This window comes from Leopardus geoffroyi, chromosome D3, assembly GCF_018350155.1.
Source record: "Leopardus geoffroyi isolate Oge1 chromosome D3, O.geoffroyi_Oge1_pat1.0, whole genome shotgun sequence".
In the NCBI taxonomy this organism is placed as follows: domain Eukaryota; kingdom Metazoa; phylum Chordata; class Mammalia; order Carnivora; family Felidae; genus Leopardus; species Leopardus geoffroyi.
Window position 1 is genome coordinate 92,007,406 of NC_059339.1, and position 572,464 is coordinate 92,579,869.

The window sequence follows — 572,464 nt, forward strand, 5'->3', positions numbered from 1 at the left end:
TCAAGGTGATACACTTATCCTGAACAGGAAACTCTTGGGTTTTTGAACTAAACTCCAAGCAAAACCCAGAAGTAGAGCCCAAGGTCACATCTTTCACTCAGACCCACTGGCTCCCGAGTTTCCCCTTCTATTCTCAATGCTTTTCTCTTCATTTCGTCCTATCAGTTGGAGGTTCGCGTCATTCCCCTTGTATTTAAATCTAGCGGGTCTTACTGTGCCCAGTGTTTTTTGTCTGGCTTTGCTCTGAAATTCCTTTTTCCCCAGAGAGTACGCGACACCAAGCAGAGAACGAGATTCAACGTTACAGTCAAGGTGGTGCATTATTTCAAGTCCTGAAAACCATAATCGCCTTTTCCTTTGGCCCCAGGAGCACCTTTTGCCGGGTGAGGAGGGACCGTTCCTCGCCCCAGGACCAAGGTGGGGGCCCTGGCTCCCTCCGCAGGGGCAGGGGGCCAACGGGTCTGGGTTCCAAGTCTGAGCCAGCTCCTCAGAGGCTGAATCTCATTCGCCAACCTCGTTCCAGTCTCTACTTCAAGTCCTCTGGTGCCCCACTGTCACCCACTGCAGAGCCCGGAGGGATCGCTTGACTGTGGCTCCTGGATCCCCCTCCCCCAAGCGCTTCCATTACCAACAGAATCCAGGGCTGGCGGAGTGGATTGCTTCGAGAAGGGCTCTGCCGTTGTTGTCGGTGTTTCTGTATCTATGGCAACAGTAAGACGTTTTTTGTGAATAACTGGGGGAGAAAAAGGTGCTCAAATCTCCCCTGGTAAACTGTCAGCACGTAAGTTATTTCTGGCTTTAAACGTTATTTTTAATGAATGCATATTTTTACGGGCAACCCTCTCTAGGAGTTATGTGCTCCGGGGTGCGTAATGGGGGGTGTTTGCTTTCAGTTACGTGCAAGGGGAAAATGCAGTGAGTCAGAAGAGGGAGTAAACACGCAAGAAAAGCGTTGTGTGCTCGAGCGTGTGGGGTTCTCTTGGACTTCCTATTACCGCAAGAGGCCATGGCAGTGAATGCCAGTCGACGGGACAGGAAAGCCAGGGAGTAGAGCAGGGCGGGCTCTGGTGGGACCCTCCGAGGTGCTGGAAGGTGTCCCCAGGAATTCTTGCATCCCGGCCCGTCTCCACCCAGCCTGATCTTCATGGACAAGGGCAAGGATCTGAACGAGAATCTTGCCCTCGGTCTAGGAGGAGGCAGTTTTGACACTGGTCTATCGGGCCCAGAGTGGAAAACACAGGCACGGCGTGGGGGTGGTGAAGAAGGGAGAAGAGTGGGGAGGAGCAGGAAGAGGAGGCGACCAGGTGATGCCCCTCTGGCAATGCAGGTCAGGCCCCCCCCACCGGGGCGTCCACACCCCACTCCAGCCTCCCTCCCTACCCTGCACTGCCCACACAGCGCCTGAGCTAGGGACCAAGGGAGACCAAACCCTTTTGGGAATGAGGCAGGGTCCAGGCACACATTCTTTCCCACTTAAATCCATATCCAACAAAGAAATGGGGACCTGGGGGGCGCCTGGGTGTCTTAGTCAGTTAGGCATCCGACCCCTGATTTCGGCTCCAGTCATGATCTCATGGTTTGTGGGTTCGAGCCCTGCGTTGGGATCCTTGCTGAGCTTGGAGACTGCTTAAGACTCTCTCCGTCTCTCCCTCTGCCCCTCTCTAGCGTGCTCTCTCCCTCTCCAAAGTAAAAAACACAATTAATTAATTAATTAATTAATTAGGTTTTTTTTTTTTTTTTAAAAAGCAAGAAATGGGGATTTTTGTCCCCAGGTTGAAGTGTGCCCCCTAGGTCGTGTGGAGGGGAAGCAGGCCGCTAGTCCTGTCCAGTCATGGCTGAGTTAGCACGGCCGCTGGCCATACACATGCTACCTGTTTCCTACGGGCCCCACAGAGCACATGGCGATTTCGGGGGGGGGTGGGTGCTGGCGGGAGGGAGGCCCAGGCTGTGATCGGGGTGAAGAACGCACTCATCCCAAAGGCCTGGGGAAGGGTGGAAGGCATGGCGGGTCACGCAGCATAGAAAGAGAACAGTGAGGGCGCCTGGGGGGCTCAGTGCGTCGAGCATCCGACTCTCGATTTCAGCTCGGGTCATGATCTCGTGGTTTGTGAGTTCGAGCCTTGTGTCCGGCTCTGCGCTGACAGCTGGGGGCTCTCCCTCTCCCTCTGCCCCTCCCCCATGTGATCTCTGTCTGTCTGTCTGTCTGTCTCTCCCTCTGTCTCTGCCCCTCCCCTGCTCTTTCTCTCCGAGGAACAGGACGGCGGCACGCAGCTGGCCAAGACGCAGGGAGGGGTGTTCTCTTTCTGGACACAACCAGTGCTCTCCCTCAACCCACTATTCCCACCCCCCCACCCCGCCCCCGCCCCAGCCCCAACCGGGAACTTGCAAAACATTTCAAGTCGTGCTGAGAAAGGAACATGTTGGTGAGCAGACAGGAAGAGGCTGGGCGTGAGAGTCAGACCAGAGTCGACGTCCATGCTGTGTCTTCTAAGCACAGAGAACCCCCATGCTGGTGCCACCGTGCAGAGACTCTGGGGGACTCAGTCGTCCTCTTCTGCTGCTGAGGAGACCAGTGCCTAAGGAGGTCATTTTGTGACCGAGTCCAGGCCAAAACCTGTCTCTTTCCGCCATGGCCTAGCATCCAGTTGGTCAAGTTGTGCAAGGAGAATTCACTCGAGGCAGAGAGGAGCGGAGCCCTGGGCTGCCCAGCACCAACCTGCCTCCTCGCCTCGCTGCGGGGTCGCCTGTGGTCACGGCAGCCAAACTGCCTTCCTGTCCGTAAGTGGACCTGATGCTGACAGTCCCCACTGAAAAGTTACAAGGGCAGAGCCCGGTACGTAGTGATTGCTCATTAAATAGTAGCTGCTGTTATTATAGGAAACGCAGAGCCAAACAGAGGTGGCAGAGGGGAAAGTGTAGGGCACGAACCTGAAGGCAACATTGGGTTTCGAGCCCCGGGGGGGCCCCAGGGGCCTCACCGAGACTCGGTTTCTGGTCTGTGAGGGGACGTCGTGGTACGTGTTCAGCGGCCCGCTGCAGGTGGCCATCAGGAGCCCCTGCGGGCGCGGGCTGTGGATGGGGCTGGTGTTCAAGGACAAGGAAGCATGCAGAGGGTCCGGGACAGGCAAGGAGCGTGTAAGGATTCGGGAGGAGCCAGGGGAGCCGATCGAGACAGAGCAGGGAAGCAGCGGAGGGAGAAGCGTGAGAAACAGTCAGGAGTTTGTATCTGGATCGTGGTGCCGGACCACAACAGGTGGAATACTGAACTCGAGTTTCAGCCACCTTGAAGGTGGTTCAAGGCCACCACTCCCTTGTGAGGAAAAGGGAGGGGGGCCGAGAAGGGGAGGAGCAGAAAAGAGGGGTGGGCTTTGTGTGTGGCTTGGGAGAGCCCTGCTTGTAGTCACACAGGAGAGCCCCGTGCCGCCCCCACCCCCGCCCCGGGAGAAAAACCACAACTTTGAGGGCTTCTGTTCTTACACTTGTCCGGAGTCCTGTTTTCTCCATTTGTTTCTTTTTTTTTTTTAGAAGTTTGCTATTTCTTTTTTTTTTTAATTTTTTTTTTTTTTTCAACGTTTATTTATCTTTGGGACAGAGAGAGAGACAGAGCATGAACGGGGGAGGGGCAGAGAGAGAGGGAGACACAGAATCGGAAACAGGCTCCAGGCTCTCAGCCATCAGCCTAGAGCCCGACGCGGGGCTCGAACTCACGGACCGCGAGATCGTGACCTGGCTGAAGTCGGACGCTTAACCGACTGCGCCACCCAGGCGCCCCTCCATTTGTTTCTTTAACTAGGAAAATATATTAAGTGATTTTAGAAGGTCGTTGTGGCTGAGCCAGGTCACATCCTGTACGTGCAGTTGCAGAGAGAGCCTGTACCCTCTTAGGTTAGAGAAGAGGTTCCTCTAAATTTGCAGTGACGGGCAGGAGGGATCTCCAAAAGGAGGGCCCGTAACCGCTCTGATTTGGCGCTGGGGACCCACATTTTCAGACTTCCCGCACGCGTGAAAATGAGGACGTAAACTGATCCAAACAACTCAAGATTAATTTGACATTATTCGAGCATCAGTTATATGTGCTGGTTTCTCTTCCGATCGCATTAAGACAAATGGGAGAATTCGCTGCCTCCCAGAAACGAATCTGTCCAGCAGGATCTCAGCCCTTAAAGTTGAACAACCCTCTTCAAAACCATGAGGAATCAGTTGGCCCAGTTGGGTCTTTCCGGTTGGAAGATGAATAAGCAAGGAGCCTCTGACATTTCGTTTCACTGACATTTTATTTTGTTCTAAGTCCTTTTTTTTCTGTTCCCTCAAGTACATTTTCTGCTAAGATTCTGCAAACAGACATCAGAATGAGTCAGAACCCACTTAAATGTATTGAGCCTCACAGGTTTGGCGATTTAATTACATGTTTGAGGGGGTTTATAAATCACGTTCGATCTGCCTGTGCGTCAGATACCTACTAGGCAGTGGTCGCGGTGTCCCTGGGTCTGCGTCCTGAACATCGGGCCGCCCTCGGGACGCCGCAGGATGAAGAGTCAAGGCACGTACACACTTGCTGTAGGAATGTGCAAAGATTGGGATTTGGTTACCCCCGGGAAGGGCTTTATCTTCTAGAGAGTTCCCGGACGAGGGGCTCAGTGTATGGTGAGAAAGCACACGGGGAGGAAACACCACCAGTCGCAGGTTGACACCGGGCCCGGCCCGCCTTGAAGCTGAGCCCAGCAAAGGGACCCACGGTCGTCCAGGCTCCCGGGGAAAGCCAAGGTGTCGTCCGGAGGAAGGAACAGAGTAGCTGACGGCAGGAGGGTTTGTAGCTTGGCGTCGGGAGCCCCGTCACCCGGGAGACCCCAGACACCAGATGCAGACTGAGTCCTAACAGAAAAGGCCACTCGCACCACACAGGCAGAGAAGCGGCACAGTTGATGCCTGGTTCTGAGCAAGGAATGTGGGTGTCTGATCGTCCTCCGGCCCGAAGACAGGACTGCCGCTGGCGGTAGCAGGACTGAACTTGCAAAGGAAGGTTCTACAGACCTGGAGCACAAAGGGCCGTGAGGAGAGGAGCGAGCGGAAGGAAAGGGTTGTGTGCCTCTTCGTGCAGCCATAACGCGAAAGGGCAGGTGCCCAGCTCCGGTCTGGGAGTCCCTCCTCCTCCCTCTCGTTGTGGACGAGTAGAGCCTTCCCTGCTTCACAGCGCTCAGGGCTTAAAAGGCCACAGGGCCGTGCCTGGCGGGATCAGAAATATCCAGCAACACACGTCTGAGGATGGTCAGTGGTGGAGGTTGGTCAGAATCACTCAGTGTGGGGGCGCCTGGGGGCTCAGTCGGTTGGGCGTCTGACTTCGGCTCGGGTCAAGATCTCCCGGTCCGTCAGTTCGAGCCCCAGGTCGGGCTCTGTGCTGGCAGCTGGGAGCCTGGAGCCTGCTTCGGATTCTGTGTCTCCCTCTCTCTCTGCTCTTCCCCCGCTCATGCTCTGTCTTTCTCTCCTTCAAAAATAAAATTAAAAAAGAAAATCACTGTGACCATCAGGAATGGAGGAGGCGAAGGCAGGTGGAGAGAAATCCAGAATCAGCCAGGCGCCTGGCAAACGAAACCCACAATGTGAGCACTTCCAAAAGGAGGGGTCCAGTGGGGCATAGTCACAGAGGATCCAGAAGAAGTTTCAAAAGTCTGGGATGTGGGAGGGGCTGGTCCGAGTAGGGCAATGACCACTGCCCTCCCGTGGGCAGTCCCTTTCAGTGACCTGTCCATCAAAGCAAGCTTGGACACCGAAAAATAGCACTCTAAGTCAGCTTTCCTATTTCACTTCTAAAGTATCTATTATCTGGGGCTCCTGGGTGGCTTAGCTGGTTGAGTGTCCAACTCTTTTTTTTTGTTTAATTTTTTTTAATCTTTATTTTTGAGAGAGAGAGAGACAGACAGAGACAGAGCGTCAGCAGGGAAGGGCAGAGAGAGAGGGAGACACCGAGTCTGAAGCAGGCTCCAGGCTCTGAGCTGTCAGCACAGAGCCTGACGTGGGGCTCAAACTCATGGACTGCAAGATCATGACCCGAGCCAAAGTCGGACGCTTAAACGACTGAGCCACCCAGGCGTGCATCCCAAGTGTCCAACTCTTGATTTTGGCTCAAGTTATGATATCATGGTTCATGGGATCAAGCCCCGAGTTGGGATCCATGCTGTTTGGATTCTCTCTCTCCCTCTTTCTGTATCTCTGTCTCTCTCCGCCCCTCCCCTGCCCATGTTTTCTCTCTCTCTCCCTCAAAATAAATAAATAAACTTTAAAAATAAAATAAAATAAAATATCTATTCTCAAAGCAATCTATCCTATTTTGGAATTAGTGGTGATGGTTGCATAACGCTGTCACTACACTAAAACCTCTGAATTGCACACTTCAAAGTGGTAACGGTTATGGTATATGAATTGTGTCTCAGTGAAAAAAATGATTCATAAATTGGTTGAAATCGCTTTTAAAAATATTAAATGGTGTAAAGTTAAAAATTGAAATCTCTTGATCCCTTCCCTGACCTACACATTCCCATAAGGAAAACCATATTAACAACCTTCCAGAAATGATCCATGACTATAAAAGTATGTATGTGCATATTTTTTAATAAAAATAGAATCACACTATAAGTAGTATTTTGCAGTTGGCTTTTTTTTTTTTAAATTTTTTTTTTCTCAATGTTTATTTATTTTTGGGACAGAGAGAGACAGAGCATGAACGGGGGAGGGGCAGAGAGAGAGGGAGACACAGAATCGGAAACAGGCTCCAGGCTCTGAGCCATCAGCTCAGAACTCCCGGACCGCGAGATCGTGACCTGGCTGAAGTCGGACGCTTAACCGACTGCGCCACCCAGGCGCCCCATGCAGTTGGCTTTTTAAAAAATGTAACAGTGAACCTTTCCATATCGATACAAATAAATATACTCAATTTTCCAAGAGGTGCTAAGTGTCCCATTGCATGGCATTCCGTCGTTGATATAAGCAGCCTTTCATCATTTGGGGGCATTTAAATGTTCCCCAAATTTCGCTGGGAGACCTGTTACTGAAAGTGTTAATGCCCACATCTCTGTGCACTTACATAAGCATCTCCATTTTTATTTGGACACGAAGTGTAATTTTAATAGAAGGGTTTTTGAGAAAACGGTTCTGGTTAAAAAAAAAAAAAGAGAAAGAAAACATGTGAAAACCACTAATTAGGTAGTCATATAAGCCACGTTCCCCCCGGAGTCTCCGAAGGGCCCCCGAGCAACCTTGCCCCCAGGTGTCCATGCCTGTGTGGGGTCCCATCCCACACTAGATAGAGCTGACCGCTGTGACCAAAGGGGTGATGCGGGGATGACATTGCCTGCTGTCCAAGCTGTGGTGTTTGAGGACATTGCACCCTTTCTGCCTTCTGCTGTCTGATGGCTCGTTCTGGAGGGAGACGGCCACCATGTCTTGGGGACAGACGAGCAGCCCTGTGGAGACCTCTGATGAAGAACCAGCTTGCCAGCCATGCGAGTCAACCGTCTTGGCCGTCGCCTTCAGGTGACTGCAGGCCTGACCCACGGTGACTGCAGTGTCATGAGAGACCCTGAGGCAAACCACCAGCTAAGCCACTCCTGAACTCCTGACCCACAGAAACCGTGCAATAACGGTTCTTGTTGTTCAAAGCCTCTACGTTTGGGGACACTTTGTTACGCAGCAACAGATAACTAATACACCTGGAAGTCTGTGGTTTGGTGTCCCAGAGTCTTAATTTCTGTTTAAACCCCACCTTTGATTCTGCCCCCACTGGAGGCCTGTGGTAGGTCTCACTAGCTTGAGACACTCAACCATTTCAACGGTATGGCTGTACTGCAGCCCAGAGTCCTAGAAGGGGACAGGAGCTGTCAAGGAAGGACACTGAACTCACGTTAAAACTGAACATTGGTGGGGCGCCTGGGTGGTTCAGTCAGTTAAGCGTCTGACTCGTCATTTTGGCTCAGGTCATGATCCCAGGGTCATGGGATCAGCCCTATGTCGGGTTCCCTGATGAGCATTGAGCCCGCTTGAGATTCTCTCTTTGTCTCCCCCTCCCTCCAACTCTCGCTTTCTCTAAAATAAGTAAATAAACAAAATTTGAAACTGGACATTGGTTATTTAGTCACTGCGGTCCTTGAGAAAGCAATTTCATACAACGATAGAAGGATGTAGAGGCCAGATCTTATGAATCTGAGAGTAGACCCTCACCAGCAGAGGTGAAGAAGGATGGGAACTATTATTTCAAGTTGGTGGTGGTGAAGGGAAGGAAAGGGGTCCTTGGCTCTTCGTTGCATGCAGCAGTGAGTGTACTTTGCAGGAAGAGGAGGAATGAGTGCTCGGGATGAAATTAAACACGTGAGCTCTGGAGGGGAGCGGATGCAGAGAGGAGGTGTAAAAGGAGAAGGCATTTCGAGCTGGACCCCAGTCATTTCCCTGCACATTTGCCCGGAGTTGGAGATCCCCGTAGCCTGGAGAGAACTGGGAAGGACGGGTGTCAGGCCGAGGAGCCCACAGGGGAGGGATGGGCTCTATCGGCCACGGCGAGAGTCCACCCTGAGTTGGAGACCATCACCTTAGCGGGGCCCCAGTCCACGCGGCTTTGTGACTTGAGCTACAGGACAGATGTGGACACCCCAACACAGTACAGGACTCTCGGCGCTTGGGGCTGCATCTGGCACCCTGTGGGCGCTCGGTCACGATATGTGGAGTGAACGGGAGGGTACGTGAGGATGGAGGAGAGTCAGTGATGCAGCCTCACACTTTTCAGCGGCTGAAGGCGGGACTCCAGGAGGTAAACCGAGTCCCGCTGGGGATGATGGGATGGGGGAGGGGCGGGCTCGGGCCTGGGGCTGACTTAATAGGAGGAACAGGGCCTGAAAGGGAAAGAGATTGTGCCGAAGGTGACGGCGAGCCCCGGCCAGGGTGCCGCAGGGGCGGAGGTGCTGGGGCCCCTGCAGACGCCTCTTCATCCAGAGCTAATGCCTTTTTGTTTCCCTCTCGAAGGTCCTTGAGTCCTGGCAAAGCCCTGGGTTGCTGGAGACAGTGGTGGCTTTGTGCTTCTCTCTGAAATAAAACTTTTATTCTAAAAAACCCAGAAAATGTATCCAATGCGTGTGTCATCCCCCCAGTGCTCCTATCTTCCCCACTCTGGGGGGCGGGGGAGGCAGCCCCGGTTCACCAGGGCACTAGGCCTTGGCTCCTGATTGTTTCCCCCCTTCTGGATTTCTGCTGTAATGCATTGAAGATGCACAGGAAATCTAATTCCAAACCCTGGCTTTTATTTCCCTTCTTCCGGCCTAACCCTGTCACCGTGAGGAGAGAGCTGGCCGCGTGGCCAGGCACAGTCCCCGTTGGGTGGAGTTTCAAGGAGGCAGCAGGACGCAGGGCCGGCGTCCGCTGCAGGCACAGGTGTCGCGGGCGGGAGAAGGGCTGCCGGTGCCTCGGGCCTACCGGGGAGAAGCGGGCTTCCAGTGCGTGAACTCGGCGAGGACAGGGTGAATCACGGGCCCCCGGAGCCAGCCGCGGGCTGTGTGCCCATAAACCAGATTCTCCGCCCTCGCTCTGCAGGGCGATTCGCGTCCCGGTGACCGACTTGCGCTAACGTTTCTCAGCGGCAGCCTTAGGACCGCCCCCCCCCCCCGGGCGACAGGCTGCAGCTCTCCGGGCCACGGCAGGGAGGAGGGCCCTCGGCCACGGAAGAGGTGTGCTAACTGGGAAGAAGGCCGTGACGTTGGAGCGTCACGGGCACTAAAAAGTTTCTAGGACTCCGAGCTCGAGCGTCGCGGGGCGGCCCGCGCTGTGTCTTAAAACCCGACGGACACCCCGCGCGTGGTGCGGGTGCCTGCGGACCCCGGGGAGCGGCGGGCAGCTCTGCCCTCCGCGGGCCTCCGGCTCCGGCTGCACCCGCCTCACCTCGGAGCGCCGGGAATGAGGTCACCGCGCGGGAGCCGCGGGGGCGGGAGTCGCCGGGGCGGGGGCGGGGGCGGGGGCGGGTGTCCCTCCCGGGACGCCGGGGTCGGGACTCCGTGGTTCGCCCTCCCCCGGAGGGCAGGCGCCGGGCGGGCTCGCCGAGCGGGGGGTCCGGGGGCCCGGGGAGCCACGAGGAAGGCGGCGGGCGGACGCGGGGACGCACTCCCGGGACAATGCAGAAAATGGGAGCCGCGCTCAGCTCCTCCTCCCCGGGCGAGGAGGCGGCGCCGGCGGCCGGGTCCCCACCCCCGGCTGCGCGGGGCCCGGGAGGCGACGGAGGGGGGCGGGGGGCAGGGCCTCGGTCCCCGCGCGCCGCCCCCGCCCGCTCCGCCGGCGCTCGGGGGACGGCCTCCACGCCCCGCCGCGCCGCGGGCCTTTGTCTCTGCGGGGGGCCGGGGCGCCCCCTGCCGGCGGGTGTGCGGCTGTGCTCTCGGGGTCGCCGCGGGCTGGGGTGGGGCGTCCGGCCGCGCTCGGGGGTCCGGCGAGGCGGGGCGGGGGAGTGGTCCGGCCTTGCTCTCCGGGTCCCGCGGTCGGGGAGCGGATGGATGCGGCCGTGCTCGGGGATCCCCCGGGCCAGGTCGGGGGGAGGAGGCCGTGCTCTCTGGGGACCCGTGTCGGGGAGCGCGGGATCCGGCCGTGCTCGGGGATCCCCCAGGCCAGGTCGGGGGGAGGAGGCCGTGCTCTCCGGGGACCCGTGTCGGGGAACGCGGGATCTGGTCGTGCTCGGGGGTCCCGTGGGTCGGGGTGTGTGTTGGGGGGGGGTTCCGGCTTGCTCGGAGGTCCCCCGACCCGGAGGGTCTGGCCTTGCTTCGGGGTTCCGCGGGCCGGGCGACGTGGTGGGGGGGGGGGGGTTCCGGCTTGCTCGGGGGGGGGGGTCCCCCGGCCGTCCGCTCGGAAGGGTCGCCCTGCGCGCTCGGGGACGGACGGGGAGAGGGCCTCCTCGCGCGACCCTCTCTCCCTGGCTTTTCCGGCAGGACCGACAATCTTGTGCTTGTGCCCACAAACGCTTTAGAAAATCGACTCTCTTAATCTTTCCAAAGATGTTACCCCAGCTGCAAAGTCGTGGCACTCTGAAAACCTTTTAAGTCAGTATACCAAAGGGCTTTAGTCGGGATTAAAAGCAAAATGCCAAAATTTGGCTTTTAAAACGCCACGTCTAAATGCAACCTAAGCACAATCGTAGATCGATGCAAAACAGGCCCTCGCCAGAGCCCCCCTCCCCTGCGCGCAGCGCTGTTTGCCCTGAGCCCCAGCACCCCCAAATCCTGGGAACTTCTTTTCTGGCGGGCGGCGGAGTGGAAGCTTGAGCTCACAGAAGGGATTTTCAGTCGGCCAAGGATTTAAGTCAGTGCGTGTTCTGGAAAAACCGACTCACTCCCAGCTCGAGGTGGCCCGGAGAGGTGGGCCTGGGACTCACGACTCCTGGGCGCCCTGGCCGGCGACCCGTCCTCTCTCTAGGGCCGTTTTGGAGGCCTCTGCCCCAGCCAGCTCTCAGCACAGCGTAGGTGCTCAGGGACGCCGCCGCAGAGAGCCGCTGCAGCGCACTTGGCTTTCTAGAAGCAATAAATGAAAGTCTCTATATTAAAAAAAAAAAAAAAAAAAAAAAAAAAAAAAGATTAATGAAGTCACGATGGAGAGGCAGAGAACACAGCAGAATCCACCGACTCACGACAACGTGTGCAGAAGCAATTTGCCCCCGAAACTCTAAACATGAAATGCTTTAGTACCTCCCTGCTGCCCTGCGGTAGCTAGCGAATAAATATTTCCACATGATAGAAAATGGCCCTTTGAAATGTAGCCTGTTCTATTCAAGAGAGAAATACAGCAAGGTACCACCAGGCTTCAGTGGCAAGATGCATTATTATTTTTTCCCAGTTTGAAAATTGTGTGCCTTTCCATTAGGACTCCCAGATGGTAAACACGGATTCCCTCGTGAATTGAATCCGTGCAACCACCCCCTTTGCTGGTTGGGGGAACAATAGACTAACCTCTGGCTGACAAATTATGCCTTCATTGAATGCTTTGATTATCTGTTAAGTTAGAAACAATCCTATTAAAAGTCGGGACCCTGCCTCTTATTTAATCTGCGTGTGTAACCCTTCCTCTCCCATTTCTGAGTTTGTTCTCCAAAGATTAAATAAAAAGCAACCATTCTTGACCTGTGTCTCCTGTGCTCTGAATTTGAAACAAACCCATGATCGGGTCTAAAGTCAAATCAGTGCTTGGGAGAATGTCTATCACGTGGTATCACAGTTCTTTATTCATACTGACGGCTCAGCTCATTTTTTAAAAATAAAAATATTCTGACTAAGGCTAGGAACGTATGGCTGAATTCTGCCGCTTGCTCAGATTGGAGGGGTTTCCAGGGAGTTTTGAGGCACTGGAAACTTGTCTGCTCTAAGTTTTCCGAAATTTCAGCAAAATGTCAAATCACTGAAAGGAAAGCGAGTTATGCGGGTACAAACGAGTCATGTTTAATTCAAGTGACATTCATTCACTCATTTGTTCTATAAATATTTATTGAAAGCCTATTTTGTGTAAGAGGCTGCCACCCCCCGAATGGTCAAGGCTGCTTGGGTGAATCAGTCCTGCATGGCTAACTTGCTCCTGGGCCCTCTACGTGTTCAGTGTGGACGCCTCCAGTTCATACAAGATGGTGGTGTTACTTGACATGCGAGGGCCCAGAGCTCTGGGGTGCTTTGTTGTTGTTGTTTTTAAATCAGACTCTCAACTGCTTGTTTAATCTAAATTTTAACACTAACCTAGAGTGGTCTAAAATGTGTTCTCGGCATTTAACAGATGCGAAACAATAGTATCTTAGTTGCAGGGAAAGAATAAAAAATCTGGGTGTCCCCTTTCGATTCAGAACTTGCGGGTCTGCGGTAATCAACGTCCCTGGCTCATTAATGAAGAAGGTTCTCTCCCCTCCTCCCTCAGTGCCCTCATTCCTATAATGTAAACAGCTACTAAGAGCTAGTATTCCTCTTTGTTCAAACAGACAATGGCCTTTATAACTAAGAAGAAAATTAGTATCAGGTGAAAGCCTCATTTTAGGGTGCTTAAAGCTTTTTCTTTTTTCCAGAAGAACAAAGTACAACAGTAATCTCAAGAAGAATTCACAACGTTTCGAAAGCAACAGGACAAAGGTCTGTCCTTAATGATGCATAGGCACACTTGTGATTGAATTTTAAATATTTTCCTTTTCTTCTCTTTAATTTCCTGAGTGAAAAGCTGAAGCCCAGGGGAACAAGGGTGGTCAAAGGTCTGGGGAGTCAGAAACCCCCCTGTTTTTGGTGGGACCTGCCTGCTTTGTTGCATTGAAGGCAGAGCCTTAGAACCAGAGGGCTGGGTTTCTTCACCAAATTAGGGGATTACGTTTATAAATGTCACGGTAGTGCTTGGGAATGAAAGATGAACAAACTACAAGATGCCCGGAATCCCTAGATTCCTTTCCAGTGGAAAAGGAATCTCTTCCTGCTCGCTCTCAAGTGTGTAAAGAATCAACAATATTCCATCTGATGTGAAAGGTAAATCCCTGTGAGATGCCGGAGACTACAAACATGTTACATTCTTCTATAAAGTGAATTCAAGAATACTCCACTGGCGTGCATGTCCGTCGGTAAGTCTGAAAGACAGTATTGTTGTGCTTTATAGTTTTGTTCTTTGTGTTTTTAACAGTTACTGTCCTGAAAGTCATCCGAACAAGACAGACGAGCTGATCCTTCGCTGCCCGGCGTTGCCAGAATCCGAACAGGAACAGCGTTATCCTTAAGCACGTTACATTTCCTTCTGGCTTGTGGTAGGATTCAGTTTACTCATTTTGTATTCTAATATTACCAATCAAAAAAGAGAGACTAAGAAAGAATGGAGATTGTTTTTTTTTTTTTTTTTTTCCTCAAAATAGCATTCAAGATTTGGAGTTAGTGAAATGAAGCAACTCAGAGAGGCAATTATCCTTCGTGTCTTTAAGGCACAGAGACTGACAAGAGGTGAGAGCAACTTCCTTTTTTTTTGCAATGGACTCTCTTACCTGTCCTGACTGTTAATACTGCAGGACGATCCTTCCACCAGAACCAAGGTGGTGTGATTGGCAGGCGCTCGGGGCTGGCTTCACAGGCCCTTGTGGGCTGTTTGGGTCCCATACCGTGGTGGCCCCTCTCCTTGTAAGTCTAAATGTGTGAGCCTGAAATATTACTCATGGGGCTCTGGCTTCCTGAAATCGCAGGCTGCACAGAGCCTGGGGCATCATTTTTGCAGGTAGAACCCATTTTGACCTTTGATTTTGTTGGGGACCAGGAGGCAGACGGATCACAGCAGATGGATCGCAGGACCTGGGGAATCTCACCCAGATTTCCCTGCCCAGCAGTGGCAGGAGCATTTGGAAGGGGCCCGTGGCTCGTTCCCCTTCATCGTGGGGAGCCAAGCTGGGCGAGAGTGGCTGCCACAGCCAGCAGCCTCAGAGGCTTGGGGTGAAAGAGAAAAAGAAATGAGGGAAGTGAGTTGGGAGAAAAAGAGAAATTTCCTTTCAAGCTCAGTTTGGGTCTCTGTCTTGGATAGTTCTAATGCCTTCCAAAGCCTTTCTCCTAGTGGCCACAGCGCCTTGGTTCAGGAACAGGGCTCTGCCTCTTCCTCGGCTGCACAGGGTGAGTGGGGCCCTGCTGAGGGGACAGTGTGGTGCTCTCTGGACAGGTAGGTGCTCTCGGGGTTACCTTTCTTCTGAGGCATGGATTGCCACGTGTGCTCCCTGGAAGCTCATTAGAAATGCAAATTCTCACTTACTGGACGGACTGGAGATTCTCCCCCAAGCAAGCTCTGCTTTCACAATCCCACCAGTGACCCTGGTGCAAGCTCCCTGTAGAAATGGCTGAGTCCCGCCCTTCGAGATGCTGATGAAATTGGCCTAGGTATAGCCTGGGCACTGGGGTTCGGAAGGCTCCCCAGGTGACTCTCCTGTGCAGCCCACGTGTACAAACCCTCCTCCAGAGCCCTACTTTCTTCAGGGGTGAAAGGCGACTCCATGCCCCCTCCCCTGCGGGGCTCCTGAGCACTTGCAGTGTGGCCAGTGGCCAGTGTGGCGAGTGCACCGAGGAGCAGAGTGTTACATTCAATTTCGATTCGTTTACATCTAAATGGCTGCGTCTGGCCGGTGGCAACCGTATTAGATAGAAAGTCCTAGACCTGCAGTGAAATGTCATACCTTCCCTGTAACGGATTCGAACACGCAAAGGCCTCACTAGGTTACGTGTTTAAGGAGATAGGAAAAAAGATGGTCAAGAGTCCTAGGATTATGTTTTTTAATCTATATTTGGTGAGAAGTAGGTAAAAACTGTGTGGAGGGGCGCCTGGGTGGCTCAGTCGGTTAAGCATACGACTTCGGCTCAGGCCATGATCTCGCAGTTCGTGGGTTCGAGCCCCGCATCGGGCTCTGTGCTGACAGCTCGGAGCCTGGAACCCGCCTCGGATTCTGTGTCTCCCCCTCTCTCTGCCCCTCCCCCACTCACGCTCTCTCTCTCTCTCTCTCTCTCTCTCTCAAATATAATAAATGTTAAAAAAAAAAAAAAGAAAAACTGTGTGGGGCCATAGACCTCCCTGCTGGCTCCTCCCGTCAGACCCCAATTCCTGGCAGCAGCTTCTGTGGCTTCTGAGAACGCACAAGAATCCTAAGGGATGGTCTCTGAGAATCAGGCTCCCGGGTTCAACCCCAGAGGCTCATACCAGTGGAACTGGCTTGGGGCCCTGGAAACTGCATTTTTGGGAAACAAGACCGTTGGATCTGCTGCCAGATGTTTGGGGAACACTGAGAGCAGGCGGAGGGGTCCGACCTCGTCCTTTACAAAGAAATGGAAGTCACTGAGAGTCCACCTGTCCGTCCCCCAGGGCTGGAACTACCACTCCTGAGCGTGGTAAACCTTGACCTGGGAAATCTCGACGGCTCTTTCGTGAATCCCACAGACTTTGGAGGTCCAGTATTTGTCAGGTCGTGCTGGGGGCGGGGGCAGCGGGGGGAGAAGGTGGCGAACGAGATTCAGCACCATTTGTAACCCCTGCTGTGTGGACACGTCCTGGTGCTGTGTGGTTAGCGTGGCTGTTGCTGGAGGTGCCCTAGTCGGGGTGGGGGGGGGGTGGCCGCCCTAACCAGAGCCCCATTTACCCTCCTTCCCACCCCCCCCCCCCACACACGACGGGTCTGTGCTAGTTAGGGGCCACAGCTGTGGACTCTTTGTGGGCTCTGCTTTCGCTTCCCAGGTTGTAGAAAGCCTTTGCCCAACACGTGTGGCCCCACCACTGACTGCTGCTTCTCTTAACGGCAGAAGTTGCCGTTTAGTGGGGGCTTCCTGTGTGTTGGGGAGCCCACAAGACGGCACAGTTTGTTGTCCGAGATTAAACGCTCTTGGGAGTACGTGGGGACGATGTCGACATTCTGTCAGGGCGACAGGGACCGTGTGGGGCGCGCTGTCACACCGCGGCGGGGGCATGAGGACGGTGAGGTCACACAGCTGGTGAGGGGCCGAGGCCCCCGGTCAGGTCTGTGTGACTGTGTTCTGGTTGGAATAGTGCCCCCCCCCAAATTCACGTTCACCCAGAACCTCAGAATGTGATCTTACTTGAATAGGGTTTTTGAGGATGTGATTAGTCAAAATAAGGTCTTAATGGATTGGGGGAGGGGCCTACACCCAATGACCAGGGTTCTTACCCGAAGAGAAGTGATCCAGAGACCCCGGGTGAGGGCAGGTGGTGGTGGGAGTGGAGGCGGGAGATGCCTCCGGCTGCCGGGGAACAGCAGGCGCTGCCAGAGCCCCCAGAAGGCTGGACGGACGGAGAACAGGCTCTTCTTCAGGGGCTCGGAAGAAATGAGTGCCGTCAACACCCTGCTTCCGGAGTTCTGGCCCCCAGAGCGGTACTTTGTTTCAGCGGCCGCGGGAAACCGACGCAAACCCTGAGGGCCGATCTCCAGTCCTTAGTACTACCTAGTACAGGAGATGCACAGGAGGGTGGGTTGGGGGGGGGGGGCGGTAACCCGAATTTAAGCCCCAACCTTGGCATTTACTCTTTGTGTGAGCGTTAGCAAATGATTCACTCTGGGAGACTCACTTTGCCCATTTGAACCACGGGGGTGACGAAAATTTCACCTGCCTCATAGGCCGTTGGGTGGTGATTATCCTCCCTTTGCTTCAATACCATGTTTATTTTACGTGGGGCTTTTCCAGGTGCTGGGAATACCGAAGGAAGAGACGTAGTCCCTTCCCTTAAGGAAACTCAAGAAGTCAAACACGAGACTCCATCCGGCTCCTAGATAAATGCCTGAGGGAACTGAATGCACGTCCAGGCAAAGGCTGGTGACCTTCTTCACGGCAGCCCCAGTCGGAAGCGCCCAAATGTCCACCGCCTGTAGACTACATGACTAAAATGTGGTATATCCACACACTGGAATATTACCCGCCCATTGAAGGAACCAGGTACCCATCTGACCCCAAAGAACAGTAAGTACAGGGTCTGTCACCGAAGGACAAGGCTCCAAGGCCCGGGCAGAATTTCCTCTCTCCCCTGCCTTTCTCAGGCTCACCCGCGTCGTTGAAGATAACTGTCCTCACCCCAGCCAGCAGGGGCTGCCCTCACCTCCTTGGGGTCTCTCCCCAGGAGCACCTGTCCGGGCTTGAGTCACTGGGGACTATAGCCTGGCCCGTGGTGCATCCGAAAGCCATCCAGAGCCCCTCGTGTTTTCTTCTTTTATTGTAGTTGTGCTTCCCACTCCTGGAACTCTGATGGATGCTCGCGGATGCTCCCGGTTGGGGGATTTAGTATGGAGCCAAGTCGGTGGTTCCTCTGATTTGGAGACAGACGTTCCGGCTGGCTGTTTCCCATTTCTTGTGAGACTGAAACGAACAGGAGAATGAAAGAAATCGTTATTGGCACTTGACAAGAGACAGGAGGTCGTGAGGACAGAAGAGACGTGGAGGGGATCTAGGGGAGGCAGCCTGAGAGGCGTCCCATTACGCCAACCAGTCTGCGGGTAAAATTTGCTCACGGGCTAACATGCCCCTTGCGATGGTTAATTTTGCGTGTCAACTTGACTGGGCCATGGAGCCCAGACAAGTGAGCAGCCGTTATTCTGGATGTTTCCTCGAGGGTGTTTTGGGATGAGGTTAATCCTTAAATCCATGGGCTTTGAGATTACTTTCATAGTGTGGGTAGGTGGGCCTCATCCAATCAGTTGATGGACACCTGACTGCCTCCAAAGAAGGCATTTTGCAGCAGAACGGCTTTTGGACTTGAGCCAAAACATCAGCTGTCCCCTGGGACTCCACCCTGGTGGTCCACTCTAGCTTGTGGACTTGCCAGCCTCCACAATTACGGGAGCCAATTCCTTAAAATAAATCTCTTTCTATATATACACATGTCTTATCAGGTGTGTTTCCGTGGAGAGTGCTGACTAATACAGTCCTCTACAGATCAGACCGACAGCCATCAGATCCCTCAAGAGCAAATATCTGGGAAGCCCTCATGTATGAGGACCTCACGCCATTTGAGACGCTGGCCGAAGGCCAAACAGGACGGTAGGAAGACGCGACGAGCATCTGCTCTGGCCTCATGACAGCAGCAGAAGTTGTGAGCATCTCCTTCCTCGAAGTCATATGGATGTTTGGGAGCTAATTCCCATTTTCATCCCGCTCTCCTCTCCGTCCGTCTGCCGTGCACTTTGCTAGGAGCTGCTCCTGGTGTGGTTCGCAGGCGTGGGCACAGTGGGGACGCACATGAGCGGAAGCCGAGTGTGGATGGAGCGGCACCCCGGTGCCCAGGCTTTGGGCTGCCACCTGTCGGGGAGGAGTGAGTGCACCGTTTGTTTGAAATAAGGAGAGCCACACTGTGTTAGAGCTGTTGTTACTCTGGGAAGCGAATGTCAGGGACAGAGAGAGAGAGAGAGAGAGAGAGAGAGAGAGTGTGTGTGTGTGTGTGTGAGAGAGAGAGAATCTAGCAGTGCATTCAACAGGCATTTGTTGTTCCCTAGTGTCTTGGCAGAATCCCCGAGGTGGGCTGTGTGAGTGGGAGTCAGTGAAGTGCAGTGAGATGCAGTGACCCGCCCCCGCTCTGCCCCTTGTGGTCTGAACTTGGGCATCAGACCTGCGAGGCACCTCCTGGAGGCTCCCCGCGGATCTGCCGCCCGCTGACGGGAAGTGACACCGTGAGTCTGCTCCGGTCACCGTATTGTTGTCCGGTGCTAGAATCTCGGCCAGACTCTGCAGGCAAAGAGACGGCCGTGCCGCTTCCTGCTCTTTGAACTTCCAGAATTCCGGAGTTCCTGGCAGCCTTCTGTGACCCTCCCCCCACTCAGAACCATGCCAGTGAATTTCTTGTGCCGCGGTCAGCCAGGGGTGGTGGCTCTGGTTGCAGCCAGAACACTGATGGGCACCGTGGCTTTGCTCTGACGGCTGTGGGCGTCCCAAGGTAGGAAGCCCTGATGCTCCAGAGCAAGGTGGTTTGACCATGAGACAAGGCTGCCTGGAGGAGGTGTGCCTACGTCCTGGAAACCATCTGGCCATTCTGCTTCCTAAGACCGACCGAAAGCGGTGGCTCATTTTACTGGGAAGCCAAGAGGGCAGTTAAGACGTTTCCTGTTTCTGAAGATTTAGGGTTGCCCTTACCGCCTGCCATCTTGCTTTCGTCCTGTACAAAGAGCCCCTGCTACCTATTCCAAACCTTCTGTCCTGGACGGTCAAAGGCTAGAAGGTGTTAATAGAAGGATGCTCACGTGACAGACTGCCCTTCCCCCAACAATACTGGAAGAATTACAAGAGGGTGGTGGTAAACGGAGCGCCTTTGGAGGAAACACACAAACAAGCATCTGCCATCGCATATTGTGCTAGAATCAGGTCAGATCCCATTTTGCACACAAATCTATTTGTTACTGGATCTACTTAGGAATCCTACCTGCTCACCAGGGTATAACAACATACTGTCCCACAAACGGAGGTTGTGATGTAGTAGGTGGCTTAGATTGTAGATTTTAGCTTTAGAATGAAAGCATCTCTTACCTCCCAAATCTGTGTTAGATCTCCAGACTCGAGCCTGTGTATCCTCTCGACAGGAGCCAGAACGCATCGGAGGGACCAGGAAGACGTGGGGAGGTGCGGGCTGGCACCTCTGGGAGTTGGGCTTAGGCGAGGCTCTAGGGCACTATTTGTGACTTTAAATAGCTCTCTCTGCGAGTTGAAGAGGGCTGGGCGCGGTAGGCTAGTCTCCAATATGATCTTGTTGTGTTCTAGGAAAAGTATACGAAGGAAGAAAGTGGAAATAGACCATATACTTTATTTTGTATGGTTTGTGCCAACGCATTGTTGTGAGTTTTAATTGTATTTTTATATCTTTAACATTTTTAAAATTTATTTTTGAGAGATAGAGTGAGAATGAGCACGAGTGGAGGAGGGGCAGAGAGAGAGGGAGACACAGAATCCGAAACAGGCTCCAGGCTCTGAGCGGTCAGCACAGAGCCCGACGTGGGGCTGGAACCCAGGAATGGTGAGATCATGACCTGAGCCGAAGTCGGATGCTCCACCGCCTGAGCCACCCAGGTGCCCCTCTGCTGTGAATTTTAAAAAACTATTATCATCATCCTGGTTCACAGTTGCTTTAGTTCGGATGGACACTCACATATTTGATGATTCAGCCACTGGTCTTGCTTCTACTCATTGTTATTGATCCTAATAATTAGGGTTTGAAATAATTTATGATCCTATTATACAAAACAGTAGAGAGCATACCCTCTGACCACAGCAAGTTATTTTCTGTGAAGATGGAAGCTAACCCGCCTGTGTGGCAGGAGCAAGGCCTGGACCAGCCTTCCTGGATGATGGGAAAAACCAAGGATCTCGGGTAGACGGAACAAACCAAGCTGATGGCCAAAATTATGGCTCATAAACACAAACGAAGAGATTTAAAAGAGCACATGAGATACAGGAATAATATTACAGATGCTCTCAGACCAGCTGCTCCCTGAAGCAGGAGAATTGGACCAGTACTGCTGAGGCCTTTATACGTTCTTCCCAGAGGTCACCCCTCCTCCTGGGGGTCACCGCAACCTAATTTTGTGTTCATCATTCACTTGACGTCCTTCATAATTTTCCCACATAGCGGTGTATCCTTAAGCCATATATTGCTTCCTCTTGCACACTTCTGAAGTCTCCATAAGTGGTACAGTGCTGTGGGCAACCTACTTTTAAGTTCAAGTTTGCTTGTGGTGTCCCCACGTGTGCTGGCATTTGTAGCTCTAAGTCCTTCATTTTCACTGCGATAGAGAATTCCGCCGCACGAAGACACCGTGGTTTATTTCCCCCAGAGCAGGAGATCATTTTTCTCTTTTTAAGTTGCTCACGCTATCCCACTGTTTTAATGTTATCTGTGCACGCACAGCGATGATTATGCATTGGTTACACAGTGACGTAAGCCTGCTCTGAATATAGGCCCCAATACATAAAAGATTGGACTGTGACTTGGTTAGTTTCCTACATCGTTTCTTTGGGAGCCAAAGAGTTGAGAAGCAGAACCGCTGCAGGTCTCCTCCTCCAGCCTCACCACTTGTCCCTTCAAAAGCAGTAACCTTGTTCTTCAAATATCATCTCCTCCCCGTGTGACGCCAACTAGGTGTCAAAGCCTCAGTGACACCAAATGACATCCTTTGACCTCAGAACATCAGTTGATGTCAAGTGTAATGTAACTGAAAGCCGAGTTTCTTCATTCGAATGATAATGTCATTTGTGGTGTCTTGTCTTTCACCTTCCCTGATTGTCGTTATTAAAAGCACACCGTGTTTCTCATGCTCGTTTGTGAAATGGCAGAGCCCTTACTAGCGTGGGTCTGTTAGGAAGAGCCCACGAGGATGGTTTCAAAGCACTTCGTGATGAACAGTACGTTCTAGAAATGGGAATTGAAAATAATCAAGACATTCATGGATCCAAACAGGCCACAGAAACACCATAGCAACAAATGAACAATAATTGTGGCATTACAGGCTCTTTCCTCCGCTACATGCGCGTGCAATCAATGCTCACGCCGCAGGAGAAGCCCAGGTCAGATCTGGATGCCACCACCCGTGAGGATGCTGTGACGAGCCATGCGAGGTGGGTGATGGGCTGCTGGGTCCAGGAGGAAACATACGTGTGTGCTCCTCCTCCGGGCTTCCTGCCCGCTCATTCCTGGCCATCTCCCGGGCACAGAGATGTTGTACTTCTGGGCACCCCAGGCCCTGAGCCGATTAATCAAGTCACCCAAGAAGATGTTGCTCTGAAGAAACTACCTGTTGCCCCAAAGATCTCATCTGGATGGACATACAGCTAAAGCCAGGGCAACAGACAAGGCTGTGAGTATAGTAGTGATGCAGTCCATGTGTTTCCAAGGCCAAAGTCAGGAACACAGAGGAGGGCCTTGGCTCCCTTGGCCTGTAAAAGCTAGCAGAAGTGACATTTCCCAAGCTATTTTTGGAAGTGGACACAAAGGTAGATGTGGCCCCAGCCCTGCCCTGTTTCCTGATGGCGCACAGGCTAGAAAGGATTCACAGGCTCTGTTGGATTTGACCATGATTGGAAACATAACCCTCAAGAGTCATCTCAGGAACACCAGGAAGACATCAGTGTAAGAAGGAAAGACTTCATTTTCTAGGGAAGTCCCTTGGCCTTACCCGTTTTGACGATGTGGCGGCTGGCTTGAGACGCCCAGGTTAGGGGACGTCTTCTCCAATGGTAGGGAGACCGCAAAGGGGCAGGTGCTGAGGACAGCAGACTCTTCCCTAGGGATCCACCAGTGGGGTGTCCTTCTGGAAAGAGAGACAGAGTGAATACAAGAGCAATGGTGGCGGTTGGGGGAGCTGGTGGCTGACTTGGTGACACTTCTGTAGGTGAAACCTCTCCTGTCTCCTGAGTCAGCCAGAATACCTGGTTTCATCAGGGTCTAGATATTTTAGAAGTAACTCCTAGGCACTGAGTGATTTTAGAGCTTTTTTCCCTTTACCATCTTTGAAGGGTAAACTGGATACTCAGGCTTCTCAAACTCAGTTTGTTTCCATGGTTACAAAACACCGTGCTCTCGCTGACCCACAATGCATCAGGAGGGGCACGCTGGCTGCCTGGTAATGGCTATATCATTTTCCAAATTTGCAGACCTCCTTCACACTATCCAAGTATTAGTAAGGTGGGTGCCCTCCTTAAATCAAATTTGCAGGGAGCAAGGAGGAGGATATTTGTGCTATAAATTACAACCCAGAAGCATTATCCCCCAATAAATGGAAATATTGAGGGAAAAGGTTGGGCAGCAAGAGACTGTCACCAATTGCCATGGTGCCCTGGGGGAATTTCCTCTTGCCCAGCCTAAGTCCATTAGCCCGCCTCTGTACTCGAGACGGAAGCCTGTCGGGGAGGCCTGATGCTCCCAACGGCAAGGGCCAGGCACCGCGTCTGAAACACGTGGACACAAATCTTTTCCTTGCGAGCCACGGATAATTTACTCTTTCCTAACTGCAGCTGTCTTATCTGTGAAAGAAGTAACTCTCACAGGTTTGCTGAGAGGATTAAATGGGATTAGGAGACGATTTAGTGCAGTCCGTATTAGGCACTCAATAAATGGTAACTGCTATTCTCGGCACTATTATTTGGAAAAGTCGTCGTTTGTGTGATACGAATGGTGCAAAGCGTGTTGGTGTACAGGACGGGTTTGGTGGGGATTTAGAATTGATGCTGGTGGTGGTGATGATGATAAAATTAGTGAGGTATTAAAAACAGAGGGCCTTTTTTTGTGATTTTGGTTGCATTTGCTCCACTTGGTGACAGAGGCAGCGTAGCCCAATGGTTACCAGGGGCGGTCCTGGAGCCAGAACTTTTGGGTTCAAATAGTCGCACCGCTTCATAATGGACGTGTGTTCTTGGGTGCCTTACTCAACCTTTCCCGGTCTGGATTTCCTTCTCGGTCAAGTGGAAATAAGATATATACTTCAATGGGCTGTAAGAGCATTGGGCACACAAAGATTTGTCAGGGGCTTAGATGAGTACCTGGTGGCGGGAGAACACAGAGCCGGGCACCGGAGAGCAGGGCACCCGGGACGCGGCAGGAGACCACCCTGTCCTTTGCACGCTGACATCCCTCTCTGTTCTGACATCCCTTTCCTGCCCCGTGGATGGATTCTCAGGCCGGTCCTCGTAAGTTGTCTGATCTCACTTGAATTATACACGATCTTTTGGGAACTTCTCGAAGTAATAACAGCCTTATTTCAGAAACACAAGTGCCCAGCCTCATACAGTGAAGTACCGAACTTCACTTAAAATTAAAGGGCCTTTTCCCCAGTTTACTCTGACTTGAGAGTGAGTTTGTAGCTTTTGCTGAGGAGGTTGGTGGGGGCAAGCATCATGTAACTGACTTGTAGCCCCTCCTCTCAGGGCTCCCACAGAACTTGCTCCCTGCGAGGAACTGGGGGTAGCTGACCCCCGTTATCTCGAGGCCTTGGCTGAAGCGGGGATAGGAAGAACGCCACCTTCAACATTGTGATACATGCAGCAAGTACGAGGTCAGTGCTCTGAAAACATATTTTTCTTAAACGATAAATCCTGCCTGACTTTCACCTCCTTCATCAGGAGTTGAATCAAACGAGGCGTATACAAATTCTAATTTTCAGATACCGTATATATCCATTCCTGTTCCAATATAGGGGTACCAGCAAATAAAAATATTATTTTTATTTTGTTATTATTTATTTATATTATTATTTATTATATATAATATGTATTATTATTTTATTGGCAAATGAAAATACAGGACACCCAGTAAAATGTGAATTTCAAATAAACAGCAAATAATTTTTAGTATATTTCCCATGGAATCCTGGAGGCGTATTAATACTAAAGTATTATTCATTGTTTATCTGAAATTTAAATGTTAAGTGGACGACCCGTATGTTATCTGGCAAACCCGTTCCAATAATTCTTTTATCTGAGACAGTTTGGATTTCCAGGACTGTATCACTTAGAGCATTTTAGTCGCAAATAACAGAATACCCAGGTATAAGTGCCTTAAGCAGTGAGAAATCGTTATCGTCCCACAGAATAAGAAATCAAGAAGGAGACGGTTCACAGTTGGTTAGACAGGTAGCTCGGTGATGCCAGATTCTGGGTCACCCTTCTACATTTCTGTTGGTGTCCCTTCACCGGTCACATCGGCTCCAAAATTACATCCTCCCACACAACATCCCGGGACAAGGATGGATGTGACTCTACCCTGGGCAGCCCCTCTTTGAAACTTTTTGTGTTGAGATCATTGTACTTCCCATGCAGTTATGGGAAATAATAGAGAAAGGGCCCAGGCACTTTTCACTGAGTTTTCTCAAATGGTAACATCTTGCAAGATGATAGTACAATATCACAGCTAGGATACTGACAGAATAGTATTCACCAATATCCTGATTTCCCCAGTTTTGCCTGTTCTGACGCATAACAGAAACTTAACAAATCGTCGCTGAGGGAACAGATGAGTGACCAGCATTATCCACGGCACATCATAGGTGTCCATCTTCCGTATGTACGACTCTGGGTTCCTTGAGGTGAATGTGGTGTCTCCGGGGTCTGGCTCATAAAAAATATTCAAGACGTGCGTTTTTATGGGTGAATAAAGAAAGGGTGGGTGACCCCCACGTGTTCCAATGCTCTCATTTTGTAGATGAAAGAACTTGGGTCCCAGAGACAAGGAGTTCTTTAATTTGTGTTCTTATTGACGGGGCCCTCGCACATTCCGCTCATATCGTCGTTGTCTGTCTGGGATTTGATTGTCCCAGAAGGCAGTGACCTTGTCTGTCAAGTTCAAGTTCACTTTTTGCAGACTCGGTAGTGGTGCCTGGGGACACTCAGACTGCGTGAAGGAGCGCCGGGAGAACGGAAGGGCAGCCTCACCAGCGCCCCAGCCAAGAGGAGGGACTCTGGACTCACAGGGTGCACTTGCCCTGTGACAGCAGGCGAGCTGTTCACCTCTCGGTGCTTCGCGTTCCTCACCTGTGAAATGGAGGGCAGTAACTGTGCAGGGCGAGAAGAAGGCGCGAGAGCCGGCTCTCGGTAAATGACCCCTGGGGCCGCCACGGGGCCTGCAGGTGTCGGCCAAGAAGGCTCAGCGCCTCCGCTCGCTCCACCAGAGCTCCGGTGAAGGGGCTTTGCAGCCTCACGGTTTGCCAGGAGGGCGTCAGCTACAGGCTGGGGGGAGGGGAGGAAGCCCGCGAAAGGAACGAGGGAGGTTTGGCGTCTGGCTGGACGCCCCTTCCGCGGGCTCTTCCCCGGGGAGGACTGTGTCCCTGGTCCCGTTCCTTCCGGAACCCATTTTCTCCCTCCATCTTCTCTCAAGTTGTTGTCTGCGAGGAGATGTGGATCTCAGCTGTTTGAAGCTACCCAATTAATGGAGAATGTTGGAATCTACTCAACACTAAATCCACTTGACAGCTTTTTAGTGTCTTTCATCCGGAGTCCCAAACTTCTTTAAAAGGAAAAGAATTTCAGCTCTGACCGATGGCATCAGTAACTATCAAGGACCTTCCTTGAGACACAGTCACTTCCCATCCGTAAATTAGTGTTTTTAAGCCTCTTGCCCATAATACCTGAGTAAAATCACTTGGGGAATAAATGCTATCGTTCACATCAGATGAGGAAGCCCAGATGCAGACACCATGTTCCAAATAATGGAATGAATATCTACTTTTTGAAGCAGAAGGGAGTTCAGCTCTTTGGTCACATCCAGCGGGAAAGACCCAACCACCTGGGCCAGATCAGTATCTCCCCTTAAGTAAGAATGACAACCAGTTAGCGTGCGGAGTGACTTTCCACGGAGTCACTCCGTCCGCACGACACCCCAACTGGGGAAGGGCCACGGCTATCTCTATCCCACATTAAACACCGGGATACAGAGCCTGTGCCACACGCGTCACATCACACAGCAGGGAGACGGGGCACCAGGGTCTGAATGTCCTGTTTTGCCACAGTGTCTGCCCTGTGCTCCGTGGAAGCCCTGGTTCCACCCGCGTCCCGCGTGGCAAGCCCCCAGAGAGCAGTGAAAAGGACCGTCACCAGTAAAACTGGGAATGAGTGTGAGAGTCAATATTCTCTTACCAGGACGGCAGAAATACCTCTGTTTCAAAAAACAAAAAGGTCTGGATATGGAAAAGGCATTGCTTTTATTTAATAATCTATACCCAGATGTTCCGATGTCCAGATTAGAACAGTAGTACCAATGGCTCCAGGGAAGGCAGTATGCTATATTTCTCCTAAGCACATTTGATTTTTTACCAGTCCTTTGGGGAAAATAAACTTTGTCTCCCTCATCTGCTTACTTACAATATATTTTCGGAAGCAACTGATTATACGCTGGGCATAAAAGTGAACTGTTTACTAAAAACGTGCGTGCATGCTGCTACTGAAACCTTCATGCCAGGGGAAATGTGTTGGTGATTGAATTATTTTTAGGATTGCAGTTTTGCAAGCACATCAGACTTTGGTGGTGTTTCTTGCAGTGTTGAGCGTGCAGGAAGCGGGAAGGGGCAGCAGGGCGCTGACCGTTCAGGTTGGTTCCAGATTTTCACCACCACGGGGAGAACAGAGACCATCCAGAGAATCCTGAAGTGGACCCTCCTCCTGTTGAGACATCTCCCTTGTCCCCTGCTTCTCTGAGCACTGCCCAGTTCTCCCTGCAGATTAAGCCAGTGATATTCTAACAACGTTATGACTGAACGGAACACAAAATAAGTGTCATAGGATAACACAGATCGACACATTTGTATAAAAATATATGTCAACCGCTCTTTCAAATATGTTCTAAATTTAGGCAATGGAAGTCATGATTAGTTTTCGATTCCAAAAGGGTAGAAGTCTCACTCTCTCATATGGCCCCTTTCTTTCAACGTTTCTAGGATTTTTCTGTCTGAGCGGTGTTGCTATTTACTGTCCGCGGTGTCGGGCTGGGACGTTCTGGCCCGACCATGCCGCGGCCTGGGTCCGATCGCCGGCCTCCCCGTGGCCTTTGTTGGCTCTCAAAGGGTGAGGCTGTGCCCTCCTGGCTCCGCGGAGACGCAGCCGGTGAATCACGGTCGCCGGAGAGTCTGAGGAGTGAGGCTAAAATGGGAAGTGATGGTAATCGCTGCTCATAGTACTTCGGGAACTCGGAATCACAGCACGCTGTACTCCTAAGTCCTGCGAGCAAGGACGGACATCGGATAGTCGCGACACAACGGGGCGCGTTGTCTACAAGGACATCAAGAGAGGACCGCGGGCAGACCGTTTGGGGGTTTAGCGGGGACCTCCTTGTTCCTTGGAAGAGAAAATAATGTTGGGGAACTTGCACAAAAATACTGTGTATTCCAGGGAAGCCATCATTGCTTTTTTTCCCCTCTTCCCCTCCCTGCAGTAGGTTTCTCCCAAGACCAGACCTGAACAATTTCAAGGTCACAAAAACTTCCTCGCGTGGATGAGGGATTCCGTTCTCTCTCGGCCGGGGAGAAAATGCTGCACGTTGTCTCACGGCACAGTCCCGGCAGGAAGGGTCTGCCTCCGTGGGGATAAACGCCGAGCTCCACCGAGTTAAATCTCTCTGGAAGTCCGAAGCCGTTAACCAGACGTGCTAAGGCCAAAGAGATTAAGCCCCAGGGCTGTCTTGGTGGGGTCCATTTACAGGCACCACATGAAGAAGAGGTGGCCTTTTTGGTCGAGTCGCCCAAGCTCCCAGTTCCATCCCGTGACGACGGGGCGTTTAACTCCGTTACCTTCTGGAAAAACAATTCAGCTGACCACAGACCACCAAATAGCCTTGTGGACTACACTGGAGACGGGATTTCCTCTTCCAGAATGTTGGAGGAGTCAAATCAGACAGAGGCTGTAACTAATCTGATCCTCGGCAGGAAGGAACAGGGGGAGGTTTACAGATAAATCCCTCGTTGGTAGATGGCTTGGAGGAATCAGTCACAACACACCAAGAGGCAATATTTACAGGGGAGACAGACGAGGAAGGAAAAGCAAAGAAAAAGAACCTTAGAAAAGCAAGCATATGTTCTGTTTCACGTGGTGGGCTGACCGGATGCGTGTACCTTCCTTTCCTGAAACCCCTGCAGAAGAATTCGAAGAGTTTTATTCACGGTAACAAAGATAAAGGGGGAGCAGACAGCAGCAGGTGAGGTATTTCGACAAGCGTGGGGAAGGCAGGAGCAGACGGAGCGGTGGCAGACGAGTCTCTGCGGATGAGGATTGACAGGGAGAGGCAGCCCAGCTGCAGGAACCCCCAGCAGGGACCCCTCCGGCGTGCTGCCCAGCAGGTGAGGACCTAGGTCGTCCGGCCGGCCGGCAGGAGAGTGAAGGTTCATGCAGTGGAGAAAATGGTCAGCGGTTTCTCTGAATGTGGTAAACAAAGGCTTGGCGTGGGGAGTGGGCTCCAGGCAGGAGATGCTAGAAAAAGCCCCTGACCGTGGGAACCCCTCCCTCACCTGCTCCCAGCTGGTCCAAATCTGGTGTGGGTGACCCTCCCCTCTGGCAGGGGGAGAGAACGAAGCTCACCAAGACAACAAAAAGAGACAGGTGATGGATGAAGAGGACGCACGACTTTGCTGGAAAATGTGGACTCACTGCTCAACGACAAAGACACAGCCGAGAGTGGGGGGTTCCCGCTGGGGACCAGAACTTAGACGCCTGTATCCGTGGACCTGCTGTGTTCGCCAGAACAGCCACACCCAACCGAATGTTAAAATTTCTGCCGCAAACAGTCAGGATCCACCCAGATCGTCAAGACGGGTCTTCGTGAACAGAGTTACACAGCAACAAGCTTCGTGAGGGGCGACGGCACAGGAAAAATAAGGAATATTAACATTTTTCAATGACATTAGGTGAAGACAAAAATAAAAAGAAAATGCCATTCCCTAAAGAGGAAAGCCAAAGAACAGAGTAATTGTTTTAATGTTTGAGCTTATTATTTTTGCTAAAGAAAACTTCTGTCAACACAACTGTGAGATGCCCAGGGGAAAGTGAATCATCGAGTGTCCCCTTGGAGAGGATGCTCTCCTTCGGGGAGCCTGGTGCTGTATACTCTGGGCCACTCCAGGCACTGGCGGGCGTCACTAGGGGACGTGAGCCATCCCGTGGGAAGGACAGAGGACAGACAGGATCTCCTGAGGGTCGGCGGAAGAGTCTGACCATCTTTTGAAAGGGATGACCTCACACCTAATTGCAGACTGCTCATCTTGGAATCAATATCTGGGATGATGCTGGGACAAATCACTGGATGATCAATCGGCCATCAGCTCGGAGGGCAGAAGACACTAGGAAGGAGCCGACAGACGTTTCTGAGAGGGAAAGTCTATTTTTTTTTCAAGGCCTCGCTCCAAGTCTCAAGGCTGCAAAGGGCTGGGGCCTGGGGGTCAAGCACTGTGGTTACCAGGGAATTAGCTAACAGAAAGAGAACCATGGCAGAGTACTAAAGAGTATCATCCCTTGGTAGTATAAATAGCATATTTAGACACAATTCCCATTTAGGCAATCTTCCTAATGTGAAGGACGAACGACACACATATATAAAAGGAGATGGAATTTAAAGAGCAAAACCCTAGCAAGACTCCCCCCGGACAGCAGGAGCAGTGAGGGTCCCAGGGCCCCACGAGGTCACCAGTTTCCATGAGGCTATTTGTTTTCTACCCGAGTCCAGAGGGGCCTCCATGTCCAGATGGAGCCACTGATCGATGTCACATGAGGAGGAAGCAAGGGAAGTAGCAGAGTGAGAGCTGGACAGGAACTTCATCCCAGTGAAAGAATGGCTGGCATTAACCGAACTTTCTACCCACCACGCAATGTTCCAAGCACGGTAGTCCTGTAATTCACGTGACCCAGATGACGGCCCTCTGACCCAGGGACTCTTATCCTCCCCATTTCACCATTGGGGCCTCTGAGGCCCCTGAGAAACAAAGCAACTTGCCCAGGAGCACACAGCTGGTAAGAAGCCAAAAGGAACTCTGTTAGCTAAAATTCAAGAACACAAGGGAAATGTTCGTTCTTCAACGTCTCTCAAACTTATTCACGTGAACGATTAATACGTCCAACGAAATATAATTACATATGGTATTCGGTGTAGATCGCGTAGTACAGCTGCTTTTACTTCTAATAAAAAAAGGGCAACAGGTTTCAGAGAAAATTAAAAGGCATTTTTAGAGAAGACAGACATAAACATTAAGGACATTCAAACCCGTTACTTTTGGCTTTTATCCTGCACAGGAGAACGCCCAGCCAGGTGCAATTTCAGCAGCACAGATTGACTGCCTTTGAATGACTCTGAACCACTAAAGTGGTGCCTGAACACAAGGCGTTTAAGACCTGAACTTGGGGACAGAGGCTGACATGTGCCCATGGCTTATAATCTGGTGGTGATGGAATTGTAGGCGTGGTGCAGGCTGCCGGCCGGGAGAAAGCACACAGGAGGAGACGAGCACAGAAGCACCAGGAGAAGGCAGTTCAGCACCAGCCTGGAGCCCCCTCCCCGTCTCCTCCAGTGCAGGGGCTCCCTGTGCGTCATGTGTACCCATGGGCACGTGTGTGCCCTCGGCATATGGAGCCAGCGGGGTAGGGAAGCCACCACCAGGGCTTGGAGCGCACACCAGGGTTTTCCGTGCTCTCTCAGGTAGAGCCCCTTTGGGCGTCCACCAGGCTGGGCAGGGGAGCGATGGATGGACACGACACCTGCGGTCGTATTCTGGGGGCCCTGGCAGGAGACCACCCCTGGACAAGGTTTTGCTCCTTTGCGTGTGTTGCGTTTTACAAGAAACTTGATGTGAAACAAAGACCACACTTCCCTTGGTCAATGCTGTGCCTCCACGAGGCTCCAGTCCCAAAGGGAAGCTTCTGGAATGTGCAGAGCAGCTAGAGCTAGAAGGAGACAGAGGGCTGCCACAGTCCACTGTTAAATCCCGCCACGCCCGTGCTGCCCAGGCTGGCCCGCTACGCCTAGGACAGTGGCACTGGCTGCATGTGTGTACTAGGGATGTTAAATCACAAGTGACTGTCCTTTGAATATAACGTGTGTGCTCTTTTTTTTTTTTTTTCAGACCTGCTATCAAACTGAAGTTTGGCAACAAAAGCAAAAGTGCTGACAATACTAGCCGCCAGGTCCTGGGCATCTCCAGTTCCAGGCACCGTGCTTTGGCGCAAGGGCTCTAACCCTGCAGGACAAGGAGTGTGATGCTCGTCTTACAGAGGAAGCAGCTGGAGATGGTCAGTCGTTTGCCCAGATCACACAGCACCGAAGTCACAGGGCTAGAGTGAAATGTGAATGCCTCTAATTCCCAAAGCCAAGTTCATGCTGGTGCGCCGTGCTACAGAAGGCCTCCCAACAGGCTTCGCCACGCTCGGAAAAACGGGACTACGGAGAAAGAACAACTTTCGACAAGGTCTAAGAAAGTGATAGAACACAGTCCAGAAAACATTTCCAATTTGGGGCTAGGACGGAGTGGACACGCATCTCCCGATTAGTCCCAGTAAGTACAGCAAAATCTCTGGACCTTACATGTGAAACAAACACAGAAAGACTCTGAAAGGCAAAGAGAAAAGCCAGACCAGCCAGATGTGGTGGTGAGTGCATACACCTTGAACCACATCCTGGAGAAGCCAGCAACCCAGGAATGCCAACGGGCACAGGTGCAAAAGTCCCAAGAACAGCCTGCTCTCTCTGGCCACAGGGACCCCCTAGCAGGACAGAGTACTTTGACACAGTCACGGACCCATGCCGTCCAAACGCATGGAGAAATGCATGGCCTCACCCCCACGCCACCAGCAAGGCCAAGACCAGAATGTTCACCACCACCTAGTGGGAAGAAGGTGGTCAGGGGAGGCCCACCCAGGCCCAGGGGAGGCAGAGTTGGTACCATCACGTGCACCTGGCAGTGACGAGAGCCTGGCGAACTCAGTTTGTCGAAACGGTAAAGGCAAATGGCCAGTGGGGAGACTACAAGTCAAAGACAGGCTGCTGATGCAGAAATTGCAAATGAGACCCAGAACCCCACAACACAACAGTCAGAATAGCCAGGTTATCATTAAAAAAGTTACTCATCGGGGCGCCTGGGTGGCGCAGTCGGTTAAGCGTCCGACTTCAGCCAGGTCACGATCTCGCGGTCCGTGAGTTCGAGCCCCGCGTCGGGCTCTGGGCTGATGGCTCAGAGCCTGGAGCCTGTTTCCGATTCTGTGTCTCCCTCTCTCTCTGCCCCTCCCCCGTTCATGCTCTGTCTCTCTCTGTCCCCCCAAAAAATAAATAAACGTTGAAAAAACAAAACAAAAAAAAATGTTACTCATTATACCAACAACCAGGAAAATCTCCATTTGAATGAGAAAATACACCCAAGATGTATGATACCAAGATGACAGAGATGTTAGAATTATCTGGCAAGGATTTTTTAAGCAGCCATCAAAACAAAAACAAAAACAAACAACAACACAACAAAAAATCACCCTGGATCAACGAACAATTACAAACATACTGGAGACAAATGAGAAAAAAGAAACTCTCGGCAAAGAAAGAGAAGACATGACGAAGAGCCACGTTGGGATTTTGGAACTGAAAAATATGATCATCCAAATGAAAGACTCAGTGGGGCCTCGGCATCAGAATGGAGAGGACAGAGAAAGAACCAGTGTACTTGAAGTCACCCAGTCTGAGCAGCAGAGAGGAAGTAGACTGGAGTGAAGGGGTAGGCAGATCAGAACGTCAGGGACCTGAGGCCAGAACAAGACATCACATTCCTGTCACGGCCCTGGAGTGGGGGCAGGGGCGGGGGCGGGGGCGGGGGCGGGGAGGTGGCGGGGAGAGGGGAGGCTGAAAAAGTGTTCAAACAGGGATGAAAAGTTCCCAAATTTAGCAAAAGATAGAAATCTGTAGATTCAAGAAGCAGAGGAGACCCCAAACATTGCAGAATGAAAGACCTACAAGCCACGATGCGTCACCATCATATGTCCCCGTAAGGGGGTTCATATCGCTAAGTGGTAATAGCATTTCATTTTTTATATCAAAGAATGAAATAATGGCATAATTAGTTTCCATTTAAGAGAGAGTGATTTCCAACGACATCTCTGAAAGCATATTAACTAAATGTGACACTTAGTAACCACGTAAAAACATAAATATTATAAAAACAAATCAGTTGGCTTTTAAAGAACAATATGCAAGAATTCCAAATAGACCATAACTGTGCTTTTTGTCTGTTTTTGTTACTATAACACGAAGCTAATTGCCCATCTATATTTTAGTGCGTTTGATGAGCCAAAACCAAGCAGGATATGGTATTTCATTTTAAAACGTGTTTGTCAACAAAACATGCTTTTATCAGATAATCATTTTGAAATGAATTAAATGGGGAACGTCACTTTCTCCATGGGGACAGCTGAAGTGTGTCTTCAGATGTTGTACGAAAGATGATCATTTGTGTCAAAATGAATGTTCGAGTGCAATCGCTAATGACATACTGATCAAAAACCACTTTTTAAAGTTAAAATTGCTTCTTCATTATGCATCATACAACAGGGATGGTATGATTAAAAAGAAAAAAAAAAAAAACCTCTCCCAGGATTGAGATTAGACATCACTGTGCAAGAGGTTTGCAAGGCCGACCAAGGTCGGGAAATTGCGCACATCCCCTGACCACCTTCTTCCCTCTAGATGGTGGTGAACTTTCTGGTCTTGGCCTTCCTGGTGGGGTAGGGGTGAGGCCATGCATTTCTCCATGCGTTTGGACGGCATAGGTCCGTGACTGTGTCAAAGTACTCTGTCCTGCTAGGGGGTCCCTGTGGCCAGAGAGAGCAGGCTGTTCTTGGGACTTCTGCACCTGTGCCCGTTGGCATTCCTGGGTTGCTGGCTTCTCCAGGATGTGGTTCAAGGTGTATGAACTCACCACCACATTTGGTAGTAATAGGCTCCTTGGTTTGTCCCCAGCCACAATGTGCCCTCCCTTCTCCATTTCCTTGCCGTGGGATGGGATATGGCTCGGCGGAGAGAGCTCTCCATTTAAACTGAGACGCTCTCTTTGGGTCCCAGGTCACTTCCTTTCCAGCCTGGTATTCACACCAACCCGAGAAAACAGTGGTGACAACGAGCTACGGGACCGGGGAGGAGGATGTGGAGACAGGAGGGGGCAGTGAAAGCCGCGGTTTGGAGAAGCATGTGTGTCCGAGGGCAGAAAACACAGGGTTCCCAGATACGGACCTGACTGGGCTCAAGATGGCGTGAGTGTTTGGGGCGAGGGGAGCTCAGGGGACTGTCGGTGTTGACTCTGCGTGCATGCACGCTGGCCTGTCTGGACTCGTGCACGGGCGCGGGAGGCTCTTGTTCACACTCACACAGATATGTTTCATTTCGCTTTGTGTCAGCGTCATAAGCTGCCGAGCGGAGTCAATTAGCCATCCCGGTCGTCTGTTCTGGGTGAGCGATGTTTCCTGTTTGTGCACCACCTAACACCAGTACTTGCCTTCATCCTGGGAGCAGAAAACGAGTCCGTCTGTATGGAGTCCTGAGCACAGTGGCCGCCGTGTGGCACGTGGGAGGTCGAAACCCCAGACACAGGTGCAGCCATCTCTTGACACATCAGGATCCAGGGGAGTCTGCACGTGGCCGAGAGTTCCCTGCAGGTTTAGTTGTTCCATTCACTTGAACCTTGGACGTCCTGCTCCCCTGCCCGCCTTTCATTTTACTCTCCCACAAACTGAGCGTCATGAGAAAAGCCCAGAAGACGCCTGGGGGAGAAGAAGCCCCCAAACCGGGGCTGTGGGAGGATAAAGCTGGCACTGGGCAAAGAGTGTGGGTCACAGGCTGCTGGGAGACACGCGTGTGGACCCTCGGCCCCGGTGTGAGCCCCCAGGAGCCCCCGGGGAGCAGAAGGTGCCCCTCGGAGCCCAGGGCTCCTGCCCTCACAGTGGGGCTCCCTGGGGATCCGCCAGCCCCTCCAGGTACCCACGAGCAGGGAACCGCAGGCCCCGGGCCCTGGCCTCCCGGTGTCGTGGGGCGGATGGCGGAAGGATAGACAGCTTCTGCCTTCGTCCACCTCTGCATATTCTCGAAAGGGGCTGTCAGCTCCTCAGGCTCCTCTCCAGACGAAGCAACCCTCCCTGGATGTTTTCGAGCCGCCCTCCTCACTAAACCTCAGCGAGACAGGGAAATGATGAGCTGTTATTCTTTGTCAGCTTGAGGCTGTGTCCGGATTTTCAACTCCTCTAGCCTTTGAATGTCATTATAAATTTTGTTCACCATCAGGATTTCCAATTACGAAAAGGTTAATGCTAAAAGCAGGGTCGGGTGGGGACAGGGCGGGGACCACCCTCTGTAGAAATGCTGTGTGTTCAAAGGAACGTTTCCCACTAGTTTTGCCAAAATTCCCTCCGATGCCGTGGCCTCTCCTCATTACTTGGAATGGTTCTGGAAGCGGAATGGGGTTTCCACGGCTTTCTTCCCACCCCTGTCCCCTGGGGAAGGGGCGGGGACATCTCCTCAAGCTTCCAGTGAGCTTGGAACTGCGCATTTGTATCACTAAGCTCTCAACTGAAATGTAAAATCTTTTTATTAGCTTTGAAAACATATGCTACTTACATTTTTGAAAAATATCCAAGTAATCCAAGGTGAAAGAAAAACCATCATCCTGCCAAGGCCTAAATTAGAGTGTGTCTCCTACAGGCAGGACCATCCAGAAACGAGCCCCCCACCCCCACCAGGGTCTCTGTGGCTATTTGCATGTGTAAGTTCACAGCCTCACAGAGCCATGTCTGGGGAGTCCGCAGGTTTGAAACAGCTGATCCTTGAGAGGCCGTTGAAAGTGTGAAAACGCATTTATTTGCTTGCTCAGGGGAAGTTAATTCTAAAGAGCACTTTTGCTTGTCTTTACGACTCGAAGGCGCGGAAGTCACGGGGGCTCCCCTCCGTGGAAACGCTGTGAGTGACTCATCATCTTTGCTTGTCTTCCCAGGCGACAGAGAACCACGGCGGCTGCGAGGAGTCACACGGAGAAGTCTCGCCCAAGGCCCCAGGTGTGAGAGCCCTGGCCCCCTGGGCTCATGTGTGTATGTGCATGTGGGTGCATGTGTGTGTGTGTGCATGTGTGTGCGTGTATGAATTTCTCTCTTCTTACAGGGATACTAGTCACTGGATCAGGGCCCACCCTACTCCAGCATGACTTCCTCTTACCTCGATTACATCTGCAGGGACCCTATTTCCAAGTCATACACACACGCACCGGGGTTAAGACATGAACACTGTTTGCTGGGGGCGTAATACGCCCCACAATACTGTCCCCTGAGCTCCTTATCTATAAAGATGGTGAGCTGGGCTTTTATAGCAGCCAATAGGACAGCTCCATAAGATCACCTGACCCTCCTAAAGCAAAGAGGAAATCCAAAGAAGGTCAGGACTGCCCACAGCCCTGTGCCCCTCTCTGAGCAGCAGGCCTCTCCGGGCCCCTGACACAAGTGCCCAGAGCCCTGTAAGTTATCACAACGTGCTCACAGCCACCACCCACACCACCAAAAGACAGGACAGGCCGTTCGTTACATAAACAAGACAGACAAGACTAAGCGAATTTGCCAAGGGTCCGAGGGCGTGGTGAGGGCCTAAGAACACCAGAGAAACAATTTAATATATGGAAATACGACTGGGTGTCTTCTGGGAAACACAGAGCCCTCTCTAAGCTCTCCCATCCAAGACGAGCCTTGCCCTTCCACACCTGGCAGGGCTCCCCAGCAGCCAGCCGGGGACTTTACCTGTAAGACCAGTGACCACTGGCAAGGCTGCAAACGTGGTCAGGAGGAAGCGCGTTTCTTCAGGAGGCCGAGAGAGGCCGGCGGGCACCTGAGAGAGAGCTCGGCAACTCACCCCCAGACCCAATCCCTGCTGCAGGCGCTGAGCTGGGGACGAGGCCGGGTCCTGGCCTGAAGACCCGCACCGGCCTCTCCAGTGCCTGGAACGGTGTCTGGATATGAAGGCGGGGCGCACAGACAGATGACCTGAGGGAGAGCTCGCGGTGGGGCTCACGCACATCAGCTCTCGGCAGTTCCGTTCTCGTAGTTCTCTCGTAAGATACAGCTGCCAGCACATGCGGCCTCGGGCCCGGTCTCCCAGGACAACAGGTGCCACAGCCCCACCGCCCCGCCCGGACCAGCCTCCCTGCCAGAGGCATGTCTTTGGATGGAATGTGCAGCGGACATGTGTTGACTGGGGCCACCCAACGTCACCTGCCTGCTGCCGACAACTGCCCCTGATGCCACGCAGGGAATTCATCCTCCCGGCCCTGTTCTGGTAGAACTGGGCCCCAAGCTCCGGTGCAGACCCGAGACCCAACCTGGGCATTTCATTCCCGACCAGGGACGGGTCCACCTGCGGGGCAGACGCAAAACTCAGACAAGCCAGGGACGGTCAGGAGACTCATTCTGATGAGTCATTACTACTGTAAGAGTTATTCGGTGAGCAGGTAAATAATAACAATGACAGTGATGGTGACAATGACAACAGCAGCTGAAGTACTGAGCGCTCCTGTATCCCAGACACTGTCCCAAGAAACTCATGTACCCTAGTTCATTTAGTTCTAAAGCCAGCCCCATGATGCAGGCCCACGTCCTTCCGGGTACAAGGGTGGGATTGGTCACGGTGGGGATAGCGTTGCTCAGAAACAAGCATTCTATTCCCATGGCCTGGAGTTTTGTGGTTGGAACAGGGGATCCCACAGTTTGTCTTCTTGGGCAACTCATCTATGAGTTGTATGTGACCAAATGTTCTTTTCACCATAAATAGTTCAAAGAGGCAATTTGTGGGAATGTGACTCTTACATAATGGAGATATTTTCCTCTCTCAATTTTTACAATTAGTATCCAAATTACTAAAAGTTAAAGAAAATTTTGTGTTCATGAAATTTGAAAGCAAGGGATCTTTGCTACCCGATATCTAAAATATTCACAGTTACTACATCCACCTACCCATCAGTACCCATTTAACAATGTCAATATCCTAGTCCCACAGTGCCCTAAATTTCCTAATTTAGGATAATTTAAAAAGGGCTGTCAGTATAGTAGCATACTTTTTATAACTGTGGGTGAGGATAAGAAGTCAGCAGAGAAAGGTGGAAGAAACAAAGGAATCTGTCATTTAAGGTTCATACCTCAGGAAGGCTGTTCACACCTCATGATGACTATTCACACCTCAGGATGACTGTTCATACATCAGGAAGACTGTTCACACCTCAGGATGGCTGTTCACATCTCAGGAAGACTGTTTACACCTCAGGAGGGCTGTTCATACCTCAGGATGGCTATTCATACCTCAGGAAGACTGTTCATACCTCGGAAGGGCTGTTCATACCTCAAGATGGCTGTTCGTACCTCAGGATGGCTGTTCACATCTCAGGACGACTGTTCATACCTCAGGAAAACTGTTTATACCTCAGGAAGGCTGTTCATACCTCGGAAGGGCTGTTCATACCTCAAGATGGCTGTTCGTACCTCAGGATGGCTGTTCACATCTCAGGACGACTGTTCATACCTCAGGAAAACTGTTTATACCTCAGGAAGGCTGTTCATACCTCAGGACGGAGGGCTGTTCACATCTCAGGATGGCTGTTAATACCTCAGGATGGCTGTTAACATCTCAAGATGACTGTTCATACCTCAGGATGACTACTCATACCTCAGGATGGCTGTTCACACCTCAGGATGGCTGTTCAGACCTCACGATGGCTGTTTATACCTCGGGATGACAATTCATGCCTCAGGAAGACTGTTCACACCTCAGGAAGACTGTTCACAATTCAGGATGGCTGTTCATACCTCAGCATGACTATTCATGCCTCAGGAAGGCTGTTCACACCTCAGGATGACTTTGAGCAAGACTGTTTTGGAAACTAGAAATACTTTTCTATTCTAACAATAGCAGAAATTGCTGTCTGAACTTGTAAAAAAAGGGGGAAAAAACCTAAATTGCCAGAGTCCCAGATCTAATTATTTTGATAATTATCAGAAAAATGACATGGAAATATCTTGAATGCAGTGATTCTGAGCTCTTTGTGGGTAAGAATTGTGTGTGTTTAACAGCTTCCTTGACTTATAATGCACATTCCATTGAATTCTCCCACTTAAAGTATACAATTCAGTGGTTTTTAATATATTCACAGGATTGTGCAAATATCCTCTGTATCTAATTTTAGGACATTTTTGTCCCTTCTAAAAGAAACCCTGTTCCTGTCTGCACCAGGCCCATTGCATCACCCCAACCCAGCCCCCATTCACCCACTCTCTCTCTCTCTCTCTCTCTCTCTCTGGACTCACTTGTTCAGGACCTTTCATGTAAGTGTAATCCTCCAACATATGGTCACTCAGCGCAGTGTTTTCGAGGTTCATCCACAGTGTTACATGTGTCATACTTCAAGCCTTCGTATTGCCAAATAATAGCCCATTGTACAGATATAACACAGTTTGCTTATCCATTCATCCATTGACAGACATTTGGGTTGTTTCCACTTTTGGGCTATTATGACTAATGCTCCCGTGAACGTTTGTGTACAAGTCCTTTTGGGACACACGTCTGTCTTTGTTTCCCTTGGATATATACCTAGGAGTACAGAATCGTAATTAGTGAGGAAAACTTCATCTAGACAGTCATGCAAACTTGCATGTTAGCAATAAGCAGTCTTTGTTTCTTCAGACAATTCTTATTTCTTTATAGGAGAAATAGGAAAAATAAATAGGCATTCGGGCATTGAACAGAGATCTCAGAGAACGTATGTTCTTTATTTGAAACACCACAAATGGATTCCTCTCTGCTCTCAAACAAATGCATATATTTACAGAGGTGCTATTAAGTAATTCTTAATTTATCTGACATTGTCAAGAAGCATTCTAAGAATACATTTTTCAGATAACTGAAATATTCACCTTTTAAAATTTTTATGATTTTTTTCAAAAAATAATAGATGCTTATATTCTAGAGGCACATGGCCTCTAATGATTTTTAGTGACTTATGATTATGATCACCATAGCTGCTTATCATATTATATCCATACATTTATACCCCCAGAACTACTGTAGACTGGTTTCAGGATGTGCCCTGTTGAGGGATGTCTCCTCTCTCTACATCAGACCATATCTGGATTACTTTCATTTTGTTCACTTTTTCAAGACTTCCTGGGCCTAGGGCTTGTCAAGGGGTCTCACACATCTTGTATTCCCAGTAAAACTCCTTCATTACTGAAACTGTTACCAGCCTTCTGCACAGAGGTAGGAATCCTCCATTGTCCAAAAGGTCCTGGGCTCTGTAGTTCACTGGCCCAGCCCTCTTGGGTGATGAACAAATGACAGTTGGGTTGGCCATACAACCAAGTGCCTTTTTAACTTCTTCCCAAAGCAGAAAAGGTTTTGTTTCCTTTATTTATCTGCCTGATTTGGAAGACAGATGAGTCGGCCATCAACAGGCCTACGGAGGTGAGCCTTAAGACACTTTGGGTTGTAAAGGGAACCCAAATGGAGCCAGCAAAATGGGAAGGGGGCCGACTGCACCTCTGGTGCGGCTATGCTGGGCACTGGGGTGTCTGGGAGTCTAGCGGCTGGCTCCAGCCCAACCGACAACTATCAGTTCCCAGGCTGACTTGCCCCTGGCGCTTCCTTGCCCTCACCTGAGGATGACGGAGCTGTTTCCTCCCATGCTGGCTGTGCTCTGGTTGGCTGAACACACCTGAGAAGCAGGAAGTCAGCGGAACTGGATGGATCTCCAAAGTAAAAGCGGGGAGCAGGCGGGAAGGAGGGACCAAGGGGATGGGTAAAGGGTGGTTGTACTGGATCACATGGTATGCCCCAAATCCACTCCACCCAGAACCTCAGCATGTGCGGATAGGATCTTTGCAGACGCAATGGTTATGATGAAGTCATACTGGAGGACAGTGGGCCCTACTCCGGTGTCTAATGTCCTTATGAGAAGGAGGACATCTGGACACAGAGGTAATGCCATGTGAAGAAGGAGGCAGGGACTGGAGTGAAGCATGTGCAAGCCAAGGAAAGCCAAGGGACACCAGGAACCACTGGAGGCTGAGCGGGGAAGGGTCCTCCCAGAGCCTTCAGAGGGAGGGAGGTCCAGCAGACACCTTGATTTTGGACTTGCAGCTCCAGACCAGGGGAGAGTAAATTCTCATTGTTTTCAGCCACCCAGTTGATCACACTTGTTACAGTGGCTGCTAGGAAACTCATACGATGGGGAAACAGCAATTCCCAGCTCTTTACACATGGGGTCCCAGAAGTAGAACTGATCTCAGCGCTCATCTTTCCCCTCAGCCTGTCCTCCAGAGACAGGCACAGATAGGTAGGAATACCCTCCAGAGGAGCAAATGTCCTTAATCTCTGTTAGAGAAGGAAATTTCATTCCATTATGGGACCAAACATTTCAGGCACCATTTTGGATTTTCTCTTGGACCCCTCACACTAGGTACATGATATTATTTGCCCGTGGCTGCAAAGCTGTTTTATTATTTTAATCCCATGCAATGCCTCATGCCCCTCCTTTGCTGTCAGGGCCGCAGTGCTGTCTTCACCTGCCTCAGCCAGCCCCCTGTCCTCCTCCTCTGAGCTTTCTTCAATTTCTGATAGACCATGAGCGGAGAAATCACGTAGCCAGGCTTGCCTGAATTATCTGTATGAGTGAGTAGGTTGTAAGTGAGAGCCCAAGGGCTCTATTATCAGCAAAAAGCACAAGATTTAGTGCATTAACTTTGTAATATTTAATTGGACTGCTCAGAGACCTCTACAACATTGCTTCCTCATTCTGGATCCTGGCCCTGCTGAACACAGTTGCCCAGTGAGCTATCCCTGGTTACGGGAACCGTCCCCCTGCCTTGGGCTGCCACAGCGGACTCCAGCCTCCACTCCTGTGGGCCCACCGTGCTTGAAACCCCAGGAATTGCCTTCCTCGGGTTCCACCCGCCACCCAGAACACCTGCCACTGTGCAGGTGTAGTCTGGGGTCTGGGGACCCCACCTCCAAATCTCTCACTGTGTTTGCCTGAAATTCTGTCTCTTCCTTTGAGTCAGTGGTTTCCAATGGTCATAAATTTCTGGAACCAGTTCTGACGTGAACCCCGACGGTGCTGCATAAGCAGTGCTGAATAAGCAGGGACGCGAGTCCTGAGGGTCTAGTTCGGGACACGCCGACGCCACCCGAGAATGTCTCCAGCACACGTGAGGTGGGAAAGCCTCAGTTTTTCTGCCTGCCCCCCCGAGGTGGTTCGTGTCACTGTCCAGGCCAATTCTCTCTTTTTGACCCTGGGTCTCACCTTTCATCATTTCCTCCCTTGGAGCGGGTGGGAGTCCCACATGCCACCTGCTGTGGTAAATCAGCAAGGAGCCCACCCTTCCAGCCCCTATAGGGAGCACGCACAGCCCAGCACAGCAGAGAAGAACTCTGGCGCTTGCTTCCTTATCACGATAAAACTCGTATAACATAAAAGCCGCCATGGAGCCATTTCTCAGGGTCCAGTTCAGGGATGGTAAACACATTCACAGCATTGTGCAGCCGTCCCCACCATCCGTCTCCAGAACCTTTTCACCTCGTAAAACTGAAACTCTGTCCCCACCGAACACTGACTCTCTGTCCCCCTCCCAGCCCCGCTTTGTGTCTCTCTGAACCTGACGGCTCTGGGTACCTCCTGTCAGTGGGATCACACAAAATGTGCCCTCTTGTGTCTGGCTTATCTCACTGAGCATAACGTCCCCCAGGCCCGTCCATGCTGTAGCAGGTATGAAAACGTCCCTCATTTTGAAGGTTGAATAACAGTCCATTGTTCAGTTGATTCCTTTTTTAAAATAGTTTTTTAAGCTTACTTATTTATGTTGAGAGAGAGAGTGCACATGCAGGGGAGGGGCAGAGAAGGAAAGAGAATCCCAAGCAGGCTCTGCACTGGCAGCCCAGAGTGTGACGCGGGGCTCGACCCGCCGTGAGATCATGACCTGAGCCGAAACCAGGAGTTGGAAGCTCAACCGACTGAGCCCCCCGGGCGCCGCTCCGTTGTTCAGTTGACTCGTACACTGGAAGGTCTGCAACCCTCTGGGCACTACTGTGCCCGGTCCCCCCTCTGCTCCTCTCCACCACCAGGGAGCTGCCAGGCCCCCCGCACAACATGAGGAGGACTCTCCCTGTTTTCACTTCTCACCGCTCTTCGCGGCGGTCATGACTGGTCCTAGTGTCTCCATTTGACAAAAGAGGAGACACAGTGGAAATGTCCAGTGACGTCCCCAAAACCAACCGGGTGCTAGTGTGTTTCTGAGTGCCCTGCCAGACGGTGAGACGCTGTGAGCAGACCCAGCTCGGTCTCTCCCCGGCTTTGCGCTCCTGGCACCTGCACAAAGCCCGCCCCAGGGGAGGGGTTTGACACGTGTGCGTGGGGCATGGGGACCCCAGAAGAAGTCTGGATCCTGTTCAGCTGGGTCACTTGCCAGGGACCATTAGTCCCCACGGAGTCCTGGTTTCCTGCCCTCTGATATTGGTAAAACGGTAGTATTTACTCCATAGGATTGATTTGACAATCAAAACCAGATAATCTATATATAATGCTGACCACAGTGTTTAGAAATAGCAAGGGCTCCATGAGTAGGAGCCAATATTAATATTATTAGAATTGTAATTTAAGAGAGGAAAATGTAAAATGTAGTTCATCCTTATATTTCAGTTTTATGCTGCCATTAAAAAATCGTGTTTGCATTTTGTTTACAAAATTGTTTGATGCATGAGGAAATTGTTATGCTATGTTAAGCCTTCTTAAGTTTTCAAAACTGTATCTACTGTGTGATTTCAACTGTGCTTAAAAAACAGTAACAAAGACCCAGGAGGAAAGGACAAAACGTTAATAGGTGTATCTGGGCAATAAGACTGTGTGTAACTACTTTTCTGATTGCTCATACTTCAGAATACTTCCCATTAAGCAGCTAACTTGGTCCATATTTATAGATACAAAGCAGCCAAAACGTAAGGAAATGCAAGCAGGCACTAATCAAGCTTTAAGCTTTGTTTCCACGTGGTGGCTGGGCACCACCACCAGGGAAGACCACTGGAGTCTTTGTGTCCAGCGTCCGGGCACAACCAGCCGCGTCGCTAGCAGCAGCCAAGACCGGGGACCGCTACGTCACAGCCTTGGTTCTGGCGGTCCACAGGACGGGGCGTCTTGTACGGAATCCTGAAGGGGCTCACGAGCGTCCTCTGTCGACAAACAGGGTCATTCTCACTTTCAGGTCCCACGTAGAGATCAGGCCGGCTCCGGGATGGAGCCCTCGTGGATGTGGATGATCGGGCCCCGGATAAGCAGAAGGCGTCTGAGCACTCCGTCGCGTCTTCATCCCGGTCCTAGCCCGTTTCACAGACCCCTTCACTGCCACCCGGGCTCTCTCAGAGAAGCAGGAAGAGCGAGTGAGAGCCTGGAGGCTGGAAGACGCTGCCGGGAAGTTCTCGGCCAGCTGGCGTGATGGGCACTCGGAGGCCTGGGGCTCTCAGGAGGAGCAGGAGTCTGAGCCCGGGGTCTCCTGTGACCGGCCAGGGAGAGGAGGACGTTCTCGAAGACGTTCTTGCTCGGAGTCGGATCCCATAACGAGCCTTTGGGTGTACCCGCGACCACAGGCTGTCCCCAGAGAGGCCCTACGTGACCTCACATGTCCACCTGTCCGGCACCACCGTGCTCTTCCGGCTGTGTGTCTGCGTGCTGTCCCTGCCGCTGTTCACCGCCTCCCGTGTCTTTCCCATCTGTCACCTCCCATTTCCTTTCCCATCCTTGACCCACAGTTACACTCCTGTCTTAGGCAATGTGATGCGGGCAAGTGTTGTATTTGGTGACTGCTACTCACAGGTCAGCTTTATGGCTTTCCTGAGAGGGTCCCCTGAGATGCATCGGGGACCCCTCAGTGGTCCCTGCTCGGGGCCTGTATGGATGCACCTCTCCCGCCCACGCTCCAAGCCTCCTGGCTGCTCCCACGGGTCCGGTCATATCCCGATGGCGATGAGGCGTGGGTCTGCGGAGGCCTCCTTGTAGGGGGACCCAAGCAGCCTGCCGGGAAGGACAAAGGACGAGACCGTGGGGACCAAGCGCCATATTATCTAGTGAGTCCCCCTGGCATCTTTCCCCGTGTCCCTGTGCCCCATGACCCCATCGCCCTGTCTCCCCGTGTCTCACGCCCCCTCCCTCCCCGGGAGGCCTTAGGACAGGGCAGACTTACCTGGAAATCGTGTTTTCTTCTCTGTCCAACTGGTACCTACTCAACAGTGAGCGGTTGGTCGACTAAGCAGAGTGGTCCCCACTGCTCCTTTGGAGCTCTGTGTTGCCTCCAATCCGCCTTCCTCCTACGACACGGGAGCTCTCGGAGGGCTGACCTCCATCCTCCCAGAGCTCCGTGAGACGGGCAAGAAGCCGCTTCCTGAGAGTTCGCACCCGCCGAGTGTGCCGTCCTGCGCCCTCCCCTCTGTGCCTGCCCTGCTGTCCCTCCAGGGACCGCGAGCACACGTCACAGAGGGCGAGGAGGAAGAGAACGTGCATCCGCACGCCAACTGATAGCAGGCCACCCCGTATCAGTTCTCGACTCCGTAAGTGCCAAGCACCGCATTTGGCTGAATCACTCCCATCCAGGGAGCGCATTAGCTCTGTGTCGACCCGACAGCGATTTACAGAGTCTGTCTCTCTCCTTCTGATGTTGTGCTTTTAAACATAATTTACACATGAGTGACGTGTGCCGAATTGGCAGGCCTTTCTTCTTCTGTCGAGCCAGTGGGGTTTTGCCAGGACTCTTCAGACATTCCGAGCAAGTGAGTACCGCCCCGGCTGCCCTGTACGTGCCCGTCTGGTCCCACAATTGCGGGCCATCCCAGCCCTCGACTCCCCGCGGCTCCTCTAGGCACAGCACCCACAAAACACCCACTGTGGTCACCGGACAAATGGCATGGCCGCCTTCACACTGCCGTGGGTCCCCCCCCATGGACCTTACCAGCCTGATGCTCCCAGGACTGCCGTGACCACAGGCCTCTGGTAGGGGACAGAGACCCAGCTCTGGGTTTTCAGGGTTAGACCAGGCTGGGGTTCTAGAACACCACAACCAGCTGTAAATGTGGATGCTCAACATTGGACTGTCTTCTCTATTAAAAATAAAACTTGGAGACAGTAAGATTTCAACGCCCATGTGATTTCACTCATTGTCCAAGAGGTTTGTGTTGAGAGAGCAGAGAGGTGGAACGGAGAGCCCCGGGCCCCCCCGGTGAGGGCGCCACGCTTGCTCCAAGGAGAGACGTGCAGCAGCCTCAGCTCTGCCACATCCCTGCAGGCGCCTTGCAGCTGGTGCCTCAGCTGCATGAACCCTGTGCGCAAGCCAGGCTTCAGGCTGGTGCAGCCGCAGGACCAGCCGCGCGCCCCACGGTTCTGTGACTCTTGCTGGCAGATCGCCGTCTTGTGGTTTAGTCTTTGTACCTTTGCACGTGTGCCTTGCACACATGGTCTTTTCCCAACCACCATCTGACACACAGCTGGGACAGGGCAGAGCGTGCACGCCCTTTGCAAGCCTGCAGGACACGTGAGCCTTGCCTTCCCCACAACTGTGCTGGCGGGTCAGGCGCAGTGGCTTCCCAAGCACGTCAGGTGTCTAAACACAGGAAGCCTTGCTTTTCTTTTTCTTTCTTCTTTTTCTTTTCCTTCCTTTCTCTCTCTCTCTAAGTTTATTTATTTTTGAGAAGGAAAGAACGAGTGGGAAGGGGCAGCGGGAGGTGGGGACAGAGGATCTGAAGCAGGCTCAAAGCCGTCGGCACAGAGCCCGACTTGGGGCTTGAACCCACGAACCGTGAGATCACGACCTGAGCCAAAGTCGGACGCTTAACCGACTGAGCCACCCAGGCGCCTTTGCAGTTTTATTATTTTTTTTAATCTGGTCCTTTGGGTTATCGGTTTTGTTTGTTCTTATGGTGGCAAACAAGGCTCATATGATCCCCAATATGTTTCCACCCCTGAAAAGACTGTGCCAATCCCCACAGGTATGTGTCTTTAATCACACGTTGCTCTCCGGCCACGCGGCGTGCTCCTGTTTCGAGCGCTGTGCTCTGACACTTCAGGCCGACGACCGTCCTTGCTGCCCTCAGCCCCGGCATTGAACGACACACTATGTCAAGAAAAGACGTAGGTTAGCAAGCATGTCCTACTTCTGTGCTTTCCACAGCTGGCCTCACAGGGCAGGGGCTGCTCACGCCGTGTGCCTCGGGAATGGGAAACCGGTAGCTGCGAGATATTTTTCCAAAAAGTGGATGCCCTCTCCTGGGAGCCTGCGAAAGTGCACGATGCACGCGCCAAGCCAAGCCTCCGGGGCCCTGAGTTCTGTTTCTTTTCTTCCCGGTGCGCGCAGGTAATCCCAGGGCGACCTATCAGTTCGAAGGGCGGACTGACCCAGATCCCGCACCCACACACAATAACACACAGGCAGGCCCCTCCTTTGGGCAACAAATAAGCTATAAAAGGAACCAATGTCAATGGCTCTTTGCCATAAGTTATGGTTACTGATATGCACATTTTACCGCCGAGGACTGGGTCAAAGTTGCCTACAAACCAAGTTCCTCGCAGCAGCGATCTCCTCGTCCTAAGGAAAAGTGGGAATACGGACAAGTCCAGGAAAAGATCGTTTTAAAAACTTGATTGAGGTCAAGGCCATTAAAACTTAGCTTTTTGTGGGGCCTTAGTGCACGTGGGGGCTCCTGCCACAGCAGACACTTGGTTCTCTTATCATCTGCTCACCTCTTCCCTCCCCCAGGTCCCAGCCAGGGAGGGACCATAAACAGGTAGGAATGATTCACTTCTCATTTGAATACACAGACCCTTTCCATGATCTGAGTCATTTTTCTGAGAATAAGCCCTTGAAATGAAATTGCATAATCCATTGTCTTTCCAAACACCTCTCCCTTAAAGGCGGTGGGATGACTTCAGTGGGAGGGTTTTTAGCAGGTGAACAGGAAGGGCGAACAGCGGGAAGGGCCGGAGGTGTTCGTGTTTCCGGGCGTGCGGGGGTGGGGGTGGGGGTGGGGCGCAGGTAACCGATGACTCAGCAGAGAAGGGGCACTGGGATCATATCCCTGGGGAAGCAGACGTGAACCACCGGCACTCGCCAGCCGGCAGCACCGTGTTTAATACGTCATTTTTAATTAGCTTTCATCTAACCTGGTGCTTACCGGTTGCTATTTGTACAGCTCTCCAGGGCCTTCCACAAGACGCCCTCTTTTGTCGGCCGCCGGCACCACGTCTGCTCAGAGATATCCTCGGAAAACACGAGGGGTGTGTCGCCCGCGCGGGTGTGTGCACACGGCCGGCAGCATCGGTGGCGTTACACCAGCAGCCCAGCAGGGGGACGAGGGGCGGCCGTGTCCGATCACAGCCTTTGTCATTTACCCCGAGTGGAAGCCTGTCCTTTCCTCGGGCACAGTGGACCCGCATCTGAGGGCCTGAAGTCCGTGGACAATCTAGTTCCTGAGTTTTTGACAGGAAGATACCAGAAGCAAACTCCCCAAGAAGGGTATTCGGGGAAACATCCGGTCCCCAGGAAGAGAATTCCGAATGGCCACGTTGGCGGGTCCCGGACAAAGTAGGAAGGACCTAGTGGAACCAGGACGGCTCCACCGGGCCCCGAGCGGTCGGTGTGGTTCTCCGATGAGAGCTGCTGGGTGCGGACAGAGCGCTGGCATCCTGGCATTTGAAGAGCGGAACTATTACGCGGCCCAGAAGGGCAGCCTGGCGCCGTCCTCGTTGCGTCGGCCCGTTTCACCTCCCTGAATTCCGAGCGGTCTGGTATTGACGCCGAAGAAAGCGTCTGCGGTCTTCACGATGGGAAATGGAAAGCGTCCGTCCGCCGCATTGCCTTCCCCACACCCCAGAGCAGGAGTGCAACCCTCTCAGCTCGGCCGCGGGCACCCACGGCGCCACCAGGCCCGTCCTCTGCAAGCCACGCGGCGCGGGCCCCTGCTGTGCTCTCCTGGGCGCCCCTCAACTAGGGGATGGGGGGGTGGGTGTGGAAGGAGAGTGGAGGCGGGGGGGGGGGGGGGCGCTGAGCAGCAGGCCGGACGTCCGGGAGAACGGAAATCTCAGAGCCGGCCTTTTCTGCCGGCACCCACGGGAGGTCGCGTGCAGGGAGAGGCGGGTGGGACGGTGTCGGTCGGGGTCTGGAGGAGCCACGTGGCCGGGGAGGCTTGGACGGCAGCGGAGGAGGGAGGCAGCAGACTGCGGAGAACAGGCAGTGCCTCGGGAGCTTCCGTCTGGCCCTGGGGTCCCGTCTCTGCCCGCTTCCCTCCTCCCGCTCCAGCTGGGGGGGGGGGGGGGGGGCGTGAGCAGAGGCCGGTAAATCCTCCGTGGTGCCGACGCCCCGGGACGGCACCTCGCTCTCCCTGCCCCGGGTGCGTGTGTCCGTCTGCACACGCACGCCTAACACTCGCCTCTCCGCTCCTCGGCCTCAGCCTCGCACCACGTGTCTCGTCTCTCCCTGTAGGACACCAGTCCCACCACCGGCTGGGACTGGCGAGAAGAGGCCTACCCGCCCCCCCCCCGCCCCGCCCTCCTCAGGAAGCCCCACCCTCCTCAGGAAGCCCCGCCCTCCTCAGGAAGCCCCGCCCTCCTCAGGAAGCCCCGCCCTCCAGGCCCTCCCTGCAAAGGGGGTCCTCCCGCTTCCACTCGGGCGCTGGTTCTTCTGGAAGTTGCTCGGCAGTACGTGACCCGCGTTTCCGCTCACACCTTCACAAAGGCCTGGCGAAGGAAGCGAACGCTCTGTGTTATCGACGAAAGAGATGAACTGAATTCCAAACACCTCTCACCAAGGACACCCCTCAGAAGAGCGAAGGCAAGAAAGAAATGTGGCGAATCTAGGGATTCCATTGCCATTTCATTGATGGTCGTCTTGTTGCCGGAGGGCTTCTGGCAAAGTACTGACGCCTACTTTAAAGAAATCCGGATTCAACACCAAGGGGGAAGTGGCAGAAGACAGAGGAGGCCACACAGGAGGCGGGGAGAACAGGTTTAGCTGTAAAAAGCCAAACTTCAACGTCGCATGTTTGTCTCTCTCGTATGGGTCAGAATTCGTCCTAGGATGATGCAAAAACGCGGACTCGCTTTTAGTGCAAAGAAACGTCCGCTTTCCACGTGCAATCTTTGAGAGGGTGTGAAGAGGACTCTCAAATCTCTCACAGACACCGGCTGACAAACGGGGGTTCTCGCGGCAGAAGCTGGGGTGACCCAACCACCACGCCGACGACATGAGCTTTTGGAGTCCCAGCGCGGGACACAGACACGCACAAGTTGCTCGCTCACCTGAAGCGACACCTGCAGACGCTGCCTGGAATACACCTGTTCGTTAGCAGCTTGGTGGAAACAGGTTCGAGAAAATAAAAAATAAATCGAGAGTGTGGAGACAGCGAGCCCCGAATCCCGTTTCCTCAGAACACAGCACAAGCCCCTTGGGCGGTGCTGCCATCCCAGCCGAGCGGGCTCACGTGGACGTCAGGCGGCCCGCAGGGGTGTTTCCGTCTGCAAACGAATTCCCGCGCAGGGAGCCAGAGGCAACGTGGACGCGCGTGGGGTGAAATGCACACGGGTTATCTCACCTCTCACTTCCGACCCGACTCATTGGCTGCCACCCTGGGACCACACCCGGGTGAGTGCCCTGGCCCGCGGGTTTACTCCATGGGAGATTGTGCTTGGTGACAACCGTCAACCGGGCCAGCGTGACCTCCGGCAGGAAAGGGCGGGCAGACAGAAAGCACAGGTGTGGCCAAAGGGGTTCCCGGCTCCCACGTCAGCTCTCAGCTGTCGTGTCGCTGACCCGGGCCCTCTAGGTCCGCTGCCCCCGGGGGGACTGAGGCCCACTTGTCAGGCCGGCCCACGGCTTTCTGAACTTAACTTCACAGCGCACTGCGCGCATCCCGGGCGGTGACCGTGTCGCCGTCCGCACTGGCACACGTCTTCCTCCCCCTCTGGTTGCCAACCTCCAGAGCTGGGGATTTCTCTGCTCCCTCTTCACTCCCATCCACACGGCTCACGGGCACCCGGAGGTCCTCCAAAGAGGTTTCGTGAACAAAGGGCCAGGACACGCTGGACACTCCACGCGGTCGAGAAACACGGCGTCTTCCAGCCTGACCTGTGAGGCGCTCTGAAGGACGGGTTTCTGTTCTTCAAATTTAAATGCTGGTCAGCAAGTGCCTCCAAACAGACGTCGTGTTGTTCGTTTCTAAGCTGACCTCGGGCTTAGTGTATCTGACACGTAGGCGGGCCAAGTGCAACCCTACTGGCAGCTGCACCCAATCAGCTGTCACGGCACCAGGCACGGAGTTTTTAGTTAATGATGTTGACGATCATTTTCTCACTTGTGCTAAGAGTTTGACTTCTCTTTAAAAAAAAATTTTTTAATGTTTGTTTATTTTTGAAGGAGAGAGAGAGCACAAGTAGGGGAGGGACAGAGAGAGAGGGAGGCACAGAATCCGAAGCAGGCTGTCAGCACAGAGCCCGACGTGGGGCTTGAACTCACGAGCTGCCAGATCATGACCTGAGCCGAAGTTGGACGCTCAACTGACTGAGCCACCCAGGTGCCCCTAACAGTCTGACTTCTTAGGAAGTGTACTTTTACTCACTCAGCTAATATCTAGATGTGATTCAGCACACAGCATATTTCATAAGGGTTATTTTTTTCTAATTTGGTAACTGTTTTATACAGACTACAGCACGAGCAGTGTTGGGAACTGCCAGTTATGCAACCGGCCCACCGGCAGGAAAGATGCTGCTTCTAACAACAAACGTCCTGTCCCAACGCAGCCCAGGACTAACTTTTCCATGGACCCAGACATTTTACACCCAGAAAAAGGGAACATTCACAGTTGCAGAACTGTGAGTACTTGCAGTTAAATAAAGGTAACACTGCCCAACTCTGGGGTGGTTTTCATTGTTTCTGGAATGTCGTTTCGGGGGGAAATTTTTAAACTCCTGGCCACAAACCATCCCCCAAACAACAACTGCTTTTACAGAGTACACTTTTAAAGAGTGGTGTTTGAGGCTTCACTCTCATGACAAGAATTCATTCCTGTGGTGCAAAGAGTCACGGTGTCCCGCCGCTCACGCTGATAAAATGTGTGTTTAAAATACGAAAGCAGGAGAGCCAGGACCAGTGACTGAGTGAGCAAGAGTGAGGGACTGAGAAGCAAGTTTTAGCAGGAGGGAAAAGGAAGCGACTCAAATGTCCACTTTTTCTTCCAAGGAATCACACACAGTGACTCCCGAGAAAGGAATGTGTGGGACTCAGGGGCCTGTGGAGAAACCTGCACAGCCCGTTACTATTCAGTCACCCAGGGTAGCAAGGATGGAAACAAGTTGCGAAACTTTGCATCCAGCGGCTTTCTGTCCTGAAGTGACATATTCTGTGGTCGGAATGCTTTTGGTCAGTGTGCTACGACTGCGACGGGACTGGGCGGAAGAGGTAATGGCGGCTGCTTCTCCCAGAGCAAATCCAAAGTGATGATAACGCCCTGAGTGGGACGGAGGGACCCGTATCACGCACAAGCCCTTACAGAACCCGCCAAAGGCGAAGGAAGGGGCAAGACGGCTGTCCGCAGGGAAGGGCAAGTTCACCAGGGGCCAGGCACTCTCAGAATGCTCCGTTTCCTCATAAGTTGCCTGGCGATGGACTTAGGCGGAATGTCAGTGAGTTTCCCATCCAGAGACTAGTTGTTTGTGTGAATTCCAGGCTTGGGGTGAGAGTGGCTTGGTGGCTGGCGGTAGCCGTGGGGGAGAAGCCGCACCCCAGAAACAACCCATCCCCTTCCAGTCTGCGTGGCGCACACCTAATCCAAGCTGCCTTCAGTCTAAATCTATGAGGAGTCATCTGTCTTCATTAGAAGTTCCTGTCGTGTCCGGGGTCTTTTAAACTTGGCAGAGAAGGAGTTTGTTCAAGGCTAATACTTTGATGAACAGCATCTGCCCAAGTACAAACATAGTCACCAGAGGCAAAAGAGTTTCTGGTTTGGATGTATATAATTTACGGTGAAGAGGAATGTAACCTCTTTCTCCAATCAGGTTTTCTTGTCTAAGAAAACCAAAAAGCATGTTGACTAGGAGATAAGCTGGTGATCTTTCAAGGGGGAATCAGAAGAGGTGGCCCTGGGCCCATTCGAAGAAAGACACAAGGACTGAGTTCAGGAAGACAGTATTATCTTACACAACAGCTTCTTCTGCAGGATATGCAAGTGCTTTATAAATATTAATTATCTCATCCACTCTAATCATATTGTGTGAGCCAAAAACATTCTAGACGGCCGGTTGCTCAGCCCACTGGGCTAAATATCTCAGGCTGTCTTCCACAGACTGTGATTTCCAACTCAAAGTATGCTCACCTCCTTGTTGTTTAGGGATGTGGTTGCGTTTATGAAGGATCCAGTCCCCTTTGGTTCTGCTTCTTTTACTCAACACCTTTGAATCGCTAAACGTTTCTGCCTATGCCCCTTTCCTTCCCCTTTTATACATGTTATTTTAGCAAAATTAGAAAACATAGATCCATGAAAATAAGGGTAAGCCACTTATAAGCTCATGATCATTAAAAATTACCATGGATATTTGGTGTGTCTTTATCCCGAAGATTTTCTAAATACGTGGGATCATGCATTTTTATTTCCTTTAGTATTGTTTCATATTCACTAATACCATTATTTTAGATGTATGTAATTGTGTTCATGTAATACGTATCATCACTTTTAACAGCTGAGTATTATTTCACCATATGGAAGTGCCATCATTAAATTAATCCAACCCTTCCACCTAAAAACACAGAGGCTGTTTGCACATTTTTGCTGTTAGAAATCTGTCTCCAGCCCAGGAAATCAGCATGTTCTGTGTCCTTCCAAACTTTCTTAGTGGCCAAATAAGCATATGAAACTGCACACTCATATAAGTGTTTTGTTTTGTTTACAAAAATGGTACTGTACCCCGAACCGCACTTCTTTCACTTAAAAAAAATCATCATGAAAGTTCTTCTGGAGAATTCTTTAAATAGCTGCATGATATTTTACAGTATGAATATAGCACTATTTGTTGAGACATTTTCCTTGATAGCCATTCAGGCTATTTCTTGACGTCTGCCATACAAATAATCCTGCACTAGACATCCTTGAGCATAACTGCCAGTGTATTTGGTGTTTACTTCCATGGCAGAATGGCAAAGAAGTGGGACCACTGATCAAAAGACACATTTGTAATGAGATTTGTTATGCACACCTCTTAAAGACATTCACACCAGCGTGTGGAAAAGTCCAAGCTGCCTGGCAGTTTCCTTCGTACGGATGCTCCAGCCAGAAACATCTTGGATGTAAACATCCAGACAAGGAAACTGATGCTCAGAAAGGTACAGGACAAGTTCAGAGTCCTACAGCTAAATTATTCTGAGTCAGGAGTAGCACCTACATCTTCCGATTCTCTGACAAGGGCCTTCTGCATAGCGACAAGCCTTTCTGGGGGGGAGGGGGGTGTTGGTAAAGAGGAGAAAGAAAAGGTATATCAGCTAAGCTATTGCTGTGTAACAAACTCCTCCAAAACTTAGTAGTTTAAAATAGGAGCCACCTATTTAGTTATGATTTTATGAGTCAGCAGTTTGGGCTGGGCTGGCGCCCTCACATCTCCGCAGTCAGCTCTGAGTCAGCTGGGATGCCTCGGTTCTTCTGTGCTCCCTCATCCTGCAGGACACTTCCCAGGCTTGTTCTTGTGACGGTGGCCAAAAAAAGCACATTCTCACTTTGCCACATTCGATGGTTGGAGAGAGTCACGGGGCCAGCCCAGATTTGAAGGGTGATGAAACCGACTCTGCCTCTCAGTGGGAAGAGCTGCCAGGCCACACCGCAAAGGGCCTGCGCAAAGGAACACGTAGACGGTAGGAGCCACACTTGCAACAACCTGCCAGGTTCTCAGGCTGATTAAGTTTTTCCCGCTTTCCAAGCAATTACTTTGTTATCATCTTGACACGGCCATTTGGAAAATCACAGCTCTTTAAGGGCATAAAGGTAGTAACATTTGTAGTGAAATCTCAGAGAGTTCTCCCAAGATGCCTGTGGCACATTTCACGCACTGACATCCTAGGTCTGACCTCTGTCCGTTTTTAAAAATAGATTTGTCAGACAAAACAATTAAGCACTACGGCCGTTTTACTCTGTTTCTGTAATATGTTTGTTATACAGAACACTGCTAAAGTATCTTCTCTTCCTCCGCTGGAGGGCACTGCCGCTGTATGGGGCTTTTGTCTTTTATGTCTTTTTTTGTGTGTATGCCTTTAAAAATATATATCTACATATATCTGTAATTTTCCATGTCACGCAGTAAACAAGTGAAGAGAAGGCCTTCACAGGTCATAAAAATAGCAAGCAATAGAGTTACACACAGTGTGCTTCCTTTTGATATGCTAGCAGGAGTGTGTCCTTGGAGATGGGGGGATGTGGACCAACGCCAGGGGGCCACACTTGCTGGGTTAATGGGGCCCCTGCGAACATGGCCTGTGGACTCACAGACAGCCCCGCAGAGAGACTGGGGAATGCCGGGGAGGGCACATCCTCTATATTTAGAACTTCTGGCTTCAGCCAGATATAAAATGGATTTCGGATGTGGGTTGAGGACAGGAAGGGAGGACACACACGCTAGTATTTCGCTTGTTCTTTCTCGAATCAGCAGCCTAGCATGGCAAGTGCTCCTGGGAGACATTCCCGTTTGTCTGTAATCGTGAACTGGTGTGGAACAAGGGGAAATGAAAGGGAAAGTCCACAGGCTGTTTGCGCTGGGCACTTTGTCACGTGTCTGAGCGTCCTCTGGCCCTCGGCTGCATCCGGCAGCAACTGGGTTCTCCAAGCGCTGAGCAAAGGCGCGTGAGCCCGGTCTTCTGAAGGATGGCACTGGGCGCTTTGCGTCACCACCTGTGGCTTTCACAGAATTCCACAGCGAGGCTGAGAGTGTTTAAAACAAGTGAAATAAGCATGCAGGGGAGAACCACAGATTTCAATAGGAAGTGCTTTGGAGACACTCTATACCAGAGATCCCTCTTCCAAAGGAAACAGGATACACGGAAAAGTGGAAGGAAACCTTATTGTTTACTGGGAGGTATGAAAAGAAATAGGCCAGTGATTCGTTTCCATAGTGACTATTATTGAAATAAGACAAATGGGACACCAATACTGATTTATTCTCCCATTCAAGCCCTTTTAAAAGATCACTGTAATCTGCGCTGGTTCTTGAATATAAACAAGAGAACCAAGTTATCTTTCACAATAAGGATCTTTTGCTACTTGCAAACGAGACTTTAAAAAACTTAAAATAGTCCAAATTTGTGCCACAGCAGTTTGTGGCCGTAACGCGTTTTGGGTATACGAATTGTGTTCTGGGCATTCGCAACTTAGCCCCAGCTCTTGAAGCATCGTTTGTTCTTGCTTTCCCCCAGACTACAGGATATTGATTTGTTGTTGGGGACTCTGCAGACACAGGACAAGAGTTGAGGTTGTAAACATGGGCACGTAAGCCACACTCCCAGATGACCAGTTTTAATTTGACCTTTGAATCCAAGAGCCAGCCCAGGTATGGTGGGGAATGCATCTGTGTGCTGGGGAGCCCAATCATTCTGGCCATCTTAACCGTCACGACGAATCGTTGCCTGCGGGTGTCTTCTGAAGCGATCAACACCAATTTTCAGGAGACTGAAATGTCCCAATCAGCCACATGGCGCCAGTTCGCCGGGCGTGTGTGGGTCCAGGTTCCTGGTGAAGGTGAGGTGAAGTAAACTAGGGCCGGGCCCATCCCGGCCACGGAGGCACGCCGTCCGGGAACCTGGGTCAGGAGGATCTTGTTCTGGTCACAGGTTTTCTGTCTGGACCGCTTCCACGGCTCATCTCCTCACCTCTGTCAACCTGGTGAAAGTGGGTCAGTTCTCAGCTGAGGGACGCGGTTGTAGAGCCATCTCGTGTGCTCCAGACTCCTGTGGCGGCATCGGTGGGAGGCTGTGCTGGGCAGGGGAGGGCCATGTGTGCCGGGGTGAGAGTGTGCTTCTGTGTGTATGCCCGTGAGTGTACGCCTGAGTGTGCGCGAATGTGTGTGCGAATGAGTGTGAGTGCTGCACGTGTGTGTGCACGTGAGCGTGCCCACGTGCTCTCCGTGGCCTGTGGCACCTCAGCTGCAGTTAACCCTCAGCTGCAGTTAACCCTTAGGGTCTCGACCTCCTCAGCGAACGACCCAGGATCATCCTTCTTCTGCTCTGCCTTTCAGCAATTTTGCTTCTACTTGGTATCTTCACAGGTAGGTCAACAGGAGAAAAACAAATGATAAAACGGGAGGGGGTGGAAGCTGAACCTTTGGGCTAAAATTAGGTGAGAAGATAATCAGCGGATCAGCAGACAAGCAAGGGGCTTAAGTGACCAGCTGCAGTTCCGCACTGGGTCAAGGATCCCATCTTTCCTGTTTCTCTAGCATGAATGTTTGTCAAACGTATTTTTCCTATACTTAAGCAATTATTATATTCTCCTAGCATAACAAACACTAATCCCAGAGCTCGTGGGAGATGAGGCGGCTATAATGGAATCGCACTTTGCAAAATAAAAACTCTGACCTATCGCACTGCAAAGCTAATCCTCTATTTTCAAGAATGGACACCACTCCATCACCTGAAGAGTAGCTCTGCCTCCTCTCTCCTTCACGTTATGGAACCAGAGGGAAGGCACTGCACTCTGTTCTCCTTGGAGCACTTCTAAACTGCACGGTCATGCTCCGAGGAGAGCCTCCTCCCCTTTCATACAATTAAGACTCTCGCAGACACAGTTCAAGTTATTAGAAATTTGTAAGCCAGGGCCGTCCAGCTCTTTCCTTGAATAGCTGATCCTGAAAAATGAGATCAATCATAATCCAACAGAGCGAGAGAAGCATATTTCTTTTTCTTGTTTGCTTTACTAGGAGTACATGCCAAGTTAGAAATCTACGTAAATGAAATCTAAATTACTAGTAACTTAAAGCACTAGACAACTCCTAAAAGTTCTTATAATCAGACCAGGCAGATCTACAATACCAGTGACCAAATAATAGCTATCTGGTGGCTTTCATGGTATTTCTAACTTTCTTAGTAAAAACAGTTCTGTTAAAAAGAATACGCTACTTTAAAAGACAGCCAAGGGGCGCCTGGGTGGCTCAGTCGGTTAGGCATCCGACTTCAGCTCAGGTCACGATCTCATGGTCCGTGGGTTCGAGCCCCGTATCGGGCTCTGGGCTGACGGCTCAGAGCCTGGAGCCTGCTTCCGATTCTGTGTCTCCCTCTCTCTCTGCCCCTCCCCCGTTCATGCTCTGTCTCTCTCTGTCTCAAAAATAAATAAAAAACGTTAAAAAAAATTTTTTTTTAAATAAAAAAAAAAAAAAAAAAAAGACAGCCAAAAAAAAAAAAAAGAGAGAGAGACAGAGCAAGAGAGAGGGACAGAGAGACAGAAAGAGAAAGAGAGAGACTGGGCGGGAAGGAAGGCGGGAGAGTGAAAGAGAATCTGAGTTTACAGACCACAGAAAGCATGCTGCCCCTATTTACAAAAGAATCTTTGTTTACGAAAGAGTTAGCGGCAGATTCCTTTCAGTTTTACTTTTATTTCAAAACATGTTATGAAATTTCAGGACACTATAAAATATTACAACGTACACAAAAGTACAATTTTGCAATAACACCCATATCCACCACTTGGTTAAAAAAATCAAACTTCCCTTTTCTCTCTCCTCAGCTACAAACCCCTCTCTCAACAAAGGAAACCATTCTTGTGACTTTCGTATCACCACATGTCACACTATGTATTTCTTCGTACCTTTACAATACATGTATGTATCCTAAACAATTAATCGTATTTTTACATATCTTAAACACTTGTAGGATTGCTGTTATACACGGATTTCATTTTCTCAATAGCACTATATGTTTTCTTGCAGGCTTTATCTGTTGTGAATGTGTTGCTGTGCTTTATTCTGTTCTCTGTCAGACAGTGGTCCTTTGGGAAGGTACCGCTCCATCTAGCTACTATCCATTCTCCTGATGAGGCTTCTCTTCAAATGGAGCATTTAAAATATTGTTTTATTGAAGGGCACCGGGGTGGCTCAGTCAGTTAAGCATCTGACTCTTGATTTCGGCTCAGGTCACGATCCCAGGGTTGTGGGATCGAGCCCCATGTTGGGCTCTGAGATAGCAGAGCCTGCTGGAGATTCTCTCTCTCTCTCTCTCTCTCTCTCTCTGCCCCTCCCCCACTCATGCTTGCTCTTACATGAGTGATCTGTCTATCCCTCAAAAGAAATAAAACTTGAAAATATTTTACTGAAATCTCTGTTTTTAAACCCGGTTTTACTTGCAACTTCCCTATGCCTCAGAGGTACTTCTTCCATAACTTAGGCTTAAATCAATTTAAAAACGAAACAAAAACTATATTTTTCTGGCTATAAAACTAATACATGCCTATCTGAAAGTAAACATACAAGAACATAGTTCTCCACTTTAGCAATAACCACTGTGAACATTTTGGTGTATTTCTTTCCAGCAACTTTCATGTTTTGGTTTTGGTTTTCACAAAACTAATGCTATCAGAAGAGGCAATTTCCCTCGGCACTAAAAAACTACGAAAACAAAAATGTGAACGATCGGAAAGTATTCCTGCCTGTACTGTAACGGTCGGGCATTTAGGTGATTCCAACATTTCACTCTCTTTTCATTTAACAAACGTTCAGTGAACATTTGCTCATGCTATTCGGGGTAGAAAGAGCAGCAGTAACCGAGACACGACTTCATTCCTTACAGAACGTTAAACAAGAAACACAACTACACGAACCATCCCGTGATTGCCACTGTGACCTGCACGTAAAGAACAAGAAGACAGAACCCTAGGGCACATGGGAGGCAGAAACCAGTCACGCGGGGTGGGGAAGACTCCACCAGGAGGAGAGGCGTGCAGACTCGATTCAAAGATAAAGGAAGGCGGCTGAGAGTAGCGAGTGTGCGCGACCTGTGGGTGGGTGCGTCTGTGCACCGGCGTTGCAGGGAGAGCGAGACGGGAGGCCAGGAGCAACTACGGACTGTCATGCCCTCATGGGAGCCCATGTGCCCACACCTCTCCTACTTTTCTGGTTACGTCGTGAAGACAGCATCCCATTGTGAAATTACTGGACCACGATGACTTGAAGGAATCCTGTCTGTAGGATTCTGACACACTGGAAACAGAGTGTTGCTGAAGATTCTGCATTCTGGATGCCAACACCAAGGCGTTATCTCATTGCAACTGGCACCAAGGACAGAGCGATGCCACGGAAAAGGTGGTAGCCTGGAAACGGTGTCGGCCTCAGGGCTGTGCGATTATTATCCTTCACTCTGTATCAGCTAAAGTGAGTGCCTGTGAGAGAAACGACTTGAAGAAACGTATTTGGTTACTTAAAACACGGAAAAAAACGTATTATTAAAATAGCAAAGCTCTGTGGGTAGGGGTGGATTTTTGCAATTTGAGTAACGCGTGCGCGCGTGCACATACACACACATACACGCACACACACACACACCTCTCAGGGATACACTGAAGAATTATCAGGGGCACCTGGGTGGCTCGGTCCATTAAACACCGGACTCTTGATTTCGGCTCCGGTCATGATCTCACAGTTTGTGGGTTCAAGCCCCGTGCTGGGCTCTGTGTTGACGGTGCGGAGCCTGCTTGGGATTCTCTCTCTCCTTTCTCTGCCCCCACCTCATACTCTCTCTCTCTCAAAATAAATAAACTTGAAAAGAAAAAGAATTATTAACGAGGACCTTGATGGGGTCAGGGAACTCCAAAAATTCACTGAACAGGAAAAATTTAATAAATGGGAAGACATTTCAGGAAAAGAAAGAGTATTACAAAGAAATTAATGATCTCAAAATTACTTTTTAAATTTAAAAAACTTCAATAATATTTTAAAGGGATTTTTTTGGTTAAAATAATTCTAAAGTTTTGAAGAAATAATGTTCAGTAACACCCAAGAAAATTGGCAGGAAAAGAAATCCACTAAAATAATTCAAAATATTGGGGTACCTGGGCGGCTCAGTCGGTTGAGCGCCCGACTCTTGATTTTGGCTCAGATCATGATCCCAGGGTCGTGGGATCGAGCCCCACATCCGGGTCCTAGCTGAGCACAGAGCCTGCTTGGGATTTTCTGTCTCTCTCTCCCTCTGCCCCTCTCCCCCTCAAAAACAAAGGAAAAGAAAAGCAATTCTGAAATACTTCTTCTGATGGGTAAGGATGGGGTTGGGAAAGGGAGAAACAGAAGCTACTGTTTCTCACAGAAGCCCCAAACCTTCAGTTAACCTATGTCTGCACTATTGTGATTAAAAATACAATAAGATACATCGGGCTCCGTGCTGACGGCTCGGAGCCTGCAGCCTGCTTGGGATTCTGTGTCTCCCTCCCTCTCTGCCCCTCCCCCGCTTACACTCTGCCTCTGTCTCTCAAAAATAAACAAACCTTAAAACAAAAGAATAATCAGAAATAAACTGGGAAAGAAGCAATGAAAAACAAAGGACAGCGTATAAAACAAGGAAACAAGTATTTAGATAAATATGCATCCGTGGTTGCTGTTAATGGTAAAAACATATGATAAAAGGTAAAGATATTTGACTCCCCAAAATTTTAAACTTCTACGTGCCGGAAAAACATGTAAGTAAAAGGTAAGAGTCAAACAGGATAACTACGTGCTAAAATGTCATCAATGTTAACATTACATGTTAAGGATTCCTTACAAATCAAGAATGAGAAAAAACCCAATTAAAAAACACGCAAATAACACGACACATAGAGGAAGGAAAAACACGGTCAATAAATAGGTACGCACCTTTGGATTCTCCGATCAAGGAAATGCGTGTGGAAATAGTGACGAGGCTCTGGTGGCAGCGGAGTAACACGCCCAGCGCAGGCATCCATTTCCAAGTCCAAGTCTTCTGTGAAATCACCGGGCACTCCTTCACGACATGACACCTTTCACCTTAGTGAAAACAAAGCAAGCAAATCTTGGTGGTCTCAAATAAGAAGGGGAAAAAAAAAAAAAAAAAGGTGCCCTATATTTAAAAATAACACCGAGCAGAACCCACAACCAAAGGTAACAGGGCACGGCTATCTGCACTGCTCAAGCCAGGTTAAAAGAAATCAGACCAAAATAAATACAACCCTGTCGTGACAACAGACTAAGTTGTGGGCCATGTTTTAAAGCGGTGGGCATCTGTTTCAGTAGGAGTTGATTCTGCTCTGGAGGGTGGACTCCAGCTGCCTCGCCTGGGATGCAGGGGCCCCGTGAGACCCCACTGCAGGAAGGGCCCCTGGGTCCACCATATTCCTGGTGGGCTGACTTTTTCAACGTTTATTTATTTTTTTGGGACAGAGAGAGACAGAGCATGAACGGGGGAGGGGCAGAGAGAGAGGGAGACACAGAATCGGAAACAGGCTCCAGGCTCTGAGCCGTCAGCCCAGAGCCTGACGCGGGGCTCGAACTCACAGACCGCGAGATCGTGACCTGGCTGAAGTCGGACGCTTAACCGACTGCGCCACCCAGGCGCCCCTGGGCTGACTTTTTCTACTCGCACAGTAAACAGCTCTGTCTCCTTGTGAACGCAGCCACTTATAAGGGAGGCCCAGCTGAAAGGACCAACTTTGGACAAATTTGTCTCTTATTCCAAAGTCTTTAAATATCTGTAACTTTAAAAGAGGGAAAACTAAAGATGATCCATTCCTGCTTCTAAGGAAAAGAACGGAGTCTGCTCTCATTACAGTGAGACTCTACAATCAACACACACAGGCCTGTACACCCTACGCCTCTTTTTTTCAGGTCAGGACTATACCCAATTAGCTCGTGATCTGAGCCAAAGAGCAGCAGAGGAAGCACATATTCGGGGCTAATACGATGACGCGTGGCGCACGGGGGCAAGTGTTTGCACATGGGTTATCTCAAGTAACACATACAATCCCAGAACAGGATTCTGCGGGGACACAGGCTTGGGAAGCTCAGGCTCTCACGTGAGACTCTGGCTAAGAGGGAAGGATGACACAGGAATCCCAATTCCAGGGCCTCCCCAGGCCTGCTCCCTGCAGTCTTTCTGATCTGCTCTCCATGTCCGTGAACTGAAGTTTTACACATTCTCTAAGTGTCTTTTCGGCTCTAATATCCTGGAGCTGTCTGATTCAACATGTGTACTCATCAGAAGCTCCAAAAAATCCCACGAGGGGGGCAGTCCTATTTCCAAACTTAAGAGTCAGGATGTTCAGTCTGATATAGCACCTCTGTGCTACTTCTAGGATCATCTATCCATCTGGAAGGTGGAGGCCAAGTATTTCATTGTTTACGGAGATAAATGAAATAGAGTATTTTGAAATGGGATGCCAGAGATGGTCTGGGGTACAGGGTGCAGGAGTGAGTACAGCGTGGACAGTAATGAAAGTTGAGAGGAGACTTGGTCTTTAGAGTTCTTCTCCCATCTTTCCTCTTTCTTCAATGCTCTCATTTGGTGCCATGCACACCTTCTTGTAAGAGAGCTCTTCCAGCATGGTGTCCTATGAAACCTGTACTTTCAGATTAATTTCCCATCATCCAAACTCAGTAACTCGGATTCCTTTTCTTTCATTCCTCCTAACTCTCATTTCCAATGGTGTCTGACTGCTGATAGAGAAGAAGTGACTAGAATAATTCATGCTAAGGTGTGAATGGTCCATTGCTGACTCAGCTTGTGATCCCAGCTTTGCATTCTGAAGGAGTAGCTACTGAATCCAAATAGAATCTAATGGTCAGAGTTAAGGACTTATTATTCACTCCAGTCTGAATAGTATACTATGTCCAAATAGTAAGCATATTTTTCTGCCCTGGCTCCCTTTCTACTGAATGGAGATGGTATTAATAGGATACTTTAAAGCTATGATTTCCAAACTTCTGATGGTGCATATCTATCAGATACAAGAAAATGAGTACCTGCCCAAATAATTTATTGAATTCACATACATATGTACAATCACTGCACCGATGTGTTTACTGCAAACATATAACTTTATTTATTTATTTTTTTCAATGTTTATTTATTTTTGGGACAGAGAGAGACAGCATGAACGGGGGAGGGGCAGAGAGAGAGGGAGACACAGAATCGGAAACAGGCTCCAGGCTCTGAGCCATCAGCCCAGAGCCTGACGCGGGGCTCGAACTCACGGACCGCGAGATCGTGACCTGGCTGAAGTCGGACGCTTAACCGACTGCACCACCCAGGCGCCCCTAAACATATAACTTTAAAAGGGTGCGATAAAACTAAATAATACATTTACACTATTTTATTTTAACTGTAGAAAATGTATATTCTTTTGCTCTCATTCCAACTTGTGTTTGGAGTACAAGTAGTAAGGAGGAATATGCTTCACACACGTAAATTACACACGTAAATCACACACCAAATGCTGAAAGAAAACAGCCAGTGAGCACCTCCTCTCCGCATGCTTCACCGTGGGCACTCAGGTCACTTTTCATGGTTGTCTGTGCCTGTCAGACGTACACAGGAAAGGAGAGGCAGGAAGATGGGTGAGGGGATCCGTCTGTACGGTGTTAATAACGTCTGATTTTCTTCTTTGATCAAAAGAGATAAAAAACTTGTAATGGTTTCTTTCTGTAACCCAGTTAATCATTATCGTGGGGGTGCAGTCACTGCTGTGTGTGCCTTCGTTAACACAAGAGCAGGCTCGGATCCAAGTTTTGTGGAACTTGGGACTGTTACAACTTCTGGGGAAAGGAAACTCTTTACGAAAAAGAGCACACACACAAATCTTACTTTTGCAACTTCTTACAAACTCTGTGATCCTAGCAACACGGTCCTGGGTCCTCTCAGAGTGGCTCCCGGGGTGATGGGAGAGGATTCTGGGGGCGGGGGACCCAGCACCCCCAGAAAGGAGGTAGGAAATGGGTCTTCAGCAGACTTGAGGAGTCCTCTCTTGCAAACGAGGAAGCTTGGGAAAGAGGGCTATTTTGCAAAAAGCTGCTTAGAGGACTGGAATTTAAATTTCTTTCCCTGCTTGGCTCCTCTTAATGGGCTTTCATTCTTAGCAAATCCTGCCTTCTGTGCTCAAATGTTCAGAGAGCAATCCCTGGAGCACAGGACAACTCGGAGGTCTGGCGCTGATAAGGACCTGAGCTCAAATGTTTAGATAACGTCAGAGCCCTTCGCCCTGGCTGCCGTCATTCTGCTCCCTCCTAAAAATATGAGCTGTGGTCTCAAGATAGTGGTGCTCCTGGCTCGAAGAGGAGGATGTACAGCTTTTTGGTAAAGAACATCCTGGACTTACTAAAATAAGTCACAGTGTCAGCTCCTGCCCATTAAGGGGGCCCACTTTCCCTGGTCTTTGTGGGTGAGAAATTTGAGATGAAACTGGTCTTGCAAAAATCTCAGCCTGTCTCCCTTTTAAGGCATTGTTTTCAATGCAAGATGGCAAAGGAAAAATCCAAGAGAAGGCCGTGGCTAACAGGACATTTACGGCCCCGAGAGCACTGAAATGCAGGAGGCGGGGTGGGGGGCGGGGCTGTACTTGAAGCAAGGGTTGCGAAGGGTTAAAGTGTGCACTTGAATGCGGTGGACGGTAGGGATGCCCAAAAGCGATTTCACTAAAAAATAAAGCCACAAATCCGTTTCTCCCCTCTCTCCTTACCCCACGTGGGCATCTGGCAGGACGGCCTGCCTCCAGATCGTTCTCTTCTTACAGGCCTGTCCTCGACGTCTCTTCCGTTTCTCTCTGCGGCTCTCACACGCCCCTCTGCTCGCCTGAACCCGTCCGCCCGGACGCCACGCGGGGCCACCCAGGAGAAACCAGCGGCAGAATTCTTTGAAACAAGGACGTAACCACGGCCCTGCGGCTCCGAAGGCGGGCGAGGTACACGCCACGTTTACCCAGCATGCCTCGGGCGGCCCCAGGACTGGCTGGCTGCGGCCACGTGACTGGGCCGCTCGTGATCACGTCACGCGGCCGCGCACAAGCCCCGATCTGCGCCTGCGCGGCGAGGGGCCCCAGAGGCGGGAAGGCCCGGGGGCTGCGGGTCGGTTGCGGGCGGGGCTGGCCTGGTCGCGGGAAGAGCTTGCCGCCTGCGTGGTTTGCGGACCGATGCCCATCCGGCCCGCGCGGCCTCGTCGTGCAGCCCGGGCGGAGAAGGCCTGCGTCTGCCTTCCTTCCTTCCTGACAGGTGGGAGCGGATTTGGGGGCGCAGGGAGCCAGGCGTGCTGGAAAGAACCTAGAAGAAACCGGAGGAACCTTCTAGAATGTGTGTCTGAATGCGCTCTGGGAACACTGACCATACGGTAAGAATTCATCCAGATAAATTTTACTGTTTTACCTTCAACCCTTAAAACCCAGCTCCGAGGAAGGAGGTAGGGGTTTTTTTTACGGGGACGTCTGACGCACTCAGTGAAGGGTCACGCTGTGGGTCGGAGAGGGTGGGAGGGAAGATCCAGCCCTGTGCCTTTGCACCGGCAGCAGGCCAGCCCCCCCCCCCCCAAGGGAAGGCCGAGGTCAGCAACCTCGCACGGTGCCGGGAACATTTACCAAGAACTCGCCTTAGGGGCAGGTGCCCTGCAGGAGGGGGCAGGCTGGACCCAAGTCGCCCTGCCACCGTGAGTCTCGCCTGAACCCCCCCTACCCGGACTCTGTCTGCATCCTGAGCCACTGCTCGTGAGCCACCAGATGCTAAGTGGCTTACACTGCTGGAGTCTCAACTTGCTCATAGATTTGTGGGGAAGTCCATGCCTACAGTGTAAACTCCTGACCCCAGGGCCCCACTCATAGAAGCATTTCGCAAAGGGGCCTGGAGCCTGTGACTGAGACACCACTGCCACCTGGTGGCCGAACACCCAAATTACAACTCTAGGGTTTATAGTTCCGGTTCTATTGTTTTCAGCAGGACCTCCTGGAAAAGTTGAAGATGTGAGCCTTGGGTTATGAAGCATTAAAACACGGAGGTGACAGGGGAAAGGAAGTAGTGAGTGTCAGGCCAGGATGGGGAAGTTGGATCATTTCTAGGGCTTCCGGATTCTGGGCTTCACAGGCCTGCAGCCCCTTAAAATGTTTGAAGTTCCCGCAATATCAAATGCACCCAAAACGAAGGAACTGTAACACCTGCCAAAGACAAGATACCAGTCCTGTGTCTTCTCTGTCGTTTGAGGTTGTCTGTTTTACTTTTTCTCTCCATCCGCATGTGAAGTTGCCTTTTTTGTTTGTTTGTTTTTTAATGTTTAGATGTTTTTGAGAGAGTGTGTGTATGTGTGTGTGTGACACAGCAGGGGAGGGGTGGGGGGGGGGGGACAGTCCGAAGCAGGCGCCACGTTGCCAGCTGTGGAGCCCAACATGGGGCTTGAACCCGTGAACTGTGTGCTCATGACCTGAGCCAAAAGCAAGAATCTGATGCTTAACCAGCTGGGCCACCCACGTACCCTGTCAGGTTGCTTTCTCTGAGAGGGTTTCTTCCGCCTAAACTGACACGTGGACGACACTGACCTGATTCCACGCTTGCATCCTTGGAGGCACTCTGGCCTGTGCCCTGGACAGGTCTGGAGGGAGCCTGACTCAGAGCAGAAAGAACCCAGCAGAGAATAGAATACTTCCTCCCACTCCAGAAAGGAGCAGTTCTCCAAGCCAGTGTCTTCTGTGTTGCAGAAAATCAGGTCAGACGATGGTCAATGAAGCTGAATAGCCAGTGATGTCCATAAATAAACAGAGCCTCACGCTCCCGCCATCTTATACTTCGTTACTTTAGATGTCCCAAGGCCTGCGGTCTTACCCTTGGCGAAGCCGGTTTAGAGGAAGAGAGAGCCAAAGGGAAAGAAAGGGAACCGTGTTGTAGGTTTGGCTCAGCGCTCTCTGTTTTACCAAATCCTTAAATGCTGTGGGCTGAAAAACCGAGACGGAGAGAATTTATACGTGACCTAAGTTAGAACATAAGTCAAGTAAGTCAGTATATATCAAGGACAGAACGTGGCCTCAGATCTCTCTGAACACAAAGAAGGCTTTTACCAAGAGTATCTTCAGCATGTTGAGCCTGCGGGCTGCTGTCAGGATGCCTGACTTCTCTGCACCTCCGTCCCTTCTCAGATGTCCTTCTGATGAGCTTCCCATGAAACTGGAATGTTCTACTTCATGTCAAGAACTAAGAGGGAGGAAGGTTCACAGACAAGATTGTGTTGAATTCTTCTTGTCCCTTTTTCCCGGTGTTACACGCGAACGGGTCCAGTGCGGAAGGAGGAAAGCCCAGCCAGGCCGCAGGATTTAAGGATTTTCAGCCTGTGGATTCAGGAAGTAGAAGTCTCAATTTTTAGAGCCGCTCTGTCAGGCACTTTACAGCTTCCTCTTCGAAGTGCTAAGTGCCATAAATCTCTGGACGGCCGGTCTCCAAACTCACATGTAAACGGTCCTGCACACGAGCAGCAATGGCCACCGACACAAGTGAGTGACCCATAAATAAGGCTCACATGTGGTCCTCGGCTGTCCCAGTCCACTGTCCATCCACAGGCGCGGCCCTGGGCGTCTGGGGCAGATGGCCGCACCTGCACACTTTCTGGGCACGGCGTCTGGCAGAAAGGGAGGCCCGATGCGACAGCACTGCTGCGGGCCTGCCTTCGTCCGGGTGCTTCAACGGCGCGGGCGGCCTTGACGACGGGTTATCCGAGAGTGGCCGTCTGAGGCTGGGGTCCCTGGGCAGCAGCCTTGGGGGGAATTAAGGGTTGGCTCTGTGCGGGCCCTTGCCCACTGATGGTGATTTAACCACGTGAAGTGGCCCTCCCGAGGCTGTCTCTGTTGGCTCCGGGAGCGTGCGAGAGCCACTGTCTTAGGACCTGCTGCAGACTTGTCTAGGACTCCTGCATGAGGACAAGGTAAGCGGAGGAGGACCTCAAAAGAGAAGGTCGCGTTGTAAGGGGCAGGGGCCTGCACGTTTTTTTCTGCAAAAGGCCGGATAGTAAAGATCCAGTTTCAACTACTCAGCTCCTCCGCGGCATGGAAGCCGCCACATGCTGTGCCCCAGTGAGGGGGCCCAGCTGCAGTTTGGTAAAACTTCATTTACCAAAAGAGAGGGTAGGTGGGATTTGGCGCTCAGGCCTACTCTGCTGACCCCCAGGATAGGAGGAGGAGCAGAAAGGCAGTCCGTAAGATCCAGACCTAATCCCTGTTCTGCTGCGTGCCAGATCTGAGACCTTAGATGTTACTTTTCTCTGTGCCTGTTTGCTCGTTAGTAAAAGGGAGTTCACAGTATCTGCCCGTTAGACTTCTGATGATGTACGCAGAGCTCTTAGCGTACTCCCTGGCACAGAGTGGGCGGGTGGTAAACATAGGGCTTTCCATCCACGTACCCGCAGTTCTGGGGGGAGTCCGGCTGTAGGTGCCTCAGTGCTCTGTTGCTTTCATAGTCTTTGATGGTCCTCTTTTGCCTCATTTGTTGGACCTGACTCAGAGCGAATGAAGTCTCTTTCACCCCATTTGTATTTTAAAAGTAGGTCTTTCCAAACTCACTGACATGTTATTTCAAACGGCCTGGCAGCATTCAGGGCTTTGTGGAGTCCCCTGGCAATTTGACTGCACCAGAACATTGCCTACCCTAAAATTTTTAAATTATGATGGAATGCAAAACAGATGTACCAAATCTAGGGAGGACTAGAGCAACATTAATTTGTTCCTTGGGAATGCCCTTCATAAGCACGTTTTGGGGCAGACATTTGTGATAAGAGCCAGGCAATAAAAGATCCCAGCGTGTTCTAAACACTGCAATTTTTGCAATTTGTGTCAAAGAAAATTTGGAAGGCACAGATAACTGAAACAGAGCTGACTAAATTTATGGCTCAACCTTTCACTGAAATATCTGTGTTTGGAAGATGTCACTGATCAGAGAAATGAGAGTGTGGATGGAAAAAAATTAGTATTCAGACGGGTGGAGCTCTGAACTATGACACTGATCGATACTTAGTTATTTAGAATATGAACTGGGGCCAAGTTTCTGCTTGGGTCTCTTCAAGGTGGCTGGCTTCACGGTGCATTGCAAATACCAATGTGAAAATAGAGTACTAAACTTAAAGTAGTGTTTTCAGAAAAGCTGTTTAAAAAAACTTTTTTTAAGTTTATTCTTAAATAGGGATAGAGACAGAGCATGAGCAGGGGAAGGGGAGAGAGAGGAGGAGACACAGAATCCAAAGCAGGCCCCAGGCTCTGAGCTGTTAGCACAGAGCCCCACGCGGGGCTCGAACTCACAGACCATGAGATCATGACCTGAGCCAAAGTCGGACATTTAACCAACTGAGCCACCCAGGCGCCCCCAGAAAAGCTGACTTTTATATGCAAGGTTGTGATTTTAAGTACACTGAGCTTCAAAGTAGGAAAAAAATATATGGATAGAGAAAAAGTGCAGTAGAGTAATACTTAGTGTGAAGGCCACTAAGATATTGGCCTGGGGCGCCCAGATGGCTCAGTTGGTTAAGCATCTGACTCTTGGTTTCAGCTCAGGTCATGATCTCATGGTTTGAGTTTGAGCCCCATGTTGGGCTCTGTGCTGACAGCAAGGGGCCTGCCTGGGATTCTCTCTCTCCCTCTGTCTCATCTGCCCCTCCCCTGTTCAAGGTCCCTCCCTCCCTTTCTCTGTCTCTCTCTCTCTGTCTGTCTCTGTCTCTGTCTCTCTCTCTCAAAATAAATGAATAAACTTAAAAAAATAAAAGATACTGGTCTGAGAACTAGGCTGAGCCCACATTGTCAGCTATAATACATTACATCCTTGTGGGTCATATGATCCAGAAAAGGAACTATTTGTGGCACAAGGAGAAAATTACTTCTTTCGGCAGATCTGAAATTTCATATCCCCCAAGATGTACTTGTTATACTTTTCCTTGTAAGAAATGAATCTGATCGAAATCTCTCTTGACCCTATAGAGTTATAATCTTCTGGGTAAAACTGACCTACTTTTTATCTAATTCTATGCTACCACTTCTATAGAAAATGAGCTGTGCCAGACAAGAAATGCGTTCTGTGTTAGTGCAGTTGTGCATCAAGACGTGCTTTAAAATCAGGACAAGTGTTTGGCTTATGAAAAAGAGGAATGGCTCGCCAAGCCAGAATGCAAACATTTCCTGTAGCTGTGTTACTTACTAATAACTTAACGTTTTCTTGCTAGGTTTTTATTTTATAAACCAGAAAAGGAAACAGATTCCAATGGTACTAAATAACAATGCGATGAAAGTTGTAATACCATGATGTCGGTGATGCACTGGAAGGTTATGTCTAACTTTTTTTGGTAAAAAATAATAAAGAATGCATTTACTAGATTTTGTTTTGTCCAAATGCAGTTGTTTGTGTGGTTGAGCTCATGCCATGTGTAAAATTATGTAGTGTTTTCCAGATTTGTATTTTGAAATAATCTGCAATTAACAGCAAGTTTTAAAGATAGTGCAGAGAGGTCCTGTGTACCCACACCCAGTTTCCCCCAACGGCTGTATCATATTTAAATATGGTACAATAGCAAAACCAGGAAACTGATGTTTGTAAGATGTGGGTGTGGGGATCTAACCCATTTTATCCCACGTGTGTTTTCATGTAACTGCCACTGCAATCCAGATACAGAACGGTTCCCTTACCCAGAGCACTCTCTCTTGCCGTTCCTTTAGAGCCACACTTATGTCCCCACCCCCACCACTCCTTATCTCTGGCAACCAGTAATTTGTTCTCTGTCTCGGTACTTTCGTTGTTTCAAAGGTAAATGGAATCATATTTGTAAATGGAATCTCATTTCATGTGAATTTTTTATATTTTTTATAAATCAGTATAATGTTCTTGCATATAGTTGGGCCTTGTTGTTTCTTTGGAAGTGCTAGGCCCATTGATACAGCAGTTCTGAGAAGGAAAGCCTGAGGCACAGTACATTTCTAATTGGTCTTTTGTCTCAAAATCCTTGGACTGGGATGGGGGAGGCAGCATCTCTAAACACAGTACAATATCGTGAGGTAGCCCACTTCCCCTTTTTGTTCAGATACAAAGGAAAGGTTACCAACCTGAAGTTACATAAGGGAAAAAATAGCCTCTGAAGATAGCAGTAAGAATCTGAGGGTAATGGCCCATTGTTTTCATAATTCTCTCAATTCTTGCAAAGAGGAAGGAACTCTTTCAATTATTAAGCTTCTTATTAAATTGAATGACCAGAAAACAAGTTAATGCTAATTGTGTCTTCTGGTTAGACCTGAAGTCTTGGCCGCTGTTAACACCCCTCGATCATTCAGAATCATATCCATATAAGCAAATTAATATAAATCCTGTTCATGTACATTTCCTCCCTCCATCTCTCTTTTCTTTCTCCCTTTCCCATCATCCATCTTCCTTAATTTTTCTCTCCCTTCCCTCCTTCTCTCCTTTCCTTCTTCCCTCTCTCCCTCCATCCTTCTTTCCTCCTCGTTTTCTCTCCATTGTATTTTTGTTCAGTTTGCCTTTTTTCCCCCCAGGATTGCCCTTAGTCCCACAGTCACTAATATTTCTTAGTCCCACAGGTAAATCAAGGGTAGGGAGAGTCACCTAGCCCAGTGCTTCTCAAAAATCAGCGTGCCCACAAATGACCTGTGTGTCTTGTGGAAATGTGGGTCTTATTTCAGGAGCTCGGGGGCAAGCCTGGGAATCTGTATTCTTGACAGGCTCCTAGTGTGTGGACCACACAGAGACCAAAGACTGATGATGAGACCCTCCCCCACGCCAGCGCCCTTGTGATGTTCAAACACTATTCCTTTCCCTTCGGTGTGGAGAAGGCACCAAGGAGGTGGCTGGGCCAGGGTGGTGAGGTTTTGTGTTGCGGTGGGGTTTGGAGCTGATGGCCAAGAAAGAATTCTCGAAGACATCTTTGGTGCAAGCATGATTGTATTAAAGCACGGGGACGGGACCCGTGGGCAGAAAGCGTTGCACTGGGGTTGTGAGGAGTGACTGGTGATATACTGTGGGGTTGGGGGAGGGAAAGGCACAAGGGAGGCCTCCAGAAGGACGTTCATGTGCTAACGAGGACTCCTGAGATACCTGAGGCCCAGGGATTGGCAAACTGGGGTTGTTTTTCCCTCTCACAAAGCATTGTCCTTAAGACAGTAGGGAGTTCCTGGAGATTAGGCTATTGATAAGATTATCCTTTTCTTAAATTTGTGAAGGTATTTGTAAACTGATGGAGAGTCTTATCAGTTTGACCATTTGTTTTCTGTCCTTCCCTTTGTCCTTGGACTGCCAGGAGCGCCTGAGGACTATCACACTTGTCCCACCTGGGGGTGAGGGGTGTGCCAGCTTGTACTTTGCCCTCAGCCTGCCTTATGGTCCCTCATCAAGGTGGGGGGGGGAGCTGCAGAATTGGGGGGATGTGAGGGCAGAAAAGAAGTAGCCTTTGGAGGGTGCGCCAGTGTGAAGCAGAGGAGGGAGCATCTGGCTGGTTTGCTTCTCTCCGGGGTAGGAATCCAGCAGGCGACTGGCCGAGGGGATGAAATGAACAGCCAGGAGACGAGGCCTTCACGGAACTCTGAGTGGGGACCCCAGAGCGTTCTCTGGGCTCACACGCTGCCAGCAGGTTGGTGGTCTCCACGTGTGCACTTCCCATTGTTAACTCTTTTAACCATTCCCGGATCCCCCCGTGGGACCCACAGACGTCCAGTCGAACCATCTTTGAGGAGTTAAAGAGACATCTTGTCCATTAGGATCAAGAGTTTCTCCATTTGAATGCAGACCACCCTCCATGATTCGTGCTGAGGTCACTTAGAGAAAAAGAAGAAAGACTGAAAAATCCAGCTGACTGTTGCCAAGGGAGGTATCAGTGAGCCACCCGGTGTGACCACCACAACTTCGGCATGAGTTTCTATTGACTCAGCACTTGGTTTTCTTCGTGCTGCTTGGATTATGCTGTCAAAGGCCAGCCCCCCTGTGGCACATCCAAACTGGTGGCAGCAGGCACAGCCTGTGACATTTCAAGTCCATGTGACAGAGCAATACTTAAACTCCAGAAATAGAAAGCTGTCTGGACGACACCCCTTTCCCGTCGATACAGTGATAGCGTCTTACGTTTCTTTACCGTAGGACTTCACATTCGCCTTTCTTCATATTAACAACACAACCGTGTTGTGGTTGATGCAGTTTGCAAATGATTATAAAATAAACGCATGTGGGGCGCCTGGGTGGCGCAGTCGGTTAAGCGTCCGACTTCAGCCAGGTCACGATCTCGCGGTCCGGGAGTTCGAGCCCCGCGTCAGGCTCTGGGCTGATGGCTCAGAGCCTGGAGCCTGTTTCCGATTCTGTGTCTTCCTCTCTCTCTGCCCCTACCCTGTTCATGCTCTGTCTCTCTCTGTCCCAAAAATAAATAAACATTGAAAAAAAAAAAAATTAAAAAAATAAATAAATAAATAAAATAAAATAAACGCATGCTATAATGATTATTTTGCTCTTTTTATTATCCCGATAGTAAATCTGGGCCATTCTTGACTGGTGCAGTAGGAACCGGGCAAGATGAAGACGGAGGCGCCAAGATTTGCTCCTCTTGGCTGCTCAGGATCGGTGCTCATGCGGCCAAGACCCCAGGCCGAAATTTGTTTCTTTTTTTTTTTTTTTTTTTTTAAACTTTTTTAATGTTTATTTTTTTTTGAAGGAGGGAGAGACACAGAGCGTGAGCAGGGGAGGGGCAGAGAGAGAGGGAGACACAGAATCCAAAGCAGGCTCCAGGTTCTGAGCTGTCAGCACAGAGCCCGACATGGGGCTTAAACTCACGAACCGCGAGATCATGACCTGAGCTGAAGTCGGACGCTCAACCGACTGAGCCACCCAGGCACCCCCCCACCCCCCGGGCAGAAATTTCATATGGGCGCTGTTCCCGTGTTTTCTGGGACAGTTAGAATTTCAGATACTCTGTTTTGTTATTTTCATCTATTCAAGTTTGTCAGGTGTGAGTGTCCCTTTGTTATAGGACATCTTCTCTAAGGATGCGTGCCCCTGGCAGAGGGGCCCGTGGAGAGAGTGTAGACAGATCAAAGCAAGTCTGTCCTTAACAACTTCAGGGACGTCCCAATGGTGTATCCATGGTGCTATCTTCTCATGTGAGAGAGAGGTTTGCAGGAACGTGTGGGTGAATGGGATATTTCAATAGTAAAAAGTGAAGTAAAAAAAACTCTTGGATTCTGGGTGCTGGGTTTTTTGGTGTTCCTTCCAATATTTTTGAACTTAATTCTGGGACACAGATTCCTTGGAAACGTTTGATCCTTTTGGGTCTTGCTTTGAAGCATCGTTAGGCTGAACGGAAAGAGTGCCTGGTTCAGGGCTAAGGTGCCTCGCTTCCGGGATGGCAGCCCCAGAGTAGGCTCAGTGCCCCTTGCACTGTGGACGTGAGCCAGTCCCCACTGCGGGTGAGCTCCGGGAATCTTCCGTCCCATCCTTTCCAGTGGTTCTTTCTGGGCCTCACCTGCGTGTGCTCGTCAGTACCCCGCTGAGACCGTGAGGTGGGGCCTCCACACCCGTGTGTGTGTCTGTCCTCTCTGCCACTCTGACCTGGGAATTCTGTGCCTCGGTCTCCCCGACTTGGCATCAGGAGGACCGCTGGGCGCTGCTTGGGCTCTCCCTCCTGGCACTGCGGCCACCCTGTCTCTTCAGGCAGCGAGCCGAGGGCAGTGGTGGGACCCACCTTCGCGCCCAGATCTCTGGCCCGTGATGCTTATCGTCCAGGGTCCGAAAACCCTTGTTCTGTGTGTCTCGTCCAGGTTCAACGGGGAGGCTGTACCTGGGGCCCAGGGCTCTGTCCCAGAGAGACGCTGCCCTGCCAGGACCATCCATGTCACGTTCTTTCACTCTTCTCTTTTCACCTTGCTGTGGCTCCGCTCGATTCTGCGGTGTACCGCGTGCCACCGAGCCCCACAGTGAGGACACGAGTTAGCCAGGCGTGGGGCTCGTGTCCACAGGTACCAGGATGGGCACAGAATGGGCCCTGTCTTCCCGGGGCTCCGAGTCCAGCCTTGGGGAGTGAGTGTTGGGGGAGGGCCAAAGAAGCAAAAGTAAGGACTCCAGTAGACACACAACCAAACGGTAATCGGGTCGTCTTACAGAAGAGTCGTGTGCAAAGTGATAGAGCCTGCGAGGAAAGGAGTGAAAAGTTCCGGGAGGACAGGCACGCCAGGGACTGTAGAGGGCCTGGGGGTTTAACAGCAGTCCCGACAAAAACCCGGGAGTGATCGAATCTGGCCGTACCCATCCCCCTGTGTCCCCTGGTCTGGCACAGTTACAGAATGACCTGTGTCCTCAGCTGCACGCGGCAGCCCCGTGCGGCGCTCCGATGAAGCCGAGGAGTCAACCTTCCCCAGGTCTGTATCCAAATCCTGACATCTTGCCGGGTCCCAGGTCACCACATGATGCCACGGGCATTGGCCTGCAGCTCCAGGCGAACATGGAGAGAGGAGGCTGGCAGGGGGCTCCTGGCCGCTGACTCTCCCACTTGGGGGAGGGAGACGCGGCCGAGCCTCTTTGCCCCCAAACCCGGCCTCGTGAATGCTCGGAGTTCGGGCCCACATGATGAGCAGTCGTCCTTCTCTGTGGATTGGTGGGGGCTGGCTTGAACGTGGGGGTGGGGAAGGAGCTCAGGTGGTCTCTCCTGCACGGGGCAGCAAGGGAAACTGAGGCTGAAGCATACAAGTTTGCTAGAGGTCCAGGGAGGAAGTGAATGAGCACCCACGTGGAGCCGTGACCTCATGAGAGAAATGAAAAGGTGGCCCAGAAGCAAGGGTTGTCTCAGTGCTGGGGCGGCTCGCCCCCTCCTACTCTGCGCCGGGGCTGGAAGTCAGGGTCAGGGTGCCGGCAGGTTGGCTGTTTTCGGGACTTGTGGAAGGCTGTCTGCTTCGTGCCTGTGTCCCAGCTTCTGACTGTCTCCCGTGACCCTGGGCTTAGACAGGCTCCCTGACCTCTGCCTTCTTCACGTCTGTGTCCACAGTTCCTCCTTTAGCAAAGGCACCGGTCATGTGGATTAGGGCCCACTCTAGTGACCCTATTGGACTGGATCACCCCTGTAAAGACCCGTGTCCAAATAAGGTCACATTCTGAGGTCCTGGGAGTTAGGCCTCCAACATATCTTTCCTGAGGGGCTCAGGAGACAAAATTCAGCCCATAATGGAAATATAAGAAAAGCGTGGGATCTACAAGAAAAGACTGGTGTTGTGGCTTCAGATACGAGGCTGAGAGGTTTAGAGATTGCAGAGAAGGCTCCAGAAATCACCAAAAGCCCTTAAGCAGAAGAATGACAAGGTTGCGTCTGTGTTTTAGAGAACAGCCCTGTCCTGAACAGGAGGCTGGAGCAGGGGTGGCAGATCAGAGGCCGTTTCACCGTGTAGACCCCGATCCGATGTCGAGGGCCCGGAAATGGGCAGTAGCAGTGGGAATAGAAAGCAGGGCGGCACGTATTTTGAGAGGGATTTTATTTGATTGTATTGTATTGTATTGATTTGATTTGATTTGACAGAACCAGAAGCAGGCTCCAGGCTCTGAGCTGTCAGCACAGAGCCCGATGCAGGGCTCAAACCCATGATCCGCAAGATCGTGACCAGAGCCGAATTCAGACGCTCAACCGACTGAGCCACCCAGGCACCCCGAGAGAGATTTTAAAAGCGTGATAACTTTGTCTCCGCCAAAGATGGCGAAGGTGGGCTGTCCAGAGGTGAGGCTTCGGGGGTTCCAGGAGTGGGGGGCTTGAAGTGCAATCGCAAAAACACGCCCCAAGGCCCGGGGGTGACAGGCAGAGAAGAGAGATGGGATGCATGGTGAGGGCAAGCAGAGCCCCTGGAAGGGCTGCAGGAGGTGAAATAGAGACCGTGCTCCCGGGTCCTGCTAGAGGAGGGGTGGTGTAAGGTGAGGACTTAGTTTAATGTCCCTGGAAGTGCTGTGTTTTGAGGACACTTTTTGGAAGTCACACAAGTTGTACCCCAAAATAATCTGAAGCATATTGTGAGCATTAATTTGATGTGGTAACCTGGTTGGGTTGTGGCCCAAATTTCTGGTCAGATATTATTCTGAATGTTCTGTGATGGTGTTTCTCAGATAAGATTAACATTTAAGTCATTTAACATTTGATAGACTTTGAGTAAAGCAGATTTCCCTGCATTGTGTGGTGGGCCTTACCTAATCAGTTGAAGGCCTAAATGGGAAAAGACTGAGCCTCTGAAAGAAATTCTGCCAGCAGTTGGACTCAGCCTGCAGCATCAACTCTTGCTGGGTCACCAGCCTGCCATCCTACCGCAGATTTTGTACTTCCCAAACCTCACAATCATGTGAGCTATTTCCTTAAAATCACTACCTATATACATACACTACCTGTTGGTTCTATTTTTCTAGAGAACCCTAATACACACATCATCTCGGTTGCTTTTAAACTTAGTTCTGTTTCCTCAGCCCAAAATGCGAACATGGGTTAGAAGTTGTTAAAAAGCAACATTTAAAAAAAAAAAAAAAAAAACACAATACATTACAAGTATGTTTTGGGTCGTCACATCTTCTTTGTCTTCCTGTAGTTCACAGATGCTCCCCCAGTGGAGGCCCAGGATCCCAGGGAGAGGGTGAGAGCCCTGAGCTGCTGAACAAATCCTCTGGTTGAGACGAAGGATCTGTTTTCCACGCACCCGACTTGCTCACTCACTGAGGGCAGAGTTGGCCGAGGGTCCGCACGTCCAGCTGCTGTCTTTGACCTCTGCCTGTCCCGGGAAGTAGGCAGACCGCAGCGAGTGGCCGTGGCGTTCAGCTCCTCTCGCTGAGTTTCTACGGAGAGGACCTCAGAATGAGGAGGAAAGGCAGGTACGTCATTTGGAGAAAGGACACGGTCACACCGGAGACGCAGTGAGCCTACCCCAGTTAGACGGGTAAGTGGGACAGCAGAGCGCATGCACGGCTAGTAAAAGTACCTCCCGGGCCTGGCCAGTAGGAAGGGCTGGACAAGGTACTGGAGACAGAGCGGAAGTGGACGCCATCTTCTGAGGAACGTGTCCTCCCCCAAGCCGGGTGAGCTGTGTAGACCAGACGTGACCATCACGTGTGGACCAGACATAACCATCACTAGCTGACTCTCCCCTTCACGCTTGGATCTAGGATAGCTGGCACCCACTTGAAAAGTACAAGGAAGCTACTAGAAAGATTAGAACTCTTCGCACTTCCATTTGGAACATTTTTCAGGTAGCTAAGGGTGGTGATGATTTGTTTATTTTGTCTTTAAATTCCTGGTAGTTTAGAAAAATTTGGGGAAACCTGGCAAACTAGTCACAATCAAGTAGTGGGTGGACAAGCACGTGGTGACAGTGCAGCCGTAAGACCTGAATTTTAAAAGTCGCCTCATACTCAGCTGTGCACACAGCCCTGTCCGGAGCCCTGGACATCCATTTATGAGCACTGAGGTGCCAGGGTTACTCGTTTCTTCCCTTCTGCTCACGTGACTTTTCTTCAGCGAAGTGTATGGAATTGTAGTAAGGAAACATCGAGTGGATTACAGAAGCCGGAAGCATTAGAAAGGAGCTCCCTACAAGGGGCACCGTTCTGCATAAACACACACACGACCGCTTCTGCACCCCAGAAGGAGGCCCCTCGTGGCTGGCGTGCTCTGGAACCCTGCTTCTGGAAGTTTCCCCATCACGGATCTGTCCGCAGCAGCGTTTCTGTGCGCCCCGGCTGGGCAGCCCAGCGTTGGGTCGGACTCGGACGTGTGGCGCAGACAGTGTTTACGGCTCGAGGCGAGGTCTCTGGTATGGCTGCGGCCGCTTTGAGTCTGGGCCGTGACAGATCTGAGAGCAGAATTAAAATCGCGGATCCCCGGCCTGTCCGGAGGCCTGTCCTGGGCCTCCAGCCTGCCTGGGTGAGGGTGACGCCCTGGCCCACACAGTGGCCTCCGAGTCAAGAGGCGTGGCGGCCCCTTCGTGGTGGTTTCTGGCCCAGATTTTCACCCGAATTGAGCCAGTGCTCCTGTGTCTTCATGAAGTGCACCTGTGTGGGGGGCGTGGCCGGCAGGCTCTCCCAGGGTGTTGCTCTGGTTGGTGGTGAACAGTCCCGGGGGCCTGTCCCCGCGTCGGTCTGTGGGTTGCCTCACCTGGCCTGGTGGAGGTGCGGGAGAGCCCCAGCAAAGCCAGGCCGTCCGCGCAGTGCTGTCGGGATTTGTTGGACTCAGCCTGTCAGATCTGGACATTGACCGGGGGTTTTAACTCCTAAGAGGTAACAGACGGTCCCGAAAAGGGTCCTGTGAACAAGCCTTCTGTACTGAGGTCCTGGTGCCAGCGGAGGTGGAGGGGACCCGGTAGCGATGTGGGCTGAGGGTGTGATGGCTTGGGGGTCCCCGGCAGACAGAGTCCTCCATCGGGGGCACTTACGGGCACAACCCTGCATCGGGGACACGTGAGGGCACATCTCTCCGTCATGGGCACCTGTGGGCCCGTCTCTCAGTTGGGAGCTGTGACTGGGGGTTCAGACGTGGGGTGACATCTATGTCCCTCTCTCCCAGGACCACACGTGTGGGATCATGCTCTGTGGTAGGTTTACTCAAAATTTAGGGTTGCATAGATGGGATTTCTCCTCCATCTGAAAATACCACGGACAGCACGAACACTAGAAACCTTTGTTAACCTAGTTTACTCGGAGATACCATTTTGTTGTAAATGTTCCCAGTTTTAAACAGGCGGTCCTCTTCTGTATTTGGGAGAAGGTTTAAGTTCGTATGCGAACCAACCCCTGAACAAGGGCACAGCCCTGCTTGCTAAAGCGTGCGGCCCACGTGGTCCCCCTGCCCCCCCCCCCCCCCCCACGCCGTGGAGACCTCCGCCAACAGGTAGTCTGTTCCCCGGGACACCAGCGGTCTGCCTTCTAGGGGGCGCCTCGGGGCAGATGGTCCCTCTCGTCACCCGGCCGCCTGCCTGAAGGTCCTTTTCTGGTTGGGTAGCTGTTGCTCACACGGCAGCCCTCAGAAATCGGGTCCGCTTTCTTCCAGATGTTTCAATGCAGCACAGCTCAGCAGCGGCCCGCCTGCAGCCCCTCTGAGGACATTCGGACTGATGCCGTCACTAATGTGGCTCCGATCTAGGGCTGGGCCAACTCAAAATAGCTTAACACATGGATGCCTCATGATGAGCCTGTGAGGTTAGGAGGTGGGAGGGTTGGGCACAAGTAGTCGCGAGGGGAGAAGGTTCCAAGAGAATCGTAAATGATTATAATCTTTTGAATAAGTGAGGTGTTGTTCTCTAGGTTGGTGTGAACATTAAGTGACAACCTCAGAAATAATAAAAGAATTTAATTTCCCTTTTCTTTTTTAAGTGCTTTTTTTTTTTTAAATGTTTATTTATTTTTGAGACAGAGAGAGAGTATGAACGGGGGAGGAGCAGAGAGAGAGAGGGAGACACAGAATCCGAAACAGGCTCCAGGCTCTGAGCTGTCAGCACAGAGCCCGACGCGGGGCTCGAACTCACGGACCGTGAGATCATGACCTGAGCCGAAGTCGGGCGCTTAACCGCCTGAGCCCCCAGGCGCCCCATTCATTTCCCTTTTCTAATTTGGAATTAGGATTGAAAACGTTTTTAGAGCATAAGACACGCTCAGCGAGAGGTCTATACGCAGCTAGTCTACCTCGAGGGGCTCCTGCGTGGTGATGTTCGAGCTCAGAACAGCCGGTCCACGTGGTCAGGAAGCACCTCCCTCAGCGAGCACGCATCCTGCTAGAGGCCCTTCCTGTAGGGCATGTCCCGGACCTCCCTCTTAAAACGCGAGTGTCTCCTCGGGCAGGCTGTCATACTGTCATCAGCATCGTTGCTACCTCACCATGACTTGGCAGATGGCTTTTCAGTCTGTCGGTTCTCTGGGAACGGCGTGGGACGCAGACTTGCACGTTGTGTTGGGTGTGAAACACCGAGGAATCGTGGTCTTAAGAGAAGCGGAGGTGGAGCGGAGCCTTCCAGAAGCCAGAGGGAACTTTAGGACCTGGGTGAAATCGCCACCACTCTGTGCTACACAGGAAGGTTGTACCCGGAGCCACAGACGGTCGGGACGAAGGGACCAGCGATCTTCCCACCCTCCTGTCACTTTATAGGCAAGAAGAAGGGACACTTGAGAAAGGAGAGTGACAGCACAGGCTAGTGACAGCTCGTTGACGCCTGGCACGTCTCCTGTTTGCTTGCATGTTTCGTTGTTGTTTTTTTTCTGATTAAAAATTAGACGTTTCTCATTACAGAACATTTGGAGAATACAGAGAAGCATCAAGAACAAAATCAAGGCCATGCGAAAGGGGGTTACCCAATGGAGACTGCAGTGTGGAAGGGACCTTTCAGAGCAGCGGAACGGGCAGTGTGGAGGGTCCAGCTGGCCTCTCTGTCCTCCGGGCCCCTCGGCGGACCTTGCTCTCTGACCTCCCTTCTACCCCGTGGGGGTTGTTCTGCGGCATCACCTCTGTTGCTTCTCCACAGTCAAGGACGGAAGGAAAGTTCTGTCCTTTCTCGGTCCCGCGAGTGCTGCTCGCTCCCATGCTCGGGCAGGTCCGTCCAGCCCACAGACTCGGGAATCTTTCTGGTGCACTACTAACCGTACCCGTTGTGATGGCCACTTAAAAATCCCCACAAAAGTGTCCTTAATTTCAGAAAACGTCCCGTAAGTTCTCAGTTCTAAGATAGTCTTGTAAGAGGAAGGCGCAATGGAAATGATGGAAATGTTCTAATCCTACTTTTTAAAGCTGTGGAATCAAAAGAATGTCTTCTGCGCAGCCCTTTAAATCCTCCAGAAGGCGCTATGCCAGATTTTCCTGAGCGGCCCATTTTAATCGTGGACCGATCGAGATTTTTAACGAGAGTTTATCTGGAAATTGTCAGGGCAGCTTCCATAGATTTCCCAGCAGCGCTCCTGCCAGAGGTGATGTGGATTTACTGTAACTGTTGTGCTTTGTGGAATAAGGTGTTTCACGTGAAAGGAGGTGAATTAGAATCTCTTGCTTCGTTTCTGGCCTGGTTTCTTGCTTCGTATTCCTCAAAATGAAGCCGTCAGTCTCGATGGGATGCGGCTCTACCTTGACTCCAGAAAAGCTCTGCTCTAAGTACTTCTGAAGTTCTGGTATGATCTTCTCTTTTATTTCTTTCTTCTTGCCCTTGAGGCAGATTTTAGGCATTCCTGTGAAAAGAAATGTTTTCCATCTTGAAGCATCGCATTTAGTGGTAATTGTCGAGTGTTACTCCAGAGAGCGCCTTGCTGTGAGAGAGAGCCACGCGGTGTGTGACACACACCCCCAGGTCCCCTTGGGGCGTGCCTTGTGCTATGGTGGTGGAGGGGAGCAAGTGTCTTTACTTCCGTGATCAAGGAAACGGAATCCTGTCTGTCTGTCAGAGGAGGTTAGGGAATGATGGTCAAAGGTGTGGACCCGATGAGATTTTACTAGTGTCCCCAGCTATTTCTTGCTTTGCCCTTTGCCCTCTTTCGGGGTGGGGGTGGTGAGGGGCTGCTTCTATACAGGGTCCCTCTTCTCCCTGCCGCTAGAAGTCTTCTGTGGAGCGGGGGACCGTGAGGTGCTGTGTGCACCCAGCAAGGGCTCTCCGCATAAGGGACCCAGAGTACTGGCCGGAAACCCTAGGCAGCCTCGGTGTCCAGGGTCTGGATGACCTAGCAGGACTCTGGCAGCCTATAGCTGGTGCTGGCAGGGCCCAGGAGGAGCTGCAGGCTAGCCGGGGTCAGGCTGACAGCAGCAAGAGACCCTCTAGAAACTGCTAGAAACCACTTGTGACAGGAGAGGCGCTCCAGGGCTCTGCCTTGCTCGGGGCCCCCCGATCGTGACCCAGCCTGGTGAGGTGAGTTGGGCTTGGCGTAGCAGGAGCCGAGCCAACTGCTGATGCCTTGAAGGACCACACGGTGCTGACCGCTGCATTCAGTTTCTAGAAGCTTCACGGCGTGAGCCACGGGTCTCTGCTCCACGCGGTATCTTCACATGTTCTCTTTTCTGGACGTGACTCTCAGCATCTCAGAAAACAGGCCAGGTGTTAATTCTCATACTGGCAATGGAGCAAGAGGCCGGCCCCGTCTCAACCCTGGCTGGTCACTTCGGCCTCGAATCGCCAGTAGCGCTTTTGGCTGCGGCACCCACTCACGTTTTTGTAGCTGTGTTGTTGGTGATGATGACAGTGATGGTGAGATATACACAGAAGTTATCATGGCAGCCGCTTTCAAGTGTATGGTTCGGGGCATCCCATTCACGTTAATGTGCAACCGTCCCCACCGCCCATCTCTAGGACTCTTGTTAACCCCAAACTGAAATTTTTGCTACCTTGTCTTTTGAATTTTTGAACTATCCTATTCTGTGTGTTGCCAAATAGACTGTCCGTCTCTTGAGGATGGAACGGAGTGTGCACAGGTCCCATCGTGTGTCTCACACGTAATCAGAGCTCCAGTCCGTGTTCGGTGACGACAGCGTGCAGCTTTACGGTAGAGTCTGCTTGTTTCTCAGCAACTTTTTTTCTCAGCCTCCTCACTCACGGACCCCTGCTAATTAAAATTAACCACAACTCTCAGATGGCAGGTGATTGGGTCAGGACTGGGCCCCTGGCCCAAGAAGGACCAAATATAGTCTTCATGGCCTGGATTTGGGACAGTCTCTTTTACTTGAGTATGTGCCAGGAAATGTAACATTAAACTGAAGAGCTGCGGTATCCCTAAAATTCCAGATAGAGGAGAATCTGGGATAAGATGAAAGAGAAAGAATGTATGTGTGAGAGAGAGTTTGTGTGTGTGTGTGTGTGTGTGTGTGTGTGTGTGTGTGAGAGAGAGAGACAGAGAGAGAGAGAATGTGAGAGTCTGTTAGAAAATGTGTGTGAAATTAAATGTGTGAGAGACTGTATAAAAGAGTATGTACACGTAGGTATGTGAGAGGGTGTGAAAGTGTGTGAGAACTGTGTAAAATGGAATTGTGAGAGTGTGGGAGAGAATGAAAGTTGTATAAGAGAATGTGTGTGTGCAATGGCATGTATCTGAGAGGATGTGTAAGTGGAAATATGTGAGAAAATGTGTGTATGAGAGACTGAGGGTGTGTGCGGGAAAGATCATGTGTATTGTGCGTGTGAGAGAGTGATTGTGAGAGTGCCTGTGGGAGAATGTGTGTGAGACAGAATTGTGTGTTGAATGTGGGAGAGAGAGGATTATGTAAGAGTTTGTAAGAATGTGAAAAAATGTGAGATACTTTGTGTGCATGTGTGTGAGATAATGTGGATGTGAGAGAATGTGTGAGAGACTGAGTGTGTGTGGTAACGTGTGAAAAGGTGAGTGTGAGGTGAGTGTGCAAGAATGTGTGGAAAAGAATGTGAGAATGTGTGTGCAAAAATGTGAGAGTTTGTTAGAAAACGTGTGTGAAATTAAATGTGTGAGAGAATGCGTGTAAAAGAGAATGCAAAAAATGTCAGAATGTGAGACAGAGAGTGTGTGTGTGATAGAATATATGAGACTGAAAATGCACGTGAGAGCATCTGCGTGAAAGGGAATTGTGAGACTGTGTGAGAGACTATGAGAGTCGTGGAAGAGAATATATATGTGCGATAGCATATATGTGAGGATGGGTGCAAATATTTGTGAGAAAGTATGTATGAGAGACTGATGGTGTGTGTGTGACATGATGTGTATTGTGCATGTGAGAGAATGTGCGTGAGACAATTGTGTGTTGAATGTGAGAGAATTGTGAGAATTATGTAAGAGTATGTATTTGAGAATATGAGAAAACGTGAGATACTATGTGTTTGAGAGTGCGTGTGGTAATGTGTGTGAAATAGGCTGTGAGTGGGGTTGTGTGTGCAAAAGTGAATGAGAATGTAGGAGAGTTGTGAGAGAATATGTGTAAGAGGGTGTGTGTGAAGGAATTTGAGAGTGTGTACCAGAAGGTGTGTGGTAGCCTGTGTGAAAATGCTTGTAGGAGTTGTGAATGTGAGAATTGAGTGTAAGTATGTTGAAATACCTGAGAGAATGTGTGAAAGAGTATGTGAGTATAAGTGTGAGGATGTGAGAATATTGTGTGAGGGTGCGTGTGTGTGATTATAGAAGAGAATGTGAAAATGTGAGAAAATGTGTGAGAGTGTATTTGAAAGAAAGTTGTTAGAGTGCACGTGAAAGCACAAGAATGCGAGAGAGTATGTGTGGACGGGTGTGTATGTGAGAGAGTGGTCATAATTGTGCGTGAGAGCAAATGTGTGTGAGAGCGTGAAAATATGTGTGAGTCTGTAAGGAGATGTGCGTAAAAGGTGTGACAGAACGTGTATGAGAGTGTATGTGAACAAATGTGTGAGAGAATTGTGTAAGGGATTGTGTGTGAGAATGAGTGTGAGAGTGTATGTGGGAGAGTGTGTGAGTCAGTGGTTGTGAGGTTGTGAGTGAGAGAACACGTGTGAGTGAATGTCAGAATGCATGTGTGAGAATGTGTGTATACGAGAGTGAGTTTGTGTGTGAGGAAAGTGTGTCAGCCTTTGCTTCTGATATTTATCCCACTATTTCTTAACATCGTCCCTTTTCGCAATTAGTTTTTCTTTCTTCTTCCCATAATTTTGACTGTTTATTCTTCCATTTTGCCGGAGAAGATCTTTGGGAGACTTGAAGTCACCCGGAGCCTGGCGTGTTCAAACGTGTCTTTGTTGTGTCGTGCCTACCAACAGTTCCCTCAGAGATCCAACACCAGATGTGAATGGTTTCTCCTCAGCATTTTGAGGACGTCGGTCCATTTTTGTCTTGGGGAAATTCAACGCCATCTTGATTTCCGAACTTTTAAAAAGTGACTCGTGTTTTTTTCCTTTCTCTTTCCTCTCGGGAAGTCCTGGATCCTGCCTTTATCACCACCGTTCTTAAATTGCATGGTGACGTCCTTGATGTAAGTCATCCGTTGGGTTCTTTCAATCTGGACCTCATGGCCTTCAATTTGGAGGACTTTTCTGGTGTTATTTCTTTCATTATTTCCTCCTCCATTTTTTTGATTCTTCAAATGCTGCCCTTTAGGGAAAGAGAAAATAGTGGCGTTTCCCAAAAGCATCGCATCACACACCCCCACGTCCCATCTTTCACCACCCCACGGGCGCACGCACACACGAGCACACGCACACATGTGCACACATACACGGGCATGTTTGCGTGCCTACCCCGTTGCTGTCTTTCCCTTGTACGGAGCTCCGTTACCTGACTCCTAGTTAAACTGACTTAAAATTGTGCTGCATCTGGACACGGACTGTGGAGGAATGTCGCAGGCGGGCACCCGGGCCCTGATGCCCTTCACGGCGTGAGGTGCCCGAGTGAGAACGAGGAGAGTGGGGGACGAGGGTCTGCCACCACTCCCACCGTTCCCCGGGTGTGAGCTGGGGAGTCCGGCTGGACCTGGGGGTTCGGGCTGTTGTGGGAAGGACAAGGGTTAAGGCCGGGACGAGCTCGTTTAATCCCCAGTCCAGACCCTCACCCCCTCCTGTCTGTTAGATGGGATCACGGAAAACACAACGTTAGCGGCTCGCTCGAGGTCACCCCGGGAAGTGATGGAGCCGGCGTCCGAGCCCAGGTGCGGTGGGCAGGGAGTCGGGTCACCTCTGATGGGGCTACAGGTGCAGGTGTCGCGGTCAGAGGCAGGGGACCAAGAAGTGTCCGCTTCCCCCAGGGGTGAAGGTGAAGGAGGCAGAGCGAGGGCGGAATGGAGTGGTGCGGATTGACACCCCCTAGCACCCACCGGAGACCTAAGTGGAGGGGCGGGTCACGGCTCGTCAGCCTGTCCCTTGAGCGGCCGCGTGTCCTGGGAAAGCCACCTGCCCTGGATCTGTTGCCTCATCTACAGCGGGAGGAGGGGGGGCCAGAACATCTCCACGGCTCTTGGCGACTCTGGAGTTCTGTAATTGGGGTGCTCGCTGTCTGCGGGACCTCGTTGTGACCTGTCCGCTGAAGTTATTTTCTGTGAAAAAGAGCAGACTTCTGTTGTAGGAGAGACAACACCGTCGCGGGCCAAGCCGTGTGAGTTCCAGGGATGTTTCCACTTCGCTTTCACGGACACACCAGTGTGATGTCAGATTTCAAAGTTCGTCACGCCGCCGCCCACCCCCCCCCCCCCCTTGCACTCAGTCCATCACCACGTCCTGTGAGCCCTACCGCCCTCCGCCCCAAATACCCGCAAAGTGCCTGTCTGTCTGCCCTGAGCCCAGCCCTTCGCGGGCCCCGCACCCCTAACTCCTCCAGGCCGCACAGGGCTGGGCAGCCGCAGGGAGCGCCTCTGAGCAGGGTGGCTTCAGGAGGCTCCCGGCTCTCCTTGCTCCCTTGTCCCCGCTCAGTCTCGCTTCTGCTCCGTCTCCCCCCACAGAAGGAAAGCGGCTGGGTGGCAGGGTCCTGCCTGCTGGCTCACTGATGTAGCCCAGCGTCTGGAGCCCTGTGGGCGCCAGGAGGCACTCGGTAAACGTGTGCAGGGGTGAATGAGCGAACAGACCACAGCTGGCCAGGGGAGGGCACAGGTTCCCAGCGAGAGCGGGAGCCGGGCTCTCTCCCGACCCCCGCCTCTCTGAAGGCTCTGAGCTGAGTAAGTGTGGACCCGCCCTCAAGCCTTAGGTACCAGGAAGTAGGTGGAACTGATTTTCAGAGTTAAGAATTCGTGAAAGATACCTAATTGTTATTATGCTTACATTTCTTTCCAGTTGGTTCTAAATTGTGTATGATCCGCCCATCAGTCGATGCTGCTAACAGCCAAAGGAAGTGACAGGTGTATTTTCTCCTTCATCTCTGTCTAGACTTCCTAGGGGCCCATGAGCATCCCTGTAACGAAGGCCCCTCTGTCCTGTGTCCTGTGATGATGCAGCATCACCAGGGGCCACCCGTGCAGAGGTCCCCCCGTTGTCCTGGCGTCCGTGTATCAAACACACACGGGCCCACGGCCCTTCTGCCACTCACGGACCCCCCACCAGCACAGGGACAGGGTCCAGTGGGAGGCATATCATGTAGGGCGCAGGCAAAATAGAACAGGCCACCGCAGGATCTGGTGACGGGCACTGGGTGCACACGGGGTGGCTGAGTCTGAGGTTTTAGGGGGACGTGAGCCTCCACCTGAATCTGCGGACACGGGGCAGAGTCTCCCCACAGCACACGTGTTAACAGCACTGCCACACGCTGGCAGACCCGGAAGCCAGAGGAGCAGGCGTTTACTCTGAGCCCCCGGACGGATGCCGCGCCCAGAACCCGGGGGTCTTACAAAAGAAGGAAGACACAGGCAAGTGCCAGGACCCCGCTGGGGAAGATGCTGCAGGTCAGTGAAGCGATCGTGGCGCACTGCCAGTTTCTGGTCCTCTGCGCGCTTGCGTAACCTTGCTTAGAGGATAAGAGCAAATATACAGATGCATCTGGGACTGGGCAGGTGCCGAGGTGCATGGGTGCCAGGACATGTGACCTTTGTAGCGGCAGCAGAGAGCCAGGCATTCCTCAGAAGTACGTCTGGAAGGTCAGCGCGTCCTATAAATTGGAGAGAGGCAAGTGGGTGAGGCTGGGGACCTTGGGTCACGGCCGGAGCCTAGTTCCTCCAGTGTGTTCCGGGCGGAGCAGATACGGCCAGGGAACCCTGGCTGGACTGCTCTGCCCTTGGCTTGCCTTTGGGGGGTGGATTTGGAGAGTTCTGGAGAACTGCCCCTCGCTGTGTCCCCTGTGTCCCCCTGCCCTTGTCGGGGGATGCCCCGGATGGAGCCCCTCCCACCACCCCCTGCCAGCACCTCGGTGTCTGCCCCGGAGAGCTCTGGACACTCAGGGCTGGGTTAGCATCCTATAGACAACCCTTCTTTACTCTTGCTGCATGAGTTGGTGGAAACAAGAAGGTGAGATGAAGAGTGCATTTGGACACCAACAGGGTGGGAGGCACAATCGGCAGGCGGTCACGTCCCGTGCAGCCTGCGCACAGGCTTCCTCGCAGGGCACGTTAGGGGCGAGGGCCCCACCTTCATCGCACCAATAGTTGGGGATCCCTCCCCTGGTTACAAACATACCTTGGTTTTACTTGAAAAATAACAAATGATTTAACCAAGTGTCTCTCGCCTAGGATGTTATGAAGTGATTTGGGAAGAAATGAAAATATATGGCTGTCTCTTCTAAAAGGGTCACCTGCTGACCCGCAGAGGGTGAGAGATTTTCACCTGTGCTTCTGGACTTTTCCTTTCTCTCCTGCTCTGTTTTGTGCTGCCCGTGTCCACCCATTTCCTCTGCAGCACCGGGCCTCCCGCCGATTATTAACGGAGACTGCAGGGAAACCGTTCGGGAAGGACACCTCTGAGGGATCGTTACATCTGCACAGAGTCTGACTTAAGGAGGGTGAGTGATTCATCCATGTGGGCACTGTGCACAAATAGGTTTTTTCTGGGTGTAACACTGGACCGTTGTCTTCAGACTCCAAGAGGAAACTGCTTGTGATATGTAGACGAAAATGGAGAACAGGCTTCTAACCAGGACAGCCTGAGAGCTCGTGACAAATTTGACCCTGTGCACAATAGAGCTCATTCACACTTGAGGGCAATTGAAATGTCAAATAATTCTTAAAGCATAATGCGTGGCTTGTTGATCCCTGCAGAAGTCTTCATGCTCTTTGTACGGTGGAGAAGATGGGCGAGGAGCAGGGTGGAGCGAGAAGAGACACTTGTCCAGAGGCTCCTGTCCCCAACCCCCCCCCCCCGCCCCCCGTGTGTGCCCTGCTGCCCTGGGAGCATGCCGGAGACACATGAGTGTTTCTGGACCAGCAGTGAATAGAGGAAGCGGGGTCCAGCATCTTCGCGGCTTAGAGATGTTGTACCCAGTTTACCCGTGGGAGACAATGAAGTTCGAATGAATTGCTAATTAGTATCTACAGCAGTGTTTTTGGTGATCAGTACATAAAATACTCTTACAGACCACTAAGGAAAGGCAGCCCAATAACTCTGCTCCAAAAGAAAAGTAGATTAAGATCTGAACAAGTATTCGCAAAAGAAAGAGTTCAAAAGGCCGGTGAACGAATGGAAAATACCCTGATTCACGAACTGCTAAAGAAACATGCAAAAATGGTGTTGTGTTCTGCACCTTGGCGGGCTCTACAGACAGCAGGCTTCCCCTACACCCTAACGCCCAGCTACCGAAGGTCTGGGAAGCGGCCCGCGTGTGCTCCTGGCGGGAACACGAGTGGGCGGCGCTGTTGAGACGGGCTTGGCTCCAGCCCCGTCACATCTGTGCACGTAGTCGACCCTGAGGGGGTCGCGGGAGTGAGTACGCGGCGTCACCCCACCAGCATGCGCTCCACGAGATGAAGGCAGAAATAACCCAAGTATTGGGTGACGGGGACACGGCAGAGACTGCTGGCTGTTCTGGCCCCCCCCTTCCTCCCACAGTGAGAGGACTTGGCCACGTTCATTTGTTCTTACTGGACCCGTGTGCACCAAGTTGAAATAATCAGTATCCTGGGTTCATGAAAAATCGCCACGGTTAGCCTGTGCGTGCGTGTTTTTTTGTTTTTTTTTTTTTTTTTTTTTTTCAACGTTTATTTATTTTTGGGACAGAGAGAGACAGAGCATGAACGGGGGAGGGGCAGAGAGAGAGGGAGACACAGAATCGGAAACAGGCTCCAGGCTCTGAGCCATCAGCCCAGAGCCCGACGCGGGGCTCGAACTCCCGGACCGCGAGATCGTGACCTGGCTGAAGTCGGACGCTTAACCGACTGCGCCACCCAGGCGCCCCTAGTGCATGTTTTTTTAAGTTTGTGTCTTCGTAGCGACGAGGTAAGCGCCCGTAAGCACAAGGCACAGCGCGAAGGCCAGATCCTCGCCAATAACTGTGTTAGCCCACGTGCCCGCCCGTCCTAGCTGAGGGGACCCTGGGCTCTTCTCTCCCTTGTGTTTCTTTTTATAGTGCATCATGTCATGTTACATGTGTGCATATATTCCAGAAGGTAGATTTCTAGTTGATTTTTAACTTTGCAAAATAGTGGCCTGTGGTGTGTCGTCTTTGAAACTTACTTTACATGCTGTTGTATGTTGCTGTAATTTCTCCACTTTGACTGTTTGTGTTTTCTGCTTATATCATAATATACTAATCACGTTCCTCTCGATGGCTGTGTGAAATGTCTCCTGGTTTTTTCTCCCAGGAGCAGAGCCACTGTTCAAGAATGAATACGACATTCCCATGTACATCTGCGGGTGCGCGTTTGCAGTTTCTCTCTGTTGTGTTTGTTCTCTGGGGCTGCCATACGGGGACCTGTTCCCTCAGTCTGGGGGCCAGGAGTCTGAAGTCAAGGCAGGACTGAGCTCTAGGGGAAGGATCCTTCCTTGTCTCCGTCAGCTTCTGGTGGTTCCTGGCGATCGATGATCCCGTTTATATGACATGTTTGAGATGACATTAAAAAAAATTTCTTTTAATGTCTATTTTTGAGAGACAGAGCGCGCAAGCAGGGGAGGGGAGAGAAAGAGAGGGAGACACAGAATCTGAAGCAGGCCCCAAGCTCCGAGCTGTCAGCACAGAGCCCGAGACGACACGGGGCTCAAACCCACAAACCGTGAGATCGTGACCTGAGCCAAAGTCGGACGGACGCTTCTCTCCAGCGCAGCCGTGAACAGAAATGCCACCTTATTCACACAGATCTTTATTTCTGATGTGCCTACGTGATCCTACTTGGTTCTTTCCTGTCTGTTCTCCACCCGACGCCAGCGTACTGCGAGGCTGGAGCGCGGGGTGGGAACACCGCCAAGGAGGAATCCCAGAGCAAGGTGTGCGTCGTTCCCGTGGTTCAGACCCAGACTCTCCTTGGCTGCCGCCGCCCCCCCCCCCCCCCGCACGCTTCCCGTGTCCGTGGAGCACAGTCGGGGAACCTGCAGCCCCTGTATGTGTCCGGGACTCCCCAGCCTGTCAGAGCCGGGAGGAGGCCCCTGTGGAGGGCGGGGCGGGGGGGCGTGTCTCAGGCTTACCTGGTCCCAGCCCGGTGGTGACTCAGGGACACGTGGGCTTCTAGGATGGTGTGGAACCAGGACGTGTGCCTGCAGGCCACAGCTTGCTGAGATGGGTGGGAACACACGTATTGTCTGCTTTCTATGGTGCAGACCTTGTGAGCGTCTCCCACAGGTGATCGGTTAGTTACCCTGATTGCATGAATCCAGATACCCGCCCTCGATTTCCCACTGAACAAACAGGTCTCAGCGTGGCCACGCAGGCTGCCCGCTAGCACACAGACCTAGGAAGTGGCCGAGCCCGTGGGCACATACGCAGTGCGTCCTGAGCGCTGAGCCAGCGTTGGCCAGTCTCTCCCTGGCGCTGTTTCTGAAGCACAGAGCGGCCCCGGCGGCCCCTGAGTCATCACGCCCCTGCCGCCTTCTTCAGCTGCCTTGTCTCCTGTCTGCAGTCGGTGCCTGGGCCTGCCCGCCCTGCCCCCTCTCGTCTTCCATGTGATTGCCGGGGCAGGGAAATAATGCAGCTTTCCTAGCATGGGAAACCCGAGCGTTAGGCCAGCGGCTGCTAGACGCTCGGGGCCCCCTTTTGTTGTTGTTGGGGGATTTTACTTCTATTTCTGGGCTCGAAGGCCCATGTCAGACGACCGTGCTCAGCAGAAGAACCGTGCTGTGTCTGTGTCAAGGCACAGTTTATGCCAAGCTCTACTTGGTCAAGAGCCACCCCGAAGTATAAGGGTGGCCACGGCCCCCTGACCTCTCTTTCCGTCAGCCGGGCAGGTGGGCCTGGGATACATCCCATAATGCTCCTCAGGAGGCCCCCAGAGGGTCCTTGGTGGCCACAACTAGAGAATACGTTGCACTGGCCTTCCTTCCCTCGTTCTGTTCCCTGGAGTCACTCCCAGATACAGCACCTGCACGTAAGCCTTTGTCACAGCCCTGCTTTGGGTCGAAGCAGGTGAAGGCCCCTCTGCTACCAGCATTCTCATCATATAGAAAGTGAGGGAGTGAGAAGGAGTTCCTTCGTGCTTCATGGATTGAGAGCAGTTCTGTCACTATCCGTTTCGGGTCCTAATTGAAATTTCAACCACTATGAAATATCCCGCGCCTCACCTAATTTTCTGACTTTCTCCTTTTGCTCCGGGGAAATCGTCAGTCACCGACTGCGGGCATCTGGAGAGCTGAGAGCACGCGCCTCTGGAGGAGGGGGGAAAGGCCCAGGAAGTCAGCGTCGCGGCCGGCGTGGTGCCGCAGGGCCCGGTGCTAGAAAGCGGGTGTGGCCGCGCGGCAGAGGCTGGCCTCTACTGAAGGCCGCGGCGCTGCTGCAGGTACTCTGCACACGCCGTTTACAATTCGTGACGACCTCGGAGGGAGGCACGAACACCCCCCTTGTTCCACAGACAAGACACAAGGTCAGGGGGATTCTTCAGCCCATCGGCTCCCCCGGTGCCCAGGGCTGGTGGGTCCGGCTCCTGAGATCAGCCTTGGGCTGTCAGATCAGGCTTGGGCCGTTGGTGTTCGTCATCCTGGAATGATGGCAGTCGTCTCATTTTAGACTGAAATTGTCTTTGGAGGTTTTATCTGTACTTCGTTGCTACACGTGTGGCTCCACGCACGTGGTGTTCATCATGCACTCGTCACGACGAGCTCAGATGGGCCTGGGATTTTCTGCTACAACTGTGCTGTTGGTTTCAGGTCTCAGCTGGGGTAAAATGCAAGTTGCGTTTCCTTCCTCTTGTGGCTAAATGTCACACAAGCCCTGCCACTTCTGCAGTTTTTTATGTAGCAATTTCCTGTGTCTTAAAGGTGAGCTCCAAAAATCATTGAATCATAAAAGTGTCAGATTTAGAGAGAACATTAGCCATCGCTTACTTTAGGTTAAGAAACTGAGCCTCCGAGAAGTTAAGAGACCTAACACATCGTGCATGATGGTTCGCCGTCAGAACTTGCCTCCTGCCTTCTCTCCATTCTCTTTCTGTGGTGTCCTTATTCAGAATATCTCTTGGAGAGATCTGGAATGCAACAGAAAGTTACATGGCGTTTGCTGTACATCATTTCAAGCTAAAACTCACCTTTCTTTGGTAGGGGCGCCTGGGTGGCTTGGTCGATTGATTGAGCGTCTGACTCTTGATTTCAGCTCAGGTCATGATCTCCAGGTTTGTGGGTTTGAGCCCCACATCGGGCACAGAGCCTGCTTGGGATTCTGTCTCTCTGCCCTCCCCTGTTTGATCTCCCTCCCTCTTTCTCAAAATAAATAAACATTAAAAATTTTTTTTCCAAAAAAAAAAAAAAAAAACCCAACTCACCTTCGGTATAGGCATCATGTCTAAAACGATTCTACTACGAAGACCTACCTCTGTGAGAGCAGCTGTTGTGTGAAGGTATTGTCATGGAGTGAATATTTGTGGCACCCCGCCCTCCCCAATTTATGTGTGGAAACCCAGCCCCCAGGGTGATGGTGTTAGGAGCTGGGGCCTTTGGGGTGATTAGGTCATGAAGGTGGAACCCTCATGAATGGGATCGGTGCTTTAGAAAAGAGACCCCAGAGAGCTCCCTGGCCCCTTCCACCACGAGGGGACACAGCAAGAAGACCGCGTCTGTGCCTCAGAGGAGAGCTCTCATCAGAACCCGATCATGCCGGCTCCTTGATCTTGGACTTCCAGCCTCCAGAATGGTGAGCAATCAGTTTCTGTGGTGTATAAGCCACTCGGACTGTGCTACTTTATTATAGGAGTCTGAAGAGACTAAAACAGGTATCAAACATTGTGAAACAAATTTAAATCTGCATGTCGGTGCATCCCCAAGCCACGCCGTATGGAACAGACGTTGTGTATGTTACGCCTCAGGCACCATGGGTCAGAATAGTCCCCTGGTTTTGAAACAGATGTCTGATCAGGGCTGCAACCTGTGGGAAGTGAGCCTCCACGGACACTATTCTGGTTATTTTGCTTTAATTATAGGCACGCAGAAATGTATCTGTTATTGCCGTTTCCCCTTCATCGGAAGATTTAGGTAATACTTCCCCAAATGTTGTACATATACCACAGATGGCAGAGGAGATGATTTTAAGTGACAGCCCAACAAATATGTTTGAGTGAAGCATCTGTGCGTTTCTTTCATTTATATTAAAATATATTGCAAAACGTATTTGATAAAGAACTGGTACCCAAAATATACAAAGTTAAAATTCAACCACAGGCAAACAATCCAAATTGAAAAATGGGCAAAGACCTGAACAAATAGTTCATCAGAGAAGACGTACAGATGGGAAGTAAGCTCATGGAAAGATGCCGTATGTCATGTGTCATCAGGGAAATGCAAATTGAAAAGAGGGAGACACCACCACGCGCCCGTCAGAAAGGCCTGAGTCTGGAGCTCTCGCGACCCCACGTGCTGGCGGGTGCGGAGTCCCGGAGCGCGCGCTCAGCGCCCACTGCGGGCGGCCACTGCCCGCGACGGTTTGGCGGAACATGCCTCCCATACACACGACCCCGCAGTCGTGCTCTTTCGTGTTTACCCAAAGGTTTTGAAGATAATGTCCACGAAAAATCCCACACTCAGGTGTTCAGAGCAGGTTTATTCATAATCGCCAAAACCTGTAGGTGATCAGTGTCCTTCGCAGGTGATGGATAAATAAACCGTGGGCCCTGCAGACAATGGGATGTCGTTCAGCACTAACAAGAAGTGAGCTCTCAAGCCACGGCAATCCATGGAGGAAGCTGAGATGCGTATCACTAAGTGAAAGAAGCCGGTCGGAAAAGGCCACGTGCTGTGACTCCTGGAAGAGGCAGAACTATGGAGACAGTAAGTGACGATGTGTGGCTGCCAGGCGATCCAGGGTGGGGAAGGCGGAGCGGCGCGTGAGTGAGGCACAGAGAAATTTGAGGGCGCTGACACCGTTCTCTACCCCGTAATGGTGGGTACATGACATGTGTTTGTCCAAACCCGCAGAATGAGTGTCCAAGACCAAGAGTGAGCCTTCATGTAAGGTGTGCAATGTATCGATATTGGTTCCTTCACTGTCACAGACGTACCAACTAATGCAAGATGCTGTTAGTTAGCAGGAGAGATCTGTGATGACGGGAGGGCGTACCTGAGCTCTGTACCAGCTGCTCAACTTTTCTGTAAATCTAAAGCTGTAGAAAGAATCTATTTATTAAAAAAACCTTCCAGGGGCGCCTGGGTGGCGCAGTCGGTTGGGCGTCCGACTTCAGCCAGGTCACGATCTCGCGGTCCGTGAGTTCGAGCCCCGCGTCGGGCGCTGGGCTGATGGCTCAGAGCCTGGAGCCTGTTTCCGATTCTGTGTCTCCCTCTCTCTCTGCCCCTCCCCCGTTCATGCTCTGTCTCTCTCTGTCCCAAAAATAAATAAACGTTGAAAAAAAAAATTAAAAAAAAAAAAAAACCTTCCAAGTTGTTGGTACCTGTTGTTATTCTAAGCAGCCAGTATGTGCCAAACACGGTTCCAGCACTGGAGGTCAGGCCCCTGTAATAAATGGCTCCAGTCCTGAGAAAGTGACGGTGGCATGGCTGGCCACCAGGTGGCGCTCCCTCATCTCACCCTCCTCCGTCCCCCGCTTCCCTTCCCCCTATCCTTCCCCTCACCCCCTCTCCCCTTCCTGCCTCCCCATCCCTCCACCCCCTCTCTCCTCCCTCCCTCTACCCAATTTCTAATTCATTTTCTCAATTCTGTTCCTGTCTTTCCCTTTTCCCCTTTCTGCGTGTAAACCATCATCCCTGGATCTTATGATGAGAAGGTGGGTGGGGGAGGACCCCAGCCCTGCTCTTCTGGATAAGCATTGCCCACCCAGGCCAGGGCATGCAGAAGGGGGCGCTGACCGGCATCAGCCATGGTGATTGCACAGTGTGCTGGGTGAAGGGGTGAGGCTGCTCTGGGGCGGATCCCCCTCCCCCCACCACATACACTTAAGGTGAAGGGAGTGCAGTCCCGCCTGTGAGCTCTTAACTGCACCTGGGCACCCCTTGTTCACTTGCCGCCCTGTGCCTCCCCCCTCCTCCCCCCTCCCCCCCCCCCCCCCCCCCCGCCCAGGTTTCTTTCCCTGTGTCTCCCTGAGATTCCCCTCGCGCTCCCTCCCACACCCTGGCCCTGGCAGTGATGATGAACGGTCTGCAGTGTGCTTCTGGACTCTCCAGCACTCTCGCGAGACCTGGTTTTGCTCTTGGGTTTCCCGCCCTGATGGGGGTGCATCCGCACTCAGACCACCGCCCCCCACCCATGTTGATCCTGAGTCTGAACGGCCTTGCCACCTCCTACAAATCCCCCTACCTGAGCAAAGGGGTTAAAATCCCCAAATCTAGTAGGGAAAACAGACGCTCAGGTAACCAACACGAGCTATTACCAAAGGGATGGCCAGGACGCCCCATGGTGGGGGGGAGGGGCAGGGAGAAAGCTGGATCTGATGGAAGGAAGCCTGGGAGGCCGTGAGCGTCACGAATGTGGGGGACATGGGTGGCGGGTGGACACATGGGCTTAGGAAGCCGGGCAGGGCTCTTGAGGTGAGTTAGAAAGGATCATGAATGTCCTGATGGAAAAACTTGAAATCTCCTTGGGATGAGAAAAAGGCTGATATGTGAAATTATGATCAAATTGAAACTTGATTTTCTTTGATAAGATAGTATCTATCTGATAAATTACCCATATTTGTCATATAAACTATTAGTATTCAGAATATACAAAGAATTACAATAGATCAATGAAAATGCATACAACTGAATTTTTAAAATAGGCAAAAGCCAAACCAAAGCAAAAAAAAACAAAACAAAACAAAACAAAAAACCCAGGCAAATCACCAAAGAGAAAAACAAGTGAGAGGTTTCGCCTCACTAGAAATGAAGAAAACTCACAACCTCACTGGTCCGCAAAAGCTGAGAAGTCTGGTAAATACTAGATGGTGATGAGGACACAGCACACCAGACATTTTCAGACACCGCTGATAAGAATATAAATTCTTGTGATCATGTTGGAAAATCACGCTGAACCCCAGCAAGTCCATGCCTACGGCCCAGGGTATTTGTATCCACAGGGAGATGCGCTTTAACGATGTTCGGGGCAATATTATCTGTAGTAGCAAAGAAAAAACTAAAATTAGCCTAACTTTCATCGACAGAAGGGATAAGAAAATTGCAGTGTCGTCGTACAATGGAACTGTTTGCAGCAGGGAAAGTGAAGACAATACGTCTGCCATCACAACATGGAGAGAGGAAGCAGATGCCCAAGTATACGCAGCACAATGCCGCCTGCAAAGAGGAGGCAAAGTGATACTCCATGCAGCTCAGCAGCGCAGGGGGAGCGGCCCCGTGGAGAGGAGCGTGCGGGCCGACACACGCTCCCCGGCTCCGTCTCTGGGGGTGACTTGGTGGAGGGGAGCCTGGGGGCAGGTAGTGGCACAGCCCCTGTGCGCGTGCCCTGGAGTTGTGCGACGTAGTAGCTGTGAGGACACCTCCACCTGTGATGTCGGGGGAAGTGGGGTGAGGAGTGCGCAGGTGTTAGTGTTTATACACCTCTGTGCAGTTCAGCATTACACAAGGTATTTGAAATATTTTTTTAAAGTTATTTAGAGAGAGAAATCGGGAGCAGGGCAGGGGCAGAGAGAGAAAGGGAGAGAGAGAATCCCAAGCAGACTTTGCACTGTCAGCCCAGAGCGTAGGTTCAATCCCATGAACTGTGAGATCACAACCTGAGCCGGAATCAAGACTCAGATGCTTAACTGGCTGAGCCACCCAGGAGCCCCCTATTTTATTTTAATGTATTTCAAAACAGAGTTTAAAATCCGTACCGTGGGAATTGGCGGACCCTCCGAATATTTAGGTTTAGGAGTGGAAAGGTCAGGTTTACACTCTAGAAAGATAACCTTGCTGGCAGGACAGGATGACTCAGAGGTTAACCCCACGGGGACAATGCAGGGGCAGGAGCCACGGAGCCACGGTCAGCAGATTCTGGGGACTGGCTGCAAGGAAAGCCCGAGGCGCCCCGTGGAGCCGGCGGGCGGGGGGGGGGGGGGGGGAGCAGCGCGGGAAAGCCGGCAAACCGTGTCCTGGGAACCTAGATCCTCAACCCGGAGGCAAGCTCGGCGGGAGCAAGGTCGTCCCGGTTCGGCAGGACGGCTTCCAGGTGACGCTGGGCCGTGGGTGCAGGGAGACCTGGCAGGTGCTGGAGGGTCTCCACGGCGCACGGCCTGAGCGGCTTGAGAAGCCCAGAGTGCGTCGCAGGGGGTTGCTGGCTGAGACCACGGATGGACGGGTGGGGGGCAACCAAGGGCAGGCCACAGCCGGGTGAAATGGGGCATGAGCTGAGCGAGGGTCCCACACGGGGACCAGGAGTCAGGGGAAGCATGGGCAGCGCGGGAAGAGAGCAGGTGTGTGGGGGCCCGCCCTGGGGGTTCCCAGGACATCTGGAGGACGAGGGAGCTGAGAATGCGTTTAGAGGGAAGAGCGCACGTGGTCTTGCAGTGGAGGCGAGGGGGAGGCACGCTCCACAGGTGTGAGCAGTGGGTGAGCCCCGGGGTCCTCAAGGACACCGGGAGAGGGACAGGAAGGGGCCGTGGTGGTGGGGCGTCGGAGCACAGCCCCTGCCCTCTGTCTGTCCCCAGACTTGGCCCCAGGGAGACCTTCCCGGGCAGTGGGCCGGCTGTGTTTAGGTTTGAAGACGAGCGGGCTAGGATGCTGTCCTCTCTTTCAACGTGGCTGCCCCTGTGCTCTTGACCTTCCCAGAGAGGGGCGCTGGCACCACGGAGCCACACAAATGAAGCTGGGGTCTGAGTTTGCCAGTGAACTGTTAGCACATTGGTGTTTTTGTTACAGGCAAGCGTGACTCTCACACCTGTGATCCGCAGGCAGGCAGGGAGCCCTGGAAATGTATGTGTTCAACAGACTCTTCCTAAAAAAATTGTGTTTGATGTTTTCTGGTTGAAGCATACAGGGGTGATAGCATAGAGCGCACCAAACCTGCATGGGGACCTCAGAGAGCACGAGCTCAGCTCTTAGTTCTAATTTTGCCATTTGAGACCGAGAAGGGGAAGGTGATTTTCCTCGGGTCGCACAGCCTGACATCTGGAATGAGAAGGTTACCGTCAGCAGCTGCGGGGAGGCCACGGTAGGAAATGTGCTGGAAGTTTGTAAGCTCCACCGAGTAATGGCCGCAAAACGTCGACCGTAGAACGTTCTTGTGAGCTGAGTGTGTAAAAAGATCTGGTTCATGGCGCATCTACGGCCTCCCACCTGGGCAGTGAGGCTGGGGTTATCCGAGGTTAACTGGCTGGCAGAAAGGTCCTGTTTACATAAAACTGTTATTTTTAGGGAGCAACTGAATGGATGAGGGTTTCCTGCCCCCAAATATGAGGCATAATTAAGAGCCCTTCTGTGTTTTATCTACTCGGGAGAAAAGTGGTCAGGCACTTGTTCCAGCCCAGAATGAAGACAGCCTCGGATTTTCTGGAAGGATGAATCGAAGCTGTCAGCCGAGACCGTAGGCTAGCGGGCCCGAACAGTTGTGGCATTCCTGTGGGGTTCCGTGGGGCCGGTGCTGAGTCGTATAAATGGAAGCACTCACGCGGGTTCTACTTCGGGAACAATAGTCCATGTCACCTAAGTTCCTCGTGGACGCTGCTCTGGGACTTTTTCTGGAACGGAAATTTGAAAGATTCCCCAAGGGCCACCGAGCAACGTCAAAGGGCGCTGTGTTCTGCTCACCGGGAAGGGCGGCTGCGGACTGTGGAAGGAGTCTGGACAGCTGTGTCCGAGGGCTGGATGCGGTTGTCCTTCCAAGATGGGTTATCACGTTTCCCCAGGAAGCCTCTGTGGGAGAGTCTGCAGCCGCGGGGTGCTCGCGCTGAGCTCCCTGCACCGCGAGGCACTAAGCAATGCCGCGAGAAAGAACATTCCTGAACTGCGGGGCCGCAGTAACATGCCCTGTGTGAGGAGTGAGCGTGGTGTGCACCTGCTGCCTTCTAGAAAGTGGGAGCCGCAGCCGAGCTGGGGATTTCTGCCTCAGCCCCCGGTGCAGGTGCGTAAAGAGTAAAACACAGTCTAAGACACCAAGGGGCTGGAAGGTGCCGGTGTGGGGTGTGGGGCATAAACATGGACATCAGAGACAGTGCGGGTGTGGGTGCAGATGGGAGGGTGTCTGGAGAACAGCTCTGCTATTTCCTTCCGTGAACCTCGAGCAAGAGAGGTACTTCACCCCTTTGGGCCTCGGTGTCCTCATGACCCCTTGTCCGTCTCACGTGGTGTCATAAGGGTCAGGTGACAGCACAGACACAGACAGCGTTTTGGAGAAAGGGGGTGAATAAGCATTAACTTGCAAAGACTGCGAAATTTCCAAACGCCCCCAAATTGAATTTAAGTGTGTCATTGTCCGTATTGCCAGGACAATCTGGAAATTTTTTTCAGAAGTTTGATGTTTTGCCTGTTCTTTCTTGGGCATTTCCGTGACTGAATCCGTTAGTGTATACAGTTTAAGAGAGCGAACGCTGTTATCTCTGTGATGAGTAGTCTTTGGCATAAAGAACTTAAAATCTGCCTTCTCCTTCCAACACCACTTTAACTTTCTGGTAGATGAACCCCTCGTGTTCCCCATTTTCTTTACCCGTTACTTTGGTCGACACGGGTGTGGAGGAACTGTGTGGTGAAAGAGGGAGGTGTCGTGCCTGGTGCGTCGTGAGTGCCCAGTGGGCCCTATAGAAGGCAGACGACGGGTAGGTAGGCGCTAGACAGAACAAAGCAATCGCTTACTCCCAGGAACCTGTGGTCACTCACAGTTGTTCTGCCCTCGGGCATCGCCCCCTCCCTGATAGCACTTTCCTTTCCCACCTCTGTACTCCCATCACCGCTGCGGACCCTGTTCTGCGTCCTCATGAAGCCTCATCTTTCCTTATTATTCCAGGCATTCACACATCACTTGCTTTCTTACTTGAATGTCTGAACAGCATGCCTTATTTCCTATCAGCTGATTGTGCTTTTTGCAATCGTGCGGTTAGGCCGTAGATTCCCCCCACCCCTCGCCCCCCATCCGTTCTTTGCTAGTCTTTACACCACCCCTCGTGTGTGGACTGTGCCCGTTCTCTTGGGCGACTGAGTGCTTCTGAAAGAGTCACAGGATGGGGCCGATTGGTATCACTAGGAGTTCTCCTTGGACTCAGCAATCATCTTATTCGTCTGCTCATTGTATATCATTATTGTTGTTGGTTCACTTATCATGTTATTTCCATTTTCTTACGTGTCACACTAAGTCAATTTATTCTTGAAACTACTCCAGGCAGCTGCAGCGTCAGGTGGATTTCAGAGTCTAGTTCAATGGGCAAGCTGTGAGTGTAAACAACTCTGCAGTGATGTTAAATTCACACTCCCAGATCTTAGTTTCTCAGACTCTAGGTCTACACTTTAGTTTGCAGGTTCTGGAGACTTCGACACCTGCCTCCCCACCTGAATTCCTGTGCTGTGTTATCTTAGGCAACTCATTTAACATCTTTTGACAGACTTGTAACGTGGGAGTCATCGTGCACACTTCTACACCTAGGGCAACTAAAAGATTAAACATGTAAACATGCCTGGCTGCAAATGATGGATGCCCAATGTTTTTGTTTTCTTCCTCATTAGCCTTAGCTTGGATCCCGTCTGCTGGTACTTAATCCTTGGGAGCTAAGAAAAAGACAACAGCAGCAAAATTGAAAAGTCTAAACATTATAAGACTTGAAAAGTGTGCTCACGCTAACCTCTCCCATAAAATTCAAGAGAAAGGAATACTTCACAATTCCTGTTAGGAGACTAGTATTAACTTGTTACAAAGACTAGAAAAACACATAATAGGAATAAAAACAAAACAAAAGAACTACAGACTGAGGATATCCCTCATGAACACAGACGCCAAAGTTCATAACAAAATGTTAGTGAATGCAACAACATTCATTCATGATGGAAGCTCTCGCCATCTAGGAAAAGAGGGGAATGTCCTTAATATGATAACAACTACAGAAAACCTCTAGCTAATATCCTAATTAATAGTGACAGACCAAATCCTCTCCCCTCTCATATCAGGGAGGAAAAAGATAGTTGCTATTACGCCATCTACCCGTTAGTACTATAGCTATTATCAGAAGTTCTGGCCAGTGCTCAGGGTGCCTGGGTGGTTCAGTCGGTTAAGCGTCTGACGTAAGCTCAGGTCATGATCTTGCTGTCTGTAAGTTTGAGCCCCGCATTAGGCTCTGTGCTGACAGCTTAAAGCCTGCTTTGGATTCTGTCTCTCTCTCTCTCTCTCTCTCTCTGCTCTCTCCTGCTCGTGCTGTGTGTCTCTCTCTCCCAGAAATAAACATTAAAAGGATTTTTAAAAAAACTTAAAAAAAGTTCTGGCCAGTGCAATAAAGCCAGAAAAAGAAAGAAAAAAAGGTTCCATATTGGAAAAGAAGTAAAACAGTTTATTTTCAGAAATCATAATCACTTATTTAAAAAAAAATCTTTTGGAATCTATAGAAAAAGCTATTTTAAGTTTAACAAGGTTTCAGAATAAACAACCAATATCAAAAAATAAATTAAGCAATCAGTTTGAAACTACATAAACAATATGTTTAACATAACATCAAAGATGTGAAATACTGGGGCGCCTGGGGGGCTCAGCCGGTTAAGTGTCCAACTCTTGGCCCCAGCTCAGGTCATGGTCTACTGGTTTTGTGAGTTCAAGCCCCGTGTTGGGCTCTGTGCTGGCAGCACGGAGCCTGCTTGGGATTCTCTCTCTCTCTCTGCCCCTCCCCCACTTGTGTTCTCTTTCTCAAATAAAGAAACTTAAATAAAAATATATGAAATAGGAAGGATATATTTGACAAAAGATGGACAAGAGCTGATCACCAAAAACTAGAAAACATAGCTGAGAGAAATTAGACACCTGAGTAAGTGGAAAGAGACATTGTGGTAACTCAATATTGTTAAGGTGTGAATTTCTCTCAAATCAATTTATGAATTCAAAGCAATTTTTTAAGGTTTATTTATTTATTTTGAGAGAGAGAGAGAGAGAGAGCATGAGAAAGGGAGGGGCAGAGAGAGAGGGAGAGAGAGAATCTCAAGCAGGCTCCTTGCAGTCAGTACAGAGCCCAATGTGGGGCTTGATCCCACAAACTGTGAGATCATGACCTGAGCTGAAATCAAGAGTTGGACACTTAACCCACTGAACCATCAAGGCGCCCCAGATTCAAAGCAATTGTACTCAAAATCTTAGTTGGCTTTAAAAAAAATTTTTTTTTTTGAAATTGACAAGCTGATTTTAAAATTCAGGAAATGTGTGTGGCATTGGAGATAAGCTAAACACAAAAAGTAATAAAACAGGGTCCACAAGAGACCCGTACATATATGATTAATTAATTTTAAACAATGTTGACAAGGCATTTCAATGGAGGAATAATCATCTTTTAATCAAATAATGCTGGAACAAGTGGATCACTTGTTGAAAAACAATGAAACTGAACTCTTATCTCATACCATATATAGGATCAACTCATAACGAAGAAAGACCTAAATATAAGAGCTAAAACTTCTGAAAGAAAACACAGAAAATCCTAGTGACTTTGGGTTTGGCAAAGTTTCCTTGAAATGACACAACAGGCATGGAACAATTGATAATGTGAACTTCAAGAAAAGCAAAAACTTATGCAATTCAAAAGACACTGTAACGGAAATGAAAAGGCAAGCCACGTGCTAGGAGAAAATACTACAAAACATATACCTGAAAGAGAGATTGTATCCGGAATACGCAAATAACTCTTTATCTCAGTGGTGTGACAAACAACCCAATTAAAAATGGGCAAAAATTTGAACAGACACTACATCAAGGACCATACATGGATAGCAAATGAGCAGGTTGAAAAGAATACTCAGTACCATTAGTTATTAGAGAAAGGCAAATAAAAACCACAGTGAGATGCCATCGCGCATCTACTAGAAAGACTGAAATCCAGAAGGCTGACCACACCAAGTGTTGGTGAGTGAGTGGGGCAACTGAAATGTCGTGCGTCGCCGGTAGAGACGTCAGATGATATAACTGCTTTGGGAAGCAGTTTAGAGGCTTGAAAAAAGTTGAAGAAACAGCTACCATATGACCCTGCCATCCTGCTCCTAGGTATTTACCCAAGAAAAATGAACACATAGGCCGGTGGCCAGACTCAGTGCAAATGTTCCCAACAGTTTTGTGTACAGTCAGGGCCTGTACCAGGTGAGGAGTGGCACATGTGCACAAATCTGAGAGGGAGCACCTCCTTGAGTGTCCCGCACAGGGTGCCTCGTTTGATCACCTCGTCTGGCTCCTGTTTATAATTGTCAAAACCTGAAAACAACCCAAGCGCCCATCAGTGGAAACTGGATTGAGAAACGGTGGTATATCCATAAAATGAGATACTATTCAGTGCCCTCTTTGGCAGCATGTATAGTAAAATTGGAATAAAAAAAAATTGGAATGATACGGAGAAAATTAGCATGGCCCCTGTGCAAGCAGGACACTCAAATTTGTGAAGCATTCCATATTTTTATAAAATGAGTAAGAACTGAAAATATAACGTACAGCCTGGTGACTGTAGTTAATAGGTAACAATGTATTGTATATTTGAAATTTGCTAAGAGAGTAGATCTTAAAAGTTCTCACTACAAGGAAAAAAATTGTAACTCTGTGTGGTGACGGATGTTAACTAGACTTACCAGAATCATTTTGCAGTATATACAATTACATATAATTACGCTATACACCTGAAATGAATATGTTATATGTAAATTATATCAATAAAAAAAGGAAATAAATACTACTTAGCAATAAAAAGGAATGAACTATTGATTCCTACAATACACGGGTAAATCTTAAAATAATTATTGTGAGTGAAAGAAGTTAGGCAAAAAGAATACATATCGTATGATTCCATTTATATAAAATTATAGAAAATGTGATCCAAATACAGTGACAAAAAAACGGTAGTTGTCTGGGAATTGGGGATCAGGGAGGGGATGAGCGCATGGAGAAACAAGGAAGTGTTTGGGTGGTAGGATATGTTCACATCTTGATTGTACTGATGACTTCACATTTGTATACATGTGTCAGGTTTTATCACACTTTACTCTTTAATATGTGCAGCTCATTGTATGTTAATTATATTTCAGCAAAGCTATTAAAAATAAAATGAGGCACAATAAGAATTTAAGACATGAGCCCTTTTTGGATCCTGACTGGGAAAATAAGAAACCTTAGAAATAATTGGGAGTCTTTGAATCTGGACTGGATAGTAAATATATTAGGAGAGTATTGGTACTTTTCCTACGTATAGTAATGATATTGTTGCTCTGCAAGAATATTCATGCTCTGCATGAATTCTTTTTTTTTTGAATTTTTTTTTTACATTTATTTATTTTTGATAGAGAGAGACAGAGCACAAGTGGAGGAATTCTTTTTTTTTTTTTAATTTTTTAATTTTTAATTTTTTTAATTTTTTATTTAAATTTAAATTTTTTAAATTTAAATAAAATAAAATAAATTAAATAAATTAAAATAAATAAATAATTAAAAAATAATTAAAAATAAATAAATAAATAAATTTAAATAAAATAAAATAAATAAAATAAAAATTAAATTTAAATTTTTTAATTTTTTAATTTTTTATTTTTGATAGAGAGAGACAGAGCACAAGTGGGGGAATTCTTTTTTTTTTTTTAATTTTTTTTTACATTTATTTATTTTTGATAGAGAGAGACAGAGCACAAGTGGGGGAGGGGCAGAGAGAGAAGGAGACACAGAATCGGAAGCAGGCTCCAGGCTCCGAGCTGTCAGCACAGAAACTGACACAGGGTCGAACTCACAAACCGTGAGATCATGACCTGAGCCGAAGTCGGACACTTAACTGACTGAGCCACCCAGGCACCCCAGAAATGCATGAATTCTTAAGAGAGTCATGCTGGCACAGTTAGGGATAAAGTGATCTGTAGGTTATTTCAAATAGCTTGGCAAAAACAAAATAACAGGAAACAAAAACCACACACCAGAAAAACGAAAGACAATAGAAAAATAAATAGATAAAGCAAGTATGGCAAAATATTAAGACTGTTGAATCTTAAGTGTTCAGTATATGGGAGTTCATTATACTATTTTCGAGCTGTTTTGCTTGTTTGATAATTTTGTCATTAAAAAGTTGGAAAAGCTTACCAAGTAGATTAGAAAAATAACCAAATTAGAAAAGATAAAACATAATTGAATTATCAAGCTCAATGGATAGGTTTAACTGACATAGAAGAAGATAAAATTGGTCAATTGCAAAAGAAATATTAAAAAATCATCCAAGGTGGAGGACAGAGAAAAAGAGAAAATACGAAGGGAAAGTTAAGAAAAATGGAGAATAAAATGAGAAGGCCTATCATAAGTCTGGCTGGAACTCCAAGAGAAAGAGAGAGAATGGAGCTAGGGCCATCTTTGTAGAAATAATCCGTGAGAATTCCTAGTGAACCCCTGAATGTATAAATGAATTCACACTTGGGCACACCTTAACGAACACGCAAGGCATCAATGGCTGAGAGAAGGTCATAAAAGTTTCCAGTGGTGGGGAGGGGGAGGGGAATGACGTGGAAAAGAAAGAAGACTGATAACTGACTCTCCATCAATTACAACAGAAGCTAAGTTAAAAGTGGAATATTTTCAGTGGATTGAAAGAATCGTTCAACCTAGAATTACTTAACCCGAAAGAGTATCTTCAAAGAATGAAGACAAAATAAAGACATTGTCAGGTAGACAAAAAATGTAAGAGTGCTTGTTGCTAAGCCGTGTTCACTAAGTGAAATTGTGAAGTGTGTCTATGATACCGACAGAGATAGGAGATGAAGTCTGGAGGTGTAAGGAGGAATGTAGAGGACAAAAAAAGTTGGAATATATGTAAGTAATTTACACAAATGAGACAAATAAAACAATAACATCTTCTGCATTTTAGAGTAGAATTGAAACACCAAAAAACAATAGTATATGAATTAGGAGAAGACTAAAGGTATTGATTAACATTCTACTTTCATAAGTATAATCTTGAAGTTTCTAAAGTTACCCTTAACAGAATAGAGAATATAATTTTCAAACTAGCAAAAGGGAAAAAGCAGAATGAGAAAAAAAAAAAATGTCAGTCCAGAAAAGGCAAGAAAGTAGAGGGAAGTAAACTTAGTTGACATGGAACAAATTGAAAGCAAAAAATAAATATTTTTCATCCAGTGTTAAAAAAAACAAAACAAAAAACTCAACACCAGAAGGCAAGTGCAAAAATAGTCATAGCAGTGTGTTCACAAAAACAACAGAAAAACAACTTGACATAACCCAAAAGTCTGTCAACAATGGATTGAATGAATAAACTGTGGCATAGTCTTACAATGAAGTGCTGTCCATCAGTGAAAATAAATGAACTCCAGCTGTATGTATCAGCACCGGTTAATCTCACAAACCCAATATGAACAAAGATACAAGCCACAGAAGAACTTGGAAAAACTTTGAAAGTTGAAAAGCTGGACCAACTGACCAATAGATTAATTTAAAGCCATCTAAAAAGACGGTGCAATCATCAAGGCAAGGGGATGGTTATCAGTGTCAGGGGAGCAGATACCTGTAGGAAGAGGGCAGCCTCAGGGAGGAGCACCTAGGAGTCTTCCAGACTGTTGGTCCTATTCTCCAGCTGTGCCTTGTGTGATGGTTCTGGGGAGCATAGGTTTTATGTCCCCCTTTTTGTGTCTCTAAAGGTATCAATTTAAAAATGAGATGGAATAAAAGAGCAGCCTTCCATGGAACCCTCTGAGACATCTAGGAATATGAGTCTAGGAAACTAACCTACATACAACCTACCAAGACTGACTCATGAAGAAATAGAAAATTTGAACAGACCAATGAGTAAGGAGATTAAATCTAATAAAAAAAAAAAAAGTCTCCCACCAGAGGTGGGGCGCCTGGATGGCTCAGTCAGTTGAGTGTCTGACTCTTGATTTTGGCTCTCAGGTCATGATCTCATGGTTATGGGATTGAACCCTGCGTCTGGCTCCATGCTGGGTGTGGAATTTGCTTGGGATTCTCTCTCTCTCCCTCTGCCTCTCTCCTGCTTGCTCTCTCAAAAAATCTCCCACCAAAGAAAAGCCCAGTAACAGATGGTTTCACCAGTGAATTCTACCAAACATTAAAGAATAACACCAATCTTTCTCAAACTCTTCCAAAAAACCGGAGAGGGAATACTCTCAAACTTATTTTATGAGGCCAGGGTACCCTGATACCAAAGCCAGGTAAGGATACTACAAGAAAGCAAAACGAAACAAAACAAAACTATAGGCCAATATCCCTGATGAATATAAATGCAAGCATTTTCAATGAAATACTAGCAAACTTAATTTGGCACATTAAAAGAGTTATATACCATGATAAAATGTAATTTATCCTTGGAAAGCAATGCAAATTAATGTGACACATCACTTTAATAGGATAAAAGATTCATGTTCATGTCAATAGACACAGAAAAAGAACTTGACAAAATTCAACATCCTTTCCTAATAAAAGCTCTCAACAAATTGGGTATGGAAAGAATGTACCTTAGCACAATAAAGGTCATATATGACAGACCCACAGCTACCCTCATACTCAAGGGTGAAATGTTCAAAGCTTTCCCTCTAAGATCAGGAATAGGACAAAGGTGTCCGCTCTCAGCAGTCGTACTCAACATTGTGCTGAAAGTCCTAGCCAGAGCAATTAGGCAAGAAAAAGAAATAAAAGACATCCAAATCACAAGAAGTCAAATCGCCTCGGTTTACAGATCTGTTGTGTATGCGTACGGATGGTAAGGAAAGAAACAATCGTAGGAAACTACATAGGGATACAGTGATAGGGATACAGCTGTTTTTTTATGGGTAAGTAAGAATCTTGTAACTAATCATGCCTATTTCTTGGGCTAAGACACCTGGAGTGCAACTCCTAGTCTCCTTTTATAAGTACATTGGACTTTATTAGTTTAGGCACTTACTCCCTTTGGTTTCCTACTTTCTTCCTTCATCCCAATTTCCTCATTTGTATTTTCCTGTGCTTCACATCTTCTTTGGAACAAAACAGGTATACATTTATACACATCGTCATCATCCAAGTTGACTTACAAATTCTTATGATCTGCTTCCGGTCTATCTTCCCAGCCTTATACCTATGCTAGCCCTGATACACACGTTAATACTGTCCTATTTTGTCTAACCTTAGGTGTATTTCTGCTTTGATGCAACTGTGTACATGGGACGAACCAGTGAGATTTGGTTTGCACCTTGGACTTGCTGACAGGCTACGTTCTCTTGATCAAATTACTTAACCCTTCCGAACCTCAGTATCATCTGTAAAATGGTATTTGCAGGATTGTGAAAAACACCAAAACGTTAAAAACAGCGGATCAAACGTCATTCAGTACCATTTGCCACTCCTCGGCTAGCTGATGTTGGTTAGATAACTTGTCTGAGCTTGTTTCTTTTCAAATAGGGTCCTCTGCTTACTTTTCTTTGGCTCCTTGTGCCATCACGTCACCTCACTCTTTGTTGTCCCCTTGGTGTCGGAATTCTGTGGAAGCTGGTATGAGCAACAACAGAAATAAAAGACCAACACCTTTGAAAGTGTACATTTTAATGCGTTACACCCGACGACAGGAACATCACTGACGTCTGGGGCGGTCTTCGCCGGTCCAGCCGCCTGGGTTCTAAGTTCGGCCGTGAAGCGTGTGCCGCGGGCGGGTGTCAGAGGCCTTCCCGCGAGACCCCGCAGGACGACGTGCCGGGTGTTCCCTGCCTTAAGTGACACGCGTAAACGTACACGGACACGTCCGGGGCACCTGGCACGTCAAGGACCCTGGTCTTTTTCCTTCTTGTGTGTTGCTTCCACCGGGAAAGCGCTTTCTCAACACCTGTTCCAGTTCAAAGGCCACCTTTCCGATTTTCCCGGCGGCTGTCCCAGCTGCGGGCTTCGGCCTGACACACTGCAATGCCCGCCCCCTCAGGCCAGACGTGGGGACGGCGGGTGACCGAGGGTGACCACAGCCCGCTCCCCTCAGACCAGGACCGAGGAGGACCACGGTCGCCCACCCCCCCTCAGGCCACTGGCACGGGGAGTGACCGCGGCCCTTCCGTTCCCCCCAGGCCGGCCATTGGGACCCAGGGTGACGGAGGACGTCCACATGCAGCTCCCCTCCGACCAGGGCCGAGGGTGACCGAGAGTGACCGCGGCCCGCCCTGCCAGGCCATAGGGGCCCAAGGTGACCGAGGGTGACCGCGGCCCTCCCGCTCCCCCCCAGGCCGGCCGCGGGAGGCGGCGGCCGCCAGGCGACCACGGCCCCGCAGGCCGCCCGGCCGCGCCAGGCCCGAACGGCGGAACGCGCATGCGCACGGCGCCTCTCCCCGCCCCCACCGCGCACCCGCGCCCAACGCTCCTAACGCGGCCCGCCGGGCCATGGAACCCGCCGAAGTCGGCTCGGTGCTAGCTCTCCCGTTCGCTCCCTCGGGCGCCTTCCCCCCGTGAGGCCCGCGGGCGCCCAGACAGGGCTCGGCGGCCGCCCGCCCTCCGGGCCGCTCCGCCCGCCTCCGTCGCTCGGCCGGGCGCGCGCCGCGTCCCCGCGGCCGGTCCCCGCGCGTGCGCGCTCCGCCGAGTGTATGTGTGTGAGTGTGTGTGCGGCCGAGGGGTGGTCCGCCGCCGCCGCCGCCGACGATGCCGCGGGGCCGCCCCCCGAAGCCCAAGGAGAGCAAGGCGCGCGGCGACACCGGTAAGCGGCCTCGTCCGGGCCGGCCGCGCTGTGCCGCTCCGCGCGAATATAGTCCCCGGATGCGGCGCGGAGGGCGCCGGGAGCGGCCCGGGCCGGGGGCGGCGGGGCCGGGGGCGGCGAGCGGGGCCGGGGCCCGCCGCCGCCGCGCCCGCCGCCGCGCCCGCCGCCGCTGCCGCCGCCGCCCGAGTGCGGGCCGCAGGGCGCGGGCGGAATGATACCGGCGCGGCGCGGCGGGCCCCTCCGCCGGGCTGGGCCTACTTTCCTGGGCCGGGCGGGCGGCGGCGGCGGGGGCCGGGGGCGAGGTGCGCGCCGCCGCCGCCGCCGCCGCCGCCCTCCTCCCTCCCCCTCCTCCTTCTCCTCCCCCGGCCGCCCTCCTCCCCCGCCGTCCTCCGCCCGCGGGGATCCGGCCTCCCCGGCCCGCCCGCCGCCCAGCCCGGCCCGGCGTTCCCGGGCGGCGGGCGGCCTTCCTGAGGGAGGCGCCCTCCCCGGGCGGGTCGCGGGGACGCCGGGCCCCGCCGCCATCTCCGAGGCCGCGCGTAGCGTGGGCGGGCGGCAGGGCCCGCCCTACCCGCGGGCCTGAGGGAGCGGCGCCCCGGCCGGCCTGGCCGCCCCGGAGCGTCGAGTGCTTGCTCGCTGCGCGGCCCCGGCGGGGAGGCCCTGGGGAGGCCCTCGGGCGCGCGGCCCCGGGGGGTGGGGTGGGGGTGGGGAGGGTCGGACCTGGGGGACGGCCGGGTAGACCGGCCCCGGGGCCTGGAAGGCCGGGGGACCGGGAGGGCACCAGCGGGGCCCGGGGGACTGGGGGAACCGGGGGTGGGGTGGGGACCAGAGCCGGGGCGGTCGTAGAGGGGGCTGCGTGGGCGCTGGATCCGGCCGTGCGGACTTGGAACGCGCTCCCGGGGCTCGTACCTGTCGCTGGCTGGTCCCCGAGCCCGGTGGCCCAGGCTTACCCTTCCCCGGAGGAGGAGTAAACTGGGACTCACTCAAGGGCTGGTGCCAGGCGGCGCACACACGCACTAGTTTTCAGAACGGAGAAAGGTCAGTTCTGGAAACTGCAGATCGATAGTGGTTAACTGTGCCCTTCGTCGCATTTAGGGAGAGAGGTCGAGACCAGCCAGCGGTGTAAACTTCCTGACGGGACGTACCGACCAGGCGCTCTTACTGGTCTCATAACCGATCGAGTTAACAGACGGGCAAATGAAGGAGACGTTAGGACAGGAGCGCGTGTGAATTTTGAGCACGAACCCGCACGCCTCGCACAGCTCTTAGGGAGCTTAGTGGGACGCTGGCGGGGGAACCGCGCAGGTTTGCAGATTTGTAGTTGGGCAGTAACTGCTCAGAATCTTGATGAGTGGCTCTTGGCTTCTGGAAGGAGTTCTGAAAGACCTCACTGCCTTGGCTTTGGCCTCATTTCGTCTAGTGTTTGTACTTTTGTTAATGTGCCCTCTGCCAAAAATAGTAGAAGGTGCAGTGCCTCTCAGGTGCTCTAACGAAGGCTTAGGACGGAGAATGTAAAATTTGCCTTGACGGAGGGCTGGGAACCTGATCCCCCCAATCTTCCCCATCTTCCTGAATGGCATCACCGTTCACTTGGGTTTTCAAGCCCCGGACTTAAGAATAATACTCCTTCTCTTATTCCTGAAGACGGTTCATAATGAAGTCTTGTGGCTTCTTCCCCAAAAATGTGTTTGCAGTGAGCCCCACCTCTTCTCTCGCCAGTGTCCTTGGCTCCCCAGCCCCCTTGTCTCCAGGTGGACTTGAGTCCCAGGTAGTCTGGCCCCAGCCTAGGTCCATCACCTGTCCGTGGAGGGGCTCTTTAAAGGGACATCATAGGGCCACACCCTGATTAAAACTCCTCAAAGGATTTCTCTTAAAGTCACATCTACATTCCTGCAGGATCCTAATTGATCTGGCCTTTGTCTAGGGCTCATTTCCTTCTTTCCTTGCTGTAGCATTCAATTCTTCGTGTTCCTCGCAGATATTCTGAGAATCCGCCTCCTCTGACTCCTCCCTTAGGTCTCAGGGCGTCAGCTTCCTAAAAAAGGCCTTCCTCAAACCTGCCTGCAAATAACTTCACTTTACACCAGTCTTTTTCTACCACAGTGGTTCTCAAAGTGTGGTTCGTGGACCCCTGGAGTTCCCGGCGGCGCTTTCAGGGGTCTGCAAGGTAAATCTTTTCATAGCGGTACTATTTGGTTTCTCCACTTGGTTAACATTTGCCCTAGTGGTACAAAAACGATTAGGAGTAAAATTGCTGACGCCTTTGCATGAATCAAGACAGTGGTGTATTTCACTCAAAACAGCAAACTCAATCTATCAAAGTAAAATAATTTGCAGGAAAATGAAACGCAACATATTGATTGCAACAGAGAGAATGCAGAAGCAGATAGGAGGATCCGCTTGTTTTGTCAGACATTAAAAAGATTTCTAAAAGTGAAAACTCTTCACTGTTTTTTTTGAGAATATACTTTTCATAAAAATATGTATTTGCATTAACATACGCTAGATGTTTGCTTTTAATTGAAGAGCTATTTTAAACAGTGCTCGGTTTGAGGAGGGCGAATAATGATGTAATCTATATAAGCTTAAGGTCTTCGGAGTCCTCAGTAATATTTAAGAACGTGAAAAGATCCCCAGATCAGAATGTTTGAGGACTGTTGCTCTGTCACTCTGTTAATGATACCTCTCATTGCCTGAAATTACCTTGTTTTCTGTGTTACCGTTAGGGATTTTATTCCTAAGAAAATGTGGAAGATCGGTGGGGATTTTTACAGGCGGGGAAATGCAGCTCAGAGAGGTGAAGGGATTTGGAAGGTTTCCCCGCCTAGTCAGCACAGTTGAGATTTGAACCTACGTTTGACCAGACGGTGCGTTGTATTGTTCCACCTTGAGAAATATAAAGCCCTACACATGGGTTAGTTTATTTAAAACGTTTTAAAGCACTGCCTGTCGCCGTGCTAGGGGCTGGGTTGCAAAGTTCACCAGCAGAGAGGTCATCTCTGCCTTGGCTCCTCAGGACCCTGTGTCCTGCGACGGTGGGGACTCTGCTTCGGGCGGCAGGTAACAGGCGCTGGAAGTGCGGGGTTCCCGGAGAGGATGCTGTCAGTGTGGAAACCTCAAGAGGAGGTGGGGGTAGGCCCGCTGACCAACCTTTCTGGAAGTCATTGGCGCAGGACGAGTGCAGTGGTCCACCCTTCTCCGCACTTTCCGTTTCCCTGTTCGGGCCCCGCGGGCCGAAGCACGTGATCCTCTTTGCGGCTTGTCCTCAGGAGGTCACGGTGGCCCCACGCTGTGTCCCAATGCCTCACAGGCCTAAGGTCACTCACCTCCCTTCATCTGGTCACGCGGGGACTGTATCATCTTGTCGTCACCAGAAGGGCAGGTGCAGCACAGTAAGAGAGAGGGCGACCCCATGCACACGGCTTCTGTAGAATGTCGTCACGGGTGTCTACTCGGTTATTAGCTCTTGGTGATCTCGTACTGTGCGCAGCGTATGCTCCACTTTGTGGTAGGTGTGTAAGCGTAGGAAAAGACCCGATGTACAGGGTTCCACGCCCTCTGTGGTTTCTGGCATCCGCCGGGGATCTTGCAGGACGCCAGCTGCCGGGGAGGGGGACCCCGTGGTGAGTAAGCCCGGGCTCCCAGCTGAGGGGCGTGTTTGTCGAGCCCTTGCTTGGCGCCTGGCACTCTCCTGGGCGAGTAAAGCTGGGTGAGATAGGAGTGCTTCCTCCTCACACTTTAGTTTTGCTAAGCAGTTGTGACCTTGATGGAAGCCACATCTTGGGACCTTGTCTGGCCTCCGTTCGTTTTTTCCAGTGCGCTGGTACACGCTGCTTCTCCCGGGCTGTACCTGTGGTCGGCCTCCTGCTCGCTTTCTGTTTTCTGTCGGAGGAGTATTTGTGACGCTTCATTTCCAGAGCTGAGAGCTGAGACGGAGCTTGAGCCAAATGGATCCACAAGTCCTCTGTTGCTCAGATGATCACTTCAGGCCACTTCAGATTTTATTGCGTGTGTTCAGGAAGCTGCTGTCCCCTCCAAGGGCACTGGGCTAGTGGGAAGGGCTCAGCAGTAGGATTTTGTGTGCGAGACGGCAGGAGGTCCCGTGCCCTCAGACTTAGAGGTGAATCCTCTGCTTCAGCGGGCGGAACTAGGCACTCCTGGCGGTAACAGTTAAGGGGAGACAGATTCTGCTTCGAATAAGAACTTTCTGACAATGTCAGGTGTCCAAGGATGAAAATATAGATTTTCTTAATTTATTTTGAGACAGAGACAGAACATGAGCAGGGGAGGGGCAGAGAGAGAGGAAGACACAGAATCCGAAGCAGGCTCCGGGCTCTGAGCTGTCAGCACAGAGCCCGACGTGGGGCTCGAACTCACGGACTGTGAGATCATGACCTGAGCTGAAGTCGGATGCCCAACCACCTGAGCCACCCAGGCGCCCCGAAAAGATTTTTTCATAAAAGAGTACCCTTCACTCTCTGTAGTTGAACTTTTTAGGTAGGCAGAAACTTGGAGTTTTTAGTATTTTGAGGAAAGTGTATTAGGCAACACAAAATTTAAAGATTTTACTATCCTGGAAACAAGTAGTGAGTTACCATGAGTTCAAAATCTTGGTCTTTTCACAATAAAGGAAAAATATTTCATTATAAGGATGTATTTAAAAAAAAATCTTGGTCTCTGACACAAATACAGCCTGGGAAAACTGTACTACACCATAATTCTTCATTAGATAAAATCAATTCAGTGCTTTTTAAAATGATCGTTATCATATATCAGGGTCTTTATATTTTCTCTGTATACAAAGACTGTGTCTCTTTGCCCAACTGTTTTTCAAACTACTTTTAGTGTTAGAACTTTCTTACGTGAAATAATACAGCAAGGTCTCGAGGGGTGGTTTTCACCCTTGGCAAAACGTTGATGAAATTACCTGAGGAGATTTAAAAAATCCCGATGACCGGGCCTTGAGTCCAGTTACTTCCAAACCGGTGAGGTGGAACCCGGGTGATTCTGCTGTGTGGTCAAGGCTGAAAACCATTGATGTGTGGCAGGGCTGTGCAGGTTGAAAGGCATGAGACTGAGGGTTTCCGAGATGGCCCTCTAGGGTGCCGTCCCCCCAAATTCCTCTCAGCAGAGCGGAAAACTGTTGCTTTAGTGGATTAGAATAATTTACTTAACATAATAAGCAGCACCAACGGGGGTCTGAATTCTGAATACGGGAGTCAGCCACAGAGGCTAGCAGAGCAGGGGAAGGTGACAGGTGCCAGTGCTTCTGGGGGTTTCAGAGAAGTGTGGGGGTCCTGTTCTGTCCACGGGGGCAGGCTCCTGCTCTGCTCCGCCCACTTATCGCCGTGGCTTGTGATTTTTCAAGAGAAGCCAGACCTGTATGTTTTTGAAAGCCTTATTATCGTATTTTGGTAATGATGTTAGGCAAACAGAACATCTGTACAGGAAGTGTGCGGATTTTAAAGTGAAGAACTTCACGTACGCGTATGCAGAACATCGGTGGTATCTTAAAAGTTCCTTTTGTTCCTCCCAGTTACTACCACCTCCCTCTCCGCCCCACTGTCCTCTTCTGATACCTCAGGTTAGTTCGACTTGCTTTCAAACTAAGTTGCATTCACAGTATGTACCCTTTTGTTTCTGGCTTCATTCATTCAGTGTTTGCTTTTATGAGATCATCCCTGTTCTCGTTTATGGGTTTTATTTTTTAATGCTTGTATGTATTTATTTTGGGAGAAAGAGCAAGTGGGGGAGGGGCAGAGAGGGAGAGAGAGAATCCCCAGCGGGCTCTGCGCTGTCAGCACAGAGCCCTGCTGGGGGCTGGAGCTCATGAAACCCGAGATCAGGACCTGAGGCAAAATCAAGAGTCTTGATGTTCAACTCACTGAGCCACCCAGGCGCCCCTCCCTGCTATTGTTTGGCAGAGATAGGTTCATTCACATGGTTGTATATTATTCCATTGCGTAACACACTGTCAGTTTGTCCTTTCTGCTCTGGGTGCTTGGATGGTTTCCACTTTGGGGCTATTACAGGTCAGTGCTGCTGTGAACTTGTATGCGCTTCTGGGTCCCAGCAGACACTGCCGAACAGTTGTCTAGTGACTGTGCTAGTTTAATCTCCTACCAGCAGTGTCCGAGAGTCCCGTCTGCGCTGTCCTTTTCATATCTTAGCTATTCCGGTCTGTGTAGTGTTAATCTTGACTTCTAACTTGCGCTTCGGTGCTAATGAGGACTTTATGTTCATTAGCCGTTTGTTTTCTCTTGTGAGGCTCCTGTTTAAGTCTTTTCCCACTTTCCTACTGGGTTGGATATCTTATTTATGTATTTTTAGTTAATAGACTTTGCTTTTTATAGCAGTTTCAGGCTTATGTTAAATTGAGCAGAGAGTACCTAGTTCCTCTATACTTCTTATCATCCCCCTCCCCAATCCCCCCCCCCCCCCCAGGATTTCCCCTCTTATTCTCATCTTGTAATAGTGTTATATTTGTAACAATGGATCAGTTTTGTAGTAAAGTCCCTAGTTTACATTAGGGTTCACTGTCTCCATGGTTCTGCCTGCTCTCAAGTGGGAATCATACCATACAGAGCTTCGGACTGCCCTCTTTCACTAAGCGATATGCAATTAAGATTCCCTCACATCTCTTCATGGCTTGACAGCTCATTTCTTTTCATTGTTGAATAATATCCCATTGTCTGGATGTGCCACAGTCCGTTTATTTACATTTTGAAGGATATCTTGGTTGCTTCCGGTTTTGGGCAGTTGCGACTTGCTATAAACGTTTGTGCGCCGGGTTTTTTTGTGCGGACATAAGTTTCCAGCTCGTGTGGGTAAACACTGTGCTGGATGGTGTGGGGAGACTGTGTTTCGCTCTGCAAGAGATCACCGCCCTCTTCCAAAGTGGCTGTGCCATTGTGCATTCTCACCAGCAGAGAATGGGAGTTTCTGTTGCTTCACATCCTCGTTAGCATCTGGTATTGATTTGTTTAGACTTTAGTCCTTCTCCTAGGTGTACGGTGGTGTGTCATTGTTTGAATTCGCAGTTCCCTTCTGAGATACAGTGTAAACCATCTTTTTGTATGCTTGCTTGACATCTGTCTATTTTTGGTGAAGAGTTCTGTGTCTTTTCATTATTGATTTATAGGAGTTCTTTGTATATACCGTGGAGGAGTTCTTTTACTTTGCCCTTCACTCTTCTAAGGATATCTTCTCATGAAAGAAATTCCCAATCTTAATATTGTCTAACATCAGTTCTTTCACGTTTAGTACTTTTGGGACCTGTGTAGGAAATTTTTGACAGTCGTAAGATCATGGAGACCTTTCCTTAGGTGTTCCATCTAGATGCTTCATTGTTCTACTTCTCACTTGTAGATTGACAATTCTTCGTCTACTATTTAAGGGCATTTGCATTGTTTTTAGCTGCCGGCTGCCATAGTAATGCTTCTGTAAGCATTTTTAAACATGTGGTTTGATTTTTTTTAAGAGAGGGAGAGCACGTGTGGGAGAGGGGCAAAGGGAGAGAGAGAATTTTAAGCAGACTCCACACCCAGAGTGGAGCCCAGTGCGGGGCTCGATCTCAGGACCATGAGATAGTGACCTGAGCTGAAATCAGTTAGATGCTCAACCGACTGAGCCACCCACGTGCCCCTAAACATGTTTTTGGTCCACGTATGTGCAGGTTTCTGTGGGGCTATACCTGGGAGCTGAATTGCTGGGTTCAGGGTTTATGTGCGTTCAGCTTTGGTCAATGCTGCCAGATGGTTTTTGAAGGATTGTAGTGATTTTAACTCTTTTCACGGTACATGCGATTTCCAGTTTGCTTCGTATTTCATCAATCCTTGTTTTCGTCTGTCTTTTTAATTCTGGCCTTACTAGTAGATGTGCATTTTGCTTTTCTGGAGAAGTATTTTTTGTTTCCTATTTATTATAACTTGGATTTCCACAACCACCCCGTAAATTCCCTGTAAGGAAACCAGCCTCATCTTTGGAGGAAGAATTGAGCCAAGCGACGGATTATCTGGTTTGCGGAGACCTTACTGACCACTTGGCAGGACGGACACTCAGAAGTCTCATGACTGCTAGGCCTGTTTTCATCACCATCTCTCTAATCTGTGACCAACGACCCAAACTTTAAGCTATAGATACCCGTTTTGAAAGATAGGTACGTTAAAAATAGCATGTCCTACACATACATACGTCATTGGAAATCGGGACAGGCTCTCGGATGGGGCCACGCACAGTTTTCTGTGGCAGTCTTCATTCAGCTCTACCTGATTGTTGTCGCAGTGCTGACATGAACTGTACATTCGCAGAGATGAGAAACAGCGTTGGCAGCGAATACATCAATAAGAAGTGATTCTGTCACATATGGAAAATTAGTTTTGTGCATCGTCTAAGGAGGTTATTCTCAGCAGTACACTCTCAGATCAGTCTCAAAAAGGCCCTGTTACTTTTAGACCTTGGGCCTAGATGTGTTTTAGCTAGCTGGTGGGGCTTTAGATCCTGGAGGCTTTATTTTGTTGTAATTTTAACGCACTGTAGTTTCGTTAAATTTGGATAACGTGTGGTGTCTAAATATACAGCCATCTGAGTTTAAAGTCTTTCTTTAGAAATCAAAATTTACAGGTAATAAAAGCAAATATTTGAAAGAGGATTTGATACTCCTTTTAAAAGCAGAGAAAATGTAATCTGAGTCATGAAAGGGGACCTTCACACAGGTACCTACTGACGGGCATTGAAAGTGCTCCTGGGTAAAGGTGAACTTTACCGTGGGAATATGAGCGGCCTGACCCTGCTGGGGATCATGTAATGAGTTTCTGACCAAGTATTTATCTTTAACTCTGTGCCACAGATATGTTTCATATCATGTATCATGAAACCAGTGCCAGTGTTTCTGACTCTGATTCTCATTGAAACTCCTCTTGGTTGTTTTTTTTTTTTTTTTTTTTTTTTTTAATGTTTGTTTATTTTTGAGAGAGAGAGAGAGACAGAGCATGAGTGGGGGAGGAGCAGAGAGAGAGGGAGACACAGAATCTGAAGCAGACTCCAGGCTCCAAGCTGTCAGCACAGAGCCTGACATGGGGCTCGAACCCACCAGCCATGAGATCATGACCTAAGCTGAAGTCGGACACCCAACCGACTGAGCCACCCAGGCACCCCAAAACTCCTCATGGTTTTGACCAGTGCTTTGGCGTGACAGTCCGTTGAATCTATTTTATACGGAAAGAACACAAGCAGTCTTGGGCTGATAACTGACATAAAGTACTGTCGATAGAATCCCAGTTCATCTGCTGTTTTTACAGTAGGCATAATGTTGAAATTGGGGTCTTGTCTCAGAAATCAGGACCTTAAGAGGCAGGGAAGACTGATTCTAGGACTTGAAAATCACTCCCACTTCTGCCCTGGCTTATTGTGTGCTTTTGACCAAGTAGCTAAATTTCTCTGGGGCCTTTGTTTCCTTAGTTATGCAGCAAAGGTATGGACTGTATAACTCACCTTTCCCCCAGAGTAAATTTTCTCTCTTCCTTTTTAATTCTTTTTGAACAGGTAATACATTCTAATGGTTTGGAATTTAAAAAAATGGAAGTCCCTTTCCCAGCCCTCGTCCCACTCACGTAGTTGCCATTTTTACAGGTCACCGATGCTGTTATTTTTTTCTGTAGTTTCTCAAGGATATCGTGTGCTCATACAAGCAAACGCACGGTAAATCTCTGCCCCATCGTCCCTTTATTAAAGCAGTAATAGTACCGCCAACGTACTGCTTTTTTCATCGACTACATTTTGAGGATTCCCTTCATTTCCAAATGAATATTTACTTAATAGTAGATACATTTGAATAGATGATAGAGGTCAGATTCAAACAGTGCCAGAATCTTCCCTGACAGTACTCGCCTCTCTCGGTGCGGGCACTCCTGAGTTGACAGATGCTTGTTCCTTCTGAGAGGAAAGCGGGTGCTTGTGGCTGGAGCTGTTGACCGGAGCACTGGGTTTTCTGGAAGATTCTAGGGAGAAGATAATGGCTCCTGGAACAACCACGTGGCTAGAGAACACGTGCGCAAAGTCAGAATGGTTGGTGGGTACGCAACAAGCTGGAGAAGTACTGAGCGTAACTTAGGTCATTTTGAGGCGTGAGTCAGGCTGAAAGTGGAGATTGGATATGTTGGTCTTGGGAGCTTCAGACAACTGGGGAGAGACCGAAAGAGTCATAACTTTCATCTTATCTCCGACTACTTAGCAGATACTCGCTGGGCGCTCAGGACGTGCCAGGCTTCGAGCGAGGCTTCGGAGACACCGTGATGACCTAGAAAGGCTCACGGGCCCAGACCCCCCCATGCTTGCCCCTGAACCGCTCCTGCCCGAATGCTGGCCCGTGTGGGGGGAGCAGCAGGAATCCGAGAACAGGAGCAAATAGGAAGCAGTAAGAGAAAGGAGAGAATGGTAGGGAAGTGGCCCCGCATGAAGCAGGGTGGTGGCCGTCAGACTCCCCGGGGCCCGCGGGGCGGCCTCAGAAGGCAGCTGGGGTCAGGGGGCAGAGGTCACGTGGGTAGAGAGCTGGGTTCCTGGGGACAGGGCGGGGTGTTGGAAGATGGGCCTATCGCAGAAGATAGGTCAGTGATATTTTGGAAGGTTTTTATTCAAAAACATGAAGAGAGAATACAAAGTTTAGGGGTTAGTTCAGCCTAGAAACTGAAACTGGTGTATCTCACTTTAATATTGATTATGTAATTATAATTATATAATTAGTATGCACACTATGTAATATATAATTATAATTATATTGATTAATAATAATTATCGATACTGATATCCGATATTTAATACTGAGAATGCCTCAGCAGGATTTATGGATAGCCGAGGTCATCAATGCACGGTGCTTGAGAATTTCAGTCAGGAGATGCAGATTTGAGGTAGGTCAGTGGAATGCTATAAATGTAATAGATTTTGTGGAACTCTCATGTCACAGACAGGCATTTTGTAGAAGACATCAATTTAGAGGGGCACCGGACTGGCTCAGGCAGAGGAGCACGGAGCTCTTGATCTCTGGGTTGTGAGTTCGAGGCCCACATTGGGTGTAGGGATTACTTAAAAATAAGATCTTTGAAAAAAAAAAAAAAGAGAGGGGGGGCCTGGGTGGCTGAGTTGGTTAAGCGTCCAACTTCAGCTCGGGTCATGATCTTGTGGCTTGTGGGTTTGAGCCCCACGTTGGGCTCTGTGCTGACAGCTGACAGCCCGGAGCCTGCTTCGGATTCTGTGCCTTCCTCTCTGCCCCTCTGTGTGTGTGTGTCTCAAAAATAAATAAACATTAAAAAATGTTAAAAAAAAAAAAAAAAAGAGATCAACTTAGCTGTTTAGATTGGAGATAAGGAACAGACCTTTGCCATTAAGATTTAGCTGACTGGGCTGAGCTGCCATGCCCGGTCTGGGAAGAGGACCAATTCGTAAGAGAGCTCGTCCCGTGCCAGGTCCTTACAGAGCAGGCCTGCATAAAGCTGTGGAACAGTGTGGTTGTGGAGGGCCGTGGAGGGCCGTGGAGCGGAAGGACAGCATTAGAGGTGGCTGTGCCCCTCAGTCATTGGCAGGCTTGTCCTCGTAGTGCCAGGAGGCGTTATCTGTCTCATTTCATCTGAGCGACTCTGAGGCTTTATTGTTTTGGGGCTGGTCAGTTATTATATACTCTTGAGAATCTCTGTGTGGAGTTAAATGATTCTGAAACTAGCGTTCACATTTTTTTCGAGGAAAAGCTGCTCAAACAATTTTTTTTAAGTTTATTTATTTTTCGGAGGGGGGGGGGGAGAGGATCTCAAGCAGGCTCCACCTCCGCGTAGAGCCCGACACAGGGCTCGATCTCACAGACCCTGAGATCTTCACCTGAGCTGAGTTCAAGAGTCTGACTCTTAACTGACTGAGCCACCCAGATGCCCCTGCTCAATTTCTGATCTTTGTACAGTCAGTGTTTGTTTAAATTTGGTGGTGAATTTGTGTCCTTGGAGTCAGGAAGGGCGGACAGTTGAAGAGAATGTGTTGGTGCCTGTGTGTGTTAGGTGACTGGGTACACTGATCTCGGAGTGATCATCCCCTGCCTCTGGGGGCAGGGACGGGCAGAAAGGCGTACTTGAAAAATCCTGGCCTGGGTGAACTCTTAGATTTGGGCCCTGCTGGATGCAGGTGGCTCTGTGCTTACTCTGCGTGTGTGAAGTCGGGTACAGAGGACACCGACCTGATTTGGACAGCATCAGGAACGTGTGCTGCCCGAGTGTCACGTGATGTTCCTCAGGCCGCTTCTTAACAATGCAGCTGTCCCCAGGAGGGCGGACCATTCGTGTGATCACACCTTACTTAGATCCGTGGCCCCTTAAACAATCTGGTGGCCTCTGTGGCTGCGGACATGCTACCTCTCCCCCAGCACAATGGGAAGTGCGTGGACGTGTGGGTTTCACAGGGTTTGTGGACCTCCTAAGCTCGTCCTAAGGATACATTTGTTTCATAGGCTTCTTTCTGAACAACACGTACTCTGTGGACCGGAAATTGGACATTTGAATGAACTTGAAGAGGTGATAGGCGAAAGAGTTCTTTGTAAGGCCCGGGACGCTGTCCGGAAAGAACAGTGTGCATGATAGAGCCCACCTCGCCCTGGGAGGAAGACTTCGTACTTTCTCAGTGCAGAGAAATGACGCGTGCAAAGCCTGTGCCCCCAAAGCAGAGCGAAAGTCGAGAGAAGCTGTGGATTTTAAAATTATGCTCGCTGTGGAAACTAAGACATGTTTTTCCCTTGTAGTTACGCTTTGATTTGAATTATCGTTTTAAGTTGGTGTTTGAACCAAATTAATAGTGTATTATCGCTGGTGGAAGGGACGTACTGAAAACATGGTTTTAGTATGTTTTGAGCTTCGTTAAGGAGGGAGGTCTTGCTTCTTAAGATAAAAATCTTCCCTGGAAAAGTCTTAATTCATAAGCAAAACAATGTGATTTTCAGGTTTGAGTGTATAGTCTCTTATCTCTTGGGTTTTATCTGTAAGTTGCAGGTAATTACATAATTACATCCTTTCTCATTTTGGGCTGTCATTAAGCAGTTTCAGCATAGACGCTATGAACATCGTTTCATTCTACATCCTGAAGTAGCCTTTTAGTTTTGTGTTTATTGAGGAGCTCTGTCACCTCTGTATTCAGCCATTCGGTGGAAGCAGTTGCTACTGAGTTCTTAAAACACAATTTTCAACAGATATTTTACTTGAACATTCTCAACCTCCCAAACTGTTTCTTTTCGTAGTACAAACTTTTCCAAAGGGAATAATATATCAATTGATGTCCCAGCAACCATTTTTGCGGGGACCTGGGGAGTCCTAAAACATTTGTTACTAATTTACTGTAGAAATTTTGAATGCACGTCTGTGAACAGAATGTGGATATAGTTGAAGATAAATAGAATAAAAGCTATGTGCATCTTTTCTGTAGTAGACCCGTTTGTTTCTGGATGAAGTTGTGGTCTATGGAACTATGCCAGTGTTTCTAGAAACGAATCGGCTTTACCCGGGGTCCACCGGAGGAATTCTTGAAGGTGCCACCCACTCTCTGTGCCCGGCCACCCCACCTCCTCCGTGGCCTGGCCTCTGCCCTGCCCCCCATCCGTGGCCACACTTCTCCTTCAGGGCACTTGCACCTTAGGAGAAGGACTTTTGGCCAAACTTGGAACTGTGGCTTCTTTTCTCAAGGGAGGCATTTAAAGGTCTTTTGAAAATGTGGAATGCCCATGTTTACCACGTGGACGTTTGAGAAATAGAACACTTTCTGGAGCTTACTTTAACACTAGAGTCTTAAAATCAACCCTACTTTACTTCCAGATTTCTAAATTTTAACATTTTTGAGTCAGATTTGATACAAAGAGTCGTACGTGCTGTTATTTCTAGCTCTTGTATCATTAACATGTATTATGCATTTGTGTCTAAAATATAGTAAGACTTGGCGTTTATTTAAAGAGTTGTAGCAGTTTTGGACATCTTTATTTCCTGAAATTCTTGACGAATTTTTGTGATTATTGCATATTTTTATTAGAAAATACTCTTATGTTTGTAGCTGTTGACCTGAGTGGTGTCGAGAAGCGTATCGTGAGGCCCAGGGCTCATCCGGAGGGAGCACTGCCGGCCTCTGTCCGTCTGACCGGTAACCATCGGGGGACGAGTTTTCTCCTCTTTGACTTATCTTGCGCTGCGGCAGTTTTCAGAGGTGGATTGAGTGCTCCAGTTAGCTTTTCTGTCTCCACCTGAGTTTTGTTTGCTGCGTGATGGAAGAGGAACAGTGGGGGTTATTGGTGAATCCTGAAAGTGGCTTAGAGGTGAAATGCCTCTCTCTGATTTCAGGTGACTTTGAAACCATGTTAAGCCCAAAGGCAAGGCTAAGAGACTTGGCTTTCGTGTGTCTTTGTGTGGATATCAAGCTCAGGAGTTTAGCTTCAGGTTTCTAAAAACCCTACCACGGGGACTTAGAATTCTTTCGTGCTGTGCCTCAGGCGTCCCAGCGTTTCTCATATCTAACTTAAGAACGTGTCCCCTTAAAACATTTAAGATACCATTAATTTCTTCTAAATTCTCTCGTAAATCTCTGGCGTCATTTGGTTTCTAAATAATAACCAAATAACTTAGTTTTATTTATGTGATGAGAATAACAACTGGTATTTATTGTCTATACTTATGCAATTTTATAGATGGAGTTTTAACATTGAATGCGGAGAACACTAATTATGCCTATCAAGTTGCAAACTTCCATAAGTGTGAAATCTGTCTGCTATCTTTTCCAAAAGAGTCCCAGTTTCAACGCCACATGAGGGATCACGAGCGAAATGACAAGGTATGTATTCTCAAGAGGGGTGTCAGAAATGTGAGCGTTGAAACTGGAGGTATTGTGAAAATCACCACGTCAAATAAAACTTTTCCTTGTAAGTTAGGTTCCTCGGTCGTGGAGCGTTTTATCTTACGTCAATAAATCTTTGACGTTTTGTGTTAAGTTGTAGTCGTTTCCTAGCCATTATATTGGTTAATGAGACGAAGGGGGGGTTCGCCTAGGGAATCTAGGTGTTGAAGTTCTCTGTCAGCGGACAAAAGAAATAATCTCGAAACGGGACTTTCAGTAGTTCGGTTTCTGTATGCCTGAACACAACATTGGTGTATCTTGATGGGTTTTTCTCCAGCAGGGAGCGTTATCCTTAAGGTGTCTTGCATTTTATAAGAGATTCCAGATACTTTAGATCGAATTTCAGCAGGGACTAACACTGTCTTAAATAGAGATTTGAATCCTTCTTTTCAGGGCCCCTTGTGGGCTAGGTTAAGAGTATTAGTGTCTTAATGGAATGATCTGCCCGATAGATAGGAAGTGGCAGTTAGGACCACCATTAAAAAGTGGTTGTTGACTTTCCTCTGGATGAGGAGAACGTAAGCCGGTGAGCCATTCGAGTTCAGATGACCAGGGAAGTCTCCTCTGGAGAACAAGAGGTGACTCCCTCTGGCTTTGTCTGCAGTGCGAATATTAGAGATAACATATGACCGAGTATAATAACGTTCGTGCTGGTCCCGACTGGGACTACCCTCCCAAGCGGAAAATCTGAAAATACTGACTCTTCAGGGTCTTGATACTTCAGAAATGCCAGCGATTACTTGATCTTTCTACAAGTAAGTGGCAGAATACTTTTCATTTGGGGGAAATTTTAGACTGTGAGAAGCAACTCTCTGAAAACCTAAAAACGTTGATTACTTGTTTTACTTGATGTGATATTGTTCAGAGCAGTAGAGTTGATCAGAAAAGAACAGAAAAATCCAACCCAGTGAGTTGAAATTTCTCCCCTTTCTTTTCTTTTTTTTTTAATGTTTGTTTATTTATTTATTTGAGAGAGAGAGAGAGAGAGAGAGAGAACACGAGAACGCCCAAGTGGGGGAGGGGCAGAGAGGGAGGGAGACACAGAATCCGAAGCAGGCTCCAGGCTCTGAGCTGTCAGCACAGAGCCCTACTCGGGGCTCGAACCCACAAACTGCGAGATCATGACCTGAGCTGAAGTCAGACGCTTAACCAGCTGAGCCACCCAGGCGCCCATACATATATTTTTTTAAATGTTTATTTATTTTTGACAGAGAGCAAGAGAGCAGGAAGGAGCACAAGTGAGGGAGGGGCAGAGACAGAGAGACAGAACCTGAAACAGGCTCCGGGCTCTGAGCTGTCAGCACAGAGCCCAGCGTGGGGCTTGAACCCACGAATTGCGCTAAGTCGGATGCTCGACCGACTGAGCCACCTAGGTGCCCCACGTTTATTTTCGTAGAGACTATATCCTGATGCATTTATATGCAGCATTTCTTATTCAAGATATTTTCTACATACACGTGTTGTCATCCTTATAATCTTCTGAGGAATTTTGCCAGGAGCTTTGCTGTGTCCATTTTGGATTTATTGACTTCAGGTCCAGAAGAGACTTCAGAAATTCCTTAGGAAGGTTGTAGATCGTGGTACTTGTTGATATTTGAATGACATTTATTATGGAAAGATTGTGTTTCAGTGGCTTCTTGACTTTTCTCTCCAAATAGCCACATCGATGTGACCAGTGCCCCCAAACATTTAATGTTGAATTCAACCTGACACTTCATAAATGCACCCACAATGGGGAAGACCCTACCTGTCCTGTGTGTAACAAGAAGTTCTCCAGAGTGGCTAGTCTCAAAGCGCATATTATGCTGCATGAAAAGGAAGAGGTAATTATTTTGGCCTATACTTTGTTCATGGATTTTTAAAATGCATCTAATCTTTAGGGGGATTTTAGGTGGAAGCTAGTGTAAAAAAGCCTTGCGTATAGATTTCAAGGAGATAATTATCACTAAATGTGCCTTGGCTGAATCTCTAGTTGACTGACAAAACGTTTTCTTTTTCGGCTATGTCAGTACCTTAGGGCAGAGACCCTTCAATGTTTGGTATATTTCCCCTACCCAGCACCCCCCCCTTTTTTTTTTTTTTTTATCAGAAATGAACTTTTGTAGGATTCTGCAGTGGCCAGAAGTAAATATTCTGTCTCTAAAGATGGTAGTGTCTCCTTGCTTTTGGCGTCTGAACCCCCTGAGGTGTGGGAATTTGGGGAAGAGAAGTTCATGATGACCCAAAGCAGGTTAAACACCACAGTCAGGGACTCTGTGAGGACCACAAGTGTGGTATTGGGAGCACTTGAGGGCCGACGGGGCTGCAGTGCTGATGAGGGAAACCCAGGCTCTCTGTCGCTGGTGAGGGGAGCGGGGGCACTTGTGTCTGCAGTGTGTAAATGGCTGCTACTTTGAAAATATTAACCCCCCCCCCCCATATCTCTGCTTATTGTGTAAAATTAGGAACATGCAAAAAAGTAAAAAGGGGAAAATAAAAGTTTTAATTCTACTCTCCAAGGATGGTTACAGATAACTGTTTGGTATATTTTCCTCCTGAGACAGAAAAACAAATACATGATTGAAGTCGCATGCGGAAAATTTGCATCCTAAAAATTGAGTTCATACTTTCTACATAGGTTTGTCTCTTCTTTTTATATGTCTTTGCTTTTTAATACAAAATAATGTGTTTTTATCTTTTTGAAACTTACTGTATAGGTAATATGTATTTACTTTGGAAAAAAGCTGAAAACTAAAGATTAAGAAGAGTAACGTTATTAAAAGAACCAGTAATCACAACATTTAGAGAGAATGCATGTATAATCTTTCAGACTTTTTTTTTTGCTATATGTGCTTTCCATAATAGTTTATATATATATATAAGAATAGTTTAAAATTGTTTTTTAATGTTTATTCATTTTTTGAGAGACAGAGAGAGATAGATCATGAGCGGGGTAGGGCAGAGAGAGAGAGGGAGACACAGAATCCGAAGCAGGCTCCAGGCTCCGAGCTGTCAGCACAGAGCCCGACGTGGGCTCACAAACCATGAGATCATGACCTGAGCTGAAGTCGGGCTCATAACTGACTGAACCACCCGGATGCCCCTATACTTTTTTAATATTATAAATAATACGTCTTTCTATGCATCTTTAATTATTTCATTAGGATAGATGCCTACAGTTGGATTTGCTGAATTGATAATACTTTTTCAGGTCTTTATAGAATGCCACGTTATGTTGTGGGAAGCCCGAGCTGCTTTATACGTTCTCCCGCTCGGTGTAGGCGTGCCTTGTCTCGCTCGTTGTTTCTGGTTTTGTTTTTGTGTTTGTTTGTTTGTTTGTTTGTTTTTTTATATCAACGTTTATTTATTTTTGGGACAGAGAGAGACAGAGCATGAACGGGGGAGGGGCAGAGAGAGAGGGAGACACAGAATCGGAAACAGGCTCCAGGCTCTGAGCCATCAGCCCAGAGCCCGACGCGGGGCTCGAACTGACGGACCGCGAGATCGTGACCTGGCTGAAGTCGGACGCTTAACCGACTGCGCCACCCAGGCGCCCCTGTTTTTGTGTTTTTTGAAAAGCAGAAAACGTGTGTGTTGAACTGTGTATTAAAATACTCTGGACTAATTTCGACACGCACGTGGTAAGAAATCCGAGTGGGGAGGGTGAGAGCAAGGTGTCGAGGCGTCCTGGAAGCGGTGTCTGTCTGCTTGCCTGGCATTCCGGGCGTGTGCAGGTCTCTGCAGCCCGGTCGGTGCGCGCCGTCCGTCCTGCTCCTGTTGTCTTCAGCTGTGCAGCCTCGGTGTCATTCCGCCTGTGTTCATCTGGGCCGTCTCATTCTCTTCAACCACCACACGGTGTCACCTGCAGACGCACGTGCGGAAGTCGGCAGGCCACCGTCCCTCTTCTAGGTGGCCTTCAGCTTTTCGTAGATACAAGGCTGCAGTGAGCAGCGCGTTCAGTTCCAGATCTGGTCCCTGGGACTTGCCACGAACTCCTTCCCACGTCTGAAATTACTTTGCAAGGCCCCGCTGCGTCTCGCGGTGCAGGTGCACGTGCGGCGCGGCACCCGCACCCGTTGCACCTCGCGGACGCTCACACCGATCCCTCGGTTCCGGTCCTCCTGTGGGCCTTGCGCTTGCCCCCCGGCTCGGCCCGCGTGTCCGTCCTCTGCAGTCGGCACGCCCCTCCCCTCCCTCTGCCCTGCATTGTCCCTGGAATAGTTCCACAGCCACCTGCTGCGACCGCTGTCCGCGAGCCCAGGACGCCTCGTCCGTCTGGGGAAGTCAGCGCCGGGCTCTGGCGTCCAGTCCACTTCTGTTTCACGTCCGCCCCTTTCCATCTGATTAAGCACCCGCCCCGGCTTTGGGTTCAGTGAGTGTGACCACACAGCCCACAGCAGAGTAGGGATTGAGGGGCGAGGGGGCGTTCGGTTTCGAATATCTCAAGGTAGCCTACTAGTAGAAGTCGCGATGACACAGAGAGTGGCATCAGAACTGCCGTCTCCCTCTGCCCAGTCCTCTCGCGGCTTCGTGGGGGTCACCACCTCCTCGTCCTCCACCATTGTCTTTGCCGTGGTCCTCTGTGACCATAAGCAAATGTTCGTATATTTCCTGTTTTCCTTTTCTGGTTTGTTACTAATGTGAACTTTAGAATTTTGCCTACTTAGAAATCGGTTGGTATTTTTATTTTGTTTGAGTTACATTTTTAGATTGTTACGGCTGAAAATTGAATGTGTTTACAATATTGAATCTTTGTTGTCAAAACATCTCAGTAATGTTTTATTCAGTGTATTATTTACACTCTTAAGTATTTTAGGATTTTTATTAGCATCGTTTAGGGTTTTTTTCTGTATGTGTTTGTCGTTCGTCTGTAGGAAAGCGATTTTGTATGTTAGCCTTTGTACCTTGCCATTCTGCCAGTTTCTCTGTAAGGTTTTAGCTGCACAGCCTCGTCTAGAAATAGTAATTGGGTGATAAGACGTTTTGTTTTCACTAGCATATGGGGGGAGCGTCTCCGATAAAACCAGCTTCTGATCCTGTGTGTCGTCATGGTGTGTAGTCAGTGGTAGCATATCCCCTGATTTTTTATTCTGAAAAAGTTCACACTTGAGACGGGTCCAGTGAGCACCTGAGAACAGTGAGTCCTTTACCTGGATCGCCAGGCACACCTCTGTCCCCCCGGCCCCACCGCATCGTCCCACTGCTGTTGCACGTCTGAATACTTGAGTGTGTCATCTCCTGAAAGCAAAGACCATTTCCCTCATCGTCACAGAACAGTGGCCGCGCTCCAGAATTGAACACTGCTGTAGGGACTCATCCTCAGAGGCGGCACCTAGCAGAGCAAGGGATGACCCCCTGTGGGAGGGCTCACGGGGAGGGAGGGCGCGGGTTTGGGGTGGACACCCGGCGACTTCTGCCGCACTGGGCACACTTCCCAACGTGTCTCAGGAAGTTTCTTCGGAGGCCAAAACCTAAGAGTTCCTTATTTCCCTCCCCTCCCCTCCCGTCTTTTTTCTTTTCTTTTTCCTTTCCTTTCCTTTCCTTTCCTTTCCTTTCCTTTCCTTTCCTTTCCTTTCCTTTCCTTTCCTTTCCTTTCCTTTCCTTTCCTTTTTCCTTTCCCCTTTTCTTCTCTTCTCTTCTCTTCTCTTCTCTTCTCTTCTCTTCTCTTTCCTTCTCTTCTCTTTTCTTTCCTTCTCTTTCCTTGTCTGTTCTTCTTTTTTCTTTTCTTTCAAGTACTTAGATCCAAACAGCATAGTGAGTATTGGTCTTACTGAGTTATGTGAAAGATTTCCGTGCACGGATTAGGTGCTGCACAGCTTTTTGAACCCTGGGATTTCCCATTCCACACTGATTGTCACTCAGTCCCTGCTTCTAACCACAGCAGGTACCGAAAGCCAGCTTCGCAAAGGTCTGATGACAGTGGAGCTCAGTGTCTGGAGCCGCTCGTGTGTCTGGGACCGGACAGCAGTGAGCATCGCACAGCCCTTGACAATGCCCGCTGTCCCCGGTCCCGTCGTGACTTTGCCCTGGGGCACCCAGTGCCCCGTCCACAGCTTGGGCCTGTGGCTGGCTAGCCTCATTCTTCTCAGTGAGGTGGGAGCACTGCTCTGTCTTCATGAGGCCAAGAGCCAAGGCAGTTGGACACAGAGCGGGCCATAAGAGCAGAGCCTGATCAGAGACGCGAGCGGGGCGGTGGTGCAGGTGACGCGTGGCTCGTTGCTGAGAACGGGCCAGTGTGTGTTGGGTGCGAGCGAATGGCTGTGTGCAGCCTGGTTAGTGCTTCTGGAGCCTGTGTTTTGTGGGCAGAAAGCGTCTGGGCTGGGGTGTGTGTGGCTCCTCCCGCAGGATCACTCGGGGGGGGGGCGAAGCGGGCCGGGGCGCCTTCCCCGGGGCACCCGCTCTGGCCCCTCGCGGCCACCGCGGCTCCCCGATGGCCACACTCCCCGTGCTCCCCTGTAGTGCTTCTTCGGAGTGGCCTTTTGCAGTCGGCTTGGACCCTGACAGTCGCCTCTCGCTGGCAGGAGTTCTTAGTTCCTCGTACGTAACTTTCGGAGTCGTCCGTTGGTCGTATTTTCTCTTGCACACGCTTCGTCCGTATCCCTTCCCAGGTGGTTCCTCCCAGTGGAGCTCACCGTCCTTCCCTCTGATCACGGTCTACGGTTTAACTTCCCTCGTGTCAGTTGTTGTTAGGTTGCAAGACGAGGCCCCGCCTGCAGGCAGCTGGTCCCACCTGACCCTCAGCGTCTTTGCCTTTTACTGTTATGGCGATGAGAACGTCAATGTTCCGTACTTTCCGACTCTGTTAGTTTTTCTAGAAAGTCTTCTGAGAGACGTGTCTTCCTGAGATGAGGGGACTCCACGTTTCTCTTGCTGCTGCCCCTGCGATCTGGCTCCTGTCTTTGAGTATAGCAGCCGGTCTCGGATCGTGAAGGATGGCGGGAGGGGAAGGGCGGGCACCATCGGGGAAGAGAGGTCTGTGGCACGTGCAGGGACGCGTGGGTGCCCTGTGTGTGCCAAGAAGGCTTCCGGAAGCTGGAGGCAGATACTCGGTGACCTGACTTAGTAACCCCACGCCGGGCAGGAATTCGTGTCTGGGGGGCTTTCCAGGGGCACAAGAAAAAGGGCTTTGCTGTGCTTACTTGAGGTGTGAAAAACGTGTTGGCCTTACGTGAAAAGGAGGGAGCTCGTTCTTGTCTTAAATGCTTGTATCAGGCTCCATCCACGTTCTGTATCCGTCGCTCACCTGTCTGGCCCCGTGCAGCTCAGAGCTGGCAGGGCCACGCTGCCCCCTAGGCTGTCCAGGACCCCCTCCGCCCTCCTCTTTCTTTGAGGTAACCCTGTCGCGTGGTTCGATGAGGAGGACGAAGAGGGCTTCTCCCGAGAGGCACGGTCCTCACGCAGGCTGGTGGCGGGTGAGCAGGATTGGGAGGTGGAGTATTTGGTCGGGTAGGAAATCTGTTACTGTGGAAGGAAAGTCTAGGTATTGGGCCGCAGTTCTCCGTCTTTCCCACATATGTGAAAGTAATACGGTTTTGGCTGCCTTTCTCGGTGCAGTATGTTCGTATTTCTGGGTGATTGTAGAAGAATATGGTGTATGAATGTGACTCCAGGCAGAAGTCCTGTAGTCAGTCACCTGCAGAAATAGGCCGTAAGAATCCAGCTAACACGGAGAAGCCCTTCGTCCCAGGCTCCCTCTCGGCTGAGATGCCTCAGCCTGGACGAGGCGGAACCGGCGGGTGGAGAGGGCCCGGGGAGGTGGGAGGAGGGCAGGCAGCTGGAGGGCAGGCCTCGGCTTCTTTCTTTCCTCCCCTCCCCCTGGGTGGGTTGCTGGAGGAGCCTGATGCCCCTGCCAACACCGTAGATGAAAGCTGCTTCCCCGTAGCCAAAACTGGCAAGAGTGGCCACCGTGGGAAGTCTTTCTGACGATGGATGCCCACTCTGCTCCGGCCAAATACCAACTGAAAACCCGCTCGGCAAGGCTGCCAGTGGTCTTTCGCCACGCCTCGTCCCTGTGCTCAGGAAGAGATGGCCCTCTGATCCCGTGACCGCCTGGGAATATGTAGGAGCTGATGCCGCAGCCCTCCCCTGGTAGGAGGCGGCACCCAGGTCCCCCCACCTGATGGTGCCCGTGGAGCCGGGCTGGGACCTGACCTCCCATACTCTGTCTGGCAGGTGCAGGCAGTGGTCTGACTCTCTGCCCAGATAGTGTCCTTTGAGCCTCACCGCACCTGGCCGCAGCGACATTGAACCAGTTGGCGCAGGAAGGACTAGTTTGCCCTGGGCTTTCCACCTGTGGGGTCAGCGGGGCCCTGCGAGGTGAGCCTCTACCCCTGACCTGGTCCTGTGCTGCATCTAAGCAGAGTGACTGCCTGCTGAAAGATAAGCGGAGATCTAGAGTCTACAGCATAATACCCAAAGTGTCCAGGATACAGTTGAAAGTCATTGAGCAGACCAAGAGCCTCGATAGTTCCAACTCTAACGAGGAAAGACAGCAAATACCAACACTGAAATGACCTGGCTGTTGGAATTATTTGGAAGGAATTTTAAAGCAGCCATCCTAAAATTGCTTTACGAATGGTTTTGAAATAAATGAAAAAAATAGAAGAGCCAAAGGGAAATGATCGAGCGGAAAATGCAGTGATTGAAATAGAGAACGCAGTTGAAGGGCTCAGCTGTGGAATAGAAATCCCAGAGGCACCTGAGAAGGCCAGGGGCAGAGAGCAGCCTTAGATGCTGGAGCCTGGAGGGTGTGAGCGCGCGACTGAGAGATGGGGCGGTAAGCAAAGATCATTCGGTGGCCCCAGGGCTGGGGAGACGGAAGGACAGGTGTTACAGGGGGAGTGGTCTCAAGGCAGTTAGTATTATCATATTTTATACCCTGACTTGTAAAAATTCCGTCTTCAGCAAGGTGGAGGCTGATTAGAATGCCATGCATTTCCCTTGACGATTTCTGCTTGCCACTTGTCAGTGAGGGAAGCTACGCAGAGGGTCTGTTCTAGGGGAGGAAGCAGTCGTCACTTCTAGCCTCAAAGATTGCCGTTAGCTCTGACTATGGAGAATGCGGCACAGTGAGAAGACCCTTAGCTGTCCTCCGTGGCTCAAGGACAGGCTCCTTGTCAGGCTTCTGCAAGTGTCGCCAGCTGGTGGGAGGGCGGAAGGCGTGTCCTGGCTCCTTGGGCTTTCCCGGCATGAAGCAGAGACCATGATGACGCTCTCCATCACGTGGCCTCTTGCTTTGGCCCGGGGGGTGGTTCTTGCCCTTGCTTTTACCAAATGAGCAAACTGCATAACCAGAGTTTTCACTCAGAGAACTGACAGACGTTGAGCTCTCCTAAAATATACTACTCTGATCATTTGGTAAAAAGGTAAGTCAAAAGAGGATGGGTCTGAGCCAGAGCAATAAAAGAATAAGGTGAGGACGGGGCAGGGTGCTGGGGTCAAGTTTTATTTCACAGTGACAAGATGGGAGGCCCGGGGGAGTCCTTAGTGAACGTGAATATTTTGCCATACAAATTGAGGAGCGTTTTCTAAGAGATGCAGCAAATTAGGTGTATTTTTTCTTTTTGACAGTTTCTGGGAGTTTTCTTATTATCGACAAGATGCTAACGATTCGGTAGTTCATTATTTCCTTAAATTATTATAAAAGAATACTAACTTAAAGTTCTTTGAGTTGAAATCATTATGGGGTTGCCCAATATATTCCATTCATTCCTGTCTTTTCCTGCTAAGGATGCTCTCAGTGTCAGTGAACCAGCTCATTTTAATAGGGTTTACGCACATCCACAGGGCCATTGTGTATAGTAAATGGAAGAAAGTCTGTTGAAGGAAATGGTTATATGTTTTGTTATTTGGAGGCAATAGTTTATGCTCATCGACGGGTTACACTCACTTTTTCCCCCTTGCTGGGACAGTTTATTTTGCGGATCATTTAAAAAATTATATTAGGAACTCTGAACGGGTAAGCTAATCAAACCTCGTGCTCAGTCAGTAGCCCCTCCTGATATGTGTCATGCTGAGTTCTTCCTCTGTGCCGCGCTCTATGCGGTGTCTTTAGAGTACTGGTGAGGGCGGGTGTTACTGACATCCGTGTTTCACACACACAGTGGTTAACACCCAAATGCACGTGGCTCGTAACTGGCAGGCTTCATGTGAACCAACCCAACTCCAGAACATCTGGACCATTGTTACCTAATTGACATATGACTGATTTAAAATGTATAGTAAGTAGTCCTACTACAAAAGAAAAAAAAAAAAAAGAAATTTTATTTTGGTTTATTTTGTATTGAAAATATATCCAAAATATTATTCACATATTAAACGTTACTGACCTGTCTTATGTTCTTTGCTTTTTGCAGTAAGTCTTTGAAATCCCGTGTGTATTTTATATGTCCTCACGGCACTGTTCAGACCATACCTGTTTCACGTACGGAGCAAGCCAGGTCTGGACAGAGCCCCAGACTTTTCTGTGATAGACTCCCTGTAAACAAATTGCAACAATGAGAAATGTTTCCATTTAAAAATTTGCCAGCTGTTTTGTTTTAAGGTAGTCTATTAAACTATAATCTTAAATTGTGTCCTGACCCTTCTGTGGAGGTGAAGTCGTTCTGCCTCTCTAATGTGTCCACAGCACAGAAGGACAAGATGCCAGTCACAACAGCCAATTGGAAGCCGTTCACTTTGCCCCAAAATGGCAGTGTTCTCTCATCCCTTTCCCTATGTTTCTATCTTTTACTCCCAATAAAGATTATTTTTATATACTCACATTTGGACATAATGATGTATTTCTTGAGGCGAAATCGCGCTTGTTCCAGAGGAAAGTGTAATCTGTGTATTGACTGTTCCCAACACCAGTTCTTGTAAGAAGTGATGGTTTTGAAACGCTTGCTCTGCTCACGAATGGTCTTTGCTGTTGCAGAACCTCATCTGTTCAGAGTGTGGGGATGAGTTCACCCTGCAGAGCCAGCTGGCCATCCACATGGAGGAGCACCGCCAGGAGCTGGCCGGGAGCCGCGTGCACACCTGTAAGGCCTGTAGGAAGGAGTTCGAGACGTCATCACAGCTGAAGGAGCACATGAAGACTCATTATAAAATTAGGTATGAGCCGGGGCGCCTGCGGGGGTCGGTCGGTTGAGCGTCTGACTTCGGCTGACATGATCTCACAGTTCGTGGGTTCAAGCCCCACGTCGGGCTGTGTGCTGACAGCTCGGGGCCTGGAGCCTGCTTCGGATTAGAGCAAAAATTTTAAATAGGCAGCAGGCTGTATGGGTAGAGATTTTTCGCTAGTATAGAGTATTAAAAGTTGTAGAACAAATCCTGGCAATACGTTTTTACAGGTAAGTAACAGGGTTCAGATGGGCACCCTTTTTCATGAATCGCTTTATTTATACCGTCTGTTTAGAACATTTATGTTCTGAACACTGCGCTTAGCGTGTGTATAAAAACACATAAATAAAGCTTAATCATTACGAGCACCCCTGTAAGACCGGGTTGCCTTGCGGATGAGAAACCCGAGACTCCAGGACCAGGTTACTTTCCCACAGTTGTACAGCGCCGAAGTTTCCAGTGTCAAGGAATCAAACCCTCATCATCTGCTTTCAGAGCTCATAATGCTGGCAGCATGAGTGTGCTTAAATACCTGTGTGCATTTGCTTCCAGTAAAACTTAACACCTCTTTCAAAGTTTCCTGTTCGATTTATTCCTGATTGTGTATTCTTGTTGCAATTTCACTTTCTTGATGCAATGAAGACGGGCTCTTCCCGGCCTGTGCTCCCGGGGCCTGGTGTCAATGCTTACGTGTCACACTCGCGGAGCCGAGTTCTCCGCCACACCCTGAGAGCCAGCGTCCGTTTTCTTGTTACCTACCCTTGTCACTTTGGCTCGCCACCGTTCCAGCCCCAAAGCTTAGGCAATATGCAGACTCTTAAATAACAACTACAGCCACGACCAGAGTGTCCGCAGCGGTAAATAAAGTGTGTGCACCGCGGACTCGGCAGGGCTCGTGTATCCTCTCGGGCGCTGTGGTTTGGATGTGGGGCCTGCACCCCATGTGGGGTCAGAGCTCTCTTCCCCTTCCCGCTCCCTCCATCTTGCCCGTTGTTGATGATGCAGAGCCCAGCGAGGACGTCACCGTTTGAGCCGTGCTGCGTGTGCCCCATCACACTAGATTTTTATTCTGATGAGGTTTTAGCGCAGGCGGTTTTGATGTGTCTGCGAGGGTTTTAGAGAGATGATTAAGGGTGACTGGGTGGTGGGCTTGCACTCGGCCACGCTGGCTTCTGAGTCTGCTGGGGCCGAGGGACACACCGGACAGACAGACAGCCTCGTCCTCACACTCCGTGAGGACTGCTCGTCTACTCCTCGGGAGGCAGGGAGGCAGGCAGCGAGCGAGTGAGCGGAGAAGGGCGGTGGGTTGGGAGCCGCTGTGAGGAGGGGTCCTTGCAATGAGGAGGGCCCTTTGGGTCCAGGGCAGGGACCTGCAGCCAAGGGGAGAGCAGTTACCACAACTCAGCAGCGGTGAGTTTTCTGCGTTTGAGAGCAGAAGGGAGCCTGGTGTCTGGGAGCCCACTGTGGAGGAGAGTTTGTGGCGCTGAGGCCATCCTGGGCTGAGGATTTTATCCCCAGGGTAGTGGGAAGCCCTTCCAGGTAGGCATGCCTGTCCCAGATCATGAGCGAACCACCCTGGCGCCCCGTCTCGATGGTACTGACAGCGGGAGACCGGGGGATGGAGGGACACTTGGCAGCGTAGAGCTGTTTACCTTTGACCGTCACGGTAAAGCTTTGTCCACAAGGGACGTTCTGACCTCCGCACCCCCCGCCCCCAAGAAAACAAGACAAAAGGAAGTTTATCGTTTCATTATGTAGCAAAAAATGAATTTTATGGTAATGAACACACAAAACAACTGCATGTATGTGTGCACCTGTGTGTGTGTGTGTGTGTGTGTGTGTGCGTGCATACACACACTCCTCTGTGATTTCTCACTGCTGTGTGTTCTGACCACCAGTCAGCCACACTTTCCGGTAGCATTTGAGTTTTGAAATTGTAACACAAAGGAGATGACTTCATGAGTGTTTCCCCCCTGTGTTACACTAGGGTGTCAAGTACAAGGTCTTACAATCGGAACATCGACAGGAGTGGATTCACGTACTCGTGCCCACACTGTGGAAAGACGTTTCAAAAGCCAAGTCAGTTAACTCGGCATATTAGGATACACACAGGTATGAAGTACGTTCACTTTTGGGTGATTTATGAGGTGGTTTAGAGGAAAGAACGAGTGCTCTAGAGCTAGCTAGACCTGGAGGATAATCTTGGTTTTTCATCCTTTGTCGTGTGCCCGTGGTCTTCATGTTGACTAGGTCGTTAGATATATGAGTCTACAGTTATGGGGCGGCGTTCTGTCTGGACACATAGGTTTTGGGTCTTGAGTTTGGCGGAACGTATTTCTCTCTTAGCTCATCCGGGGCTCCCACACTATGGAATTATATTTTGATCATTTTTCTCCCTCCCTAGGTGAAAGGCCGTTTAAATGCAGTGAATGCGGGAAGGCTTTCAACCAGAAGGGGGCGTTGCAGACGCACATGATCAAGCACACAGGTGAAAAACCCCACGCCTGTGCCTTCTGTCCTGCCGCCTTTTCTCAGAAAGGGAATCTGCAGTCACACGTGCAGAGAGTTCACTCGGAGGTAAACGTCGCACGTGGGTGGGTGTGGTTTTCACGGGGCTGTGCTGCGCGGCTCTTGAGCCAATGGGTGAGCCTGAGACATTCTTTTCTAGATTTAGGGTTGGTGCAGAGCAGACTTTGTTTTAAACAAGAAACAGATACCTGTAGATGGAAACCTTTTAGGCCGATATGGAAGAAACATAAAATATTATCCCTTTGTGGCCTTGCACTGTCATAGCTCTGATGAATAAATGTTTGAATATCATCATACCTTTGCTAGTTGTGATTGTTAACCTGTGTCATCCCTTTAGCAAACTTGAAACGTGGACACTCTGAAGTGTAAGAAATTGAAAGATAAGAAACAAATTGAGGAAAAAAGTATTTTTCCTATTATTATTATTATTGCTAAACTTACATGTGGCCTCATTCGCATTTTTTGTCAGACAGACCTCTGGTCTGTTAATTTCCCTCCGTGTTAACTCTTTCAGTGAAACTGATGTTGACAATTTTTTATTGTCTTGTAGATCTTACCGACTTGCAAAGCTTCTGGAAGTATATCTCTTAAGCAGGTTAACATTTGTTCTTACTGACTATCGTGATTTGGTGTTTTTATAGTCTAATTGTAGACTATAAATAAATGTTTAAGTGACACAAATACTTTTATCCAGGATCTGTTTATTTTGTGTAACTTTTGCAGAATTAAAACTCATGTATTTTTTTAATTTTTTGTTTTTTTTAAATGTTTATTTTTGAGAGAGACAGAGATAGAACTTGAATGGGGGAGGGGCAGAGAGAGAAGGAGACACAGAATCTGAAGCAGGCTCCAGGCTCCGGGCTGTCAGCACAGAGCCTGATGTAGGGCTCGAACTCACGGACCGTGAGATCATGACCTGAGCCGAAGTTGGACACCCAACGGACTGAGCCACCCAGGCGCCTCAGAATGAAAACTCATATTAAAATCAAATGTGTCTCTTTTTATTTTCCTTGGAATGAAGTCTTAAGTATCACTAAAATAAAAAAACCCTACACCCTTCACGTAGTTTATAAACAGATTCAGACTTCCGTATGCAGTGAGTTACTTTTAAAAACCAAAGCTTATTATCTCAGACCCAGAAACATGAGGAAGAACATGTAAATACTAGTGAGGTGGTAACAACGTGAGGTGAGGCTTCCTGTAGGTCGCAGAAGAATAAATGTGGCCTGCATGCGGCATTCTCCCAGAGCTGCTTCTGCCCAGATGAGGTTTCGGGATGACCGTTCACTTGTGTAGTGCCCAGAGAGACCTTGCTGGGACCCCGAGCCGCCCTGTGAGGTGCTCACCAGAGGTCCTGAGTTTGGAAAAGCCCTCCACATCACTCCTTATCTCTGGTGCCCACTTCTGGCTACATCACAGTGGTAGAAAGTAGTTGCTGATGTGGAATATTGGAATTGGTGATGAAAAATGTACACACTGGGTGACCATCTGTCCTCACGTGTGTGTATGAGCTCCCTACAGGCTCAGTTAGGGTGATGTTTATATCTAACTGTGTAGCCTTTCTTTTTTTTTTTTTTTTTCTTAACGTTTATTTATTTTTGAGACAGAGACAGAGCATGAACTGGGGAGGGTCAGAGAGAGAGGGAGACACAGAATCTGAAACAGGCTCCGGGCTCTCAGCTGTCAGCACAGAGCCCGATGCGGGGCTCGGCTCACGGACCGTGAGATCACGACCTGAGCCTAAGTCGGATGCTTAACTGACTGGGCCACCCAGGGGCCCCAACTGTGTAGCCTTTCTAATTGAACATTGTGCTTAGCCATTTAAGAATTGAGAGTGTAAGTCAGATATTTTTACCAAACTATAACAACTGAACACTTCTTACTTCTAAACGTGTCCTGATTTATAGAAAAGACTGAAATTTCAATTAATCTCAGATTGGCATTATTGATTAAAGAATTGGGTCATTGATTTTAGAGCTGTCTAATTTGAATGAGGAGGTAATGTTAAATGGTTAGGCTGTTTCTGTCATTTTCAATAGAACGGTAAATTAGATTGGCTATAATTTAAACATTTTTATCTAATTGTTAATTGTAAAAAGCATTTTTTCCTTTTTTGTTCCTTAAGGTCAAGAATGGTCCTACCTATAATTGTACAGAATGTAGTTGTGTATTTAAAAGTTTGGGTAGCTTGAACACTCATATCAGCAAGATGCATATGGGTGGACCACAGAATCCAGCAAGTTCCGCAGAGACGGCGCATGTGTTAACGGTGAGTTTAGTAAGCTGGTTGAGAAGAGGATAATCTCTTACCGAAATCTGTCATCCTAATTTTGACCTTTAAGATTGAATATTACTTAAGAGTATCATTTAGTGCCGGGGCACCCGGGGAGCTCAGTCGGTTGAGCACCTGACTTCAGCTCAGGTCCTGATTGCGTGGTTTGTGAGTTCGAGCCCTGCATTGGGCTCAGTGCTCACAGTTCAGACCCGGAGCCTGCTTCAGATTCTGTGTCTCCCTCTCTCTCTGCCCCTCCCCCACTTGTAACAGACATAAAAAAACATTATTTAATGCCATAAAGTGCTATGAAAGTTTCTAGTGGGTAAGGGCTGCTTTCTTATTTTTTTAGTTAGTGAAAGAAAATCAATCTTTTTAGACTTCAGAATGATACCAGATGACCCTGACTTATGGACTGTCATTTGAACCAGTGAAAAAAGGACAAAATGTAATCATTAATTTCTGACTTTGTAATTCCTACAGTGCTACTGACAATTATTACTGAATGATCTCTATCCCTATGTTATTATAATTTAAGAATCAGTTATCCTTTCCAAATAAGATTTCTCCATGTCTGACGTGACAGTGATAATTTTTTCCTGAGACTGTGGACTTTTGGGAAACTAAGTTGTATCTTCCAGTACACGTATGGAAAGTTGTCTGACACACAAACTTTTGGGAGGAATCTCCAGCTTGGCCTTGGTCTGTTGCCTCTATAATGGCAGGATCTAAGCGTAGGCTTGTTTCCACCGCCGCAGACCCGCTGCGTCCAGGAATCTTGGAAGCGTTAGTGTGTGTTCGTCAGCACCTGCCTCCTGCCAGTGTAGACACTAGGCAGTGGTTAGTTCCTGGACGTGAGGGCCTCGTGTGCGCTTTGTGTTTTCTTCTCTTTTCTGCAGTATCTGCGGCATGGGATGGTTCCTCACCTTACCCCTGATCAGGGGGATTGTTGTCCATAAGTTCTGAAACTAGAGAACAATTAGAGACTAACGATTAAGTCTTCAAATGTCTATTTTGGGCTGTTTTTTAAATTAAAAAAAATTTTTTTTTTTAAATGTCTATTCATTTTTGAGAGAGAGACAGAGAGCACGAGCAGGGGAGGGGCAGAGAGAGGGGGAGACACGGAGTCCGAAGCAGGCTCCAGGCTCTGAGCTGCCAGCACAGAGCCTGACGCGGGGCTCGAACTCACGTACCGAGAGATCACGACCTGAGCTGAAGTTCTATGCTTAACCGACTGAGCCACCCAGGCGCTCCAGCTGCTAAGATTTTTAAATTCTGAGACTGCTCCTTTGCCATCTGATTGCTTCTTTCTTTTCTGGTTTGGTGAGGTTTCCTGGGAAACCTAGTTAGCATTTTCCTTTAAAAGTTCTCTTCTGCTCCTTGAGTGGTCTGCCCAGGGCCACTGCCCACCCTGCCCTCGTCGAGTTAGCCTGTGGCTCCCGGTGGCCGGTGGTGCTGTCGTCTTGCGCAGTGAGGCGGCATTGAGCCCATGCAGGATGGAGCTGTGTGGCCTCCAGAGCCACTTTACATGCAGTTGACCGAGGAACCAGCTCTTAAACTTGGGGTGCCTGGGGCAGAACGCAGACTTTGTTTAGTTGGGGGACTAAGTGCCAAGAAGGTGCCCTGATCCTCCCAAGGTGCCCCCGTTGTTGCCTCTTCTAGAGACAATCCCCCATTTCTGTTGCCTCAGGGTAAGTGCCTGTCACTTGTTCCTGTGGAGGAAGACAAGGGACTCACTGTCAGCCCTAAGTAGTTTTCCATCATCTTTTTTTTTCTAATTAATAGACTTGATTTCTTAGAGCAATTTTAGGTTTGCAGGAGAATTCAGCAGAAGGTGGAGAAGTCCCTTGTACCCCACCAGCCCCATGCGTAGCCGCCCCGTTGCTGCCCCCTTGTGTTTCCGTGCCGCGTCTGTCACAGCGGATGAGGGAGCGCTGCTGTGCTAGCAGTGACTTGGGTCCACGCTCTGTGTCGTGTGCCCTGTCAATTCTGGCAGACGTGTGGCGTCCTGTGTCCACCTTGATGGCACCGCACACACGAGTGTCTCTGACTTCCACCCTCTTCTTGGTGTGGCATTTCAGATTCCTGAGTTTCTGGGTGATCAGGTCAGTCCCTGCTTGGATATTCTTGTCTGTAGCTTCACTGCGCATTTATTCCTCTAGCGCACGTGTTTTCCCAAAATGTCTTGAACTGTTTTGGCCACAGTGGTTTCTCTCTTATTTTATTTCGTAACCCTATGCTCAAACCCCCACCTTGAACTGATTGTCTCTCCTGCCACTTAGAACAATTTAAAAAGTGAGGTGAACAATTCACCGAACACATTCCTTTAACAGCCAATATTGTGGCTCACGTAAAAATCAGTGAGACATTTTATTTAACATTTGTCTTTGGGATATTGTTAGATTTTAATGGTCGTAAGGAAGAGGTGCTGTTCTTTTTTCTTGTAAATTGCAGTACAAGTTAATGTGCTGCTTATATTTTCAACGACGATGCTGCTGCGTTTCAGGCCACACTGTTTCAGACGTTACCTCTCCAGCAGACGGAAGTCCACGTCACGTCCGCGTCGAGTCAGCAGAATTCCCAGGCGGTGACCGATGTCATCCAGCAGCTCCTGGAGCTGTCCGAGCCGGGGCCGGCTGAGTCCAACCAGCCCCCTCAGCCCGGCCAGCAGCTCAGCATCACAGTGGGCATCAACCAGGACATTTTACAGGTGAGACGCACCTGCCTGTTCCTGTCCGTGCTCGTCTGTGCCTGGGCTTCGTGACCAAAAAATAAATAGGCAGGGGCTTGTCAGAGGGAGGAATCATCAATAAAGATGCGTCCTAATTGAAAACATTCTGTCGCAACAAAATCTGCTTATTGAGTTGCTTATGGACAGTGCGGAATCCTAGATGGCTAATGCATAAATTTAGAAATAGTTTAAAACTTTAATTTTCTCCATGAGCGATTTACTTGAGATGAATAGGCTTTTCAGAACCTTCCTGTATTTATCCCCATTGACGGAGGCCTAAGACATACCTCGTTCTTTGTTGAGGCTCTCGTGTTAACTGTTTCGAGAGAGTCAGTCCCGTGTCTCCTCGGCCGTGTGGATGGTCCACGCTCCGGTGGGAGAGCAGCAGAACGAATTGGGGCAAAGTGCTCTTTTCTGATTCTTTCACCCCAGGCCAGCTGTATCCTCAGACCCTTCCTTTGCCAACAGAGGCAGCCTGCCTTCTCCACCCTATTTAGTTACTTGCTGTAACAACTAACCTGGCTCCTCTCTGTACCTTTTGGGACGAGTTGGTATAAAGAATCTCAGGGTGCATGACAGCCGATGTAAACTTTTGGGTAGACTCGCTGTAACTGAAAACAGCGAGTCCTAGACCCGTTTGGAGATAACCAACGTGGTCTGAGGTAAAATTCCTAAAAGTCTAATAAGGAATTAACTTCAGTTCCAGGAATTAACTTCATTTTGTGTTCTGGGTGGAGGGGAGATGTCAGTTATCAGAACGGACATTTCAGCTTCCTAGAGTTGGGAGTCGAGTTTACAAGTGGCGATCGGTGGTGTATAGAGTTTTATGTCTCGTGGGGCGGAATTAGAATTCTGTGGGTGAGCCTTATTGCATCTCTGTGATTGATTTTGGCAGGCGGGTTCGGGCCTCACCCCTCCTAACCTGTTAGTTCTGTTCTGTCTCAGCAAGCCTTAGAAAACAGTGGGCTGTCTTCAATTCCAGCTGCAGCGCACGCTCACGACCCCAGCCACGCCAGGACGCCCTCCGCGCAGGGGCCCACCGCGGACACGCCTCACGCCTCAAGTGAGCCGCCCCCCTCCGCCGATGCAGAGCCAGAAAAAGAACAAGAAAGCCCAGAGAAGTTGGATAAAAAAGAAAAAAAAATTCTAAAGAAGAAATCGCCATTTCTCCCTGGTAATTTTCATATGCGTTAAGGCCGAGACGTTTAGGCTGGCATTGTGCTTATCTTTTAAGAAACGTGCCTCCTTTTTTTTTTTTTTTCTCGGAAAGGCGATAGGTCTGATGAACGTTCTGGTAGTATCAGCCTGTTTGTTTGATATTTCAAAACCACGAGAGTTGTAAAACTTAGGCTGCTTTTCTCCCTGTGATTGGTGTCTCCTCCCGACAGCCCCTAGGGCTTTACCCCGGCGGTCTCTGCCTGTCCTCGATGCAGCAGCCTCTCGGCCACCCCTGTCCTCCCGTCCACCACAGCACCGCCATCCCGCAGGCTGGACCCTTGCCGGTTCCGTCCGCGCTCACTCCTCGCCCCGTGGGTCCGTGAGCTCTCTGTGAGCTCTCTGTGAGCTGGCCCCCGTGCCTCTGCGGCCTCCCTCCCTGGCCTTCGGGATGCTGGCTCCCCGGGCGTTTGAAACAGTCACACTCTTTTTCAAGGGCCATCCTCTGCCACGGGCCTTTCTTCAGCGGGAGTGCCTTCTTTCTCCCCTTCTCCGCCGCGTCCCTGAGAGCTCCGGCAGGCCTATGAGGCCGTCCGAGGCCGGCACGAGTGCGGCCTCCTTGTGGAGGCTCGGAACCTGCCCTTCCTCTGCTCAGTGCCCGCAGCGCTGGCCCTTACAGCCCCCGCGCAGACTGTAGCGACATTCTGCTCGTTCCTGAGCACCCGCGGGGCTCAGCGTGGCTTCATAGAGGGGCAGGCGTTCCTGCATCGTTCTTGAAGGAAATAGGTTTCTGTCTTTGGGGCAGGAGTGTTCCCACAGAAATGTTTTCTTGGGGACCGACTGTATGTCTCCCGGAGTCTGGGGAGCAGATGCTCTCTGAGGGGCAAAGCGCTCATCTGTTAGCGCTGCCTCCTGACACGCGTTTTCTCAGTGTTGACGTGTGGCCACAAATCCTTGTTTCTCAGCCCACAGACCATGGTGGTTCTAGTCCCCTCTTCCCCTTGATCTGGCCCCTCGGCCCCAAGTGAAAAACCGGAGGTTGAAATCTAAGCGATTTATCATCCGGGGATCCCCGCTGTCCAGACAGGAGGGAAGGAAAAAAAGCACATTTCCACATATTTTTATTCACTGTATGGAGCTTCAGGGTTAGAAGTTCCCCTTGCATTTCTGAGTATCTGCTTCATGTGCACCAATAAGCTGCTGGCAATCTGCAGCCCGTGAAACCTCTCCTGCGAGAGAGCACCGGCCACCGTCCGGTTACTGTGCCAGAACCTTCCAAGGTGCTGTGATGTGGCCGCAGGCAGCACACGCTTCTCCAGACTCGCTTCCCCACAACACTGAGGCGCGCTGGCCCCCCAGATGCAGGGAGGCACTCGGCCCTGGGCCCGGAGACCGCGCTCTCTCCTGCCCCGAGCGCTGGATGGGGCCCCAGAGGCCGTGAGGTCACACGCGGCGCTCCGCCTGGAGAGCTTGCATACAGTGCGTCCGTCTGTCGGGTTGTGACCCGAGTAAGTCACATACACGTGTAGCCCGCTGAGCAAGTTTATGCAGTTCTGCTGCGTTTTCGGTAAACTGATCCTCAGGACGAGTTGGAGCTGGTGCTTGTTTTCTTCGTGTGCTGAGAAAAGGTTGAGAGACGGGTTGATGTAAAAGCTCTTTCTTCTGACTGACACTTTTCAGGGAGGAGCACACGTCTAGCATAGGGACTGTCTCTGCAAACACCTGTTTGAGGGAGGGGAGGGCTGTTGTCGTCCTGAGGAGACCGCACGAGTCAAGGTTTTGTTGCTAGCTCATAATTAACCATATATTTCCAGATTGAACACACTCCATCTAAAGCTGTCACTATTTGATTTATTTAGTTTTGTGAGAGAGAATGTTTTTAGTAGAATTTGGTTATTTTAAGAGGTATTTTGCATCTTAATTTAAAATTTAATAGGCTTTTTTGTATATTTCTCGTAAAACTTGTGACATATAAATCGTTATTAAAACTTCATAGAGTTTGAAATTTGTTATAAGATATTGGCTCTCCAGAAGTCACAGTGAAAGGTGTTTTGAAAAGCTGGCAGCTTATTCCTTTCGGTATGACAGTGGTTTAACTGCTCCGTGTGGGCGTCTTTCCTACGGCCAGAGAGATTTCACCCTCCTACACCAGAGCAAGGTCTTGAAATCTTAACCTCTTCTTGATGACTTAGGACCGTGAACTTGACCCCTGCTCTGTGCTGTGATAGGCCGGCATCTGCTTGACCCGTGGCAGGACCTGGGCCCCTGATGCTGTGGGCTTCAGTTCATCTGCCCTGGAAACTACATTTATTATGGCGTGCATACTGTTTCCAGCTCCCTGTAGCAGTCTTTGTCCCGCTCTCTTATTTTGCTGCTTGAGGTCTGCTAAGTGCTTGCAGCTCTGATACCCGAGGGCTTTTATAGCCGCCTGAAAAGTAAGTGTGAATTGGGACACCTTGGCTCCGTCGGTTAAGGTTAAGCGTCCTGGCTCTTGATTTGGGCTCGGGTCCTGGGATCGAGCAGTATGTTGGGCTCTGCACTGAGTGAAGAGCCTGCTTGGGATTCTCTCTCTTTCTGCCTTCTCTCCCCAAAATAAACAAACGTTTAGAAAAAAGTAGAAATTTGTTCTTGGTAAGAACTTTTGCAACCATTATACTTTGTCTAAAATAACATGCATGAGCTAATTTGGAGTTTTATGTCTACATTAAGTAATTCAAGAGAGTGGTATTTTCTTTTTATTCTTCCTTTTCTTTCTCTTTAGATGGTCTGTGTTGTGAATAAAGAAGATTTCTGGGTTCATCGTTCAGATACATTGTTATTTTGTATTATTTTATGCTTTTCATATAATACAGTACAGAAAAACTTTAAAAAGAAAAACTTATTCATTTGGACATAGTTGAATTTAGTTTGAAAATTCCATGATTTATCTCATTTGTGTACAATTCTTTGATGGTAAGATTCAGAGTTTAGAGGATTTTCTTCAGGTTTTGGTTTGAATTATTTGCCATTTGTAATTAAATCTAAATATTATCTTAAACTTTTTTTTAATGTTTATTTATTTTTGAGATGGAGAGAGAGCATGAGTGGGGGAGGGGCAGAGAGAGGGGGAGACACAGAATCCAAAGCAGGCTCCAGGCTCCGAGCTGTCAGCACAGAGCCCGACGCGGGGCTCAAACTCACGGACCGTGAGATCGTGACCCGAGCTGAAGTCGAACGCCTAACCGACTGAGCCACCCAGGCACCCCAAATGTGAATATTATCTTTACTTAAGACCTTTATTGTTTTGAATGGTAGTCTGGTTTTGAGCTGAGTCCCCGTTATGTACTAAATATAACACACCATCAAGTATTAACAAGGACACTGAGCTACCAGACGCTTATGGTGTAGCGGAGTCTGTGCGTGGACGGTGTGCGGCAGTCGAAAGCAGTGTCTCGGTCGCGGAGGCGTATTGTTACAGATGTGCTCCGAGTTTAGAGATAGGAGAGCTCAGCGGACCACAGCGAGAAGGTGAAAGCTTTTGTGAGTTAGAAGGACGAGAACTGAGTACTGATGGAAGTAGAGTGAAGCCTTTGGAGGCCTCGGTGAGGGTCATCGTGACCAGTTCATCACACTTGTGTTTCTGTATCAAAAATTATTTTAAAAAGTTCTAGCGTTAACTTCTGTTGACACATAGCTCACGTTGTATGCAGACTGAACATTTAAATTTTTTTTTTTTAATGTTTATTTATTTTTGAGACAGAGACAGAGCATGAACGGGGGAGGGTCAGAGAGAGGGAGACACAAAATGAGAAGCAGGCTCCAGGCTCTGAGCTGTCAGCAAGCTGGAACTCATGAACTGGGAGATCAGGACCTGAGTACCTGAGCCAAAGTCAGATGCTTAACCTGCTTAACTGGCTGAGCCACCCAGGTGCCCCTTCTTTGTTATTTATATGTGTTTTGAATACCATATCCAACACTCCTTAAGGTGTCTTTTCTGCCACGGTGTTAAGTAGACAAAGTAGGGAGAGTGGTCCCTACATAATGCAGATGAGAACTGCCTCTTGCGTCCTGCCCTTTAAGGGGTTTGGTTTTAATGTTTCACGGTTGGATTTGGCTTTTTACTATAGGCTTTTCTTAGATCCTCTCAAATTTGGAAAGCTGCCTTCCGTTGTTGGTTTAGTAAGAAGGCTTTTTATTTTCTTCTCCATGTTGAATATTATCAAATGCCTTTTTTCCCCTCTGTTGTTATGATCATGTGTTTTCCTACTTTAATCTGTGAGGTGGTAAATCACAGTAATTGATTATGGGAAGGAAACCATGTCTTCTGTTTGGGCTTTGATGTGACTCTTTCCTTTCTCTTTCTCTCTCCCCCTTTCCTCCCTCTCTCATGTTTTCCCTCTATTGTGTTTTTTTATTACACATTTTTGAATTTGCTTGGCCAATATTCTTTTTCTCAATTTCACTTAAGAAAATATGCCTTTTTTTAAATAAAAAAATGGATAACCGGTACTCACTTTTATTTTTTTATTTATTTATTTATTTTTTTTAATTTTTTTTTTCAACGTTTATTTATTTTTGGGACAGAGAGAGACAGAGCATGAACGGGGGAGGGGCAGAGAGAGAGGGAGACACAGAATCGGAAACAGGCTCCAGGCTCTGAGCCGTCAGCCCAGAGCCCGACGCGGGGCTCGAACTCACGGACCGCGAGATTGTGACCTGGCTGAAGTCGGACGCTTAACCGACTGCGCCACCCAGGCGCCCCAACCGGTACTCACTTTTAAATCAGCGTATGAAACCGTTCCTTTTTATAGAATGCCCATTGGTCTTAAAACAACTTGAAGAAATGTAATTGCTCTCTAGAAGAAACTAGTTTTGATCATTGTATTCTTCTCCTACTTTGTGTGCAGACACATACAGGAAAATTTTTAAACATTTATGTCCAGCAGTTTTTAAACAGTACAGTTTTCAACAGTGGTGGTCTTTGTAAAGGCCTTAAGGAGTCAGATAAATGAAGTTTAAGGTTCTAGGTACTAGGATAGGTCTGTGACGTTTTAGCAGCATTTCTGTATGCAGTGATCTGAGTTGGCTTGTAAGCAAATTCTCTGGTTGTCTCTCACCTGTGTTGCTTGGGGAAAACTACACCCATTTTACAGAAAGTTATAGTACGGACACTGCAGTAAGCTCAAAGCAGTGTTTAAGAGTTCAGTGTGACCAGCACAGAAAATTCCTTCTTTATAAAATCCTTCCTGGGACGAAGCAGGAGGGAGACGGGCCGTAGGCTTTGCTTTCTGGGAGACACCTTTGCGTCACTTCGAAGGACTTCCGCATCAGGCTTCTGGAGCGCTTGCGAAAATTCGTGAATTATTTGCAGGGCTCCCCGAGAGGAGGGTGGGTGTTCTGGTGGACACCGTGCGCTGTGGGCTCCCTTCCGGGTGGATTGTTTCTAGGGACGCCGCGCACACCCGTGGAGCCGGCTCCGAGGTTCCCGCTGCGGGTGCTGGGGAAACACGCAGAGAGCCGCTGCCCTTGGGGTCAGAATCCGCGAGGCCGCTGGCCGGCTCCTCCACCCTCGACTCGGACCGGCCCTGAGCGGTCCGGGAGCACGTCCTCTGTGCACTTGGGTCTGGATATCGGATTGCTTCTCGGGGACGGTGTCCCCGCACCTTGCTTGCCCTGACCCAGCTCACCCAGTGACGGTTTGCGGGCGGCAACGTGAAGCAGCAGATTGGTGGTTTTCTCCTCAGAGCAGCACCTCCAGAATTGCATGAAGCAGAGGTGAGCAGAAGTAGCAAACACGAGGGTTCGTGCGGCATCACCGTGCCTGTAATCTGGTTGATAGAAGGCACCAACTCCCGGGGGGACCTGTGCCCCAGCTTCCGAGCAGGTGTCGGGAGGTAGATGGAATGGACGGCACCTCCTGTGGGCAGTGGGTCACGCGGGGACGGAAGCGGGGACTCCCCTGCTGAGCGCACCCCTCTGCGAAGGGCAGGGGAGTGCTGGCAAGCCGTGCGGTCCACATGCGCTTCGGAACAGCCGCGTGTCCCACGGTCTGTGGAGCAGAGAGCCTTGCCGGCCCCCCGGCACATCCACAGCTGGCTCAGGCCGCCGGGGAGGCCTGCCTTCCTCATCTGCGCCAGCGAAGGTTCTTCTGAGGGGACCTGGAGCCTCTCCAGGAGCGGAAGGGACAGATCCCTCCCCGAATGCTTGCCGCCTTTCCGCTGGGCGCCAGGTTCCGGCTGGCCCCGCAGCTGTCTCGTTGTCGGCACCTGCACAGGCGCTCACGGGGCAGGTCGCCCTCCTCCGCCACCCTGCCATACCCGGGAGAGCTCTGGCGCATCTCGTCTCCTGTTCAGGGTGCCCTCCCTGAGAAAGAGGTCATCGGTCCCACCGTCCCCCGTTCCTGGAAGGCCGCCGGCAGGGGAAGGATGCCGTGCTTTGGCGGTGATAGCTGCTCCCTAGACAGTTGCAGCTTCGGAGACCTCGGGGATCTCCCGGGAGAGCGAACCCCCGACGGTCCCTGCGTCCCTCCCCGGTGCAGCACCCGCTCTGGGATGCCACGTGGGCAGGGAGCACCGTGAGACGGGGGGGCGGGGGGCGGGGGCCGTCTGGTGGCAGGACAGCGCTCTTACTGCCCCTACCTCGGGGCAGTGCGGCGTCGCCAGTTCAGCGGGACTGGGGGCCTGGCCCAGGGGACAGCCGCGGGGTTGGGGAGACTCGGTCACACACAGCGCTTGTGCCGGCTGTGTCCTCTTCCCTGCAGACCTGGCTTCCTCCTCCCCCCTCACTCCCAAACACATGTGCTTTATCCCAAGTCCAGTTGTCAGCCGGCCAGCACGGTGGCCTCCGCCCCAGAGCCACGTGGGCCGTTAGAGCAGGTGCCATCGTGCTCAGGGCCCATAGCTGCCACGGCGCCCGTTTTAGCGCCTGGGGTTGCGTCCGAGCATTCCTGCTGTCTCCCTGCCTCATTGATGTGGCCCAGCCAGCTGCCAGTGACCGTCCCCTCCATTTTCCGCTCCAGGAATCCGGCCAGGAAGTCCGAGGCGTCCTCCCGCCGATTGCTGAGAAACCCGGTAGACCGCGGGACTGGACATAGAAATTGTGCGCGGACCACTTTACCAAGAGTCTGTCCCTTTGTGTACGACTCCAAGTAAGCGGTCCCGTGGCGTATGGCCCAGCAGCCTATTTAACGGCCCCCCCACCTCAGGACACTGGCCTGTCACTTCCGAGTGGGTGTCCCAACGTCGTGCAAGATTTGGCGTCCTGCCTCCGCCAGGTGTGGGCTGCACTGTTCCCACAGGGCGTCTTTTGTCAGAGGATCCTGCAGCCTCTGGTTTCCACGTCACTCCACGACCCACTGGCTGAGTCGGAGGCCGTGAGGGTCCAGTGGTGCTAACCTCTCTCGCAGTCCCGTCCGCCGCTGAGACGGCGTGAACGACAACAACGGCCGTCCAGGCTGGGGCCACGTAGGGAGACGCTGTGGAACAGAAAGTGAGGGCACGCTTGGGCTGCTTTGCTTCGTTTGAAGTCTTCTCTGTAGATTCAGCATCTGAACTTGGATCCTGAGATATGAGCGTCTCCCCGCTCGTTGTTGAACAGTAGTTAAGTCTGAGTATTTGTATTCAGCGTCATGTGCCAGTGGAAAGCAGAACGACTTTCTGTGACTGTCACTGCATGTCCTCCGGACTGCACCTTCTGTGTGCACCCGCGGCCTCTGGGCACACCTTCCGTTGCAAGAATACGCCAGGGCCTCCGTCCAGCGTCTGAAGCGGCCCTTGGAGTGGGTCCTAGAGGAGCCTGTCTGTCTGTCTCTCCTGCCGTCCTGCAGTGCTCCGACAGCAGTGGCTGTGCGCTCTGGCCCGCGGACGAATACACAGGCATCTTCCCGTCCCTCAGTTCTGCCTCCCCCCGCGGCACCCAGGTCCTCATCACCTTGTCACCCTCGTCCTCCACTGTGGCCTAGGCCGATGCCGGGGACACGGCTGGCCGCGTCCCCAGTAATTCCTCCGGTGTGGAAACCGATTCAGGAGTGAGGAGGACACCTCTAGGGTATGGTTTTCTTCATCCTGCTGAAAACCTCTCGTGGCACGTAGGCTTTCCATCACGTCCCCCTGTCTGCCTCAAGCTCTGCGTCTCGCGGACCCCGCGAGACCTCTCACGCTGTGGCCGTTGTGAGCTTTTAAGTTTCCAGAACTTCATACCCGGCTTTTGCTTCTTCTTTGCCTGGTAAATGTACCTCCAAAAACTGCCTTTCGAATGCAGACTTTTTTATTTGAAGATTTCATTTATGTTTTTTTTAAATAATCTCGACATGTTGGCCAATGTGGAGCTTGACGTATAATGCTGACACCCAGAGTCGCGTGCTCCGCCGCCGAGCCGGCCAGGCCCCCCTCCCCTCGCATGCGGACGTTTCTGAGTGTCGTGTCGTTCCTCCCCCCCCCCCCCCCCCCCCCCAGGGCGAGTCCACCCTGACGCAGGTCCCTGAGCTCTGCTGCACGTGCGTGCTCGAATCCCGCACCTGAGTCCCTCCACGAGCAGGGGTCTGCCTGCCGTGGTCGTTGGCATGTGGTGAGCACTCTCCTTGAAGTGGAGCTGGGAGGACAGAGTGCTCTGAGAGAATCGCTCTCAGATTCTAGAATTACACAGATGTCAACCTGTGCCTTGACTTTTCCACTTATTGGCACCTGACCTGGGGCAGGTTCGCTAACCTTCGTCTGTGAGATGGGGCGGTGGCAGAACGAAAGGGAGAGACCTGAGTGTGAGGAATAGTGCCTGACCCGGGATGACTGCTGCATGGAATGCACAAATTTAAAAATTATTTTTTAACTAGGTGAAACTTGCTCTTGCCACGTAATTCAAAAGATACAAAATGGTGTGCAGTGAAATGTCCCCTGTTCATTCTTGTCCTCCACATAACCCCTCTCCAGGGCAGCTGCTGTCCCTGGGGGTCTCTGTCTTTTAAACAAGTACAGGCATGTTATTATATAGTATGTATTGTATTGTTTTCCAGTATGTTGGGGGGCATACTGTGTGTGTGTGTGTGTGTGTGTGTGTAAAATCTATATATAATCTTTCTTGCAGTTTACTTTTTTCCACCTGATATTTTAGAAAATATCTAGAGATTGTTCCGTTTTATGGATAAATAATTATGTAGGTTACTTGCAATCTTGCAAATACAGGTGATAATAAATACAAATGTATTTAATACCCCTTCAAATACTTTAGTGTGTGTGTCCTAAGGTCAAGGATGCTGTCTTCTAGAACCAGAGTATAGACCTCAACATCAGGGTAGTGAAATTGATCCAGTCCACAGATCTTGTTCAAATTTCAGTATTTGTATCACTAATGTGCTTCATATCAAAAGAAAAAAACAATGGGGTAAATATTGCTGATTTTCCTTCCAGGGCTTTTGACGGTTTATACCCCCATCCACAGTGCATTGGGGTATCTGTCCATTTCCTCACAGCCTTTTGAAGGGATTGTTATCAAAATTTGGGGACCATTTTTACTCATCTGATAGATTAAAATGGTTTCTGAGTGTAGCTTTAATTTCATTTCTCTAATAAGGAGTAAAAAGGTTGAGCAACTTTTCATGTTGAAGAGCCACCTACGTTTTTTCATTAGCCTGACTTGATTTTTATTTGCCATGATACATTAAGGATGATGGTATTTTGAGAGCATATATTCTTTTCTAATTTGTTGTTTTGAATTAAAAGGGAGAAATATTTTCTGTACCCAAATTGGTCAGTGTTTCACACATTTTGGACTAATACAGTACTTAGGCTTCAACGTGGACATTATGGGAAATAACCTCTTTTATCCAACGCTTTCATACTTTCGATTTTTTTTAACGTTTATTTTTGAGAGAGAGAGAGCGAGCGAGCACGGGGGAGGGGCGGAGAGAGAGGGAGAGACACAGAATCCGAAGCAGGCTCCAGGCTCTGAGCTGTCAGCACAGAGCCCATTGCGGGGCTTGAACCCATGAACCGTGAGATCATGAGTTGAGCCCAAGTCGGATGCCCAACCGACTGAGCCACCCAGGCGCCCCTCATACTTTCATATTTTAAGCTGAATCTCTGACTCAATTTAATTTTTTGTTTTTAGATGGGCACCCCGCTGTCCAAACACCATTTATGGACTAAGTCCTGTTTTCTCCACTGAAACACCAGGATACCGTTCTGTTCGTTACCTTCCCAGACCTGTATGGGTCTTTTCTGGACTGTGTTCTGTGCACGAATCTGTCTTCTTGTTCATGTCTACTACTGGTACGCTTTCTTGCCTATGGGCCTAGTCCTTTCCTGCTACGCTTGACGGTGTGTTTTGAACGATTTTCCCATACTTACTTTTTCATGTGTACTTTAGACTTCTCTGCTAAAGCTCCAAAACTCTAGTTTTTAAAAAAGTCCTTTCGGTATTTATACGTAAGTGATTTAACCAGTGAGAATTGATGTCTTTATAACTTCTAGTCTTTGTACCAAAGAATAGGGTGTAGATTTCCATTTCTTCAGATCTTTTTGTATTTTTTCATTTTTTAGTGGCATTTTAAAATTTTCTTCTGGATTTTGCTTGTAGGTATGATGTTGATTTCCACGTATTAAAATGTGTGCCTCTTTCTGAGTTTTAGGTTTTTTAAGGCATTTAATCATATCATTTGTAAATCATGATTTTTACCTTTTCCTTTGTAGTTAGTTAATGCTGTATATTTCTGTATCTTACCTAATTTCACTGGCTTGTATCACTAGAACACAATAAATTCATGGCGGTGATAGCGGATTTTTTCTGGACTGTAATAGGATTGTTTTTAGTATTTTCCTATTAAATGAAAACATACTGACATATGTTTGTTCAGCTCTTCCTGTTTTCAGACGATTTTTTAGAAATTAAGACTAGATATTAAATTGTAGTAATTGCCTTTTCATCTTGAAGATGATTATAATGTATGTTTTTTCTTCTTAAATTTATTAATGTGTTTGAAGAGAAAAGCAGTTGTCCAGCACCAGGGAAAGTTGCCGCGTGGGAATGCACATCTGGTTTTCCAGACCTTTCAGTTGGTCAGAGGGTCGAAAATCTGGATTTAATATTTTAGTAGTAGCACGTGGGCCAAACAAAGCCCATGCAGGCCACGTGTGGAGACTGCTGCAAGGCCGCCAGTTTGTAATTTCTGTTCTAGTCCGTTCCTGGAAATAATTAGAACCTGGTGACAGTTGAATGTTCTGTCATCTTAGATAGTTAAAGGTACAGTTTTCATTCTTGCCTGGATGAAAACCTGATGGGGAGGGTTCCCAAGTTTATTAGCTCATAGATACTCTAGTTCTGTCGCCTTTTTATACCTTGGCTTTTTTAATTTATCATAAGATCTTTAGGTAATTACTGCACTTACATGAATTAATTTTTACCTATTGGTTTTAAACAGCCTTAAGTTTCAGACTTCCTTAATGTAAACAGTGTCACCATAAAATAAATGCTCTCTCCCATTTTTGAAGCCACTTCCCTTATTTTCTCTTCTTTTCCCTGTGGTTTGCGTGTGTTCCTGACTTGACCTAGTTTCTGTTGCGTCACTGTTTTTAGAAAAATGTAAGTTTTTTTCTTTTACCTAACCTTATTTCCTATGTTAGTCTTGCAAAGAGCATCGTCTTCAGGAAAATACATTTTCGCTCCTTGTAGATTCACTTGTACATAAGGAGAATTCCTTGCATTCACTAATAACAGAAGGAAACAAATTATTTTTTGTCTAATAAAGCTATGTCTGTAAAGACACAGTTAAATAAACGGTTAAAATTTCCTGATGAATTTTGTTAACCTGGCCAAAATCTTTCTAATTTTAGGTGGGTTCTTGACCTCACTGTAAATACCTATTTAATTTCAGATAAAGAAAGCTAATCAAAATTATAAAAGATAAAAAGTGGTTCTGCTGAATTTTGTTTTTAAAATTTTTATAATTTAGAAATCATTTTACTTATATTTCAGTAAACTCATGATTTTTCTTTGGGTGGGAATAGTTTTATTTATTTATTTATTTATTTATTTATTTATTTATTTATTTATTTAAATGTTTATTTATTTCTGAGACAGAGACAGAGCATGAGCCGGGGAGGAGCAGAGAGAGAGAGGGAGACACAGAATCCAAAGCAGGCTCTAGGCTCTGAGCTGTCCGCACAGAGCCCGACGTGGGGCTGGAACTCACAGGCCTTGAGATCATGACCTGAGCCGAAGTCAGACGCTCAACCGACTGAGCCGCCCAGGCGCCCCTGATGGGAATAGTTTTAAACCTGATTGAAAGTTGAACGATAATATTTAAAGTTACAAAATAGTCTTTTATATTTAGTCGTGAGCTATTTCTTTGTCATAAGTATTTATGAATGCCTTTTCATAGGGCAAGAATTCATGGTCTCCCAATTACTTGCGTGGGGATTACTTGTTTGTTATTCATGGTATCAGATGGGCCCAGACAGTGCTGTCTCCGCCTTCGTCTCCCCATATCCCGAGTTAACTTTGGAGTCGTTTGGTCACATGTGCTTTTATTCACATGTACAGTGGCCTGAGTTTGTACGCTGGCCTTTGGTTTATGTATATTACCTGTCCGGTTAGCCCTCTTCCCTCCCTCGGGCCATGATTTGTGTTCTCATGTGACTGTGAAGATTTTCTGCGGGATTCATAGTCTTCCGTCATTTCAGTGATGATGGAAATTTCACCTTTTTCCCTAACTGATCGTATATCTTCTGCTGTGGCAAAAAAAAGTAGATAGCTCTTTCATAGGTGCTCTGTTGTTTCGATCTAACCCCAGACGGTCAAGTGCCTTAACAGTGGGTAGAAAACACAAGGGCCAGACAGGCCGAGCTGGACTGGTTGTGTTTTCTTTCGGCCCCAGGTTCGATCCGCGAGGAGAACGGTGTCCGGTGGCACGTGTGTCCCTACTGCACCAAGGAGTTCCGGAAGCCGAGTGACCTGGTGCGCCACATCCGCATTCACACCCACGAGAAGCCCTTCAAGTGTCCGCAGTGTTTCCGGGCCTTTGCCGTAAAGAGCACCCTGACCGCGCACATCAAGACCCACACGGGCATCAAGGCGTTCAAGTGCCAGTACTGCATGAAGAGCTTCTCCACGTCGGGGAGCCTCAAAGTGCACATCCGCCTGCACACAGGTGCCCGGGGCTCGGGGCCTTCCCCTCCCGTCCCCTCCGATTCACGGGGCCTGCGGGCAACAGCCGAACACCCTTCCCAAGCCTCTGTGATCACCTTGGTAGGCTAGGCTGCAGGTATATGCTGGTCCACAGAGTGACGGGACTAGATGCCCACAGAGCCCGCGGCTGAATGAGGGAAGCACTAAGCACTAGCACTCGGAATGAACACAGGAGGCAAAGGGCCAAGAGAGGGGTGCTTGGGGGCCACCGCATGTAGAGGTGGAGGAGGTGGGCCTTTGTAAGGAGACGCCTGGGGGGCGGGGGGCGTTTGTGCTGAGGCCTGGGGCAGGGAGGCAAAGCCTGATGCCTCTTCACCCTTTCAGATGTTTTGTCGTCAGGATGAAGGCATGAAAACATTCATATTTAGGCTGTAATTTCGTTTAGGATCGTTTTGTTGTGATATATTCACAGATCATAAAATGGACTCTTATTGTACGGTGAACTGAGAATTCACTTTATTCAGAAATTGTGCAACCCGCCCAACTGTCTATTTTCAACGTTTTTATCATCCCGGCCCCACCGAAGAAACCCCATATCCGTTAGCAGGAACTTCTCCTGCCCACCTGGGGTTCCGGGGCTGAGCTGATCTGGTGGAGGAGTGTTTAAAAAAGCTGACATTTGTTGGTTTTGTTATGTGCCCTTCTTTGGAACCTCCGTTTTCGTTTACCGATAAAATTGTAAATGAAGGAATTTCCTTCAGGAAAGGGAATTGATAGTAGAGAATTGTGAAGAGGACATTATTACTGTCAGCAGCAGCAGCATTATTATTATTTACAATCACTGACAACTACCATTTACTGCTGTTTACTAAATGCTCGGAGCTGCTGAGTGCTAGTTAAACATGAGTCTCTACAATCCTGGCAGCCAGCCTGGAGGCAGACGTTGTTCCACGTTACAGATGATGATTTGAGAGAGAGCAGTCTTATTGCCCTGGAGTATTCCTAGGGACTGAATATTTGAGTATCTGAAGGTTTAAATGTTTTACAATGCGAGGATAGCAAATCTTTTTTACTTCCAATGATCTCAAGACATACCTTAACATCTATAGTATGCACTGTATGCAGACAGGGGAAAATAGCTGATGACATCCAGGAAATTGTACGCATGAAGCGAGAAACTATTCGAGTCAATATTAAACTACTAGAATTTTATGTTGGCATTAATTGTTGAGATGTATGTTCTTGAAATAATTCTGCCGCGTACTTTTATTTTTATTAGGAGTCAGACCTTTTGCTTGTCCTCACTGTGACAAAAAGTTTCGGACCTCAGGCCACAGGAAGACTCACATTGCTTCTCACTTTAAACACACGGAGCTAAGGAAGATGAGGCACCAGCGTAAACCGGCGAAGGTTCGAGTCGGCAAGACGAACGTTCCGGTCCCTGACATTCCTTTGCAAGAGCCGATTCTCATAACTGACGTAGGTAAGATTCTCTTCCCTCTTGCACCTTGCAGAGAGTGTATAAGTATTTTGTCTACACAGTGGTAGACCGATGGTTACAGGGAGACAGTGTTAGCATGCTGTTCATGAAGTGTTTGTGTAGCACTTGCTTTCCGGCCCGGTATGTTCCACAGTCAGGCTGAAAATCCTAGCTCTGTCTAAGCTACTGCCCAAATTGTGTTCTTGGTTAAGAAAGAAAGGATGTGTCCAGCTGGAGATACTAGCACGTAAGTCCTCACTGAAGACAAATTTCTGTCTCAGTGGAACCGTCAACGTGGACGAGGGTTCTTCATGTGAGATGCGCAGTCCGCTTTGTTACTTTCATCTTAAAATCCCTACGTGACAGGTCACGGGTTTTATATGGGCTGCTTTCATCTTTGGACTTAAGAAGGAAAACTGCTAGCGTTTAAGGCTTTTTTTTTCCAGGCTCAATGTTATTAAGGTTAAACTATGATTTTATTATCTAGAAACACTGCTTATGAGAAAGTGCTAAACAAAATGAAAGAAACTGCATTAAATTCTGGGATAAAACTTATATTTTTATACAGTTTCTGTGTTTTATTAGGTCTTAAGCAAGATAATCCAGTCCATGAACAAAATTAACATCAAAGTATAGTTTAATATAAATAAAGGTCATATGGTATAAAGGGAGATATTTTAGATTAATATGAATTACGGTTTGCTAATAAGATGATCAGTAATCATGAATTTTTTTTAAAGTTTATTTTTTTGAGAGAGAGAGAGAGAGAGAGAGAGAGAACGAACATGAGCAGGGGAGGGGCAGAGAGAGAACCCCAAGCAGGCTCTGCACTGTTAGTGTGGAGCCTGATGCAGGGCTCGAACTCACGAACTGTGAGATCATGAACTGAGTGGAAACCAAGAGTCAGACACTTAACAAACTGAGCCATCCAGGCACTCTTCAACAATCATGAATCTAAAGAAAAAAAAATCATGAATCTTTATTTAGGAGCATAGCATCACATAAATAAACCAAAAACAATTAGAAGAAAGGAGAAATATTCAAATTGTATAGTGAAAATTCCTCAATTAGATCAATTTAAACGGTGAAACGGAAGCAGATTTGAAGTACACATATATATAAAAAGGGTTATTTAATAGCTTCATAGAATCTTTTACTCTATAATACTCTTTGAAACATGCACGGAATTGAAGTTGGTCAAATCTAGGATAAGGAAGAATTTCAAATTTTCAAAAGTAGATACTGTACAGGACACAATCTTTGATTGTAACTCAATGAAAACATAACAGAACAAAGCTAAATGTGTTAGCTGTAGTTCAGATAGCTAACACATTTGAAAATTTAGATGAAATGGATCTTTTCTAGAATCATGTTCTTCTATCATGATTGACTCTAGAAGAAATGGAAAACCCCAAAACAGACAAAAGATAGAAGGTCGTCATCCTTCCCAGAGTATCATTCTCTGTTGATTTTATGTGTGTGTTGTACTGAGCTTCCTGGAAACTATAATTCTTAGGGTATTAATTGTTGAAACCCTAGAAACTGACAAAGCTCCCATGGAGGTTAGAATGCCTTGATGTTTTTGTCCACTTTTGGTAGCTCACAAAGCAAAACAACACACTAATTTAATGTGTATCTGATCTTCATAATCTATAGGTTCTCAATGGTTTGTGCCATTCCTGAAATGAGGAAAGTCTCTGAAAGTCAGGACAGATTCAACATTTGTTTAGTGGCCCTAGAATTTTCCTTCATGCTTTCAGAGTTACCCTCAAATTACCAGTTTTTTTTTTTTTCAGGTTGCCATTAATAAAATTAAACATCTGTGGGTTTCTTGACTTTAACTTTCTAAACCCGTAGTTAAACTACAGTCCTGATACTCCAGACTTTTTCCCAGGTTAAAACGGGTACATTTTACTTGTTGGTTTCACAGATAGCTGGGAAACCAAACTTAGGTCAAATTAGTGGAAGCAGAATTCTCCTTTGGTCCAGGCTGAGTGAGACACACGAGGGAAATGATTCATATAGAGAGGGCTTCACGTTATAGAAGGTAAAATATTGTAAATAATTATTTACAATGCTTAACGTCATTGTCATTTATATTTGTGTCTGTCTCTTCTTTCAGACTCTGAGCTCCTCAGGGGCTCTGTAGAAAAGATGTGACTTTAATAACCTTCTGGGGACAGATTTTGATAAAAATGTGACAGAGAGGGTTTTAGCACAGATTAGTTACAGTTATTTGATTTCATTGAGAGACGAGCTGTTCTAGTTTAGCCAAGTTACTTAAAACACAATATGTCACTTAGGCTAAGACTGTCACTTCAGAAAGTTAGAATGCATTAAAACTACCATAGCAAGTAATTTAGTCTGCATATTAAGGAAGCACAGTTGGTGGTATGGTATTATACGGTCAGAAAAACTTTGAGAGCTGTATAGGAACTTGAAAATCGTCATTCAAAACTTCTCTACATTCTTCATTTGTACAGATATAAAAACTAAGCTCTAGAAAGAGTTATGATGTTGCTTTTACATTATACAACTAGTTTGTACTCATGGTAGAACTAGAATTCTGGATCTTCTGGCTTGTAGACCAGGGTGGTGGTCAGTAAAGTTCCCTTCCTCTGCACATCCATTACCATTGCACTCCCAGGCACAAAAGTATGGGAGAGCACACCATGATTTTCAAGGAGTCATTGTATCTTGGTATCAAGCACCAGTAATTTTTACTGAACTTGAATGTTGTGAACTTTATTGTGTGTCAGGGATTGTATTTCACTAGACATGCTCTCTTGTACTCTAAATGTTTTTTCTTCGAATTCAAAAACTAAATTTTAAATACAATAATGTGTAGACTAAGGAGGTATTGGAGTCATAAGGCAAGCATGATATTCAGAGGGAGCTCATTATTACCATCATAAAAAGCTGAGAGAGATCATTGCCACCAGACCTTCTTATAAGAAACGCCGAAGGGATTTCTTTGAATGGAGGCAAAAGAACAGTAATTAACATCATAAAAACATAAAAAGATAGCATGAGTCTCACTGGTAATGGTAAATATGTAGTCATAGTTAGATTCTGCATTACAACAATAGTGGTGCACACTTTACTTACAACTCTGGTTTAAAAGTTAAAAAAAAAAGGTGGTAAAAATAACCATAACTATAGGCATTTGCAGTTACATAGTATAGAAAAAACATAAATTTTATCAGCAGTAACCTAAAATGTGAGGGGGAAGAGAAGTAAAAGTGTAAAATTTGTGGATTCTATTGAAGTTATTATCTGTTTAAAACAGTATGTTGTAAGTTTAAGATAGTCTGTGTAAGCCTCATAGTAACCACAAGGGAAAATCCTACAGTAATCCCACAAAAGAAGATGGTAAAGAAATTAAAACATACTGAGGTATCAAAACACAAAAGCAGGATAAGAAAACAAGGAACATAGGATTCAGAAAACAATTAACCAAATGGCATTAGTAAGTCCTTACCTATCAATGATTACTTTAAATGTAAATGGATTAAATCCTCTAATCCAAGGACACAGAATGGCTAAAGGGAGAACAAAACAAGATTCAGTGATATGCTGCCCAGGAGAAGCTCAGGTTATCTGTGAAGATAACACATAGAGAGTGAAGGGGTAGAAAAAGACATTTCAAAAATAGTAACTGAAAAAAGCAGGAGTAGCTCCACTTGTATCAGACAAAATGGACTTTAAGGTAGAAATGGTAAAGAAAAAAAAGACAAAGGAGGTCATTATATAATGATAAAGGGGTCAGTCCATCAAGAAGATATAACAATTGTAAATATTTCTATGCCCAACATGGGAGCACCCAAGTATATAAAAGCAGAAACAGCTAATGGGAGAGATAAACAGTAATACAGTAATAGTTGAGGACTTCAGTACTCCACTCTCAACAATGAACAGATCATTCAGATGGAGAATCAATAAGGAAACAGCACATTTGAACAACACTACACACCAAATGGACCTAACAGGCAAATACAGAACATTCTAACCAACAACAGCAGAATACCCATTCTTCTCAAGCACACATCAGACATTTTCTAGGGTAGACCATACGTTAGGCCACAAAAAAAAGCCTTAGCAAATTCAAGAAGATTGAAATCATACCAGGTGTCTTCTGTGATCACAGTGGTGTGAATCTAGAAATCAGTGAGGGAAACTGGAAAATTCACAGACACATGGAAATACTATCCTGAACAACCAGTGGATCAAAGAAGAAACTAAGGAGGAAATAAAAAGAGTCTCTTAAGACAAGTGAATATGGAAACACAATGTACCAGAATTAATAGGATGCAGCAAAAGCAGCTCTTAGAGGGAAATTCATGGCAGTAAACACCAAATTAAGAAGCAACAAAAATCCCAAATAAACAACACCTTAAGGATCCTACACCTTAAGGAACTAGAAAAAGAACAACAAACTGAGCCCAAAGTTAACAGAAGGGAAAAAGTAGTAAAGATTAGAGCAGAAGTAAATAGAGAACATAAAACAATAGAACATATTAATGAAACTAAGAGTTGGTTCTTTGAAAAGGTAAACAAAATTGAGAAAACCTTTGCTAGACTAACAAAGGTAGAATGAGAGCATCCCAATCAACAAAATTATAAATGGAAAGGAAAACATTACAACTGATACCACAGAAATACAAAGGATCCGAAGAGGCTACCATGAACAATTAAATGCCAACCAACTGGACAATCTAGAAGAAATAGAGTAATTCTTAGAAATATACAACTTACCAAGACTGAATCAGGAAGAAATAGGAAGTCTGAATAGACCAATGACCAGTAAGGACGTTGAATTAATAATCAGAAGTCTCTCAATATAAAAAGCCCAGGACCAGATGGTTTCACTGGTGAATTTTACCGAACATTTAAAGAAGAATTAATACCAACCCTTCTCAAACTGTTCCAAAAAATCAAAGAGGAAGGACATTCCCCAAACTCATTTTACAAGGCCAACATTATCCTTAAACCAAAAGCAGAAAAGGACACTACTAGAAAAGAAAACTACCCAATATCCCTAATTAATATAAATGTAAAAATTCTCAATACAATACTGCTAAACCAAATTCAGAGGCACATTAAAAGAATTATTTACCACGATTAAGTGGGATTTATCACAGTGATGCAAGGATGGTTCAACAAGTGCAAATTAATCAGTGTGATATGTTACATTAATAGAATAAAAGAAAATAGTCATATGATTCCAGTAGACACAGAAAAAGCATCTGAAAAAATTCAGCATCCATTCATGATAAAGAATTTTAACAAAATAGGAGTAGAAGGAACATAACTCAATGTAATAAAGGCTACAAGACTACAGCTAACAATATACTAAATGGTAAAAGGTTGAAGTCTTTTTCTCTAAGATCAAAACAAGACAAGCGTGCCCATTCTCACTGCTCTTATTCAACAGAGTATTGGAAGTCCTAGTTAGATCAATAGCATCAAAAACAGTAAAATACTTAGGAATAAATTTAACCAAGGAGGTAAAAGGTCTCTACTCTGAAAACTACAAGACACTGATGAAAGAAGCTGAAGAAGACACAAATAAATAGAAAAGTGTTCTATGGATTGGAAGAATTAATACTGTTAAAGTGCCAATACTACCAAAACCATCTATGGATTCAGTGCAATCCCGTCAAGATTCTAATGGTGTTTTTTTACGGAAGTAGAAGAATTGGTAAGGAGCCACAAAGGACCTGATTAGCCATGGAAATCATGAGAAAGACGAATAGAGCAGAAGACCTCACACTTCCTGATTTCAAGTTATACTGTAAAGCTGTAGTCATGGTTATAGTGTGGTACTGGCATAAAAACCAGTAGACCAATAGAATAAAATTGAGGGCCCAGACACAAATCCAAGTGTATGTGGTTAACTGATACTTGACAAGGGAGCCAAGAACACTCAATGGAGAAAAGATGCTGTCTTCAATAAATGTGCTGGGATAACTGAATATTCACATGGAAGGAATGAAACTAGACCTTTATCTTATATCACTTACAGAAATTAACTGAAAATGGGTTAAATACATAAATGTAATACTTGAAACCATAAAAGTTCTAGAATAAAACCTAGGAACAAAGCTCCTTGATGTGGGTCTTGGTAATGATGTTTTGGATATGATGCCTAAAGCACAAGCAGCAAAATAAAAAGTAAGTGGGACCACATCAAACTAAAAAGTTTCTGTACAGCAAAAGAAACCATCAGTAAAGTGAAAAGATAGCCTATGGAATGCAAAAAAAAAAAAAAAAAAAAGTTTGCAATCAGTGTATCTGATAAAATGCTAATATCCAAAATAAATAGAGAACTCCTAACTGAATGGCAAAATGATAAATAAATAAATAAATAAATCTAAAAAAAATTTTAAAAAGTGGGTAACGGACCTGAATAGACTTTTCTCCAAAGAAGATAGTCAAAAGGCTGACAGTTACGTGAGAAGATGCTCGACATCGCTAGTCATTAGGATACGCAAAGTAAAAGCACGGTGAACGATGCCTGTGGGACAACAAATGCTGGTGTGGATGTGGAGAAAAGGCAGACTTTGTGCACTGTTGGTGGGACTGCTAATGGGTACAACTGCTGTGGAAAACAGTAAGGAGGATCCTCAGAAGATTAAGAATAGAACTGCCGTATGATCCAGCAGCTCTCCTTCTGCGTCCATCTCCAAAGGGAATGAAAATACTAACTCAAAAAGATAGCCACACCCCCATGTCCACAGCACAAGTATTTTCAGTAGCCAAGAGATGAGAACAACCTAAGTGTCCATTGATGGACAGGTGGGTAAGAACATTATGGACTATTATTCAGACATAAACGATGGGGAAATCCTACCATTTGTGGCAACGTGCACAGACGTTGGAGGCATTTTTTTGCCAAGTGAGACAAGTCTGAGAAAGACAGATACCATATGATCTTACTTATGTGTGGAATCCAAAAGGAAGAAAAAACAAAAACAGATGCATAGAACAAGAGGTCAAACTAGTGTTTATCAGAAGAGGGGAGTGGGGGACAGGGAACGTTGGGGGAAGGGGGTCAAAAGGCACACACTTCCAGCTGTGAGATAAATATACAACAGCGATGAGAAGGCCGCCGTGGTGACTACAGCTAGCGCTGCCGTGTGATGTGCAGGACGGTTGTGAAGAGTAGGTCCTGAGAGCTCTCATCACAGGTAGAACTGTTTTCTTTTTCCTTTCTTTTCTTTTTGTTGTATCTTTATGAGAGGATGGGTGTTAGCCGAGCCCACCGCAGTAACCACGTCACAATACGTGTCAGACCGTCCTGCTGTCTGCCTTCCTCTGTGGCGATGTGTGCCTTTTACTTCTCAGCTTCTCAATAAAGCTAGGGGGGAAGAAAAAAAGGAAAAGCGATTCTGGTCTATAGTTTCTTCTCAGTTTTCAACTCAGAGATACGTCTATTTTTTTAGAAGTCACTATTTTCCCCCATACGTGACGACGTGTATGTGTGTGTATAAGTGTAATGTCCCCATTTTTTCATTTTGTGTAGCACAGATGTTTGAAATACCTTTTCTTTGAAAGGGAGCCGGGCTTTGGTTATCTTTTATTTAATTTATTTTTTTATTAAGTTTATTTTGAGAGAGCGAGCCCAAGTGGGGAAGGGCAAAGAGAGGGAGAGAGAGAATCCCAAGCAGACTCTGCACCGTCCGTGCAGTGTCCGATGCTGGGGCTCGATCCCGTGAATCGTGAGATCACGCCCTGAGCCAAAATCACGACTCAGACACTTAACCGACTGAGCCACCCAGGCACCCCCTGGTTATCTTTTATTTTAAACCTCAGGGGTGTAATGATTGATCTTCCAAGTTTATATTCATGTTTTAATTATATTGATATTAGAGCATTTATCTTGCTTTTTAAAACACATTCGTCTCACCTCAAATATCAAGTTCATTTTATATGGTGTGCATTATCTATAATAATGTTATGTTTGTCATCATGTTGCAGTATTTGCATTCGCTTACTGTTTATAACGTGTGAAAGCTCTTCTAAGGCTTAAATGTATTTCCTGAAATACTGTAGCAAGATAAAACTTTTTCTCCTGTTACTACAGGAGGAATTTTAGGAAGTTTTAAGCACATGTCCAGTTTGTTTTTGAGACACGTTAATCAACTAGAATTTATTCGTGCCTTTGAGAAGAGTAGTTTACTTAATATATGTATATATGTATATATGTGTGTATATATAGGAAATTTATGTATGTTTAATTCTCCCTTAATTTTTTTTTCGAAGATTGAGACCTTATAATTAGTCTAACTTTGTAACAGGAGTTTATGTTTGTAAAATTATAGGTGAAACTGCCTTAATAGCTCACAGTAGGGAGCCCCCTCCCCCCACACACTTGCAAAGGACTCAGGATCATTTAGGGGTCTGTTTCTCAAGACATGTGCCTGGACACCACCCCAGAGGTTGTCATTCCATGCGTGTTGGGGAAATGACTAAGGCAAAGAGTTGTATAGACTGGATTGTTCCTTGCAGCACTGTGACAGTATACAGTTAGGGCAATAGAGATACTCACCAAAAGTGTGTGATATGCACTGGACACACTGACCCAGGGGAGTTCCTTGCAGAGGATGATGAGGATGTCCTGGGTACTGACCTGGAAAGGTGGCAAATACGGAGTTGAAGTATAACCAGAACAGGGTGTATGGCCGATCCCACTTGCGTTTGTGTATAACAGACCCTTTTGTTAGAACACACGCTGTTAATTATGATTATCTCTGAGAGTGGATTCTTTCACTTTTCTCTTAACGAGCTTCCTAATTACCGGAGAGGGGGCCAGAGGACTTGCAGAGTACACAGGAGCGCATCAGCGAGGGGTTGGATACAGGACTCTGCTCATGGAGTCGCAGGCAGGTCGGGAAGGAATGATGGCAGACCAGGAGGCAGCACTGGGCCAGGGCTCAGGGCGAGGGCTCCTTGTCAGAGAAGCAGCAGTCACTAGGAGTGAGGGTGCCAGCTTCAGGGGACTCACTCTTGAAGGTAGGCTCAATGTCATGGAAAAGAAATGAGGCACTAAACATTGTGTGAAGTCGTTTACGGTGGAGGACATAGGTTCCAGAAGCCCCAGGAGAGGGTTGGGTGGGGAGCCACGGGGGGCTGAGGGGTTCCCGCAGAGGTAGGTGGCTGGGGTGGGGCTTGTACGATCTTGGTTTGGATTTGTGTGTGTGCTTCTTTCCTTCAGTCCCTGGTTTTCTCGACACTGCGGGGGGAGCATTAATTTCTTTGGTCACAATCCCTGTCCTCCTTGGCAGGTGACTGTCACGGGCTCGGGGCTATGTCCGTGACCATGGCACAGGTCCTGGGCTTCCGCTGCAGCCAGTGGAAGGGGGGAAGAGACCGGGAGCCAGAGGGACTGGAGGGAGGGTGGGCGGCCGGGTGGAGCTGCCAGAGCCAGCGGGCGGAAGGCACGCCGAGCGGTGCTGATCCAGAACTCGGTAGCAAGCCACGGAAGGCCTGTGAGCACGTCGTGTTTTTCAGTAACCAGGTCTTTCTGTTGGGGACCGGAGAAGGTTGAGCAGAACCGCGATTTGATGGAGGCGTCGTCGCGGCATATGTCTCCGTGGGATTCGGTCTGTGGGTCCTGGGGGAGGCGACTCCAGCTGTTTTGAGTGGGAGCCGAGTCCCCAGGACAAAGCCGGGGAGCGTGGAACAGCGTTGCAGCTTCCAGAGAGAGAGAGTGACTCTGAATGGCACTGATACGGCTCTGCTGGTCCCAAACACTCGTGAACTGGGACAAGTTTGGGCAGTTTTAGGTTTGTGCTGTGTCGATTAAACACAGGTCACGGGGAGGGTGCCGAGTTCTCTTTGAAAAACAGGTGGGCTTCTGGCGCAGGCATCAGGAGGTACAGGTCCCTTTCCTGAGTCTGATATGGGAATGACGTGACTTGCTGAGCCTCTGAATTCTCCCCAGCTTTGCTTTTTCCTCCGCTGAGATTGGAGGCAGTGGGAATGAAGAAGGGGAAATAGGTCTCTGAGGCCGTGGGGACGTAGAGCCCCAGGATGGCAAAGGACTGAACGAGACCGGGGAGGGAGTTCTCAAAAATTCTGAACTCCTGGCCCCATGTGACTGGGGGGATTGTCGTTCACGTGCAACAAGGAGAGTTGGGAGGGAGAAGTAGGTTTTAGGGCAGAGAACTGAGCTGTGGTCTGGAGTGTCCAGGAAAGCCATGGTGTCCTGAGAGGTGCCTGCCAAGAATCCTCACACGGCAGTTAGTGGCCCAGGATCCTGACCGGCAGCCGTGTGGCCCTGGGGCAGGAGGGGGCGCCTGGGCAGAGCGACGGTGAGGTCTCCCTCTTAACGTTCCAGGTGAATCGGAAGCGATCGAAAAGGCTCAAATGCGTGTTTGTCCTGAATTGCGTACTTCGCTCAATGGCTTGATCAAGACCTAAGTTTCACAGTCAACCTAAGGGGGTTCTTTATTTATTGAAAGTCGGTAAAACCTGGAATACTTCAGTTACCAGTTTTCCTATTCACAGATAACCCTTTAATAGCATTTCTATAAAAATAGACTTTTTTTTTTTAGAACAGAAGATCACGTTAGAGTCATTTGTGTTTTGAGTTTATTGTCGTCCTTGGGGTACAGTCTTTATACCGAACAAATAAGGGATTCAGAGTCCTGGTTAACCTACAGTTTGGATACGGTTATTTTGATTCCATGCCAGCAAATGTAGGAATGCATTAAAAATTGGCTCTAGAACCAGAGGAAGGAACTGCAATGTACGTATATCCCTTGTGTTGGAAAATACCTGTCTTATGTTAACTTTATAAGTGTTTCCCAGTTTTTTAAAATAGCCAGTTTCTAACACAATTAAAATAGCATTTAGCTGCAACACTGGAAATCTAGATCTTAACTCCTTCAAATTTTCATCTTTTGGGGAAAACAGCTGCCTTTTGACATTTAACTTTTTTAGTAGCATTAACGGTGAATTATTCCTGATTTTCTTTTGGTTTGTAGGTCTTATCCAGCCCATTCCAAGAAACCAGTTTTTTCAAAGTTATTTTAATAACAATTTTGTAAACGAAGCAGACAGACCGTACAAGTGTTTTTACTGTCATCGTGCATATAAAAAGTCTTGCCACCTTAAACAGCACATCAGGTAAGGTGATGTCTACCCAGAGATGGGAGATGTAGCTTAATTGCAGTGATTCGGTGAGCGGGTAGCTTGTACAAATAGGAAGGACGGTAGTGTTTGTTTTTGGGATTCGAAAATGTCACATTTGACCCCACAGTATTTATTGGTGACTGATATATTTTTTTTTTATGTTTATTTATTTTTGAGAGAGAGTGTCAGCATGAGTGGGGGAGGGGCAGAGAGAGAGAGAGGGAGACACAGAATCCGAAGCAGGCTCCAGGCTCTGAGTTGCCAGTGCAGAGTCCGATGCGGGGCTCGAACTCACGAACCGTGAGATCATGACCTGAACTGAAGGCCGACCGACACTTAACCAACTGAGACACCCAGGCGCCCCCGGTGACCGATATGTTCATTCATTAGTGTTTTGACTAGACTATTCTACCCAGAAACTGTCACCGCATTTTATTTGCCCTATTATATGTCAGCATTTGCGATTTCTAGGACGTGTCAAACAAGTACTGGGTTTGTTGAGTTACAGTGAGGTACTGTAACGGTTTTCCAGATTCATTCATCAGAGTTTAGATGAATGCTTGGTGCTAGCAACAGTGAAAAGAAAGCAGAGACTTGGTCGCGAGAGATGGTGAAATGTCATGAAAACGTTGAGAACTTTGAGGCGGACTTGCCATAGACCTTTGTCTCCGCCGTGCGCCGCTGTGTGGCTCAGGCAAGTCCCTCGAGCTCTGAATCTCCGGCGCTCTCGCTGGTAGAATGTCCAGAAGGGTGTCCCCACTGCTGAGCCTTCCGCCGCCGTGGTGCTCAATGAAACGGTGGACACGTGTGCTCTAGTCTAACGTACGAAGCATTGTAACGTTGTAAGACGCTCATTCACTAACATTTTTATTCTTTTTAGATCACATACAGGTGAAAAGCCTTTTAAATGTTCTCAGTGTGGAAGAGGCTTTGTTTCTGCGGGAGTGCTCAAAGCACACGTCCGCACGCACACTGGAGTCAAGTCTTTCAAGTGTCTGATATGTAACGGGGCTTTCACTACTGGCGGTAGCCTACGGCGACACATGGGTATCCACAATGACCTTCGTCCCTATATGTGTCCCTATTGCCAGAAAACGTTTAAGACCTCGCTAAATTGCAAAAAGCACATGAAAACCCATAGGTAGGTGTGATTCTGATGGTCCTTTTTTAGTTATCTGTAATTCCCAGATGGGGGTGCAGAGTGGTTTTGAGAAATAATGGTCTTTGTTTCCTGTTTTATTACTTCTAGCTGAGGTGTATGGACTAGATAAACTTTTATGTCATCGTCTAAGAGCCACACGCTCAAAACATTCGCTCTTTTGTTTTTTTTTTTTGTTTTTTTTTTTTTTTTTCAACGTTTATTTATTTTTGGGACAGAGAGAGACAGAGCATGAACGGGGGAGGGGCAGAGAGAGAGGGAGACACAGAATCGGAAGCAGGCTCCAGGCTCTGAGCCATCGGCCCAGAGCCTGACGCGGGGCTCGAACTCACGGACCGCGAGATCGTGACCTGGCTGAAGTCGGACGCTTAACCGACTGCGCCACCCAGGCGCCCCGCTCTTTTGTTTTTAATGTAATATCGAAGTGGTGTCTGTTGGGCTAAAGGCTTTGTAAATTCTCTCCAAACAGTCAGCAGTCGCCCAAGTGCGGGGTAGACTGTGCCTGGTACAATCAGGTGGTGAAGAGGGCAAAAAAGAAAGTGGTAGTCACACGCCCTGTGATTTCCCGGCACATCGTTAGTGTCTCCGAACGCTCATCGCTCTGTGTTGTTGACTTGAAAAGAAAGTGTGTTTTAGCGATCACACAAACCCGTCATTAAAGCTCGCTGACGTTTGTATCTGATTCGAGGACTCTGTCATCTCCAGATGGAGGTGACCCGAGAAGCCCTCGCACCGGTGCATTTCTGGCTGTGTCTGGAGCTCATTCACTGGGATTTCTGTGAAGGCACAGTATTCTGTGTTGTACTGGGAAGGCTGCACAGGGTCACCACATCCCGGGATACTGTGACAGGAAGAGTTGCTAGGTCTGCCGTAAGAGAACATTAAAGCTTCTGCTCCCGAGTATTTCCTCTTCAGGCAGTATTTTAACCCAGATATCTCTGCCTGATCCTATCAACAAGGCCAAACCCCACGTGTTAGGATAAGCTACTTGGGAGAGGTAGTTGTTTGGTATTAGCCCTCTGGATGCCTCAGCACGTGGGACAAGGAAGAATGGTGTTTGATTTTGGCCCAGTTGTCACTTAGCTGCGAGGTTTCACTGCTTCTTGAGGCCATCCTAGGGCACGTGATGGTTGCTGGTGTCGACCAACCTTATGTCCGGTTTATATTTTCCTCCTTTTAGGGAGTAAATGATGTGCTTTGTGTGCACTTGAACTGGGGGACTGGTGGCCACGGAGGTTCAGGGCTCTGTGCTCCCTGGCTGCTGTGCGGGTGTGCCTGGGAGCAGCGTGTGCTAACAGGGTAGAGCTTGGGTTCGACCTGGCCTGGGGGCAGGCGGATAATACTTTTTCTCCGTCAAGAACTCAGGCCTTTTCAAGTCTGTGCACTTGCCACAGTAGCGTGGGGGTCCACGTCCGAGGCCTTGTTTATGGACTCGACGGCCAGTAGTAGAATTTCTGGGAAGTAGGTCAGCTGTTTTTAGCTGGGTCACCTCTCTTAGGTGGAGTGTCGTATCGGCCACTGCTTGTCACGGGTTATGCTGTGGGACACCTGCCACAGTTACTTGAGATGAATGTGTGACTTTGAGGTGACAGCCTGGAGACTGGTAGGTCTGTGGTGGGGCAGAGCTGGGTGTCGTCTTACAGATTGGATGTGTCTGAACCCACCTGCAGGCAGCCCGTAGCTCCGGTGTTTCATCCCTTTGTTTGAAGTGGTGGGAATTCCTAAAATGCCGTACACAGTTATTTTAAAAGTAAGTGTAAAAGGCGAAAGTATAGAAAGTAGCCAAGGTCAGAAGTTACATGCAAGATGCACTTCCGTCCTCTGGGGAGTGACGGCAGAGCCATACGTGACTGTCACGGGCTCCCCACAGTCCCCAGCGTTGTAAAGCTGTGACCGTGCATATTTCATACTTGTCTGTCTTACTACATTTTGTTTCCCCTTCTCAGTGAAAGTAGTTTGGAAGTGACTGGTTTTGATATTAGAAAATGAAGCAGGTAGAGTTTGTTTGGAGCGAAGCATGGAATTCCCAGGAGGCGGGTTCATGCGATTCTGGAACCAGACAGATGGTGGAGTGTATGTGGGTGTGACCCTGGTGTCTTAGAGGGGAGCAGACTGTTCTTGTCCTAGATGTTGTCCACCTGTTAGCCAGGTAGTCGTTTCAGCTGGGATTTTACATTCTTTGATGCACTCACCGAATGCCGTATTCATTTCTATCTTTGAAAGCAAATTGTTGACCTTGGTGGAAACGTACCGGGTATACTTAGAGTACGTAAAAGCAGCACTAACGTGAATACGGGTTCTGCAGAAATACGGAGCAGCCACGTACATACCTCGTAGTCCGTGCCGTGTCACGCATGGGTCCCTGGAAGATGTCTGTGTCCCCAGACTGTGGGGCCAGCAGGCCACGGCACTCGGGCCCTCTTCTGTACCCCGCATTTGTCTATGATACTGAAATCTGTCCGTTAAAGGTGCTATCTTGTTTCGTTCGGTTCTTTTTCTGAACACTTGAACTCCTTGCAGAGTCTGCACTAGGACAGTTTTACTGTGAAACGTATGGTATCTTTTAAACTCTTTTTTAAGACGTTACCTATTCTGGTGCATGTTCTGCTCTCTCCTCTTTGCTGCCTTCATATCCCTATAACCTGTGAAAGCACTTAGAGCCCGGGGAACGTGATTTTTTTTCTCCGGAACTCCTACTAGTGTTTAATTTGAGCTGGATCGCCGCCATGGCTTCAAGATGAAGTCGTTCTTTTAAATGTTGTTAGTAAGTGACCGACCGCACAGCGGTCCTTTGCGCCAGCGGTTCTCAGCGGCCCCTGACCCCGCGGCCTCTCGTTGCTGTTCTGAAGGTACGAGCTCGCCCAGCAGCTCCAGCAGCACCAGCAGCATCAGCCAGCCGCCCCCCTGGACGACAGCACCGGGGACCAGCAGAGCGTGCACGCCCCGACGCACGTGCAGGTGGACATCGAGAGTGAGGAGCTGCGGCGGGCGGCCGCGGACACCACCAACCCCGAGGCCATGCTGGACCTGGAGCCACAGCAGGTCGTGCGCACGGAGGACGCGGGGCTCGGCCAGCCGTTGACACACCAGCCTCTGGAAGCGGACGAAGGCAAATATTCCAGAAGTCCTAACGTTTACAATCACCCGTACGGTTTTTGCAGCCGTTCACACTCCCTCCAGTCTCGGTTGGGGTCTCTGATCTCTGAGTTTTCGGATCCCAGTTTGTGCCGTGTGCGAGCCTGAGAGGGTCTGCTGGGATCCCGAATTCCAGAGATAGGACCCTTCACACACACTCCTCTTGTAGGCACTTTTAGCCCTTCGTGTGTCGAGAAGGGCCTGCGTGCTCAGGAAGTGTACATCTTTGTGACCTCTAGTATTGTGTAATGGCGCCCTGAGCATCTGACTCACGGAATGGTATGGCTCTGTGAATTGTCGCGCATCCGCAAGCCGGTAGGCCCCGGACCCAGCGGGTTGCTTTCTTCATCAGCAGGGTCTTGCTGCAAACAGATGTCAGCTTAGCTGTAGACAGTGAGCTCGGTGACGTGGTTGGTTCGCGTCTGGCACAATTTCCTTGTCTTTCACGAGCGTAACAGACAGTTTGCTGGCCTGGTTACTGTTCCGTGTTACGGGGCTCCCAGATATATTTTGTCTGTGAGCACGATTTTGTGCTTTTTCTCCCCTGGGTTTCCTGGAACAATGCCCATCCAAAAATATACATTTTTTTAAATGTAATTTTTTTAAGTTTATTTATTTATTTTGAGAGAGACAGAGACAGTGCAAGTAGGGGAGGGGCAGAGAGAGAGGGAGAGAGAGAATCCCAAGCAGACTCTGTGCTGCTTCTGCAGAGCCCAGTGTGGAGCTCGAACTCATGAACTGTGAGATCCTGACCTGAGCCGAAACAAAGAATCGGATGCTTAACCGACTGAGCCACCCAGGGCCCCTGAAAAGGTTTTAAATAGTCATTGAATGTAATTGCATTTAGGATATTTTCCCTGTAGAAGAACGTCTACGTTTTAGGGTAAACTGTGCAGTGACATTCTGGAAGTACAAAGGTAATGCCTCAACTCTAGTATCTATCTGTCGTGTATTTTGTGTTGTGTATATATTTATACAGGTATATGTACTTCCTACTGTCTTTCCAAAAGAAGGAGGCTCATTTTTGAGAACTCACTAAAGTATCATTTTGGACGGATTGGTAGATCTGAAATGACTTCGGAGTTTACAACTTGCCCCTTGTGTTTGCATGTCTGCCTCAGATGGGTTCGTGGCCCCGCCGCCCGCCCTGCCAGGGCCCGTGGACCAGTTTGACGAACGGGCTCCAGCACAGTCCTTCGAACCGGCAGGCTTGTCGCAGGGTCAGTGAGCTGCACCCGGGTTGGGTTGTCTTCATAGCAGCCTTCGGTGTTCGTTTTAAGGCCCTTCCGAAGTTTATGATTTCAAACCGATAACTTTCTGCATGGATCGTGTGTGTGTGTGTGTGTATGTGTGCGCGCGCGCACGCGCGCACTGCGTGTGGCCGCTCAGTCGTCTGGAAGGCGCCTTAGTGACCATTCTGCACGTGGTTTGTAGCAGAGCAGTGGTGACTGAGTAGAAGGGGACTCTGGGGTGGCTGCGTAGACGGCTCTTGTGCTGGACGCAGCACCTGTTCTCAGAGCCTGCCGATGTCGGCTAATCCTCATTCTAGTTCAGAAGGTAGAAATGTCCCTTTAAACATCTTTATTTGTAAAACCGACTTTTTTTTTTTTTTCTTTTTACCTTCTTTGTGTGTGACCGGAGCATCTTTTGTAGGACTCGTGTTTTCTGATTTGTTTCAGGCTTCCCCGTGACGGACCCGTACGGTCAGCAGACCGCGTTCGCGCCCGTCCAGCAGCTGCAGGACTCGAGCACGCTGGAGTCTCAGGCCCTGTCCGCCAGCTTCCACCAGCAGAGCCTGCTCCCCGTGCCCGGCTCTGACGCCATGAATGTGGTGAGTGTGCGTGGCGTGCCCGGCGCCGGCGCCTTCAGGCTTCCCTGTAACCTCGTGGACATCGCTCACTTAGGAGGGCATGCTGACGTCTCATACCGACAGTGTCGCGTCGCCTGTGACGCCGAAACGTTCAGCATGAGCGTCTTCTCTTTGAAAACATTTAAACTTGGCTGAGAGATTTCAGTCCCGTGACGTGGGATTTTACAAAACTTTTTAGAACTCAGGGAAGTCAGTAACGTGTAATAACGGGAAGGATGTCATGTTGCGTTAGTGACAAGCTATGTGTTTTTATTTGCGGAATCTTACATCTCAGAATGGAAATACAAGGGATGCTGATGTCCTAAAAATAAATATTTGAATACATCATTTAAAAGTTTTACTCAGTCTGGGGCACCTGGGTGGCTCAGTCGGTTGAGCGTCCGGCCTCGGCTCAGGTCATGATCTTACAGTTTGTGGGTTCGAGCCCTGCGTCGGGCTCTGTGCCGATAGCACGGAGCCTGGAGCTGCTTCGGATTCGGTGTCTCCCTCTCTCTCTGTCCCTCCCCCACTCACGCCCTGTCCCTCTCTCAAAAATAAATAAACATAAAAAAAGTTAAAAAGAAAAGTTTTACTCAGTCTCATTGGAGACATTTAAAGTTTTGTTTTGCTTTTGATTTTTTCCACGTTTGGAAATTTTTCAATAGTGAAGGAAATGACCGGCCGATGAATGGTTCGCTTTCTGTGAAGGCTGCTCTTGAAAACAGCCGGAGCCACCGTGGGTAGCTTCTCCAGCTACCTGGACCCTCCAGGCCTGGACCCTCCAGGGAAAATTCAGAGCACTTCTTCAAAGCTTAGAAGGCCTGTGGTCCAAATGCTGCATCCGGGTAGGACCTGGGGAGTGGATGACATGCTGTCTCTCCCTGTGGTTCTGTGACAAGCGAGGCAGTGGGAGTTTATTCATTTTCAGTAACACGAGAGCGGATGAGTAATCTCTCATTAAGAATTATAAAAAATATGGAAAGATCAACAATTTCATTCTTGGCTAGCCTTTGTATCAAAGCAAATTAATAGAAAGTAAGTATTTACTAAAATTGATATGAATGATTTTGTTTTTTGAAAAACATTTTTTAATGTTTATTTTTGAGAAACAGAGCACGAGCGGGGGAGGGGCAGAGAGAGAGGTAGACACAGGATCTGAAGCAGGCTCCTGGCTGTCGGCACAGAGCCCGATGCGGGGCTCGAACTCATGAGCCGTGCATGGGATGTGTATGACCTGAGCTGAAGTCGAAGGCTTAATCGACTGAGCCACCCAGGCGCCCCTGAATGATTTTCATTATTAATCTAGCCAGATGATTATATGGAGCTACTTAGCGTTACTCCTTTGAATCTGCGTTTATAAATCTTATCCTTAGTTGTCGGTTGTTTTACATTTATGTATAGATACTCAGGTAGTCTGCTTTATACTTGTGCTAAATTTTAGACAACTCGTTTGATCCAAGAGTCGTCCCAAGAAGAACTGGAACTGCAGACCCCACGCCCCGAATTCCTGGAGGCCGGGGAGGACCAGGGCCGGCGCTCCTACAGGTAGCTGTCTGCACGGGGGGCCGGCGGACGCCAGTCCTGACCGCCGCTCGCCCAGCGCACGCGTCACCCTTCCCAGGGCCTTGTGATTTAACTCAACGACTCTGAACGGGCTCTGTTCTCATCCCATTTTATTGTAACTAAAGGATCAGAGACCAAAGAGATTAGCTTGCTTTCTACAGCTGGTTAGTGTTCGCCACCTGCCTGTGCGTTTCACCTGCCGTGCGGTGACTTCCTGTTACTGCCGAGAGCCACTGTTACCACGTTTTCAGAAAAACTTCAATTTGTTGGGTGTCTTTTTGTTCAGGGTTCTGTGCGTGCCGTATATATAACAGCCAAGGAGCACCGTGACCGCGGAGACTGCGTTTACATTCGCCTGTTCCTCATGCTTCCGTTCCCTTAGCCGTGTGTGCCGAGTGCCTACGGTGGCCGTGTGCTGTTCGGGACGCGTGCAGTGCCCTGCAGAGCGGGCAGGCCACAGCCCAGCTCCCACGGGATGGGAACGTTCACAGAGAACAAGATAGACATACTCGTATACAATTAAATAGGAGTATTGTCTTTGTAGAGATAGTCTTGGCTTTATAATATTTTAGTAATTTTATTATTTGCTGAAAATACTTTTGAAAGTCTAAATTTAAATTTTTCCCACAGCCATTTAACAACAAAAAATATTTTATAGTTACTCTTAAAAAATGGTGAGCTATCTTAAGTCAGTGGTCTTAATTGAGGATTTTGAAAATGGCTAAGATTTGCCAATGTCATTAAGCTATAATGTGTAATGTCACTCTCCCATTTCCATAGGTTTTGTTTTTCACACACAACCTCGAGTACCTTGAACTGGTGTTTTTATACAGGAGGTTTTTTACTTTTGGGAGCATATTATCCTGAGATCTTCACGAACTTGCAAATCCAACATGGTATTTGTGCAGTGGTTGCTAATTCGGGGATCTGAGATACACAGAGATGGGCCTCAGGACTTCTGAGACTCTCCTTCCGTTTTATTCATACTTTGATCTATTCAGTGGGTATTCACTTGCTCGTGTTTAAGTGGGATTTTGCATTGGTATTTTTAAGTGAGATTAATCTGATTGATGTTTTCTCATGATTCCTTTGTGACATGTGCTTGGTTTTCCAGGACTTGTGGCCTTGCATCATTTGTGCATTTATTCAGTGTTTATTAAGAACCCACTAGATTAGTGAGCAAGACAGAACAAAAGCTTCAGTCCTCAGGAGTTGACAATCTAGTGGGAAGAGATGATAGCAAGATGGGTGGGCGAGGTGCACAGCAGATGGGTGGTGGGTGCTGGGTGGCAGCCAGTGGGAGAGCAGGTGCTTCTGTCCTGGGACTGGTTGTAGATGCCATATCCATTCAGAAGGTGGGGTCTTCACGGGACCTCCAACAGGCAGAGGTGTGGGAGGAGGGGAGGGGCTGAGGACGGCCTCTGGGACTCTGACCTCAGAGCTGGGAGGGTGAAATCACTGCCCCTAGAAATGGGCCACCCCTGGGGGAGCAGGTATGGCACAAAGACCAGGACTTGGTTTCATGTCATCAGGGCTGGTAGATGAGGGGTGGCGTCATCAGGGCTGGTGTTGGGGAACAGGGGTGGCGTCATCAGGGCTGGTGCTGGGGAACAGCAAAGGGTTTGCCCTCAGTGACCCAGGCTGGCATTGGACACGTGAGGGGACAGCTGTGTGATTGCACAGCGGGCAGGGTAGTTCGTGAGGCGAGGGGAGGCAGAGAAGGGTCCTGTCTCCACGTGGACGGAGGCTGGTCCTGGGGTGGGAGCGTGACTGGGCGGGGGTGACGTCCTGGCTTCAGACTGTTCTCTGAGGGCCGGTGTCTGTCCACACAACTGCCGATGTTGTTCCCGTGCTGGAAATTGGTCATAATCTGTAGGTGTGGGCACCGGAGACTTCCTCAGCAAACGTTGTGTGGTTTAGTGGTACTCAGTTCTGCAAATGGAGTATTTTCCTCGGCTGCCCATATACAGAGCCAGTCCCGACTTCATTGGCGGAATTAGCTTTCTCACATCAGCTGGTGAATGCTGTTTGCTTGCTTTTCTGGTTTTTTCAAAAAGCAAGCTTGCGTCAGAACGAACTTTGGAAACGCATCTACATTTGCCAGTCTTTAGATCGGTGTGGACACTAGGGGGCAGTAACTGCATCTGCAGATGTCTGGTCCTAGGGAGCGTGGTTTGGAACGTGACTCATTTCCTACTGCAGGTAAAACTTGGAAAAGCTAGGGAAATATAATAGAAGAAGCTTTCTAAATCTTTTTTTTTTTTTTTTTTTTAGTTTTTAATAATACGTGAGTAAGAATTGAGAAGTTTATAATTATTTTATCCTTGAAGCAATTTTGGTATATTCTGTAACAACTTAGGGGAAAATAATACTGTACATTTACATAGTATTCAAGATAGATCTAGGAAAATGTGTTTTGTGAAGTATTTTATAAACCAAAAGAGTATATGAACTGGCATTTCCAAGTGTCTGGACTCAGGAATGATTCTGACCCTGAAGCAGTGGAAGGTTTCACAGTGTCTCCTATGACTTAGTAAAGAAAATAGTACGTGATAAATTATCTTCCTGTTCTGTATAAAGGAGGAGTTTCCGACTACGCCTGCTGGGGATTGGTACGGGATTTACCAACATTGAAATAATAAAATATGCGTAAGACCACAGATCCTCTGAGCAGAATTTGATCTAATGTAATAATTTCTGAAATGGCGACGCCTGATTGTTTCCTGATCACTGGTGAAGATTGTTTCTCTTCCAGTCTCAGGTGTCAGATCTGAGTGAGCTCTGAATGAACGCATTCTCTGCTTTTCACTCTGTGTTCGCAGGTGTGAGTACTGCAACAAAGGCTTTAAGAAGTCCAGCCACCTGAAGCAGCACGTGCGGTCACACACTGGGGAGAAGCCCTACAAGTGCAAGCTCTGTGGCCGTGGCTTCGTGTCCTCGGGCGTTCTCAAGTCTCACGAGAAGACCCACACAGGTCGCTGTCTGCCTCGCACTGGGGTTTTGTGGTTTCCAGTGTGTTCGTGGAGGGGCGCAGCCATCGCCACCCCCTGATCCTAGAACATTGTCGTCATAGCCCAAAGAAGCTCTGTGCCTGTTGTGGCCCCTCCCCGTTTTCCCTCGGTGCCCTCCCCCCCGGTGTCCCAGGCAACCACACATCTGCTTCCGTGCGTTGGCCTGTTCTGGACATTGCATGCACGGGGAAACATACAAGATAGGGTTCCTGGTACTGAGCTTGTGTGGGGGCCGGTCCACATTGTAGCGGGTGTTAGCACTGCCTTCCCTTTTGTAGGGATAACCTTCCCCTGTGTGGGTGGACCCTCTCATTATCACCAGTTGTTGGTCCTGTGAGTTGTCCTTAGGCTTCTAGGAATTAGCCTGCTGTGAACATGTGCATACTTTTTTGTGGACCTATGTTTCCATTTCTCTGTTTACTGGTGAAATGCCCGGTCATATGGTAACTCCGTGTAACCCTTCGAGTTGATCAGCCTGCTTTCCAAAGTGGCTGCACTGTTTTACTTTCTACCAGCAATGGATGAAGGTTCTGGTTTCACTCTCTTGTCAACACCAGGCCTATCGTGTATCCTTTCTGTTATGACTGTCCTTGGGAGTGTGTGGTGGTGTCTGATCGTGGCTTTGATTTGCGTTTCTCTAGTGGCTAATGGTGTGGAGCATCTTTTCATGTGCGTGTTGAGAAATGGCTATCCTAATCCTATGTCATTTTTAAATTAGATCATTTGCAAACATTATTGCATTGTTTAAAGAGTTGTCAAAATATATTCTTTATCAGATATATGATTTGCCATTGAGTATATTTTAAATATATTTAATTTTGTATTTTTATTTTGTATATCATATCTGTTTTACATCAGTATATTCTGTATAAGGCTTTATCTGAAAATAAAAACATACAGACAAAACAAGGGAGCGGTTTGGCGGGTGCTGGGAAGACAGGCCGAGGGCAGGGCCCGTGAGGGCAGGTCTGGGGTCCTGCTAAGGAGTCCGCTGTCCCCGCAGCAGAGAGCAGCCTGTACGACCCCTGCAACGAGCAGTGGCTGATGGCCGCTGTGGTCAGTCAGGGGGGCCTCTGTGCCCTCAGTCCGGAGAAGAGGGTCCTCCCATCGGGCCCGACTGGAGCCTGAAGCCTGAAGCTGTACAGAGGGGCTGTGGGCCGCTCCCCCGTCATTTGCTGTGGGAATGAGGAAAAAAGATGGATTTGAGAAAACGTCTCAAGGGTACGGTCCACGGCATTGTTGTCAGTTTCAGTGTAGCAGACGGAGGGGCGGAGAGGACTTGGCGTTGGTCTGGAGCCTCGCGCTCGGAGGCTGTGATCGCACGAGAGAATTAGTAGGAAGATGTGCTGTCGTGGCCACGTCCTGGCACAAGACCAGGGCGAAGACGGTCTTGGGTTTTGTGGCTTGTTGAACGAATCTCTGTGTGCCCTCGAGTACTTAGGGCTGTAAAGTAACGAAATGCGGTTCTGTTGTCACAGGAGTGAAGGCGTTCAGCTGCAGTGTTTGCAACGCTTCGTTCACGACCAACGGCAGCCTCACCAGGCACATGGCCACGCACATGGGCATGAAGCCCTACAAGTGTCCGTTCTGCGAGCAGGGCTTCCGCACCACAGTCCACTGCAAGAAGCACATGAAGAGGCACCAGGCGGCCCCCCCTGCCGCGCCAGCCCCGGGGGAGGCGGACGGAGGAGGTACTGCCCGTGTGGGTGGAGGTCCGGGGAGCGGGTGCTGACGTGCCCAGAGATTGTGCACGTGTCACCCCTTCCAGTGGTTTCTTTTCTGACGACCACGGCCTGAGTGCCCTGAAAACCAGGTTCGGAGAGGCGCAGAGAGGGAAACCCCCCCCATCACCGGTCACCGCACCCGGGGCGGCCGTGCACGTGGGTGGAGGTGCGGTTTCCCACCGGAGAGGGGTTCATGCTCCGCATCGTGGGCGTGTTTGGTACCCGGCACAGGTGCGCGTCAGGTCCGGGGACTGCACGCATGTCCCTCGTTTTCTCTCACGCGCTCCCCACGGTGCACGCACCGCAGCGCCTCTGCCGATCCACGTGGCGCACCACGTGGTTCCACGGGAGCAGGCTGACCCCCCCTCTCCCCCCCCCCCCCCCGCGTGGGCGCAGTAGCCGTAGAGTCGCCATTCCGCGCCAGCCAGACCGAGTCTTTGTAGCACATCCCACGGCGGCATGTCCACACGGCGCGGTCGGCGCTGCATGTCGCCAGGTGGGCGTGACGGGGCGGGGGTGTGAGTCCCCGGGCTCCTCTCCCCACCTGTGGCCCCCGTGTGCTCCGTGTTCAGCTGACCTCAAGGTCACGGTCGTCCCTGGTGGCTCTCCTGGGGAGCGAGGGCTGTAGCTCCGACCTCTGGTTTGGGGCAAACGTCTTTCAAACGTGCCTAACCCACCCAAGGCGATAAAAACCCCCAGCCTCCCCGCTACAGGCCAGCTGCTCTGGCTTCTTCTGCAGGTAACTCAGAATGTTGGCCCCTCCTCCGTCACACAGCGCCAGCTTCCACCCTGCTCGCTCCTCGCAAGGCCTTTCTTTCCACTTCTGTCATGTAGGACCTCTCCCTGCGCTGACTTACAGAACGGGGGCATCCTCACACGGGTTCTGGAACCCTGTAGGGGGAGGGCGCCACCTTGTCAGCTGATGCTGACCGCCTGGGGGCTCCCGTTGTGGCCTCGCCCCCCCCCCCCCCCCCCGCGTACACAGCGTGCACCTGAGGGCCTGGCGTTCTCCTCGGTGGGGTCACTGAGAAACAGAGCTCCGCAGGAGCCTCCTTAGCCGCAGAAGAAAAGCCACTTGCACTGGTTTCTTTTACCCAAACCTAGAGCCACTCGGTAGGGTTTAACCTGCTCTCGGTGTTGGGACAGTGAGTCTGTGTGGCAGACACCATCGGATCCTGTCTCTTCCGTGCGTGGCGCTCCGTTTCGCTCGCCTTTTCCCGCCAGTGGCTTTGCCCTATGGATGGGGTTCCTGGTACTTTAAGTGTTTGAATAGTTCTCTCCGCATTTCGTTACCCGTGCTGGTGGGGCCACCAGCTCTACCCCACTGCCCCCAAATCTTTCCAAACTTTATTCTCTCCTTCACGGCCGACCTTTCCTCACCCTCCCCTGGCCTCTCTCTTCCCTTCTCTCCTCCTTTCCCTCCCTTCCATCTTTGTCCCTTTATCCTGACGCGGCATCTAGTTCGTTTTTATCACTGATGTGGTGTTAGCCACTGTCCATTTGGCTAGTCAATGTTTCTGTTGAGTCTCTATTCTTTTATTTTTTAGCTGTCTGTGCAGTTCTGACCTCCCTCCCAGCCAGCTCTTTTCCTTCTGTTGGGTTTTAATAGCACCTTCTTCCTGTTTACAATCCATGTAAATACATCCTTACGTCTCACTCAGAGAACGCTTATATGTATATGTTTGAATTTTTTTTTTAACTCTTTAATTAGGGCCTTTTTGCTAATTTATCTCTGGTCTTCTGTCTTGGGCTCTGCTGATTTCTTTATGCGACAATATTTCAGGTTTTGCCCGTGGTAGTGCGTGTCTGCTTAGGAATGCCGGTGGCCCGTGTGGACACCGTGGGTCGGAGCTGTCTGCCGGCTGGTCCTTGGGCTCTGCTCCCACGCGGTGACCGCTGTGCCCCTTCCTCCCGGGGACCCCGCTAGGCCTGCCCCTGGACTAATTGAGCTTCACCAAGTGACCCACTCTAATCCTACATAGGTGTTTGGCTTTAATATATTTGTTGTGTTAAAACCTAAGTTTTTATGAGGATTTGGTCCTTCCTGTTTTGTGTAGATATGTGTGTGGAGGAAGAGGAAGAAAATCCCGAGAGAAACCCATCTCGAAAGGCTCGTCCCGAGGTCATCACCTTCACGGAGGAGGAGACGGCACAACTGGCCAAAATTCGGCCGCAGGAAAGTGCGACGGTGTCGGAGCAGGTCCTGGTGCAGTCGGCGGCCGAGAAGGACCGCGTCAGCGAGATGAAGGACAGACAGGCGGAGCTGGAGGCCGAGCCCAAGTTCGCCAACTGCTGCTCCTACTGCCCCAAGAGCTTCAAGAAGCCCAGTGACCTCGTGAGGTGAGGTCGCGGTGTTGCCCCGGGGGTTCGGGAGGGGTGTCCCCGGGAGCCTTCGATGGTGCCGTCGCGGGGGCCCTGTCGGAACCCGGTGCCTCGCGAGGGGCTGAGGAGTCTCCTGAGTTACGGTTTGAAGCCCGCGTAAATTTTGAGGCTTCCCTTTGAGCTCATTCGGGAAGTTGGTGAGAAATGAGTTTGCTGCATGGATTGTACTCATTTCTGTAGAGCCGTGGGGTGCGGTGTCCCCCCTCATCTGTGGTTTCTGCTCGTTACCTGAAGTCAACCGTGGCCCATAAGTGGGCGACCTTCCTTCTGAGCTGGGTCACGTGCCCGTGTCTGTCACCTGCCGTCATCTCACGTGGACATGTCATCATTGCCCGTCATCACGGAAGGAGGGGCGGGGGATGTGGCACAATCCGGTATTTTAACTTCTATCACAGTGTGTTGTTGTGAGTGTTCCCGTTCATCATCAGTTGTCATCAGCCTCACCGGGCCTAATTTAGAAATCAGACCTCACGATAAGTATCAGGTATAGGAATGAACGGTGTAATACGGTTTGGTACACACACGGGGGGTCTTGGACCGTACCTCCCGCAGGGGGGGGGGGTGCTGCTCTAGTTTAAAAAAGAAAGAAAAGGAAATGAGTTATTTCTTGAAGACAGCATGGTGCTAAGCTTTGTACATTTGCAAACAGCATCAGGGACATCTTTATCCCCAGGGGTGCTGGTGTGCGTAGGGAGCGGGGGGCGCAGGCTCAGGCTGGGGCGGGAGCAGGAGCAGGGGTGCTGGTGTGTGCAGGGAGTGGGGGGCGCAGGCTCAGGCCGGGGCGGGAGCAGGGGTGCTGGTGTGCGTAGGGAGCGGGGGGCGCAGGCTCGGGCCGGGGCAGGAGCGAGCGTGTCAGGAGGCAGCGTGCAGTTCACACCAGTCTGTCCAAGCAGTGACTGACGATGTGAGGTCAAGTCCAGCAGGATGATGCAGACTTGGAAACGGGACACTGAGGGCTGGGGGCAAGGTCAGCCTGCGGGAAAGACGGGGAGGTAGAATGTTCTCCTGCAGTCTCTGCAGGGTCGCTCTGGACGGCTCAGGATTAGGAGCAAGCTGGTAGGTTGGGGGATACCGGGCCCCCTGACACAGGGAGGAGCAGTTCGGAGTTGGAGGCGGGGGAAGGAGCAGGCTGCCCTCCAGCTCCTCCTGAGCCCTCAGCGCCCTCCATGTGGGTGGGGCTGGTGGCAGAGCGGCCACTGGGTTGGAAGTGCTCATCAGTGAGCCTGGGTGACCGCTGGACTGCCCTGTTCTTCCCACTGCAGCGAGGGTGGCGGCGAGGGGGGTGAGTGGGGCGACGGCGCGTGCCGAGGAGGTGGCGGTGGTGTCCCTTCTGGGCACCCGGAGGTCAGGTGCAATTAAGTGGGGAGTAAGACAGCAGAGCGTTCAGGGGGGGAGGACCAGGTCCTGTGATGAAGCCAAACAAAAGAAAAGCACAGCCCGGGACACCATCAAGTGTGAAAAAGTCCTTCCTGCTTCCCAGAGACAACCGCTGTCAACTGGTTCTTACGTGTTTTTCCCAGAAATGTCCACGTGTCACCATTAAGTTCTACAGTTTTATTTTTGGTATAGTTTTTACATATTGAGTCATAGACACCCTTCTTTGTTTGTACCTGCAAGCTTGTTACCTTCTTCTTAGTGGTGACGTGTTCTGTCGTGGGGGAATGCCAACTTTTATTTCATGGCACGCTTTCTGTCTCCGGTCGCTACAGGAGCCCTCGCGGGTGCACCTGCAGGGGGGTTGGGTCACTGCCGCCAGGTGGTGCCCAGACTGCCCCCCTGACTGAGGCCTCATCTGACTGACAGCAGAAATGCTAGCTTTGTGTTTTAATTTCCTCTTTTTCAATTCTGGGTATGGGTGAAACGCTTTCCCGTGGCTTTTGGCTGTATTTCTTCTCTGAGCTTCCTATGCATTGTCTGTTCTTCTGCTGTGGTGTTTCTGGTCTTATTGCTGATTTATAACAACTCTTCGGTTTAAGAAAAGTTAGCCCTGTGTTCGTCCATCTTGCAGATGTTTTTGTTTGCTTCTGAGTTTGTTTCTGCCGTTTTTGTGTAGATGGAGATCAAAGGTTTTATTTGGCCGAGTTTATTCAGCCCATACTAACACATATTTTTTACTTACAGGCATAGTTACAAATTTAAAATCATGAGATTGCTTGTAAATGTGTATAAAATTAAAAATAAAAACACTTACTGTAAATGCTTTCTGGTTAGGCACGTGCGAATCCACACTGGAGAAAAGCCATATAAATGTGATGAATGTGGGAAGAGCTTTACTGTTAAATCGACCCTAGACTGCCACGTGAAGACGCACACAGGTACGAGCGGGCGCCTGTGCTCCACGTCGGTGCCTTATGATGGCGCTTTGTAGAGAATTTTAAATGTTCATTCATTTATTTTGAGAGAGACAGAGAGAATGAGCAGGGGAGGGACAGAGAGAGACGGAGACAGAGAATCCCAAGCAGGCTCGAACTGCTGTCCTTTGAGATCACAACCTGAGCTGAAACCCGAGAGTTGGCTGCTAACTGACTGAGCCTCCTAGGCACCACGATGGCATTTTGTATTTGTCCCCGTCTACCTTTCAAGATCATAGGAAGCTTAGAAGTCAGGAACCATGAAGAAATGGGTATAAAAGGAGTTTTGATTTCTGACTTGGGAGAAATGATCCAGAAAACACGGAGGAAAAGGAGCCCGGTCTCCGATGCCGAGCTGCCTGCTGTCAGTGTTCTTACTGCGCCTTGAATACCTTTGTTAAGAAAATTCTTTCTTAGTCTCATTTAGGCCAGAGACCTTTGGTTTGTCGAGTTTTTACAAGAACTGGGGATTTAGCCAAGCTGATTATAGTTACCAGCTAATAATTCTTTTCAGGTGGGGGGGAAATCTTATAAAGGAAAAACATTAATGTACGATTCCCAATGGCCATTTTTTTCTTCATCTCATTTGAGGAACTGAAGGTTAATGGTGCTCATTAAAATACAGCGAGGCTTTGCTGCTTGCCCTGCACAGGGTGCCCAGTGGTTAAGGGGCAGGCCCGCACACCCCACGCAGATTTGACGTCTGTGCTCACTTCCGGGCCATTTCTCGGAGCCTCTGGCTGTCGCGGGAACTGTGGTGAACTCTCAGTAAACGGGAGAGTTGTTCATGTGATTCATAGGATTATGATTGTGAAACTCATTTATATTCTTAATTTTTGGTTCCCGGCAGAATTGACCAAAAACGTACAAGGGAATTTCACATGTTTATGTAAAGTCCTGTGATTCTTCTCTGATGGGTTAGTGTTTGGAATTTAATAGATAGATACAGGAACTTAGCGTGCGCCCCTGCTGTGGGCAGTGTTTCCGCTGGTTCATCGGGTGCTGTGTTTTTGTCCCTCTTGTGTGATGCTGTGAGCCGCCAGGACCAGAAGGGGCCTCTCACCTGGCCAGTGCCAGTGGTGTTCACGATGGCTCGCACGCCGGGATTCTGTGTTGGCCCCTGTGCCTGAGGCCCAGAAAGAAAAGTCTCTGTGAAAGTTACCTTTCAGGCCTCCTCCTGCACTCCGGGCTCCCCGGGTGACCTCTGAGGGCTCCCAGCAGGGCTGGACAGCTGGCCTCCCTAGTCCCGGGGTGGGTCCCAGCGTGCCCGCCCGGTTAAATAGAAGTCACTATTGTTTCTGGGAGAAATAGAGAGAAACAGAAAACCGGGACGCTTTTGTCCCCCCAGAGCCTCTCCGGGGCAGGGTGGGCGGGTGACCAGGCCCTCGGCCCCACCTCCCGGCCTCCGTCATGCCCTTGGCTCAGAGTCCCAGGAGCTGAGCACGTGATCCACACCTGTGGCCACTCCCCACCTGCGCAGGTGTCCCGGGGGGCCCCCCTGCAGAAAGAAGATAGACGTGTGCTGACACGTACAGGTGCCCTTTGTAAACCGAGGGGCGAGTGACAGCGACACGGGCTGAGCCGCTTAGTGACCCCACCCCGGGTCCCGTCTAGGCTCGGGGAGAGGCGGTGCAGACGCCCAAGTGCTGTGGGGTCGTGGACGCAGGCTGTGGCGGTGCTCACCGCGAGGTCTCTGCGCCAGCACCCGCAGAACAGGGTCCTCCTTGACGTACCTGGCCCCGCCCCCCGCCCCGTGCCGGCCGCTTGCGCGTGGGTGTGGCGCGTCCTGGGCCCCGCTGACCCTTGACCTTTCCGCAGGTCAGAAGCTCTTCAGCTGTCACGTGTGCAGCAACGCCTTTTCCACAAAGGGGAGCCTGAAGGTGCACATGCGCTTGCACACGGGAGCGAAGCCCTTCAAGTGTCCGCACTGTGAGCTGCGCTTCCGCACGTCCGGGCGGAGGAAGACGCACATGCAGTTTCATTATAAACCCGACCCGAAGAAAGCCAGGAAGCCGGTGGCCCGAAGCCCGTCGGAGGCGCTGCAGCCCTTAAACCTGCTCAGCCCGTCATCCGCCGACCCCAGCGTGTTCGTCATGAACAACTCTGTCCTGACGGGGCAGTTCGAGCAGAACGTGCTTCCGCAGGGGCTGGTGGGCCAGGCCATCCTCCCTGCCTCCGTGTCGGGTGAGCGCCCGGCCTGGGTGGCGCTGGTGTGCCGGGAGGGGGGGCCCTCCGTCCACGACCTGCGCTTCTCTGCCTTGAGGTTTGCCCGTGTGAGGCAGGTGGGAAAACGTACATTTCACTCTTGAGGCGAGTCACCCTCCGTCCCTGTTCGTCCCGCCACAGCATCTGCTTTTGAACCCTTCACGGGGCTCTGAGCTGCTCTTCCTGGGTTTACGTGCGCCTCTTGCTCTGCACCCCGCAGACGTGACAGTGACACACGTGACCGGTGACTCCCCTCCGACATCGTGTGTGCTATCCTAGAGTTCTTTAAATAATCGCGCTCGGGTCACGTGGGTACCCAGTGCTTGAAAAATAGGAACTTTCAGCCATTCGGGCTTGTCGTGCACTTACAAGTCACAGAGTGAGTGTCAGCAGCCTGTGGATGTGACCCGTGGGGCCATTAAAGATACAACACACCCGTGAGTTGTTGTTTTAGACCTTGGGCCAGTCAGCGTAGTCTCTTTGAGCCTAGTTTGCTCGTGTGTTTAAAATGCATAACATCACCTATTTCAGAGGATGCTTTGTGTTGGGTGAATTAGATCATGCGTGTGTCTGGTGGCAATATTAGTATGCCTTAACTACATACATCACGTTGATGTACGAATAAAACCATGTACACAAAAATTCCCATATGGAAATGAGGGGTTTTTGTTCTGTTTTGCTTTCTAAGAAGCCTTTCAGATACGCAGTCATCCCGGTTCTCTTCCTCTGCAGCTGGTGGTGACTGGACAGTGTCTTTGACGGACGGGAGCTTGACCAGCCTGGAGGGCATACAGTTACAGCTGGCTGCTAACTTAGTCGGGCCAAACGTCCAGATCTCTGGAATCGATGCCTCCAGCATTAACAACATAACGTTACAGGTATGCCGCTTCTGAGGTTTTCCGGGCTTTAATTGGTCAAAATTGCACGTGAGCGCGCTTCCCGTCACAGATACCTTGTTACACAATCACACGTGAGCGTGCACTGCCCGTCACAGGTACCTGTTTTGCCTTTCAGATTGACCCAAGTATTTTGCAGCAGACGCTACAGCAGGGCAACTTGCTCAGTCAGCAGCTGCCGGGGGAGCCCGGCCTGGCCTCCCAAAACAGCACCTTGCAGACACAGGACAGCACGGTCCCAGCCAGTGTCGTCATCCAGCCCATCTCAGGCCTGTCCTTACAGCCCACGGTGACGTCTGCCAGTCTGACCATCGGCCCGCTGTCTGAGCAGGACCCTGTGATGACCACCAGCAGCGGTAAATGGCAGCCGGGGGTCCAGCTCCTTGCTTGTGGTCACGCATTTGCATTTAGGGCTCCGTGGCTCCCCTTTCCTCTTCTTACCAAGCTCAGCAAACACGTGGAGTGTCCCCAGCACACGCGCACTTTTCCTCTGCTAAGTGATGTGCATTCAGTCTACGCACATCCCTTTCCGCCCACACGTAATTCCCGCGGTCCTGTTGCCTTTCTGTTTCTAAGGCGTCTTGTCTTTCCGGATGAGGGAATTCTACACGTGGTTGATGTTTTCTTCTGAATCTTCTTTTGAAATAACTGCTTTATTAAAATATTAACATATACGATTAGAATAACATTAAAATAACAAATATGAAAGAAAATTACCATTCTTTTAAGCCCAGCTTTGTTTTGTTTTGTCACGACGACCAGGGACTCAAGACCTCTCTCAGGTGGTGACGTCGCAAGGCCTGGTATCCACCTCCAGCGGCCCCCACGAGATCACCCTGACCATTAACAACTCGAGTCTGAGCCAGGTGTTGGCGCAGGCTGCCGGGCCCGCTGCTGCGTCGTCCTCCGGGTCCCCGCAGGAAATCACCCTGACCATCTCTGGTTAGTCACTTAACGTCTTAAACCTCCTCCCCCCACAGTTGAAGTGTGTGTTAGTCGTACGTATGTATGTTTTCGGCAACACCGAATTTTGCACAAAGCCAGTGCTCCGGAAGTGTTGGTAACACGTGTGGGAAATTCAGGCTTAGCGAAAGACCGTCACAGTTGAGATCTAACCAGAAGTTAAAAGTGAGAGTTCCTCACGTCCACTCTGAGACCACTGTTTGGCCACCTCGCTCTGGTTAGCAGACAGCAGGAAGCCGTGGCTTCATGTGCCGTTTTCCTGCTTCGTGAGACTAGAGGACTGTGGTCGGCACAACCTGAGTGTGAGGACGCTCTGGGCGCCTCCTGGCTTCCCAGGACTCTGCACAGACCGTGTGGAACATCGTTAAATGTGGGGTAGAGCACTGAGGAGTGGAGAAACGGGAAGATGATGGCCTTTGGCAGTGGAGGTCACTTGAAGTTGGCAAATCGATCCCGTGTGTCAGCCGAGAGCAGGCGTTCCGTGTCTCCGGGCTGTCACGTCCACGACCAGACTTCCCTCCATCTGTGTCGTGTGTGACCTAGGTCAGCCTGGAACACGTTTTACAGCGGTGCGCTGCCCACGTGACTCTTAGCTGTGAGCCCTTCGTGGTCATTAAGAGTCATTTTCAAATTTAGCAGCCCTTTGTATGACCCTTACTATGTGCCAGGCGCTCTTCTAGTGACTTTTACAAATATGAACTCATTTAATATTAATTCATTCAAGCCTCATAGCAACCTTATGAGGCTGTTGTTACAAATAAGAAAAACATTTCGTTGGGAGGTGAACGCTGCCCCTGGAGAGAGGGTGTGATGGCGGAAGGGGAGCGTTTTCCCTTAAACACTGGGGAGGGCGGAGGGCGGAGGGCGGACCGGGTAACGCACTTGGCTTCAGGGAGATTCCTGCAGAGATTACTCTTGCAAAAGGAAGAAAATTTACTTAGAAAACTGAAGAAAGCTTGCTTTCTTAGGGAGCGTCTTTTCCTTTTAACGCGTGTGAGAAACTTGAGGAGCTATTCTTAGAGTTTTGATTTTGAGCGATGTGAGTGATTTTAGACGCTCTTAGGCAATGGAAATGAACTTTCAGTTTTATAGAATTCAGTAACCTTCCTACTTTTGTTATATGCATCTGAATTTTAATGTTTTTTATGTTGAGAAACCTTTGTTGATCAAATTAACTTTTTGGTGCGCCCTCTGTGTATGAGGCATTGTGCGAATCCTGTACAAAAGACACATAATCCAAGATTCTGGCTTATAGTTGAGAAAGTGTGTTATTTAGCTTATGGGTTGTGGTTCTGTTTCTCCTGTATTTTCCTATCATTGATCATGTAGATACTTTGCGTATTGGCATATTCAGAATAAGGAAGTGAATTTAACTAATTGTTTAAGAGTTAGCTTAAAAGGTTTACCCTAGGAGAAATCTTTAAATCAGTGGATGACAGGAGGTTTGCCCAGACTTTGGGCCAGAGGCTTCTAATTCTCAATCCTCATTGTTACGCGTCATGAGAACTGTCAAGTCACAAGTCAGCGTTTCCTTATCCCGTTTGGAAAAGGCTATAGGAAAACAGTTTGCGGTCTCTGTAGAGATTTTCGGTTGTTTTTTCCATTAATGTGTATAATTATAAATGTCGGTGCTAGAAAGCAAAACTTTGAGCTTTGTAGACTCTTAGCAATTCAGAAGTCAGTTGAGAAAAAAATATGGGGTACAAGGCAAGGATAGCCCTCGGGCTCCCCAACTTGTCTCGTGCCTCTACAATAAGGTCCTCTTCTCTGATGGTTTGGTCCAGTTTTCAGTGAAAAGTTATGTCAGGCAGAGAATCAAGAAAGTGATAACCTTCATCCACAGATCCTTTGAAGACGGGTCTGCTCTGCTGATAGGAGTTTGCATTTTTCCTTTTGCCCGTGCTCATGCCCACAGCACGCGGCATTTCCTGTTCCTGTGTCTTTACTGAAGCGTGACGATGTCGATAATTACACAGCACAGTGGCAGTGCAGCATTCCTTTGTCTTGACGCTTTCCCCCTCCGGTTTAGTCTTGCGTTTGCCTAACTTGACAGCAGATGTTTTTAAAGTAACTCGTTCACGTCCAGTCTTTCCAAAGATTCCGTCAGCAGCTGTTCCCCTTCTCTGTTCGTCTGTTTTCCATGCAGTTTGCTTACGCTCATGTGACTCCTGTGGCTATCGAAGCTGGCATCCGCGGGCGGGTCTGGAGGCGAAGGCCAGCGCTTCCTGGAAGGCGAGTGGCACAGGTCCCCTCCCCTCACCCGCCCTAGTGCCGAGTGTCCCCGCCGCGCAAGCCCGCTCGGTGGCGGCTGGGTACGGGGGCTCTAGGGTCACCTGCTTTTACAAACATACCTAGCCACACCTGCCAGTCTACCACATTTGGAAGTGTTTTCAGGTCAGTTTAAGTTTTAGTCAACAAAGTGTGTAATTTTAAGTGCCTAAATACGGAGTTACAATAGAACGCTTAGGAAGCACTTAAAAATACTTAACAGCTTAAAAAATGGAAACAAATACTGTCATTTAGAGAAAATGTATTGCTGGTCTTTTCAGTTTTTCTAGGAATATTATTAAAAGTGAAATAGCTTTAATTTTAATAAGATGTTATCATATGCTTAGCACACGTGCCAGTATGTAAGTTAACATGTTATTTTCAGATACCACAGTATTAATTTCCATGTAGGTCGAGACCTCATTCAGCACAATTCTTACGGAAATAGTGACCTAAACGGAAGCGTAAGATTGTCAGCACCTGCAGTCAATGATCAGTGCCCAGGTGCCACCCTAACTGGAGGCAGTGACCAGCTGCTCTCGTGGAGTGTACCACTGAGCTCTTCAGGTGTGCACGCGGCTGCTGGCTGAGCCACGGACACACTGTGCCACGGCGTGGCCACAGGGCTGTGCCCCCGGTCGGCGGGGTCGGCGGGCGGGAGCAGGACCCCTGTGTCATCAGGCTCTGTCACGTGTCACGTGATTCCATACTCCCTGGCCTTACCCGTGCGTGCAGGGTTAGCAGCCGAGCTGAAATTCTGCTTACCAGGGAGGGCAGGGGAACGGTCCTGTTCCGACACACGAGGTGTGATGGAGTTGTGCGAGTTAGCACTTGGAGGGCTCGTCACAGAACCGTGCCCTGTTCCCCGTGCGGGAATCCAGCCCGTTCCTCCTCGCCCTGCAGCCTGAGTCTCCTGTCACCCACCGCTGTTAGGAGAACGCAGTTTTATTTATTTATTTATTTATTTATTTATTTATTTATTTATTTATTTTTTAATTTTTTTTTTTTCAAACGTTTATTTATTTTTGGGACAGAGAGAGACAGAGCATGAACGGGGGAGGGGCAGAGAGAGAGGGAGACACAGAATCGGAAATGGGCTCCAGGCTCTGAGCCGTCAGCCCAGAGCCTGACGCGGGGCTCGAACTCACGGACCGCGAGATCGTGACCTGGCTGAAGTCGGATGCTTAACCGACTGCGCCACCCAGGTGCCCCATGGAGAACGCAGTTTTAAAATGGCCTCTTGCTAAGCTTTGCAAGTGTAGAGTTCTATAAAAACTTAAATGAGCTCCAGTAACATAAATGACAGCTTCGCAAGTAATGGTCAACGGTTTCCAATGACATGCCTGTCTGGTTTATCTCCTCTTGTAGAGATCTTGTTAATTTCTTAGCCTTCTTATTTTCCAACTCTCTATATCCTTTTTTGAGGGGAAAAATTTAATTTTTACATATATTTGGAGGCGCAGCTAGGCTTTTTTTCTTTTTCATGCTCATTTGAGATGCTTTCTTATCCGGTAATTTATTTTTTCACTAACAGACTGTATAATGTGTACTGTGTGATAAGAACTGTACTCAATCTGGGAATAGAATACTGAGCAAGGCAGACGTAGCGCCTTTGCACTTAGGATCCTAGGAACTAATAGGACACAGGCACTTACTGAGGAATCCGTAAATCATTGTAAACTTGTGGCGGTAACGATGTGTAAAGGAAAATAGGTCATCGGTCCTGGGGGATTTGACCTGGTTGGGACAGGGCTTCTGTGAGAGTGGGGCTGGGAGTGTGGGGGCATCTGTCTACCCCTGTCGTTTGCTGAAGATGAAATGAGGCCTGAGTGGTTAAGAACTTTGTCTGAATCCCGTGTCGGCAGATCCAGAGTCTGGATTTCTGGCCTGTGATGTCCCCTCTGTGTCTGATCCTTGTGTCTCGTGGGCCAGAGTGAGTGGCTGTCCAGCTCCGGTGCGGACTCTGTTCTGGAATGCTAGCCATGTGAGCTCTCTCAGCCTGCTCCCCTAGGGCCGTGACATCTAGTGTCTCCCTGGAAGCTCTGCTTAACGTCTTCTTGAATCCTGGGCAAATGGTTGGAAAGACCAGTGGTTTCAGGTGTTTCAGTTTACATGGAGTGGTTTTCTCGTGCTGCTCTGGGGATCCTGGGTGTTTGCTGGTGCAGCAGATAATTGAAAATGGGAGATGTTCCGATCAGGATGGAGAAGCGGATGGCCTGAGGGCCCTGTTTTGGCCACCAGTATACTTCATTACAACACTGTCGTCTGGTTAGACAGGAAGTGTTTTCCCTTGGCATCGCCCCCGCACAGAGCCGTAGAGCCTTGCGTGCAGGGGAGGGTCCCTCGTGCAGTAGAGCTGACCACAGCCAGTTGTGCCTAAGGGTCCTGGGTGTTATGCACTAGCGTTTCTTTGAAAACAACGAACGAGCCCTTTCCCATGATTTAATTATTTTTCCCTTTGGACTTACTGTTTTAGAGCCAGCTGAGAATACTTTCTTTTTTTTTTTTTTTTTTTTAATTTTTTTTGATGTTTATTTATTTTTGAGACAGAGAGAGAGAGAGACAGAGCATGAACGGGGGAGGGGCAGAGAGAGAGGGAGACACAGAATCGGAAGCAGGCTCCAGGCTCTGGGCCATCAGCCCAGAGCCCGACGCGGGGCTCGAACTCACGGACCGCGAGATTGTGACCTGAGCTGAAGTTGCACGAGATTGTGACCTGAGCTGAAGTTGGACGCTTAACCGACTGAGCCACCCAGGCGCCCCGAGAATACTTTCTTTGTGATGTCACTTGAGCTTAATTTGGTGCCTTATTCAAATTTATTTTCCAAGCAATTTAGTGAAATAAAATAAAAGTTGAGCTCATAACGTGAACATGTTTGTTTAGTGATGTAATAGCAGGTGTCATAAACACAGGATCGAGTTTATACGACCAGGTCAGTTGTATTATGTTCTCGTGTACCTTTGCCATCTTTGAACGATTCCAGATACAGGAAGAAATTCTTCCACACGCTGAACTACTCAGGCCTTGATAGCTGGCAGCTATCTTGAGAGGTTTGCGGATCCATTGGTACCGGTGATAATGGTGATAATTCGGGAGCTGACCCGTCAGTACAGTACAGGGCGGGACATTGCTTCTTGAAAGGGCGGCGTTTTTCTGAGCGTCAAAGTCACTCGCAGACCAGGCTTCAGGCCACACCGTGCGAGAGTTGAGACCAAAATGACTTTGACACATGACTTAGACATGCCTCTTCTAAAACCCTCAATGATTTTACAAAACTGTTGCCAGCCAGTCCATTAGACCAGAGCAGGCTGGCATGCCCGTGACTGTTCTCACTTGTAGTTCTTTCCATCTTGTTCACAAGATGGGCCGAGGCTCCCCAGCCCCCCCGGACGGCGTGCATCCTAACTGAAGCGTTGAAAAGAAGTGTGTTACGTTCCAGGGGGCTCTACGTGAATCAAAGTACTGCAGTCAGCGTTTCACATGCGAGACAGAAACACGACCTTGTGTTCGGGTGTCTGACACGGGGCCGAAGGCCATTTCACTGGCTCCACGGGCGTCCGCGACAGCATCGGACACACGTGCTTGTATCAGAAAACGGTCAGATGTGACGCGAGTGCCCTTTCAGAGGCTTGAGATTTAGCACAACTTTTTAAGGAATTGATCTCAAACGGGAATCATCTTTTTGTTCTTACCCTTGTCCACTGTTAAGATAATTTTGATGAATAAATTGGGTTATGCTTTCAGTGAAAAAAAGGAATTCTTTCCTTCCTTTGTAAGGTTATTTTAGCCTTGGTGTCTTCTAGATTTAAGTATAATCAATTACTTACTTCCCATTCCCCATTTGTTGGGAACATTTTATAAGTAGGGAGGACATTCTCCCCACTTTCTCCTTGGAAACGAATGGCTGGACTGTGTGTTTCCCTGTTCCCGTGACCCCCCCCCCCCAACCTTTCTTGCCACATCTTTGTTTATCTCAAGAAAAAACTGATCTCACATCCTTTAAACTACTTATGAAACTTTCCAAAATTGTAATTAAGTTTTCTTAGAAGCTATGAAACCTTATCCCAACAAAGATTGAATACAGTGTTGGGTTTGAGGACCGTAAGAGATTTGTTAATCCTTTAGACGTTCCTGTTTTTGGAGTTAGAATCATATGCCGAAGTAGGACCTAGCTCTCTGTGGTACAGCCCGAGCGTTTGTGCTTCAGAGCCGGTGAATGAAAACAGAAAGTAAGACTTCGCAGCCTTTGCTCCAGTATTCAGTCTCAGTTTCCATGTTGAGAGTATTTAATTTGAGTTAAAACTGTGGTTTCTGAGCTTTAAATAAATCTTCTTCTGTAATTTAGAACTATATGTTGAACAAATGTGATTTAGTTACTTAATTTCATGCTGAAGAAAATTCCATTTTTTTCCTACTCACATCACCTGTTTTTGGACCATTTTGAGGATTGAAATTGTACTTGAGCTGAAATTCTCTTTGTGGGAAATGTCTTGAACGAAGCACGCACGTGAAGTGCACCCCCACACTTGGAGAGAGACGTGAGCTCCAGGCGTTGTGTGAGGTTAGTGTCTCCACTGGCCCGTGTGTCAGGATTCGCTTCAGCGAAACGACACACAGGCTTCTGTTTTCTCGTTGCGTTTCTTGTGCTGCACAGCCCTGGACCCTCTCCCTACGTTAATAATCGTCAGAGAGAAAGATGCTACTGGTGGGAGGGAGAAGAGGTCTCGTTCCTTTATTTCAGGAATTCCTTCATTTCGGGTGAGGTTTGACCAAGTCTTGGCCATCCGAGGAGCAGCTCTTGGCTTTGCTTTTTGTAGATCTAATCCTGGCGAGCCTGGTGCCGGCACGCCTCTCTCCGCCTGGCGCTTTGACAGCCCAACCCCCGTCTTCTCCTTAGTGATTTTGACCGGACATCAGTTCACCCGTCTGGTCACTGCCACGTTTTACAGGATCCTTCTTTGTAATCTTTGCCCACTCCTGTTAAAATCATGCTGGTCTGCAAGAGTAAGGGTGCGTGGAGGTGAGGTTAGAACACGAGCTTGACCGTTGTGCTGGTAACTGGAGTGCTTAGAACATACACCCTCCACAAATCCACACTCCTCCGGTCCTAGCGTGTCTTAGCAGTCCGCTCTGCGCAGATGCCCGGCAAGGTGGGAGGGGTCCGGCGAGGTTGTCTTTGGAGCCCCGGTGGCTGTGCAGAGCAGAGACTCCTAGCCTCCTAATGGTTATACTGCTTTTGAAGGTTCCAGGTCTGTGCAGCACAGTGTGGGACTCCAAGAGTGTGGATCTATGGAGGCATTGTATTTGGAGGACTCCAGTTACAAGTAAGTAACCTAGCTTCCCTGTTGGCCCCTGATCAGAGCAGAGGCTCTGGACCGATGTGACCCAAGTCACTGCCAAGGATCCTCAGGAGTCTCTTTTTGTTTTGTTTTCACACCTAATGAGGACATAGTGTTTTCAACTCTGCTTCAGTTACCATCTTGGTGTATCTGTAGCACCGAGCCCAGCGGCTGACACCGTGGATGATAAGTCATGTTTGTTAGATGAATGGAAGCCTAGATCGTGAGATTTGTGCGTGCGTGCGTGCGTGCGTGTGTGTGTGTGTACACGCATGTGCATGTGTGCTATGCTTACCAGTGAAACCTCACAAGCGTGTTTTTGTCGGTGCGGACCACAGGCCCTTGACACCCCGTGCTCAGCCCTCTCATTTGCCAGTCGGGTGCATGAGTTTCTGTTTCGTAGAAGAAAAGGCCCTCCTTTGCCTGATTCTGTCCCAGATACCTTCCTTTCTCTTCTCATTGGCTACAGGGGGAAAGTGTCAAAAAGTCTTGTTGTCTTTTCCAAAGAAGAGTAAGATATCACGAAGGATAAATTAATGTTTATAGGGCGCATGAGGTTCATTTCAGACGAAGCAGACCTAAAGGAAGTGGAGGGGAGGCCTCAGCAGAGATGGTCACGTGAGCTTTGGAGCCGATCGGTGCTCAGGGGGTCACATTCGGTGCCTTCAGGCTGCTCTCTGGTCCTCGACGGGGACGGTGTCCTGGAAATTCTTGGCAGTTTCCTTCTGCCTTAGCGGTAGTGACTAGGACTGTAGGGTCATATTTTTACTCTTCTCGTCCTGTTTTGTTTTTTCTCTACGTTATACTTAAGCAGAGTGTATTTATGTATATAAAGATATTTAGAAACTATAGAAGCCTTGCCATGAGATGGGAACAAAAGGTTCTCTGATTATCTTGATGCAATTTCAAAAGCGGGGGCGATGTAGACGCTGATGATGACAGACGCAGTTGCTCTATGAAAGCCGCTCTTCCTGTCCCAGCAGAACCGGGCTTATCTAGCTCCGCCACTGATGTGTTCATTCTTCTCTTTTGCAGAACTTAATGCTACAACTGGAAGCCTGCCTTCGACGACACCCATGTCTCCGTCGGCCATATCTACTCAGAACCTGGTCATGTCTTCATCAGGGGCGGGGGGAGATGCCAGCGTCACGCTGACTCTGGCCGATACTCAGGGCTTGCTCTCCGGAGGACTGGACACGGTCACACTCAACATTGCTTCTCAGGTAGAGCACGGCCTTTCCTTCATGGAGACTACCCTTTAGTTCATTCTTTCCTAAGTGTGTATTCTGATCGTCGTTTCAAAATTGTTTTTTTTTTTCCTGATGAAAATACAAGTAGTATGTTCAATGCACAAAGGAGAGAACAAGAACATTCCGATAATACAGAAAACTGTTTTCAAAAAATCCTCCTCCCCAGGGGCGCCTGGGAGGCTCAGTCAGATGGGCATCTGACTCTTGATTTCTGCTCAGGTCACAATCCCAGGGTCATAGAGTCAAGCCCCAAGTTGGGCTGTGTGTTGAGGGTGGAGCCCGCTTGCCATTCTCTCCCTCTCCCTCTGCCCCTCTTCTGCTTGCAGGCGCTCACGCTGTCTCTCTCTTCCCCCGTCTCAAAAAAGAAAAAAAAATCCACTGCCCAAACGGAACTAGGATTGATGAGTTAGTCTATATATCCTTGTCAACCTTCACGCGTTAACGTTTCTACAGAAATGAGTTCGTGTGTACGTCGCGTGGTGGGAACCTCTCGCCGGCTACTGCTCGGTGAATATCTTCCCCGTCAGTGATCTCAGGAATACGCAGTTTTCGAGTGGCTCCGCAGCATGTAGCTCTAGGAGTTTATTGAGGGGCGTTCTGTGGCCCTCAGGGGCCCCACAGGTGGTGGAGGGATCTCACGCTCACAGTCACTGTGTCCTTCGATGAGCCAGCAGGTGGCGGTGCTGGATTGCAGGTGTGCGTTGAGCTGGGACACCGCAGCACGTCTCGGTTTAGTTGGAAAAGCCACGATACAGTGGAACGAAGGTAATTAAGGAGAACCTAGTTTCCCTCTGACCCCCTGGCTCCGAACCCCCTAGGACGCAGAGCGCGTTCGGGCAGCACCATCGCTCCGCCCCCCGGCGGCCCTGTGCGGAAGGGTACTTACGGGCCTCCGGGACGACACTGTCCCGGACCCCGTCATGCCCGGCGCACGCTGGCTGTTTGACTCTGCAAACTGACCTCCCTCTTCTAGGTTCTAGTTCTTTCCATTCGTAAAAGAGGGACGTTTCCCGCCTCGCCCCCTGGCCAGTGCTGAGCCGAGCCAGTTTCCGGCTGTACCAACACAGGCCGTCGCGCTTGCGAAGTGCTCTCGGGCTGCTGGCCAGTGGCCCTGTCGGGGCCCCCGGGGTGACACGCCCGCGGTGCCGGCGCTGCCCGGGTGCCCACCTGGGAGGGCCACTTGGAAGCCAGCGTCCGTGAACCTCATCCTTACCGAGTAGCCTTCTGTGGAAAAGCGTGTGGTGGGCGCTGTGAGCGCGGGGGGGGGGGGGGGGGGGGGGGGGGCACCGGCTGAGTTCTGTGCTGCGAGTCCTTGCTCACATCGTGTGACAGTTATGTGTTCTCACGTGTTACTCAGCACCTGTTTGTCATGACACAGTCACCCTTCTGAATACCGAAAATTAGCATTGTGTTGGGGGGGGAGCCTGAAAATTAGCATTGTGTTGTGGGGGGGGCGCGCCTGAAAATTAGCATTGTGTTGTGGGGGGGCGCCTGAAAATAGCATTGTGTTGGGGGGGGCCTGAAAATTAGCATTCTGATGTGGGGGGGGGGTGCCTGAAAATTAGCATCCTGATGTGGGGGGGGGCACCTGAAAATAGCATTCTGTTGTTGGGGGGGCACGTGAAAATTAGCATTGTGTTGTGGGGGGGGGCGCCTGAAAATAGCATTGTGTTGTAGGGGGATGCCTGAAAATTAGCATCTTGATGTGAGGGGGCGCCTGAAAATAGCATTCTGTTGTGGGGGAGGCGCCTGAAAATAGCATTCTGTTGTGGGGGGGGGCGCCTGAAGATAGCATTCTGTTGTGGGGGGGGTGCCTGAAAATAGCATTCTGTTGTTGGGGGGGCCTGAAAATTAGCATTCTGATGTGGGGGGGGCGCCTGAAAATTACCATTGTGTTGTGGGGGGGGCCTCAAAATTAGCATCCTGATGTGGGAGGGGGCGCCTGAAAATTAGCATTGTGTTGTGGGGGAGGCCTGAAAATTAGCATTCTGATGTGGGGGGGGGGTGCCTGAAAATTAGCATCTGTTGTCGGGGGAGTGCCTGGGTGGCTCAGTCGGTAGAGCATCAGACTCGATCTTGGGGTTGTGAGGTCAAGCCCTGTGTTGGGCGTGGAACCTACATACATACATATGTGGGGAAGGGGGGGTAGCCGTCTTAAGAGCTCCATGTGCTGTGTTTTCTTTCCAGATGCGGGATGCAGGGAGCCTGATTTCTGGTGAATCGCTGAGTGTTGTTATTTCCTACCCTGATTCTAGCGCGTCCGTCACAGGGCTGGGTTCGGGTTATCCGTGATCCGGGGCGGGCGGGTAGGGAAGGAGGCTTCGCAGAAAGTACCTTTTACGCACTTACTCTGCGAAGAACAGACTGCCGGTCCAGGTCCACGATGCCATAAAGGGCCTTAGTTTATTTGCTCCACCTTTGACTTGCTGCTAAGCTGCCGATTTTTTTTTTTTTTTTTCAACGTTTATTTATTTTTGGGACAGAGAGAGACAGAGCATGAACGGGGGAGGGGCAGAGAGAGAGGGAGACACAGAATCGGAAACAGGCTCCAGGCTCTGAGCCATCAGCCCAGAGCCCGACGCGGGGCTCGAACTCACGGACCGCGAGATCGTGACCTGGCTGAAGTCGGACGCTTAACCGACTGCGCCACCCAGGCGCCCCTAAGCTGCCGATTTTATATTCACACGGTGGTAGCTGTAAACAGGACCTTGTATCACGGTCGCCATTCAAAGCCTGACCTACGCGTGGTGCTGCCTTGCCCTTGACCGGCTGTGGCCGGTGCTCAGCCTCGGCGACATGACTGCCGTCGTGTTGCATTTCTCTCCAGCCCCTGGGCCGTGTCCCCGTGTGCACTTCTAGCCACGTAGTTCTGGAAGTAGCGTAAGGTAAAAACTATTCAAGGGACAGATCTTAATGAAATTCAGTGCCTTGGAATAAGTTTTGCGGGGTGGGGTCAGTTTCGATCAGAAAGAGCCAGGGAACCATTTGCTTTTCTGATTATGGGTTTATTTTCTGTTTGTTAAATTAGATCGCTTTGTTTTTTGCAACAGTAGTATTACTGATCTCCAAGAGAAATTCTGTAGTTTTATTTGAATCTTTCCTGTCAGCTGCCAAACTTGGATTCACAATGATTTAAAACTGAAAATATGAAAAGAAAAACAGAACAAACCTGTCTTAGCTTTAGGAGTGTAATTTTTCTAAGTGTAATGAATTGTTGTACAAATGAAACCATCATTGTCAAGAGGTCAGTGAACATCTATGGAAGTGTCTATAAATATGTAAATTATTAGGATTGATTATGACTATAAAAATGAGACCTGGAAATCAAAGGTATTTGTGAGAAATTAATCGTTCTAGCAGTAAGTGTTGCATACAGGCGAGAGTCACTAAGACGCAAAAGCTGAATGGCTTAATATTTAGTCCCTTAAGACTATTCACAACATGTGCTGCTTGAATTCAGTGAGGAAATAAGTGAGAGCAGTGAGAAGGAGCTGCTGTCTGCAGGTGAAAGTCACACAGCACGTGGAAGATCAGGGTCCCCCTAAAGGCACGGAAAGGACACGAGATTGTAAACACGTGAATTACAATTTAAAGAGGCAGTATATTTAAAAAGTAATACACTTTTTTGAGTGTCATTTTTCTATTTTTCTGTATCTGTTTATAAAGTCCACAAAAGAAAATGGTTCTCAAAACAAAAAGAGGTGGTCTTAAGTAGTTTACTTACATCGTATCGTTAAATAGTTTTTAGCCAAGGGTCGAAGTTCAGTCTGTCGTAGCAGAATGTTTGGAACAAACACATTTATGTAAGACCACGATTAATCGTAATTTAAAACTTGCAACTAGCCCAACTAGAGAAGAATATTTTGTGGGGTAAATGATCATTCTGAGACAGAAAAGAAATAGTTTATTTAAAAATACAATGTGTTGAAGCCAAAGTTAGAATACAGTGATGTGACACACACTTGGATTAAGAAGCGACTTTGTAGTTACTCCACTAGGGGAAGTATTAAAAGAAAAATTGGTCAGTTATGAAGATTCCTCTTTCAACTGCAAACCTGAAGTTAGGTTTTCTTTCCAAATCTTGGACTGTTGTTGGTGGGGGTGGGGATCAGGCCCAGGGTGTGTCACCGCTAGGTGGCTAAGTGTGACAGTTTTTTTTTGTTTGTTTTTAAAAATTTTTTTTTCATGTTTATTTTTGAGAGAGAGAGAGACAGAGCATGAACAGGGGAGGAGCAGAGAGAGGGAGACACAGAATCCACAGCAGGCTCCAGGCTCTGAGCTGTCAGCACAGAGCCTGATGCGGGGTTGGAACCCATGAATTGCAAGATCATGACCTGAGCCGAAGTCGGACGCTTAACCGACTGAGCCACCCAGGCGCCCCTAAGTGGGACAGTTTTATAAGGAAATGCAAGCATACGTTTAAAACTCTGTTCAAGAAAGCAGAGTGATTCTTCAGCATTTATTCTGAAAACAAAAAGAAGTAACTGATTCTTGATGGGAATTCTATTTTATATGAATTCTTGTGGGTTTTGGTCCTTGTTTGTTCGTTTGGTTTTTATTAACCTTATTAGTACAGACAACTGGCCCGGTACAAAACATAGGAAACTTAGTGGTTAGACATGTAAATGTGGTTTTCCGGGTCTTAATAAGAAGTCAGAATTTGACAGTGGGGTGAAGCGGACACTGACAAGTCTGATTGGAGACTCTCGATGTGAAAAGCGGCCGGTTCTGAAGTAACGGGACTTGTTTTAGCCCGGGCTGCTAATTCCAGCTCCTCCGCTTCCTTCCTGTACGTGTCCCGTCCTGGTCCTGGCTTGTTCTAACTCTCGCGGCATTTTCATTGAGGCGCAGCGTTTATTGTAGTTCATTAAGAGTTCTACAGGGAATTGAGGCCATGAGCTGCTACGAATATATTCCTGGTGAGATTAGCACATGGGAATCTTAAATTAGGTTGACTTAGAGGGACCTGACAGGGAGTCAGATTTGCCGTCATACCAAGTCTCACCCATCAGTGTGGCAACTCTTGGTAATTTTGCAGCAGTATTTCCCAGACTTGTTTGCACGTGATAATCCTTGGCTCTCGTCCTGCAGGGTTGATTCAGTAGTAGTGGGTGGGGCTGGAGTCTGGTAGTGGTCCCCTCCCTCCCCGTGACTCTCCTGCAGCCCTCGGCCAAGCAGGGTTCAGGTGCTTGCAAAACCCACGTGTGCTTGAGAGCGAGAATTCCTGTAACTTCTAACACAGTGCGAGCCAAATACAGCAAAGAAACACACTGTAAGTAATACTACGAAGCGAAAATAAATGACTTTCAGATGGCGTCATTTTAGCAGATTCAGGTCACTGCATTCATGAGTGTGGCTGATGGTTGAGCATTTATTTTACTAGATGCTTGGTTTTTATATATTAAAAAAAAATTTGAATATTCATTTATTTAAAAAAAAAATTTTTTTTCTCAACATTTTTTTATTTATTTTTGGGACAGAGAGACAGAGCATGAACGGGGGAGGGGCAGAGAGAGAGAGGGAGACACAGAATCGGAAACAGGCTCCAGGCTCTGAGCCATCAGCCCAGAGCCCGACGCGGGGCTCGAACTCACGGACCGCGAGATCGTGACCTGGCTGAAGTCGGACGCTTAACCGACTGCGCCACCCAGGCGCCCCGAATATTCATTTATTTTTGAGAGCACGCGAGAGAGAGCAGGAGCCGGGAAGGGGCAGAGAGAGACACACACACCCACAGAATCCGAAGAGGCTCCAGGCTCCGAGCTGTTAGCACAGAGCCCGACATGGGGCTTGAACTCAGAAGCTACGAAATTGTGACCTGAGCTGAAGTTGGACGCTTAATCGACTGAGCCACCCAGGTGCTCCTGAATGCTTGATTTTTAAATCAGGGTGTATACATTAGAGACTTAATATTAGCAGTTGAACCACCAACAGTAAGCTAGTAAGTTACGTTGTGTTTGGGGTTCTTTTCATTAAACTTTTTATTTTGAGATAATTATCGACTCGTCGTCAGTTTTAGGAAAGGATACGGGGGGAGCTGGTGCACCTGTGGTATCCCCAGTGGTAGTATCTTGTAAAGCTGCAGGTGTAGTATCACAGGACCTTCCATCCCACAAGTTCCAGCCCACAAGGTCCCTCACGTTTGATTTCCTGCATCCCCTTCCCCTGACAGTTGCTCATCTGTCCCTCGCTTCGGTAATTTTGTCACTTCGGAACAAAAGGAGTTGCGATTTCTCCTTGAAAACCCTATAGAAGCTGAGTATCTCAGAGGCCTTAGCTTTCTTGGAGAGTATATGGATTTACTGAGCCAACACTGGTTCTTAGGTGTATCAGAATTTCTGGCCAGCAGTTGCATTTGTCTTTGATGGGTAAAATTACGAAATGTGAATTTATTAATTTTGATCGATGCCATTCCCCCAAATCGGGTGGTTTGGTGAGAGGGCAGGCAGAGCCGGCCGCAGACAAGCACCACGGTGCAGGAGTCACCAGTACTTGAAGGGAGCCGTCTTTCCCACCGGAGGGGGATAGCGAGCGGGAATCTCTGTGGATGTAGATCAGAACTTTTCAAAATACGTCCGTGTAAAAAAATTTGATATATGGAGACACCTAAAATACCATTTTGGTTTTTTTTTTGTAAAGGTGCCTGCAGAAATCAGAATCCAAATCAATTTAAGACACTCCTTTTGTCTAGAATCTATGACGATGTCCTTGTAAATTTATGTTCTGCCCCATGTTTCCCTGTGTGCCTTGGGAAGTGTCTTTCCACAAGAAGTGGACCTAAAATTCCTTCACTGCCTTCTCAGTCCATTTTCCACCGCCCACCCCTGCTCAAGTCTCTGCCCCATTGGAGCACAGCTCGCGCAGTGTCCCAAAGACACAAGAACAGCCCTTGTCTTCAGCCGTGGGGGACCTGTGACACGGGCCACGTTCTTTACGACCCAAGTTCTCTTGGAGACTCCTGGCCCCTTCGTGCGTGGGTGTTGGCTCTTGAATCCTTGTGTTTCACGCACACGTTCTGATCACGGGTCGGCCGTGTTGGAGTCTGTGCCGATTCGGCAGCCCGCGCTGTGTGTGTGCGACCTTTGCGTGGCTCCCGTGGTGGCGTGTGTGGTTGGCCCGCCAGGCGCAGTGGGAGGTGTGCTGGAGCAGGGGAAGGCTCAAAGTAGCTGGTGGGCCACAGCAAAATGGAATGTGTAGTGTTTTGGGTTTTTTTTTTAAAGTTGATTTTGAGAGAGAGAATGAGCAGGGGAGGAGCAGAGAGAGAGGGAGACACAGAATCCGAAGCAGGTTCCAGGCTCTGAGCTGTCGGCACAGAGCCCCATGTGGGGCTCGAACCCGTGAACCGTGAGATCATGACCTGAGCTGAAACCAAGAGTCAGATGCTTAACCAACTGAGCCACCAGGCACCCCCCAAATGTGTGTTTTTAAGCACGAGTGCTTATGATATATATATATATTTACAACTTTGTTGAGATATAACGTGTGTGCTGTAGCGTTCACTTGTACAACTTAAAGTATACAACCTACCGGTCTTTAGTATGTTTACAGAGTTGCACACCCACGACCACATCTAGTTTGGGAACATATCATCACCTCAGAAATGTGGCACCGTGAGCAGCTCGCAGTCACCCCCGTGTCACCCCTGCCCACCTCTCGCTGTCTCCCCCGCCCCTGACAAGCACCAGGCGCTCTCCCCTTCTGTGGACGCACCTGTTTGGGACACGTCACATGAGTGGGTCTGCACCGGCCCCCCTCACTCAGCGTCTTCTGTGGCTGAAAAAAGTGTAGATACACCTCGATTTACAACCCCTTCTTGGTTGCCATGAACGTTCGTGCCTAAGCATTTTTGTTTCCCCGGGGCAGATACCTGGGACGGAGCTGCCCGGTCACCTGCTGATTCTGTGGTTGTTTCCGAGGGCCTGCCAGCTCATTTTACGCAGTAACGGCTCCCGAAGCGATCTTTTAAATTCTTCCTGGGTTTGATAACGGTACGGCCTCTAACATAGTCTGTCTTCAGCAGGGTCAGCAGTTCCCAGCCTTACTCACGGATCCCTCACTCTCCGGCCAAGGGGGAGCGGGCTCCCCACAGGTCATCTTAGTGAGCCACACCCCCCAGCCCTCCTCCGCTGCTGGCGAAGACATCACCTACCAGGTACGTCGCTCACACTCAGCCCCAGGTGCTGACACACACGGACCGAGAAGGGCTGGTCTCTCCGGGGTGGGGGGGGCGTCTGCACCTGCGCGGGGATGAGGAGTGGGCGCTGCGGGGCAGCCAGTGGTGAGCGGAGGACACTGGTCTCGTCCGGGCCGTGATATGTTGCTTGTTGGGTGGGCTTTCCGTATTGCAGAGTCATGTAGAAACAACTCGTGAGTCTGGTTGTAAATTTATTCCTCTGGCCAACCGATCCGACTTTACTGGCCATTTACCTGCGTTTAGTTCTTTTCATAGGCTTTCTTGTCAAGCCTTTGCTGATTGTTTTAAGTCTGGTTATACTTTTTCATGCATCACACCTATATGTGTCTGCATGACCTATTTGTCACTTGACCAGTTTTGTACTTAAAGTGCATATTTTCAGGGTCTAAGATTTAGTGAATGATAGTTCTAAATATACAAGAATCTAAAAACTCTTTCCTTAAAACTTTTCAAAGTTAAAGTACAGATAATAAATACTGACTGTAAGCAGCATTACATTTTATGCAATTTTAGCAAGTAAGTTTTCAAGAAAATTTCTCATTGGCCTTTCAATGGGATGAGGACTCCTTTATTTAATTTTTTTTTATATTTGAAAGAGAGCACAAGTGGGGGAGGGGCAGATGGAGAGAGAGACACAGATTGTGAAGCAGGCTCCAGGTCTGAGCTGTCAGCACAGAGCCCCACGTGGGGCTTGAACTCGTAAAACCATGAGATCATGACCCGAGCCGAAGTCAGATGCTTAAGTGAGCCACTCAGGCGCCCCCCGAGGACTCCTTTGTGTTGAAGAATTGAGACACGGTCAGCCTCATGCAGCTGCATGTCAGCGCGGGTCATGGTAGCCCACTTGTCTCTGGGGCTCTCAGGCTGTGCTGCCCGTGGAGGACGGCCTGGGGAGGCTCCCCATCTGATCTTTCACTTGTGGTCCCAGCGATAGGGCGCCGCCTCGAGTCTTCATGTCTTGTGATGGCGTCCAGTTACCATAGCTACTGGGAAGGACCAGCGGAGGAATGGAGGCACGTCAGCGCCATTAGCTCCCAGGGTCTGTTTTAGGGACTGCACTTTTTGCATCATTTGCTTTAATCGTGTGGTTTGTTTTTGTTTTTGTTTTAATTTTTTTTAATGCTTATTTATTTTTGAGAGAGAGAGAGAGACAGAGACAGAGCACGAGCAGGGGAGGGGCAGAGAGAGAGGGAGACACAGAATCTGAAACAGGCTCCAGGCTCCGAGCTGTCAGCACAGAGCCCGACGCGGGGCTCGAACTCACAAACCGCGAGATCATGACCTGAGCCGAAGTCGGACGCTCAACTGACTGAGCCACCCAGGCGCTTTGAGTCTGATTTATTCCAGGGGTTTTCAGACTTTTTTTGACTCACAACAAATGTATTTTATGCGCTGATCTGAATACACAGTGTGTCCTTGTTTCTTTGCTTTGCACACACCGTCACACGTAGAAACGTGTACCCCTAACAGGCACCACAAGGTGACACCTATTTATGGCACGTGACGCAACTGCATCATCTTTGTGCCTCTCATGTTTTCTATTTTGTTTTTTCATTCCATTCTTTTTTTTTTTATTATTACGGCACAGATTAATAATACTAGAGCACCTTGTAGAAATCTTCTCTTGTTAGGTGATTTTATCCACTTCTGTATATTACAGTATTATGAAAAAGTACTTGATAAACTAGAACAGAAATGTTGAAAAATGCCATCAGTTATCTTTATAACTATTTCTGATTTTCTTCCACTAAATTGTCCTATATAAGTTTTCACCTGCAAAACCAAAGACTTTTTTATAAAAGTGAGTAGTAAACTCCTCTGGCTTTATTTATTCTCCGGGTGTTAATGGCATCCCATTAAAATGATTTGAAAACCTAATTCATTGTGGTTAAAGTTTGGAGAAAATGCTCTCATCCAATCAAAAGCTAAAAACACCTTCTACTAAGTATTGTTTATATTGCACTTTGCTGAGAAAGATCTTCAGCCAAGGCAGCAGCATTGTGGGGGCAGTGTCCTCTATACTTGTCTCTGCTAAAACTACTATCACGAATAGCATTTCCTGAGTACGTGCTGTAAGCCAGGCGTTATTCTCAGGACCTTTCATGGGTTGCCTCATCAAACCGTCACCAGCCCTGATAGTTATGGTTGACCAGATGAGGAAGCCAGGGACAGGGTGGAGAAGCTCTCTCCAGAGCAGCCGGGACGTCAGGTGGGAGCCGAATTTGCACCTGGGAGGTCACGTGTGCGGAACCCCGTTCCGTTCTCTAAACTCTGCCCCGAGTGCGAGAGCGGGCCGGTCAGATTGGACGCCTGGGTCCCCGCCGCCCCCCCTAGGGTGACAGACGACACTCGGGGCTGGGTGTGCCTGTGTCGGAGGGTGCCTCTGTCGCTCTGCTGCAAGCCGCAGCCGTGGAGTAACGCCCGGGGTTTCCGGCCCCACCGCAGGTCACTGACGTCTCTGCCAGCCTGGCCCAGGGCGGGCCGCCCGAGAAGGAGGCCCGGCTGCACCAGTGCGTGGAGTGTGGCCGCGGCTTCGCGTCGGCCGCCATGCTGCTGCAGCACAGCAAGGAGGTGCACGGCCGGGAGCGCATCCACGTGTGTCCCGTGTGCAGGAAGGCCTTCAAGCGCGCCACTCACCTCAAGGTAGGCTCCCCTGCAGCCCGGCCGCCGTCCCCCAGCACCGCCACCCCCTCCGAGGGTGACCGACGCGATTCGGTGGAAGTCCTGAATCTCACCGGTGGAAAGAAAAGGGTAACAAATGTGTCGAAGGCACCCGGGAATCCTCTGGAAGAGCTCCCGGCGGCCAGAGCTGGAACAGTTGCAGCAAGAAAAGGTATAAGGTAGCGTTGGGTTATAACCCACGGCGCACGACAAATCCCTGCGAGTCCTCGCGGACGTAAATGTGCTTGGAGAAGTTAATGGCCAGGAAAGGAGACAAACCCGAGCAATTTGTGTGGACACCGCCCTCGTGGCGTCCCCTCCTCCTTCCTTCTTCCCCAGGGCGCAGGAGGATGCACGAAAAGCAAAGTGTGCCTGGGAGGGGCTGACGGGTGAGACGTCAGCCACGTGGTGCAGCTTGTCCACGGTCACGGAGCAGGCTGTGCACCCCTGATAGTCTGGGACCGAGACACCTCCTTACCCCCTAAGCCCAGAGCCACGGTCCCGTCACGGGAAACATTTCAGACGGTTCTCAGTTGACAAACATCCTGCAGAATAGCTGAGCGGTGCTCCTAAAAACCGCCAAGGTCACGGGCAACGAGGGAGGGCAGAGGCCCTGGAGAGCCGCACAGCTGGTGCCCGAGGGCGGCCGGGTCGGCCTGCTGTGTACCACCCGCAGGGCGGGGCCCCGGGTGGGCGGAGCTACGGACGTGATCCCGTGGCCCTGTTGCCTTTCCTGTCACAGGTCTGTGGTCCCGGCATGACCTCAGGTGTCTTGTGTGGTCGTTAACAGGAGCACATGCAGACGCACCAAGCCGGCCCTTCCCTCAGCTCCCAGAAGCCCAGAGTGTTCAAGTGTGACACCTGTGAGAAGGCGTTCGCCAAGCCCAGCCAGCTGGAGCGGCACAGCCGCATCCACACAGGTAACCGGGCCGCGCCGTCGGGCTGGGCGCCGGGCGCCGCCGAGGAAAGGGGATCGCGGCACACGTGCCCTGTGGAGCTGGGCCTGCACGCTGGCTTCCGCAGGCCACAGAGTTTGTGGTCTCCTCGGCGACCACAGAACTCACGACGCATGAGGCGCTGGCTGCTGCGTCCTCCGGGGCTGGGCCCGCATTCGGGGGGGCGTTCCTTCCCTTCCCCTACATCCTCAGGCTTCTCTGTGCGGACGTCCTGTCCCCACCTGAGCCTGCTCGGGTCTGTCCCTGCCTCTCCCGCCCCGTGACGCGCCACCCGCCCTGACCCGGCCCGGCGGCCTCCGCCTCAGCGCCTTCCCTGCTCCGCCGAGGCCTGGTCTGCCTCCGCGCCGGCCGGGTGGAGACCCTGGGGGGCAGGCGGACGTGGCCGTCCCGTGCCCTCTGAGCACCTGCAGCTGCGCCTGCTGTCCCGTGACTGGCATTGCTGGGCGCGACCTGTGCTGGCCTCCAGGTCTCCCTCCGCCCGGCCGCCTCTGACTCCTCTTCAGGTGTCAGCCCGGACACCGCCCCCCACGAGGCCTCTGCGCCCTCCGGTGCCCCTGGCCGGCCCTGTCCGCGCCCCTCCCGGCCCCGGGCTCTGGCGTCCTCGGGGACGTCCCCGGTGGTCCGCACAGGCCGGCACTCGGCAGCGTGGGAGTGAAAAACAGCGAGGCCGTACCTGCTCGTGTATTTACCCGCTGAGGGGCTTTCCCACCGAGCCGGGTGCGTACGGAGGCGTGGAGAGCCCGCTGCTGGCACGTCGCCCCGTGCGCTGCGTGCCGCTTTCCGGGACCGCCCCCTTCCCGCGGACGCTCCGTCTGCAAACCAGCGGAGAGCCCCGTGCAGCCTCCGGTCCCTGCGGCCGCCTCTGCTCTGGCAGGGTGTGTGTGGGCCCACAGGGACGATCCCCCTCTGGGTCCCCCGAGTCTGCCCCAGTGGCTGTAATGACGTCTGTGATACCGTTCCCTCTGTGTGAGGGAGCCCCGTCACAGGTACGACGTCCTCGCATGCAGAGCCCCGGGGATTACGGCGGGACAGCGTCGGAGCCCTTTCACGGCTCGGCCTGGCACCGGTGAGCCGTGGTTGAGACCTCCTGTGTCTCGGCCACTGGGTAGCAGGGACAGACTTAGAGCGACACCCTGGGAGCAGAGCAGGTGATCTCTGAGCCACCACGCGGTGCTTCCTGCTGACACGTGGTCCAGGAAGGCCGCGCCGGGAGAGCGGACAGACCCCTGACCAGGAGGCAGCCGTGCAGAGTCCGCGGGAAAGAACCTTGTAGGCCCAGAGGAAGGGGTCGTGCCCTGGGGGCTTGGCGGCGGCCCGGCGTGTGGGGCAGAGGCAGGGACGGCCGGAGCGGGCACTGGAGACGAGCCCACTGCCAGACAGGCTTGCGGCAGGAGGCCAACATGGAAGCTTTGCCTTCAATTTTCAGTTTCTGCATTAACTCAAAAGCAGCTAAAATGACATTTGAGAAAATACTAGATAAACTATTCTTTTAATTGAGCGGCTTTGATGTTCTCGCCTACTTAATGTTTTCTTGCCTTACTGCGTAAGGTGTATTAGCAACATTTCGTGTAAGCCACGGGTGCTCTACTTTTATTTCCAGATGCTTCTGGGAGTTGCAGTAGCTTTCGATTCAGGTTTTATTTTGGGTCTCGCTGTGGGGTACATTCGCACTAGCACTCTGTGTAGACTGCTCAGGACGCTTTCCCTGTGTGTGCCCGCGGGCGCGGCGTCGCGGGGGGCGGGGGGCGGAGGGGGGCGCTCACGTGTGCGCAGCGTCCAGGAGGGCGCTCACGTGTGTGCGTCCCCCCAGGGGAGCGGCCGTTCCACTGCACGCTCTGCGAGAAGGCCTTTAACCAGAAGAGCGCGCTGCAGGTGCACATGAAGAAGCACACGGGCGAGAGGCCCTACAAGTGTGACTACTGCGTCATGGGCTTCACCCAGAAGAGCAACATGAAGCTGCACATGAAGCGGGCGCACAGCTACACCGGTAAGGCCCGCCCCCGCCTGCTAGGCCCGTCACCACCCCCCCCCCCCCCCCCCCCCCCCCCGCCTGTGGCCCGTGGCCCCTCCCCTCCCCGCCCGCCACGGCCTGTCTCCCCCCTGCCCCCCGCCCCCACCACCACGGCCCGTCTCCCTCCCGGTCCTTGGTGGCCTGCACAGCACCCGGCTTTGCCAGGGAGGCAAGGGGAGCACATGGCCTCGCCACGGCCACCGTGGACACTGCTAGCTGGGCGGGAGGCCCGAGCTGGAAACGTGCAGGCGGCCCGTGCTTCTGTGTCTCGGGATCATGGTTGTTAAGGACAGCGGGGTCCGGGAGCCAGCGGGCCGGGCCTTCACCTGGGGCGGGGCGTCCAGAGAGGGAGCCTTTATTGTCACACAAACATTCTGTGCGCCTCCTCCTGTGAGGAGGCCGTGCCCGCCGTATTGGTGGGATTCATGATTAATCGCTCACCACGGCCCGCGTTGATGTAACCGTCCGGCAGCGAGCGTGCACGGCAAGGGCCGTTCATTCACATTCCGAGAGCGGAAGTTGTCCCCCCCGTAATTATTTAAGCTGCAGCTCAAATGATTTTTCCAGTGGGACGGAAAGCAAACCAATTTAGAGATCTCTGGTCTCCGTTTGATGGTCTCTGTGCAAAGGTGAGTAGCCGCGTGCCGCTGGCCGAGCCCCCGCCTGCTCTTTCCCGTCTGTGCTGCAGGAAGTGTGCAGGAGCCCGTGGCCCCGCAGGAGCCCGGAGCGGAGGAGCTGAGCCGCACCCTCCAGCTGGAAGACGTGGTGCAGGAGGCCGCGAGCGAGTGGCAGGCCTTGGCCGGTGTGTTCTGACGCGCCCGTCCCCGCCTGGAGGGCCGTCCCTCGCGTCGCGTGTCGCGGAAGAACAGAGCGCTTGGAGTGTCCGTGTTGAAGCTCCAAGTGTCAAGGATGTTACCACCGCGGTGTTTCAGTTATAAAATTATCTAAGAATCATTGTCGTTCAGAGACTGAGAGGAAAAAACCGGGGACGGTGTGAACGCGGTGCCGTCATTTGTCTACGAATCATTGAGCTCAGGTACTACGATAGGTAGTTTCCCCCTCTACTCGGTGGCCAGTGCATCTAGTTAAACAGAACTTAACTGGATCTCACTGTCCTCGTGGTGTGACGTCTTTGTATTGGCAAAGGCGAAAGTTACCATGGAAAAAGTAAGATAGTTTCCTTCATGCTTTCTGTCGTAAGAAGCAGAGCTTATAAAACACACATAAAATAGGTGCATGAAGTTCGAAAAATGTCAGAACACACAGGGAAGTTTTTTCCATTTCTTTTCCTCTGTGCATTTTGAAGTTAGAAATGGACTGTTTTTGGTCTACCGTAGTAAGTTAATCTAACTAGTTCCTTGAGAGCCGGCTGGACCAGTTCTCTCCGCATTACGTTTGTCTAATCATTAGCTACAGGAACACCGCCTCGGGGCAGAAACCTGGGGGGCTGTAAACCCGACGCCGAGAAGGATTAAACCGTCCTCACGGGAGGGGCCGCACTTGCTTCTTTAGTCGACATCCAGGTACGCGGGTTAGACGGTTGCAGAAAGCACAAGCCATACGTCACAAGCAGGGAAGGGCAGAGCTGGCTCCCGGGAGTGGGGGCGCCGTGGCCCTGCCCACCCCGACGCCTGAGAGGTGCATTTGTAGATTAAAGGTAAGGACCGTACGAGCCCCGTGACTTTCTCTTCACGCATAAGCAGGTGTATTTTTTATTTCAGGGAATTCTTTACTATCATCAATGGTGCCACATTGAACACGTCCCAAACCAAATCCCACCCCGTGCGGGGGGCAGTGTGCGTTGCTCCTACAGCATTCCAAAGATGGAAAGTTCTTTACTTCATGTGAATTTCTCCTTCAAAGTTATTTATATGTTCTATATATAAATACATATGTACATACGCAGATATATGGGCCTCTGTGTGGCTGAACAGTATATTTTGTAAATAGAAGCTCTAGTCCCCAGATTCCAGAGAGAGCGTCAGAGTTTTTAGCTCCCTGCGAGCACTTCAGATCAGTATTGTATTCGTTCTATTCACAAATGGGTATCTTTTCATTGTAACGTAAAGGTGGGGTTGCTTTGCTTTTGGTTTTTTCTTCCTGAAAAATAATTGCTTTTATTTTCTCTCATTGCCTCCCTGGTTTCAGAAGAGAGCAGTTTTATTATAAATATTGTATGGACTTTGTATATTAAGAGACGGGCTCATTTCAGATTCCTGAAGAAAGAGACATTCTCACTGTTATTTTTTCAAAGGGCATCTTTTGATTTTTTGTTGTTGTTGTTGTTGTTCACTTTGGGCATATGTATATAAGTAATATTGATGGTGATATAAGAACTTTTGTTATGTGAAAATATTTAAGTCAGAAAACTGTTAAATAATATTACTTTTTTTTCAAACTGCTTTGTGTATTGTATATTTTTTTAAGGGAAAAAAAGCCTTATTTGACTTATTCTTGTGATACTGGACTTCTGTATCCTGAGGTTCTCCTTGAATGTCGTCGTGTACCGGCAGTACTCCATATATTCGGAATAATTGTAATTGTGCCAGAGTTTTAAAGATTCTGCTTTTAATGCACTTTTCTTTTATAATTTTGTATTAAAATATTTTAGAAATGTTGATTAATTTTGGTGAACAGAGATCTCCAAAGTTGAAATTATTGCATTTAAAACATGTTGTTCTCGCTAGGTTATTTATTTTGGTTGTAGCATTAAATGTCATCTCTCAGGACAGTGTCTAAAAGGGTTTGATTCCTACTTGTACAGAAAGCGTAGTTCAGTGAACTGTATTGGTGAATTGCCTGTTTACGTAAGGCCTTACCAGGTGAATCTAAAGCCTACTTTTATTTTCGTCAAAGAAAATGAGGAACAATCTATCAATAATTCATTTTGTGAGTTTTCTCGATTTATTAACTCAGCAGGCAAACACAAGACATTAATATATTATTTTTATTTACTTCCTAGTTATAAAAGCTGCTTCTTTGCAAAACATTCCTTGAAAATATAAGGTTTTGTAAAGACATAATTTCACTTGAACCTTTGGTGGAGTACAGGTTGATCTTTATATTTTACTGGTTAATAAATGTCTTCTGACAAGAGATTTCTAGCCTCCTGCATAACCAGGGTTTTGAGAACAGATAACTGTATTTTTAGAAATATCTCCTCATAGCGTACCTGCTTTGGAATAACAATAAATAAAAAATGAAGTTAGGAAGTGTGATTAATTTTTTTCTTTTAAAGTATTTAATACGTAATAGTTTGGCACATGAATTAATTCCAAGTTCAGATCATTTTTAACAGAGCAGAACTTTAGCGATCTTTCCCTTCCCCTCTGTGAAGGCCAGACGACGAGGACTTAACCCCCCTGGAAGGTCCCTCTGAGGGGCTCCAGACCTCACAAATCAGGATGTGGGTCAGTGACAGGCGCACCATCCATGTGAGCTATGAATGTCCCTCCTGTTGTCCGTTGTCTTCATGATTGGCCACCTTAGACGATCCCCTGGTCACTTGGGTCCCTCTGGAAAGTGCGTGACTGTCCCGAACCCACTCTGGTGGTGAGGGGAGGGTCCGGGAGCACTCATGTGAGCCTAGAGGGTGACCTGCCTTTGCACAGACACTGAGAACCAGGGGATGCTTCCTGGAGCGGGCAGGCAGCCAGGGTGTGGCGGGCGTAGGGTCCCGTCCCCTGGAGGACACAAGGGTGGTCCTGTTTTCCCAGAACAATAGAGTAAAATAAAAACATCTCTTCAGAAATGTAAACCGAAGTGTCCCTACCCTGGGCCCTCCTCTGTGGGTCCCCCAGTGCTTGCACGGGTCGGGGGGAGGGGGGGCAGACCCCACAAGGGACTGGGGGAGACGCCTGCCTGGCTGTTCGGTGCAGACCCGACCCCCCGCCACCCAACGCGGATGGGACGGGACCGTCTGTCCTAATGAGGAATTCCCACTGACTGCCCCGTCGGGTTTCTGTTCCGTGCAAGTGCGACATTGAATGGGGCAGCGACTCTAGTTTGGTATCCTGTGCTCCCTGCCCCATTGCCTGTAAGGGAATGTGAGCTTGGCCTTCACGATTATACCCAGCTCTCCCATCTCCTCTGAACCCCCCGTGGAGCATTTATGTGCCAGAAATGCTTGCGCTGGTACACGTACAAGGTTTTCTTAGAAGTGTGAGTAGGTTTCTGTTCTGCGCAGACAAATATCTGTAACTCATGAAGGTGCACACTTTTGACATTAAATGATCACTCAGATTTATGTAAGTAACATCTTTGAAAAAAGATACGTAGGATACGTAGGTCTGCTTTCTGGGTGTTCTTTTTAGAGACTTCTCATGCCTGCTTTTTTGCCTTTTTTTTATCCCCAGAAGTTTATTTCAAAATCATTATTGTGTCCCCACCACCACCACCAAAAAAATAATAATCCAAGGGTTGGTCATTGCTAATCTATTCTTTTTCTCAAATCTATGTAAAGTGAGGCAGAGATGAAATTATATAATTGGCACTTTGTAGTAATCTAGGTTTTTTTTTTTTCTCTTTTTGCCACTGAATCCCTATTCATGCAACGTAGGGGTTTGGGTTTTTCGAACAGAATTTCAAAGGTGTTGACATCCAGGGCCTCTAGATCTTTGCCTTATCCTAATGAAAATCAGGTTTTTAAAACCTGCTTTCATTTTCACTGTTTAAAAAGTGGAGCCACCCCGCCATGTCTGCGCATCTCTGGTTAAAGACGTTTTCTTTGCCTTGGTAAGTTTTGTAAGTCAAGTTTCTCTTTGTCACTGTTGACCTGATCTGAATGGACTGCCCTTCCTGAGGCGTGTGCGCACGTGTTGCACACACACAAACACACACACACACAGGAGCTCACACTCCCTGTCGTATCCCTGCCCTTCACATAGAGGCGCTATGGTAGGTTCTCATGGATGATGAATAAACTATTTGAAGCACTAAAAAAAATAAAGATTACGTGGCAGGAGCAATAGGCAGTCACCTTAAGAAATTTTGCTATTTAATCTTTTTTACATGTAATGCTTTACCACATGAAGACTTTTGTATTAAATCAGGGTTTGTAATCTATTTGACAAATCCTACAATGACATTGTGATTCACTCTTGATTCACCAGTAAAGAAAAATAAATTTTTTTTTTTTATTTACAGAAGAATTTTTTTTTCTACCCTTCAAAATTGTCCCATGGTCTATTTATACATTGGATAATATTTATTTAATCCAATTTTGTATTAGAAATGGATAGTTCTGCCAAAAGCCACTGTGCTGGCTTTAAGAAGAATAAAAATAGTTCTGGTATTATTTTAAAGCTCCTGTATGTTCACATTTTTGGGGTTCGGGGTGAGTTACGACTGTTTTAAAGATGGATGTATTCTGTAGGTAGCGTTTTCAGCAAGGGTTAACCCAACACAGCGACGCTGGATTTGCAATGAATTGAGATCCATGGGGTTTGAAGAGTGTGAGCGGGTCTTCTTTTCTGTCCTTGAGGATAACTGTTCATTTTCTCTCTCGCACAAGGTACTTGGGAGTAACAACAAGGAAATGAAACGCCATCACGGTATCACTGTGTCTGTTCGTGAGCTGTGTGGGGTGTTAGACTTCCTCAGAAACACCAGTGGAGTTCGTTTATATTATAGCATCTAATCCTCTATTTAAAGATCTATTTCCAGGGGCGTCTGGCTGGCTCAGTCGGTTGATTGTCCTACTCTTGGTTTCGGCTCAGGTCGTGATCTCACGGCTTCGTGAGTTCGAGCCCCTGCTTGGGATTCTCTGTCTCTCTCTCTCTCTGCTTCTCTCCCGCTCAGCGGTCTCTGTTTACCTTAAAATAAGTAAATAAACTTTAAATAAGTAAAGATATATTTGCAAACTTTTAGAAGTTGGAGGTTTATGAAGTCCTTGTCCTGTTGAGACGACAAACTGAGGATATCTCTGTGCACCTTGTTCCTAGCACGGAGTGGAGGCTCCATACCTTGTTGGACTGAACTACCTAAAATGATTTTGGGTTTTCTTTCCTGGACTTCTGTCGGAGGGAATGGTGAGAAATTGACAATTCTTGTTTGTCGGAGGAATATTGCTCTAACAGGTTTTAAAATGTGATGGGTGGGGGGAAGGGACTTTTTAGAAAGAATTCCCAGCTTCTGGAAGATCTGCTCTCTTCCAGAGAGACAACAGTGGTCGTCTCCACCGTTTAAAACGCTTCTCCAGATGCATTTTCCCGGGCCGCTTGGCTCTCTGATGATGTAAGAGTCTTTGTGTCCAAACACAAAGGCATGAGTTCACAAAGCTTCCTGTGCGCCAGCAAAGCTGAGGGGCAGGGTGACTTGGGACCTCGGGTCAGACCGGTCCTGGGGCTGATGGCTGACCGTGTCGTCAGGACACTCCGTTAACTTCTCAGGGCCTGTCCCCTCACCTATAAAGTTAGTTGTTCTCAGTTAATGAGCCGTCACGGGTGGGAGACCACGCTCCGCAGGTGCCTCGTTCCTGAGCGTCCTGGGACACGGTGCTCTCTGCCTTTGACCCAGGATCTTTCCGAGGCTGTTCGTGTAGGACGCGGACTCTGGAGCTGGGGAATCTTCAGAGCAGAGCCATGCTTGTTTCCTGACCGGTCTAATCAAGACGTGTCTTCCCCTGGGGCCAGGTCAGGCCAGCTGGCTGCCTTGTATAAAAGCCCCGGGTTCCCTAAGCCCGGGCTCCTCTCCTGCACCACCGTGCCCTGTGCGTGCGGGCATCTCCTGGCCCACTTTGGGTCGCCCTGTGGGAGTCGGGCGTGGGGATATCCGCAGAGAGGCTGATGCCCTGCTTCCCCCAGTGCTGTGACCGGTCACCCCCTTTCTCTCTGACCCAGGGGCCCTCTGCCAGCGCCCAGGAAACTGGCGTCTTGGGAGAAGTTCAGATGCATCGCGGCTGCCGGTGCTACGTCGTCCGATAACTCGGGAGGCCGTGAAATGTCCCTGGCTCGGCTTGCTCTCTGAATGGGAATTTTTATTACAAACGTCAGTGGCCAATTTACCCCACACCATCCACGATGCCGTCCCCGTCACCGAGAAGCTGTTATTGTCACGTAGCACCTTTGAGGTATTGGCTCTTTTTAGTCCTTCAGGAAGAAGTGAAATGTGGAAACTGTCTACACCCACACACACTGCTTCACACTCTCTACCGACAAACACGTTTCCCTGATTCCATTACCCTGGATCAATCAAGAGACACGGTCCTATGCCGCCACTCTTGTATCAGAACCAAGTTACCCTGGTAACCACACTCCCTGGGAAGACGGTCCTATGACTCACGCAGAGCAGCTCATCTTGACGTGAGGTCCGCCAGTTTCTTGGTGGCTCTGTGCCAAGTGGGACAACAGCTGGCCACCTGCCCTGGGGCGCTCTTCACGGCGCCCTTTTCCTGCTTCCCTTGGGGTGATCTTTCTTTCTCAGGTTTAATGACCCACCGTCTTTCTTTTGTTTGTTTTTTTTTAATGTTTATTTCTGAGACAGAGACAGAGCAAGGGTGGGGGAGGGGGAGAGAGAGGGAGACACAGAATCTGAAGCAGGGTCCAGGCTCCGAGCTGTCGGCCCAGAGCCTGACGCGGGGCTCAAACTCACGGACTGTGAGATCATGACCCGATCCGAAGTCGGACGCTCAACCGACTGAGCCACCCAGGTGCCCCTAAACACTTTCCTTTTTAAAGTTTTTTTTTTTTGTGAGAGAGACAGAGCGTGAGCAGGGGAGGGGCAGAGAGGGAGAGAGGGACACAACCTGAAGCAGGCTCCAGGCTCCGGGTTGTCGGCACAGAGCCCGACGTGGGGCTCGAACTCACGAACTGTGAGATCATGACCTGAGCCAAAGTCGGACGCTCAACCGACTGAGCCCCCCAGGCGCCCCATAATGACCGACCGCCTTTGTCCCTTCTGTGTAACCCTGCATTTCTGAAGCGGTTTCAAACTTCCATACGAATTACAGGAAGGGCACGGACAGTACCGCCCTCACGCCAACAGAGGGCTTCAGGCTCCCACCTACCCTGACCTTTGGGTCGGAACTGCTCCCCCTCTGGCCGCGGCTCCCATCACGGCGACATTTCTGAAAACCGGGCCGGTCATGCAGGAGGCAGCCCCCCACTTTCTCCCCCAGCGTTTCTTCGTGACGCACCTTTGGTCAAGACATCACAGATGTGATGCTGTGTTCTCGTGTGGCTTTTTAAAACTTACTTATTTTGAGAGAGAACGGGAGCGTGGGGCGGGCAGCGAGAGGGAGAGAGCATCCCAAGCAGGCTCAGTACTGTCAGCACCGAGTCTGACACGGGCTTGAACTCAGGAACCGTGAGTCAAACACTTAACCGATGGAGCCACACAGGCGCCCCATTTTATTTTTTTAGTTTCAAAAACCTGTATTACGTGTCCGTTAAGATGCCCCTGAAAGAATACCATTTTCAAAACGTGCCTGTCTGTGCACGAGTTTCACAATTCGTCAGTCTGAGGGTTGGGTCCGGAGGTGGAGAGGAGAGGGGTCGGTCCCGGCCGAGCAGGGCGGCTTCCCCGTTCATTCTTGGGGGGGTTCGCACGGCACCGGGCCTGGGGCCCCTGGAGAAGGGCTCCCGCAAGCATCCCAGAGTTGGGGGGCTTCCCTCGCTAGCCCGCAGGCGTGCATAGTTTCTCACGGCTGAGGCACTAGGGAGTCCGGGATTTTAGTTAAAAGCAAAACAAAGCCAAGTGAAAACTCTGGCTTGTCTTTTGGAAACAGAACTTCTGTAACCCACAGCAGCTAACACACAAAATTTCCCAAACCCCTTATGGTTGTTGAGGCGTCTGTGTGGCAAGAAGTAATTTCTCAGAGTTTCTTCAGCTCACGTTAACAGGTGTTTACTCTGGCAAAACAACGAAGTGTAAATATACTTCAACAGGCTGTTCAGGGACAAATTGAAAATTCTTTGCCTTGTGAGTGAGCAAACCAGTGCCCTAACCATGACCTGTGTTCCACTTTCTCTTAACGGAAAGCCGTCCGGTGATAACACACTGACCGGCGGCTCAGCCCCTGCTCAGCAAGCACTCTGACACGTCGCCTCCGAGACGCGACTTTTGCTCTGTTTGGCTCGCGGTCCACAGACCAGAATAAAGATAAAGTAAGACACCCGTACAAATATCATTAAAAGTTTATTATTTTATTTCAATATTCAAGAACAGTGTGTACTTTCCATGAGACCCCCCCCCCCCCATCACAGCGCACGCTGACGGGGTGCGTAGCCACGAAGAGAGATCACTCGGTCAGCAGTCGGCTCAAAGATGTCGAGTGTGTGTGTGTGTTGAGCAATTTGGAGGTTCTGTTTCTGGAATTTTGTCCCTTTTTTCTACCCTCCCCCCCCCCACCCTCTCATCATTGAGGCTAGGAATTAATAGACACTACATTAAACCCACACCGAGCAGGAATTAGGACAGGATTACGCTCACTACTCCTCATCTGGGTTCTAAGGGGGCGGGGGTGCCGGTGTGGGGCTCTTTGGAAGGCCTGTGAGAGATACGCTAAAATCAAAAGGTGGGGTCAGTATGTTAGGAGGGGCGCACAGGAAAGGTCAGCTCGCGTTAGAAGAGACACAGCTCAGAGGAGTCCCCCTCTCTGCTCGCACGTCCGGGTCAGCGATTCGGGAAGAGAACCCTCCGAAGCCTACCGACTACGCACGTCTGTGTCTGGGATGCGGGTGGGCGGGACGCTACCCGTCCTCCCAGGGTTAGTGTCTGCTGTGTGCCGTGCCGTGGTAAGCATACCGCCGGTCACCTCCCGCAGTGACCAGGGTGACGCCGTGAGGCCACCCAGAAAACTCCTCCAGTCCCGCTCAGACCCTCCTGCTGGGCTCTGGGGGGAAACAGGCGGCTCGCGGGGGCCGCTCTGGCTCCCGCCGCGCCATCACCTAATGTCCAAGAAGACCCTGTTTCCTGTTGGGGCCGCAGCCCAGCCCAGGTTTGCCTCCCTGTTCCCCTCTCCGCCACGCCTGAATTCCGCCAGCCGGCCGTGGTGGGCAGCCGCCCCCGCAGGCGCCCCCTCTGCGCCCACCACATGGGACTCTCCACAGCTGCCCGCCCGCACTTCACATACCGAAGCCCCCTGTGCCGCTCCCGACTGCCTAACCCTGGAGGGAGAGTGAGTGTGTGTTAGGAGGTGAGCAAGGGCAGGGGAAGAAACCAAAGGAAGCTCGGATCGACAGTCCTCACCGCCCCGCACGTGTCTCTGTGTCCACAGCAGCGTCGCCACGGCAGCGCCCGGGAAGCCGAGGGATGCCGAGTCAGCAAAGCGAGTCCGAGGACGGAGGGTGAACTTGGAGGCGCGCCGTGCACCCGCACCACAGTGCGGCGGGGCCGCGTCGCAGGGGGATGAGAGTCCCAGGGCGTTTATCTTCAAACTCAGAGTCGCCGTTTAATTTTCCGTCTGCGTCTTCTCCATTTAGCTGATGGCCAGAAATTGCCAGTAGGATGCGGCGTGCCTGCCCCTACTGTGTGCACAACTCAACGGGCATTAGGCAAGGGGGGTTTGCTACAAGTAGGTAATTTATGTGAACAGTATTAAAATCTTAAGGCAGTTATATTAAGAAGCTGAGGACGGGATTCTATAACAACCTCGAGGCAGGGCTTCAGCGTCTAGCCATGGGTGATCCGGAACGACTGTCTCTTCCTCCCTGGGAAAAGGAAACACGCAGTTAGGTGGCTCGTACGGGCAGCCTCGGGCACGCGTCCCGCTTGGGCGGAAGCCGGGCCACAAACCAGCCGATGCGGGCGCTAATGCGATTCTCAAGCGGGTAAGATGCTCAAGTGCCAAGTGCGATTCTCTTACACGGGGTAAACTCACTCGACCTCCTGCCCAGGACACAGAGAGCCGGTGCCTCATGGAACGCTGCACTTCTGGGGGCGGAAAGCTCACCCACCCCGTTACCGTGCACTGACTGAGCCCTGGTTGTCTCCGGCTAGAGATTCTGGGGTAACTGAGGCAGGCGTCTGCAAACAATAGGGACAGCTTCATCTTGGAAGAGATTTCAGTCCCGTGAGCACACCTGCCACTGTGCCCACCAGGCAAGGGCCAGACCCTGCAAAGTCATCCCCAGGAACAGTCCTGTCCGCGCTCTGCCCTGCCTCACCCATAAAACCAGCTGCCCAGAGGGGTCGTCCGTAGACTCGGACATCAAGGTCTTAAAACCACGAACGGACGTATTTTCCGGACGAACGAAAACCCGAACTGGCGATCGCTGAGGCGGCACGCAGCTGTGCAGAGACCAGTGGCGGAGAGGGGGCTCGGTTGAGGCGTTAGCTCCCCAGGAGACGGGGCCATTTGTGGGTCCAGATGCCACTCAGACGGACCCGGGGGAAATGTACCTTTCTTTTGGCATTCACATTTTTATTCAAGGTTTAGGCTCTTTGTCCTTGGACTCCCCTTTTCTTCTTGGATTATGAACGAACAATTAAGTCACCTCTCAAAGATTTCCTTGAGACTGCGAGCCCCCAGAAAGCAAGATATACATGAAACATGCTATTTGCCCAATGACACGTACACTGAGCCCACCCTGACCTGTTCTAATCACACGTTTGCCACGTGGCCCGACAGTATCAATAATGGGAGCGCCAAAGCCAAAAACGCCTTATAAACGGCACAGTCAACAGAGTGAGGTGACGGTTCTGATTTGTCAGGGTTTTACGTTTCAACTCACTTGTGGGATTTTATGTTCAGAAGTGAAAACGTTTATGGAATTCTAGCCTCTGAGGTATCTGAAGGAGTCACCGGAGGGGGCCTTTCTCCTACACCTGAGCCGGGTCCTGGGGGCCAGCCCCCCACCCGTGTGCCTGGCTCGCCTTTGACCACCGGCCCTCAGCGCTGCCCTCGGGAGGAGCCATAACAAGTGCGCCCTGGCTTCACCGTTCCCTAAATTCCCAAGAAACCCACCTGCGGGCGTCCCTGTACAGTGAGATTTATTCCCGAAAAGCAGCAGAACCACTGCTCTATGGAGCAAAGCCCGTCCGTGCTGAGATGGACCAAGTTCCCCACACCCCTCGCAAGACCCTGGCGTGAGGCCCCGTCTTCACTTCCCGATGGCTCCTTCTGAGATGGAGACAACGGTGGACCTTTGGCTTTGTTTCCTATTGTCGTACCTGCAGCTTACGGAGTGTCTCCCGTGAGCAAAATCCATTACATCTGTTTCCTCTGAGGAGAGAGAAAGCCGATCCCACAGGCAGGGGTTCTTAGCTTCCCCGTTTTACAGTCGGAGGAGCCAAAGCACAGAGACGTTGAGTTATTTCCCCAAAGTCAGTCAGCCAAAGGCGGAGTCAGGTTTAGAGCCAGCACCCCTGCTGCGTGGGTCTCACGCTTTGCTCTCTGTCGGGTTTTTAGCACGTTTGAACCGACTGATGTCCAGCGCTTGGTCGGCCCTGGGCTCGGCCGAGTGGATGAGGCTGGCCTCACTAGGAGAAGGCTGGCCCGAAGCCGAGTCGTGGGCTGGGAAGGAATAGAACCTGCCGGAAGGTCCTGCGCCCTCTCCCCGCTTGTACCCCAGCGCAGGGAACTGTTTCAGCTGCGTATTTGGAAATAGCAAACTCCAATTACATTTTGATTCCGTTCCCTAACGACTGGGAGAAATACAGTGCTCTCCACCCAGTGTCCGACCAACGAGGAAGGAAACAGCACCACCGTGACTACCGTGAGGTCTCTGCCATCCCCCCCCCCCTCCCCGAGCCCTTCTCACTTCTGGAGGGATCGTTTTTAATCTGTCACCGCACTGCGGTGGCTCTTTCAGCAGCATGTGACGGTAGTCGGCCAGTTCGCGAACGTCTCATGTGGTAAAATCTGATCAAAGCCACATGAATTGAAATTGGAAGTTTCCCTGGGTCTGTACAGGAGTTTTAAAATTTCTAACCCACTTTGTACAAAAAGAAATCCGTAGGAAAAGTGCTGAACCTACAAAACCCAAATGAGCCTCAGGCTTGTGTTAGTCGTGAACCGTAAATGTGCAGGATAGACACGGGGCTCTCTCGGTGGGGCTGGTGACCGGGCTGGCACACAGGCACGTTCCTTAGACGGAGGTCCCCCTCGGCCCTCCCTGTCCCCCGGCCATTCCGTCCGCGGGATGAACAGTCACCACGCCGGAAAGCACAGGAACTGCTTACCCCGAGTGGGTACGTCTGCGTTTCTCCAACGAGGGGGAGGCCTTCCCATTGCACACTTCCGGGCTCCCACCCGACCCGGGGCGCTCTGGGGCAGGAAGCCTTGGGGGGAGCCCAGGAGCGGCGTGGGCACCGTAGGCAATTCAGACGCAGGCGAGGGCACGCCTGGCCAGGCTCTGGGCACCTAGGAAGTGCTGCTCTCCCGGACGCGGCTCTGGGTTTGTACCCGGGGCCTCCACACGGTGCTTTTCCTCACCTTCTCGTTGCCACATCTCAGAACTGAGCAAAGGCATCACGATGACCTCAGTTACTTGAATGTGCGGGGTAGGATTTTCTTCTTACTCAGATTTGCTTTAGAATTGACCTTGGGGAGAAGATCCTGCCTGCACTTTACCTGACATAAGACGACTTAGCAAGTCAGTTGGTGACCACTCACTTCACAGATTTGAGCCTTTTCCCGGATACGGCTGAGTTTCCTCAACCACAGTCCTGCCTCCCCTCACCTCTGTGTGGGCCCAGCATCCGCCGAATCTGGACTCGCCGTGGCGGGGGGGGGGGGGGTGGGGGGGTGGGGTGGGGTGGGATTCTACACGCACGCGCTCACTGGGCCGTTCCCGCCGCGTGTCCTGGCCACCGGGCACACCACTCCTGCGACCCCACGATGGCTATTTGGGCCACACGCCAAATTATCCCGGCACAAATCGTAAAACCTCGGCGTGTTACGAAGCCATCAGCAAGCTCACACAGGTCGGAGGCCTTGTGTCAACGGCGAGTCGGGTTGAGGAGCCTCGTGCTTGGCTGGCGGAGACAGAGCCCGAACCGGGCGTGACCTGGAGCTTTCGGGAAGCATGGGTCCCGCCTTTCAGCCGCCCGATCTCTCGGGGCGACGCCGCCGAGCCACGTACAGCAGGACCTTTTAATGTTAGATTAGCTTGTTCACTGGGACCCCTCGCGTGGTCTGAGGACAGGCGGAGACAGGCCGACCCCCTGTTCTCATCCGCGACCAAGAACACCGACGACGTGCAGTTTCCGTGGAAACACACGCCTCCCCCAGAATGTGACCACTGGCCTAAAGACACAAGGTGAGGAGGCCGTCATGTGGAATAAGAACCCGGGATGCTTTGTCTGCGATGGCTGGACGCCGCGGACGAGCGCGGACGGAGCAGGTGCGCCCGTGCTGGCGTCTGGGAACCAAGCCCAGGCCATCCCCCCGCCCTCTTTGGGGCGACCACGTCTTCTGTGTTCTACAGCAACGCTCGCTCACCTTTCTTTCACCCGAGAAAGATAAAAGTGAAATCTTTCACGATTTGTGGTTCTCTCGGCAGGGCGCTGCGGGCATCGTGGGGTTTTGCGCCTTTTCTGACGCCTTTCCTGCCGTGACACAGGAACCCTCTCTCTTACGTGCGGGCATCACACTTGTTCAGGTCGGACAAAGGGCGGACTGGGCCGCCTTGCAAATACTCGCGGCTGGTTGTTCAGAACCGGCTCTGGCGCCATCAAGCAAGGAAGGGGACGGCCTCGTCTGGACTCAGAGTGGAAACCGGCCCGTGGTGCTACTCTAACGAGAGTGTGTGACCACGCTGGCCAGAGAACGGTGCTCCCGGGGCCTTCAGTCAGCCTGGGGACTGTCCCGCACTGCCCAGAGGGGCGATGCGTCCCCGCTGGGGCCGTCCCTCTCCTTTTCCACGAGTGCTGGCTCGGCCACCAAGACCCCGCGTGGGTGCCGCGGACACCCCAGCCCCATTTTTACAGGTCTCTGCCAGACCCGCACGGCTGGCCCCTCGACGCGCACACGTAAAGTGTAGGTGTCATGGGACCCAGGTGACAAAGCCCTCGGGAGGTCAGAGGGCCCTCTGTGGGGGGAGCCCCGTGCCTCACCCGCGGTCTCCTCTCAGCCGGGAACCCCTGGGTGTGAGGCCAGCCCCGCAGCCTGGTGGGGCTCTCTCCCTGGAGCCGTGAGCAGCTCTCTGGGGGTGCGGAGGCCCGTGCCCCCCGTGGGCCCTGCCCTGCCTCTTCCCTGTAGCACCCATCTTTTTCCGTCCCCACCACGAGGACCCGCTCCTCTGGGAGGCTGTGGATTCCTCTGTGCGGGGGACAGTCCCGGACCCCCAACAGCACGCGGCAACGCTCAACAAGTCCCTGAGCCCGACGAGAATTGTGTGATCGCAGGGATGGGACGCTTGGGCAGCCTCGGGCCCCTGACTGGGCTCACGGCCTGCCCGTGCTGGGAGCAGCCCTGGGGGCGCAGACCAGTCACTGTGCCCACCCCCGGGGACAGCGGCTGCCGTCAGGTGGGTCCCGTGGCCGAGGCCCTCGGACGTCCGGCTCCCAGGCAGTTACAGCCCGTTCACGGCAATGTTCTTCCTGCCCTCCGGGACCGACAGTGAACCCGGGACGTGACCGTGAGCCACGACAGGGGCCGGGAATGAACAGAGGCCAGACGGGGCCCTCCCACAACCCAGGGGCAGGTGGAGGTCTGGATCCCAGCCCAGAGCGGGGGGCTGCGGGGCTCTCTGACCACCTGCTGTCCTTACTCTGTCTCCTCAAGTCCCGTCCCGGTGTCCGGGCCTTGCTGAGCTCAGGCGCTAACAGATGGTGGCCCCTGTGATTCCAGCGTCCACATCAGCCAGTGCGGCTGACCCCCGTGTGGCCTCTGGGGGGCTCCGCCTGATGCAGTGACCTCCCCTCTGTTCGCTCGGCTCCTACTCCTTCCCTTGGGCACGTGGGACCCTCTGCGTGTCCTCAGGCTCCCGAGGGAGCCCGGCCCAGCCCAGGGCTTGCTCACATAAGCCTGGAGAAGGCTCGCTGAATTGGCCAGCCTGGCAAGCTAGCCCCGAGGGAGAGGCGGTGTGGAAAGGCTGCAGGCCGCCCCAGGGTCCCCCACCCGCAGCCCCGACGCACCCCTGACGTTAAGAGGGGCTACGTTACCAGTTTGAAGATTTTGGAGAGCGTGCCCTGGGCGTCGGCCCCCTTGAATCCCTTGTGGGCTGCAGCTCGGCCCCCGTAGCCAAATCCCGGCTTCTGCCCCTCGGCTCCCTGCAAGAGACCAGACGGCTCTCAGGGCGGCGCCTGTGGGGCCAGGCGGGGCGCGGGGAGACCCCAGCACCGAGCCCCCCCCCCCCCCCCAGCTCCTCACTGCAGCGCTGGCCCAGCCCCGGCCCCCGTGTGAGGAGCCGTGCACGCAAGTGCTGTCACTGAAAGACCAGATCCCTTCCTCACACCGTGGGGCTTTCAAGAGCAGTGCAGTGCATCAAGCAAAAGCCTTCTCCCCCACGTCTGCGGAAGGGAGTGGCTCGTGTCCCTGGAAAGGAGGCTGCGGGAGGGATGGCACCTGTCCTGGGTGTGGGGAGGGGGTGGGCGGGGTCCCCGCCTGCTTCTTCGTGCAGACCCCTCACCCCTGCCCCCTCCTGCTAGAGGCCCGGAGGGTGCAGAGCTTTGCACTTAGCACTCTGCAAAATTTTGAGGCTCAGACTTTTTCTAAAGCACAAAGACAAGATCCACATTCTCTGGCCTCGAAGAGGCTCTCCCAGGAAGCACCACCCCTGGCCATGGCTTGGGTCCCTGAGCGCCGATGTGTGGCACCAGGACCAGAGTCCTCCTGGCGGCCCTGGGATCTGGGACGGACGTGAAGAAGGAAATGGGGCGGGGCCGGCCAGCAAGCCAGGCACCAGGTTGCAGCCTGGGCGGTCTCAGCTCTCCACTCCCTAGCTGTGTGACCTCGGGCAAGTGTCGAAACCTCTCCGAGCCTCAGTTTCCTCTTCTACAAAATGGGGATAAACGGCCCCTCCTTATGGGGTGGTCAGGAGGCTCTGCTCTGTGAACAGAGCCTGTGGGCTCACGGCGTGTGTGTCACGAAGGGAGAAGCCAGCCCCTGCCTCCAGCTGCCAGCGGCCTCCCTCACGCCTCACTTCCGGGTCTGTGGCACAGGGCAGTGGCCACTGCCGGCTGAAATGTAAGAATATCTGTGTCCCTATGACCAGCTTGTTTTCCGACGTGCTTGACTTTCCTCTGCGATCGCAGGGAGGGGCTGGGGCTCGGGGTGTGGAGACACGGTGAGTGGGCATTCACGGTACACGCTCCAGCCTCAGGTGCAACACGGGGGCCAAGCAAGCCGCTGGGTGTCGGCAGAAGGTCACCGGCAGCCCCCCGGCTCTGTCGGCGGACAGGCCCCGGGATTTCACCATCGTGCCAACAGGACGTGGGAGACTCCGTGCCCCGCCCCCCAGGAATCAAGTCGACGGGACAAAACCACCTTCTGATGGAGCCCCCAGGACCCCGGGCCTCGGCCTACAGTCATTCCGACTTTCACAGACTGGGAGCCATGCAATCTGTGTCTTGCTTTCAAAGGTGCTGGAGACGGGGTCAGGCAGGGCTGTGGCGCCGCTGCCCCGGGGTCCAGACGTTTCCGCGGACATGCTCCCCGCACGGCCGCACACGGAGGGGCAGGCGGATGGCTAAAGCGTGCAGAGCCGAGCACAGACACGTGACGTGGCGGAAACCCGCACCCCACACGCCAGGGCTAAATCCTCCCGTCCCTGCGGCTTTTCCCCGAAAATGAAAGCTTGCGAGGACAAGATTCAAGCATAGGTTCTCAGATTAACAATCTGCTTGACTTTTCCTCCTTTCAAATTCTTGGTCACTTATGTCTTTAGGCAACCTAGAATTTACCGAGAAACACTCAGTGTAGTTTAGAAAGAGAATAGGGGACACTCAGAAACTGCAAGCGGGAAGACAGTCCTGTGGCTCGAGAAAACGGACAAGCAAAGGAAAAACGTGGAAGCATCTTGCTTTGGAAAAAAGAGAAATTGAATACACGTTAGTAGGAGCTGGAAGGGAGATGTGGAGGGAAGGGAAGGTCCTTTCGGTCAGCTGTTGGGCCGAGTGTGCGGGGAACGCCCAGAGGGACAGAGGTCCTCTTGCCCCGGCCACTGGCTGTGACAGTGCCCGGGAGGCCACGCCTAGAAAGTCGGGGGGCAGACCAAGGAGTTACGGGAACAAGAGTTCGTCCTTCCATGTCGTCTGTCTCCTGCTGGCAGAGAAAGTCACATGTCAATCGGCTGCGGGGGTCAGCCCATGTGACGGTCCTACACTGTGTCACCTTTCTGGCAAATTGATTAGCTCGGGAAGAGACTCAACTATATTCCTGTAAAATGGTGCAGCAAATATCTGCGTGTAATTCAACGTAAGAATGCATCGGACCGAGGCAGCCGCTTTGTGGAACCCCCCTACCCCTGCGGGCCTCGCCCTCCCCTTGCTCCCCTCCTCCTTACTGGTCTTTCTTCCCTCTTCCCTTTCTCTTTCTTTTTTTTAAGATTTATCCATTTGTTTATATGATGCTTCTTAATTATGCGCCAAGTAGAGGCAGGCTCTGTGCTAGAGAATCAGGATGTGTTTCCAGGATGGACATGACTCCCGGCCTGTAGGTTAGTGGCTTTTCTTCTCTTTTATCCCGAACATTACAACTTTTGTCAAGTAAGAACTCTACCTACCATGACTACTGAGTGGAGTCTGTGGGTTTGGTTAGACTCTACCCACAGCCATTCTAGGCTGGCACAGACACAAATTTCACTGGTGTCTGGAAGGTGGGCAAGCTGGCCGTTGGAAATCTTCACTGACACTTTGTTCTTAGTATTCAAAAGCCTAAAATTCCTCAAAAAGACTTTTCCTGGATGGCTTGATACCTACGCTGCGGCTGTTACCACACCATAGTCAAACCCCACATCTCGTGGCTCAGTTAGGCTGTTGTGAGTGTGTCACCGAAGGCAGCGTCGTATTTCCTCAACAAGGCGTCAACCCCGGGGGGGCAGGGGTGGCCATGGAGAGTCCTCTGGCCGCGGGGCCTCCCTCGGGCAGTGCTGCACGGACTCGTCCCCCATCCCCTGTGCTCCCATCCCTCCAGCACGGAGCCGCGCCCTCCCGGGGAGGGGCTCAGGTCCCGCGTGGCAAGGGGGCAGCGGCCCAGCGCTGGGTTCCCCTCGGGAGAAGCAGGTGGCCCCCCCGATGGCCGGGCCAGCAGGCTGGAAGGGGAAGAAAGGGGACCGTCGGGCAAAGGAACGGAGCCCAGCGCGGGAGCTGAGTGGCTGTGAGAGCAGAAAGGAGAGGCAGCCGCGTGGACATGCGCGTGTCACCTACCCAGCTAAATCTGCTGAGGGACAGTCCTCGCCCCTGTGTGACAAGAGAGAGAAACAGACGCTGTGATCAAGGCAGGAAAAAGTAAAGTCTTTTGGCAAACCAGAAACACCGGTCGGGATCGTGCTGAGCGGGTGAATCAGTTTTAGGACACTTGCCGCTTCCCTGGGAGTGGGAGGGGGGCGGCTGGGGGAGGGTCTGGGACCAGGTGGAGGGGGAGCGCGCTGGGGACCAGCAGCACCGAGTGACCGGCGGCCCCCGGGGCCTGTTCCGGCCGGGACCACGTGGTGAACATTCCGGGGTGAAGCTGTGAGTCCGGCCCTCTTCCGGGTACGTTTAGGGATTCCGGGGAAGGCCTACGCACCGTGGTAATTAACGACAACACGCGGAGGCCTTACCTTTCCTTGCGACGGAGGAGGTGTGCGCGGCGTCACCTACAAAGACACGCAGACCGGTGAGCGGGGCGGGAGCCTCCCTCCCTCCCGTGTCCCCGCCTTCCTGCTCCCGGGGACCTCCTGTCTGCTGGGGGCCCCCGGGGTCTAACAAGTCACCTGCTGGCTGCCTGCCCACCCCGCCCCCTTCCTGTCCTAGTTCGATGTCAGGGAACGAAACGGGAGCAGCTCGGCAGGCAGGAACCAGCCCTCCCGGGGCACGCCTGCTGCACGCGGGTGGAGACGGTGAGCCTCCTTCCCCACGGTCCTTTCCCGGGTGGGAGGTGAAGCGTCCCCCACTCTTCAGGGCTTCAGACGGCGCGCTCTCAGGTCTGCGGCTCCTAAAACTCGCTTGCAAAACACCGTCTTACAATGCCTGCTGCAGAAACGCTCAGGGTCAGAAGTGCGTGGTTTCGCTTCTGTTTTCAAACCTGAATTTGTCAGGGGCCGCCGGCCGGCTCAGTCGGCAGAACGTGCGACACGATCCCTGTGGGTTCGAGCCCCGCGTCGGGCTCTGCGGACGCATGTGTGATGTCGTTTTCCCCCCACGCCCTGACGGCCACTCGTCTTATCTCTTTGGTCTTGCTGTCCCCGTGGTTTGGCAAAGCCTGTGTCTTTAAACTAAGCATCTCGTAGCCCTGTAGTCTTAAAAGGAGTGAGTTCTGTGCTAGAACCCAAAATTCCAGTGAGTGGCAGAGATGGCCTGCCCCTCGTGATGAGGCCCAACTCTCACGGCCGGCCTCACCCCGAGGAGGAGGGAGACATCGCTGGGGATGTAGTCACGGCCCTTGTGGATTAGAGCTCAGGGGCCTCTGGGGACATACTCAGAGCCCCTGGGGGGTGCGGTGGCCAGCCCTCCCTGCCCCCCGTGGCTGGCACTTACGATGTTCTTAAAGAAGTGCAGTACGGGGTTCTCGTCTTGGGGCCGGCCGTGCTGAGACTTCTGGGGCAGGGAGCCATAGTGGGCAGTTCTCGCCGCGTGATGTCCATCCTGAAAGAGAGAGTATGGTGACCTCAGGCCGGGTTCTGCCTGCCGGGCCTCCCTGGAAAGCTGCCTCTCTCCTCCTCTGGGCATCTAGATTCTGTTAAAAAAATTTTTTAAACGTTTTTTATTTTATGTTTTGAGAGAAAAAGAGAGAGACAGAGAGAGAGAGAGAGAGAGCAGGAGAGGGGCAGAGAGAGAGGGAGACGCAGAATCGGAAGCAGGCTCCAGGCTCCGAGCCGTCAGCATAGAGCCCGACGCGGGGCTCCAACCCACGAACCGCAAGATCATGACCTGAGCTGAAGTCGAACGCTCAACCGACTGAGCCCCCCAGGCGCCCCTAGATTCTGTTTAGACCAGGACCTCACACTGGGAAGTGGCTGACCCGGCAGAGGACACTCCCGGGGCACCAGGGGACCAGGAGCATCCCGGGTGTCAGGCTGCAATGTTCTGGGCTGCGTCTCCATCACCGAGCCAGGGGCTGGCTCCCCAGAGGTCACATACACACCGCACGGGGGGGCGGAGTCCACCCACGACGGACACGGGGCAAGCCGGCGTTCATTCCCCAAGCTGCTGGCGTGGGTAAAGGAAAATACTCTGGAATTTTGGATCGGACCTCCACTAACAGCAGCACACCAGCCTGTCTCGGCTCCGGGGTGGCTGCATCGCGTGAACTAGCGTCTGTTTCCCGTCAGCGTGTCAGGTCACAGGGTCCCTGGGCCTCCGCCCCGTTTGGGACGGTCAAGTCTAGAGCAGAGGGAAGGGCCGTGGGGAGTGACGCCCGGGGCTTCCCCAGTCGGCGAGTGCTGCAGGGACGACACCGGACGGGGGCACCGACAGGGTAGGGGGAGGAGGGGGGGTCCGCCGAGCAGCAGCTTCCAGTGACCCCACGGGCCGAGTATTGGCCGCCTGTGCCCACCAGCAGGAGACACGGGCTCATCCCAGCAGCGTCAGCAACCCGGGGCTTTCCTCCCGCTCGCCCAGGGACAGAACAGGGCGAAGAAGGTCCGAGGAGTGGGCGCCAGACTGGCCCTACACCCGCGACGGGGATTTCCGTTAAAGCAAGTCAGACAAATGCGCTGGCGTCACTGGGGGCGCCGCCCCCGTCCGCTCTGTGCCTGTTGCACGAGATGACGCTTTCTTAGGAGACACGTGTCACCAGGACGGCTGCAGCCGGCTTCTGCAGAATGCAATGCCTTTGAGGGGCCTCCCGTAAGCGGCGCCAGCTGCACCCCCGACCGGAGTGGCTGGAGTGACAGGTGCCCTGTCCCCGGCACCTCGTTGCCGGTGACGTCTGAGGCTGTCCCCAGACGCCCCCTTCCCTGCCTCAGAGCACCGGGCCTGAAACCCCGCGGTCGCCCTGGCCTCCGGGAACAAGTCCTGTACGTCTCCCTTTCACATCTCTTGAATCCCTTCCCCTCCCCCGCTACTGACGTTAAAACAAGAGCCGTGAGCTCCTCCTCTGATTCCTCCCTCGGCAGCCCAGACCTGTGAACCTTTCCCTCCACTCCCACCCCTGTTCTCCCTCCACTCCCACCCCTGCTCTGCCTCACCAAATACGGCATCTTCCCTCTGGCTGGACATCTCGCTGTGCTGTGGACAAGGTGTCCTGTGCCCTGCCGGCCTGAGCAGACTGCTTAGGTCGCTTTCCATACAGAGCCTCACACAACGAATTGATCTTAAGTCACTAGGAGGATGGTCTGGGAATCACACGCTTCTTTTGTTACATGCCCAGTGAAGACTGACTTGACTTGGGCTCCGGGCTGTAAATTGTCAGCTGCACAAGTAATCTGAGGTAGTCACACAGTTACGACTACATCGATATATTTTTAGTGGCCTGGTTCTAAAATGACATTTAGCGAGTCATATTTCTATATACTAAGCAAAGAGCAGTTAAAGAGGAAAATTTGAAAACACTACCACGTGTAATAGCATCAAAGAAACAAAAAGTTACGTACAAATCTAGAAAAGCAAGTATAGGATCCCTCTGCTCAACACCAGGAAAGGCTGGAGGAAGAAAGCAAAGGAGGCTTGGGTGAGCAGAGAGGTGTACCATATTCATGGATGGGAAGACTCAACATGGTCAAGATGTCAATTCTCCCCAGGTTGCTCCACAGATTTAATGCGCTTCCAGTCAAAGTCCCAGCGGGGTTTTCTTTAGATGTAGACAAACTGTTTCTATAACTATACAGAAATGCAAAGGAACCAAAAAAACCAAAAAAATTGCGGAAGAGAAGAATAAAGTTCGAGGAGGCACATCACTTGATTTTAAGATTTCTATACAGTAATAGTAATCAAGGGAGTGTGGTGTTAGAGGAGAGAGAGACACATAGATCAGTGGAACACTACTGCATCCAGAAATAGCCCCCCCGCCCCCCGCCAAATATGATCAGTTGATTTTTGAGAAAGGTGCAAGACCGTTCAATGGAGAAAAGACAGTCTTTTCAACAAAATGTTATTGGGGCAACAGCTTCTCCATACCCCCCAAATGAACCTCAATCCCAAATCACACCTATAAAAAAGTTAACTCAAAATGGATTCTAGATCTTTATCTATAATGTCAACCTATAAAATTTCAGAAGAAAACCTAGTTCTTAGACCCAACACGCAAAGAACGGCCCATACAAAACGCTGACAAACCGGACTTGATCAACATTTAGAACTGTTGTTTTGCAAAAGACACCATTAAGAGAATGAAAAGTCATGCTACAGGCTGGAGAAAACACTGGCAAACCGCACATCTGACAAAGGACTTGAAAGCAGAACATACCAGCGTATGTTAACTCAGTGGTTAAAAAAAATAACCCAGCTAAAAACGGTGGACAAAATATGGAATTGACACCGCAGGAACCAGGATGGGTGGGGGGCCGATAAGCATGTGAAAAGATCCCCAACATCATTAGCCATTAGGAAAATGCAAATCAAAGCCATGGGGCGATACGGCTACACACGTATTACAATGGGGAGAATTAAAAGTACTCACGACACTAAGTGTTGGCGGGGATACGGAGCAACAAACGGTCTTGCATTGGTGGCAAGATTGCAAAAACAGTGCGGTCACTCCGTAAAACCATTTGGCAGTTTCTTATAAAGTTAACCATCTACTTCCCCTATGATCCTGCTTTGAGTGGTAGAAGGAAAAAAAAAATATTTTTGGAAGTGATTTTTTTCCTAGTATGGGTCACCATTTTTGAGGGGAAAAAGTAATTTAAGTCTTAACTGCAAACTTACGTTCATGAGAAAACGTGTCCACAAATGTTTCTTCACAGCTCAATTCATAATCCCTAAATCTGCAAACAACCCAAATGTTCATCAGTGGGAGAAAGGACAAAGAAAATGGCGCATCCATCCAGGGGAACACCACTCCCGCCATAAAAGAGAACAAACTTTGGATGCCTGCGACAGCTCAGAGGTATCGCCACGGCGCAGCGCTGAGCAAAAGACGCCGTTCTAGAAAAGATTTCCTTTCGTGCGATCTCATTTATGTGACATTCTTCTAACGATCAAACCACAGCGAGGTGAGCAGGGCGGCACGTGGCAGGAGCCGGGATGGGGGAGGGGACGGGTGTGGCGTGGGTACGACGTGGATGCAGTTGGGACTGTCCTGGGGTGCTGTGGCCTCACAGCAGCTACGCAAAAGCCCACCTGGCTGAAAATTCACAGAACTGGACGTGGCCAACGAGCGTCACTGTGGGTTAGTATCTAAACCAGAGGAGACCCGTCTAGTGGGGCCGTCACGACCAAGCCCGGCGTTGATGGCTACACGTTGCCCCTCCTTGCTGGGCGCCTGATCCCAGAGTCTGGCCTTCCCTCCACATGCAGCATCTCATTTCCAGGCCCGAGCTCTTGCTCCCACGGCCGCCCTTGCCGCGAAAGCCTTCACCTTCCACACGCGTCTGTCTCGAGCAACGTGGTCCCTTGAGGCTGCAAGACCTCACGTGCTGTCGGAATGTTCTTTCTCCGTCAGCATCTTACCCGTTCAGCTGGATCTCAACTTTGCGGCCTCGGCAGGGAGCATGCCACGGGGGTCGGGGAGGCCCTGGCACCAAGGCTTGTGTGATTCGAGCAAGCCGCAGCGTGCGCTGGGGCTTTGATTTATTTGCTCACACGAGAAGCCAGACGCACTGAGGGTCTTCCTCCTAGAATATTACCACCGGGCCCCTGAAGAGCAGCCACGGAAGGAAAATCGTTCTCCGGTGAGGTTTGTATCTCAGGGCGTTTCCTAAGACGCTAGACCTCGTGTTTAACCTCCTTATTTTTGGATCACTAACTAAAGAGCTTCTGCGGTGAGCACAGGAAGAAACGCCGAGAAACACACCCTGGTTGTCATGGTGATGATGCCCTCGCGCAGCGGTGGGGGTGGGGGTGCCAGCTATATCTGAGCCACCCGTTACATATGTCTCTAGTTGTGGTCAAATGTACGTGAAATTTACCACCTTTGCCAGTTTTGAGGGCACAGTGCAGTGGCCCACCCACTGCTCACCACCACCTGCAGAAGCTTCTATTGCCCAAGCTGAGACCCCGTGCTCATTAGACACTAAGTCCCCTCCCCAGCCCCTGGCACTCGCCCTCTACTCTCTGTTACCACGAACATGACTGTTCTCGGTATCTCATCGGATTTGCCCTGCTACGTCTGGCTTCCTTCACTCAACATCACGCCCTCAAGGCTCACCCACGTTGTCGCTAGGGTGAGAATTTCTTTCCGAAACTTTCAAGGCCGGATAACACTCTATCGCACGGACACGCCGCATTTAGTTTATCCGTTCACCCGTTGGCTGGCACTTGGGTTGCTCCCACCGTTTGGCCGCTGGTCCGACCGGATCTGGCGAGGCTGATGTGGTCTGGCCACGTTTCCGTGGCCTCCAACACCTGGCAGAAGGGACGCCCAGACCCAAACTCCCCCCACCTCCACAGCAGGAAGTGCAGCTGCCTGGCAGGGAGTCTGAGCTCGAGCAGGGCGCGCACCGTGACGAAGGCCCGTGGGCTCTGCTGGGGCGAGGGGCCCACCCGCAGCTGGAGGGCTATCTGGGCTGTGAGGCCGAGGCCCTCGAAGCCCTGCCCTGGCTCTGCTCAGGTCGTGGTCAGAGCATGGCACCTTTGTCCACAGAGCAGCGGGAGCCCCTGGGAGCCCTGTGGAGTCACTTGAAAGATAGCGGGGTTTGGTTATTCGTCATATTTTAGTCTGTGGGGAGCCTTAGCCCTCACCGTGAACAAGGGGACCTGTTTGCTGGGGCAGGACGGACGGGGAGGATGCTAGGTCTGCAGGAAAGAGGGGCAGCTCCCCGGGGCACGAGGGTGACCTGTTGGCCCCACGGTCCAGCTGGGGCCAGGCCGGTCAAGGGCGTGAAGGGCGGGGGCCAGGCGGCGGCCGCCGAGCGTCCCCTGTGGAAACCCTCCGAGTCTTGGGCCAGTGACTTGTCCGGTTTCCTCCCTCAGTCCCACTGGCCCACTGGGCCGGGGCTCCCTAACGGGGAACGGTTTTTGTCATTTAGTTTTTAAGACACACAGTAATTCTCTGATGAAGAACTTTTGTGTTCACTAAGGTTGAAAAGAAAAGGAGGCCAAACTGTTAACATTTTCCAGTTATTTCTCAAGACTGCTGTGTCCTCGCCCGCGTCTACCCCGTCCCGGGAGCTCGTTTCCTCCGTAGGAGGTTAGCGGGCAAAGGAGGGCATTTGAAGGTGGGCCACGGGCCGTGGGTGAGGGGCAGGGCAGCGGCTCCCCGTCGGCTGAGAGCCGAGATGCGGAGATGGAGGCCCTGGGAGCCCCACCCCACGTCCACAGGTCTACACCCCAGGCTAGGCCATCTCAACACGGTATCCCCGAAGCATGTGCCGCTGGACATTTTGGACAAGCGAAATTCGAAAAAAAGAATCTACTGAAAGCATTTCGGCTAACGGGCAAAATCATGCACACTCATATAAAGAAGTCAAAATTTGAAAGGTTGTAGAAGAAATTCTACCACTTAAGGATGACCCTCGTTTCTCAGTTTGGTGAAACTATGTTCAGACCTGGCTTAACGTGCCTAAACACAGCCACGCGTAGGTGCCCTGAAACGCGGTCTCAGAATGCACGGGTGCTACTGTGTTCCTTTTTCTATCTTTTTTGGCATCATGACCAATAACACAGCAACTCCTTGATGGCAAATAACGTCATGCTGAGAAATTTTAAACACCATGGGAGGGAAGCCAGGGGACAAAGAGCAACCATTTCATTAATTTTGGGGGTAAACTGGTGTTTCCATTAACCTCTGTCATCCTGTTGCTTTTGAAAAACAAACAGGATTTTCCCCCCACTTGGGATAATGTCCGTCACCAGCAGGGGGAGCTCACGTACTGGCTTCCAGGCCCCTTCCGCGTTCCGTCCAGACCTCGGGAAGGGATTTTTAACTGTTTTCCAGTTAGCCAGGGAGCTGGGAGTTCTTAAACTGACAAGTAATAACAGGAGATTAGTTTCCACTGACACATCTGAAGATCAATGCACATCAGGTGGGGTAAAGATTCGTTCCTTTGAATACAGCGCCCGGCTCCCGAAAACACGGAGAAGACATTAGTCTACACCACGTTTGCATTTGGATTTGATTAGAGACAAACTGATGGGAGTCATTCCCTCTCAGAAGAAAATGGTGTATCTTGAAAAAAATTAATATCACCGTGCCTGGGGTTTTGTGGTTAGGGAAAAAAAAGTTCTGGTTCTTTCTTTCTTTTCTGAGAGAGGCATTTAAAGTCGAGGGAGTCAGCCATCAGCATGTCAAGGAAGGGAATCATAGTGAATCCGTGTCTCCTGGCGGTCTGTGTGCTCGGCGCTCACGGGGCCTGGGCCCCGAGATGCACCTGTGTGTCCCCTGTTGCACCAGGCACAGCCCAGGGAGACTCGGGTCCCCCCCTCTCACGGGCCGGGCTGGGCCTCTCATGGCTGGCCTTTCTCTTCTGGACAGGGGGTGTCGCATGAGTGCAAAGGCGGAGCTGAGACAGTAGTGACAAATCACTAGATGCACGCGCACACATGAAGACAGCTAGAAGATCACCCACGTGTAGACCAAGGGCTTTGATTAGCCACGTGGTCGATGAGGAGCCCGTGTGAGGATCTGATCTTGCCGGTGCTTTACAGCCCAAACTTCACATTCTGGTGCGTCCAGCCCCCCGTCCCTGACGGTCAAGAGTGTTCACAACCACGCGACGACTCGGGATATGTTACAATATTAGACCATCTTTCAAATATCATTAAGTGCGGCCCGGCTTCCTGCGGATCGCACGCGTTGACTAACACTGCATCCGGTCCCTCCGCCGTTTACTCTGTCGTGTGCTAGTTCGGGGGACGTCGGCCCTTGGAACCCAGTGCGGACCTGACAGTGCGTGTGGCTGGCATCAGCCCGTCTTTCCTACATGACGGACAAGAAATGAGCTCGCTGCTCCTCACACCGGGCTCTCTCTCCTCAAGCCCCGGTTGGTGCCGAGACCTCCGACGTGCTCCCGGTCTGGCCCGTCAGCCGGCTCGCTGGTGTTCAGCAAACATCGGAGCCTGTGAAGAGAAGCCCGGAGCCGCCGGAGACCCCTTGCAGCGGCCTCACTCTGTGCTACGGCCCCTGACGTCCGGCGACGGTAACGGCAGGGACGCTTTTCTTGCTGGCACTTTGCCCATTACGTAAGTCACGCAAGTTCCAGGAGTTTCTCCATGTGTCCCCCAAAGGATTCGATTTAAAAAGGGAATTAAGACTTGCTTTCAAATATGGGGCGTATGATTCTTACGTTCACCCTCGTTGTTTCTGGACCAAAAATGTTGCACGGCACCCTCTGAACCAGCCACTCCGTTTAACAGGTGTGACGACCGGTACCCGAGCGGAAAAGGCGCGTGCCGGCCCGTCTCCTAACTTGGGAGTCCGGGGCCCGTGCCTGTGGGGTCGACGTGGGACAGAGGCTGATGCTCCCGACCTAACACTCCTCACGGGCTAGCCAGACGCCCCAAGGGAAAGGTAAGAAAGAAGAATAAATTTTTAAAACCTGGAGGTTTATTTGGTTTATTTTTGTTTAAGTTAGGAGACTTACCTTACGATAAGCTGTGAAGGTACGATGGGCTAGAAACAGAAATGTTCTCGTGTATAAGGAAAAATTAATGCGTGTTGATGGAGACAGTTAGAGGTGTCAGCTAATGCCCGGAGCACTGGGGACCCATGCCCTCCGCTCTTCCCTCCAAAATTGGTTCCTGCTTGTTTTGGCAACCGTGATGGCTGGGGACAAGGAGAGCAAGTCTGGTTAATGAAGCGGGATGTCTCTGCTTCGTTGTTGGTATAAAGGCTGCGGTTCTATGCACCGAAAGCTAGAAGCCAGTTCGCTCCCACTGTCCGTGGGAAGTTGCGGCTCCACACGAATGACGGTCTCATCCGCGTCATTCTGTTTTGTTCCTGTCACTGAAACCAGCCCACCAACCAGCCGTCCCACAGACAAACATATCTTGGATACTTACTCGTGTAGCGGACAGGGTCGACAACACGGAGCGCTGCCCATACCCACGGCGTGGCAGGGAGGACACTTACCGTTTAGGAGGTTTCCCCAGACATCTTGAGAGGGCGGGAGTAAAGGAATGTGCCCTTTGCTTTTTACCCCCAGAGAAATCTTTGCTTCTGTGGCGGTCTCGGAAAACTCAGATCCGGGGAGCCGCGTGGTTAATCCCTTTCCCCTGTTTGGAGCCACGGACTGTAATGGTGTCACTATTGTTCTGAGTGGCCCACACCTGAGCAAAACTTGGCATCAACGCAACGGTTTTCTCTTGTGAAAGTGGTCATGAGTCCTAATAGGCTCTTGCATACGATGTACTTTATACTTACGAACCGTGAACAGCATTTACTACGAACCCTGGATACTTTTCTGCCCCTTCTCTCGTACTTCACGCTTCTCCCACGGCGTGCACAAACCCTTTACGTCCACAAGCAATCTTGCTGAAATGGTTTATCCTCCTGGAGGACTTCCTGAAAGACTCCGTGCCTGAACAGCCTCCTCTTTCTATCCAAGACTCTTCCGTATACCTGCCCGGCCACACCTATTTCCTACCGTAAAACTGGCCTGTCCGCCCCCATCCCCGTCCTGTCGACCTCGGGGAGGTAAGGACCGTGGCGTCTTCCTGTCCCCACCGTGGCCACTGGCCCAGGTGCCGACCCAGGTGCCACTGAGGTAAGTGTTATCGAAGTTTGGGGCACAAGTTTGGGGACAAAATGACAGGTCCGACCAAGAGGTGTTCGAGGCGTCACCTTCGTCCCTTTCCGAGCGGGTCCCGGTGTGTGGGGCGGAATCCCCAGAGGCGTTGCTCTGATCCACACATCCCAGACTCCCACGGGCCCCAGGTGTTCCCAGAAACCACTGATGGACACGAGGTTCTCCTACAGCCCGTTGGGCCTCGCTCACTAGCTCTGTTCACGTACGTTTTCCAGAGGAAGCAACGATGCCATTTTGTCCAGACTTCTGCCGTGCCTCGGGAGACAGGGTTAGTTTTTGTTTCCGTTTCTGTTGTTGGCAAAGTCAAGGCATTTTAGATTTTGTAAACTGGAGAGAGTTCTTTTCCGTCCGGATGATACGTGCAAGGTGCCCTGTGCAAGTTTAAGAATATGTTTGCTCCTGGATTGCTGACTCGAGTGAGTTTAATTAAAGCTGCGGCTCCTTCCTTCGGCGAGAGAGAGAGAGCTGTGCAGTGGCAGCGGATGTCTTTTCTCTATTTCTGGAGGACCTTACAGGCAGACCTTTGATCCAGATGGAAATTCTAGGTTACCTGGCGGTTGTCCCGAAGCGGCCTTCTCCGCGGACACTGGGAAGTCAGAGCCCCGGCCGGTGCAGGCTGCTGGCAATAGAGTGGTGTGGGGGTTTGTGCCATTCCTGGCATTCGGGAGGGACTGTCGCTTTGTCCCGTGATCGGAGGGACCAGCTCCAAGGTTGGCAGAGAATGAAGCTGTGGGAAACTACCCCCCGCCCGCCTCCTCTGCCGGGACGTCTCTCCCTCCCTTGGCCGGTGGTGTGGGGCCGAGGCCAGAACCAGGATCTCCGGGAAATGAACTGAAATGCGAGCCTGAGGCCGTCACCCTGGGCGCAGAGAGACGCGGCCAGCCTGGTGTCGCGGCCCGCGGTGCCTGGTGCTCAACCCCCTCATCCTGGGAAGTGGGTGCCATGGAGGGGAGGGCGATGGAGGTGGCCCAGGGGTGCCCGTCGGGGCGGGAAGCGGCTCCCACGTTGGGGAGAAACGGTGGAGAGTTTGCCACCCTCCTGGGCTCCGTCTCCCATCAGCGAGCTGGTGCATCCGGTGCCTCACGGGCGTTTTAGTGAGGAGTCCGCGTGGGAGCGCGTCTGCGACGACCAATGTGTCGTCTCCACCTTGTCACAGGCAGCACCCCCCCCCCCCCGCCCACTTTGCTGCAGGAAACCGGGGACGGCTCGTAGAGGAAGGAACCGGTGGTCTTCCCCGCAGGAAAGCGTGCCGCACAGCTGGGGCAGCGGGCGCTGACCAGAGCCGGAGTCCGGCTCAGCTCCAGTCTCTGCCGCTTCCCTGCTGGCTCCTCCAAAGCGGTGGGAGGCGGGGTCGGAGGTCGGCCCGCACCGCTCTGACTTCTGCCCCTAGCAGACACACATGCTTAATGACCTCAGTGTGTCCAGCGTGCACGGTAGACTCTTCCTGGCAGGAGCATCAGGCTAGCTTCCCGGGGGACGGAAGCCAAAACAATTTCCCTGGACGTCTTTCCTGGGCTTGGAACCCAGTGGTCTTCATGCGCAGGTTGTGCACAAGCATGCTCGGAGCTGCGGGGTCTGGACAGTCTTCTTCGGAAGGAAAAGGCAAGTTCGCAAGACGCTTTCGGCAAGTAAGGGCCGTGGGCCCCCAAGGCGGCTTCGGTGGGCAGAACGGACCGCCGGTCCTGCTCTGGGGCGAGGACATCCAGGTGGCCTGCGTGCTCCCCCGCCCCAGGGGCTTGGTGGGCTCCTGGTCTCCACGGCTAGACCTCCAGCGCCCGCCCAAGGTGCAGCCGTCGAAATCATTCGACTCTGTCCGAGCCGTCTGTCTGGCGACGATGAAGAAATCGGACTCAGGAAACGCCAAGGAGGAGCACGAGGGAATCTCTGGAGGCCTCCCCGTGTGCGTGACGAGGGTTCTGTTCCTAACAAGCCTCGCGCACAGGAAGTCATGCCCTGATGGCTGCCGCCTCAGCAAGACTGGAGTCACCACGTGCGGCTACAGGCGTCCCCGAACACCGCCACACCGTCGTCCTCAAAGGAACATGGGCGATCCGTCATCTGACACTCTTATTTTCTGGTTGAGAAACTGGGGTCTGAGGGCAGAAACCAGTGAGCCCGAGGCCAGAGCCGGTGAGCGGCAGAGGGGGGCCCTCGGCTGCCGGGGCCACCGCGTGTCCCTCCTGGGCAGCTCAGGCCTCGCGCGGCCGAGGGGCGGGGCTCCTGGGCTGGGGCAGCACGTTCGTCCCTACTATTTCGCTCCGTTAGCACGGGATCCGCACAGTGTGGGCAGCACTCGTGGCTGCTTTCGCTGTTGTTGATGCTTTAAGGTGAGGACGGGAGCCTGGTGGTCAAATCAAAGCCACAGCCCGTGTGTCTGATTCACGCTCGGCGCTTTTCCGCAGTGCGAAGTCTTTGGTCCCTTAAACCTGTTGTGCGTGGTGGCCACCCCTCACCCTCTCCGGCCCCAGCGAGGCCCGAGGAAACGGGAGCTGGAGAGCAAGCAAGAGTGTGTGCCGTCCCCTTGCCGCCCCTCGCTCGTCCCCGGGGCCCACGTGGCGGCCACACGCGGGGCGCTGGCTGCGGGACCAGGTGTCCCGCGTAAGGCTCGGCACACCCACAGCACCCTCCGGCTCTGGGCGTCTCCCGCCCCTCTTTCGTCCACAGGCCCTTGCTTCACGCAGTGATGCCAAGACGGGGACCCTGTGCAGGGCGAGGTGGCTGGCTGTGCGGAGCGGGACCCCCAGGAGAACAGGATTTGCTGTTCTCCTCCACCGGTGTGCTCCCTGCTCCTCTCTTGGAATTCTTGCCGTTCCGACTTGCTTTTGGGTTCCCGAATATGATGCTCTCCTCGTCAGCTTGTAGCTCCCCCTCCTCGCCTGCCGTGGTCACGCTCCTCCCTGGAAAAGTGGAGCTCTGTATTCCTAGAACAGATGTCGAGTCTCCTGGAATCCAAGATCTCCTGGTGGGGAGTTGGCTCTCGAAGGCCGGGGGCAGTGCTGGGACCGATCTGCCCTTGGATGGGTTACCTCTGATTTCACGGCAGTTTTCCTCGGCTTTCCTATCTTTCTTGGTGTATTTGCAGAGAGGCAGAGAGATCGACCACGACAGAGAGAGAGAGAGAGAGAGAGAGAAGGAAGAGTATTCTGGAAGGTAGGAAGGCAGTGCTCATCGACCGCGTTGGAGTTTCCAAACCACAGGGGAGGGAAGGCACTCTTGGTTCTGAGAGCTGAGAGGCAGCTGTTCATATTGTGGTTTCATCCAGCGGCCTTCCTTCCCTCCGCAAGCCTGTTTCAAGTGCTCTTGGTCACAGATGCTCAGACAAGTGCATTTTGAAACCGTTTAGGGCCGCCCTTGCGATCCTTCCCCACGGCGGGTGCCGTCAGACCTCCAGTGAACACACCCACCTTCTTGAAAGAGTAAGGGGTTCCGAGGTCCTCAGACCAGGCCACCCCACCTTCCGTGTGCACCTGACACACAAGCACCTCCTGAAAAGCATTTCACATCCTGAGCATCCACCGCGTGGACCACGGACGCAACGGCCCTGGAACTCAGCCCGTGAGGGGCCTTCGGGGTCAGCGAGGACTCTGTCGAGCCCACGGGCTGGGTCCGTGCGGCGAATTCGCCCTTGGTTTTGGCTCAGGCTCTGTCTTGGAATTCCCGTCACTTAACAGGCATGTGAATACGTACACAGTCGGCCGGTACTTTCCGTGTTTTAACAGCCTTCTCGTGTACGTCCTCCAAAGCCAATCCCAACCCTACTTGGACCGGAACGGGGTCTCTGTGACCGAACAAAGGATAAAGGCAGAGGAGGACCCATTTCCAGGAGCCTGCAGCACGTCCTGTGTGCCTTACAACGTGCCCGCGTGGTCCCGCAAAGATGCTGTTGGGCAGAATGTTCATTTCTTTCAGGTCAGGTTTTTTTGACAGATGCACAAAAGTCAGTCTGGGGTGAGGACGTGGAGGAGAGGGGTGTTGTTTTTTCTCTGCCAAGCAGTTCTTTAAAAGAGGAAAATCAACATTCCGTTCAAAGTGTCTTGACATGACCTCAGGAGCACAGCCCTGTGTTCCTCGACTTTGCATCTGGGCGGTTCTGGTGAATTCTCGGCCTCTCCGTGGATCCGTCTGCTTCCGATGGCAACTGTCTCCTCAGCGGAGGAGAAAACGAGGCAGGGGGGTGCCGGGTGGCGGCAGGGTGAAGGGAGCAAGCCAGCCCCGCCTGGGGCTTCTAACTCCGCCATGGGGCTCACTGCTGTCCCGTCACACACGCTGCTGTGGCTTTGGCACTCCGGTGGCTTTGCCGGGTGTCTGGGACCACGCACCTCCCGGGTAGGGTGTTTGCTTTGACCGAGGTGCCGCTGAGAGAGGCCTTTCCAAAGCGAGTGGAGCAGGAGCTGAGATGCCGGCTGCCGCGGGGACGCTCGCGGGTGGGGACTCTCCACACGCACGTGGGGACAGCGGGCTCACCGTCCTGTCTGTCGTCTCCGGGCCTCGCTTCCCCACCTTCTGCGTTCTCCCGGGTGAAAAGCTCAGACATCCGGGTCCGGCGCCCGCTGGAGGCCTCTGGCCGCCAGCTTGTGTGTGGGCCGCCCCCACGAGCGAGGAGCAGTGTTACTCCCGCCAGACTTAGGGCCTCCTCTTTCCCGTTGCCCCCCTGCCAGCCAGACGCGCCCGGGGGGCTCTAGGCACTGCAGGCAGTAGAGGACAGGCGGTGGCTCGTCCTTCATCCCGGCGCAGGCTCAGCCGAGCCCGGGCGGGGACAGCGACCCGCCACCCGACCTCCCAAGGGCACGCGTCACGCGACAACCCAACTAGCGAGGGCTCCACGCGTGTCAGGCGCTGGTTTCCAAGGGCGGGTCGGCCCCGGCGCGCCGAGGCCCCCGTGGCCTTGTGGGCTCGTCCGCTGCCCCGGCCCCGCGGCCGGCCCTGCCCCGGGCACCTGCGCGGGACCCCACGTGCGGATTCAAAGGCCCCTGGAAGGGTTTTCTGCCACCGCGCCTTTCCTTTGCCTGCTTCCCCTCAGGGGCTGCCCCACTCGCTTTGGCAAAAGTGACTTCCCCACGCATTCACGACCTGCTGCGGCCCGGACGTGGCCCGTGCTGACCGAGGACGGGGAGGGCCTGGCAGGGTCGGCGCGTCTTACCTGGTACATGTTGCACAGCCCGGGCTGGCTGCGGGCATGAGAGGGCACAGGGCTCCTTCTCTGCTTGAGCCAGGGCACCTGCCGGGGGACACAGAGTGGCCGTTGAGTCCACGAGGCACCAGCGGCGAAGCCCCCAAGTCCTCCAGCAAACGTCCCCTCCTGACCGGGCTCGGCAAGCCCCCGCGCGGCGAGGAGGGTTAGTGGGGGATGGAGGTCAGAGGGAGACGGTGTGAGGACGATGGGTGCTGGCCGCCACGGGCGCGGGGCGGGAGGAGACGGCAGGGAGAGAAAGGAGCGAGAGGAGAGATTCAGGGGCGAGGCTGGGGCTCCGGCCCAGTCACGTGAGCAAGGTTTCTTAGCGCTGGTCGTGGCGGGCCCAGCCCTGTAAGGTTGCGCACGGAGGCAGCGCGTTCCAGGCGGTGTGATGCGCTAACGGGCTTTCCCGGCCTGCGTGGGGCGGGTGCCTGTAGAGGCTTCTTCCCCGTAGAGCAGCTGTGGCCGCTTCCGTGCGGGACGTACGGTCGAGACCACGCCCGCTCCGCGGGGGACACAGGGCGCCGGGAAGTAGTTCCGCGAGGAACGCGGTGGCCGAAGTCAGGCCAGGCGACGGTGCGGGGTCACGCTCTCTGACACGTCTCCTGCTGCCGACGAGACCGAGGAGCTTAATATTAACGTAACGTTCCTGGACGTGAGCTGCGCGTTAACCTGGACTCTGAGTGCGATTGCTGTAAATCTTCCTCAGTAGCGTTTGCCTCTAGTGTCGCGTTCTCCCTGCTCTGTTTGCTCCAGGGAAGTACCTGCGTGTCATGCGATTTTGAGTGGTGTGGTTGACAGTATTACAGGACCAAGGTAAATGGCCTGCAGAGAGGTCCTCTTGTCTGCGCGTCGCAGAATGGTGTGTGCGTGGGTGAGAGACGGAGAGAGGGAGACACACAGAGAGAGGCTGGTAGAGAGACAGGGAGAGACAGAGACAGAGAGACAGAGAAGCTGGTAGAGACAGAGACAGAGAGACAGAGAGAGGCTGATAGAGAGACAGACAGACAGAGAGAGGCTGATAGAGAGACAGAGACAGACAGAGAGAGGCTGATAGAGAGACAGAGACAGACAGAGAGAGGCTGATTGAGAGACAGAGACAGAGAGACTGACAGAGAGAGGCTTCAGAGAGAGGGAGAGAGAGGCAGGGAGGGAGGGAAGGAGCCTTACAGTGGTCAAGAGACAAAATCAACGTAATAGGTTTCAAGAGGTGTCTCAGGTTGGCTACAGATTAAATGAATGTTTTAGAAACAGGTTACCAGCTGGTTGTGTGGACATGAACAGTGGTTACAACACACAAGAATGTTAGGACGCTCTAGAAGGATTATTGCAAAGTGAGCACACGGGGTTTCCAGAGGCAACTCTGGGGCGAGTCTGGGCTCAGCTCTACGTCCCACAACTGATCCTCCCCCGCGGGAGGGGATCTTTCTGTTCCGGCAAGAAGCCCTGGTGAGTTTAGTTCAGGGTCCTGAGGACTTAAGAGGAAGGCGACTGAGTATTTGGGTTCAAGTACGTCTGGGAGGGTACGCCTGGGGTGGCTTCTGCCTTGATGAGGCCGGGTTGTCCCCGCAGGGCGTGACGTGCCTCAGAGGGTGGCAGAAAGGCAAGTCTGTTACGCCCTTGGCCAAAAGGCAAAGAAGAATTCTCCAGTTTGTTTCCCCCGTTTAGGACAATGTCCCTTCTTAAGGACGGGGCTCAGCTCCTCGAGCCGTGTCAGGTGGCTGGGGGGGTCCGTGTCAGCTGCCTCCGTGGGCTGCTGGCCACGCAGCTCGGGGCGGGGAGGCTGGGGGGCGGGACCTGTCTGGCTTGCAGGAGACATGCCCCCCCACCCCACACCTGCAGGAGGGGAACGCGGCTTCCTCCCCCCTCTGCAGGCGGTGCTTGGCCTGCTTCTTCTGCACAGGTGTGGGCAGGGGTGCAGCCCACGGGCCTGTGACGACGGCAAGAAGGGCCCCCGAGAGGAGCCCTCGTTCCTGTGACTTTCCCTGCCCATCAGACTTTCTTAGGAAGCAGAGGAAGGCTCCAGACACCTAAGGGTGTGGTGTAGACGTGTGGAGAAACGCTTACTATGTGAGCCAGAGTTTGACCAGAGATTCTCCGGTGGTTAAACGCCCTAGATGCTCCCGGGAGCTCCGGAGAGTGGGGTACGCTCCCTGAGATGTCAAGTCAAGATCTCCATCAGCCGGTCAGAAATTCCTGCCACCAAATGGCCGGTGTTTTACCAAAAGGAAAATCAATAGATGCCCTGTATGGAAATGAACGTCGAAGGAGGTGAGCATGTCCCGGCAGAGGTCGTTGGAGAGGTCAGTGCGTCCAAATTAATCACATTCTTGCTCTTGTGCCTAGTTCATCCATGACCCAACCTTACGCATGACCTTCACACTCGCCGACGCCCCCCAACGCCAGACTGCCCGGGTTCCTGGGACCCCCTCGGACGTACCCTCAGCGGGGCACACAGTGGCTCAGGAAGTGCTGCCCTGGGGACTGTGTCCCACACACACAAAGGGGACCGGAGTGTGCTCAGTGCCCACGTCTGCCCACCCGCGTGGGACGGCACTCCCAGACACGCGCTGCACACGTCGAGCAGAATGAGAGCAGTCACGGCAGAAAGACTGGGACGCTTAGCTGTCTGTCCGTGGAGAGAAAAGAGGTAACGAATGTCTGTGCAAAAGCACACGAGTGAGAAAGAGACCTGGCTGTGCACAGGTGGCAGGTGCTCGCACACTCACCTGTTGGCTGTCCCATCAGGGGACCACAACCACACCAGTGATGCATGTAGTGAGGGAGGGAGGGAACCCGAAGGAGGCAGCTTAGGAAATTCACGAGCAATTAGTACACCACTGTTGGTCTGTCACAATGTTTAATGAATGCATAAAAAGGAAGAAATGTCTATAAAACAAAAGTTCATCACAAAATCAAACTGGCATACAATCACCAGAAGGCAGTCAGCATCGAACCCATCAGCATAGCGTACAGACGTGTGGCTCGTACAGAGGACGCGGCAAGGCCCTCACCGTCCTAACTCAGGTCCCGCCCGCTGACACCAGTGGCCGTGGACTCGGGGGCAGGTGCCGCGCGGCCCGGAGGACCCAACACACATGTCCTACCACGTCCCTCCCGCCGCCTCTGAACGCCACACTCCCCACGAGAGTACAGAACGTATCTACACAACTGGGATATTACGCGAACAATGAGGAATTGAGCTACGGCAGAACTAAAATGTGTTAAATGAAATTAAAAGGCAGCAAACAGGACGCGGTGATTAATCTACAAGACCGATGACACGCCATAGCAGTAAATGACAAACGGTCTTCATCCCGTACAACCAAAACTAAAGGCATACACATCATCCTCAGTGAATAACGGAGAGCAGGTTATAAACGGAGCCTTGACAGTGAATGCAGAAAGGCAAGATCATCAGTGCAGGACTGACTTTCAAAAACTCTTAAAATACAGCGGTATGGAGAAATCCGCGATGGGCATGTTCTAGCTGCATTCTTACTTGGGAACCGTCCAGGTGTTACGTCACCGTGTCCAGCTTAGATTTTCATCAGACCTCACCTCTTCAAGATAAAAAGGAACAAGGACAGTTTCCAAAGCTAACGGTCAGGGCCCGAGTGGCCGCAGCCCCCGTGTGGGCACGTGAGGTCTGACGGGGTGGGGACGGCAGCGGGTGGGGAGGGACAGCTCTGAGAGCCGCCCTTCTCACAAAGACCACATGCATCTTAAACTTTGTCCTAAACGCCTGTCCGTTCCTCCCGGGACCCCACGTCCCAGGGTGTTGGAAAACCTGTCCTTTAAAGGCAACAACACAGTCCTTCTTTCCTCCTGCAACAAAGGAACGTGTTCCCCATGAATACACTTTTCATTTGTGGCTCTCAAAAGAATATGCCTCCTCAAGGAATTTATAATGCACTTTCCCTGAATGTCAACGCCCCGGCCATCCGGGGTGGGTGGGTGTTGTCGGTGCATTCCGAGGATCGGGGAGGGGGGGGCAGGAGTCCCACGTGGCCTCAGCGGGGGGAGGGGCACTGGAAGGGCCAGAGGCCAACAGCCTCCTTCCCAGGGGCCGTGCATTCAGTCTTGCATGACTGTCCCATGAAAAACCTACTCCGGACAGAGTAATTGAGTAACTACTTCCCCCCAAACCCACATGGTGGGGGCAGGCCGCCACTCAGGCCTGGGGGGCCCTTAGCATCCCCTGTACTTTACCCAACAACCCCGGCAGCGACAGACGGTGGAAACCTGAAATGGGCTTTTATGGATGATAATCGGGCCTTTGGATTCTCTTCTTTTCTCAAGCTTCAACCCGAAGACCTCTCAATAAAATGAGGGCTCTCCTGATTTATACACAGAGCAAAGCAAGAATAAAAACAAACCCAAAAAGAACCCCTCGGCAGCCCAGGCCAGTAAGGACCCCAGAATCCTAGGGCCATCGTGGGGGTGTGCCTGGGTGGAGAGTGTATTAAGCGCACATCTGCAGTGTTTAAAAGCAAACAGAGGCCGCAATAAAACAGGGGTGTTGAAAACACACTGCTTTCCGGCCGGTGTGCCTGGTAAGCACTCGTGTGAGTATACACACCCAAACTCCCAACTTTTTCTCCAGCATCAAAAGGCAAGGCTGTTCATTTTTAAACCTTCTTTATTCAACATTCAGCAGTGAACAGGGCTGACACTTCAGAAACTCTAACACAATTATTTAAACATTGTTTTTCGTTTTTAAAATCCTGTGGAAATATTGTCATTTCTCTGGGTCCTTGATAACCTAGCAACCCTATTTTGCAAAGCTGAGGCCTACTTCTGAGCTGAATCTTTTCTTTGAAAGTATTAAAGAGGAGGAGAGCCTTAAAGCAATAAAGGTTGTGATCCTACATAAAGGAAGAAAAACGTGTATGCATGCACGCACACACACACACACACATATATACATCATTCGGAAATAGAGTCACAATGGTTGATATAAATGCATTCACAATTTTATTTTCATTGAAGCCACAAGCACTGAAATGAAGTTTGTTTTATAATATATGCTATATAGCCATTTAATCTTTTCTGCACACTTCAAATACATCTTTTCCTGTTCCTTGAGTTCAGCAGAGAAGCTTATGGTTCCAGAGTGGCTGCATGCATACGGGGTGCTTAGCATCATAGCAAGGCTTCATTGGGCAGCCAGAACCTGGCGTGGTCGGACAGCTGTGCTCGAGAAAGCACCTCGGACCGAAACCAGCATTCGAAACAGATCAGAGGACCGACACTTTAGGGTGACGCGAGACTGCCCCAGAGTAAGAGCGCACGTCTCCAAACACAGACACTCAAAGAACCAAGCAGAAGACGAACTCCGTCAGCACGTAGGATGTACCAAGTGTTAGTCCCAAGAAGGCATGACAAGAGCCACATGAGCGGCCTCGCCTCGGGGCAGGTACCAGAGACATTAGCAGCGCCCGGGGCCCCGCGTGTGCAGCGAAACTGACCGTGTGCTTCGCGCGCGACCGTTTCACGATCATCAGTCGTTTTAAGAATTGTAGTTAGAGATGAGAGCAACTTTTAGAAGCTCCCTTAGAAACCGCAGGTCGGGGTCCCTGCTCCACACTTTACCCCAAAGCCTCTTGTCGTTCCCAAGACCGAGTTCAGAATAAGAACAATACGCAGCCAGACCAAGACCTACGGCGTGTGAGTTCTGTGCGCCCGGCCAGTAAACCCGGGCTTCTTTGAAAACACCCTCTCCTTCCGAAATGCTCAGCTATGCGCCACCCCAAAAAGGCAAGTGACGTGCTATGTGTCTGCTATGGGAAAGCCACTTGGGATTTGGCTCTTGGATGAAACATGAGCACGGATGACCCAGTGACAATCCAGTCCAGAAGCCACCGCTGGACACGGGAGTATAATGGGGGCCTTTTGTCTCGTGATACAATTCTCATCTACAGAACATTTAAATAATGAAACTTCACAGACTCTAGATTCAGGCTAATGGAATAACAGAATAATACAGTTGTGGTTCATAGGCACACTCAACCCTCCCGCCCCCCCCACCCCTTGCACCCAAAATAACTCAGACAAAAGACAAAATCTGCTCAAGGCGAATTTAAATCTCGGCTTTGTGCGAAAGCCCTCAATCGCATTATTGTTGCAAGACAACGCGAAGCTAGCAGTGCGGACTCCAAGAAAAACAAGCACGACCCAATGTCGAACCTGAAAGCGGGGGCGCGGGAGGCAAAGCAGCCACGAAGCCCCCGAGCATGAGCCACCAAAGAGCCGAGAATGCGGTGCCCTTCCTGCAGTGCCCACACCAGGCCACCCTAGAGATGCCCGGTTCGGAACGTTCTTGCAGCCCTGGGCCACATCCCGATGGCATCCCTTGGGAGGAGGGGAAAGAGGCTGAGTTGTGTGCCAACACGGCAGGCGGCCCCCCGGGCCCCTCCCGCGGCCGGGGGGCACGTCCAGCAAGGACGGCAGGTGGAAAGCGGAGGGGCCGCACCAGCATCTCCCCTACAGCTTAGCTCACCTGCGCACTCTCCTTCCTTCTCCTTGTCAACTACAGCGGACACGCGTTCTGTGCACCCCTGCTACTCCTCAGAGCTCACCTTGCCTGAGCCCCGCTTGGGCACACCCCTGTCACCGCCAAAGAAGCGCCCGAGGGAGTCAAGGATGCCCGTGTCTCTGTGCCTCGGGAGGAAGCCGTGCCTGGCGTGATCCATGGCACTGGCCGATGCCAGGTACTTGGAGCCGTGCCGCTGGGAGGGTCTTTTCTGTGACGCCATCACATCGAGGCCCTCGGGAGTGGCTGTGCTGTCCTCTTGGATGGTCTGGAGCTCGTCTGACTCCGAGGGCCGGTCTTTGAAGGTGTTGTCCTCCCTCCCGGGGGCATCTCGGGAAAAGAGGCGGATCAAGTGGGGGCGGCCCCCTGGGTCAGCTGGGTTGGCGTCCTGCCAGGCATTCTTTGGGTCCGCTGTGCGCTTGGAGTCTGTCACCGCCGTGTCCTGAGAGGGGGCCCCATTGTTCTGCTCCACATCTGCCTCCCCTGCAAACAACAGTGAGATATGAATACGGGCCGTGCAAAGCGGAGCGGGGGACAATGACGCTTTCTTCCAGGGCTAGTGTCCTACCGAATCCACAGGACGCGCGAGGGGCCATCAAGCTGCATGGCAACCCCACATCGCTCGGGCAGGACCCAACCTGGACCGAGTGAGCACCCTACCTGCCGCTCTCGGGCCCCGGGACTTGCCTCACTGGCTCAAGATTTGGCACCCCACATAAAGAGCACCCCCACTTCCTGCCGACGTGGCCAATCCCCCTTGGGCGCCGCCTTGCCGCGTTTGGAGAGGCCAGCACCGCAGGCACCTTAGTGGGACGTTGAATCTCGAAAATTCCACTGGTGCATAAGCTAAACGTGTCCGGGAGCATTTATTTGACCAAAGGTATTTTTAGCATTCTTGATAAACATGGACCTTCCCACATCTTTTTGCAATTCATGCCTTAAAGAAATGGGGCATTTAGAATTCTTCAGTTGGAGATTCCACAACAGGCCTGTTGCACTAGAGAACTGCTTACTCAGGACATTTTCATTGGGCTTCTCTTCTGTAAGTGGCCACGACTGTACCCTTCCAAGTGGGAATGGTGGATTTCAAGTGGGATCCCACCATCTCACAGCTTTGTGCGCACCCGCGAGCACAGCGTTTCCTCCCAGAACGGCAACGCATCCACTTTCCTCTCAAGGTGTAGGTTAGGTTTACATGCACGTCCACTCCAGCCCCCTCCACCTTTTGCTGCTTATCTATAGAAAATGTGGGTTTCCTCACGCTTCCTTAGCATAGTCTCCGTCCTTTAACCACCCACTACTCTGCTCACTGTCATTTACCCAACGGCAGCATCCATCGTCCGTTTGGCCACCTACCTCTCTATCCACCCGCCAATCCGCCCGCAGACCATCCACCCAGCTCCCCACCCCGCTCCCCACCACCCATCCAGGCACTCACCCTCCCTCCCGCCCACCACCAGCTCCCCAGCCACCTGCCCAGCCACCCCGGCCATCTACCCACCCAGCCACCCAGCCATTATTTGCTGAGGACCTAGTAAGCGGGGTGCACTGTGCTAGGCGCCTGGTTTGCAGCGATGAACATCTGGTCCTTGTCTCAGGAACACTGATGACAATGAGTGTCATGAATTGAAGTGTCCCCCCAAAATGGCGGGTCCCCGCCCTAAACCCCGGTAGCTGTGAATGCGAGCTTTTTCAGAATAGGGTCGTTCGTAGACACCTACGTAAGATGAGGCCCTACTGGAGGAGGGTGGGCTTAACCAATGGCTGTTGTCCTTGCAGAAAGAGGGGGCTCTGGATCCAGACACTGCCACACCGGGAAGAAGAGGCCACATGAAGATGGGGGCGGGGGCCGGAGTGATGCGGGAGCACCGGCCGGTCAGAGACCTGGCGCCCACCCTCCCCTAAGCCGGCAGCCACGGCACAGCCCCGCGGACACGCTGGGTTCGGATCTCCAGCCTCCGGAACGTGAGCATGGAAATTCCCGCTGTTTGAAACCACCCAGCGCGTGGTGGTTTGCCCTTCGGCCACAGGACACCAACATAACGTACAATTTCGTGTCAGCTGCTGATACGGAGACCACAGGGCAGGAGCAGGGGCTTCAGGGAGGCCCCTCGAGGGATGGGATGGGTGGGCCCGGGTGGGGGTGCCCCGGCGGAGGGGAGGGCACCCAGTGCACAGGCGGCAGGAAGAAGGGGCTGGGTCTGCAGGTGCACAGGTGGGGGGGGGGGGGATGCCGCCCACGGGAGAGATGGAGGGAGTATTTGAGGATGTTTGTGCATCTACACGACACATACTTTCACAAACACATCAGAAACAGAAGGTGAACGATTCCACTCTCTTTCAACAAAATCCCGGCCATCAGGAGACGGTCCCGTGAATGACACTCCTCACACAGTTTCTTGACCTGTACTTCCAAAGTAGAGTACCTCACTCCCCACGTCCGTGCTCAGTGTTTGCCAGTGACAAAGTACAAGGCAGAGCCCGGAACCCGGGATCCCCGTGACCTTATCCAGGCTCCCAGGAGACAGCACGCAGGGTCAGCTGTGCCCGATGCCTCAGAAACTCGTCCCTTAGAGTATGGCACGTCCTTCGGGACCCCTGATGAGATTCAGCTAGGTAGCAACGCAAGTATTTTTACAACGTATGTACTAAATGTACTAAATGGCTCGCGGCACCGTAGCAACGTGAAAAAGCAACGTACAGAATCCTAGGGCCGCACAAAGCTGTAGATTTTCACAGGGATGGGATGCTAATTTATAGGTTGCCACAGAAATAGAGTCTGATTTTCTAGCTGTGCCTTATATTCTGTGGCTAATATAAATTAATGCAAATGCGGGAGAGAAACAAAAGCTATATTGTACATAATTAAACACATTAACAAAACACAAGCGCATCTGAATACTAATATTTGTGTAACAGTTGGGCCTTGTGTCCCTGAATACGGCTGTTTGTGAGGGCACAGAGAAGGCGTTCCTGTCCTGAAAGTGGCTTCTCTGAGCACACAAGGGGCACGGCGACACTGAAATCTGTGATGTGCAGCATTTTGGGTAGGGACAAATGCAGTTTTAATTTGTCAATTAATATCAGCTTTCATCGAATTACAGCCCAATGTAGTCTTTTTATTGAGACTCGAAGCATGGAGCATAGCAGTTTAGGGCACAATTTGTGAGCCATGGACCTGATTCTACCAGAACATGCACTTACAATGCTCTATTGTTGTTCAAATTCTCCACGAATTCGCAATAAAACTTTTTTTTTTTTTAAAGCCCACCTCATCTAAATGCTAGAATGGCCCCCAGAAAGCTTCGGAGGGGAGGCGTGTTGGACTTTTGAAAGTAATGCTGTTAAAATCACAGAATGGCTTCCTGGAACATCTCTGAGAAACAGAGACGTCACTCACTCGAGAGTGGTTTCTGGAACAGAGACACCCACCGAACCGGAGGGTGATTTGGGGGGAGGCGGTGTTCATTGTTGGAAGAAACTCAGACGTGCTAACCACAGCAAGTCTCCAGCTGAAGGTCCCAGTGGTCCCGCTGATCCCTGTGTGTCTGGCTCCTTCCCAGGCGGGGTGTCCTCAATCCGGCCCCCCCGGGTGATTTCTCATTTGACTGACTGCAACCACCTTCTTCATTTCTTTTTCTTCTTCCTCTTCTTTTTTTTCCTGCCACTTTATGCTGGGGTTTTTGCTTCACCATCACCGCTGGTCCCAAGGCCGTGGGCTTCTCTGGTGGGATCCCACACTGTACCCAGGGCTGCTGGAAGGACCGTACAAGGTTTCACGGTACTTGACCTTACTTGCCCCCCAATGTCACGTGCACCACGGACAGACTCGCCTGCCTGCTCTTCCGTTTGCCCTCCACCGTGTCCCACACGTGTGCCCCCCGTGTTGTTTGATCTCTACGCATCCCATGCGGTGCGTGGTTGGCACTAGTGCCCAGCAAGATCACAGCCATGCCGATGTGAGCTGGGCCATTCCTCCCAGAGGAAAGAAGTCAAATGCCCGCCTCTTCTTTGCTAGAAGAACTTCACCATTGGCATCGCTGCTGTTAAACTGTTTTCTTATATGCTTATTTTTAAGTGAAGATTTCCCTTCAGTCCTGAAAGGCCCTGCAGCAGGGTCTAAGCTCTGGCTCGGAAACGAATTTCAGTTGTATCATCTGACTCTTTCCGGCTACGCAAAGGGTCTGTAATAGTCTGAATGTAGCCCGTCAGCGTGGCTCTGAGGTACCAGCATGAGGAATGCAGTCTCCCGGCTCTATTCTTTCATAAAGTCCAAGTCCAAGTTTGTGCGTCAGGCCTGATTGCTCGTGATGTCCATGGTTCACTGAGTGGGACACACCTGATGAGCTCTGGGACCGCTGGACCGCAGCTGAGCCCGTGGACAACAGAGAAACTGCCATCGCCGCATGCTGTGGACAGCAGTATCCGGAGTCAGGGCCAGCGAGGGCCCGAGGTCTGCAGGGCGCAGCGGAGGAGGACCCTGCAGACCAGCCTCAGCCTCTCCGACCGGACGATGGCTTCGGGTAGGTCGCTGAACTGGGCGTCTGTGGTGATGACGTGGGACGACATAGCTACGTTCTTGCCTCAGATACCTTCAGGCCCCTTTCAGCAGCACGCGCTAGAGTTTGGCGAGCTGAGTTTTCACCCAGGGCGGCTGCTCCCGTACATGCGGCTGTCCCCAGAGAGCCCGGGACGGGAGGCCTTGGCTGACCGCGCTGGGTGTCTTCTACGCATTATCAACAACCCCAACAAGCCAGTAGTTCTAGAAGTGCTTTTACTCACATGAGGAAACAGACACGTAGGGAAGCTACGTAGGACTCACTGCAGGACGTGGTGTTAATTCCAGGTCTACGATCGGAACACCACGGCTCCGGGCCTCGCTCGGGGTCTCTTCCGGCCCCGACGCCCCGACGGGCCTTACCTGCAGCTGGGCTCTTGCCTCTACGGGGAGAATTTAACTGCACACGCTTGACCGCTAAGCCACGTGTGGGTCACAGCTGCTGAATGGAGAGGGACAGGCGTAGGGGCGGCAGAGGGACCTCACAGAAAGCCGCCCGTCCTGAGCGAGCAGCTCAGCCAGCGCCCCCACCTGCAAACAGGAGACCCGCCGGAGGCACCCCGCGGGCTCAGCGCACCCTGGGCTCCGGGAGCTGTGCAGGCATAGGCCGAGGTGCCTCCCTGCACGTCCCCTGCTCCCCCCGAACCAGAGCCCGATATTCCTAGGATGGGCTCGGATGAAACGGAGGACAAAGTGCATATTGTCCTGTATTTAAGTCTCACTGCATTTAACGTGGAACACACCTCGTCTGTTCCACTCCGCCGCACCCGTGGGAATCACAGCTCATGAATAAGTTCCATCGGAACTGCCCGCGTGTGCATGCACATGGGAAAAAATACAGACGTCCAGGCACGCCCCAGACCCCATAAGTCGGGACGCACGGGATGGCACCCGATTCTGCTTTTTTAACAGGTCGGGCGAAGTGCCCAGTCGGTCATTCTGAGGACACCTCGGCTCACCGTGTGACGATGGCACGTCCCCTCCCACCCCCCCGCCCCTCCGCCCCCTGCCTCCACTCACAGACCACGGTCTCTGGGAGGAGAGCTTAGTCTCGGAGACTAAGCAGAGCATCCTAGGCCCGCTGTGTGTCGGGCCCTTTCCCACCGTCGTTGGGCTGGGGCTCGGCGCTTTTCGCCCCTTTGGGTTGGCTTGAGAAGGTGCACCCCCCTGCGTGCTGAGTCTGTGGGGCTGAGGTGATGAGAGGTTTTGCCAACATTGAACTTAAAAACGTGCCCTATACGCTCATCCCACCCAAACCACCGCTGTTGGCTTATTTTCCATATGCACACTCTTATCTCCACCCCAGGCAGAGGAGGCCCTGAGCCCAGCCCCGGTGAGCGGCCTCCTGGAGAGGTCAAGGCTGGGAAAGCATTAGGAAGCCCGGGGTCTGCACCAGACCTGAAATTCAGATCCAACTCCCCCCCCCCCCCCCCCGCCCCGCTCGCTGCAAACGTCCCAAACCCCACAAGTTGCACGGCCTCCACGTGGGGCAACCGCTACAATTTTCCCCACAGAGGGGCTTTTGTGAGCCACCCCCCGTCTGTATTTTTTCTACACGACATCCATCAACTGTTTGGGCAGAAAATAAAATTTGTGCATTCATTTTGAGGGATCAGACTGAACTGATTTCATGCATCTTCTTACCTTGGTTTTAAAAGCACCTGTCCTGGGGCACCCAGGTGGCTCAGCTGGTTAAGTGACCAACTCTTGGTTTTGGCTCAGGTCATGATCTCAAAGTTTGTGAGTGCGATCCCCACATCAGGCTCTGCACTGGCAGTGAGGAACCTGCTTGGGACTCTCTCTCTCTCTCTCTCTCTCTCTCTCTCTCTCTGCCCCTCCCCTGCTCACACTGTCTCTGTCTCTCTCAAAATAAATAAATAAACTTAAAAAAAAGAAAAGCACCTGTCCTGGGGGGAGGTCTGGTCAGGTCTATAGCACAGAGTACAGGTCAGGCTTGTTTGAGGTGTTTTAAGTTCCCATAAGTGAGCAAACAACCACAAAGCCACAGCTGAACTGATTTGATGAGTCTGTCCTCCATCACAGGGTTTTTTCACCCAAGGAACTAGGATTTTTCCTGGCTGAAAAACACAGGTTCCCAGCTTCCTATCCGCACCCCCTCCTTGTGGGGGCCCCAGACACAGACCGGACCCGGACGGGGTCTCGGAGACCCCACGGGAGGCCTCGCGGAATCTCTTCCTCCGCGGCTTCCCTGGGGCCTGCAGTACAGACAACTAACGAAATGGTGAGATTCACAAAGAAAAGACAAGCAGCTAGAAACGCACGTTCTCAGATGCCCAGACAGCAGTCGGCATCACCCTGCTGTCCTGTCCTTTATTGTGCCCTGCAGACAACCTTGCAGCACCTGTGACAAGGCAGGGACCCTGCACGGAGGAGGTTCTCAATGGGGCTCAGTCACCTTCCGGGGCCGGAGAGTGCATCCGCACAGCGATGGGGACACTTGGTGACTTTCATCTAAATACACAATGGCAGAATTCAGAGGCGCTGTATGCGCCCTTGTCCTGGTACACTGGATGGTTTTCTCCTAAGTGATTTGCAATCTGGTTTTCTAGCTTATGGTCCCTTTGGGAAGTATTATCCCCACATAGGTCCATATATCCAAATGCACCAATGTGTCCTGTTTCTGGTAATTGTCCAGGCTAGTCCTTCGTTCCTAACTCAAAGCAGCAGCATGACAGATTAAAGCCCATCATTATGGAATGCACACAATGAAGGAAATCTTCAATTACTGGGTCTTTGGTTTCTTGTTTTTTTTTTTTTTTTTTTTAAATTTTTTTTTTTTTTCAACGTTTATTTATTTTTGGGACAGAGAGAGACAGAGCATGAACGGGGGAGGGGCAGAGAGAGAGGGAGACACAGAATCGGAAACAGGCTCCAGGCTCTGAGCCATCAGCCCAGAGCCCGACGCAGGGCTCGAACTCACGGACCGCGAGATCGTGACCTGGCTGAAGTCGGACGCTTAACCGACTGCGCCACCCAGGCGCCCCATTTGGTTTCTTGTTTTTAAACTCACGCTTTTTTAACTTGTACTTTCTTCCCCAGAGCTTTTCCTCATCGTGTATGTTAGAGATTCCTGAGACTATTAAGGCCACTGTGCAATCTAGAGAACCACAACCGACCTGATTTCGGGTCCTCTCTTCCTGGGACGAGTTGCCATAGGCAAGCAAGGGCATGCCCACCCAAATTCACACGCCAAGTTCACATCCTTCAGAGCGGGTGAGCTGAAGTCACACAAGGGACTTCTCAGGCTAAAAGGGCTTGAGATGCAGAGACGGCTGTAAGGGGCTCAGGAAAAGCTACCTAATACTTCGCGCCTTTGCAGAAGAGCCCCAACCAGTAGAAGATGGCCCTGCCTCGTACGGCCTGGGGAAAACCGTCCGGAAACACAGGGCTTGAACTGAAGCGACACCATTAACTCTCCTCCATGGGTCTTGTTAAATTCTGATCCTCTGTTCGCTTCTGTTGGGGGCAGGCAGTGTGGATCTCTCTGCTTGGGACTTTTAGGGAAGGCAGCTTTGCAGATGAGCCCACGGCCTCCGGGAGCACGCCTGTCCGCCCGCCGACTGAGCCCTGCCCGTCCGGCCCCTCTGGCCTCCCGCGCCCGTCCTCTCCCAGCCAGCCCATCGATAACCGCTCAGAACGCCAGCTCCTGGGGCTCCAATTCCCCCAAGCGCAGATTCCAGGAAAGAACCAGGAGGCAGACACCGTTCCCTTTGCTTAGACCCGAGGCTGGGCTACAGTCGCATTTTCACTCAAAGTATGAAATCAGTCATTACCGGAACAAAATCTCCAGGTTGCTTTTCCGTAAGGGTGGTGTTTTGGTTGTTGTTGCTTGTTTAAATTTTTTTTTTTTCTTTGCCTCGCCACTCTGGGCCTGGAGGTGCGGGACCCCCTGCAGTGTCCCACCACCAGACGGTCCCACGGGGAGAGTCCAAATGGCAGACTCCCCTTGGAGCCCTAACGAGGACCCACGAAGCTAAGAGCACTCTGACAGCCGAGAGGAGAACGTAGAGCTCCTCAGACCCTCTACAGCCAAGTGCAGAAATAAAACCCGCGCGCGTGTGAAGGGCACACGATGTTGCGTGGCGGGTGCTTGGAAGCAGATGCTGGGAATAACAGGTACAGGCCTGGCTGCCCCACCTCACCCCTACCCGCCTCCAAGCGGGGCCAGGCAGCCTTCCCGGGAACGGAGTCGCTGGGGAGCCGGGGCTTCCTCGCCTAAGGCCTGAGAGGCTGAGATGGGGGGTGGGGCTCTGGAGGTGGGGGCAATGTGCCCTCCTCCACCTCCAGCCGGAAGTGCCCTCTTCCTAAGTGACGTTAACACGGGGCACGCAGGTGTGTCCCTGACGTGGGAGGCCCCGGGAGAAGCATCCTGCCCAGTCTGCGTGTGGACCAGCCCCCGCCCATCGCGGGGAGGGCCAGAGGACCGCACTGGCCACCAAGCGTGTGGCTCCGCCGGGCTCTGGTTAAACTCAAACCAAGAGCCCCTGCGGGAAGGCCAGGGACTGGCGGCAGACAGAGGCCCGCAGGCGCTGTGGTGCGGACTGCGACCTGGGAACCGGTGCTCGTGACCAAGCCCCCAACTCCCATCCCGGAGACGAAGGCAGGAGGGACCCCCTTCCTGTGAGGGGAGGCCTTCTGAGGCCACGCCACAGGCCCGGCATGGACAGGACCTCAAGCTGCCACGACGTGGCTGACCACCCGCTTTAAGGAACAGGGGCGCTGTGAGTGCCTGTGTGTCCCCGTCCCGGCGGCCCAGCCCCTCTCCGCAGAGGAGCCCGCGGGGCCCTTGGGCGGGTGGGGCCGTGGAATGTGCCAGTGTAGGCCAGGGCTGAGAGGACCCTCCTTGTTTGTGGAATACTTCTGTCCTTGGCTCCCCGTGCTCGGGGTCACCAGGGAGGGCGATGGAAACAAAAAGGCCCATGGTTGTGGCCCGTGGATGTGCTGTGGCAGAAATTCTGCATCTATGAGAGGCATGCGGCCGCCCGCCAGGCTACTGGCAGAGACCTCTTTAAAACTTTTCCACAAACGAATCTTATCAACCCACCCATCGCGCACAAATGCCTCCTTTGTGCGCCCAGAACATATAGTTTTTATGTGCTCTAAATAGCTCACCCCTGGAGCCCTCCCACAGCAGGGACGGGGTCGCGGAAGAGGCAGCCCGAGTGCAGAGCAAACGGCCCGCGAGGGTCGGGCCGGGGCTCCGCTGCGAGTCTGCACCTCGTGGGGCCCGAGTTTCCTCATCGTACAACGTGGTGCTGGCTTCCCCGGCACAGCTGGTGTAGACATACGGGATTTTTTTTTTTTCAAAAGCCCGACGTCCACATGGGTTCTGTGCCCTGAGCAGCCTCTGTCGATTCTCAGTGAAACTGGGTACCAGCAATGAACAGGCCCGGAGAGGCGACGAGATCGCCCGCAAGCAGGGGGCATCCCGGGAACGCCACGGGCTGCTCTCCAGCGGGGGGTAAAGAAGCTGAAAGAGGTGTTCCTGTCTCCACGTCTGTCGTACCCAGTGGGGCTCGGTAATCATGGCAGAGTTAAACGGACTTGGGACTGTGAGGCAACAGGTCGCTGAGGTCAAATCCAGTGGACTTTGGTTCTACCGCCGACTCCGCGGCCTTGAGCACGTGAGTCCCTGTGTTCGCGTCCTGGCACCTCGGCTGCAGAATGGAGTGAATCACTGGGGTCCCTCACAGGACTGCTGGGACAAGTACGTGAGGGGCACGTAATAAAGTGGCTTAGCCCTGGTGCAGACGGAGTACCCATCAGTCAGGGCTTCTGTTACTGTGGCTGGTGTGATATTTGAAACACTAGTCTGGGGATACCTTGTATACAGCAGTAAGAGCCTACACGTTTTCCACATACCAACTATCCATCCATCCATCCGTCCGCCATCCACCATCCATCCATCCATCCATCCACCCACCCATCCACCCATCTGTCCATCCGTCCATCCATCCGTCCACCATCCACCATCCATCCACCCATCCATCCATCCATCCATCCACCCATCCATCCATCCACCCATCCACCCATCCGTCCATCCATCCACCCACCCATCCACCCATCCATCCATCCATCCGTCCACCATCCACCATCCATCCATCCATCCACCCATCCATCCATCCATCCATCCATCCACCCATCCATCCACCCATCCATCCACCCACCCATCCATCCACCCATCCACCCATCCACCCATCCATCCATCCACCCATCCACCCATCCACCCACCCATCCACCCACCCATCCACCCATCCACCCATCTGTCCATCCGTCCATCCATCTGTCCACCATCCACCATCCATCCATCCATCCACCCACCCATCCATCCACCCATCCATCCACCCACCCATCCATCCACCCATCCACCCATCCACCCATCCACCCATCCACCCATCCATCCACCCATCCACCCATCCATCCATCCACCCATCCACCCATCCATCCACCCACCCATCCATCCACCCATCCATCCACCCATCCACACATCCACCATCCACCCACACATCCATCCACCCACCCATCCACCCATCCGTCCATCCATCCGTCCACCATCCACCATCCATCCATCCATCCACCCATCCATCCATCCACCCATCCACCCATCCGTCCATCCGTCCATCCGTCCATCCATCCGTCCACCATCCACCATCCACCCATCCATCCACCCATCCATCCACCCACCCATCCATCCACCCATCCACCCATCCACCCATCCATCCATCCACCCATCCACCCATCCATCCACCCACCCATCCACCCATCCGTCCATCCGTCCGTCCGTCTGTCCACCATCCACCATCCATCCACCCATCCATCCATCCACCCATCCATCCACCCATCCATCCACCCATCCATCCATCCACCTATCCACCCATCCACCCACCCATCCACCCATCCATCCATCCATCCACCCACCCATCCACCCATCCGTCCATCCGTCCATCCATCCGTCCACCATCCACCATCCATCCATCCATCCATCCACCCATCCATCCACCCATCCATCCATCCACCCATCCACCCATCCACCCATCCATCTACCCACCCATCCACCCATCCACCCATCCATCCACCCATCCATCCACCCATCCATCTACCCATCCACACATCCACCATCCATCCACCCATCCATCCACCCACCCATCCATCCATCCATCCACCCATCCATCCACCCATCCGTCCATCCGTCCATCCACCCGTCCACCCGTCCACCATCCATCCATCCACCCATCCACCCATCCACCCACCCACCCATCCACCCATCCACCCATCCGTCCGTCCGTCCGTCCGTCCACCATCCACCATCCATCCACCCATCCATCCACCCATCCACCCACCCATCCACCCATCCATCCACCCGTCCACCCGTCCGTCCATCCGTCCGTCCATCCGTCCACCATCCACCATCCATCCACCCATCCATCCATCCATCCATCCACCCATCCACCCATCCATCCATCCACCCATCCACCATCCATCCACCCACCCACCCACCCATCCACCCATCCATCCATCCACTCATCCATCCACCCACCCACCCACCCATCCATCCATCCATCTATCCATCCACCCACCACCCATCCATCCATCCACCCATCCATCCATCCATCCATCCACCCACCACCCATCCATCTACCCATGTACCCATCCACCCACCCAGTCACTCACCCATCCACCAGCCATCCATCTACCCATCCAATTACCCACCCATCTGTCCAGCCATCCATGTATACATCCCCCCAATACTCATTTCATTCCTATGTTTAGCAGAATTCGAACTGCCCCCAATAATTCTCACCCTTATATAATCCTAAAAAACTTATAAAAATGATGAGGCATCCCTTGTGATTATATTACGTCACATGGAAAAAGGGAGATTATCTGGGACTGTTTACTCCAACCACAGGAGCCTTTTGAAGGCAGAGTTTTCTTCAGCTGGCAGTGGAGGCAGAGGTTAGAGAGACTCTCGATCAAGCAACGAAAGGTGGAAAGCACCGTCTCTGGCTTCAGAGACAGAGGGTCCATGTGCAGGGTCCAGAGACTGGCCGCTAGGAGCGGAGGGCGACCCCAGAAGACAGCCAACAAAGAAATGGGGATCTCATCCCAGCAACCACACACAACTGGATTCTGCCAACAACCTGCTTGAGCCTGGAGCCGGATGTCCCCCCGGGCCTCCAGATAAGAGTCCCACCTGGTTGACCCCTTGACGTTGCCCTGGGTGGTGCTGGGCAGAGAACCCAGCACGTCATGGACAAGTTGTGTTTTCAGCTGCTCAGAGTGTGGTGACTGGTTATGCAGCAACGGAAAACGCATCCATGTCTGCTGTGTGCTGGGGGAGCAGACGGAGGCGAACGAAACCGGGCTCCTGTCCCCGTGCGCTCGCAGATTAGGAGATGGGAATTCACAGGACAACCTCACAGATGAATACACGGGCTTTACACGAAAGAAAGGATCTCGTCAGTGGGAGGGCCTGTGGGTCAGGGAAACTTAGCTTCCCTGTGGCCTGGGGTGAGAAAGGGTCAGCCACACACCAGGGCTGGAGATGGAAAGGGGCCTGGACACAGAGGGGAACGTGGTCCCAGCAGGCCGAGCGTGGGCGCGCTGGGTGTTGAAGGGCATGTAATGTGCTTTGTTCTTTATTCTATGAGCATGAGATGCCACAGAAAGGCCTTTTCAACTGGGACACAACATAACCAGATGTATGTTTTCAGAAAACCCTCCTGGTTCCCCTGAGGAAAAAAGCCAGAGCCAGGGGACAGCAGAGAGGTTGAGGAGTCAACCAGGCCAGGGATGATGGAGGCCTGGGCTGGGGTCAGCGTTTGGGGGCTGGAGCAAAGTGCAGATCCGGGAGTTTAGGGGATAAGAATCAGCACGGCTTATGGCAAAGCTCTGGGGGCGGGAGGGGGGAGGGGGGGACAGGACAGCTTCCAGGCAGCGTCGGCATAGCCTGGGAACTTGCCAGAAGTGCAGATTCTCTGGCTTGTGCCAGGCCTGCTGACCAGAAGCCGGGCGGGCCCCCGGTCTGCGTGTTGACAAAGCTCCGCAGGGATTCTGATCACGGGGCACCTGCAGAGCGGGAAGTCTCGGGCGGGCGGAGGGGTGGGCATCCACCAAATCAACACGACCGCCCAGAGAGGCTGTCACGTACACTCCCAATGCGGGCCGCACTCCCCTCCGTCCGAGCCTCTGGACGCCCCGCCCCCAGACCAAGTCAACAGAAAGCTCAGGGCGCGGTGAGGGCACCTTTAGAGGCATCCCCTGGGCTCCAGGGCCACCGAGGTGGCGGGTGTCGGTGCCACCTTCCCCACAGTCTCCCCCGAGTGGCCCAGGACCTGTGTCACCACTGATGAACCGCCTTCAGGGCAGGGCGGGTCTCACTCACGAACACGGGTGTCGTCCTCTCCCCCAGGGAACGTCGGGGAGATTTCAACACCGACCTGTGCTGGGGTCCCAACGCCAGCCTGGCTGACGCAGATCTGCCCGTTCTGGAAGCGGGCCCCATGCATCGTGCTTAGATTCCTGCAGCGATTTTAAAGTGCAAACACTTCAATACATGAACGGGAACCTCAGGAAGAAATGCCGGGCCAATCCCTTCCAGCTTTCCGTACTTCTCCTTCCCCCCAAAATTTGGCCTCAGAAAACAAACAAGAGGTAATAAGACTCCAGGCTTCGACGAGCTACAGTCAGTGCAGCAAACAGTAAAGAAAAGTGGAAACATCCTCAGAACACGAAAACAGCATCATGCACCTTAAACATCACCTTTAAACCACCTTGGTTTACCTTTAGCCCAAACACAAGTTCAACAGCGGCTTTCCAGAGCTCAGCGGGCATCACGTTCAAGCTCTGTGCTGACGCCTTCAGCCAGGATAGTAACCTTTCCTCGGAAGAAGCCGTCTGGCCCTGGGTCACGACTGTCAACAGCCGCAAAGTAGCAGCCTGCGGTCCGAGCCCTTCCTGCTGGCCCCAACCTGTGCTCAGGTCACTTCCTTCACTTTGACCCCGTTCAGCCCTTGTCCCTGTTGCAATTCTGGGCAGGTCTGAGATCTCCCAGCCGGATCTGTGACCTCACGGTTGACTTGTGTGAAAATCACAATGTCATCTGATGTGCGTTATCACACCCTGAAACGCCGCACAGAGTCGGTGGGCTGGAAATGTCGTGGGCAGGCGCTCCACGCCCAGAGCTCAGGCTGCCACCTTCCCCACCAGCCACGGGGCCACCCCAGGCTGCCCAGCGCACCCTCAAGACGGCCAACTCGGCACAGGCTTGAGATGGAGATCCAGGGGCGGCTCAGGGTCTCTCGGGGGCCGGGAGCCCCGTCCGGGGCACGTCACAAGTCGAGGAGCCCTCGTCCTGGCTCGGGGCAGTCAGGCCCCCCACCCCCCGCTCCCAGTCCTCCCCGGGGGCCAGGAGATGTGAACAGGTGCTTGCTTCCTTTGTGGGAGAAGAAGTACCACAGAGGAAAGCTCAAACACGCGCCCCACACCTTGACCCCCCTGTGTGTATGCTCACGCATTTACAGCAAACGTGTGTGAGGGGCACCCATGGGGGCGGTGTTGGGGGGAGCAGGTGCACACCAGGCCAAAGCAGGAAAGCCAAGTGCATGGCCTTTGCTGGCGGTGGCCATCGTGCACCAGGAACGAGGCTGAGTCTGCACGCAGCCCCCGCCACAGTGACTATTGAGAAGGGAAGAAAATGCTGCAAAAGCAGAGGAGGGGTCTCTTCTCAGAGGCCACGTGGCAGGACGACTGCAGGGGGGCAGGGGGGCCCCTGTGCTGTCAGAGTCTCCCAGTGCTGTGTGCAGCGGTCAGAGAAGGTTGGAGGGGAGGTGACTTCCTACTGTAAGGAGCCTTTGGAGCAGGTACCATCTGGGCGCTGCCTCAGACTTCCTGTCTGTAGGATTGTGGGAAAGACAGTCACCTGCTGGGAGAAGGTGGGGGGCAGGGAGGGACACGCAACACCTGTAATGGTGTGCGCGTCGTGCGGAGCTTGGTGACAGTGCCTTTCTGCTGCTCCTGATTCCTCTGCTCCTCTTGTGTGTGTGCATGCATGTGTGTGCATGCCTATGCATTTGTGCACACGTGAGTGTGTGCATGTAAGTGCATGTGTGCATGTAAGAGTATGCATGTGTGTGCATGTGCGCACATGCATATATGTGCATGTGTACACATGTGTGCGTGTATGCATACATGTGTGTATGTGCACACATGTGTGCACACGTGTACACACATGTACATACATGCAACCATGTGAGTGTACATGTGTGCATGCATGTGTGCATGCCTGTGCATTTGTGCACACATGTAAGTACATGCACAGATATGTGTACATGTAAGCATATGTATGTGTGCATGTAAGTGTGTGCGTGTGTGTGCATGTAACAGTATGCATGTGTGTGCATGTGTGTGTGCATGCATATATGTGCGTGTGTACGTTGTGTGCACATGTAGGTGTGTGTATGCATACATGTGTGTATGTGTGTGCATGTGTATATGTGCTTGTGTGCGTGTAAGTGCACGCATGTAACTGTGTGAGTGTACATGTGTGCATGCATGTGTGCATGCCTGTGCATTTGTGCGCACATGTAAGCGCATGCACACATATGTGTACATGTAAGTGTACGTATGTGTGCATGTAAGTGCCTGTGTGTGTGCATGTAACAGTATGCATGTGTGTATGTGTGCATGCATATACGTGCATGTGTGCGTTATGGGCACGTGTAGGCATGTGCATGCGTATATGTGCTCGTGTGCCTGTAAATGCACTCGTGTGCACATGTGTACACGTGCATGTGCACGCATGCGAGTGTGTGTACGAGTGTACATGTGTGCGTGCGTGTGTGTGCATGGGCACACGTGTGCTGGGGAGATTGGGTGTGCCGGGTCACGCTGACGCCACCATGCCGCTAAAGGACTTTTGCTGGAAAGCCAATGCTGTGACTTGAACACAGGTCTGTTTCCCTTCCTAGTGTGGGGGTGCCTGGAGAACCGATCCGGGCCACACCGGCTCTACCGGCTCCTTCCGGTCTCCCAAGCCCTCCCAGCGCCCACCCTCCGCTCAGGCCCCTGCGTACGTGCATTCTCGGGCACCCTCAGGAACCCACGGGGGCCCCTCTCTCGTCGGAGGATGCCACCTGCTCGGGCGGAAGCTCTCTGTCCTGCAGGCCTCGCTGACCTTGGGGCCTGTGCGACCATCTTCCTTCCAGCCTTCTTTCCCTACTTCCAAATGCTCTCCCTGGGTCCCAGGAGGAGGCTCAGGCCATCCGGCTCTGGCAGCCAACCCCTGCCCTCCGCCCGGCCTGCCCTCGGGTCCCGAGCAGCCCGCACCCTCCCGTCCGTCCGACTGCCTGCTGATCCAGCGGGCAGAATAGGGACATCATCTCTTGGGGCAAACTGACAGACCAGGGAGGCTCGCTCCACATCAGGCCCCTGTTTCCGAGCACTGGCTGACCAAGCCCTCGGATATCCTTCTCCAGTGATGCCCTGTTGTCAGGAGTGGGTCCAGCTTCTGGAGAGACTGGCCAGAGGCACAGAGAGACCGCTGGAGGGCTGCTCCCAACAGTCCCGGCTGAAGGTCAGTGAGCGGGATGGGGGAGCGGATGCCGGTGGGCTCTCCAGGAGGGACGCAGAAACGAGTAAAGAACAGACCCTCTGGGGGGAGGCTGCACTGAGCGGCTCTGTGACTGTGGGGAGGCTCCTCACCTTCACTGGGGGAGCGTCTGTTCCCTGAGGGGTGGACGGCCTCTCGGCGGTGGGGGGAGGCTGCTCCGTGCACACCAGGTTCTGGGGGCCACGCTGATGCTTGGTGAGGGCAGGCACGGAGCACGTGCTGGCGACAGAGGGGACGTGGCCCCAGGCGGGGTGCAGGGGGACGGGGGGGTCCATCCAACTGACCCCCTGAGTCAGGGCATGGGAACCAATTACAGAAAGACACGATTCTGAAATAAAACACTGTTGCACTTGGAGGGTAGTTCCACACAAACTCGAAGCCACAGCAGGGAGTAGTAAGGTGATCGATAATCCCCCTTGAAGACGGCGAGCAAATTAAACGTTTAAAAACCCTCCCCACGCACGACGGCTTCGGTCCGTACCAGGGCCAATAATTTAGCCCAGTTACTACCGGCAGGAGGCCGTTCAGTGAATCATCCAATAGATCGATCCGCTGAAGGATTAATCGATCCGCATGGGAATTAAGAGCTGGTGTCAGAAATCTTAGATGAAAGGAAACGGGAACAGCAGCGGCTGAAAGGACAAGAGCGTGAGAACACGTCACAGCACGGAGGGCAGGTTCGGAACCAACAGCTCCGAAGCAAGGCAACGCCCTCTCTAAGAACCGGCACGAGGGGACCTGGGGGTTACGGACGCTCGGACACATCGCCACAAAGAACGTACGTCACCGCCCCAATTTTACACGTGACGCAGTCATGCTTGGGCGGTCTTACCCAGCGAGGAGAAATGCCAACCCGGGCTTTCTGCTACCATATCGTGTGGTTTTTCACGCTGCTTCGTAACGAGTCCTGGGAATTAGACGGACGTACCGTCCCGGATGTGTGACATCTCTGTTCACTCTCCCTGTAGTCCCGCCTCCACAAGGGCTGGAAGGGCCTGGAAGGGCCTGGAAGGGAGTGCTGCCATGCATGGGTGCATGCATGCACGCGGCATCTGTGCAGCTGTGTGCACGGACACACGCACACCAGCACGTGTGTGCATACAGCACTTGCTTAATGAAGGAATCCTTCGTCAGTTACTTCGTGGACCGTTTTTCAAGCACAGGAAATGTTCTGACTGGCTATAGGCACAGTGCTTCATTCCTATTCTGAACTGAGCAGAAATCAACACGACTTTACTGGTTAGCGGGCCATTTTGCATCATCGGTGACGCAAAAGTTGTTGGCAAACTACACCCACGGCCAAATCTGGCCCGTCTCCTGTTCTCGTACAGGTTGCAAGCCGACGATTTTTTTTCTTACTTTCTTAAATAGTTTCAAAAGAAAAAAATAGTATTTCGTGACACATGGAAAGTATATAAAATTCAAATGTCGGTGTCCATAAATAAAGTTTTATTGGAACGCAGCCTTGCTCATTTACTGACAAAAGCATCTGTGTTCGCTTCCATGCTCCAAAAACAGATGTGAGTAAGCGCCAAAGGGACCATCTGGCCTAAAACGTTTACCGCCTGCCCCTTTACAGAGAAAGCCTATTGACCCCTGTCATCTATGATCTAATTTTCAGCCCTAAGAACAGGACAAATTAGCCATGCGGCCTTCATAGGATACAAAACGGACAGTTACACCTCACACAACTTCAGGAGAAGTCAGCGAACTGTGAGCCCCAGAGACCAAGAATCTACGTAACTCTTTTTTTGCACTCAGTGTCAGAACGCATGGGAAGGTGTTCTTTGCGCCGTGGAAGTGTTGTGGCTTGACCCATAAGGCGGTGATAAAAATGCATTTGGTTTTTTTTTTTTTAATTTTTTTTAACGTTTATTTATTTTTGAGACAGAGAGAGACAGAGCATGAACGGGGAAGGGGCAGAGAGAGAGGGAGACACAGAATGGGAAGCAGGCTCCAGGCTCTGAGCCATCAACCCAGAGCCCGTAAAAATGCATTTGGTTTTAACGTAATGAGTACAATTAATGACGAATATTTTATGATTCACTATCTTAAAAATTCTTTAAATTTTAATTTAGAGAGAAAGAGAGAGAGAGGAGGGCAGAGAGAGAGGGAGACAGAGAATCTTAAACAGGCTCCTCGCTCAGCTTGGAACCCGACACAGGGCTCGATCCCGTGACCTGAGCTGAAATCCCATGATCCCATGGGATCCCATGATCACGACCTGAGCTGAAATGAAGAGTCAGACGCTCAACCGACTGAGCCCCCCAGGCGCCCCTTCCTTCCTTTACAATCCTGAAGTTTGTTCGCTAACTCATCAGATGACACACGACTGCTTATTTTGGAAAAATTACCGATAAAAGGCCTGTAGAAAACGCAAGCGAGGACTGCAGCGGAGTTTATCTATTGGAAACCAGGTCAGAGCTGCACCATTCCTACGAATCACAGCACAACAGAAGCCAAACCTGCAGCTCTCCAGTGTGGACGTGAAGAAGCACGATTCACGACGAAATGGAAATTGGTGCCAGCGTCTACAGCCTCTGAGATCTTTTTGGAACTTTTGCTTGCTGACTGCGTAGCTGCGGGTGTTCCGGATTGAAGGGAGCAGAGAGCAGGTGCACGGAAAGTGGCAAGCTTTCTCATGCTTTCAGCCAAAGACACAGGTTCCAGAAACTGTGTCCTTGGTCTTCCGAGAAGATCGGACACTGGCACCAGACCGCCTTACGGGGGGCGTGCGCTGTGACCGGACGAAGAGGAAACAGGGTTCCGTGATTTAACTGTTTGGACCGGCCTCCCTTCTCTCAGCTGAACCAATTTCAAGCTTGACTGTCGCACCTCGAAACATTAATGCTATTTCGTAAGTATTCAGAGAATACTTTGGTCACGCCTTACCCAGGACGGCTCAGAAACAGGACAGCATCACCCACGGCTCTCAGTGTCAACAAATAATCGATACATTTACATTTTAGTAAATGAGAGAGTTATTTTTAGGTCTCTTCTTGGGGACAGTTGCAGATCTGTTCAGCAGCACTTTCTGTCCCTGGGAGCCAAGGAACAATGCCGTCAAATGTCTGGCACCGCGGAGACGGGGGTTCTTCAACAATGTCTGCTTTTCACAAGCAGCGTCCAGCACCGAGAAAGTGCCGACACGGTGCCAGCCTGGTACCAGCCCGTGTTAGCTGCTGCTGGTGTTTAAGGATAAAAATAACTTGAACACTCTTCAGGTTGAGAAATGTTCAGGGAAATGCTTTAAAAAACTCAGGCAACGAGACATGGTTATTCAGATTAAGAAACAGCGATGTCCGGCCAGATACACGGGGAGAAAAAGACATTCCAAGATACCATTTACACAGACGGCCTCAGGTGAGCCCTCTTCAGCTCACCTGCTGCTTTAACTCTTCTTAGATATATGTTGTTTCAGTAAAGGGCACACGAATATGCTTTTTTTGGGTTTATTTTCTTTTTTGGGAACCATCTCAAGACCGTTTATCACGATCCTATCGTCAGATACCATCCGATGTCATAGGGTGTCCAACTGAAGAAACAGCAAAAATCCCCTAAGTACTTTTGAAGATTTATGTATGAAAATTCTAAATTAGCCACGGGGGTGCTTATGATAACCTACTCTCATGTTTTGTTCCATGAACCTTGACTAGGTTGGTCATTCCGAAAGGAAATTGTAAGCAGAAAGTCAGCGTTTCCACCGCATGGAAGTAAGCTCGTATCTATGCTCTTACGTGGGTGTGTGTTACAAAGGTCTCTACGGGGAATCAGTCCCCTTGAACCAAACGTGACATTCAAACTTTTGATCACAGGGACAGTGTGCTCATTTCCACCAGTCTTGGGTGAATTCTGGGGTCCGGTTCCTGGTCCCTGAGTATCTGAGCCACAGCTGTGTGATGTAACCTGCCAGGTGGCTGTGCAGGCCCCCGGGCACTGAGCGGGTGTCACAGCTCGCTGTCATCACCCAAGGCCAGTGTCCCTCACAGCACAGCAGGGGTGGATTGCAGAGTCACCTCGGCCTGTATGTCCACACGAGTTCAAATGCAGTGCATGAACGGTCGTCGCCTGAAAGTGGTTTACAGGATGTGAAGCTTTTGATCTGCATGAATATCTTGTGTCTTGTAACGGACTGAGCAACGGTCGCGCTGTCACATGAGGGGGCTACGTTCTCCCTCTGCTTTCACGAGGTCCCAGAGTCGAGGGGCAACAAAGGCAGAACACGTCAAGGCCGAGCCATCCACATCTGCCTAAAATACCGTTTTCACAGATGGCACTCACACCTGACGGGCAGAGCCGGGGTCTCACACCACCTCCCCCCTGCTCCCACTGCCTCTCCCTGCTCACACCAGCTCCCCCTGCTCGCACCACCTCCCCCTGCTCGCACCACCTCCCCCTGCTCCCACCACCTCCCCCCCTGCTCGCACCACCTCCCGCTGCTCGCACCACCTCCCCCCTGCTCGCACCACCTCCCCCTTGCTCGCAACACCTCCCCCCCTGCTCGCAACACCTCCCCCTGCTCGCACCACCTCCCCCTGCTCCCACCACCTCCCCCTGCTCCCACCACCTCCCCCCCTGCTCACACCACCTCCCCCTGCTCTCACCACCTCCCCCCTGCTCGCAACACCTCCCCCCTGATCGCAACACCTCCCCCCTGATCGCAACACCTCCCCCTGCTCGCAACACCTCCCCCTGCTCGCACCACCTCCCCCCCTGCTCGCACCACCTCCCCCTGCTCGCACCACCTCCCCCCTGCTCGCACCACCCCCCCCCCTGCTCGCACCACCTCCCCCCCTGCTCACAACACCTCCCCCTGCTCGCACCACCTCCCCCTGCTCGCATCACCTCCCCCCCTGCTCGCACCACCTCCCCCCTGCTCGCAACACCTCCCCCCTGATCGCAACACCTCCCCCTGCTCACACCGCCTCCCCCTGCTCACACCGCCTCCCCCTGATCCCACTGCCTCCCCCCCGCTCGCACCGCCTCCCCCCCGCTAGCACCGCCTCCCCCCCCGCTCACACCGCCTCCCCTCATCCCACCGCCTCCCCCCGATCCCACCACCTCCCCCTGATCCCACCACCTCCCCCCGCTCGCAACACCTCCCCCCTGCTCACAACACCTCACCCCCTGCTCGCAACACCTCCCCCCCTACTCACAACACCTCCCCCCCTGCTCCCACCACCTCCCGCTGCTCCCACCACCTCCCCCTGCTCCCACCACCTCCCCCTGCTCCCACCACCTCCCCCTGTTCCCATCACCTCCCCCCCGCTCACACCGCCTCCCCCCTGCTCACACTGCCTCCCCCCTGCTCCCAGTGCCTCTTCCTGCTCACACCTCCTCCCCCTGCTCACACTGCCTCCCCCTGATCCCACCACCTCCATCTGCTCACATCACCTCCCCCCTGCTCCCACCACCTCTCCCTGCTCCCACCTCCCCCCATGCTCACTCCACATCCTGTTCCTTGGGTGCAGGAAGAGGCACCCATCTTGGAAGATGTGAGCGGCGGGCTTTTAGTCCAGGGAAGTGTCGGCTTAGAGAAGTTACATTGGAAAGCGATCACCCAATGACCACAACAGTTCACGGAGGCAAGAGAAGAAATATCTAGGGTCTCTCCATCCCTGCGCTGCCTGCGCACCGGACATCTTCATGGATCGAGCGAATCAGACACGAAAATGCACTTTTCCAGGGGGCGGTGGACGGTGTTCGACACACACCCAAATGCAAATGGCAGACATCAACATGGAAGCAGAGGCAGACAGCCTGCCCTCTGGAGCTCGGCGTGCAAACAAAATAAAGCCACGGCGGGTAGGCGTCCGCCCGAGACTGCAAACACCTCTAACCACCGAGGCCGTAAACAGCAGCGGGGCTCACACGAGGCAGGATGAAGAGGCAGCCCACACACCCACCAGCCGGGAGGGACCGACAGCACAGGGGCCGTCCCCAAGGAGCGAAGCCCAAGACACCCCGCCACATGGACAGACCTGCAAAGCGCTGAGCGAAATGACAGAAGTGTGCAGATCCAGACAGAATGTGGATTAGCGGTTCGGGGACTGAAGGTGGCAGAGGGGGCGGAGAACCGCCATCGGTGCGTGTGGTCTCTGGGACACAAGAAGCTTCTGGATTCGGTGATGGTGAGCACCGCCCATCTCCGTGAACTCGATGGGCTAGAAATCGCATCTCAATAAAGCCGCAAACAATGAAAGCGATGGCTGAGGTTACTTCACTCGCGTTGCTTTACTACAACTTTTCAACAAAACAGAAGAGACACCAGAACAAAAAAGGGGATGCGTTCAGATTTTCCACGCAATTGAAAGAAGCCAAACCATGTTGAGTATTTAATTCCTAATGCCAGCGAGCGCACTGATGATGATGTATCTAGGCGATAAAATAATTAGGTCTATTACTCGTCAGGAGCAGATTCTGAGCAAAACTTACAATCACAGGATTACTGAAAACCACTGCAGAGACAGAAATGTAACGATCTTCTGTATTGTGGCCTCCGCACAGGACCGCCATGCCGGTAAGAAGGATGCTGTGGGCTGAGAATCAAAGATCTTAGTGTAACAGGTGTCTCTCTGGCTTTGTCTCCACTGGAAAGCACACTCCTGCTCAAATCCCCTCCCGGGGCTCACGCACTCAACAAGACGAGAAGTGGTCCCAATGGCTAGTACCCTTAGCTTGCAGGAGTGCTGTCCCCTGAGGATGACACAGGCAGGGACCGGACCCCCGGCTGAGAAGGAGGCTGTGGAACAAAGAGGCGCCAGGATGGCCCATGGGGGGGGGGGGAAGGTAGGAAAAGTAAATGTCGTCCTTACGAGGTTGGCGTGTCAGGCCCGTTACTGACTTCACTCCCCCCAAATTGCCGCTATTATAGGCTCTTTTTTACCGATGTCAACAGCGAGGCCCAACGAGGTCAAAACAGAAAACACGCACTTATTAAGCAAGAGGCGGGATTTGAACCCCATTCAAAAGCAATCTCCAGGCGGGCAGGGTCCCAGCTGTTTTGTTCAGTGCTGTACCTCTGCACTCAGACGCGGCCTGGGGCGAAAGCGTTGCACGATAAAGATCAGTGGGACAAGTGATTCCTATTTCAAATAAGAAGACAACCTTCGCGGGATGCAGTAGGCGATATGGGCCGTGTGGTGAGAGCATCGTAGCCCGGCCCCCGTTTAAATCTGAGCAAAGAAAACATTGTTCTATTTTCTGTCTTTGAAGTTCCTGCAAGTGTAGGGTCCAAGCCACGTGGGGAGCTCCAGGGGGACCTGGACGTGATGCCCGGTGGTTTGAACATCCTCACTTTGGGAAGCCAGGCCTCAGGTGTGCAGGGAAGGGGGAGCGCTGTTGTCCAGCCCCGCCCCGACCGACCACGGTCTCTGCTCACACGCAGGTGTGCTACGTGCACACCACTGGGTGCCCCCTGATGACCCTCGACTCCCTGCGGGAAGCCCACCCCTGCAGCCACAGGCACAGGCGCCGTTTCAGGTTTCTCGGAGTGCGGACGTTGTCACTGCCGAGGCCCTGAACCCGGTGACGGCAGCAATGACAGAAGCCACACGCTTTCCGCGAGCAATTCCATTCCCGCATTCTTGTCCTCTCTTGACTCCGAGAAGCTGCGTGTCCCCGGAGCACCGCGGCTCCACGGAAGTGTCTGGAAACCTGGGAGCTGCTGACTCATCGGGACGATCTGGCAGTGAGCCCTCCCCTTCTGGCTCGTGGATCTGGCCGAGGACAGACATGGTTGCAAAAATAAGGACTTGAAGACTCACATAGTCTGTTACCGTTTTCGAAGATAAACTAGGGTTCTGAAACGCGAAGATGGTGTTCTATTTATACTTTAAATGTCAAACTGTGTATTTCCCCCTTCGTGAGCTTTGTGGGAGCCGGCCGCCAGCTACCGAGTCACTGTGCACTCGATGACGGGGCCCCAGCTCTACACACACCGCGTGGCCGCTGCCGAGCGCAAGTTCCGTGAATGGCTTAGAAACGACAGCCTTTGAAGGACTCATACCGGTTTGTACAGTACTTCTAAGGCACATCTCTGAGCGCACCAGCCGGCCGCCGATCGTCCCGGGCACGCGAACTTGGAAAGAACGTTTCCTGGAATCCAAGGAGCGTGTGCAGAAGACAGGCCGTGATCCTGACGTCTCCGCCCCTGGGGCTCCCGCCCTGCCCGAGGGCCAAGGTGTCCACACTTTCTCTTTGTCCTCCTGTGGCCCCCTCCCCCCCAGCTGGCTCCCCACCCCCCACAGGATCTCAGGCCTTTATTTCTCTAACTCAGTTGGAATGACAGTGAGAGCAAAAATGGCTCAGGGGACCAGACAGCATCCCCTGAAGGATGAGGCCGATTCCTCCGTACTGGAAAAGCCGGAACCACAACCCGCTGCTCAGGAGGGAAATGCCCAAGGGACCCCCCAAGTCCTGCGGGATAAACATCCTGCCCCTCTGTTCCCAAGAAAAACAGCCCCGGTGACTACCGTGCTCCGAGCAGCAGCCCTGAGAGCACAGGCTTCCTGATCCTACTGAAGCCCTTTAGTTATCCGTCCAGGCAAGCCACCGCCTACAGGGAGGCCCCCAGGAAGCCCTCTGTCAGCACACTCCGCCGCATAGCTGGAGCGGCGCTCGCTCCTTGTGCGCGGAGCCTCGCGGTCCACACGGCTGCCCCCGTGCCTGCAGACAGGCGCACCTCCACCCTCGGGCCTCTGACCCAGCTTGGGGTCACGGGAGACCCCCTTACTGTGTGTGTGAGGGCGAGCACACGTGTCCATGCACGTGTGAGTGCGTGTCTGTGCACGTGTGCGAGGACGTGTAAGGGTGAGCGTGTCTCTGCACGCGTGGGCGAGTGTGAGCGTGTCAGCGCATGCGTGGGCGAGCGTGAGCACAGATTCCACTCCGCTGTGGCAGGTGCCGCACAGGTCGGCAGAATGATGGACAAATCTTGTCCTGAGGCCCCGAGATGACCCGGAATCCGAGGAGCGAGCGTTGTGAGGACCTTACAGAGCGTTGCCGTCTGGAGACAAGTGCCCCATCCCCTTGTCCCTCCATGTGTGGCACGCATGGAGTGCCGAAGGGTCACATTCCGGTTACGGGACCACTGGTTACAACACATGCTCATGGTGTCTTTGGTTCTTAAGAAAGACTCCGAGAAAAAGAAACTGAACAGTAAGACGTCATTTTTTGAAGTCACTGAAATACGAAAGTTTCAGCTAGAGGCAGAGGTAAGACCCCCCCCCCCCCCACCCGGCGTTAGAGAGACAGGGAGGAAGGTAGGGGTCCCTTCCTGTACACATTTGATATAATCTGGAAAGTCCTGAAATAAAAACGGCCCGGATACACAAAGTCTACCTAATGAAACATCCCAGTTAGAATGTGCACGAACTGCATCCATTTACCTGGATTTCACCTGCTGGCGACATGATGTGTCTCCAGCCGCCTCTGACCCCCTGAACACGGGCATCTCCAGCCGCCTCTGACCCCCCGAACGTCACCGTCTCCGCCTCTGACCCCCCGAACGTCACCGTCTCCAGCTGCCTCTGACCCCCCGAACGAGAACATCAAATTTGCTGGCACTGTGCTGTGTTCATCGTCTAGATTAGAAACCCGCCTGTCACCATCATCACAGCTGTCCCCTATCACACAGACGTGGGACTGTTTCTTGGGATCTGGAGCCTGGTGACATTCCACACAGCAGGAAGTCTGGGTGAAGCAAGGACCCGACTTTCACCCGTCAGTTGCCGTGAGCTAGGAGGCTGTGGCCACTGGGCCCGCGCGTGCGGGAGGGACAGGGAGGCGTAAGGACCACGGACAGCTTCCTAGGAAGTGACACATCACAGCTCTGAGGGGAGAACCAGTCAGAATGCACCTGCAGAGCACGACTCAGTCGCCAGTGGTGTGGACAGGAGAGGGGTCAGTCCGTGTGCTGGGGAAGGACAGCTGTGACGCCCCGTGTCCGGCCCGCAGTGCCGCTAAACTGGGGCGTAGCATGGTGTTTTGCTTTCCTTTTAAAGACTTCCTTCCTTCAGTTAAAAACCATCCAGGGTAACGCTCTCGGCGGAAGTGAGGACACGGGCAGGCTCGCCCCGGAGAGGGTTCACTGTAGAAACACACAGGTCCCTCCCGCAGCGGGCAGAGGGGGCGTGAGCACTGCTCTGCCCGCGGGCTGGTCCCCGGCCCCCCTGGACGCGTTCTTGGCGGCCGAGGCGTCAGGAGGACACGGTCCACAGCCGCACGGCAGCTCCTGAGTTCACCCCGCGAGTGAGTCCGGGCTGGGTGTGCGGAGGAAGCGAGAAATGTAACTTTTACTGGGGGAGCCACACGCGGGTGCTTTCAAACTGGGGGCCTGAGACCCACGAGCACAGCAGCGGGGCAGATGAAGGGATCCATAGACAGAGGCCCGGAGGATTCTGAGTCCCCGGGTCTCAGGCTGGGACACGGTGCTGTCCACTGGCCACAGCCCATCACAGATGCTATTTGTGCCTTTGTAAGGTCTGTGTTCCCTCTTTGTTCTGGAAGTCTTTCAGTTGTCCTATTGTGGCTCTGATGGCCTCGAGTGACTCTTAGCCACCCATTTTATGGCGAAGGCCACGCCAGTGGGGGCAAGTGCACAGGGCAGCCACCATCAGGCCTCTGCGACTCCGGACGCCCAGCAAGCTCGCGGTGCTCCCGAGAGTCGTTCCTTCCGCAGTGAGCCTCCACGGGTGCAGCGTGGCCTGGGCTTGGACCTTGCGACGCTCGCGGCCACCTCCCAGCCTCCTTCTGGACCCAGTACCCCCTCCCTCCTCACCTGACCTCACCAGGGGAGATGCTGGGGGAGGTGTTGGGAAGGTGTGCTAGCCCGGGCCTGCTTTGGAGAAACCTCCCTCAGCTCTCTTTACAAGGTGAAACACGGGTTCTGTCTCCCAACGTAGAAGGCCGTGAAGAAGCCGCCAACGCTGGCCTCTGCTGGGGCAGGTCAGTGGCGAGGACAGTAGGGCCTGCCATGACTGCGAGGAGACGCCCCACTCGGTGCCCCACACCCTTGTCTGCAGGGGCTCCTTGCTGTCACCGGGGGCAGCCTCGGGGCACCAGAAGGTGGGACCGAGCTGCTCAGCTGGGGGCCGCCGCTCCCCACAGGGCCGCGTGGCCAGGGTTTCACCATTATGCGGAATTTCTGCGGAACAGGTCGACCAGCAAGCCCCAAAACTACAAACCGAGTCTGTGGACCTGTCCTCACGAAAGCACTGGGATGAAGGCAGTCTTGGCATCTGCCAGTTTCAAAGGACCAAAGCCACTCCCCGAGTTTCAGAGATAACTTTGTCAGTGAAGCACAGTTGTGCACACGAGTGTGCATGCAAGTGGCCAACACGCATGCACATGCACACACGTGTTGACGTGCGGCGCTTATGCACACACGCACGCACATGCATGTTCTGATGCATAACACGCATGCACACATGCACACGCGTGTTCTGACGCCCGACGCTTATGCACACGAGGCGAGCTTCTCGCAAGGGCAAAGCTCAGGTTGAGGACGTGCAGTCCGGGTGGCCTGGATCTTGGAACAGAGCAGTTTGCGGAAGAGGGGGCAGCGGGCTGGGGCGGTGTCCCTCGGATCACCGCGTTATCTCCAGGTGAGGACTCAGCCACATGGGGCTGGCCCTCCACGAGGGCACGGACGCCCCTGCGTCTGCCACATGGACTCACCTTCCACAGGTGGCGGGGAGGCCGACAACACACGTGGGCGTGGGGAGCCCAACCCCAGACAGCAGGGGGCAGTGTCCCCCTGTCCCGGCCAGACGGGGCCACACGACGGGCTTGTGTGCCGGGGCCGCGTGACTCCTTCTGGCCCGGGGAGTGTCGGCGGAAGGGATGAACCCTGTCTCCCTGACGATTAGCCACCCCCGGCTCCCCAGGCCCCAGGGGAAGCAGCCGGGGCCTCTGAGTTGCTGCTGAGAGGACAGCTGCCTGACCTTGCCGGGCTGTGACACAGTAAAGCCGTGTCACGGAGCTCTGAGATTTTGGTGTCTGCAGGGTCCCAATGCAGCTGTCTTCTCAGGAGGCGGGTCAGAGGAGTCCTCGCTCTGCAGGGGACGTGGGGGTGCAGACTGGAAGGTGGGAAGCTTGCCTCCAGATGTCTGGGGAAGGAGGGCACAGAGGGAGGGCACAGCCTGTGCAAAGGCCCCGCGCTCAGGAGCAGAGAGCAGGTGGGTGAGGGAGGCAGGGCCGTGCAGGAGGTTCAGTCGGAGGCCCCCCGGGCCCACTGGGAGCCGCAGACTGTGAGGAGGGTGGCGGGCTCTGAACAGGGAGGGGCGTGAGGGCGGGGCCTGGCTGGAAGCAGGAGCCAGGTGGGGCTCCCAGAACCACCTGGGTGAGTGCCGACGGTGGCTTGGACCGCAGTGACGGACAGGCGGGAGCTAGACAAGCCTGTGAGGGTCCCGGGGGCGTTAGAGCCGGGCGCTGTCGGCAGAGGCGCACCGGCCACACTGCTATCCGAGCGGCAGAGGACAGGGAGGCCCAGAGTCCGGCCAGAACTGGTGCGTGGTCACCAGGCACTGGCCGCCATTCCGTCCTGCTCGCCCACTACCTTCCTCAGGCGTCCCTGTCTCCGGGAAGACAGCGCACACACCTCCACGCACCTACGTGCAAACACTGCCCACCCAAGGGTCACACGGCATACCGACTATCGAAGGCGTGATGCATTTCGTTAGGGAGGCCAGACACTCGGGGGCAGCTGCACCCTGGTGGAGACGCTGGGTGGCGGTCCTCCCTGGTGAGCTCCACCCAGCGTGGCTCCTCTCGGACGCCCTGGACTCGTCACGACAGCCCAGGGCTCGGCCGTTAGGGCGTCAGCAGGCGCCTGAGGCCGCAGGTCCTGCCCAGAGGTCTGCGGGCCAGAGTCCTAGATAGGTGGCCAAGCCATGTGTCCAGCAGCTGGTGCTGGGGGCTGGCGAGTAGAAGCAGACGTCCCAGGGGGCCTGAGCGCCCACAGTCACTGCGGATGCCTCTGCGCTCTGCCCCACTCCCCACCCCCCCGAGAGCATCGTGGCTGGAAATAGGTAAGCTCGGGGAGCGGGGAGTTGACTTTGCTGGGGAGGGGGGCAAGGGGCGGCCTGGGAGCTGCCAGGATGCAGCAAAGCTTCACAGGTGTCCATGGGTCTAAGAGACACAAGTACCATCACAGTCACCCAAATGCACAGACTAATACGTATTACGTTGTCTCACTGTTTTTGACGTATCTGTCAAATAGAAACAGAAGCGGCCTCTGTTCTCCCCAGGCCCCCCGGGGCTAAGCCATTGTGCCCTCCGTGGGGCTCAGAGCAGGGCCAGGAGCCACAGTCTTGTCCTTGTGGCCTTTGAGCCTCTAACCGTCCTGGCAGTCAGGCCCTCGTCTCTACAACGAGGGGTCAGACAAGACGATTTCCAATGTTCCTTCAAGTTCTCGACTCGTGGTTTTGACTCTACGGTTTATATCTGCCCCCAAAGACACACTCAGGACTGATTCTGTCCCTGGTGCGCATACGAGTAAGAGGGCTCAGGCAGCCATTGAGCCACAGGTAGCAACAAAAGCCAGCAGCCGGCGTTCCAAGAGCGGGTGGTGCAACAGCCGTTCTCGGAGGGCACCGAGGACCGCCCCAGACAGACAGTTAACGAGGGGTCCCCAGGAAGGCACAGAGCTATTACTGAGCTGACCCAGAACCCTCTATCAGTAAGGACTACAATCTACTAGTTTTCTAGCTTAATCTACGAATCAGGATCGATTCAACGCAAAGATTCCTCGACAAAGCATCTCGAAGAGCTTTGCTCATGGAAAGGCCTTGGAAACCACAAAAAGCAACGATTGTTTTAACGCTACGTGAAAGCACTCAGGGAACGTATCTTTCTGTCTGCGGCACAGCATTCCTCCTCCTGGTCCTGCTCTTACCGACGCTCCCCACCAGGAGGGGCACCCCCCCCCCCCGCCCCGGTCCCTGGAGGCATGTGAGGGGGTCACGCGGGAGACCCACAAGGCGAGGTCACCAGGAGGAAGTGTGCATCACACCGAGCGCCCGGGCACGAGGAAGCTCGTTACCCAGTTTATTTCAATTTGCCTGTGCAACTAACCAGTGTGTTCGCCGGACAAGAACCCCAGGGTTGTTGACGACCGCAGGGTTATCTGAGACAACAACTTAAACAGGAGGGAAATTCTTACAGCTGGCTCAACAGAGCTGCGCATCCTTTGAGGAAAGCAAGGAGCCTTGGTTCTGCCGGTAGGGCTGACGGTCCCGGTGGGAGACGGGAGCATCAGACACATGCACGTGCTACGGGTACTTCTGCTGTCCCCCCTGCCTGCCTGAGGGGGGGGGAACCAAGACACAAGATGAACACACGGGTAGAGATCGCACAGCTAACAGGTGGTGCGGCCGCATTTCCTCCCACGTTAACGGGAGAAATTTAAAAAAAACCAAACGGACTGGGTCTCACTTTCCATTTGGGCATCTGGGAATCTCCGGGTTCAATGAGAAGTCCAGCTAGGAGCAACTGCTGTAGGGCAGACCCATGGTCTTACTTTAGTCGACCTCCACTCTGCGCTTTTTATATTGTATCGTTTCCTGGTGCGTGAGCCAACTCAAGCTTTGTGGCATGAAGATACACAAATACACACACACGTATCTATACTTCAGATATGTGTATACACTTCAGTGTTTCTAGTAGGACTACTTTTTGGCTTCGCCTTAAACGTGGCTCATTGTATCTCCATCATTTGAGCACCAATGTGGTGGTGGGTCTGCACAGGGGTCCGCACTCCGCCACGCGAGGGGTCCTGCAGGTGATGTTCTCGGGACCCCGACACGCTGCACAGGTGCGTGCGAATCTCTCTGGCGTGCTGGGGCCGCATCGCTTCTGCTTGGACTTTTGAGATGCGGGTCGCGTCCGGAAGGAACCACGGTTGTCTGGGAAGAGCAGGGGTGCCCTCTTTTGGGGATTTTGCTCCTTTGTCACTATAACTGAGGGAGACCCAAGGCGTCTGCTCGTGGCAACTGCATTGTTCCAGCCCGTGTTTCAGTCCTGGGGCTGGTGAACTCTGGAGGGAGGGGTGGAGGTACGTGTTCCTTGCTGACTGGGCTTCAGATGACAAGGACCACGTATGACATGTGTGGGTGTGTGGTTCAAAAAAAGCTCAAAAACAGGCCTACCACAAAACAACCTGGTTCCCCAAAGCTCAGACAACACAGGGTTCCCTAGGCTACCGTGTTTCCTTCCTCTTCGGGTAACTAGGCAAACAGTCCTGAAGTATAACCACACACTGTCATAAAACAACACTACGGAAAGGGATTTATACGTGTGCTCTGATGAGTGATTTACTTAGGTCAACAGCAATCCTTCATTCGGATTTTCCCTTGAAATGGAAAAGTCCATACAAATCTTTGGTGCATCGCTGTGTCGATGACCAGCCGTGGCCTTCCCAGAGGTGGGGGCTAACTGTGCCCTTGGTGATTCCGAGTGTGCGGCGTGCAGGTCGGCAGCTTAGGGCACCTGCACCACGGTCAACGCAAACCTCTCTCGGCCCCTCTAGTCCCGTCCTCCATGCGGGGCTCCTACCGGCCGCGGCACGACAGTCTTTTGTCCTGACATTCGCAGAGACCTCGAGTACATCCTGCAGGAGCGTGTCAGGGAAGGGATAAGGACCATTCTTCTGACACGCGGACAACACGATCGTTAGGAGCCTGGAGATTACCGCTAAACGGGTGCCGCTGACTCAGGGCTCACGGAGCATCTCGAAAGCAGGGCTTTTTATCGTACTTGGGAAACTTCTGCACTTTTTATCGTACTTTCCAGTCAGGAAAAGTGGGAGACGGCTGCCGATTTCATTTGGAGTGACACGTGTACAACACTTTGTAATTCATTTAAAATTTTTTTTAATGCTTATTTATTTTTGAGACAGAGAGAGAGAGAGAGCACACGTGAGCAAGTGGGGGAGGGGCAGAGAGAGGGAGACCCAGACTCTGAAGAGGCTCCAGGCTCTGAGCTGTCAGCACAGAGCCTGAGGCAGGGCTTGAACTCACAAACCGTGAGATCATGACCTGAGCCGAAGTCGGACGCTTTCCGGGTGCCCCGGACACTTTGTAATTTAGAATGAGTTCTCGTATGTATTTCCTGAGATTATACAGTCAAGACGGGGAGCCAAGATCACGTTTGCTTCTCTTTTCCCTGTCACTCTGCCCCTCCAGCCTGGGGTTCCTTTGCATTTCAGGAAAGCGCTAGGACGGGTTACGGGTGGGAGACTCTCGTAAGTCGAAAGCAGGGGCCCAGCCGCTCTGCGGGGCCACCTTGTCTGTGTCTTCAGGCTTGCTGAGCACAGAACAGTGGGAGCCAGCAGGCCCCTGGGCCGTCCTTACTCAAGGTCACAGGGCGGGCTCCTCGCGCTTCCCTCTGCGGTGACTCAGCCTGGGTCCAGTGTGAGCCGCGCGTGCCGAGGTGATGATTCGGGAGCTGCTTCCTGACCACGTGAGGGTGGCTGTCGACCCCACATCCGTAAGCATCTCCAGGGCTCTAGGCCCCAGAAGTCACGGTAAACACAAGAGGCGGAGGGGGCCTGTGTCAGTATTCTTCCCACCGGGAGACAAATCTAAGTTTGTCACATGACTGAAACGGCAGCATCTCTGCTGGTTTTCACCGTCACCTGTAGGCAGCCATTGTCCAAAGTGTCCCTCTGGGACCACTGTCCAAAGTGTCTCTCTGGGACCACTGTCCAAAGTGGTTTCAGAACCACTGTTCTGAAAACAACCAGGGGAACAATGAGGAATGTGGTGGTTGCTTTAAAGATAAATAAGCTTCGGGGAGCCTGGGTGGCTCAGTTGAGGGTCCGACTCTTGGTGTTGGCTCAGGTGATGATCTCACAGTTCGTGGTTTCGAGCCCCATGTTGGGTTCTGTGCTGACAGCGTGGAGCCTGCTTGGAATTCTGTCTCTCCCTCCCTCTCTCTGCCCCTCCCCCCACCACTCTGTCTCTCTCAAAAATAAGTAAATAAACTTTAAAAAATAAAAACAAGTAAGCTTAGCCAAATCATTCCAAAAGGTATTCTTATCATATAGAAAGCTTAAATTTGGACATTTTTATTTTGTCGTTTTCTTTTACGTGTGTATATACATATGCAGTTGGAATATAGGAGGAGAGAGAGAGTCGAGAGAGACCTTTGTGTTAGAGGTTCAGAGACGGACTTATTCTCGAAATCATCGACGCTCGGACATTCCCTTCAAATCTGCAGACTGCCTTCCCTCTGCATTCAGAACACCTGTGGGGGGCGCCTCGCTCGAGAGCTGCCTCTAAGGCCTGGAGACCCCACCTGGGAGGCAGCGGACTATGCCCCTCCGCCCGATTCCCGTGAAAATCGACGCGCAACACGTCCAACCAGGCGGGTATTGATTCCTGTGGCAGCATCTGACTGGTTTCCGTTAAACGAATCCTCCTGGTTTTCCGTCTCTGGGCCTCTGGGTTGTGCCGGTTTTCATTACAGTTTAAGACACCGAGGAAATGGGCAGTGGGACTTGTGTAATCACGAGCACTTAGGGCAGGATCACAGGAACAGAAGGAACAGATTTTTGAAAAAGAACAAGCAAATCAGGAACCAAAAAATTGGGGTGGCTTTTCCTGCCCGAGAATCAAACGACAAAGAAGCCGTTTCCGTAAGTAAGCAGCGGCCAGGCCAGGGAACGTGGCGAGAGGCTGTCGGCCGGGAGCGCCATGATGTGCAGGTGCAGGGGGCGCTTACTTCTGTAGCCAGAAAACCGCTCTCCTCCCCTCCCCTCTACCCTGCGCCCTCAGGGTCCTGGCCGGTCCCCTGCTGCCCCCTTGTCCCCACCTCTTTGGGAATTCTTGGAGGAGAGAACACAGTAAGGCGCGTGCACAGATCTGCCTGGCCGTGTGACCTTGGGGGCATCACCGAGCATCGTGGTCACGTGGGAAAGGGGAGTTTTTTCCACGTAAAATCAGATGAGAACTCGTTTATTCTCAGGGCGGGGGGTGGGCACAGAAATGGAAATGAACAACGTATATAACGGCGACGTGTGTCAGCTGGGCTCCACAAAATGTACACTTTTATAGAAAACGGTTATTTTCCAACGCCTCCTGAGTCATTCCTTGTGGTTGAACTCTCTGGGCTTTGGGACCGTTTCACTTCCCTGTTAGATATTTTTCACCGGCACCGTTCCCCCCAATTGGGGTTTTTCCACCCCCAATTGGTCAAACAGATGATGAGAGAAATATTGTATGGTGGGGATACACGTGGGAAGTCTCTGGCCTCTGTGTCCAGACAGGCACACAACACAAGAACCCGAATGGGACGGGCCCCCAGGGCGGTCACGTTGTTGGGGAGAAGAGACAGCAGGTGGCTAATGAAGGGGACTTACCTCCACGTTTCTAGGGGGTCTGCAGTTTTAATACTGAGAACAGAGCCGTGGATTACTCATGCAACGATAAAATGAAAACCATCCCTCAATGAGTGCACGTGCACACAGATGTCACACGAAGCCACGTCTACAAGTTCCGTGTCACCTACCGAACACGTCACTGTCTTCCGAGGCCTCCCGGGAAAGGTAGTGGGGGTTCCTCCTCTTGCTAGATTCTCCGGTGCTCGTGTCTGCATCCTGGGAACAAAACAAAACAGACATCTTTGTTAAGATGCAGTGTTTCACCTGGGTGCTTGGGGGGCTCAGTGGGTTAAGCATCTGACTTCAGCTCAGGTCGCGATCTCATGGCTAGAGAGTTCGAGCCCCGCTTCGGGCTGTGCCGACAGCTCAGAGCCTGGAGCCTGCTGCGGATTCCGTGTCTCCCTCTCTCTCTGCTCCTCCCCCGCTCGTGCTCTGTCTCTCTCAAAAATAAAAATAAATAAACGTTAAAAAAAAAAAAAAAGATGCAGCGTTCTATCAACAAGCTAGTTGTAATACACTTTTCTTCTTGTAAACTTTGTGGCAAGATAATTAGCTCAGGGTGGGTTTTCTGCGGAGGATTCTGGATTCCGGCCTGTTTTCTCTGCCTGGGCTTGCAAGCATTCTCTTGTTCCAGGGGATAGATTTTCACACAAAGGAAATTGCATATCACCTCGGATAAAATAAATCAGCTACACATCACGGCCTGCGCTCCGGAAGCCGGCCCAGGGGCTGTCTGGGTTGCTGGAAAGGATGGATGCCAAACCTGACTTTCTTGAATTCCAACTCTGGCCTCCTGGAAGCCAGGCAGGGCAACCTTGGTGGGAGGCCGGGCAGAGACCTCCCCTCTGCTCCTTCCTGGGGCCCTAACGGCTGCACCAGAGTGCACATTCTTTCTGACTTTAAGATTTTAAGGGCATAGAGTAGATGTGGTTTAGCTTCTGTTCTTTGCAGTCAGTCGGGAATGCTCGCATAGACGCCCCTGCAAAGGACCCTGACAAGCACAGCGGGAGGGCCTGCTCTCCCCTCCCCGCCACATCTCCCCCTGCCCCACCGCCCCTGGCAGGGGCGCCCGGCCTTTCCAGCTTGTCCTGTGCTCCTTTAGAAGAGCCTCTGCACGGCGCCCGGCGCGGCCTGACCTGCCTCTGCGGCCAGAGCACGCGCCCCGACCTGAGCCACTGCCACGAAGGCCACCACTGCCGGTGACCGTTCACCTGGTTTGCACTTTTCCCGGTTACGAGCAGCGCCCGTGAGCTGGGGTTGCTGACTCACGGGACACAAGCCCAGGGTTCGTTCCCGGACTCTGCCCCCGCGGCTCGAGGCTCCCGCAGCCGCACTCCGGCCTCCACCCTTGTTCTGTATCACTTTGTCCCAGGCCGCTCTCATTTCCTGAGGTTCCAGCTAGGACTTTTTCCTATTTTACGTTCTTCTCCTTGTAAAGAGAGGAGAAACAGTGACCAGGGCAGTGGGCTCCAGAGCCATACTGCCTGGGTGTATACTCTGGCTTGGCTCTTATTTACTGGCTGTGTGACCTGGGACAAGTCACTTAACCTCTCTGGGCTTCAGTTTCCTTTTCTATAAAAGAGAGGAAATACTGATATTGCTTATCGTGCTGGTAGTCGGGGTTAATAAAGTTAATATTTGTTAGTGTTTTCAACACACCTGGCGCACAGAAACTGTACAATGAGTGTTTGTTAAATAAAAGGGAAACTCTGAAAAAAAAAAAAAGGTGACCACCCTCCCCTCTGTCTCAGCTCTGGCTCTTGGCTGCCCCTCCCCCAGCTCTGTTCCCAAGCTTTGTCTTACAGCCGGTGGGCCTCACCTGCCCCGCTTTCCCCCCTCCACTTCTCCCATGCTCTGGCAGATCTCTGGGGGGGCCTAGAGAGCGGGCACGTGGCCCCGAGGCTGGGCACCAGCCCTGCAGAAGCTTCCGGGGCCGGCTGGACCGGCGTCACCTCCGGGCACTGCCCGCAGTGTGCTCCCCCTGGGCCAGGTGGGCAGGAGGCGGGGAGAGAGACGCCCTTTGTGACGCCGACGTGCCCAGCTAATCTGATCCAGGAAGTCCCGCCCCTCCGTCCCCCTCCTTCCCAGGTTCCGGGCTCTACTTGGGTCTGCATCGCGACAAAACCCATCCTAATACGAGTCTTCTCGTGAGGAGGCCATAAGTGACTGTCCCGTCAACATAAGGTCTGATTCAGACCAGGACGGATTCACAGTCAGGGAGCAGCACAGGCAGGCAGCCAGCAGGTGGGAGAGGAGGTGAGGGCCCAGGCTGGAGGTGACCTCCGTGGCCTTGGGGAGGTGGAGGCCAGCCCTCTGGGGTTCACACCTGTGCTCCCCACCACTGCCCCCAGGTCCCTCTGGAAGGCTCTAGCCCAAACAAGGGTAGGGTTCCCGCTCCTACATCAGCATGGGGTCTCCACTCCCCATGGGGAAGACAGGGGCAGACGGATGGGTGAGATCCCACCGGCCAACATTTAGAACCCGGTTCCTACAATTAAATGATGTCCAACGTTATACATATAAAAAAGGCTTATTGTTAATTAACACCCAGAACACGGAGGAGGGAGAAGTTTGCTTTCATTTTCACAGTGAAGCTGATGTTACCAGCTGGGTTTTAATTTTTTTTTTTTTAACGTTTATTTTTGAGACAGAGAGAGACAGAGCATGAACGGGGGAGGGGCAGAGAGAGAGGGAGACACAGAATCTGAAACAGGCTCCAGGCTCTGAGCCATCAGCCCAGAGCCCCGACGCGGGGCTCGAACTCACGGACCGCGAGATCGTGACCTGAGCCGAAGTCGGAGGCTTAACCGACTGCGCCACCCAGGCGCCCCACCAGCTGGTTAATACACGAAATTGGGGTTTCCCAGACTGAGATCTAACAGTCTCATAAAATCACTATTAACAGCACACAGTGGTGTTCAAACTCACTGGTAACTGAAAAGATACAAAGCAAGACAAGAACGAGAGACTGTTTTCCAACATCCTGACGTATTCTCGACTTGACAAAGTTGAGAAAAAAGTACTTTGCAGCCTCGTCGGGGATGCAGTGACACAGGAGCCCTCTGGGAGCTGGGTAAACATTCACAGCAGGTTCTGTGACACCAGCAATAACAAAACCAAGCTGTCCCTCCCCTGGATCAGGCTCTGCCTCCTGCCCTCAGGGTCCAGGAGGGTCAGAGGGTCTGGGAGGGAGGACCTGACCAGGCTCAGCCCCACCCCTAGTGGCTTCCTCCTCCTGCCCTCAGCCTTCCTCCCCCTCCCCCCTCCCCCTCTTCCCCTTCTTCCCCTCCCTCTCTTCCTGCCCTCCTCCCCACACCCTTCCCCTCCCACAAGGGCAGGTCTGAACTCCTCTCCCCTGTAGACTTGGCCACCGCTCCCCCCCACCCCACCCCCGCGCCTGTAGGCTCACTCCTCTCTCCCCCAACCAGGCTGTAAATTGTTTGACAAGAGGGACCTTGCCTTATAAACCCTTCTGTCCCCAGACAGCAAGTGCTGGAGAGAAAACTGTTTGGCTGTTATATTTACAAAGCTTTTGGTGGCAGAGGAAGCCAAAGGTGGCTCAGTGGGCGTTTTCTCACATCTACCTATTTACTCAGAGGAGAGTAAAACGTGGGCGGGCGAGCACTTCTCGATAAGTGAGCCCCGTCTCGTGTCTTTGTTTCACGTCGCGCTTTGAGGCTGACAGCAATGTCGTATTCTTTGCCAAGCACACAATACCCATCACTGGAGAAGTCATCGATCGAATACAATTTAGCTGCCGTGTTCCTTCATCGCGGGTGCAGCGTCTCACGCTTTCACATTTACATCAAGACGCCCCTTCCGACCAGCAGCGTCTTCTACTTAGAACCGAGGACTCCTTCCTTCTGCGAGGCTTGGAGTCTCAGGGATGAGGGCACTTTGGGGTCAGGGTCAAAGCTCGGTATTGAGAGCGAACCACTCTGCCCTCAGTGACTGCAGCTGGATGATAGGGTCACACAGCCTCCCTATCTCCGCTGCTGGGGTCGGTGCGGCCGGACGTGGTGGTGAAGAGATAGCTGGTGTCCTCAGCCCGTGCCCGGTGCAGGCCTCCCTGCTGCAGCATCAGAACGGGCACCGTCTGCTCCTTCAAGGGGCCACAGGGGGAGGCGGGGCGGAGTCCCGATGACAGACGGGACCCCGAACCTCACCCACCTCCTCCCGTCACAATGTCTCCTCCACGCGCTGTGCAGGACGCGGTGCGAAAGTCCACGCGCACGGCCTGGGAAATCTACTCGCTGACTTCTGTCCCAACAAAGAGTTACTTTCTGAGACCTGATGCTGTTGCTTTACCGCGAACATAAAATATATCCTTATGAAGAACACACGTCCAACAAGCGAAACGTCCACCAGCAAAACACACACGATCAAGATGGTGTGGGTCAAACGTAAGGGAATTTTCACGATAAAGAAAGTAAATAACAGACATAAAACTCTCAGATACACAAAGAGGGTCGGTGCCGACGAGACCCGCGACCCAGGGTGTCACTGCTCCAACGTGTCCTGATTCTCAAATCGTGTCTGTGACTGCACGTGACTGCACGTGTCTAAATGTGTTTCAAGCAGTCATGGTTCCTTCATAATATTTGTACCAATTTTCATTTCCATCAGCCTAAATATGAGAGAGGTGACCGATGTAAGAATTCACTTACTTTCCCATATTCATTTTAGGGGTAAACACAATAAGGCAAAAGTCTCATAATTACAAATGCCGATTTGACAATATTTTTACAAAATTTTTTTTAAACGTTTATTTATTATTGAGAGACAGAGCGTGGACAGGGGAGGGGCAGAGAGAGAGGGAGACGCAGAATCCGAAGCAGGCTCCAGGCTCCGAGCTGTCAGCACAGAGCCCGACGTGGGGTTCCAACCCACGAACCGCGAGATCGTGACCTGAACTGAAGTCGGACCCTTAACCGACTGAGCCCCCCAGGCGCCCCTAAAAATATTTTAAAATATTGAGGCACCTGGGGGGCTCAGTTGAGTGTCCGACTCTTGATTTCAGCTCAGGTCATGATCCTGGGGTCGTGGGATCAAGCCTTGCACTGGGCTCCCAGCCGAGCATGAAACCTCAAGATTCTCTCTCTCCTTCTCCCTCTGTCCCTCCCCCCCACTCACGTGCTCTCTCCCAAACAAAAAAAACTAAAAATATTTCTAAATGCATATGAGACTTATTTTTCAACACGGATACAACACTCATGATAAATTAAGCAATTTACCGCATCTCTGGTCTGTATGTTTTCACTCAACGGTCTTCATCCAAGTGGGATTAAAACCCCCCTCTTAACCAACGGGTTCTCTGCTCACTGAATGACGCCCCTGAGGGACAGGTGCACTCAAGCCCTGCCCAGTGTCTGGCCCCCTCCCGTCCTTGTTCAGAAGAGAAGCGAGGCCCTGTCTGCTCCGGGCACTGCCATCCTAGGGGCCCCGGGTCCCTCGTCTGTGCTGTTGGACACAAGCTGAGCAGACAGCGTTTCTCGTCTTTTCTGGTTCTGGGCACCGTCCTGAATGGAAACCCCGGGACGGAATCTACTTGAGCGTTGGAAGTGTTTCAAAGTTCGCTTTCAATGTAAGCGTGGGTATTTGTTGCATCTCCTAAAGAAACACTCAGAGGAGACCTGTTGAGGGGACCAGGAGTCACGTACTCACCTACAGGGAAAGGTGCGGTGTGTGCATTCGGTGCTTGGGGGACATGCTGTGTGTGCGGTCACCTGAGGGATGTGCTTTGTGTGGTCACCTGGGGGACGTGCGGTGTGTGTGGTCACTGCTTGGGGGATGCTCCACCAAAGCCAGGCGAAGCGTCCGTGCTCAGGGAAGAGCTGGTTCCTCCAGATTTGACAGAAATCTAATCAGGTCAAACCAAAGACCCGCATCTGGCCCTCAACCAGCCTCAGGGAGGGCGCCTCAGGGGTCCACATGCCTGTGTCCAGTCTGAGTCCCTCCTTGGATGTTAAAAAAATATTCAAACAAGAATGAGGGCTCCTGCAGATCAGCTATGAAGAGGTCATACTGCCGTGAGTGGGTCCCTAAGCCACAATGGGTGTCTTCGTAAGAGGCAATTCAGACACAGAGACACAGACACACAGGCAGGGGGCCGTGAGCCAACGGGGGGATACATCCCCAGCCAAGGACTGCTGGAAACCACCGGATTCTAGGACAGAGGCTAGAACGCAGCTGCCGTGAGAACCTTCTGAAGACCCATCCCTGCTGACTGCTGGGTTCTGGACTTCTGGTCTCCAACAGTGTGAGAGACCAAATTCCTGGTGTTTTTTAGCACGGGTCTGCAGACCTTTGTTGCAGAAGCATCAGGAAATGAACACAAGTCCCTCTACGTCCCTCTATATGTAGCACAAATACCTCTGGATGTTAACATGAATAGTGAATCAGAGAAAAGCACTGTTTTTGGCATTAAGGAATTTCTAGTGCTTTTTTGGGTATTAAGGAATTTCTAGTCTCCTAACCTACTTACAAACCAGAGAACATTCTCATTTTTTTTTGTGAAGAAAACATTAAAAAAACCAACAAAACACAAAAACCTCACCTGGCCTTGACTTCTAAACTTTAAGCATCAACGTGTTCCTCATGGGCCAGCGTGGGTCCTGCACTAGGGTCGGTGTGAGGAGAGAGGGACCTGGGAATTCACAGGGTTCGCCTTGGTACCCAGGAAGTACGATTCAGGGCCGCCTCCATGAGGACCAAGCGGAACAACAAAGGATAAAATTGAGTCAAACCTACCAAAGCTGCAAACAAACCAAAACACTGGTAAAAGGCATCCGGGTTTAATTATTTTAGGCCCTGGTCTGTTCAGCTACTTGTAACTTTGTACCCATCCTGTCCAGTCATTTCCCTGCGACCTAACCCACCGTCCAGGGACCCCAGCCATCCTAAGAGGTTTTCTTAAAGTGTAGCTATTTACACATACACGGAATTGTAAGTCTAAAATGCATTTAATCAGCCTTGAGCTTTTGAAAGGCTGATGGTCTGGACGCAACAATTTTAGGAGGAATGGCTCAGAAGATAAGTTTCTAATCACCGTAGCAACATCTGAAAAAAAAAAAAAAATTAAAAAGTCTCTGAGAGGGGCGCCTGGGTGGCGCAGTCGGTTAAGCGTCCGACTTCGGCCAGGTCACGATCTCGCGGCCCGTGAGTTCGAGCCCCGCGTCGGGCTCTGGGCTGATGGCTCGGAGCCTGGAGCCTGTTTCCGATTCTGTGTCTCCCTCTCTCTCTGCCCCTCCCCCGTTCACGCTCTGTCTCTCTCTGTCCCCAAAATAAATAAACGTTGAAAAAAAAAAAAAAGTCTCTGAGAGAGGGCAACCCTGGAGACACAGTTTTGAAAAAAATTATACAATTTACAAAATTCTGATTCAAACTAAAAAACAGGCATCCGGAGAGGAGAGATGTTGAAAGACATTAAAAGTGATATTTTAAGCCGCAAGACCATTTTCAACTGTTGGACTCGGAGGCGTGACCCACCACGGGCTGCTTTAAAAAAGAAAAAAAGAAGTGATTTTGACAAGTCTGCAATACCTTAGAAGAAGACGACATTTCATGTGATCTCATAAAACTCGAGTTGGGACTCGCAGGCTTAGACGCAGGGAGTTGGGTCTGGTTTGAGTTCCCTGACTTGGTTCCCATGCAGTCACTCACTGACTGGTTCCCACCCAAACGTGCTGGGAGCTGGGGCTGGGACAAGACAAGAGGGCTTCCTGGAGGAGTTCATAGTGCAGTCAGCAAGGCGGACACGTCGGAAATGGAATCGGAAAACAAGCCAGCCGGCGTTCAGTCGAACCAAGTGCGGGGTATGCAAGCTTGACTCCACCCCCGGGTGTATTTGCTGTAGGAACCACACCACACCTACTTTTCTGAGACCCCCCAGAAGGAACATGACACAGCGATTCGTTGTTTTTATAATGCAAACGATGTTCAGCACGACGAGTGTAGAAGATCGGTTCATAAAATAGAAATTTTTGCATTATCTACTTTTCTGGAGAGAACTGACACCAGGTTAGTGTTGAAGGCCCAGAAAAACCCGAGATCTTACTTCTGTGCAGGCTGCAGGCTGACGAGCTGGCCTGCCGGTGTCATGGGTGCTGACGGAAGACAGGAGACGCCTGGATCAGAGACCACAGATGGCTTATTACCCACAGCAGTCCTAGAACCTCATCATCTGGGCACTCGGTTCCTACAGGTTCCTACGGGCCCGTGGGGACCAAGCCCCGGTTCTTACAGGTCAGTGGGCACGGACCCGATGTGCGGGGTTGTGCTGTTGGAAGAAGGATCTTGGCTTAGGGACCCCGAATCCTGTACAAGAGATAGTATGTTTGCCCCGCCCCCCCCCCCCCCCCACCATCCTGAGGCTTTGCCTGCAGGATGTGTAGAATACACGAGATGCTAAGGCGTCCTCCTAAGAGCTGGTTGCAGAACAGGCGGCCTCCCGAACGCCAGCCACGTGATGGCGCATTCTCTTGGCATTGACCGCTTCACGGTCAAACCCAACCTGACATGTTTCCTTCTCCAGCTCAAAGTTCTCCAGGGCAGCTGTGCTCAGCCGAGTTCAGAGGAGACAGAGGGAGGCAAGACTTCCACAGTTGGGAGGAATCCAGAGGCCGCCCAACCGGCCCATTTTACTACTGAGGTCACTGAAGCCGAGAGGTTCCGATGATGTGTGCTCACGCACCAGCCTCTCAGGTCAGAGCCCAGACGGAAACCTCGAGGCAGATGTGCAGAAAGGGCGTTTCTGGTCTGGACAGAAGCGTGGGGAAGGTGTCGGGGGGGGGGGGCAGAGCATTCCTGATGGGGGGGGGGTTACGGCTCATGTCAACAGCGTGCCTCACGTGGCCCAGACAGCCCCAGACAGCCTCACGTGGCCAGGGGCCGCACCTGGGGCTGGGATGGCTCCACCGCCCAGCCTGCCCAAATCTTGTGCACCCCGAGGCAGGGAAGGCTCCTGGCCCTGCCCGGGCTTCCTAGGACCTGCCCAGGACACGCCTGGTTCAGCAACCCCCCCATCCACCAAGCCCCCAGGAAGGCGGCTCGGTGAGCCAAGAGGAGTTGGCCCCACGGAGTGGGCCTGCCGGAGCCGGGGAGGCGATGAGGGGAGAGTCACAGAGCACTGGCCGTCATCTCCCCCGACGTGAGTCTCCAAAGGACCCTCATGCTTCCCAGCTCCAGAGTCAGCAAAGAGACAGAACACGGTCCCCACGTGCTCAGAGCAGGGGATGAGGAGCTGTGGACGGAGGTCACAGGGCCAAGCACTCGTCAGGTGGGAAGAGCAGCCACCCCGCCCCCACACCACCGGCAGGTGACACGGGCTCCCAGGAGGGGAGGGCTGCTGGGGACCCGGCCCCGGAGGGTGCGGGGCAGGGTGACGATTCCTTGGCCGTGGCTTGGGCGGCACGGGCACCGGGGACGCGAAGGCCAGGCTGCTGGCACGTTTGTACGGAGAACTGTGGACGCTAAGGGAAACTCGCTCCCTTTTATTTTACTCAAGAGGCAAAACATTCTTTTATGCTCGGAATGAGTCCAGGCCCTATACGGGCTGGCTGTGTACACGCCGAAGGCCTACAGCTCCGTCCTTCGGTTGCATCCCAAAGATGCACGTGCCACGGAAGCAGAGGAGAAGCCACGGCCAAGGTCTGTCTGGCCGACGCGGTCTGGGGCTGAGCCGCTCTTCATGGACTAGGGCGGAGCGAGGGTCAAATCACCGCTATTTTATGTGCATGGAAACATCCTCCTGTATGTTCCTGTTATTTAAATGTGGTGATAAACTTTGTCTGAAACCATGGAAGTAAAAATTCCTGAGTATGAGTGTGTGTGTGTGTGTGTGTGTGTGTGTGTGTGTGTATGCCTGTGTTGGGGGTGTAATATAAATAGTTCTTACAACTTTGCACTCATTACTCCGCAATTTTGGTTTGTTTCTTAAAAACGAAGGATCAGGGGCACCTGGGTGGCTCAGTCAGTTAAGCGTCCGACTCCGGCTCAGGTCATGATCTCGCGGTCTGTGGGTTTGAGCCCCGTGTCGGGCTCTGTGTTGACCGCTCAGAGCCTGGAGCCTGTTTCAGATTCTGTGTCTCCCTCTTTCTCTGACCCTCCCCATTCATGCTCTCTCTCTCTCTCTCTCTCTCTCTGTCTCAAAAATAAATAAATGTTAAAAAAAAAAAAACGAAAAAACGAAGGATCATACTGACTCCTGCTCTAGGCTGGGTCTGGAGAAGCAGCAGAAGAAACTAGAAAAACATTGGAAGCTCTTAGGATCGAAGTAAAGAATTTGAAGCAAAATGAAAGCCAGACTCATGGCGCATCTCTACGGCGTGTCCTCCTTATTGCAGACTCAGAATGCAGACACAGAATGCACGTATTAGTGCAAAAGGGCAGGCCTCAGACAGTCTAGACAACGGCTTCTCGGTGTTGTGTTACTGACACCGTGGGCTGGATGAGTGTTGGCTGTGCGGTGTAGGGTTTCTTGTCCACTGTGGGATGTTTCGCAGCGTCTCTGGCCTCTACCCACGCGATGTTCATGGTATCCTGCTGCTGTGACAACAAGAAATGTCTCCTGACGTTGACAAATGTCCCTGAGGATGCGAAGGGAGGGTCACTCTTAGCTGAGAGCCCCTGGTCTAGACCAAAAGAAGTATTTGAGAAGGAGAGAAAACTGTAAAGCCATTCACTAGTGTGCTTGCTGGTAACAAATTCAAATACTTTGTAAGTCATCAAAAACTCTTTTGAGTTTAATTTGAGAGAGGGGACAACATGACCAGATTAGAAACCGAAGGTGAGAACCAGATTTAATTTAGAACAAGGGGCCCGTTGGCAATGGTTCTTAGACAGGACACCGGAACACAGCACAAAAGAAATAATGGATAAATCAGACCTCGTCGAAATTTAAAACTGTGTGTGGCAATGGACACCATCAAGAAAGGAAAATAACAATGTGGAGAAAGAGAGAAAATACTTTCAAATCATCTATCTGATAAGATATTCGTGTCCAGAATATGTAAAGAGCTCCTACCATTCAACAATGAAAAGACGAAACGCCTAATTTTTTAAAAAACGGGCCAAGAATCTGAATAGGCATTTCTCTGAAGAAGACAGACAGATGGCCAGCAAGTACAGGAAAAGATGCACAACATTATCGGGCATGAAGGAAATGCAATCAAAAGCACAAGGTGAGGCACCACTTTGCATCCGCTAGGACGGATACAAGCAAGAAGACTGACAACAGTAACTTGGTCAGGACTCGGAGAAGTCAGAAGCCCTCAGACATTGCCAGTAAAACGGTGCAGCCACTGTGCAAAACAGCTTGATGGGTCCTCACACAGTTCATCACAGAGTTACCGTAGTAGGACTCATCAGATCCACTCCTGGGTACACGCCCGAGAGAAATGAAAACGTATGTCCACACAAAAACCTGTGTAAGAGTGTTCATAGCAGCATATTCACAATACCAAACGACGGAAGCATCCCAAACGGCCAGCAGCGAATGAATGGATAATTAAAATGCGGCATATTCCTACAAGGGCATATAATTCTTTAACAGCAAGGAACAAAGTGTTGCCACCTGCCACAGGCATGAGCTTGAAAACACTGTGCTATATGGAAGGAGGCGGTCGCCAAAAATCCATGCTGCGTCATCACCTATAAACGAAACGTCCAGAACAGTCAAATCCAGAGGGACTGGAAGTACGCTAGCAGTTGCCTGGGGTGGACGGGGTTAAGTGGGGGCTTCTGGTGGCTTCGAGGTCTCCTTGAGAGGTGACAAATACGTGATAAAGTCAGACTGTGGTGATGGCTGCACAATCCTGGGAAGATACTAAAAAGGACTGAGGTGTACGTTTCAGATGGGTGAAGGTTAACGGAATCTGAATTTATATCGATAGAACTATTGGTTAGAAGAAAAAGAGCAGAATGCATCCCATAGCCAGGACCGGGTGAGATTCTGGCTATGACGTTAAAGGTGAGGAATCATTCCTTACATAGCTGGCTCATCCGCTGTGGGGACCGCGTGGGATTCAGTGCGAGGATCCCAGACTGGTTTTTGAAATGTGGGGGATTAAAATTTTGGAAGACTTTATTCTAAGTCTTAGGCTGGTTATTTCTACACCTGGCGACAGTGATTACCTCCAATGCATTTATGAACAAAGGCACAGAAAACGTCTCCTGCTCAATATCGCAGACCCCAGAAGAAAGAAAAAAACAAACAATGATGTTACAAGTCTCCATGGGGTGAGATTGCAAAGTCAGGGCTCCTTATCCAGACCTGTCTGTTTTAATGGCATCAAAGAAAACACAGCAAGCATTTCTGCTAACAAGAGTATATGAAAACCCAGGTTGTTTTTTAATTAAGAAACTATATAAGAGGGGCGCCTGGGTGGCGCAGTCGGTTAAGCGTCCGACTTCAGCCAGGTCACGATCTCGCGGTCCGTGAGTTTGAGCCCCGCGTCAGGCTCTGGGCTGATGGCTCAGATGGCTCAGAGCCTGGAGCCTGTTTCCGATTCTGTGTCTCCCTCTCTCTCTGCCCCTCCCCCGTTCATGCTCTGGCTCTCTCTGTCCCAAAAATAAAAATAAAAACGTTGGAAAAAAAAAAAAAAGAAACTATATAAGAGAAAAGAAAACACATATGCACACAAAAGCTCGTACATGAGCTTTTGCTGCTGACTGTGGTATTTTTAAGCCCCAAAAGGTGGAAAGAGCCCGATGCCCATCCGTGGGTGAATGGATACACCGAATGTGGTCCGTCCACACAACGCAACATTATTCAGCCGTAAAAAAGAATGGAGTGCTGGCCCGTGCTACGTGGACTCTGAAAACATTATGCTCCATGAAAGGAGCCAGACAGAAACAAGCACCTATCAGATGATTCCATTTGGGTGAAATGCCCAGAACAGGGAAACCTAGAGACAGAAAAGAGATTGGTGGTTGCTGAGGGCCGGGGCACGGAGGCTGAGGGCTGGAGTGAATGACAGCTTCTTTCTGAGATGACGCCAATAGCTAAAACTAACCGTTGGTGACTGTCCTGCATATCTGTGAATACACCAGAAACCCACCGAATTGTACACTTCAAATGGGTGAATGGTACGGCATGTGAATTACATCTTCATAAAGGTGTTTTTAAAAAGCGTGGGAGCTGGGCCTGCAGGCAGTTAACAGCAAAAGGTCCCCGCATCACCGGAAGGGAGTCTGGAGCTCAGTATTCGAGGCAGTTTATGGAGCCGTTACCTTAGATTAGTAAGAGGCTCTTTTAACTACTTAAGTGTTAAAGCCACCGTCTCTGCCAAGATCATTTTGTAGTGTAATTAGGACTGCGGTGTTCCAATAATCAGGGCAAAGAAATGAGCCCAGGGTTTGATTTAAACAGTGACTTTCAGAAGTCACAGCAAAACAGGCACTGACCAGCATCACAGCAAGACTGTTTATCGGGGCCCGTTGCGTAACCGGACACAGTAACTTCTATTTTCGGAACACAAATATCTTGCCATTTATTCCTGGAAGCTACTGCTGTATCAGCCGGTCACGTCTTAAATGAGAAGGATGGTCACATAAGGAAGGGTGTGAGGGGGAGAGGAAGAGAGAGACTGTTGAGCGTAGCTCTTTCGCTTAGAGTTCTAGAGTAAATTGCAAGTTCGATTAAAACGCACTGAAAGGCGATTCACGTAAGGAAGTTCATTCAGTTCCAAAGGATATTCCACATTACTGAAAACAGAACAAGGCGGTGGAAAACTCTGATCTTCTCAACTGGAAGCTGAATGCATTGCCTTCAGTTTTATGTAATAAAAACCTCAGGGTCCTACTTACGTTCCCCAAACATATGCCCCCATGCCCGCACATGCTTATTCACTTGCTTCCCCCAATGCGGATAGGGCAGGACAACAAGGTCTAACACTTCTGTATTTCTGACCGTAGCCCTCAGCGATGCCAGCCTCCCGGCCTCCTTGCTGAAAGTGGTCATGAGGGTCCCAACGGCCCCGTGTGGGAAGCCTGCCAGCTACCATTACTTATTTTCCAAACCTGCCTCTTCTATTTTCCGTACTTTAGAAGAGGTGAACGTAAAATCGTTTTTAAGTAACAAACAGGCTTTCATGAGCGTGTTAATGCAGTAAATTCAAACAGAAAGAGAAATTTCCCACAGAACTAGAATTGCACCTGCACTCTGGTGTCCTCACTCTAAGCGAACACATGGAATTATCCCTGGTCCACACACACGCTCGTCTCCCAAGCGGAACCCTGCTGTCCCTGTGATGGGGGCCGAGCCGTGAGAGCCGCAGACCTGGCCCCAGCAGGCTCTCGGCGCCGGAGAAACCAATCAGGCTACGTCTGTGGACTCCATTAAGAGACTGGGAATGTCTGGAGAACTTCACGAGTACAGGTGTTGATAGGTCCGATCACCAGGGGTGATAAGATCGAGTCCTCCCTCCATCAAGGGTCTGAACGTGACGTTGGCTGCAAAGGCACATTCAGGAGAAATTTTCTTTTTCAGGCCGCAGACCTCTCTTGTTTCGTAACTGACGATAAAATCAAGGCAGCGTCTAGTTAGATGAAGATACAAATTATAAACATATTTTGAACCAAGTCTTCATGGACCCGACAGGTCACGTGGAGGCTGGGTCACCCCGGACAGATGCGCTCCGTTGGGTTTCTCCGTGTTGCTCGTGAAGCATCCTGGTGTTCTGAGCACTGTGGGAACTGCGACTTTAAAAAACCACACTCCGTCTCCTGGTAGAGTGCTACCACGTATGTTCACGAACAAAGACCAGAAAATCAAAGACTGATTTTCTTTTTACAACACTGAAGAGCTGGCAAGAAAGGTATGAAATGCAATGTTCCTAAACCGAGTAACTAAATACTTTGCATTCGAACCAATTAAAGGAGAAAAGTCTGTGCATTAAACACCGCTTGTCAAAAGGAAGAATCATACACTCTTGGAATATTCTACAAATACCACATCACATTTCACCTTGAAATGCGCTGCAATGAACCGTTTTTTAAAACACTGTAATTGTGACAAAGTAGAACACAAGGACAAAAAAAGGATTTTGCATTCAATTTATTTGGTGTGTGGGTGGCAGTCACAAGAGCCCTTTTATTAATTCAATAGAAAAAAAAAATATCTAAGACCCATGATTTTAGCGCCTCAGGAACAACGAGCCAGGACAGCCTAGACGATGAAGCGAACGTGACTGTCAGCGTCACCGGGTGTCCCTTAGACACACGTGCTTTCACGGAGGCCTTACTTTCTAGAAAGACAAGGACATACATTCGATCAGGCCATTTCCTCTCATTGTTTCCTGCCCTGAGATGAGCCTGGGCTGGGGCCACTGCCCAGAAGGCCAAGAACTCCCAGGAGCTGTGGTGTCTGAGGGCATCCCTGGTTGGGGGTTCCACCACTCCCCTTTGAGAAGGCCAGCCCACTGCGTCCCCTCCCCCACTGAATCTGGCTCAAGTCTGGCCTCTTTCTTTTTTCTTCTTCTTTTTTTTTTTAACTTTATTTATTTTTTTTGAGAGAGACAGAGATAGCATGAGCAGGGGAGGGGCAGAGACAGGGAGAGATTGAGAATCCCAAGCAGGCTCTGTGCTGCCAGCGCAGGGCCAGATGCAAGGCTCAAAGTCACAAACTAGGAGATCGTGACTTGGCCTGAAACCGAGTCGGACGCTTAACCGACTAAGCCACCCAGGCACCCCTAGTCTGGCCTCTTTCAACGCTCCTCAGGCACCAGGGGGAGGAGGTCGGGACAGTGAGGAGCCAGCTGGGGCCCTGGTCCCTCCTGGAGGCGGTGCTGGGATCCCCAGAGCGGTTGCTGTTGCACAAGTCCTTGCAAAGCCACTCCCGCACCCACGGGGGCTCTAAGCCTCCACCTGGAACCACATGCATGCAGAGTTCAGGGTTTCAGAAGCGGCTTCTGTAAATTCCACTCACTGAGTGCAAAATGGTGTCTCTAAATCGTAGCACAGAGCCTGGGGACAGCAGGGCCCCACAAGTGCGTGCAGAGCAGACAGGTGAGATGCCCAAATGCACACAATGGCTCAGTGCTCAGGGCCAGCGGGGTGCCCACGGCACCTTTCACGGGTGAGGAAACGGGCTGAGAGTGGGTGCTGGCATCCGGGGCAAAACCCCAGAGACACACACAAGGGACCTGGCATTGGGGGTGGGGTGCTGCACGAGCACAGTGACACAGAGTAGCTGCAAGAGGGGGTCTGGGAGAAGCCAGAGACTAGACAGCAGGTGTGAGGTGGCCTGGCCGGGCCCCGGGGGCAGGAGAGGACGGCCTGGCTGGAGGGAGAGCTGAGCTGGCAAGGCCCTCCTCAAACACATCGGAAAGCAACACCGGAGCTGGCCTTTACTTTTAAATCTGAAGACGCTGGTGTTTTCTTACGTGTCTTAACGCAATTTCGAGGCAGGAGCACACGCCTCCCTGCCCTAATCCTACCACGCCGTGTGTAATTAATGTCATCACCCACCTGCCTTACTTGTTGACGTATGGCCCGTGTTTGGTTACACATGCCTCGTGCTCAAGTGTAATTTAGGGTGCATTAAATAACAGTCTGTTTTGCAAGGGCCAAGAGCCACAGAAACACGAAGAATGAACTTTATCTAGGTTTTTGCCTAACTATAGGACAATTAAAGTAATGCAGGTACCAGGTCACGGCTAGGAGACTATGTTGGATGCATCTGACTGCGGAGCTGGGCTGAGCAGGAGAAGGTGAGCTGGAGGCTGGTGATTAGTGTTCATGGCGTTTGGGGCTGGCGGGCTCGAAACACCCCCTCCACACACACACACACACACACACACACACACACACACACACACACACAGACAACTTTTCACAAGCATATTCCAGCACATAAAATCTCCTGCTTCCAAATTTAAACGTTTAAAACCACACTGCCAAAGGAGTTAAGTGAGAAAAGATAGGAAATAACATTTTGACACCTGGATTTTTACATTTCGTTTCGTTAAAAGTACCGTAAGAGGGTTTTACGAAATATAAAGATGTTCTCTCTCTCTCTCTTTTTTTTTTTTTTTTCAACGTTTATTTATTTTTGGGACAGAGAGAGACAGAGCATGAACGGGGGAGGGGCAGAGAGAGAGGGAGACACAGAATCGGAAACAGGCTCCAGGCTCTGAGCCATCAGCCCAGAGCCCGACGCGGGGGTCGAACCCACGGACCGCGAGATCGTGACCTGGCTGAAGTCAGACGCTTAACCGACTGCGCCACCCAGGCGCCCCATCTTTTTTTTCTTTCTGAGTGAGGAAAACTTTCAGAGTTTTATTCAGTGAGAATTTTCGGTAAACTTTCAGTTTTCATTGAGATAGAAAAAACTCAACATTTCATCATTAGACTTGAAAAATACTTTTGCTGGTATAGAGTTCTAGGTTGACATTTATTTTCTTCTAGGTACATTAGAGAGTCTCCCACTGCTTCTGTCTTCCAGCTATCAGGTTAAAACCATCCCTTTTGCTCAGGCTTCTATAGATATCCCACTCCATTTAGCGCCCCACAGTTTCATTTAAAGTGTTGGATGACTGTGGCGCTTGGGTGGCTCAGTTGGTTAAGCATCTGGCTTTGGGTCAGGTCATGATCTCACGGTTCATGAGTTCGAGTTCCTCTTCGGGTGAGGATGAGCCCTGCTTCCGGTGAGCCTCGCTTCTGTCTCTCCCACGAGGGATTCTCTCTCTCCCAATCTCTCTGCCCGTCACTCACTTGCGCCCTCTCTCTCTCTCTCTCTCAAAAAAAATGTCAGATGACTAACTATATAAATATAGTCATATATGTATTTGTTATTTAAGGCCATCAGTGGGTTTCTGGAATCAGTGTTTTGTGTCTTGCCATAATTTAGGAACATATATTTTCCATATTTTTGTATCTTTGGACTACTTTCAAGTAACTTCTCCGTACCTAGCTTTTAATTCAATAATTTTTTCTTCAGCTGTATCTAACGTTTACTTCAACCTGTCAACTGAGTTTTACATTTTTCATTTAAAAAAATTGTATTTAACTTATTTCAAACCTTACTGTTTTTTATATTCTCTGTCCCTTGCTTATAATTTTTTTTATTTTAACTTGTTCTATTGTTTTATTTTTTAAAATTTACATCCAAATTAGTTAGCATAGGGTGCAACAGTGATTTTGGGAATAGATTCCTTAGTGCCCCTTCCCTATTGAGCCCATCCCTCCTCCCACACCCCCTCCAGTAACCCTCAGTTTGTTCTCCATATTTATGAGTCTCTTCTGTTTTGTCCCCCCTCCCAGTTTTTATATTATTTTGGTTTCCCTTCCCTTATGTTCATCTGTTTTGTCTCTTAAAGTCCTCATATGAGTGAAGTCCTATGATTTTTGTCTTTCTCTGACTAATTTCCCTTAGCATAATACCCTCCAGTTCCATCCACGTAGTTGCAAATGGCAAGATTTCATTCTTTTTGATTGCCGAGTAATACTCCATTGTATACATATGCCACGTCTTCTTTATCCATTCACCCATCGATGGACATTTGGGCTCTTTCCATACTTTGGCTATTGTCGATAGTGCTGCTACAAACATTGGGGTGCACCTGTCCCTTCGAAACAGCACACCTGTATCCCGAGGATAAATGCCTAGTAGTGCGGTTGCTGGGTCGTAGGGTAGTTCTAGTTTTATTTTTTTGAGGAACCTCCATCCTGTTTTCCAGAGGGGCTGCACCAGCCTGCATTCCCACGTTCTTTCTTAATAATAAAGCAGCACAGAGTTTTCATATGAAAGGACATGCTTTTCCCTGTCGGTATCAGAGACAAATCTGCCTTCAAAGATTAAGTTCCTCAGTGGCGTCCCTGAGCTCACCTGGCCTGGACTGTGACGCGGAGTTCAGCCAGCCTTGTGTGAGCTGCCAGAACGGCAAGGGACTGAGTCACTGGGGGTGATGACAGCCACTCAGCACCCAAAGCGGCCTCAGCCCCAGCACGGCCGGCTCCGGGAAACGTGGCTCATCACCTGTCCCAGAGGCCCCCCCCCCCCCGCCATCTAACACCCTCCACGTCACTGATGATTCACGAACAAGTATGTACTCAGCCCCACCCAAGACCATGTTTTCGGTCACAGGTAAACCCCAAAGAGAGCTTAAAAACCGCTTCACACAGAGCACACTCATCACAAGCTCAAAAGCTTCTCGATTGAAACACACACACACACACACGGAATGAAAGGAGTTGTGCTTCTGCTCGCTCCGTGCTCCCTTGGACGCTAGGGCAAGACTTCGGACTCCCCTTCCTCCCCGTCCACACACGCACAATAACAGAGCATCACAGACGCAGCGACAGAGCCATTAGGGAAGATCGGCCAGTGAAGTAAGAAAGCTCGGTGCGTCCAGCTGGAAACAAGACGGCAAACAGGCCCGTCTCACAGGAGCACCGGTCGCCTCGTCTCAGGCCACCGGCTGCTCGACGGCCAAGGACATAAGTCCGGGACGGGAGACAGGAGACAGGTTTGCGGGCTGGGCGAACACGGAGAACATGTGACATCTGGTGCGTGTTCTGTCCCGTCCGTAGTTTTACGCAAACAATTATTTTATTGGCGCCTGATTTCACTTTAATAACCAGTGTTAACGTATCACTTACATCTAACAACCGCTTGGGTCTCAAGTTAGCAGCTTGGAACTGGGTCGCAGTTTCTGGCAAAAACCAGCTTTGCCCACGAACTTGCAGACCTCGGAAACCCTACGGTAGCACGCAAGGACACGGAACACGAGCATCGCCGTCCCGGCCGCGGGGTTTTCAAGCCCCAAACCAGACGCCGGAGCCCTCGGGGTCCTGAGCTCGGAGACTGTCGGGAGCCCTTCCCAACCGCAGGCCCAGGATCCCGAGGCCTTGGCTTCGAAGGAGGAGCGGGCAAGGAAGGGGTCCCCCCAGGGTGGAGGGTGGCCGGCTCCAAGCCCCGGGGGCGCCGGGCAGGGGGCAGGATGGGACAGCCTGCGGGACGACGGTCCACAGGCTGGCTGCTGACAGCTCGGCTCGTGGGTTTACGTGGCCTGGGGCACCGCGTCACAATCAGCCCGGCGCTATTTTTACTAAGGGTTGTTGAGGGGTGGCTGTGTCACTAATTACACCTTCTGTCTTCGGTAATTACATGGGTGTTTGTCCACTCACTGCCGCCCGACCCGCAAAGGCGTGAGCGTTCTTGCTTCAGCTGACGAAACAAGTGCCTGCTTCCGACCCTTCGACGGCAGAGTCAACCTTAGGGTCGTGTTTCTACGCAAATCGGTGACAAGGGACTTTCTCTTTGAGTCCGTCTTACAGGCAGGAGCACTGCTGACTCAACACGTTCTAGAATCTGCTATAAACACTTAGTAAGACTATTCTGCAATGTTGGTAAAAAAAAACTCTGTATCTCGGACACAGCACCGACATGCCCACCAGTGGGCACTGCGGCCTTTCCCTGCGGGGCACAAACACCTGCCCGCTGGGTTGGGAGGCCCCCCCCCCCCCAGAGCTGGCTCTGGTCCCCAGCGCGAACGTGACTTTACAAAACCCAACGGCAGGAAGATGGTTCGCGTGACATTCTCTGGCTAGTGCTCAAGTCAGATGCAGACTCACCGTGAGTTTTCCAGAACTGTAATGAGAAGGTTATTGACTATTCACAGATTTTGGAAGGCTTCTTTCAAAGGGCATGTCTTTCACGTTATTGTATTTCTCTCTTTTTCGGCGCTCACTGAAGTTCTCTGGAAGCAAGCAGGAGGGGGGACTCGAGTGCTCACTGAAACCCGAAACAGCCTGTGTCAACATACGCTGTTTGAACGCGCACGTGCCTGAATTCTGACCCGGGCAGCCTGCCTTGGAGCGAGACGGAGACAGAGCCACATGCTGTGGGCCTTCTGGGCTGCAGGGGGCAAGAACACCTTCTTTCTCTCTCTTTTTTTTTTTTTTTTATGTTTATTCATTTTTGAGAGAGAGCGAGAGCAGGGGGGTAGGGCAGAGACAGAGAGAATCCCAGGCAGGCTCTGTGCCGTCAGGGTGAAGCCCGGCACGGGGCTCAAACTCACAAGCTGTGAGACCATGACCTGAGCTGAAGTCGCATGCTCCACTGGCTGAGCCCCCCAGGCGCCCCGAGACCTCCTTCTCACTGTCGGAGGCTGTAGGGCACCAGCATCACCCTCGGCAGTTTCTGGTACTTCTAACTGTGTTTGTGTTGTTCACGGGATTTTGCCTTCTGCCTTCACCATTAACCTTTGCACGAAACTATATGACTTTGACAGAGACCAGAATTCTTTTCGCCGACAGAAAGGCGCTGACGCTTATCTGACGGGGTTCCAGGTACCCTGAGGATTAGGGTGACGGGGACAGAACATCCAGCGGGGCCGTGCCGCACCTCCAAACTTAGACCATTTAAGTCTAAGTGATTTAAAAATAAGTAACATTTCACATGTGGCTTTTGGGTCGTGCTAGCCGCACATCACGTGCTTCTGGGCCACATGCGTCTGAGAGACAGTTGAACGTTCCACCGTCGGGGTCGGGAGGAATCCTTTACAGGGGTGTGTGTGTGTGTGTGTGTGTGTGTGTGTCTGTGACAGAGATGCAGAGACAGAGACCAGGACTGACAGAGAACGAGCTCTGAGGTGCTGCTGAGGGTAAAGCACAGTGGAAGTCTCTACCTCGCCATCTAAGAATTTACTAGATGTTGTCTAGATGTGTCTGTGTTTCAGACCATCAGACTATTTGGTACGTGCCTGTAAGGAAACACCTTCTGCTTTTCAGTTCCCCAGGCTTCCATTTTTTTAAATATTTTTTTAACGTTTATTCACTTTTTGAGAGGCAGAGAGAGTGTGTGGGCAAGGCAGGAGCAGAGAGAGAGGGAGACACAGAATCCGAAGCGGGCTCCAGGCTCCGAGCTGTCAGCACAGAGCCCGACGCGGGGCTCGAACCCACGGGCCATGAGATCATGACCTGAGCCGAAGTCGGATGCCTAACCAACTGAGCCACCCAGGCACCCCTTCAGTTCCTGAAGCTTTTAAACATACGATTAACACAAGAATTATCTGGGTTCTCAAAGTTTCCTTTAGGTGATGTGCCTCGAAACTAGACATTATGCATTTATGGCTCTACCAATTGCCAACGCACTGCAGTCAAATCAGGAAGGGAAGTATTTCCGGGTGAATTCCGTGCTCAGTCAGTCTCACGAGGCTGCTGGCTGGAGCCTGGGCGGCTGCAGGGAGTACAAGCGCCCGGCCCGGGGCTCGAAGGCTGGCGACCCCGGGGGAGCCCGGGCGACCCGGAGCTGGTGGTGGGAGGGGTGCACTGGCCACACTCACCCGCAGCGCCAGGGAGAGAGGGGGCCTGGGGACACATCCACGAGCAGAGCTGGCCCAGGTCAGGACCCTGTTGAACTTGACTTCCATGTGGGGAGGAGAGAGGATTAGCTCGAACCAATGAGGGTTTCAAACAAGGATGGTACAGCCAGAACGGGACGTTCCAAACAGGCGGGGCAACCTAACAGCATCCATCCCATACCTGGGATGAGAACTTGCTGGACCCAGGGCTCCACGGAGGCGTGGCCTTGAGGAACCAGCCAGCAGGCGGACAAGGTCTGCCCCTCGCACAGCGGGGATGTCGGTGGTTTCAGAGGAAACGCACTTTCCCGTCAGAGGGAAAGACGGTCCGCACGTTGCTGGGTATATTTGTACATCTGCAAACTGGTGCCTCTTTTCTCGGAGCATCCTTCGAATGTTCTCTGGAGAGTCTCATCAAGGAAGTGGGTTTTAATGATCATTAAATACGCGAATGAACTTTTCAGGGATGTGAACGCCCCCGGAGAGGCAACGTGCACGGGCTGGTGGCTCCTGCCTGGCATGCGCTCGGCTTTGAACAACAGCCCAGATAATCCGTTTAACTGGAAATACCAAACTACGAAGTTACTCCCCACTGTGAAACTTAGATGTGAATGTTTGCAAGCTCTCAGATTTTGTTTTTCAGTGTGGTCTATTTTTCCTTAGGCTGATTAAACAGAAACCTCCAGAAACATGGCCAGGCACCTGTGGAGAAAGTGTGGGAGCCAGACACGACCACGAGGAGAAGTCCAGGCCACCCCCAGATGAAAGCAGGTTTTCAGGACTGTTGTGCTTGGCTAGGATTTCAACATTTTAACTCATCACTTGATTTCACTCATTTTGGAAAAAGGAGAAAATATGTCAACACAGACTACTGGTTGTCTTTATTTTTCACTTTTCCAGTAGGAATGATTCTAACGAGTGACACCCTCTACTTTCACAGGAGAAGAAAGAAATCAGGGGATTTTAAGGGCTCCTTTTTTTAAAGTTCATTCCCAAGGAAACTGATGTCAGTGTTTAAAAACAGAAACAGACAAACAACACGGACAAAGCTGAGAATTCAGATGTTAAGAAATAGTTCAAGGGCACTGGAAATCCTAATTCCTTAAGGTAGGTAGGAAATTGGGAAACGGGGAAATGCAGGGTCCCATGCCGAGTGGGATACAAACCCAGGGCAACCTAAGCAACATACGTGGTCTCTGCCTGGAGTGCTCGAGGTGTATGGACCCTAACCTCAGGGCCCGTCATCTGTGGACCCTCTGCTCAGGGCCCGTGGCATAAAGACCATGTCCCAAGTGCCCGTCATGTACGGACCCTCTGCTCGGGGCCTGTTGCATACACAGTTCCTCCCAAGGAACAGTTGGTCTGACACCTTCTATTCAAGCCGACGAAAGGTAAGGAATCCCTGTAGTAGCCAGTGAGCCAAATGTCTCCTCTCCCTGTGCAGGTGTCCTGCCCCGTTTCCCCAGGGCCATCAGCCAGGTGCAGCCTCCCCAAAGGCAGGGGAGTCTATTTTTAGCTTGTGGAACCAGTTTTCCAGGAGCCTCTGTGGGAGGGGCCTGCTGAGAACCCTGTGAGTCTGGCCTGGAGCCGGGAGTGGGGGGGGGGGGGTTTCAGCAGCAAACGTGGGCGCCCTCTGGGTCATCCAGGGCAGCTGGGACATTTTGGTTCTACCAAGTCACCTTGCTAGACAGGGAGCGACTGATAAAAAGCTGATAAGTTAGTGAGCTGGTGCTATCTGGAAATCAAATTCTACCAAGACTCTTAAAAACATGGGGAATCAAAGGCAAAATAGGGAAAATAGGGGTTTCTTCATTTCTGCGAACGGGAAGTAATCACGGAAACGTTCTGTTCCCGTGGTTCCTCCCGGGGCTGGGGTCTTTGTCCCTCACACTCACCATGGGGTGTTCTGCTCTGTGCTGGGGCCACGGGCACAGGGCTGTCAACCACCTTGCTACGCGGCCGTGCGTCCCACCCCAGCGGTTACTAGCAATGCCAGGGTGGAAAGGGGGGCCTTTCCTTTCACCTTTGGAGAAACTCCAGAGTAATTCCTTCCGTACGCTCCTCCCTCCTGCATCCGACACATCCTCTTTAGGAGGAGAGAGAAGCCAGTAAGAAGGCACAAGGTGCTGAGTCACGGGCAGAAACCCGAGAGCTGGAGACTGGAAGGTCCCGGCAGGAAGCGACTACGTCTCCTTCCCCAGCGCTGGACAGAGGGCCTGGCCGGACCAGGAAGCTGTGCAAACAACCAGTGCCAAAACCCTCGTGCACGGCACGATGCGGGAGGTGAGGGGTGGACAGGCCAGGGAGCAGCTCCCGCCAGAGGAGGAGGCCAGGGTTTGGCGGGGAAGGGAAGGGACTCTGCCTTGCAGCTGCCCCCCACTAACAGGTCAGCCCAGCACCCTGCCACGACAGAAGCTTTCCTTCCACTCTCCCGCGAGTCAAAACACACCTCACAGGATGACATGCAGAAACACACAGAATGGGCAACAGTGTGGCAGGAGCTCGTGTACTTGTTTTCTGTCCTGGTACAAGTTTACGGTGCCGTGTAACATCTCTGGCACTCGCTCTGAAAGGCATCAAACATTTTCTATCCAGTTACAAGACAGTTTTTTTACAAAGAGCTTTTGCACCTAACAACCACCTGCAGGAACCAGTGTCCGTAAATTTCCAATGTTGCAAACCATCCAAACGTTACACATCAGATGTCAGGAGACAAGAGCCTCAAGTATAGGCTTTACTGCTGCTCAACAACCTTTCTTAGGTAGAATTAACAAATTAAGACCATGTCTCTGGGTTTTATGACGTCCAACGACAGGAAAGAAACTGAGAGCCACGGAGTGGCGTTTACAACCGGAGTCGCAAATCTGTCCCTACAAGTCTTGCGCTCCCGCGGCCCTGACAGGCCAGAGCTCCGCCTAGGGCCCCTCTCCACTTTCACCTCTGGGGGAAACTCTGCTCTGGGTCAGAGGGCACCCCGGCTCCCGAATCTCCAAGCTCCACGGTAACCCGGCACAGAGCTCAACCCCTCTGCCCATTATGACAACGAGAGTATCACTAGAATGGTTTGACCTTTAAAAATTAACAAGTCAGTCCCCGTTCGGTATTTACTGGAATCGTTGAAGTATTCATAAAATTTTCCCCTTTCGGTGGGAAAGGGAGGATTCGGAACCCATAGCAACGTCACAGACACGTAACTCCCTCCCCGTTCACCTTGGGCCTGAAATCGTGAGTCAAGAAACTAGATGATGCTGTTTGCAACTTCAGTTGAGGTAAAACATGGGCAAGAACAGGGAGTTCTCACTCATTCCTTTGCAGGGGAAGACCTGAAAGCAAATTCCGGAACACGTCGCAGCCGGCTGATACAGAAATGGGGTCCAAGCACCGAGCAGGAAGGACCCAGTGCTGCTGGGTGGGTTGTTATCATATAAGGACTATGCTATGCAACATGACGACGGGGTGGGCCTCCACTCAGTTCGGTCCCATGTGGCGCTGGGGGCGCCCCGGCCTCAGTGCCAGGACGTTGTGAACTGCCATCTGTCTGGGGCTGCAACACGTGTCAGGTTCCGTGGAGTTAGGCACCAAGGATAAGGAGTGATTTCCCTTGCCTGCCCCCCCCCCCCGAGTCAGGGGAGATTCAGCACGTCTCACCCCATGTCAGCCCCCTTTCCTCCTCTGAAATGACCCTTTGGTGGTGGAGAAAAAGCCCCGGCAAGAGCGTGAGGCCACCAGGAGCCTGGTGGGTGGCAGATGTCGTGTGGAAAATACAGAGGAGACTCCTTCGGACTCCCTGGAAGGAATCGGACCATTTTTATTGGCCCTTTCCCCTGTGGCGCGTCTGTACTTTCCAAGGGCGGTAGGCGATGGCGTGGGACGGGAGGGAGGGGGGTGTCACTGGCAAGGTCGTGGGCCTGGGGTCCCGGCCGAGGCGTGCGGGGTTCGGTCTGTCTGCCCTAGAGGTTTCTAAAGAAGGGGGTAACAATCCACCAGCTGTACCAGGAGCCCTGGCAGCCACCGAGTGCGTCGGGAGGGTCGTGTTGAAGGACAAAACCAAACGCTGTTGGAGGGATGCTCTGAGCCCGGCTCGCTTCTTACCTTGTGGCCCTTCTCGGCGTTTAACTCCCGCTTTCCCGCGTGGTTTCCCATCCTGAGCCGGTGCGCTGGTCAGAAGCTAGAAGAAAAACAGAAGGCGTTAGCCTTAAGGCTGGGACTCTCAAAGTTTCCAATCCGAGCAACAGTCCTGTGACACGTGCTCCGCTCTGCCCACTTCTGAGAGGAGAAAACGAAAACCCCCAGGCTTGAGACACGGGAAGCCTGGCCAGCGGGTGCCTCTGTTGGCCCCCGATCCCAAGCCAAACACTGGGAAGTGGGGCCCCTGCCCGTACCCACACTCTGTTCAGTCTCCAAGACTCTCCAGTGTGTTCTCATCTGTAGACAAAGAACCCGGGTCAAGAACACTCGTGGATGGTGTCGACCCGGTGACCCACACACACTTGGGGGTCACGCCTCCCCCCACCCCAGGCGTGGTGAGACGCATTGACAGGCAGAACAGGGCAACCCTCCTGAAAATGAGAGACGGTCCACTCGGGCTCACTGTTTGGGGAATCACGTGAGCACAGAAACCGCAAGATCAGACCAAGGACTGCTTATCAGACAAGTATCCCAAGAATTTGCAGCATTTGCAAGGAAGATAAAGTTGGATTAAAAAAAAAAACAAACTCTGTTCCTCATTTGTATTTTTAACATAAACTTCAGCAGCAAATTCATGATTTCCCCCCCAAAAGGATCAACACTGCAGAATATAGCCAAACCCACTCTACACCAATTGTGTTTCCACCTTCACCCTTGGACGTGCACCAAACACCAGGCCCACTCACTCCGTCGCTGTGAACCATCAATGGGCCGCAGGTGCTGGTATTTAGGGGCAGTTCCAAAATGTAACTTTCCACGAGGAACCCTTTTTAATGACTATGAGAGAACCGACTCCCTGCTGAACGTGAAACAGCTTTCCTTGAAAGGTAACAAAACGAACTGTCTTCTGAAAACGGGAAGGATTTCTAAAACGTTACACATGCCTGGATGAAAGGCAAGAGTTGCCCCCCCAAAAGGTACTCCTCAGGAAAAAGGGGAATTAATTGCTTAAGATCTGAATTTTTCCAAAGCCTCCCATAGCTCTGGATGCCTCTCAGTGACCCTGAAGGATGCCCCTGCCTTTGTCCACAGGACCCCAACTGAGGGCAGGATGGGTGAGAAAGGGATTTTCGAGCGTCACCTCCCAGGGTGCGTGTGAGTACGTGAGCCGTTACACAGCAGAGACGAGCAACAGCCAACGACGCGTGGACAGAACACCCTTCCCACCTCACGCTTTGTAAATAGAAACTGGGGCGGGTGATTCCATTTCCAGTGACGGCCCCGGGAAGAGAAAGATTCGGTGACGTGGCAATAATGAGTTCTGGCAAATCACAGACACAGCTCTGGCAGTGAGAAAACACCATAAACTTAGAGGATTCAGGTGAATTCCTCATTTTTGATGCATGAGAGTGAAAGAAACCCCCAATATTTAAAAATTTATGCTTTAAACAAGTTTTTTAATGTTTATTTAGTTTTGAGAGACAGAGAGAGACAGAGCATGAGTGGGGGTGGGGCAGAGAGGGAGACACAGAATCTGAAGCAGGTTCCAGGCTCCGAGCTGTCAGCACAGAGCCCGACGTGGGGCTTGAACCCACGAACCGAAGCCGGAGTTGGACGCTCAACCGACTGAGCCACCCAGGCGCCCCTAAAAATGCATGCTTTTAAAGATGCAAGTTTACCTTTGAAGATAATTTCAGCCTCCGGTGTGATTCTGTCATCTCTGTCCTCATTCATTTAAATTGGATCACCACAGAACCCTCACGGGGAAAATGGAGGTTTGGGCACACATAGTACTTTTACTCACTAAGGGGAGAACTCGTTTTTGTCATCTGGGAGTCTGCTCAGTCGTCAGGGAACGTGAGTGGGTGTTCTCCCAGGAGACCTGGGTCTGAATGTGGATGTGAAGCAGCTGTTACTCTGAGGTTTGATGTCTCTTGGATTCCACGCAGGGTTTTAACTGAATACTGAGAACTTGCGGGATGAAGAGAGGACACAGAATAACAACGCATTACACACTTGTGGATCTCCCACTCTGTTTTAGAAATAAGAATTGACTATTCAAAACTAAACGCAGGCAGTAACAAATATTGTTCAAAGTCCATGATACCCAAAGCAATCTACACATTGAATGTAATCCCTATCAAAACACCAAAGCATTTTTCACAGAACTAGAACAAACAATCCTAAAATTTACATGGAACCACAAAAGACTCTGAAGAGCCAAAGCAATCTTGAAGAAGAAGAACAAAACTAAAGGTATCACAATCCCAGATTTCAAGATATGCCACAAAGCTGCAGTAATCAAAACAGTATGGTACTGGCACAAAAACAGACACATAGATCAATGGAACAGAATAGAGATCCCAGAAATAAAACCACGATGATATGATCATTTAATCGTGACAAAGGAAGCAAGGATATGTAATGGGAAAAAGACAGTCTCTTCGATAAATGGTGTTGAGAAAACTGGACAGCTAGATGCACAAGAATGAAACTGGACCACTTTCATACACCAACACAAACATAAACTCAAAATGAATTAAAGACCTAAATGCGAGACCTGAAACCACACAAATCTTAGAAGAGAACACAGGCAGTAATTTCTCTGACATCTGCCATAGCACCACATTTGTGTCCTATGACAAGGAAAACAAAAGCAAAACTAAACTCTTGGAACTCCATTAAAACAAAAAGCTTCTAAACATCAAAGGAAAGAATCAATAACACTAGAAGACGACCTATAGAATACATTTGCAAATGACATCTCTGACAAAGAGTTAGTATCTAAAATATGTAAAGTACTGATACAACTCAACACCAAAAGAACAAATACTCCAGTGCAGAAATGGGCAGAAGACATGAATAGACACTTTTGCAAAGAAGACATCCAGATGGCTACCAGACACATGAAAAGATGCTCAGCGTCACTCATCATCAGGGAAATACCAAACAAACCCACAATGAGATATCACCTCACACCTGTCAGAACGGCTAAAACAAACAAACAAAACAAGAAATAACAAGTGTTGGCAAGGATGCAGAGAAAGAGGATCTCTTTTGCACTGGTGGTGGGAATGCAAACTGGTGCAGTCACTGTGGAGAACAGTGTGGAGGTTCCTCAAAAAGTTAAAAATAGAACTAGCCTATAATCCCGCAATCGTACTACTGGGTATTTACCCAAAGAATATGAAAACGCTATTTTGAAGGTATACAAGCCCCCATGTTTACTGCATTATTTACAATAGCCCACGTGTCCATTGATACATGAATGAAAAAAGGAGATGTAGTGTGTGTGTGTGTGTGTGCACGTACAGTGGAATATTAACCATAAAAAAGAATGAAATATTGCCATTTGCAACCATGTGGATGGGACTGGAGAGTATTATGCTAAATGAAATAAGTCAGTCAGAGAAAGACAAATACCATATGATTTCACTCAGGTGTGGAATTCGAGAAACTAAACAAAGCAACAAAGGAAAAAAAAAAAGAGAGAAACAGACCAAGAAACAGACTCATTCTACAGAGAACACACTGATGGGCACCAGAGGGGAGGTGGGGGGTGGGTGAAACAGGTGAAGGGGAAAAAAGTGAAACACAGGCAAAAGGAGTAACTTGAAGTCGACAACTTGGACTTCCGGGGTCGTCTACTGTCTGAACATTACGAGTGATGTTCCATGTTCTCACCTGGGCAAGTCTCCAACCCAGCGCCCTGCTCCCCAGCCCCTACCCCCTGGTGCCCACCGCCTCCCTCACTGTCGCCCTGGCTGGCATTTGGGCAACTCCGGAGAGATGTTCCGTCCTTCCAGAAGACAAAGCTCTAAGGATTTAACCTCGACACACACACCGCGGCTGAAACCCAGTGACCGATCTCTCCCCAGCTGCAAAAGTAATGCTTTTTCCAAGCTGGTCTGTCCTGATCAAAACTTCATCACACTTCCAAGCAAAACTTCAGGCTGCACTTGGGAATCCCATTCCAGAAATATTTAACCAATATTCAGAAAGCTCAAGACCACCGGACCCGGGATAGACGGAAGTAACGCAAGTCCGGGTGAGACTTTTGAAGGCGTACAAAAACCAGGTAGCTCTGACTGACCTCTCAGATTCACCGAAGGGGAACTTACTTTATACGTATCATTTCGAGCGTGCAGATTCCAGCCCTAAATGCGCAACATGCAAAGTGGGTGGGGAGAGAAAGACCGGGGATACGAGTGACAAGTAGCATCCGACCTTCGTCTCAGATTAGGGCCTCATCGCGGGCCCACGCCTTCCAAGGCACCTGTGGTGCTTGAGGAGCGTCTCGTAGGACCGAGGGCAAACCACGGCGTGCCCACGAGTGACGGGCACCGGCTCCCTTCGGTTGAACTGTGCCGTTGAGAGCTCGGAGGGGGCGCCGCAGAAGGATGGGGTGGCGGCCTGACCGCCACGGGGGCCTCCCAAACCCGCTGCAGACACAGGTGGGATACTGGCAGGGCATCTTTGGGCCACGTCATTTTTGCCATTAAGTGACTCGAGAGAGCAGGATTCTGGCGAACGTGTGGGGTCTGCAAGGAAGCCCGTGGAGCGTGAGGCATCTTGGGTAATTCATCAAGCTTCTTGTACAACAGTGACAAGAGGGAGGTGGGGGAGGGGAGGGCGAATGGCCTCTGGCTGTGGCCGGTTGCCACCCTCCCTTTAGAGGGAAGTCCAGGTCCAGAGGACACTCCTGGTCAGCGCCGGGGGTTTCTGGAACCTTCCATAATGCCCGCACAGTTACCCACACTGGTGTGAGCTGGGGTGGGGGGGGGCAGGGGGAGCTAGAAGTGAGCATAAGCCTCACGAGACGTGAGTGATCCAGTCTTATTGGAAAGCAACCCAGTCGTAGGCGTTGGGCCTTCGTGGTTTATAGTTCGCCCCTCGTGCGGCCGGGACCCACGGCACCTCGGAGGGCACCCTGAAGGCACCCACAGGGACCGAATCCCCGGGGGGTGTCTGGGTGCACCTGCACAGGAGGCTGACGTGCGCAGGGATGCGGAGGCAGAGACACCACACTTCCAGCTGCTGTCACTCTGTGAAGGGCACACGTGGCAGGTCGGAGCTGGGCTCCAGGGCAGGTTGTGCTGGGCGACGTGGGGCAGCTGGCTCCACCTCTCTGGGCCTCAGCTTCCTTTCAAGTGGAGGGAAGAAAAGCCCTCTCACTGCCCAGTGGTGAGAACGAGGCACCCCGTGGGGGGCTCGAGGCACCCTGGCTTCCGTCCCTCCGTCCCTCCGTCCCCCCAGCAGGTGCATGGGAGCACGTGCTGGGGGGTAAACAGCTGCAGCCACCATCGCTGACTGCGTGAGTACTGCAGAGACCTTTCCAGGGGCTCCCACAGGCGGGGGCATCCCCTCAGGCTGACAAGGTCAAGGGAAGGGAAGGGGGCAGGGACAGCAGCGGCCCTTGAGAAGCCCCGAAGCAACACCAAACAAGGAGCCCGTAAGGAGAGCTCCCCCGAACCACAGAGCAGCCCAGCACGGCAAGTTAACTGAGCACTTCTGCTGGTTCGAGACTGTAGTCACCACGCAAGCGACAAAGGAGACCGCGAGCAGGGGACTCCAGAGACAGTGGTTCCCCTACGGAAGCGCCTTCAGAAACGGAAACGCTAACTGGCTGTGTCTGCGGCACCACCACGTGCGTTTTTACAGGCAATAGGCTAACGTTATTGTGACACAGAGAAGGTCTCGATACCGGTCTTCCCAGAAATCACCCAGACCCTCTTACGTGTGCCCAAACCTCCCAGAATGCGGGGACTGAGCTGGAGCTGCCCACGAAGCTGGGAGCGGCGGTGCGGGGTCAGGGTGACGTGGGGAGCTGGTCTGCTACTGTCCCTCACGGTGCCTTTGGGCTCAAGGCATCCGCCTTGTAGGTTACGCAATTACAGGAAGAGCCCTGTAAGCTTTGTTCCCATTTCACAGCTGAGAAAGTGAAGTTCAGAAGACTGAATCTAGCTTTGACGGTACCGTGCTTTTAGGAAAGTATTTTCAGTAAAACTAGGGATTGTTGTAACATACTATAAGTATGTCTGATGTGGAATAAACCATTACAGTAGGTCTAAGCATCGTACATTTCTAAATTATTAATTGGCACAACAAAAGTAAGACCTTACTCTAGCAAGTAGCCTTGAAAACAATACGAACTTGCAGGAGCCCATTCCTTTAAACACCTGTATGGGGGGTGGGGTACACGTTTAACAACGGGAAGGGCAGAGGCTTTCTTAAAGCCCTACCGGGTATCTTACGAGAATAACTGGTGAGAAGTACACGTGAGCAACTATTTGGGTTTTAATTCCCTGCCTGCCAACAGTTGTTATCTGTAGAGCTTCCTTAGCAAGTTTGATCTCTCTCGGCTTCTGGTTTTCCCTTGGGATCGGACGGACACCTGTAGCACCGTGCTGTGGAGGGTTCAGTAACGCGATGGACCGACAGCCACGGCCCTGACCACACATCAGGAAGAGAACTGCCCTCTCCCCCTCTTACAGAATGGCTGGTATGTCACATAAGGTGCCGAATGCAGAGTGAGACAGACAGGGAGTTAATTAGGACCCCAAAGAGCCTATCTTCCACACATGTCTTAACTGGAAAAGTTCAACTTTCCTGTAATATCATTTTTTTTTTAATTTTTTTTTCAACGTTTTTATTTATTTTTTTTGGGACAGAGAGAGACAGAGCATGAACGGGGGAGGGGCAGAGAGAGAGGGAGACACAGAATCGGAAACAGGCTCCAGGCTCCGAGCCATCAGCCCAGAGCCCGACGCAGGGCTCGAACTCACGGACCGCGAGATCGTGACCTGGCTGAAGTCGGACGCTTAACCGACTGCGCCACCCAGGCGCCCCTCATTTTTTTTTTAAATAAATGATTGCTTCGTGATCAGTGTCGAGCCAGAAGGCGATGTGCCTTTGTCATCGGTCTCTGGTGCGACTGTTCACGTGTGCTGTTTCAGAGCAATGTTTTCCCCGTCCTGGGTGCAGTTGCGGGAGTGTGGGCGGGGCCGGTAAGAAGCGCCGTGGCAGGGCAGTGGGGGGTGCCGGGAGGGACGGGCTGGGGTCTGCACTGACCAGAGACGGGCCCAGGCGTAGAGCCCACAGTGAATTTGCTAAAATCTACCCTCTAGGATCCCTGAGGGTCATTGCCAGCCGAGAGGAGCATTAACATGTACTTAGAGCAACAGGATGTAAAATCCCACCGGGCTGGGAACTTCTGCTTTCTTTCATTTTTTAAATCACGAAGGCAATGTTTTCACAAGTCTGTGTCCTTTGTCATTAACCATTGATGGGATTTTTGCTTTTTACTAGACTTTAAAAGGTCACCAGACTTCACTGTCGCTACTACGGTTCCTACTTCATCTGGGCCCTGGGTCTGAATGGCCCCCGCACCTCGTTACTGGGGGCCAGTAGCCAGTACCCAGGAGATGCCCTGTGGACACCTGCCGTGGGGCGGGGATCTGGGTCCTCGGGACGGAGCGTGTCAATCACGAGTATTGGAATCACCAGGTGCTCGTGACTGTGCTGCTGGATTGTGGAGGTGGTCTGACTGTACATTCTAGAAGAATGCAAAGCAGGAGGAGGATTGTGGATTTGCACAGAAGTGGTCTATTTGACCTCTGAATCGCGGGTTGAAGATGGAGAGGAAAACTGTAGAATTTAGACTGATAGGGTGTAGTCAGGGTAGCCCGGAAATGGGGTAACCTGAATAAAGGTAGTAAGACAGGAGGCTGTGAAACTGCCAAAGGGGCATCATCATTTCCTTTTTGGGAACGCGGACCACAGACAGAAGGACCCCCAGGAGAGCTGCAGGCTGACCCTCCCAAGGGAAGCACCCTCGCCGTATCTGCCCTGCGCGGGGAGACCGCTAACCTCAGAGATCCCAGCATTTCCCGACACCGTCCGCCCCAGTGGGGAGCGGGGCTCCACACGCGCGTCAGTCACACGTGACGTGTCCGTCAATATGGCGAACCGAACACGAACAGGGAGTCGCCAGCCGTCCCGTCCACCCCGGGGAAGGCCACACACCCTTGGTGAAATGCACCCAAAGCAAACAGGGTCTCGTTTGATTTTCTTCAATTGAAAGGTCTAAAGGTTTCCTAGTCAGGAGGCGTAGCGTTTTAAGGATTTTGAGCCATCTCACAAAAGGAGACGTGGGAGGAAGGGAGCGTTTTCTTAAGTTCAGAAGCTCGTTGTTCAGGATGGAAGCAGCGTTGAGGGACGGCAGACTCGGAGTCTGGGCCCCTGGTTGGCTGCGACCCGGCCCCCCGGCCTTGAGCAACTCACCTAACCTCAGCCTCGGCCCCCACTTGTAAAGGGGGCGGTGACACCTGCCTGACCCACCTGAGCAGGCGGCTGTGAGGTTCGGGTAACAGAGGCACACCGTGACACGTGCAGGAAGCGGGAACGCGGGACCGTCTCCGTGATAGACAGCGCTGGGCAAAGACGCTGAAAAGGATCTGCGAGCCGTCGTCTCGGAAACCAAGCCGCGGTCAAAACCCTCGGATTCGACCCACGGGCACCGGTGAGCGGCCGCGACGCGGGCTCCGGGCTGGGCGTCCTCAAGCTCACGCCGGAGCGGCCGCGCTCTCTGTGGCGCAATTTTGAGCCTGGGGACACAGGCGTGAGGCTGAGCCGGGCTGTTCCACACTCTGCACGTCCGCACCAGGCTCTGTCACGGCAAACGGGCGCGTGCAGATCTGCGGCGTGAGCAGCACGGGGAGGGGAACACAGGGGGCATTGGAAGTTGGGGGTTCTTTCCAGCACGTTGGGAAACGAGGTAGGGAGGACGCCAAGAGCACTTCCGAAGGCCACTCGCGGGCCAGACCTCACGGCGGGCGTGGGGGTCCGGCAGCGAACAGCAGGTGACGTGCTCGCCAACCGCGGGAAAGCTTATGGGAGCCGAGGTGAGAACGGGGAGTCTGAAGCAATTTCCGGGGCAAGCACTTGAACGATTCGTACAGCAGAGATGAGAGCAGGCGTCTGGACGCTGGTGTGTGTGCGAACACACAGCCCCCAGGAGAAAGGAGGCAGGGAGGCCGAGGGAGGCTGACCGGGCTCCGTTTGAGTTTCCGACTCGACGGCACGCAGGCCTCGGAATGGCCCGGTGACAACCCCGTTTTCTCCCATTTCGTGTCACTGGAGGGAGAGTCCTCAGCGATCCGGACCCCCTTCCCCCTCCCCTCCTGGCTGATGACTGGGTCTCGCCCCACGAGGCCCCTCCCCGGCCTGCTACTGCGCACAGAGAAAAAAGTCTCCGTGCACAAACAGGCGGTAGGAAGCTGGCCTTGCTCCGTATCACAAGTCACGTTGAGACGGGCCTTGCCGACGCGTGGGGAGAGGGTCGGATCGGGCACCCCCTTCCCCCGGCAGGTGGGAAGTCTGGAGACCCCGCAGCACTGCTGGCCGGACTCCGTCACCGCGAGCGAATGCTGGGCCCCGCTGCCCCGTGAGGCTCCGTGTCGGGCAGGCAGCGCACAAGCTGTCCCAGCCAGGGGCCCAGCACCGGGACGAGGCAGGCGGGGGTTCAGAGCGGAGGTATCTAGAGCCTGAGTAAAAGGGGTGGGCAGGGCATGCCCTTTCTTGCAGACGCTCCCCGCCTGGCGCTGAGGGTTCTGGCCCACGTGGCTCCAAACGCATAAACCTGGGACTTCCGAAGTGAATGTTACTTCCCGGAGGTGCTTGGAAACAACTGGTTAATATATTACAGGCACCTGAAGATACAAACCCTGGGTCAGAGGATAATCAACCCCCGCAGGGGCCTTGCCTTCCGGGACCGGCCCACGGGCGTCCCCCTCCTCGGCCCCCGCAGGGAGTCACGCGTGCGACATCATCACAGGGGTGTTAGGCCACACGGCCCAGGGCGCCGGCCATCAGCCACAGCTGCCCGGTCACCAGAGATCCGGGGGTGCCTCGTGACCCGGGGCACCGTCAGCGGCAGTGAGAAGAAACTCAGACGCTCTGGGCATTGCTCGGAGGCCGGGCCAGTGATCAAACGACAGAACGATGTGTGTTCGACTCAGTGCATCTCAACTCACCTCCATGACGACTCATGCATTCCTTGACATGAGGCATGATGGCTCATGATCATTAAGCACAGGGAGGAAATGAGCCTGCTCGGGCAGTAGGTTTCTGTGTGGCCTGGGGCCAAAAGAGCATAGTCTGAGTCTTAGCTAAGATAAAGCTGTGTTTTGGATCCTAGAACTGTTGATCTAAAACCTCCAGATCCAAATCACCAACCCCTAAGTGGTCCCACAGAGACAGCAGATCTCACTGGCACCTTATCTTCACACAGGCACGCAGCACAGTACTGAGTGACTTCTTTCCAGAACCTTCCAGATTGCAATCAGGGAAAAGAATGCTATGCCTGGTCACCAACCCACCATGGCCTGCAGGAGACCCGGCTCGGAGCCGTCTAGTGGGCCCGAGGCTCACCCGGGCATGCCACAAGTTACTGGGTGAGTCTGCACTTCTCGAGACGCAATGGAGAGATCCAGGACGCTGCGGAGTGGTAATCGTATTTATAGAAACGGCGGGAAGACGCGTCGCGGGAGAGCAGGACGCAGCGACGGGGCTGTGGGTTTGGATCCAGGAGGCCGACAGCAGCCGTCATGACGGGGTGACGACGTGACAGGTGCTAGATGGATGCGTCAATGGTGTGGCTTCTTTGTGCTTCCCCTGTGCTGAGAGGGGGCTCTAACTGAGCTCCTGGTTTACAGAAGATGAGCCTCTGACGGTCCCCGAGTTTCGGCTCAAGCTCGGCCTCGAATGGACCCAGGCACCTGGGCACGGCCCCCAACTTCCTCTGAGACAGGATTTCTCCATGCATTGAGTCTTGGCTTCATTAAGGACCAAAGCTCCATCCAAAGGTCAGAGGGGGCCCCTCTTCCTCCATTTCAGGCCTTTTAACGTATGCTCTCCTGGTACAAAACACATTAGCGACAACTTCACAAAGCCTTCCTTCCTCACCTCCTTCTGCCTAAAAACCACCGCAAAGCAACGGTAAATAATAAAGCTTGACACGACCACATCATGCAATGAAGTCTCTTTTCAAGCTGTTCCTGAAAAACGGCACTTAAAGGAATAACTACAGGGGCGCCTGGGGGGCTCAGTCAGTTGAGCCTCTGACTCTTGGTTTCAGCTCAGGTCACGATCTCCAGGTTCGTGGGTTTGAGTCCCGCCTTGGGCTCTGTGCCGACAGCCAGGAGCCTGCTTCAGATTCGTGTCTCCCTCTCCCTCTGCCCCTCACCCACTCATGCTGTCTCTCTCAAAAAGAAATAAACTTAAAAAAAAAATAAAGGAATAATTACATAACAGGCAATCAAGAGTGCAGGAAGCATATTGTGAACACAAGATTGCCGGAAGCTTGCATTTTGAACTTGAGCTTTTGAAGCAGTTTCTGCGCAGCATTTGGTTTCTAAGTGGTACCTTGAAGGCGTAGGAAGATCGATATCCTTTCAGAAGGCACTGATTTATTACCTCAACCATAAGGTTGAGGCCTTATGATTTGCTGGTTCCATCAAAATCAAGATCGTCTGGGATGGCCTTTTGTAGGCTATAAAGTGCTTCCCTGGTGAACTGCTATAATGCTATCATGAGGGGTCTTAACCCTTCATACGCCACACAAACCGCAGCATTTCTTACTTGACCCGCATCCCAGATTCAGATGAAGGGCGGGGACATCTAAAGGCAGAGCGGAACCAGCTTACTTGAAAGAGCAAAGGAGCAGGACGTGTGGGAGAAAACAGGCTTGGGGCAGAAAACCAGGATTCTAATACCACCTGCCCGTGGCAGTGAGGCGGCCGTGGACGGGCCCCCTGGCCTCTCTGGGCCCCGTTGGCTGTGTTTCTGGAGAAACAAGGGGCTGGACAAGGCTGGCTCCAGACTCGGCAGCCGCTCATGGCGTTCAGATTCCACCAGGGCTGAGCACAGACGTCGCACTCCCTGTGTCTTTACAACTGGAGCGTTTCCTGACAAGGTTTAGGCAAAGCCGCCCACGCTGTGTCCGACTGCTGACGACAGCTGGCTTCCTGAAGCCAGAGGCCAAGTCCAGGAGGAGATGCTATGAAAACTCACGACGCGAGCGTCTCCTTGGTGCTCGGTGCCAGAAGGAGCATCGGAGGAGCAGGGCGAAAAGAGCTGGCCTGCGTCACGTGCCCACACGAGCGTGTACTCGCCCGTGCACGCCCATGCACGGTGCGTCTGTGCTGTGTCTCTCCCTCTTCTGAGATCTGGGGCGGTAGAAGGACACAGACGTGTTGTCCCGCTGGCCACTTTGAAGGCAGATCCTCAGACCTCACCTAACCTACTTGTGCCTGAGACCTTTCTAGAGCGAGACAGAGTCTGCCTGGGAAAGAAAACCCCACAGGCTGTCGGAGGCCAGTTTCAGAGGCACACTGCTACCTTCCCAGCACCACAACGGTGACCAGGACGTCGTAGGCACTCGAAGCTGTCCCCTCTCTCAATCACATGTGCACATGCCCATTTACACGTGCACACACACACACGTACACGGCACACGTGTGTTTGGAGACCCGTCGTCGGTCTGTGGCATCCCACGGAACCGGAGCAACCTGTGAACCGTGGGGAGGCCCGAGGGGTTGGAGCGGCCGGGAGGTCCGTCCAGCCTGGTACACCAGCAGGGGAGGAGTTTCGGATCCAGGGGCACTGAAGGGCCGTCTCGGGGCAGAGCCCTCTGAAAACAGAAGCCCTTGCTCAGAAGGAACCAGAAAGGAAGCGTGGGTCCACACTGGTTGGGGTTGCCGAGCACACAGGGCGGCGGCCAGAGTCGCGGGCCCCGCCCTCAGCTCCGCACGGAGCCCTCCGACGCTTGGTCGCATGGGGAGCAGAGGAGCAGATGTGGTGGAGGGTGTGGAAGCCCCAGACCAGCAGCCTCCCCCACGCGCTGTGTGCCGGTGCCCACGGTCAAGGGCAAACATGGGCTCCTATGGGGCCGGGAGGTGATCCGGCACGGAGGTGGGACGCAGCCCTTCAGAAGACAAGGTGGCCCCGGGGTCACATAAAGCCGCACCTGTGCTCAGCTCACCAGTCACTGGTTACGACAGGCCTGGGTGACACCACGTGGAAACATACTACAGTGTGTAACAGATGTCAAGGGGCGAGCGTTCTTACGTGAGTTAATTACCCTTTCAGGATGCTAAGGTAGACATTATATTCTAATAAAACTTCGCCCAAATGTCGTTAAATAGACGCACCCGAAGCCAGGTGAATCCAAGCAGCATCCGGCACGGCGACTGGCCGCCAGGTGGAGGGAAGCCTGGTTATCTGGCCACCGGCCGGGTTGCAGGGGCAGAGGAGCCCAGCAGGGACCACTGGTGCGCCAGCCAGGCCCACGGCTGAGGCTGTCCCAAGACCTCACTGTAGGCACGGCGTGGGGCCTGGGCTTCCCTGTCCACACGTTTTCACGTCTGCCCTCCCCTGGCCTCCACCAGACACCATCAGATGTCTGTGATCAGTCAGGGAGCCCAGAGCAACCACGCCCGGGACCCCACCCGATGACAGGTGTCACGGTCATTAAGTGTCACTCCACTGGAGGAGGTCAGGGACAAACCCTGGTTGAGCCTGGGGTGCCTTCCTCAAATTCCTCTTGGAGCCCACGTCGCGAGAGCAAATGGAGTCACGTCGCGGAGACGCAAGGTCTGAGGTGACCGGATCACGGTAGCTCATGCAAAGGCACCACCGGCGACCGTCTCTTTCTTCATGAGCAAATTCAGTTGTGTTTTTACTTTTGGAGGGGTTTGAAGTTTGTCCCGGTTCTAATGTACTCTCCCATTAAAACGTCCTTGTCCTACAGCACACTTCACTTGGGTGTTGCTAATCCCCTGTAAAGGCAGATCTACGGACCCGCGTTTATAGATGGTGTCAGGACGGTTCCCTAATGTGGTTTCGACCGTGACCTTGCACTGCATTTTCAGGGCGTTTTCACACCCTGCTTCACAGAGCAAGTTCCCACCAGCAGCCTGAAATGAGCAAGGTCAGCTTCCAGCATCTGGTCTAAATCCCTCTCTCTTCCAAAAGGAGCCTGGACATACGCAAACGACGAGAGAATAAAAGAGCCGCCATCTCCCGTTTGGAACCACACCGCCTTTCAGACAGCATCACACAGCGATGAGTGGAAGCTACGGATGCATTACGCCGTCTCTGAAGTGTCATCGATCGTCTTCATATTCCTAGGAAGGACAGGGCAGCTGCTGCTGACACTCAGACACCCTCGGTCCCAGCTAGTCCAAGGTTATTACATTTTCAGACACCAAAGAACCAGAATGAAAACAACCACGGCACCCTCACGGCCACGCGTGCACATACGCACACACAAGCACACACACACCACTACTTCCTAATTCTATTAAATCCCTGCCTTAATTTGTCTGGTCTTTTAAGGCAGGACAGTAAGCTGAGTCAACCTTAGGACTGGGCGTACTCCTGCACGATCCGGACCCTGCTGTGTCAGCTGTTTGGTGATGATCAGAATCAGCAGAGCCTGTGCCTCCGTGGATGCGGCAGGCACGAGCCCCACGCGCTGTGAAATGACACCCAGGCCAGTAGACGTACGTGGAGGTTTCCCAGAACGCACAGGCGGGAGCCAACCCCATCCCTCATCGGCAAAACGCTACCAAACCACGGATGAGAGCCACCGCTGCTAAAAGCTGAGCGGGGAAGGTGGACATCCTGGAAACACAGCGAGGGAAGGGCCCTGGGGACGAGAGGGCCTATGAGGAAGCAGGACTTCCAGGACGGCCAGACAGGCCACCCCAGGGAGCGGTGTGGGGCTGCTGGGGGAGCAGGAGGCCTGGGAGGGACCTGGGTGCAAGGCAGAGTCCCCCTCACTGCGCAGTGCTGTTGGGGAAGGCTGCCTTGTCTCCCTCCCTCTCCCCGGGGGTCCCGCTCACCAGCAGTCCCACGGCGTGGCTGTCTGTGCGCAGCTCGGGGCCGTGGGCAGACGTTTTGCCCTGGGAAACCTGTCTGTGTGCATCTAACCCCCCAGTAATACGGAGAAGCCTCTCGGGTCAAGAACCACGCCCGTCTTATCTTGTGGACCTGGGAACGCAGTGCGCAGCATGGTCAACGGGTTTTAAAAGATTAATCATGCATTTACCGCATTTGGGAAGCCTGCAACACAGCTCGTAGTGTTTGCTTTTAGAGCAAGTTTCGCAAAAATGTTAGGCTTCAGGTGTCCAGGCATCTGGATGAGAATAGGGGCACCGGGAAATACTCCTCGTCAGAGGCGCCAGTGCTCACGAGGCAGGAAATAAAAGCTATTCTCCGAATACAGAGAAAGTAACAAACAAGACGCAGATAAAAACACGAAAGCATAGAATTTATTTCCCACGGGTCCCTCTTTCTGATGCAAAGTCACTCGATTAGTGAAACACACGAATTTCGGTGCCCTTATGAAAACGTGTGTGAGCACACGCGTGTACGCTCGGATAACCCCGTGTAGACTGGACGCGGCTCCTTCCTTCCCTTAGAGCAGGCTCCTCGGAGTCTCCTGGGGACCTTACAAGAACACACACTCCTGCACCCGATCCCCAAGCTGTGGGTGGTGCGGCGGAAACGGGGGCCCGGGACTCTGCATTCAACAGGAATCTGGATGAAGTGTGCGCAGGTGGTTGGCCGACCCGACCCTGTCCCAGCAGCCTCGTGAAAAGACACGGGGCCCGCGGGCTCCCCGCCAGCCGGCCACCAAGCCGATTCTGCGCCCCCTGGCAATCTACACGGGGTGGGGGGATCGCTCTGTGAGAGCTTCGCCTCCCGGTTTCCACGGGACCCCGGATAAGGAAGAACTGTGCCTGTGTGAGTCCTTCCTCTCTGTTTCGGCTGCTGGTTGGGGAGGCGGTGGCCTCGTGTGTCTGCAAGGTCTTTGCCGGAGGAGCATCCGCCTGGCTCTCGGCTCCCGCCGGCAGGGACCGACGTTGTCCCTGGAGGGGCGGGCAGGACGTGGCTGGGGTGGGGGAGATCCCATGGCGCCCGACCCCACAAGGCAGGGACAGCACTTGTGCAGGAAGGCCAGCGAGTGGCGATGAGGCCCTCGGGAGCCCCGCCTTTCCCACCCTTACTTAAAACACTGGGGCCGCAGGGGCGCCCAGGGGGTGGGGCGGGGAGCTCAGTTGGTTAAGGGTTCGACTCTTGATTTCATCTCAGGCCATGATCTCACGGTTCGTGGGATCGAGCCCCACGTCAGGGTCTGTGCGGACAGCTGGGAGTCTGCTTGGGGCTCCGCCTCGCGCCCCTCTCTGCCCCGCCCCTGCTTGCTCACAGGCGATCACTCCTTCTCTCTCTGTCCCTCTCTAAATAAACTTTAAAACAAAACAAAACCACCGGCACGGCCACACTCGCCACCCTCTCCGACAAAAACAAACCGTCACCCGACTGCGCTGCAGCAAAGAGGAGTCATTCTCTGAGACACGAATCTCACGCAACGGGGTGCAGCGAGGTGCACTGCTCCCGCGGAACCGGGTCTCCCCAGGCCCCAGGCCGCTGGGTGGTGGAGACGCTGGGCCGGGTCCCCTGGGGGGGGGCAGCACAGGCGGTGGGCCCCACGCTGGGCGGGGGGGGGGGAGGGGGACGTGGCACCGTGATGAGTGAGGGTCCAGCTGCAGAGTACTCAGAGCACACGGTCACCAGACGTCCAGTGGTCAGCACCGGATGCTGACCACCGATCACAAGGAAACCCGCAAGCAAGTACAATCCCGTCACGTCTGCGTACAGGAGCATCAGCAGCCCTCGGGGTTGTCTGGGCGTTTTTTAAAAAAAAAAAATTTTTTTAATGTTTGTTTATTTTTGAGAGAGAGAGAGAGAGAGAGAGAGAGAGAGAGGGAGTGGGGGAGGGGCAGGGAGAGAGGGAGGCGCAGAATTCGAAGTGGGCTTCAGGCTCCGAGCTGTCAGCACAGAGCCGACGCGGGGCTCGAACCCACGAGCCGTGAGATCATGACCTGAGCTGAAGTGGGACCCTTAACCCACTGAGACACCCAGGCGGCCCTTTCTGGGTGGTTTTAAAACAGGGGAGATATATAAACCAACCCGAAGCCTTCGTTATGGCATAAATCACAATCTGTGTGCTGCTGAAAACCCCTGCACTTAATGAAATACTGAACGGCTCTTGTGACTATCGTTGTGTTTTAAACTGTACAAGGGGCGCCTGGGTGGCTCGGTCGGTTAAGCGTCTGACTTCGGCTCAGGTCATGATCTCACGGTCCGTGAGTTTGAGCCCCGCGTTGGGCTCTGTGCTGACAGCTCAGAGCCTGGAGCCCGTTTCAGATTCTGTGTCTCCGTCTCTCTCTGCTCCTCCCCTGTTCATGCTCTGTCTCTCTCTGTCTCAAAAATAAATAAACGTTAAAAAAAAATTAAAAAAAATAAACTGTACAACACGTAGCAAAAAGAAGCACTTCATCCTCAAGAAAAACAGCCAAGGGGCTCTCAGCAGAAGCTCATTTCCTGTAAGAAGGCTGCGGCTACAGGCCTCAGAGAAACCCCCTCACACTCTGAAAGGTGTCACCCGCTTGGTTATCATCTACGAGCCGCTGACCCCTTTTCAAAGTCGGGGTCGGTTTTGCTGTGCTGTGTCTTACCCCCATCAAGAGAGAGCTTCTCATGCTCCCGCACGTGAAAAAAGTGAGTGTTTTCCTATCTGCTTCTTTCCTCCCAAGAAGAGCTGTTCTGCAAAGGCCTCTGGTTTCTGAGCGGTCCCCAGGCGCTCGTGTGGCCGGCCTGGCACGGGGCGGGGTGGAGCCCTTGGGCCTGCTGGTGCCATTGGGGGTGGCCGGGAGGGGGCCTGCTGGGGATTCGACGGCTGGCTGAGGGACTGAGAAGGAGCACTGCCAGGCTTCCCCACTGGGTGCCAGGGAGGGCCTGGACCCGTGGACACACAGGCTTCCTGCAGAGCCCACCATTAGTCCGTCGGTGTCCTTCCAGAAAACACATCTGACTGGGGGAGGGGGAGCTTAGTTAGGCCTTTGAATGGGTTTTATGGATGTCCTGAAGATGTATGTCTAGGGGCGCCTGGGTGGCGCAGTCGGTTAAGCGTCCGACTTCAGCCAGGTCACGATCTCGCGGTCCGTGAGTTCGAGCCCTGCGTCAGGCTCTGGGCTGATGGCTCAGAGCCTGGAGCCTGTTTCCGATTCTGTGTCTCCCTCTCTCTCTGCCCCTCCCCCGTTCATGCTCTGTCTCTCTCTCTGTCCCAAAAATAAATAAACGTTGAAAAAAAAAAAATTAAAAAAAAAAAAAAAAAAAAGATGTATGTCTATATCCAAGAACAGGTGTCACATAAACAGAAACTCCTGGGCCCAGAGGTTCAGAGGACTGACCCTTATTTAAAATAACCTTTGGGGACAGAGTGGCAGCTCTTCTGTGCCCATGGGGGAGTGTCCCCAACATCGGCCAGCACACACGGAACCCAGGTGCAAACAGGAGGGGGTGTGCGTGTCAGGTTGTGTGTGCGGAGAAGTGTGTGGGTGTGTGTCTCTGCGCGTGTGTGTGTGTGGGGGGGGGTGTGGCCAAGAACTAGGCCCTCAGGCTCTGAGAAAGCCTCTCTGGGCCCCTGCCCTGCTCTCTGCCTCTCAGCCCCGTCTCCCCATGCTCTTTCCCCTTTGTTACTTGCCTTTTGGTATATTTTTTGTATTTATCTCTACCGTAACACTAAGCGTGCAACGTGGCTCATCGCTTATTACCAATAAAACCGCATTTCCCTTCTTTTGTTCTGGAAAATGTTAACCCCTTCACTCTCAAAGAAAGTGAATTAGCTAAAAGGAAGTCAAAATCCCACGGAGAGTTTTCTGATGTAAGCAAGCCTGTTGTGACACTTGCGTGGGAAGGCACAGAGCCCTCAGGAACCACCGCGACTTCTATTTTTTAATTGAAAAATTTTTTAGGCTTATTTATTTCTGAGAGGGAGAGAAAGAGAGAGTTCACGTACGAGTTGGGGAAGGGCAGAGAGAGAGGGGACAGAGGCTCCACAGCCGGCTCCGGGCTGTCGGCACAGAGCCCGACATGGGACTCAAACCCACGAACCGCGAGATCATGACCTGAGTCGAAGTCAGACGCTTAAGTGACTGAGCCACCCAGGCGCCCCGGCCACCATGCTTTTAATAAAGAAAAGCAGAGAGGACCCAGTCTGCCTGACGTTAAGGTTTACTCCCCCGGGGACAGTAATCCAGACAGTGTAGTCCTGGCGGACGGAACAGACACCCACAACCCAGAAACAGACGCGCACAAACCTGACGAAGGAGGAAAGCACCTTGGGGGAGGGGTGACCCTGGGAACAACCAGACACTCAGGCCAGAACCAACCGAACAAAACCAAAAGCCCTCAACCTGCACCTCATGCTTCAGGAGAAATTAAATCAGCCTTCAGCGGAACGTGCAAAACTGCAATACATAGAAAAAACAACAGGGGAAAAGCCTCCAGGATGTCAGGCTCACAGAAAATGCCTACTTACCCACCCCCGCCATCACAACTCATAAAAGCAAATCACTGCAAACCACCGGGACCCGCGTCTAGAACACATTAAGGACAATCAAGGCCAAACAGCCAGTCAGACACGAGCAGGCTGTTCACCCGACGGGATACGCAGACAGCAGTTACACTCATGAAAATCTTCAGCATCGTTACCCGGGAGGGAAGTGCAAGTTAAAATCAGGACGTCACGTTAGACACCTTAGCTGGTCTCACAGCTGAGATAAAAAGCAGCGAGGGTGCTGAATGCCGACAAGGTTGTGCGCATCCTGGGTCACTCCTCCCTTGCTGGTGGGACGCAAAATGGTGCAGCTATTCCAGAAAAGAGTGTAGCTGTTTATGTTTTTGTTTTCATAAAATTAAACACGTGCTTACCATGTGACTTAGCAATTGACCCCTTAGGCGTGTATCCCAAAGACATGAGAACCATGTTCACGGGAAAACCTGTCCGTGGATGGCCACAGCGATTTTATTCTCAATGACCCCAAACTGGAAATGATCAGCGTGCCTTTCAAAGAGTGAGTGGTTGAAAACCAAAGAATCCAGAGTGGTCCATCTGTACCATGAAATACTGCTCAGCAATAAAACAGAAAGACCGCCAGATATATAATCAACTTGGACAGATCTGAAGAGAATTGCGCTTAGTGGAAAAAAAAAAAGCCAGTCAAAAAGAAAGGCTGCATATTGTAAGACTCCATTTCTACAGAATTCTTGAAATGATGAAATTGTAGAAAATGGGGAACAGGACTTGTGGTGCCAAGGGCGCGGGGAGGGGGGAGGGAGGAGGGGGGAGGGGGGAGGGTGCACGCTGGCGGTGGCTAGAAAGGACAGGCTGTGGTGTGGAAACCTGGGGTGGCACCGTCTTACTTGACTGTCGGCGACCACACGATTCAACTGACGTTTAGAAGTTCGGGTGGCAACAGAACATCCCAGGGAAGGCTGCGGTCTAGTTTTCAGCACAAAGTCACTGCCCTCAGCCACCAGGCAGCAAGAAAGACCCAGGGTTCAGAACCACCACGGAGGATTCAGAGGCAAATCACAGAGCAAGTGACTTTTCCCAAACTTTCTTATCTGGGGGCAGAGTGTGATACTTTAGGTAAAGATTTTCACCGTGGATTTGAACCAAATACTTTTGTGTGACCCCAGGTTAATAAAAGTAGTCATTTCAGAACAGTTCCATCCCTGAGAGTAAGCGATGTTGTGCAGTAACTTTTAACCGGTTTCCTTCCCTTCAGGTTTTTGTTCATTCCATTAAAAAAAAAAAAAACCCACCAAAAACTACTGATGGGCATTCTTCCTTGTCTGGGCTGCCCGCCTCATGCGGGCCACCCGGCTTACCCTTCAAGAGCCGCTGTGTCCCAGGCTCCCCGGCTCTACACCAGGCAGTGATGTCTCTCAGGGTGGTCCCTGACTTGAAGGCCATGGTCTGTGAAATGTCTCCCTGATCTTGGCCGGTGAAAATCTCAAATAACCACGGGTGTCAGGTAGGATGCTCCCCACACTCCACTTCCTCTGGAAACCTCCTTCTAGCAGCGTGGGTGTCCCTGGCCGGATGAGCCGGCCCCCCGGAACCACGCTGACACCCCTCAGCACACATCCCTGCTACCTCAAGCAGAGAGGGACGCAACACATGTTGCTGCCTCTCCGGTTGTCGCAACTGGAAAACAGAGAACAGGAACCAGAACGCGCCTATTTCCTGCCAGAGCCTTACTGAGATCCCCCCCCCCCCCACAAAAAAACGTACACGTTTTGCAAACTCCACTCCGCCTTCCGATAAGAGGGGCGAAAGCAGATCCTAAAAGAAACCAGGCGCTGCCACCAGCATCCCACAAGACCCGGGCCACCTGGGCGCCACCGCCCTGAGAGCACAACACACACACACCCTGGGGGTCACCGCCCCCCTCCCCCCCCGCGTCGGGCCCAGGAGGGGCGCGCGCGCCGCCGGCTCCCAGGCGCCAGGAGCGCAGGTGGGCTCAGGTGGACCCCGGTGGCCGCGGGCGGCGCGCGACGGAGCTGGGACAGGCCCGGAGAAAGCGGAAGCCAGGCGTCTCCGGTCCCCGCCCCCCGCGATCAAAGGGAAACTTGGTCCGTCTGGGGCGGGGCGGGGGCGTCCGCGGGGCTCCACGCGGGGAATCTGCAGGCACTTTAACCGGGTAGGGTCCCCCCCCCCAGCCTGCTCTTCAGCTCGCCGCCTCCGGCACCCGTCTCCACGCCGCCCAGAGCCGCCTCCTTTGACCTCGGTCACCTCCCACCCCCGAACCCCACCCCCACCGCCAACCCCAGGCCGCCCGCTCTTCCCGCGACGGGGCCGCCGGACCCCGCCAGAGACCATACCCGGCCACCCGTCGGGTTCCCGCGCCCGCCGCTGTAGACCGGCGTCCACACCCGCGCCCACCAGCTCGCAGGGACACCTCGGGCGGCCTCCTGCGCGCCACCTGCGCCGCTGCCCGGAGAGCCCCGCGCCCCGCGTCACCCACCCCCCCCTCCCCAGGTCCCCGCGGTCCCCGCTCCGGGCCGCCCCGGCCGCCCCCGCCGCGATCACCCACCGCGCGCTCGCCGCTCCGAGGCCGAGGGGCGCCGCGGGCTCCCACGCCGTCTCTCCGCTGCCCGGGTCCCCCTCGGGGGCGGCCGGGTCCCGGAGCTGCCGGCGCCGCCTTCCGGGGAGGGAGACGCGGGCCGCCAGGGCCGCAGGCTAGTCCTCGCTGGCGCGCGGCGGTGACTGACGGCGGCTGCTCGCGGCCCGGAGCGCACCCCGCCCCCCTCCCCCCCCCCCCCCCCCCCCGCCCCCGCCGCCCCGGCTTCCTGCGAGCCAGGTAAACACGGCCGCCCGCGGAGCCCGCCCACCTGCCGCCCCGCCCCCGCCCCGCCGCCGGGACCGCCTCGGGACCGCTCGGGGACCGCCTGGCCACGCGGAGGGCCGCGGACGCGCGGGGACCGGGGCGCAGAGTCGGTGCGGGCGGGGCGAGGCCGGCTTGGGCCGCCTCCGAACCGCTTCTCTGGGAACCTTTCCCGGGGCCAAGCCTCTGAACCCCAACCCCACCCCCTCCACCCCCAGGCCGCCAGGAGGGACCTGAGATTACGTCTCCAGGCCCCCGTTTCTCAGCCTGGCCACTTAGGTCCAAAGCGCAGCTGCCGGCCCGAATCCACGCACCGACTCCCCTTCAGTTCCCGGGGCTGCCCTTTGGGAGCCCCAGGTCATTAGCTTTGCGTGGATCCCGGCACCACAAACAGGGGCTCCGTGGGGGCTCCGCGTGTCCCCAGAGGAGGCAGGAGAGAACACACACAAAACAGACCAGACAACGGCCAAGTGGGAAGGGCGAAGAACCCTGGGTCACCCAAGCGGCGGGCCCCTGGTCAGTGTCACACTTTTGGTCCTGAAGGGAGCCTGCCGTTCGCACATTAGTCACCTGGACACACGGACTTGATGGGCAGGTGGGCTCTCCCCCACTGGCTCCCGGCCTCCTCCTGGCGGTGGGGAGGTGGGAGGTGGGAGGGAGAGCTGGTGTCCCTCTTGACTTGGACTCGGGGTCAGGGAATTGAATCTCTCACTGCCCTGGAGCCCACAGGGAGCGGCAATATTTGTTAGGAGCAGGGGCAAGTATGTAGCGAGCCTGTGTCCCCTGGGCCAGCGGTGTGTGGGTTCACGGCTGTCTGCCCCAACCAGCCGCCCTCATGGACCCCAGGGGTCTCGCAACCAAGTTCAGGTGCTGGTGATTCTAGGAGAAATCTGTCTGCAGTAATATAAATGCTCAACCTGATCCTCTTTTCGGGAAAGACAGATTCCGGAGTGTGAGGTGCGGGGTCAGGAGGAGGAGTGGAAACCTCACGCCCCTGTGCCACACTTACAATTTTCCTGCCTCATGCCCTCGGGCTCCAGGTCAGAAACGGGGAAACAGGGCAAGAGTGAGGGAGCCCGGCTAATACTGAGGGCGCACAGGGCCCTGGGTCAGACCCAGGCAGCTCCCAGGTCCCTGACTCACCCACTCCCAGCTCCCCCCCCCCGCCCCCCCCCCACCCCAAGCTTCTTAAAGTTCAGACCAGAGGAGCCCAGAACCTGGCTTCCCTTTGGATGTCTGTTTCTGCATCACAAACAGCTCCTCCTCCCCCTCCTCCCTGGGGTCATACCCTGCAGACTTTCCTGAAAGCTGGGTGGGTGGGGGGAGTCCCTTAGGCCACACTGAAACAGCATCCTTCTTCCATTTCCAGCTGCTTCTGCTGGTTTTCAGGGATTTATAGAAACTTTACAAACGCCAGCGGGGGTCTTTGCAAATTTCCGGCTTGGCGGTTAAAATGCTTTTCAAAGTATTTATAAAATTCCGCCGTGCATATTTTTGGGAGATACAGTGCCCCCAAATTCATACCCGTGGGTACTTGAAAGAAGATGTGTGTGAGGGAGTAACGAACCCTATTCGGTAAAGCGACAGGTGGCATTTGGAAGGTCCAGTCGTAGGGCTTTCCAGCGCCTGGAAAGTCGGGAGACTTTCGGGAGAGTCACGCTTTGTGTAAGGATGGCCACGCACCCTTAACCAAACACAGACATCCATTTTGCTGAATAAAACCGAAAGAGGTCTTTTGACAAGTGAGGGATAGATGACCCAAGCCTCGCCCTCTCTTTGGTATTTCTGAGAAGATCCTGTTACAATTCCCGCCGGCCCGCGTACACCTCGGGCAAGGAGGGCAGGGACCCCCAGGACTCCATCCTGCTGCAGACACACACTCCGTAATTTGCGTTGAGTGGAACTGAACTTCAGATGACCCCAGCCAGAGAAGTAAGCAAATTAACCTAAATAATTTCCAGTGGCCAAGACGGCATGCATTTTGAGTTTTCTTTCTGTTCCGCACCAGCAAACTGCACCTTGGTGATTGTATCTTTGGCTCGGACGAGGACAGAACCTCATGTTCACCCCGGTTCGTCAGTAACAGTCTGCCGGTGACCTTCGCAAAGCAGAAAACGTAGCTGCAAAGGCCGGAGGGGTGGACTGCTTCCTCACACGTCCCGGTTAGCAGGTGGGTGGATTCGGCTCGCGTCACAAACACCGGTAGACGAGGGGCGTGCGCTCCGCTCCAGAAAGTGCAAGTAAGCACAACGCGGCATGACAAGTCGCATGAACGAGGAAACACTTGAGGGTTCGAGACCGCGGCCACGACCCCCACCCCCCGCACGTCACCCCACACTCCTCTCCCGACTTGCAGATGTCCCCGTGGCCTCCACAGCGGCTCCAAGCACCTGTGTGTCCTGGGCCCCCGTGCCCATCCCCCCACCCCCGGCTCGCCCAGCCTGTGTGCGGGTTCAGGGCCCCACTGCGGGGCCGCATGGTCGTGTTTGCACGGGCGCCGAGAAAACCCGGTGGCCGTTTCCCCTTCCGGGCGCACAGCCAGATGGGGAAGGAGGCAGGCAGGCACCAGCCCCCGCGAGCTGGGAGGACCTAGGGTGTACGGTGCCAACCTTAGAAATCGTGCTCGGGCCTCTGCTGGTTCTAGCACGAAGGGCTTTCCAGGCTCCGCCCTGCGTCCTCCAGGCAGCTCTGGGACGGGACCTGCTTCCCGTGTCCCAAAGGGCCCTGGGCTCCCGAGGACGCACCGCCCCCCCCCCCCCCCCCCCCCCCCCCCCGTCATCGCTGTTGCAGTTCAGGCCCGCGGGGCCCGCTGCTGGGGGTGACTGAAGACTGTGCCCACTGGGACAGGCAGGGTGGGGAGGGGCACTGAGGCCGAGGGAGGGAGGGGTCTCACCGACAGGCAGGCCTCTGCCGGGCCGGGGGACGGGGAGGGGGGAGGGGGGGGGCGGGGCGAGGGGGGCCGGGGGGTTCTCGTGGGACGGACACCAGCCCAGGGGGAGAGGGAGAGATAAGGGCTCTGTAAGGGCGGGCTGGCTGTTCAGATAACACACCCCGTTAGGGGCCCTGCGCCCAGAGCGTGGCAGGATGGGTACTTACAAACAGCGGCGGGGGCGAAGTCTCCTTCTCACGCGGTCCTGCCCCACGGGCCCAGCGCCAAGGACCTCCTCCGGAATGCAAGGGCACCAGTGGGTGGGCAGCATCTCCTTGGTGTCCTTGTTGTCCTTGCAGTTGTCCCAGGGGTTTGACCTAGCAGTGGGGGCTCACCAACGGGAAAATCACGGGTAGAACGAGGGCCTGATCCTTATAAAGAAGTGCCCAGGAGAAAAACAAGACAGGGAAGGGGGTTCGCAATGTGATGGGAGCAAGCCCTGTGGTTGTCTCGGGGGTGTGGGTGGAGGAGCACATTCCAGGAAATGCAGGTGGTGAGTGCAAAGGTCCTGGGGTGGGCATGTCTGCGTGCTCAAGAACTTGTAGGAGCCCACTGTGGCTGGAGGAGAGAGAAGAGGAGGGGGTGGCTAGGAACAGAGATGGGAGTTTGGGCCTGGGGCCACAGCACAGAGTCTGAGCGGCTGGAGGACTGAGTGACCAGGGAGAGGTCAGCCGCTCTCTTTCGGACGCGCCTGTTCGGGTCTGAACGGAGACTCACTGGGTGTGTTTAATGGAGCCTGCCACGACAGACGGGGCAGGTGGGGGGAGGAGCCAGCCAATGATTCTCGGGAAGGTGGCCACGTGCGGCAGGGGCCCCCGGGTCTAGCGGCATGGAGGTCTTGGGTCACCGTCGCCAGGACCGGAGTGACGATCCGAGTGTGGGGGGCAATCTGAGGCCGTGCCCTCACACCCTCCTTTCCGGGAGTTTGCTGAAGGGGTGAAGACATGGGTGCGAGGGGGGATGGGGGAGTCAGGAGATGCTTATTGTTTAGGATGTGAAAGAGAGCAGCCCATTTGCATGCTGATGGAACCTTCCAGAGAGCAGGGCCCCTGGCTGCCTACATTCCTATCTGAAAGTGCACCTCAAGGACGGTAAAGGACCCTCCTCAACCCCCTTGTACACTCATGGGGACAAGTGTCGTGGGGCCCAGAGCTCGTAACACTTGGGAGCCCTTAACAAACAGAACAGAGCGGTGATGCAGCGGGTCCGGGTGGGGGAGGGTCCTTCTGCCAGCTCCGGGGCCTTGGTAGGCGGGTGCCTGAGCCTGCCAGCCGGTCTCTCCTGAGCCCTTGGACCAAGCATGTAGCTCTTCTGGGACTTCATTTCTTCACAGTGCAAGTGAGGCGGGGCTCTGGGTCGTCTGACACTTTAACAAACCCCATTCGCCTTCGGGAAACGTTTCCGCTCGCACGTCGGTGTCATCACGGGCTCAGCACCACCCATGACCAGCAGCTGGTTTTGTACTTGAAGCTTCTGGCCGAATAGTGCAAGATAAATGCAACCCGGGAGTTTTTACTGAAACGGGTATACCTTGGGGCTTTTAATTATGTCCCATCTTAAAACGTCTGACCCTAATGGCTGATATGAACGAAACCACGCGAGGGTTCAATTAACCTGCAAATCTGTATCCTGTCCCTGGGATCGAACATTTATATATAACTGTTCTTACGGCAACCAAAGGCAGCAATTCCGGAGGTTTTGCTTTGGTGAGGAAAATAGAATTAGCTTCTGTTTGGCAGAGGGCATGTTTCACAGGCTACTAAAAGAAATGCAAACAAGTCTGGATCAGACGGGATCATCGGTGATTTTATCTCTACGGTGGCCGAAGATATGACTGGGTTTGCACAAAGAAAAGCGGTCTACTCTGTGACAGATTTGAAGAAACGCTAAATGTCCCTAAGATCCTGTGTCCTCAGATGTGGCCTCACTAATTAGCCCCGGGAGCCAGTGGCGTGACAGAACCCCATGTGTCCTGCCCCCCCCCCGCCCCTGCTCACGCCAGAGTCCTGTCCACCCCGGGAAGGACCTCACAGACCAGCCAGGGCCCAGGACACATCCCGATCCTGCGAGCTTGCCCACATCTCCGTGTACGTAACTTCGCAGTGGCTTGACCAGCGCAGGACCAGGGCCCCGGGCGGGTTAGGAAAATCGTTCCGTGTGGGTGTGCGTGTGGGTGTCCCGGCCGATCCCAAGCCGTGACCAGAAGCTGGTTTCTCTCTTCTCAGCCCCTGACTCCCAGTTGCATCCCTTTTAAGTGTCTCCCCCCTCCGTCCCTCTGTCTCTCTGTCCCACAGGGCAGCCGAGGGCCCCCTACCTTCATGCTTTGCCCTGCCTGTCGAGGGCTGCGGTCGGTTGGGACATTTTAAGTCTCGGGACCACCCTTGGCCAGTTGGCCGCAGGTGGGATTTCATGATTTGTCTGGACTTCAGCCCCAGAGCCGAGGCACGGGACCAGCTGCCCCGAGTGCACGTGCTACCAGAGGCGGTATCTCGGACGGAGGGGACGTGGGACTCTGAACGGTGGCGTCCTCAGCTAAGAGAGGGCAGGACGCCGCTTAGGGCTTCCGCACAAAAATTCACTTTCCAGAATGGCAGGAGACACCTTCACCGAGCCCTGCATGAGAAGAAAGCAAACCTCACACAGACTCATGGCTGCCCTTGGCTCGGGCCTTCGGGTGAGGTGAAGCCCTCTCACCTCACCTGGGGGTAGCTCCTGAGGGTCTGGGGACCCGTGGCTGCCCTCCCGCCCCCCCCCCCACCATGGTAGAGGGAAACAAGGGCTCGTTGTAAAAGAGGAGGGAGGAAACCCCACAGCCTGGCCCTTTGGGGTGGACAGAAAAGCCCGGGCTCCTGGGAGAATATCCCCCAGGCCCGGGCCCACGGGGCCACCCCAGGGCCTGGAGCTGAGGTGCCTTCCAGCCAGCGCAGTGTGAGGCCACTCGCCGGCTGGAGGGATCCGAGGGGTGAGGAGACCTCACCGTCAGCATCAGTCTCCCTGGCAACACAGCGTTTTTGACAAGTCAGGCTTCTGTCCTGTTAGTTTCCTGTCGGTTGCTTAGTAACCGCCCAGGGCTCGTTCTCAGTCACCGTGTGTGAGCCAGCATTCGGGGACTCGATCCTGGAACAGGGCGTCCCTCTGCATCGCTCTGCACCGAAGTGCTTTGCCCTGCGTCGGTGGAAGGCAGTGGGAGGGGCACGTCCTGTCTACCCCGCGACGGCAGATGGCGGAGAGCCAGTAGCCTGGGGTCCGCTTGAAGGTCAGGCTCACCGTCTGTCCCCATCTTCCCTCTTTGCCAAGTCCCTGCTGTCCCTGGGCTTGGCCCTGTGGGGAGACACCCCTGCAAGGCTCCTGGTCCCCAGGCTGCCCCATAGACTGGATGGCATGCTAGAGGGAGAAAGGGGTCCTGAACACCAAGCCAGCGTTTGGGTCCGCTCTGTCCACAGATGGTGGCCAGCTGCAGCGTAAGCTTATCTGCTTCCTGAGGTGCTCAGTGCTCCCCCCGCCCCAATGGGACTTGTCCTAACATCCTGCCGTCCTGCGGCCGCACGCCTCCAGGTGCCAATGGCCAGCCGACATCGTGTAGCTGTGTGTTCACTCTCAAATGTCAAGGACGGCCAGTCACTGCCCATCTCCAGTGCAGCCCGTTTTATATTCATTCCGTGTCAAGCTGCTGGTAACGACATCACACTCTGGGACCAAATTACGTATTAGGTGCAAGTGGAAGAGAGCCAACGTGACCATGGCTTGAGCAATAAAAGGGCTCCACTGCATGCTGCCACAGGAAGGTCACAAAGAATGCTGCCTTCAGGTGCGGCTTGACGCAGCAGCTCAGGTGCTCCCTGGGCTTTGCGGCTCTGCCTCCTGATTTAGGCTCAGTCTCCGAATGAGAGCCTGGGGCTTCGTCGGTGGGGCCGGCTGACTTTGCGTGGTCCCCGGTGGTCAGCAGGGAGGGCGTCACTCCGGAGGAAGTGTAGTGGCGGCCCACGTTCACATGTGACATGCGCGTAACAATGACTTTTGTCACTGGGACCGCAGGGACACAGGAGGCGGAAGTCTGGCTCCAGCCTCTGCCCTGCAAGAGGCTGTGTGATCTCGGGCGAGCTGGTTGGCCCCTGCGCGACTCGGTTTCCCCACTTGTAAGTGGCGGCAGTGAGGGGTCCCGCTCTTATCCGTCCACTGTCCCACGGATCCCGTGAGGTGCTGGGCGTGAGATGCTCGCCTGGGGCCGGGACCATACAGACTAAGGAAGCATCTGTGGGTGCATTTCCCACCCGTAACGGAAAATAGAAACGGTTTGTCCAAAGCGCCTGGGGTAACCACAGCCAGGCCGACAGAGGAGACCCGGGTGGAGGCCGTGAGAGGACAGTTCTGATAGCGTAAGACACGAGTCAGGAGAAACGCTTGCCGTAGCCGGGAGCGTGGGGCGAGGGGGGGTGTTTAAGTCGCTGACGCCCTTAAGCAGGTCGACCGTGCTTCTCGGACCTTCGCCTGCTGTCTGCCCGTCGATGCAGCGCTGATCATCGCAGGGTGAAGTGAGAGAGCGGCATCCGCCGTCTTCGGGGCCTGGGCAGCTGCTCCCCTTGCAGCCTCGCGCTGCGCGAACCCCTCCCTGAGCGAGCCTGCGTCCCCCGCGCACCTCGGGGCGTCAGGAGTAGCTGCCCGCGGTGCCCGAGGGAGACCCCGCGGCGCTTCTCCCGCGCCCACACACACCTGCTCCGAGGCCGAACGACGTCAAACCCCAATCGCACCAGGCCGCTCACCGGCGAAAAGGAACTCACATTTGTAACATTTAGTGGGGAATTTAGGGGGCTCGATCCTGCCTTTCCAAATATTTTCTGGTCCCGTTCTCTCTCTCCCCCATCCACTGCCTTTCTCTCCATATCTTTATATATACTTAGATGTCTGCAAATAACACCTTACAAGCGGTGGGGTGTGCCTTGGGATGGGAATCGGAGGCCGGACCTTGGGCGGTGGCAATGCCGCTGTGGGCCACTCAGCATCGGCGACAGGTGGTGTCTCAGCTGAGCGGAAAGTGCACTCGAGGTCCTGAGGGGTTCGAAGATGCTTATCTTGCAGACCAGGAGAGGCGTTACAAGTGCTCACCCCTGTCAGTGCTTAGGTGTGGGGCCAGTGCTGTCCCTGCCCTTCCCTGCCCTGACCCCGGGGGTCCAGTGTTGCCCCTACCCGTCCCTGTCCTGACCCCTGGAGGCCGGAGGGAGGGGGCCCTTGGTGTGACAGTGATCGCTGAGCCAGGAGTGGCTGGTAACACGATTACTGAAGCACTACCTGCTTGCAGTTGAAAGTTAGAAAATGCAGACACACTTTGTTTTTAAAATAAAAAGCTCCAGATTACACTCCTGAGAAGTGATGACTTGGGCATGGCGTGCATTTTCACTTCCAGACATTTTCATTCTCTCTCTGTTTATAAAACTGTAATCGTGCCGTTATTTTGTGCTATTTTGTGTTATTGTTTTGTAATCTGCTTTTCCTACTGAGCAGAATGTCATAAGCTAGTTTTTCTGTGTCAGTACATAGATCCCGACCACCCCCCTCCTCACTGCTCACCGTGGGGTGTGGGGACGGGCTGGTGGTCTTGCTGGGGACTCAGTTCCTTGTGTGTGAGTCTGCCGCAAAGGCCCCCTGGCCTCTTACATCAACCCTCCTTTGTTCTGCATGGCTGTCAAGGTATCACTAGGGTATACTGGAGCACAGCTGGCCACTAGAGTGACACCGTGAAGCCGAACGGAATAAAGACATCTATCTACGCGCAGACCGGTCCTCGGCCGTCCGTGGGGAAGGAAGAGCTCTCGGAACGTGAGGCGTCCTTACACGGGAGTCCTCAAGTGGGTTTGAAGCAGCGAAGTGTCCGGGGAGGAGCTGGGGAAGGCGTCGGGGCCAGAGAACACGGCACGATAGGACGCAGAGGGCACCGGCCCCGGGGGTCACGTCCCACTTATGACTCCCCCGGGTTATCATATCCTGCCGATGACTCACGTGTTTTCTTTAAGGCACAATTTGCTCATCTGAAAGGTAAAGCTATAGGAGGTTGTGAGTATTAAGTGAGAAGACGTGTACGGACGCACCGTGGAAACTTCCAAGGACCAGTGGAACCGTGGCGTTCCTGTTACATGATAACAGAAACTCTCCACTGGTTGAAGTACCTAATCCACTCAACATCCCGGACGAAACACATGCTACCATGGGTAAATGCACTCCTGACGCTTTGGGCCATCATTATGGGATGGATATGGCTGGAACGATCAATTAATCCGAATTAGATACCGGTGACTTCACGGCACAGGCTTATGTTTATACTCTTAGTAGAACCTGACCCCTGCTTTGAGAAAAGCCACCCAAATTCCAGCGTTCCAGAGAACTTAAAAAAACCCAGAAGATCCTTTTAAGTTTATTTATTTGAGAGAGAGAGAGTGCACACGTGAGCAGGGGAGGGGCAGAGAGAGAGGGGGAGAACCCCAAGCAGTCTCCACACCCAGTGCAGAGCCCGACGCGGGGCTCGAACTCACTCACCACAAGATCATGACCTGAGCCGAAATCAAGAGTTGGATGCTTAACCAACTGAGCCGCCCAGGAGCTCCGAAAGCCCTAAGAATCTTTGGAAAGAAAGGGCCCCTCATTCATTTTCAGCGAATTACTTATAATTCCATGTATAATTCAAACTTGCCTTTTTAAAGTCACGGATACCACGGACTGAGACCCAGGACTCACAGCATCTTGTAATGTGTCACGTTGCCACACTGCACGACGTGGTGCGGGGGGGGGGGGGGGGGCCGTGAGGAGATACGGCTGAGGAGAAGCCACGGGTCACATGTGTCAGTTTACGTTAATGTGACAATTTCTTCCGGGACACCAGACTTGATCCCCTTGGAGATAGCCCACCATTTCCACTTTTCATTTAGAGGGTTCCTAAATGAACCCTTACAGAGAAACAGGCAGGTCTCTTCCCAGGAGTTAATGAGGATCTTTCATGCATGCGTGTGAATTTCACTGCAGTGAAATGAGACAAATATGTAATAATCAAGTTGGCAGAAAAGTGCAGTGAAAGCTGACTAAGTGGTAGGTGCGTGCTCTCGTTAGACCTCGGGAGCGGCAGGGAAGCATCTCAAGCTTAGCCTGGTGTCGTGGTTCCGTGTGTGCACATGTAAGTTCCAGTTGCGTGGTTCTGACCGATCCAGTCACAGGGAATCAGATCTTAAAGTGAATCCTGGAAATGATAAAGCCCTTTGGAAGGTTTCCTGCCTCTTCTGGCCTCTTGAGTCACTCTGCCGGTGTGTTCAGGGCACCAGGTATGGCTTGAAAAAATTGATCTAATGCCATGACGAATCTGTTCTTTAAGACAGTGTATCTAAATGTATTCACAGGGCTTCTACGCTTGCAAAAACTGTCGCATGTGGGTCATCAATGAATTACTATTCCGGTAGGGGAAGGTGGCTTCCCTCCGGGGCTCTCCAGAGAGACAGAACCAATATGGGCCGTGGATGTCTACGTATGGGTCGATCCAGCTGCCACCCATGACGAGGTTGATGCCCGGGGAGTGGATCACAGACCCCGGAGACGGTGAGCTCGTCGTCTGCAGGCAGGCTGGGGACTCAGGCAGAAGCCGAAACTGCAGTCTGGGGCAGAATTCCTTCTTCAATAAACCTCCGTGTTTGCTCCCAAGGCTTTCGACTGATTGGATGAGTCCCATCCATATTCTCAAGGGTCATCTTTTTACTGTCACCCGATCGAAGGTACTAATCATGTCTACGATATATCTGCATGGCAACATCTAGGTTAGTATGTGACCGGACAGCTGGGCACCACAGCCCAGGCAAGTGGACACAGCGAACGTGCCCATCATGGAGGCATTGACGGTGTTCCTTGAGAGAACTCGCAAATTTGTACGGACTGTCTCGGCTAACGTGGATGTCCTAGTGTCAGTGGCTGAATTTATACCTGGGCCCCCTTTTCCTCACAACGTCTAGAGTCGACGTGAATTTACTGTTTAACGTCTATGGCCGCGGGATAAACAGACAAATGTTAAGATGTATTTTCTGTTTGTCTCCAACTCCTCATGAACTTGAAGGAAATAATTGCCTTCGGGATAGACATCTGGATGCTTTGAAAAACTAGCATTTGGCGGAGCTGAAAGACAGAGTGCTTGAAGCGGCCTCGAAGCCGCGTGGGCCCAGCTCGCTGGAGCTCGATGTGTTTCTTGCGCTAATGTGCGCCTCTGAACTTCTTTAAGATGCCGAATTATTCTCTTCTTGGATGGGGGCAATCAGTTCTCTGCCGACTATCATGAAAAATGTAGATAAAAGCAAAATTTCAAATGCTGTTCTACAGAACTTATTTAATCATCTCTGGCTTATTGTGGAAATTTATGCGCGCTGTGTGTTGACGGATAGCGGCGCGGTCCTGTCTTGGCAGGTGCGATAATAGCCAGTTGAGTGAAAAACGCGGCTTACTCGTCTGTGCGGTAAATGCTTGCCCGGCGAGCAGAGTGCAGCCAAGGGCAGGCTTACGTGAGGGCAGGAGACAGTTGGAACTGCAGGCATTTGAAAGGTCGTCCCCTGCCTTCCCCCCAAACACAATTTTCTGCTTCTGCTGACGGCAAGTCTGGCATGATAATGTTATAACTTGATTTTAAGGCTTTGATTCATGATAGGAGGCAAATGCTACCAGAGCGGCAAATGAAATGGAAGCCGTTAGCTACTTTCGTGTCGCAAGGACCGGTTTGGGGTCTTCCCTGATCTGGTTCCTGGAGCGGGGAGGAGAGAGCTCCGGGGGGCTGGGGGGCAGGCCCTCGGTGGAGGCGGGCTGGCTGTGCGTGCTGGGGTGCCGCGAGCTCTCCCTCCTCCCGGTTTTACCCAGAACAGACCTGACTGCAAGTGCTCGTACAGATGTGAAAAACAAGGGTTAGTATTTCAGCACAACTTACACGACATTAAGCGCTAGTGACGGAAGGAGTAACTACAGGATGTAGAAAGTTCTGGACGTGAGGGAGAGTGTGGAAGGGAGGAGGTGGTGTCATGAAATAAGGCTGGACGGGTAAGAGAGGGGAGGTCACTGACGTCAAGAGCTCTGAGATTTACACTGGGGATAACCGGGGGCCATTAAAAATTCATAAGCGGGACAATAGGAGACCATGTTGGCAGGGAAATGTGACAGCTTCTACACGTTTCCACAAACTCTTTAAAATTTTTTTTTCAATGTTTAGTTATTTTTGAGAGGGAGAGAGAGAGAACCAGCAGGGGAGGAGCAGAGAGAGAGGGAGACACAGAATCCGAAGCAGGCGCCAGGCTCCGAGCTGTCAGCACAGAGCCCGACGCAGGGCTCGAAACCACGAACTGTGAGATCATGACCTGAGCCGAAGCAGGTCGCTTAACCGACTGAGCCACCCAGGCGCCCCTCTCTTCGTTGTCATTTTCAAGAGTAGGTCTAAGAGAGTTTTCCGTCTGCATCGCATGTTATGAACATTTCATAAATATTTGTTAAATGATACATTTCAGTTAAACTTTGGTAATTTTATATTTCAATTTTTTTTAATGTTTATTTATGTTTGAGAGAGAGACAGAGCATGAGCAGGGGAGGGGCAGAGAGAGGGAGACACAGAATCCGAAGCAGGCTCCAGGCTCCGAGCTGTCAGCACAGAGCCTGACGCGGGGCTTAAACCCATGAACCCTGAGATCGTGACCTGAGCCGAACTCTGGTGCTTAACCAACTGAGCCACACAGGTGACCCAGTAATTTTGTATTTGGAAAACGGTTGGTAAGAATGTGTTGCCCAGCAGTACCGAATTTGGAATATACACACAAAATCACGAAAAGTCGGAATTGTACACACAAAAGTAGCACGTCATAAAATATTTCAGAATCTTCAGGTATAATTCAAAAAGCTTGAGGTCCTGTTTAGTGGGTAATTTTTTTTTTTTAATTTTTTTTTCAACGTTTATTTATTTTTGGGACAGAGAGAGACAGAGCATGAACGGGGGAGGGGCAGAGAGAGAGGGAGACACAGAATCGGAAACAGGCTCCAGGCTCTGAGCCATCAGCCCAGAGCCCGACGCAGGGCTCGAACTCACGGACCGCGAGATCGTGACCTGGCTGAAGTCGGACGCCTAACCGACTGCGCCACCCAGGCGCCCCTAGTGGGTAATTTTTAAACTCTTTTTGGGTGTAATTCCATCATTATGAGAAATCTATAAAAAGATTATTACCACGGTCATTTATTTTATCGATGCTCAGAAGCCAAATAAACAATGAAATAAGACTTTCTGCTTGTCAAAGCTTTATGCATCTGTACACAGGGAACTAAAGCAACATGTGTAATTTTAAAAATCAATGTAAAAATTATAGTAACCAAGGGAGATTCTTTAAATAATCAGAACACTGTGAAATTGCTCAAAGCATGTTAATAACTCATCATTTGGAAAGCCCAGCTGAAATGTGGTCTGTGGCATAAAATACAGGGTCCCAGAGGACAGCACGGAAGCGGGGGGCCCGGGGCAGGACAAGCTCTGTGTTGTGGGCTCCCAGACCCTGCAGCACTGCTAGGAGCTGGTCCGGGGCGGGGGCGGGGCAGCCTTGAGAGAGCAGCATGGTACTGGGGGCACCTGGATGGGACTGAGCCCCGTTAAGACTTCTCTCCAGACTTTGAGTGGGAGACCTCCTCGCCTTGGGGTCCAGGACAACCCCCCCCCCCCCCCAGGTAGGTTCCCTGGCCCTTACAGTGGCCGCCCGCCCATCTGGGGTGCCCCACCCAGTTCTCCGGTCTCTCCCGCCCTCAGCGTCCAGGGCAGTTTGCGACCGGACAGCGTGTACTTTACGTCGATGGTGCTGGCTTCTCACTGGCCCCACGGAGTGTTATCAAGCTTCCTCTCATGTGGATCTGGGAGGACAGAGCCAGCCCCCAGTGGAGAGACTACTGTGTGCGATCAACTTCTTTCCAGGGGATTAGTTCATTTTATATGATTTCTCTGCTCAGGGCCTTTCCCTATTTTCTTTTCCTATGCATATTTGGCCTTTTTATCAGCCTTTTCCTTAATGCTTTGTAAAAATTCTGTATTAGGGAAATCAGCCTCATGGGATGGGAGTTGGAAAAAAGGGGTTCTTTTCACCTTTTTACTTTGTGCGGGGATTTTGCCCTTTTTGAAGGTGTTCATTCGTTGTGAGATGTAATCTTGTGACGATTCTTGGGAGTGGCAGATCTTTGTCTCTTGAGGGACAAGGAAGACTGATGAGGTGTTGCTGCTGTTTTGAGGTAACAAGGAGACAACTTGGTCTTTAGCCGTCTTTGAAGGTGGTTCTGAAGAAGAGGCTTCAGGACGTTTTGAGCAGTGAGCGAAGCGTGCAACTGCCCAGGGTCTGTGTGTGCAGCTTCCCACTGGACGACTGTGAAAGATGACACCTTTCACAGGTGTGTGAACCCCATCGCATTTGTTAAAAACAACTCTCGTGATGTTAGAGTCGCCCGAACTATGAGCAGGAGTCTGCAGGGCAGAGGACGTGCAGTAGGGGGGTGGTGGAGCTTCCCAGGTGGATGGAGTGGGCGCTGGGACAGCCGGGGGGGTGGCAGGAAGAGGGAGGGTCCCGTCATGCAAGGCCCCGTGCGCCATCCCGAGAGGGTAGCTCTGTCCCAGGGCAGTGGAACCTCTGGACCCCTCGACTCAGGAGCTACGGGACCTGTTTTTAATCTAATGTATTTGTTAAATAGAAGACATTTTACTTTTTATTAGTTGAATTCACTTTAGCAATATCGCCTAACTTCTGGCATCTGCGAACGTGACCTCATTTGGAAAGAGGGTCTCTGCAGACGTTGTGTATGTGAGATGAAGTCAGGCTGATCAGGGTGGACACACCCCAGTGACCTGTGCTCTTGTAAGAGGGAACTTTGGACATAAAGTGCAAACAGAGGAGGCATGTGGCGGGGGAGGGGCAGAGGTCACAGCGACGCAGCCACAAGCCACGGGGCGCCGAGGAGGGCCAGCGGCCACAGAAAGCTGGGGCGGGGGTGGCCGAGCGCCCTCCAGGACTGTGGGGCCACAAGTCCACCCAGGTCGTGGTACTTTGTGACGGCGGCCCCGGGAAGGTCACACAGGCATCGAGCACCAAACGCAGGGTGTGGTTAGTGCCAGTGGAAAGAAAACTACAACACAAAAACGCTGGAGAGGGCGTCTCTTGCCACCGGCGAGACCCTAGCAGGGCAGGCGGTGTGAACTGGCCAAGCTTCCGCGTCCGCTCCGGGAGGGGTGAGGACTCCTGTTGGGCGTTTGTTCCCGGGAGAACACGCCCGCTGGGGGCCGGCTCAGAGCCCAGCCCGCAGGGGGACTTCTGCAGGTCGTTGCATGCGTCCGAGGACAAGAGTGGTGGTGGCACTTTGTGTTTCTTTTCAGGAGACGTATTCAATGCGAGCCGATGTTGGCTTGGACGGCAGCCCACATGGCCCCGGGATGTCACATCGGGTGAAAGAGCTTTTTGAAAGCCTAACCTTTGCTCAGATAAGTCACACTGAAGTTCAGTTTGATTCTGGGAACTTGACTCCTGGCCAACATATAAAGACGTATGTTCCATTTTCAGGATTGGGAAGTAATGCTTTGATGGTTGACAGAGATTTAAAATGATCACCACAAATATTGACCCAGAGGTTTACTTTGTTTTAATTATGAAGGATTTTTTTATGATGTTTTATTTTGAGAGAGAGCATGGGTGGGGGAGGGTCAGAGAGAGGGAGAGAGAGAATCACGAGCAGGTTCCACACTGAAGCAGGGCTCGAACCCACCATGACCTGAGCTGAAATCAAGAGTCGCACGCTCCACCACCTGAGCCACCCAGGCACCCCTTGATTAGGAAGGGTTTTGGACATACCAAAAAGGAGCAAGTACTATAGACCCACAGGCATCCCATGAGGATGACAGACGTGAGCAGCATGGGGGATTTGCTTCAGGTGTCTCCGTTCTTGCTGGAACCTGTGACGACACAGGTGAAGCTGAAGCTCCTTCCTCTTTTTTCTATCCCTGCCCCCTCTCAGGTTCATGGGCGTCATTCTCGTGCCGGCTTTGGTGCCTTCCTGACATGGGGAGGCAAACCTCACATGGTTTTCGTTTCTGAGATATTTTGTGCATTTAAAACACATAAGTGACTAAAGAAATTGTGGTTTGTATACACAATGGAATATTACTTGGCAATGAGAAAGAATGAAATCTGGCTTTTGTAGCAACACGGATGGAACTGGAGAGTGTGATGCTAAGTGAAATAAGTCAGGCAGAGAAAGACAGATACCAGATGTTTTCACTCTTATGTGGATCCTGAGAAACTTAACAGAAGACCATGGGGGACGGGAAGGGGAAAAAAAAAGTTAGGGAGGGAGCCAAACCATAAGAGACTCTTAAAAACTGAGAACAAACTGAGGGTAGATGGGGGGTGGCAGGGAGGGGAAAGTGAGTGATGGGCATTGAGGAGGGCACCTGTTGGGATGGGCACTGGGTGTTGTACGGAAACCAATTTGACAATAAATGTCAAAAAATAAAAATTAAAATAAAAAATAAATAAAAATAAATAAAACATATAGGTGGTATTAGACCACATGCATTTTTACACAGCTTGCTTTTTCGTTTCACATTTTGGTTTTCAGATTTATCTGCAACGTACCTGTTGCTCTGGTTCACTCATTTCAACAGCCGCTGTCGATGTTCTTGTGTAAATGAATCCTAGGCCTTCGTCTCCCTTCTGAGGGCTGTTACGTTGTGTCTACATTTTAATATTAAAGAGTTTCCTGCGGTAAACATTCTCATATATGTCTGTGCTCATTGGGTGTTTTTACACTTAATCAACCTTCTTTGTTTTTAATGTTTATTTATTTTTGAGAGAGAGAGTACAAGCAGGGGAGGGGCAGAGAGAGAGGACGACACAGAATCCGAAGCAGGTTCCAGGCTCTGAACCGTCAGCACAGAGCCTGATGCAGGGCTCGAACCCACAAACTGCGAGATCGTGACATGGGCCGGTCAGATCCTTAACCTACTGAGCCACCTGTGGACCCCTACACTTAATCAACCTTCTTGATTGGACACTTAGCTTCTTCCTTTTTGGTCTTTTTTTTTTTTTTTTTTTTTTTTGGTAATATATGCAATGAAGTCGATAGGTGTCTGTCCATCCTAGCCTTATCTCATAAAAGATTTCATGTTTGTTCATTTCAACTATTTAAAAATTCCCTTCGTGATTTGTTCTCTGACCCTTATTCGCGTGTGTGGGAAAATGCGTGCTTACGTGCGTGATTCATTTCCAGATGGGTGTGGGGTGGGTCGTAGCCACCTTTTTGTTAGTCATTTGTAACGTGACTGCCTTGTGGACGTGCTCGCTTTGATTCCAGTTCTCGGGCCTCTGCTGAGAGTTGCTGTGTGATCCGGCACGTGGGTGATTTTCATAACCGTTTCCGGCCTGCACTGCCTGACGTTGGAGGTGTGTGTCCATTACGTTAAAGCTTCTCAGGCATGCGGTTTCAATCTCCCGCAGACACACTCATTTTTAAAACCTCTCACTGAAAATACGTTTGAGACCCACAGAATGTTGTGAACCTCTCTGTAGACAGTTCTCTCGTATATCCGTCACTCCGCTCCAGCTAATGTCAGCGACAGACGCGGCCAGACTACACTCATGGAAACTAACGCTAAGTGCCCTACAGACCTGGTGTGCATTTCCCGCTTGTCCCTCTGATGTCCTATGTTCACACCAATCGCTGGCCCAGGATTCCGCTGAGTTAGCAGTCGTTCCTTCTGCCTGTCTAACCTAAGACAGGGTCAGGGTCCGTCTCTTCAGCCATGAGCTTGAGGCTTTTGATGGGACTGGCCAGTTATTTTGTGGGACGGCCCCGTACGGGGTGGAACAGTGTTCTCCAAAGATCCGTATTCACCCAGAATCTCTGAATGTCACCTTCTTTGGAAGTAGGGTTCTTGCAGATGTAATGACTTGAGTTAGAATGAGGTCATGATGGATTGGGGGGGGGGCCCTACCAGCAGTGACTGGTGTCCTTACGAGGAGGAGACTTTGGTCGCAGACACAGATGCCCAGAGAGCAGGAAACCACTTCTTTATCTCCGTTTGCTGATGAGCAAACCGAGGCACACAGAGCAAAGCAAAGCCTTGCACCCAAGGTCGCGCAGTGGGCCCTCGGCTTCAGAGCCTCTGCCTGCGCACCCTGGGATATGCATTTAAAATACGTTTCATTGCGGATGGATAGTTAACCAGCCTTCTTCTGTTCAGCTTCTTCCTGGTGGATCTCTTTTGTTGGCTGCTACTTTTCTGCCATTATGTCTTAGTGTGTTTCCTCTGAGCACTTGTTACCAGGTTTCTTGGTTGTGGCTTCTTCTGCTCAAAGCCTGGAATTCGTGAGGGCAACAAGAGACTGCAGGGAGCTCTCCGCCATGCTGTCCACTGTCCGCGGCCAGTATGCCGCTTCTCCCCGTGGGTCGGAAGCTTTCTGGCTTTATTGAATGTGACTTCTGCCCGGGATTTATCGTTGTACTAGTCTGTGGGGGGAGGTAGAAGTCCTACTCCATTTTCCTGGAAGAGGACATAGACAGAATTGGCTTTTTAAATTCAAATACTCTTCAATCAAGACATATTTTAGGGGGCGCCTGAGGGGCTCAGTCAGTTAAGCGTCCCACTTCGGCTGAGGTCATGATCCCACAGTTTGTGGGTTCGAGCCCCGCATCGGGCTCTGTGCTGATGGCTTGGAGCCTGGAGCCTGCTTCCGATTCTGTGTCTCCCTCTCTCTCGGCCCCTCTCCTGCTCACACCCTGTCTCTCTGTCTCTCTCTCTCAAAAATGGATAAACATTAACAAAACTTTGAAAAAGACATATTTTAGGACTTTTGTCTGTTGTCCTAATTTCCCCATCTCCTTTCTAAATTTAGTAACACTTGAGGCTCAGCAAGACGCCTGGCACAGGAGAACCCAAGGCCTCTGGAAGTTCCTTCTCTAAGTTTCTCTCCTGGGAGCTCACGCACATCCATAGCTTCACTCCCGTGGCAGGAGCTCTGTGCCAACCCTCTTTCTGATTTCTGAAATCACTGAAGCTGTGATCCCCTGGGAAACCTGCCCCACATGGTATTATCTGCTCCCCGGGCTCTCCACGTGAGTTTGGAAATGAAGCTTGGAGTTTGCAAATGAAGACTGATGTGTGGTGCTTCCACGCATCTGTCTTGTGTTGGAGCGTTTGTTGGCAGCTGGGCTCACGGAGGTCGTCCAGGAGGATCTTGAATTTTTCGAGGAAGTGTTATTTGGACATTGAGATATCTGTCGATACTCTTTGATTCTGTATAAATGGTGATCAGTGAAGACGCACAGACTAGCTGTTCTCACGTTTTCACATCCTACAGTGACTACAAGAATGGCTTCGGGAAGAAAGGTCAATTCGCGGGACACTGAGTGCCAGCTCAGAGCCAGCCACAGCCCCGAGGAGAGAGGCCACGTGGGGCCATGCTGTCCACCTCTCCTGACTCCCTTCCCCATCACACAGACCAGCTGGCGACATTCATGGCATAATTATACGCATCCCCGTGCAAAGACTTTTGAAAGTTCATCTACGTCGGACCCTCCCAGGATCACCCCGTGAAGTCCACCCTTATAAGTCACTTAATGTTTGTCTGGGCCTCGGTTCCCCACCGTACGTGATACCTTTGAACTTGATTTTCTCTCTGCGAGGTCCTTTTCAGCTCTGAATTCCCATGACTTTTCAGTTCGGAGGAAGGCAGTGTCTAAATGCAAGGTTGTGATCACCACTTTCTTTTTTTGTTGTATAATTACGGTTATGCGAGAAAAATGCTTCCTCTCCTCAGGCAGGGCTTTTAAAAATGCAAATGTAAATGTTCCACGTTAGTTTTCTTTAATGCTGTGACTCTTTATAAAGTAAAAAACTAGCAGGATTATGAATACGTGATGGATTTTTGGATGCCTTTCCAGCATGTTCTTTACTGAGAAACAACAGACTGTAAGTCCCGTCCAAACACCACAGAAATTAATGCCTCATGTGAATTGTTGGCTGTTGCCTAGCATTTTGGCCAGAATCGGTGATTAAAAACTGAGGGGTATGAACAGAATGGACTTGAAAAATTGTGGAACTCATGACACTAAGTCCAATTTTTATTTACACGAGTCTGGCCAAAACCTTGAAATTTACTTATAAATATTGGTTCCTGGTGAAAAACTTGTTAAATTCCTTTGCATCAAAAATATTGGAAATATATAAGGACGGTGTAGCGTCTCCGATTCCAGACTTTGAAAGGCTAGGGGAAAAGCTGAGTTACGCACGGTGATGACTGGGAGCCCTCACCCTAGCTCTGCATGAAGCTGGTTTTCCAGATAAAGCCTCCGCGGTTCTGCCCAGTGTGAGTCAGGCCTCCCCTTGGTAGTGGACACGTCTGAGCGCTGTGTACCCCCTGAATTGTTTTCTTCCCTCCGCCTCACCCGTCCTCGGGCCCTGCTCTCCCAGGTACCAGAGATGGGCACGAACCCCCCAGCTCTGGCCTTCCGGGCGGTGACTGATGACGTATTCTGAGGTAAGACCCCCTCTGCCTTGCTCCCTGATTCTCTCACCTCACGAAACTCCATGGTATCTCCCTCTTGCTTGAAACGTCCCTCATTAATGCACAATCTCTATTAGAATTGCCGGAAGAAAGTCATCTCCTTAACTGTCTTGGGATTTCCATCTTCTCCACCCGGGAAAGGAGGCCCTCTGGCCCTCTGTGCTCTGTCCTTGATCAGTGATGGGTTTTACTCCTTGGAATTTTCACCCCATTACGGATGCCGAATTCTTTTGGCTTCATGATCTGTCCATTTGGCGAGCTCTGTGAATGGGTTAGTGGTTTATGGAGAGATTGTCTCTGTTATATGGAGCCAGAGAATCTGGTCTGTTGCTCTCTTGTCTTCGCTTTTGTTTTTGTTATTCTGTTCAAATTAGTTAAGTGTCATCGTGCCCACTGGGAAGTGGCAAGTTGTGTTTCTGTGTTTATGCTTGATCCATGGTTGAAATTTTAGAATGAGAGCTGTCAGCTTTCCCTCTGTGTGTGTAGACCGCAGCCAGAAAGGCCTTTGTTTTGGGGAACGTGGGTGGCTCAGTCGGTTAAGCATCTGACTTCGGCTCAGGTCATGATCTCACAGCTCATGAGTTCGAGTCCCGCGTTGGGCTCTGTGCTGACAGCTCAGAGCCTGGAGCCTGCTTCGGATTCTGTGTCTTCCTCTCTCTCTGCTCCTCCCCTGCTCATGCTCTGTCTCTGTCTCTCAAAATTAAGTAAATGTTAAAAAAAATTAAAAAAAAAAAAGAAAGGTCTTTGTTTCTCATTGTGTAAATGTTGGTGTTTTCCTACCTCCAGATGGTATTACCAAATTAGATTATAAAGTCTATGCATGAAGCCCTATTCTGATTGGTTCATAAATAAGTGATTATATACCTTCAGTTCTTAGAAATTTAAGAAACTTAACCTGTAATTCTTTCAATGTGAAAAGTTGTTCTTAAAGAAATCAATTTGGAAATACTTCAAGAATTCTGGTTCACACAATTTTGACAAGTCTTTGGCAAACAAGACTAGTTTACTATTGTTTTAATAAAAACAAACCCGGGGCGCCTGGGTGGCGCAGTTGGTTAAGCGTCCGACTTCGGCCAGGTCACGATCTCGCGGTCCAGGAGTTCGAGCCCCGTGTCAGGCTCTGGGCTGATGGCTCAGAGCCTGGAGCCTGTTTCCGATTCTGTGTCTCCCTCTCTCTCTGCCCCTCCCCCGTTCATGCTCTGTCTCTCTCTGTCCCAAAAATAAATAAATGTTGAAAAAAAAAATAAATAAAAACAAACCCTATTCTTTGAGCTGTCACAGTGAAGTATAAACCAAGGGTGCATTTTGTCTCTTCTTGGGTATATTCATCCTAACCCTACATGGGTGTACGGACCGAGCAGGCTCTAGGATTGCTTCTCCTGATGGCTAATGTGGTACAAAATGGAAAAGGGAAGTTAACTGGTATTTAATCATTATTCTGACAAACTTGATTTCCAGAGTAATTATTCCAACTTGAAAGTAGTTCTCTAGACTTTTAGGTATTTTGAAAATCTTGGACTGATACTAAATTCAGTTGATTGACGTCTTCTTTAGATACATGCATCGTTTGCAAGTCAGATCGAATACTGAAATGTTATTAACCGTGATTTACATTTCTGTACTCTTCTTTCTTATTTGCATTTGCTGCAGACAGATGCCAGCTCTCCTTAGGTTAAATTCGTGTGGGTAAATGTCCTGCTGCACAGGACGCACACAGATCCGTGAACGTCCTCACCGTCTCTGATGTCTGTCTGTCTGAGTCCCCACCTGCTTTACCTGTAAGAACATGGTAATAACACGGTGTTATTGGTCATGGTTTCAATTATCCTTTAAAGGGTTAGTTTTGTCACACGTTGCTTCTTTAACTTGAATTTAGCATTTTCTAAGCCAGTGGTTTTCCACTGGGGACTCATGTCATGAACCTATGTAGTCTTTTCAATATTCAGGGGTTTAGGACCTATTCCAGGATGGGAGAGTCTCTTTACCTGATATTCTTGATAAAGTCTTGGTGTGTTCATGATGCACTAAGTCAAGGATATTGTATGCTCTGTCTGAAGATACCTTTCTCTGTAAGAATTATGTTCATCCATTCTTACAAATTACAAACACTCCTTTGAAAATAGCGTCAATGATTATGTTTGTGGATCTTTTTTTGTCTAAAATCCACTTGGATTGACTTTTTTCTCTTGGGTTGAAAGCCACAAAACAACTAAAACCTTCGTCAGTTGTATTATTCTTGTAGTGAACTCATCAGATCGTTCACTTTGGAAAATTATTGGTAGTAAATGAACCATAGTTATTTTAAGTCTTTTGTCACCGAGAGCCGTTTGTTAATTTTACTCTGCTGATTTCTAGAAATTGCTTGCAATGAGATTCTGGCAAGAGCACTTCACCTTCTACAGAGGAGGGCGTCCACAGAGCCCGTGGACCAGCATTAGGACAGGCATTCACGGGCACAGGCTTCCAACGGCATCATTTAAACCATCGGAGCTCCACTGGGGGCTGAGTCAGGACTTTCAGATTCCAGCGAAGAACAGGTGGGATCCCGAGACTCTTAACTCAGGATCAAGTAGAATGAGAATTAATTAATTACAATAGGACTGGCCAAGTTGATGAGGGATGACTGTGGGCTTTATTTGGAATATGCTTGATGCTTTCGTGGTTTGTTTTCTGAATGTGCAAGAAAGTTCTTTCTCCTTCCTCTAAGAGTTCTACAATTTATAACAATTTGGTAGACCTTGATTTGTAATCTGCGACAATCACTTAAATGACATCGTGTTCTCCCTGCTGGATGCATCTAGAATGCTGAAACTTTTGTGGAGTCTTCTTAATTTCATGGCAATATGGTTATCTTTACAGGTTCAGTAAGAGTCTGTCCTCATGAAAAGGGCGTGATTGGAAACACTGGTTATGCCACTGAGACTTTGACTGGAACGTCACATTTGGGAACCATGCTCACTGAATCACATGGGACCAGATGTTTCCAAGGAGCTAAGGTCCGCCTTATAGAGCTGATGCTTCAAAGTCCTCTTGGCAACACTGGTTTGGTACTTTGCTCACCGGGCTCCAAGCCTCACAAGTGAGTAAGGATGGTCACTTCTGGAAGACTCAGGAAACTTGAGATAGTTTGGAGACCTCAAGAAGAGAGGAGTTCATCTAAATCTGCATGTTTTGCAAGTGGAATCTGATGCAAGTTCTCAGCTTAGCTTCCTTGTGTCAACAGTGTTTTTTTTTTTTTAATGTTTATTTTTGACAGAGAGAGAGAGAGAGAGAGAGAGACAGAGCATGAATGGGGGAGGGGCAGAGAGAGAGGGAGACACAGAATCCGAACAGGCTCCAGGCTCCGAGCTGTCAGCACAGAGCCTGATGCAGGGCTCAAACTCATGGACTGAGAGATCATGACCTGAGCCAAAGTCAGACGCTCAACCGACTGAGCCACCCAGGCGTCCCAGCATCAAGAATGTTTTGTAATCCAGTCTGAGGGTCCTTAAGAAAACCTCCAACAAAGCATCTTAAGAAGGCCTATATGGAAAATTACCATTCTTATAGCACCTAGGTAAAAATAAATGAAGCCAAGTCTAGTGAGATCAGTTTTATTTTGTGAACAAGAATAATCTTTCTTTGAGATTACTTTTGATCAAAAGGCTGTAGAGAGACATTTTGTATTTCAGTAGAAAATTTGCACCTTCTGTAGCACCCATCCTTCTGAGTTATCAGATCCTTGTTCATTGTCTTTGAACGATGTTATATTTTGTGTAAATTGTGGTTAACTGATGGATATGCAAACTCTTGCGTGGTAGAGATTTAGTTGGCTTTTCTGCTTGTGGAAAAGACGGATTTAATGCCTGGCTGCATTTGGACTGGCTCCTGTTGCCCAAATTGCCAACTCTTGCCAAATTTGAAATGTCCCCAGGTTCTTTCCCATTTTTTCTCATTTTCCCCTGATTTGAAGTTACTGAGGACTAAAACCCGACTGCGACTCCTGCCTGGGTCTCCAGGGTGCCCCCAGATGGCCCATTTTCCCAGGATATGAAGGAGACCTGGTAACTGAAGTCGATGACCCGTGTCAACCTGAAAATTGCCATTTTGATGAGTCCAGAGGTTTTGACCCAGTTCAAACAAAAGTGGGTAAGGTGGTTTCTCTCCAACAGCCACCCTGACTTCATTTTAAATGGCTCCAATCATGTCGAATTTTTACACCTGATTATGCATCGTCACTGTTTTCGCTGACTGGAACTCTCTCTGAACAAGTCGCCATCTGGCTACTAAGGTGGTTTGGTGAGATGCCCTCATACAAGAAGTGACCAAGACCATGGACAATATGACCAAGAATATTGACAGTCTGCCATCAAGAAACTCAGGAAATGAATATTTTGTTTATTGTGAATAAATGGAGATTTTGCTTATTATGAACTCAGTATCTGTGAATGAATGATAGAATGAGCAGTTTTCTGTGGGCGTGTGACACAAGCCAGTGGTGCCTTATATTCCATGGAACAATGGCTTCTTCTGGCTTGTTTTTGGATTATATACCTAGTACCTGGAACAGATCTGGCTCATAGTGGTTATTCAGTAAATCATGGTGGAATGAATTAATGTCAATACAACCAAAATAATAATTTTTGATAGTCTGTTTGCCAGGACTTTTTTATTTAAAAAAATTTTTTAGTGTTTGTTTATTTTTGACAGAGAGATAGAGAGAGAGAGAGAGAGAGAGAGAGAGAGTGAGCAAGGGAGGGACAGAGGCAGAGGGAGACACAGAGTCCAAAGCAGGCTCCAGGCTCTGAGCTGTCCACACAGAGCCTGACGTGGGGCTTGAACTCATGAGCTGTGAGATCATAACTGAGCCAAAGTCGGACGCTCAACTGACTGAGCCACCCAGGTGCCCCTGCCAGCACTTATATTAGTCAGTGAAAGAAACCCAATTTGACCCAGGTAGATGAAAAGGAGATTTAATAAGATAATAAGATGTAATGAACCAACACAAGGGTCGATCTTGTCACAGAACCCAGAACAAGAAGGACAAGGATGCCAGGAATTGGAGAGCTATTGGAATCTCTCCCTCTTTTCCGCCATCTTGGTCTCCCTCTACGTCAGCCCCCTGCTATCTGCCCTGGCCTCTGAGCTCCCTTGATTTTTATTACGGAGACACAGTCAATGGAGAGAGAGGCTCTTCCTACTTCACAGGGAGTGGAGTCCTCTTTTCCAGGCCAGGCTGAGCACACAATCACCTGGTCTTAAGCCAGCCCAACCCCCATCCCCTCAACCAATCCTGGGAGCAAGTTCAAGTAGCGGCTCCTGCAGGGGTCCTATGGATAGAATGTCGCTGGATAGTTTCAGGAAATCGGGAGCTGGTCCCAGACCTGAGGGTGCTGGGCAGGTGAAACAATGCATGGGAACCACGCAGATCTTCTCAAAGTCCCTAGTGGCGAACGGTAAGTAATTTCACAGGACAACACACTTCTTTAGCTATGGGGGGATTACTCTTCTTGGTGGGCACAAGGAGAAAGTCACGTTGCTTAGAATACAGTGTTCCATGGGATCCACTGAGGTTTTCCTTCCTCTGGGTGAGACACAGGTAACATTTGGTTTGAAAGTCTTTCCAGCTGAAAAGAATCCTGTCTTGTTCTATATGACTCAGCATATGGGGACTCAACAAGCATTTGCTCAAACACTGGGAAGGAAATCCTACCTGGGTTTGCAGATACCCTGGTGACCTACCTTTAGAGCTTATAACTATAGTAAAAAAAAAAAAAAAAAAAAAAAAAAAAAAAAAAAAAAAAAAGCTTTGCAGACATAGGATTTACTTGCAGTCAAATCTTGCTTTGAAGTGTTCGGGTCAATGATTTTTAGTATATTTACCATCACTGTGATCTAATTTTAGAACATTTTCATCACACCAGGAAATAAAAGCCTGCCCATGAGCAGACACTCCCTATTTGCCCTCCCCGCACCCTGCCCTGGGCAGCCATGGGTCCGCTTTCTATCTTTGTGGACCTGCCTGTTGTGGCCATCTCCTATAAGCGGAAGCATATCATCTGTGATCTTCTGTGATCTTCTGTGGCTGCCTTCTTTCCTGCAGCCCAGTGCTTCTGATGTTCATTCATGCTGTGGCACGAATAGGGAGCTCATCCCTGTGCATTGGCCACATGGACTCTATTTTATGGACAGGCCACCTTCGTTTACATCCATTAATAGCCTCTGGGGTATTTAACTTAGGTGTAGTTTTGAGTTAGCTACTTAATTTTGTTTTTCCATAAAATGGCACCTACCTCAACATAAAGTCACCGCCTTCTCAGTGGAGAGACGTTTGACCTACTTTAGATTTACCTTAAAAATAATTATTTTACGTCTTTTTTTTCTTTAATGGTTCTCGCCTCTGAGCGCTAACAATAAATGCAGAGGGTAGAGGGAACACCTGATGGTTTTATTTGATCACTGTTCCCGTTTTGAAGTTTTGTTTTGCTACTTTATTATATACTTGTTTTGTGACGATTCATCTCAAAGTCCTTTTCTTGAAAGAGGAGATATGTAAATAAGTAAAGATAAAGCATTTTAAAAAATGAGGAGTCCCCTCTTCTGTGCTTTGCCCTGGTTTAGAGAATATGAGTTGATTAAAAAAAATTTTTTTAAATATAGTTATAAGCTATAAAGGTAGGTCACCGGGGTATCTGCAAACCCAGATAGGATTTCTATCCCAGGGTTTGAGCAAATGCTTGTTGAGTCCCCATATGCTGAGTCGTATAGAACAAGGTTGTTTGTGCCAATGTATGATGCTTCGTTATTTGTAAAAAAAAACGTTGGCATTTCTAAAGCAAACTAACACAGTCTGTGTACTTTTCTAAGAATGCCATTTTTCTGTGAGCTAATTGCTTGAGTTGTGTGATGATTTTTCTCAGAACGTAGATTCTCCCTGTAAACGTCAAGAAGAAATATTTAAAAAAAAAAATGCTGACTTACTTGTTCCCACAGAATTTCACACGGAGGTAGAGACGCAAAAGGGCATTTATGCATGAACACTCCTCCAGTCTCTCATCCGTGTGTAACAACACAGGCTGTGATGTGTTTTCTTGGGCCGTTCAAGGACCTTCACAAGCAACATCTTTAGATAGAAGACTTCTCTCAAAGATATGTAGCTACGTTCAATATTTTTGCTTATACGAGAAGCTCAAGGTGTTTCTTGTTGTGTGCACGATGCTGTGATTGGAATTGATAGCAACTGTGATATTTAAAATTTAGCTCCCTCCTTCCAAATGGTGAAGTCAGCTTTTATAGGACTGTGAGCGTGAACACAAGTTTTAAATGCAAGAGTAATTTGGAGAAAACATACTAAAAGTGTCAACTTTTCATATGGCTAAGGGAAGGATAATAGGAAGTTATAATTTTATTGATCGTGATTTCATAGTTCAAATTTTCATCTTCATGGGACATTATAATTCTTCATGCATTTACCACCTCACCGTGTGTATCCTAAGCTGTCATAACCTCCACGACCCTGCTTTGAAGATCCAGACTTGTCTTTCCCAATTCTACCCACTTATAGATGCACGTTCGCGATGCACAGGCTTGATTTGGACCCTACTCCCCACCTGAGTGTCTTATCTCTGAAAGGGGGTTGCCTTCTGGTAGATTACGAGATGTTATTAGAGGAACACAGGCGAGTCTGTTCCTGAGTTTCTGGAGCCTGGGCCCCTGGGGAGTGAGTCCCTGGAGCTGTGTTGTCACCCCAGCCATCACCACGGTGGTCACCGGGCATCTGTTCAGTAAGAGTCATGGCGCTGTCCACTGGCAACAAGCGTGTGTCCTCGATTCGACTTTCGCAACCAGTGTGCAACTTCTTCTACTGGTCATTTACGTCCATCTTCCTTATCCCTGGCTTGTTGTAAATCCCTAACTGGTTCTAAATCCCTGGCTGGTTCTAAATCCCCAGGTGGTTGGAAACGTCCTTCCCCCGGCTGGTTCCCACCAGGTGAGACCGTTCAGGCCACGGCCCACGGCTGGCGCGCTCCTGGAAACCGGGGTCACGGGTGATGGAATCAGGTGCCTGCCCAGTTTCTCGACCTTCTCAGCAATCACGCTGTGATCACCTTATCTCTGAATCTGCAGAGACTTGTCGGCGGTCTGCTCCTCCCTGGGCCCCGTCTTCTGTGCTGAGATGTTTGTTCTGTCTCCCCCGGAATCTGCCCGAAGCCGTCTCACATCTTCCTTCTCCATGGAGCCTGTGACGAGCTGGGGTAACCGGCCGGCCGGGTCCTCGGCATTTGTGATGGCACTTTTCACCTTTTGGGTACTTCCTGTGGGTCGGCACTGGGCAATACCACATTTAATACTTAAAACGCCCTGTGAAGAAGGTGTCATCATCCCCGCTTTGTAGAGGAAACACTGAGGGTCACGTGACTTTGCCCCCAACTCTTACGCAGACGTGCATTTCCCAAAAACCCTCAAAGCTTGAGCATTAGGGCCCCTCCATCTACGAACTCCTTTCTGGGCCCTGTACCTGAATTGGTATTCGCAGTGTTGACTCTTTCTCAGAGACGCCCCACTGTTGGAGCTTCAGGCGCCAGCAAGTGGGTCTACCCCCACGTGCGCACCGGGTCTACACTAGCGTGGGCTCAGGCAGCCTGGGGGTGGAGGCCAGCGCCCCTTCCCTCAGCCCTGTGAGCTCGAGTTAGTGAGGACGACGGCCCAGATGCCGGTGACCACAGACTAGACACAGCTCTCTCCTGGGGGCCTCGCCTCCCCCAGACAGAAGGGGAGAAAATGGGGAAACATTCTTGACTTGACCAAGTCCCCAAAAATTGTTCCCAGGAACCACACCCCTTTAACGCGCACGGTGAGCTTTGAGGCCTACCTTCAATTTCAGAGAAAAAAATGTCATTTTTGCAAAGCTAACTCTGTGCCTGTGACATCTGTCCTGGGTCCCTGGGCACATCGGGTCGCTTGGTCCCTGAGGACCTCTTTACAAGCAGGATATCGTCAGGAGCATTCTATAAACGAGAAGGTATAGGGGCTCTGGCTGCTTCAGGCCCGTGCGCGGTCGGACTCGGGTCTCGTGACCCCTCTTCTGCACTCAGCGAACCCGAACGTCTCGCCTTCCCCGTGGGCTGGACCTTAGGGCAGGTGGAGGATGTGGGGACACCACGACCCTTGTGCACTGACTATGTGAACGTCGACGTTGCGGCCTCTCTGGAGAACGGTGCGGAGGGTCCCCCACGCATTAAACACAGAACTACCATATGGTTCAGGGTATTTATCCGGAAGAATGAAAACAGGATCTCAAAGAGGTATCAGCACTCTGGTGTTCGCTGCAGCAACGTTCCCCACAGCTAAGATATGGGAACAACCTAACCATTCACCTACAGATGAACGGAGAAATAAGACACGGTATATCCAAACAGTGGAATACTATGTAGCTTTAAAAAAGACGTAAATTCCGGGCACCTGGGCGGTGCAGCGGGCTGAGCGTCCAACTCTTGCCTTTGGCCCAGGTCATGATCTGACAGCTCGTGAGTTTGAGTCTCGAGTCAGCTCTGCGCCGAACGTGGAGCCTGTTTGGGATTCTTTCTCCCTCTCTCTCTTCCCCTCTCCCCCACTCGTGCATGCGCTCTCTCTAAAATAAAAATAAAATACAATAAGTGTTTGAAAAAGAAGGAGACTCTGCAATATTCAAGAACAGGAACGAACCTTGGGGACATGATGCTAAGTGAAATGAGCCAGTGACAGAAAGACCAACGCTGCTTGATTCCGCTTAGAGGACTGATCGGAAGTGGTCACATTCCTAGAATCAAAGAGGGGAAGGGGGGCGGCCGGCGGCTGGCGAGGGAAAGGGGGAGATGATAGTCAAATGCATAAAGTCTTAAATAAGATGAGTGGGTCAGACATCCGTGGTCCAACTGTGGGAGGGGCTCCTAAAATTTGTTATAAGGGTAGATCTCATGGTAAGTGTTCTTCGCGCAGGAAAGAGTGAGAACAGGACCCATGTCCAAGACCTTAAACTCTGCAGTTTCCTCTTCTGGTCAAAGCTGCTCTGCAATTTTTTGAGGGCGGTGAAAGCAGGAAGGGATCGTAAGATGGGCCAGAGACGAAGCAGGGCTTTGAAAACTCAAATGCATCTTGAACATTCAAATTGGGGGTCCGGCGTGAGCCATCCAGGTGTGTTTGCGCTATCTGATGGTGGCGGGGGCTCGGCGGAGGGCTCCGGGATCAGGTGCCGATGTGGAGGCTGGCCGGGCCAGGCCACGGTCATTCTCTGCCCGGCGAAGCCCAGGGTGGTGACAGAACCAGGGAGCAACACAAGTGGATCTGGGTTTAAGAAAAGGGAACATGGTTAAGTGTGGATTGCAGGGGGATGTGGTACAAAAGCGAATCGGGGAACGATTGCCGAATCCTGGACAGAAAATGAAGGTCCGTGGGTGAGTGACTGTGGAGACAGGGGTGAGCGTTGGGGTGAGTCCTATTTAGGGTGACTCCCGGCTCCCGGCCATGGGGACCAAAGCTCCGGCATGTGGGGCAGTCAAGGCACAAAGAAACTCGGTCATGTGCCCCTGCAGATTTTTAAGTCAGTGCCAGAAAATGAACGCCAAGAATCCCCAAATATGAAAGTCCCTTCAGAGGGACTTTCCTGCTCACGGAGGGACCCCAGCCCTGACACCGGATGGGCTCACGAGCCCTTGCGGAAACGCCTCTTTGTTCTGTCTGTGCCCCACGGGCTATTGTGCCCGGAGAGCCTGGCGTCTCTGGTCAAACAGGCGCACGGAGTTGGCTTTTATGCAAACAAACGTTCTCTGGGGGAGGGACACCGAGGGCCCTCACCCAGCCCATCAGATGACGCACGCTCCAGAGGCCCAGCTGGTCGGTGGGGTGCACGGGCCTCACAGACAGCCTTCGTTCAAACGCCACCACACGTGCAACGGGGCAGTTCCCGTGTCCTGGCTGACAGCGATAATCCACGTGGGGATCCAATGCCCTGTTTTGGAGGAAGGCTTGTGCGGCCCATGGCTCACGGAGCACATCCGTCCAGCAGTCGGTCTGTCAGGGACACATGGAGTCTCGGTCCCAAGGCGCTCATGAAGGGCACCCGAGAGGACCAGAGAGAGGCAAGGGCAGCGGAGCAGTGGGAGAGGTTCAAGGCCCCCAGAGGACAGGCTCTTGGCACTGCCCAACTTGTCAGTACTGTTTCAACAGTATGTTAGAGGACCGCAAGCCTGGCTTGTATCCAGAACCTAAGCAGGACGGGCGGACCCTGCCACCAGAAGGCACATGTCACGGTTCCCGAGAAAATGCCCAGCCCTCCTTCCCTGAGAAACATCTCGGGCGGGCCCCTCACCCGCAGCCCACCTTGCTTACGTGGCGGTGCACAGACAGGCCAGCGAGGATGCCGTGGGGAGCACCGAGATGAGGGCGTGCTTCTCGACCGCCCTGGTCCGTTGCGATAATGGGGAGCCCCAAGCTCGGGCAGGCCCACCGGACAGTTCCAAGGTGTGCCGGGGGCCCCCATGTCTGAAGGTCCCCAGGTGTCAAAGCAGCAATTATACTGGACAGGGTGGAGCGGGCAAGGGAGATTTTATTCCAAGCCATTGCTACAGAGGAGGGAGGCAGACTGAGCTCTGTGCCACGAGACCACAGGTGGGAGGGACACAGATGCCACATAAGCCAGCTGCATTCACCAGCTGGCCTCACCTTGTAAACCTCCTTGTTTCTTTGTTAGAGGACGCAGTTTTTGCAACTTGAAGCAAGGCGCCCATGGAATTTAGGGGCTCTGCAGAGGTGGGGGGGGTGGGGGGCTACATTCCTTGAGGGTAACATTTCTTTTTTTGAAGTTTATTTATTGAAAGAGACAGAGGAGACAGCAGGAGCTGGGGAGGGGCAGAGAGAGAGAGAAAGAGAGAGAACCTCAAGCAGGCTCCACACTGTTAGCACAGACCCCAACGTGGGGCTCGAACTCACAAACCGTGAGACCATGACATGAGACAAGACCAAGTGGGACACTTAACTGACCGAGCCACCCAGGTGCCCCCAGGTGATGTTCCAAAGGGCTGGCCCCGAGTCCTCGAGAAAGACATTTCCTGGCTGGTACAACTGGCAGAGGCTTTTACAAAGATTTACACCTCAAAAGGGTAGAGAAAGAATGTGCAATGACACATGTTCTGAAGTCAACGCTCTAAGCAAAGGGAGGTCGGGGCCCAGCCTCAGGAAGAGGCCTGTCTGAGGTTACGTCAATGGGAGGGGAACAATGCTAAGGCCCTCTTGCTCACGGGATTGAGACCCGGGAGACCAGACCCAAGAGTAGACATTAAATGCTGCCATCCAGGTGGAAAGCGCGAGGTTTCCAGCTAAAAGGGTGGCGGGGTTGGGGGGTGGAGTTTACCACGTGCAGCCGGAGTGGGTGCTGGGCGTCCTTCGGCAGCTCGGGCCTGCCAGAGCTCCGTCTGGGGAGGCAAGGTGGTGGGGGTCTACCACTCCCCCGGGGATGAGGAAGAAAGGCAGCCCCTCCCCTGTGCCCTTGAGCTGATGGGTGTTCAGACGCGCTGAGTTCGAGGCCCCCCCGGATCCAGGGATGGAGACAGCCCAGCACTGAGGTGTCCTGGCAGCCGGAAACGGAGGGGACTTGGACCTTTGTCGCGAGACCTTTATCATCAGAATGAACTTCCACGTTCAGGATCCTGTTTAAGTGGAATTATTCTTAAAATAAGACCCTCTTCCACCCCAAAGTGTAAAATTCTCAACCGCTAGCATCACGCGCTAAGTAGGATGCGACATTTTATTGCGGTCAGTAAGCCTTCGGGGACTTCTGTGCTTTTGCGGAGAGTTGGCGCGATATGTTGCATATTCATCCGCAACGCCTTATCGTCCGTGCTGGGGAAAGGGGTTGGGAGACGGGGACTGTCTATTCCCTGCCTGTCTCACCGGCCCGGGGGTGATAAAGAAGTTAAAGTGTGGGATGTGTATTTTAATTGCAGAATCAGATCAACTTACCCAATTCACAGACGCGCTTAGTATTTACTACAATACTTTCAAATGAAGGAGTAGAAAACTACTTTAACTCGAATATCAAGAGTTCGATGGACTTTATTTATAAAGTGTCTGCGGAGGATGGCTGTCCAGTGTTCGATTTTAGAGCTTTGTAATCTCCTTGGGGATAAGATTGGCAGCGACCAGAACTCTGGTCACGCTCACGCTGAGCTGAATGTTGTGGGCACTCGCCCTGGAGAGGGGTAAGTGGGTGGCTTTTCATCGTGTCTCCCAGGAGGCTCTCAGGGTCTCTGCTACTCGCTGCTTTGGGCCCTTGTTACCTCCCCACATGATGTCCCTTTTCTATGTTTATTTGTGTCCTTCGCTAACATGGGCTCCTTTTCCAACTGTTCCAATCCCTTGCCTCTGGGGAGCCATTGTCCCCCTTAGCCCAGTGACTCTCAAGGTGACGCCAATGGTGGTCTTCTGTCCCCGGGAGGCCCTGGGGCCAGTGACACAGACCTGCCCGATCGGATCATGCTTTCCCGGACCCCAGGGATCGCCCAGCCCAGGCCTGGCAGTGGCCCTTCCATGTGGGAGAAGGAGAGGCCTTCCTAGAGTGTGTGTGTGTGCGTGTATGTCGTGGTAACTTGGAGGATAAAATTCTGAGTTTCCTAGATGCCAGTTTCCTTTTAACATGAAGGATATCTTCCCATAAGAGGATTGTTTCAAGCAGAGGCTAAGAGACACAGGCAATAAATAGAACGAGGGTGAGATCCCGGGAGATCGTTTCACTGCCGGGGTTCGGCTGTGCTGAGTCCACCCTGCCGCAGGCTTGCGGGTCGCGTGAAGCCAGAACTTTCCTCTGCGGCTGAATCCACTATGAAATCCATCTTCCTGGTTTACGTCTGCAAGGGGCCGAGCGAGCGCAGCAACTTGCTTCCTCAATGATAACAATCATTGTCGTGATAGGAATACCCGTGGGAATGCCGTGGCGGCTATTTATAGGATGCTCACGGGGTACCGGGCAATGTGCCTGGTGATTTACAAGTGTGGCTTCATTTCATCTTCAAGAGGGGGCTTTCCAGATGAGGAAAACGAGGTCAGAGACTTTGCCAAGGCCGCAGTCCCAGTCAGCAGTGGTTCCAGAATCTGATACCCGCGTTCCAGGTTTTAAATGCCCGTCGACGTGTCCCCTTAAGGGTTGAGCCTGCTCCTTTTACGTACTCTGTCTCTCCACGGTGTTCTCACTGCCTCGAGATGACGAGTGAGTGCTGATTGCATGCGTGCATTTGGACAACGTCAGTAGACCCGTCCTGTCCATAAGACACTAGAAACCCTCGTCCTCGAGTCCTTTATTACGCACCAGGTGCTGTGCACATGCCTCACATCATTCTGCTGATGGGAAGGCAGGATGGTTTGCGTCTGGGGACGGACAGGACGCCCGGGGCTTGGGGCCCGAGGTTACGTGGCCAGTAGGTGGCCGAGCTCTGGGCCTGCTCCTGCTGAAACTCTAGTTTTCTTGTCATGGGGACAGCCGCGGAGAGGAGAAACGGCCACCGTTTTTGAGCGCTCACCGCACATCTCACACTTGCCGTGTCGCGTATTGTCGGAATGTCCTGCAGAGCATCTGATCCCCACCTTGCAGGAGGGGAAACTGAGGCTCCAGAGGTTCAGCCTCCGGCCCACGTTCCCACGGCAAGTGACAGGGGCCCCGGGGCTGCATTGTTATCCCACCCCAGAGCAGGTGGCAGGTGTACCGGCCACAGCAGAGGCTGGTGACGGTCATGTTGGCTTCTCGTCCTTGGGAAGGTGAGCGGTGGCAAGTCAGGAGGCAGGAGGGGGGCACTGGCCATCCCCGGGGATGCCTGAGCTGACGGTCATTGTTCTGGGCATTGACCTCACACTGCAAGGAGTCAGGGTCTCACGGGGAGGAGTCCCCCTCTGTCAAGGGGCACCTCCCGCTTCTCTGTGCCTCTGCAGCCCTCACCTGCCTCACCGCGCACTCACCCCTTGACTCGGGTGTCATATCATCGTCCTGTCCTCTGAAGTGCGCAGACCCTCGGTGTGGGTACCGCGTGGAGCCACAGCAGGACAGCCACCGCAGCCCCGCAGGACACGGGGAGGCAGGAGGGAAGGCCAGCGCCCTCACTCTCCACAGAAGCAATGCTGAGGGTCTCCTTGCACTTGGCTGGTGAAATTCTCGGCAAAGTTAACTGTTTCCCTTTCCTAAGATTCATTTTTGTCATTTTAATGGTAATCGTTTAGGTGATTTTCATATTAAAAAAAAAGATGCCATGGGGCGCCTGGGGGACTCCGTCACTTAAGCATCTGACTCTTGGTCTTGGCTCAGGTCATGATCTCACGGTTCGTGAGTTCAAGCCCCACCTTGGGCTCTGTGCAGACAGCACGGAGCCTGTTTGGGATTCTCTCTCTCCTCTCTGCTCTTCCCCTGCTTATGCTCATTTTCTCTCAAAGTAAATAAATAACAACAAAAAAAGATGCCTTACATAGAGGTTTGAACTCCTGTCTTGGGAATGGGAATACTGACATTTTTCTTCTCGTCCTATTTCTGATTTAGCCTTGCAGCGGACATGTTAGCTTGTCACTGGATCAACGTCTTCATAACATCAATGGCATTAGAGGTCACGTAACGTATTTATTCAAACACCTCATGTTTACCAGCACCTATTCTGGACGGGGCGATGCACCATATGCTGCGTAGTTGTGAGTTAGCACCTATGTAGGGTTCCAGAAAGACAAAATGCATGCCCCAGAGACACCCGCTGGAGCCCGGTGAATGGACACTTGTGGCGTCTGTCCCATTGCCGGGGGACGGCTGCAGGGTGGGCATGTGCAGGGCGGTCCTGACACAGGGCATCTCACCCTGGGCTCTCGTCACATTCGGGACCCATTATTCTCTGTTGCAGGGCGTCCTGGAGATCGCAGGATGTTTAGCAGTGCCCCTGGCCTCCACCCACGAGATGTCAGAACACACACACAGTGGGGACAACCACAAACGTCTCCAGCCGTCGCGCAATGTCCCTTGGTGGTGAAGCTGCCCCCGGAGCCCTGCTCTCGGTCTGGTGGCTCTGCAAAAAGGGTTTTCTAGATTGACAACGAGGTGACCTCGTCCTGGTGAGTGACTGGTGGCTGGTCTATAAATAAAACCGATTTGTTGCTTCGCCAAGTGCCAAGCTCGGAAGCCGCGGGGTTGAAGCTGCCGTCTGTGGAATTAAGATCGGATGTCTCGCATCGGGATCCCCCAAGCAGGGCGAGGTGCGGCTGCCATGGCGATTCGGCTCAGGGGCCCTTGGGACGGAAAAGGAGAACCATCGCTCCTGAGGCACCAGCATCTTCACACCAGGACTAGGTGTTGCTGGGGGGAGACTGGTTCTAATTAGAGGAGAGGGTCGTGTGTCGAACGTTCAACCAGCACAAGGCAGGCAGGGAGCTGGAAGGGAAGATCTTACCGAGTCAGGCCCGCCTTTACCGTTAGAGTCAACACATGCAGGGAGTGGAATTTCATCGTAATCGTCTCAAAACTGGGTCACTTACTCTCTTTTGACCTAGAAGTTGGGCATGCTCATATTTGGTTCCTAGTGTTCCGGGGGGAACTTAATGAGCTAATGCACGTGGCAAGTTCTCAGTAAATATCACCTGTTAAATAAAGCTAATACCGATAATGGAAGTAAGTAGTGATTAATACTCTATGGTCGCTGATAACAGTAAGGGCGTCCCCTGTAAATTAGACAGGTACGTAAAGTGTGTTTATCTAAATGGAGAAACTGAGGCTCGAAGAGTGAAATATTTTGCTCAAGTTTACCTGAGTGGTCGCCGTCTGCACCCGAACCCACGTCCCCCGATTCTAGGCCCAAGGTTCCCTCTGGGGCATCGCTCAGTCACAAAGGAATATGCACAAAACAAATCCAGACGGTGGCCACCTCCAGACCTGCGGAGCGGGAGCCCCCGAGGACGGGGCCTGGGTCTTCGGTCAGCGGTCAGCGCCCTGACCCGCTACCACGGCTCTTGTCCAGCTGGCCTGGCATCTGAGGCTGGTGTTTGGAGGCGGGACCGGGCACGCCACACCATCGGCCGGGCGTGAACACCCACAGTCCTCACCACCAGGCCTTCCTCCTCGCCTTCGAACTTTTGTATCTTCCCCTGGTTCTACCTTCCCCTGGTTCTATCTTCCCCTGGCCATTTAAGGCCACTTACTCACATGCTGGGCTCTGCAGCGATGCTTGATGTGTTGGGGAACCCACAGGGCTTGCTGACGGACGCAGGGGTGAGGGAAAGAGATATCGCATGTATTTCTGGACGTGTTTGTCGCCTAATTGAAATAGCACACTTCTGATTCTCTTCCCGGTTCGTATGTCTTCGTAATCGGAATCCGGGGATGCGGGCTTTCGGGGCAGCGCTCCAGCCACGAAGTGTGAGGATGCCAGCCTCAAGCCCCCTTTGAAGAAGCCCTTGTGAGGATTTCAGATGTAATCATCTGATTATCTTCCATTTAAGCTGCCTTTCAATAGACCATTGTCTCCGGGCGGCCATGTGGGTTTCTCTTAATCATCTCTTCTTGTGATGGCTGATTTCTCTGAAGCCCTAACAACTGCTTAGGCCGTGGGCACTTTGCACAAGTTCCACAGCTAAGTGATCATGCTCCCGATTGCTAACATACTTCAGTCCACTTAACGTCTCTGCTGGTTGCATTTCTAGTAGGGATCGGCAAGGGGAATTCATTATAGTAAACGTATGCAGCCTATCATGCATTAGTTTATTTATTTTAATGACAGTGTTCTTTGCGTGCGGTTAAAAAAAAATCTTTGTTTCAGCTTGAAAGCGAGGGTGTTTGAAAGAAACAAGCTTGAAGCCTCTGACCAGGCTCTCAGCTTCTCCTTCACTAGCAGACCTCAGCCGTGGTCATTACCAGTGTCTGCTCTCAGTTCCTGGATTGGCTAGACACCACAGAGGAGGGCTCTGATAAACGAAACTCAGAATTTATAAAACACTCCTGAGCCGTCTGCAGGGAGCTAAGGGTGGAAGCCGGTGGACCAGCTAGAACGTTATTACAATAAACGAGACCAGGGATGTTGGTGGCTTGGCCATGGTGAAATCCGGCTCATGAGGGTCCTAGAGATATTCAAATCATCCCAGCGTAAGATAATGAGACTGGAAGTCCAAACGAAACACTTAAAAGAGTCTAGTTATGAGTCTAGTGATTGCCCATTGTTAATCACTTGCACAAAAGGCACCAGTTGTCAAGGTACTTCATTGTCTATTTGGAGCTAAATGTACTAAGCGGGAGATGCTTCGCAGATGGCAATGTTGAGAAACTCCTGACTTTTAGCTCTGTTTAGAGATACTAGGATGGGACAGATACCAAACTAGGTCTGCACATCATAAAATGCCAGATGACGCTCGGGCGTCAATTACAGGGACAATGTCATCTACAAAACAAGATGTGTACAAACAGCAATCTCTTCCCAGTTCCCAGGAATCTAGATATTCTTTGGCTACTCCCATGGTCGTAACTTGACGCCACGTAGACTCCTGTTAATGTTTTTTGGGGAACGTTTTCCTATCAAAAATCCACTATACTTAGTGGTGCTGTGAGTACAGTTAGAATCTCTAGGACATTGTTCATGTCTGTTTGTCCACCAGCATGAGAACGAGAGTCCTAATGCTCTGAAATGTCCCTCGCTACAGATACCAAATTATGAGGGAGTGCCGCGGCAGAATGTTGTGATCTCTTGACTTGTCCCATGAACTCTACAGGCTTCTAGTTGACCTATCATAGTTAGCGTGGCTAAAGGCAGCCAGTAGACAAATGGGAGAGGAATTCAAGTCTTCATATGAGTTAGCCATCCAAAATTACACTTGTAACCAGTGAACAATAACCATGTGCATGCATAAAAAAGTCCATCATTTAGGGGCACCTGGGTGGCTCTCAGTCGGTTAAGCGTCCGACTTGGGCTCAGGTCATGATCTCACAGCTCGTGAGTTCGAGACCCGCGTGGGGCTCTGTCCTGACAGCCTGAAGCCTGCTTCGGATTCTGTGTCTCCCTCTCTCTCTGCCCCTCCCCTACTCATGCTCTGTCTCTCTCTGTCATTCAAAAATAAATAAACATTAAAAAAAAAAAGTCCATCATTTATCCTGTGCAGGTGCAGAGGGCTCATCTGGGAATCATTACCTCGAAGGCATGGACTAGTCACCGATAATCTCTAGCAGCACGGAACCCACCGCACTGTTAAAAAGACTACAAAAATGTCTTACATGCCAAGCTGCTTGGCATCATCCACCATGGCCTTCTTCTCATGGGGAGGGACTTCAGACTCCTGGAGAATAGAGTATACACCAAGCTCGTTCTTCTTTCACCTCATTCCATCCCAAATTGGCCATTGCAGGTTTTTTTTCAGGTACCTGTAACACATAAATCTATACATCCTAATACACTGTGGTGTCTCACGTGGGGCTGAGTTATTCTCAGGTGAATTTGAGGAATCTATAAGAAAACCACTAGGCAGCCGTGATCAAGCCTCATTAATCACAAAACAATCATCCAGCTAAATGAGAACTTGAAGACCATCAGGGTAACCCGAAACAGAAAGTTCCGGAAAATAATAATGATGGAAATAAAATAACAACACTATGTATAATGAAGTAGCAGTGATAATTGTTGTTACTCTAAAAAAGCCTCTAATAAGTTTCTCGTCTCTCATTGTGTCATTTCACGCTCAATATGAAAATCCAGCGCTCTGGGCCTTTTGATGAGAAAATGTTCCATTGTCTCAATCAAGACCACGTGAAAATTTATGAGGTCAACTGAAATGAATTTCAGACGTTCCTTCCCCTTTCTCCATCTTGTCTTGGCTCATTTCCATCGCAAACATGCGCGTTTGCCAAGAACCCCCATACCCTCAGCAGCTTTCTTCTGGGGTCAGTCCGCCTTTCCTGGATCCCTCGACCGTTCGTGTGATGCAGAACGGTCACCGTTCCTGCATCATCGTTCCTGGTCATCGTTGTGTTCTGGCCCAGACATCGGCTGCAGCGGGGTCACCTGGTGTCCTTATCACAGCACAGTGGAGGGTGTAGTCAGCCCCGAGAGGGCACAGAGGAGGCTGGCTGTTGTGTGAGCTGGAGGGTGGGGGAGATGGCTTAGGCTTAGTGTTCACCTCCTTCCCGTTGTTTTTGAGTTTCTGCAGGGGCTCCCATACGTATCTTCAAAGTTGCTATATATTATTTGACTTTTGACTCACGTATAAATCCTTTGAAGGGGAGCCCGGATAAATACATACATATACATATATATGTATGTGTATATGCGTGTGTGTGTATACACAGGCGTGTATACAACCACATGTATGTATTATATGCATACGTTTGTATGGGGATACGTTATACTATGCCTATGATGACTCCCGTTAAAGATATTTCTTACAGTGATCTATGGCATTAAACCCTTTTCTAAATGCATAGACTTTCACAAGATAATCATGTTCAGTGAGCATTTGCTGTAACAAGTGTATCAACAGGCCGTTTGCAGGTAGTGACCTCTTTTCTTTACGCTTCAGCACCCGGCAGCACCTGGCTGGAAAGAATCACTTTCTGCTGAATATTTGGGCTAATTTGGCCCGTCTTGTATCATTTTTTTTCTTCTAAATTAACTAAGAATAAGAAAAATACGCAATTTTATCTTTGTCTATGTTTTCTCTGATGTTCCGCTTTTTAAAACATATTTTCTGACCTCTGTCATTTTCCCTCCGTGCAAAGAAGTTCTGCTGGAAATGAATTCCCTCGGTTCCTATGTGTCTGAGAAAGCCTTTATTTCTCCTTCATCGTTGAAGGGTAACTTTTCTGGATGGAGAATTCCAGGTTAGTAGGTGTTTCCTTCCAACGCTCTCGGTGTTTCGCTCCGCTCTCCTCCGCCCGCATGGTTTCTGGCGGGAATCTGCCGAGATCGTCCCTGTCCGTCTACAGGCACAGCATTTTTTCCCTCTGGCATTTTTCAAGGTCTTCTCATTTGAATGTGGTATGCCCAAGTGTCGGGGTTTTATTTTTCTGTTTTGACGTTTGTCCTCCGGGGTATCTCTGTGCTTCTGGATCTGCAGTTTGGTGTCTGTCGTTGACTTTGGAAAGCCTGTGAACATGGAGTCGGTAAACAGTTGGGACAAGTGCAGCTCGTGGGCTGTACAATCCAGCCGCGGCACCCCCGGACCCTTTCTAGAACTTAATTTTAATAGAGCTTAAAATACGCCCTTCATCACACTCACAACGTCCCTACTGAGGCAAGTCTATCTTAGGAAACTTCAAACATTTCTTCTGCGCGGTCCTTTCTTCCTTTCTGGTTTCTAATGACACGCACGCTACACCTTTTAAAATCATCCTCCAGTGCTTGGCTGTTATGCTGTGTTAAAGAAAAAGTTCGTTTTTACTCCTTTTTCCTCTTTGCCTTTCAGTGTGGGAAGTTTCTATCGACCGATTCTGAAGCTCACTGTGTTTTTTCTTGGCTGTGTCTGGCCTACGGGTGAACCCGTGGAAGACGTTCGTGACGTCCATTGCACCGTCTTGATTCTTTCGTAGAATTTCGATTTCTCTGTTTACATAACCCACATGTTCTTGTTTGTTGCCTACTTTCTCCTTTAGAGCCCTTAACATAGCAATCATAGCGGGGCCCCTGGGTGGCTGAGTCGGTTAAGCGTCCGACTTCAGCTCAGGTCATGATCTTACGGTCTGTGAGTTCGAGCCCCGCGTCGGGCCCTGGGCTGACAGCTCGGAGCCTGGAGCCTGCTTTGGATTCTGTGTGTCCCTCTCTCTCTGTCCCTCCCCCGCTCGCACTCTCTCTCTCTAAAAAAATACACACACATTAGAAAGAATTAAAAAAAAAACCCAACATATTAATTGTAGATGTTTTACAGTTCCCGTCTGAAAATCCCCACGTCTCTGCTGGATTTGAGTCTGGCCCTGAGGATCGTCTCTTCAGATTATGCTCCTTCCTTTTAGTGCCTCGTAGTTTTTTGTCGAGAGCTGGACGCGATGTACTGGCCGTGGGGATGGAGGTAAATAGGCTTATGGGGCGAGGTCTTCGGCTCCTCTGCTCTACGTTTGCTGTGGCTGTCAGTGCAGAGCCGTCAGCCGCGTCGGGCCCTGGTTTCCTCTGCTCTCTGACTCTCGGCCTCCCCAAGCCCTCCTCATGCAGGAAGCCCGCCGGGTGGCCCTGCAGCCAGAACATGCTGGTCCCACGTTGGGGCGTTGCTGCTGTGGAGGTGGGGAGGGCGGGGGTGTTCTGTGGTGTGTATTGGGCCTGTGTCCTGGGCTGTGACCGTCATCAGTGGCGCTCGGTGCCCCCCGCCCCTTTAGGAGGGGGTGGGGTGTCCTTCCCCCGGAGGCAGGAGGCTCTGGGAAGGTCTCTCTGCCTGGAAAATGCTCCTTTGTCAGGAGGATGCTCTGAGTCTATTTTAACAAACTTTTTTTTTTTTTTAATTAGAACAACTTTTTAGAGCAGTTTTATGTTCACAACACAATTGAGGGGAAGGTGCAGAGGTTTTCCATTTACCCTCTGACCCCCCAACATGCACAGCCTCCCCTGTAATCAGCACCCCCGGCGGCCCCCGAACCCCCCTTGCTCTATCACCATCATCCCGTGTCCACGGCTTACACGAGGGCCGCTCTGGGCGACCTGCGTTCCGTGGGTTTGGACGAATGTCTAACGAGGTGCATCCACTGTCACGGCATCGTGACAATCGCCCTGAATTCCTCTGTGCTCTGCCTAGTTACCCCTCCCCCTAACCCACCCCCTGACACCCACCGATCTTTCCATTGTCGCCACGGTTCTGCCTCTCCCCAGATGTCATGTAGTCGGAACCCACGGCGCACAGCCTTTTGAGACTGGCCTCTTTCACTCAGTCACATGTGCTGAAGGTTCCTCGGTGTCTTTTTGGCTGCCTCCTGGTTTTGTCATCTGACCGCTGGTGGTTCTGGGAGCCCGGGACTCGAGAGCGCCTCCTGCTGCCCACGGACGGGGTGCAGGGCTGGTGTGACTGGGCTCCCGCGGGGGGTGGGACTGGTGATGGGGCGGCTGAGGCGCCCGCGGTTACGCGCACATTTCGATAGCACAGCTTCGCCACCCTCTCTCTCTCTCTCTCTCTCTCTCTCTCTCTCTCTCTCTCTGCATGTTCTACCAGATTGATATTTTTAAGCTAAGTCTGTTCTGGAGCAGAAAGCCATGTGCTCAGCTTATTATGCTGTTTGGGGTTTGGATATTACTCATGCGTAAAAGCCAGGAGTTCACGGTGAATTAGTCATGCCGTTTTAGCCTTTGCCTTTACTATGACTCAGAAGCAGACAAAAATACGCAGTGTCCATGGGAACAGGGTAGCCCTGCTTCGTTCTCCCTTTTGCCCCCTTTCTATTTCTTGCTTTGTAGCCCGTGTCGCAAGGAATCGGCTAGAAAGTTTATGGGCGAAAAGCAGAGCGTCTCAACCACGGCATTTTGTTTTGGATGTTTGGGGCTGGAGAATTCTTGTTGGGCAGGGGGCTGTCTGTGGACTGAAGGGTGGTTACCCTCCTACCCTCCGCCCCCACCCCCGCCCGACAACAGCCGTCCTCTGGGAGGACAGACCCACCCCCGGGGAGAACCACCGGTCTGAGTGATCTTCCCGGCTGCCTGAAGAGAAAAACATACTCATCATCTCTGCCCAACTGGGTGTTTCCTGAGCCCCCAAACAAGGTGCACAGAGGCCTGTAACGCACACCTACTGTATGTTACTCGGCAGCTGACTGCATTTCTTCCCTGCTTGCCTCTCCTGGGATCTGTTTCCTGCCTCTGGGAAGCGAGAGGGGGAGGGCCAGTGAGTGTCCTGGGAGTTGGGGGGACCAGTGTCCCGCCGGGGACCAATCCCCCCGCAAACACCAGGCCTTTCTCTCTGCCTGCGGACGCTCTGACAGTCTGGCTGTGCCCGTGTCTTCTGGTTTGTCCCCCACCTTCTGTCTTCTTCGTGTTGGGTGATTTGCAGGAACAGGTATCTCCAGTTTTGTTAAAGGTACGGTTTGGGTTTATTTTCTCTCTCTCTCTCTCTCTCTCTCTCTCTTTTTAACGTTTATTCATTTTTTGATAGAGAGAGAGACAGAGCATGAGCAGGGGAGGGGCAGAGAGAGACAATGGGGGAGACAGAATCCAAAGCAGGCTCCAGACCCCGAACCGACAGCACAGAGCCCGACGCGGGGCTCGAACTCACGGACCGTGAGATCATGACCTGAGCAGAAGTCAGACGCTCAACCGACTGAGCCACCCAGGCGCCCCTATTTTCTCGTTTTTATTACATCGGGCACATTTCTGCCAAAGGAAGCCTGGAGGGGCCTGATGGGATCAGCGAGGAGCGCGAGTGGGGGCAGGGCCAGCGGCGCGTGGGGCGAGACCACCGCCCAGGGTGCCCGGCAGCCGGCTCGGCACCCGCGTGGGCGCTTCCCAAGGAATTTCTTCTACTGCCAAAATGGAAATCTCTGTTTTTAAACTCACGAAACTTAATTTTTGCTTGCTTGTTCCAAAGGTGCCTTTCCCAAATGGAAATCATTTGTCGAAAGCCACACCTGTAAATACCGGTCCCGAATGGCATCTGTTCTGGGCACAGGCTCACAAAGTCGGAGTTTCTTCCGTCTGGAAGGAGCGGTTCAGGGGTTGCCGACGTGTCTTCTGTGTGCGCCTGCAGGGCTGATGGGCTCCAGGCCCCGGTGGAGGCAGTGCGCCTGGCACCAGAGGGAGGACCTCAGCGTGGGTGGGAGCCGCGGCTCAAAGCTTTGCCGGGAGGTACGTGGCTCTGCTCTCCGGCTTCTTAAAAGCTGGTCCTGGAACTGCTCCGTTCCTCTCGTCCCCTCCTGATCGGGGGACGGCCTTTGTGAACATCCTGCCTCGGAGAGTGTGACGTCCTTCTTCATCGGAGCAAAGGCAGATGTGGGGAGCAAGGCTGGCATTAAGCGGCTCTCGGTATGAAGCCGGGGCAGAAATTGGGAGCTCCAGCGTCCCCCATCCCGAGTAAAAGTCAGAATTTTCTCAGCCTGTTGTCTGAGACCGGGGTCCTGCCTTGCTGGGCCTCCAGTGAGTCTGGACACACTTAACTGACCGTCGCCCCAGAAACGGGCGAGGGAGGGGGCGTCCCAGGTGGGGAGAGGCCTCAGGCAGGTGTGGCCGCAGAGCTGGTGCGAGCGAACCTTCCTCGCCAATGACATGCTCCAGCTGGGGCTTCTCGGCAGAGGGGACACCGTGCCACAGAGCCTTTCCGTCTAGGAGCCGGGGACGCACCTGCTTTGGGAACGCACCTGGGCTGCAGACCGGCCTGCCCGCCCACTCCCTCTGCGGGCCGGCCAGCCTGGGTGACAGGGAGCTTCGAACACGGAAGCATGAGGCCACATCCTGACATTGGTGACGTCTCGGCTGCATTAACTGTGAGTGAATTTTAATCAGATTTTCCCACTGATGCTCGACCTGCCTTGTTTGGAAGGGGAGACAGATGGGTCAGCTCTCGCTGCCGCACGTGCTGGGGACGGCAGCAAGCTCCCCGGCTGCTCATGGCTGTGGTGCCACGCTGGGTGGTGTTTCTCACGCCCAAAGGGCCGGCCCCGACACGGTGTGAGAGCCTTTCCTCGCCGAGACCCCCCACCACGCCTGCTGGAAACAAGCGGTCCGTGTCGAGTGCCTTTGGTAACAGGCAGACTTTTCCAGTCTAACAACGACAGAAGCGATTTGTGCGCTGGGACTGGGGTACGCTGCGGAAGCCAGGAGAGCGCCTGTGACCCGTCTGAAGATCTCAAGAAGTAGATTGATAGACAGGAAGACGCTGTCGGCATGAGAGCTGGTGATTTCACGATGATTTTCCGTCCCTCCTGGTTCAAAGAACTCAGGCGTGCTCACGCACAGCCCGGGGGGAGCCCTGTGTTGGCCTGCTCGCGGCGGTCTCTGCTGCGGGAGGTCGTGCCTGGCATCTGGCAGGAGCGGTCGCACGGGTGACAGAAGGGACGTAACTCGCGTCTGCCGACCTGTGATGCGGGCACTGACTCTTCCCGCGGATACCTGGGCGGACCGGGGCGTTCCCAGCACAGTACTCCCTCGCCAGGCTTCGCAGAGGCTCCGAGGGGCGCAGCGCTCCGTCCCCTCTCGGCCAGTGCTGGCCCGGCCCCGCCCGCTCTTTTTCCAGAGGACCGCTCTGTCCGGCGTTACCCTTCCTTGAGCCACTGTCATCTACAGCCCGGGGCGGGGGGTCCTGGGAGCCCGTGTCTACCTGTGTCCTCGAACCCGCGCTTTTCCCCTGCTAATTAACGTTCTACAACATAGACAGATGAGTTTTATAGGCCCCCCCCCCCCGCCGTCCGAGCCCTCCAGCACGTTCCCGTCAGTGCTGGGGTGCAGAGCAACCCCCACAACACCCGCCACGCCTGCCTGGCCTGGCCACCCTCCTCCCACAGCCCTGCTCTGTCAGCCCTGCTCCCTCCTGCCCTGCGCTGCCCCTTCCTGCCTCCCCCTCCCACCACTCTGCCCCCCTCCCTTCTCTCCGTGCCTCCGCTTGGCCCCTGCACTCTGATATTTGACCCAACATCCCTCCTCAGAGACAGTGTCCCCGGGCCTCCAGGCCCTCGGTCACATTCCCTTACCTCACCATGCGCTTTTCAGAGGCCAGATCACAATTTGAAATTACAGATTGATTCTATCATCATTTGACGGAATCGGTCTCTCTCTCTCCCGCCGCGTTCCACGGGCATGTCCATCGGGGCAGGGACCACCTCTCGTTCCCACCACGAGTACGGAGCCTCCGCCGTGGGTCAGCCACGTCCACCTTGTCCAGTAGGGAAGCCGCCGGCCACAACTGGTTTTTAAAAATTTTTTTTTTCAACGTTTATTTATTTTTGGGACAGAGAGAGACAGAGCATGAACAGGGGAGGGTCAGAGAGAGAGGGAGACACAGAATCGGAAACAGGCTCCAGGCTCTGAGCCATCAGCCCAGAGCCCGACGCGGGGCTCGAACTCACGGACCGCGAGATCGTGACCTGGCTGAAGTCGGACGCTTAACCGACTGCGCCACCCAGGCGCCCCTCACAACTGGTTTTTTAAATCCAACAAAAATAAAATAAAATAAAATGAACGACTCGGTTCGCAGTTGCCCTGGGCACATTTCAGGTGCCCACCACCCATCAGCCCATTGCCACAGTGTTGGGTCTGGCAGAATCACACGGTGCCGTGCCAGGTGGCGGCGGTCCGGACCCGACGAACGTCCAGTGAGCCAGAAAGTCCTGCCTCCGTGGCCTGGACTCTCTGACGGGTCTCCTTGGTGGCAGGTCTCCTGGCCCTGCCCAGAGCCGGCGCTCACCAAGTGTGCGGGGAAGGAATGAACTAAGAGACGATGTTCCTGCAAGGTCAGGGCTAGGACGTTACCCAGCAAGAACATAAACAGGGAATTCATCCTAATACGTCATGTGCCTGCCAAGAACCGCATGAGCATTCAGCAAGCCTATCTCAGTAACGATTTGCTATGGGCTCTATTTTCCGAGCGCGCTGGATAGAAAAATAAACAGCGAGGAACCGGAGACAGTTCGGCGGCCCCTCCAAGCTTCCTGATAGGCACAGAAGGTCTCTTGTGTCTTGTTTCTCTCTGAGTGAGGGTTCATCTTAAGCTTAAATAAATACTATCAAAACTTCTCCGAGGAAACAGCAAGCTGAGAACGGAAAATGCGGGTAGAAAAAGTGAACGGTGGCCTTTGCTTGTGTGATGATGCTCTCTTTCTCCTTTTTCGTCTTTGCAAATCTGTTGTGTCTTTCAGGAAAAACGAGGCTTGCAGTCACCGTCCACGTCCTCCGGTGGTCCCAGTAGATCTGGGAGGTGGTCGCCTCTGACTTACCAGCTGGCGACCTACATGCTCCTGGTAGCCAGTAGTGTGGGGGGAGGACTCAGCTCTACCAGCAGGAGGCGCTCCCGTTCAACCTGCACGCGGTGCTCAGGAGCCCCCAGGGTCCCCACCCAGCTCACCTGGCCCAACCCAGGGCTCTCCTGCGAGAGCGAGAGCGGGGTCAGCGTGAACTCCTGGAGGGTGCCCTGGGCTCTGAGTAGAAACATGCCACCCTTGTGGGAACTACTTCCGATAGTTGCACGAAAGTAAAATCCTGGCCTTCATATGACGAGTGATTCTGGGCTGAGGCCTGGAAATTTCGGGTGTTGCATTAAGGGGACCCCTGGGCCGGCTGGCAGCAGAGGACGGGGAAGCAGGGCGCCCATCAGCCCCTCCTGCCACCACCTTCTCTGTCCCGTTGAAGGCCCGGGGGGCAGAGGGTCCCTGGGGAGTGACCTGTGGGCTAGCAGTGGGGTCTCCCTCCCAGATGGCGGGGGAGACGCGCTGCCTGGTCTGGGGACTTAGCGCTCCTCCCTTCGCCACCCAACTGGACGCCGGTGTGCTCTCTGTCTCACTGGGGACCCCCTCACTGGGCAGCAGCCCGTCTCCGCCCCACGCCTGTGTAACGCCGTGGCCCGTGTAACGCCGTGGCCCGTGGTGCTCTCTGTCCGGGCTGCATGACTCCTGACATCAGTGCAAACAGCCCTCAGCTTGCCCGCCAGCCTTGCCTGTGGCTGGGTCACTCGCCAGTCTCCGCCTGCGGCCGGTGGGACTTCGCGTGGAGCATCGTTGCCCCTCGCATTTCAACCCGCATCGGTGTCCATCACAAATAACACGCGCAGGGGCTCATGTGGGTAATTGTGAACAACACTGCACACTTTCCTGGCTCTGTCACACGATCTAAGGAGTGGAAGGCGGTTGTTGGGCGTGATGAGGAAGTTTACACGTCAACTCGGCTGGCTGGGCCACAGGGGCCAGACGTCTGGTTAAACGTGATTTCTGGGTGCGTCTGTGGGGGTGTTTCTGGAAGGGATGGGCATGTGAGAGAGTTCAGGGGGTGAAGCAGACGGCCCTCCCCCCCATGTGGGCGGGAGGCGTCCAGTCTACCCAACCCCAAAGGATGGAAAGGCAGAGAAGGCGGAGCTAGCTAGAGGGGCTGTGGATGCCCTGCCCCCGGTCTCCCACTCTCAGGACGCAAGCAACGGCTGGCCTTCTTGGGCGTCCAGCTTGCAGGCGGCTGATGGCCGATCTCAGCCTTGGGAATAGATAGCGCGGGCCATCCCTCACAATAAATGTCTCTATCAACACACACACACACACACACACACACACACACCCCTCTCTCGGTTGTTTCCCTGGGAACCCTAACACAATGGTTTAAGGAAAAAAAAAAGATTTCCCCCTGGAGTCAAGGATCCTTCATGAAAGGTGGGTCATCCAGTCTGCAGGTTGAAGTCCACGATGGCCACTTGCTTTGCCAGAGCTGTTCCTTTGTGTTCTTTGTTGAAGACTCCATATTAAAACTGTGGAGGAGAGATCAATGTCCTGCACAACATGCCTAGATACAGGCTCGAAGGGATGAAAGTTAGAAACTTCCAATGGAAAATTGCTTTGAAACATATCATAAAAATCTGCTTAACATTAGGCCAGGGGAATGCTGTGTATTACAAACTAATTTTGCAAATGACATTTCAAGGATATCATTTTAACCTAGTTTAAGTGCATTCCATTGTGATTCTCTACATACTGCTTGTGAATAAAAATCCAATTACTGTAGCTAGGCAAATTAAAATTTTTTCTGAATGCAGTAATCTTTTCTTCCTTCCTTCCTGAGCTTGCCAAAGAATATTGCTTGATCTTTTAGAAGGCAAAGGCCCATGTAGGCAATCATTTTGGAGGGTCTGAAATGACTTTCCTGTTCTTGTGAATTTCGCTGAACCGTGTCCTGATCTGTAAAGGCGCTCCCTCTTGTAACAGCTACAGATCGGAGTTGACGATGGAGAGGTCGGTGCTGCCCGGTCCATAACTGCTCCTGTGGATTAACTTTGTTGCCATCAAGTGGTGACAAAGAGTCACGCTTGATCAATCTGAACCATTTCGTTGAGCTGGACACCAGAAATTCGTTATACTCATTGTAAATTTCCAAGCCCTTCAATTATGTTTTTTTTTTTAAAGAAATTCATGTTGATTTCAAATTGAACTCTAACTGGGTATTATCTGTGTAGGAATCTACAAAGTTGCCTCTTCTTTCCACTGCATTTTATAGCTTATTGGCTTTGTCTGTTTTTTCCCTCAGGGACTATACTTTCCTCTGCTTCTGGCTGTTTGGTTCGACCCAGCTCATTAATCCCCTGGCTAAGTATTTTTCTGTACTTGGATGACATTTTCCCTGTTCTCCAGTGTTTGTTTTTATTCAAGTTCTTGGTACATTTTTCTGCGGGGAGAAGGGGGGGGGGCTCTGAGAAAACTTGCCAAAATCTCAAGTAGAATTTAGGTCAAGGACGAAGGGTTGTTCTGTATTGTTCTGTCTTCAAAGAACAATGCTGCTGCCTGCCTTTCTCTCCTCATGTGTGACTTACCTTCCAAAGATTGAATTATCTGCCTTTAAATGATGTTCCAATTAATTGGAAGATAGGTATTATTAAGGCAATAGAAAATCAGATGAAATTTTAAAAGATTTAAAAAAGGAGTGATTGCCATTGCCTATCTGAATACTACAGTATCATGAAGGAAGCACGACCCTGGTGGAGAAAAGTCTGGAAGATGAAAGTAGCCAGATTCACTGTCCTGTGAGTGTCGTCCCAGCCATTCTGGGCACTTCTGGACACCTCCCACTCATACAGAAAGATAACAATAATTTCTGCTGCTTCCTTAAGAAAAACAAAACAAAACAACGAAGGCATCGTATTATGTATTCTCTTCTGCAACTTGGTTTCTTCACAGATGTCTTGGAAAACTTTGCAAGCTGTTATTATAACTCTAGCCTGTTGCAATTAAAAATATTTGGTTAAAATAAATATGTATTCACTCATTAACAAATGAAATGGTATAAAAGGGCTGAAGACAAGAACTCTCCTATTAACCTGCTGTTATCCAGAGACCATAGCTTAGAACTGGTTCTGTTTTCAGTTCTGTTGCAAGGTGCTCGCCTAACTTGAGAGGACACATTTATACTTATTTTTTTATTTGCAGCACCAGACAGTATCTATTAACTCCCTGATATGAAAGACAGATATCTGGCCCACTTACAGTCTTTGTATCCCAGTATCTGATTACATGTCTTTGTTATTAAGATATTAGCATACTTCAAAATATATTTAAAACATTTAAACACCAATATTTCCTATCGAACCATTGAAAAAGCAGCAATTCTGTGGAGGTATAACTGACATGCCTTAAAATATATCCATTTAAAGATTACAGTTCAGTAGTTTCTTGACAGAATTGTGCAACCATCCCTACTTTTCAGTTCGAGAACATTTTCATCACCCCAGGAGGAAACGCTGTCCCCCTCCCCTGCCCCTGACAGCCATTAATCTGCTTTCTGTCTTGATAGATTCGCCTATTCTAAACACTTGGCATGAATGGGATCACACAGTACGTGGTCTTTTGTGACTGGTCTCTTTCACAGGATAATGTTTTCAAGGTTCTTCCATATCATGTGATGAATCAGTACTTGGTTCTTTTATGGCCGGGTAATATTCCATGTTATTTATCCATTAATCAGTTGACACTTTTTTTTTCTATTGCAGGTGTTTTGAATAAGGCTGGCATGAATATCCATGCACATGTGTATTTGTGGCCATGATTTTTCAATTCTTTGGGTATCTACCTAGAAGCAGAATTGCTAGCTTATGTCAACACTCGCCATTTAACTTTTTGAGCTAATTGGCTCTTTCTATATTTCCTTTGGGGAAGTATCTATTTAGACCCTTTGCCTACTTTTTAATTGAGCTGTCTTTTCACTGTTAAGCTGTAAGAGTTCTTCATACAACCTGGACGCACGGCCTTGAGCAGATACACCATTTGCAAGCACTTCCCCCCACCTTGTCCTCGGAGGGCGGCTGTCTAACGGTCGTCTTTTAGCTTCCGTGGTGCTGTCTTTTAAAGCACCAAAGCGTTCCATTTTGAAGAAGTCTAATTTAGCCGTTTTCTCTTTGGTTGTTTGTGATTTTGGCGTCACATCTAAGAAACTACTGACTAATACAAGGTGACAAGGATTTATGCCTGAGTTTTCTTCAGCGAAAACTCCTATTGTTAGGTCTTTGCTCCTCTTGGCGTTAGTCTTTGGATATGGTGTGAGGTAAGGGTCCAGATTCATCCTTTTGTAGGCGTCACAGCGCTGTCTTGGCTCCATTATTGCAGTCAATGGACCACGCCTGTGAGGGTTTATGTCTAAGCTCTCAATTCAATTCCATTGTTGTACGGGTCTATTCTGCCGTTTACACTTAGCAATATATATTGAAGATGTTAATATATCAGGACATAAAAAGCTTCTTCATTCTTTTCTGTTGCCGTGGGGCATGACTTATGACTTGAACTTTACTGAATATATGTGATTTTAACTTGACCCATTTCTCATCGATAATAAAATGTTTACGGTCTTGTTGCTAGAATGATTATACGTACAGCTTTTTAACTGTGTATATGTGTCCACATATCTGTAAGACAAAATTATCATAAGTAGAATTGCTTATCCAACTACGTTAACAAAATGGGTGCTGTGGAGTTTTCTAGGGAGCTGGTGTGGACCCCTAGGCCATTATGTGAATTTGTCTCTAAACTAGCAGATGGATACTTTTTTCTTTACTCATCCTCAGACAAAGCGAGATCTTTTCAGAAAGGAAAAATGATTTTCTTTTGTTTTTGCTCACTTTTTGCAGCAGAGGCAGGCTGTGTGGATAGTGATCTGTCCAATTCCAAGTTTACATTTGATTTTTCACATCGGGCTTCTCTTATAGACTGAAATACGTTCTTTTCTAGTAACATAATTTGCTCCCATGGCCCATAAGTGAACGACTAGAGCGCCAGACAGATTAAAACTCCCAGATTCTCCTCTAGGGTCTGTCTGTTCACGGATGGGTCTCCACCTTTGCCCCCACCTCGCACTTGACCATTACTGTCACCATCTCCCCCACCTGGTTCCAAGGTGCTGAGCATTTGACATATTTTCTTACTTATAACCATGTCCTCTGTACTATTCTCACCGCCAGGTCACAGACGAGGAAACCAAAGGTCGGCGAGGCTCAATCTGTGTTGAAAACGTACGCAGGTAAAACGTCCGATTCCAGAACGCAGATATTTTATGGTGTTCTCTAACGCCAGGGTGCACGGCTGCCCCTCACTCTGCCTTCCTCCCTGCCTCGGGGTGACCCCTGCCCGGCTCCTCCAGTGTTCTGCCTCGTCTTTTTCTTCCACAACCTTATGCACTTACCTTCCCTTTGCCCCTATTAAAGCACAAGCTATGACAGCTTTGCAAGTTGAATCAATTCCTCTTGAGAGAGATTAAACATTCAGAGCATCTCAAACGTATTTGCAGGAGCATCTCGTTTAGATAAGTCAGCTCTTTATGAAGCTTATAAATTCACTATGCCCTTGGTGCTGTTTTTCTTCTTCCTTATTATTTTCAGTTCACTGACTTTAAGCCCATGGTAGCAATTTGCTGTCAGAAAGCAAAAGAAGTAAATTCTAAAAATTTTAGGGTGGTCTTAACTCCTGGTCAAATGTTGTAATGTTTTAAAGGGGTTACAGAAAGCTAAAAAAAATTTTCTTCTTAGGGATACCAATTGTAGGAATCCTGGAGTGATGTTTTTAAAAAGAAATAAAGCTGTCAAAAAGAACAATGTTGCCCAAGTCACTGCGCAGAACGGGACAATGTGCACATCCGTTAGAAGGACTTAAACGTTTAATAGACCTAAACCGGTAATTCTAAGTGCTAGTGAGGGTGTGGGGGAACTGGAACTTTCATCCATGGCTGGTGGGGAAGCAGAATGGTACAGCCACTACGGAAGACAGGTTCGTAGTTTCTTGAAAATACGCAATCACCACCCCACCTGCAATACAACTCCTTGGCAATGACACCAATGAAAGCATATGTTTGCACAAAGACTGGCTTATCATGTCTACAGTAGCTTCATTCACAATGGGCCCAAAGTGGATTATCCCAACTGTCCATCACCTGTGAGTAAAGAACCGTAGGTCATTTACTCAGTGGGCCGCTGAGTAACTTCCAAAGGCGCACCAGCAGGAGGAATCTCGGAGCCCTGCTGCCTGGTGAAGGAAGCTGGACCCAGCGCTCCGAATCGTATGATCCCACCTACCTGACATTTCGGAAAGATAAGTGTCCACGCTCGGATTCAGATTGGTGCTTGCCAAGAGCTGCACGTGGCGGGAGCGATCCACCGTACTGGGTAGAAGGGAACGCTTTGGGGTGTCGGAAATAGGCTGCGTCTTAATTGTGGGGGTAGGTTCACAACTGCGTTTCTCTCTCAAAGCTCCCAGAACTGTACACATATCAAGGGTGGATTTTGCTCTATATAATTATTCCCGACAAACCTGATGTTAAAAAAATTGGAACAACTATGGAAAGGGGGCAGGGATGTATTTCTTGACTTCTCCTCTTTTATATGAACTCAGCTATCTTTGCCTCAGCTCCTGGCCTTGCATACTAAGTGATGGCGGGGGGGCCCCAGGACACCTGTTATTTTCTTTCCTCAAGCCAGTGGTTATTGACCTGACTCCATTTACATTTGTACAAGTCAGAGGAACCACTCACCGTGTTCCAGCCGCAGAGCCCACGCCACAATAGCAATTTTAGCCGGTGGGCAATCTGACACCTGGGGGACTGGTCTAGCGCCCAAGTCATGTTCCTCCAGGCAAGAGCAGTGCAGCCTTTCTTTCTGTGTGTCTTACAAAAGTGGTCCATTTTGTGTGAGCCAGGACGTGGGAGAGGTGGGAAGATTGCCCACGGAGCAGGGATGTTTCCAGGTGACCTGCCACAGCTCGGAAAGTGCCGGTAACTTCTTCGGGAAAAAGCGAGTAAGCACATAGGCTCTGTTCCTTCTCGTCAGGGATCGCGCTACTTTAGAAGTTTCAGAAAAAGTGCAAAATTCAGTGCAGAGCATGAAAATGTTATCTCCCCCCTTCTCTGATTCTGAGGAGTTTACCCAAGAAAAGAAGGCCAGAAAGGGGGAAATTCAGGTTTTCCAAATAAGCAACCGGTTTTTCAGAAGTTATTCATTCGAATTCAATGTGGTGGTTCAAAGGTGGCCTTTCCATGGTCATTTATGGAAGGCTCAGTGGGGTCTCTGTGGGATATTGTTAGCATTCGGAGATCCTTCCTTCGCTTGAATTCCCTTCATTCATTCATTCATTCATTCATTCGGCATATACTTGACGAGCGTCATTTTGTTTGCCCCGGAAGTGCAGTGGGAAATAAGTTAGAAATGGTCCAATTTGTCAAAGATGGAACTATTTTCAGGCTATTTATTATATGCTCACCTCAGAAGAGACAAAGCTGAGAACTCCTGCTCAGGGTCAGTGTTTCTGGAACGGCCATGCGTGTGGAAGTTCTAATTAGGGGGCTCGGCAGAGAGACGGTCATGCGGGTTCGGCTGAGAAAGTCTAACCTCGCCGGGCAAATGGTGCCTTCGTAGCAGAGGAACCCGCGTCGGGGTCGCGTTCGGGTCCCATGTGTTTGGTGCTAGAAATGCTCTGCGGAAGGTACTTACAACTCAACATTAATCACATCAGGCACTTTGACCTACCCCAGTGCAACAGTGGAAATTCTGTCTTAAAAACGTGACATTTGGCGAAATCTTCGGTCCTGGAGTCACAATTAGTAGGTCAGTGCTCCTTCTCTAGAATCTTTTGCAGTGGTTGGATTTAACAAACCAGTCCAATTCTGGCAGCTGGGTCCAGGCAGAGTAAAGTAGAAAGAGGGGACAAGAGAGGCATGTCCTAGAAGAGAAAGGAGATTCATAGTCCATCGGGTCAGTGAGGACCCGGACAGTAGCACCAGTGTGGCTGGCCCCACCGCCCCCCCTGCTCAATGAAGACTCCGGGGGCACCTGGGACGGCCGGGGGTGTGTCTACTGACCCTCCAGCGGGGTCTTCTCAGGTTGGAGAAACTCTCTCTGTGTTTTGCAATTTCACCTTCTCTGGTAAAACATACCCTCCATCGGCCGACAATTATATTCCGAAGACTTTTCAACCAAAGGTCTTTGATGGTTTAACAGAGGACCGCAAGCTACTTAACACAAAGAGTCTGTGTTAATTAAATTTGAATGACACAGAGCAGGGCTGGAGGTTTTTAATAAGTAGAAGAATTGCAGAAAGGCCATTATTTATGAAAAATACATCCAAGACGACACTCGACCTTGTATTCGCCGGAGCTCACCGCTTCAGCTTTATTTTGCTAGAGTCATTCCCTGAAAGGAAGTGGTGATGTGTTGTCTAAACCAATGCATCACTTGTAAGTTAGGCCGGAGGGGCTGGTGGAGGCTTAGATCAAGAAAAACATGACGTGGAGATATTTGGTGTGCTATATATACCTTACATTAGACGGTCTCTTAGATGAAACTTTATAAAGTAAATATTCTTGATAATTTTTTAACATTTATTCATTATTGAGAGATATTTCACAAACCCCCAAATTTATTAGTGTAAAGTATAGAGTTTCAAACGTTTTAGCACCTTCACAGAGTTGTACAACCAACACCACCATCTAACTTGAGAATATTTTCATCCTTCTTGAAAGAACCCTTTGCTCGTTGACAGTCGCTCTTTGCTGCTCCCAAGCCCCAGGCAGCCACTAATCCGCCTTCTGTCTTTATGATTTTCACGTCCTGGACATTTCATCTGACGTGGGATCACACAGTACGTGGCTCCTTGTGTCTGGCTTCTTCCACTTGGCATAATGCCTGCGAGGATCGTGGATTTCATAGACGTACGAGAACTTCATCGTTTTTATGGCCGGATCATAGTCCACGGTATGGACGGACCACATTTTGTTTTCCCTTCATCTGTTGATGGGCACTGGGTCTTTCCGCTTTTTAGCTGTTATGAACTATACTATTATAAACATTTGTGTCCAGGTTGCGTGTGGATGTAGGTTTTCATCCTACAGATCCTTCACCCTGTTTTAATGAGGGTACAGTGAGGAACAGAATTCCTGGGTCATATGGAAACTCTTTGTTTGACCTTTTGGGGAACTGCTAGTGTTGCCCAAAGCAGCCGTACCACCTTACGTTTCCACCAGCAACGCGTGAGGATTCAGATTCTTCTGCATCACTCTATGTCCTTTGGTTGCAGCCATCCTGGTGGGGGTGAAGTGGGGTCTCACTTGTGATCTACTCTCTCTGCTGGCAAATGATGTTGAGCCTCTACACGTACTTATTGGTCATTTTCACGTCTTCTTTGCAGATGTGTCTATACAGATCCTTTTCAGTATGAAGGGTTTTAATTCTTTTTCTTGCCTAATTGTCCTGGCTGGGACCTCAAGCACAATGGTGACAAGGAGCAGCGACAGTAGGATTCCCTTGCTCCTGGTCTTAGGGGGGAAAGCTTTCAGTCTGTCAGCATCGCCTACGACGTGAGCTGTGTCTTTATGAGGTTGAGGAGGTTCTCTTCCTTGTTCTTTGATTTTTTTTTTTCAATCGTGAAGGGAGGTTGAATTTTGTCAAATGCTTTTTCTGCACATTTTGCTGTCTGTGCACGAACTGAGAGCACACAGACGCACAGTGAAAGTTAGCAACAGGGTTTGAGAAAAGTGACGTGACTGGTCACCAAGCACCTGTGGTTTATGTCGTGGTTTGTGGACTGAAGAACCAACAGCACTGCCTGCACTTCAGCCAATCACTCATGGTTAATATTCTGCGGTCATGGAGAGTTGAACTGTGTTGTCGGGGTTGAGGAAAGCAGATTACTCTCCATGAGGTGGGTGGGCCGCATCCAATCAGTTGAAGGCCTTACAGGCAAAGACTGAGGTTTCCTGGAGAAGAAGGAATTCTGTCTCGAGGCTGTCTCTGGATTGGACCTACAGCAGCAGCTCTCCCCGGGTCCCCAGCCAGCTGGCCTCTCCTGAAGATTCGGGACTTGCCAGCCCCACGAGCTCATGAGCCGATTCCTTAAAACCAAGCTCGCGTCTCTTTTCCACTCTCTTCCTCCACCTCCACCTCTGTGTCTTCCTTCTGTCTCTACATCTGTGTACAAACACACGCATAGATACACATACACACACACGTATGTTTACATCCTGTGGTTCTGTTTCTCCGGAGAACCCCGATTCATACCCTGGGGGTTGGCGGGTAGAACTGAAAAGTGGTACCTGAAATGCGGGCACATCAAACCATGCAGAGCAAGGACCTCCGTATCATCTTTGGTTTTCCATGGTTTCCCGCGTTGGGGAAGTGTTTCAGAGGCTTCCCCTTGACCTGCTCCCTAACAGCTCTGGCCCCACAGATGAAGGTGCTGGTGCAACCTTGTGCTTTCTGGGGGGGCCCAGAGGGCTGATGAGCGAAGTAAGGAACGAGACAGCACACGCATCACTTGAGGTGCAGCGGTGCTCCCCGTAGACGCTCAGGCGGGACGGGGTTCCCTGGTTGTACCGCTGAGCACAGATATCCCAGTGAGGAGCACAGCTGGGGTGCAGCCCAGGGGCCTGACCGCGGGGAGTTTTACGAGCCGCTTCGCTCCATGGGTTGCCGGGATAGCGACTTGTCACTTGCGATGTCCCCACACGATTGCTGGTGCAGAGCCACAGGGGGTGGGGATCAGACGGCCCCACCCTTGGCTGCTATGACCACCGCAGTGACCTCCCGGACAGTGGGGGCGGCTGACCTTCCTGGCTGCCCAGGAGGGCATGGGCAGGGGAGACCCGAAGCCGGGCGTGTCCAGCTGAGAATGGAGACCATGAGGAAGCCTGGCCGGGGACTCTGAGGCAGCCCCCCCACCCCCACTCCCCATCCTGCGGTTGCAGACCGAGAGCTGAGGGTGAGCCCAGGCCCGGCTTGTAAACTGGGTTGTAATCTCTGCACAAATGCCCTACCTACAAATGCTCCTTTCTTGTGCTCAGGTAAGAACCGGAGTGAGGGGGGGGGGGGGTTGCTGAGTCAGGAGATGGAGACAAGGAGGCAGCCGGTGATGCTGAGCTCTTGGAACCTCCCACCGCCCCCTGCCTCCTCCGCATTGGGAGGCAGCACCCCTCCCACCTGAAGCGGCCACCTGCCGAGCTTTCCAATGTCTGTCCCTGGGGTGGGCTCCCTGCCTGGTACTGATCCCCAGGACCCACCTCTTTGGCCCTTATTTCCTCTGGATGCACAAACACAAAAGCGATAGATAAGACTTGGCAAAGCGATGCCCCCGCCCCAGGGGACAGTGACTTTCCTGCCTGAGCGGGGCCTCGTCCGTCTTTGTCAAGAGGAACCGGGGCTGCAGAGAAGTGGCTTCCGGGGGATCAGCCCCAAATGATAGAAAGGGCTGAGCTCAGGCCTGATCACTGACACCGGCCGTTCGTGGGCTTGGGGTTTACTTTGTTGGCTGGAGAGCTGGGCACGTGTGAACGGCTGGCTTGGCCAGTGACCCCGCTGAGGCTCAGCGGGCCGGCCGGCCAGCACAGAAGTCCGGAGCTCCCGGGATGCTGCCCGTCGTCGGCGGTTCCCTAGAATCACCTGAAGGCACCGTCAATCCGCGTATTTCCCCGGGGTTTCCGACCCGTTAGTGAGGCACGCGGCCTGAGAACCTGCATCTCTAACCAGTTCTGGGCGGGGCTGAGGCTGCAGGCCCGGGGGAACCACACTTTGAGAACCGCCGCTCAGAAGGCAGTGCGGGGGGTCGGGGTGTGGGGGTGCCGCCTTGCGTCTCTCAGGTGCGGTCGGCTCCCCACCTCCTAACCCCACTCCCGACGAGTGAGCAAGCGAACGGGCCCGGGCGGCCTCCTGGAAGGGCCCCGCGTCCGCTGGCGTCGGCAGCCCACGGAAGACGCCGCCTGGGGTGCCCAGGCACGGGTGGGAGACATGGCATCTCAGGTGACAGACGCCGCAGCGTCCCCCACACCCAACGGTGGGATCCAGAGTGTTGCGAGGTTCGAGCCTCAGGTGGTAAAGGCCAGTGATCACTGGACTCTCAGAAGACGAATGCACGGGAAGCTTATCACGATGTCACCTGCCACGCACAGGTGACAACCTCCAAGGTCTCTGGGCCGAAAGGTGACTCCTGTCAACACAGCAGGACACTTCCGAGACCAAGCAAGCGTGAGGACGTCAGGCCACGGATAGGGCGACTGGGAAGGGTCCCTTCCGGGACAGCGTGGCATCCGTTTTAGCAGCGAGCACTCAGCTTCCGGTCCCTCCGGCGGCCGCGCAAACGGCTTCGATGAGTTGACGTCAGTCGAAGGATCAGTTACCGCTCAGTCTATATTTATTCCTTATTTTCCATCTTTCTTCAGTTTCCTAATCCTTTTCCTCAGTGCCCACGAGTAAAAAAAGGGGGTTTTTTACAAGTTAAAAACCAAGGCTGACCCAGAAGAGACAGCAAAACCACTTTCGGGCGGTCACTCTGAGCGTTTTTCTCACGCGTGGGGTCGGAGGCACCGAAACGTCCCCGCGGTCAGGGGGCCGTGGCGCAACAGGAGGTCAGTAGGTGGCCCGTCCCTCGTGGTTTCATTTCTACCGCTGGCAGGTCAGTCAAAGAAGCCCAATTTCTCCCACAAAACAAACTTCTCACCTCGGCAGCCTGACTACGATTTGAGCAACCTTTCCTGATTATTTACGCAAATACTTTTGACAGATCAAGTTCTTTCTGTTCTGGACAGTGCTGTTAACTTTTTCGGAGCGCCCTCGCCACCGGGGAGCGAGGGGTTTGCGTCTCCAGAGACTTCTTCGGAAAGAACTCAAGGGGGCGTTCGAGAACCACGCTCTGCAGCCAGCGGCCGGTCCTGTGGGCGTGTTTGCGTGTGCAACACAGGCCTCGGGGAAGATCTGTGTCCCCTCTGCTGGCTTTCCCGCAGCCGCTGCTGATGCAGGTTACCTGCGAGGTTTCAGACTGGTTTGGCAGACGAGACAAAAGTTCCCAAGTCACAAACGCTCCGGTAAAGAGCAAGGTTTCTATTTGCGTCTAAAACATTTTTTAAAATCACTGAATAATTGCAAATTCCTTTTTTATCACTGACAAAACCTGCAACGCAGTCACTGAATTGACGAATCAAACAACACCAAACGCATTGAGCCCAAAGCGGAAGATGTCTCTGACCTTTTATTTTTTTAATTAAAAAAATTTTTTTTAATGTTTATTCATTTTTGGAAGACAAGAGAGAGACAGAGCACAAGCAGGGGTGGGGCAGAGAGAGAGAGGGAGACACAGAATCGGAAACAGGCTCCAGGCTCAGAGCTGTCAGCACAGAGCCCGACGCCGGGCTCGAACTCACGAACCGCGAGATCGTGAACTGAGCTAAAGTCGGACGCTCAACCGACCGAGCCCGCCAGGCGCCCCTGCCTCTGACCTTTTGATCCCTCCGGGGTCTGGTGGATTCTCCCGCATTTTGCTATTGACACACAAACAGAACTATGCACATACGGAAACCTTTTATGTTTTCAAAAAGTGCGATCGGGCTGTGCAGATCGTCTCGAAGCTTTTTTCACCACTAAGTGTCTCGTGTTGTTCTTCCCTGTTAGCACAGACTTGGTATTTCTCGAGATGCCCTGCCAGACAGTACGTATTTCAGTGGTGCATGGAAGGCCCTAGAAACAGATGTATCAGACTGCATTTATCCAGCACAATGTACATAGGCAGTGAGGTCATCTCCAGCTTTCTTACTATTACCAAACACAGCACGGTGCACCTTTCGTGTGAGTCCGCTGCCGGTGTTGATTGCTGTGGGAATGATTCCTGAAAGCGAGCAACCCACTTTCAATCTTTGCTGTCTCCAGGAGGACTCGTTTATTTCAGACGACGTTATGGCCTCTTTACACTTTCCTCTTCCAGGTGAAGCTTAGAACCATTTTGTGAAGTTCTCCGTCACCCTCCTTCACCTGCAATGGAATTGTGATGGAAGGTGCATTGAGTTATGGATTGATTCGAGGGGCATCACTGCAGAGTATTTAATTGTTTTTGATATGAAATTTATTGTCAAACTGGTTTCCATACAACACCCAGTGCTCATCCCAACAGGTGTATTTAAAATCCCGGTTCTGGGGTGCCTGGGTGGCGCAGTCGGTTAAGCGTCCGACTTCAGCCAGGTCACGATCTCGCGGTCCGTGAGTTCGAGCCCCGCGTCGGGCTCTGGGCTGATGGCTCAGAGCCTGGAGCCTGTTTCCGATTCTGTGTCTCCCTCTCTCTCTGCCCCTCCCCCGTTCATGCTCTGTCTCTCTCTGACCCAAAAATAAATAAACGTTGAAAAAAAAAAAATAAAATCCCGGTTCTTCGTTGTTGTCTCTGGTCCGTTTGCACAGTGCGTCTGTATGATTTGCAAATACAAAGCAATCTATCATATGCCTGGATTAGTGCACAGGAAAATTACTGCTTTTCTGTGTTAATCTTATATTGACCTGCTTGATGGAACTCTGGGTTTAATAAATTGCTGTTTCCTCTAGATGTTTAGACAATAATCCCAGATGCAAAAAAAAAAAAAAAAAAAGTAACGGTTTTGTTGTCCTTTCCAGTATTTTTTAGCTGTTTATTTATTTTCTTGCCATGTTTCATTAATGGCATGCCCCAGCAAGAGTATAAGGTTGTTTTAATTCCTTTTTTTTGTTCAGTACAAATATTTCCGAGAGTTTTGTTTTTCCCTTTATTCTGTAACAGTTCAGACAAAAGGGGAGTTCCTTGGCATTTGACAGACCCATTTATGCCTTAGTGGTATACGGACTTAGATTGTTTCGTTTTCTCCCCAGTATTATGGGTCTGTGCCCATTTATCCAATCTACTAAATTAACATAGAATGGCATATGAAATTCTACTCAAAGTCCGTCAAATAGTGCAGTGCAGAACTGGGGTTTGGGTCTAAATGGCTGGATTCCAGATTCCACTTTTTTTTTTTTTCCAACGTTTATTTATTTTTGGGACAGAGAGACACAGAGCATGAACGGGGGAGGGGCAGAGAGAGAGGGAGACACAGAATCCGAAGCAGGCTCCGGGCTCTGAGCCATCAGCCCAGGGCCTGACGCGGGGCTCGAACTCATGGACCGCGAGATCGTGACCTGGCTGAAGTCGGATGCTCAACCGACTGCGCCACCCAGGCGCCCCCAGATTCCACTTTTTTAGCTTCCGGGGTCTCGCGGCCGGCTGTGTGGTGCAGAGATGGTGTGCAGGCTAAGGTTAGGGTAGCTGTGTTATTAAAAAAGACAATGTTGGAGTGTGAACATCACATGGATTCTTTCCAAGAACTTTTTTTCTTGGGGCGCCTGGGTGGTTCAGTTGGTTAAGCCTCCCACTTTAGCATGGCTCATGATCTCGCGGTTCGTGAGTTCAAGCCCCACGTCGGGCTCTGTGCTGACAGCTCAGAGCCTGGATCTTGCTTCGGATTCTGTGCCTCCCTCTCTCTCTGCCCCTCCCCTGCTCGTGCTCGGTCTCTCTCTGTCTCTCAAAAATCAATAAATGTTTAAAAAAATTAAAAAAAAAAAAAAAGGAAACTGAAACGTTTCCGTTATAAAAGAATTTTTATAAAAGAATTGCTTGAAATTATGCCAGCGTAGAATTTTAATTTTCTCCGGTGAAGTGGTGATTGCCTTTTTTCTTTCGCACTGACCAGAGAGACCTGTGCATCTAATGTCTATCCTCGTATATCCTCAAATGCGTCCAGGATCTTATAGACACTGTGTTGCACTGTGTCTTTTATTCCTGAACAGCATCCTGTTAGAACATCTTCAAGTCGTTTTATAGAAAAGTCAAGTTTCTGGATTATTCCATATTCGCAAGTGCCTGTGTCTTAGCCTCGCCTGCCGTTGCGAATTCTGCCGGGTGTGGGGCCGTTCGAACCAAATCATGCAAACAGCGCCAGCTGCGGCCTTGTTCCTGCTCCCGGGCGGCCGATTTCTCTGCTCATCCCGAAATTCTCTGGGATGTCTCTGAAGACGAGCCTTTAAAAATCCATTTATTGCCTCCGAGGGGACCCTGTCGACCTGAACAAGTGACGTCTTCTCCAGAGCCGCCGGACGAACCACTGCCACGATTTCTCAGCAGTCTCTGTCGTTTCTTTCTGGGTCCGCGTTGGTCAGACACTGGGTGACAGATTCCGTCTTTGCTCACGTACTTTCCTTCTTAGTTTCCATTCTTTGTTTCATTCTGGAATACCTCTCTATCCCGCTCTACTTTTAAAAAGTTATACCCTCTTGTGCTGTTGGTGGGAATGCAAACTGGTGCAGCTGCTCTGGAAAACAGTGCGGACGTTCCTCAAAAAATTAAAAAATAGACCTACCCTATGACCCCGCAACAGCACTGCCAGGAATTGACCCAACGGATACAGGAGTGCTGATGCATAGGGGCACTTGTACCCCAATGTTTATAGCAGCACTCTCAACAATAGCCAAATTATGGAAGGAGCCTAAATAGCCATCAACTGACGAATGGATAAAGAAATTGTGGTTTATATACACAATGGAGTACTACGTGGCAATGAGAAAGAATGAAATATGGCCCTTTGTAGCAATGTGGATGGAACTGGAGGGCATTATGCTAAGTGAAATAAGTCATACAGAGAAAGACAGATGCCATATGTTTTCACTCGTATGTGGATCCTGAGAAACTTGGCGGAAATCCATGGGGGAGGGGAAGGAAAAAAAAGAAAGAGGTTAGAGTGGGAGAGAGCCAAAGCATAAAAGACTCTTGAAAACTGAGAACAAACTGAGGGTTGATGGGGGGTGGGAGGGAGGGGGCGGGTGGGTGATGGGCATCGAGGAGGGCACCCGTTGGGATGGGCACTGGGTGTTGTATGGAAACCAATTCGACAATAATTTCATATATTAAAAAAAAAGAAATCTCTTTCTTCTACCCAAAGTTAGTTAAAGGAAACATATTATATCTATAAAATTAAAAAAAGATGCTTCAATAATAATAAAAAAAGTTATAAAGCATAGCTTGATGTTGGAAAGCCTTTTTGTTCTCTGTTCCAGCTAACAGCGTACCCATTCATTTGTGAATCTCTCGGAATATGAATTAAAGTTCATTTTTTTCTACTTCTCGAGCTATCTCGTAGTTTCCCTACGTCAGTGGTTATGAATCTTTCTCTTCCAAGATACATATCTCTTTTCTCCCGTGTCTGATGGTCTTTGATGGCCCGCTTGAACTGGAGTGATTCTTCCAGATCGTTTCACTCTGACATTGTCGAGGAGTGCCGACATCTCGGTCACGTTATACGTGTTTTCTTTTTACTCAGACTCCAGCAAGTCGAGGCGTGCTCGGCCCGCGGACGTGAACGTGTTGGGCTCCTGTTCCCCGTCGCCGTGTGTGAGAACATCTCTTGGGTATGTCCCCCATAGCTGCCGGTCTGGTTCTGAACTTATCTGTGTTTTCCCCTCCGTGATTTATTGAGATGCACCATTCTCAAACCCTAATTTCTGTGTCTCTCATAGTCTGAGTACGTGAAGACTGAGCTAATGACAAACCCCAGGCTACTGGTCTACGAGCTCTTTCGGAGCCTGCTGCCCACCTGCTACCCTCCCTCTGAGGGCTCCCGCTGTCTCCTGGTCCAAAGTCTGGGATCGTCTGTACCTGAAAATACAAAAAATGGAGTTCGATGGGTGGAGGCGATGGCCAGCGAGGGTCCCTGCGGTAAAGGATTGCGCCACACGTAAGGAGCCGGGAGAACCTGTCGGAATTTCTAGGCTGTGCGGTCCCCACTTCTTTCTGTCAGGACTAGTGTGCTGGGATTCATAAAGCCTGCCCATGCCACTTAATCTTCCAGGGAGTTAAACATTTCTGAGGGCATTTCATGGAATATTTAGGTTTACCTTTGTTTATTTTCATTTCTCTCAAGATTTTCGTATTAATTTGATGGCCAGTCTTCAATTTTGGTGTGGTTCAAAGTTCTACATTGTGTAACAATTTGTGAGAGACTTAATTAGAGCCTGAAAATGAGCCTTGTATTCCTTAATACTTTAGAAAATATTAGCTCTGTGCTAAAAGCACAGAATCGTGAATGTCAAGATTCATCCTGTGATTTATCCATCTGAGTTGTAACACTGGAGCTTGTTCTGGAACAGGGACGCCTCTGTGGCTGCCATCAACCACTCCCTGTCAGAGTTCACGAAGGAGAAACCAAGGAGGCGGATTTAGGGGCAGATACGGGCACATTGAAGGGCGAGAAACTGAGGCCACATGGAGTCATTATCTTCAGGACTCAAAATCCCTTGTAATTCCTGGGATTTGACTCTGATGGCAGAGTTTAATTTTTGATCTCTTAATAAGCCACTTCTATTTAACTTGAGAGGGTTATCTCAAATCTCAATATAGTAGTCTCCACGTAGGCAAGATGACAGCAAACTTTGATTTAAAAATGTTTTATTTATTATTGAGAGACAGAGAGCACAGAGCGTGAGCAGGGGAAGGGTAGAGAGATGGGGAGACACGGAATCCGAAGCAGGCTCCAGGCTCCGAGCTGTCAGCACAGAGCCCGACGCGGGGCTCGAACTCACCAACCGTGAGATCATGACCCGAGCCGAAGTCGGACACTTAACCGACTGAGCCACCCAGGCGCCCCGACAGTAAACTTTTTAACAATGATGGATTCTAGGTGTAATTTATGTATTAAAATCTACTGAAAATTTGCCTTTTTTCTAGTGATGTATACTCACAGGAGTACACTCCCATCACGGGATGCAGTAACCAGACACTGAATAATCTGAACACCGTTGTAACACCTTCTCAATGAAGTATCTGGAAACTTAAGGTTCATTGTAGGTGTGGCCAGTGAAGGTCACCAGAATGTGTCGCCTTTGAAGAAGATCGTACCTCTTTTCCTTTGTGCTATTTCTTTGATCTGGCTCTGAGTATTTGGGGGCAATTGATTACTTCCTGTGACTTGACCACTTTATGAAGAGCACCCATATTTTAATTGGTCAAATTCAACGCTGGATTCATGTTAGATTAGTCACTATTATGTCCGTTGAGTGTCCAACTTTGGCTCAGGTCACGATCTCGAGGTTCGTGAGTTCAAGCCCCACGTCGGGCTCTGTGCCGACAGCTCAGAGCGTGGAGTCTGCTTCGGATTCTGTGTCTCCCTCTCTCTCTGCCCCTCCCCCTCTTGTGCTCTTTGTCTCTCTCTCTCTTTCAAAAATAAACATGAAAAAAATTAAAAAAAAATTAAGGCAACTCAATGAAACTCCAGGCCATGTGTTCAGACTATGGATAGACTTAAATTTATGTATGGTGAAATGACCTCTACTTATTAGAAAATCTTAGAAGCATATCGTTCCTGACATCAAGCAGCAGCCTGACGGCCAGAACCATCGCACCTGCACCCTCGTGGACGTAAACAGCTCAGAGCGTGCGGGTCCCAGGCAGAGTCCCTGGTGTGTGGCTCCAGCCTGCCCTTCCCCTGGGCTTGTCCGTTTCAGCAAATGGCACCTCGTACTGTCTGTGTCTCCCACGCTCCACGTCCACCCCACGTCTCCTGACTCATCAGGAGGTCCCGTGGCGCTGACCGTGAAACCCCCAGACAGCGTCCCGGCACCAGCGTGAGAACCAGGGTCCTCCAGCCGGCCCTTCTGTTCCGAGCCCGGTGCCACGAATTTCTCCACCTCGCTCTGCACTGGCAATGACTCTCCTCCAGCCTGGGCCTCCTGGGCCTTTTCCTGCTTCTCTTCCTCCGCATCTTCTAACCATCAACCCTGCTGTGCGCGTCCTTGGAGTGACGTCCCACGAGGTGCTCGTCTGTTACCTTCTGGATCGTTAGCACTCGCGATGCGCCCGCAGCGACATGAGCGCTGGAGGCACGCTCCAGGGATGCGCGGTCAGGAAACGCTCCATCTGGGGCTGCTTCCGTCTTGTGAATAAGGCTCCTGCTCTCCTCTTGCATCTGTGCTTGCTGAGGTCTCGCCGTGTCTCAGACCCTAAACCCACTGGGCGCCTGCCGGTGAACAAGGTCCAGCAGAGAGATCCAGGGCAAGGGGGGGTGGGGCAGGGAGCAAAGGCCGAGTGGTTGGCAGGGCCGGGCTTGTGGCTGGGGTCTGAGGACTGCGCTAAGGGAGGCGTGGCCCTGTTCCTGGTGCGCCGGGAGCCCAGGGCAGCCTCTGGGTTATATCTGATAGTGGGCACTCTGGCTGCCAGAAGGAGAACGACCTCCAGGAAAACTCCTGGAGCAGGGAGGCCAGACTGGGGGCTGTCGGAGGGTCCATGAGAGAGGACAGTGTCTTAGCTGGCGGGGCTGGGAACGAGGGCAGTCTGAGGCTTGGCATGTGTGTGCAGGCGTGTGGGCACGGCTACGAATAATTACGAGTGCTGACCTAGTTCACACTGTAGACATTGCTGTATAGGATGCTCCCTTGTGGGTTTTTTCCCCCTGCGTTATTGGCTGCAAATTAGAAATAGTGAGTCCTGTAATGTGGCCATTATTCCAGTTAAGTTTCTTTTCTGGTTTCCTGGGCGGAGCTGGGATCCAAGCCCAGTCCCTCTATGGCACCCCGGATCCACACCGTAGCCACCAAATAGCGTCTCTCATCCATACGACAACTGAAGTACGTCACCCACTTTTTGGAGCCTAACCGTTTATAAAATCATCAGATCTGTGGCTTTACGGCAATGGCAGGCATACTTATTCTGATCCTATAGGGTTTCTAAAAGTCCCAAACGTTGGTACCTCAAATTCAACGTCAAAACTTACCAAACGATCGTCGTTGAAAATATGTGCAATTATGTCGGCCAGGCCTTAGCAAAGCTGTTAAAATGTTTTGAGACCTAAACATTTCTGATACTTCATTCTTATTGAAACAAAATCTAGTTGAAAATCGCAAGGCTCTCGACACAGAAAGTCGGAGGGGTTTTAGAGGTGAGGACGTTTGGGAATTTGAACGGCTCGCCTAAGACCTGAGAACGCGCGGCATTCAGGGGCAGGATGGCAGGCCGGCCCCCCCCCCCCCCCCCACAGCCACCTGCTGCCTGCTCCGCTTTGTGAACTGAAACCTGGGCGCGCGGGGCAACAGAATCGTGCCGGCTTTGAGACTGGCTTTCGACCCACCTTGCAAATGCTTACCAGCGCCACATTCCCAGGGTGCCTTCAACATGGCACTTCTCCGTCAACACGAAATCCTGGGAAGGAGACCAGGATGCCACTGACGCAATCTGCCTGTGTCCCTTCCTTAGGAAATGCGATCGTGGCAAAACTGGACAACAGCAGTGTTTTCTTACATGAAACACGTTAAAATATTCAAGAAGGTTTTTGGGGCACCTGGGTGGTGCAGTCGGTTAAGTGTCCGACTTCAGCCAGGTCACGATCTCGCGGTCCGTGAGTTCGAGCCCCGCGTCGGGCTGTGGGCTGATGGCTCAGAGCCTGGAGCCTGTTTCCGATTCTGTGTCTCCCTCTCTCTCTGCCCCTCCCCCGTTCATGCTCTGTCTCTCTCTGTCCCCAAAATAAATAAACGTTGAAAAAAAAAAAAGATACTAACCATAATATTATATTAATTACTTTTAAAGATATCAACATGAAAGATGTTAAAGAAAGAAACCGTGTTTTCAAAATTCTAAACAATTTTAAGTGATGCATTGTGAAACTTCAATCAAATCCATCCAGAAGATTTTTTCAAGTTTTTCTTATTTAGACTCTAAGGCAATATTTAAAGTTAAGAGCATGCATTCATTAATAAAATTAACAAGATTAAAAACGCAGAGAATTGCATTTTTGAATGGTTCGAAGAAGAGGTTAGAATTGAATAACTTTCTGTCTTGATTCAGTCCTGATTATTTTTACTCTTGTGCTCATGTACTACAGAGACAAGTCTGGGCACATCACTTCACTGAGATGATTGTACGTGACCAAATCAAAGTGAGAGGCACACAATGAAAACATTCCAGTTAAAACAGGTTACAAGAGAATACCATCTATCCGATTAAAAGCAAAGGTTTCTATATCCTTCATATATATTTATACTTCGTTCGTGGTTCTCTAGACACCTGATTAAAAATCTCTTTCCTTTTCGTATGCACAAGAACCTACTAACTTCTTAACATTTTTATTAAGCATTTTTGATATTTCAGCAATACTAAAAAGTTTTCCTTAAGTTATTAAAAAAATGGGCAGGTGCACCAACTCGTTTTGACATCTAACTTACTGAATATTTTCTAAGACACGAGGCAAATTTGGGTTTGGGTGTTTTTTTTAAAAAAAAATTTTAACATTTTATTTCTTGTTGAGAGTGTGTGAGCAGGGGCAAAGAGAGAGAGGGAGGGAGAATCTGAAACAGGCTCCAGGCTCTGAGCTGTCAGCACAGAGCCCGCCGCAGGGCTCGAACCCACGAACTGTGAGATGGTGACCTGAGCCAAAGTCTCGGACGCTTAACTGAGTGAGCCACCCAGGCGCCCCTGTCAGGCTGTGTTCTCAATGCTTTTGTGTTTTGTTAGCTCACTCATTAGACGGGGCTGGTCTGACGTGAGCAGGAGAGACGGCCGTCATCATGGGGGCACAGAATAGAATCGCAAGGGCCCTACCGAAGCAGAGCGGTGGCGGCCCCCCTGCCTGAACCACCTTCTTCCCTAGGATTCCATGACACCCCGCCTGGTTCTCCACCCTTCCCATAAGCCTCTGTCCTTCCTCCGCTGGCTCCTCCCGCCTCACCTCCTTCCACGCCTTCCCCAGGCCGTCGCCTGCCCCCGGGATGACTCCTGGCACCATTTCCCTTCCCGACTCGTGACTCACAGAACCGCCTGCCCCAAGTCACTGGTGGCCATAGCGCGTGACGCTGAACACGCCCGACGAGAACAGCAGATGACGTCCCTTCGGGTGTCTCCCCCTCGGGAACTGATGCCAGCCTCCAAATTCTTTAGGCCAGAAAACTTGGAAGCATCTGCCCCCCCAATCGGACGGGTCCTCACCAACTTCATCGCTACAGTCTGATGCCAAGCCGCTGCGTGACTCACCGGGACGTGGGCACCTGCTCCCCACAGCCCATCGTCTGGGAATACTGCCCTGTGCCATTAGAAGTGAGTCGGGTCCTATTACTCTGCTCCCGAGACATTGACCGAGGCTCCCAGAGTGGCGTCTGAGGCTCACCAGGGCCTCGGAGCCCCACGGGAGCCACCTGGAGCCCACCTCCTCCGCTTCGCCTCCCCTCACGTGCTCTCGCTTCGGTTCCCTTCCAGGACAGACGCTCCATCTGCCAGCCGCGGGCCAGGGTCACTCTTCCTGTCTTCCGCTTGACATGTTCTTTCCAGACCTTTGTATGGCTGCTGTTTTCTCCGAGTGCAGACTCAGCTTACCTGTCACCTCCACTGACAGGCTGTCTTGGTTTCCTACCTGAGACACGGTCCTCTCAACCCCCTCAGTGGCGTCCGCGATCTCCGTCTACATACTTGCCCCCCTTCCCTTCTTCGAGTATGAACCCCTTCTGGGCAGCGGCTGTGTCACCTTGAACACCGTTGTTCCAATAATTCGGACACAGGCAGATATACAGCAGGCGCCCAATAAATATTTCTTGCTTTGTTGACTGAGACCAAACCAGAGGGGGCCTCGAACGCGATCCAACTTCCTCTCAGTACACGGCTGTGAGAAACTAAACAGCCCCTTAGTGAGATAACATCCTCCCCGTCATAAACAGCAGCAAGAGAGTGTCAACACTGGGAAGATTGAAATGGTGCCTCTAGCCTGGCATCATTATCCTTTAAAAATTCTTTTTATTTTTTAATTCTATTTTTTACAATTATTTATGTTTGAGAAACAGAGTGAGACAAAGCGTGGGCGGGGGGGGGCGGGCAGAGAGAGAGGGAGACACAGCATCCGAAGCAGGCTCCGGGCTCCGAGCTGTCGGCACAGAGCCCGACGCGGGACTCGAACCCACGAACGGTGAGATCGTGACCTGAGCCGAAGTCGGATGCTCAACCGACTGAGCCACCCAGGCGCCCCCAAAATTCTTGAAATATTTATCATTTGTCCTGGATCCTGTGGACATATGGTCACGAAACCAGTCTAAATATCACCAGCAGCAGACTAGAGTGGCCCAGTTAAATGAATTATGCTAAGCCATGTAATAAGTAATAGCACAGGCGATAAAGAGGAAGGTAGGTCTCCCTCTGTTGACGGAGAAAGATTTTCAAGGAACGTTCAGTGAAAGAGAAGCAAAATCCAGAGCCTTGTATGTGACGGCTTCCTCTCCATGCAAAAAAAAAATATGTTTATACTATATATTTATATGTAAGGGACTAGAGGCATATAATATTTTCCTCAGAGAATACTTGAGAACCCATTTCAGTGATTGTTTCTGGGCATGGACTAAGGGGAAGGAGGCTTTTATACCCTTTTCTGGGTTCTTTTTATATGTTGCCAATATTTTTTTAAGTTCATTTATTTATTTTGAGAGAGGGGGGGAAGAAAGGGAGAGAGTGAGAAGTGGGGGGAGGTGCAGAGACAGAGGGAGAGAGAGAGAGAGAGAGAGAGAGAGAGAGAGAGAATCCCAAGCAGGCTCCGGGCTGTCAGCGTGGAGCCCGGTGCGGGGCTCAGATTCACGAACTGTCAGATCGTGACCCGAGCTGAAACCAAGAGTCTGACACTTCATCCACTGAGCCCCCAGGCGCCCTGTGTTGCCAGTATTTTGAGTGTATTTTATTTTGGTGGAGCGCACATCACATTTGCCCTTCCAGCCGTCTCAAGCACACTGTTCCTGGCGCGCGGCACACAGGTAGGGTACGTGGTCATCTCCACTTTCACTCCCAGAATAGCTTCAGTGCCCAGACTGAGCATCTGTCCCCCCAAACAATCCGCCTGTTTGTTGGGCGCTGGCCGAACCGTCTCTGATCTGCTTTCTGTCTCTAGGGATTCACCAGCATAAGTACCTCCCACTGAAGGTCCTTCATTGGAATGTGGGCGTGTGTTACTTTCTTTTCCCACCGAGTGTCCGAGGGGCTGTCAGGGCAAAAGGAAAGGGGCCACGCTCATTTCCTACTAGTGCTTTCCTGTTTTTCTTTTTTTTTAGCGGTGTGGTTTTATAGGTTATAAATAATAGTTCGTTCCACTATTGGAAAAAAATTAAGTGAAATATTATTGGAGTCACCTAGAAATCTAGAGTGAAACTCAGAATTGGAAGTAAAAACACACCATTTTATAAAACATCAAAACAAAGGCTCATCTAGTTTTCATTTTGCAGGAATCTGTATACTTTTCTGTTTCAAATCATCCCCACCAATGTTCTTTTACACGACCTCGTGCAGATCAAGGCAACGGAACATCCCCGGGTCAGAGAATGCATCCACGTACATTTCGTTCAGAGCACAGGAAGATGCTCATCTCTGAATAATTCCCAGTGATGTTGTTCCTCTATTAGCCAGTAGACTGGCCACATCGTGGAGAGGGTTTATTATTGCGTTAATATGCGATAATTGATTCAGTTGAACTTCATTGCAACGAGCTGATTAGGATGGAAGGTCAGGAAATGTGAGGTGCTTATTTCACAGCTTGTGATGGAGTTGGTAAACTACCTCAATAAATAAAAGGAGTAGAGATATTAAATTAGCAGAAAATAATAGAACTAGTTTAATTTTTGATGACATAATTGTCGATGCCTCTAAGCACCATGTACAAAATTACCATACTTCTAAGTATCTGTCTAAATAAGTAAGCCATCGCAAGAAATGATTTCTAGTTTTCTTTTTTTTTAAAGAAATCGTAAGCAAATATTCCGTTTTTTAAAAATGTTTATCTTTTGAGAGACAGAGCATGAGCAGGGTAGGAGCCGAGAGAGAGGGAGACACAGAATCCGAAGCAGGCTCCAGGCTCTGAGCTGTCGGCAAAGAGCCCGACGCGGGGCTCGAACTCGCAGACCGTGAGATCGTGACCTGAGCCGAAGTCAGACGCTTGACCGACTGAGCCACCCAGGCGCCCCTCAATCCTCACTCTTCCTGGCCCGTGGAAAATGGTCACAGGATTGTCAGTTATCTGTGTGTCTAAGTTCTCTCCTCTCTGTGACTGTGTCGCACCTCTCTCTCTCTTTCTCTTTCTCTCTCTCTGTGTCCCTGCCCATTCTCCTTCTACACATATGAATCAAGTCACTTTCTTGGTTTACATCTAAGTATTCCCTTACATCTAAGTATTCCTCAAAGTTTTGTCATTAATCATCATTTCTTGTCACCCTACACGCACAGCATGGTCTAACGTCTCCCAGAGGGTGTGAGGACTGATATTTCAATGGCACTATCAAATACAGATTTGTTTATTGCTCGTGCAACATTCTGAGTCTGTGCTCCTGGGGGTCATCGGGGATCCAGGCACCTATTTCCATGGAGAAACAGGGCACGGTTCTGATGGGTTGATGGCTGAAGAAAACAGGATGTGCAGCTCACATTAAAGTCTGAGAAGTCACACCGCGGGGAGGAGAAATTGGATGGCAACTCGAAGGGAGGCAGATTTAAGGTAGAGTTTCTTTTAGGGTGACTTGGTCTTAGCATATCTGGGGGCTGAGGAAACAGCCAAGTAGAGGTGGGAAGCTCTGAGACCACTTAGCACAACTGTGAGGCATCTGCTTCTAGAATGAAGGGTCTCCAGGATCCAAGGCACCAGGCTGGCTCTGGCGGGGGCCGGGGGGGAGGGGGTACATTCAATACCTCTCTCCCACAGAGGACACGAAACAAAAGTTGGCTGGCGGAATTTGGCACAGGAGCCATCTGCCCCAGCCGGTGGATTTGCTGTGGCACGTTTCCAGAAAGCTTGTTGTTAGGACCTGAACTTTGCCGAACCTTAAATCATTTTCTGTATCCATTTTGCCCACCCTGCTCTTTGTCCCAGGGACAGCTGTCTGTAAGCCCCGCTATTTGCAAACAGAGCCCAAGTCACAGAGCCCGACGCGGGGTTCGAACTCACAAGCCAAGAGATCATGACCTGAGCTGAAGTCCGACACTCAACCCTCGGAGCCACCCCGGTGCCCTGCATTCGTTAGTGTTCAAGTGCTGATGTAAACGGTATTTTGTTTTATTTTTTTTAGTTTAAAGTCTTAATAGTTCCCTTCTGATATAAAGGACAATGATGGACATTTGTACATTTGCCTTGCATTCTACGATCTGGCCAAACACTCACTATCTCTGGAGATTTTCTGTCAATTCCTTGGGTGCGTGTGGGTTTTCTATACAGACAATCATGTCATCTGTGAATAAAGTCAGCTTTATTTTTGCTTTTCAATCTTCGTATCTTTGTACATCACTGGAGAATTTTTCATTCGAGTCGTGGTACCTTTCAGGTCTACTCTGTCTCCGTGGCTCATTTTTATGCCTTCCCTCGCGTTACCGATATCTCTACTTGGGGAGACCTTGCCCTCCTTGTTTCCTCTCAGTCTTGGGTATAATTAAGAAGCTGATGCGAAGTCTTTTTCTAGTGAGTCCAATGTCTTGGCTGTCGAGGTTTCCATTAATTACTTTTTTCCTGCGAATAGACCATACCTTTCGTTTCTTTGCATGTCTTGTCATTATCTGCTGGAAACTGGACAGTTTGGCTTCTATAATGAGGCGACTGGGGAAATAAGATTCTCCCCTCTCCAGGATTTGCTGTCGCCGTTGGCTGTGCATCTTCTGACGTCATTGGTTTGTTGAATGGCCTCTGCAGCAGTTTAGTAAACCCCGTCTTCTCGGCTGCATCTGGCCACTGCCGTCTTTGCTTCGTTAACGGGCAGGCAGCGGGTATTCGGACCGCGACTTCTGCAACCACATGGCTGTCCCAGTCCTCACAGATGGGGTCTGTGCTGGACGGCCCTCCCCCGAGCAGCCGGGCTGGCCACCGCTCCGTGTCAGCCGTGCTTCGCTGTGGCACAGCCGGGGGCTAGTGGTCAGGGTCCTCTCAGTTCTTTTCTGAGCGCCACCCCCCCAGCCCTGGGCATGCGTGTGCCCTGATGTGCATGGACACCTTCAAAGTCCTCGCTCCTCCCGTGGATCTGTTTTCCAGCATCTTCCGTCTCAGGGCGTTCAGTCTGCCTCTTGCTTGCGTCCAGTGTTATCCTTCGCCCCACGTGGCAATGGCTAACACATTTGCCTTTCAATGCCCTCCGTACACACTACCCGGGAACCCCCCTCTGCCGTGGGGACCGCCAAGGCAGGGGAGGCCACGACAGCCCTGGAGCTGATGTCGAGGGAGCCAGAGACATTGCAAATGCAAAACCGCTGTCCTCCAGAGTAAGGCGTGGGCCGCTTCCTGTGGCACCGGCCACTTGCGGCGGCCACCATGGTCCTCAGGGCCAGTCCCCCGCTGGCTCCCCAGCTGGCTTCTTGGCTGCCCGGTTGGCAGCGGGGGCCGTAAAATACCACAGAGCTCTCTCGCCAAAACCCGGCGGCTTTCCATCTGGAGCCAACTCTGGTTGCTTTAGACCCTCGATTAGACTCCAGAGTTCCAAAAGAGTTGATTCTGACAGTTTTTTGTCAGCTTATTGGTTACTTTTGTGCGTGAACGTGGTGTGGAGTTCCTGGCTCTGTCATTTGCCCCGAAATCGCGCCCCGCCCCCTCCCCTTACGCTTCTCTCGGGTTTTTAATGATGTTTTTTCTCTACCTCCTCTTTCCTCCTTCCTCCTTTTTCTCATACGGCTGTTTTCTCATCCCTGTGTATTCTCAAGAAATTATGTCCCAGGGGCGCCTGGGTGGCTCAGTCGGTTGAGCATCCGACTTCGGCTCAGGTCAAGATCTCGCGGTATGTGAGTTCGAGCCCCACGTCAGGCTCTGTGCTGACCGCTCAGAGCCTGGAGCCTGTTTCCGATTCTGTGTCTCCCTCTCTCTCTGTCCCTCCCCCGTTCATGCTCTGTCTCTCTCTGTCTCAAAAATAAATAAACGTTAAAAAAAAAATTAAAAAAAAATAATAAAAAATAAATAAAAAAAAAGAAATTATGTCCCCCCTCCCTCTCCTCTCTCTTTTCCCTCCCTCTCCCTCCCTCCCTCTGTCCCAGAAAAGCTGCATTTTAGCACCGATCAAGGCCTCACACGAAAAGAATAAAATTGCTCGTCGATACTGAACGGCACTCACGTTCTCAGAACCAGGAAACCTCTCTGGCTTGACAGGAAATTTGAGCCGTGGCAGCGGCCGTCCTTTCTCGTGCGTGGCGCAGGCCGTGTTGTGCTGGGGTCTGGCTTTCCAGCCGCTGCTTCCCGCAAGTTTTAGCGATGGTGCAGATTCTTTCTGATTAATGCCAGAATTTATCTTGCGTGAGCAGCTGGGACCGATAAAACAGGAAATACCTGACGTGGTCGCGTTCGGCGATGACCTTGGCGAAAGTCTGATCTGATCTTACCTTGGTGAAGTTCAGTTTCTGCTGACCCTGTACGCACAGTTCAAGGGCTTGCCGAGGACTCCACATGCATTTGTTTTCCGGGTCATTGACGTCATCAGGTGACATCTGGCCAGAATCTGTCTGACCTCAATTAGGGGTGTATGTCTGGCTGTCCTACAATCTTAGGTAAACTTACGACTTTTTACATGCGTGCAAGTTCTGGTTTCAGTCCCTCTCTTTGGAAGCAAGGATCTTCTATTTCGGTCATGACGTTGAACTTGTTTGCAGGTGTGTGTCCTCCGTGGGGAGACCCGTGCGTGGTGGTTCTGTCTTCCTCCGGCGGAGGCAGTGATCGCATAATGGTGCCCCCTCCCCCCCACCCCCACCCCCTACCCTCCGGCCCCGCGTGGCGCCCCCTTATGGCGCCAGCATCCACACACCTGACTGGCCGGCGAGCTCCGTCTGGGGGGCAGCTGCTTCCGGCCTGAGCTTCGTGGCACCTGCTCCTGAGAATCTTGCCTGCTGCCAACTTCTGAGTGTCACCGCGTGCCAGGCACAAAGGGTTCTACACGCGTTGTCTCCTGTAATCGTGAAAAGAGACCTTTTCACAGGTTAACTAACCGAGGCCTAGAAAAACCCAGTCGGTGGCCCTGGGCCACACGGAAAGCAAGCCGGGATGCGTTCCAGTTCCGCCTAATGCAAAGCTCGTGCCCTTTCCTGCTGTGCTGCGTGCAGTCATCACGCTGACGTGCGGTGACGTTTCCCACGATCGCTCCTGGAGGCTCCTGCCGGGTGTGCACGCGATGGTAACGCTCACGGGTCCAAGCACGCGCGTGGCGGGGTGCGCGTGCGCGTTCAGGTTCCGTGGTGTTCCAAGAGGGCGGCACGCCCGTGGCTGCGATCTTTCTCTCCTGTCTCTCCCACCCTTAAACAGGGTGCGCACACCCCAAGAAAGAATGATAGCCCCACACCAGGGAAGGAACGCATCTGTGACAGATTAGAATCCTGTCTCGTGGGCGTCTCTCCGCGACAACGTCCCCGCGAGAACAGCGCCGGCCTTCCAGGTGCCTCTCTTCGGTCACTCACCCTTGCCCGTCTCCGTCTTTCACGAGCAGAGGGGCCACTCTCCGCCGCCCGCCGTGGGGCGTCCTTCCACGTCCTTCCACGCAGACCTCCTGTCCCCGCCGTTCTTCCAATGACCGCTCCGGTCGGAATGCCCAGGTTGGATAGACGTCAGCTCTGTGCGAGTTCACTGTGCAGTGAGGGACTGTCACCCCCGCAGTGAGGACAGTGGCCCTCAGTGCTCTCGGCCGGGTCTCAGACAGGGAACGTGGGGAGCCAGAGCCCCCAGAGCAAGCTGACTTTGGAGAGAGACGCACATCTTACAGAAAGCTGTGATGTTTTCGTCGTATTGTATGGTGGCAGCAGAAGCTGGCCGGGGACAAGGTCAGTGGGGCACACACAAAGGGACCAGGGTACCTCGTGAGCAGGACTGGGGATCTGCCTGCAGTATGGGAGACGCTGGGTGCCAGGCACCGGAAGGAAGCAGCCCCCTGGGGTAAAGAGGTGGGAGGGACGCGCCCTACTCGTGCCCTTCCACCCGCCATCAGCCCGCCATCAGCATCTGGGAGGGGGAAGGACAGCTACTGGGAGCCGGCAGGAAGCCAGGGTGGCTTTCAATCGTAACCACACCGTGGGACAATCACAATTCTCTCAGGGCTTTGTAACCTTTGTCGGGGGCAGGGGAGGAGCTGCTTCTTAATTTACCGGAAGCCCTGACCGGACAGACAGGCCTGAGTGGCGGAAGGTGCTGAGGATCAGAGTCTTGACTTTCCAACCGGAAAGGAGGGAGATGCCAACAGTTTCCGACATTACGGGGCAGCTCGTGGGTCTTTCAAAGACAGATGATTTTCAGAAGCCTTGGTTTGCTGACCCTTGTCCGTGGAGATGTCTAGAAGGTGGGTGGGTGGACGGTGACCGTACTTCCACAATTCGGGAGAAATTTTGTCACCATCGATCCCCAGCTGTCATCACCGGCTTGGATGTTTCTCCTTTGCTGGCTGTCGCCCCTACATCCTCCCAGTTGGAGAACATGCCGTGACCAGCACTTTCCCCAGATGAGCAAAGCCCATCTCGATAGGCGGACAGCGCCTGGAGAGCACCCTCCCTAGTGACATCAACCCAGAATTCATGTCGACAGTTCTCGTCACAGGGTCATTAGCATCCGCGTCCTCCTAAATAGGCTCTGGCCATTCAGATCTGCTTTATGCTGTCCCCCCCCTCCCCCTGTGAAATACTGGGCGGGGCTTAGGGAAGGACGGAGTTTTGGAAAGAGCATCAACGAACTTAAAGCTCGTAGGTCTGAAGCCGACATCCTTAATATGGGTCGATAACGAATCAGTCACTATTGCTGGGGTTTGCGTTCAACTCTCCTACAGGTGTTCGTGCAAACAGGCATATGGGCGTTGTGTTACACGCAGTGACTTTGTTCTTGCCGACCACATTCCCACATGGACATGCGATCTATCCACAATTATCAGAAAGATTGATTGCTAATTTTTATAGGCATTATTACACAGGCGTTCTGACCAGCTCTGGGGTAAGTCTCTTACATACAGGCTGGTGGTTTCCGTTGTTACTACCGCCATTTTATAGACAGAGAAACAGGAGTTAGGGAGATTTTTGCTACCTGAAGAGGAAAAGGCTTCATAAAACGGTTTTGAAGATTCATAGGATAACGCAGATAAGATATATAAAGGGTAAAAATGATCATTTATAGTACCTATCATTTCATGTTTCTAAGAATTGACTAGCTCCAAGTTATAGGGTCACGATGTGACCAAATAAAGTCTAACCTGGATTCTTCTGGTTCCATGATTCATAATCTTTTTTTTCACTAAACTGCAGCGGTTTGTAAAATCTCCTAAGTATTTAATCGGAGATTTTTCATACATTCTTAAGTGTGGTTTATTTAGATCCAAGAAAACATGTTTTCAATGACATAAATATTCAGCACTGTCATAGGCCCTTTGCCTGTGTTTCACTTCCCAGGATTTGCTATTCAACACATTTCACTCAAATCATAGCCTTGTTAAGATGTAAACGTTGTGGCCTAACTGCCTCTTGATTTTTTTTATTGAGTTTGGAACTTAAATAAACCACAAACGCAGAGGCAATACCAGCAGAATCAGGAAGGAAGATACAAACGTTGGTTGTAAAGAAGGAATGTCCATAATGTGTTCAAAGAGGTAACCGTGCGTGCTGATGATTCCGTGCACGGACGCTGGCGTGGGCAAGGTGGCCTTCGTTTTCCTCATACTTAAAAGCGGCCCAGAGATGGGGGTCCCCGACAGGTGCGGTCCCTCTGGGTGCTGTGACCCGCCCCTCGGAGCCACAAGCTGTTGCCAGGCACAGACAGGGCAGTGACAGAGGTGCCCGTCCTCAGAGGATGCCTTTGAAGCTGGAGAGGCACAAAGGGGCGTGAGCTGATAAACCGTGTCAGTAATGGAATTGGGCGGGGGGGATGAGACACGTTCGACATGCCCTGAGTGACAGCTGGGGGTGGCACGGAAGGGGGAGGAGGCACCTGGGCTCCGAGGCGGCCTGGAGGGTCCGGGCAGCTCTTGTTCCCCCCTCCCCCCACAGCGTCCCCCCTTGGGGATCCTGCGGGTCAGTAGCGAGGGTGAAGTGTGGCCACAGGCAGCTACTTGCTTCTGGCACAATGTTAAGTCTTTGCCACGAAACTACCCCTTTCCCAGTGAGAATGACAGATAAAACACATTCTGAAGACAGGGGGACATGAGGAGTCACATCCTCCCAGAGCGGACGACAGTTGGTGGGCACAGATTGGGGCCACATTCTGCAAGGTCAGGCCGCTTTCCTTTCTGCGACAGGAAACCGAGGTACACCATCATAACCCGTAATAAAGACAGAGACCCGGGATTCTGCATTTGTTCATATACTTTTGGTGTGGGTACGTTGTGTTTTCTCATGAACACATGTCACACACACACAAAGAGTTCAAGTTTTATAAGGAAGAGTCAAACGATTTGCCACCAGCTCATAAGGGCAATGGGGCACCTAAATTCTTGATGGAATAACTAAAAGAAATATGTAAACCTCACATTACCTCTGGATCTCTTAGTCACAACAACACCACGTGTGACGGCTACTGTCACTTCTGTGACTGCTGTTCTACTGAGGAAGGAGGCAGCGAGTGGGGCCCCGGAGCAAGTGAGTCAGCTCATCTGTGGCTTAGATGAGCCACGATGCAGGGATGTTCACCCATCACCCCTTCCCACTGCCCTGGCCTGGGGCGAGGCAGCCGTGGACATGGGTGCTGTGGCCAGGGCAGGGCCAGGAACGCAGGAAGTGGAGGAGATCTCTGGTTCCGTGGGGCGAGATGGAAGAGGAGACCGCAGACCCTTCCTGGCTCCCTTTCCACCCCAGACCCCATTTCTCTGAAGCCCCCAGCCTCAACTTCTGAGAAGGGTCGCGGAGTCTCTCTGTGAGACCAGAGTTGGACTTATTCGCAACACTCAACTGTCCTAAGTAAACATTTATACAGAGGAACAACAGATGGGAACAAGTTTCCCTAACTAAACAGATGGCTGTCCATAAACTTCCCAGCCCAAACCTCTTGCCAGAAAACCATTTCCTGGTAGCTTCTGTCCCCCATAATCCTTGACATCCACTCTGTCCTTTAAGAAAACAAGGTCAAGGCACATGAACCCAACTTGGGCTGTTTGAAAGCTTTTCTTCAGCCACCCAGCAAACGATCACGAGAGCACAGGGTCAGCAAGGCCCTGTGCGTGCGAGAGTGTCCGTGTCTGTGATCAGAACGATGCTAAGCCTTTGTTGACCCTCTGCCTCTCCACCGCGGGACTGTCGGTGTGACAACATGCTCTGTGCGTTTGGCCAAGTACTGACGCTTGGTTGTCTCCAGAAATCGTTACCCTGAACCATCCCAGAGGACAGGGGGTCTGTCCCAACCAGGGTGTCGCCGCTGTTCTCCAGCATGGCCGTGTCCAGAGGCGTGGATGGTCCCTGACCCCGGCCCCTTTCCGCTCAGAGCTGCCCTGCTGCCTCATTCGATTAGTCACCAAAGAGGGAAAAGCCCCAACGTCTACGACTTTACACTGAGGACAACTTAACCTTTATGTCATCACACACACTTCTCAGTGATTTTGCTGTTGTTACGGAGCTGGGTTGATTTTCTTTAGGGCTTAGACTTTCCTGAAAGGGTTTTTGAGACCTTCAGTCTGGAGGTGACTCCTCACGTGCTGACTGTGAGACAGAAAGGCGTCCTGGCTCTCTGCCATCGCTCAGAGCAAGCTCGATCACTTGGACAGTGGTTCTTTCGTCAAGTTGCAGATGAAAATAAAAGAATAGGGATGCAAGAGAGTGTCTGTACTCTGAGGCTGATATTCTATGATAAGCTTGTATGTGTAGACACATGGAGATCACACCTTTCTGGCTGGTCCCTCGCCTGCCCGTGAGTGTGCATGTGTGGATGTGCGTGTTAGAGAGACTAAAGGAGGACAAGGAGAATGGAAGGGGGAGCTTATTAAGTTTCCCCAGCTCTATCATTCTGTAAGTTTCTAAAAATATAGAAAGAGTTTTGCTACTTATGTCATTGTGCTAAATCCTACATTGCACATCACTTTCCATAAGTAGCATTTGTTCTCTCCTCACGGAAAACAAATGGGAAGACAGGGAACTCCGTATGTAGTTCGTACATTTCACTATTTACATAGTTTTATACACGCATTAAACATTCAGGTGGGTTGGGTGACATAGCGACAGACAGACGGTTTCAAGGAAACTCAACCCTGAAATGGTGGTTTCCTTCTTGGGTGAGGAGGTCAAGGCTCACGGCGACGTGATCTCCCCAGGCTTGTGCCCCTGCTGGTGTGGGTGTGCCCGGGCCAGGTTCAGAGGTGTCCTCACGTCCTGCCCCATCTACCCCCTGTCTCGGGTCTCCTCGGATACTGTGGCCGCACAGGACCCCCAATACGGGCCTCGGTGGGCCAGTCAGCAGTGGTGGGCAGACAGGAGCCGCCCGCAGCCCGGACCCTGGAAGGGTTAGGAGTTCAGCTCTCCAGCTGAGAAATGTGGGGGAATCCAGGTGGGAGAAGGAGGCTTCTGCTCGTGCTTGACTGGCCCGCGTTTCCCGACATGAAGGACGGCATTTCCCCAGTTGCTTTAATGCAAAGCTTAGGAAGGAATTGAGGAAGTAAGGGAGGAAATCGTGAACGAAATCACACAGACGGCATGACCGACGCCCCTTAGGTGCCGGAACTCAGAGGAAAGTAAAGAAGGCAAACGTCTTGTGCAGCCAGAACGAGGGCAGGTGTCACACAGACACCTACAGAGTCACACAGGTAGGAAGACGGGCCATTCGCTCAGCGTGACTGGCCAGAGAACGGGAGTCACGGCGGGTGACCAGGGGTGTGGCCGCAGTGACCCGGACGCACTCGGAAGTTGGGAGCCGGCTGCGCACGTGCTCCCGGGGGGTCAATCATGGTGACGCCGTCTTGCTCAGTTTTGAGGGGGAGTCGGAGGACGTCCTGATTCCTGCGTGACGTATTCTCTGCGTCAGGAGACACACACGTGCAGCCGGCCCAGGGCCCAGGCTCCTCTCATCCGTGATGTCCATGCAGCGTCCAGCTCTCTGGCTCGCATTTCACGGGAGGCAGACAGGTGCAGCTTCTACTGAGCGCGAAGCGACCTTTGCAACTTCGTCAGCCTGTAAACGAATGATCGGCACAGGGTTTTGTATATTTATTCCAATTCAGCGAGGAATGTTTCTTTAGGAAAATACTGCACAGACAGTAATCCTGTGCAGGACTGTGATGATCTACCTGATTTCCTGCAGCGAAGGAATGAATGGAGGGGACAAACAAGTGTGTTAGGAGGAGAAAAATTCTTTGCAAGTAGATGATTTCTTAAACGAAACGTGGTGTGGCCCTCACTAGTCTTTGAACCGTATTTTCTTAGAGATGTTGAGGGTAAATATAACGATTCCCTTAAAAGTGAATAAAAAGAAATAAGGAGATAAAAAAGTTAAGTAATGGAAAACTTTAATCTGGAGAACAGACCAAAATAACTAGTCTCAAGTATCTATCCACTAAATTTACGCCATCTTTCATATTTTCTTCACGTCTGCATATATCTCAGTTTTCAAACTGAGCCTAAATATCTAAAGAGCTAAGGGGCATTATATACATCTTTCGAAGCAGCACTATATTCAGCCTTTTCCAGTTGCAGAAACTGAACTCATTTACTTTAAAAAAAAGGAGCGTATTATCTCATACGACGGATAAGTCTTCAGGCATGGCTGGATCCAGCAGCTGTACAGATGTGGTCCGAGCTCCTCTCCGTCCCTGGGCTTGGTGGTCCTCCACATTACCTGTGGTCTCGAGGGGTTCACTTCACATGGCAAGAAAGGCAGTTGTCACCTTATATAGGTCCATGGACAGATGCTCATTCTCGAGCAGGGTGAGGACATCGGGGGGTCAATGAGGATTACTGCAGAACGGTGAAGACAGTGTCTCCAGGAGGTGCCAGGGATGCTGAGCAGACAAACATGTACTCATGTCAGGAAGGCCCTACATGATGGGGTCCCAGTACATTCACGCTAGGGAATGTTACCCCCATATGCCCACACTGGCCCAGGCAGATCCCAAATATGGCCAGCAGTACAGAGATTAAGGAAACCACCGTGGGAACTGGTCCCGCTGAGAGCCCGCAAGGGGCTGGGCTGGGGCTCAGGAGCAGACAGGCCTGGGACCAGCCTCTGTTCTCTCAGAACCCCAGAGGAAAGTCTTGCTGGCTCTTGCAGGGGGAGATCAAGGAGAGCAAGGCACGCCCTCCTGGGTCTGGGGAGGGAGGACAGGGAAGGTTTCCCAGGCCGGCTCGCAGCCTCTGCACGGGGACGCTGACGTGAACAGATGGAAGCCATCCTGGGGAGGCCCACGGGGTGAGCAGAAACAGTGCCCAGGGCACAGGAGGGCGGTGACAGCCTTCCGTAGTGGCCAGAGGGGGACAGCAGCTGCCTCTCAGCATGCAGGGCGTGGAACCTTGCAGAAGCTGAGAGTAACGCCGGGAGGAGAGAGGGAATAGTCTGGAACTGACCTGAATACTTACCCAGAGGAGACTCGGGGGTTTTTAGCCCGGGAAATGCTTGCCTTCGACTCACAAAATTAGCACGCATTGTGTTGAGTGACTGGAGAGAGCCAACAGGCAGGGTTTCTGTGATTCTGGCAGGAGGGCGACCCGCCCGAACAGGGAAGGCCAACAAGGGCCCAGAGAGGAGGAGCGTGGTCCCCAGGGCGTGAACAACAAGCGAGAATTTCCCCAGTGTGACAGAAGGGGAACGATGTTCAGAGAGATGGACAAAGGCACACGATGACGAAGAAACACCGTGTGTCGCGGGAAGGTCGGCACCTCGGTGGGAGCTGCCCGCCAGCCGCAGGGCCGGGATGCTGGGCGCACGGGCCGAGCGGTGGATTGACTGCCTGTGTGGGGCCGGGCGGCCGGCTGGTGGGAAACCAGTGGGAAACCAGCAGGGGTGCAGGACGGTGGTCCCACAGCCTCTGCAGAGCCGAGAGCCACCTTCACACACCTGCCTTCACGTCCTGCTTCACAGACCCTGGCGATGATTCTGTCTACTGCTCCTAAATCCAAACCCCATGTACTTTCAGACTGGCCTTCGATGACACAGGACAAAACAGTGAAAAACCTGTGAAAACACATCTTTTGAAAAGATGTTTATCTATTTATTTTGAGAGAGAGAAAGCACGAGCAGGGAGGGAGAGAGTGAGAGACAGAGAGAGAGAGAGAGAGAGAGAGAGAGAGAGAGAATCCCAAGCAGGCTCCGCACTGTCAGCACAGAGCCTGACTCAGGGCTTGAACTCATGAACCGTGAGATCATGACCCGAGCCGAAATCAAGAGTCAGACGCTTAACCGACCGAGCCCCCATGGGTGCCCCTCACCTTGATTTCTAGACCTCACCGCCTGCCCCCAAATAGAGGAAGATATAAGAGTAGGAAGAAACTTTGTTTCTTCATGTTCCCATGGAACTTTTCACGTTCTTTCTTCAGGGACATTTTTATAATTTTCTCTCCCCCGATATATATTTATTACACCTACGGCATTAAAGTCTGCTTTTTAAATCTCACTTCGGACATAATTTTCCATCGCTATTATGGACTCCATATTGAAAAGCCTTACTGGTTTTTTTTTTTTTTTTTTTTTTTTTAAAGCAACTTGAGCCCATACAGAAGCTTTCAAGAAATGGGGAAATGCCTAGGGTCCAAAAATAAAGCAGGAGGAGAATATCACAGTGGTGGATGGACAGCCAGCAGGACGCGGCCCAATTCAGTAAACCAGGATCGCTAGGGACAGGCTGTGCTTTGCTGCGGCCAACAAGCGATCCCGTGACACGTGTCCAGTCGTCACGTTGTACACCTGCAACTAAGATCATGTCACACGTCAGTGGGATCCCAGTAATGAAAGAAACCGGTCCCTAACCCCACGGGGATTTGGCCCACGAAAGGGAGGTACCTCAGCTCTATGAACGGTGTTGCCGCACCCGGGGGCTGTCCCCATCCGTGACTCGGCATCTGGCCGGCTCCCGTCTGTGGCTGGCCCCGCAGCAGCTGCCCGCCGCCGTCACCCCAGCGGGGGAGAGGACCCCCTCGCCGCGTACAGGCGTCCCCCCGTGCGGCCCGGCAACTCACACGTCTCCTCCTCTCCTATGTAACTGGACTTAACACAGCATGTGGCTGTGCCCTGTGGGGCTGAGGAGTGCTGTCTTACGTGAGCCTGGACACGGGAGCTGAGCCTTTGCCGAAAACCTGCATGTGTGCGGCTAGCATTTAATTTCCATTAGGTTAGACGGGGTCTCGGAGCCACACAAGACGAGGGACGGAAACCGGAACCCTTGCAACACACCACCAGGAGCCCTGCAGCTAGAGGCAGCTGTCCGAACCCTCCTGCCCAGGAGACAGCCTCAAGAAGGAGACCCTGTCCCGGGTGGGCCGCCTGTGCTAACGCCGTGCAACGCCACGGCGTCCCAGGGAGCACTCGTCTCAGTGGCGGGAGTGAGCACAGACGGCCACGTAGTCGCGGCAGGGCAGGGTCATTGTCCAGCAGAGAGGGCAGCAGGGCACTGGGGGTGAGCTTCTAGGAACCGCTGTGCCTGCTCCAGAACTGGGCAGAGAAAAAGGCCTCTCGGAGAATTTATGCCACCTCGCCTGCCTCAAATAAACGTTGCGGTCTGAATTCGCATTCGCGTGTCCTGAGATGCATCGAGCTGGGAAATTCACCTAAAGAGCTCTGAGCTGACGGAGCCACGGGGGCGAGTGGCAGAAGCAAAAGAAAATCCTTCGGTAAGAACGTACTCTTAGCACAGGGGTCAGGAGATTCCCACAGGCATGTCCCAGCCACATGGAAATCTAAAGGACAAGACCAGAGGACAGCAACCACCGCGGGCCACAAGCCACCAGAAAAGGGCTCCGTGAACATCGTGAACAGGAGCTCCGATGTTAGGATGTGCAGAAGATAACCTCAGCAGGCTTAGAATATTTGAACAGGGGCGCCTGGGCGGCTCGGTCGGTTGAGCGTCCGACTTCGGCTCGGGTCACGATCTCACGGTTCGTGGGTTCGAGCCCCGCGTCGGGCTCTGGGCTGACAGCTCGGAGCCTGGAGTCTGCTTCGGATTCTGTGTCTCCTTCTCTCTCTGCCCCTCCCCCGCTCATGCTTTGTCTCACTCTGTTTCTCAAAAATAAATAAATGTAAAAAAAAATTTTTTTTTTAAAACCCGGGGGGCATCATCCTTCTCGGCCTCTCTCCTGTCCTCATGCCATCCCGGTATTCTCTGCCGTCTAGATCCCTGTAAGCCTTCTTCCTGGTCTTCCTTCTCCTTCCTTTATTGTTCTTACGGCCTGTTCCAGAGAGCATTGGAATCCTTCTACAGGTTGACACGCCCCGGTGGTTTCCATCTGGCTCTGAATAAAACCAACGTTCTGTCCTCGCTCTCCCAGCGCCAGTATCACCAACCCCACTTGCCCCACCCAATCTCTTCTGACCTCACAGCCCACAAATCTCCCCAGAGAGCGACACCCTAGCAAACGCAGGCCTCCTCGTTCCTCAAACAGGACGAGCGTCTTATTGCCCGAAGGCCAGTCTTTCTCGCTAGAATGTTCTACGCTTGGTATTCACAAGCTGCTGGTGTCCCCCCCAAAGTCCCATATTGAAAGCTAGCCCCCAACGTCATGGCATTAGGAGGTGGGCCTTTGGGGGGTGATCAGGTCACGAGGGGGAGCCCCACGAATGGGATCGGTGCCCTTGTAACTGATCCCATTCTGCCCCGAGGACACAGTGAGAAGGTCCTAGCTGTGAAACGAAAAGCAGGCCCTCCAAGTCTGGCCTTGCTCATGGACCGCGGCCCTCACAGCTCGGAAATAAATGTCTGTTGTTTATGGGTTACCTGGTCTACAGCATTTCCTTACAGCGCCCTGCACTGGCTGAGACAAAGGCTTTCTGCTTCTCTGTCTCCTGGTTCCCGCTCACAAGTCAGCTTCTCCCAGACCTACCTCCTGATTAGTCTCTATGACGCCACCCTCCAACCATTCTCTTTCCTTCATCCTGTTTTCTTCTCCTTCATAGTATTTACCATACGGCATATTATGGTTTTGTTTCTGTTTAAGTGTCTTGTCTCCAAAATCAGACACAAAATCCATGGAGGAAGGGGCTCGGCTTTGTTCACTGCTAGATCTCCAGGACCTAAAATAGTTCCTAGCATGTAGCAGGTACTCAAGGGTAACCAGGAAAAGAATAAAAATGGATCATATTCCTTCCCTTTTCCCATTTTGAGGTGGGGAAAAACCGGGTTAAAATGCAAAATCCAAACAATGTCAAAACGAGGGAGAGTAGCAGCAGCATGGAAACAGAAAACAGAGGAAAGTATAAAATAAAATGTTAAAATAAGTCCACGTCCGGACGCCCAGGCAGCTCAGTCGGTTAAGTGTCTGACTCTTGGTTTCGACTCAAGTCACGATCTCACGGTTTGTGAGTTCGAGCCCCGCATCGGGCTCTGAGCTATCGGTGTAGAGCCTGCTTGGGATTCTCTGTCTCCCTCTCTCTCTCTGCCCCTACCCTGCTTGCTCTGTCTCTATCTCTGTCTTTCTCAAAATAAATAAATAAACATTAAAAAATAAAAATAAATAAAAGTAAGTTCACACAGATGAGTAATAACAATAAATGTAAACAGACTAAAACTCACCAGTTAAAAAAATAGAGATTGTCAAATTGGATTTTATTTTATTTATTTAAAAAAAAATTTTTTTTAATGTTTATTTATTTTTGAGACAGAGACAGAGCATGAACAGGGGAGAGTCAGAGAGAGAAGGAGGCACAGAATCCGAAACAGGCTCCAGGCTCCGAGCCGTCAGCACAGAGCCCGACACGGGGCTCGAACTCACGGACTGTGAGATCATGACCTGAGCCGAAGTCGGCCGCTCAACCGACTGAGCCACCCAGGCGCCCCAAATTGGATTTTAAAACAATCCAGTTATGTGCTCCTTCTAAGAGATACCCCCTAAATCACAGGACATAGGAAGATTGCAAAAAATACAGAAGACCAATAAATAGCAAAGCCTGTTGGTGTATCTACCACAATACAGGACAATTTACCCTTTAAGGGAAAAGTATTACCATACCGACCATATAACATTAAAATAAAGCAGAAACTCACAGCATATTATATAAGAACATATGCAGATGCCATAAATACGTCAGTAAATGATGAAAAGACATTCATCTTTTTGGTGAGGGGAGCTGGGAGGGCGGCGATGGAGGTTGTGATTTAAAAGTACACAAAAGTGCCTCCAACTCTATTGATAATTTTTTTTATTCTAAGCCGGATGATGGACACGCGGGTAGTTACCTTAATTTCATCAAATCTGTTCCATGTTGAAAATGGTTCATAATGATAATTAAAAAACCCTGTTTCCCATATCTGATGATACATGACTTCCAACACAAGATCCACGAACATGGAGGTCAGAGAACCCTTTGGGAAGAAAAGCAATACTGACCGACAAGGCTCGGAGGCACCTTGCAGGGAAGGTGAGGCCCTTCTTGATTTAGCAAGATACTCTGCGAAACTTAAACTCAATTTCGGCCTCAGGGAAATGTGTGTGAAGTGCTCCGCACACGGTCAGTCAAGGAACTGCGTCAAAATCTTCCTGGAAATGAGGCAGAAGGGAACAGGGGAGGCAGAAGGGCAAATGCCATGGGGCGAGCCCCCAACCCCCTCCCCTGCCTCCCCCACCTGTGGGCCCTTGCCGGGGCCCCTGTGGATTCTTTGTCTCACATCCGCAGGATACGGTGCACCCCGCTCAGCTTTGAGTGACCTGGCTGCGTCTGGCACATAAGGGACACTCAGTCAATATTTGGGGAGCGCTGCAAACATGGGGTCATCTTGGAAGTGAATACAGACGCATCCTGTCAAGGCTGCAAACAAATGGGTTCGGCTCAGCTCTCCAGTTGGGAACCCGCAAGACTACACACAAGGATAATGCCTACTCACCACTAGCTCCCTCAGCTTCTGGTGTAGCCACGGTTCACAACAGGGATGCAACACCAGGCGCGCTCTTTCCGCCTCCTAAACGCGTCTCGTCGCTGCTTGTGTTTGTGCCACTCGCATGAGAAACGTAGGGCAAAAGTGACCTAAAGGTGGATGGTGGGAACACGACACCGTGAATTCTGGGCACGTTTGTAAAGAAAACTCAGAGGCGTTTCCTTTTCCCCCTGCTTGTTTCCTCCCTAGCGGTGGGAAGGGTGGGGGCGGGAGTAGGGATGTGACAAAACTCGGGTTGCAGCGCCCATTCCCGGGGCGGGAGCGCTCCCGCTGACAGCCACCCCGGGAGGGGGAGAGAGGAGCGGGCTGCGCCCCGGCCGCCTCCCCGCCCCGCGGCAGCCCGCTCGGCTCCCCTCGGCCGCGGGGGTGCGGCTCCCCGCAGCTGCCGCCCTCCCGGGCCGCACGCAGGTCCGCACCTCGCACAGGCGAGCGCGCGCGCCCCAGTCCGGGCGACGAGGTGGGCGGCGACCCATCCGGTAGGACCCGTCCCGTCTCTGCGCGCGCTGTGACCTCCGGGGGGAGCGGAGAGGCCCCCGGGGCGCGGATCTCAGGGCGCTGTGTTTCCTACGTCTCGGGTGCACAACGGAGGCCCCGGAGCACCCCCCGCCCCGCCGTCTTCCCCTGCGAACCCTCGGGAAAGCGCTCGCCCTGTCGATCGCCTGGAATCCCTGCAAAAGCTGGGAGGGGAGACGCGGCGCCGCCGGCGTGGGGGCGCGGGCAGCCGTCTCCACCGACAGCGCGGTGCGCCGGCGGTGCTCGGAGCGACGCGGGAAGGGAGCGGCTCGTAGCAACAGGTGCAGCCCGAAGCCGCTCCCGGAACGAGGCAGCGGGCCAGGAACCAGGACCCGGTAAGGCGCCGAGGGGTCTCTCGGTGCGGCTGCCCTGGCGCGTCCCTCCTCCCCGGCTCGGGGCGGGTGCCGCGCAGAGGGACCCCCGCCCGGGAGGGTCCAGAGCGGGGCTCCCGGCACAGAGACGGCCCCAGTAGGCGCAGCCGCCCGGGCCTCGGGCTCGGGAACCCGCGCGCCCCGCGTGCTCGGGGCCGGGACCCCCGGCCGTCCTCGGAGCCTTCTTCCCCAGCAGGCGCCGTCGCCAGCGTGCCCGGGCGCCCCGCGCGGGCCATGGAGCCGGCAGCCGGGAACCTCAGCGACGGGAACGCGAGCGGCCCCGAGCCCCCAGCCCCGGAGCCCAGGCCGCTCTTCGGCATCGGCGTCGAGAACGTCGTCACCCTGGTGCTGTTCGGCTTGATCTTCGCGCTCGGCGTGCTGGGCAACAGCCTGGTGATCACCGTGCTGGCGCGCAGCAAGCCTGGCCGGCCGCGCAGCACCACCAACCTGTTCATCCTCAACCTGAGCGTCGCCGACCTAGCCTACCTGCTCTTCTGCGTCCCCTTCCAGGCCACGGTCTACGCGCTGCCCTCCTGGGTGCTGGGCGCCTTCGTCTGCAAGTTCATCCACTATTTCTTCACCGTCTCCATGCTGGTCAGCATCTTCACGCTGGCCGCGATGTCCGTGGACCGCTACGTGGCCATCGTGCACTCCCGGCGCTCCTCCTCCCTGCGGGTGTCCCGCAACGCGCTGCTGGGCGTGGGCTTCATCTGGGCGCTGTCCATCGCCATGGCCTCGCCCGTGGCCTACCACCAGCGCCTCTTCCACTGGGAAGTCAGCAACCAGACCTTCTGCTGGGAGCAGTGGCCCAACCAGCGCCACAAGAAGGCCTACGTGGTGTGCACCTTTGTCTTCGGCTACCTGCTGCCGCTTCTGCTCATTTGCTTCTGCTACGCCAAGGTGGGCGCGCGGGGCGCGGGGCGCGGGGCGCGGGGCGCGGGCGGGCGGCTACCGGCCTGGGAGTAGCTCCTGGGTCCCCGTGCCCCTCTGGGAGCCCCTTGGACCTCGCTGTCTTGGGCGGTTCGGGTTGAAAACGGTCCCCAATGCACTTTGCCCTCGCCGGTCTGGTGGTGCGCGAGAAAGTTACTTGGAGTCCGGGAGACGCAGAACAAAGTGTGAGACTTCCCAGAGGTCCCGCCTCCCCTCGGCCTCCTGCCACCGCAGCCCTTGACCCCGAATTTGTGTTTGCTGCAGCGGGCAGCCGAGCGGCCAACGCCCACCTCTCAGAAGAGGAATCGGGCTCAGTTTTAGGCACTCAGACCCAGTCTCCAGGATGAAATCTCCGCGGCCCGAGTGCGGATCGGTTCTGAGCGCCCCCAGCAGGAGCGCGGCCCCATGTTCCCTCCCCAGCGCTCTGCTGGGACGCCCTGCGTGGTGGCCCTGGTCCCCTTCCCGCTCTGTGAAGCCTTGCTCCTGCAGACGGTGTTTCGGATTTTATTTTACCCCAAGTTGAAGCTTTATAAGCCAGGTGCTAAGAGAGTATTTCTTCACAGAATCTTGACCCTAGTCAGGACTGGGTGGGTTTCCAATTAGAAGGGTTGTGTAGACAATATTAGGTGATTCAGGCCTGAATCCCTAACTGTCCTCAAGAGATGCATTACTATGCACATGGCCCAGCTCTCCCTCCCTCTGTGGCTCAGCTCTCCCTCCCTCTGTGGCCCAGCTCCCCCTTCCCTCTGTGGCCCAGCTCCCCCCTCCCTCTGTGGCCCAGCTCCCCCCTCCCTCTGTGGCCCAGCTCCCCCCTCCTTCTGTGGCCCAGCTCCCCCCTCCCTCTGTGGCCCAGCTCCCCCCTCCCTCTGTGGCCCAGCTCCCCCTTCCTTCTGTGGCCCAGCTCCCCCCTCCCTCTGTGGCCCAGCTCCCCCCTCCCTCTGTGGCCCAGCTCCCCCCTCCCTCTGTGGCCCAGCTCCCCCCTCCCTCTGTGGCCCAGCTCCCCCCTCCCTCTGTGGCCCAGCTCCCCCCTCCCTCTGTGGCCCAGCTCCCCCTTCCTTCTGTGGCCCAGCTCCCCCCTTCCTTCTGTGGCCCAGCTCCCCCCTCCCTCTGTGGCCCAGCTCCCCCCTCCCTCTGTGGCCCAGCTCCCCCTTCCCTCTGTGGCCCAGCTCCCCCTCCCTCCGTGGCCCAGCTCCCCCCTCCCTCTGTGGCCCAGCTCCCCCTCCCTCTGTGGCCCAGCTCCCCCCTCCCTCTGTCCTCTGCTCCTTGGAGCTCAGCAAACCCACACCGGGACTTGAAGAGGTCTTACCTACCAAAAGTCTTCAACTTTTTTGATAAACTCGTTTGTGTTTGAGTAAGAGTATCTGCTTAATCACATGACAGTCATTCGTGGGGGTAAAAACTGCAGTTCTCTGATGTACTGTGGGAGTATTATGACCACTAGGAAAACAGCTTTGTAGCCAAAATTTGAAATTCCTACCATTTTATTTTCATCTTCTTGTGTCTCTGATTTGGTTTCTGATAAGGCTGTGACTGTAGGGCGAGGAGTAACCAGATGACAGAGAGCAATAATTTCTTTTATTCCAGCAAAAATGTTTACTACAGCCCCCTGGTCTTTGTTTTCTCCTGCCCCATATTCTGTAGGTAGAGTCATGTCTACTTGAATGGTCATAGTCTGGGATATTGTCTGGAAGAATGGCCTGCCTCAAAGGGTTACATATAAAGATATACCGAGGAGATAGGACAGGGTAGAGCTTTTGGAAGATAGCTGTAGCTTAGCTCTTTTGTAAATGCAAAAACAACAACCACAACAACAAACAAACAAAAAAACCTCATAAAAAATACACAAAAAACCCAAACCCAACAAACAACCAAAACAAAACAAAACAAAACAAAAACAAAACAAACAAAACAAAACAAAACAAAACAAAAACAAAACAAAACAAAAAAGCAGGTGGTTGTACCAGCACAGCGATACACTGTGTGCATTGTCTCACTCAGTCTGCACAACCGTGGGGGTGGGAGCTATCTGAGAAAAGGGTTTTGGAGGTTTTGGAGGTTATGAAGCTATCTGAGAAAAGGGTTTTGGGTTATGAAGCCGGTAAACCGTTCAGGAAGGGTTTTAATGCAGAGCCACCGGTCCCCGAGGGAGGGCCTTGGCAGGAGGAAGCTCGGGGCTAGAAGTGTCCTTAGAATATTCGGTGATAGACTGATAATCACCTACAGTAGGCTGAAGCAGACCTTTCCTTCATTTCTCCAGAGTGCACAGGTCTTCTCAATGGAAATGACAAGGCAGATTTTTAGGAAAAATTAGGCTACATTTCCGTCGTTTGAGAGTTTATGAAAGCAAAGTTTATTTATTTATGAAAGTTTATTTATTTATGAAAGGAAAGTTTCAAAAAGAGCAAAGTTCAAAAAAGGGCAAAGTTTCAAAAGAGTTTTAAAACAATTCAACAAATATATAATCACTGGGAATTTTTTTTTTTTTTATAGGGAAATCGTTTGCTTTGAAGCGTAACTGGGAATTTCTCTCAAATTCAAGCTGATATTTGCAGATTCACTCCAGGGTTTAAACAAGAAACCTTGGTTGTTTCTTTCTAGCTGATTTTCTTTGGCCCCATTGTTAGAGAACACTGTCCAGCTAATGGTTCTTCTTCTTGAATGTTAGGATCAGGACTGGCTGTTTCTCTAAGGCTGTGGACCAACGGCCACCATGAAAAATCACAAGTGGCCAAGAATTACATTTTTTCCCTTCTTCTCCTTCTCCTTCTCCTTCTTCTTCTTCTTTTAACTCAACAAGGGAGTTGCATTCCAGTGTTGCCTTCTACTCCCCAAACCTTATGGCTTTGGTAGAACAGTTTGTGTCGGATAGTCCCCGAGAAACACGTAGAAGGCCCGGGCTGGACTGTGCCTGCCGTGCTCCCTCTTGCACAGGGGTGGCCCTTCCCCGTCTTGCCTTAGAGGGAGTTCTTGTCTGGGACCCTCCACCATCTGACATGAGGGCAAACTCTTCACATACCCACCTGCCAGGTTCTGCCACGTCCCCAGAGACATATGCCGCCCGGGATGACCTTGGCTCAGGTTTGAACGCACGCCTTCCTACACATGCTCCTAAGCGTATAGAACAATGGAGTGATGCCACCATGCTGCCATCGTCTTTTAAAGAAATGCGATTATGACCCATCATGATACCTTTGATGACGACCTCATCAAACGTATGCCACTATATGCATTATAATAGACCGATATATGCTCATAGTGTGGGTCCATGGACGGAAATACAGCTACTGAAGAAAACTATACTTGAGTGTTTTCTCCATGACCACTCAACATCCCACGGGAGTCTTGAAGTCGCTGAGATGTGATCCAACTGAGTTTACTGAAGGAGTCAATAGACCCTTGGGCAGCATCAGGAAGCAGATAACCCTTGACTTTTCTGTTCGGCCTCCTCTCCAGGAGGATTTTGTTTTGCCACCTGTCCTCTGTTCGCTCTTCTTGTCCCTCGTCCTCCATGACCAGTGTCCTCCCGTGGTCTCTTGCTGGAAGGCTGCCAGCAAGGAAACTCACTAGGCCCGTCCTTTCCAGGAAAGATCTCACAAAAGTTCTTCTGTTTTTCTCTTACATTCCATTTTCTGGGACCCCAGGTTGTGTTGGCAGAACAGTTAACTCAGCCACTGTCAACATATCGGAAGCTATCCTACACGTCACTGTAAGACTTGTCACGTTGGAGGTGATGACACCCCACTGTTGGAAGAGAAGTAGCTCAGTAGGGCTGGGAATTTGGAGTCAGAAGTTCAAACCCCAAAGATGTCTGCTTAACTTGCATGGAGCCCATGGAGTTGGTAAAGAAATCCTGTAGTTTCTTAATTTAGGGTATAACTGATCATTCCAGAAGTGGCACATCCAGCTGAGTGCTGCAGGCTTGTGCAGTGTTCCAAATGGATTGCATTATTTCCAGGCCGAGGTGCTAGAGGGAAGCCAGAAAATGTCTGGAATGTGGTTTCTAGTTCTCTCAGAGACTCCTCTGGGAAATGATGGAGAAGTCCAACCCTGAGTCATCCAGAGGCTAATTTTCCTTAGATGTCACTCAGATGGGATATAAAACTCAACTCAAGTATGGATCTGCAGGCTTGGCTCAGGTGTGTGAGAGCAAGCTTACGCTGCAAATTCCTACACATAACCCAAATGTTTCACGTCACTTCTCCCGACTATTACGTCGACAAGAGGAGACAAAAATAGTTTCTCTAGTGAACGAAGCCAGTGTCTGTCAGGAGATCCTCTGACAGGGATGTTAATTGTAAAACCTTGCTAAATAGTCTATAAATCCCCCGAAAAGCTGAATTCCCCAAATGTGAGTTTTCTAAAAGCATGGCGAGGTGGGTAGAATTAGAATAAAGAACGTAAGGAGATTGGATGGGTGGTGATTTGCTTTAAGGAGCCCACAACAGGAAAACAGAAGGAATAAGTTGCGGCAAACATGGCCTGCACGGAAGAATTCTCTGCTGATATCATCGTGATTTGGACGGTTCACTGGAAGGAGACTTCTAGTGTTTCCACTTATCTAGGATTCAGCATTGCGTCTGACATGTGATAGGGGCCTAGCGATTGTTACAACGTGGAAGCTCGGGGAAATCTGAGGTGAAAGGCAGACCAGTAGGGATGCACCCATGCATATCTGCGTTGTTCTGGACAAAACCCCAGAGCCACACAACGCAGGGCTCTCTGCAAACAGATGCTGGGAGCACAAACGTCCCCTGGATGCTCCTGAATGTTAGAGGAACAGACGTGTTTGGCAGTTCACGCTCGGTGAGACTTTGCCACCTTAAGGGAATTTCCACGTGAATGACTTTGCAGTGTGATTCCCATGCCCGGAGGTCGAGGATTATCAGTGCCAACCAGACGGGGAACCGTGGGCAGGAGGCAATCGGTTTAATCAGTCTGTGTTTTCCAGGTCCTCAATCATTTGCATAAAAAGTTGAAGAACATGTCAAAGAAGTCAGAAGCATCGAAGAAAAAGGTAACATTCCCAAATATATATTGTATATGTCGCCTGTTAGAGCCTAGTTCATTTTTATTCCTAATTATCCTAATATCCGGCCATGGCCTACGAAATTTAGGATCCTTGGTGCAGATAGGATGGGATAGGGGACAGGAATGGGAAGTCAGCTCCCCGGGGCGTCACAGTGACCAGAGGCTGCATTGAAACTTAGACGGAGGTTTGGGGAGATGAGGAAACATATATTTTTTGGATTCTGAGCCTCTTTAGGAGGCGTGTTCTAAGTTGATTAGGACAGAAGAAGAGTTGCTGACATCCTTCATTTGCACAAAACCATTTTATTGTGCATCTACCATCGCTGATGTGATATCAGAAGGCTTTGGCTTAACTGTCTTTTCAGGGAACATTATTATTATTTAAGATGTTTTAAAAATGTTTATTTATTTTTGAGAGAGAGAGAGCCAGCACAAGCCGGGGAGGGGCAGAGAGAGAGAGGGAGACACAGAATCCAAAGCAGGCTCCAGGCTCCGAACTGTCAGCACAGAGCCCGATGCGGGGCTGGAACTCATAAACTGTGGGATCATGACCTGAACTGAAGTCGGAGGCTTAACCGACTGAGCCCCCCAGGCGCCCCACAGAGAATATTGTTGTAATATGTCCCCTAAGCCCCAAGATCAGATGTATTGTCCTCTCTTCCTCCCTGACTTGTCAGACAGATGCTGGTTCCCCGGCAGGGGTGGGGGGAGAATTAAATATGAAAGGGTCCCCAAGGGGAATTTTTCCCACTTTTAATTGTCTTTCTCCTCCGGTGACTCCTGATTTAAATAAGCTTCTCCTGAGTAATATTAAAGCATTTAACATCCTGGTATTTGTTACAGTTCGCATTTTGAGAAAAAACTAAGTTACAAGTCAGGATTAATCTAACTCTTACACATCTTTGACTTTAGAAAGTGGACAAAATGTTTAGGGAGGGGATTATAGCCAGGCATTTTTTACCTGCAAATATTTTATAACATCTGAAAGCACCTTGCTTGTCCTCACAACTACTTTTTTATGGCCAAGAATACGGAACTCGCAGGACTTACAGTATAATTATATTTATTTTTAAAAATTCTACTTACATAAAGCACAGCTCTTCTTGACTTTCCTTGTTTATAATATGGCTCAAAACACATCTGCTCTCGGACTCGATGACGAGAAGGGGTAGGAGCTGCTTAGAAAGCATGAAGTTCGGCCTCGATTCCAAGTTCGATCGTGTGGCCTTCCAAATATCCCCCTAAGAGTAAACGATGGAGCATATGTAACGAGGCTGTCTTGCCTCTTCTGGCCACTGATGCGTCCGTAGGCTTTATTTTGCTTCTGGATCCCTTTAAACGGCCACCGCCATTCAGTTGTGTGAATGGAGTGAACCCTAAAGCTGGTCTTTCCTTTCTCTGTTCTCCGTGATGTTGTGCTGGACTATTTCCATTTTTGTAGTCCGCCTCTCAGTTTGTCCTCTGAGCCACTCACCTCCAAGAAGATTATCGACTGCAAACAACTAAGGACTGTAATTTCCTCTGGGATAGTTCCTCATGGAGTCCTTGCCCTCCAGGGCCAGAGCCAGCCCCTGGGGCTGGAAGGGGCCCTGGTTCCCTGTGGTCACAACTCTGCAGGGAGAGAGACATACTTTTAGCTGTGCGGAGTGAGGCCGGGTAGGCGGGGGAGTGTCTTTGGGAGGAACTGGACTGGGGCACCTCCACAGAGGAGAAGCCCCTGGGCCGTGTGCACGCTCCTTCCTGGGGTAAGAGGTTCACGCTTCGCAAAGGACGGAAGTCAAACGCTTCCTTAACATTGGCCGCACGTGTTTGCGGGCTTGGCTACTGTCCGTGTCTGTGTTTGCAAAGTGTTGCAGAGAAATCGCTGCAGTCTCACAGTGGAATGAAAATAGATCCTGTAAGAAGTCATTAGAAAAGTTTCTGCTTTATAGCCAAGAATACTGATTAGCAATTAGTTTAAAAGTTGTGTTTAGTTTTATGTGTGTGTGTGTGCATGTATGTATACGTGTATAGGCACACATATATGCATATACTGTGTTATAGATTACACATGTGCATGTGTGTGTATGTGTGTATGTGTGTATTGTGTGTGTGCATACAATATACGTGTTACATGCATGTATATATTACACGTGCACATATATATTACATGTCTTATAGATTATGTGAGTGTGTGTGTGTGTGCATGTATGTGCATATATTATGTATGCATACATAACAGAAATGTGTACATATGTATGTGAGTGGGTACATATACACGTGTATATCTTGTACATGTGCACAGCGTATAATATACCTGTGTATATGTGCGCTGGGTACATCTTTAAACGCGTGTCTATCACATACGCACGTGTAAATGTAATTCCTACCATAGGAGAAGGAGTAGCATTGAGAGGTGGGCAGATTTTCTCTTCCGTTTTCAGAGCCTCTGACCCTCACCAGCCCTGAACAGATGTCAGTTCTCTTCTGACACATTTAATCGCCTCCTTGTTTGCATAGAACAAATAAGGTGCAGTGTTGGGGGTGGTGCGCACGCCTGCGTCTGAGCAAGAGGCCGGGTGGGGTTGGGGGCGGGGTGAGAAGAGGGCAAAGGGCGGAGAGGTGGAGGAGGACAGGGGAGAGGGTTCTGGTAGAGAAGCCGGGGTGGGCCGCTCCTTCCCGGAGGCGGAGACGGGTCGACTCCTGGCGGACACTCCCTCCCGCAGGGCTCAGCACGGGGAGGCGCTGGGCAGGTGCACGCTCGGGGCTGGCGGACAGGGATCCGCTCGGTACCGGTTTTCGTAGTTCGCTCAGCTCAGCGTGGCTCGTGTCGCGGCCCCTCCCCCCATGGTGGGTAGCGCTCCCTTCCTCCACGCCGTTTCCACCCACACGGGGGCTCCGCTTCCGGTGCATGAGGGGCGTGGGGCAGAGAGGCCTTCCATGAACATGCTCAACACCCTTCACGTTTGGAGGAACATACATAGGGCGACATCTCCACGGCAGAAAATACTAGAAAGAATAGGAGAGCCCTGCGGTTGCTTCCACGCTCTGCCCGAGCCCCGCCACACGTGAAGACGGGTTGCCTGGTGCAAGGCTGATGGGATACTGAAACGAGGCTCCCAGATCATCTCTGGAAGACTTCAGAATGGGTCAGACGTCGTAGTGGGCGGGTCCCTCGCAGGGGACACTGGACTAGAGGCTGCGCTGACCCCCCTGACAACCTGGGCTCCCTCGGCACCTGAAGTAACCCGGCAAGCTCTTTGGCTGCCATTGATACGATCTAGGGAATGTTTTCATCATTTTCTTCTTTCGGTCACCTTTTTCTTCCCAGCCAAGCTCCATTAGACATGTTGCGAGTACGGTCCTTTGAAGAAAGAACAGATGTCTCAGAAGACGTTGCGAAAGAACATCTTACAGGAGGAAGAGAGATTCATGTTTTTCAGATACTTTCAGTAGAAGGAGCAAAAAAGCACGCTAATCAAGGGCCCAGTCTCAAGGACAGTAAAGCATCTGGAGATTTTGTACATAACTCTAAAGGAGGACTTTTTCTGTGTCAGAAGATAGTGTCGGGAGTCTAGACACGACACGGACAGATGAGGCAAGCCGTAGGGGCACGGGGTTCAACTCCATCTCGGACTAAGGCAAGTGGTGTCAGAAGAAATGCAAAAAAGTCCCGTAAGAAATCAAGAACAATCAGCCTCATTCTCCACAGACGGGAACGCTCTCATTGCATTCTGACGTCTCACCTAGGAGAGCAAGGAGCCTTTTCCAGGCTTCCTGCGGAAAAGTCATGGTTCAGCCTTGGCGGCTGTCAGTGTTGAGGAAGCGGCTTTGCCTTTAATTGGAGACGGGGACGATAATTTGCTTTTGCTGTGGCTTGTCTGGAATTCACCAGGGGTTTTTCAAATGCCACTGAGCTTTTTAGAAAGGAAGGCAGATTCCTGGGTAAGTCCCCAATAGCCCCCCACCCCTGCGCTGCGATGTGGGGCACGAGGCCTAGATGTTTGGATTTTAACAAGCAGTGTCCTGGGGAGTGATCAGCACAGGGAGGCACTTCCGTCTCAGGTTTGGGACTCGTCCCATGTGTTACTCTGACCAGCTCTTTAGGTTGCAGTCGGTGGCTATTCTGCCCGCATGGACTCCTGTCCTGTGGCAGCCATCTCCTCGGCTGGGTCGGGACCCACAGGGAGACAGAAGAAGACGGACGTTTCCTGTCCCCAGCTACACTAACCTGGACGCGTTCGCCCGAACGTCGCCGAGGCTGATTTGGAGTCAACCCGCGTGCAGGGCGTGGAGTCGCCATCAGCTAAGAGAACATCAGTCCGAGGGACTGAGATGCCTGATGAGGCTGGGAGAAAATAGCAAATCCCCGAGGATGTGCAGCTGGCAGCAGTCAGTGCTGACGGCCGTGCCATTTAATTCTTTGGGAAGAGCCTTAGATGGATGATCGAGTTTATGTAAGTGCCCACTAAGTATTTTCCCCCCACGAACTACGAAATTGCAATCCCCTCGTATTCAAAGCTACCAGAGGGCCTTGTCCGTGGTTCTGAGGAGGCCAGTGGAATTAACTAAAAACAGAAAGGTACATTTTGAATGAACTGCAAACAGAAAATATACCATATTCATGCGTATTGCCCTTGCCCTATGGACTTTGATACGTTATGGATCCTATCAGTAAGCTGCCGGGGCTCGATTTCTGTCCTCGGCGTGGCACCTCCTAGAAACTTCCTGAAAGAGGCAGTGAAAGGGGATATCCAGAGGGTGTTTGTTTGGGGAAGCAGAGAGATGTTCTTATTGTCTTAGAAAGAAAAGACGATGTGTTCTGTTCTATTTGTAGGTATAATTACGCCTAGATTGTTTTTGATTAAATCATCTGGGGATGGAACCTCTCATGCGCTAATGGATAAGAGCATCGATGGCAGACAATCTGTTAATACATGTGGGCAAATCTCTTGTTTGCTCTGTGCGCCCTGCAGGAAGCAGCTTTAATAGGTAATCCTGCCGCCCTATAAAAACCTGTTGTCAGGTTTTACCTGAGTTCTTTTAAGTGTCTGAATGGACCAGGTACAGCCAGAGCCACGTCACTGGGGCACGGAGTTGAGGCCCCGGGAGGCTACGTCAGTTTTCACGAGGCTGCACAGCCAGGTCGTGGCCACTGTCCGTCCCGGGCTTCTGTATACAATCCACGGAGCCCCGTGATGGTGAGCTTAGCTGTCGTCTCCTGCCCCTCCTGACGCTGCGTTTGCCCTGGCCTTGCCCTGCAATCCCACCCTCCTACCACATCCCTGCCTCCACCTGGTCGAAGAACGCCCGGCTTCTGACCCGTGTCTCTGACGCTCGTGTCTGTCTGCGCGTGCTGCCCTCGGAGTGGGCAGCTCCCTGCTGCCGTCCTGGCTGGTCTGGCCGCTAATTCACGGCACGGGTGGAGGGCACATCCTGGTGGGGACACAGGCCTCAGGGCAGTGCCGGGGGGGTGGGGGCACCGGGCGCGAGGCGGCAGGTTCAGTTGTGCTGTGACAGTGAAGTCCTCGTCTCGGAACCACCTCTCCCGTGTCCAGCCCTCGTCCTGTGCGAGGACGTGACAATGAGCGCCCCTGGGTTCTGTCATTTCCTTCTGCCTCTGTCCTCCCAACCCTCCTTCCCCTTATCCGTCCGTTCGGTCGGGACTGGTTCTGTGCAGAAGGGAAGGCAGAGGGGTGCCATCAGGGAATCTTGGGCTCCACCTCGGTGCCCCGGCAGGGAGGTGGGGGAAGGTGCGTCGTTGCCTTTTCCCGTCGGGGTGGGGTGGGGTGGGGTGGCAGGTGCTGCAGACTTCCACGTGTCCACGTGTCCCCTCCACAAATTCAGGCGGCCCAGACTCACAGTCTGAGGAAGAAGATTCCTAATCCCCAGTCGAGGGGCTCCAAGTCCCTATCTCTCACATCCTCTGCGAGCGGTGGACCTACGGGCGAGGTGACCTAGGAGCTGGCAGTGCTGCGTGTGGGGGCTGGGCACGTGTCCTCGCCTGGTTTGTCTGGAGGGCTGAGCGACCGTTGTCCTGTGGGTCCCTGATCGCCCGCCCAAGTGGTGCACAGGCAGCCCCCGGAGACGGGGCTGGTGGTGACCAGGCAGACGTCGTAAGCTTTTCTTTCCCCATGTCTGAGCATTCGGAGCACGCGCTTGGGGTCACCTGACCCGGCTTCGGGCTCTGACTTGGCCTCCGGCTCTGGAACGCCAGGCACCTGTCTCGACCGTTCTGCACCTCAGCGTCCGCATCTAGGAGCCGTGATCCCGGCAGGCCCCGCTTCGTGCCCACCGCCGGCGGTCAGGCAGTGACAATCAGCCACACTCCACTGCCCGGGGGTCGCTGTGCCCATCTGGCAGTCAGGGCCCTGCTCGGTTCCTGGGAGGGGAAGAGGGGAGGTCTCCCAGGAGGGGAGACCTTTCAAGGAAGGAGCCAGCTGATTGTGTCAGGTTTTTGTTTCCAAAACGTTGAGACCAGCATCTTCTGTTTGGAGCCGTAGACACAGAGTTTCCAGCTGATCACAAGGTTAATTATCTAGTTGTTGCCTTTCCGACATGTACCAAACCAGCTGCCCTGAAACGCAGGAGAAGTGGTTCTCGGGCTCGACCCCAGCCCTTTAGGTGTGCGCCCACGGGGAAGGTGATGGGCTCCCACACGAAGCGGGGTGCAGACGGGAAGCAGGAGGGAGGGCTCCTCTTGTGCTGAGGTCTTCGATCAGGTGCGGCTTTCTTCCATCACCTGCTTGGCACAAATCTCCAAGGAAGCACGTGGGTGTCCTGCCCCGGCCTCCAGGTGTTTCCAGATTTAGGGAGAGCAAGGGAAGGGTTACGGTAGGTGCAAGCTAAAAATGGGGCTCGTCAGCCCACAGACAGAAACAGAGATGGCTTTCCGGAATGCATCAGTGCGTTGGGGTCTTTCACTGGCCAAAGGTGAACGAGGAGAAAGAAAGAAATACACCGTCTCTTGAGGCAGCCGTTCAGAGAGGGTTCGAGCGCCCATCCGAGCTGCCCGCTGGTGAACCTGTCTCTGCGTGTGCTGCTGGCTTCAGAGCTCTGCAGGCTTTAAGGTGACAGTGTTTAATCTCTGCACGCTTATAGTTCCACGGTCCCAAAGACACAGCCCGTAATCCACACGCATCTCACGTATGTGGTAAAGTTACCCCAAGGCAGGTCCTGGACAAGTTTTGAACAGAACCGTTATATGAAGTGACAGTTCAGCAGAGTTAGCATCCGTTTGATTGCGTGGTGATACACATAACATTTTCTTAGAGCATGTTTTGAAACTCTGGAACGTTCTTTGCCTGCTGTAATTGACGCACTTCCTGTATTTTCTTCTTCGTCTTCTAGACTGCGCAGACGGTTCTGGTGGTGGTTGTGGTTTTTGGGATCTCCTGGCTGCCACATCATGTCATCAATCTCTGGGCCGAGTTTGGGGTTTTCCCGCTGACCCCCGTCTCCTTCCTCTTCAGAATCGCCGCTCACTGCCTGGCCTACAGTAATTCCTCGGTGAATCCTATCATATACGCTTTTCTCTCGGAAAATTTTAGGAAGGCCTATAAGCAAGTGTTCAAGTGCCACACGCGCAATGAGTCACCTCTTCATGATACGAAAGAAAATAAAAGTCGAATAGATACCCCGCCATCCACCAATTGCACTCACGTGTGAGAGTGTTAGAGCGCTCGTGTGGAGTCTCAGACAGAGCGCGGTACGACGAGGGGTTAGCAAGCCTGCAACTTCTTGTGCTCATGACAAGTCGCATCATTTTAGTTCCACTTGTTTTTGAAAACAATACTTTGATCCATTTAGGAAATCTCCAGGTCTCGTAAAGATTGTTTCTAAATTTTATTTCAAAAACAAAAGGGAATGTTACATAGTTTTTTATACCTTTACAGAAACGAAAGGTTAATAGAATTCCATCGACATGTTCAATTCTTCATAGGACAGCCTATAAAGATGGTCAGGAATACTGGCGATCTACATTTTGAAGCCAGTTTATTTAGGAAAAAACACATGTATGTGTTAATTCTTCAATTTTAAGAAACGAGGTAATATTGCGAGGTATGTGTTTCAAAATATGATCATGGAAAGACGATCAAAGTTTGACCTGGATTTCATTTTTTTTTTGTGGCCATTTATATAGAGGCGCATCTGTTAAATGGCAGTGAGACTTTGCCAAGTCGATTTGCACCGGCCTCATTTGCCCCCAACTGTAAATAGTGAACACGGTTTCCAGAGATGAGCTTCACCTGTCTGTGGTCATGAGGGCCCATTAACTTCATCTCCGGAGACCAGCACAGCGGCACAGCGGTGACTCAGGGTGACGGACGTTGGCCCGGCCACTTAAAACTATTCTGCGATGTAGGCTTTGCAGAGTTACCTAAAAAAAAAAATCAGGGAAAATGCCAAGGACAACTATTCTAATAGTGGAAGCTTCCAGTGAGATCCAAGAGGGAACGTGGTCATTAAAGTTTTACAAATATATCGCCCAGGGTATTTTGTGTGCCTTGAGTGGAACTGAGCCAAAAGGGAGTTAAAAAAAAATGCCAGTGAGGATGATATGTGGGTAGTTTCTATGGGGCTGGGGAGAAGTCAGAATCCAGTAAGACACATGTGGAAAGCATACGCAACACGTGATTCAGATAACATTAGAAGAAAAGGAATCTTCTGAGTAGGTATACCCAGGGATATATGTTGTACAAACACATGCTTTGTTTCATTAAATTTGTAGTAATGTTAAATGCACATTTACCCCCAATATTACTTCCTCGAAAATGATCATACGCTGAATTTCAAATGTACTTTTCATGACAATTTCGTATTTATTCATGTGTAGAATGAAAAACACGGGATGAAGAGATTAAATTATTCTACCTTAGAACAGTAGTTTTCAGACTCCAGGACTTTGCTATCTTTTGTGAGAATACAACACCAGGAAGACTTTTTGAAAAAGGATTTAGTGTAATGCACACCCGTGTCAAATCAGGATTCCATAGGAAATATCAAATTTTTAGATGAAAAAACTCGATATAAGTCTTTGCATGTTAAATTTTCCAGCTGATGAATTCATTGTCACTAATCACACTCCTCCAGCAAATGGTATTTACATTTGCAATGCTTGAACTGATTCTCTAGCCAGAATAGGAGAAAATTCTTCGAAAGGATGGGAAATCATGAGCTCTCAAGTTTGGTGGCTAGGGAAAGAAGTTGCATGTATGTGTGACGCCAGTGTTTTAGAGGACAGCCTAAGTCCTTCGCATGGAAAATTCTTTGCACTTTATTCAAATACAGCCGCAGAAACATTGTACCCTGACAATGATACCTCATGTGCTTTGTGGAACTTGAAGTCGCCATTGCAGATGCCAGAACAGGTCAAGTGTGTGTGTGTGTGTGAACCCCCACAGCTGTACAAAGAGGTGCCTCCTGGTGGCCTTTGGACTTGCATGGTTGACAAAGGCTTCCTGCACCCTGGCTGTTCCTTTGTTTCCCTCTTGTGATTCCTCCACACACGGAAGTATTCGAAGAAATGCCGGACCTAATGTTTCTGTTTTCTACGAAGCACGTGGAAGATGTATTTACGTGCCCACCCGTGTTCCCTTGGTCCATCCCATTTGTGGCTGGCATGACAGAAGCCAGAAGCATAGCACCAGAGTCGTAGCCGGCACCTGCAAACCCCCCCTTTTGCTGAGTGTACATGCGGACCCATTAGATAGGGTATTTTTCCTGTCCGTCGGCATTTAAGTCAATTCCTCTTATTCAGAGCCTAGGTGGTCCACTGGTGTAAGAAACTTTGAGACTGATGATGACTCGGGTCCTGCGAAGATCTGAACCTCTGTGAAGCTGTCTGCGTGAGGAGTTCCAGAAGGACTGGAACAGACTTCAGTTGCCCAGAGAGGCGTCAGAGTGTCTTGCATTGACCAAGCGCGTGCTTCCTAGGTGGCGGTTTTTCTAACATATAATTAACGCAACCAAGTCAGAAGCACCTTTGCTTCCTCCTTTAAATAAAGAAGGCCTCCCTAGGACACGCTTTTTCTTGCAGCAGCCAGACTAACGGACAAATGCTGCATTTGCCTTTGGGCGGCATGTTTTTCAGTGCACTTCAAAGAGAATTGATGTCGTCTCCTTAGATTTGGCTGCCTCGGTACCAGAAGGCAGTTGTGATTTTTTTCTGGGCTTTTAGTTTTTCACATTTGGACACTAGCTCTGGAATATTTAAATGGCCGAAATGCTGGCTGCTTCACACGGATGGGGACGGGTTTCAGTCTCCTGCTGATGAATATAGTGATGTGGTTGGAACGACTTTCTCACCCCGCGACCCCAGGAGATACCTTAAGTAGACGCTGTCTGCGTTCTGACCACGTGTGTCCTCAGCAATGTGGGGACAGAGGCCATTTTCTGAATATTTTAGGTAAATATTTTCGCCTTTAATGAAATCGTTCAATGCACACCTTAGGAGTAAAACAGTCATTTCCTTCTCTTCCTCCGCCCCCACCCTCTTGTGCTTTTCTCGAAATGTGCTTCTATCCCGAGTTTCTCACTCTCGTATCTACCCTGGTGAAATCCGGCCTTCGACTCAGATGTGATGAGTTACCGTGAACAGAGAAGGCGCTTGCTGAACCGCGTGAGTCACTCGTGAGTCAACTTTAACTTGCGGCCTCGAGGATGATTGCATTTGCTCAGCGCCTCAGATGCGTGGAGACGGTGCAGTCGTAGTCCCCGAGTGTTAGCGGAAACCCAGGGCCAGGCTGCTTCTGAGCAGGAGAGGATAACTTAGCGAGACATTCATTTCCTCTCCACAGATGCTGCAGATGCTTGCGGGTCCCCAAACGCCCACGTTGAAGCAGCATTGCGTTAAATAAAACCATGTACAGCTTCCCCCTCTTCTTGCCTAAAAGGATATTTTAAATACGTGTATGTAAACCATATAGTCCTGTCATTGGGGTAAATCTATCCACGTGGCTGCTTCCACCGGACCCTTCTCTTCTGAAATTTGTAAATTGTGATCGACACTGACTGCAGGTATCTCCCACGTTTGAAATTTGTAACCGGCTTCCGTCCTAAGGCAATCCTGTTCTTGGCCGTTAGAAAGTGCTCCCTATTAGGCTGTTTGTCAAGTGGATGTTACTGACTTGTGTATTATAAAAAAGCCACCTATACGAAGAGTAGGTGGCCCCAAATGCTGATAGCCACCTATTGTCTCAGGAAGAAAAAATGACAGGATGGCAGTTGTATTTCAATTTATAACGTACTTTGATTTTTCTCTTTTAGAAGAGGAAAAGTTGGGGCTGAGGAACAACTGAACGCACCGACCACGTCTTTGGTGTGGGCTGTGTCTGCGGAAGGCCAGCATGTCTGGGGAGGGTGTCGGATGTGTGCTTAGTGTCTCAGGCGTGGCAGATTCACTCACAGTCACCTTTGTCACTCTGGCTGCCCTGCTGGGCCTCTGGGACAGGCACGTCTGCTTGATTGGGCCTGATCTTTAGGAACATTAGCAGGCCGGTGCATTTGCACCTCTGCTGGGCTCAGCACCGCTCACCGCTGGCTCCCGAGCTCACGCTCAGCACACCCCTCTGCCAGAACTCAGGTTGTGTCCTGGGCGCAGCTGCGGCGGGAGGGGCCTTTCTAGGGGGTGAGGAGGAAGGTCTTAGCTCTGAATACACTGTGGAGACGACCTCAGCTGGACTCGCTCTGTCTGTTCTGACCTTGGCTGAGTTTTCTCTATTTAAACAACTGCATGGAGAACTGACTTCATAGAGAAGGGTTTTGATGTCACTTTGGGGGTGGCAAGCCTCATCCTTTCTGCTGGGGAACAGATCTCTGGATATCTCTAGGTACGTTGTGCCAGTCCAGATTTTCAGCATTAGGGAAGTCAAAACAAAGATCCCCAGCTGCTGGCATTGATGGGAACCGGGATCCACCATTCAGAGTCTTTACTCTCAGGCAGTGATGATCATTAAGGTAACCTATAAACTGGGATGAACCTTGTGGTCCCCTCTGGGTTTTCTACGGGCCACCACACACTATATATGGAGCCTTACTTCAAAAGATTGAATATTGACTGTTAAAACGGAACCTACTTTTGTGTGCTTGTTCTCAAGACCACTGTGGATCTGTTAAGCTCCTTTTTCTCCTGTGGTGGGCTCGTTCCGGGCAGTCAAGGTAACATGCCATCCAGTGGGTCAAACGGGGTGGTCCCGGGAGGGGACGGTGAAGAAAGGAAGTGACTGGCAGCATTTTACGCTGTGGTGAGCATCAGTGCGAGTGTAAGCACACCTCCAGGCATCGGAAAGGCGGTGAGGCCACGCCTCCAGACACCGGAAAGGCGGTGGAAGCCACGCCTCCAGGCACCGGAAAGGCGGTGGGGGCCAATCTTGTCCGGAGCGATTTGTGTGTGTGTGTGTGTGTGTGTGTGTGTGTGTGTGTGTGTGTGGCAAGGTGCCCATGTTGCCAACATTGTTGATGTGGCAGATGAAGTAGGTAGTTTGGCTGTGACGGGACAGGAGCGGGGTACCAGTGACGGAATGGGAGCCTTTGGGATGTAACGGCTGTGTCTTGAATGTTCACAACATGGCAGAGCATCACCTGGGTGTTCGTTGTAGACCCTGCTCCTTGGGGACTCCGGATGGTGTAGATCTTCGACCGCGCACGGAGGCAGGAGAGTGGGAACTAGGGGGACAGGCACCAGGTTCGACTTCTGCTGTTCAACCAGAGGGCATCTGCTTCCTCTGCCCTTGGATTTCCGTGTCAGGTTTCGCTGAAAGTTAGAAACAATCCAAGGCACACGTTACCCATTGTTTGTATTGGATTTTTCTGGTCACGCCTCCACTCACTGTTTGTATTACTTATGCAACTTGTGACCTTATCTGTTCTCCCCTGCTCCTTTCTTAAGGTCAATCGTATTTCTGTGCTTGAGATCCTCCAGATTTTGTCATCGTTGAGGGATCCCTGAATGACCCAAGTCCAACACTTTTCATATCTTCATTGTTCCGCCGGGCTCATGACATTTTCCTGGTTACCCTATCCATATCCTTCCCTTTAACCGTGAAGTGTCGGAAACACAAGCTTTAAGAGAAAAGTTCCTTTTGTAAGGATCACAGATGACCAGTTTCTTCAGAGAATCGAAAGGCAGTAGAGCAGGCCCATGGACACGTCTGTCCTGAGGCCCTCTTTGGGGTGCTGGCTCTGGTGATGTCACACCCACAAGAGCTCGTGTCCTGTGAGTGTCTGTCACAGCAGATGGGAGTCAGGAGGCGGGCACCTGGCTGTGGCTGCAGCGGGTCTCCAGGCGCGCTCCCTCTGCTTCTGCAGGATGAGTCGTCCCGACCTACCCTGCCCCTCCCTGCATCCACTTTGCCAAGAGATTGGACCAGGCGAATGGCCTATGATCCCTGGGCCAGAAAGAGCTCTTTCTGACGTGTCGGGAGTGAAGGCAAAATATAGGTGAGCACCTTGGGGCCCAGAGCGGCCAAAATGAAGGGGTCAGAATGGGTGTCTTGCCATTTAACCTGCTATCATAGGTACCGCTAGTTAAACAGTCTCCATTTGAAAACCACAAAAGTCCAAGAAAGCGGAAGCACGTGGGGAGGTGGAAACCTTCCCATCTCCTTAGGAAGAAAAACTCAATGTAAACATGCAATTGTGGCACATTTCCGTCTAGCTCTCAGAGAAACGGTTGATAACAATAGAAACCATGTCAATTTCCCATTAAAGAGCCGGTTGCTGGGGTGTAGACATAAATAAGAAGTGTGTTGCAATAATGCAGCTCAGGATCAGGCAGCACACAGGGAGGTGGGGAGCGTGGGTAGGCGCATGAGTCCTATTTATCCTCAGAGCCCTGAGGTCCCATGAGGAACTTTACATGGAATATACTTACTGAGTGAGTGAGCAGACGCCTAGTTTGTGATATTTTCAGCATAGGGCCAGCTAGCCTGGATAAAGAATTAAATTTAATAATCCTCTCGTTATTAAATCAGATTATACTTTGGGAATATTTACAAACCAGAAATGGATACATAAATATTATTTGCCATTATTGATTTTCTGAGAGTCATGCTTCATGGCCATATATTTCGTAAAGACTGAAGATGTGACACTGAGGGATAGAAATGCCAAGTGTTCTTGAACCTTGTTATTTCTCAAGTTATAGCTGCACAGGAGAGCTGTGCATTGCAGAAAAGGTAAGGGACATTAGGTTTGGTTTGATCCTGTGGCTAAGGTTGCTGATGGAAATGCTGTCTTTGGTATTCTCACATACGAAAGAAAAGCTGAACGGGATGAACAAGTCTCTAAAGGGAAACACATTTGAATGAGCGGGGAATTCTGCAGAAGGTACGAATGATACTCTGGGCTCACCTTATGGCCGTGAGGCTCTGGGCTCACCTTAGGACCATGGTTCTCAGCCTTTACCAAGTATCTGAATCACCTGAAGAGTTTGTTAACACAGATTACCGGGCCTCACCTCCAGAATTTCCAATTCAGTACCTTTGGGGTAAAGCCCCAAGATTTGTATTTCTAACAGGCTCTTTGGTGATATTGATGCTGTGGGTCCAGGGACCACATTTTCAGACCTCCTTCCCGATTTGATTGGGTTGGAGGTGGAGCCCAAGCATTTTTCAAGGCCGCAGGCACACGGCCAGAGTTAAGAGCCATTCAAGCTGAGCGGATGGTCCTCTGTAAGCCAAAACTTGAGTGGTTCTATGAAAAAGTAATTGCTTATGTGAGATCTAAATCGATCAGATTTCATTGTTTACATTGATCTGATTCATAAAATATCTGTTCAACTATTATATTAGCCTATCTGCAGAAATTTACATATTTTCGAAGCGTGAGAGAGTTGGATAACTTACAAGTAAGGATTTCAGGGATTATCATATTTTTCCCATCAAAAAAAAAATAGCTTGGTGGAAAAGAGCACTTGTACATTAATTTTGTTGTCTCCCCCAATATAGAGAAGTGAATACTGCATTCCAGTTGTTACGTGTGAATTTTTTAACTCAATGTTGAAATGAAATATATGCATGTCTTTCTGTGCAGCTGCTGATTTTTAACAGCATTATTATCTCTAAGAGATAAATGTAACTTCTCTGTGTAAGGTTTTCAGTTAATTATCTCCCGATAACATAGTAGTATGTATAACGAAGAAAATATGTGAATATTGATTTTTTTTTAATTTTACCAACGTGATTGCTTAAACACTGCTGTAGAAATACTAATGAACGTGGGTCTTCCTACACCAGATGCTGTTACAACTACTCTCTGAAGTTTGTTTCTCTAAAATGTGTCTTATCATCTATAAATTTAGCATGAATACCGGTAAACTCACAAAGCCGAATGCCAACAATTAAGAGTTGCATTAATTGATGTAGTACCAAATGTAGACATCCTAAATCACTCTGTGTTCTGCATGAAGTCTGGTGGATGTATGATTTGAACCAATTTCTTGAATTGAAAATAAAATTACGTTCCTTAAAGTATTCTTACTTACGAGTATGCTATTTTCACACAAAGTAATTGCACTGTTTTATAAGTCATTTCTATAAGTACAGGAACATAATACAACGTTGTCGAATTATATTAGTTTCATTCTTATGGAGACCTGCCGTGGAGAATACAGGGGAATCATGTTGGAAAACTGACAAATACGTGGGTAAATGTTTTTTTCCCTCTTTCCCTCATCCTTTTGTCTTTCTTTCCTCTTCTTCTCTTTCCCTTTCTCTCTCTTTTTTTAAGTTTATTATTTTTTTTCATTTGGAGGGGGGAGGGCCAGAGAGAAAGAGAGAGAGAGGGAGAGAGAGAAAGAAGAGAGAGAGAATCCCAAGAAGGATCCATGCTGCCAGCATGGAGCCTGACGTGAGGCTTGAACTCATGTACTGTGAGATCATGACCTGAGCCGAAATCAAGAGCTGACTGAACCACCCAGGCGCCACCCCCCCTTTCTCTGTTTTCAAAAAGAATACATGTCTATTGTTTTTGTAGAAATGAGACAAGATTACTACAAGAAATTATAAAGACTAAAGAACCATCATTAACATCTTCTAAGTGTGTACAATGAGTATACATAAGAACAAAGGATGAAAAGAAGGGGTGGAGGGAGGGAGAAGGAATCTCAGAAAAATTAGATCATAATATGCATACTATTTATGAATACATTTATTGACTTTAACATTGATTTAATTTGCAACGTGTAAAATAAAGTGGAATAGGAAGAAATTTTAAACGGTTGATCGCTGTAAGTTAAAAACAAAGATTATGTCACGTTAACGGGAATTGGAGCTAACTTTGTAAGTACACTTGACTTTAGATAGTATCTGAGTTTTTTTCTCATAGAAAATGCTTTTTTAAAAATCTTAATTCTGTATTTCAGTTGATATATTGTTTATCAGTAGGGTTTTTGTAAGCTCTCTTATGAGCTCTTTATGCGGATTCATCTTGTCAAGTAATAGTTTGTTCCTCAACAGATCTCAAAGGTGCTGTATTCCTGAGTTATTACATGTTGTAAAAGATTCATCTGTCGACTTTAATACCCAGGAAAAGAGTCAGATATGAAATTATTTCATTGGACTTAATTTTCATGTGTATCTTTAGATGCAGCTCAGAATTTTGATCATACTGTGAACAAGTTGGAAAGTAAAGTGATTTTCCCCATTTTAGATAACTAGCTTTTTTTCCCCTTTGGATGCCCACTTGCCTTTTAAAATTATTGATGCCTGGTATTTTCACATGGATGGGTGTTTTCATCACTCTCTGATGCCTGAGTATTCTTCACAAATTGAATTAAGATTCCACAGAACTGAGAAGGATATTCATACTTTCCTATCCGGTGACTTCCAACATTTTGGAGTGTAAGGATTTTTGAAACAAACAACTACCAGACTTAGTTACTGTAAGACCAATTGTGTTTTTAATATATATTGATAGAGAAAAGGCAAAGTGAAAAAAAAAGGGAGAGAAAAAGCTACAGACTAATATCTCTCATGAACATAGACACACAATCCTCAACAAAATATAGGCAAATATCCAGCAATGTTTAAAAGGAATTATACACCATGACCAAGTAAGGTTTATTCCAGAAATGCAAGGCTGGATCAGCACTCAAAAATCAGTCACCGTAATCTATCATATTAGCAGGCTAAGTAAAAAAAAAAAATCACAGGATCATACCTGACATAGAAAAAGCATATGACAAAATCTAACACCCATTTATAATTAAAAATTCTCAGCAAACTAAGAACAGAGGGTAACTTCCTCAACGTGGTAAATAATATTTACATGAAACCTTACAGCTTCCCTCATACTTAATAGTGAAAGACTGAATGCTTTCCCCATCAAATCAGGAGAAACACAAGGGTATCTGTTCTTATTCAACATAGCATAACAATTCTAGCCACTGAAATAAAAGCAAAAAAAGGCATAACATCAGAAAGGATCAAACTGTATTTGCAGCTGATATGATTGTCTACCTAGGAAAATCCCAAAGAATCTACCAGAAACTATTTGAACTAATGAGTGATGTCAGCAAGGTCACAGGATACAAGATAAACACGCAAAAGACAAAATGAAAAAATGCTACAGTGAATCAGTTGTACATTTCAATGGTTTATATTTTATTAATCCCAGTACGATGTACATGCATTTACATGCAGTCCACAGAGTGAGATACAATTCCACTGACAAGGACCTTTCAGACTTAACTTGATCATTGGAGAAACTTCAGAGCTCCCTGCATCAAATTATGGAACTTGTTTGTATCCCTAAAATGAGAGCCTTGGCCACGGTCAAGAGCTTTTAAATGTCCAAGCATGGCCCTCAGAGTCATCCAGTTTAGTCTCCCCATTCCGTCATGTTTCCTTTGCACTGTCTTGTCATAAGTATAATTTTGTGGGACACTAAAGTGAAATCTATCCTGAGGCCAATAATGCTTTTCAATATTGTTTTTCTGTAGTAAATCCTTATGGCCAAATCTGGGAGGGTTGCATGGAGCCTTCATTTTCCTTTGTCCTTGAGAAATGTTAATTATTTTATTTAGCAAGAAGACACTCCATATTTTCTTTTGGGTCACATACACAAATTTGATATGATTTTCCCTAAAATACAGGAGAAAGATCTTGGTTCCTAGGCACCATTTCCATTGTCAAGACAATTTTTACAACAAACACAGAAAAATTACTGTAATTATATGTGGTATAAATAACATCAGTGGGTCATTTATGCAAAAAATATTATAAAAGTTAATAGTCTTGGTAGTTAAAAGAAAATTGTCCTCAATAAAAACCATTTTAAAATGCATATTCCAATGAGCATTTTTCCTTAGGTATAGGTACTACTTTATGACATTGTAAAATTTCATTAAAAACTGGGAAAACTTCCAGTGCTAATGAGCTCCTGCAAATACTTAGGCGTGAGACACGGGAGGTGACATAGTGTATCTAGGCACATCCTTCCACGAGGCTGCCCTGCAGCAAGGGACCGTCTCTGTTCCATTTCTCTGACATCACAACATTTCACTCCTCTCGACAATTATCATCGGGGTCTCCCAGGACTTTGCAGGTTCTTTGGGTCAGTTATTCTCTTAGGTCATTCAGGTCACCGTAATAAAATACCACAGACTGGGTGGCTTCTATGCAACAAAAATTCATTTCGCATCGTTCTAAAGGATGGGAGTCCAAGATCGAGTCACTGGTAGATTTGGTGTCTGATGAGGACCCGCTTCCCGGCTCACGACTACTGCCTTCTTGCCTTGTCCTCACACGGCAGAAGGGGCAAGGGAACTCCTTGGAGCCTCTTTCACAAGGATGCTAATCCCATATATAAGAGGTTCATTCTCATGACCTCGCCATCTCCCGAATGCCCCACCTCCTGACACCAGCACATTGGGGATTAGGGGTCAACAAATCAGTTTGCAGACGGGCGCACACATTCAGTCTATGACATCCTCCTCGATGACCAGGGCCTGACCTGCCATGGCTCTGCACTCCCCGCCCCCACCTTGCAGTTGTCCAGATGTGATTTGCCTGCTCTTCTGTCCTGCATCCCCAAGCTTGTGATCCAGCACAGCATCTGGGTGAACTCAGAACCATCCCTATGCTCATCCAGGACCCTCTCAGATGCAATGATAAGACAAGAGAGAAGGGAATCTCTGTCCATACCTCCCACCCTTGACACCCTATATGCCGGTGGCTAACACTCTTTTCTTCGCTCCTACCCCTTTGGTAACCATGACACCAGGGTTTCCCCAGGGCAGTGAAGGGGAGGTGAGTTCTCCAGTCCGGGAGCCCGTGAGTCTAGGACATTGTTCCTTGCAGAGATGCTATAGCCCGTGCCCGCTAAATTAACTTCCAGATCGAAGATTATAATTCTGCTTTTCGAAGTCCAGGCCAGAGATATGTTCACAGTTAATCTTTTGCAGGCGGTTGTCTTTTTCTATGGTTACATCTCTCCTGAGGAGCACGTTACTGAGTTTTAAAGTTCTCATTATGCTTAGACTTCTCATTTTCTCTTACAGTGTTATGTAAATATGATTTGAGTACGTTTGAGAATTGCGAGAAGAGAAAATTCTTGTTGACGCTTGAAATAAAGTTGCTTTGACATCACATGCCTCTCTGTCCTCTGCAGCCTAACTTAATTAGAGGGTGTGTATCACCATTTGTCATCCAGACATCACGTGAGACATCTCTGAAAATGGCAGAGTTGGGAACCCCCCAAATCCACCCCTCCTTAAAAGCAATGAAAAACCTGGCAAAACCAGTCAGAATCAAGTTTTTCAGAATCAAACTATTGAAAGTCAAAACAGAGATACTCTTTAAAGCAGCAAGACAGATGGAAGTGATCCTCAACATGGTTAGTAACTGATTTCTGGTCAAAACCATCAAAGTCGGGAGGCAGTGGGATGCCCTGTTCAGAATGTGGACATTTAAGAAACCCTGTCAACCAAGAGTTCTATATCTGGCTAAACTATACTTTAAAAATGAAGGAGAAATTAAGACATTCCCTGATAAACAAAAATTGAGATAGTTTGTTGTCAACTGTCCTACAAGAAATAGTAAAGGGAGTCCCTTGGGCTGAAGTGGGAAACACTAAACGGTGACTCAAAGCTGGTCACTAAGCACAGTGGGTGTCCATTGTGGGTGAGCTCTGAGAGCCTGAGAAGTTTCAGGAGGGTTCAGGAAAGTTTTCAGGGAAAGACAGAGTGGTTCCAGGTGGTAATGCTCTGTGGTCTGATTCAAACGTTCGCATTTTCAAGTTCCTTTGCCCAAAGTATCTCCTCCCCTCTCCATAGGTCATTCCTTTGTGGCCCAAGGAGTCAACATTTATTGAGTACCGTATTGCTCATAACACAGAATTGCCAGGGTTCCCATGAGAGACAGAACTGTTTGTGTGCATGAAGAGACTTATTATCAGGAGCTGGCTTGCATGGTCATGGAGGCTGACAAGTCCAGACTCAGGAGAGCCAGTGATGGTTGTAGTCTGAGTCCAGAGGCCTGAGAGCCAGGAGAGACAGTGGTGTGGGATCCAGGCTGGGACCTTTGTCCCAGCTAGAAGACAGGCAGGAAGAGAGAGCATTCTCTTACTTGTCCCTCTTGTTCCCTCCAGGCTCTCAGTGGATTGGATGAGGTGCAACCACACAGAAGAGCCACGTGCTTTACTCAGTCTACAAATTCCAGCCTTAATCTTATCCTGTCATGCCCGGGTCCTGTTTAACCAAACATCTGGGCATCCCAGGGGCCCTCAGGTCAATATGTAAAATTAACCGTCACAAACGCCCAAGATGAGTATTGCTCAAGATCCTTTGCATTGACTGTTTCACAGCATAATAAATCTATGGAATAAGTTCTATGCTCGCATGTTACAGCTAGGGAAAGGGATGTTCACAGAGATCAGGTGATGTGCTCATTTATAGAGCAGAAATGCGTAGCTGGATTGGGTCTGAATCTGTGTGAGGCCGTGATTTCCCAGGATGCCTGGGGTCAGTGGGTAGCTCCTCCTCACGGGTACTGACCCGTCATGGACCAGTCTGTGTTGCATCTCTGTGAGCTGGCAGTGCCTGGAGCAGGGGTGGGTGCCTGATGACGCAGTCAATGAAGCCATCAAGGGCCTTTGAACGTGGGAACAGGAGGCCAGACGCACCTCTTCAGGGGAGAAAAGGTGCTAGGGCTGCTGTGCCCGGAGAGTCGCAGGGACGTGAGGCTTGAGTCAGAAGGTTCGTCTGTGGAGACCCTGAGGTGGGAAGGCAGAGGAGAACAGGATGCGACAGAGGGACAGACCGCGGGAGGAAAGGCAGGGCTCTCGCACACCCTGCCCGGTTTATAAGGTCGCCGCCCACACTGCCCGGTGGGAATCCTTGTCCCCACCGCCCTCATTTTGGCACCAAGGTGCTGAGGGTGGTTTAGGAAGGGGGGCACTTTGCACGTGGTCAAGGCCTCCGCAGCGGATGTCCTCTGTTAGAGGGCAGGGAACCCCAGTACCAAAACCCCTGGGGCAGACCCTCGTCCTTAGATTAACCCTTGTTTCCCACCCAGAAAAAGCCCTGTTCCTTGCAGGGCTAAAACCCTAAAACCAGTTCCTTGCAGAACCTAAAACCCAGTTCCTTGCAGAAGACCTCTGCAAGGAAAGGCCTTAGAAATTTATGGAGTTTTTGATTTGTTTGTTTTATCAGATTTGATTTGATTTTTTATCAGATATTTTTAGTTGTTTTTGAAAACTATATATATATATGTGTGTGTGTGTATATATATATTTAAATATATATATATATATTTAAATTTATTTATTTTGAGAGAGCAGGGGAGGGGAAGAGGGAGAGAAACAGAAAGAGACAGAGAGAGAGGGAGGGAGAGAGAATCTCAAGCAGGCTCCACACTGTCAATGCAGAGCCTGATGAGGGGTTTGCACCCACAAAGTTTGAGATCATGACCTCAGCCGAAACCAAGAGTCTGAGGCTTGACTGAGCGTCCCAGGTGCCCCTGCAGACAATATTTCAGAACAAGCCGGAAGCCTGGACATTCAGCTCATCACACGCGGTCCAGCGTCCGGCTCCACTCTGACACTAACACGAGTCTGACGCTAACACGAATCTGACACTAACACGAGGTGCACCAAACCCACAGAGAGCAGGCGCCCAGCCAAGGGGCTCCCTTCCCCCGGGTGGTTTAGACGCCCGCCGCGCGCTCTGAGTGGGGACGCGGCCGGTTTCTGCTGTGTCACCCTCTGAGCGTCCAGACACCTGTCTCTGGGGGGCGCTGTGAGGACCACGGGAACCAAGGCGGGTTAGAGGCGCCCCCTGAGGGTGGGTTACTGCATCATGCGCCTGCGCCCTGTGCTAGACACGACCCCCTTCTCCCGAAATCTGCCCTCTGAGGCCTCCAGGTAGGGCTTTGCCTTTCTCGTGCAGGTGTCCGCCCTGCGCTGAGGAAGCCTGACTCCGGCGAGTTCAAGGCCGCGCCCTGCAGCCCTCACCCCGCACAGCACAGCCGGCTCGCTCCTTCCCAGGGCACGCACGACCTTGCTGGCCGCCGCCCTCCTCCCGGCTGCGCTGGGCTGTGTCCCCGGTTCTGTGAGTCCTGCCGGCCACTCTGCACGGCCCCCGAGACAGTATGGGGCCACCCCATAAACACCTGCTGCACACTTGCGGAACCTCGTTAAAACCCTCCTGTAGGAGTACGTTCGAATGTTCAGGAAAGGCGGGTAGAGCAGTGCAGTGTTCCAGCAGCACGGGGCTTGATGCTGTGGGTCCTTAGATGACTTCCTGGCCTCTGCTTGGCTCAGTTTTCCCGTCTTTAAAGTGGGGGCAGTAACAGTGGCGGCAGGTAATACTCCGCCTTTCAGCCGTGATGGCCGTTAGCAAAGCCTGCAGAACGCGGACTGATAGTGTGGCTGTGGTGGCGGTTGTGAGCTGCTTCTATCTTATGCACTTAGCTTGTATAGCATCTTTATTTTAATCATAGTTAGAGGCTGTAAGTACAGGTTATATGTACGTATACTGTATACGCTTGTTAATTCACTGGACTCATTTTTATTGGTTACCATAAATGGTTCTTCTATGACTTCTTCCAAAAAAACTCATGGATTTTTATTTTTTAATTTTTTTAATGTTTTTATTTATTTTTGAGAGAGACAGAGACAGAATGCGAGTGGGTTAGGGGCAGAGAGAGAGGGAGACACAGAATCCAAAGCAGGCTCCAGGCTCCGAGCTGTCAGCACAGAGCCTGATGCGGGGCTCGAACTCACAAGCTGTGAGATCATGACCTGAGCCTAAGTTGGACGTTCAACCGGCTGAGCCCCCCAGGAGCCCCAAAACTCATAGATTTTAAATTTAAAACAGTGAGGGACACAAGACAAATATTTATCTGGGAAGTCATCAGGCATACATTATTTTTATCGAAGGCTGCCACGATTAATGTCCTATTATTTAGGGAACTGTAATTCTCTCATATGTTGTGTTGAGTCAGACCTTTGTTCCAAACCTGCAGTCAACTCACTGAGTTCTTCAAAGGTTTTGGGACTTTTATTTTGACGACACTTTCAATGCCACGTTTTTGTTATTTTTTAAATGGAAAAATCCATGCATTTTGATTAACTGACAGCGATTACAACTGAATGCTCCTCTAGGCTCCAGGAGCTTAAAAATCAATGGTTCTCTTACTAACTTGTGTTCCACACAGTTTGTTCTGGCCACAGACTTGATTCACTTGTTGTGGGGTTTGAAGGACCATTGACCCTCGCCTTTCCAAAGCTTCTCTTCACAACCCTGGCAGACAGTTGCTGTGCGAAGTTAGGATACTCTTGTGGGTCGGGTCTGGAGGGTAGGACATTCTCTTGGGTTGTGCTTGGAGGTTCGGACACTCGCATGGGTCATGCTTCAAGGTTAGGACACTCTTGTGGGTTCTACTTGGAGGTTAGGACACTCATGGGTCATACTTGGAGGTTAGGACACTCTTGTGGGTTGTGTTTGGAGGTTAGGACACTTCGTGAGTCGTGCTTCAAGGTTAGGACACTTTGTGGGTCATGCTTGGATGTTAAGACAATTGTATGGGTCGTGCTTCAATGTTAGGACTCTTCGTGGGTCATGCTTGGAGGTTAGGACACTTCGTGGGTCATGCTTGGAGATTAGGACACTCTCGTGGGTCATGCTTGGAGATTAGGATACTCTCGTGGGTCATGCTTCAAGATTAGGACACTCGTGGGTCATACTTGGAGGTTAGAACACTCTTGTGGGTTGTGCTTTCAGGTTAGGACACTTTGTGGGTTGTGCTTCAAGGTTAGGACACTTTGTGGGTCGTACTTGGAGGTTAGGGTACTTCATGGGTTGTACTTGGAGATTAGGACACTCTTGGGGGTCATGTTTCAAGGCTAGGACTTCGTGGGTCGTGCTTGGAGGTCAGGACACTTCGTGGGTTGTACTGGAGTTTAAGACGCTCTCAAGGGTCATGCTTCAAGGTTAGGACACTCTCGTGGGCCGTGCCCTGAGACTGGCATACAGCTCACTTCATCAGAGCTGTGTCTTATTTGGCATGGCAGGTGTGTGACTCATCCATGGAGTTTGCAGTTTTCCAAATGATATCCCACTCACAAGCGCTCTGAGGAGCTGGTGTGTGGTTGGTCCACAAGTGAGAACCACGGCTCTGGTGTGCCACGGAGAGGACACTCACTGTAGACTCGGACCCTTGGCTTTTCATCCAGTCCCCGGTGACCTGTGTGAGCTTAGCTTTCCTTGTGTGTGACGTGGGGATACGGGTAGCTACATTCCATGGCTGTTGTAGGGAGTGCAGGGCAAACGCATGAGGCCCAAGCAAAGCTATTCAGTCAACGTTAGGCTTGAGCAAGTCTGTCTGAGATCACATGCAGTGTCCTATGTCTGGGCCGCACGGTCTGGCCTCCCTTATTTCAGAGAACGATGTAAATGATTCCGTCAAGGACACACGAAGACAGCGGCAGGCCCAGAGCTGTGTTCCAGGTCTCCAGGCTATTGTGCTAGAACAGTTGTTGATAAGCGGTCCTGAAGTCTACGCGCGCATCGGCACAGGGAAGCAGACACACGGCTGGAGGAACTGGAAGCAAATGGTAGAAATCAAACAGGAAATGGCGTGCAGCTAAACCCCCATTATTTAGAGGATTCTTTTAGTTTCAAGAGATAGAAACCGGCTCAGATTCCTTAAGCGGAGGGTGGTGATGATGACGGCAGTAAAGAAAGATACTGAAATATAGGCATTTTGCCACCAGGTTATCAGGGCAGCTCCAGGCAAGAAGATGCTGCACGCAGAGGGTTATGGCTGATGTTGCTTGGTCTGTCCTCCCTCTTTTCTTCTTCCCTTCCCTTCCCTTCCCTTCCCTTCCCTTCCCTTCCCCTTCCTTCCTTCCTTCCTTCCTTCCTCCCTTCCCTTCCTTCCCTTCCCTTCCCTTCCCTCCCCTCCCCTCCCCTTCCCTTCCCTTCCCTTCCCCTTCCTTCCTTCCTTCCTTCCTTCCTTCCTTCCTTCCTTCCTTCCTTCCTTCCTTCCCTTCCTTCCCTTCCCTTCCCTTCCCTCCCCTTCCCTTCCCTTCCCTTCCCTTCCCTTCCCCTTCCTTCCTTCCTTCCTTCCTTCCTTCCTTCCTTCCTCCCTTCCCTTCCTTCCCTTCCCTTCCCTTCCCTTCCCTTCCCTTCCCTTCCCCTTCCTTCCCTTCCCTTCCCTTCCCTTCCCTTCCCTTCCCTTCCCTTCCCTTTTTCCCTTCCCATTCCTTTTTCCTTTTTTTAGAGAGAGAGAAAGAGAGAGAGAGTGCACACCCACAAGCAGGGGAGGGGCAGAGGGAGAGAGAGAATCCCAAGCAGGCTCCACACTCAGTGAGGAGCCCAACTCCGGACTCGATCCCACGAACCGTACGATCGCGACCTGAGCTGAAATCAAGTGTTGGAAGCTCAACCAACTAGACCACCCAGGCGCCCCAGTTTTCTCTTTATGCTGCTTCTCTGCTTTGCTTCCTCCTTGAGGGCTCCTGTCTCTGTGACAAGCGTGACGGTTGCCTTGATCATAGATGTGTACTTCGCACATTTGACCAGCAGCCGGGCAGATACGTCGGGAGAGGACACACACTGAGCCACTGGTGGCTCGGTTTGGGGCACGTGTTCGGGCCCCCCTTGGTCCCTGCAGCCCAGGGCCACCGCGATGGGTCTTCCCGTTGGAAACTGCACGTGGGGAGGGGCACCAGCCGTGGAGCACTGCGCGTGACTGTCAGAAGGGAACACTATGGGGACACTATGACTTCCGGCTGTGGGGTTTGTCTCTTCCTACTGAATAAATGGGCTTAAAAGCAGTAATAGCACATCGTTTTCAACACCCCACTAAGGTGTATTCTTACAGTCAATAAAGTAGATTTGGGACCTGAATCTGGCGGGTCATTAGCAGACATCCTGCAGCTTTGGGAAACCAAAGAAAGGGGCTAAAAATCATCCTTGAGAACTAGTTTATGTGGGTACCCACTTCCACAAGTAGACCACGTAAGGCAGGTGAGATTTCGTCTCAGTGTTCGCTCCACCTGAAGAAAGCTGATAACCAACCATAAAATCTTAGGGCTGGACATCAGCATTGTCTGGTCACGTTCCTTCATATCTTGGAATTTGAATATTGAAACACAGAGGGTCAAAAGTCTTTTCCAAAGCTGTCAGCTAATTTGTTTTCAGCTGTTTGGGAAGTTGTCACCCGAATGCTGGTTGCTGCAGGTAGAGACATGAATGAACCCTTGGGAAATCTGCCCTACAGGTTAGAGCCCAGCAGGGTGACCACAGGGCAGGGAGGCCGTCTGGGGCGCCGGAAGGACAGGGGTGTCCCAGGACCCAAAGCACCGGTGACCTGAGGCCTGGGACAGCTTGGAGACAGCGTGGGCCGTGGAGGACACCGACCCGGTCCTGGGACACCGACCCGTTGGTGCTGGGCTGGTGTGAGCACGTCGCACGAGTCGGAGGGCATTGTCAGTCGCAAGCAGACTGCCGTGATACTAGGCCTTTATTGTCGGGAGGAAGCAATGGCTTCTGGTTCCCAAACAGTACAGATCTGCCAGGATATATTTAGAGGGACGGATGCCCAACACAATGTTCCACCTTGTTAAATTATCTCAGGGCAAAGATGAGACACAGGAGACACAGGATGCCATACACAGAAAACCCTGTCAATCACATGGAATTGGCTCAGGGCACAGGGTGGGAGCAGGGAGGTCAGGTGAAACCTCCTACAGGAGCCGGGCAGCCCCGGCCGTGTGCGTCCTGCCTGCCAAAGGACGGCTCTGAGGCCATCAAGTCTGTCCTGTCCGCAGCCCCGCAGACGGTGGGTAGGGTATCCCGGCACATAGAACCGACTGAACAAAATAAGTAAGAAGCCTACAGAGGTTTAAGGTTGCCACCCTGCCTGAGAGGCAGGAGCCAGGACTGGAAATATGGTGAGTGTTCGGAATCTACAATGACACTGGAGCTCGGATGTCTGAAGCTGGGAATGGACCGAGGACACCCCGCATCCTGGAGGAGGGTCATGGAACAGAATGAGGTTGTGCTCTGAGTCGCCATGATGCTGGCTTCTGCGCTGCTCTGTCACCAGCACGCCTCCCCACGCTGGGACTCGAACTCATGACTCTGGGATCAAGAGTCACGTGCTCTACCGACTGAGCCAGCCAGGCACCCCTGGAATTTATTTTAATAATGAGATGTAGTCACGTAACTTAGTAGTTTTTAAAGTTATTGTCCTAACGGCATTTACTGAACAATCTACCATCAGCGATTTGCAAGGAAGCATTCATTTCCGAAACGTCTCTTGGTTCCCTGCAATTGGAGGTGCTCACGCAGATGGCCACCGTCGGCCACAGGTAATCAGATCAAACTATTTGGAGAATGGAAGTTTGGATGAGAGCTTTAATTTTTTTTCATGTTTATTTATTTTTGAAAGAGAGACAGAGATAGAGCGAGAGAGCGAGAGCGAGAGAGAGAGAGAGAGAGAATCCGAAGCAGGTTCCAGGCTCCGAGCTGTCAGCACAGAAACCCATACAGGGCTCGAATTCATGAACCACGAGACCATGACCTGAGCTGAAGTCAGAGGCTTAACCGACTGAGCCACCCAGGCGCCCCTGGATGAGAGCTTTAAGCCAAGAGGAGAGTGTCACATGCAGTCACTCCATCCCCCTCCTCTACACCAGTTCCTACAGTTCCCAGCTCTCCTCCCTCAGCTCCTTTCTTGGAACCTCATCCAACATCCGGGTCCCACATTGGCACTGATAGATCAGTTTGAATTTCCAGCCAACTTTCCACGTGCCCTTGTCTTACTGCGCCGTATTCTCCAAGCAATGTCACCATTCGAATCCCTTCCTCTGGCTGACCTCCCAGTAGTTATGGAGTTTCAGAGAAGGAAAAATCAAGAACACACAGGATGGGGTAGGAACACGACTGTGATCGCCTGAGCTTCGTCAACATGCTGTAACTTGGACATAATTGGAATACTCCGGCCTGGCGCGTGCCTCTTAAATTGGCTAATGACTCTGGCTGTCGTGCCCTCAAGAACCCTGTTGTTTTGGGAACACGAAAAACAGTCTCGGTGCAAGCTCCACGGTGTTCCCTACGTAGACGTTTCCCTACTTTGCATTCCTCTATCTGTGCAACAATGTGTGGGAAGGCTTTGTACCTGCGGAAGCCGCGATGCTCGCGGAAGACACGAGGATGTATAGGACCCCAGGGTTTGTGCCTGCACGTTGGAGACGGACATGTAAACAAGCACACACACAGCACCATCTGAGAAACAGATAATTGGAGCTCCAGGCCCTGAGGCATTAGTACAGTCTTACAATGTTCCCTGTACATTATTAAGAATTGATTGAAATGAGGTCATTTGCTTCTTGCATAATCCACTTTGGTTCTCAGGGGCGGTTTTTCATGAGGTCTGAATTAAATTTTATAATTCCAAGTGGAGTGTTTGAAAAGATTTTTTATTATTACATTGGCAAGTTTTCGCTGTTTCTCGTGTGGATTTCACTCTCTTAGAGCTCCCTGGGAAAAAATAGTTTTTGGGAACTGTGAAGTGTCGTAGCACTCAATGCCACCACGTGCTACTAATATACTAATTATGCTAATATAATTATGCCATGTGGGGAAGGTTGAGTATTACATTTATTTCCAAAAAATAAGGGAAAAATTGCTACCACTCTACCTTAGTCATCTGTCTTGTGTGGTCAGCATCCCCGGTCCATGCTCTGTGGTGTGGCAAACTGGAGCCCCAACACCTCCCAGGACCCTGAGGAGGAGCTCTTCGGGTCACTGACCGGGAGAAGAAGGAGCGTGGAGGGACAGCTGTTACCGAACAGGTGGCCTTTGAAACTGCCCCAGCCACATCCCAACGGCACTGCTTCTGAGTACCTACAAGCTACCATCACAAGGCTGCCATCCAGGGCTGTTTGCCTGAAAAAGAGGAATATTCTCTTGTGTGGCTTTGAATGAAAACAGAATAGAAATGAGACGCTCTATTTTTACAGCAGATGTTTATCATTACAGATACTTGACTTGTTCGCAGAAATAAAATGAGACAAACGTGGGGAAGAATCAGGGGAGGTTAGCCAAGTAAGACTTTGGAGATCCCACAGTTAAAGGTTTGTGTGCGTTAAGATGACGAAAACGGGGCTCACAAGTCGGGAAATTTGCCTAGGACCATCCAGGCCCGCAGCTCGTTGGCAGGGCTGGGCTCGACCAGTTTCTGTCCCATGCTGGTCCTCCATAGGATTTTTGGGGAGGGGAAATCGACTTACCAAAGTCTACTAATGGAAGGAAAAATGACTTTACTCATGGATAGCGTATTCACCCTCTATGAATGTAACCCAAAGCATTGATAAAATTAGAGTGTCAGTAAATCCTTCTTCGACAGAGTATTCTTAATTTTTAGATGAATTATTTAAATATTTTAAATTATCGGCAGTATAATATGTTGCACCAACTCAGGCAAATTGGACAATTTAGAAAGTAGGATTACTGGTTTGAGAGTCAATTCTGATTGTGATATCTTTCATTTTCTCTGTGAAATTACTATCGCTTCACAGAAAAAGCTGGAAATTTGAAATGCTGCTGAGAACAATAGACATCCTAGTGTCGAGGCCGGGGAGGAAATTTACTATCTAAAAACGGCTAGGTTGGTAAGAAATGCACATGGGCTTTGTCCTCTGCCATGGTCTCTGTGGAGACCCAGGGCTCATCAACTGGGGTGAAGTCCTTCTCTCCCCAGCCTAAATTATGCAGCCATCTCTACCCTTTCAGAGATGGTAAATCCACTAAAACAATCAGACAGGACAAAAGGAAGAAACCTCAAGTCCTTGTCTTGAATATTTTGGAAGACTGGAATCTCTAATACAATGGTAGGAGACTTCATCAAAGTAGAAAAACATTAGAAGTGGTGACAGAGTTAAAAAGACCCTACTACACGTTACAGAGGAACGTGAATGTGGCAAAGACTGGAAGAAAATTAAAATATTGTTGTAAGAATTAAAACATTATTGGGTGCATGTAATGTGCTGAAAATCGGATGCGGGAAAGAAGTTTGAGAAACTCTCACGAAACAATAGAGAAAAACCATGAGAGCAAGCTGACAGAAGTGGAGATCAGAGCGTCGAAATCTCCGGCTCCCCCAGCAGGAGCCGGAAGACATGGAACAGAGACAGTTATCAGAGAAATGACAGAAGAAAAATTTTCGGATCCGAAGGAAACCTGAGAACGGAATGGGTTTTGCACACTCTAGGAAATATTGGTAAAAAAGAAACTGACATCTAGACAAACTCTGCAAATGTTTTGAATTAGAAAATAAAGAAGGACATTTTGTATAAACCTCCAGGCTGGAAGGCAGGTTACTCGCTGAGGAACACAGATCATCCGGCCTCAGCCCACTCCTCCTACGGCACGGATGTGGCCCGGACCAGAGCCGTCCACCCCGACCGCCCTCAAGTAGGAAAGGCTAGCGGCCACTGCAAGGGCGTCTTCCCACGTCGTGTTTGTGGGTGCGTGGAGCCTCCAGAAAGGCATTTTTGAAATGTGTGTGAGCCAGCAAACCCCGCACACGTGCACTCTTCCTCAAGAGCGCTGCTGGGCATTTGCTCCAGCCGAACACGAAGAGATGAAAGTCAAGAGTGATGAAGTTGTGACGGAAATAGACTGGTAGTGAGCCTCTGCCTTGGCAAGTCTAAGTAATTGCCGTGAGGAGCACAGATGGGAGATTATTATATTCTGAGTGCAGTAAAATTCACGTGACGTAAAAGGAACCACTTATCATTCAGAAATGGACAATTAAGTGGCATTTAGTAAGTGACAGCTGTGCCCTCTACCCGGTTCCAAGTTATTCTCACCTCTTGGAAAGCAAACCTTATACCCATTAACCTGTTACACGGCCACTCCTATTCCTCCCTCCCCCCACACCCCACCATCTGCTTTCTGTCGCCATACATTGACCTTTTCTGATATTTCACAGAGGTGGGCTCATTGTACGTGACCCTTGTGACCAGCTTCTTTCATCTAGCGTATATTTTTGAAGTTCAGCTGTGTGATTCCAGGGACCAGCACTCCATCCCTTTCGATGCCTGAATAGTATTCCATTGCATGTGTATCCGTTCATCAGCTGGTGGGCATTGGGTTGTTTTCACCTCTTGGCTGCTATCAATATACCTCAATGAATATCTGCGTGTAAATACCTGTTTCAGTCCTTTTGCGCATATACTTAGAAATCGCTGGGTCATATGATAATTCTACCCTTAACTTTGTGAGGAAACACCGAACTTATTCATAGCAGCTGAACTGTTTTATATTCCCACCCAAAATGCATGAAGGTTCTCCACATCCTCACTAACACTTGAGGTTTTCTATCTATCTATCTATCTATCTATCTATATCTATCATCTATCAGTCATCATCTATCTATCTATCTATCAGTCATCTATCTATCTATCTATCATCTATCAGTCATCATCTATCTATCTATCATCTATCAGTCATCATCTATCTATCTATCTATCTATCTATCTAATCTTACCTATATTCATTTTAGCCACCTGTTGGATGTGAAGGGGTATCTCACTGTGGTTTTGATTTGCATTTCATAAATGACTAATGATGTTCAGCCCCTTTTCATGTGCTTACTAACCACTTGTGTATCTTCTTTGGAGAAAGATCGATTTAAGTCCTTTGCTTATTTTAAAATTGTTTTTGTTTTAAATCAAAGATGTGTAATTTTCAAAAATTTATAAAATATATATATATATATATATATATATATATATATATATCTTGGTTATAAATAAACTGTGTGCTCCATGAGGAACAGCCAATTAAGAAAATGGTAAAATGAGAATACTACAAAAAAACGATGTGATTTTGTTAATAATTTAGTATTAGCTGCAGGAGAATGTCAAATTAGTTAGAAAAATGATCAATTTCTCAAGGATTGTTACTGATAAAACTGACCTGACAGCTGAGACATCAGAAAAAGGTAGATCTCTAGTTCACATCATAAAATGAAATTTGTTTTGGGTGGATGAGTTTAAAATAAGTGGTAGAATGAGCAATAGATGAGATTTGATCTTAAGGAATCGGAAAAAGAATAATGGATTGGATCACAGGAAAAGTTGAAAGTTAAAGACATCCAGCCCCATCAAGCCACGCATAAAAAGTCAGGCGGTGACCCTGAAAAATTAGCTGCGCCACATTCGACCATGTTTCCAAGTCCTTACGTGTGGTTCGCTCGTGTCAGTCAACAGGAGAAAGGACACAGATTTCGGAGCCAGGTGAGTACACAAAAGAGGGGATGACAGTGATCAATAAAAATAGAAAAATGTTTAATCTCAGAATGGCAGAATTTCCAATAGAATCAACGTAAGACTTTTCATCTATCACATTTAAAGTGCTACCTATGGGGTTGTTTAATTGGTTGAGTGAAATGTATGTTACCTCAGGGAGAGCTGTGTTATGGGAAGTAACCTTTCTAGAAAGCAATATATTGTATGTATCAGAAGTCTCCTTTTTTGGTTCCCTGTTGACTCACCCGTTATTCTAAAGATATAATTGCAGATATGGACAAACATTCCTGCTCTGGTACATCTAAGCACAGCAAAACTGAGAATCTCCCTAAATGTTGACCATCATAGAATAGGAACACTAGTTATGAGACCATATAAAATGAGATGCTTCTCAAGTATGCAGTCGCAAAAGAACGTGTAATAACAGCAGATTGCCAGCAACGACGTTAATACTTTGTGTGGTCTGTAGGTGCTGTGGAAAGGTCTATGAAGGAGGCTGACAGGGCACACAGCTTTCATGAACCCCACCTTGCAGTGGCTGCACAGACAATCACAGCTATTTGCACAAAATAGAAAGTTACAAAAGTGCGTGTCTTCTGTGTGTGTGTGTGCACATGCTATAAACACCTTTATTGTGCACACGTTCCATACACATATCTTTAACAGACCAGCTGGTGGAGGATTATGGATCGTTTTTGTGTTTTTCTTTGTGCTTTAATATACTTTCCAAGTTGGTTAAGTTTAATAATGTTTTCTAAGAGAAAAGCATCATAGTTGCTCCTCTTTAAAACCAGGAAGTGGGGGCACCTGGGTGGCTCAGTCGGCTAAGCATCTGACTCTTAATTTCGACTCCGGTCATGATCTCACAGTTGTGAGATTGAGATCGAACTCCGCATCGGGTTCTGCACTGAGTGTGGAGCTTGCTTAAGACCCTCTCTCCCTCTCTCTCTCCCTCTGCCCCTTTCCCTTGCTTACATGCTCTTTCTCTCCCTAAAGATAGATAGATAGATAGATAGATAGATAGATAGATAGATAGATGGTAGATAGATAAAAACAGCTAATTTGGAAGAATTTCATGTTGTTGCATAATGTTAGTTCACAATTTTTATTTATTTGTCAGCAAATACTTTGCCTACATCTTAAATTTAAGAAATGGAAAAGGAATACATACTGATGTATACTGATATGTAACCCAGATGCTCCAAGCTTCTTCAGCATAAAGATACCATATGTTCATTTAATAAGCAAATAATAATCCATTGAACCCTATCTTGCTGGATCCTAGGATGCCCAGATCCCTCCCTCCCTCCCTCCCTCCTTCCCTCCCTCCCTCCCTCTCTCCCTCCCTCTCTCCCTTCCTTCTTCTCTCTTTCTCTCTCTCTTTTTTTTTTGTCATTCTAACTAGATTTCTTTCACCAAGTAATTCTGGGAATTTTCTCAAGAGAGTCTTAAATGTCCCACAAATCTGCTTTTGTTATAGTGTGTCAGGCAGATGATATGGGATGACTTCTGTCTTCAACCAGACTGTGCCAACCCAAACAATTCCCTCTCTCCTGCCCTCCGGCCCAGGATCTCACCCAGAGAATGTGCACAGAGACTCCTGTGCTCATAATGTCGGAGCACAGCACTCCCAGCCTGTACCGCCTAGTGGGACTTGGCTGAAGACCAGGGATACGGTAAGAGTGCCGAGTGGAACATAAGAGCATAATCTAGCGAATGTGTAGATCTGGGAACCGTGGGATCCCTTTCCTTCACCTGAGACTCCAGCCCCGCTGAGAAATTGGCTCATGGCCCCCAGTATTCAGAGTTGAGGCACACTAACAGGAAACCAAGTAAAACCTCTGAAGTGGAAGGTAATCCATAGTGATACAACGTCCCCTACAGTGAAGATGGCCGTCTATTGAATTGTCTACACAGTTTAGCGCCTCATACCTTTTTAAAAATCAACTTCATTTTTTAGAGTGTTTTTAGGTTCACAGCAAAATTGAATGGAAGATACATAGATTTCCAACATGTCCCCTGAACCCACATGTGCATATCCTCCCCCATCATCAATATCCCCACCAGGGTTGTGCACCTGTTACTATGCTGGGCCTCCGTTGACACATCATTATCACCCACAGTCCATACTTGACATTAGGGTTCACCCTTGGCTTTGGACAAATGTATAGTCATGTATCCACCATTATAGCATCATAGTTTCCCTGCTCTAAAAATTCTCTGTGCTCCCCTGTTCATCCCTCCCTCTCCCTAAACCCTGACAACCATTGATCCTTTTATTGTCTCTGTTTTTGCTTTTTCCAGACTGTCATATAATTGGAATCATAATATGTAGTCTTTCCAGAATTGCTTCTTTCACTTTGTAACGTTCAATGAAAATTCTTCTACATCTTTCCATGGCTTAATAGTTCACTTCTTCTTAGTGTTGAATCATATTGTGTTTTCTGAATGGACCACAGTTTACTATCCATCACCTACTGAGGGAAGTCTCGCTTGCCTCCAAGTTGGGCAATTATGAATAAAGCTGCTATAAACATTTGTGTGCGGGTTTTTGTGTGGACATAAGTTTTCAGTTCATTTGGGTAAACACCAAGAAAGTGGGATTGCTGGATCGTACAGGAAGAGCGTGTATAATTTTGTGAGAAGCCACCCAACTGTCCTCCTCAATGCCTGCACCACTGTGTGTGTCCACTGGCTGTGAGTTCCTCCCACACCCTCCCCCATCCCCGCCCCCCCCCGGGTGCTGTCCACGGTCCTGATTTTGGCTGTTCTCATAGGTGTGTGGGGGCATCTCGCTGTTGTTGTCCCTCATGACTGTAGCCCTCTTTATTTCAAAATACGCTCTTTGTTTATCCTATATTGCCAAAGGAGCCATTGAAATATTCCGCCCTAAATAAAGGCGCTGTCAGCAAGGGGCCATGTGGAGCCTCCACAACAAGAAGAACGGAAACATTGGTTGGAGGGATAAATCGCTCTCCTCCAACTTTAGCCATCAGGGCTTTCGAACCAATATTGGGGTTTGGTCTCTGACAGAGCACTGTGTTCTTGGGCAGTAACACGATTTAAGCCAGAAGTCCATCTTTCTGAGGCTGTTAGTCTGGCTGCGGACAGGAGGGAGGAGGAGGCGTTCGACCCTCTTCTCTCTGTGCCTTGTCCCTCACGTGTGTGTCTCAGCAACCCATCACTTGTTTTGTCCAATTTTTCTGGGGCAGTATGGCTCCTGGCGACGGCGCTGGGACTATGCAGATGGGTTTATTTATTTATGTATTTATTTATTTTTAACATTTAATTTATTATTGAGAGACAGAGACAGACAGAGCATGAGCGTGGGAAGGGCAGAGAGAGAGGCAGACACCGAATCGGAAGCAGGCTCCAGGCTCCGAGCCGTCAGCACAGAGCCCGACGCGGGGCTCGAACTCACGAACCACGAGATCATGACCTGAGCCGAAGTCGGACGCTCAACCGCCTGAGCCACCAGGCGCCCCGAGACTTTTCTGAGTTTGAATCGAATTCTTGGAATGATCAGAGGTAGAATGCACGGTGTGGTGGGACTCGGGCTGTGAGCAGGTTCCTACTTCTCAGTCCCCGGCTCACTTCGGGCAGTCGGGGTGTGTGTCACATGGATTCCACAGTTAGCCTGCCTGGTGGACAGTGGGGTCGTGGAGCGTGACAAGCCTAGAATTACTGTAGGGCCGTCCTTTAAGATCTAGTTTTAACCCCACTACTTTCACAAAGCAACCTGTGCTGGCAGCTCCTTTTCTAAGCTGCATTGCACGGGGTCCTATCCGTTCATCAAAGCGTCCTGCTCCAACATGGACGGACAGACGGCTCCGTGAGAACTTGTCGAGTTTGCAGCCTTAGCAGGAGCAATAGCGAAACTGCCACGTGATGGAGTTCTGGGGGGGGCACGTGACCAAGCTGAGTCCAGAGATCCCGCTCTGGTCGGGGAGGATCTCAGGAAGTCACCCTTCCTCAGGGGACTCTTCCCCGGGAGCTAGAGGAAAAGGCAGGCCTGTCTGTCCCCGCAGCCAGCTCCTTGTGTGACACGGGCCCACAGCATCTCTCAGGCTTGGATTCACTCGAACAACCAGGAGGCTGTTCCCTAAGTTCTCTCCAGCTTACCATTGGAAGGCTCTATGGCTTCTCTTTTACTGGAATAAAACTAAAATTCCCAGAAGAAAAGTTCCCTAAATCTTGCTTTATTATGTCATTTGTTTTCTGACATTGCATTTTAACCTAGGAAGTTTCTCTGTTAACATGTAATCATTACCTGAAGGACCTGGTTTCTACCAAGAGAACAAACCATGACTGGGCTTCTAAATTGCCTCCCCACAGCACTCAGCACTATTAGATGTTTAAAAGTTTGATAGCAGCCCCTGTTGAGTGTCTGTATTTTTTTATTATATCCTTATTCATTTAAGAACTTTGTCCTTGCACCCATAAGGCATATACCTACCTGATTACTTTATGAATAAAAACAAAATTAAAATGCAAATAAACCCCAGCCAGATCCCCTTGGATATGTTAGTTTGCATAATTGTGAAATTCTAATATATTTTGCCACTTTTTTTTTTTACATATTAAGTTTTCGTTGTTGCTTTGGGTAGGCATTACTTTTCTGTGTCTACTATTTCTCAGAATTTTGCACATTGTAACATATTAGCTTTATTTATTTATATTGACAAAAATGCAATAACCCAGGTGATACAAATACAAAGGTATTTGTGAGTAAAGTATCAGTTTGTCTCCAGTTGCTTTTTAGAGCGTTTTAATTTTCCTTGGGTGTTTTTAGCTGCGTGTGTCACGACTGACAATCCCCTCCCCCATGCAGTCACTGTCTGCGGGACATGCTCAGACGCGCTCAGCTTGCGGCTTTCCCAGCAGAAGCAGGACCAGCGTGCAAATCTGTGGTCCTCTAAACAGGAAGAAGCTCAACAAAGAATTAGGATTCGTATTTATTACCTCCCTGCTTTCTCTTTCTCCCACAAGGACCTCGAGCCTGGGACTGCCCTGTCCCCCTGTCCCCCGTGCACCGCACAGATTCTTATCAGTATGGGATGAGTGTGTGCACCAACCTGACTCGATGGAATTCAGCCCTTAGCAAGGAAACCGAGCACTGGAGACCCTGTGCAGCCTGCACTGACCCCACAGGGTTCTTAGGGGACCAAAGCAGCTGGTGGCCCCTGTTCCCCGGGGACCCCGGGTTGGGAGCTCCGGGTGTGGATCCCTACTCCACTTTGGCCGTCTCCCTGAGACACACACATTTATGTTTCCACTGCCGTGAAATCCGCTCTAGAAAGTCCTTGAAGGAGCTATAATCTGTGACCCAGATGCTGCCGAGGGAAACATTAAAGACCAGAACAGAGTGACATAATGTCAGCAGAAAGATTGTGAACTTCTAAAGAATATTACTAGGAGTAATCTCAAGGAGAACTTTATGAAAATTTAATTGTCCAATCTCATGGACAGTTTAGAAAACAATGTTTATGTTTAATATATATTTAAGTATATATTTAATATAGTAAGTATGCATTGCATATCAAATATACATTATTATAATACATATATTTAATATTTTAAACACAAACACAATTAGCACATCAATTTATTACATATAATTATATTAAATACATTTAGTGTATGAATTGTTCAATATATTAAATATTGGTTATTGATATATAATTATTAATATTTAATAATACACATACTGAATGTATTTTAAAGTGTATATACTTATGTATTTCTATGCACACATAGAACATATGGATGATAGATGTGTGTTGTGTATATGTGTGTATATATGTATGTGTTGTGTATATTTGTGTATGTATATGTGTGTATAGGTATGTATGTATGTGTGTGTATGTGTGTATATATGTGTGTATGTATATGTGTGTATATGTGTGTGTTGTGTATATTTGTCTATGTAAGTGTGTATATATGTGTATATATATGTATGCATGTATATGTGTGTATATATATGTGTGTGTGTGTATGTGTGAATGTATATATGTATGTATATGTGTATATATGTGTATATGCATGTATGTATATATGTGTATGCGTGTATATGTTTGTACATGCATGTATGTATATATGTGTATATGTGTGTATGTATATGTGTGTGTTGTATATATTTGTCTATGTATGTGTATGTATATATGTGTATATATATGTATGCATGTATATGTGTGTATATATATGTGTGTGTATGTGTGAATGTATATATGTATGTATATGTGTATATGCATGCATGGATATATGTGTATATGTGTGTGTACATGCATGTATATATATGTATATGTGTGTATATATGTATATGTGCGTATATACATGTGTGTATATATGTGTGCGTTTGTTGCTCCTCCCGCATGCCGGGGCTCCCGTGTTTCTCAGCTATCCCCCCACCTTCTAGCAGCCCCGACTGCCCCAAGTCTCTGACCCCCAGCTGCACTCTGCCCTCGTCTCGGCTGACTTGCACACCTGCTCGGAGGTGCACCTGCAGAGAGCCACACACAGGTAAACCTCCGAACTCCTTTCTTCAGGGGCAGCTCCCTCCCGTTTCCACCTGCCTTCGTCGCCCCAGCGCCGCGGAAGGCAGCCCCACATGGCACCCTGAGTCCACAAGTGGGCGGTGCAGGAGGGCTGCTGGGTGCACGCAGCACAGCCGCGACTGCTGTGGGTGAGGGAGAGCCGACGCAGGCATCTAGCGGAGTCCAGGAAAGGGCCGGTGGAGGGGATGGGGGCTCTTTAGGGAGCAAGGCTGCAGGGTTTCCCCCCGATGATGGGCAGGGGATGGCCAAGAGCAAAGCCCGCCTTCGGGAATGGTGGAGCAGCGGCCCGCACGTGGCAGGCAGGCTGAGCGGGACGAGGCCCATCTCAGGGCACGCGGGCCGCCCAGGGAGCCTGGCTGCTCCCCACCGGGGTGAGCTCCGAGGGTCAAGGCAGCGAGGTCCCCGGCACCCCGGGCAAGTGGGGGTGGGGCGAGGAATAGGGAATTTAGGTGGAAATTCCAAGACTGGAATTGAGCTTCTGTCTGGCCCCAGGATGACACGTGTCAGTTCCAAAACCCCAGGGGCCCTGGAAGTGACATTTTCCCCACAAAGTCTCTCCCCGAGGTGTTCGCGTGTTTTCCGCGGTGCCGCCAATGGCCGGGGGAGGTCGGTAAGATCAGAGGTGATTTCAGTAAATAGACAGTCAATGCCCGGAAAGCAGTGCTAAGTTAGAAGACGCGAGTAAGAACGTGCCGATGTCCACGCGTTCTCGCGGCAAGAGCAGGCGGCAAGGAGAAACCCAGGGTTGTTGAGACTGTCGCGCAGAGCTGAGCCGCCTGTGAACTGTCGACTTCGACCATGTGGCCGTCCATAAGAGGGAACACCACTGGCTCCTTTTCATTTGAAGTTCAAGTTCAGGTGATAAATCTCAGGGGAATAGCGCCTTAGCAGGAGGACCAAGCGTATTCGCGGTGGAAGCCTCTCCCCAAAGACCCAGCAAAGGGCACGTGGCAGCGAGCTGTGTCCTGAGGATGCGTGCACCCCCCGGCGTCAGACAGGCAGTTACCTGAGCGTGAAGTCAGGGTGCGCACAAAAGCGCACGTCTGTCCCGAATGATGCTCAGAACATCTTCCGTACAGAGGAAGGGGGAGGCTTGTTCCGAAAACCGCCTGTTCTAATAAGCAAGTGTTACTTTGAGAAGGCTCAGGTAGTCGGGAACCGTTGTGTTTGTTTGGAGTCTCCTGAACCGTTCACGGCAGGCGATGGTCTCAGGTCCCGCGCGCACATGAGGTCAGTGGGTGGGAATCTCGCGATCTCAGAGGGAACCTGGCTGGGACCCCAGCACCTGGGGGAACACTATCTCTCTTCCGATCTCCTGCCGAAAACACTTAGCCGGTAAAGCTGGCAAAATAGCACGAAGCAGCACCACTGCCAGAAAAGACTGCATTTTATGTTTTCTTATTTTGTGTTTCTGTCCCTTGTAATTTTCCTATCACTTCACGTACGGATGTCCCGCCAGAGTTGCCACGATGCGGCTTGCAGAGCGCCACGAGATTGAGGAAAATGACCCCTTTCCTTCATGAACACTGAGCTCGAGATAGGCGGGGGATGTGACGTGGAACGATTTTCACGAAAACAGTTCTTTGTGGTCCAGAATGAGCCATTAAAGACACAAGGAAGGTGCCATGAAGAGTATCTCAGAAGTGACGAGTAGAGCTCCAGGTTGGATTCTTAACAACACACAGTTAATAGCAGGAAAGTTATCATCAGAGACCAGATGACGCCTCCAAGCAGCATCAGAAGCACACAGCAGAGGTTGGCAGACCCCAGCCCGTGGCCCAAGAGCCCTCTGCCTGGCTTGTATAACCCACGGGCTGGGGACGATTTTTGCATTTTCAAACGGTTGAGAAAAGTCAGAAGAAGGGTGTTTTGTGATGCGAGAAAATCACGTGAACTTCAAGTCTCAGGGCCACGAGGTGTTCGTGGCGCACGGCCACGCGCATTGTCTGTCGGTGCCTGGGTGCCACAAGGCAGAGCTGAGTTGCGTGTCAGAGCCCAAAGAGCCACAAAACCTAAACTGTGTACTGTTTGGCTCTTTACAGAAAAAGTTTGCTGACTCTGGCATCCACTGTTCTCCGTAAAAAGTCGAAGTGCCAGGTCATCGCTGAGGAAGGTCTCGGTGCAGATGTGAGGGAGCGGTCCGTGCCCTGGCCTCCGCCAGTAGGGCAGCAACCGGGGGACCCCTGGGTTTGTCTGAGTCAACGTGACGTCTCCGGGGCAAGTGGAGGGGACGGCCTGGCTTCCTCACAAAGCTCCGCAGGCTCTGGGCCACGGGACGGAGGCTTCCACAGCTCTGTTTGCCGGCCATGCTTTTCTGTCTTTCCTGTTGGGCCCATCCACGGAACTATCAGAGGCTGGGGCCTCCGGGCCCATCCCACCCAGAAAGGCATTTATTGGTGTCGAGCTGCCAGAAATCCTTTTGCGCTTCTAGAAGACTAAATTGTTTGTTTCGGGCTGAGTTTGATAAAGCACGTCTGCCAGGGCACCAATGGTGAGAGTTACGTCATAGAAACCATTCAAGTTTAGAAGCAAAAGCAAAACTAAAAGTCAAGCAAAGCCTGAAGACTTTCCATGCACCTGAAGTGTACGGCCTCGCCTGGAGGCCACCGTGTGTGTTCTCGGTCTGTTGAGACTCAGAGACATTGTGACACTCAGCCTCTCCCCGCAACGTGACCGCAGAACCCCCTCCCGCCCCCACACAAACTGGTCCTGCCATTTTGGGAAGTGGGTCCCAGCAAGGCCACTGGCGTCTGAAGCTTTGCACTGAGCTCCGTTTATTCCTCTGGAGAGACAAAGTCTAAAGAAAACCGTCACATTCATATTAGAAGGCCACGTTGCTTTCTTTGTTGCCGGGAATATTTTTAGCACTGAGACTATATTTGGAAATGTACGTCGTCTTACATCAAAACAGCCTTCAGTGTCAATGAGTCACTTTCAAAGATTTCGGCTGCTGAAAATATGCTATTCAAATGGAGTTCGTTCTATTTTGTGTGCTGAGGATTAAATCATACTACCGTCTCCTGTGATTATTTCTGCTGACTTAATAAAATGTATGGATGAATTTCACGTAATCATGGAAGTGAGACAAGTATAGGTAGCAACATTTACACGGGAAAATTAAAAACTATCCCTAATTACGTTATCATTGTCTTACCGTCTGCTGTTCCAGTTAATAGTAACATTCGATCATATTTCTGTGTCATTAATGGATGTATGCTGCAGGGATCCTTTATGCTGATTTACCATAACTAATGCAGTCCGTTGTCTCCTATCTAGATTTCTTTCCTTTTGTAAGCAAAGCTACAGAGGAGTGCACAAAAATTCTTTGTTTAGGGCCGGGTCAGAAGTGGGGCTGCTCATGGCTCACAGCTGAGGAACTGTGTCCCACGCACGATTACCCCTCTCTGGGCTCACGGGGCTCTGCCACGGGATCCACCGAGCCCCTGTCTGTGACTGCCCAGTCCTGCCCTGCCCATCCTTTCCGGGTGTGTTCCCAGGACAGCCCAGCAGAGCACATACAAGCACATTCCCACCTCAGACGCCCACAAAACAAACAGTCTGCATTGTGATTTAGAGCTTAGACTTCGTCCTGGAAATTCCGCTCCGGTCTACAGGAAGGAGCCTTCCATCTGGGCCCCTCCTTGTTCCCGGGACATCAATGTCATCCATCATCTGGATGCTTGCTCCTCAGGTGTGTTCCGTGGACCCTAAACCCTAGCACGTGTCACCAGGAAGTGCTCTGTGTTCAACACATTTTGAAGAGAGTGCTGGTTATATTTCCTACTTAGCAAATCAGAATATCCAGAACCCTGAACCATCTTGTCATTAAGAACCTCATTGCAAGTCGAGTAACTCGGCATTTTTCAACCATATTTGCAGTAACTTCTTTTCTTATATAACTTTCTTTCCCTTTCTTTCTTTCTTTCTTTCTTTCTTTCGGAGAATTATGTCTTCGGGAAATTTTCTTGTGAAATGTGGCTCTAGAGTGCTGACCTTTAGAAAGTAGGCTTTCAGCTGACCATTGCAAGCTCTGAGAAATTCTAGGGAAACATTAGTTTCAGGATATCACGCATTTCTAAACACGGACGTTGTAACAATTGCTAAATCATGGCACTCCTGGGTTCTAAACAGTGATTATTCTGTGTCTAAGCTCACATCTACCAATGATTCATATTTTGCCTGGGTCATTTCCATAGGCCGGTGGCAATTCAGTTTGCTTAAATTGTATTACACACTCGCATGCCAGCTTCTCGGTGAGGTAACAGTGGAAGGAATTTTGAATTTGGAGTCAGACGTGGGTTATTATTTGGCTCTGACCCTGGGACCACTAACCCTTCAGAGGCTCCGTTTCTCATTCGTTCGTGAGGAAGTGAACAAGGTGAACCTCATCCTTATAGGTGGTCGTGAGTCTCAGCGGAACCTGGATGCGAACGGACTTTAAAATTCACAGCTGTTGGTAACTCCAGGTTTTTGAAGGCAAGCGGTGTGTCGGCTGACACAGCTCACAGAATTATCGATGCAGCACAGCAGTGGAAGGTCTGCCCGGCACCTGCCATCGAATACTGGGACTCTCGGTGCCGAGAAGACAGCACTCTGGTCCGCACAGAATCTCAAGCAGACCCTCGTAGGATGCTTCCCATGAAGTTCAAGTGGCAGAAAGAGGCGAGGGGTGGATATCTTGTGCTCCAACAGCAGCTGCTGTTTTACGCAAATGCCTCAGGGAATATTGCAGATGTGTTCTTTCCATGTGACTCCTCATGTCAGATTTCTGGAGATTAAAGCTTGGTGTGGAGACTGGGATCACTTTACTAAAGCAGGTTCAACTTTGTTACCGATGGTCTGATGAGCCAGAGATTTGGAGGCTATGAGATGTGAAAATTAGCATGTCGATTCATCAAACGCTTGCGGAAAGTCTCATTTCAAGCTACAGTACCTCTTATTTCCTCTTCGAGGAAGAATAAAGTAATGCAAGTGAATCCATACAACCTGGGACAATGGACGGTGGGGTATGCAACCTCACGGTGGACGTACCGGCCCCCAGATGGAATAGAGTCTGCCATCCTGCACAGGTGACTGACAGTGACATCCAGTGAGGCGGGCTGGGTACACGCACCTGCGACACAGCACTCCGTGTGGACACAGTAGGCCCACAGAATCCCCCGCATGCAGCAAACCCCGCATCTCTCCTGCAGTCGCTGTGTCTCCAGAAAATAATTATCATGATGTGAAAACCTTAAAACCGTTGCTTCTACAAAAGAAATAAGCTTTGGCATTTTATCTGACAGACTTATATTCCTGTTGAAAGCAAAACAAAATTGGTGCCTTTTCATACTTTTAATGAAAGCTGACAGCCAGAAAGTAAATATTTCAGAATCTCATATTCAGATTCACACTTAGAAATCTCAAGGAAACAGCAGAATCTGATTCCCTCCAGGTGGGATTTTAAATTCCCGACGGAACAGAAAGAATGTCTCCTTCTGTGATTAGGGATCAAAAAGTTCTACAGAATCAACTCACGGAATCGGGTAATTTTGTTTTATGATGGCAAACATCTGTGTCGTTAGTGCTCAAGGCTGAATCCAAAATAAAAAGGCTGGGGGCAAAAGTCTTCTCTGAGATATGGTTTTCATTCATTCCTTGTTTAAAACTTCAGTCTTCAATAGACAGGCAAGCGATATTTTGGATGTCAAATAGGTGAAAGTCAAAATTCACGAAAAAGCGTGCTATCCAGACTGTATTTGCGAAAGGACACTTACCTGGTTATCAGTGTCGAATCGCCATTTGCTTTTGTTGCCAGGAAATGGAAGAACAATCTAGTCACCGAAAGTTGTGTTCCTCTTTGACGCCATCCATCTCTCTTAAATATTTTAGTGCTTATACGTTTTCATGTCTCTTCAAAGCACTAAGTCTGCTGTTCATTCTGCAATAAAATCTTAGTAGATGTTGGTTATTCATTGGTAAAAACAAAACGAAAAACTCCAGTTTTGTAGACCGTACCATTGTGGGGGAAAATGCCTCCTTCACAATATTTAGGTCATCATGTGTTACATTTTCAGTGAAGGATTTTATTATTAAGACTTCGTGTATTTTAATGAGAATCTGAAAATCATTCACATGATTTTTTAAAAGCAGAAATGAATTTTTCAAAACCTATTGAATAGGTTTTCCAACAACGTGCTATATATGTTTTTGTGGAAAACACACACACACACACACACACACACACACACACACACGCGCGATAGAGAAGCAAAAGACCATCACCAAATCCTTTGTTGCTTGAGGACAGTGAAGGAGAAAACCTCTCAGGTGAATGTATCGTGCACCCATAAATCATCTGGATAATAAAAGCAAACATGACTTCTCCCCAGAGGATCTGGAAAGATTGACTAGCATCTTGGATCTGACTTTATGTTGCTTTTCTTCCCATGATTTATACATCAATGAAAAGGATTTTTGTCCTGATCGGCACAGTTTTTTGTGTGTGCGGACAATGGCCCAAGTATACGAACAAGAAGTGAGCCCCCTGCCTCACTGTACACACCACAGACTCTTACCCTCCAAATGGGATTTCCTTTGGGTTTAACTTCCCTTTGGGTTCTACTGCCAGAGAAGCCAGCTATCACCTGGTCTGCTCAGAGCTGCTCCCCCCGCCCGCACTATCTAGAGACTCCCAACGCTCACATGAACACGGTCCAGTGCCTTTCAGCCTTTTCGGGTTCCGGAGGCAACCTACTCTTCATTTAAAATGTTAAACAACCCCGTTTGGCCGTTGCTGGCAAGCTGGGTGTGACCGTGCACTACAACGGACTTGAGTCCATCCAAAGCACAGCATGGCAGGGGCCCCCTCAGGCCTGTGGCTGCATCCAGCCACCGCGCAGCCGCGGGGCACAGCGTCAGCACCCAGAGGCTCAGCCTGGACACGGACCATGGCTCGTCGACTGTGTACACGGTGCCCATGGGAGTGATGTTTCCGGTTCCCAGGCTGCACACACGACCCTGTTTGTCCTTTTGGGTCTTCACGGGCTGGTTGGGTCCACCTGGGGGAACAGTCTGGGCCTGGGCCCCTGCGTCCGCAAGGCAGACCACCCGCCCCTCGCAGTGCCTCACGTGTTGGGCTCTCTGTTTGCCTGTGGTGTCACTCACTTTTGCGTGGGCTCTTCAACAATTTGGCCATCACCATCTTGGCATCTCGGGAGCATCAGGCCATCACTGTCCCTGGTGGCAAAATTCCCTCAGTGCTCGGAGCAGCCCTTGCTGGAGATTCAATTCACGGGGAGCCCCCAGCCCAGGAGGCGGCCCACATGCTGAGGGAATGTCCCTCAAGCTGTTCCCCTCTGCTCAGGTTTGGCCACCCAAAATCATTGCCAACGTATTTCCAGGACGTTGTGAAAGACCTCATGGGGGGCTGGGTGCAGGGAGCTCCCCGGGGCGGGGGGGGTTCAGCCCTGTCTGATGCTGAGACACTATCTGCCCTGCTTGTCCTTTGTGCCCCTATCGTCCACAATGCCTTAGGTCCCTGGGACTCCCTGACGAGTAAGACTCCAGGCCCCCAATTCCAACACTTGGATCCAAACCTTAACCAGCCCAGGTCAACGACATCACACCTATTCCTAACGCCCGTCACTGTACCACGTGTCACCCCTCCCGGACCCACATTCCTGTCTCTCCCCACTGGCCGCTTCCTGCTTCTTATGTCTACTCTGGGTCCGAGATTTTTCGGGGCACCCTCTCCCCGAACCCGTCTTAGCCTCTTGTAACACAAACTGCCATTTTCTACCTATTGTACTCATTTGACCCACTGCCTCAAGCGGTCTGGGATGGACAGGATAATATCCCTCAAATCCAACCGTGTCCTAATCTCTGGAGCCTGTGAATACGATTTCTCATCTGGGAGAAGTTTCTTTGTCTTTGCGATTCTGTTAAATATCTTAAAATGGGAGGATTACCCTGGATAACTGTCGGGGACCCACCTCAAGGGGGGGACCAGAGGGCTGTCAGAAAAGGCGGTGTGGTGATGGGGAGAGTGGGAGAGCCTTGCAGAAGCCACGCGGTCTGTAGGAGCCACGGGCCTCGGGTGCCTGCAGCCCTCGACTGGTGGGAAGGGCGAGGAAACAGTGCAGGCCGGAGCCCCCAGCAGGGACGGCCGTGTCCACACCGTGGCATCGGCTCAGGGGGACTGGGGTCAGACTTCAGTACTTTACTGTCCTCAGGGGCAACGTTCGTGGTGTCTTAGCCGTCTCGTTTCGGGTGATTTGTTACCTTGACCACAGAGGGCGCGCCCACGGTCCTTTGGTTCTCTGGATTCACGTAAGCTTGGGGGTGGTCTGTCCCCAGGCTCCAAGCCACCGACGTCTCTAAGGAAACCCCATGGCGAAGCATTTCCTTGTGCCGTGTAAACGCATCCAGGGCACGGTGTCCCCGCAGCCACGGGACCCTGAGCGTCACCATCCGGACACGTCTGGAGCGCCTGCCTGTGCCGGTTAAACCGAAGCAGCTTTCTTCTAAAGATTGTTGGAGGCTGGGGATATAAAACGTGGGGGAGGCACGCTTGAGCCCGCGATCATGGCACTCCTGTGTCGTGGGGGCAACTGGCCACAGACTCGCGGGGACCAGGCGGATGGTTTTCTGCGAGAGCGGCCAGAGAACAGCCGCGGGGCACGGAGGCCTCGATCCCTGAGCCGGCGAGAGGTGACCTTGGTGACAAGACCCTGGGGGGACCGTCCTCGGTGGGGAGCAGGGCCCCTGCCCAGCGCCAGGCCCCGGGCCTCTGCAGTCGACAGCACAGACAGACCGGCAGCTGCCCCTCGGCCTGTGCTCTCGTCTGCTGAGTGCTTTTTCCTTCGCTCGACTGTGATCGCTCATCAGGACACAGCGACCCCGTCGGGGACTTTCAGACGCACTGAACGTTCAGCTGAACGGAACACTGGGCTCGGCCTTATGCTGCAATAGCGGAGACGCAGAGGCCTCCGAGTTTCAAAGGCGGGCGCAGCACAGCGCCTCCGAGGGGCGCCGAGGCGGCCCCGGGAGGCGACACCACGACTTCTGTGCAGGACGGACGCACTCCGGGGCCAGGCAGGCAGGCAGGGCTGCTGGGCGCTGTCCGTGCCTCCGGAAATCCTGTGTCCCCTGCAGCCCCGTGCGGGGCGCCACCTGTGCTCTGTAGTCTAAGGTCCAAGGAGGAGAGACAGAGCCATTTCAGCAACGTGCAGCCCACCGCTCGGTGCGGGCACAGGGCGTTGCTTACACTGCCCCGACGTCAGACTCCAGAGCGCCGTGTCCTTAAGTGAAGGGCTGAGTGTCTGACCGGGCGTGATTGAAACCGTCTCACCTGCCCAGTGGGAGTGGCCACCTTTGTGGACAAACATGATTCAACGGACTCAGTGTCAAGGCTGTGGCCAACCGCCGACGTGCACCGGGAAACTGGAACTGTCCCCAAATGCACAGAAAAAAGCCCCCGTGGGAGGCTGGGACAGGAATTTTATTTGTATGAAATCTAATTTTTGGAATTTGACTTAATTTAATTGATTTTTAATCTTTATAAAAGAGGCAGGGGTAGAACAAGAGGAAATAATAAGAAACAAATTGGAAAGTTCGGAAAAGGCTCAGAAAAGTAAAAACAAGGTATTGTATGTTTTAAAAAAATTTTTTTAACGTTTATTTTATTTTTGATAAATAAATCAAAGAGAGAGACAGAGCACGAGCAGGGGAGGGGCAGAGAGAGAAGGAGACACAGAATCCGAAGCAGCTCCAGGCTCCGAGCTGTCAACACAGAGCCTGACACGGGGCTCAAACTCACGAGCCATGAGATCATGACCTGAGCCAAAGTCAGACAGTTAACTGACTGAACCGCCCAGGCGCCCCAATTGTTTAGTTTTTAAATAATGCTGAGGACATAACAAAATAGCACTTTATATAACATTAATCTGCACTTTCAGTTTCCGTTCTTGAAGAAAGTAAAAGATTGGCATTCTACTTGCACAGTGCACTACATGAACACACTTCGGGCTTTTGCACAGTGCACTACATGAACACACTTCGGGCTTTTGCATTCTGATTTGTTCAGAAACAGAACTGCCTGGCCGAGTGAACTGTTAATGAGACATGATTCGTGGCTGCATTCACACGGGGAGGAGAGTGGGAGGGGAGCGGGTTTTCCAGTGGGGCTGTGGCTCCCACAGAGACGGGTGGCCCCCCAGAGGGAAGGACAGGATGGCCTGGAGGACCTTGCATCCTGGGCTGGGGTCAGAGCAGGGAATCCCCAGGCCTAGCTGGAGAGAGGCGGGCGGAGGGAGGCTTCTCCGCCTGGCCCAGGCTCCAGGGCCACACGGCCCATGCCAGTGCCTCCCAGGTCTTCACCCAGGCCTCCCCCGCTCCCCTGGCACCAGGTACAGGTGAGAGCTCACTTCGGGATTTGATATACAGTCAGCCTTGCCTGGCTGGAGAGCTTGAACTTGCAGGTTGCAGACTGTCCGTGACAGAATGCTCCCATTCCCAAACATGCCCCCTGAACCCTGCTCTGGGTTAGTGCTCAGCTTTCTGCCCGGGGTTGCCCCTGCTCCAGACCCAGGGAACAGGGGTGCACAGGCAGCAAGCAGGGCGCACGGGCCAGGCCCCTGCTGGAGGAGAGCCCGGGGTTGGAGGAATGTGTGCGGGACCAGAAGGGTTCAGAGTGGTGTCAGGGGCCAAGGGAGGTGGCCTGTGGGTGATGGGGGATCCCCGAGTCTCCAGCAAGGACCAGAGGCCACGTCCAGGGCAGAGGGTTCAAGCTGCTACCCCAGGGGAGCTGGGAGACCCCAGCCTGGCCCGCCATGAACTTCCCAGCACAGCACGGCCGGGAGACAGGCCTGGTGGTCTGCTCGGCCGTGAGATCCCAGAGCCCCTTCTCCAAATAGCTTTCAGCCTGCTCTAGAAATACCATGGAGGCCCCCTCCTTAGAGTTCCGTGTCTGGATTTCTCAAGCCCCGTATAAACGTGCTAACAGTGCTCAGATGCCCAGCCCTTCTGGGAACACCACCAGTGGGGGAGGGGGGGGGCGGGGAGCTGGCTTACGTTACACCTGCAGGAGGTAGATGCCCAGCTAACTCGGCTCCCTCCCCGGCCAGGATAGCAAAGATAGCAATTTACATCATTTATGGCCTCTCAGATCCTTCATCTCGGTGGGACAGAATTAACTGACCTCTAGAGCTGGGGACAACCCATTCCCGAAGGTCAGGAGAGCAGGGGTCTGGGGACAGGGGGGCACCGGGGGGCAGGGGTCTGGGGACAGGGGGGCAGGGCGGTGAGGGCCAGACTACATGGGGAGGGCGCCGGAGACAGGCCGCGGGGCCTTCCCCCTGCCCTTTAGGGTTTCCTGAGTCCTGTGGTCCCAACTGTATGACCCATTTTGCTGGGCTTTGAGTTTCCCAGTAGGCGTCGGTGGAAGAAGACGGGATGTTATATTCGCCTTTTAGACTAGGAGGCTGAGCTTCAGAGACCCCGTGTGACTCAACCTTGGAAACATAACCAAGTGAAAAAGGCAGAGAAAAGGCCGGAGACCCTGTCTTCTAGCTGTTGGGCCAACGCTCCTTGTTCTCCGAGTGACTCCAAGTACCGGGACAGAGGTGGTCTTAGCCTCGCCCTTAACCACCGGGCTTCCTTTCTCTGGTGCCTCCGGAACCACGAGCAAATGCGTGTGTCCCCCATCAACGAAGTCAGGGCCCCGGGGAGGGGAGTGTTCAGGGTGGGAAGAGGGCTTCCGAGGGTTAACCGGAGGGGACTCACGGTGGCTCCTCCTTCCCCACCTCTCCACCGGGCTCTGTGCCCCGCAGGATGCTGCTCCTGTCCGGGGGTGGTCCCCACACGTGCTCTGCAGCATTCTGCATCCGCGGGGCGTCTGGCACAGGGTCCGTGTCTCTTCGGTCCCATAGGGGTTGTTCCAGGCGAGCCCCTCGTGGCTGACGCTCCCCGGCTAGTGTGGGCCACAGGATGAGTACCCGACCCGCTCAGCCTGTGGGGGGAGGGCTTGAATCACACGGTGAGGACCCAGGCGTCGGTCTTCTGGGGGGAACTTAATCAGGCCGAGAGCCATCCAGAGACGTGCCCGTTCTCCCCCGTTGTCCTTCAGGGAGGCTTGTTGGCTGGACCAGCGGGCAATCAGGAAGGTCTGGTTCCAGGGGACGGACGGCCTTGTTGGGTGGGGAACCAGGGGCCGCCTGTGGCCAGGCTGTCTGGATGTGGGGTGCTGGCTGCTGGCAGATGTCGGAAGCTCAGCCCTCGCAGATCTTGGGTTCTGTGGTTTTGACAGCTTGTAGACACAAGGGAGTCGTGGCAGTGGGAAGCGAAGGGTGGTGCACCTGCTCCTGTTAGGGGCGGGGGCCTGTGTGCCAGCCGGGGGTGCGGGGTGCTTCCAGAAGTCCTTCCCAGGGCACTGAAGTGATTTTGTGTTCAGTAGATACATTCTGGACACAGAGCAGACCTGGTATTACAGGGACGTGCCGAAATGCCTGACGTGACGGGGAACATGTCACGCGTTGGGTTCGATGTGGACTCTTGGTGTCAGGAAAGGAGCAAAGCCCCCCAAAAGGCATGTCTCGGGACACCGTCTCTGCTGCTTTGTTAATAAGGCTGTGACGTGCGTGGCTTTGCTGATGGCAGCCGGGAGAATTGGCACGGACTCCCGATCTCGTTGGAGACGGAGGCTTCCTACCGTGGTGGTCTTATGTGGTGAAGGTCAACAGCATTCTTCAGGTCCCGCTTCCCAGGAAGGGCTGTGCTCTGCTCCACTGCAAAGCCCTAACAAGCTGTGACTGGGGGGACCCTGGCGCAGGGGCCGCGGCATCTGCCGAAGGCCGCGCTGTGGACAGTGAGTGAGGTGAGGCCTCCTCAGAGGCCGTGGCATGGGGGAAGCACCAAAGACGCTCATTGATGAGGGGCCTGCTGAGGGCAGGACTAGAGCTGGCGACCTTACGTCACCTTACAGCAGTTCTGTGAGGTCGGCACTTTGATCCCTTTCATACAGGAATTCACCCCAAGTCTCCTTGCTGGTGACCGCGGAGTTGGGGTTTAGAGACAGGTCTGCCTTCTTCAGCCCTTGAGATTTGGACTCTACGTCTGCAGGGACGAGTGGCCAGCTGTAAACGTTTCCTTTGTCTATGACGACTTTACAGGAAAATAAGATCAGACAAAACTCATTTAAAATTGTAAATACGGGGCGCGTGGGTGGCTCAGTCAGTCGAGCGTCCGACTTCGGCTCAGGTCGTGATCTCATGGTTTGTGAGTTCGGGCCCCGCGTTGGGCTCTTTGCTGACGGCTCAGAGCCGGCTTCAGATCCTCGGTACCCCGTCCTCTATACCCCTCCCCCGCTCCTCACTCTCAAAAATAAATAAAAATGTTTAAAAATTAAAAAAATAAAACTGTAAACACATATTGGTCTGGGAAATCATGTCATAAAACATAGCCGGGATAGGGAAAGGAATCCATTTTGATAAAATATAAGCTTAAAGGTCAGACATTACGAGACAGCAGTTTGTCCAGGAGCAATGATCTCCGTGCGGTGGACCTGTTAGTGAGATGACAGAAGCCAACGTGCAGCCCCAGGAAGAAAGAAGACGCACCTGACTTGAGAGAGTCTTTCTGCTGAACTCTAAGTACTCGCCGGGCCCTCAGGTAAAGCACGTCATGAGAACCAAAGTTTTGGAAATACGTTTTCTTAGATGTAGCCGAGCAGTCCGTGAGCGGAAATAAAGAGCCAAGAAAGCTTCTCTGGTTGAAATGTGCCGGAAGGTTTGGAAGGTTGTGAGAGGCTGTGTTCCATTAGTCGAGAGAAGGAAAGCGGATTGAACGGGATTTGCTATGTGGGGTTTGGGGGCTCAGTTATTCGCAGGAATGTTTCCTTTATCTAGAAATAGTCTCATGTTGACTTCGCAGGACTTCACGATCAGCATAACAGAACCGAAAGGTCTGTTTGGGAATCGTCCTAAAATTGTGCGCATCACACCCACCGAGGACCCGTGTGACGGGCAGGAGGCTGCTTCGGGGAACATGGGGACCCTGGTGAGGACTGGGCAGTTCCTGGCAGATCCCAATAAAACCATTTCAGGAAAGAAAATGATTCTAATGGGTTTTCTTTCATATGATTTTTTTTCAGTACCTGAATTCTTATATTACGTTTAAAAATACGTGTGGTGATGGAATTTAGTTTGTGGTGAGATATTATATCCTGGTGCTCATGAGTCCAAGCTTTGTGTCAGCTGTCATCGTGTTCGCTCTTTTGTGACATGTTCCCCCAGGACAGGAGGCCGATGGGCAGAATGGCGAGCCAGGCCCCGAGTTGCCGGGCCAGAGACTAGCTTGTCCACAGGGACATGGGGCATCCCCAGCCGCGGGGACTACGTTGATGTCCAGCCGGCTCCAGTCAAGCCTCCGTCGTAGACAGTGGTGTTGGAGGGGACAGGCACCAAAGCCAGGCCCACCCCGGCAGGGACCGGCAGCCTCAGGAAAGCTGTAGGGGGTGTGGGCACCCCCGGGGGCTTGTCTATTCCCACAGACCTACACACGGTGCCAGGGCCAGCCTGCAGGGCTGTGGGTGCTGAGGCCAGAAGATGCAATGGCTCTCCTCCACTGCCCTCTGCCTGGGCGGGTGGCCGAGGTCAGGAGGATGTCTGTGCGGCCCCACGATGAGGAGTGGCTCCCGTCGGGTGCGAACGTGGCCGGAGCGGTGCAGGGAGACCGAGGCAGGAGAAGTTCTAGTTGTCGGCTGAGCCCCTCTCTACAGGCTCAAGGGTGGGTGCTGGTGTCGGCCAGGGGATTCAGCGGCAGCTGGTTCTCGTTCTTGGTTTATAGAGGGCAAGACCCCCTCCCCCAAAGGAAACCCCTTCCCAAAACCACCTTCTCCCCATCACGCGAGAGAACAGGGCAACCCGGCCTCCACGTGGCCAGCCCGGGCCCCATTAACGTGCAGATCTGAGCGGCCCGAGAGCAGGCGTCCATCTGGAGCTCCCGGCGACACCGAGTCTGCGGTGACAAGGGGCCAGAAAGCCCTGCCTTCGTGGCTGGGTGTTCAGCTTGCCCTGCACAGGATGTTCTTGTCCACCGAGGAGCTCAGGCTCCTGGCCCAGCGGTTCTCAAAGTGGCGTCCCTGAGCCAGCAGGATCAGCCTCATGAGGGAACGTGTCAGGAATGCACATTCTTGGGCCTCACCACAGATAAATGAGGAACTCGGGGGGAGGGCCGAGGGACCCGTTTCACAAGCCCCGCAGGTGGGTCTGATCACGGTCACGTTTCAGAACGTTGATCGGACGGCCAAGCGGGGCACCGTTCAGCTGTGAACACCTGCTTTCAGCCGTCGGGACCGTCTCCCTCGGGGCCAACGGGTGTTCTGATGGTGGGGCCCCGGGAGAACTTTGACAATGGTGGCCAGCTGCTGGTGACGGGCACTCACCTGGCTGGGTTCCAGAGGAACACCTGCACGTGGCCACACTGCGTGTCTCACGTTGGAGCACACGGCCCCCCTCCCCCCTGCCGCGGCAGAAGGAATGCACCCTGAGTTCTTTTTTTTTTTAATTTTTTTTTAGCTTATTTATTTTTGAGAGAGACAGGGACAGCGCAAATGGGGGAAAGGCAGAAAGAGAGGGAGAATCCCAAGCGGGCTCTGTGTTGCCAGGACAGAGCCCGACGCGGGGCTTGAACCCACGGAACTGCGAGATCGTGGCCTGAGCCGACGCCAAGAGTTGGGCGTTGAACCGACTGAGCCACCCAGGCGCCCCTGACACCCTGAGTTCTTTGAGGTGGCTGGCTGCTTTCCTCTTCTCCTGGTGTGCCCCATCGTTCTTTCTACCCCGAGCCCGCTTCTCGCTGCTTGTAGTCGGTTTCCCTCCGCTCCGCGCGGCAGCTCCCGCGTTCAGAGTAAGAAAAAACAGCACCGGAGGGGTGAGACTCCTGCCGCGCCACGACCTTCACAGAGGTCAAAGCTCTGAGCCATCCTGGAGGCCTGCCTTCCACGCTGGCACACGGTTGGGTGAGGAGGCCGGAAACTCACCACCTCCGTCTGTGCTGAAGACGAGCTTGGTGAGGGCGCGGCAGGCCGTCGACACCTGCCTCGCTCAGGTGCGCGTGCAGCACAGGTGTGCAAACAGACCCGCTTCTGCGTCCGCTTCCCTTTCAGACAGGATCCAGGCTCTGTGCCCTCCTCCAGTTCTCGTCCTCTGCTTCTGCTCGGGAACGTCCGGTGTGCTGGCCTGCACCGGAAGCTGATTCCGAATTGATCGCTCGGCACACGACCCGTGGACATCGTCAGTCTTTCCCCCGGGACTTTGCCTCTCCCGTGATTCTGACGCAGACCCTGGGAGTCAGCCTCTCTCCCGCCTCGCTGCCTGCCCCACTTTGTGCTTCCAAGAGACTGGCACTGGTTGACTGTCCAGGACTCCAACAAAGTCCTGATTCCTTAATCTGGTCTTCTGAGGTTTCTCTGTGGTCTGGCTGCAGGAGTGATAAACTCTGGTCTAGAAAGTTAGGTGCCCAAGACACGTAAGACCTATTTGTGATACCAGCACTGACTCCCTCCCCCCCCCACCTTGTCCCATCCGACCCTCTAAGCTCATTCTCAGGGCTGCAGGGGTCTCCCCGGGAGGGCTGAGATGCTGGCTGTCAGGGAGCCATGGGTCATCTGGTCAACAGATGCCCACAGAGGAGTGCCCGTGTCCCCAGCCCACAGGACCCCCTCATGTGATATGTGAGCTGGCTAACTCGTGACACTGAGCCTAGAACCCGGATGCGGCTTTCCTGAGATGCTGTGCTGCTGTCCCCTCAAAGATCGACGGTCTGCATGGGACCTTCTACGAGGTAGGACTCAGGTCCCGGTGGACCATGCTCTGCCCTCCATACAGGACGACCCCTTGCTAGTTTCTCTGTTGTTGTTTTTTGCAGGTGCAATTCCTTCTTCCCGAATGTTGTAAAGTCTTAGAAAATAACTCCTTCAAGCAAGGAAGCACAGGATCTACAGAGTATTTGGGTGGGGAAAGGGGAAAAATGAGAGCAATGAGATAAATTAGTATTCCAAAAAGCTATCTTCTTGCTTGGCCTGTGCTGACCTCTCTGGCCTCTCTGGAGACCGCTTTCCTCCCCCACCCCCCATTACGACAGACGCCCCCCTCCGTGGACTATGGGCAAACCTGGGCTCATGCCCAACAAGCATATTGGTTGTGATTTTTCTATTGCTTCCTTTGCTTATTTGTGGACATAAAAAGGTTTTAAAAAGAAAACAAAAAGCCAAGCCAGCTAGAGAAAACGGCCAGAAAGCTATGACCCTGGGCTCATACCCTTAAACGACGAGAGTTTGTAAAACCTGGCAGGAGAAGGTCTGCTTCAGAGACTCCGAGGAAGCGAAGACGTGTCATGAATGAACAGCAAGATTGTCTTTCCATAGTAGCAGCAGAAACATCGGTCAGTTGTAAACTGACAGAGCCTGCTGACACTCGGTGCTGAGCCGGGTACAAAGGCACCCTACTCTCGGTGTCCCTGGTGGAGGTCTACGTTGGCACAAGCGTTTAGGGAAAGCTCTTTCACAATACTGCCGAGATACAGGGAGGTTTTCGCATCCTTTGCATTAATAATTACACTTCTAAAAACATAAGGAAATGATTCAAGATGCAGACAATAACTTATGCATGAGCAATTTTATCCCGGTGATCTTAATTATGTCAAAAAAGTGTAAAAAAATATATTGTTCATATAACTAATTAGGGATTGGTTAAATACATTTTGGGAAATCTTTACGTGCAAGGAAATACGTATGACCGGTGAAAGAAGTTAAGAAAAAATGCTTGTGAAAATATTAAGTTTAAAAATAAGTTGCATACGGTATGATTCAACTGTACATAAGCACCAAATGCACATTTTCAAAAGGCTGGAATTAAACACGTAGAAAGGTTAGCAACAGTTACTGCTAGACTGGGGTATCCTGGATGGCTTTAATCTCTCGCTTATGCTTATTTATACATTTTCTTCAGTGAATATACACAAGGTTGATTTTTAAAAATTACACACGTTCTGGGGCCTCGTGGTGGAGGGGAGGCTGTGTCGTGTGCACCGGTGTGGCCCGCGGGGCCGGTCTGGGCAGTGCCTGTTCCCGAGAAGGGAGACTGGCGGAGAAAGGGGCAGCCACAGCCCTCACCGCCCGCTACCTGAGCGACCCTTCAATTTCTGACCGTCATTTTGGTGCCCTACGCATTTCTCCCTGCCGGTTTTCCAAAAATGAGGAGATGCCTGAGCGAGATCTACTCTTGATGCATTAAAGGCAAAGGGATTTCAATTTATACCGTGTTTGTGCCAGATAAGCTCATCAATGAACCCAGATTTATTAATCGTTTCTCTAGGGTAATTATCCAAGCGGTAGAAAGAGCCTAGAAAAGAAATTAGACGAGACATTTTCTGTCCTGTCTGTGAACTACCGCCATGAATGTTTCTATTATATTTAGAATGTGAGAATAAATGTAACTTGAATCTAAAAGACTTGAAATAAGTGGTGAGGGTTTTGTTATTATTATTATTATTATTGTTATACAAGAAACGTCAGGATGGAAAATAAGAAATTGAGTCTCAGGCCTTAGGTTCTTGTCCAAATTCAGTTTTTTAACTTATTGGATGCATTTGACAAGACACTTCTCGCTCTAGAATTTAGTAGCTTCTTTGGAAAAATTAGGCAGTTGGTGTGTAGATCACTAATTTTTTAAAGATCTAACATTCTATGGTTTTATGGCTTTTACACCTTTTCCATGAGTGAAAATGAGGGAATTTCATGGTTCTATGAATCTGCTCTGTTGACTCATGGGCGCCAGTTGGGGAAGGTACTATTCAATTTTGTGTGATGTTGGTGTCAGTAAATCCCTCAAATCTATGGAAGCCATCCCCATGGGTTATGAGGTCTAGTGAGTTGTGTTCACTGGATGAGTAGGAGCGGGGAGGGGAGTAGAGAAGGGGAAGCAAAGGAAGATGTTCAGCCCAAAGACGGACCTTCTCTGAGTTGCTTCTGTCCTTTCGTTGCCGTTTATGATGGTGAGAACGTAGAAGGCACGTCCTTCCTCTCCGTCTGTTACCTGCATCCCCCTACCATGCAGCTCCAGTTACGGGACAGGTGTCTGGAGGTCACTGTCTGGAGGCGGGACGGAGCCGTACGACCCACCTTTGCTCATACGAACCAGCTGAGCTGTTCATTTTGTGAATTGTCTCTGACCTTCGCTACCTTTTTCTCACGTGGTCAATAGATCTAACTCGTTACAAATCCTACCTGTTTTAGTCCCGTAGACTAATAGTAGACTTTAGTCCCGGTGTCCCTTATGTTCTTTTGAGGATTCCAAAATCGGTCCGGCAAATCCAGACGGCTGGGTAATTTTTAGTTTTTAGTTTTTTTTGTGAAACAAAACAAAACAAAAATATCTATTTTGTTCCTGCATGTTGTTCGGATGGAAGTGTTCGCAGATCAAATTTAGAGAAATCCCAGAACATGTGACTTTACTGTGAATATACGTAACTTCAGCGATAAGTGTTGGGTGTGCGATATACATTACATCAGAATACATGCTTAGGGACAGTTTTATAGTGGACCAACTCTGTCTCTGTCTAATCAAGGACAGACAATTGTTTAAGGAATAACGCACCAGATGCTTACAGATTTTGAGTCCTGTAGTCAACTCTTACTGCTTCAATCGTTACACTGAGTCAGATTTTTATAATTAGATACAGTATAAAGCGAGCTTTTCTCCAAATATAACTACTTTGAATATTGAATGTGGAGAGCTTGAATTTCTTCTCTTGTTTTCTTTTTGCATAAAAACGTGTCAACCTCGAATCCTTGCAACGTTTGGGTTTTCCTTGATGTTCGCCAACATTCCAATTTCCCTTGGTAGAAAGTTTCTGTTACCTGCACAGCATATGGCGGAGATATCTAACATAAGACGAGGCATAATAGTGATGTTTGCAGACCCAAGGAAAAAGGATTTCAGAGCCAGAAGACGTCTCCTTTGATCATCTCTTAGCCACCTTCAGAGACCGGCTTGTTTCATGATCTGCGGCTTCTCATTATTTCTTGACTCTAAGTGGCTGCTGGAGCCTCCTTTTCTCTTCCCTGACGGTCCCCTTGATGGCTCTCCATATCCTTTCTCTGGTCCTTAGTTAGCCCAATTCTGCGACACTAAAGCTTCTCCCCACTTCATTCAAAACTAGACAAAACCCCAACACTGTGGAATTGGAACGCCTCTATGTCTTTTCAGTCTTACCTCCCCGTGTTTGTGGCTCATGGTGATGACATACGGGCAATGGTTTATTTTTTATAATGACAATATTTTAAAGGTGCACATGGGAATTTCACGCGCTGCAGGTTACATACTTTTTGCTATTTTCGATGTCACACGGTTTACATACGTCAGATCTCTGTTTTGTTTACTTGTCTGCTGGTCATAGATGCTCATTTTTATTATTCGGGCTTGTGTGTATTATTAAGAATTTCATTTCCTGGGGAGTTGCACAAGAGCTCTTTCAAAATCTAGAAGCATATTATTTCTGTGATTTTTAAGTAAAGCTGATGGTGAGAAAAATCGTTTCCAGGCTTCTCTTTGGGATAGGGGGTGGGGGTGGGTTGGGAAGGTTTTGTGTCAGGGCACTTTTAAAACTATGTTGTGGGGGAGAAACCATGTTTGAAAAACGCACAGATCTCTCCCACATGAGGCACAATCTAGCTCCCTCTTTGTCGCTATCCGTGAAGGTGTCACTTAGCGTCTACATTTTTATTGTGCATTTTGTTCGTTTGTTGTTTCAACATGAGGTAGGAAAGAAACTAGTTAAGAAATAGGTTTCAGAGGTTTTAAAACCAGCCAGGGAGTTCTGGTTTTACATCTCAACTCCATTTACTCACAGAGCTTAGCTTAAATACATCCTAGATTTGTTGTGTGAATTATCTTTTATTTTATTTGTGTGTGTGTGTGTGTGTGTGTGTGTGTGACAGAGAGAGAGAGAGAGAGAGAGAGAGAGAGAGAGAGAATTATCTTTTAAAAAGACAAAGAGGGATTTTTTTTTTTCTTAAGGACGTTCCTAAGGAAAAGTGCCGGTAAGATATTCTCTTTGGTGGGGATCACCAATTGCTGAGCAGAGATTACTGGAACTGCCACCCTGGGTGAGAAATTCCATTGTTGGACAAGAACAGTTGTTAAGGATGTTGCCACAGATGCTTTGTTTGTGGAAGATGGGGCTCACGTGACTTGAGAAGACCCATCTGAATATTATTATTTTATAACCAAACACCAGCTAGTTTCAACAAGTTGTGGCTTCCCCGGCCTTCCTTTAGCTCAGGAAATAATCTCAACTGTGCTGTCCACGGTGTCTGAAAACACCATACGTTCCATCACTGGCCGGAAATGGCCGCCCCGCCCTTCCTCCTTCTAACCGCTAGTGCCTCCATTCTCCTGCCCTCGGCTGAGAATCCTGCTTCACGCTGCAGTGAGAAACTGGTGAGAAGTCACTGGAAGGAAACTCTCTTGCTGTGTCACCTGTGGACCTACCCATCTCTTCCTTCATTCCTACCCACCGTCGGCTCGCCGGCCTCCTCCCGCACAAGGTGGGTGTCTTGTATTATAAATTCCATTTCCCGCCTCTTTCAAGGGCGTCGGTTTCATGACGACACCCTCTGCCCCTTGGGTGCTCACAATGCCCCTTTAGCGTCCTTTTCGTCAACACATGATGCAGGGTTTCCTGTCCCCCGGCGTGTCCACAACACCTCGAGCCACTCGCCCCCCTCACCGGGATGGCTTTGCCTTCTGTGCCCCTCAGCAAACCGTCTCGAGTCACCAACAGCTGGGTTTTCACCCCCTTCGCTCCTGGACCCAGTGTACCTGTGCATCTGGCGACACTGCTTGCTCTTAGCAAGGTCACCGATGACTGGCTTGTTGGAGCCGACACCTTCCTACATCTGCATCTGCGTGAACCTAAACGCGGTGCTCAGTCCGCAAACTCCTCTCGTCTCCATGACCCATCCCAGGTTGGCCTTCTTCCGCGACTGCTGACTGCTCTTGACCCTCATGCTGTCTTTATGATTGTACCAGTGTGTGTCCTCTGACAGCTGTGAAATGTGCAGTTCCTTGGGGCCCCGCTTTCTCTCTCTACACTCCTTACTTAGTGACATACCATCTATCGAGTGACTTGTCCCATTTTTACATCTGCTGCTTGAGCTTCTGTCGCTGAGCTCTGACCTCAGTGCACAACGTCCAGATCAACGCTGCCATCTCGGTACGTAATGTTCACAGCAAAGCCGACACGATCAAAACAGAACTCTTCCTTTCTCCAAACCTTGACCCTAAACGTCTATCTCTTTTCACCACCCCTAGCTGACTCCCACTTATTCTGTTTGATATGGTGTGAGTTGTAGTCATTAAAATAAAAACTTAAGACACTATGTACTCAATACGGAAACTATAAATAAGAAAGAACTATCCCCCCGCCCCGCCCCCATCCACAAACAGCCACTACCAACACTTTGATACAGGTCCTTTCAGGAGCCTTCCTATGCACTTTTACACAAACAAGATCTCATTAGCTATGATTCTTTCAGTTTCAAGAGACAGCGAATCAATTCGTACTAGTCTAAGAAAACACTGAATTTCCCAGATCATACGACTGAGAAGCCAGTGGGTTATGCTGAAGAACTGGGGGCTCAAATCAGGAAGTCACACGGCATCCTGACAAAGAGGGCTGCCTGGCTGGGTGAGGCTCCCCCAACACCAAGGGAGCACTGCCTTTCTGTGCTCTCTGGAGAGAGCCCGTGGGATCACAACCCACCCCCGGGATCATAAACCCGCTCATCACAATTGCTACGGCCGAGCAGCACCCTACATGGTCAGGCGCCTTCCCCAAACCCAACGAACCCACATGAACCAAGAAAAGAGGGACAGGGATCCCCCCCAAAAGGTTGGGTATACCAAAAAGGTGTCCATCTCAGCATGGTAATCATGGTACCATCATACCATGGTAATTCTTTACATGGTTTCTTTCAGTAATATCACACACATTTTCCCATGTCAATAAAACGTACACATTTTGCAAAGCCAGCCTTAATGATGGAACTACAGTCAGATGTGTGGATGTTTGATAATTTAACTATTCCTTATTCATGGGGATTTAGCACATTTCCAGTTTTCTTTAAGACAATCATAATCACACCAATGTCCTGTTAATTAAAAAAATTTTTTTAACGTTTATCTTTTTTTGAGAGACAGAGAGAGACAGAGCATGGGCAGGGAAGGGGCAGAGAGAGGGAGACACAGAATCTGAAGCAGGCTCCAGGCTCTGAGCTGTCAGCACAGAGCCCGACGTGGGGCTCGAACTCACGAACCGCGAGATCATGACCTGAGCCGAAGTTGGACGCTCAACCTACTGAGCCACCTGGGAGCCCCAAATGTCCCGTTAATGGAATACTTGCACACACCCTGAATTCACTCTTATGCTTAAATATTTTCAAGAAATGCAATTTCTGGGTCAAAAGGCATGCTCACGTGTAATGGTTTTGGGTAGATTTTTATCAACTTGCCTTCCACAAAACTGTGCAAATGTAGCAATCCCACCAGCAGAGTAAGACATGACTGGGTTTTTTCACTCTGTAAGAAGTTTTCCCCATCTTTGTCCAATCCTATAAATAATTGGAATTGTTTTCACTTTGCATTTACCTGATGATCGTTGAGGCTTCGCTAAGCTTCTGTTCTTACTGTGCCTGCAGTGTGTTGAATAGGCTGTGAGTCGGTTGAGGGCCCACAATTCCACACGGCCTTCCCCGAGAAGCCAAGGGTGACAGTAACAGCAATGGGATGAGTGGGGACCGTTGCTATTTATGGAGTATTACAAGAGGCCAAGTGTGGTGTCAAATCGCCCACACCATCATCTCATCCCCGAGCGCCTTCCTGCCTGCCGCCCTCCCCAACCTCGCCCTGCACAACCTCATGCAGTGGCCCCGGTCCCTCAGACCCTTCCCCCGCTGTACCTAGTTTGTCCTTAACGCTGTGGTCTCTTTTGGGTCTTTCTCCTGGAATCGTCTGCTATCAGCATCTACACAGCCACCTCCTTCATATTATCTGGCTTTCGGTTTCATTATCCACAAAACCTAACTTCATTGCCTAATCCACAGCGGTACCGCCTCCCCTGCCCCAGCCACGGTCCCTCACCCTGTTAGGTGGTCCTCATAGAACTTTTTGTCCACATGTTGCCCGGTTATTTGTGCTCTGATTGTGGGTTTCTCCCATCAGAAGGTAAGTGGGGGCCTGTATCCTGCCTGTCCTCTGGCACCGGGAGCCACGCCTCACCCTTGTCAAGCACCAAGTGTCTGTCATATGAATGAGCGCTCCTGGCTACCCAGGGGGAAAACCAGAGTCAAACTTGACTCATGTTTGCTTTTCCTTACGGTTTATTCATTTGATTTTCCTTTTCTAAATTCTCTTGAATCGTTCACATCTTCTATTAAAGTATTGGCCCTAGTATAATCCTATGTCACTTACATCTGGGCTATTTTAGTACCTTCTGAAGTTCACTGACGTTTTTTGGTTTCTCTTCCTACTAATTCTTCTTACAAAACACTATGGAATTAGTGTTTCTGTAAAACAGAGAAAAATGTCATGTGTTAATCAAAGCTGGTTATAGCTACTTCTTTCCGAGGGGAAGAATCCTATCAGTAGGGAAGTGAGTTGTTAATACTGTTCCCTCCCATGGCAGCTAACTGGGGACATGAGGGAAATAAGGACAGCTTTGGTCCTGGGACAGGGCATGGTCTGGAGCATAAGCCATTCCATGTGGCCAGCACCCTGATTACAGATTGAATACGCAGAGGAAAGTCCAGAGCTCTATACGCGGGGGGAGCCTGGAATGCTTTGGAATAAATTGAGGGAGGTTAGTTTAGTGAGAAAGTCAAAGAGGAGGGAGCTGGTGTGCAAACAGGGTCTGGGGAGAAGCCGAGTGCAACGTGGTGGTGGAAGAAACCCTGGTGGCCACAAGCATCCAGTGGAGTCGCTTGTACCCACAAGTGCCTTGCACGACAGGAGTTTCGTGGGAAAGGCATGGGCAAGGATCCTTACGTTACAGTTGAAGGAGTGCAGGAGAGAATGTATTAAATGACGGCAGGCAGGTTTCAGTTAGCTCAGCTCCGCGATGAGGAGGAAACATACCAGCCAAACCCTGATTCTTCTGAATAACGGGACATTCGTCTTCCTATGATTAGCACAGAGGTTAATCTGGCTTGGAACTCAGAAAGTCAGATCTCTAGGTTGACCCCTAAGATACATTTTGGGGTCACTTTTTACCTGTACATCCTCTACGGAGTAGGATTTAGTGCCTTCCTCCGCTTACGGATGAAGTACAGACTGCTTAGGCAACATTCAAGTCTTCACGCTCTGGCTTTTGCGAACCTTTGTAAATGTTCTCCAAACCCTGCCCTGTGAGTTGTATTCCCTGAACAGAAAAGACCAGATCACACATTTTTTTGGTACCAATTTTTGGATCAGCATTGGGATGATGATAAGTCTCAGGATCATCTCAAGGAAAAAATGGTGGAAGACGTTCAGTACGTTTGGCCTGGAAAGGCAAGATTCTGAAGGACATTGAGTGTTTCTGCAACCGTTTGAAAGGTGTCCAGTGGGAGCGAGGTGGTCAACATATTTGTAGTTCCCTAGGGTAACTGAGATCTTTGGGGAGAAATATAAAAGGGGGCAAATTTTGAATCAATGTAGGAAGACCTTCCAAGCGACAGAGTTGGGATAAACTGACTGGAGACGTTCAAATACAGGCAACCCCTGTGGGTCGGCCTTTGAGGGATAGTGCCTTTGAGTGCAGGCAGTTGTCATAAATCTCCCTGAGACCCTTTAAACCCTCAGGGTCTGTGATTGCAGAATGATCCTGCCGTGCCTCGGAGAGTCGGAATGCTTCCCATTCAGCTCTTAGCCACCCACCCTTGCAGATTTTCTTGGCCTCATTTTATTTTCCCCTTCTCTGTGGAGTGTCCTGTCTGTGCCAATCATAGGCACAGAACATGGTAATTTTTGGTTTTGGTTATCTTTGACGTGTGTGTCTGCTCTTCTCAATTGGACCGTGACCCCTCTGATGACAAGGACCACGTATTATTCTTTGTACTGTGAGAGCCTCGTGATGCCCCACCCCCGTGCACCGACCGCCTACATATTTTAGCCTGGCCTCCAGTTTCCTTCGAGGCTGCTAATTCCAAGAAATATCTTAGACAGCCTCCTTTCATTCATGGAAGAAAGTGGTCAAATCAAATAATTCACCCGATGGATTAATGTCAGAATATTTAGTGAGTCTTTCATTTTAACTAACACTCCAGGAGAAAGTAAGGCTTTAATTAGGAAGAAAATTACTAGCTGGGGGTGGACTTTCAGACTCGAGGGCTGGAGAGAGGGCTGCGGGCACATCCCAGAACCTGAGGCTGTTCCCCTCCGTGATGACTATCTCATGACACGCCCCAATTTGTACAATTCTCTCTTCCACGCCATGGTTGGACACTGTTGCTTTATATCACGGACTGGTTCTATGTTTCTTATGGTTCATAATCGTTGTGATTGAATTAAGGAAGGATCTCATTTTCTAAAGAAATTGGACATTCATTTCTTGGAGCCGTGTCTCCCAGGAGACATTCAGATGGGGTGGATTGGAGTTCTGTCAACTTCTCTGATTTTATTATATTTAGAAATCCTATAATAGTGGACCTCAGAGTCCATCTATACTATAAGTAAGGAATACTAGGTTCCTAAGACATCTGTGTAGCTGTAAATAAATCAACATATTTATATATTTCATAAAGAACAATAAAAGAACAGCAAAAAATCCTTTGCTAAATTCTCGGTAAACCTTTTCTCTTAAAAACTTGTATTTCATTCTAATTAATGCATTTCAGCATGATTTATACCGAATTGAATTAAACTGTAGCAAAGTTATTGAAATTGAATTGGTGACAGCATTTATAGATGATAATGGAATCAGGGATGGAGGGTGGGATCAAACTATTACGCATTTATTTCAGTTTTCATCTACAGAACATACTGGTTCAAACCTGCGTTATGTTTACATGTATTCCAGAAAACATTAATTTAGTATTTTGAGGGCAGAGTATACCCAGGTGAAAGATTCCACCCCTTATAAATTTTTTTTTAATGTTTATTTATTTTTGAGAGAGAGAGGAAGAGCCAGAGAGCAAGCAGGGGAGGGGCAGTGAGAGAGGGAGACACAGAATCCGACGCAGGCTCCAGGCTCTGAGCTGTCAGCACAGAGCTCTATGCGGGGCTCGATCCCATGAACACGAGGTCATGGCCTGAGCCGAAGTCTGACGCTCCACCGACTGAGCCACTCGGGCGCCCCTGCCCCCTTATGAAAGAATGTTTTAAATAGCTCGATTTGCACGGTTGCACTCCCCAACTGCTTACTGGTTGGATTTCAGAGGCTGATTGTCCAATGAGAACTGTATCAATGGGACGGTTAAGGTGTTGTCCTATCAACTCAGAAAGTACAAAGGATCCCGCTGGGGATGTTGGATCATTTGTAGTATCCTGCTGGCTTTGAATTTCTTCTTTTTCCCTTCTTTTCTCTCTCTTGTTTCTCCTTGCAGTTCAGCTCCTAAACCTGCTCTTAGCCTCGCTTCGGGCTCACCGACTCTCTCCTCAGATGTCTCCAGGTGCGTGGGGAGCAGGAGAACCTTTCCTTCCCCCATTCCCCGCAAATAGAAGGCACTTCGTCTGCCTTGGGGAGAAGGCCGGGAGCACCGAGGAGCCCGGCCGGCGGCTCAGGTGCACAGGCCCGCCTGTGACCGGGGCCCAGAGGAACAGAGGACGCTCCCCTGCCCCTTTGCTGCCATCTTATCAGTGGGTGGTACGTTCCCCAGCCACCACCCAGGGGGCCAAGAGCCTGCGTAAAGGCCCTGCCTGTGCTGCGGGCACAGGAGGAACTCTGGAAGTCTCCCTGGGATTCTAGCCTCTCTAGGCACAGGTACCACGAGCCCACTGGTTGCCACATCCAACACAGGAGCAAAACTCCTGGGGCGTCTCATTTCTCTGGAATGAATCATTAGCCCCAGTATCAGACGCTCAGACCACAGCATTTCAAGATTTTGAAGTCAGCGCAGGCCTGCGGGTATTTCAAAGCACTCCTGCATGCCGCACCCTGGATCTTCGTCCCTCCAACTTCTCCCTAAGTACTTTTAATTTGGGGGCTCAGACCCCTCTTTTCACGAGCTTTCCTCTTCTGAGATTCCCAAAGGAACAAAAATTTAAAAAAACACAATGTCACGGACTATCACATAGGAAAGGTCAGGAAAATGTATTTATTAGATGAATGTCACAGGCGTGATGATCTGCCCTTGTTCCTTTAATGAAAATGTCAACTCGCTCCGTGGTTTTTCAGCAACTAAATGATGGAGGAATTCTTAATAACAGTGTGGCGGAATAGTAAAGGGAAAACAGCCACATAGGTCCAATAAATTTGGCGCTGATGAATAAAATGACTTATTATTATCTCAAGTTTCCTTTCCAGAAGGAAGATTTCAACTTAACACAACAGATATGCATATATATATATATATATATATATAGTCTGACTATCAGAGTCAAGCAGACGGTCTACTGATGCTGCCCCTTTTCCGAGGGCTTTTCAAGCTAGAATTATATTTGAACTATGTCTCCGCCTTGTCACTCGACACTAAAATTATTTTATTGCATTTCTCCCTGGAGGTTTTCTCAGCCGTATTATCTTTCTAATTACATCGATTATCTGCGCATAATTTGGGTCGAATTTGAAGTACTTTGTAACTTACAATTTCCAGAGAATTACCGCCAGCTCACAGTCTGCCCATGAGTTGGCCCTAAAAGTCCAGGAGTGGGTGAATTGCACGATTGATTCCGGCCGTTTTCTCCTGTAGAAACAAGGTCACAGGGTGGTGAATCCCCAGGCCTGCCTGCAACACTTTTTTTCACTCGCCTTGTACCCGCGGAACAGCACGACCGCGAAATTAGATCCAGAATATCGTCATTTGTACACTACGATGTTAACGTTCAGAGTGTCTGCGGGTGTTTGTGGAGCGTATCTGGAGTAGAGCTTCTTGGCGAGACGGCTGCACCACAAAGCCCCTAATTTTCCGTGACTTGCTTCTCGTCCTTACCACTGCCACCACCGTCCGTCCCTGGCCGGATCCGCGCAACGAAGACGAGACGTGCTGAAAAGTGCTCTATTTTTCTCCACTGGTTGGCCCCTGTCACCCATTCTTAGCAGTGGGGAGCTGGTTGCATTAGGGTGACGTTAAATGTTCTTTCAGTGCCCGGAGGTGCTACGTGTGGTGACTGGGCCCCTTCCCGAGAAGACGATCGCTTGTTGAATGCTGGAGCGGGTTCTCCTGGCCAGGTGTGGGTGTGGGGGGTTCACAGCATGCGCCAGGACAAAGATGGCACGTGTGAGAAGACATTTGTTTTATTTAACAGAAGGCGGTTCTAATTCTTTTTATGTTAAAACACCCTGGACTGATGGAAGGGTTGTCCTGGGAAAGATCGACTGTCTGTCCCAAGGACACAAAGCAGTGCCGCTAAGGCCGGGTCCAGGGCAGCCCCCGCTCCCTCGATGCCCGCACGGCATTGCTGTGCTTCTGGAAGAGGTGCCAGCCCTTCCGGCTGAGCGGGAGGACGCCCTCGAGTGGCTAACTTGTCACACCAGCTACTTGTGCTCAGGATGCCCTAGGAAAGACTCTGTGGGAAAAGGGACACTCAAGAAACAGGGTGTGGCCCCGGGTCAGCGTCGGTCGGGTTCTCCTCTGGCGTCAGGTCAGCTGTCCAGGGCCAGTGGTCCTGACGCCCACGGTGCGGGCCCCCTCTGGGGAGGGCGTCAGCGGGGGACAAGAGGGGGAGGGCTGTCTTTGTGAGGTCATTGATGCAATGTCTGTGTCATATCTGCGGGGGTTCTGACACTTTCTTTCTCTCTCCGGGCCCTGCTTCTCTTGCTTTTGAGGTGTCCTTTGGTTTTTGTTGGAATTGGATGTGCGTCACATGCCGGAAAGGAGCCTCCAAGGACCCGGACGTGCGGACCCGTGTTTGTGGTGTGCAGCTGGGGGCCAGGTGTCCGTGCGCTGGTTCCCGTCCCCGTGCTGGGACCTCTCTGTCCCAGGAGGGGCCTGTGGCCAGCACACCTGCCAGCTGTCCCCACGACAGCTGCGGTTCGACAGGAGGAGCACCTGTAACCTCGTCGCCCAGCTCTCTGTGCCCCCGGGCCTGTGCTGCCCAGGCTGCTTGCTGGCCCGTCCCTGCTGATGCGTCCCTGTGGGTCCCCAGAAACCCAGCCGCTGTGGCTGCACCTGTTTGCTTTCCTCCCCGAGGTGAGACAGCAGTGCCTGGGAAGAGGTCTCTTCTTTCTGTCGGGATGAGGCCCCAGCACAGCCTCCACTCTGGACACGTTGGAGGACTGATGGGTGGTGGCCTCCTCCCTGAGGACACAGGGTCGGGGGCACTGCTGGCCCCTGGGGGGGGGGGCTTGGGGCCACTCTCTCCGGCACCTCTGTGGGGGAAGCCCACGCAGGAGGGGTCCAGGCCGGTGTCCCTGCGTGGTGGTGGGCAGGGCGGGGACGTTGTCGGGATGTGCTTTCTCTGCGTCCTCTCCTGTGTTGACCTGACGGCCGGGCAGTGTTTCTCCCACTTGACTCGAGGCTCCTTACTGTCATCCCCGGAAAGCAGGTTGTGTGCTACCGACAGAGCACAAGTTCTGGGCAAAGGTCAGGACACCGCCCGGGGCTGAGGGATTCACTTCACAAAGCGCGTCTTCCTGGCAGCGGGGGGCTGGCAGGGGCAGGACCAGAATGGGGACTGCTGGGGCTGCCTGGGGTTTGAGTCCTGCTGTCACCATTCACCAGCGATGTGACCTTGGTAAGACACCTGACTCTCTGTGCCTTCATTCCAGTCATCAGTAGAATTGAGACACGGGCAGATGTTTTCCAGGGACCTCACACATGACACGCAGGGCTCAGCACCGAGCTTGGCTCGGTGATCCCCGGTCCCCTGTGCACCTGCTTTTCTCAGGAGAAGCCGTGTCTGGTGACTCACTAAAGGTCTGGGAGTGGACTAGGAGATTCTCCTCGGTCTCTTGTGGTCAGCGATCACCTGCCCCCCGCCCCCTTCCTTCCCCCCAACCTCCGTACCCCTGGACCCTGTGCTGTCACCAGCATCCTTCCCCATCAGTGGGAATGCTGCCTTTCTCTGGAGTCCCCGTCCTCGTCAAGCTGTAAGACCTGAGTCTGGAACGAGCTGAGGGAGGAGGGCATCTGGGGTTGGTGCCAGGGGCTAATCCAAACCCAGGAAAACCTGGCTGTCAAAGGTCAGGATGAGTAAAATGATTACAGAGTCACTGTTTGTGGATCGATTTCTTTCTTTCTGTTTTTTAAATTCTTTTTTCATGTTTATTTATTTATTTTGCAAGTGGGGGAGGGCGGAGAGAGAGGGAGAGAGAGAATCCCAAGCAGGCTCCATACTGCCAGCGTAGAGCCCGATGTGGGACTCAAACTCATGAACGGTGAGATCACGACCTGAGCTGAGATCAAGAGTCGGTTGCTCAACCGACTGAGCCCCCCAGGCGCCCCATGCATTCATAGGTTTTTCTGCTGTGGTCTGTGACGTGTTTCCACGTGTCTTGTTACCCCCGACAGCTGCGAATACCACCAAGACACGATTAGCGCGGCGAAGGAACCCTGATGACTGCACCCTGCTTGTGCGGGAGATGCTTTGAGGACGGCAGAAGCCCACAGTCGCTGACTAGAGCAGGTGCACAGGGGGCCCTCGAGGTCTCAGGGAGGAGCCCGAGCACAGGCGGCCCCAGACCCACGACGTTCTCACGACGGGGAGGCTAGGGCATGAAGAGTCTCCGAGGATTACAGTGAAACGCGTACATATGTGTATGTGAGGGTGAATTTGTCAAGTGTGGTTTGGGTAGAAAGGGATCATACTATAGTTGTAGAGCATTCACCACGTGTGACCTGGCATGTCCATTCACATGCGGATCGACCTCTGGCAGGTACAGTGACATTCCCAGAGAAGAACTGTCTTTTATGGCTTCTTTTGCTACTATCTCTGTCTCTATTTGGTGGCAAATCTTGTTGAAAGGATCAGCTTTGTTATTCCTCTTTGCCGTTTTCCCATAGCACCTATTATGTGATCGATATCGAATCAATATTGATTGACTACATAGATAAGTAACTGAATGAATTTTCTACGTAAAGAAAACTTTACTCTGGGATAATTTAAGAAAAAGAAATCTACGTGAAGTTAAATTCCTTCCCTTAACATTGTGAATAGTAAGACGTATTTTCAGGGGCGCCTGGGTGACTCAGTCATAAGCGTCCGTCTCCTGATTTCAGCTCAGGTCGTGATCTCATGGTCGTGGGATCGAGCCTTGCATTGGGCTCTGAACTGACAGCACAGAGCCAACTTGGGATTCTCTCTCTCTTTCTCTCTGCCCCTCCATTCCTCTCTCTCTCTCTCTCAAAATAAATAATAAACCTAAAAAAAAAGGATGTGTTTTCAGCATCATGCATGCGACAGTACGTTGAAGAGTCCAATGTAAACAAGGGCTGGCTTATTATTTCTCCAGAATTACCAGCCTTAGAATTTTGTAATTTCAACATGTGGATTCTATACTTGTTTTGTGAAGTGTTTACCAAAGGGTTTCATTTTCTTTGGCGCGGATATAAGTGACATTGTGCTTTTAATGTCACTTCCTACATGTTCATTTTGAGTGATGGAAGTGTAGTAATTTTTGTACGTTATCTTGTATCCTGAACTTGATGTTGCTGAACCCACTTTATTAGTTATGTTTTTCTTTGTAGATTCATTGGGGTTGTTACAATCATGTCCACGTGATCTACAAATGATCACAGTTTTAAGTTCTTCCTTTCCTATTTGCGTGTCTTTTATTTCTTCTTGCTTTTTGCACTGGTTAGAACTCCCAGTGCCATTTTGAATAAGAGAGCAGACATCTTCATTTTTTCTTAACATTGAGAGAAAAGGTTCGTAGCTGAGTATGTTGTTAGCTACAGGTGTAGTTTAGATAATGTTTTCAAGTTGTTGTAATTCCTCTACGTTCTTAGTTTTTGGAGAGCTTTCATCACGAATGGATGTTAGATTTGTCAAGTACTATTCGTACATCAGTTCTTATGATCATATGCCTTTTTTTTCCCAGCTTGCTCATGCGGTGGAGTTTTTAAATGTTGGACTAGCATTGCACTTAGTCATGTTGTAAAATTCTTTTTTTCATTATTTGATTCAATGTGCTAATTATTTAAGGAGAACTGTGTCTAAGTTCATGAGAAATATTTGTTTGTAGTTGTCTTCATTTTGTGCTGTGTTTGTCTGCTTTTGATATCGGGATGATACTGGTCTCGTAACATTTGAAAATGTTCTCTCCTGCCCTGTTTTCCGGAGTAGATTGTGCAAATTTGTATTAACTCTTCTTTAAAGATTTGGTCAGATCCTCCAGAGAAACCATCAGAGTCTGAAGATTTTCTTTGGAGAGCTCAATAATTACAAATGCAGTTTCTTTAATGGTTATGGGCCCATTCAGATGATCTATTTAATCTTGGTTGATTTGGGGTAATTTGTGGGTATAGTACACAGGATTAGTTTCACTAAGATATCTGTTGGTTACATGGCAAAGGGGAATTAAGGTGACAGGTGGAAATCAGATGCTAATAGACCTTAAAAGAGGGAGCTTATCTTGGATTACTCAGGTGGCCCCCTTGTAAACAAAAAGTTCTCAAAAAAGGAAAGAGGGTGACAGAAGAGAACCAAGGCCAGCTTTGTGGATGGAGCCAGGAGCCAAGGAGTGTGACGCCTCTAGCGGAAGGGAAAGGTAAGGCAGTGTGTTCTCCTCCAGGGCTCCCAGAAGGAACGCAGCCTGCGGACCCCTGATTCTAGCCCGAGGTTGTGAGGACACCTTCACACTTGTCACCCCGAGAGCTGTAGATAATAAACTCAAGTTGTGTTATGCCTCTGGTCTGTGGTTTGTCACGGCAGCCCTAGCAAACGAAGACAGTTTTGAGAAATTGGTTCATTTCTTCTAAACTTGAATTTCTTAGCATAGAGTTGATCCTAGTATCTCCTTATAATGCTTTTAATCACTACAGGATCTGGAATAATAGCTACTTCCTTCCTGGTGCAGGTAATTTGTTTCTTCTTTTTATTTCTGGCATTCTTGCTAGAGGTTTGCCAAGGAAGGAGAACCCGGAGTCATTGGCTTTCTCCAGTGTTTTCCTTTTTCCAGATTCATGGATTTCTACTCCGTGGTATTTGTTTGATGTCAGTTGTTATATTTACTTATTGTTTCCTTCATTATTCTCACATTTGTATTATTTCACTCATTTTGCCCCCAATTTCTTGACCTAGGAACTGTGTTAATTTGAAATCTCTTTCTCTTTCCGAATGTAACCATATAGGCTTGTGAATATGCCCTCCTCCGCGTTGACTTAGCTGCATTCCACAGATTCCATTATGCTGTATTTTCATCTTCTTTCAGTTGCCTTTGTTATTCCCTTAGAGACTTCCTCTTGGACTCGTGGCTTATTTAGAAGTGCTGCGTTTAATTTCAAAGTGCTTGGAGAATTTCTTGTTGTTCTTTTATTATTGATTTCAAGTTTCATTCCATTATGGTTAAAAAGACTACTCTGCAGGGTTTAAATTCTTTCAATCTTGTTTGGGTTTGTTGTATATCCCAGGATATGGGCCATCATGTGGGTCCCAAATAAAGCTCCTGTCCTTGTCTCTCTGGGTCTGTTGTAGCCACAGGCTTGCATGGGGTACTTGCCCTAAGTCTTGGCATTTAGGAAATCAAGGACTGAATTTTGTTTAGCAGGAAGTTAAAAATCAATTTTCTTCTCCTAGAAAAACAGGCTTGCCTGTTTTGGAGGCCATTCCTTTCTTGCCAAGTCCAAATATTGTATTTTCTTTCTCTGCAGTCCCTGTGTCCTTTGAGCTTAAAAATAAGGGTTAGGTAAAGTTTTAAAAGTATCATTCGCATCTATAATTTTACTCAATACCAATAACAGTCCATTTGAACAGATTTTGCTCCAGCAAGAGTAACCAAGACCTGCTCTTTAGAGATCATAATTAGTGTAGATTTCTCCATCCAAACACTACAATATGTTTGGCGAGGCCTGAGATTTTTAGTTGATTTTCCAAAAGGAACGATTAGTTTTGATCCGCTGAAATTCTTCTCCCATTCTCTGTAGCCGACATCATCCATTTTAAAGATGGTCTATGACTAGGGATTTCCTAGGTGTTTACTCGGAAGGGGCAAAGCTGGTCGGTCTCCTGACTCAGTTGGATGTGCTAGGTAATGTAACATTCCATATTGACACTGAAAATTCTATGAGATACCTTGCAGTTTGGTACTGTTGAAACACTTCCTGTTCTCTCGCCTAAGTGCTTATGTTATGAATTTATGAAGTATCAAAACTTCTATCTTTAGGATTGCATTTGAAATGCTTTTTACTTTATTACTATTTTTTATGAAATTTCTATGATTGCTCCAAATTTCATTCTTAAATAAGCATGCCAATGATTATATAAGCAAAAAATCCCTGGCCGGGTTAATGTCTGCCCAACCACCTTGTGTGTTATCAATGCTCCCCCTCGAGCCTTACTGCTCAGACAGTGAATGCATTGTTTTCTTATTTAGTGAAGGCAAAAAGTCAGTGCTGCTAAACATTTTGAGTTACAATCTATCTTACAAAGTTTTCTAAATCTCACAGTCCTGTAGGCACAGGCATACTCTGAAAAGTGCACGGTTTGCCGTTACCTGAGAGACCGACGCAGGGCATTTAAGTAATGGGCATGATGTAACATTGCCAATGGCTCTCCCTGCCTTCATTCGCAAAGCTTCCAGTCTATTCTTGGCCATGTTGGCAGGGGGAGCTTTCGGGGGCCACAGCCTGCCCTTTCTTCACCCCTTGGAAGGGTTTCAATGACAAAACTCCCCACTCACGGCATCCAAAGTCCCACCCGCCTCACGAGATTTACCTCCTGGCTCCCGTCTGGGGCACCTGCTCTCTGTGTGGCTTCGGGGCTGGCGATAGCTGACGGTGTCCGGGGCAATTGGTTTTGTTTATCTGTGAATTACACAGACATTGAGAACCGTAAGGGGTAAATCTGTGAACCAGTTGGAGTAAGCGTGTAGGATTTCCTGTCACAAGAACTGGTGGCGTCTGTGGGACAAATACTTACACTTGTGCTTGAAACACCAAAATTTAAAGCAGAGTTTAGGAATTAGTGTAGACGAGTTTTGTGCTTCTCATCTTTTGCTCTTTTTACTGTGCCATTCTTTCTAGCAGAATTTTGGTTATTTTTCACAATTCGATCCAGGATGATGTCGCCTCGAGAGCCTTAGTTACACGGGCAAAGACACTTTCCCCCAGAAAGTCACGTTCACGGGTTTTGGGAGTCAGGACACGCATCTATCTCTTTAAGTCGCTACCCTACCCTTTGCTCAGCTCACTGCATGCGTGGATCAATCCCTTGGATGACAGATAAAAGCAGAAAACACATACCCGCCAGCATCCTATGTGACCTCAAAGTCCAAAGCCAGGGTCCTGGGACAACAGCGCCCCCAGGATAGCAACGTGCTCACTGTTTCCATAATTGGCGCCTCAAACCATCCCATCCCTGTCTTTGACAACACCAAGTCCAGGTCAGGCCACTATGAACCGGCAAAAAAGAAACAGGACAAGAAAAGTTACAAGTCATAGCTTTTCAGGTTTTAATTACTCCTATCCAAGCAGAGTCTTATTTTGTAAGACGTTTCCGTTGATTAGATTTAGTTCTTGACTGAAAAAATAATTAGTCTGAGAAGTACTGGCCTTTACAGGCCGATTGACTCACGATGTCTCCAACAAGAATTAATCGAAATGACCAGTGAGCTGAGCGGTGGCCAGGCACCCAGCCTTTGTGGAGCCCGACGATAGCCAGCAACGTTCCTAACCCCCCAAACAATATTTGCGACCAGAAAAGTCCCTGATGCTCTTCATTCGTACCTGCACCAAGTAAGCAGTACGCCTGTAGGACGGAGGCGAGCGCATAATGCCTTTCATCCGTGCCGTCTCTGCAGGACAGCATATCTCTTAAAACAAAATAAGACGAAACAAAAGAGCTGCTTTGCCCCTCGTACAGACATGGCATGTTTAAAAGTTTCCTTAAATATGCTGATTCAATTTTGGCATTGGTTCGGCTTCGTGCAATTATTCAGTGAAAATTCAAAACTCTGCAAGGACTGATCCATAAATCTGGGTCTCCACATTGCAAGGGAAAGACGGTGTTTGCATAATAATTCAGTGACTGTAGGGCAATTTTAAATGCCCGGCCAGTAGATCTTATTTTAAACGTATCTAGGGGCTTTTGGGAGTTATCTAGCTTAGTTATAAAGGATGCCATAAAATTTGGTTCATATATAATTTATAACTGATGTGATAAATGGATTAACTTTGCTTAGCATTTATTGGCTCTTTCCATATAATGAAATAGTGTGGTTCTACTACAATATATCATTTTGCCGAGTCACATTGATGCCTCGATCAGAGAAAATTGCTGCAAGACTGAGAAGATAATTAAACCATCATTGTAGCTGGCTTTTGCAGGGTCTGATAGAAACTACACTTACTCGGCCCCAAACACAACCAAAAATGCATTTTTCTTTATTCTCGCATCACAACCTGTTTTCTCCACTGTGTCCTGATTCAGGCGGAGGGCGTCAAGATGCATCCCAATTCCCAGGTCAAAACCTAAAATGCGCTCTCAAAAATGTTGGCTTTCTTCTCTTCTTTTTAACCGTACATTTTCGAATTTAAGAAAAAATGTTAATAGCCTTTGTTTTTTAGAGCAGTTTCAGGTCTACAGGAAGACCGGACAGAAAGTACAGGGAGTTTTGATACTCTCCCTCATCTCCTCCCCAGTTTTCCTGTGGTAGCACCTTGCACAAGTGTGGGGCATCTGTTACAGTCTGTGCTTGTTGTCTGCAGTCCACAGTGCGTCTTAGTTTATACCCACGGTGTCCTGCAAGTCTGTGGGTTTCTACGACTATGTCAGAGCATGTGGCCACCATTACAGTGTCATACAGAGTAGCTTTGCTGCCCTAAAACTCCCCTGGGTCCACCCGTTCATCCCTCCCCCAACCCCTGGCAACCCGTGATCTTGTTACTGTCTCTACAGTTTTGCCTTTTCGCGAACGTCACGTAGTTGGAACCGCACGGTACGCAGCCTTCTCAGGGTGGCTTCTTCCTCGTGATGGTATCCGTGCATTCAGGTTGCTCCGTGTGACTTCTTGCGGTCTGATAGCTCTTTTGCTTTTAGCACTGAATAAAATTCCATTGTCTGGGTTTACCAGTTGTTTATCCATTCACGTGCTAAAGGGCATCGCAGGTGCTTCTAGGTTTGGGCAATTACGAACGAAGCTGCTACGGTAGTTGTGCACAGGTTTTGTGTGGCCACGAGTTTTCGTCTCACTTGGATGGGTGGCAAAGAGAACAACTGCTGTACCTCATGGTAAAGAATATGTTTAATCTCATGAGAAACTGTCAAAGTGTCTTCCGTGGTGGCTGTACCTCTCTGTATCCTCACCAGCCCTGAATGAGAGTTCCTGTTGTTTCGCAGCCTCACCAGCATTTGGTGTTGTTTGTGTTCCGGATTTTAGCCATTTTAATAAATTTTCAGTGATATCTCATTTTTGTTGTAATTAGCATTATCTTTAAAAAATTTTTTTAATGTTTTTATTTATTTTTGAGACAGAGAGAGACAGAGCATGAGCAGGGGAGGGGTAGAGAGAGGGGAGACACAGAATCTGAAGCGGGCTCCAGGCTCCGAGCTGTCAGCACAGAGCCTGACGCGGGGCTCGAACTCGTGGAGTGTGAGATCATGACCTGAGCTGAAGTCGGACGCTCAACTGACTGAGCCACCCAGGCATCCCATGTAGTTAGCATTTTCTTGATGATGTAGGATATGGAGCATCTTTTGGTATACTAATTTGCCACCTGTGTGTCTTCTTTGGTGGGGTGACTGTGTGTTAAGACCTTCAGCTCAATTTTTAATTGGGTTGTTTGATTTCTTATGGTTGACCTTTAAGTGTTCTTTGTATATTTTTGATATCATTCCTTGGTCAGATGTATGTTTTACGAAGATTTTCACCTAATCTGTGGCTGCTTTTTTCATTTTCTTAACACTGTCTTTTGCCGACCAGAAGTTTTCAGTTTCAATCAATAATTCTTCCGCGGATGGTGCTTTGGTTTTGTATCTAAAAAGTCATTGTCAAACCCAAAGTCACCTGGGTTTTCTCCTCTGCTATCTTCTAGGAGTTCTTTGATTTTGCGTTTCACTTTCAGGTTCATGATCCATTTTGAGTTAATTTTTGCGAGGAGTGTAAAGTCTGTGTCTGAAATTATTTTCTTTTCTTTAAAAAAAATTGTTTTTATTTTCTTTTTTAAACATGGATATCCAGTCCTCCCAGACCCATCTGTTGAAAGACTGTCCTTTCTCTCTACAGTTGCCTTTGTTCCTTTGTGCAAGCCCAGTTTAGTACATTTGTGTGGGTCTGTTTCTGGGTTGTCTTATTATGTTCTATTGATCTGTCTGTTCCCTCACCAGCCACCCTGTCTTCATCACTATCATGAACTGCTATCCTAAGTCGTAAAACTACGTAGTGTACATTCTTCAACTTTGTGCTTCTCTTTCAAGATCGAGTTGGCTATCGGAGGTCTTTTGCCTCCATACAAACGTTAGGTCAGTTTGCTGATATCCACAAAATCACTTGCCCGCTAGGATGAGTTCAATCCAATTTTAGTATATGTGCTGCTGAAGTGAACACCGGACGAGTTCAATCCAGAGATGAAGTTGGTTAGAAACGAGATCTTAACACCACAGTTTCCCTATCCATGAACATGAACTCTCTCTTCATTTATATAAATATTCTTTTACTTCTTTTTTTTTAGCATTTTATAGTTTTCCTGTACATGCCCTGTATATATATTGTTAGCTTTATAATAACTACATTGTTTTTATTCATAATCATCTCATAAATGTATTTTCTATTCACTTTTCCCAATGCAGGCACTGATATTCTGGTCATAACGCCCCTTGACGGGTACCATAGAATTTTAATTGCTTGTCTGGATGCTGGGTCTTCCTTCACTTAGTCTTTTCTATGTCGGTGGTCATCTTTTTAAATGGGAAATATGCTTCTGGCCAGCCCTTGTGTAAACCCTTCTTTTTAACTTTGGGATAAAGTTTAAACTCCATAGTTGGATATGAGGTGGTTTCCCTGACTCATCAGTAACCAGCCTGGAAAAGCTGACCTCCATCGCTGAGTCTCAAGAACCCACGCTTCACCAGAAACCATCTGCTCAAATCCCCTCACCGCTGAGCAGCGCCAGACCTCCCCTTCTGTTCCGTTCTTCCTTCTGCCCAGCATGGATTTCCTTCCCTTTTCTACCCAGGAAGTTCGAGTTCATGTCTCAAAACCAACTCAACGTCGTCACCTCGGTGAGTCTGTCTCCACTGACGTGGTGAGCCGGGAGTCTGCCTCCGGGCCCTCTTCACTGTGACTTTCAGCATCGCATGCTGCACTGACCACCGGGACCCACCTCCGGACCTTGCTTTCTCACAGTGCAGCATTCCACATCGCATCAGTCGTGGGAGCTTCACCGTCAGCGTGCTCTGGAAGCTGACCGCTTCTCCGCAGGCTCACCCTTGCCCCTTGACCCTGAGCTCGCTCAGTTTTCCTCTCCCACCTGTCTTCCTACATCCACGAACCCCGCCCCCACCGCGATCCATGACTAGTTCAGCGGCCACAGGAGCTTCTGCTCAAACCTGCCTTCGGTCTCTAATGTCCTTATCGTGACCTACAAGGGTGGGATGATCCGGCATCCTTGTTGGGGGCTCATCTCAGCGCTTCTGTGCACAGCAGATGCTGTGATCCTCCCTTGCCTCCCTGGCCGTTGTACTGCTCCCGACGACCCCCACCGGCCCCCTTGAGAATCCAGAGCACAGCCTGCCGAACCTTCCCAGGCATCTGCAGGAATGGCTGCCTCAGCTCCCACGGACTTGCTCACGCATCAATATGGCCTCAGTGACCCCTTTAAATACATGTGCCTGTATTATCCACCCTCTTTCCCTTTCTCTGCAAAGCACTAATTACCTTCAGACACAGCACTCAGTTAATGCATCTCGTCTGCACTTGCTGCTGTAACTTCCAGGCTCCGTCCCCAGGCCCCGGAGTAGATCTTAGCTCAGTCATGCTCAATAAATGTTTAGTAGGCAATGTACCTGCCTTTACACTATGAGCTTTTTTTTTTTTTTTTTAATTTTTTTTTTCCAAAGTTTTTATTTATTTTTTTTGGGACAGAGAGAGACAGAGCATGAACGGGGGAGGGGCAGAGAGAGAGGGAGACACAGAATGGGAAGCAGGCTCCAGGCTCTGAGCCATCAGCCCAGAGCCCGATGCGAAGCTCGAACTCACAGACTGCGAGATCGTGACCTGGCTGAAGTCGGACGCTTAACCGACTGTGCCACCCAGGCGCCCCTACACTATGAGCTTTAATAAGCCAGCCATTCCTTGTTTTTAGCAGCTTTATTGAAATATGATTGATATTATTTATGACAATTACGATGCGATCTATAATTTTGTGAGTTCGGGCCCACACATACACCTGTGAAACCATCGCCACAATCAGGGTAATAAACATACCCATCTTGTTCAAAGGTTTCCTGTGTCTCTGCTTTAAAAAAAAATTTTTTTTTAATGTTTATTTAGTTTTGAGAGGGAGAGACAGAGAGACAGAGCTCGAGAAGGGAAGGGCCAGAGAGAGAGGGAGGCGCAGGATCCGAAGCAGCCTCCAGGCTCCGAGCTGTCAGCACAGAGCCCGATGCGGGGCTCGAACTCACAGACCACGGCATCATGACCTGAGCCGTAGTCGGCCGCCCATCCGACTGAGCCGCCCAGGCGCCCCGCTGAGAGTGTTTTAAATACCAACTTATTTATGTTTAATAGAGCTTATATTTATATGTAATACAATATAGTTAATATTTATACTCTTTATAATATTTGCAATCCTCGCAGCAAACCATATGAGAGATGTACTCATGTTTTTCTTGTCTCGTCAGTGGAGAAGTCCTGCTTCATGACAGTGCCAGGCTGGGTGCCTGCCCCCTGCCCCCACTACTGCTCCTGGGCTAAAACCAGCGAAGGTGCCCGTGGCATCACAGGCTCCAGTGGACGCTGTAGGGTTGAAGGATGCTGAGCCAGGGCTCCCTAGCACCTATTCTGATGAGTTCCAGTAAGATAGACGATGATAGATAGATGGATACACGGATGGATAGATAGATAGACAGATAGATATGGATAGATTGATAATTATATAGACAATGGTAGATTGATATATAATGATAGATGTATAAATAAATAGACGATAGATAGATAGATAGATAGATGACAGATAATGATAGGTAGATAGATAGATAGATAGATAGATAGATAGATAGATAGACAGACAGCCTTACTATGGAAAATTGGCTCATGCCATTTCAGAGGCTAAGATTCCCACAATCCAGGGTGCCTGGGTGGCTCAGTCAGTTAAAGCGTCTGACTCTTGCCTTCAGCTCAGGTCACGATCTCACGGTTGTGGGATCAAGCCCCCCATCTGGCTCTGTGCTGACAGCACAGAACCTGCTTGGAATTTTGTCTCTCCTTCTCTCTCTGCCTGCCTCTCTTCCTCTCCCCTGCTCACGATCTCTATAAATAAATAAGTGAATGAATAAATAAATACAGAAATAAAGAAACTTTAAAAAAAGAAAGAAAAAAGTCCCACAGTCTACCCAGGGGACCCAGGAGAGCTGGGGGGTAATCCCCAAGTCTGAATGCCTGAGAACCAGGGAGCTGATAGCGTCTCAGTCCCAGTGCTGGAGATCAGGGGGAGTATCTCAGCTCAGTGGCAATACAGGGGAAGGGGACTGATTTCCTCTTCCTCTGCCTCTCGTTCCATTCAGGCCCTCAGTGGTTTGGACGAGGCCCATCCACACTGGGGAGGGCAAGCTACCTTACCGAGTCTGCTGAGTCAGACGCTAGTCTCATCTGCAAACACCTGCACAGACACACCTAGAAAGGACCTTCCATCTGGGCGCAGGCCAGGCGAGGCGACGTGCAAAGTGAACGCGGCAGAGCGTCCCCACGGTCCCCGGCTGTCCGCCCTCCTCGCTGACCTCGCCGGCTGTGTGCCCAAGCTCACGCCTCCTCTCCGACATCAGCTCCCGCCCGGCAGCAACGGGCTGGGTTTTGCTGTTTTGCGCAGTGCGACGGTCGAACTTCAGGGTCTGAAGTAAAGATAGCTGAGACAGAGTTCTGTTTTCTACAGGTGCTCTTTCGCGGGTGAAGAGAGCCAAACTACAACAGTGCTGTTACTGATACACAGATATCACTATGTATTTGTTTTTCCATGTATTTGAAAGTCACGGATGAGGGCGATTTGCAAAAGGCTCACTTTTCCTTTATCAAAGCAACTGTGCTCACACTGTTCCCTGCCATGACGTCAAGCACCCCGCAAGACATCGGGAGCTTCGTGTGCAGGGGAGAGGGAAGCATCTTGGGGAAGCACTGGATGGTCTAGACCACACCCTTAACCTAGATCAAGAGAATCATAAATACAGACAATTAGGGAGCTGGGGTATGCAGCTAATGGCACGTTAAGGAAGAGCTTTGAGGCTGGCTTCCGGAAGGGCTCCTGGGGAGATGTTCATTATCTTAAATTCAGCCTCGTGGGAGCTCTGATTTGGTTAATACTCAAGAGCAGACCCATTTCCCAGTGGAGGACACAATGTAATCAAGCTTGCAATATTGAGATATGGAACCAAAATTCCAACACACTCGTTTGCGGCGAGCTCACGCGACCAGCCAGCCTTTCAACATCATCAGTCTGAGCGGGAAGGACCGATCGTCACTCAAAGCCATTTGGCTTTCTCACCACCCGAGCCACCAGGGATGCTCCCGGTCCAGAAGGAGCATGCTTTTGTTTCAGGAAAACCCTTTGGGGAATTCAAATCCCATTCAGAAAGCTTCTTCGTAAGCTTAGAAACGAGAACAAAAACCAGGAGAGAACTGATGCGGCCGAATGTCTTCTGTGGGTTTCCCCGGGGTCAGAGGTCAGGTGCACAAACAGACTGTTAAATATTAATCATGGAGGCCGTGGCAGAGACACGGACACGGTCCGCACAACATTCCTGGTCGCCCATGGCGTCCCCACCTGTAAAAGCTCCATTCTCCTACTTCAGGCTCTTCTCTGTGGCCTGTCAACATCTCCCCTCCCCACCCCCCCCCCCTTTGTCACAACACTGTACTCCTGTGGCAGCTTCTCCAGACACAACCCCCAGCTCCTGTCAGTTGAGGATGCCCTTGACTCCGGGCTCAGCCGTGGCCACCGGATCTGCGTGTTACCAGCCTGCGGGGCGTGCAGGTTCGGACTTCGGGGATGGAAGTCCTCATGGGTCAGTCCCCTGGATCAACGGCTACAGTCAGAACGACTTCATCAGGTTGTTTGCACAAGCAGTAGGCACGGTGAACACCTGTCCTCAGAAGGGAAATTCTTCGATCAGCACAGAGAACCGTTACCAGTGGAATTCCCAGATGCCGGTCTTGCAAGCAGGCCTTTTTTTTTTCTTTCAATTTTTTAAGGTGTATTTATTTTTGAGAGAGAGAGAGAGAGAGAGAGAGAGAGACAGAGTGCGAGTGGGGGAGGGGCAGAGAGAGAGGGAGGCACAGAATCCGAAGCAGCTCCAGGCTCCGAGCTATCAGCACAGAGCCTGACGCGGGGCTTGAACCCACAACCGGTGAGATCGTGACCTGAGCCGAAGTCAGATGCTTAACCGACTGAGCCACCCAGATGCCCCGCAAGCACTCCTTTTAAGGATAGGTCTGCACATGTCTGCTATGTTCTTTGTTGCATACGTATTGAGAATTTTTCCAGCACGATTGCCTTTTATTTTTAGCCCTTTTATTGTGGAATATTTCAATTTGGGGGGAAATAATTGATAGCCTATCAAATACAGCATAAAAGCTGCATCACTGTGGGCATTACTGCAGGAAAAAAGAAATTTATTACTGTTACTTAGAAACATTTTGGGTGCAAAAACATGCATTGCAATGTATTTTTATAACTTGTCTTGAGATCGCCGAATATCTTAGAAAAAGACCATTAGCCTTAGAGAAGAATGTACCATAATGATGAGCAACTAGAAAGTCCATTTCAAAATGTTTCTTTGCACTGTTTCTGAATTGGTTCATGAGACGCCTTCTTAACATCAGAATGTCTATGTATCATTTTAAAGCAAAGTCTTGGATCCCACAGCATTTTCTTCTTCTTCTTTATTTTTTTAGTTTTTATTTGTGAGAAAGAGAGGGGGGTGGAGAGAGAGACAGAGAGAGAGAGAGAGAGAGAGAGAGAGAGAGGATTCCAAGCAGGCTCCATGGTCAATGAAGTGCCAACATGGAGCTTGAGCCCATGACTCTGGGATCATGACCTGAGCGGAAATCGGATGCTCAACACACTGAGCCACGCAGATGCCTTCCTTCCCATGGCATTTGAACCTTTTACCAGGATTTCAGAGAACCGAGCAGGCATCCTTACGCATTTCATTTTTGCTTTTTACTGAAATATCACGTCGCCAAAAAGTACGTTGGTGTACAGATGGATTTTTGGGAATGGACCCTCCCCGTGTAATCAGAACCCAGATGGCGGGAAAGAGGGTTGCTTACCACGCCGATGCCCTTGTCCCCGCGCTCCCCACTCAGTTCCAGCCCCGGGGGGGGGCCCACTGTGCGAGCTGCGAGATGAACCTTTGCTGTCTTGTCCTTCATGTAAACGCAACCACAGCCCGTGGGCTTTTTGATGTCTGGCTTCTTTCGTTCAACATTAGTTCTGTGAGTTTCGTCTGTGTTGTTGCATTTTTAGTGGCTGTGTAGAATTTCAAGCGGAATAACCACATTTATTTCTTCATTCTGTTGGGAGCGGGCATTTGGGCAATTGTAGGTCCAGTTTTACCACAAACTGTGAACATTTCTGTACGTGACTCTGGTTACCACGTGTGGGCATCTCCACGGACACGTACCTAGGAGTGCAACGCCAGGCCATGGCGTGTGTGTGAGCTCGATGCTGCACGTGGCTCACACAGGTTTGCAAAGTAGTCGCCTCCGTGGAAGCTTTCAGCAGAGCGTGAGTCTCCCCTCTCTCCATATACTCACCTGCGCTCAGGGTTCCTTGGCTTTCTCATTTGGCCACTCTCAGGGGCTGATCGTGGCGTTGCTTTTTGGATTTAATGTACGTTTCCCTGTGACTAATGAAGCTGGATACCTTTCCATATTCTTGCTGACCACCTGTTGTAGTATTTTTTGAAGTCACTTCGGTATTTTTGCCATTTTCCTCCCTTCCTTCCTCCCTCCATCCCTCTTTCTTTCTTTCTTTCTTTCTTTCTTTCTTTCTTTCTTTTTCATTGTGTGTGTGTCTGGGAGACAGAGACAGAGAGAGAGAGAGAGAGAGGGAGAGAGGGAGGGAGAGAGAAGGAGAGCATGAGCAGGGGAGGGGCAGAGAGAGAGGTGCTGTCAGCACAGAGTCCCAGGTGGGGCTCGAACTCATAAATGAACCGTGAGATCATGACCTGAGCCAATATCAAGAGTTGGATGCCTAACCAACTGAGCCACCCAGGAGCCCCCTTTTGCCATCTTTTAAAAAAGTTGTTTCTCCCCCTCCCCTCATTCAGTTAAGGGGTAATGTTGGGGATGCGAGTCCTTTCTGGGATGCACATATTACAGTTATACTCTGTCCACACTTGGTTGCTTCAGTACTTACTCTTTTGTGTTTTTGTTACTGTTGACCAAATACAAGTTCTTAACGTTAAGGGTCCAACTTAACAACCTTCCAGAAAGTGGCACTTTTTCTACCATGTTTAAGAAAACTTTACCTCCTTCATGAAGGGAAAGAAGGCATGTTCCCATTTTTTTCTTTTGAAAGAGTTTCTTCTTTACTTTTCACACTGAGATCTTTAATCTACCTGGAAGGAATGCTTGTGTATGGTGTGAGGTAGGGGTCAGCGTACAGTTTTGTTTTCACGCCGAGAGTCAATCATGCCATTTCCAGTCGCTGGACTGATGTGTTTCTCGCAGGCGGACGTTATCTCCTCGGTTATAAATCTGATGGCGTGTGTGCAGTACTATTTCCGACCTCTCTTTTTGTTTAGCTGGCAACATTGCCTGCGTTTTTACCAACATCCTACTCTGTCAATTACTCTAGCTTCCTGATAAGTCTTGAAATCCCATTTATGGAATTGAGCAAGATTTTTTCTGAGCTATATACACAAGAGTGGGAATGCTAGACATGAGGTGTATGCATGCATAATGTTGCTAAGAATGTCCTGCCGCATCTCAGAATAGCTCTGAGATGCCCGCATCCTCAATACATCCCTCCAGGAATGAGAATCTTCTTCTATTATATGAACAGCTTCCCTACCAGGCAGTGGGTCCCGGGGGTCCACCAAAGCTCAGAAGACGAAAGGAAGACAGACCAGCGTGGAAGGATTGTGCACCATGGGTGCGGATCGACGCATTCTCTGTCCCTCTTCTCTCCTCACCTCTCTCCCCTGAGACGCTGACAATTTTACCCTTCCTGTTTCCCAAAAGACCAGAAGCATTATATCTGACGTCATTCCTGCTAGAGGGTGCTGGAGATGATGCCTTTCGGTTTGAAACAAGTAACAGCAGTGACCCACAGGAAGCCAACCAGGCTTTCCCCCATTCGTTCATTCATTCATTCACCCGTTACTTCAGCAAATGTTTACTCAACACCCACAGCGGCAAATACATCAGGGAACAAAACAGGCAACATCTCTGCCCTCCCTGAAGCTTGGAGCCAGGCAATAAAACATAAAATAATTGAATATTTTTTTTGAAGGGAAGCTTAACATAGCATTTGAGGAAAGAAAGGATACAGAACTTGAGGAAAAGAGGAATCGAGAGTGGGTGTGAGATTATTGGCCTGAAGATACAGTTGTCAGTTACTTATATGAAGGAAATCATAGGAAACATTTGGGTTTGCAGGTGTTCACAGAGATGTTCGTCTCACATATCAGATGAATATGTAGGGCTGAGCCCAGTGGAGAGGTCTGGGGAGGAGAGTCATGGGTGTGAGCCGTCAGTCTGCAGGGGTATCTAGACCCACGGGATGGGATGCTACTGACAAGGGGGTGAGGGCTTTGGGAGATAATAAGCCAAACATGTGTCCTGGGGAATCTGGAGAGCTAAAGGAAACCCAGCAACGATAATTGAGAACTGGGAGCCAGTGAGGTAAGAGAAGAACAAGGGGACTGTTCTGTCCAGGAAATGCAGCGAAGAGGTGTTTCCACCAGCTGCTGGGGGTGACCAGTTCCATCAAAGCCACTGACTGGCGAAGCGACCGGGCAACTGGCCAGTGCCGGATTCAGAAGGGTTGCCCTACATGCTGCAGGCGGTGCGAGGGGGCCCAGGAAACGCTGGCCTGACTGCTCCCGGGGAGAAGTACGGAGCGGCACGTTGGCAGCTGCAGGGGGTGCAGGGTTCCCAAGGCCCGTGAAGGCTGCTATGTTGGCACTGTTCCGGGGGTAGTTATTTGTCATGACTTGAAACACACCTAGACCACCCAAAAGTACATGTATAGTTTCCCAAGGCCCCCCAGCTTTGGGGGAGACAGGACTGGACTAGGGATGCCTCCAGTGCCCTGACCCTGGAGCATCTGTACCCCAGCGCCGCCCTGCCGCACGGGATTTGGGGTGCAGGCAGGATCTCTGTGGCTGAGAGCCCCCATGGCCTCTGCCCTGTCGTGCGCCCTGGTGTTCTTGCTGTCGCTGCTGCTGCCCTGCCTCAGGTCGGCTCTCCAGAACGTTCTGTGGGCTGCGCTGTCTCCCTCCTGGCCCCGACGCACAGTGGCCTGTGGAGGGGTGGCAGATAGCACCTGTTTCCCGTCTCGTCTTGAACATGACTTAGACGCGTCTCAAGCAGTAGCTTCTGCATCTCAGTTCTTAACTTTCTCAAAATCTATTTTCATGTTGACTTGCAAATCTGGACCCAGGAGTAAATTCACTGGACTGGACCAGAGTCCGGTTTGAGTGACAGCCTCACATTGTGCCCAGGGCCACGTCTTCCAGCTGGCAGCTCCCGAAAGGGCCAACAGGGCAGAGAGAAGCGTCCCTCTCTCCCCTATACACCGCCCACACTGTGTGGCCTCATCAGGTGGACCTTGCGGGGCCAGCCTGCTGGGCCACCGCCTACAGCCTCTCACGCACGTCTAAGCCCCACCGTGCAGACTGCTGCGATGCTCTTGTGGGGTCCCCTGAGCCCCCGTGTCTGAGCCCCGGGGGTGATACGTGTGGGCACAGACTGATTTCCCCACCACCATTGTGTTCTTCCAGGAGGCTGGCCGTCAAAACCGGAGCGTGAATCTGAGTCTACGTTGCCCATTATATGTGCCCTGAGTGTGGAGAATGTCAGTTACAGGATGAGTAGCAAAGGGTTTGGAAGCAGGGGCTCAGTGGGATTTGCCCTAAGTCACGGTGACTGAATTATACAAAGCGAGTGCGGAGTATAAAATGACGGACAAGTTTCAATAAAGCCCCAAATTCTGGTTCCTCAGTGTTTCCCCTATTGTCTTTAAGGTTACAATTGGAGTCTGGGATTTCACCCTTATGAATAAACGTAATCTTATATTCATGTTCATGCAGGGATTCTAGAACATTTGGTACATGGCACTCACTTTGAAAATTTTCTTAAGAAAAAATAGAAAATTTTCTTGAGAAAATGTTCAATAATAGTAATTACTTGGATTTGTAACGTTTAATCTCCAAATCATAGGGACTATAATACAGAAACAGAAGGTAACCAGAAACTAAATCAGAAAATCCGAGCACTGTATTGAATTCAGTTTGTGGGCAAGTATCTAGATGATACATTTTCTCTATTATAATAATTTGTAATGATCTATAAATTTTGCCTTTCACTTGACTTTTCTCTCTATTGGGTTTTTGATAATGGCCATTATTTAACTCATAAAATGTGCGACGTGACTGGCTTTTTCGAAGGCTGCATAATAGCTTATGTAACGCCAGAATTAGTTTTTCTTTTTTTTTAAACTTTAACATTTATTCATTTTTGAGAGAGAGAGAGAGGAGGAGGAGGAGGAGGAGGGGCGGAGAGAGAGGAAGACACAGAATCTGAAGCAGGCACCAGGCTCTGAGCTATCACCCTACACGGGGCTCGAGATCATGGACCCCGAGATCATGACCTCAGCTGAAGTGGGCCGCTTAACTGACTGAGCCACCCAGGTGCCCCGAGAATTAGTCTTTCTTAAAGTCATGATTGTATTCATGAATCAGCATATTGGATTCAGTCTTCTAACGCTTTTGGTAACTTTTTCATAACTTTGTCAATTTCTTCTTATGTTAGTATTCTTTTCAACTGATTTATTTTTATATTTTATAACTTTAAGTGATTCAGTTCTTTTCAAGTTAATTTTATATTTTCTGGTTCTTAATGATTCGATTGTTTTCAAATAGTTTTTTTTTTTTAATTTTTTAATGTTTTTTTATTTTATTTTTGAGAGAGACAGAGACAGAGTGCGAGCTGGGGAGCAGCAGAGAGAGAGGGAGACACGGAATCCGAAGCAGGCTCCAGGCTCCCAGCTGTCAGCACAGAGCCCGATGCGGGGCTCGAACCCACGAACCATGAGATCGTGATCTGAGCTGAAGTCTGCCGCTTAACCAACTGAGCTACCCAGGCGCCCCATATGTTTATTGCTTCATATGCATTTATCATTATTACACCTTTGCAGCTGCTTATTCAAATCCTTAGATGTTTCAAAGCTTGATAGCGGTTGAGCTTTCTTATGGAAGCTGTATTAAAAAGAAAATAATCACGGGGAAGCCTGGTTGGCTCAGTCGGTTAAGCAATCGACTCGATTTCAGCTCAGATCTTGGTCTCACGGTTCATGAGATGGAGACCTGCTTGGGTCTCTCTCTCTCTCTCCCCAGCTTGTGCACTCTCTATGTCTCTCTTTCTCGAGAATAAATGAATAAGCTTTTAAAAAAGAAAAAAAAATCACAAAACATAAGTTAATTGTAGATTTTGAAGAATCTTTCTCAGGCATACACAAGAAAACTCAGGTTTGTGTACCTTTGCAAACATCACACACACTTAACTAATTTTGATTAGAAAAAGTCTTCTGACTGTACATTTTACGCGGCCCAGTTTTCTAAAGAATATTTTACTAAATAGAACTTTTTTTGTATAAGGTTTTTTTTTCTGTGTCAATTATGGGAGGTTTTATAAAGATAATTTTTATGATCTGTTTATTTTGCTTTCTTTTTGTGATTTGAATATTTAAAATTTTTAATTTTTATTTATCTATTTATCTGGACTATTTGTTCTCTCCCTGTAGTTTTGTTTTATCTCTGATTATACTACGGACCCCTAAGGCTTTACACTGGACTCAGTGTTGATATTTCACCATTTCGTGTAGGACGTGGAACGTTTGTGGCCATGTGGGATTCATCATTATTCTCCACGCTGTCCCCTGTGGCACGTCTGCACCCACTGAAGCTTCCGCTCTCTCCAACGTTATATTTTCGGTTCAACTTTTAAACATATTTTAGAGAACTTTTGAAGAGAAATGTCCCCTATACACATACCTGTGCCTTTATCATTTCTCCTGCTCATCCCCAATTTCCCCGTGGGGTCATTCCGCATCTGACCGAAGAATCCCAGATAGCACGGACGTGGGAGCAGGTCTGCTGGTGACTGTCCTCTGCTCTCCTTCATCCCGGAATGCCTTTAGCCATAATCTGGAGACTGTGTTTTGTGGACATGGAATTGTGGGTGGCCGTCCTGTTCTCCTCTGACCTTGCTGATGGGAAATCCGCAGGCCTCGGGACCCTTCCCCCCACACACAATGTGTGGGTCCCCTGTGCTGATTTCTACATGCATTTTTAAACCTTTACCTCTCAGAATTGTGTGCTTCTGTCTGGGCATGTTTCTCTCGGGTTTATTTTGCTTGTGTTTTGCTTATCTTGCATCTGGAAAATTTATATTTTTCACCGAAATCATTGGCCACTGTTTTTCCACATAGATTTTTTCTGTCTCAATCTCTTTCTTCTCTGTCAGGGATTCCGGTGACATAACTGTTAGAACTTTGCACATTGTCCTACCTGAGGCTCTGCTCATTTTCCTCTTTGTCGTTGAGGTTGTATAATTTCTATTGTTCTCTTCTGGGTCACTCTGCTTTTCTACTCAGCCCATCTACTGAGTTATTCATTTTTCAGGTATTGTATTTCTCGGTTCTGAATTTTGCAGATGTTTGTTCTTTCTTGAATTTCTATTTATCGAGATTTTCCACTTCCCTACTGAGAATTCCTGTATTTCCTTCCATTCACGTCAAGTGTGTTCGCCTTTACATCGTGGAGGGTGGTTGCGGAAGCTTCTGGAAACCCTCCGTCACCCCGACGTCCGTGCCATCTCAGCCTGGTGTGTTCTGAGATCTCTTCCTCTGAGAACTGCTCAGCGTGTCATGGCCCTTGGCATGTCGAGTCACTTTGGATTGTGACTCAGGCATCTCACATCTAACACCGTGAGGCTCGTGAGTTCTGTTAATATCTGGAGAACGTTCACTTCAACCCACTGCTTAAGACAGCAGGTGGTGAATGGCCTTTCAACATCAGTTTTGTCTTCGAGCCTGGGCAAGTCACTTGGGTTTGCCCCTGACAACAACACGAGGGGTTAGTATGGTAGGAAATGAGAGGATAAAATAGGCAGACAGGGAAAGATTAGGATCTGAGGTCCCTGGCTGGGGAAAAAAACACATATTTTGGAACCGTACTGGGAGCGTCTGACCAGAACAAACCCCCTCGGGTGTAAGGTTCCTCTCAAGAATGTGACAGACCGCACCTACTCCCCCTCAGGTTTCCCTCAGGAATTTGACAAAAGAACTAACTAAAATAAATCGTAGACCATAAAATACCTGATCCACAAGGAATGATATGGCCATCGACCACCCCTCATGCAATGGAATCCAGCCAGTTGGGAATGGACAACCCAACACCTAGAGCTCTCCAGCCAATAAGGGTAGCACCTGAGAAGGGACAAGGGGGGAAGGCTAGAGGAGGGGCGACCAAAACCTTGTAAAACGAGGATCCTTGCCTGTAGTCCATGTGTATTCACGTTCGAATGTCCCCTCTCTGTGAAGAGAGCCTTCCTACCACTCTTACCTTCTGATCTGATACCCTAATAAACTTTTGCCTGCTGCTCGTTTTGTGTCCACCTCTTCATTCTTAGAAGCAGTGAGACAATGAATCCCAGGTACTGGAGTAACTTTTCCTGCAACGTTAGTTGTGATGCGGGAGGTGGTTTCCATGGAAGTTCAGTTGGTAGAGACTTCGCGGTGCTTCTTTCGGTGCGTTCCAGACACGTGCAGCTTGGACGTCTAGACCCTTTATCACTTCCCACCTGGAATTAGGGGTCCCCTGACCCTGCTTGCTCCTTTGGGAGGTTTTCCCATGCTTTCTGAATTCCAGGGAACCCCCTCCTGGTCCCAGGGCTGGAAACATTTTCTAAGTTGTAGTCGCGGTCATGTCACAAGGTTCTGTGTGACGCCTTCAGCGCGGAGCAGGGAGAGAAAGTACCAGTTTTACCTCCATGGCCTTCACACAACTCGAGCTTCCTTCCAGGGCTCCTTTCTCCACGGGGTGGGTCTTGGCTCACTTTCTGGCGGCAGCTGTGCAGCCACTGCTGGCCTCGTGGCGCATCTGGAGGGAGAGGAGAAGGACTGGCCCCACGCGCTCTGGCGGCTCAGGGAGGCCCACTCTCTCAATTTTCTGTCCAGAAAGACAGTCCGTTTTGTCATCCAGCCTGGCTGTGTGGCTCCATGATGTCGCCAGCCCACACTTGGGTCAAAGCCGGACGGGGAAGGATAAAAGACGCCAAAGGCAAACCAAGCTGCTGTATGGGTGGTTCTGCAACCTCTACTCACCTTCCGAGTCTGCCCGCGGCCATAGGTTTGCTCGCCGCCCAGGGTCTTGAGTTGCAGTTTGAGGTAGCGGCAGTCTACGCGGGCTTCCTCTGAGCCAGGTCCGCCAGGAGACTGAGCCTTTTATTTTAAAGCTATTATTTAGTAATTTAGGATTATTTCACAAATCTGGATGGATAAACCCTTCAGTATGGTTTCTGACTCTTTAACGCTATTTCGCCGCTATGGACAACTCATCAAACATATAAATCGTAGGTGGAGAGGAGTTTTGTTTTCAGTTTTTACAGCGACATAATGTAATAATTTGCCAACCAACCAACCAACCAACCAAGAACAACAGAATTTTTTTTTTTTTTTTTTTACATTTGGAGTTGTTTCTATGATTACAAAGAACAGTGATACATAAACACTTATGAGCTAAGTAATTAATGCGCGTGGAGGGGTGAACAAGAAGGAGCCCACTGAGCGTGTGGCTACGATTAGCACAGGTACTTCAGGTTCCGTGTACATGGATCGTGTGCTTTGTACTTTAACAAGTAGATCACAAAAGCAACATCAATGAGAGTAGCCCTCCAGAACGATGCAAAACATATATCTTGTGGAAATGCATTGCCGAACAGAGATATTGTGCGTTCCATAAAATAAAATAGAAATAGAAATAAACCGGTGATCATGATGATGCTTCCCTGTGAGTCCTGGAGGCTCACTAGCTAAGCTGCCCCATTGAAAACTGAATTGTAAAAAGTCTGCAGATGTAACAAAATATTTTTATTTTTGAAATAGGGTTAATTGTCAACGTTTGAGTAAGTGACGTAATAGTACATCACGTATTCACGGAAGTTGTAATCTGACGCGAGGTCAAACTCGGTCCATGGAACAGAAGGCATTCTTTATCTTTTAATCGCCAAGGTGTCTCCTATCAGATTCATTGCAGAGAATCTTAGAAACTTGAAAACTAGCAGAGCCAACCAAACTACCACATTTTCTATAGATACGTAGCTTCCAGTATTAGTGAGGACATGCCAGAAAGGCAATCTTCTGTATTCTCTGCATAATGGTTTAAATGTGCCCATTATGTTGAATCTTTATTGAGGGTGCTTATTGTTAGGGTATGCATGATTGCTGCTAATGTTGAGTTGTAATAATAAAATAATTGTGCTCTATTTTCTATCGCGAAGCTCCTCGTATGTTTGAACATAAAAAAGCATTATTGGAGATTTCCAGTGTAACCAAGGGAAGTCAGTTAGGTCACACCTTTTAATTTTTTAGGTCGTTAAAGTTGGTGTTATGAAAAGGTCATTCCGAGCCTTTGAAACGGACACAGTCGTTTTAGCTCTTTCTGATTTCACGAAGCTCAGAATCTCAAGAACGCTGCTTTGTGGCGTCCAGCAAGGTAAACAGGCGAAACAAGTGAGAAAAAACAGCGTGGATGTCACCCTTCTTCCCCAGGTACGACAGTAATGTTTCTGCACGCCAGCACTTACCAGATTGCTAAATCAGAGACCTGGCTCGTGTCTTTCCTCCAGCCATTGCTGGGACCGTCGTGGCCTCGGGGGCGCCCTGACCACACCTGATAACACTGTCGCTCCCACCAGCTGTTCTAGTCTCAGTGCCTCGGGGTCCCTCGCAGACCCTGTGTGGATGCATAAACCTGGAAGGGCTAGGAAAGCAGTCCTGGGGAGCAGCCCCGGCCCAGTGGAGACCAGAAGCCTGGGGGTGGGTGTGGGGGTCAGTCTGAGAGGCATGTTCATGGCTCTGCAGAGGCTCCCACGTGATGGGGCCTGGGTCCTCACAGAGGGATCAGCTTAAGCACGCACACTTGGACTGTCTTTCTTCCCCAGAACCCACTCGTTCAGCTCTGGGCACCAATGTGGGGCCTGTGTCTTTGCACCTGCGGCTCGTCCCGCCTGAGGTCCCGTGCCCTCCGTCTTCTGGGACCAGCCACTCCCGTGCCCTCACCCCCGCACCGACCACACAGCTGCACGACTCAGCTTAAATGTGATTTCTGCACAGGATGTTTTCCTGATGCTTTCCCCTCAGCTGCCCTCTGTTTTATGGTCTTGTGACATCTTGCACGTCTTTGTAGAGCTGGTGACAATCTGTGGAAACAGGGCCCAAGGGAGTGAGTCTGTCCCGTCTCCTGTTCCGTCTGAAGCATGAAACACTCTGCTTGTCCTGTCACAGAGCAAACAGTCAACAACTGTGATGGGTGGATAAATCGCTTTTCCATTTGATCCCGTCCTTCTGACCGCGCCCACACTAGAATCGTCCTCTACCTCATGGCCAGAGCGACAGCGTGAAAATGCAGATCTGTCCATGTCCTTTCCTTGCTTACATGCATTCCCTCGACCTCTCTGCTGCCTAAGATGTAAAGACTTTCTCCACGACAGTCCCAGCACCTGTCAACATCCGTGGCCCCACCTAACTGTGTGTGCACCCCGCTTCCTTCATCCACGGCCTGGCACATTCCATCTCATTCTCTGGGAGCCTGTCATTTCCAGGGTATCCATGGTCATTGGCCCTTTGCCCTTTTGTGTTGATATCGCACCCTTACTCTGTGATCCCCTAACATCTTCCTGCATACCTCTCTTCTATTTTGCTCGCTTATCTGGAAATGATCAGTTCGTTTGTTTTCTCTGTGAGACTGAGCTCTCAAGGACCCGGCACCTGCCACCAGCATCTAGAATGAGAGAGAGTGGCTCTAAATGAGGTCTAATGCAGGTTAAGATTGCATTAGAGGGTTAGAGTCGACCTCACATGGTGATGTCCAGTCCCGGGCTATCAGGAGGCAGGACCCGGGTCTATGTCACTGGACTGGAGGAATTTGTCCAGCATTAAAAAAAAAAAAAAAAAAAGATAGCTTTTCGTCAGAAGATAATTCGGTTGCTCATCGGAATTCTGTGTGTACATTTGCTATTCACATCTTCAGAAGAAATCGCCACACACCTTTGGTGACATGCAGAAGTGTGACGCACGCTCAGTGGTGACCCCTGAGGTTGCTGTCAGGGGCCGCTGGGACACCGGGACGTTTGCGCCACTTTTAAAATGACACGGCTCTGTGTAATAGCATCGCGAGGTTCCAGGCCCTGTAGCTCTCACGTTGCCGCGTTGGGATCAAGCGGGACATCACTAGTTATTCTCGATGAATAGCCAGGAATAGGACCCAGACGTCCTGAGTCAGGCTGGGCTCCAGAGGGACAATCGCTGTGCACAGAGAATGGTTACCCCGCAGGACCAAACCTCATGCTCAGCGGAGACCGGGAATCACAGGCAGCAGGGGGTCCAAAGGAAGGTGACCAGATGGAAGGGGACTTAAGCTGAAGAGCGTGGCCGGGAATCCCAAGTACGATTTGACTGACAACCTCAGGCAGGGCTCTGGAGCCCCCTAGCAAACTGGGCAGGGCCCCCTGGCCACCAAGGGGTGTGGTGGTGGCCCGTCTCAGGGGCGTGCTGGCCGGGTTCCGCTGTGAAGGTTGGGGGCCTGGGAAGCTTCCGTTACCGGCTGAGGTTTCTGCCGGAGCACAGATCTGAACTTAACATGGCCAACCATCTCCCCAGGGAAAGCCACGGGGACTCAGCCCCGTGAGGGACGACACGCTGCTCTCTGCCGAGGTCTGCTGGGGCCACGCACTTTGGGAAAGGGCTTCATATCTGATCTCATACTCCCAACAGCTCTATGTGCTGCGTGCTTTACCCAAAAGCGGTCTTACCGAGAAAAAACCGGGGCGTCGGGCAGTTTGGCAAGTTGAGGGTGGTCGCGGTGCTGGGCCTAGTCCAGCCGGGATTTGAAATAGACGCGGGGTCACCGGGGACTCCAGCCGAGGAGAGACCCCATCCCCGTTGGCGTCAAGCTGAGGATGACACCGAGGACAAGGGCGTAAGGAGACAAAGGCACCTCTCAAGTCAAAGCCAGCAAGGAGACGATGTGTCCGCTTGTCCCCAGAAAGTCAGTTTGTGCTTCAGGAAACAGTTGTTAGAGGAATTATCCTGGGACTGTCAGTTACCAGGATGACTCCCAGAGACAAGGTCACTTGTAACATAGGCTTCTTGAGGGCAGAGGTGTCAGTCCTGACAACCTTGGGACATTCTCATCCGAATTTACCAGACAACCTGGGACACCTGGGTGGCTCAGTTGGGTATGCCTCCGACTCAGGTCATGCTCTCACAGTTCGTCAGTTAGATCCCATGTTGGGCTCTGCACTGTCAGCCTGCTTGGGATTCTCTCTCCTCCTAGCTCTCGGCCCCTCCCCCACTCATCCTCTCTCTCTCTCTCTCTCTCTCTCTCTCTCTCTCTCTCAAAGTAAATTAAAAAAATAAACATTAAAAACATTGACCAGACACATACAAATTCATTCCTTTCTCCATCCTAAAAGGCAACGGCTAGCATATAGTCCTGTTTTTTTAGAGTCTCTCCTCTAGACATCAGGCAGAGTGGGACAATCCACCAGGGTTATGCCGATGATAAGGTCCTTGGAGGGAAAGTGCACCTCCCACCTTGTTAATCGATAACCATGAAGAGCGATTGTTCTCAGAAGTAGAACTGAAAGGTGAGGATGCCGGCAGTGGTCGCCTTGGCAATGGGAGGGGGCTGGGTCCTGGACCGCCCCTTGATTCTCTCTGAAAACTGTTCTGCGCGTGGGGTTTTCACTTAATTTTACTGTTGAGGAAATATTAGGATTTAAGGGGCCCTCAATCTCCTTTCGGTGGGAAAGAGACCAGTGAGCGATGGCCCATCGTCATCTGCGGGCCGTCCTTACTGGAGGTGCTGGGCAGGCGGTGTGGGGACTGCCGCTGGGGACGCGACACGTGATGATCTGTTTTTTTTTTTTTTTTCTTCTCAAAGGTCTGAGTCCAGAGCATCTAATCCCAGGACCATCTTAGACATCATTCTTTCTCCCCTGTGACTTATAGGTCACCACCCAACACCCACATGCTTAAAATGAGTCACCAACCAGTTTCCCATAAACATGGGAAAAATCATAATCCCCTTGATTCTCCTGTGTCCTCCTCCTCGGCTCCAGAGACCTGCTCTTCCGGAAGCTTCCCTACTCCTATGTCCTCATGTTTTTCCAGGATTTCTGAGGCCTCATCGCTCTTAGCGTGCCGCGGACACACTTCTGGGCTATTCTGCCGTCCACTCTGCAGAGAGGCCACTCTATTGCGCCTCAGCCTTGTTCCTGGCTTTGCTTCCAGACTCCCCATGAACAAGTTGGTTTGTGGGGCTCTGCTCTGCTCTCCCGGCTTGCTCTCTGCCCGAGGAGGCCACCCAGGAGCTCTGGGATCCGCCAGGGCGGGAAGGAGCCAGGTTGGGTTGGTGGAGACATGGAGAAAAGGGGGATTCTGAATTTCTTTGCTTCTGAACTTCTCAGGAGGTTCCCCCCACGTCTTCATGCAGCTGCCTTGATTCAGGATGGCCAGCCACGGCCTCGGGACAGGGATGGGCCCTCGGCCCTCCTGCTCTAGCTGCTTCTGTCAGCAGCTGGGCCAGGGAGCCGGTCAGGTGCACGCATCCTGGGGGTGGGCCCAGCTCTGCTCCTTTAGTGATTTCCTTTGATTTCTGTGACAAGGTCCCAAGACTGACCTTGCGAACGTGGGTGAGGAGGTGGGACAGCAGCACGAGGCAGAGCAGGGGCCACGCCTGAATTAGTTTTGAAATGTGCTGACTTCAGGGGCGCCTGGGTGGCACAGTCGGTTAAGCGTCCGACTTCACCCAGGTCACGATCTCGCTGTCCGTGAGTTCGAGCCCCGCGTCGGGCTCTGGGCTGATGGCTCAGAGCCTGGAGCCTGTTTCCGATTCTGTGACTCCCTCTCTCTCTGCCCCTCCCCCGTTCATGCTCTGTCTCTCTCTGTCCCAAAAATAAATAAACGTTGAAAAAAAAATTAAAAAAAAAAAAGAAAGAAATGTGCTGACTTCAGAACCTGTTGTCGATTCATTGGAACAGCACTCATATGTGTCAGCATATTTTAGAGCTAATCGTAGAGTTACTCGTGCAGGATGTGTCCTGCTCGGGACACACATTCTTGAATTTTTAGCCATGTAAACACACGTTTAGTTTCCCGAGTGAGTTTAGATTATGTAAAATGTCCCAAACCGTGGATTAGAAGTGTACATTTTGGGCCTTCATACTTTAAAAGCAAAACACTTTCTGATACTATGGAGGTATTTGAGCATAAAAGTGTCAGAGAGAAAAACCAGCCCGTTTCTCAGTAACCCAGAGGAGAAAGGTAAATTTTCAGATTATTTTTCTTCTGTCACTGGGGGCGTTGAAAAAAAAGTATCTCTTAAACACAATCACCACGATTTCCAAAGGCCCAGAATGTTTGGAAAGGATGATAAAATGGAAGTTTTGGTGGAGACTTTGATACAAGAAACCCCGAAGGCCAGGGAGAACGTCTACAAGGCTACCATGCAGGATTGCAAAGCCGAGGGGCTTAGGACCTGCTGGACAATTCCTAACACTTCAGGCTCAACCAGTGTGATCCTAGGAGTTCCAGAGAGGATGGAGAAAGTATATTTTTAAAGTAATTAGTCAACTTAGCTCATTTTCTGCACAGCACCTCCTTCCATAGATAGGCCACGCTTGATGTACCTCTTGTCCTCACGTCATACTCTTATGGACATCATTGTGATCCCCTCTTGGTGCACGTGAGCAAGAGTGTCTGCGATTCATACCTGGGAGCAGAACATCCACGTCACTGGCTGCATCAACCTGCTAATGTCCACGCTGGCTTACAAATGGGTGCGCACACCAGAAGCGAGTTCTGGTATCTTCATATTGCCCGCATTTTAATTGCTGCCAATCTTTTGGCAGAGTGAGTTTTAAAGTATTCATTGAATTTAAAAAAATCATGGTATATTGACAATACATTTCTGTGGCTCTTAGCTCAAAATGGCATTCTAAAATAGATATGAAAAATTACTCATTTTTTTTTCTGGAATTAAATTTAATTGGACACCTCCTGTTTTCTCAGGCAACAGAAGATGCAGCCTTCCTCATTGACTAAATTTCTGAATGTGTTTCTGATACCTGGTCTATTTCCAATCCTCCCGTCTGGGCCCCTGGTCAGCTGTCTGTGTACTTGACCACAGTGTTATCATTGACGAGGCTTCTTGCAATACATGCTAATGTCCAGGAGGAGTAGCCCCGCCTTGGTGCTCTCTACCTGACTACTCCTAGTTTTGCTGGCTTGTTTTCTCACATAAATTCTGGAATAGAAATTAAAATAAAAACCTTTATTTAGGTACATTTATTAGGCTCTTGCTAAAAGTAGCCGTTTACCCGGGAAGAATGAAGGCTTGATGATGCTGAGTCATCACATTTGAGAACAAGACTTGTCTTCTGGCTTTCAATCCACTTTTGCATCTTTTATGTGTTTTTCCCCTCTCATGTTTTTGAAGATTATTCCAAGGTGCTTTTCTCATGTTTTTTCTTGCTATTTTCGTTGGTAGCATCTTGTCTTCCATTGCACCTTGTAACTGGCCGTTATGGTTTTCACGGGTTATGTTGTCACTGGTAGCGCAGGCTGTTGATTTCGGAATACTCCTTCTGCCTGCTGCCTGGTTGATTCCCTCATTCTTTGTGGTGGTTTTTCAGTTGATTCTGTTGGATCATGTGTGTATGATTGTTATTCACAAAGAAGGACAGATTTACCTCTTATTTCTGATGTGTGTCCATCTATGTTGCTTCTCTACCTAATTGCTTTAGTAAATACTTGGAATAAATGTTAACGGTGATGGTGGCCATCCTTGTCTTTCCGGAGCAGAGTGGAAATCTTACCTTTGATCCTACCACTATGTATCTGGCTTTTATATTGCTGTACACGTAAAAGTGGAATTCGGTAGTGTCTTTGATGTTTAATTTTTTAATCCAGAACTGTGTTTTGTCAAAAGCCTTTTCAACCTCTTCAGAGATTGTCATACATTTTTCATTCCTAGATTTGGTACGGATGCTACCACAGGCTTCCTAGTGCTCCCGTGCCTTGCTAGAACAGACTCTTCGATCATAACGTACTTTTCTTTAGTGCACAGGGAACATCACAGCTTCACGTTCCAGGGTCCTGTCCATTGCCTCAAAAATGTGCAGCCGGTCTGCTCCGTCTTAGGACCCAAATGGCCTCTGGAGTCCCTGCCTCAGCAGAGGTGGTGCATCCGGGCAATAAACAGCAGCTCCCTCTTTGGATTTCTTATACTTCCCGTAAAATGTTAGTGGGCTCCCAGCTCAGAAAATCAAGAAAGGTAACACAGATCTCTTACTACTTTGTATGATGACCCAAAACACAAAGTCACGTGAGTTTCACTCAGCGTCACTCTTTTTAAATCTGACTCGGTAAGCAAACATGTATGTGGGTTACAAATGTATACAAACCTCTTTGCCTTTGTATTTGCTGGGTTTCTTTTCACGATGTTAGAAAAAGCGTGTAACAAAGCAGAAAGGAAAGTTTGGGTTCCAAGGACAATTCACACCTAGGCTGAGCATTTCTGAGTATTTTCTAGGTGGAAGACAGTGTCTTAGGTCACACATTCCGGTCATGGTGGTTTTGAACCTTTCCAGGGCCTCTGGGTCACTGAGAAGCTTTGACAAGACGACAATTCAGCCATGAGGCTGGTGCGTCACCTTCTTTCTAAAGCTTCAGAAATGGTTTCAATGTGCAGGCAGACTTGGCAACAGTGTGAAAACCAAAAGCGAGGGGCGCCTGGGTGCCTCAGGCGGCCAACTCTTGATTTCAGCTCGGGCCATGATCCGGAGTGTTGGGATTGAGAACCATGTTAGGCTCTATGCTGAGCATGGAACCTGCTTGAGATTCTCCCCCTCTCTCTCTGCCCCCTACCTACCTCCTCCTTACACTCTCTTTCTAAAAAAGTAAATAAATAAAATAAAAGTAAATAAATAAAATGGAGAGCCAGTTACCTTTCTATCTTGACTTTGAGGATCTAAGTTATTAACATCTTTGGGTACAAAAGTGCCTTGTTGTTGTTTTGAGTATGACTTCTGTCCAGTGTTTTTCTACTGTATTTCCAGCATGAAGCTGATTCTTTTCTGGAAGCAGAGATGTCGGGGGCAGGAGTGTCAGCTGAAGGGTGAGGGGAAGACAGGCTATGGGGACAAGAAGGCATGATGGGGGGTGGCTTTCACAGACACGGGGTCCCATGATTTGTCCGCCTGGGAGACAGGAACACGGCCGATCTTCCACACCCAGGAAACAACACACAGGGAACCATGTGAGAGAGGAGGAGCTGGGGGTGACAGACCAGCCGTGACCATGACCGGTAGCCCAGCTGGGCTGTTGCAGCTGCTGATATGGATGTATTTCTGTTTTCAGTTAATTCTAACTTAGTTTATAAACCCAAGAAGCGCAATGGCTTCCGTGAGTCCATTTAAAGGTGGATTTCTCGTATTTCCCCGTTTGCTCCTACTGCTGCGAGTAAGCCCATCTGCACGCACAGGTGGCCTCTGTGCCACATCTTGGTCTGGAGACAAAGAGCCGGCCACAGACCTCAGCCCTTCTGACGCGCCTCTGAGAGAAGCAGAACCAGGAGCGATGCCCCCATTTTAGGCGCCAAGAGACAAACGGTGAGAGATAGACTGAGAGCTTCTCCATCTCACACGAACAGGTGAGATCAGAAGAGAAGGGAGTGCATACTTTTTTTGGCTTTCTGGATCCCCAGTTTACAGACTAGCACAGCCTGGGCTGTTCTAAAGCAGCATCTTTTTCAGAAAATGTTTATTTATTTTTGAGAGGAAGAACGAGTGGGGGAGGGGTGGAACGAAGGAGAGAGAGAGAATCCCAAGCAGGCTCCAGGCTGTCAGCACAGAGCCTGAGCCTGACACAGGGTTTGATCCCATGACCTGAGCTGAAGTCACACGCTTACCTGAATGACCCACCCAGGCATCCCAAGCAGCATCCATTTTGAAATAAAGAGAGATGCTTGGCTTAGTTTCTTCAGGAAAAAATCCTCAACTACACCGATGGCTGGAGAAGCACTCCCGCATCCATCACTGAGCAGCAACTCAGACGCTGCTAATGATGGGGGATAAATTCCACAGGCGACTTCTGAAGGGTTAGCTCGACCACTAATTACATGACTCCAGCTGGTCCCGTCATTATTTCCATCTTCAGGATGACGGAAGCTCGGCCTTCTCCGACCGTGGGTCCTGCCACACCTGTCTTCTCCCATCCTTGCTTGGGAGTCAGACAGACCAGGCTCGAACCCCAGATCTGCGGGTCTATCTCCAGGCAATCCTTCTTACCTTGTATGTCAACTTCTGCATCTGGACATGGGACGGATAAAACTTGACGGACCAGGCTGTCCTGAGGATACAGTGGGGTTGTTGACTTGAGTGGCGGTAACGGAGCCCGGCAGCAATTAGTGTCCCAGAAAATGTAGCTTCTGGTTGCTAGTCAGAGTGCGTTTCTAATCTGATTTATTCCTTGGGGCAATCCAATTAGATGACTCACATCATCCTTCGATGGGAGAAGAGCTTGAAGGTCAGGGATGAAATGATTGACCCACATTCTTGTGCTTTTCACTACTCTTCACTGTGTCCTTGCCGACCTTCCCCGTGCAGCCTGGTGTTTGCTACGTGTCTCCTTTTCACCTTGGTTTGATGTGATTTTAACACCACAGCAGCAGGTATACAAGCGAGACATGCTAGCAGCCATTGTAGGTGGAGCTGGGACGGAGAACCCGGCACAGCGGGCCTCTGGCTCCCAGGTCAGCAGTGGGCCAGCTGCTTCTGGAACAGCCACGGATGCCAAGTCTCTGGGATTTACAAGGATCAATACGGCCTGTGCAAAATTCAAAGAGCTGCAGGTAAGGGCTGTTTCCTGACAGAACGCCCATTTTGTTACTGCTACTGAAGTACTTTAGTAACAGCTGCATAAATAGGGTGCTTGACAAAAACACAATACATTGATAATAGAAAAACCCGAGGGAACACTTGGCCATCAAGAGTGTGAGCAGGGGAGGGGTAGAGAGGGACACATACGGAATCCAAAGCAGGCTCCAGGCTCCGAGCTGTGAGCACAGAGCCCGACGCCGGGCTCGAACCCACGAATCGCGAGATCGTGACCTGAGCCGCAGTCGGTCGCCCAGCCAACTGAGCCACCCAGGCACCCCCTAAACATAGTCTTAAACCGTCCCCATTAAGATGTTTCTAAATCACAGTGGGAAAAAATCGTAACCTTACTGTACGGAGGCCTGGAAGACAGCATCGTAGGGAGATGGCCAACATTAACTGGCTGGCCCTCCTGACCATGTGCCCCCTGACAGGACACCGAGAAGAGTGTGACCCCAACGTGCGCCATCGGGACAGGCTCATGGGAGTCAGCAGGCAGTCTTCACAATGTTATGTCGTGAAACTGGAAGCCTGAAGAACGGCCCCCACTGAAGGCCACTGGGGGGGACACGTGACAACCACGCGCAACTCACGATCCTGGAGTTTATTTTGCCATAAAGTACATTTTGGGACAATTGGGAAAATCTGAAAAAAAAAAAAACAGTAATAAAACAGTTTAACCATAAATTTCTCAATTTTTGTCATTGCACATTATGTCCCGTTGTTGGTTGGAAATACACACACCCGGAGCTCTTCAGGATTCAGAGACAAAGAGCAAATAGCAAAGCTCGTGTGGTAAGACGATAGCAACGGGGGAGTATGGGCGAAGGTCATGGGACTTATCTGGATTATTTTTGCAACTCTTTACAGGACTGAAAATGTGCCAGAAGGATTCCCAAACCTCCATGGGTGGTAGAGGGCAGGGAAGAATCTGAACCTTTAATACAAATGATCCCTGCCATTTGCGTTCTCTTTTTTGAGGAAAAAACAGTAAACAGAGTGCATAAGCTCCAATATAAATTCAATAAGATTATTAATGAGAAGATGTTTAAAACTTTTGGATTGGAAGACTCCAAAATTAAAATGTTTTCAATCAAATTATTTTTAAAAATGAATAATTGTCGGACCCAGAAGGCTGTTAGTTGTTTTAAAATTGTAGTGGCTTTGGGGCACCTGGCTGACTCAGAAGAGTGAATGACTCTCGATTTCGGGGGCGTGAGTTCAAGCCCTCCATTGGGCGTAGAGAGTACTTTAAATAAAACTTAAAAAATGAAAAAAAATTGTGGCTTCGAGTAATCCAAACTTTGCAAACATCAAGAATTGAAGAAACACACTACAAAAGTTAAGATCCTCAAATCAGTGTTTTCGACGTGATCTTAAAACGATTAAGGAGGTGACTTTTATGACCCAATAGAGGTAATGTAAGTGTCAGGATGTAAATTATAGTAATAGCATGAGCTGACTGAAGCATTTTGCGTCCTCCTGGAGAAATGCCTGGTGTTCCTACATACCCGAGTACTGGAAGTCTACGCGTAAGTGCCTCAACACTTGCTTTGTTGCTTATACTTACAAACTAACGTATAGGCCTTTTACATGACATTGTCATACTTAAGAACGATATTTATATTTTATTGTTTCAATCAAATTTTTACCTTGCTTATGGGATCCAAGAAAACTAGGGTTGATCCAAGGCTGGAAGCAAATGAAACATATTTAGTAACGCCTACATTCCCTCAGGAGGGTCACATAAAGTAAATGTGTTTATGTTGCGCACAGTTGAACTTACAAATAATCGGTCTTTGGGGCGCCTGGGTGGCGCAGTCGGTTAAGCGTCCGACTTCAGCCAGGTCACGATCTCGCGGTCCGTGAGTTCGAGCCCTGCGTCAGGCTATGGGCTGATGGCTCAGAGCCTGGAGCCTGTTTCCGATTCTGTGTCTCCCTCTCTCTCTGCCCCTCCCCCGTTCATGCTTTGTCTCTCTCTGTCCCAAAAATAAATAAACGTTGAAAAAAAAATTAAAAAAAAAACAAATAATCGGTCTTTGTGCAGTTCGCTGCAGGCAAAAGTAGATGATGAGACAGCATAGTGTTTGACCACTCATGTTTCCTGTGTTTCTTCCTTTCCTCCATGTTCTGGCGCTCTCACGCCCGCACTGCAGAGGCCTCTGGGAGGCCCGTGGCTAGTCTTACCCCTTCAACGGTTCATTCCTGGCTAACAGGAGAACAGGTTTCATAACCCAAGTCCTAGAGTGTGCATCCCAGACACACGGGGGACTTTGGGGGGACAGAGAAATTCTCACTGTGGAATGTGGGCAGCACAGCAGCCTGGCCCTGTTGGCGAGGATTCTGGGACACTTACGTCCTAGTGATAAGCTAATATAGAATGACTGACATGAATTTATTTCCTCCTTGGCTTTCTTAGTGAATCTCCTTCTAGTTAGGGTATCAGAGCACGAAAATATGCACGACTCAATTTTCAAATTGTCATCACTTGTACTCCTGCTATGGGGACAACGACAAAAAAATGATGTTTGCTTTCTAGATTTCATTACTTTCCACATGTGTGCGTATGGTGTTTAAACACGAGATCCTGACAAGCCTTGGCAGAAGTTATGCAGCGAACACATGATGAAACCAGCAGGTACAGACACAACCCTGGAAAAGACGGGCTCATCTGCCTGAAAACTGTCTCCTGCTCAGAGATTGCCAGCACCCCAGGAAATCACTTGTCCCCACGTACTTGAATAATAGCACCCATTGTAACATCTCTAATCAACGTGTAAAGAAGAAAAGAGTGTGCTTGCTTAACGCGTGTGTTTATCAGCTGTGGCTGACCTCCCCTCCCGACTGCATTAGAAAAATAATCTCCAAGCTCAACAGAGGTGTTAAGTGTCTCCGAATACGAATCTTCATAACACATTCAGGTGATCATGTTGTGGACTGTGCAGATGTTCTGGGGTCACATGTTTAAATCCCCAGCTCTATTCAGCTGACCTGCAAAATGAAGAAGGTGAGGTTAAGTTCTTGAATATTCACTATGCTGAATATCCCGCGTTTGGGCCTGGGTTTAAGGTCCTGTTGTACAAGAACAGAAGGAGGGGGTCTTATACTCAAGGGTCTTATCGAATAATTGGGGAAATAGGGCATAAACTCACGACACCTCAAAATGGAGAGCTCCTCTGGGAATGTGCAACGATGACAAAGACCGGGCACATGCAATCCAAGACAGAGACTGAAGATGTCCTGCCACTTGTCTTTCTATCCTGCCGGATGGAACATTCTCTTCTGTTGTAGGCTGGCATAGGACCTAGGGGCTTGCAGGATGGTTAAGGGCTAGCACAGTCAGGTCAGAAGCCAGGCAATTCTGCTCACCTCGCTGTCTGGGCAAGAGGGGACATGTCTGAAACGCATTGCAAATGAGTCTCCATCGATACGTGCATACCTGCTACAAAACACAGTCATGCCTGAGCATGCTTCTGAGAGGTGGACGGTGTCACTCAACAGTGTGTGTTCTGTCGTTGTCAGCCGTTTCTAGCAAGATTGTAAATTCTGATCCACTGCAACGATTCTGTTTCTCTGCAGCAGATCGGGGAGGAGATGCCCTTCCTTCCAGCCCTGTGCCCAGATGGGGAGTCATGCCCCGACCCCTATGATCTGCATACGTCTGCCCGCGTCCTTTGTCTCTTCTCTCCGGTGTATTTATTTGTTCGATAATTTGGTTCCATCGCTACGGCCACACAGATGTTTGTGTTAGCCTTTGGGTTGTATTCCAATGTGGCTATGTTCCAGAGCCACTTTATATATTTCTCTTGTTCAAATTGTTGCTGCTTTGGCCGCTGGGAGCTCTTTCTGGGTTTCTCCTGTGTTCCTTTGACAAAACTTCATCACATGTGAGTTTTTGAAGGTGTTTTGTTGGTTTGGTTTTGTTGTTTGCTTTCGGTTAGCATTTCCGTACTTTCTGGCGTTACTAGATTATTCTGTTTCTTCTGGTGTATTTCCTGCCCCCGTCCTAGTAACTCCCAGAAACCCTGGGATTCCGATTACTGGAAAGTGGTATTAGAAGCCAAGGTGTGCGTTCCAGGCGTGCTCACTGGTACAGAGGTGTCTTTGCGTTTAGTTCTCCTCAGCTGCCAGAGCAAGGGAATGCACATAAGCAAACTACCTGGCGTGTATGCTTGCCTGTGACCATTTCCATTTGCACAGATCTGCACCTGTATGGGGGCAAATGTGTTTCTCCCTACCTTTGACTCAGAGCCATCACCACTGGAATCGTGTCACTTCACCCCCTTGCTTCTCTGTAACCTCCTCTCCAACAGTGAGGAGCCCGGCTCCCACCACCTGCTGCCCCTTTACATAATTGTTCGATTCCAGTCTGCACGCGTGCTGCCTTGGGAATGGTTAACATGCGCCCACATGGGAAATCACTAACTAGAGTCAATGCCTGGGTGCGGACACTGGTCTGTGGCCTTACAGGTCTTGGCTGTTCTGCTCTGTGTTGTTCATTCTTTTTGTGTGTGTGACTCAGTTTGGAAGTGTCTATTGACCTATCCACAATCTCAGGGACTCTGCCTCCGCTGAGTCGAGTCTATTCGTTAGCACTGCCCACCCCCCCCCACCCCCAAGCTTCTTCATCTCTCTCACCGAGTTTGGTTTCTCACATTTAATTCTGATTCTTTCTTGGAACTTTCACTCTCTGCGTTGACAGTATCCATCTGCTGTCACGTGTTTTCTCTCCTCTTATTAGAGCCCTTCACATATTAATCACCGTTCTCGTAAGTTCTTCATATGACGATTCCAGCCTCTGTCCCATATCCAACTCTGGTTCTGGCGACTGCTCATCTCTTGCCTTCATCACGCCTTGTACACTTTGTGTTGAAAGCCAGACGTGTCGTACTGTGTGACGGGGAGGTACCCCAGCCTTGGTGTGAGGATTCATGTTAATCTGGCCAGGGGTTCTGCCTGTTCAGTGCTTGCTGTCCGTCTGGTGTCCCTACCTTTGCCTGTCCCTTGAACCCAGACTTCCCCATCTGGGAAGTCAGAGAGAGAGAGGGTCAGAGAGAGAGAGGGTCATCAGAGAGACCCTCGTCAGAGAGAGAGAGGGTCTGTGTTCCCAAACAGGAGCCCTGCTGGCATGCAGTGAGGTTGGAGGAGGGCAGGCTTCTGCGTTCTTTGAGCTACATCTCGTGTTGGAGCTGGTCTGCATCCGGGGCTGTGGCTTTCACGTGCCTCTCCAGTGCCACTCATTCTGTCCTGGGCCCTGCATGCTGGCTGGCTGCCTACTCTCCTTCACGAACCCCTCCCCATGTTGACTATGATGTAGGGAACATGTAACTTCTTCTTCTGGAGAGATGGGAGGATGGTTGGACTCCTCCCCAGCTATTCTGAGGGCCTGACAGCTTTCTCCCCCCAGAGGGAGCTTTTGTAGAGAGAAGGTTCTGGGCACGCCTCAGCCTGTTGCACCTCCCTTCCTGAGGCCAGGGCCAGGATAGGTCTTGACTGTGAAAACCCAATGAACTTCTCAGTTTCCAGCAATTCATCAAAAGGACCACCTCCCGTTCCTCCCAGTGGAGGCTCCAGCAGCTGCTTGTTTGGGACCAGCTCATCCTGCCTGTGACTCTCTGGATAAACCTGTCTCTCCAGATTTCTGGGTACACTGTGTCCTGACCTCCCTTCTCCTAGTTTCCGAGAAAAGCCATCAGCTTTTATAGTCTGTCCAGTTTGATCTTATTGCAAGGACGGGAGCGATGGTTTACAGGTTCCTTACGTGTCAGAGTTCCAGAATTCTATTTTAAGTGGTGTTGAGGTTTGCCTTCAGGATACATTACCTTCATAAAAGGAGCAGGAAATGTTCCCATTTTTTCCAAAACATAAAACCAACTCAACTTTTGAAGTCCATCTTTAAAGTTGAATGTATTAGGTTATGACCTTAGGAATAACAACGGAAGCCTCGGTTATTTGTTTTAATAAAATATTCTGATTTGACGATATGACCTCTAAAATCACCCCAAAGTAAATTTAATTAATGTTTTCCAGTCTCTCCTGGTTCTTACTTTATTGTTCCAAGTATACATTTTTTTTCCGATAAACTTTTAAATTTTAAAATATTTGGCTCTAAATTTTAAATTGGATTAACAAACAGGCTGTAGGAAAAACTCCAGGGTAATTTTGATAATTGTGCAGCGGAATGAAGTTTAACTTCCTGGAGGAACATGTTTCTGTCCATTCATTTCAATGCAATTCAATTCAAAAAAAGTACACTGATTCCTACCCTTGAATCATTACTTGGCTGAGTCATTTTTCCTCATATCCACTCTGTGCTCCCACTGGAGACACAAACATGATTAATATTGTTTCCTTGATCTAAAGGAAGGGTGAGCAGTGAGGAGAGAATGGTTTGCATGAGAGGAGTCTAGCTGATGCTAGAAGTCAAGGACGCCCTTCTGAAGAGAAGTGAAGACAGATTTGGGGATGGGCGGCTTTGTACTGAGGGCTGGGATGCTGTCCTTGTCATGATGTGCTTGATGTGACTAACGAAGGGATGAGTGAGGTTCTCACATTTTACAGGATGGGGAGGGAACCATGAACGGAGGAAGCAATTTCTGCGAGCCGACATGGAACAACACGATAAATCCGGGAGGGTGGATTTTGTTCACACTTCTTCTGCTCCCTTCGATACGTGTATATGAGCTTTCATCTTTAGCCTGTAGTAGAACTACTGAATGTTGAACTAGCCGCACACACCTGGGAAAAACCCACGTGTTCGTAATGTGTAGTTTTTTGCACGCTGCCGGACTTGATTTTCCAGGGCTTAAAATTCGAATTGTTGGATTTGACCTCTGCCAGACTATGTGAACTCTCACCAGAGGAGTTCCATTACCAAATGGAAAACTGGAAACTAACTGGTGGAAATTTTACAAAATAGGGTCCATGTATCAGACAAATGAGCTAGATTAAATAGTTCCTTTCTAGCCCTAAAATATCTATCGTACTGTTATATTACTGGTGAGGACATTTTGCACCCATTTGCTGGCCTCTTACAAATTTTTTTTTAATGTTTTTATTTATTTTTGAAGGAGAGAGAGAGAGGCAGAGCATGAGCAGGGGAGGAGCAGAGAGAGAGGGAGACACCAAATCTGAAGCAGGCTCCAGGCTCTGAGCTGTCAGCACAGAGCCCGACGCAGGGCTCGAACTCATGAACCTCGAGATCATGACCTGAGCCGAAGCCGACGTTCAACCGACTGAGCCACCCAGGCGCCCCTAGTCTCTTAAGAAAGTCTTTGAAATAGCTCTGACAAGAAATTATAAGTTGAACTAGGTGAGCGCCAGTGGGGTGGATGTTGGGGTGTGTGATCCCAACATGGGAACAATTCACATAAGAGGACATGCCTCTGATTGCATGTGCTGGATTTCCCAGCAATAAGGAAAATAAGGCTAATGTCCAGCAAGATTCACGGCCATCCCAGAATATTAAATGGCACAAATAATAAATGTGAGGCTCGTAATAAAATGTGCATCCATCATTGAATTGAGGCCCTGCATGATCCCTGGAAGGAAGCCCTCGGGAGTGTGGTGTTGTCTTCCCGTGACACCCTGGGAGATGTGAGTGAGTTAAATGCAGGTAGAGTTTTATGGCCAGTTAGAGTGACGATCAGAATATCTGACAACCACAAATGCAGATATAGAAGGATCTGGCAAAGAGAAACCCGTGGGCCAGTTGGAGGAGAGCAGGTGCGCGTACTGGAAGTCAGCAGGTGGTGACGAGGGGGCTTCCTGTATGAGGTGTCCATGGAGGGAGCAAGCAATGGCGTGTGTCTTTTGACTTTAACAGCTTCGTATTCATATAAAGTACTTGATGAAGACACCTGTATTCGTTTACACAATATTGCAAAACTTGACCTTTATCAGCCTGTTCAGGAGGCCCGTAGTATGATCTGTGAATCACATTTATGTTTCTATTGAGGATGGTTTTTGTTTCGCTAAAATAGCACAAAAGATATTTGCCTCTCAATCAATTACTGATATAAGCATAACTGATATAACTGATATTAGCCTTTTCATTTTATACATTTTTTTCAGGAGAAACACCCCACTGTCACCTGTTTGAATGACTCCTTCTCCACATCAGCAGGCTTTCCAACCCTACTTGCTTGGGTTCCTAGAATGCGCTGGGAACACTCCCCTCCCTGATTTCCATATGGGTCACTTTCAAGCTCTGTTCTGATCGTGGAATTGAAAACTATAACTCCTTAGTGTGAATTACCATCTGACATGCTGTGTGTTTTACTTAGCTATCTACTCATTCCCTACATCGTCTCTTCCCAACTTAGAATTAAGATCCACGAAGGTAGGAATTTTTGTTTTGTCCAGTGATGAGCTCTCAGGATTGAGACCAGTGCTAGCAACAGGGGAGGCTGTCACTAAGCATATGTTGAATTAACTGATGAACAAAGTAACGAATTACCACCCATCCACCAAGCCAAAGTGTGAACATTTTTTTTTTTTTGGACAGGAAAAAGGATTTATTGGTGGGCATGAATAAGGAGGGGGAAACACCAAAGCTCTCATGAGTGTGGAGCCCGCCACCTGTCCCAGGGGCTGTGATGAGAGATATATTTGACCCCGCAGCCATCTGGGATGAGCTGCTCTCCAGCCACTTCATCTTGAAATTTGTCTGTGTTAACTTAGCAATGCCCCATTTCTTGGAGCTGTGGATCTAGGGAGTGATGGAAGGAATAGGAACAGAAAGCCTGGACACCGGGGCAAGGGAAGGCAGGAAGGAACAAAGCCACAGCACAACTCATCTTCTGGTGGTCAGGGAGCTTGAATTTGGCCCTGTGTAGGGCCTCAGTCACATGCTCCTTGTTCTACAGGTTGGTGCGGATGGACGTGGTGATTTGGCCAATGTGGACCCTGGCCGCTGTGCTCTGGGGTTTTCCCAGCAACACCCAGGTGTCTACATTAAACTTTATGTGGATCCACGTGTCTTGGTTAAGGTCAGACACAACTGTCCACTGGAAAGGGCTATCTCCAGGGTCCCTCTTGGCAACCCATGCAATCAACAGGCTGTAGACGCCACCGAGGAGGCTGCTGTCTGCAGCTATCGGTCACTGGGTCCCCGCGGGCAAAGAGCTTGGCTGGTTGCAGACAGAGCGTGAAAATTCTTAAATTTGCCAGCTTAGTTCTTGCTGCTTCTTCCTCATAAATTGAGGCCAAGAAACAGACGGGTTTTTTTTTTTTTTTTCAGTTTTTTCAGGTTATTCCCTAGAAACTTTGAAAATACCCCAAATACCAGTGGTGCTTGGGATAGAACAAAGCCTCCATGAATTTGAGCAGGTTTAAGACTTTAATGCTGACTTCGGGTGATGTGAAGCTTGCCATTACTCTCATGTTTAATATTTCCCTTCATCAAATACATGATGCGGTAGTTTCAGTTCAGAAAAGCAACGTGTTCCTATGTCATCAAGATCTTTAAAAAGCACTGTAAAGAAACCAAAGCGTGGGTTTTCGGCAAAGGCACCCACACAACGTAATGAAACTTATTTTATTAGCTCTTCACTAGATGAGAAGTAATGGCCATTTTGCGGGAGCTCATTAAGATAAGTGGAGATTGTAGGCAGCCTCATGCTCGAGGGGGCCCCCAGGGGAACTTACAACGGCAATGTCTCCCCTTTATGGACCTCCCAGCACCAGACTCTAAGCAATAATGCATCTCGTGGTTGGCATTGAACTGGCTTCTTCCTGGAAACTGCCCCCAAATTCGCGTTGATGACTTTGCCCATTCTGTGCTGAAACAGGCACTTCATGGCACGCTGAAGGCTCCTTTTATTGGCCTTACTGTACCACTTGTTATTTTAGAAATTTTACTGAACTCCTTCGAACCCTCCACAACAGGGGCATTACTAACAGTGTGTCGCTGCAAAGTTCGGAGAGCAGACTCCAAGATTCCTGGAGGTACAGCTCAGGACTGATTCCTCCCAGCCCTTTCTTTTCCCGGGCGGGCCTCCTTCCTTCCCTGCCATCTTCATACCTGTGCCAGGACCCGAGGGAAAGACCGGTAAAAGTAAGCGGATGACTTCTCATCCACGTAATTGGCTTCAGGGTTATTGGGGCGGTAGAGACAAAGGAGTCATCACTCAGGCAGTGACACCAGCAGCCAAGGGTGTTGTAGCCAAGACCAGTCATCGCGGAAACCAGCACAGGCTGGAGGTACCAGGAACTGATAACCAGCAAAGTCAAGAGAGCCTGAATAAGGGGCTGATAATCCCTGGGACCAGAGAAGCCAGCAACCGGACCCAAGGCTGGTGACACCCACTGACAAGGGGGCGAATCCTACAGCCACCTCTCCGACTCTCCACGACCCTCCCACATCTGACCACGTGTGAGAGCTGGCCCCCAAGGCTCTGCCCGACTGATCTCTGAACGTAACAGAGATCATCCACTGCTTGAACACAGGAAGAGGTAAGCGTGGAGAGAGGAAGCTCCACCTCAGCTTTACGCCTGGGGACTGACTTCACGTTTGGTTGGTTAACTACCCCCCCCACCCCCGCCCCTTGTTGTATCTTGTTTGTTGGGTGACTTCATCTTGTGCTTTGCTTTGTGTCACATGTATGAAGCCAAGTTAAATGCTTGGTGAAATGTCATTGACTTTGGAATCCTAAACCAGATTTATAATTGTGTTAAATTTGCTTTATGACTGAATAATGTTGACATTGTTGAAAGATACAACTCATGTGTGTGACTGCATAGAATGTTCATGATCCGGGTAGAACTCTGGCTCACTTCCCTCCTACAGCACACAAGCCCTCCTGGGCCAGGGGGGGCAGTCCTTCAGAACACCAAGCTCTTTGGGGCGCCTGGGTGGCTCAGTTGGTTAAACGTCTGACTCTTGATTTCTGCTCAGTTCATGAGCCCCGTTGAGTTCTGAGCTGAGTGTGGAGCCTGCTTGGAATTCTTCCTCCCCCTCTCTCTGCCCTACTCCTGCTCGTGCTCTCTCTCTTTCTTAAAATAAATAAATAAACTTAAAAAAAAAAAGAGTACGAAGCTCTCGGCATAGCAATCACTTGAAACCAAAAATATTAAATACATTAAGTTTTACTATGTAAATTATTTCATCATCTATATCTTGAAGCATAATATTGGGATTTATTTGTTGAAAGAATAAATGAGTGAATTCTAGAGGACATAGTACAACATTCTTTTTAAAGTTGTGTTTTCAAGGAAATAATTTATTTTATTTGGATGAAATATGGTATTAAATCCCATCTTTTCTGATCACTAATCATTATTTATTTACGGGTTGTTTTGCTTAAAATATGTGTTCCTAATTATTTTTCTTTTCAAATATTAATTTCTGATAGTATAAAGTTTCCATTTTTGGGTGCCTGGGTGGCTCAGTCTGTTAAGCGTCCGACTCCGACTCAGGTCATGATCTCGCGGTTTGTTGAGTCCAAGCCCCGAGACGGGCTCTGTGCTGACGGCTCGGAGCCTGGAGCCTGCTTCCGATTCTGTGTCTCCCTCTCTCTCTGCCCTTCCCCCACTTGTGCTCTGTCTGTCTGTCTCTAAAAAAACAACATTAAAAAAGGTTTATACAGTTTCCATTTTCTGTGAATATACCATATTGAATCAGTTGTTAGAGTATTGCTCTGAATGAGAGAAAATCCATATCAGTATTATCATGGGAAAAAGTGGTACATCCAGAAATTAATCAATACACTTTTTGCAAGTTTCTTTTTGATCTAATCCAAGAAACTTTTCTGTAGTAAATATTAACTTTCTGAAAAACTGATCCTCCAAAGAATTAAATGTGGAGAGATCACATGTGCCAGGACACCTAGTGCAGACTTTGGGCTCACACAGATGCCAATCGAGAATGCGCTTCCTGTGTTGGGCTGTCAGCTTCCTGAGGCTGGGCTAGCCCCACACCACCACCTCCCCCTGATATGCAGAGCTTCCCACCTTGCGGTTGTGAGGAGGATTAAATAGGCTAATGTATGGAAAGCACTTGGAATAGTTCCTGGAGCACTGCAAGGACTCAGAAAATAGTAGTTAATTAGGGGCGCCTGGGTGGCTCAGTGGGTTGAGCCTCCGACTTTGGCTCAGGTCACGGTCTCACAGTTCATGAGTTCAAGCCCTGCATCGGGCTCTGTACTGATGGCTCGGAGCCTGGAGCCTGCTTCGGATTCTGTGTCTCCCCCTCTCTCTGCCCCTCCCCTGCTCATGCTCTGTCTCAAAAATAAATAAACATTTAAAAAATTTTTAAAAAAAGAAAATAGTAGTTAATTAGATTATGAAGATGATGGTGATGTTGGTGATGGTGATGGCGATAGTGACGTTCCAGGCCCCTGAGACAAGTCGTCAGAAATTATTGCTTGGAGTATTTTCTAAAGACCAATGATTTCCAGTCTGGGTGATGCCTGAAACTCATGAATCCACTGGGAAAACACACTTGTGACTTCCCACGTGGACAATAGTATGTACCGTCTGCTGTGCTCTAGATACTGTTTCATCGTTTACTTTTCATAATGACGTGAACGGCTGTGGCTCTTCGTGCCGCGTCAGGGAGCTGCCCACTCTGCCCTCACCCGTGAGGCTGCTTAACGCTGTGCCAGCGTTTGGATATTTTCATACACTTTTTTTTTAATGGAAAACCAAAATTTATTCACTTCAAACTTATGACCTCAGACCGAAAAAAGTCTTTTTTGCCTTGGTCGGTTTCATAAGAATAAGGCCACTAACGGTTCCATAAGACCCAGAGAGCTTCCTGGGGGTCTCCCTGGTGCAGCCTTCAGAGCAGGTTGAGGGTAGAGACCATTGAGGGGCACAGAGGGAGAGAGCCCATGGAGGATGACCGATACGCACATTCTAGAGAGTTTGACCTTCACAACGCAGTCAATGGAAAGTCATGAGAGTTTTCGATCTAATGGAGCTGTGTTTTAGCAACATGTCTTGTTCAGCACTGAAAAGAATGGATTTGAGGAGACCAGATAAGATTAATCTGAATGTGACTTTCTGAACATTCTTCAATGCAGTTCCTACTTTTTTCCTTTCTTTCCCTCCTTCAATACAGACTTTCTTCTTCCTTTACTTTTGCAAACTATTTCATCCATGTTACTTTTTCCCCTTCTCTCTTGCCTCTGCTTTAATCCACCAAAAAGCACCACCCACTGTCAATGGCAGTTGAAACCATGGAAGCCAAACCTGTTTTCCATCCCCGGATGAGGACCACCACTTTTAAACAGACCCTGAGACCTTTCCAAAATAGTAAAGTAGGGAGGTATGGACGTGGCTAATAAAAGTAAAGCCCAATGAAAAATGCGAGATATAGAAATATAATAGGTTTTTTTTTTCTTGAAAAAGAATGTCTTCACCTTTACTGTGAATTTTAAAACATCATTGGAAAAATATGGTTGAATTACTTCATGAAAATTCTCAGCTAAAATGAAGTATAATAAATCTCATTGATTTTAATCTTAAACCTCACACAATAAATATTTAAACAAACGAAATACATTCGAAATGCCAAATTGTCTTGAGGATAAGAAGCGTGTAGCCTGAGCCACATTTGGGTTACTATCTACCATGTCTAGTTGTAAATCAACAACTTGGGAGCAAAAACTTTTTATTCATTTTCTGTCGTCTGGAGGTGAATGTTTTCCCTTAATGGCTCTATCCCTATTCAATGTGGAAAATGCACACCTATTGACCTGTACATCCAGCTTTCCCTCAGAATGGGGAATTAGCATGGATTTCTTGTTTATTCTTTTGCTGGTGACGAATAGGGGATGAACTGACATCAAGCTGGTCATGCAGTCCCCGGTCACTGTGGACCGCAGAGAGAGACGATGCAGAGCACATGCAGTGACTCCCCCGTTTTGACAATAATCCCCACTGTTTTAGATGAATTGGACCAGGAGCAATGATGCCCACTTGGGAAAAACAGTTCTGAACCGTCGATATGGAAAATATAACACAAAACTATGGTTTTGATTGCAACGAGCCTGGCCCTGCGGCCAGACGGAAATGGATTTGTGTATTTATTTCACCTCTCACTTCCTATATAACCTTGAAGATATTAATTCGCTTCTTTCCTGCCAGTGCACTCATCTATAAAACGTGCCTAGCAATACTGTCCCTGTCAAGCTGCTCTGTGGACCATCAATAACATGTATAAGGAACGTGGCGTATATACTCTTGTAAAAATACACAATGTCCTAAATATGCTTAATATGTGGGCTTTTCGCTCTGTCCTGAAAGGGAAGCAAGGTGCTACCAGGACGTGTAAAGAAGCACTTGACTCCAACACAAGATGGATTTGCCGGATTTAGAAGTACAAGCATAGGATACCCTGAAATTTGAATTTCAGTAAACAACGAGTGTTATCTTTTTCAGTGTAAGCGTGTCCATGCTGTATCTGGGAGGTGCTTATACTAAAGATTGTTCATTGATTTTCTGAGATTGAAATTTATATGAGGGTTTCGTATCTTATCTGACAACCCTAGCACGGGATTATATTGAAAGATCGTTTCTATTGCTTTTTTGGACTATTCTGACGTCTTACTCTTTTCTTGATAATATCATGTTGCGTTTGGCAAGGGAGGGACAGTGCAGCCAAAAACCAATTGGAATGACGGCCTGGGCGTAACACGCGTCTCGTTGCTCAGACACCCCTCGTTCCTCATTTATAAAATAGGGACAATGAGCCCCCTGCTAAACAGCTTTGCATATTATCTGACTAAAAAGTTAATGAATACAACAGACTTGAATAAGGGCCTGGAATGTAATAACTGCTCAAAATGCCAATTGTCGCATATTTTACCTATGTTAGTATATTCATTTTCCCCCCACATTTTAAGATTCTTATGATTTGGAAGTTTTTTTCAACTGATGGCAATTTGCTGCTGCCCTTGGCTTGGTTGGCCTGTTGATCATAGCTGTCCATGGTGTCATGACTTCAACTGAGGTATGTGCATCATTCGAAAACAAAAACAAAAACAAAACTGCTTCCCTCCTTAGGAGGAGAGAATTCACAGGCATAGCTGGGAATCTAAAAGAGACATGAAAAGAGAAGTTTCCTCTGAGGAAGAAATTCTTCTAGGCTCAAGGAAAGGTGAGGCTTTCACAGATAAAAGTCTCCTGAACACCTGAGTAAGGTGTGTTAGTTCTTGGTGCATTTTCATGAACATGAACACAAACACGAACAGGACGAGAATATGATGTTCACTTATTATTTATTTATTTATGTATTTTAATGTTTGTTTATTTTTGAGAGTGAGAGTGACATAGAGTGTGAGAGGGTGAGGGGAAGAGAGAGAGGGAGACACAGAATCCAAAGCAGGCTCTGGGCTCTGAGCTGTCAGCACAGACCCAGACGCAGGGCTCGAACTCATGGACTGTGAGATCGTGACCTCAGCCAAAGTCAGACGCTTAACCACCTGAGTCACCCAGGTGCCCCAAGAATATGTTGTTTAAAAGTGAAGTCCTTGAAAACAGGATTTTGACAAGATATATGCACACCCGTGTTTATCTAGCAATATTCACAATAGGCAAGATATGGAAACAACCCCAATGTCCGTCAGTGGATGAATAGGTAAAACGGATGTGGTACCCATGCATAGCAGAATACTATTCAGCCATGAGAAAGGGGGATACCCTGCCACTCATAACAACAGGGATGGACTCTGAGCACATTGTGCCCAGAAAGAGAAGCCAGACAAAGACAAGTACTGCCTGATATCACACTACGTGGAATCTAGAAAGCCAACCCTATAAAATGAGAAAGAGAAAGAATAAAATGGTGGTCACCAGGGGATGGGGGATGGGGGGGATACAACTGATGGTGTTAAGGGTACAAATTTGTAACGAATAGCAAATCAGCCATAGAGATCTACTGAATATAGACAATACTATTGGACTATGATGATGTGATGACATAAATATTGCCTCAATGGCACTCACAACACAACACATAAACGTATGAAAGTAACACGCTGTGCACCTTAAATTTGCAAAATGAAACATGTCGAATTTATCAAGTAAAATAAAAGTGGAGTCTTTCGCCATGACTAGACACAGCTACCTCTTGAGGCAAGAAAACATTTATATCTTATATGTTTATATTATATGAAATATAAATATATATATAATATACAAATTTAGATTGTACATGTAAGAGAGATTACAATATTTGTCTTTGACTTATTTCGCTTAGCATAATGCCTTCGTGATCCATTCATGTTGTTGCAAGTGCAAGATTTCACTCTGTGTATGTATAGTATATGTATATGTATATATATGTGTATGTGTATGTGTATGTATATGTATGTGTATATATGTGTATGTGTATGTATATGTATATGTATGTGTATATGTATATGTGTACGTGTACGTGTATGTGTATGTGTTTGTGTATGTATATGTGTATGTGTATATGTATATATATGTATGTGTGTATGTATATGTGTATGTATACGTGTATGTGTATGTATGTATGTGTATGTGTATATGTATATGTGTACATGTACATGTATGTGTATATGTTTGTGTATGTGTATGTATATGTATGTGTATATGTATATATATGTGTATGTGTATATACATGTGTATGTGTATGTGTATGTATATGTATATGTGTACATGTATGTGTATGTGTTTGTGTATGTATATGTGTATGTGTATGTATATATATATGTATGTATATGTGTGTATATGTATATATATGTGTATGTGTATGTATGTGTATGTGTATATGTATATGTGTACATGTATGTTTACGTGTATGTGTATGTGTTTGTGTATGTATATGTGTATGTGTATGTGTATATGTATATGTGTACATGTACATGTATGTTTGTGTATGTGTATGTATATGTATGTGTATATGTATATATATGTGTATGTGTATGTGTATGTATATGTGTATGTATGTGTATGTGTATATGTATGTGTATATGTATATGTGTACATGTATGTGTATGTGTGTGTTTGTGTATGTATATGTGTATGTGTATGTATATATATATGTGTATGTATATGTGTGTATATGTATATATATGTGTATGTGTATGTGTATATGTGTACATGTATGTGTATGTGTATGTGTATGTGTTTGTGTATGTATATGTGTATGTGTATGTATATGTATGTGTATATGTATATATATATATGTATATGTGTACGTGTATGTGTTTGTGTATGTATATGTGTATGTGTATGTATATGTTACCACAATTTATTTATCTGTTCATCCACTGATGAGCACTTAGGTTGTTTCCATATCCTGGCTGTTGTAAATAATGCTGCATGAACATGAAGGTGCATGTATCTTTTTGAATTAATGACTTTTTGAATTAATAACTTTCTTTGGATAAAAACCCAGAGTGGAATTACTGGATCGCATGGTAGTTTTATTTTCAGTTTTTTAAGGAAACTCCCTACTTTGTACCATAGTGGCTGCACAGAACTCAGGGCTGAAACGTGCCGGGGGTGTTGGAGCAGCTCAGGAAGTCCAGGGTAAGGGACCCGATGCTGTAGAGGATCAGAGGAGTCAGCTGAGCCGAGGGAGGGAGTCGCAGGTGCCGGGCGGAGGGGCTGCTGGAAGAAGGGCAGCGGGTCACGTCTTCTGCAGGTGGGGGTCCCCCGCGTCGTCTTCGGCTGTGTGACTCCACACATCTGCGTTTGCCAAGAGACCCTCACCAGGGTTACCAAGAGATGAACACAGCGAGCGCGTGCATGTGCGTGGGGTCAGAGATGATCCCTCAGCGTCTGTCGTGGGCCAGGAGGGCACTTTCCAAGTCACCGCAGATGAGGGCTTAGAGGCAGGAATTAGACCCTTATTCGCTGAACGACCGGCTGCAGTTTATGTAGCTCCAAATGCCAAATCGTCTGATTCTAAAACCTGTGTTGTTTCCTATTTGCCAGAGAAATGAAAACAGGTATAATTGTCTATATTTATATAGTGATAATAGTGACAATATCTTCTACTGTTTATGAGAAAGAATAAGAACAAAGGGATAGATTAATTATGAGCTACTTTTGTGTCTGTATTCTTAAAACGTCTTCTTTTATTTCCGCTTTAAGCTCTGAAATGACGCACAGGAGAACGATCTTTTGAAGACCTTTGTGTACTCACGCTCTGTTTATTCCTTATTCTTCCAGAAAATGATGGAACTCCTTCTTGTTTAATCACCCTAGAAGCATCCCTGCAATTTCAAATACTTTCAAACAAAAGATCGACCTCACTTTTTCCTGATTGTTGTCATTTCATCTACTTGTCTTTATCTAACAGATTCCGAACGTTGTCCTGAACTCAGATTTCAGCAAAGGAACTCGTGGTGTTGGTGAAGATCTGTTTTTTTCTCAGATCTGGTTCCAGGTACAGTCTGTAATTTGTGTCACTTCTAGAAATATGGGACCCTTTTTGCTGCCAGCCGTTCCAAAACAGCCAGATGTTTTGAGCTTGGGAAAAGTCCATATTAACTTATTTATTCAAACGGTACTGAGTGAACAGTCAGGAGCCTGCAGCAACTAGAAGATGGGTGTTCGAGAGTAAGGGGCTACATGAACCCTACTTTCTGCTGTCACGCTTCGCCCATTGCCATCAAAAGTTGTATTAAGCAGAGTTCCGAGAAGATTTTGGCCCGTGTCAGATTTGTGCAAATATCTCTTTGTTACACGGATTCTGACGAAGATCATTTAAAGAACACTCGCTCAACAGCACACACATAAATTGCCAAGATGATGTGGTGATTTGGAAAAATGCAATAGTCCTCATTTGTGGATTCCATATCTGAGCATTTGGCTACTCACTAAACTTTATTCGTAACCTGAAAATCAACGCTCGGTGTGCGTGCACAGCCGTTCACAGACGCCCACGGAGGTGCTGGGCCCTCGCCCACCTGGAGCTGCTCAGAGTGGCACTCTGCTTTCTCCTTTCAGATCTCGGACTGGAGACAAGTGTCCTTTCCGCCATCTATTCAGTGACACGTTACTTCGTTTTGCATTTTTGCACGTTTTTGTTGGGGGCGTCACTTTTACAATGTCCCCTGGGTGGGGGGGGGGCAGGGACTCAAGCACCATCCAATGCTCCCAAGTGCGAGAAGGTTGATAGGCACCTCAAGGAGGAAATACATGTGTTTAGACGAGTCTCCTTCGGGCCTGAGTCCCGGAGCTGCTGGCCATGATTTCGGTGTTAATGAATCAACAATTTAAACAGAAACACACAACAAACGAAGTTATGTATTCATTGGCTTACGAAAATGTTGTGGTCAGAAGCTCACAGGAACCTAACCCCCGCTTCCCCGGGGAATAAGTTTTAGGTATTTGCAATTTCAGTGCTCATGGAGATTTTCTGGAACGGAGCTACCATGGATGATGCGGACTGTCTGCTAGTGGCATATGAACTTGGACACAAAGGGAGGGCTCGGCGTGCTCTCTCCCAATGCTCTGTGACTCCTGAGCCAGGTCAGGCAACATCCCTGCTTCTGCCTGTGCCTTCGCGGAGACTCCTTCTAGAGGAAGCCAGCCACCAGGCAAGAATTTGTTACCCCAACACTGCAGCGCACAGAGGTCATGTGCAGACTCCCCCACGCGGGGCACCCGCTGAGCCGCGCCTTCCTGGCCAGAGCACAGGTGCGTGGGTGAGGGAGCCATCTCGAAAGCGGGTCCCCGACTCAGCTGTTGTAGCTCGGCCACTCACGTCACCCCGGCTGGTCCTGTCTTCCCACCCCAGTCCCGAGGAGTCACGGAGTGTCAGGGCTCCCTCTTTTGGGCCCTGTTCAGACTTCTGATCTACCGAAGCCGTGGTTGTTGGTTTAGGTCACCGAGTGTGGGTGGTTTGTCACCCAGCAAGGGATCAGAAGAACAGATGGTAACAGTCCTAATTGAAACGCGTCAAAACACGTAACAGTCTAATGATACAAGTAGGGCAACTCTAGCAAGAAACGTCGGTTGAATTTGACTAAAAATGCAAGACAAACACTGGAGTGAGTTTTAAGTGTCTTGTGGAACCAAAGGGCAGGTAAATTCAGTAAATAAACAGTGGAGGGGGAACGGGAGGGAAGGCCAGCTCTGTCGTGGGTGTGTAGCCGGCTGCCACGTCTAGACGGCAGCGTTCCTGGACGCGTGCGCCCCTGGTGTGTTCATGAAGATTCTTACCTCCCGGTCCGCCTTCACTTCCAGGCGGAGTACTTGCCGTTCGGAGATGTTAGGCACTTGGAACGACACGACACAGGCACTTGGTGGGTCTGGAGGGTTTTCGTGGGGTCAGGATTTTCAGTGTGAATCGAGCTCCTTACTTTCTATTCGGTCCGTCGAGCCAGCGGTTGTCACACGGAGGTGACTGCATGTGCAGCACATGAGGTTTGCACGTCACAAATTGTGCTCTGATGGCACCTTTTCCATGTCAGGTGTCAGACCTCCCTTCCCCCTCCCAGAGCCATTGGCAGAAAGAGCATATGTAGCTTTGAGAGCCGGACGCACATGAAGCATTTTTACCGCAGAATGAACGATACGGGCTTTCTTGGTGTTGCACACAGGACTGCTGTGCGACCACTTGGGCATCTTGGGCAGGGCCTTCCGGAGCCTAACTTGGGTGCGGTGAGCACGAGGGATTCCGAGGTTCTGCTTGTCCTTGCTTCTCTCCTCTCTTCCCTTCTTCCCTGGAACGTCGTCACCTGACACCCCTGGCCCAGGCTTCTCGGCCCTTGCCCCTCTCTGGTGTCAACCTAAGTTCCGGGACCGTCCTTTGAAATGGCCAAAACCCCCATCCCCCAATCCGCGGCCTTCTTCAAGGCCTGCACCTGTCGGCAGGCTGCACCACTCTCATCACAAACCCGACGACAGGAAAAAGGACAATTCCAAGCCGGAGCCCCCTCAACCTGCTGGGAACGCCCCCGGGCCTGTGCCCACCGCCCTCGCGCGCTCACGGCGCCTGGGCACTCCCTTCTCAACCAAAAGGAAAGGACCTAGTCAACAAACGTTATTAGGGACTTTTGGCAGGAAATTTCTTTAAATTGCTATGCAAATTGAACTTCACCAGGAGTCATTTCTGCTCAACAGGGATCCACTGAACCTCAGATGTGATTACGATACGCAATGATGTGCCTTAAGAACACACAAGGAAGCACACAACACAGGTGTGCTCTTGAATTCAAGACATTAAAATACCGCCTGATGCTCAGTACCCCCCCCCACCCAGTCTGACTGACACCAAGGTGTCGCGAGAGAGACAGGAGGTTAAGTGGGATGAGCGAGTGGTGTTTTAAAACTCTCAAGCGACTGTGCAAAAACCATCAAGGGAAAACCCATGGGGAAATCCATTATGGTATGAATAGCTGACTACAACTGAAGGTTTATTTCATAATTTTTCTTATTGAAAGATAATGATTTATGTGATAAGCAGTAATCTCTCCAAGGCTGTCTATCATCTCCATATAAAAAAAATCAACTTTATTGATTAAAAGCCTCAAAAAATTAAAGGAAATATTATAGTTTATTTTTCCCTATTAATTTTGAGATAACACCCTCTTGAGAAAAAGCATATGCTGAGCCTTTTTGATGAAAACTCCTAGTGATTTGGCAAGTAGAGAAATCTAAATTAAATCTATGGGTTACACTTTAGATGAAACAGTTCTTTCTGCCAGTTATTTCATAAAATGTTTATATTGCCTATTTTCCTGCTGTCTTTGTCTTTAAACTGAAATAAAAGACATTGCACAGAGTCGGTATTGCCTTCACGGGCCCTCCAGGACTGCTTTGTTGATATCAAGGAGATCAAATCAGACGAGGTGCCTGTGGCTCTGTCCCTAATGTGCACCGTTAGTCCAGCTTCGGGGTGACAGTGTATGTGGCTCTCTGTTTGCAAATAGCGGGGCTTACAGACAGCTGTCCCTGGGACAAAGAGCAGCGTGGGCAAAATGGATACAGAAAATGATTTAAGGTTCGGCAAAGTTCAGGTCCTAACAGCAAGCTTTCTGGAAACGTGCCACAGCAAATCCACCGGCTGGGGCAGATGGCTCCTGTGCCAAATTCCGCCAGCCAACTTTTGTTTCGTGTCTTCTGTGGGAAAGAGGTACCTCACATAGAAAATCGGTATGGGGCGCCTGGGGGGCTCGGTCGGTTGAGCGTCCGACTTGGGCTCAGGTCACGGTCTCATGGTCCGTGAGTTCGAGCCCCGCGTCGGGCTCTGTGCTGACAGCTCGGAGCCTGGAGCTGCTTCGGAGTCTGTGTCTCCCTCTCCCTCTGCCCTTAACCCACTCACATTCTGTCTCTGTCTCTCTCAAAAATAAATAAACGTTAAAAAAATTTTTTTAAAAGCAATCAGTGCAACAGGGCCCCCTGAAAGTTATAGTTTACTGAGGCGGTGGTTTACAGGGAAATAAACGTCCAATTACAGCACAGGGTACATACTGCATAGGAGGGAGCCCCCGGGCCGTGGGAACACGGAACAGAGCATCACTGGGGAAAAGAGTTCTGGGGGATAATGAAGCCAGACACAGAGATTAGCTGGCGAGAAAAAGGGGAGAAGAAGCATTCCAGGCCACGGAGTGATGTGCCGAGAGGAACAGTTTTGACTCAGCACAGGGCACTGATCGCCGATGGTGAGTCAAGAACTCACGTGAAGAAGTCTCCGGAGACGGGTTTTTGGAGCGGTCGGCCTATGGAGGTTCAGGACACTCTGGTGTGTGAAGTGAGGATTCGTCATGTATCCAGAACTACGTGAGAACTTGTTGAATGATTTTATGCTGAGGAAGACCACATTCATGTTTCCACTGAGAAAATTGCTCGGAAAATAATGTGGAAGGTCAGCACTTTCAAGAGGACGCAGCAGGATGGTTTGCCTCTGCTCCACAATATCGGAGGCCTCAGCTGGAAAACTTGTAGGCTGGGGTCGGGCGGGGGACAGGAGCCCCAGACCTTGAATCACCTGAAGGCTTGTTCCCTCCCATTTCTGGTGGCCAATCCCGATTCTCCCTTGGGACCTTTGCTGTGGCCAGAGCCCTGCATGTCACTGTCTCTCCATGTGGTCCTTGAGTCTTCACAACACGGCAGCCGGGTTCTAAACACAAGTGCCCCACAGGCAGCCCAAGAGAAGACGCACGGCCACTCCGGCCTAAGCTTGGGGGCGATGTCACTTAGCTGCACTCTGCCCACGGAGACAGTCACAAACCCACCCAGTCTCGAGGACAGGGAACACACTCCTGGAGGAGCCCTCCACCTCCTCACGAGAAAATGGCAGGTCCCGGGGAGCTGAAAACACGGTTGCATCTTCGGAGAATACATTTTTTAGAAATCGGTACTGACTATCTACAGACCAGTAGTTTGCAGGGCAAACCCTACAGTTGTGATACAAAAAGGTGCGTCATCAGCACGCTGGGCAAGAGGGCGGGAGCTACGAGACCAGGACGGGAAGGGGGCGACGGGGCAATCGCGATGAGAAATGTGGATTTCACGCTGCGCAGTGGAGGCCGTTGGAAAGCTTTCGTCATGCAGGAGCTCAACCTTTGCTTCTCCCCCCAGCTCGCGTGGCTCTTGTAAGGACACCGACTTCCCAGAGGGAGGGAATGAGCTGCAGCCACATGAGGAAGAGGTGACAGTGACTTACATCGAGATGAACACAAAACAGGCCAATTCTGGCCATACAGCAATGGCAGAGCAGGCTGTCCGCAGGACTGGACGTCCGTGGGCGGGAGGGATCGGGGAGGACTTCCAATGACTGAGCAACCGAGCGGGTCAAGGGAGAAATCCCCGAGTGCAACGGGCAGGGGGTCTGAACTCTAGGGACCCAAGTGTGGTTAAGAGATGTGTTGCGGGATATATGTGTGTTTGAAGGTCAGGAGAGAGGTCAGGGCTGGGGGTAAAAATTCGGCCATGTGATGTAGATGATGTCAGGGTGAATGTTAGAAGTGGAATTAGCCGCCTGAATGAAGAGGGATGTCGGGGCAGCATTCGCCAGAGGAGCAGCTTGAGGAGAAGCAGAGGCCGGAGACAGGAGGTCTGTGCTCTCAGTGGAGTCCGTGTGGTAAGATTTCCAAGCGAGTGAAGCTGGGGCCAAGGGGTCGAGTATCTCTGACAGTACGGATTTTCTTTCTTTCTTTTTTTTCAAAGTTTATTCATTTATTTTGAGACAGAGAGAAAGAGAGAAAGGGAGGAAGAGAGAGAGAGAGGGAGAGAATGCCAAGCAGGCTCCACACTCAACACAGAGTCCAACACAGGGTTCAAACTCACGAACCCTGAGATCATGACCCGAGACCAAACCAAGAGTTGGACGCTTAACCAGCTGAGCCACCCAGGCACCCTCTGCACAGATTTCTAGTGTGTAATACAAGACTGTGATTTTTTTTTTTTTTACCGTTTTTACTTTTTATTTTTAAATGTTTATTTATTTGTTTATTTTTTAGAGAGAGAAAGAGACAGAAAGAGACAGAGTGTGAGTGGGGGAGGGGCAGAGAGAGAGGGAGACACAGAATCGGAAACAGGCTCCAGGCTCGGAGCTGTCGGCACAGAGCCCGACGCGGAGCTCGAACCCACGGACCGCGAGATCACGACCTGAGCCGAAGTCGGACGCTTAACCGACGGAGCCACCCAGACGCCCCTGCACAGATGTCTAGTATGCAGTGTGAGATTCTGCTCTTTCAACCCACACCCTTGTTGATGTCCTATAGCTTTCCTGTGTTTGGGCTTCACGTGATCAGTTCCACTGAGCCCACCAAGTGCAACGGCAGGGAGCTTTGGAAGGACCACGACAGCAGGCTTCTGAGTTAGACGCAGAAACACAAAAGTGGAACATGGCGGGAGCACGGTGATCGTTCGTAAACATTTCAGGAGTGGGAATAATTTTGAAGATTAAGCATGAGCTCTGAGACGGAAGGGAAGGCCAGGCCTCCGCACGCGCGGGTAGCCGGTGAGAGACGAGGGCGTGTGATGGAAGGGACGTGGAAACCTTGGTGAGTGCGTGACCGGAATGGGGAGTCGTAACCAAGTTACCTGTTTGTCAGCTTAACACTAGACCAGTCTGCTGGGGACTCGCAGACTAGCAGGAAAGCAGGACCGGGGCGCCTGGGCGGCTCAGTCGGTTGAGCATCCAACTCTTGATTTCCGCTCAGCTCTCGGGCTCGGTGCTGAGTGTGGAGCCTGCTTGGGATTCTCTCTCCCTCTCTCTGTGCCCCTCCCTCCTGCTCCTGCTCTCTCTCTCTGTCTCTAAAATAAGAAGAAGAAGAAGAAGAAAGCGGGTTGATGAGTTCTTGCACAGCCGGGTCAGGCTGGCCTGGGTCTCTGCGGCCTGACCAGGTGCAAGGGACTTCTCTGGGGGCTGGGGGCTGGGGGCTGGGGCAGTACCCTTTGGCCTGGTGGGCAATCAGGTAATTCTGCCTCAAAAGATGGGCGAGGTGGGTTAAACGGGGAAAGCAATCCGAGAGAGCGCGTACCAACAGGAAGATTTTAAAGGACCAAGAGACACATTTTACAAAACGCACCTGGGGACCCTGCATATAAGCTGGGCCTGCTCTCTCGGAGCCGTAAACCCATGGCCTCCCCAGCGTACTTTGGGGATCTGCTTGTGGGTTGAAGGCGCTCTGTGCCCTGGCCCCCCTTGTTCTCAGGTCTCTGCAGTCACGTGGGGCCCCATTTCTGCAACCTGTCTGCACTCCGATGATTTGCAAAGCACTTCCTCCCCTCTGTCATTTAGAAGCTCTTCCTTCCGGAGAGGGAAAAAATCAGCGTGTTCTTAGGAACCGAAGAAGGTATGTATTCATATGTTTACGTACCTTACGTGCCGTGTTTTTGCTAGACGTTTGACATGGGTTTTCTCCTTCTATGTGCAAAAAAGAAAAAAACAAAACCCTCTATGAAGAAATACAGTTATCATCCTCTTTTTATATCAGACGATTAGGGATTAAGAAAATGATTTGCACTTCTCCAGCATTATGGAGACTGGGGCTGGAATCTGAGGCCGGTTAAATCTCCAAAACCCTGGTGTCTTCCCATCATCCCCTGCTGTTTTCTAGAGCAACCAGGCCTCTCCTCGCATGCCTGGTGAGCCCTAGGCCCTTCTCTCTGTGCCCTCGTTCAATTGGGGCAAAGAGAGAGAGTTGAAAACGGGCATCGTGTGGATTGGCTATGCCACCCGCTGGGTCCTGCGCAGCATTTCTGCTCTCTCGGCCCAAGCGATGCGAAGCCCAGGGTCCCCGGG

General features: G+C 50.6%; 3 protein-coding genes, 7 long non-coding RNA genes, 1 other non-coding gene and 1 pseudogene across 28 annotated transcripts; 7 read left to right on the plus strand and 5 right to left on the minus strand.

Moving 5' to 3' along the window:
• Positions 1–9,305: 9,305 nt before the first annotated feature.
• Positions 9,306–18,364, plus strand: LOC123587766. 3 transcript variants are annotated; one of them, XR_006707509.1, is made up of 4 exons: positions 9,306–9,411; positions 13,055–13,118; positions 13,651–13,771; positions 17,181–18,364. It is a non-coding gene; the product is annotated as an uncharacterized LOC123587766 (long non-coding RNA). The 3 variants fall into 3 exon arrangements; XR_006707507.1 differs by having other exon boundaries at positions 9,355–9,935; XR_006707508.1 differs by having other exon boundaries at positions 9,355–9,704.
• On the minus strand, positions 17,736–23,025 carry LOC123587767. Its single transcript, XR_006707510.1, has 3 exons — positions 22,972–23,025; positions 22,643–22,777; positions 17,736–17,846 (listed from the first exon to the last, which is right to left on the minus strand). It is a non-coding gene; the product is annotated as an uncharacterized LOC123587767 (long non-coding RNA).
• A 21,623-nt stretch (positions 23,026–44,648) lies between these two features.
• On the minus strand, positions 44,649–47,691 carry LOC123587902. The gene is made up of 2 exons (XR_006707598.1): positions 46,206–47,691; positions 44,649–46,036 (listed from the first exon to the last, which is right to left on the minus strand). It is a non-coding gene; the product is annotated as an uncharacterized LOC123587902 (long non-coding RNA).
• Positions 47,692–50,599: 2,908 nt separating this feature from the next.
• On the plus strand, positions 50,600–52,911 carry LOC123587839. 3 transcript variants are annotated; one of them, XR_006707556.1, is made up of 2 exons: positions 50,600–51,368; positions 52,704–52,911. It is a non-coding gene; the product is annotated as an uncharacterized LOC123587839 (long non-coding RNA). The 3 variants fall into 3 exon arrangements; XR_006707557.1 differs by lacking the exon at positions 50,600–51,368 and adding an exon at positions 51,378–51,647; XR_006707558.1 differs by lacking the exon at positions 50,600–51,368 and adding an exon at positions 51,661–52,180.
• A 12,664-nt stretch (positions 52,912–65,575) lies between these two features.
• LOC123587773 lies at positions 65,576–92,479 on the plus strand. Its single transcript, XR_006707515.1, has 9 exons — positions 65,576–65,946; positions 66,717–67,340; positions 68,692–69,477; positions 79,555–79,834; positions 83,238–84,106; positions 87,471–87,474; positions 87,829–90,834; positions 91,056–91,134; positions 91,581–92,479. It is a non-coding gene; the product is annotated as an uncharacterized LOC123587773 (long non-coding RNA).
• Positions 92,480–107,331: 14,852 nt separating this feature from the next.
• Positions 107,332–107,434, plus strand: LOC123588671. Its single transcript, XR_006707974.1, has one exon. It is a non-coding gene; the product is annotated as a U6 spliceosomal RNA (small nuclear RNA).
• Positions 107,435–113,025: 5,591 nt separating this feature from the next.
• ZNF236 (zinc finger protein 236) lies at positions 113,026–221,185 on the plus strand. Of its 11 annotated transcripts, none has more exons than XM_045457766.1 (32): positions 113,026–113,135; positions 113,175–113,678; positions 128,371–128,513; positions 130,235–130,399; positions 139,471–139,649; positions 141,646–141,770; positions 142,063–142,235; positions 144,313–144,456; positions 146,966–147,169; positions 148,136–148,364; positions 161,190–161,462; positions 162,720–162,923; positions 173,912–174,053; positions 174,940–175,200; positions 178,068–178,327; positions 179,475–179,573; positions 180,033–180,184; positions 181,644–181,747; positions 184,588–184,739; positions 186,255–186,467; positions 188,558–188,840; positions 191,094–191,197; positions 193,052–193,417; positions 194,171–194,316; positions 194,453–194,690; positions 195,097–195,276; positions 203,941–204,128; positions 212,173–212,307; positions 214,795–214,992; positions 215,801–215,930; positions 217,777–217,953; positions 218,666–221,185. In XM_045457766.1, exons 2-32 carry the CDS (start codon positions 113,624–113,626, stop codon positions 218,788–218,790), a joined length of 5,547 nt encoding a protein of 1,848 aa, XP_045313722.1. In that variant the 5' UTR covers positions 113,026–113,135; positions 113,175–113,623; the 3' UTR covers positions 218,791–221,185. The 11 variants fall into 11 exon arrangements, 10 of the variants coding, with proteins under 10 accessions (XP_045313722.1, XP_045313723.1, XP_045313727.1 ...); XM_045457767.1 differs by having other exon boundaries at positions 212,176–212,307; XM_045457770.1 differs by lacking the exons at positions 113,026–113,135; positions 113,175–113,678 and adding exons at positions 114,509–114,713; positions 115,692–115,842.
• Positions 221,186–227,311: 6,126 nt separating this feature from the next.
• Positions 227,312–343,650, minus strand: LOC123587775 (myelin basic protein). Of its 4 annotated transcripts, XM_045457777.1 has the most exons (10): positions 343,572–343,630; positions 321,523–321,598; positions 295,255–295,342; positions 259,602–260,038; positions 252,988–253,065; positions 238,540–238,647; positions 237,624–237,659; positions 237,229–237,261; positions 234,025–234,132; positions 227,312–228,626 (listed from the first exon to the last, which is right to left on the minus strand). In XM_045457777.1, exons 2-10 carry the CDS (start codon positions 321,571–321,573, stop codon positions 228,582–228,584), a joined length of 984 nt encoding a protein of 327 aa, XP_045313733.1. In that variant the 5' UTR covers positions 321,574–321,598; positions 343,572–343,630; the 3' UTR covers positions 227,312–228,581. The 4 variants fall into 4 exon arrangements, with proteins under 4 accessions (XP_045313733.1, XP_045313735.1, XP_045313734.1 ...); XM_045457779.1 differs by lacking the exon at positions 252,988–253,065 and having other exon boundaries at positions 343,572–343,650; XM_045457778.1 differs by lacking the exon at positions 237,229–237,261 and having other exon boundaries at positions 343,572–343,649.
• Positions 245,570–252,981, plus strand: LOC123587776. The gene is made up of 3 exons (XR_006707517.1): positions 245,570–245,580; positions 245,948–245,957; positions 251,269–252,981. It is a non-coding gene; the product is annotated as an uncharacterized LOC123587776 (long non-coding RNA).
• Positions 343,651–430,489: 86,839 nt separating the features above from the next.
• LOC123587813 lies at positions 430,490–436,674 on the minus strand. The gene is made up of 3 exons (XR_006707537.1): positions 436,583–436,674; positions 435,162–435,301; positions 430,490–431,041 (listed from the first exon to the last, which is right to left on the minus strand). It is a non-coding gene; the product is annotated as an uncharacterized LOC123587813 (long non-coding RNA).
• GALR1 (galanin receptor 1) lies at positions 435,365–457,506 on the plus strand. Its single transcript, XM_045457843.1, has 3 exons — positions 435,365–436,996; positions 441,975–442,040; positions 449,384–457,506. The coding sequence occupies exons 1-3, from the start codon at positions 436,331–436,333 to the stop codon at positions 449,699–449,701; spliced, it is 1,050 nt and encodes a 349-aa protein (XP_045313799.1). The 5' UTR covers positions 435,365–436,330; the 3' UTR covers positions 449,702–457,506.
• Positions 457,507–555,298: 97,792 nt separating this feature from the next.
• Positions 555,299–555,423, minus strand: LOC123588630 (annotated as a pseudogene).
• Positions 555,424–572,464: the final 17,041 nt, after the last annotated feature.

Bases quoted from the DNA above. Each gene is read 5' to 3' on its own strand.
- ZNF236 (XM_045457766.1), top strand. From the start codon at position 113,624: ATGCCGCGGGGCCGCCCCCCGAAGCCCAAGGAGAGCAAGGCGCGCGGC. The intron at 142,236-144,312 runs GTAAACGTCGCA...TTGTTCCTTAAG, and splicing joins TGCAGAGAGTTCACTCGGAG to GTCAAGAATGGTCCTACCTA. The intron at 179,574-180,032 runs GTCAGTGAGCTG...GATTTGTTTCAG, and splicing joins ACCGGCAGGCTTGTCGCAGG to GCTTCCCCGTGACGGACCCG.
- LOC123587775 (XM_045457777.1), bottom strand. From the start codon at position 321,573: ATGGGAAACCACGCGGGAAAGCGGGAGTTAAACGCCGAGAAGGGCCAC. The intron at 253,066-259,601 runs GTGAGCTCTGAG...GTCCCCCGGCAG, and splicing joins CCAAGCGGGGCTCAGGCAAG to GTGCCCTGGCTCAAGCAGAG. The intron at 228,627-234,024 runs GTAACGTAGCCC...TCCTTTTCCCAG, and splicing joins TCTCCAAAATCTTCAAACTG to GGAGGAAGAGACAGTCGTTC.
- GALR1 (XM_045457843.1), top strand. From the start codon at position 436,331: ATGGAGCCGGCAGCCGGGAACCTCAGCGACGGGAACGCGAGCGGCCCC. The intron at 436,997-441,974 runs GTGGGCGCGCGG...TGTGTTTTCCAG, and splicing joins TTTGCTTCTGCTACGCCAAG to GTCCTCAATCATTTGCATAA. The intron at 442,041-449,383 runs GTAACATTCCCA...TTCGTCTTCTAG, and splicing joins CAGAAGCATCGAAGAAAAAG to ACTGCGCAGACGGTTCTGGT.